Below are 464,561 nucleotides of genomic sequence, written 5' to 3' on the forward strand. Positions count from 1 at the left end.
TTTTTTTTTTTTTTTTTTTTTTTTTTTTTTTTTTTTTTTTTTTGAGATGGAGCCTTGCTCTGTCACCCAGGCTGGAGTGCAGTGGCACAATCTCGACTCACTACAAACTCTGCCTCCTGTGTTCAAGCGATTCTCCTGTCTCAGACTCCCAAGTAGCCAGGATTACAGTCGTGCACCACCATGCCTGGTTAATTTTCGTATTTTTTTAATAGAGACAGGGTTTTGCCACGTTAGGCAGGCTGGTTTCGAACTCCTGACCTCAGATGATCTGCCCACCTGGGCCTCCCAAAGTGCTGGGATTACAGGTGTGAGCCCCTGTGCCCAGCCTATTTTGCTTTAAAAGTAGAAATATGCACATGAAATAAAGAGATAAGATAAAATAAAATTTAAAAAACAATGTTTCTAAACGCAAGGTACTTACACTAACACTCTAATAAAAGAAACAGCCAAATAATCAGAAATAAAAATTCAGTTTCAGTAAGTATGTTGAAGTAGAACTGAATCATATGGCAGGCGTGTGTTTAACTTAAGAAACTTTCCAACTGTTTTATAATAAATGTGTAGTGATATCTCATTTTGATTTTAGTTTTCCCTATTGACCATGGATAGTTCCCTATTGAGCAATTTTTCATGTGCTTGTTATCCTTATATCTTCTTTTGTGGAGTGTCTGTTCAAATCTTTTTCCCATTTTTTACTGGGTGGTTTGCTTTCCTCTTATTGAGCTATGAGCATCTCTTAATTTATTCTGGATACAAGTTGTTTTTCAGATACAGGCTTTGCAATTAATTATTTTCTCATCTATGACTTGTCTTTTCATTCTCATAACTTGTACATGAACGTTCACAGCAGCTTTATTTGTAATAGCTGAAAACTGGAAACAATAAGAATGGTCAATACAAATGTCCATTAACAATACAAATATCCACTCCACTCACTCCTTCTGCTTCCTGTCCAAAACTGGGTATTCCTCCTGTGACCCTGTGGCAAGCCATGCCTTTCATTTCTAGGAACTACGAGTAACATTAAATTTTTTTCCCAATGACATTAATCTTTCCATGTCACTCAGTCACTTCTATACATACATAAACAAATCATACACATCCATACAATAGGATGCTACTCAGGAATAAAAAGGAATGAGTAATTGATACATGTAACAAGATAGACAAATATCAAAATAATTATGCTGCATGAAAGAAGCCAAATAAAAAAATAAATAACTTCGGTTATATGAAACTCTTGAAAATTCTAACAAGTCTATAGTGACAGAAAGCAGATGAGTGGTTTGAGGAAGCCAAGGTTGGATAGGGATCAGGGAAGGACTGTCAAGAGGGATTACAAAGAGCATAAGGAAACTTTGGGGGAGATAGATACGTTCATTATCATGATTGTTAATGGTTTTACGGGTGTATTCACAAGTCAGAACATATCAGATTGTCCAATTTAAATATGTATGTCAGTTACACCTCAATACTGTTAAAATGCAATTTGAAAAATATGACAGTATAGAAAATTACAGGTTGCTGTGGAAGCTCAGAGGAAGAGCATCTACTCTTGACTCACAGGTCAGGGGAGAGTTCCCAAAAGTGGCACCCAAGCTGAGCCTTGATGAAAAGAGCAGGATAGGAAGGATGTACATGTCACTCTGTCCCATCCTGAGTACCAGTAGACCTCTTCACTACTCATAGCATTCTCTCCCCTTGAACTTACAGGTCACCTTGTTGTGTGTTTTCTTAGATTTCATATTTGTTTATTTGGCATTCATTCATCACAGGGCCAATTGTATTAGCTATATTTCCTTATTTTCTGTGTTCTTGATGCTCTGACATTGGGAGCTTTACAAACCCCTGGGAGAGACCTCCACTCCTACACATGGCTAAATTCTAAAGAGCCTAAGACTACTTACCTAAGAGCATGCCCTTTATATACAAACCCAGTTATCCTGCATTGCTACCTCCAACTACCTCCTTATCTAACTCTCATACACTAAGCCAATATTTCCCTTACCTAAATCATTCAAGCACCAGACAACTAGAGAGACTACTTCAATAGCCCAAAGGCCCTAGAATTATTCATACTAACTAATTCTAAATTGTTTACCCTGCCTTGCCTCCCATTCCTGAAAAAAACCCAGTAAAGGCCATGGTTTAAGCACTCCTGTTTCTGCTTCCTGACCAAAACTTGGTGTTCCTCCCATGGTGAGCCGCACCTTTCATTTCTAGGAACTGTAAGTAACATTAATTTTTTTTTTCAATGGCATCAACCTTTCCATGCTGTCACTCAGTCACCCTTATAAATTAAGACCAAGACACAAAACACACCTGAGAGTCATTCTCAACACTGTGCTCTAAGTAGGAGATACTAATGAAATAGTATTAAGATGAGAGTTGAAATTTGCTTGCCATCTCTGAAATAGGAATTATTCTGTTAAAGAAATGATCCAAGGATTTTAGAATATTCTGTTTCCAATTCTGGTTCCCATGTGTTCCACCATGAAATGGAAGCTGATAACTAAAAGATTGCAATCCTCTAAACAAACAGCATCTTATCAGGATGGATTTCCTGAAAGGGCACAAGGTGGGAATTCTCATGCAAGTGATTGATTAGGGAGAGTGCCCTCAGGATACAGGGAGCAGGGAAGCAGGGGAGGATAGGGGAGAGCAACTGAGCAAAGATGCCATATCAGCTGGAGCCTTTGCTTAATCTGACCCCACTGGAAACTGGAAGAAAAACTGCACAACAAAGTTCCTCTCACTTTTGCATCCAGGGTTCATCAGTCATTGGCTGTGGGCTGTGGAGTGTGTCAGGGTGAGGAAGGGCAGTAACTGTCCTAGCAAAGTGGAAGAAATGAGAAGGGGAACTGTGGGCTATTAGCAGCCAACACTCAAGGCACCTGGAGGATGAGAACCGCCTGGAAGGGGGGATCTGGCCTGGACAGCAGGGGCTTTGACCACAGTAACTTCCCCTTTTCCTCTTTCTTCTTCTAATATTCTGATCTTAGGGTTTAGAACAATGATTCTATACTTAAATTTCTACAGGAAGAGGAATGCAAATGAATAAGATAACTGTAGGTACAGAAAATTATTTCTCTACTTTAAGGGGAAACAAATAAATGCAATAATAACACTCAAATGTGACCTTGGTATCAGACAGAGGCTGACTCACTGGGGAGAAAACTCAGCTCTGGCCTGTGTTTTCATGTAGGAATATGAATCCAGCATTGGTAGGTCTTCCAAATGTTGAAGAAAAGCCAACAATCTTAATGTGAGAGCTATTAATTTCTGACTGTAGTACCCAACTAAAAATAATCATTTTACAAACATCATTCATGAGTTGACCTATGGGTATCAATATGCAATCTCTACTTTAGGAAAGTAATAAAAAATATAGTTACTCTATACAAAAAGTTTCCCACATTTTTAGAGTCCAAAATTTATAAGTAAACAGTGACAGGCATCCTTATTATACCACTGTGTTACAGAAATCTAAAAAAGTGATATGGAATATACAATAAAGATAAAATATTAGGAAAAGAAAAGACCCAAAGCATAAAAGAAATTACGTGCTCATCCAAAAGAAATTCATAGAGCCATGCAAAGTAACTTTGCCGTGGAATATATGAACTCTTTGAAAATCTGATTAAAACCATAGACCCTTTTTTTCAGAAACACATGTGTATTAGTCCATTCTCGAACTGCTATAAAAATACTACCTGAGACTGGATAATTTGTAAAGAAAGGCGGTTTAATTGATTCACAGTTCTGCATGGCTGGAGAGGCCTCAAGAAACTTAACAATCATGGAGGAAGGTAAAGGGGAAACAAGGCACAGCTTACATGGCAGCAGGAGAGAGAGAGAAGGGAGGAACTGACAAACACTTTTAAACCATCAGATCTCATGAGAACTCACTATCACAAGAAGAGCATGGGAGAAATGCCCCCATAATCCAATCACCTCCCACCAGGACCCTCCCTTGACATGTGGGGATTAAAATTTGAGATAAGATTTGGGTGGGAACACAGAGCCAAACCATATCAATGTGCATAGTATATGGAAGTGCATACATACAAATTTACATGCCATTCCTGAGGATTTGTTGACCCTTGAAGCCCATGATGGACCCCAGCTTAAGAGCTCTTGCCATGGCCCAGAGGAGCAAGACAGAGAAGACAAGGTACAGTAAAGATTCATCACCCAGAGAAAAGGAACTACATTTTTTTCTCTTTCCTTCACTAAGAAGGGTATGAATAGCTAGCTTCAAAAAGTTTCCAGGAATCTAAGAACCTCTGAGAACATGTCACAAAAGGTGAAGATGCTGTGGATGATGCTTTCAGGTAAGATCACCTGGGGAAGATGACTCCAAAGAGGCCCAACCTTTTCAATCTCATGAGTAAAATACTTCATGTAATTTTAGTGGCATGGGGCCTGCAGCTTCCTTATGAACTGATTGATTTGATGTTTATTTCCAAAAGTTAAGTCATTTCAAATAAATTCTTTGTTAAGATATACTGTTAGGAGTGAGGAAAAAAGAAACTAGGCCAGCCCTAGCTGTGACTGTAATATGAATTGCCTATAGCAGGGGCTGGACACTGGTGCAGCACTGAGATGTTACATGACCACCCTGCAAGAGTCACTAATCAACAGAGAACAAAAAGTGCCACTATGCCTGATTTTACAATCTAGAGCTTATGCACACCTCCCCTGAAGGTGAGCAGCCAAGTACATCCTGATAAAAACCCCTCCACTCATGGGCCATGACTCTGAGCATGTTGATTTTTCTCTACCTTGATTTTCTACTCTGTAAAATGCAGCTATAGTGACCATTGAACAACAAATATTGAATGCAAGGCACAGAACCTTGGAATAAATGAGTCGCCTTCCTTCCATGGCAAGGAATGTGCCAACATTTGGTTGAATCTACTGGGAAAACAATGGTGTTACCTGGGTATTCTACAGATAGACTTCTGCAGGTGAGGCTAGATGAAGTATCCACTTGGTTCAGGTTATATCACTCCACTCCTTTATCTTAAAATGTAGAAAATAAAGCCCTCCTTTTTATAGAAAAGCAAAGAATCTTCATCACTATTTGGTGTATCCTCATTGAGACCACAACATATAGATTTCCTTGGGCTCTATAATTGCAGAAGTAATTCTAAACTCTGTCAACAACAGCCTTATTAACCTAGATGGTGTTAATTTGCACAGTTCTCTACTTAGTATCACTGTTTTCTTTGCATTAAACAGGAGATGCTTCCTTATTCCAAATCTTACCACTGACCCCTCCAAAGACACACGTTCTACCAGCAACAACCTGTGTGGTATTGTAGATGAGCTCATGAAGATAAATTGAAATCCCCCAGGAGGTAAAATAATGTAATTTAAAGAAGCCCACATCCCACACATCTGCCTGTATCCAGAGGGCCAAAACCATTAAGGAACAACGCAATTCACATGGTGTTTCAATATTGCTGTGCTTCTAGATTGCTTCCCAGTAAATACAACACCTGACAGTCACCTGGAATTGATTACCCTGCCTTGTCAAGCAGCTTCTATTGTTTTTATTTGTAATGAAACTGAGAACTCAATTCTCAGCAACCTCTCCGGGTCTCTTAGAGGCTATTTCATAAAATTAAAGTTTTTCTCCTACAAAAACTTTTTCTTCCAAAGTATACTACAAGGGTTTGAATCAAACCCAGCTTAGTAACTGACTGAGAGGCATTAGGCTACATATATTCTGACTGTTCAATGAGATGGTGAAGATAAAATCACACTTCCTAAGCATTTATTATGTACAAGTCCCTGTTCAAGGGGCTTTATGCAATCTTGTCCATTTTTATTCTCACAACCAACTTCAGAAAAAGGTGCTCCTATCAAGATCTTGCACCACAACAAAAACTCAGCATTGACCTAGTTAGAAAAACAAAAGTTTAAGGCAAGTTTAAACCTTTGTTCTGCCTCTTATAAGCTATGCAACCTAAGGCTGAGAGTCAGTTTCCCCATGCTTAATATGGAAAAATGCAACATGCATGTAGTAGGATTAGTTTAGCGAATGAGTGAAGCAGCATTTAGCACAGTATCAGGCACCAAAAGGCAGTTCCTTTCTCAATGATCTCTCTCTTTAAAGCTCGTGATGTGCATGTGTGTGTTTGTAGTACATGTGAGTTTGAAACCATTGGGTAAAAAATTCTCAGGCATGATTCATCTAAACACATAAGACCTCATCAGACTCTTCTTTGGGCTATTTTTCATTCTCTACTTCCACTTAACAACACATGTGCCTCTCCCTCTTTTCAGTATTCTTCCTTTGCCCTCCCTGGCCCTACCCCCAACCCACACCCACCACCTTCTCTGCTCTTCTGCCTAGCTATTTGCCTCACAAAATGCTACCTCCTTCAAGACAGCCAATCCAATTCCCCCAGTAGGGAACTCTTTGTCCTCAAAACATCTATGTGACCTCCAAAGCACAAAAGCCTGAGGGGCCCCCTGGCATCAGGATACCCATATTGGGCCTTGTGGAAGGCTGAACCACTGTTGCATATACACTTACTGTAAAAACCCCTGGCATGGTTTTTGTTTCTCTAAAACCACTTCATTGTATGTGTATGTCCATTTAAAACGGACCCTATTGATTTAAGACGAAGGTATCCTATCTACACGGTCCCACCTAGTCTATTCAATGACTATGAAGACAAGACCAGTACCAATGTCCTAAGGGCAGCTGATAATCACACATGTGACTTCTTCTGGTTCTGCTCAATTACTGCAATCACCTTGTTTCTCTAAGTATTGACATGCAATTTTCCATGCCTGTTTTCTTTCTTGGTCTTTGTCTACATATTGGCTGGAAAATCAATGTATGTACTCTACTCTTTGCATCATGAATCTGAGAAAATGAGGAAACTAACACTTCTGTGGCACAATTCCCTTAAATGCTACAAGGTGTAGTTACAATCAAAGCTCATTGTTTACTATGCCCTTGTTTTTCATTTTTGGCTGAATGCCCCCTCAGTAATGTTGGGCAGCATTAGTAGAGTGTTTTCTGTGTGTTAGGCCCTATACTAAGTCATTGTCACAACCCTGTGAGGCTGATAATGTTATCCTTATTCTACAGGTAAGAAAACTGAGATTAGCCTTGTCAAAAGCAAATATGAATTGTAAAGAAATGAAATATTTTCTAAGGCGCAAATATGTAATCTATTGTAATGGAAATGTCATGGTTTTCAGACTGGATAACCCTTAGCTCAAATCCCAGGCATTCACCAATCTGATTTCCCAAGGAAAGTTGCTTCATCTCATGAAGCCTCAGTTTTCTCACCTCTAAAATAGGAACAGTAATTCCTACTACACAGGGATAATTGTAGGAGTAAGTAAGCAAATATAGAGTGTGAACCATAAAATACCTCTCCAAGTGTTTATTACCTTCCTTCCCTTATGACTGCAATGGGCACACATAGAGAAAATGGGAGGCTATATATCCAGTCAGACATTTTGGCTAAGTTATTGTACAACCCAGCCTGCTGGCCTTTCAGAGTAATGCTTAGCTCCATGTGCTAACCAATTTGGAAAATAATATATATTTATTACCCAGACACTCTTTAGGGCCTCTTACAGTTTCATGGAGATCTATCTCAGTTCACAGACCATTGGCCCAAGTAATCATTAAAAGCTATTAAGAGTGTGTTTTTTCAATTTGGTTGTCATGCATGAGCACTAAGTCTTTACGCTACAAATCTTTTTGCAACATTTTTTTAACTCATTACATATTTTGGCAGTGAATTGTAAGCTTACTTCTATTGTCTTTTTTGTTTAAGAATGAGAGTGAGTCAACTCCAATGACCCATTTCTCCTGCAGTGGTTTTGATTGTCTGTGTCAGCCCACTCAGACAACACATGTTCTGTATGTGTGATTCTGGGGCTGAATCTGTATGTACCAGGCAAACTCACATCCTTGAAAATAATGGCTTAAAATAGGAATGCTGACACCACCTTAACTCAAATGGCACAAATGCAGGGCTGTAATTTTCTATGCTACTTAATCTCCTAGTACAAAAACCTCTGTTGCTCAAGGGAATTCTTCATCCTGTCTGGGTGGGGGGTGGGGAAATTCTCTCAAGGATGTAATAAGTTAACAAACCAAATTAGTATGTAGTTCGGCTTTTATCATCCACATTAACCTCAGGGCTCTATGGGGCTAATATCTTTAGTTGTGCTGTTTTTGCTTGCTGTCTCCAGACCACTAACCTCATTTTCTCTATGGGGGAATTGAAAGCTCTGCTCTTTGCAAATCTCCCTCTGATTTTTGTTCTCTTTGGTGGAGCAAAGCCTTCAGTTTCCGAGGTCAAATGAGCTAAGCCCCTTCCAAGAAAAGCTTACTTTTAACTGACACCATCAGGGGCTACTTTTTTTAGCAGACCTTTGCATCAGCATCATTAAAACACTTCGCCATTTGAAAAGCAAGTTTCTTCTGCATGCGCACTTGAGAACCTCAGAATGAACACACGGAGCAGCAGCACCACCTACTGGTTTTCCCTTAGTAACCGAGTAATGTTTGCAGCAGTGTTGTCTTTGGGTCTCTGCTTTTGCATCAAAGAATGAAGTTGCTCGCTTTGGGATTCTGTTCCCTACATGAGGATCAACAACTGGACCATCTTTAACATACTTTCTTTATAGTACTCTGCCTAACGAGATGCTTTATCTCTAGGGCCTAAGTTTTGAGACAGTGTGAAATGGGAAAGACAAAATTGGAAATATACACTTTCTTGTTGACTCCTGATGGCATCTTCTGCAGGCCCCCATGGGTATTCCTGTTCAAGTTGATATACATCATGTTGGCTCCCATTTGCAGAGTGAACACCATGTCATGTGTCAGCTTCTGCCTCTATCAGAGGGGGAAGACAATGGCCCAATATGTAGTTTTTGTTGTTTTTTGTTGTTGTTTGTTTGTTCGTTTTGTTTGGTTTGGTTTGGTTTCGTTTCGTTTCATTTCATTTCGTTTCATTTCGTTTTGTTTTTTGAGACGGAGTCTCACTCTGCTGCCCAGGCTGGAGTGCAGTGGCACAGTCTCAGCTCACTGCAACCTCTGCCTCCTGGGTTCAAGCAGTTCTCCTGCCTCAGCCTCCCAAGTAGCTGAGATTACCGGTGCCCGCCACCACACCTGGCTAGTTTTTGTATTTTTAGTAGAGATGGGGTTTTACCATGTTAGCCAGGCTGGTCTCAAACTCCCGACCTCAGGTGATCTGCCCACCTTAGCCTCCCAAAGTGCTGGGATTACAGGCGTGAGCCACCGCACCCAGCCATATGTGATTTTTACCTGATATAGATGAGTCTGCTTTCCCTTAAATTGTGGGAAAGCTGCCTGATAAAGATAATATTATGACAAAAATGCCTCAGACTAGCAGTTGCATGTGATGTTATGGAAAGCTCAGTGACATTTCCCAAAATGACATCCAATAAATGATCATCTTGGAATTCAGTTCCACATCTGTCTGAAGTCAAACCTTGTGTTCTCAATACCACAAATATACTCTTACACCTAGTTGGCACTCCTGAATGTAGGTCCCCTCGTCACAAGAAGACACACATAAGAAATAGTGAAGGATATTCCAAAAGCCAAAACAACTCCCTGAGCCAGTTCCTAGGTAAGACTTCTTTATCAATGATGGGGGCAGGGTGCAGAAATACATTAAATATCAGGAACAACAAAGGAACTTACAATAGGCCTTCCCTAGAGAAAAAATTACAATTAAAAATCTACCAGAAGCCCATTCTGCCCCCCATACCTCTCAGTGGATCGCATTATAATTTCCACATCCAGAAAAGTAAAGAGATGTTCTGCATTCTCAAGGTTTTGAAGTGACTTATCTCTTTAGAAGATTATGTCAAGTATTTCTTGAAGACAATATAAATAAACCCATTTGAAAATCAGACTTGTCCGCACCACTGCATTGCAATAGCTTTTTCAAGGTTACCAGTGACCTCCATCCTTACAAATTCAATGATCTGTTCTCTGTCCCCAACAGCTCAGAGAATAGAAATGATGTCCCACAGTCACAAGGCAAGCATGAGGCCTCCCCTCTGCTGCCTACTGGGGCAGTGAACTCTCTGTGACCCTAGGTGGGCTTTGGGATACCTCACTGCATCCTTACCATTATATTGTATGGCTTTTTATATGATTAAATAATACATATCTAGATGTTAAAATTACAGTAAAGGATGAGTACAAATGTAAATACTAGCCATAATCCCATTACTCAGATGACCATTATTAACATTTTGGTGTATTTCCTACATGGTGTGTGTGTGTGTGTGTGTGTGTAATAATTTTAAAATTTTCTATATAGAATATCCTTTACATATGTGTATGTATTTTGTACATATATGTATATATCTATTCGGATGTATATGTGATATTTGCATTTAGCAACTCAGAAAATGTTTTAATCTTAATAGCTAACTCTATAATTAATGTCAAGGAAAGAAGAAGCCTTGAAAAAAACACTTTAAGTGCTTGGGGTAGGAAATAAACCCTGGCCCCCTCTCTGCCCTCCCACCTCTCCCTACACAATCTAAGAACTGAGGGTTGGCTGGCACTGAGGCTTAGAGGGAAGGAGAAAACTGTAAAACAAAAGAAGGAGTTTGTAGCTCCTAACAGCAATTTAGGAGGCAGGCTATGGTGGGCAAAGGTGGACCAGGTAAAGAAAACAGGAACTCAGTGTAAGGGCAAAAAGCTATATAATGCATCAAAACCAACCAAAACTTTCCATCAATTCTAGTCAACTTGTTGTCACTTGTATGAGTTTACGTGGTAAAATTGGAAGGGGGAGCAGGGTTCCCAGGTAGAACAGGACAGAAGTAGTGTACAAAGAAGCCAGAGCCATAAAGGAAAACAGCCATGAGGTCAGCAAAACAGATACCCCTTGAGATATAACAGAAATTCAAAGGAGGCCTTCAGACTTCCACAGTCTATGGTGTTGGTAGACTGAAGGCAATTTAATTCAAATCTGAAAAGTTATAGGACCCCAACTAATATCTGATTTCACATGTTTAAGATGATGCAGTTTCTGCGGGTTTTCTGTGCTCTTGTCCCCTAGTGGCCAGTGGTTGATTGCCAGTTGATACCTGCCTCTGCAAGCCTTCCCAGGAGATTCTAAAAACAGTCTCACTTTGCTCTTCCTCCTGAATGGAGATCTGAAGGCTCTGATCCAGGGTAGGGACCTCTAGGGGATTGGGAGCGACTGTGGTTGGCTTGCACAGAGCAGTAAAGTATGAAACAGAAAACTGGTGTTCACTAGAGTCCTCTGAGAGCTAAACTACCTTCAGCCTAGGTTATCAACAGGAGAGACTTTCCAAAATGTGGAAATATTTACTATGTTATGAGCAGTAAAATCGGTAATTCCTATGTGTAAAACTTGAAATCCAGAAATTTTTTAATCTATCAAAATCTCAAGAAAATTTATTTTCCCAAGTGCTAAATAATATCCAGTTTTCTCTATTGTGTGTGAGTTTGCACATCTGTGTCAGCAAGTTATTAATGTATATAAATTGATGTTAAGGGTCTTTTTAAAATATTTCAAATTCTAAGAGCTTGAGTTAGGAAGTTGAAATAGAAAAGAAGAGGTGTATATAAAAGTTGTTGGAAATGAAAATAGAACCTTGAGAGTGACCATTTGTAGAATTACGGCAGAATGAGGAATAAAATATGATTTCACCTTTCCCAGCTTGGGAGTTGAGAATGAGGAACAGAAGTAGAGAAGGAGGCTGGTTTGCCACTGGCTTGCGTAAAGGCGGATAATAAGTTTGTTTTCTTATTGTTGAAGTTCTCAACTAAGGCATGTTGGACCAGTAGAAATGGCCAATAGTCAAAGAGAAATGTGGGATGAAGTTGAGAAGATACGTCAGGGCCACTGCTATAGGTTTGGGAAGCTTCCACATGAATCAACTGAAGTCGGCAGAGTGGGTAAGACCTCCAAAGAAGAGACTGAAAAGTCAATACACTTCATAACACACCATTTGCCTTACTTAAAGAATTAATGCTTTTCAAAAAGGATTGTCAGCAGAAGGCGTGAATAAGTTTTGGGGGGTTTCCTTTCACTTTATGGGCATGCAGTCTAACTTTAGTTCATGGATTCCTAGAGCACTTGATTCCAGGATGCAGACAATCTGATCAAAATAGTAGAAGGACAAAGAAAGAGATTTTTTAAAGTAGGGCCCTGGGCATGCTTTAGCACTTCTACAGAAAGGAAAAAAAAAAATCCCTTTAGCAGAAGCTAAAGACATCAGTCGGTGCCCTTGCTTCTGACCCTAACCTAAAGAAAGAAAATGTTTAGAATGCTAGAAGGAAGTCCCTTGTTCTTTAAACAAGTGGACTTTCCAGAACACCAGTCAGCTCTCTTTGACCAACAAAAAAAGAAGGTAAGCGAAAGCATGGGAAAGATGAAAATGCAGAAGGCCAAACGTTATTAGAAGAAGGCTTTAGAGCTGAGTGTCACAAAGGAATCTGAGAATATAAATTCAGCATTTGTGTGTGGAGTTTATGGGGCAAAAAGGAGCACATATCTAAAAACAACAGCGTGGGCAATAGTGGCTGATTCCACCATTGATTCAATAATAATGTGTATCCGGGTCCTCATAATGAAATACGGCATTTACAAAAAGTTTACAAGTACGAGTGCCCTTCTTGAACTTTTTGTCCTTAAAAAAAAAAAGAAATTACCCTGCACCCTTAAACTATGTTACTCATCATATTTCTCTAAGTGTGGACTTCCTGAGTACGTATTTCCAGAAAGCCTATTTAAAAAGTAGATTATTGTGCACCAGAGAGATCTACTCATTCTACATTTTCAACAAAAACTCAGGAGATCCTTTTGCATATTCAAGGTTCAAAAACATTGTGTGAAAAAAAAAAAAAAGAATGTTTGGTCTTCCAGAAACTCTGAGCCCCAGATATTTAAAGGGAAATTCTAGTTTTTCCTAGTCTCTCAAACTGGCATAATAAACACTAGCTACTGTAGTGAGCCCATAAGAGCAGAGGAAATCAATAGGTTATGTTTTCTAGGCTGAATAGTTATAATTTTAGGTCTAGAAAAATTCTATAATCCCTCAGTTTGACAGGGTGACCCTATTGTGGGATAAATCTTGCCAATGAAATTGCAGAAATAGCTGATATTATAACCATTAAATGCACATACAAACAAACACACACACGCACACACACACAGAGAGAGAGAGACAGAACAAAGACACTATATTTGGAAAGATTCTTAAATGATGGCAGTAGTGGTTATGTGTTTATTTCTGTTTTTAATAAAGTACAAGATTATCATTTTATTTTTGTACCAGCTACTAGTAAAAAGAAAAAAAAAAAAAGAAAAAAAAACACCAGATAATTTGGAGTAAAGGAAATGGAAGAAAAGGAAGGTAAACAGTTAAGCTAAAAATCCATCAGAATTATATATTTTCAGCCCTATCTAGGAAAAAACAAAAAACAAAAGAAACCAAAAAACAGTGCAATGCAATCCTCTTACCCTGGTCATACATACACTAGGTGGGTCTGCTGAAGAACATCTGCTTCTATTCATTTCCAAACATACAAAGCTCAGCCCCCTACCCCACCTCCCCCCCTTTTTTTTTACTTAAACCAAGACTTTTTCCAAATAAGGTAGCTTTTTACAAAATTGTTTCCCCTCCTACATCTGTGTTCCTGGTGTCAGAAGCTATAGAGGCTGCTATTTTCCAGAGCTGTCATTGTATTCTGTAACAAAGCATCCTTTCCTTTAGCTGAGCTGAACACCAGAGTGCTTTTAAACTAAAGTTTTAAAGAATCTAGGCATTTTTTACCTTTAGCTGTCGAGTCTGACTTAAGCAATTTTCCTTCCTCCTCTTGATTGAAGCTCATTTTAAGCCTAAAGAACAGTAACTGTAATCCTAGTTCTCCTTCAAGGATTCCGAAAATGATTAAAACAGCAACACTTAATTCTTTGAGTATTAAGCCATGATATCTTAGGAAATCTGTGGTAGGGAGAATTCTAAAATGGCCTTGAAGATTTCTACCTACTGGTATATATAACTTATGTGTGTAATTCTCATCTTGAGTTTGGGCAGAATCTGTGAATTTGATAGAATATCATTATCATGATTAGGTTATATTATTTGGCAAAGGTGAAGAGATTTTGCAGATGTAAATAAGTTCTCAAATCATTTGGCCATAATGAATTAATCAAAATGGAGATCATCTGAGGCAGGCCTGACTTAATCAGGTGAAAGCCTTTAAAAAGAGGGATAAATCGCTTCCTAAAGGGAGAGATTCTCCCACTGGCTTTGAAGAAGTGGCCATGTTGTGAGAGGGCCACATGGTAAGTAACTGTGAATGGCCTCTACGTGCTAAGGAAAGCTTCCACCTGACAACAAGGAGGAGAAAGACCTTAGTCCTCTAATCACAAGGAACTCGGCTAACCAGCACACGAACTTGAAAGAGGGCCCTGAGTTTCAGAAAGGAACACACATCATCCTATATCATTTTTTACATTTTATTTCATTAATTAACAAATAATTGTATATATTTATGGGGTACAATGTGATGTTTTGAATAGTTAATAAAAATGTATTTCAAATACCTGAAAAGGAGGGTTTTAAATGTTCTCACCAAAAAGAAATGGTAAATATTTGAAGTGATAGATATGCTAATTTGTCTGATTTGATCATTCCATTCAACATCTTGATTACAGCCTTGGGAGACCCTGAGCAGAAGATCAAGCTAATCTGTGCAAAAATTTTTGATCCACAAAAACCAAGATAATAAATGTGTGATGTTTTAAGCCACTAAGTTTGTGGAAAGTTGTTACGCAGAAATAGAAAGCAAACTGAAAGCTGCTATGAACAAGAGCAAAGATAAAGGAAGTTCAACTCAGACTTTCAGTTTGAGTCCATAAGTTGCTACGAACAAGAGCAAAGGTAAAGGAAGATGTGGCTGAGGAAAGGCTGCCCATATGATGGAGAATATTCTCACTAGTTATCAAAAGACCTCAATTCTGGCCCTAGCTCTCCACTAATTCATTGAATAATATTGGACAAGTCACTTTATTTCCGATTCCTACCCAGTTTGCTCACACATAAAATGAAGGGATTGACCTAGATACACTCCGAGGCCCCTCCAGTCTCTGATATTCTCCAAGCCTGTGAAACTATGTCCTCCATAGCATAAGCCAATCACCTTCCTTCCACACAGCACCAAATGCTAGCTCACCATCAGGTGGCATGAACCCCTAGAAAACAAAATGTCAGAAAGGATGAGATTGGAAGAGTAGAGAGAATCCTGCTTTCTTTTCTCCTAAGTGTCTCCACAGTGGCATGAAAAGCAATACAGAGATACTTCTGAATCCGCATATCCTCATAAGACTCAGGTCATAAAACTACACTAGACATCAAGACCTCAAAAGGGTCCTTGGGCTCATACAAGACTTTTCTATGTCTCTGTGTACCTCCATATGAATCAGGAGCAACTGATTACAATCTTCTCCTTATTATCACTGTTATGTCTCAAGTCATATAACACCTACCATTAATTGAGCAGCTGATATTAATATTCTATCTCAGATACTGTATACACATTATCTTTCAGAGAAGATCAATAACTTATTGAAGGTTACACAGGAAGTCAGGATGAGAATTTTTACCCAAGTCTGCCTCAGGCTGAAGCATGTGTTTTTTCCTCCACATGACACTTGCACTGGTGTCACAGTACTTACCCACATGCCCTAACCACTCAACAAACATCTCATGACCACCCATTAATATGTCACATTACAGAGTCACCAACTATCCTAGCTTGCCCAGCACTGAGAGGTTTACCAGGATGCCAGACTTGCAGTGCTAAAACTTGGAAAATCCCAGGCCAAACGGGATGACTTGGTCATCCTAAGCCACCTGTGAAGAGATCTGGGTATGCAAACCTGGAGTGCAGGAGACATATGGAGCTATAAAGTGAAATTGTAAATGCAAAACTTTCTCTGAAAGCCACTTTATTTCACTTCTTGAGCACAATCCCATGTCCCCTATCCTAAGTGTGCCTAAACCTAAATGTGGTATGTCCATGCAAACTCTTAAAAGAACCATGTCTGATACTCTATATTACACTCCCACCTGTCAGCTGAGAATCTGCCAGAACCTGGGTAGCAGGTTTTCCCAGTCATCTGCAGGTCTGCATCATTCAATCTAATACCCTGCCTGAGATAGAGGAGGGATTGAAGTTTAACAATGCGTCCTTTAACTATTTTTGCTCTTTGATCCACCTAATACCTAAATCTCTTGAGAACAAATTAAGACTTTATGAAAAGTCTTGAGTTGTTGTTGCTTTGTTATTGGCCTCTAATTCCAAACCCAGTAAATCTCTTATCAGCCTAATGGCAATATCTCAACTCTGGTAGATGGTTCTTGATCTTCTCTTATAACTTTACAAGTCTATGTGCTGGTGACAATACAAATAGTCAGGGAAGGCTGTTGACTGAGGGAACACTTAATCTAAAATTTATATTCTGAATTATGTGAAACCTGATCCTGGTCTCTGTTTCTCACTCAAAGTTGACCATAGGGTTCAAGTGGGCTGGACAATGGGGCCTCCAGCTGTGGTAAACAACAAAACCAGCATCTCCCACTGATCTAGGCCCATGTTGGGTTCCAGCAGCAGCATATCCAAGCATCTGCATCTCTTGGACACTTTTCATCAGGAGGAAATCTAAACGTTTACAGTGCCAAAACCAAGATACCTTCTTTGGCTGGAATACTGAGCATCCAGATGGACGCAAACCAAAAACTCTGCCTACCAGATGACCCCCTCTGGGAGTCAAGAGTCTGTTTTGGAGTGGTCTTATACTGAGATTTAGTCTGTTCAAAGTAAAATGAGATGCAGCAGCCATACAGGGCCATTGCCATGCACTATGGGTGATGGATGCCTCCTGCATCAACTGACCTCTGCCAAGACCGTCACTTCCTTGTTTTAGCATTCCCAACAAACACCACCTTTTTTCCTCACGCAAACACTGAATAAACTGAAAAATAAAACAAAGGAATGGCAGATTATGGTTAGATTGAAAGATGTAGCTTAGTGAGCAAGAACATATATGCCTGAAAGTCAGACATCACATCAGGCAGATTTGCACACTTCTCCTAAGAGAACTGGAGACTTCCTCTTGGAGGAACAGTGGAGAATTAATATTTTCTGCAGCCTTCCAAAGAGAAGAGGGAACAAAAGAGCAGGGCTAGCTGCACCCAATTTGCTCTTCTCAAATTTACCACTCAGATATTCACTCACATCTTTATGAATTAGGAGGTGGAAGAGTAGATAAGAGTTAGACTAATGGATTTTCCCCCACTTGAAGAAAACAACATATATGCCTACTAAGTCCAGCTCCAGGCAAGAAGTACTCTTGTTCCACTCAGATAAGGACACAGAAACCAGGATTTTCAGGAAAAAAGTGAAGCTCAGTTGAGTGGTAAAAACTGCAAGTGCTCTAGGAAGAGAAGGAAGCAATGGGAAGGGATGATACAAACGGGGCAGACTTCTGAGACAGGGAGACACCTCTGGCAGGAGAGGAATGAGAATAATGTGGATAGCAAAAAAAGGAAAGGATGATATTCCTGAAAAGGGAAAAAGCTGACCAGAATGCAGAAGTGCAGTGTGAAGGAGACAGTGCAAACTTCTGACTCACAGGGGTGAGAATCAGTGGTGTAGTGAAATGTAGTGAAATTCTACATGAATTTCAACTAATCAGAGAAACTATTAGCCTCAAGCTGAAAGCAGTAGGGAGCCTTAGAGGTTCCTTGGCCAAACGTAATAGGCTTAAACTGGGATAAATGCATGTGGGAATCAAAATTACAACTAGTGAAAGCATTTGGTTAAATGCATAATCAAGTTTTCTTTCATGCCTAGAGTTTTCATATCTATGCAAACCAAAATTGTGACTCCACTCTGTAAAAAGCAGAAAGTTGTTATGAAAAACACTTGTTACCAGACATTTCTATTTTCCAAGGAAATTAAAATTTCTTGCAAGACAAAGCTTTTAAAACTTGCTTTGTGAGGGGTGGCACAAAGCCACTGTCAGTCCATGGTGGGTGCTCTGTGTCCACCAGAGGTGCCCATGAGGAAGGTGCCTCTGGCTGAGCGCTAAAAGCTGCTCCGATGAGGAGAGGCAGGAGCAGAGACAGTCATCTGCCACACCATTGAAGGTACCCTCTGGGTACTGTGCTCTCAAAAATCCCTCAGGAGATGCTTCAGGATTGCCCAAAATATCCCAGGCATGGTTGACTGGGTCAAAGGGTTTGAAGCATTATTTAAATTCAACCTTCTATCATTAGACCAATGGGACATTTCTCAATCACCCTCTCCCTCTAGCTGAGGAAAAACTGTAAGAGAAAAATTAGTCCTCAGATGTCTTGGGGCTCTGGTCCTCTGGGAGCCCCTTCCCTCCCCCACAGTGCCTCCTTTCAATAGTGCAGAATCTTCCCACCTTTTCCCCCATTTCTCACCTCAATAAGCTACCTCAGAGAGGTTCCACTTCACTCTAGCTTAGATGACGATCAAGAGTCATTTGCGTTTGACACTCTTGAGTTTCATCTTACGATGAAAGGCTTTTTCTCCATGAAAAGATTTTGAGCCCCTGGGAAGCTGGGGAGAGAAAGATTTCTGTAAAGAGCTTTCCAGAACCACAGACATTACCTCCAAGGACAATAAGATCCTGACCTCATCCCCAGTCTCCACCTCTCCCTGTCATGCACATGGCTCTGCCCAAACCTATTCCTCCCAGGCATCAGTCAGGCTGTGTCACCCAGAGGCTGCTCTCTCTTCTGCCCCAAGGAGATGAAAACCGCACCCCACCAGAGCTGCCAGACTTCCCTAGCCCTTCACTTTGATCTTCTCCTCACAGTCAGTGTGAATGCCTGAGGATATCTGTGCCCTGAGGGCCTGCAGGGTGGTGCTGAGCAAGGGAGTCTCAGCCCTGCCTTTTGGAAGTGGGATCATGGAACATGGGAGAGGATGAGGAGAATGTGGTGTACACACATGTGGAGAACCTCAGGGTCTAGCTTGTCATTCATTTATTCAATCAACAAATCTGGTAGAGTATCTAAAATACAGATCTGCCTTCAAGTATAAATTCCTATTCACTTATTCATCAACAAATTTAGCCAGATGGGGCCTGAAATACAGTTTTCAAAAGCTTTAGATACTAGAATTTTAATATTAGGAGGGATCTTGGAAGCCATTTGCCCAAACTCTTACAACAGGAATCATCTTTCTAATATGCCTGACAGACATTGAAATAGAGGCAGCCCATTTTTTCCATAGACAACTCCAGGTCTTAGAAATTACTTTTCTATAGTAAACCAAAATCTGCCCTGTCAGTGTATTTCTGATGTCTAGACTAGAGAGAAACCCCTATGCCCCACAAAATTTCGTCAAATATGTGCATGATGGCTTCTTGATTGTCCTTATAGTCAGCAGCAACATCTGATGGTTGATTCACTCATTCCTTACGAAGAGCTGCACTTCTATGCCCTTCCCATTCCAGTTGCAAGGCTGGAGACATTCTCTGGGGTCTCGGGCTCCCCTGAGAAACATGTGAGCAGATCTGCAGATGATGTCACAGAAGTGGATGCAGGATCATCTGAGTGCACAGAGGGGCTTTTGCTGTCCCTGAGCTGTTTCTGTACTTCTCTCCTTCTGACATTCAGGTCCTTCAGAGTCATAAATGACCAAGAGAGGCAGCGACAAAAATGGCTAAAAGAGGGACAGCAATGCACTGGGTCAAATAACAAGGACGCCACTGTCAGACTGACTGGAGATTCGAACAACTTTGGCAGTTATTAGCTGAGTGACCTTGAACAACTTACTGAACCTCTCTAACCTTGACTCATCAAGCATGAAATTGGGATGGTAATGCCTTTCTTATAGATTATTGTAAAAATTCTATGAGATATTACATATAAAAAAGCATTGAACAAATTAAGAGAATAATTATTAAAAGCTATTGTTGTTGTTAGTGCTACACAAGTGTCCAAAGGACAGATTGGACTAAGAAGAAGAAAAAAAAAAAGCTCTGTATTACTTTTTATGGCTTGCTATTGGTCCCTTCTTTCCAGCACAGTCCTGGCCATCTGGATTTAAAGCTGTTCCCTCTGTGCCCCTGCTGGTGAGAAGGGAAAATAAACATCATTCCCTTGGTGTACTAGGTCTATATCCTGGAGAGAACCCAGTCCCTGCCAGGAATGAGTTTGTTTCTCTGCAAGTCAGAGACTTTCTCTGTGTATCCCAGCTGAGCTCTGGGGAGATAGGGGTTCAGATATAAATCAGAGAAAGGCAGGACCAGTGTTTCAGCTTTTGCTGTTCCAAATCCATATCCCCATTGTACCATCTGTCCTATATATAAATTGGATCACATCACAGCCTACCCCACCGGTACCAGTGGAATTCCCTCTACTCACCTTTAGCCATTTATCTCTAGTTTAGCCTCGCTAACCACACTAAACTATCAAAGTGATTCTAGAAATTACTCTCTAGAATTGATGCCAGTTACTGAAACATTGGAAAATATCACATCCAATTGTCTCCCTCGTCCTGAGGTGACACATTCCCTGGGATTTGAGGCTTCCTTGAATTTGAGGTAAGTTGCAAAAGGGCCAAAAAATTAAAAATAAGGAAATCCTGTAGATCCCGTGCATCCATCTATCCATCTAGTCACCCCAGCAGGAAGTTGTTATTCTGCATGTCAAGAACTAAGATGAGCTGATTGTTAGAGGACAGGTCATTGTTGTCTTCAGGACTGACTACTTTTTTCCTCGGGATCTTTCTCTCTCAAATCTGGACATTGTGGAGTTGAGGTGACTGATTCTGTGTCCTTAGCAGGCAGTCATCTCTTATAAGCCAGACTCTCTGATTACATGCTACCATATGTTTACTTCCCCTTTGTTTCCCTCCAGCTTTCATGAAAACTCATCTCAGTGCTCCAGTCTTAGATCTCACCCAGGAGATTAAGGGAAGGGGCGTTAGTGAAACACCACTGACCCAAACCTCTCCTGGCAGTGGCCATAGCCCAAGGAGGGTTTTATTGCCCTCAGGTTTTGTTTAGAAATGACAGCCCTTCCTTCTGGATTCTTCTCTTCTTCCTTGTCTATTCTCCAGCTTGTCTAGAACTTTAGTTTGGAAAGAGAGATAACATTTATTTATTTAATACCTTTTGGTCTCTTATGAATCAATTATTTTGGAGAAAATGTTTATCCCAGAGGGAGCACGAAACCCAAGTTTCCCTCTCTTCATCTTGGGATAAACCCTGAGCCTCCTTTCCCCTTCACCACCTGCCTCTCCATTCTGTTTCTGCTTCAGGTTATGGCCTTTGTATTTCTTGCATGGTTTCCTGCTAATCCTCCTAACAGCATTCTCTGACTCTGGCTTTCCTATACCTCTATCCTAAGCATCTCAATCCATTGCCTGCCTCATTGAGCTAACTGATGCCAGAGTGGTCCACTCTGACTCTCAGATAAAGTCTAAGTGCTTTCTCAGGACATACAAGGGCTTTCGTGCAAAGCACCACGAACTGCTCTCATTTCCTGAATGTGCACTGCTTTCTCTCACCGACTATCAAAACTGGCTTCCCAGAGCCCACCACTACACTGTGCCAATAGCCATCTCCATCCCCTTTGCTTTAAAAAGCCTCCCCTTTGGCTTCCTTTCACTCCCCCAGGTTTTCCAGGGCTCTCATCCTTTTCAGGATTCAATGGCCTCACTCAGGATATGGAAATCCAGACACATATGGTCCATGTTTCCTGGCTCCACATTTCCCACAGAAGGTCCACTCCTCTCCCCTGCATTCACTCTGGCTTCCTGCCTACAGTTGATCTTCATCCCATCTGCGATTGTTTCTATCAGAAGAACAAATGGGGAGAGGTTAAGAATCGAAAAGAAGAAAGGAAAAAGAGGAGAGATTGATTTTCCTTAAAGGAGACCTGGTCCTATTTCCGAAATGTCTCCTACTTTGAAAACCAGTGTACATCAGCAAGCATCCTAAAGGAACCCCAGTTCCCAGGACCTCAGATCAAGAGAGGGAGTCTACAGGATCATGAGCCAGACTGCCTGGGCCACAGTCTTTCTGCACCATGAGATAGGGACATTTGTTTATCACTTCCAGTTCCATTTTCCCAGTACCTGAGCTGTCAATATTTCAGTCTTTTATGCTCCCAGTAGAGGCCAATGCCTTGGGACCCTCACCCCCATTCACCACACTCCCAATTCTCTCTCACTCCTTCTTTTCCCTGGGCCATTTCCTGTCTCTTCTGCCTCTATTGTCCTTCATCCTCAAATAATACAGATCTCCACGGTCTCATTCTGTCCAAAACCCTGGCCGAATCATATTCCACTACATTAAACCTCTGCCTATTTAAGTCAGAAAACATAACTAGAGATGCCAGTTCCTACTGGTGACTGTCAGGCTGGCAGCAAGGCCTGGCCAGACGCAAGCAGCCACTGGGCCAGGAGTTAGGGACTGGTTTGTCTAAGAACCGTTCTCTGTTCACAAAGCAACACTGTAAGAGCTTCTATTTCTTTTTTCATCAGAATGACTTTATTTTCTGATTAAAAAAAAAAAGACAAGAAGAAATGAAAAACAAAGAGGGTGTGGAGAGAGAGAAATTCTCATTAAAAAGTGAAGGTGTTATAACTAGATAGTCTCAAATTTCCCCTCCTCTTTTTTCCTTGATGGTCACAGTGAAGCATATAAAGGGAAAGGAATCCACTAAAATAAATGTATCCCTGTATTTCTGTTTTTAGCACTGTATAGTGCAGACTGTGGACAGGTAAGAATTTCTAACACAGGGGTCCCTGGAAGAACAGCTCAAAGACATTAGGCCCTGGGCTCTCTGTAGGTTCTGTGCTGCCTCAAGCATATTAGAAAATACAATAACTGCAACACCACCATTCCTTCCCTCCATGCTTTCCCTCACCCCACACTGAGAGACCTGAGACCCATGACACCCAAATCATAGGTCAACCACGTCTATTCACATACCTGCTTAAGCAAAGGTGAGCAGTGCTGACCTGCAGTCGCCAGGGCAGCTTCTCTTACCTCCTCTCCTGCCAGTTGTTTCCACTTTTGACAACTTCCTGGTTGGACTGGGAACCTGCCATTCTTAGAAAGGTTCATTAAAATCAAGTCCTCTTCTCCCTAAGCTGGTACATTCTTTTAGTTCAGAGACATATCTGACCATGGCCCTTGACTAACTGGGATAATTACAATTTGCAAAATCTCCAGAATTTCCACTTATGTCGAATCAGTGACACCTTTACTCTCAGTGCATTCTGAGAATATTCAAGGTCACACATACCATCATGTCATCAGTCATGACACTATTGCCAGATAAAGCTGACAGTCAGCACACCTGTTATTCTCATTGTCATCTCCAAGGAAAACAACAATTTTCCTTGCCCATTGATCTACATTTGGTGTCTTTTTGCTGTAACTGTATTGAAACAGAAATATTTTCTTGGCTTTCTAAGAGATTTTTGAATCTAAATCTCTGCAATTCACCCTAATAACTGACTCCAGCCTCCTGCAAAAGAAAAGAGCAAGTAGTTACTGAACAGAATAAACAAAATCTCATTTAAGTTGCCCCAGTCAGAAAATAAGAAACACTAAAAGCCTTTATTCACACAATCAATCACCACTTCCTCCTTAGCATTGCCCAAAACAAGGGTCTGGTTGCAAAGACATTATACCCAAAAACATTAAAAAGATAAACAACATAACCACCTACATTTCCATCACTCTCAAAATGTTTATATTTTTATTTTTCTAGTCCTTACCTATCCTATACAAGAAAATAAATGCAATACAGTTGGATGTAGCCTTGGTATAAAATGAAGAAAATGACACAAAAGATCGATGAAATGAAAAATTGTTTTTTTGAAAAGATAAACAAAATTGACAAATCTTTAGCCAGACTAATAAAAAAGAATACTCAACTAAACAAAACCAGAGATGAAAAAGGAGATACTACAATTGATACTGTGGAAATTCAAATGATAATTAATGGCTACTATATGCCAGTAAATTGGAAAATCAAAAAGAAATGGGTAAATTCCTAGACATATAACCTACCAAGATTGAACCATGAAAAAATCTAAAACCTGAACAGACTAATAACAAGTAACAAGATTGAAGCTTTAATAAAAATTTTCCAGCAATAAAAAGCCAGAGAGCCAATGGCCTCAATGCTGAATTATATCAAACATCTAAAGAACTAATACCAATCCTACTCAAACTCTTCCATAAGATAGAGGAAGAGGGAATATTTCCAAACTCATTCTGTGAGGCTAGTATTACCCTGATACTGAAACCAAAGATACATCTAAAAAAGAAAAGTATAGGCCAATAGGCCTGGTGAATATTGATATTAAAATCCTCAACAAAATACTAGCAAATTGAATTCAACAACATATTAAAGAGATAATTAATCATGTCCAAGTGGGATTTATCCCTGGGATGCAAGGATGGTTTAACATATAAGCAAATATATTTATTACATCATATCAACAGAATGAAGGACAAAAATCATATGATCATTTCAATTTATGCTGAAAAAGCATTTCACAAAATTCAACATCCCTTTATGATTTTAAAAAAAACCCTCAAAAACTGAGTACAGAAGAAATGTACCTCAACATAATAACAGCCATATACAACAGACCCATAGCTAGCATCCTACTGGATGGGGAAAAGCTGAAAGCCTTTCCTCTAAGATCGGGAACATGACAAGGATGTCCACTTTCACCACTGTTATTTGACATAGTACTGAAAGTCCTAGGTAGAGCAGTCAGACAAGAGAAAGATATAAAGGGCATCCACATTGGAAAGGAAGAAGTCAAATTACCCTTGTTTGCAGATGATGCAATCTTATATTTGGAAAATCCCAAGGACTCCACCAAAAAGCTATTAGAACTGATAAGCAAATTCAGTAAAGTTGAAGCATATACAATCAACATACAAAAATCAGAGCATTTCTGTATGCCAACAGCAAACAATCTTAAACCAAAAAAGTAATTCCATTTACAATAGCTACAAATAAAATAAAAGACCTAGGAATTAATCAAAGAAAGTAAGATCTCTACCATAAAAAAGATAAAACTTTGATGCAAGAAAATGAAGAAGACAGAAAACAATAAAAAGATTTAAAAAAATGCTCACAACTACCATAGCAATACAGATTTTATTATATATTCTTCTTTGTATCATGAATGTTAAAAGACATTTGCATTGGAGTACAGTAGTCTTCCATTATCCACAGAGGATATGTTCCAAGGCCCCCAAGAAATGCCTAAAACCATGGATAGTACCAAATCCTATATATACTATGTTTTTTCTACACCTATAATAAAGTTTAATTTATAAATTAGGCACAGTAAGATATTAACAAAAATAATAATAAAATGTCACCATTATAATATATGCTAATAAAATTATGTGAATATGAAAAAAAAGTCCATGTTCAAGGATTAGAATAAATATTGTTAAAATGTCCATACTACCCAAAACAATCTACAGATTTAATGCAATTTTAATCAAAATACCAATGATGTTCTTCACAGAAATAGAAAAAAAATCCTAAAATTTATATGGAACCACAAAAGATCCAGAATAGCCAAAGCTATCGTGAGTAAAAAGAATAAACCTGGAGGAACCACATCGCCTGACTTTAAATCATACTACAGAACTATAGTAATCAAAACAGCATGGTAGCAGCATAAAAACAGACACATAATCAGTGGAACAGAATGAGAACCCAGAGATAAATCTATACATCCACAGTGAACTCATTTTTGTTAAAGGTGCCAAGAACATACATTGTGTAAAGGACATTCTCTTCAATTAATGGTGCTGGGAAAACTGGATAGCCATACGCAAAAGAATGAAACTAGTCCACTATCTCTCACCATATACAAAAATTAAATAAAAATGGATTTAAGACTTACATCTAAGACCTAAATCTGTGAAACTACTAAAATAAAACATTGGTAAAACTCTCCAGAACATTGGACTAGGCAAATATTTCTTGAGTAATACCCCACAAGCCCAGATAACCAAGGAAAAATGGACAAATGAGATCACATCAAGTTTAAAGGAGTCTGCACAGCAAAGGAAATAATCAATAAAATGAAGAGACAACCTCTGCAATGGGAGAAACTATTTGCAAACTACCCATCTGACAAAAGATTAATGACCAGAATATATAAGGAATTCAAACAACTCTATAAGAAAAAATCTAACAATTAGATTTAAAAACTGGCAAAATATCTGAATAGATATTTCTCAAAAGAAGACATACAAATGGCAAACAAGCATACAAAAAGGTGTTCAACATCATTGATCATCAGAGAAATGCAAATCAAAAGTACAATGAAATATCATCTCACTCCAGTTAAAATGGCTTTTATGCAAAAGTCAGACAAAAACAAATGCTGACAAGGATGTGGAAAAAAGGAAACTCTCATACACTGGTGGGAATGTAGATTAATACAGCCACTATGGAGAACAGTTTGCGGGTTCCTCAACAACAACAACAAAAACTAAAAATAGAGCTACTTTACAATCCAGCAATTCCACTCCTGAGTATATATTCAGAAGTAAGGAAATGACACTGCGTTTTTGAAAAATGAAAAGCTTTTTATTGAAAGCTGACTAATGAGGAAACAGGTGTCCAGCTCAAATCTGTCTCCCTGTGCTGGCTTTAAGGCAATAATTTTATTAGAAAGGTTTAAGGGGTGGATTCTGGCATTAGTAGGTGATTGGTTGAAAGAAAGGGGAGGTCTGGAAAGTCCCTAAGCATCTGCCATTATTTCTTCATGCCTCCTTATGAGTTCCGTGTACAGACTTGGGAAGAGTTAATATGAAATATGCAGCAGAAATTTGGGCTGTGAAGGTGGCACGCTTGGTCTGCACAGACTTCATTTGGTCTTATTGGTTCCAACTGATTTTAGCCAGTTTTGTTATCTTATAAGCAGAGGGAGTTTCAGGGTTTCATCAAGTTGTTTCTGTTTTTTGTAATCTACCATCCTGCAAGCTCAGGAATTTCTACTAGACATTGGTTGCTTTATCTCTTTGGAGTACGATTTCAATTTCACTTTTATTATCTCACGAAATGGGAGATGTTATTGTCACCATTAGCAAATAAGGAAACCAAAGCATAGAGAGATAAATGAGTTGTCTAAAGGCATGCAAGAGTTAGTGATGGAGCCACATTTTAATTTGGGGCCAGTGGTCCTCCCTTTCCCACAGAGCTGGGTGCATGTACAAGAAATCCATGAACTCCAAGGTAACTGCAGAAATTCTAGAACATAAACTCCAGAGACAAACATAAACATATAAGAATGGGGTCACGGCCAGACACAGTGGCTCACGCCTGTAATCCCAGCACTTTGGGAGGCCGAGGCAGGTGGATCACGAGGTCAGGAGATCGAGACCATCCTGGCTAACACGGTGAAACCCTGTCTCTACTAAAAATACAAAAAATTAGCCAGGTGTGGTGGTGGGCGCCTGTAGTCCCAGCTACTCGGGAGGCAAGAGAATGGTGTGAACCCGGGAGGCGGAGCTTGCAGTGAGCTGAGATCGTGCCACTGCACTCCAGCCTGGGAGACAGAGCGAGACTCCGTCTCAAAAAAAAAAAAAAGAGTGGGGTCACATCCTTGCTCAATAAATGTTAGTTATTATTAGCTTAATAATGATTTACTAAATGAATAATTTCTGATTTCAAAATTAATTCCAGTCATCATAATAGCTACTCTTCATTGATTGTTTACCCTGTGTCACTCACCATGGTATGTGCTGTAAATGATTTAGCTTATTTAATTTCCGCAATGTTTCTCTAAGGTATAATTTACGATTCCCGTTCTACAAAGGAGAAAACTGAGGCTCCAAAGGGGAAAAATTTGATCAAATTTAGACTAACATGTGACAGAACTAGACTTCAAACCCATACTCTGCCCCCAAGGTCTGGGCTCTTAATCATTCCATTGTCCTGCCTCCTGTCAATGGAACTCTGTTTATAATCCATCAAACAGAACAGGTAATGTTGCTTAAAAGAGAGAAAGGGATAGGGTGAACTTCTTCATATAAAGCAATTTCACAATGAAGTTTCTCAGTGGAGGATCTTAAAGGTAGAGAGAGAACAGAGATAGACTTTCAGGACAGTATAGACTTCTGGAAACAGCTGAGGTTTCGCATGTTACTATTGATTACAGTGCACAACCTGAGTTTTACTGGGATCCTCTGGTGCACTTCAAAGGCAACATGAGTTCATAAAGATCGCAGCCATGTGGTCAGGGATGGAAAGGAATTTGCCAAATCTGAAAGAAGGAAGCAGGATTATTTCTATAGCATGATGATCCCATGAAAGTCTTCAGATCCAGGTAAAAGGTGAACCCTTAGTCTCAAAGAAACAAAGTATGAGTCCCATTGGCCAGCCAGTTTTAAAAGAGATTGAAAGCAAAGAAGAACAAGTTCCCAGCAAGGTAGCCTATACGGAGAGATATTTCCTTTCAAGGAAGAAGGCAAGAGGGAAGGACTGGAAAAGAGGCAACCTACATTCTCAGTGAGAGAGGGAACAGCTGTACCAGACTCCTAGTCTGCAAGTCAAATATATACCTGCCTCGCCAACAAAAGCTTGAACCAATGGAATGAGAAGAAGTTTTGAAAAGGGACAAGATGCAAATTAAATATACAATGCTACTAGTGTTCCACTGAAGAGTTTGCTAGAATCACTGGGCTGAGGGAGAAAATGTGACAGCAGTGCCACTATCACCTGGCAAGAACAGAGACTGGAAAAGCAATATTAGAGAAAGGCCAGAGGACAATGTCACAGAAGTGCTTCTGACAGGTGTTGCCCTTGGGGAACAGCAACAGGCCAAAGTGGAAGGAGAAAACGTTTTGGCTTAATGCCACTTGCCCTCCAGCCCAAAGCTCACATCATCACACAAAAGAAGGTTATAGATGAATGAAGTTTAACACAATTGTTCCTCTACCTCAAAAGTGAGCTTAGGCATTTGGCTGAAATACTGTATATAGATATATACATGCTAAAAAATGTAGAATGCCATGACATTTAAATTTATTAGCTGACAAACACTGTGATGTGCCATCTGCCACTCTGTACTAAACTTCTGTAACTAAAGATGCACAAACCCTGGAGAATAAGCATTAGGTAAAATAGATTCATTTTATATAATTGAACATAATTGTCCATGTGATGTTTTAACGTAATATTACTCAACAGCTGTGCAAATAATAGAAGGGTTACTCACCATAGACCATATGCTGGCAATGAGATATGAAGACAGAACTCTAACCAACCAATGAACCCACATCTTCACTGGAATGATGGATGGCTTGCTTTATAAATTAGTTCAAGTTGAAGGCAGAAAGCAAAGTAGAGTGCCACAGAGCATCAAAAGCAAAGGGGCAGTGTTATCTCCTGACTTTCACTGTAGAGAGGGCATCACCCTTGCATTTTGTCAGTCTCAGCTCACATCACCATCTGCTCTTCCCGAAGCTGGCTTTTTCTACATGGTCGCTCTTCCTCTTCCATAATTTTTCTAATGTTTTCAGTATTCTTCTTCTACAATCACATATTGACTAACCATAAGTGGGCACAGCTTCTCTTGCTTTATGTTCTGTTTGTTAAGCAATATGGGAGGTGAGCTCTGGAACAAGAATTCTAAATTTCTAAATAATGGCTATTTGCTGTCTCATTAAACTTTTTCAAGTATCTTCACGTAAGTCCTAACCTGTCCCCATTATATGGGTAGATTTTATCATTCCAATTTTAAAGATGAGAAAACTGAGGCTGAGTATCTCAGTCGATCAAGTGTTTACTGAGTTTCTAGAAGGAGCCAACCTAATGCAAGTCATTTGCCTACAGTGGTACAAATATTTAAGACAGAGCTACAAAGTAGGATGTAATGCTTTGTTCTTTCCATTAGTTCTTTTGGCAGGTCACTGCTAAATGACCTTGCTCAAGCTGCTTAATGTGTCTATAATTCATGTTCCGCATTTATGAAAGAAGAACCAAAAATCAACTAATTGGAATGTATCTTCACATACCACTTTGATCAGATATAAATATTTTTAACATCTGACCAAAATCAGCCTACAAACATCAAGTCAATGTACACTATTTCAGCCCCTGATTCTATTAATTCCGTTCCACTCTCCTTTTTAAAGCTTATAAACATTTTTTTTCCAAACCTGCTTCAGTGGCCATTTCAAGTCTATGGAATATGAGATATATTTTGTTCTGATATATTATGCTAAGAAGTGTCTTACTTGTAGGCAAACTATTGTAAATTGCCTCAATATTCACTGTATGATACATTTCACATTGTTCTGCCTATACTATTAAAGCTTGGTCTCTTGGAAAATATTATAAGGGAATTTAACTATACATAAATATTAATAGGTGCAATAAAATAAGAACAGCATAAAAGTATTTCAGCACTAAAAGTTAAATGCGTTGGAGCCTAAGGAGAATATTTTACTCTTTTTATATTTGCAAATGACTTTAAACTCACATAAGATGATGAAATGATAAAAATGAAAATAACAAAATACAAAAAAAATTACAATATATTACAAAAGGAGTTAGTGACTTAGAAAGACCCAAAATGACAAAGAAAAGTATAACATTCTAGAATTGAAACAAGTCACCACAAGTGCTCAAATACTGTTCTCCACAAGGTAATCACATTTTTACTAACATTCAGAGAAATATAATAATCTCAAACTATTTTAAGGTTGAGAGAAGGTTATGAGAAAGAGTTACTGAAGCCAATAAATATCAAACTTGGGGCTGACATTTGGTCTCAAATCCCCAGTGTTTGCAAGAATTTCAGCACAGGTGGTAAGTACAATCACCATATGTTCAAACTGGAGACATCTGCAGAATCAGAACCAAGAGACTGTCAGCTTAAATGCATGTTCTTTTGGGGAGAAAATTAGTTATTTTAAGATATAGTGAGAATATATAATTTAGCTTAATCTCAATTCACTTGAAGATCTGAGGATTAACCCAATCTGTCAAGTAGAGTTCTAATCACTAAGGTTCTTTTCTAAAACCATTCCAAAAAGGATCTGTACAATTTGGATGAGGGATTATGGTTTAAAATATAATTTAATTAAAAAGAGAAGTTTAGTAATCCTTTAATCTCTCTGATCTTCAGTTTCCTTTTTAATGAATTGAGGAAGTGGAAGTTGGGTTATATCTCTGTAACAAGTCTACAATTATCTAAAAACCATGAGAAGCCAGATAGAACATAATCCTTCCAGGGCAGTTTTCACATCCAGTTGTAAATGAATACATTGGTTTCCAAAGCAAAATCTCAGCCCCCTTGCCCAATTTGTTACAGGAAACTCTCAGCTACAAGAGCAAGCAGCAAAGCCTGTCAAATTAACTTTCAGAAATGTCCAGGTTTTATTATCACCTCCTGAAAGCCACCCTTTATACCATGCCAGAACAACCCTGGTTGTAACATACTTTTGGAGGTGGCTGCCCACCCATGACCCTCCTTGTCTTCATTTTACTCCTCCCTAGTCACAGTTGATCCAAGTTGGGTTAATGAGATTCTGTTTTCCTGGAATCCGGAATTAGAATTAATAGTTCCAAGGCATTCACTGTTGTTGTTTGATATAAAATCTACAGGTTGGATAGCTACACAAGGGCCCATCTTCTGCTATATGCACAAAGAAGCAAAAACAAACAAACAAATAAATAAATACAAAAACCAAGTCAATCTCCAGAAAGAGAACATGCAACAGATACCGAGAGTGAGAGAGGGTGACAGAGAGAGAGAGAACAAACCAACACCTTGGTTCCTGATAACTTGCCAGTTGCTGATTGCAGGAACTTGTTGGGACCCCATGTCCAATAAGATACCTCTATATCCTTATAATATATTCCCTTAGCTCACCAACAGAAACTTCAAGCCCACCACTAGAAATGCAGAGGCAACAGCCTCCCTTAGATTTTTTTTAAACAGCTCCCATAATCGTGAAATATCGAATCCTTATAATAAATGTTTATTCTGTGTAACTTATAGTTATTCTGCTTCCCTGAGAAACAACAACTGATATATGAGTGATCTGCAATTAGGGTCATCTGTTTCCTGTACTTTCTAGCCATGTGACCTCAGAAAAGTCACTTCTCTACGCTTCAGTTACATCATCTACAAAATGGGAATAACCATTCCCATCTTATAGAGGTCTCTGAAGGGTAGATATACTGAGCGATGTGTTGAAAGAGAACATGGATGTAAAATGCTTAGCTTGTAACATTGTAAAAACCTTTATCACCATCCCTATCCCTACTATTCAAATAAGCCTGTATTCTAAATCTATTATATGTTGCAAGTTGCACTTATTAATGAGAAGTTTTAACTGCTGGTCTGTTCTTCTAGAAGATACATTAGAAACAGAACTTTCGTACTTTATCCTAAATCAGAGTTGGCTATATACTGGCAAGAAGTGATACAACATCCCAACATAGCATCTTTTTAGTTCTTGAATAGTCCTCTTTTTAGAAAGTTAGTATCTTGATGGTAATTATGCTATGCTGTGACTTCCAACATGTGCTTTATTTATTTATTTTTTTGCTAGTTCTTCCTTAATTTTTCACTTATCTGTACTGCACTGTGACATCCGAACCCAAGGAAGCTAATGCAATAATAACAAAAAGTGCTGCTATGACACTCTTGAGTCTAAAGCAACCTCAGCAAGTGCAGCGTTTGGAGAGTTCAGCCAAAGGACAACATACAACCCAGGAAATGTGCTAAACGGCGGTTAAGACTCCGATGTCACTACCAGCTGGAGCAGTGGTCTTAGACATTGCTTCTGAGGGAGTCAATAACATGGGATGTGTTAGCTTTTGTGCAGTGAAGCAGTTTTTGCATAGCCCATTTTTTAAGCACGTAGAACTCTGGCATGGCTGCAACTCCACGGAGAATGTCCTCTATTTTTAAGCTCAGAATTTCACTTTCCTAACCTGACAAAAGGGTCTGTGTTAGATGACATATGGATGTGGGATTATTACACAGGAACCATCGGAGAGACAAAACTGTCTGCTCTTATTAGATTTGATGGCTAGGCAACATATATGCTAGTGATCTATAAAAGCTATGAGAAAAAGAAAGCTTTAAATTGGGTTAGGGGACTTAAGGCATAATCTGAGATGCCAGTTGCTTCAGAAATGAAATTGTGCCAATGTCCGCTCCAAGAAAAGAAGGAGGCTAGGTGCCTAAACCACAGAGGCATCATATCTAAAGGCCTTGCAGTAAACAGAAATCCAGTGTGAAAAGAAAAGTTCAAAACACAGAGTGAGGAGGATGAGCAAAGAGTGAAGCCTGCACTCCCCTGAGAGGAAGGGGGCCTTTTAAAGCATGACAGTGCCCCCACCCATGATAAAGCCATCAAGTCACTTCAGACACATTCCAGATAGAGGAGCACAGTATGCTGCTGCTGTGAAGACAGGAGGAAAGAAATTGGGAATCTTTTTTATCCCATTTAACAAACATTTACTGGGGACCTATTAAGTGTCGAGCACTAAATTCAGTCTTGTTGGAACCAGTGTGACTAAGACTTCCATATAGAAATGTGTCTCTAAGGGATCCAAAGTAAAGGTCAAAATTTTGCCCAAAGAAGTAACTTGAAATCTGTCTTGGCAAGAAATAAGTTACGATTCTAGAGAGTTGTGCCATGTAACATAAAAGGGCCAATTTAGATCTGAAAGCAAAAAGGCAATGTTTTACACATATGTCATTTCTATCATAAGAACTTAGTCTGGCCTTTTGAGATTGCTGACTTTAAGTAGACCATGTCCCTAAGGATCACTAATGCCGATTGATACTCTGTTGTGAGTTTGTGTCTCTGCAACTCACATCAGCCAGTTCACATCATTGATTAAGCTCTCTCTGGGTCTTAACCACGTGGGGACCCCATGAGCAGTCAGTTCTGTCTGCCTTCCCCTCAACTTTCCTCCACTGAGACACGGATCCAGGGTTGATCTGTGTGACCTTAAGCAGACTAGAACTGTTTCAGAACACCCTCAGAAAACACTTCTGTATCGCAAGTGCAGATCAAGTGGGAACAGAGCAGAGCAGCACAGTTAGGGGCTAAAGCATTCCTCTGCAATCTATGACAAAATCCTTAATGCTAAATAAACAATCATTTCCCACCTCCCAGGTGCAATCTTGAAGGGGATCTGTTCCCCTGCAAGACTTTTCTGCTCAATGTCAACTCAATAAACAAAGTCTACATTTTCATAGTTAAAATATGATCACTGTCAAAACAGTTTTTTAAAAAACAATTGCCTTTTCATCCTAAAGCAATTGTTATTATTAAGTTTATGTTCTTTGCTCCACTATGTTACTACATGAAGTTGCATGTGTTTTAACATAGTTGTTATTGTTTTTCACGTATATCTTTAGAATCTGGCTTTATTTCACTTGATATGAGATCAGTAGTAATTGATCATGTATTCACATAATCTTAATATGTACCTTCTTTTCAAATGCTGCCTAACAGTCCATCATTTTTGTCCATTTAAAGAGCCCCAGTTGTCACTATAAAGGGGATTTATGAGAATATCTTTCTGAATGGATTTGTTTTCTACTATATGTGTCTAGTGTTCTACTGTTAAGTGTTATTTTAGTGTTCTTTGGCAGTATCAGCTCTCTCCTCCCAACTCACCCATATCCCTTCTTCTTTTTCTTTCTTTTAACAATTGACATTATTCTATGGAGAAAGTGACCACCATTGTGAGCATCTGGGACAGCTCAACTGAAACTTAGACTCAAAACTATGGAGACTTGTGATTGAAACACAAAAACTGTTCAACCTTTCCTGACGTGAGGAAAATAAACATCGATAACTCTAATATGAAATGGTTCCTTTAGTCCTGGTGTCACAGTGAGCTGACAATGACATTTTCACTCAAGTGCAGCACACTATAGTTGGTAGCATACTTTATGGGGACCCAGAAATAATCCTCTCCATGAGTCTTATCATTATTACTTTAAGAGAGGATCTTTCTCCCCTGAGTGTTTTAACTAAATTTTTGTTTTAGCTGTCAAATGTTCACTTTATTCTACTTGGTTTTACCATTAATTGTTTTGTTTATAGATGTTTCCCCCATAGATAATAATAACCTTGAGTGGAGTCATTCATTTATCATAAAAATATAGGCCACGACATACATGCAGGACATGGAGCCTGGTACAGGGTCGGCAACCAATAAATTTGAAAATGCATTGTCAATAAGCAAATGTAGGCTGGTTGCTAACTGTGTACCAGGCACTGGGTTTAGTACTAGAATTAATTCACATTTTTTTCCTCAGAAAAATATAGAATTGATTCCTGTCAAATGCAAACTAACAGAGTCAAGCTTTAAAATCTGGCAGATTTGGTCGGACCTATCTACTTTGTGCAATAAGAAAACAACTACTTTAATCCTTTCTCTAACTCTGTGTCCATGCCTAATAGAGCCAATAAATTAAGCCCTGTTGGTGAGGTAAAATATCTTGAGCAAAATGTAGACTGGGAAAGCACTATTAAACAGCAAGCCATAAAATAACTGTAAACCTGCTTATGAACTACCTTGAAAGTAATTTCAGGCTAGTGGAGAAGGAACTGATTACCAGGAACAATAGCTGCCAGGATCTTTTACACCAGTTCCTTATAAATGGGAGTCACCTTAGCAATCTTCACCAGCCTCCTACGGAGAAGAAAAGTAACTTGTACGTAAAGATTTATAATGTCTACTTAAAGGTGACCTGGGATGGAATTTGCCACTTTTAACATCCCACTTGTCTAGATCCATATACTCACTATAACAGTGAATTCTACCAGCTTATCTTAAACTGCCTGGCAGCCTGAATCCAGTAAATGGTCTTTCAGTTCTCAAGGCTCCCTCTCGTCAAAATCACATTGGCCTCTGCCCTTGACTAACAAAAAGGCTTAGAGGGTTTCTAAGACATAGCCCCAAGGCCCTACGGATTTAGTTAGTCATTTCAGAGTTTAGATGAAGGTATCTCAGTTATATATAAGCCAGTGCAGTGGACCTGATGTCCAACAACCAGACATGATGTTCCTCAGGATGGCAGTAAGACTTGCCACAATGCCACCATGTAATGACTTCCCTATAGGTGTATGGGTTTTGGCCAAAGTGAATATCAATGACTCCTTCTCAATCTCCTTAAATATAGCCGGGAATAAGGACAATGTTCTCCGGGGTCATCCATGGCCCCATCATCTCTAAGATTTCTCCAGGTGGAAAAATCTCCTCCCACATTCAGATGGTTTACAAACATTAGTTGTTTACAGCTAATCCTTCTGTTTCCTCAGGATTCAACAAGATATACATTCAATTAGACATACAAATGATTGGGTTTTCTTTTTGTTTATAATCATGGTGGAAAAATAAAAATACCTGTTTTGAAATTTATCTAAGATAAATACAATATGATCATGCTGAAATATAAAGTAAAATATTGGGAGTTTATCACCTATTTAACCTTCTGTGTTAAAACAGACACAGGGCAGTTTTCTAAGATTCTTGTACTAATATAGGTACTTGAGGCTCACTTTTTTGTTTGTTTGTTTTTTTGTTTTTTTGTGTTTTTTTTTGAGACAGAGTCTTGCTCTGTCGCCCAGGTTGGAGTGCAGTGGTAGGATTTTGGCTCACTGCAACCTCCACCTCCCGGGTTCAAACAATTCTTTGGCCTCAGCCTCCTGAGTAGCCAGGATTACAGGCACACGTCAACGTGCCCAGCTAATTTTTGTGTTTTTAGTAGAGATGGGGTTTCACCATGTTGGTCAGGCTGGTCTCGAACTCTTGACCTCATGATCTGTCTGCTCTGAGGCTCACTTCTAACCCTCTAGGATATGAGTACACAATCAGGTGCATTTCTTACAGTTTCAGCTGCCCCCTTCCCCAGGACCTTGATGTTGTCTTGATTGTCAAAGTATGCAGATCTTGGCCAGGCACAGTGGCACATACCTGTAATTTCAGTGCTGAAGGAAGATGAAACGGGAGTATAGCTTGAGCTCAGGAGTTCTATGCTGCAAGTTATGATCACTCCCACTGAACTCCAGGCTGGGCAGCAGAGCAAGACTCTCTCAAAAAAAAAAAAAAAAAAAAAAAAAAGCACATGGATATCTGACCTGCATAGTAATCACCCTGTCACCCTGTCAAGGTGTTTGGCTGCACTGATGACCTTAAATTCTCTGCTCTTCAAGTTTTCCCAAAAGTGCAGTTGCCCAAAATCATGTTTGTGAGAGATCCTAAAGCACATTCATGAATGCATTGCTCCAAGTATTCTAAAATTTGCCTTAAAGTCGGTAGTTCTCATACTAAAATGCACCTCAGAGTTGTGTGCAATGTAAGTAAATAAAAATTGGGAAGGGAAAATTGAGCCTGCCACTACTAATTAAGGGCATCGGGTGACTTAAACCTCCAGGGATAACTCCAGGCTACTACAGAATGACACAACCCCATTTGACAGGAATGGCCCTAGATGGGTAAGCAGTAAAACACACAAACACATAAACTTCAAAATGCTCTCCCACATCATAACTGGATTTTACAATAACATAAAATTTTGTATGGTAACATAACAAAAGTGTGTTTATCTAATTTTTCTGTCTCATAGTTTATATCTGTAAATGAGAGATAATAAAACCAGTTTCTGTTGAGAATTTAAATACTGAGCAACAAATACAACACTTCTTGCCTCTCTATTATGTCTAAGCCTGCCCTGACCACTAATCTCTAGACTAGATTATTATTTGTAATTAAGGCATACTATTATTTTCCTTATCACAATTTGCAGTTAGATATTAATTAGCTTATATATGTGTTTATTATAATATCTACCATTCTCATTAGATTTTGAGCTCTTAAGGGCATGTACTATGCGTGCTTGGTTAAAATTATAGACCTAGTGCCTATAATATCCTCAATGATCAAATAACTGGATAAAGAATGAATGAATGAGTTAGGGTTTTAACATTTTACACAAGCATTAAGTAATGGAAACTCCTTTTATTATTTTAGTATTACAAAAGTGTGGTCATTTGGCATACCATCTAGGAAAATTTCATTGGTTTGGTAACTTGCTAAAATGTTAGGCATATCTTTTGAAACATGATGATCAAACTCACCTGCATAATACAGATGTATCTCCGAGTTCTAATGGCTGTTTTGGATTATTGTATTATTTTGCATTAAGATCATTTGTATATATTTAAAAGTCTTATGTTTACAAGACCAAGTTCAGTGATAAAATCAGGTAAATGTATGCATTAGCTCATTAATCCTCACAAAAATCTCAGCTCATTAATCCTCATAAAAATCTCTGTTCAGAAACCACAATTATTATCCCAATTTACAGAAGAGTAAAACTGGGACTCAGAAAAAGAAGTACCGGCCCAATGTTACACAATGAGTTAGTGGTGGCATCAGGTCTGCAATGCAAGCGGCTGACTCCACCACTTTCATTCTTACCTGCTACTCTCTACTGCCTCCCAACTTTACTGAAACAAACTTCGCTGAAAATACAAAATACCTTTGAGATATCACCAAAGTTTCTACATAGCACTAAAGATTTTTTTAGCTTGGAAATTAGTATTTTGTATATAGTCAACATCGTTATTTTAGCTAGATTATATCATGAAATCTTAACTTTTGAATGCTCTCCCTGGATTTTTTCCCTTTCTCTTTCAATTGCTAACTTCTCTAATTCATTACTTCAGAGATGATAAGCAGTGTAAGTTTTTCAAAGACTAGGCCCTTGTGGGAGTTGCCAGATATAATCCCAAATGCCCAGTTAAATTTGAATTTCAAATGACAAATCGTTTTTTAAATGTCACTGTGTCCCATGAAATATTTGGAACATATTTCTAATAAAAAATATTTGTCATTTATCTGAAATTCAAATTTAACGGTGCATCTTTTATTTTTACTTGCTAAACCTGACAACCCTAATCTTGGGAAAACTTAGCTTATGGAAGAACTAAAAGGAAAGAAGGAGATTAGCACAACAGAATATCTTAGAAAAACCAGGAGGGAAAAAAGTTCTAAGTAGTTGAATCAAAAGCATCCTGGTAAGACCTTCCAGTGTTTCGAGGTAGCAAGGATAATTGTAAAACTAAGATATAACTGAGAAGCCCAATTTCAAAGGCTGAGCCAAAATGAAAGCATTGTGGACAACGAGAAAAGCTAGAAAAGCTATTAAATAGGGAAAATATGAATATCTACTAGATTTTAATAAGGAAAAGTAATGCTAAATTCCAACTTATGAGGACTGAAATGGCTTTCAAACCCTCTTCTTCAGACATGACTATCCCAAAAGATGAAGCAGGTAGAGGGGATTATGAGACCAAATTCTGAGCAAAAGATTTGAAATGCTGATTGTATGCCCTGTGCCTAGCCCTGAACAAAAAACCAGCGAAGCTGAGATGAAGATCACACTACTCCTGCTTTTCAGGCACTTGTAGTCTGGCAGGCCAAAGTAAAAGATAAACAAGCAATTTCAACACTAGAGTTTCCCACACACAATGAAAATTCTCACAGGATTAACTGTCTAGAAAGTGACAAGAAAACTACACAAAGGAAATTGCTTCCCAGAGAGAGGTCTTAAAGAACAAGCCGGCGTTTGCCAAGGGGACAGTGTTGAGAAGGGCAGCCCCTTTGGGGTGTGTTTGATATTTCTGGAACACACAAGAGAGAAAAAGAAGTAGGCTGAAACCAGATCATAAGAGACCTAAGATGCACAAAGGCTGCTGAAACTTTACCCACAAATAATCCGGGGATCTCATTAAAATGCAGGTTCTGTTCCATACATTGCAGGTACAGCCTCTGAGATTCTGCACACCTAATAAGTTGCATCTAACAGGTGATGCAAATGCTTCCTGTCTGAAAATCAACTTGGAGTAGTATTAACTTAAAAAGCACAAGACCTTCAAATTTGGAAAAGGAGACTTATTTCTTTTTTGTTGTTGTTGAGGAGGAGTCTCGCTCTTTTGCCCAGGCTGGAGTGTAGTGGCCGAATCTCGGCTCACTGCAAGCTCCGCCTCCTGGGTTTCCGCCATTCTCCTGCCTCAGCCTCCCGAGTAGCTGGGACTACAGGCTCCCGCCACCTCGCCCGGCTAGTTTTTTGTATTTTTTAGTAGAGACGGGGTTTCACTGTGTTAGCTAGGATGGTCTCGATCTCCTGACCTCGTGATCCACCCGTCTCGGCCTCCCAAAGTGCTGGGATTACAGGCTTGAGCCACTGCGCCCGGCCGAGACTTTGTTTCTTATAAAGGGTTAGAGCCTGCAGGCTGGTCACCCCACAGGCTAGTAAGCATGTCTTCAGCAAAGACAAGAGACAGGCACTTGGAGGGAGAAAGGGGTATGACAGGAATTCAAGCAGAACAGTTTGGTCAAGTATACTTGTTCAACAGGTTAAAGGAGGAGCTATGAATATTAATAAAGGTGGTTCTGGCACATGCATATTGAGCAAATATACATGTAACATATGACCCATGTTCATCTTGGGGTGGAGACTTAACATTTAAATGTACACAGGCCCTATACTTCAAAAGGTGAAACAGGAACACAAAGGCATTTGAGTGTGCAGCCTCTGTCATCTGGCCAGAACCAGTCCTTGGTCAGTGGTCTCATTATGAGGAGGAAGTTTCCGAAATCGGTCTCTTGTCCAATCAAAGCTGTAGTTATAGCTGGTGGAACAGGGGCTGGGAGTCAGTTCCGTGTCTGGTGAAGCGACAAATTGTTTTAATATTGTTTATCTGGAGGCCAGTGATGGTTTAGCTGCTAGAGAAAAAGAAAAACCTTGTGGCAGTTAGAACATAGTTTCTTCTTTAAGTGTAGGGAGAGGGGGACCTAACCCTTGCCTGGCATAGCCATAGGTCCCGTTTATAATTTGGCATTTTATTGACACAGAGTCTGTTTTGTTAATCTTATAATCGCTTTAATGCTGATCAGTTGTGTCTAAACTCCAAAAGGTAAGGGGTATAAACAGGCATGTCTGACCTCCTTTCCCATCACAGTTGGTAATTTAGTTTTAGTTTTTGTTTTTTGTTTTTTTTGAGACGGCGTCTCACTCTGTCGCCCAGGCTGGAGTGCAGTGGCCGGATCTCAGCTCACTGCAAGCTCCGCCTCCTGGCTTTACGACATGCTCCTGCCTCAGCCTCCCGAGTAGCTGAGACTACAGGCGCCTGCCACCACTCCCGGCTAATTTTTTGTATTTTAGTAGAGACGAGGTTTCACCTTGTTAGCCAGGATGGTCTCGATCTCCTGACCTCGTGATCCACCTGTCTCGGCCTCCCAAAGTGCTGGGATTACAGGCTTGAGCCACCATGCCCGGCTGGTAACTTAGTTTTTAAGGGTATATTGGGTCACCTTGGCCAAGGGGTGTTCATTTAGTCAGTGGGGGCTTAGGATTTTATTTTTAATTTACAATAGGAAGGCTGTATGCCACATTTTGGATCTTGAACCTTTCCAGCCAGCGATGGGGAACCATCCTGTGGCTTTTCTAGTCTGAGAGGAACTAGAATTCGAAAAGAGCTAGACGCAGGCAGAAGACTATTTCTATGATCCAGTAGAGAAAAGGCAGTTTCCTAAACTAAAGACACTGATGATAAAGAGAAGAGAATGAATTTAATAATATTGAAAAGGTAAAGTTAACATGACTTGGTGTTCAATGCAGACACAGATAAGGGAGACATGGCAGGATATGATAGTCTATGAGGAAGCTAAGCTTTTTTTATTTTGGCAAGATTATAGGATATGATTTGAGGGATGTAACGTTTATCTAGCATTTAGGAGGTCCTACTGTGATCAATTTTGACAACCTTTTTACCACAAGATATTACTTTTTTAAAATGACGAGTTGAGTTTTAAACGTATTGTAGATTCAGTCACATTACTTTAAGGTCACTCCTGATATATGTCCTGTCTTTCCAAATAGTGTAAATTTTTCTCAGCCAGGAATTGGCTTCCTTGTGTCCCTGGCACTGAGCACAAGGCTTCCTCTCTGATTGCAGTTTTATTAGACACAGACATCCCATTCCTGATCAAACACTTGGCTTCATAAATATGAAAGCATGGGAAAATCCCAAAGCATCCGTCCCAACAGTTTCATCATCTATTTTCCCTCTTCTCATTTTAAAAATCTGAAATAATATAAGATTTCAATGCCAATACTACAACTGAGAGCTCATTCATTTCTCAAGTTCCAGAATAACATCCTGAGTTACAGATCACGGTGGTCCTTCTTAATGACTGATTAGGGTTCTTGTCTTTACCTCTTACTGATGATTACTTGTTTTGATAAGATGCTGAGTGCATTGACTTAGCACCTGTGTTAATTGCTTTATCCTGTTAGAATCTGATTTTCAGTGTGTTGAAAAGTCAGCTTAAGCCAGTGGTTCTCAGCCCTGGCTACACAGTAAAATCGCCTAGGATCCTTTGTAAAAGAACAAGGCTCCACCCCCAGGGATTCTAATGTAATTGGACCAAGGTGGATAGCAGGTATCAGTATGGTTTGAAAGCTCTGCAGTTGATTCTCATGTACAGCCAAGTCTGAGAACCACTGACTAAAACAAACCTAAATGGGTATTTCGTTTTTCTGAATTTAGCATCCAAAGCTGCCACTATCACAACAGTTGACCCAAGAAAAAGTGAATGAAAACTTTGATCATCTCATGGAAGTCTATCTAAAGAAATCTGACCTATCAGGAACACCAGTAAGAATGAGGAAGGAATCCAAACCACCACACAAGTTGGTACGAAGTCTGTACAGAAATGTGCTAAAGTAGAGAGCTAGATCTGATGATTTTTAGAAACAAAAGAACAGCTCTATTATTTTACTGGTTACATGACATTGGAGAAGTTATTCTCGCATCTCAGTTTCATTATCTGCCAAGTATGCATAAGTCTTCCTCGTGAAGCTGTTAAATAGATTTCATGAAGGCCCTGTATTAATAAACTGAGGAAATTGTTTGCTCACATTTCAACTTCTATTGAAATTCTTACATCACTCAAGGCATACTATATTTCTCTTTTGCCACATTCTCAGCATTGGAAGGATTATTTTAACTAGTTAATCTAAGAGCATTTGCAACTTAATTTTATTTTTCTAATGAGTGCTTATCAAATGTGTAGCATGATAAAAATGAGTGCATTGTTCTGTACCTTTATGGATATCTTAATCTCATGTGCATATTTTAAAATACTTTTATTTTCAAGGTAAGTCAACAAAGAAGTACTAACCAACAAAAAATAATCTGGCACACCCAACACTAGTGCCCAGTGTTATGGGTCACTGAACACTAATATTCACTGGGCAGGTTGATCACTTGGCAAAGTGGCCTATCTGTGAAGAAGCCAGCACCTGTCTAGAGACCCACCCATCACAATAATCCAGGGGTAAAGTGTTTGAGCCACAGAGGCTGACCATATGAGAGCAGCTGTGTAGGTATAATCCCATGCCCAATGGCAATAGTCAGGTCTATGTTCTCAAGAAGCCCAACAGGCTTCTAACCAAGTGAAGTCATACAACAATTCCTCATCAACCACACCAAGTTGTGAAATAGCATGGCTTTGTGTGTCTATATTAAATCATTAGATCCCACTCTTTTAAAATTGTCTTCTGTTCAATCCTCATACAAAAATAGGAAGTATGCCTGATTTTCATACCACAACCTCAGATGTTCAAAACTAGAGCTTTTTCTTTATAACTGAAGTTGATTTCTACCTCAAGCTCTTCATATTTCCTGATAGACAATTGATCTGGTCACTTCCAAGTAAACCCAACCACTTCAGTAATTTCTTATTTCAGCATTACACTGAATCAGATTGCAAACTTTCCCCTTTCTCCCTTCTCCCTGCGGTTAATTCTAACTCAAGTGCTTACACAGTTATGTAGCATATATGAGAAAGTGTCTCTGTGGTTGTCCAGGGTTGAAAACTCTTGATATATGCAATCATAACATCTTATACTTAGTGTTGCCACCCCCAAATGGGCTTCCACTGAAAGTGGCCAAATCCCAGAACTCATCTGGGTCTCAATTGAATGGTCCATGCCACCACTTATGGTTTCATCCCTTTGTCATGACCTTGAGAACACTTTGGAAATCCAGATTTCTCCATCTGCTGAAAAGTACACTTTTATTAGGGACATGTGGTAGTTGCTGCCCTTCGTCTTGGGGCAATAGAACAATTAGGATCTGTGAACAAGCCCTCTCTATCTTTGACACCAGTGCAGTCATTTCAGCTCTACTGCCCCATGCTGAGTGGCCTGAGATCTTTGTGTGTCTCTCCCTTCCAGCCACCCAGATGGGAAACAGAACACAGATAGGGGAAGTTATGCTACAGTAATAAACAATACCCAAAAGATCAACACAATTTTATTCCTCACTCATATAAAAATCCATTACAATTCCGGAAAACTCTCCATGACCTCTGTCTTGATGTAAGAAGAAGAAGTAGGTTGGAAAGTCTAGCTCCAGTGATTACATGCTTGAACACAGAAATGACTCAAGTCACTTTCATTCACAATTTAGTGGCCAAAGCAAGTCACTATCTTCAAGGAGAAGTACAATGTCTCATATACCCAGAAGAGAAGCAAGGCTTGAATGTTAGTGTGCTATGTCAATATCTTCTACAGCACTGTTTCTTCTATACTTACACTTATCTGAGGGTCTAACAGTCTCTTTGCCTAACACTTGGCTCATTACTTATTAACTCAAAAAGGGGCTCATGCCTAAAACCAGTGTCTATTTCTCTTTATTAGTTTCCATATCTTTTCCCTCTCTTCAGCTGGGAGCATCTTTATCTATAGAGGGAAGGACAGAGAAGAAAGATTATGGAAACATTAATAGAAACTTTTAATTTTAAAGGTCAGCAATTTGACATTCATTTCTCTGTCCTCTTGTCAAGCTCCACTTTGCTATGTACTCCATCCCAAATCTCCCGATGTGGAATGTCGTCCTCACTACATAAAGGGTCAGGGTTATGCGACGAAAAGTCAGTAGAAGTAGGTGAGTATCAATACTTTACATTTTTTTCCACCATCAATAATGTATTTCTCTTTTGTATACCACATGAGTGGGTCAATTGGGGCTGGACGAGAAACCAAATATGTGTAACTTATCAATATACAGACTAGAAAACATATCTGGAAAATGTGTACTTAAGTGTTGTGGTAATTGGTGAAGAGGCCAGCAATGACACAACCATTTTTCTGGCATTTGCTGAAAATGAAAGGGAGGAAAATGGAAGTAAAAAATATATTCAATGGAAGTAAAAAATATATTCAATTTTAGGCTAAGAAGCTCAGTATAAAACCTTAAAAAGTGGTGCCTTCTGAATAGCGTAGCACTTATATGAGCACCTGTCTCAGCAAATCACAATGCCACAGTCATTTCTCCTTAATCATTGAAGGTGATTCAAGAGATGGGTTACCCACCAGAGAGATTTTTCAAGCTGAAGAATCTGATTTTAAAATATATTTAATAGCATCTTAGTTTTTATTTCTCTGGGCCTCTGTGAATTATGATACTTCTGTTTTGCCCATTATAGTACTTTTCAGGATCTTAATCTCTGAGACTACTGTTCTTTAAAGCCAGGAACTCAGAGGGTTATGACATCTAGTGTATTTATTGCTACAATTAAAATGTGTAACAAACAGCCCTACAATTTCAGAGCCATACAACAATAAATTATTACACTTACATGTTGGGGACCCGCTGGGTGTCAGCAAAGTGGCTCTGCTGATCTTGGCAGGGATTGCTTACATATCTGGGGTCTGCTGGGTGTTGGATAATCTACATTGATCTCAACTAGGGTGACAGGAATACTCTGCTTTGGTCCATGTGTCACTATTCATCCCGGGATGAGCAGTCTAGCCTGGGCATGTTCACACTGTCATTAACAAAGGCATGAGAGTGATAGAGCAAGCCCTGTCACAGTTTTCAAGGCTCTGCTTCTATCACATCCGTTAATATCCTAGAGGCCAAAGCAAGTTACAGAGCTTAAAGCCAGAGTCAAGGCAAAGAGTGGATGCAAGAAGAGGTGAGAATCAAGGCTAAGTCATGCTATTTACCACATCTAGGATTCTGTCCACCAAGAGGGCTTGGGCAGGGCTGGAGTACACACTGGCTTGGGCACTAGCAAAATGCTAGCTGAAACTTCAAATAGGCACAAGCTCCTGACTGCTCAGTGAGGGAGACTGAGAAGATGAAATGGAACATGGCACTGAGATGAGCCGAAATAGGAATTCAAGAACCTTTAATTACAGAAATTAAAAGAAAAATTAAGAATGATTGCGAATGACAAGAGTATAGAATTATCTCTACTTCCCCCAAATACACAGTACCTTCTACTTTACAGAGTACTGTGAGATTGAGAAAGTGTTTACATATTCGTCTCCCTCATTCCTGATGACAGTCCCTGTGTAACGGTATGGTAGGCATCGCTAACCCATTTTAAATGTGGGAATATTGAGAACTTTAGAAGTATAGTGAGGTGCCCACAGCAACAAAACTAGTAAGTGATCCAACCGAGACTCAAACCCCAGCCTAGTTTTTTTTTTTCCACTGTGTAATAAAAACTTTTAAAATATGGAAACAGTGACATTTAAAACATCTTCCCTGTAATTCTCCAGCATAAAGTCCAAGGTACCAGGTGTCATCGAACTTAGAAAGGGATAAGCAAATTGGTGGTTGCTATGGAGTCACCTTAGCACTTCAGTTTTTTGAAGTTGGGGTTGACACTGAGGGCTATTAAAGTTAAAGGGAAACATGAGCCAATACTTAGTACTTTTCTAAGTAATGACAAAAATATGACACGATTCTCATGAAAAAATAGGTTAAAATGCTACTAGATAAAGGGAGAGATTCAATGGAGGAATCAGAATAAATCACTAGATATATCCTTTGATGAGAAATAATCATTTTGAAACAATTATTTAAAATAAAAAGCTATAAATCATGAATATAGAATCAAATACCATTTGTTGTTACCAAAGAGAAAAGTCAGAGATGATGAAATGTAGGTAGGAGACCTAAAAGATTTTTAAATAATGCAAATATGTAGACTATTACTGATCACGGAGGTAATAAGAGATTAGTCTAAAGTTGGCAGAAAACTCTAAAGCTGTTTGATAATTGGTTTTTCCTCAGAAATTGGAAATGTGTATTCTTGAAGAGGTCCTTAATGTCACTATGTAGCCCATACTGCAAATTTGTTGGAAAATAGGAAGAAAGACTTATATCTGTGCCACACTTAATATCAGAGTTATTTGCCTTTGAAATACCTTGAAGACTAGGAATAAATAAATTGGGGTAGGTCTCATAATCTGATACTAGACACGAGCCTGATTTCTCAGAAAGCACTCACTGGGTGTGGTGGCTCTCACTTGTAATCCCAGCATTTTGGGAGGCTGAGGCAGGAGGATTGCTTGAGCCCAGGAGTTCATGGTCAGCCTGGGCAACATGGTGAAACCCCATCTCTACAAAAAGTACAAAAAATTAGCCAGACATGGTAGTGCATGCCTGTAGTTCCAGCTACTCTGGAGGCTTAGGTGGAAAAATCATTTGAGCCCGAGAGATGGAGGTTCCAGCGAGCTGTGATTGCACCCCTGCACTCCAATGCCTGGGTGACAGAGCAAGACCCTGTCTCAAAAAATAAAAATAAAGCACTCACTGGGGGTGGCCCAGAGGGTAAGTCAGGAGATGAGATGTGCTTCAAAAGAGTTACAAGGAGAAAACAATTAACTAAAAGACCTTGATGGAAGAAAGGACTTATGGAACTCTAACATGTTTAATAAAGAATGCCAAAACATAGCAAGATCTCATTTCTACCAAAAAAAAAAAAATTTTTTTTACCACATCTAGGATGTGGTATGGTGGTACATGCCTGTAGTCCCAACTACTTGGGAGGCTGAGGTAGGAGGATTATTTAAGCCCAGGAGTTTGAAGCTGCTGTGAAATATGATTGCACAACTGCACTCTACCTGGATGATAGAGCAAGACCCTGTCCCAAAAAAAAAAAAAAAAAAGAATGCTGAGATCAAATCCCATCCTATGAGACAGAGCATCACATAAAGGGCACAAAGAGTAGACTCTCGGAAATCTGGACTCAGAGACTCAGAAAGACTGCCACTGGTTAAAAAACAGCAGATTATTTAGTTGTCAATATGTGGAGGATTGCCTCTGTCTACTCCCAGGGAAACCCCAAGCGACCCGAGGCAAAAAATAGATGCAGAGGAGACACAGGCTCTGCAAACCATTTTCAATAGCCATTGCCCTCCCCTGGGTCAGCCCTCACATTCAGCAATGATTTAGATACAGATCAAGAGAGAATGCCAGCCAAATTATTTGAGGAAATAGCAAATATGTTAAATAACAGAGGTGTGATAAAAAGAAATAGCCTTGAAGGAGAAGAAACTGGTAAGATTAAGTTCAACAGAGCTAAGCGTATTACTATGCCAAATGTAGGTTCAGAAAACCAGTTATGCAACTTAAGGGAAGAAATTTAAGAGCAATGTATAGGAAAATGAACTCATTGTTTGAACTGGCTACAAGCTCAATGTCAGTCTACCTTTAATACAGTGATTCTTAACCTCTTTGGGCAAACATTCCTTTGGGAACATGATAAAAATTGAGTACATTTACCTTCGAAACACATATTTTTACATAGCATTTTGCACTTAGTTTCAGAAAGCTCGTGGAAGTCTCGTGGGGCATCCATTTATAGTGTGATGGTTTAAAATATGGGACTTGTGCTAAACAAATCTACAGTCAATCAAGGACCCCATCATGTCTCTGCCACTCAGAATTTCTTACTATAGTTTTTAAAAAGTAAGATAACCTCTATCCACTGTGAGTTTCCTCATCTGTAAAGGGGAGATAATAAGATAATAAGATAATAATACTTGCCCTCTGATGTTATTATAAAAGATTAATAAGAAAAATCACCAAGAGCTTTTCATTATTTTTGTCATAATTATATTTTATATTTTAAAATATTAATATATTTTATTATATGTATATTTCATCATACATATTATATTACCAAAGTAAGTTGCTACCTTATGTTAACTTTTAAATAACTTTTAGGTTTGGCTTACAAGACAAAAGAAACGATTGCTCCCCTGGGCTACTTGCCACTTAAAACAATATCTGGAGCTTTTAGTTCTGATGTTGGCATCTTGTTTTAAGAAACACAGGTGTCACCTAGAACACAAGTAAAGGAGGCCAGCCAAGATAGTAATGAGATACATAGGGTATTTACAAGAAGACAAGTGGAAGAACTGGGGATCTATGACCTAGCAAAAGGAAGATTTAACAAAATTCAACTGCTTCAAATGCTATTGTGCCAGAAGAAGAGAAATTATTCTGAATTATTTCAGTGGCCAGAATTTGGGCCAATAGGGAAGGAAATTTCAGCTACATGTAAGGAAGTTTGTCTTAGAAATTAGATGCCAACGTTTCTTCATCACTGAGGAATCAAAATATTCATTCATTCAACAAACATTAATTAAGCATCCACTGTGCACCAGAGACCACGCAAGTTACTGGGGAGACAAAGATGAGTGAGACACAGATCTTGCTCCTTTAATAGACTCCAAGTTTGGTGGGAGACACAGGTAAAATAAGTAATGACAGCGTAAACAGAGGCAATGGTATTGCCTGGAAAACAAGGCAGATATCTACTAAGAGCAGAGTTGAGATATAATAGATTAAAAGAAACAAGCCAGGCACCAGGCTAGTCATGCTAGGCAGAAGACAAAAGGCACAAAGGCAAGAAACAGCATGTTGTATTCAAGAAATTCTGGGCACAAAGGACAAGGCAGAAAACAAAAACAAAAACAAAAAACAAGGAGAGAGCTTAGATGTTATCCTATAAACTCAATGAAGCCATTACAGGATTTTAGGCAGGGGAATGACCTGGTCAAATCTGTGTTTAGTGGTTTAGATATGGATGCATCATTACTAAACGTTTGGACACAGATCTTATATTTGTGATATTTCTACATGTTCCCATGAGAGGTCATTAAACTAGTTAAGTAAGGCACTTCATGAGAGTTCAACACTTTTTCAATGGGTTACTTAGACTTGTGTTATACAAGAATGTTTCAAATGTGCTGCTTGTTTTGGGTATTGAGTCAAGTGGACATCTAAAAGCAAAATAAGAGACAGAGGTAAGAATCCAGGCAAGAGATACAAAGGCCTGGATTAGGTCTGCAAAGCTGTAGAAGGATTGGGAGATGGCACTGATACTCTCCGGGATCTTTCCAAAGCCTGGACTCTATGCAATTCAGCCCTGACACAATCACAGAATTGTAGAATTGTAAGGGACATTGACACCATCTCATCCAAGTCTTCCATTAAAGAGACTAAACCCCTGGAAGAAAAACTAGCTTTCTCCCTTCTCCATATAGCAAGGTAATAAAGAAGTTAAAACTCTGAAAAGCACCACCCTTCAAACTTGATCCAGTAAGTGACCTCTTATTCTGCCACATCACGCAGATTTTCATTAAATCTTTTTGTAGCATATACACTTTGTTCATTAAGCCTACAAAAATAGGGTGCTAGGATATAAGCTGTTCTTCACATGGAAATAAGCACAGAATTTAAATGTTGCCATGAATTACAGGCATCTTATGAAGCAGGAAGGGTATCCTATTTAAACTTCTCAGGGTAACATACAAAGCAAAAGATGATTCAAAGCTGAGTCCTCCATTTGCCAACAAAGTGGCATTGAGAAAGTCACTTAACGTCTGAAGCTCATCTGTAAAATGAATAAATAATTATCACCGGCCGGGCGCGGTGGCTCAAGCCTGTAATCCCAGCACTTTGGGAGGCCGAGACGGGCGGATCACGAGGTCAGGAGATCAAGACCATTCTGGCTAACACGGTGAAACCCCGTCTCTACTAAAAAATACAAAAAACTAGCCGGGCGCGGAGGCGGGCGCCTGTAGTCCCAACTACTCGGGAGGCTGAGGCAGGAGAATGGCGTGAACCCGGGAGGCGGAGCTTGCAGTGAGCTGAGATCCGGCCACTGCACTCCAGCCTGGGCAGCAGAGCGAGACTCCGTCTCAAAAATAAATAAATAAATAAATAAATAAATAAAAATAAAAAAATAATTATCACCTTAAAAGTTGTAGATATATATAATGCCTTCACAATGTATGGAGCCCAGTGCATGTTAGGTAGGTCATTTATTTCTCTGTTCCTTCCTCTCCTATTGCCTTCAAAATCTGTAAGGAGAAGTTATCTGCCATCTTCACCAGCCCACTAGAGACAGTAACAGCAAATGAGTTAGAATTTGGCCTCTTGTGTCAGAAAAACTAAATGGTGACTCTTGACCCTGTGAGAACATAGACACATTCTTCAGTTCCTCGTGATTGTTGATACATCTATGATCATCTGAAGACAACTAGTGCAACCTCATAGGGTTGTTGTGAGGAGTAAATGAGCTAAATATATGAAAGCTTCTTAGAGTAATGCCTGACACAGAGTAAACACTCAAGTTATGGCTTGATTATGTTGACTCTGCATGCAGAGAACCACGTTACATCGTAATTTCCCTTATCTTCTCATCCTCATAGCTAATGATCTTCTCTTTCATACACAACTTCATATTTTCAAGAAAATTACATTTTCTTCATGCATGTCTGCGGGGATGGAAGAAACTAAAAACCTCTTTTCTCAAAAGTAGTTAAGGTAAATGAGATCAATGGATCCAACTGACTGCCAGAAATGGAGTAGTGGAGCCCTTAATATCATCAATTCAAGATATTGGACACCCATCCATCGATTTTCTCCCTGTCTTTATTAGAAGTCAATAGCTCCTCATCACACATTCGACAGGTGAGTATTCCTAGAAGTATTGTATGTGGACTGAAGTAGTTTGGTGTGCCTGTGTCCAGAGCATTAGGTGGGAATTAGAATTGTCCTCTGTTTATACCATCCTCAATCCCACACACCATATAGAGACTCAAAAAACACCCACTGATCCATGAACCTTCCCTCACTGAGTGCCTTGGTAATTAGCACAGGATTAACTCTAGGGGCCACCTTGCATTGCATTTGAGCACAAACAACTAAAGTGGATGGCAAAAAAGTAATGAGTAGGAGATTGAGCTCCATGGTGAGACCATTTGAATCCTGACTTCATCATATTTGTAGCTTTAGGCATATCACTGAATTTCTCCAAATCTCATTTTCTCTTCTACAAAATTAGGAGCATAACAGTTATACTAAACTAGCAGAGTTCTCGTGAGATTAAGTGAAAGAATTTTTGTAAAGAGTTTAGCATCAAGCAAGTGTTCAATAAGTGTTCTTATTGTGATTAGTTCAATATAAAAATGACTAAGTGCTGTATCATGTTATATTGCTTCAAAATGCAAAAATAAGAATTCATAGAGTGGGAGATCATTGTGGCACTAAGGAGAGTATACATATTAACTAGGGAGATGTTTCTTAAACAAGATAGGTTCTGACCTAGATCTTAGAGACTAAATAGGTTTAGATCTGCAAAGGGCTCTTCCCATGGTCAAAAGAGCCAGGAGGATATAATCCCTGAGTATGCAGAAAAATAAGTTCTTATTCAGAATTTTGAATAAGTACCCAAGGGCTGGAAAAGGAACATTTCAAAATCTACTATGGAAGTGCCAGGCAATTTCAGAAAAGATGATCTATCTAGTGATAATAACTGGCTGATCAAAACCATAGTGTGGTAGGTAAGCAAAGGTTTTGCAGCAGACAGGCCTAAGTATAAATCACAAACTACCTAATGTTTCAATCCTCACTAGTCCCATCTTTGTTATGAAATTATTTTCACCTACCTTGCAAAATGTTGGGGAGAATTAAATGAGCTGTTGAAGGTAAAACAGTCCTCTCAGGGTCTGACTCACTGTCAGCTAGCGTGATTACCTAGTGTATTCTAAGAAAAACAAATACAAAAAAACGTTATTTCAATTCACCTGTACAAACACCAAAGTAGGGTTGCCTAACTGAGGCAGGAGAATAGATTCTGGAGGTAGGGCACTTAAGACCAACTCGTGCTGAATCCAGGAAAAACACCTTGATTTCCTAGGGCAGGGAATCTGAGGCCAATTTGTGCTGACTTCCTAAAATAGAAAACACCAAGTTCTGGGGTCAGGGAATCTGAGGCCAATTCCTGCTGACTTCCCAAAGCTGGATCAAAAGGAAAATACCTGGGTCTAGGGTTAGGTAACCTAAGGCCAATTAACGCAAACATCCTAAAGCTAAACCAAGAGGAAAAACCCCATCGCCAAACGATCAAAGGCTACTCTCCCTACAGCCCTCCCCGTTCCACCACATCTCAGATGGAAAGCGAGAGTGCCTTGGATTGGCCGCAGGCCAAGCAAGGATCATCCCTTCATGTGCATAGAGCGCCAATTCACCGCAGCCTTTAATTAGCCAAAGACCAAATCCTTCATTCCAGATAAGGGGTAACCAATGGGGACCTCAAACAAAGTACTTAAAACCCAGAAAACTTTGTAACCGGGCCCTTTAGCCTCTTGCTAGGGGCCCACTTCCACCCTGTGAAGTGCTTTCTTGCTTTAATAAATTCCTGCTTTTGCTGCTTCCTTACTGTGTTTTGTTCCTTTGTTACTTTCTTTGTGTATTTTGTCCAATTCTTTGTTCAAAATGCCAAGGACCTGTACAATTACATGCAAGGCCCTCCTTCCGGTAATATAACTGTAGAAGAATCAGGGGAAGTTTTATCCTCATTCAGTGTAATAAATGTTCTTACTGGTTTCTGTAGGTGTCTTATACATAGTAAAAGTTTAGTGTTCAATAAATGCAAGGGATTGTCATCATGAATTAGACAGAGCTAATTGTTACTCTACTTAATCCCCACACAACCCTGGAATAAAGATAATTTTATTTGTCCTGTCTTACACATTTAGAGACCTTAGTAACTTATGCAAGCTCACACAGAAAATAGGGAATAGAACTAGAATTTGAGCCAAAGTAGCCTGGCTCCAAAGACTGCATGCTTTGTGTGCCTCTGTAGACTGCCAGGAGATAACTCTGAAACCTTCAGACATGTTCCTGCTGATCTGGACCTGCTATGACAGTGTGAGCCCACTACCTGAATTCAAGAAGGACAAAAAAAAAAAAAAAAAAATAGCCCAGCAGGGAAAAGGGGAAATGATTAGGTAGCTGGCTGGATAGAAAGTAGGCTGACAGAATCACCTGCAATTTTCATTTCAATCTTTCTCTGTAGTTTAATTCTTATTTGAATTCATAGTGAACAGCCCTTACACTTAAGTGTGCTGCAGATCTGGCCTCTGCTTCAGGGCAAAGTGCTTGTTGGAGCTATTGCCCTGTAATGATGGAGAGACAGAATGCCTCCAAAAAACAAAATTCTTAAATAGGTCTGGTTGTGCCAAGTGACATTAATTATACAATCCAGACTAGCACTGTCAGCTGCATTCTTACCTGGAAGAAGGGCTTGCCCCCTTAGATACTACTTAGAAACTATTTGCTCCTCCTCTCCGTGCCAGAAGTAACTGAAAATCGAATTTGAGAACATTATGGAAAATCTAGAGAGGATTCAGTAAAGTGGCAGCGGGGTGGGGGCGGGGGGGAGTTAAAATATTAAACTATTGGTTCTCAATTTTGTTTTCTTTTCAACTTTCCCCAAACATTCTCCTCAGGTTTCCCATAACCAATCCAACCTTCTTGTCCCTAACTTCTCCAAAGGAGGGCAGGGAGACAGAGTGCATGAGAAAGAGATGAAAGAAGATGAGGTATAGAGCAGGAAGAATATAGAGGAATAAAGGAAAGAAAGAGAATCAGGGAGGTAGATGTCTACAGATTTGGGGTCTTTGTGTGGTAAAAAATAAAATAAAATAAATATGTAGCTAGAAAGAGGGACCAAGAGAGCAAGAGATAGACAAAGTTCTCAGAATTTCATCAGAGGAACATCCTTGTACTCACGAGACTCAAGAGCATGAGTAGGTTTTAAGTGGCTTGAAATGGAACTGATTAGAAGCAAAGAAGCTGGAATGTAGAGAGGAAATGGCTCAAGCTGTTAGTTGCTACATATTCACCATGAAACTTTTCTGGACTTCCCCAGCAACAACTGGGCATTCCCTCCTCTGGGCTCCCATGCTGTTTGTGATGGTGTCAGTAAGGTGAAGATAAGCCTCTGGCATAGTTCACATCACAGTGAAGTGCGTATTTATTTAGATGCTGGACTGAGAACCTTTGAAGCAGACACTATATTCAATTCATATGTGCCCATATTAGTGTTTAACAAATGTCTGCTGGAAGGGAGGAAAGAAAAGTAGGTGTAAAGGAAGGGAAGGAAGAAGGAATAATGGGCAGAGAGGCATCCAGGAAACAATTCCTCCTTATCTCAATCGGCGTGAGTCAAATAGTAATTTTGGTCTCATGTCAGCAATTTCGTTCTTTCAAATCTAGTGTATATTTGCCCTGACAATTAGGAGAGATTGGAAAAAAATGAGGCAAATTGATTCATATTCTATCGTTTCATTAGAAAGTTCAAAAATGAGCAGCAGCCAATACTGTGAATAACTAGAACTCAAGGGCTGATATTATGAACTTAATAAGCCATTATCTCTAAAAATAATTATTCTGAATGAGCTTTTAAAAATGGTTTTATGCCTTTTATGTCCCCATCTGTCCCATGCCAAATACCCTCCACTCTTAACATTTTGCCTTTCAAATCTGAACTATAATGTTCAGAAAAATTACTAGTGATTTTTCAACCTCCTAAAAAATAGAAAATGCAGTATTAATCGTAGTGATATCTTCTATGTTCGGCATGTTCTTTCTTTTTCAAACTAGTTTTTAAATCTTTCCTCTCTTTTGGTGATCACAATAAGGATCTGAGGTTGTTAGAGCAAGTACTCTCATCTCCAGCCTATTGATGTGCAAAGTAAGGAAAAGGAAGTTAACAGCACACAGTAAGATAATGTCTGAGCAAAAGTGAAAACCTAGGGCTCTGACTCTGAGCTCAGCACTCACCCTGCAGCAATGCTTAGAGTAATTCTAGAATGTTCTTTGAGTATGTCTTTTGAATCAGAGAAAGGAGCAAAATATTTCCCAATTTTTTACGTATCAGTCATGTTCTTACATATGCTAATAGCCTTACTTTATAAGATAGGCTTTTTTATTATTATTATTCTCACACAGCTGTGGTTTACAGGTTTCTTTTAGCAGCAAAATTTTATTATCAAAATCTCATGCCAGGCCAGGTGCGGTGGTTCACGCCTGTAATCCCAGCACTTTGGAAGGCTGAGGCAGGTGGATCCCTTGAGGCCAGGAGTTCAAGACCACCCTGGCCTACATGGTCAAACCCTGTCTCTACTAAAAATATAAAAATTATCCGGGCATGGTGGCCCACCGCTATAATCCCAACTACTCAAGAGGCTGAGGCAGGAGAATTGCTTGAACTCGGGAGGCAGAGGTTGCAGTGAGCCAAGATTGTACCACTGCACTCCAGCCTGGGCAACAGAGTGAGATGCTGTCTTAACACTATGCAGTATTATGCAGCCATAAAAAAGGCTATTCAGCCATAAAATACTATGCAGTCATAAAAAAGGATGAGTTCGTGTCCTTTGTAGGGACATGCATGCAGCTGGAAACCATCATTCTCAGCAAACTATCTCAAGAACAGAAAACCGAACACCGCATGTTCTCACTCATACGTGGGAATTGAACGATGAGATCACTTGGACACAGGAAAGGGAACATCACACACCAGGGCCTATTGTGGGGAGTTGAGGGGGAGGGATTGCATTGGGAGATATACCTAATGTAAATGATGAGTTAATGGGTGCAGCACACCAACATGGCACGTGTATACATATGTAACAAACCCGCACGTTGTGCACATGTACCCTGGAACTTAAAGTATAATAATAAAAATAAAATAAAAAATAAAAAAATCATGCCAAAGCTCTCTATGTAAAACAGATAAAAGTGTATCTGTACTATTGGAACAAAGCTGAGAGACCAGGAAAAGGTTTGGTGATAAGGGACTGTTGGCCTTGATCTCAATACCAAATACATAAGAGATCACCAGGACACCACTGAATATAAGAGACTATTGGCCTCAATCTCAACACCAGATACACAGAGATCACCAGGACACCACTGAACATAGAATGAAGACCATGTCATAGAGCATGTCTGACTTAGGGTGAAGTGAGAATACTAAAGACTTTACAATTCAACTGATTCCAATTTGAAATCTACCACTTGCTCACTGTGTGCATTGAGGAGGTTATCAACATTTCTGAACCTCAGTTTCCTCATCTGTAGAAATCATAGTAACATCTGCCAGATGAGTCTGTTCTGAGGATCAACTCAGATGCCCCAAGTGAATCATGAATCACAGTGCTCAGCATGCAGTAAGTACTCAGGCAATTTCCTTCTGGAAGACCCTTGCCAAACTTACATATGCCTTGTTGACAAGCCAGACATGTTCTTGTTGCCTCAAAGGGTATAAATTCCATTTGTTTTCTCAAGTCCAGCTCATGTCATTAGCATTTGAGAGCTTGCACTACTCCCTCAAACATTTAATGTTTTCTGTTCAGTTAGCACAGCATTGAGACTTTAAAAGCAACTGGAAACTAAACTTGATTCCAAATATGATTTATAATGTCCCAAGAAACAGCTCATTTACCCAAGAAGACTTCATCAATTATTGACAGATGTACCCTCTGAGGAGAAATAGCATTAATACTAGGAGACTGAGGGAAAAGCATGCCTCAACCCCGTAAGCCAATTATCCAAGGTGATTTTGAGCATTAAATCCTTCGATATGCTTAATTTACTGTCCCTTGCCTATAAGCACAGAAAGAAGTATGAGAAGGGGAAAAAATGGTAACCAATTTAAGACTGCTTTTAAAAACAAAGAGAAGGCATAGCATCGAGGGGAAAATGTATAGGAGGGAATAAGTGGGTGTTGGACACATACGGGCTCACAGATTGAACATCCCTGGACCTCACGCATTTTGCGCCCTCACTGCAGAACCAGCTACTACCCACCTGTTTTTTTCAGTACAGAAATAATTGTGCTTACCTGCCTCTGACCTAATAATTACAGCAGAGCCTGATTTTATTCTCAGCATGTGTATTGTGGTCGAATTTCCTCAGTTTTCAAGGCAAAGGCCTTACTAAGGATGCTAGCATTATTTGCTTTAACATCAAGCTAGTGACAAGGCTGTGTAACATTCTGTAAAAAGCCAAGAGGCCAGTGTGAATCCAGCCCAGGGGGCTTGTAATCTGTGTTTGACATGCAAATATTAGAAAACGTTGGCAAGACTACAAGGTTTACATACAAGGGAAGAAAGAAAATACACGAGGCCAATACATTTGAGAATGCTCATATATTTCTCTATAATTTTCTCAAAAGGAGGAAAATAGGAGAGGGTTATTTTTCCTAAAATCCAAATTATAAGGCAAAAGATGACCAATTATGACTACTTAGCTTTAATTTTCCTGTACTGAGGTGTCTATGTGTGTGTGTGCGTGCGTGTGTGCATGTGTGCATGCATGCATGCATATGTACATTGCATGCATGTTGTGAATGAGTGTGGGTAGATGGAAATAAAAGAAACTAGGATAGTGAAGAGGTCTACCTATATAAAAATTTTTGCATGATGAATTGAACATTTCTATATTCAGAAATAAACCCTGCCATATGAAACCTAAAAAATTACTACCCTGACTTAATGCAATCTGTAGTTTAACGTACAGTTATAGAACATTCTAAAATTACCTGCTTATGCCTCATGACCTGGCAGAATAATTATAGGCTAGATTCTTTCATCTTTTTTACACTCTTTTTATAGAGAATTAAGAGATTCACTGTATTGGGTTATTAAAAGCCTGACCTCTTAGAGCATGCATTTTTATCCCATTATTAAGCTGTGTATATAAAATTCAGTAGGCCTTCACTTTTATAGCTTTAACTTCTAAATTTCAAATTCAAAATCAGCATTGAAGTGCCGGTCGGTTGCCAGGCACTGTGCAAGTGCTTTCAAAGGCACTGCCACATTTGATCAACACCCAGATTCCTGACCAGGAATATTCTGATTCCTATCTAGCATGCATTCTATGACACCACAACTTTCTATCATTGCCTTGCTATGAAGTCTCTGAGGGATTTTAGACAGAGAATGGGAGTAGAGGAAATCAGCAAAGCCAGATCCAGGTCTGGTACACCACTGGCTTGTTACTACAAGTGTACATCTTTATTCTTTGGAGACTCCCATTTCTCTTAACATAAAACTGAAGCAAGGATACGGAATTCTTGATCAACTCACAAAAATATTATCAAGACTCTTGAGTACATTCACCACTCTGAGTTATCCTTGATGTTCAAGGTTTGAATAAACCATGTAACCTAAATAAACCACCAAATGAATGGTGTATCCTTGAACAACGGATAAACTTTTTATTTTTACATGGGGTCCCTCTATGTTGCCTATGTCTCCAACTCCTGGCTTCAAGCAACCCCCTACTCTCTGCCTTGCTGAGATTAAGGGCATAAGCCATGGCACCCAGCTGAGATGAGTTTTAACAACTAGTTATTTTAACAACGTTACAATTGTTCAAAATCTTGTGTAGGGGAAAGGAGCAGTCCAGGGCAAAGGGAGTCCTCTTTGGATTGCCATCATCCCAAGAATGCATTCTTAACACCCTCAAATTTTCATCCTTTAAGGGATGGAAAATTTTTACCCTTTAGAAGCACATTTGAAACACCCAGAAGTGATTCAGAGCCAAGGGTAATAAAGTGAGGGATCAAACGGAATATGATTTTCTATAAATATAACAGGCGACTATAAAGTAAAGTAACTCATTATTTTGGATAACTTGTAAGCTAGCATTGAAGACAATCACAAAAGAAAATTCCAGAATATTTTGGGTATCTGTACTCAAGATATTTTAGGTAACTGCACACATCAATTCACAAAGTTCCTTCTTCACAATAGTTAGATGGCTTAAACAGAGAAGAAAATATAAGAATACATTTCTTTCGTTAAGTAGGTAAGAAAATTGATTGGAAAGGTAAGCCATTGGCCTGGGACATGTGTGTGTTTGCACATGTGTGTGCATGTGTGTGTGCATGCCACGCACAAATGGGAATTGTCCTCGTTCAGGCATCATTTTGAAAACTCTGCTATTTACCTTTTCTAATTATTTGAGCGCCTGAATCTTGAGCATAGCTGTCATGCCTCCTTAGAACATGTTTATATCTTTGCATTCCAGGAGGGATATAATTTTCTTGACCTAAAAAAAAAAAACAAAAAAAAAACAAAAAAAACTAAAGGAATGATGTCACAAGCTCTGTTTTTAATTACAATTGTATTATCTCCAAAATAGTAAAGCATAATTACATATACAAGGATACCTTGTTTTATTGTGCTTTATTTACTGTACTTTGCAAATATTGTATTTTTGATAAATTGAAGGTTTGTGGCAACCTTGCATCCAGAAAGTCTATTCAGGGACATTTTTTTGACACCATGTGCTCACTTCATGTCTCTGTGTCACATTTTGGTAGTTCTAGCAATATTTCAAACTATTTAATTATTATTAAACTTGTTGTGGTGATCTGTGATCAGTGATCTTTGATGTTATTATTGTAACTGTTTTGGGACACCACAAAACACACCCTTATTAAAGGACAAATTTAATCGATAAATATTGTGTGTGTTCTTGTGTTCAGAATGTATTCCTTCCAGTGGGTTCTTGGTCTCACTGACTTCAAGAATGAAGCCACGGACCTTTGCAGTGAGTGTTACAGCTCTTAAAGATGGTGTGTTTGGAGTTTGTTCCCTCAGATATTCAGATGTGTCCAGAGTTGCCTCCTTCCCGTGGGTTCGTGGTCTCGCTGACTTCAGGAGTGAAGCCGCAGACCTTTGCAGTGAGTGTTACAGCTCTTAAAGCGTGCTGATTGGTCCATTTTACAGAGTGCTGATTGGTGTGTTTACAATCCTTTAGCTAGACTCAGAGTGCTGATTGGCACGTTTTTACAGAGTGCTGATTGGTGTGGTTACAATCCTTTAGCTACACACAGAGCACTGATTGGTGTGTTTTTACAGAGTGCTGATTGGCCCATTTACAATCCTTTAGCTAGACACAGAGCGCTGACTGGTGCATTTTTAGAGTGCTGATTGGCACATTTACAATCCTTCAGCTAGACACAGAGCACTGACTGGTGCATTTACAATCCTTTAGCTAGACAGAAAAGTTCTCCAAGTCCCCACTCAACCCAGGAAGTCCAGCTGGCTTCACATCTCATTCTGACTGTTCCACCAAACAAACTTTCCCTGACTCTCTCCCTCTCCTCAGGCCTTCTTATTCCCTGAGAAACAACAATATTGAAACTAGGTCAATTAATAACCCTACAATGACTTTGTCTTCAAGTGAAAGTAAGAGTTGCATGTCTCTCACTTTAAACCAAAGGCTAGAAATGAGTAAGCTTAGTAAGGAAGACATGTCAAAAGCCAAGATAGACTGAAAGCTAAGCCTCTTGTGCCAGTTTGCCAAGTTGTGAATACAAGGGAAAAGTTGTTGAAGGAAATTAAAAGTGCTACATCAGTGAACATACAAATAATTTGTAAATAATGCAACACAGCCTTATTTCTGATATGGAGAAAGTTTGAGTGGTCTGGATAGAAGATCAAACCAGCCACAACATTCTCTTAAGCCAAAGCTTAATCCAGAGCAACGCCCTAACTCTCTTCAATCCTGTGAAATCTGAAAGAGGTGAAGAAGCTGCAAAAGAAGAGTTTGAAGCTAGCAAAGGTTGGCTCATACAATTTAGGAAAAGAAGACATCTCTATAACAAAAAAATGAAGGTGAAGGAGCAGGTGCTGATGTAGAAGCTGCAGGAAGTTATCTGGAAGATCTAGCTAAGATAGCTGATGAAGGATGCTGCACTAAACAACAGAATTTCAGGATAGATGAAATTTCAATATAGATGAAATAGCCTTACTTTGGAAGAAGATACCATCTAGGACTTTCATAGCTAAAGAGGAGAAGTCGATGGCTTCAAAGCTTTAAGGGACAGGTTGACTCTCTTGTTAGGGCCTAATGCAGTTGGTAACTTTAGGTTGAAGCCAATGTTCATTGATTATTCTGAAAATTCTAGGGCCCTTAAGAATTATGCTAAATCTTGAGCGAGGTGGTGTGGCACACCTACAGTTGGGAGTCTGAGGTGAGAGGATTGCTTGAGCCCAGGAGTTTGAGTCCAGCCTGGACATTACAGCAAGACCCTATCTCCAAAAACAAATAAACATATTATGCTAAACTACCCTGCCTGTGTTCTATAAGTGGAAGAACAAAGCCTAGATGACAGCACATCTGTTTAGAGCACAGTTTACTATTTTAAGTCCATTGTTTAGATCTGTTGATTAAAGGAAAGATTCTTTTCAGAATATTACTGCTCGTTAACAATGCACCTGGTCACCCAAGAGCTTTGATGGAGATGTACAGGAACATTAATGTTTTCATGCCTAGTAACACAATAACCATACTGCAGCCCATGAGTTCAGGAATAATTTTTACTTTCAAGTCATATTATTTGAGAAGTACATTTTGTAAGAAGGCCATAGCTGCCATAGAGAGTGATTTCTGTGATGGATCTGGGCAAAGTAAATTGAAAACCTTCTGAAAAAGATTCACCATTCTAGATGCCATTAGGAACATTCATGATTTACTGGAGCCTGAAGATGTGACTGAATTGCTGCTGTAATTTCATGATAAAAACTTTAATTGATGAGGAGCTGCTTCTTATGAATGAGCAAAGAAAGTGGTTTCTTGAGACAGAATCTACTCCTTGTGAAGATACTATGAAATTGTTGAAATGACAGCAATGTATTTGGACTATTACACAAACTTAGTTGCTAAAGCAGTGGCAGGATTTGAAAGGATTCACTCCAACTTTGGAAGAAGGTCTACTGTGGATAAATTGCTATCAAATAGCATCACATGGTACAAAGAAATATTTTATGAAAGGAAGGGTCAATAGAACAGCAAATTTCATTATTTTAAGAAATTGTCACAGCCATCCCAATTTTCAGCAATCATCACACTGATCAGTCAACGGTCATCAGCAGCAAGGCAAGACTCTCCACCAGCAAAAGGATTACAACTCATTGAAGGCTCAAATGATCATTTGCATTTTTTAGCAATAAAGTATTTTTAATTAAGGGATGAACTTTTTTTTGACACAATGCTATTTCACACTTAATAAAGTATAGTACAGTATAAACATAACTTTCATATGTACTGGGAAATCAAAAAATGTGTGTGAGACTAACTTTATTGCAATATTCACTTTATTGCAGTGATCTGGAATATAACTTCAGTATCTCCAAACTATGCCCGTACAATAAACTATGCATTGAGTACAGTGTTTCTGATTCTGCCTTCCAAACATATGTAGTTCTTAGAAAATGGAATAAAGAAGATGAAGCACCTTCCAGTTTGTGTATGGGAATACCTTTTGCAAAGGTTTTCCTTGCCTCAAAAGCCAAAAATCATCACCATGATAATAACCATCCAGATAGTGTGATTTAATACAAAGGTATCATGAACTTAGAAAATACTATAGTTATAGTATTAGTTGCTTCTCATGAAGGTATGGGTTAGAAATTCTAAAACCAGTTTATGTTTATACTAAGGTTGAACAAAATAAGTAAACATATTGTAGACAATGAGGACGAAGTTTCTTATGCTTGGGAAAGAAATTACAAGTAAGGAAACAGGAAAGAGAATTAGTACCCTAATAGCAACAAGCACACCTATTGCTCAAACCTTGGTGGTTGATTCCAAGGCTGGGGCAAGGAAAATACAAGGTAAGTCTGGAATATCTTGCAATTCTGGAAAATAAAGAAGTGCTCAACAAAAGATGGGGACATGCAGAAAGGGCACAGGAGTCCACCTGAAAGAGCTCACAATGGCCAAAATGAAGCAATTTGAGCAACAAAATCAATAATGATAGCATTGTGTCATAACCCATAGAATAATGTAAATAAATATTCCTGAATCTATACTTTCGTAAATAAATGATTGAGCAAATAAATAGAGGGGAGAAGAGATCTTCCTTTAGATAAATTCCAATTAAGAAACATAGCAAGATGTTAGGAATATGAAATCACCTCTTAAAACACCACAAATTGTTTCAGGCAAGATCTGTGGCTGGCTCCTGTGTCCCAGAGCCCAAACTACCTGCATCTGTCAGTGAAATTGAAGCAGCGTTGCTTGTCTGGGGTAATACCTTAGGTTCATTGCCTCACACCAAGGACATCAAGGACGCAGACACACAAAATGTGAGGTTAAGCGTGGAGGTTTAAGAGGCAAAGAAAAGATAAATTCTCCTGTAGAGAGAGGGGCTTCTGGTTGGTGGCGAAGTGCAGGAGTTTTTATAGATGAACTTGAGGAGAAGGTGTCTGATTTACATAGGGCACAAGAGATAGTTTGGACCAGGTATGCTGTCGGCACAGTGTGCAAAGAATCTGGCCGCCCCACCCTACTCTTTCATTATGTAGATGGCTTCTCTACCTGGCTAGCACCATGTTGCATGCTTTTTTATTGCACACGTGGCGCAAAGAAAAGGGAAAACGGAGCCTCCCTATTGAACATACCTGACTTCCAGGTGTCCCTTTTCTATTAACACATGCCCGCATATACCTATGCAAGCTTTTAGCTTGCATATCTATGTTTGCAGCTGGATTTTTCAGGCTGCTTTTTGTTAGAAAAGAAATGATTTAGGGGCTGCTTTTTATTAAAAGGAAATTCCACTGAGAACTCTCTTACCCCCACTATCTGCCTAAATAGCTTCTATATCAAAAGTACTAATGTTACCATCTTTATCACAATTATTTTAGTCAGCCTTGCTAGAAAACATGTTAAGAAATGACACCTCCCCTTGGCATGGAGGAGCCATTTCTTGCCGGACTGGTCACCCAGGCTGAGATTCTACAGTCAGAAAATAAATAACTTCTTATCAAGCTGCATATTCATTTTCCAGGAGAAAGAAAGTTGGCACCTATTTTTCCAGGTTCCATTATGCCTGTTCTGGTTATGATAATAATCATGCTTCACATTTCTATAGTGTCTTCGGTTTATAAGTTTCATTCACATACTGTACTTCCTGTACATTCACATACTGCACTCTGAGCCTGACACATGTCAGGACCTCAGAGTGAAACAGTGAACAAGACCAATGTAATCTTTGTCCTCCTGGAGTTGATATTATGGGGGAAAGATAACCAGAAAAAGTAAACACATAAATAAGTACACAATATGGAGTTATAAAGAAAAGGAAACAAGAATACTATGAAATTTTTTTTAAATTAGGCATAACGTGAGGAGACCTACTTTAGAGAGGCGTGAATGGAAGCCTGTCTGAGGAGGTGGTGTTTGATGAGAAGCAGGCAGCCTTGCAAAGCTTGGGGTAGCACCTCCCATCAGAGCAATCATCAAGTGCGAGGGCTGTGTGTGAGGGAGTGGGTGGTGTCAGGGGAGAGTGAAAACAGCTTGATACATTCTGGAAACTATCAGAAGGCATGTTCTTCTGGAGAATTGAGGAGGAAGGGAATGGGGGCCTGAAACAAGGGCACAGAGGAAAGCAGAAGTTGCTAGCAGCCTATGGATGAAGGTTTTATTTAGTGCAGTGGGAAGAGGTACTGTCGTCTTACAGGTGAGTAAACTTAAAATCAGAGAAGTTATATGATTTCTTAGAGTTCTTACACCTGGCAAGTTACATCTCTGTCCCAAGTCTTTCCATTCCCTCTTTCTTTCTACAAATATGTTTGAAATACAGGAGATCAAGACCAGCCTGGCCAACATAGTAAAACCCCGCCTCTACTAAAAAAACAAAAAAAAAATAGCTGGGCGTGGTGACGTGTGCCTGTAGTTCCAGCTACTCGGGAGGCTGAAGTAGGAGAATCGCTTGAACTTGGGACGTGGAGGTTGCAGCGAGCCGAGATTGCACCACTGTACTCCAGCCTGGCAACAGAGTGAGATGCCATCTCAAAAAAAAAAAAAAAGCCAAACACATTACTACTTGCTAGATAAGATACGACTTTAATCTCAAGTAGATTAAGTCTAGAGGTGAAGAATGATTGTGTGAACAAATGCAACAAAAAATGATAAACATAGGGCTGGGCATGGTGTCTCACACCTATAATTCCAGTGTTTTTGGAGGCCTAGGCTGGAGGATCACTTGAGACTAAGAGCTCCATCAAGACCAGCCTGGGAAACATAGTGAGACCCCATCTCTACACAAAATTAAAAAATTAGTCGGGCATGGTGGCACATGCCTGTGGTCCCAGCTACTTAGAAGGTGGAGGCAAAAAGATTGCTTGACCCCAGGTGGCAGATAGAGGCTGCAGGGGACTATGATCACGCCACAGCATGCCAACCTGGACAACAGAGACCCTGTCTTTAAAAAAAAATGACAAATGCTATATCCAAAAATTTCTACAGAATATAGAGGAGACCTGGAGAAGGGAGAAGTCAGTTCTGTGCGGATAAGACCAGTAGGGTCAAAGATTTAGCATTGAGCTCTATCTAGAAGACGAATGGCAAGGGAAAGGAGGATGGGGGAGGATAATCAAAGCAGATTGAGCAAAGATACAATAAAACAGCCCGGGTGGCTTCTGGGAATACTGAGCTGTTTCAAGCAGGGGTGAGGGTGCAGAAATGGAAAGTGAGGTTGAAAAAATAGAAATGACCAAAGGCCAGATCGTGAGCCCCTGATATGGCAAAGTGAGAAGCTTGGACTTCATTCTCCAAGCAGTGGAAGCCAGGAAGCAGGGAGCAACATAACTGGATTCGTTTCAGATAGGCCAATGAACAGAATTGTAGAGTTGAGTTGTGGTGGTGCCAAGCGATAGTGGTGGAAGCAGGGAGAGCGGTTAGATGGCTTCCAAGGTCCATGCAAGCAAGAGGAAATAGAAGCCTGAAGTAAGACTCCGGGTGTGACTTGGAGAGATAAGGGTAGATTGGAAAGAAGGTGCAGAACTTAGAACACTGGGTGTTTCGGGTAAGGGAGATAGGGAATTCAGGGTAATTTCTGGGTTTCTTTTGACTCTCAGTTCAATACTTCTAATATGAAAAGTTCTTCTACCTTATATAAAGGAGCATCTTTTGTTTGTTGCAAACAGTTTAACATTTCTTTTTTTTTTTTTTTTTTCTTTTTCTGAGACGGAGTCTGGCTCTGTCTCCCAGGCTGGAGTGCAGTGGCGCAATCTCGGCGCAAGCTCCGCCTCCCGGGTTTACGCCATTCTCCTGCCTCAGCCTCCCGAGTAGCTGGGACTACAGGCACCCGCCACCGTGCCCGGCTAATTTTTTGTATTTTTAGTAGAGACGGGGTTTCACCGTGTTGACCAGGATGGTCTCGATCTCCTGACCTCGTGATCCTCCCACCTCGGCCTCCCAAAGTGCTGGGATTACAGGCGTGAGCCACAGCGCCCGGCCCAGTTTAACATTTCTTAATTGCCAGCTAAGAAAAACTCACCTAAGTTTATTCGCATTTTAAAGAGAGTATAATACATTTCCCTCTGACAAACTATTATTTAGAAGGCAATAAAACATTTTTGTTTTTCCTAAAGTGATCAACATAATGTCCTCTACTGAGACGAAGAACAAATTTCCACATTGCCGCTGGCAAGACTGATATCTAAACAGAAAAAGAAGGTAGGTTTTAACAAACTGAATTTTCCTACAATTTAAGTTTCTATCAAAGTAAAAATATTAGCACTCTATTTAAGAAAATAGTTCTGTCTCTGTGATCCTTGGAAAATGTGAAATAATAATTCCTTTTATGTTCAAACCTGTCTTGACATGCCCTTCTACCATCATAAACACAGCACACAGAAGTTCAATTTCTATTCTCAGTTGCTCAAGAAATAACGTCAGATTCAAGTCTAAGAACTGACTTGAAAGATATGATATTAACATTTCATACATGCTGTCTAAAAAGCAAAACATTTTAAAATTACATTTAAAGATCTTTCAAAATAGCTTGGCTATAGAAGTCAAATGTCCATGACATCCGCACACTAACTATTCCAAGGGCATGTATAGGACAGCTTCCATATACATTCTACCATCTCCATGTCTCCCCTTTCTTGCCCATTTTATTTTATCATCTTATTCTTTTTGAGAGGTGGAGAAAACCCTTAACTATGCTTAGGGGGCGAAATGGTCTGAGATTTTGATTAGCTTAATGCTTTACATAGAATGTGCTATGTGCAGAAAACTATCAAAGAAAATGAATTAGGACTTTGAATTGTCTTGATGAAAGCATCCCCACTGATGGCCATCTGGGAGAACTGTGCCAGCTTCTTTAAAGATTCAAGATATATGTTATTATCACCATGGTAAAGATGAGAAAATGGAAAGTTAGAGAAGTTTAGTAACTCACTCAACATCACACAGGCCACTAAGTGATGGAATTGGGATTCAAGCCCGCATCTGTGACTCTAAAGCTGAGGAAATGTGTAGGTAGCAATTCTTAATTCTAGTGAACCTCCTAACACTAACCATTTTGGGGAAAACTTACAAATGTCCTCTAGATATTTTTCACATTTTCTTTTCATAAATGTGGAAAATAATTTTGATTTATATGCATGTGTCCTTAATTGGCTGTCTTGCTTATTTCAGAATGCAAAGTTACAATTATTAAATTTGGTGTTTTCACAAATTGGCAAAGGAAACAGAAATAATGGACATAACACACTCCTTGCAATAGCCTGCAATTAATGGAAAGGACTCTCATAGCCCTAGTTAACTCAGCTGCAAACTCATATTCTTCCCATCTAACTCCAGAAGCAAATTTCTGGGTAAAAAAATGAGTTAATTTGCTCTCTGTGCTAAAGTGGACTGAAGACAGGCAATTCTCTATTGAGTAAGCAGTGTTGGAGTTTGTTAATGACAATCTTGAAGTAGCCTAACATTATGGTCTTACATGATAAATTTCAGTTTCCTAAATCTAAATTGCAGACTACTAAAAATCAATTGCTTAAGGAGAAAGAGGCTGTCAACAGAAAGAATGAAGATGGGATGGAGACGGTTGGCATATTTTAAAAATAGATTTTAATATAATCAGTTATTTTCCAGAGATATGGGTTACTTAGACCAGATGAGTAATTTCCCCAGCCAGGGAGGTAGATGTATTCTCACCAGTGGAAATAGCAGGACAACATCTGGGGATCTCTCAGAAATGGACATGGTATTAATTTCCTATTCTGCTGCAACAAATTTCCACAAGTTTAGTGCCTTAAAACAATGCAAATGTGCTATCTAACACAAGGGTGTCCAAACTTTCGGCTACGCTGGGCCACATGGGAAGAACTGTCTTGGGTCACACATAAAATACACTGACAGTAGTGAAAGCTGATGAGCAAAATAAATAAAATAAAATAAAATAAAATACAAAAAAGTCTCAGAATGCTTTAGCAAAGTTTACAAATTTGTGTTCAGCTGCATTCAAAGCGCTTCTGAGCCACATGTGGCCAGCACTACAGATTGGACAAGCTTGATCTAACAGTTTCTAAAGGTCAAAAGTCTGGGTGGCTGGACTAGATACTCTGCTTAGGGTCGTCTCACAATGCCAAATTCAAGGTCTTGGTAGGGGTGTATTCCTTACTCCAGGTGCTGGGGAGAGTCTGCCTTCAAGCTCATTCAGGTTGTTGGGCAAATTCAGTTCCTTGCGGTTGTGGGACTAAAGTCCCTGTCTTTGCTACTGTAAGCCAGAAGGCAATTCTGGTGCCTGCAGCTGCCCTCGTTCTTTTTTTTTTAAATAAATTTCAGGTGTCCAGTGCAGTTTTGATACATGGATATATTACACAGTGGGGAACTCTGGACCTGCATCCTTTCTTATGCTTTCCATGTGGCCCCCTTCAGCAATGGCAGTGGATTCCCTTTCCTGCTTTAAACGTTTCTGACTTTTCCCACATCTCTCTGACTCCAACAAGTTCTCCAGAAAGTTCTCCACTTTTCGGGACTCATGTGATTTGACTGCCCCCCCCCCCCCCCCCCACAGATAATCCAGGATAACCTCCCTATCTTAAAGTCTTCACCTTAATAACATCTGCAAAGTCCCTTTTGTCAAATAACAGCAACGTGCCACCAGAGGGCAAAGTTCATGGGGCCCTAAATCCTGCCTCCCACCAGCACCATTGTTTCCCAGGGAACCTGGCCCACAAATACTTTATTAAAGAATGTGGCAGCTAAAACCACCAGGATACCTTCCAAACGTTGTGAGTGTGAGGATAACCCCCGCGGAAGTCCCTTTCTGTTTAGAAAGGAACAAAATCAACTGGGTTCATACAAAACTTTTTTGATCTCTGACAGACACAGAGTACTTTAAAATACTGTACAAGTCAACAGAAAACAGATCTGTCTTACGATTTTTTTTTTTACTGTCATCAGAAAATATTGGGGATAGGTTTAGTAATAATAATAGCTATCCTTTTTTTATTTGTACCAGATATTACATAGTCTTGAATATAGGCTGTTGTGATTATGTGTCTATATATAAATATACATATATATATTTATATATATGTATATTTACATAAACTGAACTTACACATACATACAGTGTGGTGGAATAAGATTGTGCATGACACGGTTCATTGCTGCGACAGAATTGTTGAGTATGGCAATCACCAACCATTGTCACAAATCTCAAATCTGCTTTGACATCATGGTCTGCAAATTATAGTCTATCAGCAGACACAGCTCACTGGTCTCTGCTCATTCATTTTCTTATGCAATAAAATCATTTCCCAGCAAGTTTACAATTGCGTGAGAGTCAGTTCATAGTGAGAACCATCTAGCACAGTCGTTAAACTCCAGGGGCTTATACAAAAAAACCCAGAAGTTTTTTAATTCTGTGAGTTAAGATTTAAAGGACCAAGGTGTTTAATATATTGATAAGTGTAGAAATTCTTTATTTCTAAGGGTATTTAACATTGATCTTAATGATAGTGATTTGTATTTTAATCAATCCTAATGACAATAATTCAATTAAAAAATGTATTTATTTCCCTCTGGAAATAAATTCACAGTATGCTGAGTTAAAGCCAGTTGTCTGGCTGGGCATGGTGACTCACACCTGTAATCCCAGCACTTTGGGAGGCCGAGACGGGTGGATCACCTGAGGTTGGGAGTTCAAGACCAGTCTGACCAACGTGGAGAAACTCTGTCTCTACTAAAAATACAAAATTAGCTGGGCGTGGTGGCGCATGACTGTAATCCCAGCTACTCAGGAGGCTGAGGCAGGAGAATTGCTTGAGCCTGGGAGGCAGAGGTTGCAGTGAGCCGAGATCGCACCATTGCTCTCCAGCCTGGGCAACAAAAACGAAACTCTGTCTCCAAAAAAAAAACAAAACAAAACAAAAAACAGTTGTCACTAAAAGAGCTCAGGTAGTATGCCCTATGTTTTATTTAGAAGTTACCACTAAATTTTTGAATAGCCATCATTCCTAAATTAAGCTAAAGTATTAGCAAATGGAAAACAGTAGCAAAAATAACTCATTCTGTATCTTTCTATGCTTTCCATTTTCATTGTGATTGGCAACTGTTGTTGGAGACTAATACTCATTGAACTTTAGAATGATTCTGAATACCTATAATTTGTATTAATATCCTCTGGAATATTTCCCTGTGCTACCTTTTTCTTAAAAATAAAATAATTGATTAGAAGATTTAGATACTATATTAACATAGCTTTCATTCTGATTAAAATTAGGAAAAAATTGAGGTTTTATGATTTTTTTAGCATGTCACACTCCAGTTATAAATATAAGACTGTGTATTTACTCATAAATCCAGATTTAAATATTAGATAAAGCATATTTTTATATCAAAAAATAAAAGTTTTAATCACTTTAAATTTAAGTAACTTCACTATCTAAGTAGAAAATGAATTCAGTAAAGATACTATCAGCTTTTATATAAGATCTGCGAAACGGAAGCTCTCTAATAGAAAACTGTGACCTTTAACATAGTTTAACATCTACAATGAAATCTCATTTTCATTCTCTGTTCTACATATTATTTCATGCATTGTCAGCCACAGAAAATTTTCAATGACAATAATTTCATTGAAAGCATCTTAATATAACATATATTCAAATTCATCGAAAGTCATGTATCACTCGTACAGCCTCTTTCTTGACATTATTTTCAAAATATTGCTTGCATCCGATCCTTTTCTGCACACACTCAAATTCATACTAGGGCTGTTATGGAAATAGCTAATTTACATTTAGATTAAAAATTACCTTGAAGCCCATTTATACCCTGATGAGTTAAAGACAAAGTAACTCAAAGCTGATAGCTGGCTTTCATTAAATCCAAGTATTATGACATACTCAACTAGTCAAAATACAGGCTTCAGGTTCATGGCTTAGATCCTAAAATGTCAAATAGGGTGATTGTAGCTCAGCAGACACAGCCAAATTCAGATATACTCAATGCTACTACAGATCTTGAGAGACTATCCTTTAGACTGACTCACTTGTTTGCTCATTCTTTACGTTTCATCCAATACTCATTAGAAAGTAGTTGTTTAAAATCAAATCGGTTAGCAGGTCATTTGCAATCTAGCCCATTTTAATTAGACTTGAGGAAATAAGTTTCTTTCAAAACGACTGGGACGCTTCAAATTTAACTGGCTGCTTAGTTTGGTAGCTCCATTCTGTCTGCCTGTCTGCCTGTCCATCTACTAAACATCAGAGAAGCATTAGACAATTGGTACCTAGCAGGAAAGGTTTTTTAAACACTTCCAGTAAGTAGAAGTCCATTCATAGTGGACATGTCATTCAGTTTGTCTGCCATGCCCAACTTTTCCTTAAACTTTCCTACTCATGACCCCTACTCAAAGGTGAAGGGCTAAGAGACTGGGTTAGAAGTATGTGACCCTGCCCCCATCCTGGCCACAGACATTAACAAAAGATGAACAACTCTTCATACGCCTGTCCATCTGTTCAACTATCTATTACCAATTGGATTCTCTGTCTTGAGAATTTGAACTTCTATCCACATGGATTGTGACAGGAAAAGCTGAAAGGCCTTGTAGAACTGAGGCAAACCACATTGATAAGAAGCAAGGTTATGGATCAGCAGATAAAACTGTCCAGCAAAGAAGATAAAGAATATGTCTGGCAGGAAATGACAGAGTTGAAAGAACATATTGGACAAAGGAAACACAGTGAAGGAGAAATAAAGACAGAAGGAGACAAAAAGACCCACAGAGAGATTCAGAGAATGATGACATCAGAGACAGAGAACTTGTGAGTTCCCAATGGCATTCCATCTCCTAAGCACTTCTCATGAAGCTTGGCCTTATTTCCTACCCTCATTTTGATGACATAACCTTACCTGTTCTCCACGTACCTCTTTTTCACTTCAACTGATGTGAATAGCTATTCCTTTTAAGCAAACGGATTAAAACACCGTGTTCAAAGATGCCTTCAAAATAAAGCAATAGATTAACTGCTTTGTATCCATATTTAAGAGAAGAAAAGAACAAAAACAATGTGTTTTGTAGAAGGGGAACAATTTCTGGACATCTTGAAATGGAAAGATTCTTTTTTTTTTTTTTTTTTTTTTTTCCTGAGATGGAGTCTTGCTCAGTCACCCAGGCTGCAGTGCAGTGGCGCGATCTCGGCTCACGGCAAGCTCTGCCTCCTGGGTTCACGCCATTCTCCTGCCTCAGCTTCCCAAGTAGCTGGGACTACAGGTGCCCGCCACCATGCACAGTTAATTTTTTGTATTTTTTTTAGTAGAGACGGGGTTTCACCATGTTAGCCAGGATGGTCTTGATCTCCTGACCTCGTGATCCACCCGCCTTGACCTCCCAGTGTGCTGGGATTACAGGTGTGAGCCACCGTGCCCGCCCGAAAAGATTCTTTAACCTAACACCCAATATAATGTGCTCTTAAAAAACAAAGAAAAACCCTATGTCTGCTTTCTTCTTGTGAAAAAGTACTACATCCCTAACAGTTTTCACCCTTTAGAGCTTCTAAAGAACCCAAGGAAAAGTGACATGTTCGTATTCTAAAAGATGAAAAGGACTTAAAGACAGATGGTTTTGAAATTGGTTCTGTTCTCAGCGTTTCACTTTGGTATTTATTTAAAAGACATTTCAGTCTACTTCTTCTGTATTCATCTTACTCCATACACCTAACCACGCCTTTCTAACCAATTCACAGGCTGATGATCCTGACACTTACTGTCTGTCTCCAGCTCTGTTCTTTATGACCTTTACCACAGAGAATACTTCCCTTTTTCCTTATATAAACTAAGACAAGCTCCCTGTTTTCAGAACTATAGGCAACACTACAAAAGACATTGCAGCATATCTGGACTACTGAAACAGGAAAAGTTCCCTTGTCCCCTTCACAGGGTGTGTGATGGGGGTATGGCTCGCTTCTTCAGTACCCCACTGCTCAAACTTTTAGGGGAGCACACAGGCAGGCAGGGTGTGGGGTTCCAACCCCACAGCAGTGTCTAGGAGTAAATGTTTACAACTGAAGCTCCAGTGGGCATATGTTACAGGGTGCTCTTTTAGTTTAGCCGTCCCTAGGCGCTTGTGTTAGCTCAATTAGACCCACGCCTTATCGCAAGGACGGAGGGCTTTCTGTATCCTGGGGTTCTTGCCTTGGTGTACCGGAAGAATCGGGTCCCACGTAGGCTTTGCGAATAAGTGCAAGGTTTTATTGAATGCAAGTAGCACTTAGCAGATGACAGAGCCAGAAGGGAGATGGTTTTCCCCTGGAGTCAGGCTGCCCAGTGGCCTGGGCTCTCCTCCGACTGCCGCTGCCGAACTCTGCCTCATTCCGCTGGCCGATGGCCTGATGACCTGTTGGTGTGCCGGTGTCTGTCATGTGCTCTTCCACCAGCGTGCTCCCCTCGACATCCTCTCAACGTCCAGCCGTTTGTGTCTTCTTCCACCAAGGTGTTCCTCTCAACGTCCAGCTGCTTGTGTGTCTGCCTGCTAGCGTCTTGGGGTTTTTTGTGTTTCTGCCTGCTAGGGTCTCGGGGTTTTCATAGGCACAAGATGGGGGCGTGGCGGGCCAGGGTGATGTTGGAAAATGCAACATTTGGGCATAAAGGCAGGAGTGCCTGTCCTCACCTAGGTCCATGGGCACAGGCTGAGGGGTGCAGCCCTCACCGGGGCCCTGTCCTTCTCCTCCAAGCACTTCCTTGCTCCCCCTCCATATCACCACGGCCAGAGTGTAAGAAGTTAAACACCAATTAAGATAAAAAGAAAGACTATGGCTCCTTTCTGCAGAAGAAATTTAATCCAATGTTTGTATTACAAATAAGGAGGTATTTATTTGAGGCTAAAATAGACCTAATTCTAAAACAAATAAAATAAAGCAAACAAGAGAAATTTTAAATAAAAACCTTTACTCAGCAATTCTACTTTTATTTAGTCAAGAGAAGTTAAATGCATGTCCATACAACTATTTGTACAAGAACATTTATAAAAGCTTTATTCATAATAGCACCATACTGGAGACAATCTAAAAGTGCATTAGTAACAGAATACATAAACAAATTGCAGTATATCCACATAGTGAATACATTCAGCAATAAAAAGGAATGAAGTACTGATATATGCAGTAACATATATGAATATCCATAATGTTATGTTGGAATAAAGAAACCAAACACAAAAGAGTACATACTATATGATTCCATTTATATGAAATTCTAGAGAAAAGCAAAACTAATCTATAGTAACAGAAAGCAGAGCAGCAGTTGACCGAGGCCAGGGATGGGGGTAACGGGGGAGATGACTACAAAGAGGCATGAGGCAATTTCTTGGGGTCATGGAAAGGTCTTGACTGGGATAGTGGTCACATAGTCATATACATTTGCAGAATGTCATCAAAACGAACCTTTTAAATAGATACATTTTACTGCATGTTAATTATACATTAAAGTCGACTTAAAAACCAAACTTATCATAAAGCCGAGCCTTTCCCAACTCTTATTACTATAAGGACATAATTGACTTTAAGTGACATCGTTATTTACATAAGTGTTAAAAATATTTTCATGGAACATAGATTCTTCATGCAGATACATTAATTTTCTTAGTCATAATTTAATGGAATTTAATAATTCATGATATTCATATGTCAGAGTGGTACCGTCATGTGTTAATGATGGGGATACATTCTGAAAAATGTGTTATAGGTGATTTCATCATTGTGCGAACATCATAGAGTGAACTTACATAAACCTAGAGGGTATAGCCTACTAATACCTAGGCTATAGCATAGTCTATTGCTCCTAGACTACAAACCTGTAAAGCATGTTACTGTACTGAATACTGTAGGCAATTAAAATGATGAAAAGTATTTGTGTATCTAAACTTATTTAACATAGAAAAGATACAATAAAAGTACTGGTATAAAAGATTTAAAATGATACACCTATTCAGGGCACTTACCACAAATTAGGCTTGCAGGACGTAAGTTACTCTGGGTGAGTCAGTGAGTGAGTGGTGAGTGAATGTGAAGGCCTAGAACATTACTGCATGCTACTGTAGACTTTATAAACACTCTACACTTAGGCTACATTAAATTTATAAAAAGCTATTTTCTTCCTTCAATAATTAATTAGTCTTAGCTTGCTGTAACTTTAATTTGTAAGCTTTTTAGTTTTTTAACTTTTTGACTCATTTGTGATAACACTTAGCTTAAAACACAAACACATTGCAGAGTTATACAAAAATATTTTATTTATAGCCTTATTCTATAAGCTTTCTTCTGTTTTTATTTTATTTTTAACTTGTTAGGCATTTTTGCTTAAAAAATAAGACACAAACACATTACCCTGGGCCTACATAGGTTCAAGATCATCAATATTGCTGTCTTCCACCTCCACATATTGTCCCACTGGAAGGTCTTAAGTGCAATAACACACATGGAGCTGTCACCTCCTATTATAACAATGCCTTCTTCTGCAATACTTTTTGAAGGACCTGCCTGTGGCTGTTTTATTGTTAACTTTATTTTTATAAGTAGAATGAGTACACTCTAAGATGACAATAAAAAGTACAGTGTAGTAAATACATAAACCAGTAACATAGTCATTTATTATCATTATCAAGTATTATGTACTGTGCATAATTTTATGTACTATACTGTTATACGACTGACAGCACAATAGGCTTGTTTACACCAGCATCACCACAAACATTTGGGTAATGTATTGCACTATGAAGTTAAGACAGCTATGATGTTAGCAGGAATTTTTCAGCTCCATTATTATAATCTATGAGACCAACATCACATATGGAGTCTGTCATTGACCAAAACATTATTATGGAGCTCATGACTGTTTTAGGAAAACATGTACTAACTATCCTCATCTTTTTTTTAAGAGATGGGGGTCTCACTATGTTGCCCAGGCTGGTCTTGAACACCTGGCCTCAAACAATCCCCCTGTTTCAACCTCCCAAAGCATTGGGATTAAAGGCATGAGCCACTGCACCTGGTCATATCCTCATATTTATAAAACAAAAAGTCGATACTTCTTACATAGTACTCAGGCAAGAAGGATAAAAGTTTGGTTGACTTTAAAGAGAAAATAAGATATAACTCACTAGTCATTTTTCTTCTCTAACATAAGCATTTTGCATGTGTACATGTAATTTAGAGTACATTTTGTTTATGATTAACTTCTCTAGGTGCTAAGTCCAGTTATCCCTATTTGAAAACACCAAGTAATTTTCAAAATGTAAAGAACGTCTATCCCTGTAAGCCATATCAGGCCATCCCCTCTACCTGACAAAATCACCGGTGTGCCTAATGGTGGAAGCAATTCCATGTTCCATCAGGAGACTATTGCCTGACTTCCAGGAAACCTCCATGAAACTGTAATTGCCCTGTGGTTATGATAAATTAGTCTGATTATCACATGAAGGAGACAGGTGTTAACTCTGGATTCCCAACCCCACTCACCCACTCATGCCACCTAGTACACTGATGAATCCACTAAGACAAGAATGCCCCAAAGTGGCTTCAGTGAAAGAAGCTCTAGGAAACAAACAAAAAAACAGATGTATAGCAAATAAGCTGCATTCTTCCAGGTCAAAAGCTTTGGGACTTGCTGTCTATTCTGATGGACATTTTCTACCCTTCTTATAATCTTTTTTTAAATTTTACTTTAAGTTCCGGGACACATGTACAGAATATGCAGATTTGTTACACAGGTATACATGTGCCATGGTTGTTTGCTGCACCTATTGACCCATCCTCTACATTCCTTCCCCTCACTCCACAACCTCCACTGGCCCCGGTGTGTGTTGTTCCCCTCCTTGTGTCCACATGTTCTGATTGTAAAACTCTCACTTATGAGTGAGAACATGTGGTGTTTGGTCTTCTGTTCCTGTGTTAGTTTGTTGAGGATGATGGCTTCCAGCTTCATGCATGTCACTGCAAAAGACATGATCTCATTCCTTTTTATGGTTGCATAGTAATCCATGGTGTATATGTACCACATTTTCTTTATCCAGTCTATCATTGATGGGCATTTGGGTTGGTTCCATGACTTTGCTATTGTAAATAGTGCTGAAATAAATATATGTGTGCATGTGTCTTTATAGTCGAATGATTTATATTCCTTTGGGTATGCACTCAGTAATGGAATTGCTGGATCAAATGGTATTTCTGGTTCTGGATCCTTGAGGAATCACTATACTGTCTTCCACAATGGTTGAACTAATTTACATTCCCACCAACAGTGTAAAAGCACTCCTATTTCTCCACAGCCTCACCAGTACCTGTTGTTTCTTGACTTGTTAGTAATCACCATTCTGAGTGGCATGAGATGGTATCTCATTGTGGTTTTGATTTTCATTTCTCTAATGATCAGTGATGTTGAACTTTTTTTCACATTTTTGTTGACCCCATAAATGTCTTCTTTTGAGAATTGTCTGTCCATATCCTTTGCCCACTTTTTTATGGGGTTGTTTGTTTTTTTCTTATAAATTTGTTTAAGTTCCTTGCAAATTCTTGATATTAGACCTTTGTCAGATAGGTAAATTGCAAAAATGTTTTCCCATTTTGTGGGTTGCCTGTTCACTGTGATGCTAGTTTCTTTTGCTATGCAGAAGCTCTTTAGTTTAATATGATCCCATTTGTCAATTTTGGATTTTGTTGCAATTGCTTTTGGCATTTTTGTCATGAAGTCTTTGCCTATGCCTATGTCCTAAATGGTATTGCCTAGGTTTTCTTCGAGGGTGCTTATGGTTTTGCTTTTTACATTTAAGTCTTTAATCCTTCTTGAGTCAATTTTTGTATAAGGTGTAAAGAAGGGGTCCAGTTTCAGTTTTCTGCAGATGGCTAGTCAATTTTCCCAGCATCATTTATTAAATAGGAGATCCTTTCCCCATCTTGAGTCAATTTTTATATAAGATGTAAAGAAGGGGTCCTGTTTCAGTTTTCTGCATATGGCTAGTCGGTTTTCCCAGCACCATTTATTAAATAGGGAATCCTTTCCACGTTGCTTGTTTTTGTCAGGTTTGTTGAAAATCAGACGGTTTTAGATGTGTGGTGTCATTTCTGAGGTCTCTGTTCTGCTCCATTGGTCTATATATCTCTTTTGGTACCAGTACCATTCTGTTTTGGTTACTGTAGCCTTGTAGTATACTCTGAAGTCAGTTAGCATGATGTCTCCAGCTTTGTTCTTTTTGCTTAGGATTGTCTTGGCTATACAGGGTCTTCTTTGATTCCACATGAAATTTAAAGTAGTTTTTTCTTTTTTCTTTTTTTTTTTTTTTTTTGGAGACAGAGTCTCGCTCTGTCGCCCAGGCTGGAGTGCAGTGGCCGGATCTCAGCTCACTGCAAGCTCCGCCTCCCGGGTTTACGCCATTCTCCTGCCCCAGTCTCCTGAGTAGCTGGGACTACAGGCGCCCGCCACCTCGCCCGGCTAGTTTTTTGTATTTTTTAGTAGAGATGGGGTTTCACCGTGTTAGCCAGGATGGTCTCGATCTCCTGACCTCGTGATCTGCCCGTCTCGGCCTCCCAAAGTGCTGGGATTACAGGCTTGAGCCACCGCGCCCGGCCTAAAGTAGTTTTTTCTAATCTGTGAAGAATATCAATGGTAGTTTGATGGGAATAGCGTTGAACCTATGAAGTACTTTGGGCAGTATAGCCTTTTCACGATATTGATTCTTCCTATCCATGAGGATGGAATGTTTTTCCATTTCTTCATGTCCTCTCTTATTTCCTTAAGCAGTGATTTGTAGTTATACTTGAAGAGGTCCTTCAAATCCATTGTTAGCTGTATTCCTAGGTATTTTATTCTCTTTGTAGCAATTGTGAAGGGGAGTTCATTCATGATTTGACTCTCTGCTTGTTTATTGTTTGTGTAAAAGAATGCTTGTAATTTTTGCACACTGATTTTGTATCCTGAGGCTTTGCTGAAGTTGTTTATCAGCTTAAGGAGTTTTTGGGGTTTCCTAAATATAGAATCATGTCATCTTCAAACAGAAACAATTTGACATCCTCTCCTCCTATTTGAATACCCTTTATTTCTTTCTCTTGCCTGATTACTCTGGCCGGAATTTCCAATACTGTGTTGAACAGGAGTGGTGAGAGAGGGCATCCTGGTCTTATACTGGTTTTCAAAGGGAATGCTTCTAGCTCTTGCCTATTTAATATGATATTGGCTGTGGGTTTGTCATAAATAGCTCTTATTATTTTGAGGTATATTCCATCAATATCTAGTTTATTGAGAGTTTTTAGCATGAAGGGATGTTGAATTTTATCAAAGGGCTTTTCTGCATCCACTGAGAAAATCATGTGGGTTTTGTCTTTGGCTCTGTTCATGTGATGGATTATGTTTATTGATTTGCATATGTTGAACCAGCCTTGCATCCCAGAGATGAAGCCGACTTGATCATGGTGGGTAAGTTTTTCGATGTGCTGCTGGATTCGGTTTGTCAGTATTTTATTGAGGATTTTCACATCAATATTCGTCAGGGATATTGGCCTGAAGTTTTCTTTTTCTGTTGTGTCTCTGCCAGGTTTTGTTATCAGGAAGATGCTGGTTTCATTAAATGAGTTAGGGAGGAGTTCTTCCTTTTCAATTGTTTGGAATAGTTTCAGAAAAAAATGCTCCTCTTTGTACCTCTGGTAGAATTTGGCAGTGAATCTGTGGTCCTGGGCATTTTTTTTTTTTTGGGGGGGGGTGTGGATTTTTAGGCTATTAATTACAGCCTCAATTTCAGAACTTGTTATTGTTCTATTCAGGGATACAACATCTTCCTGGTTTAGCCTTTGGAGGGTGTATGTGTCCAGAAATTTATCCATTTCTTCTAGATTTTCTAGTTTATTTGCATAGAGATATTTATAGTATTCTCTGATGGTAGTTTGTATTTCTGTGGGATCAGTGGTGATATTCCCTTTATCATTTTTTATTGTGTCTATTTGATTCTTTTCTCTTTTCTTCTTTATTGGTCTAGCTAGCGGTCTATCTATTTTGTTAATGTTTTCAAAAAACCAGCTCCTGGATTCATTGATTTTTTGGAGGGTTTTCGTGTCTCTATCTCCTTCAGTTCTGCTCTGATCTTAGTTATTTCTTGTCTTCTGCTAGTTTTTGGATCAGTTTGCTCTTGCCTCTCAGCTCTTTTAATTGTAATGTTAGAGCGTTGATTTGAGATCTTCATAGCTTTCTGATGTGGGCATCTAGTGCTATAAATTTTCCTCTTAGCACTACTTTAGCTTATCCCAGAGATTCTGGTACATTGTCTCTTTGTTCACATTGGTTTCAAAGGACTTCTTGATTTCTGCCTTAATTTTATTATTTACCCAGGAATCATTCAGGAGCAGGTTGTTCAATTTCCATGTAATTGTGTGGTTTTGAGTGAGTTTCTTAATCCTGAGTTCTAATTTGATTGCACTGTGGTTTGAGAGATTGTTCGTTATGATTTCAGTTATTTTACATTTGCTGAGGAGTGTTTTGCTTCCAATTATGTGGTCAATTTTAGAATAAGTGCCATGTGGTACTGAAAAGAACGTGTATTCTGTTGATTTGGGGTGGAGACTTCTGCAGATGTCTATTAAGTCCACTTGATCCAGAACTGAGTTCAAGTCCTAATATTTTTGTTAATTTTCTGTCTTGTTGATCTGTCTAATATTGACAGTGGGATGTTAAAGTCTCCCACTCTGTTGTGTGGGAGTCTAAGTCTCTTTGTAGATCTCTAAGAACTTGTTTTATGAATCTGGGTGCTCCCATATTGGGTGCATATATATATATTTAGGATAGTTAGCTCTTCTTGTTGAATTGTTCCCTTTACCATTGTGTAATGCCCTTCTCTGTCTTTTTTGATCTTTGTTGGATTAAAGTGTGTTTTGTCAGAGGCTAGGATTGAAACCCCTACTTTTTTTTCTTTCCATTTGCTTGGTAAATATTCCTCCATTTCTTTATTTTGAGCCTATGTGTGTCTTTGCATGTGACATATATCACCTGAATACAGCACACTGATTGGTCTTGACTCTATCTAATTTGTCAATATCTTTTAATTGGGGGCATTTAGCCCATTTAAATTTAAAGCTAGTATTGTTATGTGTGAATTTGATCCTGTCATCATGATGCTATCTGGTTATTTTGCACACTAGTTGATGCAGTGTCATTGGTCTTTATATTTAGGTGTGTTTTTGCAGTGGCTGGTTTTTCCTTTCCATACTTAGGGCTTCCTTCAGGAGCTCTTGCAAGGCAGACCTGGTGGTGATGAAATCCCTCAGCATTTGCTTGTCTGGAAAGGATTTTATTCCTCCTTCGTTTATGAATCTGAGTTTGGCTGGATATGAAAATCTGGGTTGAAAATTCTTTTTTTTAAGCATGTTGAATATTGATCCCCAATCTCTTCTGGCTTGTATGGTTTCTGCTGACAGGTCTGCTGTTAGTCTGATGGGTTTACCTTTGTACATGACCTGGCCTTTCTCTCTGGCTGCCCTTAACATTTTTTTCTTAATTTTGACCTTGGAGAATCTGATGATTATGTGTCTTAGGGTTGATCTCCTTGTGGAGTATCTTAGTGGTATTCTTTGTATTTCCTGAATTTGCATGTTGGCCTGTCTTGCTAGGTTGAGGAAGTTCTCCTGGATAATAAAGATCCTGAAGTTTGTTTTCCAGCTTGTTTCCTTTCTCCTCACCTCCTTCAGGTACTCCAATAATTCGTAGATTCCATCTTTTTACATAGTCCCATATTTCTTGGAGGTTCTGTTCATTCCTTTTCATTCTTTTTTCTCTAATCTTGTCTGCATGCCTTATTTCAGCAAGGTGGTCTTCAAACTCTGATATCCTTTCCTTTGCTTGTTCGATTCAGCTATTGATACTTGTATATGCTTCATGAAGTTCTTGTGCTGTGTTTTTTAGCTCCTTCAGGTCATTTATGTTCCTCTCTAAACTTTTTATTCAGGTTAGCATCTCTAACCTTTTATTAAGGTTCTTATCTTCTTTGCATTCTGTTAGAACATGCTCCTTTAGCTCAACAGAGTTTTTTGTTACCCATTTTCTGAAGCCTACTTCTGTCAATTCGTCCATCTCATCCTCTGTCCAGTTCTGCACTCTTGTTGGAGAGGTGTTGCAATCATTTGGATAAAAAGAGGCACTCTGGCTTTGGGGTTTTCAACATTTTTTTGTTGATTCTTTCCCATCTTCATGAGTTTATCTAGCTCCGATCTTTGAGGCTGCTGACCCTTGGATGGGGTTTTTCTGGAAACTATTTTTTGTTGTTGATGCTGTTGTTTTTGCTTTCTGTTTGTTTGTTTTTATTTCAGTGGTAAAGTCCCTCTTCTGCAGGGCTGCTGCATTTTGCCAGGGTTCACTTCAGGCCCTATTCATCTGGTTCATGTCCGCACCTGGAGATGTCACTCAGGGAGGCTGGAGACCAGCAAAGATGGGTGCCTGCTCCTTTTTCTGGGAATCTCTGACCTTGAGGGGCACCAACCTAATGCCAGTAGGATCGCTTCTGTACAGGGTGTCTGACAACCTCTGTGTCTCACCCAGTTGGGTGGCATGGGGAACAGGACCCACTTAACAAAGCACTTTGACTGTCCCTTGGTAGAGGGAGTGTGCTTCGCTGAGGGGAAACACACTTGTCTGGGCTGCCCAGATTCCTCAGAACCACCAGGAGAAAAGGCTGTCTGCTGATCCACAGAGACTGCGGCCACCCCTCCCCCTAGGGAGTCAGGGCCAGGGAGATCAGGGCTCTCGCCCTGAGCCTCTGGCTGGAGTTGTTGGAGTTCCCACAGGGAGGCCCTGCCCAGTGGGGAAGGATGGGTCAGAGTCAGGCCTGAGGCCACAATCTGACACAGCCAGTGTGTTGGGCTGTGGGGGACACCTCTTGGGACTAAGCCATCCAGCCTCCTGGCTCTGGCAGGGGAAAAGCACAGGCTGGAGCTATAGAGAGCTATAGAGATGGATGCCGCCCTTCTCCCGCCCAGGGAGCTTAGTGTGTAAGGCAGTTATGAGTCCCAGTGCTGGCTGCTACTCCCCGCTCAAGGAGCTCAAATGGCTTAGACAGCAGGAAGCCGCAGCTGTGGTTCTGGTAGCGCCTCCCCCACAGGATTACAGCAGATTTAAGCAGATTCTAGCTGAGAGGCTGTTGAGAATCTGTGCAGCTCCAGGATTTGGCCCCTAGGCCCGAGTGGTGAGGGTTCACAAGTGGGATCTTTCGATCCGTGAGTTGCACAGTTCTGTGGAAAAAGCATGTGTTCCCTAGGTGGGTAGCATGCTCACTCGCTGCCTCTCTTGGCTGGGGGCTGGGGACTCCATGTGCCTCTCAGGTGGGCTGCTGTACCCCACGGCTCTTTCTTCCTCACCATGTATCATACCAGCTGCCTAGTCAGTTCTGATGAGAGAACCTGAATACCTTGGTTCCCGGTGCAGGATTCACATGCCTATTATAGTTCTTTTTGATGGGAGCCTCTGATTGTCATTGCTTCTAGTCAGCCATCTTGGCCCTGCCCCCTTTTTAGTGTTTTGAGTATATTATTAGTTGTTACCTCCAGGTAATCCACTGTCTCACTTGATCTATGATCTTTATAAAATGCTTCAAGAGCACAGCATAATAATTTAATTTCGACAGCTGATATAAAGAACAGCCATGTGCCACCTGCAGCCAGGATATTGCTGGCTTCTGCTAGGCTGGATTCACCTGTGAGACAGGGGGTTGGAATCTCAGTCATTGATACACATCCACAAGAGTTCAGAGTGGTGAAAGCTCTTGCAGTGAAATAATGTTGCCCACATTCCTTACAGTCCCTCAGTTTTTAACTATCCTAAGTGAATGCCTAACAATGTCCAATTCTGTGAGCGATGCTTCTCCAGCACAATGACTTCTCCTAAAATAAATGAAAACACTCAATATTAACCATCACAAGTCCACCCCTTGTCAACTTGAACCCATACACATCTCATGAGATCATAATCTTCAAATAAAGACAATAATAAGGTCATAATTATGCCTAACATAATACAACTATCCTTCCTTCATACGACCAGAAATGCACCAGTCTCCAACTCAAATACTATTACATAAAGTTAACAATACTTAAATGCTGATGTGAAGTCAATAAATCTTATGTCACAGGATAAAGTAAAAAGGAAATAAAATGAATATATTTTCTTAGTATAAACGTATACATGCACAAACATGTTTTTAACAGAAGGAGGAAATAATCATGACAATTACAGTCCTCATTTCTGTAGCTGGTCATGTGGTCATGGTTGATATTGATGACTACCTTCTTCTACTACCCATTCTGTATTCCCTTTGCCTTTAGCAAGCACCTTAGCAGGTTGTGGGTTTTTTTCCTGGTGGAGTGGTCCAAACCTTCATTCCTAAAGGATCTGGGCCATTTGTAGTCCTGGCAGGACTGAGCTGTTGTAGTTTCCCATTGACCTTAATCACAGGGCATGGTAATACTAAGAGACGCCCTAATTGATCTCCTGTATTCCATGCATACTCTTCCTTACCTCCATTGTGGAGTAGTAGACTAATTTTATCTTGATAGTCTGGGTCAGTCATCCCAGTCAACACTGTAACTTCGTTCTTAGCCTGTTGACTTAAAGGTAGGAGGAGCCCAAAATGTCCAGGTGGCAATCTTAACTTCCAGCTTAATGGAATTGTTATTGTGTCTCCTGGTGGCAGCATTCTTCCCTCTGGAACTAAGACCTCTAGGCTGGCAGAACGTAATGTTGTGAAAACAAGAAGCAAAAATTTTGCTCATGAGTCACTAGGGGTGATGGTGAGTGGTGTCACTTCCACTTCCACCCCTTGATTCCTGGACCCATGAATCCTGGATATGGGAGAAACAGTACTATATATTGGACACTGATTTAGAGCATACATGGCCTTCTTAAGAACTTTGCCCCATCCCTACAAAGTGTTGTCACCCAGTTGGCATTGTAATTGTGACTTCAAAAGGCCATTCCACCATTCTATCCATCAGCTGCTTCAGGGTGATGGGGAACATGGTAAGACCAGTGAACTCCATGAGCATGAGCCCACTGCCACACTTGTTTAGCTGTTAAGTGAGTGGCTCAGTCAGAGGCAATACTGTGTGGAATACCATGCCGGTAGATAAGACTTTCCATGAGTCCACAGATGATAGTCTTGGCAGAAGCATTGCATGCAGAATAGGCAAACCCATATATGGAGTAACTGTCTATTCCAGTGAGGACAAACCTCTGCCCTTTCCATGATGGAAGAGGTCCAATATAATCAACCTGCCACCAGGTAGCTGGCTGATCACCCCAAGGAATGGTGCCATATTGAGGGCTGAGTGTTGGCCTCAGCTGCTGGCAAATTGGGCACTCAGCAGTGGCCATAGCCAGCTCAGTCTTGGTGAATGGAAGTCCATGTTGCTGACCTCATGCATAACCTCCATCCCTGTCATGATGACCACTATGTTCATGGATCCATTGGGTGATGACAGGAGTGGCTGGGGAAAGAGGCTGAGTGTTGTCCACAGAACAGGTCATCCTATCCATTTGATTATTAAAATCCTCCTCTGCGGAGGTCCGCATTGGGGAGCACTCACATGGGACACAAATATCTTCAGTTTTTGACCACTCAGAGAGGTCCATCCACATACCTCTTCCTCAAATTTCCTTGTCACCAATTTTCCAATCATGCTTTTTCCAAGTCCCTGGCCATCCAGCCAAACCATTGGCTACAGCCCATGAATCAGTATATAATTGCACATCTGGCAATTTCTCCTTCATGTATAGTGCACAACCAGGTGCACTGCTCAAAGTTCTGCCCACTGGGAATATTTTTCTTCACCACTGTCCTTCAGGGATGGCCTAGAAAGGGACTGTAGTGCTCCAGCTGTCCACTTTCAGGTGCTGCCTGCATATCATGCGGAACCATCTTCTCTTCCTAGTCTTCTCTTCCTCTGTCAACTGATCATAGGAAACTCCCCATGAGGCCGTCAGTGCAGGCTGGGGAAGAGAAGGCAGGGTGGCAGGAGTGGAGACTATGGGCATTTGAGCCACTTCCTCATGTAACTTACTTGTGCTGTCAGGACCTGCTCGAGCCTGATCATGTATATACCACTTCCATTTGATGATGGAATGCTGCAGTGCATAATCCACTTTATGGCTAGATGGGTCAGAGTGTACCCAGTTCATGATAGGCAGTTCAGGTTGCATGGTGTCTTGATGGCCCATAGTCAAACATTCAGTTTCCACGAAAACCTAGTAACAGGCCAAGGGCTGTCTCTCAAAAGGAGAGTAGTTATCTGCAGAAGATGGCAGAGTCTTGCTCCAAAGTCCTAGAGGCCTCCACTGTGATTCACCTATGGGGGCCTACCAAAGGCTCCAAAGAGCATGCCTATCTGCCACTGACACCTGGAGCACCATTGGATCTGCTGGATCATATGGTCCAAGCAGCAGAGTAGCTTGTACAGCAGCCTGGACCTGTTGCAGACCCTTGCCCTGTTCTGGACCCCACTCAAAACTGGCAGCCTTTCGGGTCACTCGATAAATGGGCTGGAGTAACACACCCAAATGAGGAATGTGTTGCCTCCAAAATCCAAATAGGCCCACTAGGCATTGTGCCTCTTTCTTGGTTGTAGGAGGGACCAAATGCAGCAACTTATCCTTCACCTTAGAAGAAATATCTCAAAAGGCCGCACACCACTGGACCCCTAGAAATTTTACTGAGGCAGAAGTTCCCTGAATTTTAGTCAGATTTATTTCTCATCCTCTGGCACCAAATGTTTCACCAATAAGTCCAGTGTGTTTGCTACTTCTTGCTCACTGGATCCAATCAGCATACTGTCATCAATGTAATGGACCAGTGTGATATCTTGCAGAAGCAAAAAGTGATCAAGGTCTCTTCAAATAAGATTATGACACAAAGCCAGAGGGTTGATATACCCCTGAGATAGGACAGTAAAGGTATATTGCTGGCCTTGCCGGCTGAAGGCAAATTGCTTCTGGTGGGCCATATGGTCAGGAATAGAGAAAAAGCATTTGCCAAGTCAATGGCTACATCCCAGTTACCAGGAGATGTGTTAATTTGCTCAAGCAATGCAACCACATCTGGTGGAGCTGCAATTGGAGTCACCACTTGGTTAAGCTTATGATAATCCACTGTCATTCTCCCAGATCCATCTGTCTTCTGCACAGGCCAAATGGGAGAGTTGAATGGGGATGTGGTGGGAATCACCACACCTGAATCTTTCAAGTCTGTGAATGGTGGCACTAATCTCCACAATCCCTCCAGGGATGCGGCATTATTTTCGATTTACTACGTACAGGCAGCTCTAATGACTTCCATCTGGCCTTTCCCACCATCATAGCCCTTGCCCTACCAGTCAGGGAGCCAATGTGAGGGTTCTGCCAGCTGCTAAGTATGTCTATGCCAATTATGCATTCTGGCAGTGGAGAAATAGTCACAGGATAAGTCCAGGGACCCACTGGACCCACTGTAAGTCAGACTTGAACTATAACTCCATTAATTACCCGACCTCCATAAGCCGCTACTTTAACTGGAGGACCACAATGATGTTTTGGGTCCCCTGGAATCAACATCAGCTCAGAGCCAGTGTCCAGTAGTCCCCACAATTTCTGATCATTTCCCTTTCCCAATGCATAGTTACCCTGGTAAAAGGCTGGAGGTCTCCTTGGAGAAGGATGGGAGAAAAATTCACTGCATAAATTATTGGTAATGTAGTGGGGTCTTTCCTCAAGGGGATCTGGCCTCGTCTTCATTCAAGGGGTTCTGGGTCTGTAAGCTGGCTCAAGTCTGGAAATTGATTGAGGGGCTGTGATTCTCTGTTTTTATAATTCAAATTAATCTTTTGTCCATTTGACCTTTTCTGCTTGTATAAATTAAGTAGGAATGCGGTAGGCTTCCTATCAATTTCACTTCTAGGAACACCATGATTAATTAGCCAGTGCCCGAGCTCTACACGAGTCAGACTATTCTGATTGCCGCTTTACCTCTGCTGTCCATTACAGTAGCTACCCTACCTTACCTTTGATGGTTGAGTACCACCACTTGGCTCCTGCCACCTTGGGATCCAATGATTCCCATTGTATTTAAATTTTGTAGTTGAGTGACTGCAGTTCCCACTGTTAGATCTGACATATGGAGAAGAGCAATTACAGGGCTTTTCAAAGATGCAAGACCTGCCCTCACAATTCTATTTCACAAGGCATTGGTCAAGGGCATATCTTCTGAATCCTCCCAACTGGGATGAGTAGGTCTAAAGCGACTAATCCACTTCATCATCCCAATCTCCCTAAGCCTTTGATCCCTTCCTCTACATTAAATCAAGGGAAATCAGGCATTTCCTGCTCACTGACAGTGGGCTATCTTTTAATCTATATTTCAGCTAACCAAGCAAATAAACTATTAGGACCTTTTATAACTCCCTGAGTGGCAACATTAAATGAAGAGTCCCTAATTAGTGGGCCCAAATCAATAAATTCTGCCTGATCCAACTCTATGTTCCTTCCACCATTATCCCACACCCTTAATATCCATTCCCATGCCTGTTCTCCAGATTTCTGTTCATATAAATTAGAAAATACAAGCAATTCTTTTTGAGTGTAGTACACCCCCTCATGTGTCACACTCTGAACCTCACCTCCAGGGGCCTGCTGGGACTTTAGTCTAGATATAGGTATAGGAGCAAACAAGGGTGTTGGGGGTGGCTCCTGAGGAGAACCAACATTATCTTGCCTTGCAGTTGCCTCAGGAAAGTCCATCACTGTTGCCTCAGGCAACATAGGGTTTATCTACTCAGACAAAGGTGGAAAGGCTGATGGCAGCATGGGTTGATGAGGGCATGTTGCCTCTACTGGGGATGGGAAAGCTGTTTCCTCTGGCAAAAAAGGTTCAAACTCAGTGTCCCCAGCTTCATCAGGGTCCTCCCACACATCCCCAACCAAGTTTCAGGGCCCCATTTTCTTTCTAATCAATGCCCTCACTTTAACAGTAGACACCTGGTGAGGCTGTGCATGCGCATTTTGTTGTAGGTCAGCCACTGACATGATAAGAGCTTGTGTCTGCTTTTCCACAATTTCAGTTCTTTCTCTACAGGAGGGAAGACTCTCACTCAGGACAATCTTAGCAGATTTGAGGCTCAGTATCTGCTTCTGAAGCCAGGAGACAGAATCCCTGGGTTCATCGTTTTCTTTCATCACTTTGTCCACTGAACTTAGGAGCAACCAACCAGCTTCATTATGTTCCTTGGTTCTCCACATATAGTCAAAGGTATTATGTACAGAGTCACTGAACTCCTTGCCTCTCATGAATGGTGAATCAGGAGTGTCAAATGCATTTATTTTGCATAACTCTCTAAACGGTTCACACCAAGGACTATCAGTGTTCTCCATACTATTAGAAATAGTGTCTTCAGCATTTTGGGGTCAATCATATTAAGCAACTAACTCCAGATCCCCAAAACCAACAAAAGAACTCCATCCTTAATATTCTGTTTCTCTAGAACCACTCCTGGTACCAATATCTGTATTAGATGTGTGGGAGGACCTTTAAATATATATATAAAGGGGAGTTTATTATTAGCTCACATGATCACAAGGTCCCACAATAGGTCATCTGCAGGCTAAGGAGCAAGGAGAGCCAGTCCAAGTTCCAAAACTGAAGAACTTGAAGTCCAATGTTTGAGGCCAGGAAGCATCCAACATGGGAGAAAGATGTAGGCTGAGAGGCTAGGCCAGTCTCTCTTTTCATATGTTTCTGCCTGCTGATATTCCAGCTATGCTGGAAGCTGATTAGATTGTGGCCATCCAAATTAAGGGTGGGTCTACATTTCCCAGCCCACTGACTCAAATATTAATCTCCTTTGGCAACACCCTCACAGACACACACAGGATCAATACTTTGTATCCTTCAATCTAATCAAGTTGACACTCAGTATTAACCATCACAACTGGCAACATGCCCTATTATACCAACACTTATTTAAATGGGTACAGAATCAAGGGAGGGACCCAATCTATTTTTTCTCAGTGTGTGATCTCTGACAACCTGCACAGGATACTTGAGTGCTAGTTGAAAATATGTATTTTTCCTCTGTTTCCACCCTAGACCACTATATCAATCATCTGGAGAGGCGAATTCTAAATCTTTAAACAAGATCATGAGATGATTTTTGCAGAGACCTAAGTCTGAAAATCATTGCTGGAAAGTCTGAGAAAAACACGGGTACAATTCAAATGTTTTGAGATAAGCAGAACATGGGTATCCTCATTCATCTCTGAGACCCTCTCAGCGAGTAGAATGCCACTGAATCGTATTATTGACATTTGACTTAAATGGGGGTCATTCAAAGGATGCAGGCCCTTAAAAAATGAAGCCCAGGAGGAACGCCTGTAGATATCCATAACTTTCATGTGGATATTTCCTAATGAAAAAATGGAAACTGCTGGAAATTTTTTAAAATGATAATGAGGTCACTGGATATTTAATTTTTGCTTTTAAGGAGAAAATATAGAAATGTCAGGAAAACATAAGATTTATTTGTAATCCTAGTTTTTAATTCACTATTGATATAAAATAAAAGATAGGTTATTTGTTTAGAAAGATAAAGAATATGTTTAATTTGCTTTCCTCTGTCAACCTAAATGGCAAACAGTGAGGCTCTGTAGAAGGAAGTGATATTTTATGCATGCCACAGTAAACTATGTACATATTCAGGAAGGTAAAGGAAGACAAAGGTTTTTAAAGGAAAAATGAGGAGGTTTATATAATGTTTTGAGATAGTTATCCTTGACTACCTGGATCAATAACAAGGGTGATGCTAGTCCAAGGTTGGATAGGCAGTTGCAGGGCAGACCCTGCAGAAGTACTTTTTGTGTAAGGTTGTGATGGCCTTTGTGCAAGGTTATGGTTATTGCAGAGTCTTTTGTGATAGTTTTTGTTACGAGACATTTATGCATGAGAACCTTTCTCTTTGAGGCCTTCCCCAGCTCTATTTGTTAGGATTTTTTTTTTTTTTTTTTTTTAGCACAGTTGACTTCATTTTGATTCTGCTAACTTCCACAGCTTTTAGAAAATATTGTCATGTTTGATGTGTTAAACCTAAGAGTATAGTTTGTGTCAAGAATAATTATCGGCCAGGCACGGTGGCTCACGCCTGTAATCTCAACACCTAGAGAGGCCGAGGCAGGTGGGTCATGAGGTCAGGAGATCAAGACCATCCTGGCTAACACGGTGAAACCCCATCTCTACTAAAAATACAAAAAATTAGCCGGGCATGGTGGCGGGCGCCTGTAGTCCCAGCTACTCAGGAGGCTGAAGCAGGAGAATGGCGTGAACCCGGGAGGCAGAGCTTGCAGTGAGCCGAGATGGTGCCACTTTACTCCAGTCTGGGTGACAGAGCGAGGTTCCATCTCAAAAAAATAAATAAATAAATAAATAAATAATTAATGCACTTACTGAATTTACCTTTAGATGTTTTGGGGATACCAGTATTTTATCTCCATCTCTTTCAGTTAATAAATAAAAAGCAAATATCTGAGGGACAAGAGAAGGGGAACTAGTATTTATTGAGTAGTTACTATATATCAGTTCTTGTATTAAGCAATATATAGGCTATGTCTGAGAAGAGAACAAAATGTGAAAAAGTGTTTTTTAACACACTAGAAAAAGTTATGTTTTCAGAATTTAGTAGTTCTCATGGTGACAAGAAGCTACAGAAAGCACTAGTGTTCAGAAGAGCAAGTGAGGGTGCAGGGCAATTTATTGAATCCAACATTTGCCAACAGTAGCTAGTAGCTTAGCCTAACTCAGTGGTTCTCAAACCCGAAGGTGCATCATCAGGATCATCAGAGGAACTTATTAAAACATAATTATGTCCCCCCTCCCCAACTTTTGGAGTTCCTGGTTCTGTAGCTCTGAAGTGGGGCTAGAGAATTGAGAATTTGCACTACTAAGTTCCTAGGTAAAGCTGATGTTACTGTCTGGGGACCACAATTTGGGAACCAGCAGTCTAACTAGTTTCATTTCCTCAGTTGTGGCTGATCCTGTAACCTTGTCTCCATGTTGCAAGAGGTATACATGCAGATAATACCAGATGCATCCTGGAACTAATAGCCTAAAGTATTTCTGGTTCTGCAATTGTTTTTGATAAGGAGAAAGAATTCATATTTAAAAGTATATTTTGGTCAAGTTAGAAAATTCTGAGAAGAAAAGAAAAGCGATCTTACAACAACTGAAAATACTTTTCCAACATGAAGTCTTAAATTTGCACCATGTTTTATAATCAAATCAAATAGAGAGCTTGCTTTACTTATATTTCTCCTTTAGAAACTTGGCTACAGAAGATAAGCACAAGCATAAAATGACTAACAACAACATTTGCCTGTTTCTTAATTTTTTTACTTTTTTGCGCACTTTTCAACAAAAGATGCACCTTAAATCTCAAATATAATTTGCCCTTGGCAGCCTTCAGCTGCAGTACCTCTTAAAGAAATTGGCTTTATAACCCACAGAGAATTCTGCAGTATTCATCACCATCAAGCATCACAGTTCTCACACTTCTGATTACTTAAAGATCCCCAATTACTAATTTTCTTAAAGGGCTTTGTTGTTTTCTAGCAAAAAGCATATTATCATTTTACAAACATAGAATTCAATCCAAACTTCATCTCAGCGTATTCCTTGCATCTTTTCCTTCTTGGAGCCGAATACTATTAAGAAGACTGCTTATCATTTGCAACTTTTGTTCTCTTCTCCACATATTTTCAAGAACATTTCACATCATAATATCAATAAACAAATCTGAGCCACAGAATGCACATCTTGATGGTGTCATGGGATAGTTGCCTTTCATGCTTTTATTTACACCATTAATCAACAAATATAGCATATCTTAATATTCAGAGGATGTTATAATAAAATGGGCAGCTATTTACACAAAGAAAAAAAATGCTGTGCCACTTTTTGAGAGTTGCAAACAGTAATAGAGAATAAAGGCTTGATTAAAAAGCAAACACACACCTGGTTTGAGGTGTCGTAACACAAGCGTGGAAGGGCAGTGATATGGCTCGGATCGGATTGTTGAAGCATGGGGAAGTTGAAGAAGGAACTCATTGTTAGGAGAGAGGGTACTGTGGGGGAGGGGTAAAAGCAGCCCAACTAGGGATGTCTCAGCCAGCGTAGGGTAGGGAGGGTATTGCAGCGGCAAAGGGAGATTCATCACATCCAGGACTATTGATCAAGTGTTATATAAGGCTGACGGGAGTCAGGTTTCTCACTGTTCAAGAAGGCAGTTACAAACACGGAAAATAAAAAAACTAGAATAAACTTTGTGCTATTGGATTGAAATTTGATATATAGGTACAAACTCATTGTTTTCAATATAGATAGGTATGGAAATATAGATATAAATGTGATGATAGATAGGCAGACAGACAGACAAATATTCCCTACTTCTGTCCACCAAAAGGGCTTCAGAAGAGTAAGACTGCAATGAGAACAACTGGTCTCCAAAACTTGGCTTCTAAATACGTTTCTCTGCTGGTCAGGGCTCTCGGCGTGATGAATGATTTCAGGATTGGGCAACGAGAAAGTACATGAGCCTGGTGTATCTTATCGCTCCAGGAAGTAAGGAAGTGCTCAAAGCATTATGGGGCTGTGTCAAAAGTATACAGAATCCATCCTAAAAAGACTTCCACTGGATAAATTAGGGATAATTTGAAAATTAAAATAATTATGGTAATAGATATAATCCTGAATTTAAAAAGAAACCATGAGTCCATGCTGAATAAATAAACAGATAAATAAAAAGTGTGATGAGGAATGGGAGATTTACATGGTTTTAAAGTATGTCTTCACAAAAACATTTATTAATTACAAAAAGGAAAATGATAACTTTATATTACAGAAGTCCTGGCAGAAACTTAATTCGAATGATCAAAATGAGCACAACTAATCAGGCAAATTGAAATGAGGCACCACTACATATGATGTGATGATAATAATACATTATTTCTGTGATACTATGGGAAAAGATTCTTGATTATAATCATGAGGAAACACCAGACAAACCCAAATTTTAAAACGTTCCACAAAAAACACAAATTGAGGAACATTCTACAAAGGAATAGACTTCAAAAGTGACAAATAGTGGAAGACAGACCACTAGGAACATCAATAATCCCTTCCCCTTGAGTTGGGCAGAACCTACCCACTTTTAACCAACTTTTAACTTACTTTTAACCAATAAGATATAGGAAAGTTGATGGGATATCAGTCCCATCATTACATTATGGCATATTTAAGATTCCCTCTTGCTAGCAGAGATGCTAGAAAGACCTCACCTCACTGTCCATGAAGATGTCAATTGCCATAAAGTTAAGTGGTCATGTTGGAGAGGTTCACATGACGATGAATTGCAGGCAGCTTCTAGTAGCTGATGGTGATCTCCAGCAAGAAACTGAAGCCTCAGTCTTACAGCATCAGAGAAATACATTTTGCCAACAACCTAAGAGAGCTTAGAAGCAGATCTTTCCCGTCAAGCCTCTGGTGAAACCGCAGCACTGGCTGACCTGTGGATTGCCTCCTGATGAAATTCTGAAGCAGAGAAGCAAGCTAAGACATGCCTGAACTCCTGATTCCTGGAAACAGATAATAAATGTGTGTGTGTGTGTGTGTGTGTGTGTGTGTGTGTGTGTGTGTGTGATTTCAAGGTGGTAAGTTTGTGGTAATTTGTTATGCAGCATAGAAAGCTAACATAGTCATGAAAGTCCATGAAAGATTGAGAAATTACTCCACAGTAGAGGAGACTAAAGAAATGTTACAGGCCAGACAGGGTGACTCACACCTGTAATCCCAGCACTTTGGGAGGTCAAGGCGGGTGGATCACCTGAGGTCAGGAGTTCGAGACTAGCCTGGCCAACATGGTAAAACCCCGTCTGTACTAAAAAAATACAAAAATTAGCCGGGCATGGTGGTGGGTGCCTATAATTCCAGCTACTCGGGAGGCTGAGGTAGGAGAATCACTTGAACCCGGGAGTTGCAGTGAGCTGAGATCACACCACTGCACTCCAGCCTGGGTGACAGAGCAAGATTCCATCTCAAAAAAAAAAAAAGAAAAGAAAAAGAAATGTTACAAACCAATGGAATGTGTGATTCTGAATGGGATCTTTTTGGATGTTATTGGGATAATTAGAAAAACTTGAACATGGTCTGAGAATTAGAAGGTAGAAATAAATTAGTGTTATTTTCCTGATTTTGATGGCTACTTTGCAATTATGTGGGAGATTATCCTTGTTACTAGGAAATAAACACTAAAGCATACAAAGGTGATGGGGCATCAGGTTGGCAACTTTCAAATGGTTCTGAAAAAAGTTATTTGTATTAGACTCACAACTATTTTGTAAATTTGAGAGATTGCTTCAAAAAAATATTCAAAAAGCACATTCAAAAGCTGTTCCCACCCTTGTCTTCTCCATCTCAATAAATGGCACCTTATTCATCCAGTTGCTCAGGTAAAAATCCTAGACCTCATCCTTGATTCTTCTATATCCTGATATTATTCACTCAATTGCAGAGTGATCCAAGTATGTCTCACCACCTCCAACCTTACCTCCTTTGTTCAAGCCAACATCTTCTTTGGCCCTCTTGTTTCAATAGATTCCTGGCTGCCCTCCCTGCTTCACTCTTGCCCTAAAAGTGCCAATGCTCTACACAGTAGCCAGAGTGATGTTTGAAAATTTTAATTTGGAACCTGCTATTCTCCTGCTCAAAATCTCCAGCAGCCGCCACGACACCCCTGTCATGGGCTACCAGCCCCTGTATCATCTAGCCCTGTTCTCTGACTCACCTACCACCCTCCTTCATCATCCCCTTCAGACTCTACAGCCTTCTTGCTGCTTCTTGAGCTCCAGCATTTGCATTTTTTTTCCCCCAGAGAGCAATATGGCTTCCTCCTTCTCTTCAGTGTGGTCCCTGTCAACTGCTACCTCCTTAGAGAACTCTTCTTTAACCAATATGTTTAAATGTTTAAAATGCACCCTCCCTTCCATCATAATATACATGTATCCCTCACTCCACCTTATTTTTCCTCATGGTACTTATTACCAACTGAGAGTAAACATTTTCTGCTTATTTACTTATTTTATTATCTGCCTCCTCTATGAGGGCAAGGCACATTCACCTCTGAATCTCCAGGACTAGAATGCTGCTTGTTGAATGAGTGAGCACAACAGTACTGACATTCAGTTTCTGAGCAGTCAACTTGGCTTACACACTAACTATAGATCCTTGTCCACAAGCATGGCAGTACTCGTGACCAAAGTTCCTGCCTCAGAAAAATAAATTACTGCTGTGCAGAAATGGTAGGTCATATAAAATAGGTAAAACCATAACCTTCTAATTACAAGAGCCCATTAAAATTAACCTTTGTCTATCCTAGAGAATGTCTTCTGCATAACACTGATGACGGTGCTGTCTCATTGGCTTCGTGTGCCCATGAACTGTATTTGTTGAGTAGAGAGCCCTGAACAAAAAGAAAATCTCTGAAACGGGAAGACAAAAAGACATGAAATTAAGTCAATAAATTAAGGGGGACACAGAACTTGAGGAAAATTCATAGCTGATGGAGACAGAGAGAAAACAAACAAGGAAAGGAAATAAGACTAGAGAATGCTTTACATTCTTTTGACTACTAGAGTAAGAGGGGCCAAGGACACAAAAGAAATCTTAATAAGTAGAATTAAAAATCTTTGTCAAACCTTTTCTTTACATATCCATTCCTGGTTAACCTTGCAATGGTTCCCGCTTTATGGAAATGGCATTGTGATGAAGGAGAAAAAACTCATGCAGATAAAGTAAATAGAGGCAAGACCATTTTAGGTCTGGTTAGCTTTACATGGTCATGGGATGGGGCTAGCTGGATAGAAATTTTCAAGAGGTTTGGGCTGTGCAGAATTGTTTCATGAATAGAAAGGATATGAAGGTCATATAATGATCACCTTAAGTATGAGATTTGAAAGAGACTGTGGATGAGCATTTGAGAGCCTCTGGGTACTGCTCACCTGTTACTTCTTCTGTCAACTGTTAAGTCAGTAGTAGGTAATAAATAAGATAGTTGCAGTTCCATGTTATCCTATTGTGTCTGTTCATCATTTCTGCCTGGAAGGAAATCCCAGATTAGGATTGCCAAATAAAAGATAAGATGCCCTATAAAATTTGAGTTTTCAGTAAACAATTTTTTTTATTTTTTTTTTAAATAAACAATTTTTTAAAATAAAAGTATGTCCTGTGCAATATTTGGGATATACTTTTAAGGAAGTATTTATGGTTTATCTGAAATTTAAATATAACTAGGTACCCTATATTTGTCTTTGCTAAATCTGGCAATGCTACTCCACATCAGGGACTAAAAACTAAGAAAGGATGGACTTTGGTCTTTCTAGTGCCCTTGGTAGGGATTCAGAGAGCTTGGATGGCTCTCTCTGCTGTATTCACCAGGCCCAAGGGGCTGGATCCTTCCAGGAAATGATGCTACACTAAAGTTTATGTGTCTTCTTATATTTGTGTTTGCCCATCTATCTCTAAGCCTGCAAGGAGCTGCTATTCATTCATTCTTCCCTTTCCCAAGTATTCTTTTATTCTGACTTATTCTGATTCTAATACAGTCTGCTCAAAGAAGGTCTCCTGGGGCAATGGCATGCTTGACTTACTCATTTGTAAATTTCCTGCTAGTGTGCATTTTCATTATTGACAGTTGTGTTGCAGAAGAATTTTTCTTGCAAATGCAGGCCAATTTTTCCATGAATTTTAGGTGACCTCCTATTTATAAATAAAGCCACTGAAAGGGTTTTTGTCATTAGTTAATAATGAAACCACAGAAAGAAAAACAAAACACCAGAATCAATATTCCAGGACTGACAATTCTGTGAGAAGAAAAACAGTTGGCAACAGCAAGTCTGAGGAGTGGCAACATTTGCATCCCAACAGATAGACAGAGCTCAGTAATGGGCAACTTAGAGCAATAATTCTTCAGCTATCCACACAGCAAGAAGAAAGTCAGCGTTTTGGAGATATTTCATTCTTCTAATAAATGTTAAGGTTTTGGGATAAGTAGTGGTAGGAAAGAAGCTTATAAAGAATCCAGATATCACAGCTGGAATATGCTATTAGAATCTCAATAGCATTAGTTTAGAAGTAACTACATAAACAGAGTCTTTTAAAAATTATTTTATTTTTAATTTTTGTGGGTACATATGAGGTGTATATATTTATAAGGTACATGAGATATTTTGATACAGACATACAATGCATAATAATCATATCAGGGTTAAACGGGATATCCATCACCTCAAGCATTTATCCTTTCTTTGTGTTATGAACAATCCTACTATACTCTTCTAGTTACTTTAAAATCTATAAATAATGGTATTGTAGTCACTCTGTTGTGCTATCAAATACTAGATCTTATGAGTCACTCCATCTAACTATATTTTTATATTCATCAATCAACCCCACTTCCCACATCAACAAACCCCACTTCCCCCATCAACCAACCCCACTCCATCCCCTCCACCCACTAGGGGGTGGGAGTGGTGAAAGAGGGGAAGTGGGAATGGTTGAAGGGTACAAAAGTATAGTTAGATTGAGGGAATAATAGAAACCATCATTCTATTCTCTATCTCCATGAGTTCAAATATTTTAATTTTTAGCTCCCACAAATGACAAAAACATGCAAAGTCTATTTTTCTGACACAGATTCTTGATGTTAGGCTATATCAGAATTTTTAAACCTTGGCATTATTGACATTTTGGGCCAGACAATTCTGTTGTGGGGGACTGTCCTATGCATTGTGTGATGTTTAGCAACAGCCCTGGCCTCTATGTACTAAATGCCAGTAGCACCCTCCCAGTTGTCACAACCAAAATTGTCTCCAGACATTAACCAATGTCCTCTGGAGGACAAAAACTACCCCTAGTTAGGGGTAGCCACTGGTCTGAAATAGAAGAGTGATGTTTAATCCTGATGGAATGTTAGAAGAAACTGGGAGTCTTTTAAAAATAATGATTTTTCTGACACCACCCAAAGATTCTCACTTAATTGTTCTGGGAGAGAGCTCACTTTGTTGTTTTTCATATACAAATAGAATTTAAAATTATTGAGCTAGATCTAAAAAAGAAAAAAAAAATCCTGTTTGCAAAAGGATCATTTTCGGAAACTTAGAGATGATTCCATAAGTGTGAATGAAATAGCCTCAGCTATTGAAAAAGAGACAAGGAGACAAGGGGGCAAGGATTGGTAAAGCCTGGGCCTAGAAGATCACATTCACTTTCCCCAGTTTAACTTGTGTTTAATGGCATTTTTTCAAAAACAACATTCAAATTTTAGGCTGTAGTTGTATCAGTAAGGTTGCAAGACAGAAAAAGGAACAATAAAAATAAAAAAGAAATAAGAAATTGCAAACTGGCTTTTCTTATTTTTTTTAAAGGAAGTTTTTACTTACTGGTTTCTTTTTTTTATTTTTTAAAAACCTTCCACTAAGTTTATCTCATGGGACTGTCAATTTGGGAACTTCAGCAGTCATGGGCACACCTTTGTGGTGATCAAATATTTGAAGGCACGTTATCTTTCATGCCTTTCCTAAATCTTACACAGAATGAGTAGTAAAGAGCTAAAGGACAGCCTGCTGCTTAGCTCTGGGATTCTAATGCAGGCAAGCTTTTACTTCTGTGGAACTCTTCTAAGAGAGACAGCCTAGAGGTCTTTTAGAGAACGGGTTTGTGTTGCTTACTGTTAACAGTCTTCTTAGGAACATTTGGCAAGGCATAAAACGTTCCTCTCACAGTACAGAGGGGACTTGTGGCCAGAGTGTGCAGATTTAGTGCAGAGACAGGTGGTACCAAGAGGGTCTTTAAAATTAGTGATGCTTACTAATGGCTGAACTGCAGTCACAATCTATCCCTACCATATTTCAAAAGTCCTCATATTTTATATTGATAATGTCACTAAGCCTGGTTTAAATAAATGCTAGATGATAAAGTATGACTTTATAATGAGTAATTGTTAATGTGCTCGCTGTTCTTTGAGGACCAGGGCTAGTGATTACTCCTTGCTTGATCATTTACACTAAGACTCTCAGATGGACTCGATGCTTCTTGCATATGGACAATGCTTTGCTTTCGCTTCTGCTGTAGAAACCTTGAACACCCACTTTAGTTCTACCACTGGGAAAGAACTTTACAATGAAAACTTAGATCTCGAGGATCTTCTTGAGACTCTCCTGCTTCTCAACTCAATGAAAATCAGTGCAACACAAAAAGTAAGTAAATCCAGTGAGGTGTGAGCCAACGACAAGGAGTGAGGTCAGTCTAGAGCACAGAGAGAAGTGTTGGGGACAGCTTGGGCAGCAGAGATGCAACTGCAGCAGTAGCAGAACAGTAGCAATTCTCCAATGTGCAACTGCAGGAGAGAGAATGGAGGCATGACAGAGAAGTCAGAGAAAGAATGAGTGAATTATGAAAGGCCGGGGGGGGGGCGGGGAGAAGAAAGTTTAATCATAAGAGTTTAGAGCCAACAGGGCAAGTAATAATGTGTAATAAGTCCAGGTAATACACTACCCAAGGAACACAGTAAAAACAAACATATCAGTAAAATGAGTCATACTTACTGATAGGAGGAAATGGGTTCTCTTAAATGCTTCCTTGCACCCTTTTTGGAGCTGGCACTTCTAGTACTAAGGTAATTCAGTGGACCCTTTGTAATATAACTCAACTCTGAAGAAAACAAACATTCTTTCAGCAGCATAAGCTAGCGATTGATCTTCACAACTTGGAAGATCTGATGGTGTGTTACACGGTTCAGTACTGCCCTGAAACCCAGGCAAGAGGTGCCATTTACCTGTTTCCTGTTCTTTAGAGTGTCTGGAATATAAGAGACTCACCCAAATAAATGTATTAAGGACACACAGTTGTCTCTGTTATTTGGGATGCAGTACTCAGCACTGGCACCACTCGACCCACAGTCACGAACATCTGCTTCCATAACTCACACCAGTCAGGCCCCGGAGGAATGCTCCCCACGCCTCCTGCCCTATGATTCTAAAACAAAAGGCAAGTGCATCTGAATTCTGTGAGGGTTTGTGTGTTGCACCACCACTGAAATCAGAGACAGGCACTGCCTTAGATGAGGGGGAGGGTTTGAGTGACAGAAGCACTTAGGTAAGAGAAAAGACAAATTAATTAACTTGTCAGATCCTTCCTGTCAGATAACATGAATGCAATAGATTCTTGCATAATAAGTATAGTTTCCCAGGAGTACCATGCATCTATTTTTTTGCTTCTCTTCATGTTCCAATTCATAGTTCCAGGGGTACTTCTGAATTAAATCAGTTTTGTAAAATTAAACATGGTTGTTTAAGGACATTTTACGATGTCAAGCATTTCATATTAGTCTTAAATTTGTATGTGTGTATATATATATAGGTTTAGTTGTAATGATTTATGTATTGGCAATCAGATGAACACAAAAGACAGGAATTGCTAAAACTTCTATTATCGTGAAAATATATACTAAGATTTAATTACATTTCCAAAAAATTAAAAGTTTAGCTTTAATTAAATAACTTTATTTTAAATGTTCATATTTATATGTTGTAATTTATAAATTTGCTTTTAATGTTGAATAAACTGATAATATTATCAAATACTAGATAAATATAACATTAGAAGAAAATTTTTTTGAAAAGATATAAAAATAATTTCATTTAAAATTTTTATATTTATTTTAATTTAAAACTTTAATGAAAATATATATAAGTTTTGCACGCTTTAAATGTAACTGTTTGATAATTTAATACTTTAGTATTAGTTTTCTATTGCTGCCCTAACAAATTACCATAGTTCAGTGGCCTACAAAACATAAATTTATTATCTTGGTCAAAATTCCAAAATAGGTGTCACTAGGCTGAAATGAAGGACTGCATTTCTTCCTGCAGGCTCCAGGAGAGCTCTATGTCTTACTCTTTTCGGCTTCTAAAGGCTGCCCACATCCCTCGACTAGTGGTGTCCTTCCTTCATCTCTAAACCCAGCAACAACAGGTTGAGCCCTCATGTCACATCTTTCTTACCTTTCTGTCATCTCATCTCGCTGACTGCTGCTGGGAAAAATTCTCCACTTTTAAAGACTCTCATGATTAGACTATGCCCACTAGAAAATACAAGATCTCAGATCTTTAACCTCAATCACATCTGCAAAGTCGCTTTTGCCTCATAAAAGAGTCTGAGGTTTAGACAGAGAGATCTTAAGGGGGCTATTAATCTGCCTATCATAATCATTGAGAATAAGTACAAGTTAAGATTATAATAACAATAAAATATACAAATGTGACACTCCAAAAGAACAACAAAAAAAAGTGAACAGGAAAAAGAAATAGAAAATCTTTAAAAAGGCAGTCTGTTTAAATCTATTAAAACTGGAAAAAATGAGAGCAGACAAATACCTGGTAAGCATGACAGACTTAAAATTTGTGACTAGAGCATTACATTTTTTATATTAATATAATGAAGATTGAATTACTGACCAAAACAATTAAAAAGCAAGAGAATTATTCTCATCAAATCTGCAACATGAAAAGGTCAGACAAAATTCCAACAACTTCACTTCTGAACTAAATGAGAACTAATTACCAATTCGAGCAATGAGAATATATGAGGTCCTCCATTTGCACTTTTGCCAGGGATCTGAAAATGTTAAGAGTAAGTCAGCTTTACCCTGAAGCCAGACCATAGACAGCCACTTTTCCCTCCCTTCTCTACCCACAGGTCTTAGGCCCTCATCCTCCCCAGCCTCAGAACTAGAGTCCAAAGAAGACGAAAGTTAGAGGAGGGAGTAAATAGTTGAATAGGATGAAGGAGATGTTGGGAAAAGAAAAAGAGGGGCTGCAAAAAAGAGGGTCCCAGGGATAACTCTGCTCTTGGAAGGGTGGCCACAGGCATGTGGCCCCAAGAGGCAACAACAAGCTAAGGAAGCCAGAGAAACCAGTTACAATCACTGCTACTCTTGTCAATTCTGTGTTTTTTAAGAAATATCACCCACCAGGAGTTCTCCAGAAACATTCTCCCTGATTCCATGTAAGTGCTCTACCAGTGAATGGTAATCCCATTTTGGTTTAGTCTACACCATCCTCTATTCCAAAATAAAGGGAAAAATAGTGGGTTTATATCTTAAATTTTCTACTTTACTAAACTCAGGGGAAATAGCCAAGCAAAGAGAAAAGCTGAGACTCTTGCTAATCATCCTTTCCATAGAATGTTTGCTAAAATTCCTTGTCAAGGAAGGAATGACAAAGCTAGTTCACACTCTGTATAGGGTGTTTCCAATTAGTTATACTTTAAAGTATAAGCATTTAACAACATTTATACATTTTGTTAATTATTTACTTCTAGTGAAAAATGAGCCATTCTCAAGCAAATCACTTTTTATTACACATTCCAGAGAATAACCATAAAAGGGCATTTATTATAACAAAAGTAACCACATCTGGATGGAACTTCAATCACCAGCTATTTACTAAATAAATGCCCAGAAAAAAAATAGTTCATCTTTAATTTCAGTCATCATTAAGAAACGCTGAAGTGCCTCTTTAGATCTTTTGATCATTTTCTGTTGGTTTTCTTTTTACTGAGTTGCAAATGCTCTTTATATATTTTGGATACAAAGCTTTATCACAGCATTTTGCAAGTGTTTTTTCCAAGTTTGTGTTTTATCTTTTCATTTTCTTGATAATATCTTTCAAAGAATAGGAATTTTATAATTTTTATGAAGTCCATTTATAATTTTTTCTTTTATGGGTTGGTGGGGATTGGGAGGTTATAGTGTCCTAAGAAATCTTGGCTTAGCTCAACACAAAAAGATTAGTTTCTATATTTTCTTCTGGAAATTTTATAGTACAATCTCAGATCCATTTCAGATGACGAATAAGCACATAAAAAAAGATATTCATCGTTAGTCATTAGAGAAATGCATATTAAAACCATAAGGAAATACTACTATATACATATATTAGATAGGACGAAAAGCAACTGGAATCTCATACAGTGCTGATTGAAATGCAAAATGGCAACTTTAGAAACCACTTTGGAAGCAGCTGTACCGACATGGAATTTTGAGCTGGAAGAATTCTAGAAAAATAATACTTTACTCCCTCCCCCATTCTCTCCACCCTGGGGAACTGTTAAATGAGGAAATTGTGGTTCAAGGAGGAACTTGTCTATATCCTTTCTCAGCTTTCCCGTGGTAATTACCGTCTTGATAATATAACGTAATGTATGTATATGTTATCAAAATAATGTAATATCTTCATCATATATTTATCATCTTCATAATATTAACTGTCTAGTGGTAACTTTTTTTGCTCTTTATTGCTTCCCTCTTTTTCCCTTTTTGTTGTTTTTGTCATACAATTATTATATATGTGTATATATTCTCACTGTAAAGATGTAAACAACACAAAGATTATTGAACAAATCATGAAAGTAACCCTTCCTTCATTCTTACCCTATCCAACCCTCATCTCCTCCGAAGAATACACCATTTTAGTTGATAAATGTTTTTCTGGCTCTTTTTCAATGTTTCTACCTATATGCATGTAGGTATAATGTATATACATACATATATACATACATCTTGATATATACATATATAGAGGTATGGTTTTTTAACTTAAATGGAATTGCATTGTGGATATTGTCCTGTGACTTGCTTTCAACTAAATTATATGTCTTGGAAATACACATATATATTTTAAAAATATGTTATGTATATGTAACGTATATGTAATATATATTATATAGATATAATAAGGCCTAGGGATGAAATTGTCTGCAACCTCTAGTACATCTTCCTCTATATATACTGTACATACATACAACTCATTTTTTTTTTTTTTTTTTTTGAGACGAAATCTCACTCTGTCACCCAGGCTGGAGTGCAGTGGCACGATCTCGGCTCACTGCAAGCTCCGCCTCTCGGGTTCACGCCATTCTCCTGCCTCTGCCTCCTGAGTAGCTGGGACTACAGGCACCCGCCACCACGCCTGGCTAATTTTTTTGTAATTTTAATAGAGACGGGGTTTCACCTTGTTAGCCAGGATGGTCTCCGTCTCCTGACCTCGTGATCCACCCGTTTCATCTTCCCAAAGTGCTGGGATTACAGGCATGAGCCACCGCGCCCAGTCACAACTCATTCTTCATAAAAGTTGCAGAGTAGTCCAAAATATGGATGGACTACAGCTTTATTACTTATTCTCCTATTGATAGGCACTTTCTAATTTTTATAATTTAAAAATATGCTGCAATTAACAAACATTCTTGTGTATCTTTTTGCAATATGTACGCATATTTCTTCAGTATGGGTTTTGGAAGATAAATTACAAAGGAGTCATAGAATATAAATATTTTTTATTTTGAAAAATACAGTTGTAATTTAATAACCCACTAAAAGACTCTAACAGTTTAGATTCACATCAACAGTGTAAGAGCATGTCTGTTTTCCTACACCCTTACCCTCGCTGGTTATAATAAATACTTTTAATTAACAATCTTATGGATGAAGAATACTATCACAAAGGTGTTTTAATGTGCATTTTTCCAATTACTAGTGAGATTGACCATTAAATCTTTTATTTTATGGATCACTGGCTTTTCTTCTTCCGTGAACTACCTTTTCACATCCTCTGGTTTTCAGTTCTTGAGCTGTTGTCTTTTTCTTATTGATTTATATAAGCTCTTTATATATTCAAGATGGTAATCATTTGTATTTTATGTATATGGCAATTATTTTCTTCCAAACTAATGCTTGTCTTTTTATCTCTGTTTATGGTATCTTTCATACTATGGACATTTTTATTTTTTATTTTTATGTTTATTTATTCTTCAATTGTATACATGTTAATTATACCTAAGTTATTGTAATACCCTTAAAGCCAAGTTCTACACATATATTTCACTTGCTTTCCGAATAGGTCTCTGAGGAACACATTTTTTTTTTAATCACTTTGTTTCATCTTTTTTAGGTGATGATCAATTATTAAGGAGTTTGAAATAATCAGTTAAAAGGAATTCTTCAGATGAATAACGTAAAGACATTTCTCAGGTCAGTGCATTGGTTGGTTCACATATTCAGGATCAGTGGCCTGGGTGGGCAGGCACTGGGTGAATGGACAGCTGCAGGTGTTGGAAGAGAGCCCAGTTGGATATGCAGTTTCCAAAGATCTTCAAGGCAGACAACTGAAGGGAAACCATGGGAAACACTTGCTTTGGGCCATCTAACATGAGATGATAAAGTAAGGAAAGAGTTGAGTCCAACACAGTGATAGCCAATCTGAAAGCAGGCAGAACTGACAAGACCAAACAAGGAGGTGGACCGGCAGCAGGCAGCCAGCCACCACAGGGACAGCGTGTACACCAGGGACAAGCTCAAGGCTACAGGTAGTTCAAGGCTACTAGGGTGAGAAGAGCAGGAAGTGAGTTCTATACCAGTGCTTCTCAAAAGCTAATGTGTATCCTAATCACCTGGAATTCTTGTAAAAATGCAGATTCTGATTCAGCGAGTCTGAAGCAGGGCTTAAGATTCTACATGCCTAACAAGATCCTAGTTGATGCTGACACTGTTGGTCCCTGGAGCTCTCTTTGAGTAGCAGGCTTCTGGAAGCCTTGTGTAACTAGGCACAGAGAAGTCTCACTTATCAAATCTGTACCAAAACAGGAAAAATAATGTGAAGAATAATGTGATGCACACGTCAGAGCATGAGGCAGTTACTTTGTCCCTGAGGTTGTGCTCTGGATGTCTTCCTAAGATGGGATAGGCTGATTTTGTGCATGGGGGTCCCGGAGGCTTAGGACATGGGAGAGACAGGACTGCAGAGGCTCGGACACAGGCAGAGACAGAACAGTGACATCCTGCTGCTTTTGAATTTGCACATTCTGTAGAATAATAACAGCAGTAAACTGCTACACAATATCTATTCTCAGCATCTTGAAGCCCTTTCACATATTGTTACTTCCATTAATGGGGCCCTTTGCTGCTATTTGTACTTTTCTCTTCAGCTATCCACAATATGGCTTTCCACACCTCCATCAGACAGTGGCCAGATGAAATAAAATATGCCAGAATGAACACTTGTTCATTTGTCTACTTTTTGCCAAGACTAGACAGGCAGGAAATTGAATGTATTTTTATAGAAAAGTTTTTCAAACCTTTCCCCTCCATGTGGCTCACTTAGGTAAACTAAAAGGCGTAAGACCCATCTAAAACATGGGTTCCCACTTTTTATTAGAGAAGGAACATAGTACTTTAAAAATAAATACATGAAATAATAAAAAGGAAAGACAAAGATAATGAAGGCGGTACATGGTACCAAATTTTTGTGTCCCGTAATAACACACGAGTAGATCACTATTAAGTAGCTTTTAGTGATATATAGGAAATATTAAAATCTACAGATATTTGCATTATTTCCTTTTGAAAAGCACCATTTCACAGCCTTTCAGGAGGAAACCCATTGCCCACAGGAACTCACGCATTCCATGCTTTGAGGATCACTAGGTCTAAGAAGCCTTCCTTGGAGGTTCTAGCCTCCAACCTTTAAAGAAGCTCCACTTTTATCTGTTTCTATGTCAGACTACCACACAACATTGGGCTTAAAGAAAGGTTTCCAGGGCTAAAGCAGACTCTGAGGATCGCTAATTCAGAGTTAAATTTCTGTGTATTATCTCTGAATTTGACTTATTCACACTGGACTATCACTCATAAATATAGATAATACAGAGTTAACTATTTAAATTTATAAAGAGAGTATTTTCCCTTTTTATGAGTAAAACATGCTGCCAATTACTTGGACCACATACTGATTCATAAATACTAAGAGCTTTGTAATTGGGAATAATAAATACACACTAATGAAGCATCTCAAAAGGGAAAAGACACAGGTAGTCTGAGAGATTAGGCATTCATGTTAGGTTAGGTTTTGATCATTGTTTGTAATCACAGTTTCATTGCAGTGCATCTATAAATCCATGTCCAGAAGTATGAAGTGGTTCTATAGTAAGAATAAGATGCTATAGATACTGGGACTAAATAAGACATTGTAGGTAATGACATAGACTTCAAGTCTTATTGTTAATGGGAAGAGGTCAATAATGGATGACATAATATACTAGAGCAATGAGAATTATTGAATGTTTTCCAGAATTACTTGTATAATTGGCCATAACAGCAAACAAAAACAGTTTCTGATAGCAAAATGATATACAGTACTAACAAAGGTGAATCTTGAGGTGAAACTTCTTTAAGTTTAAATAGTTTACGCCCGACCTTTTCCATAGCAGAACAGCCTGAAAAGTATCTTTCGGTAGAATGCTAGTGCTTATGAGGTTTTTCTTAAGATATCATTTTTCAATTAAAATTTATTTCACAAAAGACTCACATCCTTGCCAGCCTTCAGGGCGGGAGTTGATTCAGGCTGTGTCCAAGGGCAACGATGAGTGAACTCACCCTCAGAATCATGTGAGCATTCCTGAGATGTTTTATGAAAGTGATACCAACTTCATTATTAGGATACTGAGTCCCTATTTCCTATATTCAATGTCCTTTCAAGCCCTAACTTTGTCTGGGTTGAAGGCAAAGATTCAAATAATCACATTTGTCTTTGATAACTGAAACTGAGAGAACTGGGACTGTCTCAAGAGTTCTACATGACTGTAGGTTGCAAGTACTGTGGTTGCATCTCCAAATATTAACCAATCCCAGGTGACAATTCAATGGAGTCTCCTGAACTGTGATCCTCATGTCTCCAGTAAAGGAAATGTGTAAAGGGGATTCAAAAACCCCTTTTGGAGGAATAGGAAACTTCTGCTTTCCTTCCTTTGGTAACATTTGCAATGGAACAAAAGCTCTTTTAGAATGGAGCAACCAGATCCTTTTTTGGGGGAATCAGCTTAAATGTCCATTCTTCTCATACTACTTTTACCTATGTGATCCTATTCTTTTCTGCTGTGGATTGAATCATGTCCCTCAAAAAGATAATAAATTCAAGTTCTAATCTGAGGTCCCGTGGACATGACCTTATTCAGTATTAGAATTTTTGCAGATACAATTAAGTTACAACGAGGTCATACTGAGTTAGGGTGGGCTCTAAATTCAATGTGACTGATGCCCTTAAAAGAGGAGAAAAATTTGAACACAGAGGCAGACACACAGGGAGAACACCACGTGACAATGGAGGAAGAGGATGTATTTATGCTGCCACAAGCCAAGGAACACTAAGGATTGTCAGCAGCCACCAGAAGCTAGGAGAAAGGCATGGCACTTCACTCCCTCTGAGCCCCCAAAAGGAGCCAAGACTGCCAATACTCTGATCTCAGACTTCCGGCCTGAACAGTGAGAGAATAAGGTTCTGTTGTTTCAAGCTACCCAGCTTCTGGTATTTTGTTACAGAAGCACAAAGAATCAAGTACGTTTTCTTTCTCAGCACTTGTGATAATTTGATTTTCTCTTTGCTTAGTGGTTGTTTCACACCTATTTCCCCATCAGACTGTAAGCTTAAAGAGACCTGGATCTGGCCTGTCTTCACCACTGTTGATTCACTACCAGCACAGTGCCTGGCCCATGGTCACTGAATAAACGTTTGTTGAGAGAATGAATGTGCTTAACGAGAAGTACAATTTATCTATTAGGCCAAGTTCAAGGTTCCTAACAGCTCAGCTGTGAAAGATACCTCTCCTTTCAGTCATCTTTCACATATGTCCCTGATAAATGTGTTATTTGTGTCTCCTCCTGACCCCCAAGTTTGTTTGAGGGCAGGACCCTTTTTTGTGCATCTGTAGAGCTTCATAGTACCTAACATACTACTTTGCATATATAATAAAGGTTCAATAAATATTCATTAAATAAAGAAATAAATGAAATGACTAAGTTTTCTAAGATGTTACAACTAGATTGAAGATATTTAGCTCATTGTTTAATAATAAAACTATGGTTAATTATGGTGTCCTGCATAAATATGGCTATAGTTTGTTTTTTAATTAATATAAGCATGTATGTGCATTATCAGTATGCACAATTTGTGGTGTGAGTGTTTTGCTTCCCTGCACATAGACCATGGAAATCCTGAGAAACAAACTACTACCCCAGAGCAAGTATCTAACACAGAGACTTTTAATCCTTAAAGCTTTTCTATAACCAAGCAATGATTTTTCAAATGCAATACCACTGATATGCAGACATATTTATTGTCTACTCACAAAGCCATTCCTCAATATCATTACAACATGCCTCTTTGAATGTCATTAAAAACCGATGTCTCAATTTTCTAGGACGAGTTGCCTGAAGTTCTGCTTGAAAACTGGTAATAGAAAATACAATTTCTCAACCCCCTTTGGCCTTTTAATTCTGTTCTACAACCTTGCCAGTTCACTTTCAAAGTCAAGGGATGCATCTTGCAAAACCATGACATCTTTTGAGTAACTCCTTTTGTTCTTAACACATATTCCCAGGGGCTTAATAAATATTGTTTTTGCAGCTTGTTTAGTGGCAAAATAATGAGTCCTTGGTGTATGCTTATCCTCTGCTTTGCTATTAGAGAAGATATATTCAGACTGCTTTAAACAAAACTCAATTCAAGGGCAGGGAGCAGTCCTAAAACCTGTTAAAATTCAAATATTTGGTCACTGTATGTGCAGCATGTGTGTTCTAGAAAGCCCTATTATTTTAAAAGATAAATTGAATCTAGTTGAGAAATTAATGTCATCTGAATATATTAATAACTGAAATGCTCCCAAGTTTACAAAAAGCCCTCAACGAAACTGTGACCTTGTATAGACAAGGGCCTATGGAGGGACAATTTTAAACCATCTCTTTTTTTATTTCCTCATGAGACATACAATGTAAGTGCATTAAAGCTGATGAATGAATTGCAGTGCAACTTTTCCTGCCTCTTTTGCCTTTCATTTTTCTATATTTCAAGCTTCAGTGAAGTGATAGATTTTGTGCTTTACCACATTGTCCTCTGATTGCTTCCCTTGGTTCCTCCTTTTCCTAGTGAATCTTTGTTTTACTGGTGGAAAAATCTACATTTTTGTATCTTGGCATTTTACTTTCACATTATCTCATAGATTTTATTTCAAGTTGCTATAAAGTTATCAACTTTTATTTTTAACTAATATTATTTTAAATAATTAGAAAATTGTTGAACAGGCACAGTAGCTCATGTCTGTAATTCCAGCACTTTGGGAAGCTGAAGCAGGAGGATCATGTGAGCCCAGGAGCTCGAGACCAGCCTGGGCAATGCAGGGAGACTCTGTCTCTACAAAATATAAAAATGCATTAGCCAGGTGTGGCAGTGCATGCCTGGGGCCCAGCTACTCAGGAAGCTGAGGTGGGTATTGGGGGAAACCCCACCCCCGATATTTAACATGGGTTCTTTTCTATTTCCCTAAGCATCTCAGCTGGTCTGAGAAATAAAGGGAAAGAGTACAAGAGAGAGAAATTTAAAGCTGGGTGTCTGGGGGAGACATCACATGTCAGCAGGTTCCATGATGCTCCCGAGTCATAAAATCAGCAAGTTTTATTAGTGATTTTCAAAAGGGGAGGGAGTGTACAAATAGGTTGTGGGTCACAGAGATCATATGCTTCACAAGGTAATAAAATATCATAAAGCAAGTGGAGGCAGGGCGAGATCACAGGACCACAGGATACGGCAAAATTAAAATTGCTCATGAAGTTTCAGGGATGCATTGTCATCGATAACATCTTATCAGGAGACAGAGTTTGAGAGCAGACAACCTGTCTGACCAAAATTTATTAGGCGGGAATTTCCTCATCCTAATAAGCCTCGGAGTGCTACAGGAGACCGGGGCTTATTTCATCCCTTTGGCTTCAACCATAAAAGACGGATGCCTCCAAGGGGGTCATTCATAGACCTACCCTCAGGGCGCATTCTCTTTCTCAGGGATGTTCCTTGCTGAGAAAAAGAATTCAACGATATTTCTCCTATTTGCTTTTGAAAGAAGAGAAATATGGCTCTGTTCCATCTGCCTCACAGGCAGTCAGAGTCCAAGGCCATCTCCCTTGTTCCCTGAACATTGCTGTTATCCTGTTCCTTTTTTCAAGGTGCCCAGATTTCATATTGTTCAAGCACACATGCTCTACAAACAATTTGTGCAGTTAACGCAATTATCATAGGGTCCTGAGGTGACATACATCCTCTTCAGCTTATGAAGGTGATGGGATTAAGAGATTAAAGACAGGCATAGGAAATCACAAGGGTATTGATTGGGGAAGTAATAAGTGTCCATGAAATCTTCACAACTTATGTTCAGAGATTGCAGTAAAGACAGGCGTAAGAAATTATAAAAGTATTAATTTGGGGAACTAAAAAATGTTCATTAAATCTTCACGATTTATGTTCTTCTGTCATGGCTTCAGCCGGTCCCTCCATTCAGGGTCCCTAATTTCCTGCAACAGGTGGGAGGATCACTTGAGCTGGAGAGGTTGAGGCTGCAGTGAGCAGTGATTGCACCACTGCACTCCAGACTGGATGACAGAGTGAGACCCTATCTTGAAAAAAAGGAAAAAAAAAAAGATTTTGCTGGCAAGATGGCTGAATAGGAACAGCTCCAGTCTGCAGCTCCCAGAGAGATCGATACAGAAGGCAGGTGATTTCTGCATTTCCAACAGAGGTACCTGGTTCATCTCACTAGGACTGGTTGGACAGGGGGTGCAGCCCTGGAGGGTGAGCAGAAGCTGGGTGAGGCATTGCCTCACTCAGGAAGTGCAAGAGGTCTCTCTCCTAGCCAAGTGAAGCCGTGAGGGACTGTGCCATGAGGAACAGTACACTCTGGCCCAGATACTGCGCTTTTCCCATGGTCTTTGCAACCCACAGACCAGGAGATTCCATGTGGTGCCTATGCCACCAGCGCCCAGGGTTTCAAGCACAAAACTGGGTGGTCATTTGGGCAGACACCGAACTAGCTGCAGGCGTTTTTATTTTCATACACCAGTGGTGCCTGGAATGCCAGTGAGACAGAACCATTCACTCCCCTGGAAAGGGGGCTGAAACCAGGGAGCCAGGTGGTCTGGCTCAGCAGGTTCCACACCCACAGAGCCCAGCAAGCTAAGATCCACAGGCTTGAAACTCTCACTGCCAGCACAGCAGTCTGAGGTCAACCTGATATGCCTGAGCTTGGTGTGGGAAGGGGCGTCCACCATTGCTGAGGCTTGAGTAGGCAGTTTTACCCTCATGTGGTAAACAAAGCTGCCTGGAAGATTGAACTGGGCAGAGCCCACCACAGCTCACCAAGGCCACTGTGGCCAGACTGCCCCTCTAGATTCCTCATCTCTGGGCAGGGCATCTCTGTAAAAAAGGCAGCAGCCTCAGTCAGGGGCTTATAGATAAAACCCCCATTACCCTGGGACAGAGCACCTCAGGGAAGGAGTGGCTGCAGGCACAGCTTCAGATTTAAACGTTCCTGCCTGACAGCTCTGAAGAGAGCAATAGATCTCCCAGCACACTGTTCAAGCTCTGCTAAAGATCAGACTGCCTTTTTTTTTTTTTTTTGAGACGGAGTCTTGCTCTGTCGCCCAGGCTGGTGTGCAGTGGCCGGATCTCGGCTCACTGCAAGCTCTGCCTCCCAGGTTCACGCCATTCTCCTGCCTCAGCCCCCTGAGTAGCTGGGACTACAGGTGCCCGCCACCTCGCCCGGCTAGTTTTTTGTATTTTTTAGTAGAGACGGGGTTTCACCATGTTAGCCAGGATGGTCTCGATCTCCTGACCTCGTGATCCGCCCGTCTCGGCCTCCCAAAGTGCTGGGATTACAGGCTTGAGCCACTGTGCCTGGCCCAGACTGCCTTTTCAAGTGGGTCCCTGACTCCCTGGTGTCACCTGCGTTTTCAAGGTGTCTCCTGATTAAGAGACACCTCCCAGTAGGGGCTGACAGACACCTCATAAAGGAGAGCTCCAGTTGGCATCTGGCAGGTGCCCCTCTGGGACGAAGCTTTCAGAGGAAGGAACAGGAAGCAATCTTTGCTGTTCTGCAGCCTCTGCTGATGATAACCAGTCAAACAGGGTCTGGAGTGAACCTCCAGCAAACTCTAGCAGACCTGCAGCAGAGGAGGCTGGCTGATAGAAGGAAAATTAACAAATAGAAAGGAATAGCATCAACATCAACAAAAAGGACATCTACTCAGAGACCCCATCCAAAGGTCACCAACATTAAAGAGCAAAGGTAGATAAATTCATGAAGATGGGGAGAAACCAGCACAAAAAGTCTTAAAAATCCGAAAACCAGAATGCCTCTTCTCCTCCAAAGAATCACAACTCCTCGCTAGCAAGGGAACAAAAGATTCTCTGTCTCTGGACAGAGAATGAGTTTGATGAATTGACAGAAGTAGGGTTCAGAAGGTGGGTGGTAATAAACTCCTCCAAGCTAACAGAGCATGTTCTAACCCATGCAAGGAAGCTAAGAACCTTGACAAAAGTTAGAGCAATTGCTAACTAGAATAACCAGTTTAGAGAAGAACATAAATGACCTGACGGAGCTGAAAAACACAGCATGAGAACTTCGTGAAGCATACACAAGTATCAATAGCCAAATCGATCACATGGAAGAAAGGATATCAGAGATTGAAGATCAACTTAATGAAATAAATTGAGAAGATAAGATTAGAGAAAAAAGAATGAAAAGAAATGAACAAAGCCTCCAAGAAATATGGGACTATGTGAAAAGACCAGATCTACGTTTGACTGGTGTACCAGAAAGTAACGGGGAGCATGGAACCAAGTTGGAAAACAATCTTCAGGATATTATCCAGGAGAACTTCCCCAACCTAGCAAAACAGGCCAACATTTAAATTCAGGAAATACAGAGAACACCACAAAGATCCTCCTTGAGAAGACCAACCCCAAGACACATAATCATCAGATTCACCAAGGTCGAAATGAAGGAAAAAATGTTAAGGGTAGCCAGATAGAAAGGTTATCCACAAAGGGAAGCCCATCAGACTAACAGCGGATCTCTCTGCAGAAACCCTACAAGCCAGAAGAGAGTGGGGGCCTATATTCAACAGTCTTAAAGAAAAGAGTTTTCAAGAATTCAAAAACAGAATTTCATGTCCAGCCAAACTAAGCTTCATAAGTGAAGGAGAAATAAAATCCTTTACAGACAAGCAAATGCTGAGAGATTTTGTCAACAGCAGGCCTGCCTTATAAGAGCTCCTGAAGGAAGCACTAAACATGGAAAGGAACAACCAGTACTAGCCACTGCAAAAACATACCAAATTTTAAAGTCCATTGACACTTTGAAAAAACTGTATCAACTAACAGGGAAAATAGCCAGCTAGCATCATAATGACAGGATGAAATTAACACATAACAATATTAACCTTTAATGTAAATAGGCTAAATACCCCAATTAAAAGACACAGACTGACCAGTTGTGTAAAGAGTAAAGACCCATCAGTGTACTATATTCAGGACACCCATCTCACATGCAAAGACCACATAGGCTCAAAATAAAGGGATGGAGGAATATTTACCAAGGAAATGGAAAGGAAAAAAAAAAAGCAGGTGTTGCAATTCTAGTCTCTGATAAAACAGACTTTAAACCAACAAAGATCAAAAGAGACAAAGAAGGGCATAATGGTAAAGGGATCAATGCAAAAAGAAGAGTTAACTATCCTAAATATATATGCACCCAATACATGAGCACCCAGATTCATAAAGCAAGTTCTTTGAGACCTACAGAGACTTAGACTCCCACACAATAGTAGTGGGAGACTTTAATACTCCACTGTCAATATTAGACAGATCAACAAGACAGACAATTAACAAGGATATTCAGGACTTGAACTCAGCTCTGGATCAAGAGGTCCTAATAGACCCCAAATCAATAGAATATACATTCTTCTCAGCACCACATCACACTTATTCTAAAACTGACTACATAATTGGAAGTAAAATACTCCTCAGCAAATGCAAAAGAACGGAAATCATTACAAACAGTCTCTTAGATCACAGTGCAATCAAATGAGAACTCAGGATTAAGAAACTCACTCAAAACCACACAACTACATGGAAACTGAACCTGCTCCTCAATGACTACTGGGTAAATAACGTAATGAAGACAGAAATAAAGAAGTTCTTTGAAACCAATGACAACAAACACACAATGTACCAGAATCTCTGGGACACATTTAAAGCAGTGTTAAGAGTGAAATTTATAGCACTAGATGCCCAAAAGAGAAAGCAGGAAAGATCTAAAACTGACACCCTAACATCACAATTAAAAGAACTAGAGAAGCAAGAGCAAACAAATTGAAAAGCTAGCAGAAGACAATAAATAACTAAGATCAGAGCAGAACTGAAGAGGAGAGAGACATGAAAAACCCTTCAAAAAAATCAACGAATCCAGGAGCTGGTTTTTTGAAAATATTAACAAAATAGATAGACCACTAGCTAGACTAATAAAGAAGAAAAGAGAGAAGAATCAAATAGATGCAATAAAAAATGATAAAGGGGGTATCACCACTGATCCCACAGAAATACAAACTACCATCAGAGAATACTATAAACAACTCTACACAAATAAACTAGAAAATTTAGAAGAAATGGATAAATTCCTGGACACATACACCCTCCCAAGTCTAAACCAGGAAGGAGTCGAATCCCTGAAGAGACCAATAACAAGTTCTGAAATTGAGGCAGTAATTAATAGCCTACCGGGAAAAAAAAAAAAAAAAGTCCAGGACCAGATGGATTCACAGCCAAATTCTATCAGAGGTACAAAGAGGAGATGGTACCATTCCTTCTGAAACTATTTCAATAGAAAAAGAGAGACTCCTCCCTAACTCATTGTATGAGGCCAGCGTCATCCTGATACCAAAACCTGGCAGACACACAACAAAAACAAGAAAATTTAGAAAATTTCAGGCCAATATCCCTGATGAACATCGATGTGAAAATGAGTCCAGCAGCACATCAAAAAGCTTATCCACCAGGATCAAGTCAGCTTCATCGCTGGGATGCAAGGCTGGTTCAACATACACAAATCAATAAATCATCATTCTCAGCAAAATATCACAAGAACAGAAAACCACACACCACATGTTCTCACCCATAAGTGGGAGTTGAACAATGAGAACACTTGGACACAAGGAGGGGAACATCACACTCCAGGGCCTGTTGGGGGGTTGGGGGATAGGAGAGGGATAGCATTAGAAGAAATGCCTCATGTAGGTGATGGGTTGATGGGTGCAGCAAACCACAATGCAATGTGTATACCTAGGTAACAAACCTGCACATTCTGCACATGTACCCCAGAACTTAAAGTATAATAATAAAAGACGCTGCCTCAGGATGTAAAGTGTAACAGAGGGGCCAGGGTGAGCAACGTGGGCCTGTGAGACTTTTGGTTGCCAGTGTCCCAGCTCCCCCGGCAGGCGGCTTGGCAATGGTCCGCTCTGTTTGCTGCCTGCGGATTCGGGTTCCAGACTGAAGGCTGCAGTGTTCTCTGCGGCTTATTGTGGCCCCTGACAGGCCAAGTTTACTTTGGCAACTGCCAGAGAAGCCTTTGTGCTATGGAGGAGCCTGGGGCTACCCCTCAGCCGTATTTGGGGCTGGTCCTGGAGGAGCTAGGCAGGGTTGTGGCAGCACTGCCCGAAAGTATGAGACTAGACTCTAATCCTTATGGTTTTCCATGGGAGTTGTTGATATGTGCAGCTGTTGTTGGATTCTTTGCTGTTCTGTTTTTTTTGTGGAGAAGTTTTAGATCAGTTAGGAGTCGGCTTTATGTGGGAAGAGAGAAAAAGTTTGCTGTAATGCTTTCTGGACTAATTGAAGAAAAATGTAAACTGCTTGAAAAATGTAGGCTTGTTGGAAAAGAGTATGAAGGCTATGAAGTAGAGTCATCTTTAAAGGATGCCAGTTTTGAGAAGGAGGCAGCAGAAGCACAAAGTTTGGAGGCAACCTGTGAAAAGCTAAACAGGTCCAATTCTGAACTTGAGGGTGAAATACTCCGTCTAGAAAGAGGTAAGAGAAATCTAAACATTCCGAACAAGGTGAATTGATGGTGGATATTTCCAAAAGGATACAGTCTCTAAAAGATGAGTCAAAATCCCTCAAATCACAAGTAGCTGAAGCCAAAATGAACTTCACCATATTTCAAATGAATGAAGAATGACTGAAGATAGCAGTAAAAGATGCTTTGAATGAAAATTCTCAACTTCAGGAAAACCAGAAACAGCTTTTGCAAGAAGCTGAGGCATGGAAAGAGCAAGTGAGTGAACTTAATAAACAGAAAATAACATTTGAAGACTCCAAAGTACACACAGAACAAGTTCTAAATGATAAAGAAAATCACATCAAGACTCTGAGCGCTTGCTAAAGATGAAAGATCAGGCTGCTATGCTTGGAGAAGACATAGCGGAAGATGATAACTTGGAATTAGAAATGAACAGTGAATCAGAAAATGGTGCTTACTTAGTTAATCCTCCAAAAGGAGCTTTGAAGAAACTGATTCATGCTGCTAAGTTAAATGCTTCTTTAAAAACCTTAGAAGGAGAAAGAAACCAAATTTATAGTCAGTTATCTGAAGTTGATAAAACAAAGGAAGAGCTTACAGAGCATATTAAAAATCTTCAGACTGAACAAGCATCTTTGCAGTCAGAAAACACACATTTTGAAAGTGAGAATCAGAAGCTTCAACAAAAACCTAAAGTAATGATTGAATTATATCAAGAAAATGAAATGAAACTCCACAGGAAATTAGCAGTAGAGGAAAATTACCGGTTAGAGAAGGAAGAGAAACTTTCTAAAGTGCAGGAAAAGATCAGCCATGCCACTGAAGAGCTGGATCTATGTAAGCGAAGAGCTGTTCTGAAAAGCTGGATCTATAGAAAGCAAGCCAAAGATCTTGAAGAAGAATTGGAGAGAACTATTCATTCTTATCAAGGATGGATTATTTCCCACAATAAAAAAAGCACATAAGGCCGGCCATGGTGGCTCACGCCTGTAATCCCAGCACTTTGGGAGGCAGAGGCGGGCGGATCATGAGGTCAGGAGATCGAGACCATCCTGGCTAACATGGTGAAACCCCATCTCTACTAAAAATACAAAAAATTAGCCAGGCGTGGTGGAGGGCGCCTGTAGTCCCAGCTACTCGGGAGGCTGAGGCAGGAGAATGGTGTGACCCTGGGAGGCAGAGCTTGCAGTGAGCCGAGATTGCACCACTGCACTCCAGCCTGGGAGATAGAGCAAGACTCTGTCTCAAAAAAAAAAAAGCACATAATAATTGATTGGCAGCTTGGACTGCTGAAAGAAACTTCAATGATTTAAGGAAAGAAAATGCTCACAACAGACAAATATTAACTGAAACAGAGTTTAAATTTGAACTTTCAGAAAAAGATTCTTATGCCCTTGATGTTCCAAATACAGCATTTGGCAGAGAGCATTCCCCATATGGTCCCTCAACATTGGGTCGGCCTTCATTCAAAACAAGAGTTTTTCTCTATTCTCCAACCTTGTTGGAGGGTCCACTCAGACTCTCATCTTTGCTTCCACGGGGAGGAGGAAGAGGCTCAAGAGGTCCAGGGAATCCTCCGGACCATCAGATTATCAATGAAAGAAGAGAATCAAGATGTGATAGGTTAACCAATCGTCATAGGGCTTCTTTTGACACTGGGTCCCTGTCACCTCCATGGGAACAGGACCGTGGGATGATGTCTCCTCCACCAGGACAATCATATCCTGATTCAGCTATTCCTCCTCAAAGGCAAGACAGATTTTATTCTAATTCTGGCACACTGTCTGGACCAGCAGAATTCACAAGTTTTAATATGACTTCTTTGGATGAAATGAATGGGTCAATGCTTTCAGAAATGGAATCCAGTAGAAATGATACAAAAGATGACCTTGGTAATTTAAATGTGTCTGATTCATCTCTCCCTGCTGAAAATGAAGCAACTGGCCCTTGCTTTTTTCCTCCACCTCTTGCTCCAATCAGAGGTCCATTGTTTCCAGGGAATACAAGGGGCCCATTCATGAGAAGAGGACCTCATCCCCCCTACCTCCTCCAGGAACCATGTTTGGAGCTTCTCGAGATTATTTTCCCCAAAGGATTTCCCAGGTCCACCACATGCTCCATTTGCAATGAGAAATATCTACACCGAGGGGTTTTCCTCCTTACCTCCCGCCAAGACCTGGATTTTCCCCCTAACCCCCACATTCTGAAGGTAGAACTGAGTTCCCTTCAGGGTTGATTCTGCCTTCAAATGAGCCTGCTACAGAACATCCAGAACCACAGCAAGAAACCTGACAATATTTTTGCTCTCTTCAAAAGTAATTTTGACTGATCTCTTTTTCAGTTTAAGTAACTGCTGTTACTTAAGTGATTACACTTTTGCTCACATTGAAGCTTAATGGAATTATAATTCTCAGGATAGTGTTTTCTAAATAAAGATGATTTAAATATGAATCTTATGAGTAAATTATTTCCATTTTATTTTATTCTAGATAGTATAGCTACTTTAATTTTATTAACTAATACACTATTATATAACAATAATGGGAGTTTTATATATGTAATCTTGTAGGTAGGGAGGCTTTAAATTGTAAAGACTGTGTCTTTATGCCAAGAACTGTATTTACTGTGGTTGTAGACAAATGCAAAAGTAATTTTATCCTTAATTAAATAAATTTTGGTTGATATTTTTTAAAAAAGAAAAAAAAGAAAATGATTAATCTGTCATTGAGGTGCATTATCAATTGTTTAACCATTCCTCTCTTATTGAACATTGGGTTGTTTAAAAAGTGTTGCTATTTTTGAATCATGGTTCAGTGAACAATTTTGGACATACAACTTTTTTTCTGATGAGTTATTTCCTAAGGATCCAGCTCAGAAACTCAACACATAAACCTAATAAGAAAAAAATAATTTGAAGTGGCAAATCTCTTACACCAATAAAATTGTTGTATTTACGTTTGGATTTAGATGCCTTTCAATGGTCATACCTTTGCCTAGCTTTTATGGATTCTACTTTTAATATATAGAGTGACTGTTTAAATCACCTAACCCCACTGAGTTTTAAGTTCCCTTTTATTCGACAAGACTGGATTGTGTGATCCAGCTCCTCAAACTTAGTTATCAACCACCATCCTAGAGAACTGAATTCACATGAGGCCTATCCAGAAGAACAATCTCCCTTTCAGTGTCCTCACACATGCAGTGACCAGAGACCAACCTTGATAAATTATGGAAAAAGTACAGCACATTCTGGAAGAGCCATGGAAGATCCAGATCATCTGGTGCTGGATAAGAATATTAATGGACAGGCCCGGCATGGTGGCTCACGCCTGTAATCCCAGCACTTTGGGAGGCCGAGGTAAGTGGATCACGATGTCAGGAGATTGAGACCATCCTGGCTAATATGGTGAAACCCCGTCTCTACTAAAAATACAAAAAATTAGCCAGGTGTGGTGGCGGGCTCCTATAGTCCCAGCTACTCGGGAGGTTGAGGCAAGAGAATGGCGTGAACCCAGGAGGTGGAGCTTGTAGTGAGCCGAGATTGCACCACTGCACTCCAGCCTGGGCGACAGAGCGAGACTCTGTCTCAAAAAAAAAAAAAAAAAATTAACGGACAAAAGGGTTAATGAAAGAACATATTGAAGCATCCAATTATGTGGTATCTGCTCAAATTAGGAATCAATGAGATCAGTCAGTTAGCAGTCAAGATTTATAAAAGAGATGATGGCCTTGGGAGGGGCTGCCCTACTCAACTTTTTAATGACTAGAAGCTATTAAGGGCTCCAGCCAGAACCCTTCAGTAGGATTCAGTGAGGATCCCAATTTGGGGTCCAGAAGTAAATGACAACTCCCAGGAACCATTCAGAATAAAAATGGGGGAGCATTACTGTGAATTTATATTATGCAAGTCTGAGGAAAATTAATGTTAAGGAAGCTTTGCAAAAGTCTAATATTTACACCAAATTCCAGGGCACCATGCTGTAAGACAAAGCACTTGTCCTGCCCCTCTCCCTTCCTCATGTTTTTTGGTTCTTGGGATCCTTAAGTTTCAATGTTATTCTTAAAATATAGAGCATCTGGGAAACTAAAAAAGTGGAAGATATTCAAATTCTAATGAATGTACTGGCAGTATTGTAGATCATGAAGTATAACATAAAGACAAGAATCCCTAGCCTCTTCCAGCCATACTTTACTGAAGACCTTATTACAGGACATGGGAGGTAATGGTAAGGAGAAAGGATAGAATTTTGAGAAGTCTGGGAAGACAATGTATGATAACATCTGGAGAAGCTTCGCATAGGTTACTTTTGTTCAAGCTTAAGAAAAAGCTAGCTTGCCCCTGCACTGTCATCAGGTATCACGAAAGTAAATAAAACCTTTAAAGGTTATTCAAGCCAGACAGACTTCTGTCTTCTCTATACTATCCTGTGATCCTAATGTCTTAACAGTTACTACATATAATTTCCCTATATTTGCTACTAGTATTTTATCATATGTAATATTACACTCTTGATATTTCAAAAGTGGATGATTCATCTCCCAAAGAGACTGCAAAATTCATGAGTTAAGATTTGAGAATTTTATTTTAGACAAGATTTAGTCAGATTTTAGCGAGTTGGAATCTCTGTTTTCTCTACCAATACTGCTTGTCCTTTTGTGTATTAAGGAATTTTTGTCTATCAAAGATTGTATGAGGTAGACCAGAAGATAACTTGCCTTGAAAATCTCTGGAATGCAAAATGGCAACAGTAGTATTTGGGGACTTCATAGGGGATGGCCAATATATACCCATTCTTAGAGGTACTGATGATATAATGTATAAGACAAAATCAAGTGGTCTCCATCACCATATAATGTTTAGAATGGCAAAGAGGGAGCAGAGCAAACACCCTTTCAAATATCTTCATAGAATCTACTGTAATAAACTTATACTTGCTTAAAGTGTGTCTCTTCAGTGGTCTTATTCACCACTACTTTGAAAATGAGGCTGCTTAAAAGATTAACAGAATTACATTTTACATATCTGTGGCAGAGAAAACACTATGTATTCACCAAACCACTTCTTTTCCTTCCCAGACACTCGGGAAGAGGTCATTTCTTTGTCCCCTTTCATCTAATTGAGGTGCTGTGACTACTTTTAGACAGACAATGTGAGCAGAAGGTATACACACCACATATAGGCCTGGTATTTAAAAATCCCTCGATATGATCCCCTTTTCTCTTTCATGGACAAACTGGAGGCCATGTAATAAGGATGGTGGGGTTCCAAACTGAAAGAACCTGGATTTCTGATTTACTGTTTTGAGAAGAGTTCACCAGGGAAACAGCTTGACCAAGAAAATATGCACAGGACCCTGTGTGAACAAGATACAAAGATCTATTACACGGGGCCATTAAGGTGAGAGTATTATGCTTATCGTATCCAGCATTAACTACCCTCACTACTACAACTTCTTTGTATCCATCATGTGGAAAAGTGGAGCGTTTAATAAATGATTATTGAGTTTATTACATTTTTATATTCCAATCATTGCTAATTCTGCGTTACCTCATTTCAAGACAAAGGTGACCAAGGGCTAAAGCAGTGCTACCCAAACCAAGCCAGACATCAAAATCACGCAAAACCTTTAGAAAATACAACTTTAAAGACGCCATTCACATAGATATTTATTCAGTGGGTTTTCAGATGGAACTCTGGAATCTGTAGTCTTTAACAAGGCTTCCCAAGTTATTCTGATATACAGCAGGCGAATCTGAGAACCACTGGACTAAAGCTTTAACAAGAAGAAAATAAAGGCTATGCCTTTCGGCACCAAGGACAATGCCTTAAACATAAAATGTGTTCAATAAAAGCTTGTAGAAAGGTAGGTCTGTGAACAGGTGCAGGGACTAGCCTCGAGCAAATTAACAAGGGCAGCAATGTTTTTCCCTGAAACCACTGTTCCCCCTATTTTATTTCCTCTGGGGCTCTGTGTTTCCTTTCTCCTATCAAAATCTATTCTAAGGTTGAAGGTTGGGGGTATCCCTTGCCTACTCCACACAGCAAGGAATAAAATTAGTGTTTCTCAAACTATCTGTGACAACAGACCCATTGAAGGCCAGTACTTTTGTAAAATGCAATAAAAATTAATTTCTAGAAAATGAAATTTTAAAATCACAGACATTCAAAATACAAATTCCAATTTTTTATTATTAACTGCAAGAAATTTAAAATTAAATCTCAATAAATAAAATTAAAGCAAACATAAGATAGAAAAAAGTAAGCATTATGGATTGGCTCAGTCTGCAAACTATATACACTTTACCAAACACAGCCATAAATTACTAAGAAGCAAAATCTTCCATCTGTAAACATCTCCATTTCCATTGACAATATATGTGAGGGAAAGGAGGGATGCTTTTGTTTTAGAGTGCCAGGCATCAGCTAACAAGTGACAAATATGTATTGAGACTGAGATCTCCCAAGCCCCTCAGTATTCAGCATGAACATGTTGAGGCCTGTGTTTTTGACTAAAAAATTGGCCAGAGCATGGGCAACATGTGTAGGTCCTGAGTGAAAAAAATATTAGCAGCAGAAATTTAAGAGAATGTTCACAGCTAAGCCACAGTAAATTCTCAAGCCCTTCATCAGAAGCCACTGTGGGTCCTCATTTATGCCTTTGTTTTTATTAAATTGGATGTTATCATAAGATTTTTCTGTCAAAATTCCACTAGCATGTGAAGGCAACAAAAGTTTAAAATGTGGAGAATGTTAAAATGTAAAATTAAGCCAAGTTAAGCAATTCCATTCAGTGGCAGATATATTTGTTATTACATGAGAAGAAAGTAAATGGGGAGCTAAGATTGATGTTACTGATAAGAAACAGAAACAAGACTTTAAAATTAAATAAATGAGTTATTTGTTTAATAAGAACCAATTGACAGATTCTCAATAAATACAGTGAGATGTCTTAAAACATTAGGCTGTATGGAGATAACATTTGTAACTTTGACAATTTATATGATGAGAAAAATCATATAAATTTTATTGTTTATTGGCAGAGTTCTAGAATTATAACTCCATCATTCTCTTTTGGGGACCTTTCCCTTAAAGTAAATTGATAATAGGGCTTGAAATGGTACACCTCAGCATTTTGTTTATAAAATTGTGGATTGGTAAGGTCTGTATTGTAACTGAACCCAGGTTCAGCTGCTTGTTGCTCTAAAGCTAGACATAAGGGAGGAAGGTTGGTGGGAGGAAAAGCAATTTTAATCGGAGAAGCAGCAAACCAAGAAGACTGTGAACTGTAGTCACAAGGACCATCTTAAATTTTAAAATTTACCATAGAGTTTTCAAAGGAAAACTTGGTATGGGAGGCATGCAGGAGGGGTGCAGGGGGCGGGGTCTGTGTGTCTTGTTCCAATGGCTATCTCGGATAGTCACCCCTCTGGAGGTCTAGTTGGTATTATTCTGAATTCAGCCCAACGGTGGTGGACTAATTGTTAGTGACACCTCACTAAGCAGGAGGATTCTGCACTCAGGGTTCCATGCATGGTTTGTTTCAACATTGCCCTCTGGAATTTCTCAAGCAAGAACATAATTAAATAAGCAGGCATTGCCAGAAGGGAATGTCTGGAGAGGAAAGGAATGAAGAGATGAAAGGAAAGTGGGTGGTTAAACTATATTTTTAAAACTGAGGTTCCCAGTTATAGTATGTTTCTCATGCTCCCCCAATTTTAGCACCCCCGACAGAATTTAGTAATCTCCTCATCTTGTCCTCTACTTCAGGTCCCCTATCTGTCCTTGTACTCTCTAAGGTTTCCTTTTCTTCCTCACGACCTTCCCTCCCTGCAATTTTATAAGCTATTCCTATCCCAGTGATTTAGTTTCAGCTTATAAAACTGTGTCTTTGCCATTGTAATCAAATTGAAGGGCCTCTGCTTCATGGTTGGATTCTGTGACCAGGAGACTCTTATAAGTAGTTGGCCAGGTCTCTGTTAGGAAAGTAAAAAAGAACAATGGAGGCAATTATCCCATTGATTTCAGCTATAAATCCTATTTTGCCTGAATTGTCTGAATGATGAGTATTCTGTGAAAATGCTGCTCTCTAGTGCAATAGAACTGCAAATAATGCACATCTATTTCTTATAATCTCATCCAACATACCCACAGAGATTCAGATCTAACAAAACAGAGGTGATTTGGTTATTGAATCATAATATAAATATGGGGAAGAGGAGGGAAATTTCAAGCCTGAGGACACTGTAGTAGGAATAAGTATGCTGTGTTTAAGAGGTCACAGATAAAATTAATATTACCAATTCATCAATAGGCAATTACTAATAGCTTACTACACACACAGGAATAAAATGTGAAGACAGAGGAAATGTAAAATGGGGCCGCCAACTCTACGGAGTTGCTTGCAATTTGGTCTGATAGAAGGCTATGAAATAAGGAAGTACACGTTGAGAGCTAGAGAATGTGGCACAGGCTCTGAACACTCACTGTTCAATGTAGTAAGCTCTGGCCATACTAGGCACTTGCTATGTGGCTTGTCCAAACTGAGATGTGCTTTAAGTCTAAAATATAAACCAGATTTCTAGGACTTAGAAAAAAGTGGAAATATCTCATTAATAATTTTAAGTTTATTACAGGTGGAAATGATAGATTAGATTAAATAAACTATATTGTCGAAATTCATTTGACCTGTTTCTACAGTACAACATAAACTTACTTATGTGGTTTGCATTTTATTTCTACTGGATAACGTGGCTTTAAAAATGGTATTTTAGAGGAAGGACAGCTTGGTAGAGAATGGACTAATCCAGGTCCCTGGAAGAAATGGAACTTGACTGGGTTTTGCTGACTTGGAGAGGCAGAGAGAGAAAAAGAAAAGTCAAATATAGGGAATTGGTTGATAAAACGAAGGTGAGGGGAGAAGGAACAGAGGGAGGAAAAGATCCAGTTTGAGGGATATTACAGAGAGCAGCCTGAGAAACAAGGGTAAGAAAGGAGAGAAGGAATGCAAGGAAAGTAAACCTTTAAAGCCAGGCAGAAGTTTCTGGGTTCCTCAGCAGCCAGAAAAGAAGCCATTGAAAAGATCTGAATAACGGAGATTCTGGATGAAAACTGAAGTTATGGAAGGGAAGTTTAGACATGGGTTATTAAACTCTTTAGCGTATTAGAAGTTTCTTATATAATCACTAAATTCAGATCCTGAAATAATGCCACAAGAACCATGCAGCTCAGCCACCCAATTTGATAAGAAGTTACAGCACCGTCTCACGCACATCCAATTAACCTTGGCCTTTAGGTCAACGTCTGGGTTCTTTTTGTCATTTTCAAATGCTATCACCCAGAGGTGCTATGATTTATATTGGGGAGGGGAGTAAAAGAAAATAAAGTAAGTAGGCGATATGGAAAAGCTTTCAGATGATTCCATCTGAATTAACAGCCCTCTTTAGTTGCCTAGGAAAGAAAATGCTTTTTCTTGAAAGTGCTTTGAAATGATGATGTGCTTGTTAATAAACATCAATTGTTTTCAAATCGTAATGTTTGCAAGTTTCTCTTCCTCTAGCTCACCCTTTATGTTGGTCCAGAATATGATTGTCACAAATATGTGGGTGAGCAAGACCATGAAATGTGGTCATAAAGTAAGTGATTATTTCTAAACTCATCTTCGTCACATTGTAATGCTTCACAAAGCACCTTTCCCTGGGCTACAATTCGTTTTAATTGATCCCATCAGCACTATATCTGTATCCTGAGTGACTTCACAATACCCTCTATTTCAAGAGAAACCAATCGGGTTATGGGTTTGTTAGTAATAAAAATTACCAAGGAGCAGTTTGTGGATGGTAAAAGCAATGCAAATTCTAAAGAGAAGTAATAAGAGAAATAATGAGCATCCTCCTCACTTTTCGGAAGTGAATAATTCCAAGCTCCCTGAAGCAACACTTAACCTATCATATTAAACAGTAATGGACAAATATTAGAAATGCTGATGTCAGCTTTCAGAATCTGTTGGCATCAAAACATCACTTAAGTTCTCCAAAGTATTCTCTGTCAAGTTTCCTTCCACAGTATTCTTCTCCTACTAAGACAGAGCCTTAAACCCCAGAAGGATATTTTTGTGTGTGTGTGTTAATTACTTGTTTACTGGTTCATTCCAGAGTGTGAGCTGGAAAAATGGGGAAGTGTCATAAATAGTTTTTTATGGCCCATGGCTTTTCTACTATGTCACTATTGGTAGCACTTTCCACTGCAGGATCTATTTGCAAAGACTAGGAAATTAGCATTAGGCAAGCTGTTATGAAGACTTCAACACTAACTAGACCACAAGCCTCACACATTTTTCCTCCACCCCAGCCTGCTCTGGAGGGTACCTGCTAAGCCTTTGTGACACATAACAAAGCAAAGAAAGTGATAGAACAACAGCCCCAATTACACAGGCAGATCCTTGTTTCTTCTCTCTCTAAAGAATTCCTTGGACTGAAAAGCAGTTTATTTTGGAGGAGTGAGAAAGTGGTGATAGAATTAGAAGGGCCTGGGAAGATTTCATTTTAGGAGACAGTTTTAGGCTAAAAAGAGATTTCATGAGTGTGATTTACTTGAGGTGACTTTTGGGGGCTCTTATAAAAAGGAAGTTCATGCTGAATAGGAGGTGGCTTCTAAGATGCAGATGCTGGTGAGCTAAGAGGGCTTGATAAAGAGGAGGCAGGAGTTAAGTAGTGTCAAATATGTAGTAGCAGCCTTCTTCCTCCCTTGCTTGGGGCAGTTCATCGCAACCCTTCGCAATAAAGGGGTCCAGGAACCACTAGGAGTGAATGGGCATTTGCAATCGAGGTGAAACCCATTTGTCATAACTGCTTGGACTTTAAGCTTAAAAATAAAAAGAACCACATATTTCCCTTTGCAGCTTGATTTATCTGATGTAATTTGAGAAAGAAAGAAGACATTGTTGTTATCCCGTCACCAATTTTTTTTTTTTTTTTTTTTGGATGAAGAGACTGGGACTCAGAGAAGTCAAGTGATTTTCCCAAAATCAGAAAACACAGAAGTTGCAGAGCTGAGATGACTACTCTGGTCTTCTGATTCCAAATTCCAAATTTATTCTTCTAAGCGATTTCTCAAAGTGGGAAATGGGTTTATCTTCTATTTTTGGGAACTGATAGTGCTATTCTATTTAGAGAACTTATGTAAAAATCTTACTTTATAATAAATAACATTTCAAAAAGTAAGCTTAATTTAAATAAAATAATTAAGAAAGTTTGGTATATTTGTATAAATATACCAAATTTAAACAAATGTACCAAATGACTTTGCTCTAAATACATCTATTTCAGCAAGCCAAAGTGAAACATTTTGAAATAAGCGGCATTTACTGACCACTCCTTAAAGTTCACACAAAAGAGGTAGTACTCTAACTTAAACATACAAGGTGAAGAAATAGCTTACTCAGCCTGTTGGGCTTCCTCTTCTACACTCTTGGGAAACTCCCTCTGTGTTAATCAAGCATTCTCAGGCCTTGGAAGGAGTTTTCTATTCTCAGTAAACTGAGATTGCATTTGGGAAATTAAGAGGTATCTGTCCTCACTTCATTCCCTTAAGGTCAGGATCTGTGCTTTTAATAGTGACAATTAGCTAACATATACAATTAAGCCATGCAAATGAAGTAAGAGAAAGCTAGAGGAGAAATTCAGGAACCAGTTTCCTTTTCCAGACATCTTGTACAAATAGTGTTCAAAAGACTGATTCAAAAGATGGTCCTTTGCTTGAACCCAGGAGGCGGAGTTTGCAGTGAGCAGAGATTGCTCCACTGCACTCCAGCCTGGGTGACAGAGTGAGACTCCATAAAAAAAAAAAAAAAGATGGTATTATTTTTTAAAAAATAAATTTCACTGTGTATTTTTAAGGTATACAGCAACATGATGTTATAAGATAGACATAGATAGTAAAAAGGTAAGTGTAGTGAAGCAAAAACATATTCATCATCTCACATAGTTACCTTTTATTTCTTTTGTTTTGATGGGATTTTTAAGACAGTAGAAAGGAATGGTAGACAATAGGGTAAACATTTGAGGGAAAGTGGGGCTGTGTAGAACTCCTGAAATGACATGATGCACAAATGTCCCCATTACCTCTAAAGGGTAACTTGTTCCTACTTTCAGGGACAGCTGATGGACATCAATGTAAATTTCTAAATGACTTCCTGAATTTTTTTATTTTTATTTTTTGTATTTTTAGAGGAAATTATAATAACATCAAGCCATCTCTGGACCATATCGCTGCTGATATCATCAGCAAATGGCACTATTCCTAAATCCTAAGATGCACTTTTCCCTTCACATTTCAACATTTCTGAAACTGGATTGTACCTTACACCTGGTTGCATATACAATGTAGTCTTTCCTTTTCCTTTGTCATTGCATCTCATGCCTGATTTCTCCTTGGAATTGAGTAAATACAAAGCTTACATGTGTTAATAAGAATTGAGGTCAGTCACAATTTTTGAAATATGCTACCAAATATAAGCCTTTCTACATATTGTTGACTTTGAAGTCATTTCTTTTTTTAACTACTAAACAATAACACTTTTTGTTGAGAAAAATTGCATGTGAACAAGAGACTAAGCAGGTAGAGAGAAAAATACTCAAGAGAATGTTACTGTGTCCCAAAGGCTAAAGTCACCTTTCTATCAAGAGAGAAGGACAAGAGCAGAAAGCACCACGTAAATTACAAATAGAAAATTCCACTGTTCATTTATCTTTATTTTTAATAATTCCATTTGTGTGAGTGTGTTAGATCACAAGGTCATAATGTTACTCTTCATACTGACTTCTCATGTAAATTATAAGTAAGTTTTTATGCTAATGATTTATGGGGTAAGCTATTCATCTTTCCAACAGAGAGTTATCTACAAAGAAATAATTATTCTACCTCTGAGATGAAATATCATGAAAGGAGTGGTTTCCAGATATTTTGATTTTTAAAAGCTTAAAGAATATATGTAATATAAAATTCTAAAGCAGACAAAATTAATCCTTTTAGCAATCAAGGTAGTGGCTACTTTTGGTGAGAAGGACAAGGTGGTGATAGAGAAGGGGCTCAAGGGTCTTTCCTGAAAACAGTGAGGTGGGCAATGGTATTTTTCTTGACCTGGATGGTGATTAAACAGATGTGTTTACTTTGTGATAATTGACTAGACTGTGCACCTACGAATTGCATACTTTTCCGTATAGGTACTATATTCTTATATTTAAAAAGAAGTTTAAAAAATAAATGCAACATATATAGGACTTCCTATATTACTTGTTGACCAAAAAAATGGCTTCTTTTTTCTTTCAGGTAAAATGTACTAGTGACTTTAATATTATATTGACTAAGGGATAAATGTTTACCCTAGGAACCTTAATCTTGATGTTCTCCAAAGTCATTATCTGTTCTTTCTGATTATCAGAATAGAACATATCTCTATATAAATGACAATTTCTGGTCTTTCTCAAAAAATAACACTAAGCATGAAAATCAGAAATATTGATCTTGTGTTGTAATGATGTTTCTATTGATGTGAAATAGTTTCTAGTAGAGTTGCTGTCCTAACACACAAATGAAATTGTACTATTTGGAAGACACAACTGGGAATGACTTTCTTCAGTAAGGAGTTTCCAACATGATGGTTTAGGGATGGAGGTGCTGGATTCCTCTGTCTCCGGTTACCCAGGTTATTGAGGACAGGGAGGTCAACAAGTAACGCCCTCCTCCCACTCACAGCACAAAACAGAGGGGGGTTCAGTGAATAGGTAGGGCTTTGGCCAGGGTGGTGAGAAGACTTACAACCCAGTTACATACGTTTCAGAATGGGGGCACTGAAAACAATGTTTTAAATTCTAGCACCCAGCAACATATATGTGAAGATTAAATTTACTCATGTGCTAAATTCACTTGCTCCATCACTGAATTTGGGTGGTGTCTGTTAAAGATGAGAACAAAGGCATTCAGGTCCTGGTATCTTTTACCACTCCCAGCATGAATAGACTCACGTCAGTGGGTAAGGGCTGGTATTTCTCAAGAAGGCTCTGAACTCTCGTAGTGGGTCAAATAATGGCCACCCCACTTAAAAATGTCCATGTCCAAATCCGTGGAAGCTGTGAAAAAGGGTATTTGCACATGTAATTAAGTCAAAGATCTTGAAATTAGGTCATCCCGGATTACTTAGGTGGGCCCTAAATTTAATGACAAGTATCCTCATAACAGACAGAAGAGAAGGTGATGTGAGATTTGGAGCAGCACAGATTGGAGTGATGTGGCCACTAATCAAGGAAGCCAAGGACTTCCAACAGCCACCAGAAGTTGGAGGAGGCAAGGAAGGACTCTTCCCTAAAGCCTTTAAAGGAGCACAGCCCTACTAACACCTCACTTTTGGACTCTGGCCGGCAAAACTGTGAAAGGATACATTGCTGTTATTTGAAGCCACCGTTTTGTAGTAATGTATTACAGCAGCCCTAGAAACTAATACAACTCCTAAATACACCCTTAGCAACACTATTCAACAAGAAGTAGGCAATTTCCTCCTGACTGAAAAATATTGATACTGTTATGGGATCCTTAGGGGTGTTGCTTTTCTGTCCAGAAACCTCTGTGGCCGTGGCACCTTTGCGTGAGTTTTGCTCAGGTCCACTGGGCCCACTCCTCCTGGCAGGCTGCGCTCAGTTCACACTACTGGCCTGGATCCCATGCTTCCAAAGAGACTAGAGTGAAGCAGTGAGAGATGTGTGAAGGAGTGAGCATGGGGTCTGCCCACTGCACACAGTCAGGCTCGCTGGCTGCTACAGCGGGGTGGGCGGCTTCAGGTGCTGGCACAGGTGCTGGCTCACTGCAAGGCTGCAGCTGCACCAAGCCGCAGCTTGGTGCAGCAACGCAACCACGGAATGCGTTGCTGCCTGGAAACTTGGAGACTCCAGGAACCGCAGGGCTGCAAAGGGCAAATCACAGCCCTAGCTCCAGGAGCTCCCAAGTCTGGGCTGCCCAAAGGGCTGCAGCTCTTCTCTCCTCTCTCTTTCTCTCTTCGCTCCTCCTTGTTGCCTATAAACAGCAAATTCAGCCTTCTCGTTTTCAGACTAGGAATGCTGGAGTTGTCCTTGATTACTCTGAATTGTTCACTCCGCATGTAGGCACTGAGGATACATTGATGAACTAAACAGACAAAAGGATAGAAATTCCTGTCAAGATTACATTCAATAGGGATGAAGCAGGCAATAATGAATAAGCACACTAAGTTGAATATGACTATTTAAGTATATATAACACATATTACTTGTATTATATTAAATATTTTAAGTTTTTAAAATTCTTCGCTTCATAGATTTTACATTACAGTAGAAGAGGCATTTTGTTGTTGTTCTTTTTGTTTTGGACTCAGGAGGTACACGTGCAGGGTTGTTACACGGGTATATTGCATAATGCTGATGTTTGGGACACAGATGGTCCCATCACCCAGGTGGTAAATATAGCACGTAATAGGTGAATTTTTAGCCCATGCTTCCCTCTCCCAACTGGTTGTCCCAAGTGTTTATTGTTGCTATCTTTATGTCTATGTATAGTCAATGTTTAGCCTCCACTTAAAATCAGAATATGCAGTATTTAGTTTTTTGTTCTCGTGTTAATTTATTTAGGATAATGGCCTCCAACTGCATCCATGTTGCTACAAAGAACATGATTTCATTCTTTTTATGGACATGTAGTATTTCATGGTGTATATGTACTATGTTTTCTTTATACAATCCCACTGTTGATGGGCACCTAGGTTGATTCCATTGCTGTTGTCAATAGGGCTGCAAGGAACATACAAGTGCATGTAATCTTTTTGATAAAAGAAATTTTATGTTTGGATTACCCAGTAGGATTGCTGGGTTGAATAATAGTTTTGTTTTAAGTTCTCTGAGAAATCTCCAAACTGCTTTCCACAGTAGCTGAACTAATTTACATTCCCACTAGCAGCGTATAAGCGTTCTCTTTTCTCCACAACCTCACCAGCATCTGTTATGTTTTGGCTTTTTAATAGCCTTCTGATGACTGTGAAATGGTATGTCACTGTGGTTTGGATTTCCATTTCTCTAATAATTAGTGAACGTTGAGCATTTTTTTCATATGTTTATTGGCCGCTTGTATGTCTTCTTTTGATAAGCGTCTGTTCATGTCCTTAGCCCATTTTCAATTAAAATATTTGTTTTTTGCTTGCTGATTTAAGTTATTTGTAGATTCTGGAAATTAGATCTTTGTCAGCTGCATAGTTTGCAAATATTTTCTCACATTCTGTAGCGTGTTTACTCTGTTAGTAATTTCTTTTGCTGTACAGAAACTCTTTAATTAGGTCCCGCTTGCGTATTTTTAGTTTTGTTGCAATTGCTCTCTGGAACTTAGCCATAAATTATTTGCCAAGGCCAATGTGGAGAAGCGTATTTCCTAGGTTTTCTTCTAGGATTTTATAGTTTGAAGTTTTACATTTAAATATTTAATCCATCTTGAGTTAACTTTTGCAAAAGGTGAGAAGTAGGAGTCTAATTTCATTCTTCTGCATACGGCTAGCTGTTATCTTGGCACCATTTATTGGATAGAGAGTCCTTTCCTTATTGCTTATTTTTGTCAATTTTGTTGACGATCAGATCGTTGTAGGTGTGTGGGTCCATTTCTGGGTTTTCTATTCTGTTCTATTTGTCTTTGTGTCTGTTTTTGTACCAGTACCATGCTGCTTGGTTACTGTAGCCTTTTAGTATAGTTTGAAGTTGGGTAATGTGATGTCTCTGGCTTCATTCTTTTTGCTTAGGATTGCTTTGGGTATTCAGGCTCCTTTTTGGTTCCATATGAATTTTAGAATATTTTTCTGATTCTGTGAAAAATGACTTGATATTTTGCTAGGGATAGCATTGGAGTTGTAACTTGCTTTGGACAGTGTGGTCATTTTAATGATATTGATTATTCCAATCCATGAGCATGGAGTATTTTTATATTTATTCAGTCATCTTGATATCTTTCAGCAGTGTTTTGTAGTTTGCCTTGTAGAATATTTCACTTCCATGGTTAGATATATTCCTATTTTGTGGCTATTGTAAATGGCATTTTTTTTTATTTGGCCCTAAACTAGAATGTTATTGATGTATAGAATTGCTACTGATTTTTGTACATTGATTTTGTATCCTGAAACTTTACTGAAGTTATTTATCAGTTCTAGGAGCCTTTTGGAGAAGTCTTTAGGGTTTTCTATGTATGAAATCATATCATCAGCAAAGAGAGACAGTTTGACTTCTTCTTCTTCTTGGATGCCATTTATTTCTTTCTCTTGCCTAATTGCTCTGACTAGGACTTCCAGTGCAATGTTGAATAGGAGTGGTGAGAGTGGGCATCCTTCTCTTGTTCCAGTACTCAAGAGAAATGCTTCCAGCATTTATCTGTTTAGTATGATGTTGGCTGTGGTTTGTCATAGGTGGATCTTATTATTCTAAGGTATATTCCTTCGATGCCTAGCCTGTTGAAGGTTTTTAACCATGAATAGATGTTGAATTTTATTGAAGGTCTTTTCTGCAGCTATTGAGATGATCATACGGTTTTTGTTTTTTTCATTCTGTTTATGTGGTGAATCACACTTATTGATTTGTTATGTTGAACCAGCCTTGCATCCTGGGAATAAAGCCTATTTGATTGTGGTGAATTAACTTTTTTATGTGCTTCTTGATTTAGGTTGCTAGTATACTGTTGAGGATTTTCATGTCTATGTTCATCAGAGATATTGTTCTGAAGTTTTCTTTTTTCATTGTATCTCTGCCAGATTTTGGTATCAGGATGAGGCTGGCATTGTAGAATGAGTTAGGGAGGAGCCCCTCTCCTCGATATTATGGAATAGTTTCAGTAAGATTACTATTAGTTCTTCTTTGTATGCCTGGTAGAATTCAGTTGTGAATCCATCTGGTCCAGGGCTGTGTTTGGTTGGTAGGTTTTTTATTACTGATTCAATTTTGGAACTTGTTATAGGTCTGTTCAAGTTTTCACTCCCTTCCTGGTTCAATCTTGGGAGGTTGTATGTTTCCAGGAATTTATCCATTTCCTCTAGATTTCCTACTTTGTGTGCATAGAGGTGTTCATAACAGTCTCTGAAAATCTTTAGTATTTCTGTGGGATTGGTTTTAATGTCATTTTTGTCATTTCTTGTGCTTCTTTGGAACTTCTGTCTGTTTTTCCTTGTTTTTCTAGCTTGCAGTCTATCAGTCTTGTTTATTCTTATAAAAAACCAACTCTTGGTTTCACCAACCTTTCATGGACTTTTGCATCTCAATTTCATTCAGTCATTCTCTGATTTTAGTTATGTCTTCTCCTCTGCTAGCTGTGAGATTGAACTGTGCTCTTTTTTTCTAGTTCTTCTAGTGTTATGTTAGATTGTTTAGTTGAGATCTTTCTAACCTCTTTTTTTTTTTTTTTTTTTTTTTTTGAGACGGAGTCTCGCTCTGTCACCCAGGCTGGAGTGCAGTGGCGCCATCTCAGCTCACTGGAAGCTCCGCCTCCTGGGTTCACGCCATTCTCCTGCCTCAGCCTCCCGAAGCATTTTAGCACTATAAACTTTCCTCTTAACACTGCTTTTGCTACATTCCAAAAATTTTGGAAAGTCGTGTCTCTATTTTCATTAATTTCAAATAATTTTTTGATTTCTGCCTCAATTTCATTGTTCGCCCAACAGTTATTCAGGAGCATGTGGCTTAATTTCCGTATTTTTGTGTAGTTTTGAGAGATCTTCTTGTTATTGATTTCTATTATTATTTCACTATGATTTAAGAATGGCCTTTGTATGATTTTAAAGTTTTTTAATTTATTGAGACTTGCTTTATGACTGAGCATGTCATAGAATATGTTCCATGTGCATATGAGAAGAATGTATATTCTTTCATTGTTGGCTTGAGCATTCTAGACATGTCTATTACAACTGGTCAAATGTCAAGTTTAATTCCAGAATTCCTTTGTCAGTTTTCTGCCTCAGTGATCTGTCTAATGCTGTCAGTGGAGTGACAAAGCCCCCACTAATATTGTGTTCCCATCTATGTTTTATTGTAGGCCAATAATTTGTTTTATGAATCTGGGTGCTCCAGTGTTGGGTGCATATATATTTAGAATAGTTAAGTCTTTTTGTTCAATTGAACCTTTTATCATTATATAATGCCCTTCTTTGTCCTTCCTGATTGTTGCTGGTTTAAAGTATGTTTTAATCTGATTTAAGAGTAGCAACTCCTGCTCTTTTTCGTTTTTCATTTGCGTGGTACATCTTTCTTCATTCTTTCACTTTGAGCCTGTGTGTGTCATTCATGTAGGATGCATCTCTTGAAAACAGCAGACAGTTGTGTCTTCTCTTTTTATCCAGCTTACCACTCTATGCATTTTAAAGGGAGAATGTAAACTGTTTACATTTAGTGTTAGTATTGACATGTGAGATTTTGCTCTCGTCATTGTGTTTTTAGCTGGTTGTTTTGTAGACTTCATTGTGTAATAAGTGTATTTTTATTGGTAGCAGGTTTCATCTTTCATTTCCCTGTTTAGCAATCACTTATGGATTTCCTGTAAGGATCATCTGGTGGTAATGAATTTCCTTAGTGCTTGCTTGTCTGAGAAGGATTGTATTTCTCCTTCACTTATGAAGTTCAGTTTGGTGGGATATGAATTATTGGTTGAAATTTATTTTCATTAATAATGCTGAAAATATAGCCCCCCTCCCCACTGCAATCTCTTCTGGCTTCTAAGGTTTCTGCTGACAGAACTGCTGCTGGCCTGATGGGGTTCTTTTTGTAGGTGACCTGACCTTTCTCTCTAGCTGCCTTAACAATTTTTTTCTTTTGCATTGACCTTGGTGAGTCTGATGACTATGTGACTTGGCAATGGTTGTCTTGTATAGTGTCTCACAGGAGTTCTCTGTATTTCTTGAATTTGCATGCCCACCTCTCTGGTGAGATAGGGGAAATTTTCATGGACTGTATCCTCGGAGATATGTTCCAAGTTGCTTACTCTCTTTCTCAGGAATGGCAATGAGTCATAGATTTGGTCTCTTTACATAACCTCATAAATCATGAAGATTTTTCTCATGTTTTAAATTCTTTTTTCTTTTCTGTTGCCCAACCAAGTTGATTCAAAGAACTGGTCTTCAAACTCTGAGATTCTTTCCTCAGCTTCATCTGTTCTGCTGTTAATGCCTCTGACTATATTATGAAATTTTTGAAGTTAATTCCTGAATTTCTGAAGTTCAGTTTTGTTCTTTCTTAAAATAGCTACTTCATCTTTAAGCTCTTTGATCATTTTCCTGGATTCCTTGAGTTCCTTGTATTGGGTTTCAATGCTCTCCTGGATCTTGATGTGCTTCCTTGCCACCCAGATTCTGAATTCTATGTATGTTATTTGAGTCATTTCAATCTGGTTAAAATCCTTTGCTGGAGGACTTGTGTGTTTGTCTGGAGGTAAGGGGACACCAGCTTTTTTGAATTGCTAGAGTTCTTGAGCTGACTCTTTATTATAAAGGTCCGGTGTTCCATTAACAGTAGTGTGCATTGAGTACAGTCAGTTGGCTTCATTCTGAGTGCTTTCAAAGGGCCAAAGCTCTGTACAGCATCTTTATTTGTGACTAGATTTTTGCTTTAGGTATCACATGTGCTGTATATTGGAAAAATGTTTTTGTTGTTGTAATTTGGGGTGCAATCCAGTAGGTGGTGCTTAAGAGTGGTGGCTGGCAGATAGGCTCTTACTCAGCGCACAGCTCTTTTGTATTTTGGTGGAGTCCTCTGTAGTGCTCTGTGGTGGTAGGGAGAGATGACCAAAGATGGACCTTGGAGGAGCCCTCTCTTATTACTGGCATTGCACCTGCATTTCATTTATTAGGTGTCCTGGGCTGCAGGGTGCCCTCAGGCAGAGGCTGTGGCTGGAAAACAGTCCATACCCTTCCCTGGCTGGCCCTGAACAAGGAGGCACACCCTGTTCCTGAGCCAGTGTTCTGAGAGTAGGGTCTCCCCAACTGCTTGAGTACCATGAGTCCCTCCTGGCTAGAGGCAGTGGAGGTAGGTATAGTCTCTCAACCCACTGTCCAACTGCTTCCCAGGGTAACAGAGAGCTGTATCTAACCACAGAGCTCAGGCAGAGGCCAGGCCATTGTGCTGGAAGCTGACGCTGAGCCTTGTCTGATGATAGAGAGTGAAGCAATGTAACAGCTTGCTAGTACTGTAATTGTACTAGACTCTATGTAATTGCCATAGCCTCTATCAGGGCTATGGCAGCTGCCATGAGACTGCTCCAGGGTCCAAGGCCTGTGGGAGTTCCTGGGGACTTGAGTTTTGCTCTGTAAGCACTCCAGCAACTCTCTATATCAGTCTAGAGGCCCAGGGACAGGAATCAGGAATTGGGATGAGGGGGTCCTCCAGTTCTTAGGATTTCAAAGGTCCCTGTGGAAAGTGAGGATCCCCCAGGGGCTCTCACTCACTCACCCTTTCTCTATGCTGGGGAGCTTCTCCTGGCTCCATGCTCATCTTGGGTGACCAGCTGCCCAGCGTCACTCTTCCCTGTTCTCTGTGTCCCCTCACTCCCTTAATCAATCCTGATACGGTTTCTTAGATGATCTACTTGCAGAGTCAATGTTTACTTGCCACTTTGTTTTTTCTCTGTGAGAGTAGCACACACTAGCTGCTTCTCATCTACCATCTTGAATTCTTCCCATCTGAAAATATTTCAACTGCAATCACAATTAAAGAAATGAAAAAACAATAGCACTCTAAGTAATAATTTCTCACCTATAGAATTCAAAAACATCCAAATGATTAACTAAATATTTGTTTGGCAGATCTGTAGGAAAACGTGAATTCCTTGTGAATTACTGGAGAAAATGAAAATGATGCAACCCTTATGGAAGAAAATTTGGGGATTTTTGGGAGGGAGGGGAACAATATATTTAAAACTATAAATGCATTTATCCTAGCAATTCTGTGAATGGGGATTTATCTTAGGGTACACCTGCACACTTAGGAAATAATGTACGAAGTCATTCATTACAGAATTGTTTGTAATAGCAACAACCTGAAAAGCAACTCATATATCCATCCCATAGGGACTGGTTTCATGACTATGGTTCATGAATACTCTGCAGCCCTTAAAAAGAATGAGGAAGTGGGCAGGCACGGTGGCTCACACCTGTAATCCCAGCACTTTGGGAAGCCAGGAAGGGCAGATCATGAGGTCAAGAGATCGAGACCATCCTGGCTAACACAGTGAAACCCCGTTTCTACTAAAAAAATACAAAACAATTAGCTGGGCATGATGGCAGGCGCCTATAGTCCCAGCTACTAGGGAGGCTGAGGCAGGAGAATGGCCCGGGAGGCAGAGCTTGCAGTGAGTCGAGATCGCGCCACTGCACCCCATCCAGCCTGGGCGAAAGAGCAAGACTCCACCTCAAAAAAAAAAAAAAAAGGATGAGGAAGTTCTCTATGCACTGACATGGAAGGAAGACAGATGGTTGAATGAAAAAAGTACAGAATTAGCCATAAAGTATAAGACTTTTTGTCTAAAAAAGAAGGGTGATATAATTGCATATTTATATTTTCTTCCACTTATATCAGGAGATAATAAAGATACACAAATTGGCTAGAATAAAGTGGTTTCCTATAAAGGGTAAGAGTAATTGAGTGGATGAAGACTAGGGTTGGGGATAGATTTCTCAGTGTATTCATTTTAATATATGCATTTATTTTATATATATAATTTTTATATATGTATTTTATATTTTGATTTTGTTAACATATAAATATATTATTCCTTCATAAAATTAAACTTGATACGTTTGAATACTAGATACGTAGAAAGCATTATGTTCAGTACCATAGTAATACTTTCAAATCAGCTACAATTAGTATTTATGAGCATCTATGTGCCAGGCATTGTTCTGCATTGGTTGGTGGGGGTGGAAGATGAAAGGAATTCATGGCTTACATTGGAGTGGAAGTCCCATCTTTCACTTTGCACCTCTCTCCTTCAGGCCTAGCATAAACATGATCTTAGGGGAGGCAGAACACATATGATAAAGAGATAACTATCAAGAGACAGAATAGTGGCTAAAGAAATACTGAAGGAAAAATTCAGGAAGAGGTAGGAAGGCTATGCCTCATCGTTTCCACCTGGTAAGAAAAACTTTAGACAGTGTTGCCAGCATTCCTTACTGGCTATCTTTTGAACACATGCCATTATCCCTAGAGTGAAATGACATCTCATTGTAGTTTTGATTTGCATTTCTCTCATAATCAGCGATACTGAGCACCTTTTCATATACCTGTTTGCCATTTGTATGTCTTCTCTTGAAAAATGCCTATTCAGATCTTTTGCCCATTTTTAAGTAGATTAACACATTTTTTTTCTATTGAGTTGTTTCAGTTCTTTATATGCTCTGGTTATTAATCCCTTGTCAGATGAATATTTGCAAATATTTTCTCCCATTCTGTGGATTACTAGAGGCTGAGAGGGGTAATGGTGGTGGGAGAGAATAAAAATGATTAATGAGTATAAAAATATAGATAGGAGTAATAAGATCTAGTATCTGATAGCACAACAGGGTAATTACAGCCAACAAAAACTTGTTATGCATTTCAAAATAACTAAAAGAGTATAATTGGAATGTCTGTAACACAAAGAAGAAATAAATGCTTGAGGTGATGTGAGGTGATGGATATGTAATTTACTCTGATGTAATTATTACATATTGTATGCCTGCATCAAAATAGCTCGTGTATCTTATAAGTAGATAGACCTATTATGAACCCATAAAAATTTTTTAAAAGAACTTTAAACAAATTAAATTTAACAGAGTTTAGTTGGGCAAAGAATGATTTGAGGATCAGGCAACCCCCAGAAACGGAAGAGGTTCAAAGCAACTCAGTGCTGTCACATGGTTGGAGAGGATTTATGGGCAGAAAAGGGAAAGAGAGATATAGAAAATGCAAGTGAGGTATAGAAACAGCTGGATTGGTTACAGCTTGCCATTTGCCTTATTTGAACACAATCTGAACAGTTGGCTGCCTTTGCTTGACCAAAACTTGATGATTGGTACAAGAGTAGATTACAGTCTATTTACACATCCAGTTAGGTTACAGTCCACTATATATGAAGAAGAAACCTTTAAGCAGAACTTAAAATACGTAAAGAGGAAGGTTTAGGCTAAACTTAACACACCCAATTATCAAAAAATGAGTAGCTTTGCAAAAGTGGATTTGACTACTTTCACAGACATTTCTTCTACATGGGTTGGCCAGAATCAGAAGAGTAATTGTAAGTTTCTGTTCCTGTCCTACAGTTACAAACAGGTTTCACTTTGTAAATGCTCTTTGGATGGCAGGAACCAAGCAGCCGTGAAAAGAGGAAACACACCTTTAAAGGAGTCATTACATCATGACTCTCAGGATTGGAACATGGAATACCGAATGGCCTCCTTGGCACAGATAGGCCACCCTTGAAAGGTGTTCCAAGATAGGAACTCACTACCACGGTTACGTTGATGCAGCTCTGTGAGAAGTTCTTATCTGGTGATGGAAAATCTCATCTCTTCAACACACTGACTTCTACCAAGCCTCAGAACCCTGTAAACAAGATTCATTCATCTCAAATTGGGTTAAAGCAGTCACTCCAGAAGACTCACCCTGCCTTACATTAGTTTGGAATAAAGCTGTGGGGATGGTGGTAGAGGAGGGGAGTGAATGAGGATTTTTTATTGTTATTTGGTTCTAAAGAAACTTTTATAAATTTTGCATTTAAAATAATTATGTTTATAACAATGTTTGGATTAATTCAAAATAGGATATTATATCCCATTATATTAAATATACTATTTAATCATCTTGTTGACCAAATGCAACTTAAACATATAAAATGGTAAATAGTATAATAATTGTCTTCTAAGCCTGCACTATAAAGTATTTTGATGGCCTCATTATTAAAGGACCAAGGTGCCCAAAGAAATGAAATTTTGTAATGATAAACAAGAGACAAACCTACTTCTTTTCCACCAGAGTTCTGGCCACATTGAAATAAGGTGTTTGAATGCTTAATAAGAATTATTTTGGTCCACACGGTGGCTCATGCCTGTAATCTCAGCACTTTGGGAGGCCAAGGTGAGCAGACCACTTGAGGTCAGGAGTTCAAGACCAACCTGGCCAACATGGCGAAACCCCATCTCTACTAAAAATACAAAAATTAGCCGGGTGTGGTGGTACACGCCTGTAGTCCCAGTTACTCGGGAGACTGAGGTAGGAGAATCACTTCAACCCAGGAGGCCAAGGCTGCAGTATTATTGAGATCACACCACTGCACTCCCGCCTGGGCAACAGAGTGAGATTGAGACTCTTTCTCAAAAAAAAAAAAAAAGAATTATTTTGAACAAAGTGCTGTCACCTAAGTTAGCAAAACCCCAAGCAAGGTTTTTGGCTCTGTAAGGAAAGAATTCGCCTACCATTTGGAAATTTAGTGGTGTTAATAATGCAGAAAATGACAGTGAGACTGGAAAGGGATTGGCTTTGGGGCTCATTCTGCTTTATAAATAATAATGAATCTTCTCCAACATGAAGTAATCTGAACTAAAAAAAAAATAATCTCTCCTTAGAGTACAAAATTACCTCATATCCCAACCTGATTTCTCCACTCCAAGCATATTTTCTGGGAGTTTACTTAGAGAGTGAAAGCTGCTGTGTGTGTGATAATTAATTTTAACAAGCACTTGGCAAACTGAGCTGGACTCAGTATAAGCTGCCCTAGACCAAGCATGAATTTGAACTGCATTTTTTGTGGTGTTTTTTCCACAATGACATTATTTAGGCATTTAAAGTTATCTGAACTGCAATTTTTTGTTCTTTTTTTTTTTTTTTTAATTTGACTTTAAAAAAAAAAATTACTCCTGAATAAACAGGCAGTTTGTAAAAACTCAAGAACTATGGTAGATATTGGATCTTTGTGTAGCAAAACTGGAAGGGTGTTAGGTATCTGCTATTTATCAAATGGCCACTTACTTTTCTTTTTTGCCCTATGTTCAGAAAACAAATGTGCATGTCTCCTGATTTATAATGTATTGTTCATTTTTTTTTTTTTTTTGAGACGGAGTCTTGCTCTGTCGCCCAGGCTGGGGTGCAGTGGCCGGATCTCAGCTCACTGCAAGCTCTGCCTCCCGAGTTTACGCCATTCTCCTGCCTCAGCCTCCCGAGTAGCTGGGACTACAGGCGCCCGCCACCACGCCCGGCTAGTTTTTGTTGTATTTTTTTAGTAGAGACGGGGTTTCACCGTGTTAGCCAGGATGGTCGCGATCTCCTGACCTTGTGATCCGCCCGTCTCGGCCTCCCAAAGTGCTGGGATTACAGGCTTGAGCCACCGCGCCCGGCCAATGTATTGTTCATTAATGGAAAAAGTGTTTGAGAATTAGATCCTAATGTCATTTCCCATGCAGCATCTTCATTCTTTTCTAAAGCACTATTTGGTGAAAACAAGTGATAGTCCTCAGATGTCATCAGCAATGTTTGAGCACCATTCCCCTTTTATATCCTGCACATGGAGTATGGACAGGCAAACAACAAGTCGTTTCCAAGTAAGAAAATAAATTTTGAGAGAGTTAATACTATAATTTGAAAGTAATAACCTCCTATTTATCCATCTAGTTTGTTGTTCTATACTAAATTATTTATGCATGTCTCTGTGTCTATAATTTATGTGAAACTTTGCACAATCTTAAATAGGACAAAATAGACATTCTGTAATTTCCCAGGCAAGCTATTTAAGGTGACTATCTCTCTACATATTTGAGATGAAAAACAATAACATGAAAATCCATCCCTTCTTATGTTTTTGTAAACAGACTTACTATCTGTGACTCAGTTTCATTCTCACAGGGTACTAATTAATCTTTTACGATAATAACTTGTCAAATTCCATTACTTCTGTAAAGGCAATACTTTATATTCTTTTGTATTCCACGTTTAAACTGATGTTACATGCCATGGTTGCAACTGCAGGTTAGAAATATGTGTTTGACTACCGTCAGAGAATACTATAAACACCTCTATGCAAATAAACTAGAAAACCTAGAAGAAATGGATAATTTCCTGGACACTTACACTCTCCCAAGACTAAGCCAGGAAGAAGTTGAATCCCTGAATAGACCAATTACAGGCTCTGAAATTGAAGCAATAATTAATAGCCTACCAACCAAAAAAAGTCCAGGACCAGACGGATTCACAGCTGAATTCTACCAGAGGTATAAGGAGGAGCTGATACCATTCCTTCTGAAACTATTCCAATCAATAGAAAAAGAGCAAATCCTCCCTAACTCATTTTATGAGGCCAACATAATCCTGATACCAAAGCCTGGCAGAGACACAACAAAAAAAGAGAATTTTAGACCAATATCCCTGATGAACATCGATGCAAAAATCCTCAATAAAATACTAGCAAACCGAATCCAACAGCACATCAAAAAGCTTATCCACCATGATCAAGTGGGCTTCATCCCTGGGATGCAAGGCTGGATCAACATACACAAATCAATAAACGTAATCCAGCATATAAACAGAACCAAAGACAAAAACCACACGATTATCTCAACAGATGCAGAAAAGGCCTTTGACAAAATTCAACAGCCCTTCATGCTAAAAACTCTCAATAAATTTGGTATTGATGGAACGTATCTCAAAATCATAAGAGCTATTTATGACAAACCCACAGCCTGAATGGGCAGAAACTGGAAGCATTCCCTTTAAAAACTGGCACAAGACAGGGATGCCCTCTCTCACCACTCCTACTCAACATAGTGTTGGAAGTTCTGGCTAGGGCAATCAGGCAAGAGAAAGAAATCAAGGGTATTCAAGTTAGGAAAAGAAGAAGTCAAATTGTCCCTGTTTGCAGATGACATGATTGTATATTTAGAAAACCCCATTGTCTCAGCCCAAAATCTCCTTAAGCTGATAAGCAACTTCAGCAAAGTCTCAGGATACAAAATCAATGTGCAAAAATCACAGGCATTCTTATACACCAGTAACAGACAAACAGAGAGCCAAATCATGAATGAACTCCCATTCACAATAGCTTCAAAGAAATAAAATACCTAGGAATCCAACTTACAAGGGAAGTAAAGGACCTCTTCAAGGAGAACTACAAACCACTGCTCCGTGAAATAAAAGAGGACATAAACAAATGGAAGAACATACCATGCTCACGGATAGGAAGAATCAATATTGTGAAAATGGCCATACTGCCCAAGGTAATTTATAGATTCAATGCCATCCCCATTGAACTACCAATGACTTTCTTCACAGAATTGGAAAAAACTGCTTTAAAGTTCACATGGAACCAAAAAAGGCCCCACATTGCCAAGACAATCCTAAGCCAAAAGAACAAAGCTGGAGGCATCACGCTACCTGACTTTAAACTATACTACAAGGCTACAGTAATCAAAACAGCATGGTACTGGCACCAAAACAGAGATGTAGACCAATGGAACAGAACAGAGCCCTCAGAAATAATACCACACATCTACAGCCATCTGATCTTTGACAAACCTGACAAAAACAAGAAATGGGGAAAGGATTCCCTATTTAATAAATGGTACTGGGAAAATTGGCTAGCCATAAGTAGAAAGCTAAAACTGGATCCTTTCCTTACTCTTTATACGAAAATTAATTCAAGATGGATTAGAGACTTAAATGTTAGACCGAAAACCATAAAAACCCTAGAAGAAAACCTAGGTAATACCATTCACACATAGGCATGGGCAAGGACTTCATGTCTAAAACACCAAAAGCAATGGCAACAAAAGCCAAAATTGACGAATGGGATCTAATTAAACTAAAGCACTTCTGCACAGCAAAAGAAACTACCATCAGAGTGAACAGGCAACCTACAGAATGGGAGAAAAGTTTTGCAATCTACTCATCTGACAAACGGCTAATATCCAGAACTTACAAAGAACTCTAACAAATTTACAAGAAAAAAACAACCCCATCAAAAAGTGGGTAAAGGATATGAACAGACGCTTCTCAAAAGAAGACATTCATACAACCAACAGACACATGAAAAAATGCTCATCATCACTCGCCATCAGAAAAATGCAAATCAAAACCACAATGAGATACTATCTCACACCAGTTAGAATGGCAATCATTAAAAAGTCAGGAAACAACAGGTGCTGGAGAGGATGTGGAGAAATAGGAACACTTTTACACTGTTGGTGGGACTGTAAACTAGTTCAACCATTGTGGAAAACAGTGTGGCGATTTCTCAAGGATCTAGAACTAGAAATACCATTTGACCCAGCCATCTCATCACTGGGTATATACCCAAAGGATTATAAGTCATGCTGCTATCAAGACACATGCACATGTATGTTTATTGCAGCACTATTCACAATAGCAAAGACTTGGAATCAACCCAAATGTCCATCAATGACAGATTGGATTAAGAAAATGTGGCACATATACACCATGGAATACTATGCAGCCATAAAAAGAGGATGAGTTCGTGTCCTTTGTAGGGACATGGATGCGGCTGGAAACCATCATTCTCGGCAAACTATTGCAAGAACAGAAAACCAAACACCGCATGTTCTCACTTATAGGTGGGATCTGAACAATGAGATCACTTGGACACAGGAAAGGGAACATCACACACCGGTGCCTATTGTGGGAAGGGAAGTGGGGGAGGGATATCATTAGGAGATATACCTAATGTAAATGATGAGTTAATGGGTGCAGCACACAACATGGCACAAGTATACATATGTAACAAACCTGCACGTTGTGCACATGTACCCTAGAACTTAAAGTATTAAAAAAAAAAAACCAAAAAACCATCCACTCTTTCTTAATTCAACTGCAAATTCAGTATTGTATTACAAACAAGACCAATGAATAAACAACACTGCAAGAACACAAAGGTTATTAAAAAAAAAAAAAGAAAGAAAGAAAGAAAAGAAAAAAGAAATATGTGTTTGAATCTCTTATCCTTTTTGCTTGGCAGTGTATGAAATATCTGCTCTTTCTAGAAATCTTGATGATGAAGTGGCCTATTGTTTTGTCACCTAAAAATGCAGTAATGTTTAAATTAAGCTTTTCTTTATTAACATCACTTGATTGTATGCCGTATTTAGAGCTTAGTGAAATTTTGCAACATTAAGTCTACAACTGATTAAAGACATTTTATTAATTTATTCTTGTTTCTAATGGGAACTTTCTTAAATTAAATTACATCCAACATTTATTAAAGAGCTAAAACATAGGCAATTACTGTGCTTAGAGGCAAAGGGCAGACAAAAGTGAATCAGACAAGTTCCCTGCCCTCAGGAAGCTTTCAGTCTAGTGATGAGAAAGACTTATATACACCTTATGTTGAAAGAAAAAAAAAAAAGCTCTTACCTGGTTACTGGCATATGAAGTTGTTAGTTACAGATATGCCCCAAACTAAAGGTGTCACCTTGAGCAATTCTCTTTCTCTTTCTCTTTCAATCTCTTCATCTATAAACTAGGGGTTGGGAATAGATTTATTAACAAACACAAATTGAGCATCTACTATGTGATAATAGTAGCTAAACTTACTGAGTAATTACCATGAGGCAGGTATCAAGACAAACCCTTTATGATGGTAACCTCATTTAATCCTCAAAGCAATTCTGTTTTCAAGAGGGGGAAATTGAGGCTCAAAGATGTTGAGTAACTCCCCCAAGGATGCAAAGTGATTGAGCCAGAATTCAAGACTAGGTTGGTTTGACTCCAAAACTCACGACATTAAACTCTAATGTGTCACTGCAACCAACTCTAATAGCTTCTAATTATTAGTTCTATTAATATTGCATGACCACTATTTGCCCCCAGAATGTAAAATGTAATATGAATAGTTTGGTTTTTGTATTACTAGTGGAGATCAAAGGTGCACAATGGAATTATTCCAACTGGGAAAATACAGGAAAATTTCATGGAGGTGGCAGCATATGGCTGCAGTTAATAAGGTTTGCTCTCACAAAATGGAGAGGTAAAGCCATTTCAGGCAGAGAGAATTATATGAGAGGTTACAGAGCAGTAAACAGTCATGCATCTGTAAGATCAAAGGGAAAGGGTGGTAAGAGAGAAGCTTGAAAGTCAAGTGGAGCCAGATTGTGGAAAAACTACAGAGTCATGCTAAGGACCTTCACATATAGAAAATGAGAAGTCCCTGAAAGTTGAAGAACATGAGAGTGAAATGATTAGTAACTTTTTGGTTTAGGGCTTGTTTCTTTTGTGTTTGGTTTCTTGTTTTGTTTTGTTTGTGGTTTTTTAAATTTACAACCAATAAGAATATTTAGCAAGATTTTCAAATACATGATGAACATATAAAACTGGCCTGGCTCGAGAAATAAAAAATTACCTGGCTAATTCTGGGTAGTTGGAGTGAAGTTTCAATCAGCTACATGGCATTTGCTAATCATCTGATATGAGCTAAAAATAAAGTAGTTAACAAATAAACTGTCAGCCTATAGTCGGGGTCTCAAATAGCATGTGACATAATTGAGAAGCAGTTTTCCATATCATACATGAAATAATTGAAGAAACTACTTACAAAGCACTCTACCAGTAGGTACAATAAAATACAACTATACATACAAAATAATGCTGAAAGCTGCAAGTAGAGGGGTAAAGCTAGGCCAAACTGCTCAGGGAGTCATTCTGAAGTGGATTTGGGAAGTATGTCTAGAAGGGGAGCCATTGCTGTGAGAGTGCTGAGGCTCATCTGCTACTAGTACCCCATCACTCAGGTATATGGCAGGTCAGCACCAAAACCATCACTGTGCACTCTTCTTTCCATCTAAATTCCATCAAATTATGACCAACCTACCAAGGTACTACTTCAAATTCTCTCTTCCTCTATAAGCTAGTGGTCTTGTCTAAAATTTAAGAAGATCATACTCATTTTCCTACTTCTTGTTCTCTTTCTTCTGTGTTTTATGAGGCTGTAATGAACTAGCAACTTCCTCTCCCCCAGAACTCTGTATTCCAGGCCTTAGATCACTCAAAACTGTTGCTTATAAGCGCAGAGAATCAACAAAGAAGGAACAGAGGTTAATGTCTGGTCAAAGATGTGATTCCTCTTGTTGAAAAGTTTATTAGCTTATTTATAGAATCGTTAAGTCCCAGGAAAAACCAAAAGGAAATATATATTGGATCCTAATGATATTCTCTTTTCTTCTTTTTTCTTTCCCCCTACTCTGTTGCCCAGGCTGGAGTATAATGGCACAGTTTCGGCTCATTGCAACCTCCACCTCCCAGGTTCAAGGGATTCTCCTGCTTCAGCCTTCCAAGTAGATGGGATTACAGGCATGCGCCACCACACCTGGCTAATTTTTTTTTTTTTTTTGTATTTTTAGTAGAGATGGGGTTTCACCATGTTGGTCAGGCTGGTGTTGAACTCCTGACCTCAAATGATCCACCAGCCTCAGCCTCCCAATGTGCTGGGATTACAGGTGTGAGCCACCGCACCCGGCCTGATATTCTCTTGCAAGGGCATTGCTTACATTGTGTGTCATTAGAACTATAGAGTGTTGGCTCCAGACACAGAACCCCTAGAGTTTTCTAAACCATTTATATCACACTGGCAACCAGGAGTAACTTTATATATTCAAGAATCAAGATTTCACCTGGAAGTACCTCAGGTAGGTGTTGGTTCATTCACATTCCAACCAAACGATAATGTACCATGAAGTGCATATGGCTAAGTCTGCAGTGATTAAGGCAACCACATAAAATCTCATTATTTAAAAGAAATTAAGGTCAGGTGCGGTGGCTCACGCCTGTAATCCCAGCACTTTGGGAGGCCGAGGTGAGCAGATCACCTGAGGTTGGGAGTTCGAGACCAGCCTGACCAACATGGAGAAATCTCATCTCTACTAAAAATACAAAATTAGCCGGTAGTGGTGGTGCATGCCTGTAGTCCCAGCTACTCAGGAGACTGAGGCAGGAGAATTGCTTCAACCTAGGAGGAGGAGGGTGCGGTCAGCCAAGATCGTGCCATTGCACTCTAGTCTGGGCAACAACAGAGAAACTCCGTCTCAAAAAAAAAAAAAGAAAAGAAAAGAAAAAGAAATTAAATGCACTGTGGTTTATGGAGCAGCATTCCTCTCCCATGTCCTACATCAGATCTTTCACATGCCAGTCACAGTTAAATCTAATTTGCTGTAATCTGGATAAATGGGAGCTAATCAACAAGCTCTCAGCTCCAGTTCTGAATCAGCAGCACATATTGCATTTTTGAAATACACTAATAGCGAGAATGGAGAAAAGGCTTCCTGACAACAACTGGCATTTGTGACATAGCAGGAAGGTTATCTGGATTCTGATATAATAGTTATTGGAATCATACATAGGCACATAGTTTAAAAGGCTAATAAGTCACTTGTCATTGCTTTTATTATCCCTGCATAGTTACTAAAATTGAGATTAGAACCACTTCTTGAATGTACTGTTCTAAATCCTTAGCTTACTTGATGACACATGACCCTCACAATGATCCTAAGAGATCATTCATTTGCATGTCATTTTGTAGCTGAGGAAATTGAGGCACAGAGAAATATAGTACTGTCCAAAATGTCATAACTAATGAAAGGCAGAGAGAATACTCACACCAGCTCTGATTCCAGAGCCCACTCTCTTCACCGTATGCTTTTCTGCTTCCCTAGTTGCAGAGTCTTTTTTGTATGACTGCATTAATTATATGTGAATAGTTTAAAATTTTCCATATAAGGTCTTTAAGGGTGTCATTCTGGTTGAAAATGGAGGACTAGGGTTCTCACTTGAACATATATTTCTGTAGAAAAACCTATTTTCACTTAGATGCTACAGTTACTTGAGGTGGTTAATAAACCAGTTACTAGAGTTTGAAAAGGATTAGGGTTAAAGCCCTCCCAAGCCATCTTTCATGCTGCTAATATGAATCACTTTACTAGATACTTAATATCATTTTCTCTTTGGTTCCCAGAAGACTAGATATATGCTAGAATATTTGTCCTCCTCTTTTACCCTATCAGGCAATAAAGTATTTTGGACCACTGTACTATGCTATAATTATTGTTTCCCTCCTGATTTTTTTGCTCCAATCTAATGAAAGACATACAAGCTACTGTACTGCTACACAATGACTAAATACCTGTTGGATTAGATGGGAGGAGGATACACATTCACTGGCTAGAAAGCATCATGCACACAGAGCCACTTTCACCATATATTTTATTTCTCATGATCATGTAGAATTTAGGCTTTGGTGTTGATTACTTCTCTCTTAGGAAACATAGTTGTTTTAGGGTTGATATCACAAAAAAAAAAAAAGAACCAGAAAAACCTATTAGGAAAATTATTTGTCTGTTGGCCAAATTTTGAAGTAGGAAAACCTGCTTTTGAAGTTGTATTCCCCTCCCAGGCACTTAATCCAAGTCCCAGTCATACTCTAAACTGGCGATGCTAGTATTAACCACCATAGGAGTTATCTGAGATGAGTCGTCATCAACTTGGTACCAGGTTGTTGTCCTCAGGACTCAGTGAGCTCTAGAATTGCATGAAACTGGCCTAATTTATCAAAGTATGTAGACTTGGGTAAATAATTCAATCTCTCAGAAGTCCAGTTATCTCCTCTGTAAAACACATCTACATCCTAGGGATAGCAATATCTACATCCTAGAGATGTTAGGAGGATTAAGTGTAATTTTTTTAATTGTACGTATTTAAAATGAGCAACATAATATTTTGATATACACATGTGTAGTGATTACTACAGTCAAACAAATTAACATATCCATCATTTCATAGCTACCTTTTATGCACGTGATAAGATTATCTAAAATCTATTCTCTTACCAAATTTCCAGTATAAAATATTGATATGGTTTGATCCATGTCCACACCCAAATCTCATGTTCAATTGCAATCCCCAGCATTGGAGATGGAGCTTGGTTGGAGGTGATTGGATCATAAGGGTGGCTTCTAATGGTTCAGTAACATCCCCTCTCGGTACTGTATAATGAGTAAGTTCTCATGAGATCTGGTTGTTTAAAAGGGTGTAACACCTCCCCGCTTTCCCTCTCTGTCTTCCTCCTGCTCCTCCTATGTGAAGTGCCAGCTCCCTCTTTGCCTTCTGCCATGATTGTAAGTTCTCTGAGGCATCCCCAGAAGCTGATCCTGCCATGCTTCCTATACAGCCTGCAGAACCATGAGTCAATTAAGCCTCTTTTCTTTATAAATTGCCCAGTCTCAAGTATTTCTTTATAGCAATGCAAGAATGGACTAATACAGAAAATTGTTACTGAGAAGAAGGGCATTGCTATAAAGACACCTAAAAACGTAGAAGTGACTTTGGAACTGGCTAACACGAAGAAGTTGAAACATTTTGGAGGGCTCAGAAGAAGATAGAAAGATGAGAGAAAGTTTGGAACTCGCTAGGGACTTGTTGAGTGGTTGTGACCAAAATGCTGATAGTAATATAGACAGTGAAGTCCAGGTTGAGGAGGTCTCAGATGGAAATGAGAAATTTATTGGGACTGAGTAAAGGTCAGGTTGGCTATGCTTTAGCAAAGAGTTTAGCTGCATTGTTCCTCTGTTCTAGGGATCTGCAAAATCTTAAACTTAAGAATGATGATTTAGGGTATCTGGCAGAAGAAATTTCTAAGCAGCAAAGTGTTCAAGAAGTAACCTGGCTGCTTCTAATAGCCTATCTTATATGCATGAGGACAGAAATGATCTGAAATTGGAAATGACATTTAAAAGGGAAGCAGAGCATAAAAGTTTGGAAAATTTGCAGCCTGGCCATGTGGTAGTAGAGAAAAGCTCATTCTCAGGAGAGGAAGTCAAGCAGGCTGCATAAATTTGCATAACTAAAAGGAAGGCAAGGGCCTATAATCAAAACAATGGGGAGAAAGACTCATAGGACTAATAGGCATTTTAGACTTTCATGGTGGTACCTCTCATTACAGGCCCAGAAGCCTAGGAGGACTGAATCATTTCCTGGGTCAGGTCTAGGTCCCCTGCTCCCTCTTACAGCCTTGAGACACTTCTCCCTGAATCCCAGCTGCTCAAAGGGGCCCAGGTACTGTTAGAGTAGGTAGCTAATCAGGCATGAGTGGGGTAAGAGAGGGGTCCCCACCACCCACCAGGAATATCAGGCAACCATCAGGTGATGGTCAGGCAGTTGTCATACCGCCTCTCTAAAAAATTAACAGGTTGCAGCCAGCACCAGGGAGAGGCAACTTCTCAATAGATGGAAACACCTGAAATTGGTAACTGGCAGCTTCCAATAAGATCTCAGGAACGGGAAGAGTGGGCTTAACTTGCACATTAAGAGGTAAAATAGTGAAGTATGACCTTTGGAGACACTCCACTGGAAAAGGGAAGAAAGCCTCAGGTAAGCATGTACACAACTACAGTAAACACACTGCACATGCTCACCTTCCAAGTGCAAGCAGGGCACAATGCATGCAGGAAGCTCATCCTTAGGGAAGGACCAAGGGAAAGGGGTACAAGATGTCAGAAGTACGCCAGCATATAAAATCCTAGGTTTAAGGTCAAACAGGGCACTTGACCTCCAAGGTGCCCACCTGGGCCTCTTCCAAATGTACTTTCCTTTCATTCCTGTTCTAAAGCTTTTTAATAAACATTTACTCCTGCTTTGGAACTTGTCGCAGTCTCTTTTTCTGCCTTATGCCTCTTAGTCAAATCCTTTCTTCTGAGGAGGCAAAATTGAGGTTGCTGCAGACCCACATGGATTTGCAGCTGGTAACTCAGATAACTTCCACCAGTAAGAATATAGTTCAGGCTGCTGCTTCACAGGGTACCAGGCATAAGCCTTGGTGGCTTCCATAAGCTGTGAAGCCTGAGGGTGCACATAATACAAGAGTTGAGGCTTGAGAACCTCTACCTAGATTTTAGAGGATGTATGACAAAGTCTAGATGTCCAGACAGAATCCAGTCACAGGGGTGGAACCCTCATGCAGAACATCTACTAGGGAAGCGAGGAGAAGAAATGTGGGGTTGCAGCACCCACAGAACGTCCCCTGGGGCACTGCCTAGCACAGCTATGAGAAGAGAGCCACCGTCCTCCAGACCCCAGAAAGGTAGATTCACCAATAACTTGCACCCTGCAGCCTGGAAAAGCTGCAAGCACTCAATGCTAACCCATGAGAGCAGCTGTGGGAGCTGAACCATGGAAAGCCATATGGGTGGTTCTGCCCGAGGTTTTGAGAGCCCACTCCTTGCACCAGTGTTCCCTGGGTGTGAGTCAAAGGAGATTATTTCAGAAATTTAAGATTTAATGACTGCCCAGCTGGCTTTCAGACTTGCAATGGGGCCCTATAGCCTCTTTCATTTGGCTGATTTCTCCCTTTCAGAATGGCAGTATCTGCCCAATGCCTATACCCCCCATCGTATCTTGGAAGCAATTAACTTGTTTTTGATTTTACAGGTTCATGGGCAGAAGGGACTAGCTTCCTCTCAGGCGAGACTTGGAACTTTGGACTTTTGAATAAATGCTGGATCGAGTTAAGACTTTGGGGAACTGTTGGTAAGGCATGACAGTATTTTGCAATACGAGAAGGACATTAGATTTGGGAGGGGCCAGAGGTAGAATGACACAGTTTGGATCTGTGTCCCCACCAAATCTCATATTCAACTGTAATCCCCAATGCTGGACATTGGGCCTGGTGGGAGATGATTGGATTATGGGGTGGCTTCTAATGATTTAGCAACATCCCCTCTTGGTACTATATAGTGAGTGAGTTCTGACAAGATCTGGTTGTTTAAAAGTATGTAGCACCTCCTCCACTTCTCTCTTCCACCAGCTCCTGCCAATGAAGTCTGGGGTCCCCCTATGCCTTCCATCAGGATTGTAAGTTCCCTGCGGCCTGCCCAGGGGCTGATCCAGCCATGTTTCTTGTACAGCCTGCAGAACCACGAGCCGTAAAACTTTTCTTTATAAATTACCCAGTTTCAGGTTATTTCTTCATAGCAGTGTAAGAATGGACTAATACAATTATTAACGTTAGTCCTCATGTTGTACATTCAATCTCTAGATGTATTAGACATAACTGTAATTTTCTACCCTACCCTACAACTTTCTTTCCCCCAAACCCCCCAACCAAGGGTCTACTCTGTTTCTATAAATTCAATTTTTTAAAATTCCACTTATAAGTGAAGTACAACTCAGTACAGAAACTTGGTAAATGCTAACTACTTGTTATAAGCTGCCTGTAAAAATAAAAATACAGAGATGAATCTCTAAGCAACTTTTGGGGGAAGAAAGAATTGCAATTAGGGCATACGTGTAGATCAGATGGTCTTCGGTATATCCAACGACAAAGAAAAGGTGGGAGGTTTCGTTAAAAAAGAGAAATATTACATAGTACTTTTAGAGAAAATTCATTGGCACTATTAAGGGTCTGAGGAGCTGGTAAGTTTCAATTGGTGAGTGATGGTGGTAGATAAAATTAGAGCTGCAGCAGGTCATTTCAGCAACTATCAGATAAAACTGGTCTCAGGTCACAACGGGCAGTTTCAGCAGCTGGACTTGAAAGAATTACACTGCGGGAGCAATGTCATTTGTCCTGCATGCTTTTCTACCCCCTACCCCCACTTTTTTAGTTGGGTATAACAAGAACGACCCAATTTGTATGATCAACTTTCACAAAGCATAGAACAGTAGGAAAAGGGTCTGTTTCTGCAGGTGTAGACGTTGAGAGCCATTTTATGTATTTATTCCTCCCTTTCTTCATCGGTGAATGATTAAAATGTTCTGTATGATTTTTAGTGATGAGAAAGGTTAAACGCTACTCATCTGTAGTAAGTGTAATCTACACACTTGCAGACCAAAAGGCATAAGGTTTAAAAAACCCTTGTTTTTTTACACATCAAACAGAGTGGTATAAATGCTACTCATCTGTAGTAAGTGAAATCTATACACCTGCAGACCAACGACGCAAGGTTTCAAAAATCTTTGTGTTTTTTACACATCAAACAGAATGGTATATTTTTCAAAAGTTAAAAAACAAAACAAAACAAAACAAAACCTCATCCACATATCACAACTAGCAAAAATGACATTCCCCAGTGTGAAAATCATGCTTGAGAGAATTCTTACATGTAAAGGCAAAATTGCAGTGACTTTACAAGGGACCTGGGGATTCCCGCCCACAGTGTGGAGCTGTCCCCTACCAGGGTTTGTGGTGGAGTTTTGAATGTACTTAACAGTGTCTCACAGTAAAAACAAAACTTCATCCACCAAATATTTGTTGAGCGCCCACTGCCTGCCAAGCACAAACAAAACCATTCAAAACCACGAAATCGTCTGCACTTTCTCCGGATCCAGCAGCCTCTGCGATTAAGGTTTGCACACGCTATTGCGCCAATGCTCCTCCAGAGCGCGTCTTAAGATAAAAGAATGGGACAAGTTGCCCCTCCCCCTTTCACGGGCCTCGTGCGTCAACGTCATCGCATATAGAAAACAGACAGACGTAACCTACGGTGTCCCGCTAGGAAAGAGACGCGCGCCAAACAGCGACAAGTTCCGCCCACGTAAAAGATGACGCTTGATGCGTCAGCCGTCCCTGCTGCCCGGTTCCTTCTCTCTGGGGGCGGGGCCTGGCTAGAGCAGGTGTGGGTTTAGGAGGTGTGTGTTTTTGTTTTTCCTACCCTCTCCCCTCTACTTGCTCTCACAGTACTCGCTGAGGGTCAACAAGAAAAGACCTGATAAAGATTAACCAGAAGAAAACAAAGAGGGAAACAACTGCAGCCTGTAGCCGGCTCTGGAGCTTAAGAGACGAGCGCTAGGCGCCGGGCCCTGGGCGTGGTCGAGGCGGGGGCGGGGGCGGGGTCGGGCCGGGGGCGGGGCTGCGGTTGCGGTCCCTGCGCCCGCGGCGGCGGCGGCGGCGGCAGCGGAGGCGCAGGCGGTGGCGAGTGGGTGAGTGAAGAGGCGGCGTCCTGGCGGGTGTCTGTTTGGCGTCCGGTTGCCGGGAAGAGACGCGGGTAGCAGCCGGGGCTCTCCTCAGAGCTCGACACATTTTTACTTTCCCTCTCATTTCTCTGACCGAAGTCGGGTGTCCGGCTTTCGCCTCTAGCGACTGGTGGAATTGCCTGCATCTGGGCCCCGGGCTTCGCGGCGGCGCAGGGACGAGGGATGGGAATCTGGCCTCTTTCTCGCTTTCCCGCCCGCAGTGCGCTGCCCCAGCTGTCTCCTTCCCGGGGACCTGCTGGGAGCGCTGCCGCTGCGGGCTCGAGAGAAAGGAGCCTCGGGCACTGAGAGGCCTCGCCCGGGGGAAGGCCGGAGGGCAGGCGGCGAGCGGCTCCTGCGGACCAAATCTGAGTTCTCTGGGAACCCGAGACGGTCCCTGATGGCGAGGAGATCATGCGGGGTGCTATGGGGGTGTGGAGACGTCTGTAGAATTTTAGCCCAAGCTTCTAAGGAGTGCTGATGACTTGCATATGAGGGCAGCAATGCCAGTCGGTGTACTCCCTATTCTGTGGGACATGATGTGGTTGCTTCACAGCTCCGAGATGACACAGACTTGCTTAAAGGAAGTGACCATTGTGACTTGGGCATCACTTGACTGATGGTAATCAGTTGCAGACAGAAGTGCACAGATTACATGTCTGTGTCCACACTGGGTCAGTCTGGCCACGAGGAACACCACAGGCTTTGTCTTCAGAAACAGGAGGGAGGTCCTGCACTTTCCCAGGAGGGGTGGCCCTTTCAGATGCAATCGAGATTGTTAGGCTCTGGTAGAGTAGTTGCCTGATTGTGGCAGTTGGTAAATTCCTATTCAAACTGTTGCCGTGCGTCACCAGTTAACAACAAGGGTACACAATCTGTCTGGCATTACTTCTACTTTGTACAAAGGATCAAAAATACTGTTAGATATGATTTTTCTCAGACTTTGGGAAACTTTTAACATAATCTGTGAATATCACAGAAGCAAGACTGTCATATAGAGGATATTAATAACCTGGAGTCAGAATACTTGAAATATGGTGTCATTTGACACGGGCTCTGTTATCACCACCTTTGCCAAGTCCTTTCACTTGAGGAAAACCCTCAATCAGTTGGAAACTGCCTCATGCTGACAGTACATCTGAAACAAAAACGAGAGTAGTTACCACATTCCAGATTGTTCACTAAGGCAGCATTTATCTGCTCCAGGAAAACATTACAAGCAACTTATGAAGTTCATAAACTATTTTGTTTGGCTATGTTGGTACTCCAAAAGTTGCTTTCAGAGAAACAAAGTAAACCAAGGAGGACTTCTGTTGTTCACGTCTGCCCTTGGGCTCTATTCTACGTTAATTAGGTAGTTCCCAGGAGGACTAGATTAGCCTACCTATTGTCTGAGAAACTTGGATCTGTGAGAAATGGCCAGATAGTGATATGAACTTCACCTTCCAGTCTTTCCTGATGTTTAAGATTGAGAAAGTGTTGTGAACTTTCTGGTGCTGTAAGCAGTTCACTGTCCTTAAAGTGGTCCTGGGCAGCTCCTGTTGTGGAAAGTGGACCGATTTAGGATTCTGCTTCGCTTTGGACTGGGGGAAAATAAACTGCATGGTTACAAGTATTGAGAGCCAAGTTGGAGAAGGTGGCTTACACCTATAATGCCAGAGCCTTAGGAGGCAGGGGCAAGAGGATCACTGGAAGTCAGGAGTTCAAGCCCAACCTGGGCAGCCTAGACCCTGTCTCTACAAAAAATTAAAAACTTAGCCGGGCGCGGTGGTGTGCACCTGTAGTCCTAGCTACTTGGGAGGCTGAGGCAGGAGGGTCTTTTGAGCCCAGGAGTTTGAAGTTACAGGGAGCTATGATCCTGCCAGTGCACTCCAGCCTGGATGGCAAAACGAGACCCTGTCTCTAAAAAACTAGAAGTGAGGGCTTTATGATTGTAGAAATTTTGCTTACAATAGCAGTGGACCAACCACCTTTCTAAATACCAATCAGGGAAGACATAGTTGATTTTTAACAAACATTTAAAGAAAAAGCAAAACCTCAAACTTAGCACTCTACTAACAGTTTTAGCCGATGCTAATTAAGGTAATCATGTCTGCATATATGGGATTACTTTCAGAAAGTGTATTGGGAAACCTCTCATGAACCCTGTGCAACCCTGAGCAAGCCACCGTCTCACTCAGTTTGAATCTTGGCTTCCCTCAAAAGACTCTGTGGCTAATGTTTGGTAACTCTCTGGAGTAGCCAGCACTGCATGTACATAGGATAGGTACATAAAACAATTATTGGTTTTGAGCTGATTTTTTTCAGCTGCATTTGCGTGTATGGATTTTTCTCACCAAAGACAATGACTTCAAGTGTTAATAAAATAATTGTACAGCTCTCCTAATTATACTTCTCTGTAACATTTCATTTCTCAGACTATTTCTTTTGGTAGGATTTAAAACTAAGCAATTCAGTATGATCTTTGTCCTTCATTTTCTTTCTTATTCTTTTTTTTTTCGAGACAGAGTCTCCCTCTGTTGTGCCATCTCAGCCCATTGCAGCCTCCGCCACCTGGGTTCAAGTGATTCTCCTGCCTCAGCCTCCTGAGTTGCTGGGATTACAGGTGCCCGCCACCACACCTAGCTAATTTTTTGTATTTTTAGTAGAGGCGGGGTTTCACCATGTTGGCTAGGCTGGTCTTAAACTCCTGACCTCAGATGATCCACCTGCCTCGGCCTCCCAAAGAGCTGGGATGATAGGCGTGACCCACCGTGCCCGCCCCATTTTTTTTCTTATTCTGTTAGGAGTGAGAGTGTAACTAGCAGTCTATAATAGTTCAATTTTCACAACGTGGTAAAAATTTTCCCTGTAATTCAACGAGATTTTGCTTCAGGGCTCAGTTCTGTTTTAGGAAATACTTTTCTTTTCAGTTTGATGATGAAATATTAGAGTTGTGATATTGCCTTTATGATTACCTACCTTTTTAACCTAAAAGAATGAAAGAAAAATATGTTTACAGTATAATTGTATGGTTGCGTGTTAACTTAATTCATTATGTTGGCCTCCAGTTTGCTGTTGTTAGTTATGACAGCAGTAGTGTCATTACCATTTCAATTCAGATTACATTTCTGTATTTGATCATTGTAAACTGATTGCTTAAATTGTACTAAAAACAGTGGATATTTTAAACAAGCTGTACTGCTTATATCCAGTGCTGTCTCCTAAGACTATTCAATTGATATAACATATTTAAAAGTAAATATTTCCTAAATGAATTTTTGAAATTAAAAATACACGTGTTAAAACTGTCTTTGTGTTCAACCATTTCTGTACGTACTTAGAGTTAACTGTTTTGCTAGGCTCTGTATGCCTACTCATAATGTGATAAAAGCACTCATCTAATGCTCTATAAATAGAAGTCAGTGCTTTCCATCAGACTGAACACTCTTGACAAGATGTGGATAAAATTATTTAAGTAAAATTGTTTACTTTGTCATACATTTACAGATCAAATGTTAGCTCCCAAAGCAATCATATGGCAAAGATAGGCATATCATAATTTGCCTATTAGCTGCTTTGTATTGCTATTATGATAGATTTCACAGTTTTAGATCTGCTTAGATGAAAATGTAATTCTTTTTACTTTCAGTCTTAGATATAAGTCTTCAATTATAGTACAGTCACACATTGCTTAGGAATGCATCATTAGGCGATTTTGTCATTATGCAAACATCACAGAGTATACTTACATAAACCTATATAGTATAGCCTTTACGTACGTAGGCCATATGGTACAGTCTATTGCTCCTAGGCTACAAATCTGTACAGCTGTTACTGTACTGAATACTATAGACAGTTGTAACACAGTGGTATTTATTTATCTAAATATATCCAAACATAGGAAAGGTACAGTTAAAGTATGGTATAAAAAATAATGATATACCTGTATAGGCCACTTACCGTGAATGGAGCTTGCAGGACTAGAAGTTGCTCTGGGTGAGTCAGTAAGTAAGTGGTGAATGAATGTGAAGGCCTAGAACATTACTGTACACACTGTAGACTTTATAAACACAGTATGCTTAAGCTATACCAAATTTATCTTTACAGTTTTTCTTCAATAAAAAATTAATGTGAACCTACTATAACTTTTTAACTTTGTAAACTTTTTAATTTTTTAACTTTTAAAGTACTTAGCTTGAAACACAAACACGCATAGCTATACAAAAATATTTTTTCTTTATATCCTTATTCTAGAAGCTTTTTCCTATTTTTAACTTTTTTTTTTTTTACTTGTTAGTCGTTTTTGTTAAAAACTAAAACACACACACTTTCACCTAGGCATAGACAGGATTAGGATCATCAGTATCACTCCCTTCCACCTCACTGCCTTCCACCTCCACATCTTGTCCCACTGGAAGGTTTTTAGGGGGAATAACACACATGTAGCTGTCACCTCCTATGATAACAGTGCTTTCTGTTGAATACCTCCTGAAGGACCTGCCTGAGGCTGTTTTACATTTAACTTAAAAAAAAAAATAAGTAGAAGGAGTACACTCTAAAATAACAATAAAAGGTATAGTCTAGTGAATACATAAACCAGCAACATAGTAGTTTATTATCAAGTGTTGTATACTGTAATAATTGTATGTGCTATACTTTAAATGACTTGAAAAATTGTACTGAGACCTTATGATGGTTACAGTGTCACTAAGGCAATAGCATATTTTCAGGTCCATTGTAATCTAATGGGACCACCATCATATATGCAGTCCACCATTGACTGAAATGTTACATGGTACGTAACTGTATTTGCAAGAATGATTTGTTTTACATTAATATCACATAGGATGTACCTTTTTAGAGTGATATGTTTATGTGGATTAAGATGTACAAGTTGAGCAAGGGGACAAGAGCCCTTGGTTCTGTCTTGGATGTGAGCTTTTATGCTCTTCTCATCATGTCTGTTTTCTTATTAAATTCAAAGGCTTGAACAGGCCCTATTTAGCCCTTCTGTTTTCTATGTATTCTAAATAACTAAAGCTTTTAAATTCTAGCCATTTAGTGTAGAACTCTCTTTGCAATGGTAAAATGCTGTATTGGTTTCTTGACTAGCATATTAAATATATTTATCTTTGTCTTGATATTTCAATGTCATTTTAAACATCAGGATTGGGCTTTAGTATTCTCATACCCAGAGAGTTCACTGAGGATACAGGACTGTTTGCCCATTTTTTGTTATGGCTCCAGACTTGTGGTATTTCGATGTCTTTTTTTTTTTTTTTTTTTTTTAACCTTTTAGCAGCTTTAAGGTATTTCTGTTGTTAGGTGTTGTATTACTTTTCTAAGATTACTGTAACAAAGCACCACAAACTGAATGGCTTTAAACAACAGCAATTTATTCTCTCACAATTCTAGAAGCTAGAAGTCCGAAATGGAAGTGTTGACGGGGCATGATCCTCAAAAGAGAGAAGACTCTTTCCTTGCCTCTTCCTGGCTTCTGGTGGTTACCAGCAATCCTGAGCGTTCCTTTCTTGCCTCGTAGTTTCAGCAGTCCAGTATCTGCCTTTTGTCTTCACATGGATGTCTACCCCTTGTCTCTGTGTCTCCAAATCTCTCTCCTTATAAACACAGGAGTTATTGGATTAGGCCCCACTCTAATCCAGTATGACCCCATTTTAACACGATTACACCTATTTCTAAATAAGGTCACATTCACATATACCAAGGGTTAGGAATTGAGCATATCTTTTGCAGGGACACAATTCAACCCACAAGTGTCAGTCTCTAGCTGAGCCTTTCCCTTCCTGGTTTTCTCCTTTTTAGTTGCTGTGGGTTAGGGGCCAAATCTCCAGTCATACTAGACTTGCACATGGACTGGAGATTTGGGAATACTGCGGGTCTATTCTATGAGCTTTAGTATGTAACATTTAATATCAATGTAAAGAAACCATTTTTTCAGTTCACTATTTCTTTGAATTTCTTAATGTATGCCCTGAATATAAGTAACAAGTTACTATGTCTCATAAAATGATCATATCAACAAACATTTAATGTGCACCTACTGTACTAGTTGAATGTCTTTATCCTGATAGGAGATAACAGGCTTCCGCATCTTTGACTTAAGAGGACAAACCAAACATGTCTGAATCATTTGGGGTTTTGATGGATATCTTTAAATTGCTGAACGTAATCATTGGTTTTATATGTCATTGTTTAGATATCTCAGGAGCATTTGGATAATGTGACAGTTGGAATGCAGTGATGTCGACTCTTTGCCCACCGCCATCTCCAGCTGTTGCCAAGACAGAGATTGCTTTAAGTGGTGAATCACCTTTATTAGCAGCTACTTTTGCTTACTGGGACAATATTCTTGGTCCTAGAGTAAGGCACATTTGGGCTCCAAAGACAGAACAGGTACTTCTCAGTGATGGAGAAATAACTTTTCTTGCCAACCACACTCTAAATGGAGAAATCCTTCGAAATGCAGAGAGTGGTGCTATAGATGTAAAGTTTTTTGTCTTGTCTGAAAAGGGAGTGATTATTGTTTCATTAATCTTTGATGGAAACTGGAATGGGGATCGCAGCACATATGGACTATCAATTATACTTCCACAGACAGAACTTAGTTTCTACCTCCCACTTCATAGAGTGTGTGTTGATAGATTAACACATATAATCCGGAAAGGAAGAATATGGATGCATAAGGTAAGTGATTTTTCAGCTTATTAATCATGTTAACCTATCTTTTGAAAGCTTATTTTCTGATACATATAAATCTTATTTTAAAATTATATGCAGTGAACATCAAACAATAGATATTATTTATTTTGCATTTATCCTGTTAGATACAAACACATCTGGTCTGATGCCTGTCATCTTCATATTAACTGTGGAAGGTAGGAAATGGTAGCTCCACATTACAGATGAAAAGCTAAAGCTTAAACAAATGCAGAAACTTTTAGATCCTGGATTCTTCTTGGGAGCCTTTGACTCTAATACTTTTGTTTCCCTTTCATTGCACAATCCTGTCTTTCGCTTACTACTATGTGTAAGTATAAGTTCAAAATAATAATTTCATAAGCTGTTGGTTATGTAGCCTTTGGTCTCTTTAACCTCTTTGCCAAGTTCCCAGGTTCATAAAATGAGGAGGTTGAACCGCATGGTTCCCAAGAGAATTCCTTTTAATTTTACAGAAATTATTGTTTTCCCCTAAGTCCTATAGTTCAATATATAATGATATTTACATTTCAGTATAGTTTTGGTATATCTAAAGAACACATTAAGTTCTCCTTCCTGTGTTCCAGTTTGATACTAACCTGGAAGTCCATTAAGCATTACCAATTTTAAAAGGCTTTTGCCCAATAGTAAGGAAAAATAATATCTTTTAAAAGAATAATTTTTTACTATGTTTGCAGGCTTACTTCCTTTTTTCTCACATTATGAAACTCTTAAAATCAGGAGAATCTTTTAAACATCATAATGTTTAATTTGAAAAGTGCAAGTCATTCTTTTCCTTTTTGAAACTATGCAGATGTTACATTGACTATTTTCTGTGAAGTTATCTTTTTTTTCCCTGCAGGATAAAGGGTGTTTTGATTTTATTTTGTGTTGTTTATAAGAACATGCATTCGTTGGGTTAATTTCCTGCCCCTGCCCCCATTTTTTCCCTAAAGTAGAAAGTATTTTTCTTGTGAACTAAATTACTACACAAGAACATGTCTATTGAAAAATAAGTAAGTATCAAAATGTTGTGGGTTGTTTTTTTTAAATAAATTCTTTCTTGCCCAGGAAAGACAAGAAAATGTCCAGAAGATTATCTTAGAAGGCACAGAGAGAATGGAAGATCAGGTATATGCAGATTGCATACTGTCAAATATTATTCTCACGGCATGTATCTGTGTAAGGTTGATGGCTACATTTGTGAAGGCCTTGGGGACATACAGAGTAAGCCTTAATGGAGCTTTTATGGAGGTGTACAGAATAAACTAGAGGAAGATTTCCATATCTTAGACCTGAAGAGTTAAATGAGTAAACAAAGGAAAATAGTAATTGCATCTACAAATTAATATTTGCTCCCTTTTTTTTCTGTTTGCACAGAATAAATTTTGGATAACTTGTTCATAGTAAAAAATTTTAAAATTGTCTGTGATATGTTCTTTAAGGTACTACTTCTCGAACTTTTTCCTAGAAGTAGCTGTAACAGAAGGAGAGCATATGTACCCCTAAGGTATCTGGGGTATAGGCCCATGTCCAAACAGTATTTCTTTTAAGTCTTGTGTTGTATCTTTAAGACTCATGCAATTTACATTTTATTCCATGATATAACTATTTTAATATTAAAATTTGTCAGTGATATTTCTTACCCTCTCCTCTAGGAAAATGTGCCATGTTTATACTTTGGCTTTGAGTGCCCCTGAGGAACAGACACTAGAGTTTGAGAAGCATGGTTACACGGGCGTGGCTTCCCCTGCAGAAATTAAGTACAGACTATTTCAGTGTAAAGCAGAGAAGTTCTTTTGAAGGGGAATCTCCAGTGAAGAAAGGGTTCTTCACTTTTACTTCCATTTCCTCTTGTGGGTGACCCTCATTGCTCCTTGTAAAACTCCGATATTTTAAACATGGCTGTTTTGCTTTCCTCTGGTTCTTTTTAACATGAATGAGACAGATGATACTTTAAAAAGTAATTAAAAAAAAAAAAAGTGAAAATATATGGCCATAATGCAGAACCCTATGCCGTGATCTCCTTTACCAAATTGTTGTGTTTGTACTTTTGTAGATAGCTTTTCAGTCCAGAGACAGTTATTCTGTGTAAAGGTCTGACTCAACAAGAAAAGATTTCCCTTTACCCAAAGAATGCCAGTCTTTATTTGCTGGTCAATAAGCAGGGTCCCCAGGAAAGGGGTAACTTTCACCACCCTCTAACCCACTGGTTATTAGTAAACTAATTAAGTAGACTTATCTCAAGATGAGGAAACTTAAAACCAAGTAAAATTCTGCTTTTACTGGGATTTTATTTTTTGAAACCAGAAACGTTTACTTAAGTTGACTACTATTAATGAATTTTGGTCTCTCTTTTAAGTACTCTTCTTCAAAATGTTATCCTACTGCTGAGAAGTTCAAGTTTGAGAAGGACAAGGAGGAATAGAAACTTGAGAGATTTTCTTTGTCTTTTAGAGCCTCTTCTGTATTTAGCCCTGTAGGAATTTTTTTTTTTTCCCCAAGATTCTTCTTCGTGAAAAGGAGGAGTTGCCTTTTGATTGAGTTCTTGCAAATCTCACAACGACTTTATTTTGAACAATACTGTTTGGGGATGATGCATGAGTCTGAAACAACTTCAGTTGTAGCTGTCATCTGGTAAAATTGCTTCACAGGGAAGGAAATTTAGCATGGATCTAGTCATTATTCTTGTTAGATTGAAGGTGTTAATCATAATTGTAAACAGGCATGATAATTATTACTTTAAAAACTGAAAACAGTGAATAGTTAGTTGTGGAGGTTACTAAAGCATGATTTTTTTAAAATAAAACTTTCAGCATTTTGCAAATAGGCATATGGTTTAGGATAGAACTTCCAGAGGTAGCATCACATTTAAATTCTCAAGCAACTTAGTAATACGAGGCTCTGAAAAACTGGTTAAAGTTACTCCAGAAATGGCCCTGGGTCTGACAGACATTCTAACTTAAAGATGCATATGAAGACTTTGAATAAAATCATTTCATATGAAGACATTGAATAAAATCATTTCATAAAATAAATGAGGAAAAACAACTACTATTGAACTAATCTTAATGTATGATTTTAAAAATATGTTTAGCTAAATATTCATAGACATTTGACAATTTCGTTTATATTTCAAAAAGTTGACTTACCCAAGTTGATCACAAAACTGATGAGACTGGTGGTGGTAGTGAATAAATGAGGGACTACCCATATTTGAGACACTTTACATTTGTGATGTGTTATACTGAATTTTCAGTTTGATTCTATAAACTACCAATTTCAAAATTACAATTTCAAGGTGTAATAAGTAGTAGTATTATCTTGAAATAGGTCTAAAGGGAACTTTTCTGTTTTAAAAGATTCTTAAACTGTATGTGCTGATTTTGATTTGCATTTGGGTAGATTATACTCTTATGAATCGGGGGGCTGGGTATTGATTCAGGTTTTCCTTACCTATTTGGTAAGGATTTCAAAGTCTTTTTGTGCTTGATTTTCCTCGTTTTTAAATATGAAACATATTGATGACTTTTAATTAACAAATGTTTTTATCTCGAATAAATTTTAAAGGAGATCTTTTCTAAAAGAGGTATGATGACTTAATTATTGCATATAACAATAAATGAGAAACCAGTGATTCCATACTCTCTAAAGAATAAAAGTGAGCTTTAGGCCCAGGCATGGTGGCTCATGCCTGTAATCCCAGCACTTTGGAAGGCTGAGGCGGGCGGATCACCTGAGGTCAGGAATTCGACACCAGCCTAGCCAACATGGCAAAACCCTGTCTCTACTACAAATACAAAAATTAGCTGGGCATGGTGGCAGCCCCTATAGTCCCAGCTACTTGGAAGACTGAGACAGGAGAGTCACTCGAACCCGAGAGGCAGAGGTTGCAGTAAGCTGAAATCACACCATTGTACTCCAGCCTGGGCAACAAGAGCAAAACTCCGTCTCAAAAAAAAAAAATAATAAAAAAAATAAAAGTGAGCTTTGGATTGCGTATAAATCCTTTAGACAAGTAGTAGACTTGTTTGATACTGTGTTTGAACAAATTACAAAGTATTTTCATCAAAGAATGTTATTGTTTGCTGTTATTTTTATTTTTTATTGCCCAGCTTCTCTCATATTCATTATGTGATTTTCTTCACTTCATGTTACTGTATTGTGCAGGGTCAGAGTATTATTCCAATGCTTACTGGAGAAGTGATTCCTGTAATGGAACTGCTTTCATCTATGAAATCACACAGTGTTCCTGAAGAAATAGATGTAAGTTTTTATATTTTTAAATGAGAGCAATTATACCCTTTATCAGTTTTTTGGGGTTATATTATTATTATGTATATTATTAATAATCTAATTTTAATACTAAGCACTTCGTCATACGTACTATCCACATGCAGTATTAGCCACTTGAACAGATAAGCACACACAAAATCCTGGATTTTATGGCATAACAGAGGCATTTTTGATCAGTGATGACAAAATTAAATTTATTTTGTTTATTTCACTACTTTTATAATTCCTAAAAGTGGGAGGATCCCAGCTCTTATAGGAGCAATTAATATTTAATGCAGTACCTTTTGAAACAAAACTGTGTGCCAAAGCAGTAGCCATTAATGGAAGTTGACTTATAGTCACAAATTTAGTTTCCTTAATCATTTGTTGAGGATGTTTTGAATCACACACTATGAGTGTTAAGAGATATCTTTAGGACACTATTCTTGTTGTTTTCTGATATTGTCATTTAGGTTAGTCTCCTGTCTGACAGCTCAGAAGAGGAAGTTGTTCTTGTAAAAATTGTTTACACAACCTGATTGACCAGCTTTCACATTTGTTCTTCTGAAAGCTGATGGTAGTGCACAGAGATTGTTTTATGGGGAGTCTTGATTCTCAGAAATGAAGGCAGTGTGTTATGTTGAATCCAGACTTCAGAAAACTTGTATATTAAAAGTGTTTTTTCAACACTATGTTATAGCCAGACTAATTTTTTTATTTTTTTGATGCATTTTAGATAGCTGATACAGTACTCAATGATGATGATATTGGTGACAGTTGTCATGAAGGCTTTCTTCTCAAGTAAGAATTTTTCTTTTCATAAAACCTGGATGAAGCATATGTTCACCTATGACAAGATTTGGAAGGAAGAAAATAACAGACTGTCTACTTAGATTGTTCTAGGGACAACATTGCATATTTGAATTGTTGCTTAAATTTGTGTTATTTTTCATTCATTATATTTCTATAATATATTTGATGTTATTCCATTTGCTATTTAAAGAAACTGAGTTTCCATAGTTCCCAGACAAGAAATCATGGCCCCTTCCTTGATTCTGGTTTCTTGTTTTACTTCTCATTAAAGCTAAAAGAACCCTTTCAAATTAAGTTGTACTGTAGATGAACTTAAGTTATTTAGGCCTAGAAAAAAATTATTCATATTTATACTGATCTTTTTCCATCCAGCAGTGGAGTTTAGTACTTAAGAGTTTGTGCCCTTAAAGCAGACTCCCTGGGTTAATGCTGTGTACCTGTGGGCAAGGTCCCTGAATTCTCTATACACCTATTTCCTCATCTGTAAAATGGCAATAATAATAATAGTACCTAATGTATAGGGTTGTTATAAGCATTGAGTAAGATAAATAATATAAAGCACTTAGAACAGTGCCTGGAACATAAGAACACTTAATAATAGCTAATAGCTAACATTTTCTATTTACATTTCTTCTAAGGAAAAGGTTAACAGAAATAGCCAATATTTGTTCAGTGCCTACATGTTAGTTCCTATACTAAGTGCTTTACATGTATTATCTTATATTCTATTTTAATGTTTCTTCACAGTTGCAGATTATCATGAAATTTTATTTTTTAAAAAAGAGAAGTAAAAGGATCAAGTATTCACTTTTATGTCCACAGTCTTTTCCTTTAGGCTCATGATGGAGTATCAGAGGCATGAATGTGTTTAACCTAAGAGCCTTAATGGCTTGAATCAGAAGCACTTTAGTCCTGTATCTGTTCAGTGTCAGCCTTTCATACATCATTTTAAATCCCATTTGACTTTAAGTAAATCACTTAATCTCTCTACATGTCAATTTCTTCAGCTATAAAATGATGGTATTTCAATAAATAAATACATTAATTAAATGATATTTTACAAACTAATTGGGCTGTTTTAAGGCTCAATAAGAAAATTTCTGTGAAAGGTCTCTAGCAAATGTAGGGTTCTATACAAATAAAAGATAACATTATGCTTATATCTTCGGTGTTTATCATGCAAAGCTCTTCTGAGTTTTTTGAAGAGCTCACCTACTTTTTTTTGTTTTTAGTTTGTTAAACTGTTTTATAGGCAATGTTTTTAATCTGTTTTCTTTAACTTACAGTGCCATCAGCTCACACTTGCAAACCTGTGGCTGTTCCGTTGTAGTAGGTAGCAGTGCAGAGAAAGTAAATAAGGTAGTTTATTTTATAATCTAGCAAATGATTTGACTCTTTAAGACTGATGATATATCATGGATTGTCATTTAAATGGTAGGTTGCAATTAAAATGATCTAATAATATAAGGAGGCAATGTAATCTCATCGAATTGCTGAGACAACTTGTGGCAACAGTGAGTTTGAAATAAAGTGAATAGGAGTCATTTATCAGTTTATTTTGATAACTTGTAAATACCAGTGTCAGATGTGTATAAATGGTTTTGAGAATATATTAAAATCAGATATTTTAAAAAAATACTATTCTTCTATTTCCCAATGTAATCTTTAACAAATCTGAAGGTAGTCATGTACTTTCGGTACTAGTTCTGAAGAAATGTTATTTGTTTATTCATCTTGATTTCATTGTCTTGGCTTTCCTTCTAAATCTATCCCTTCTTGGGAGCTATTGGGATTAAGTGGTCATTGATGATTATACTTTATTCAGTAATGTTTCTGACCCTTTCCTTCAGTGCTACTTGAGTTAATAAAGGATTAATGAACAGTTACGTTTCCAAGCATTAGCTAATAAACTAAAGGATTTTGCACTTTTCTTCACTGACCATTAGTTAAAAACAGTTCAGAGATAAGTACATGTATCTTTCAATTCTAGCAAACCTAATTTTTTAAAAGAAGTTTTACATAGGAAATATATTGGAAATGATTATTTACTTTACAAAGATATTCATAATTTATTTTTTCTGTAACTAGCTACTTTGTATATTTACATGAGCCTTAATTTATCTAAATTATATTTCTCATATAACCATTTATGAGAGCTTAGTATTCCTCTGTCATTATATTGCATCTACGGACTAGTGATCTTACTACTTCCGTTACCTCGAACAGGTGGCTTTCCGTCTGTGACCTCCAAAGCCGTAGGTTCCACAGAGTGACTGCTGAGCTGCTTTATGAAGGGAGAAAGGCTCCATACTTGGGTTTTTGGTTTTGCTTTTGTTTTTGTTTTTAACATTTTTCCTATCCTCCATCCTCTTGAGGCAGAGTAGCTTACCTTTTATCTTGTTTTAATTTGAGAAAGAAGTTGCCACTGCTCTAGATTGAAAACCACTGCTTTAACATAATAACTCTGAATATGATTTGAATTTCAAGATACTGACATGCCTTTTTATTTTTACTAATAGAGCTGTAGGTCGAATATAATTAGACTTCTAAACCCCACCCAATGACCTCCTTATTTTAAATCAAATTCAATAATTAATTATCTTCTTATTGGAGGATCTGGACATTCTTTGATGTTTCTTACAATGAATTTCACATGTAGACCCACTAAACAGAAGTTATAAAGGTTCCATGGTCAAATAAGTCTGAGAAAGTCTGCATATTATATAATTCACCTGAAGAGTCACAGTATGTACCCAAATGTTAAAGGTTTTGAGATGCCATACAGTAAATTTACCAAGCATTTTCTAAATTTATTTGACCACAGAATCCCTATTTTAAGCAACAACTGTTATATCCCATGGGTTCCAGGTGACTAAAGAATACTTATTGCTTAGGATATGTTTTATTGATAATAACAATTAAAATGTCAGATATCTTTCATAAGCAGATCAGTGGTCTTTTTAAAACTTTGTATTTTAATGCTAAAATCTTTTCTTTTGTAGATAGTCAGAACATTATGCCTTTTTCTGACTGCAGCAGAGAGAAAATGCTCCAGGTTATGTGAAGCAGAATCATCATTTAAATATGAGTCAGGGCTCTTTGTACAAGGCCTGCTAAAGGTATAGTTTCTACTTATCACAAGTGAAACCAATTTTCTAAAATCATTTTTGAGACTCTTTGTAGACAAATATTAAATATTAGCATTTAATGTATCTCATATTGACATGCCCAGTGACTGACTTCCTTTGCACAGTTCTGCGCATAGACTATATGTCTTATGGATTTATAGTTAGTATCATCAGTGTAACACCATAGAATACCCTTTATTTTCCAGGTGGGTCCCTGTACCTACATGTCTAGCATCAGGTTTTTTTTTTTTTTTTTTTTTAAACATATGCTTAAATCAGGTTGCACATCTAAAATAAGATCATTTCTTTTTAACTAAATAGATTTGAATTTTGTTGAAAAAAATTTTAAAACGTCTTTAAGAAGCATATAGGATTTAAGCAGTTCCTATGTATGTGTACTAAAATATATATATATTCCTAAATATAATATATATTCCTATATATAATATATGTATTTCTATATATAATATATATTAGAAAAAACTTATAGTTTTCTTTCATTTGAGTCTACTCTTCAAGGAGCAAAACAGAGAAATGTAAATTAGCAATTATTTACAATAATTAAAGGGAAGAAAGTTGTTCACCTTGTTGGATCTATTATTGTTGTTTTAATTATAGTCCCAAGACGTGAAGAAATAGCTTTCCTAATGGTTATGTGATTGTCTCATAGTGACTACTTTCTTGAGGATGTAGCCACAGCAAAATGAAATTTAAAAAATTTAAAAATTGTTGCAAATAAAAGTTATATTAGGCTTTTGTGCAATTTCCATAATGTGCTGCTATGAACTCAGAATGATAGTATTTAAATATAGAAACTAGTTAAAGGAAACACAGTTTCTATTTGAGTTATACAAATCTGTAAATTAGAACTTCTCCTGTTAAGGCATTATAAAGTGCTTAATACTTTTGTTTCCTCAGCACCCTCTCATTTAATTATATAATTTTAGCTCTGAAAGGGACCTATACCAGATGTGTAGAGGAAATTTCAAAACTATGATCTAATGAAAAAATATTTAATAGTTCTTCATGCAAATACAAATTATATAGTTTTCTGGAAAATACCTTTGACATTATACAAAGATGATTATCACAGCATTATAATAGTGAAAAAATGGAAATAGCCTCTTTCTTCTGTTCTGTTCACAGCATATGGCGCAGTACCTCATATGCAGTAGGTTATTATGACCTGGTAACTGGGTCCCCCAATTGATTAGGAAAGAAGTAAATTTGTTATTTATAAAAATACGTGTTAATTGAGATGCATAGAATAATTAAGAAATTAAAAGACACTTGTAATTTCAAATCCAGTGAATACCCACTGTTAATATTTGGCATATCTCTTTCTAGTCTTTTTTTCCCTTTTGCGTGTATTTTCTTTAAGACTCCCACCGCCACTGGATCATCTCTGCATATTCTAATCTGCTTTTTTCACAGCAGATTCTAAGCCTTTTTGAATATCAACATAAACTTCAACAACTTCATCTTTAGATGCTAAATAATGAATTCATTTTTATTTACTTAACCACTTTCTTTGGATGCTTAGGTTATTGTGATGTTTTGCTATTAAAACCAATGCTATACTGAACACTTCTGTCACTAAAACTTGAACACACTCATGAATAATTTCTTAGGATAAATTTTTAGAGATGGATTTGCTAAATCAAAGACCATTTTTTAAAAATTGAAAAGCAATTGTATCGTTTGGCATGTAAGACAGTAGATTTTCCTTTTATTTTGACAGGATTCAACTGGAAGCTTTGTGCTGCCTTTCCGGCAAGTCATGTATGCTCCATATCCCACCACACACATAGATGTGGATGTCAATACTGTGAAGCAGATGCCACCCTGTCATGAACATATTTATAATCAGCGTAGATACATGAGATCCGAGCTGACAGCCTTCTGGAGAGCCACTTCAGAAGAAGACATGGCTCAGGATACGATCATCTACACTGACGAAAGCTTTACTCCTGATTTGTACGTAATGCTCTGTCTGCTGGTACTGTAGTCAAGCAATATGAAACTGTGTCTTTTATGAATAAAAACAAAACAGAAGTTGCATTTAAAAAGAAAGAAATATTACTAGCAGAATTGTGCTTGAAGAAACATTTAATCAAGCATTTTTTTCTTAAATGTTCTTCTTTTTCCATACAATTGTGTTTACCCTAAAATAGGTAAGATTAACCCTTAAAGTGAATATTTAACTATTTGTTTAATAAATATATATTGAGCTCCTAAGCACTGTTCTAGGTACTGGGCTTAATAGTGGCTAACCACACAGCTCCAGCCCCTACATTGCATATAGTCTATTGTATAAGTTACTGAATGGACTTACTAACAAAACCAGAGAAGTAATTCTAAGTCTTTTTTTTCTTGACATATGAATATAAAATACAACAAAACTGGTAAAATATATTAATAGAGCATTCTTTTACTTTGCATTTTATACTGTTACTTCGTATTTAAGAAAAACAGTCTGATCAGGAAATTCAAAAGGAAAAGTAATGATAATTAATTGAGCATGGACCCAACTTGAAAAGAAAAAAAAGGATGATGATAAATCTATAATCCTAAAACCCTAAATAAACACTTAAATGATGTTCTGAAATTAGGAAAAGAATTATAGTGTACTTTTGTGGTTCTCTTTTATTAGTTGAAAAAAGGCACAGTAGCTCATGCCTATAAGAACAGAGCTTTGGGAGTCCAAGGCAGGCAGATCACTTGAGGCCAGGAGTTCCAGACCAGCCTGGGCAACATAGTGAAACCCCATCTCTACAAAAAATAAAAAAGAATTAGTTGAATGTGTTTCTGTGTGCCTATAATCCTAGCTATTCAGAAAGCTGAGGCAGGAGGATCTCTTGAGCCCAGGAGTTTGAGGTTACATGGAGTTATGATGTGCCAGTGTACTCCAGCCTGCGGGACAATGAGACTCTGTCTTGTTAAAAAAAAAGTGCTTGGAATAATGTTTGGCATATAGAAGGTAACAACAGTAAGTGTTAACTGTAATAACCCAGGTATAAGTGTGTAAGGTGATAGAAAAATTGGGGCAAACAACCCTGACCTGTGTCTCTACAGAATAAGTTTGAGTTTAGGCAACAGACATGTGGAGCACCAGTAATTACACACTAAATGTTAACCAAAAGCGTTGAATAGTAACATCTTGTTCAAGGGACCCCCAGCATTATATATCTCAAGGTGCAGAAAGATGACTTAATATAGGACCCATTTTTTCCGAGTTCTCCAGAGTTTTTATTGGTTCTTGAGAAAGTAGTGGGGGAATTGTTTTAGAAAATGAATTGGTCAAACTGAAATTCCATGTCAGTAAGTTTTTACATATTGGTAAATTTTGATAGACATGTAGAAGTTTTCTAATTAATCTGTGCCTTGAAACATTTTCCTTTTTCCTAAAGTGCTTAGCATTTTTTCCCTTTTTTGATTGGTTGCTTGGGAGCTTTTTTGAGGAAATTTAGTGAACTGCAGAATGAGTTTGCAACCATTTAGTATTTTTGTTTTGTGTTTTAGAGGAGGTATGTGTATTTTAACATTTCTTAATCATTTTTAGCCAGCTATGTTTGTTTTGCTGATTGACAAACTATAATTAAACAGCTATTGTCATTTTGCTGATCATGACAAAGTAATATCCTGAATTTTAAAATTTTGCATCCAGCTCTAAATTTTCTAAATTTTCTAAACATAAAATTGTTCAAAAAATAGTATTTTTAGCCACTGGATTGTGTGTTGTTAAGTCTGTTGTCACAGACTCATTTTACTTTTCAGTGTGTGTTTTTACATGTTAATTATGTTTGTCATTTTTAATTTTAACTTTTTAAAATAATTCCAGTCACTGCCAAAGCATGAAAAATTGGTCACTGGAAATTTTTTTTTAACTTTTATTTTAGGTTCATGTGTACATGTGCAGGTTTGTTATACAGGTAAATTGCGTGTTGTGAGGGTTTGGTGTACCCAGGTAATAAGGGTAGTACCCAATAGGTAGTTTTTTGATCCTTACCCTTCTCCCACCCTTCTTTCACCCTCGAGTAGGCCTTGGTGTTGCTGTTTCCTTCTTTGTGTCCATGTGTACTCAATGTTTAGCTCCTACTTAGAAGTGAGAACATGCGGTATTTGGTTTTCTGTTCCTGGATTAGTTCACTCAGGATAATGGCCTCTAGCTCCATCTGTTTTTTATGGCTGCATAGTATTCCATGGTGTATATGTATCATGTTTTCTTTATCCAGTCTACCATTGATAGACATTTAGGTTGATTCTCTGTCTTTGCTATCATGAATAGCACTGTGATGAACATATACACATGCATGTGTCTTTATGGTGGAACAATTTGTATTCCTTTAAGTATATACAAAATAATGGGGTTGCTAGGGTGAATGGTAGTTCTATTGTAAGTTATTTGTGAAATCTTCAAACTGCTTTTCACAATAGCTAAACTAATTTACAGTCCCACCAGCAGTGTATAAGTGTTCCCTTTTCTCCACAACCTTGCCAACATATTATTTTTTTACTTTTCAATAATAGGCATTCCTAGAGAATTGATTTGCAATTCTCTAATGATTAGTGATATTGAGCATTTTTTCGTATGCTTTTTAGCTGTGTGTATATATTCTTTTGAAAAATGTTAATGTCCTTTGCCCAGTTTGTAATGGGGTTGTTTGTTTTTGCTTGTTAATTAAAGTTCCTTCCAGATTCTGGATATCCCTTTGTCAGATGCGTGGTTTGCAGATATTTTTCTCCCCTTGTGTAGGTTGTCTTTTTACTCTGTTGATAGTTTCTTTTGCCGGGCAGTAGCTCATTAGGTCTCATTTGTGTTTGTTTTTGTTGCAGTTGCTTTTGGCGTCTTCATCATAAAATCTGTGCCAGGGCCTATGTCCAGAATAGTATTTCCTAGTTTGTCTTCCAGGATTTTTACAGTTTTAGATTTTACGTTTATGTCTTTAATCCATCTTGAGTTGATTAAGGAAGGGATCCAGTTTCACTCTAATTCCTATGGCTAACAATTATCCCAGCACCATTTATTGAATACGGAGTCCTTTCCCCATTGCTTGTTTTTGTCAATTTTGTTGAAGATCTGATGGTTGTAGGTGCTATGTGGCTTTATTTCTTGGCTCTCTATTCTCCACTGGTCTGTCTGTTTTTATACCAGTACCCTGCTGTTAAGGTTCCTATAGCCTTTTAGTATAAGGTCGGCTAATGTGATGCCTCCAGCTTTGTTCTTTTTGCTTAGGATTGCTTTGGCTATTTGGGCTCCTTTTTGGTTTCATATTAATTTTAAAATAGTTTTTTCTAGTTTTGTGAAGAATGTCATTGATAGTTTAGAGGAATAGCATTGAATCTGTAGATTGCTTTGGGCAAATGGCCATTTTAACAATATTGATTCTTCCTATCTATGAACATGGAATGTTTTTCCATGTGTTTGTGTCATCTCTTTATACCTGATGTATAAAGAAAAACCAGTATTATTCCTACTCAATCTGTTCCAAAAAATTGAGGAGGAGGAACTCTTCCCTAATGAGACCGGCTTCCTTCTGATACCAAAACCTGGCAGAGATACAACAGAAAAAAGAAAACTTCAGGCCAATATCCTTGATGAATATAGATGCAAAAATCCTCAACAAAATACTAGCAACCAAATCCAGCAGTACATCAAAAAGCTAATCTACTTTAAGTAGGCTTTATCCCTGGGATGCAAGGTTGGTTCAACATACACAAATCAATAAGTGTGATTCATCACATAAACAGAGCTAAAAACAAAAACCACAAGATTATCTCAATAGGTGCAGAAAAGGCTTTCAATACAATTTAACATCCTTCATGTTAAAAACCTTCAGTAGGTCAGGTGCAGTGACTCACACCTGTAATCCCAGCACTTTGGGAGGCCAAGGCGGACGTATATCTTAAGCCCAGGAGTTCAAGACCAGCCTAGGCAGCATGGTGAAACCCCATCTCTACAGGAAAAAAAAAAAAAACTTAGTATGGTGGCATGCACCTATAGTCCCAGCTACTCAGGAGGTTGAGGTGGGAGGATTGCTTGAGCCCAGGAGGCAGAGGTTGCAGCGAGCTGAGATCGTGCCACTGCACTCCAACCTGGGCAATAAAGTGAGACCCTGTCTCAAAAAGAAAAACAAAAATAATCCTAAACCAACTAGGCATTGAAGGAATATGCCTCAAAAAAATAAGAACCATCTATGACAGACCCACAGCCAATATCCTTCCAAATGGGCAAAAGCTGGAAGTATTCTCCTTGAGAACCGTAACAAGACAAGGATACACACTCTCATCACTCCTTTTCAGCATAGTTCTGGAAGTCCTCGCCAGAGCAGTCAGGAAAGAGAAAGAAAGAAAAGGCATTCAGATAGGAAGAGAAGAAGTCAAACTATTTCTGTTTGCAGGCAGTATAATTCTATACCTAGAAAATCCCATAGTTTCTGCCCAGAAGCTCCTACATCTGTTAAAAATTTCAGCAAAGTTTTAGCATTGTCTGTACTCCAACAGCTTCCAGGGTGAGAGTGAAATCAGGAACACAGTCCCGTTCACAATAGCCGCAAAAAGAATAAAATACCTCGGAGTCCAGCTAACCAGGGAGGTGAAACATCTCTACGAGAATTACAAAACGCTGCTGAAAGAAATCGGAGATGACACAAACAAATGGAAATGTTGTTTTTAACACCTTGGTTTATCTAATTCACTTATGACTAAGATATTCATTCAGTGGAACAGGTATAATAAGACCACTCGACTTAAATATAAGCCTTATTCTCTTTCCAAAGCCCAAGAAGGGGCACTATCAGTGCCCAGTCAATAATGATAAAATGCTGATATGTTTCCCCTTTACTGTTTCTTTCTTCTGTAGTGTGGTACACTCATTTCTTAAGATTAGAAAACTTGACCTACCTTCCTGTTTGCTTCTACACACCCCCATTCTCTCTTTTTGCCACTCCGGTCAGGTATAGGATGATCCCTACCACTTTCAGTTAAAACTTCCTTCCCTTATTAAATGTTCTCTTACCACTCTGGCCTGAATAGAACCTAGGGAAAATGGAAGAGAAAAGATGAAAGGGAGGTGGGGCCTGGGAAGGGAATAGTCTTGTTTGTGTGTTTGCTTTAGCACCTACTATATCCTAGGTGCTGTGTTAGGCACACATTATTTTAAGTGGCCATTATATTGCTACATCTCACTCTGGTCATTGCCAAGGTAGGTAGTACTTTCTTGGATAGTTGGTTCATGTTACTTATAGATGGTAGACTTGTTGAGGCAAACCCAATGGATAATCATCTGAGTGTGTTCTCTAATCTCAGATTTTTCTTCATATTTTTTGGTTTGTTTTGGTTTTTGATGGTGGTGGTTGTGTGCTTATTTTTGTTGCTGGCTTGTTTTTTTGTTTTGTTTTTGATATGGCAAGAATTGGTAGTTTTATTTATTAATTGCCTAAGGGTCTCTACTTTTTTTTAAAAGATGAGAGTACTAAAATAGATTGATAGGTACATACATACCTTTATTGGGGACTGCTTATATTCCTTAGAGAAAAAAATTACTTATTAGCCTGACAAACACCAGTAAAATGTAAATATATCCTTGAATAAATAAATGAATGTATGCTTTGTATCTCCAAATATATACATCTATATTCTTACAAATATGTTTTTATGTAATACCAATTTATAAGAACTTAAAATGTTGGCTCAAGTGAGGGATGGTGGAAAGTAGCATTATATAGCCATTTCAACATTTGAACTTTTTTCTTCATTTTCTTCTTTTCTTCAGGAATATTTTTCAAGATGTCTTACACAGAGACACTCTAGTGAAAGCCTTCCTGGATCAGGTAAATGTTGAACTTGAGATTGTCAGAGTGAATGATATGACATGTTTTCTTTTTTAATATATCTTACAATGCCTGTTCTCTCTCTATATATATATATTTATATATTTCCCTGGCTCATGCCCCAGAGTTCTGCTGAGCAATTGCAGTTAAGTTAGTTACACTACAGTTCTCAGAAGAGTCTGTGAGGGGATGTCAGGTGCATCATTACATTGGATGCCTCTTGTCCTAGATTTATGTTTCGGGAATTCAGACCTATGTTTACAATATAATAAATATTGTTGCTGCCTTTTACAGATAAAATAATAAGATATAAACTTGACCACAACTACTGTTTTTTGAAACATAGAGTTCATGGTTTACATGTATCAAAGTGAAATCTGAGTTAGCTTTTACAGATATAATATATACATATATATATCCTACAATGCTTGTACTATATATGTAGTACAAGTATATATGTGTGTGTGTGTGTATATATTATGGCACTGTAGGATATATATGTTTATATGTTAAAAAATATATAAATATATGTTATATATTTAACATATAAACAGATATACATATATAAAATATATAACATATACTCTATATATGACAAATAGAGTATAATATATATTTTTATTTTTTTATATATAAAAAACATGATAGAATTAAGAATTAAGTCCTAATCTGTTTTATTAGGTGCTTTTTGTAGTGTTCAGTCTTTCTAAAGTGTCTAAATGATTTTTCCTTTTGACTTATTAATGGGGAAGAGCCTCTATATTAACAATTAAGGATGCAGCATTCATTACTTCAAACAACAAACATTTTAATTCAAGCATTAACCTATAACTCAAGTAAGTTTTTTTTTTTTTTTGAGAAAGGGAGGTTGTTTATTTGCCTGAATTGAGTCAAAAATATTTTTGAAACATCATGTACTTATTTAAATGATAACATCTTTATTGTTTCATTCCTTTAAAAAATACCTACTTAATTACACAGTTGAAGGAAATTGTAGATTATATGGAACTTATTTCTTAATATATTACAGTTTTGTTATAACAACATTCTGGGGATCAGGCCAGGAAACTGTGTCATAGATAAAGCTTTGAAATAATGAGATCCTTATGTTTACTAGAAATTTTGGATTGAGATCTATGTGGTCTGTGACATATTGCAAAGTTCAAGGAAAATTCGTAGGCATGGAATTTCTCAAACTGAAAATCCCTCCCACTGTCCACCTCATCACATGCACACATTCTACTCTTACCCACCCACTCCACCCCTTGCAAAAGTACAGATATATGAATGTCTCAAAACCATAGGCTCATCTTCTAGAAGCTTCAATGTTATTTGAAGATTTGGGCAGAAGAAGTTAAGAAATATGAAATAGCTTACATATGAGTTTTAATAGTGAAACAAACATGGATGTATTCTGAAGTAGAATGCAAAATTTGAGTGCATTTTTAAAGATAAATCAGAAAACTTCAAAAAACTATCAGATTGGCCGGACATGGTGGCTTATGCCTGTAATCCTAGCACTTTGGGAGGCTGAGGTGGGTGGATCACGAGGTCAGGAGATCGAGACCATCCTGCCAACATGGTGAAACCCCATCTCTACTAAGTATACAAAAATTAGCTGGGCCTGACAGCACGTGCCTGTAATCCCAGCTACTTGGGAGGCTGAGGCAGGAGAAGCGCTTGAACCTGGGAGGTGGAGGTTGCAGTGAGTCAAGATCACACCACTGCACTTCAGCCTGGTGACAGAGCTAGACTCCATATCAAAAAAAAAAAAAAAAAAAGAAGTCAGATTGTTCCTACACCCAGTGCTTCTATACCACACTCCTACTAGGGGGCATCAGTGGAAATGGTTAAGGAGATGTTTAGTGTGTATTGTCTGCCAAGCACTGTTAACACTGTCCTAGAAACATTGCTGTACAAGTAGAATGTGAGCAAATTATGTATTGAAATGGTTCCTCTCCCTGCAGGTCTTTCAGCTGAAACCTGGCTTATCTCTCAGGAGTACTTTCCTTGCACAGTTTCTACTTGTCCTTCACAGAAAAGCCTTGACACTAATAAAATATATAGAAGATGATACGTGAGTACAACTCCTACATGGAGGAAAAACCTTTGTACGTTGTTTTTTGTTTTATTTCCTTTGTACATTTTCTGTATCATAATTTTTGCTTTTTTTTTTTTTTTTTTTTTTTTTTCATTACTTTCAGGCAGAAGGGAAAAAAGCCCTTTAAATCTCTTCGGAACCTGAAGATAGACCTTGATTTAACAGCAGAGGGCGATCTTAACATAATAATGGCTCTGGCTGAGAAAATTAAACCAGGCCTACACTCTTTTATCTTTGGAAGACCTTTCTACACTAGTGTACAAGAACGAGATGTTCTAATGACTTTTTAAATGTGTAACTTAATAAGCCTATTCCATCACAATCGTGATCGCTGCTAAAGTAGCTCGGTGGTGTGGGGAAACATTCCCCTGGCTCATACTCCAGAGCTCTGCTCGGCAATTGCAGTTAAGTAAGTTACACTACAGTTCTCACAAGAGTCTGTGAGGGGATGTCAGGTGCATCATTACATTGGATGTCTCTTTTCCTAGATTTATGCTTTTGGGATACAGACCTATGTTTACAATATAATAGGTATTATTGCTGTCTTTTAAATATATAATAATAGGATATAAACTTGACCACAACTGCTGTTTTTTTGAAATATATGATTCATGGTTTACATGTATTAAGGTGAAATCCGAGTTCGCTTTTACAGATATTAGTTGACTTTCAATCTTTTGGCATTCTTTGGTGTGTGGAATTACTGTAATACTTCTGCAATCAACTGAAAATTAGAGCCTTTAAATGATTTCAGTTCCACAGAAAGAAAGTGAGCTTCAACATAGGATAAGCTTTAGAAAGAGAATTGATCAAGCAGATGTTTAATTGGAATTGATTATTAGATCCTGCTTTGTGGATTTAGCCCTCGGGATTCAGTCTGTAGAAATGTCTGACAGTTCTCTATAGTCCCTGCTCATGGTGAACCACAGTTAGGATGTTTTGTTTGTTTTATTGTTGTTGCTATTGTTGATGTTCTATATAGTTGAGCTCTGTAAAAGGAAATTGTATTTTATGTTTTAGTAGTTGTTGCCAACTTTTTAAATTAATTTTCATTATTTTTGAGCCAAATTGAAATGTGCACCTCCTGTGCCTTTTTTTTCCTTGGAAAATCGAATTACTTGGAAGAAGTTCAGATTTCACTGGTCAGTCGTTTTCATCTTGCAGAGTCTTACCATGTACCTGCTTTGGCAATCATTGTAACTCTGAGATTATAAAATGCATTAGAGAATATATTAACTAATAAGATCTTTTTTTTCAGGAACAGAAAATAGTTCCTTGAGTACTTCCTTCTTACATTTCTGCCCATGTTTTTGAAGTTGTTGCCATTTGCCTGCAATAGGCTATAAGGAATAGCAGGAGAAATTTTACTGAAGTGCTATTTTTCTAGGTGCTACTTTGGCAGAGCTAAGTGGTCTGTTTCTTTTGTTTCCTTAATGCGCTTGGACCATTTTGCTGGCTGTAAAATAACTGATTAATATAATTCTAACACAATATTGACATTGTAGTGTACACAAACACAAATATTTTATTTAAAACTGGAAGTAACATAAAAGGGAAAATATATTTATAAGAAAGGGATAAAGGTAATAGAGCCCTTCTGTCCCCCAGCCACGAAATTTACACAACAAAATGACATGTTCTAATGTGAAAGGTCATAATAGCTTTCCCATCATTAATCAGAAAGATGTGGCAGCTTGATTTTTTTAGACAACCCCTGAACTAGATGACTGTTGTACTGTAGCTCAGTCATTTAAAAAATATATAAATACTATCTCGTAGTGTCCCATACTATGTTTTTTACATGATAGATTCTTATTTAAGTGCTAACTGGTTATTTTCTTTGGCTGGTTTATTGTACTGTTATACAGAATGTAAGTTGTACAGTGAAATAAGTTATTAAAGCATGTGTAAACATTGTTATATATCTTTTCTCCTAGATGGAGAATTTTGAATAAAATATATTTGAAATTTTGCCTCTTTCAGTTGTTTGTTCAGAAGAAAATACTATGATATTTGAAGACCGATCAGCTTCTGTTCAGCTGACAGTCATGCTGGATATAAACTTTTTTTAAAATTAATTTTGTCTTTTCAAAGAAAAAATATTTAAAGATCCTTTATAATGTAATCTATGTTAAAAAAAAGCTTTCTGCTTAACTCTCTGGATTTCATTTTGATTTTTCAAATTATATATTAATATTTCAAATGTAAAATACTATTTTGATAAATTGTTTTTAAAATTCCTATTATTATAATATTAATATAACCTAAACTGAAGTTATTCATCCCAGGTATCTAATACATGTATCCAAAGTAAGAGTCTAAGGAGTCTAAACACTTTCATCTGCAAAGCTAGGAATAGGTTTGACATTTTCACTCCAAGAAAAATACTTTTTTTGAAAATAGAATAGTTGAGATGAGAGGTTTCTTTAAAAGAAGACTAATTGATCATATCACTATGATTCTCAAAGAAGAAACCAAAACTTCATATAATACTATAAATATGAGATAGTTACTTCTGTAGTATATTTCTGTAATGCTACAGGTTAAACAGGTCACATTTATATAACACTATTTTGATTTTGATATAGAATTGCACAAATTGATATTTCTTCTATGATCTGTAGGGTATAGCTTAAAGTAGCAAAAACAGTCCACCACCTCCAGTTAACACACAGTAACACTATGGGACTAGTATTATTATTTCCATTTTACAAAGGAGGAAACTAAAGCTTAAAGATGTGTAATATACAGCCCAAGGTCACACAGCTGGTAAAGGTGGATTTCATCCCAGACAGTTACAGTCATTGCCATGGGCACAGCTCCTAACTTATTAACTCCATGTAACTGGTACTCAGTTTAGTTGAATTGAAAGGAGAGTAGGGAAGCAGGTTTTACAGGTCTGTTTGCACTATTCAGAGCCCAAGTGTGAATCCCTGCTGTGCTGCTTGGAGAAGTTACTTAACCTATGCAAGGTTCATTTTGTAAATATTTGAAACGGAATGATAATACATACTTCACCAGTGGGTTTAATGAGACCTTATAAGATCGTTAGTTCAGTACCTGACCAGGGCTTCAGAAATGCTTTTTCATCCAATCTGACAATCTCTAGCTTGTAATTGGGGCATTTAGAACATTTAAGATGATTATTGGCATGGTAGGTTAAAGTTGTCATCTTGCTGTTTTCTCTTTGTTCTTTTTGTTTTCTCCTTTCTTTTGGATTTTTTTTTTTAATTTTACTGTGTCTTCTCTGTTGTCTTATTAACTAGAACTCTGATTTATTTTAGTGGTTGTTTTAGGGTTATACCTCTTTGTAATTTACCAGTTTATATACTACTTGACATATAGCTTAAGAAACTTACTGTTGTTGCCTTTTTGCTGTTATGGTCTTACATTTTTACTTCTACATACATTATAAACTCCACACTTTATTGTCATTTTTTTTACTTAAACAGTCAATTATCTTTTAAAGATATTTAAATATAAATGTTCAAAACACCCCAATTAAAAGTTAGAGATTTTTTTTTTTTTTTTTTTTGAGACGGAGTCTCGCTCTGTCGCCCAGGCTGGAGTGCAGTGGCCGGATCTCAGCTCACTGCAAGCTCCGCCTCCCGGGTTCACGCCATTCTCCTGGCTCAGGCTCCCGAGTAGCTGGGACTATAGGCGCCCGCCACCTCGCCCGGCTAGTTTTTTTTTGTATTTTTTAGTAGAGACGGGGTTTCACCATGTTAGCCAGGATGGTCTCGATCTCCTGACCTCGTGATCCACCTGTCTCAGCCTCCCAAAGTGCTGGGATTACAGGCTTGAGCCACCGCGCCCGGCCAAAAGTTAGAGCTTGTTAATGTCACATGATCTCACTTACATGCAGAATCGAAAAACCTGGAACTCATAGAAGCGGAGAGTAAAAACATGGTTACCAGGTGCTGGGGAGAGGCAGTGGGCTGGGAAGATGTTGGTCAAAGTTAGATAGGAGGAATAAGTTCAAGAGATCTGTTGTACAACTTATTCAGTTAGATAGGAGGAATAAGCTCAAGAGATCTATTGTGCAATGTGACTATAACCAACAACATGTATTGTACACTTGAAAATTGCTAACAGTATCTTTTAAGTGTTCTCACTACAAATACATATGTGAGGTAATGTGTATGTTAATTAACTTCAGTCATTTCACAATGCATACTTACTTCAGAACATCATGTATGCTATAAATATATACAACTTTTATTTTTTGATTTTAGAAATGTCCTTAAAAAGTCAGAATTTCAGATCAGATATAAAAGCAAGACCCAACCAAATACTGCCAACAGGAAACACACCTTAAAAATAAAGGACAAACAGATTAAAAGTAAAAGGATGGAGAAAAGATACATCATATTGAAAATCAGAAGAAGGCTGGAGTGACAATATGAAACAAAATAGATTTCAGAGCAAAGAATGTTACCAGGGGTAAAAATGATCATTTCATAATGATAAAAGAGTCAGTTCAACAAAAGGATATAACAATCCTAAATGTTTTTTCACCTCATAACTGCATCAAAATACATGAAGCAAAAACTGATAGAACTATAAGAAGTAGACAAATCCACAATAATAGAGATTTTAATATCCTCTCAATGTTTAGTAGAACAAGAATACACAAAATCAGTAAGGATATAGATGATTAGAACAAAACTATCAACCAACTTGACCTAAATGACATTTGTAGAGCACAGCAGTCCCCAACAATAAATGACACATTCTTTCTAAGAGTACATGAAACATGTACCAAGATAGACTGTATTTTGAGCCGTAAAACAAATCTTGATAAATTTAAAAGGATTCAAGTCATAGAAAATATGTTCTCTGACCACAATGGAATTAAATTATTAACCAATAACAAATATCTGGGAAAACCTCAAAAACTTGGAAAACAATGCTTTTAAAAGATTAAATAATTTCTAAATTATCTGTATTTGGGGGAAAAGGAGAAATGGATTAGAGAGCAAAAAGGGTATCAGAGTGCTGTGGGACGATTTTTATGAAGAGTGGAACAGAATCTGCCTTTGATGTTTCCCTACTACAGCCCATTCTTCACGTTGATAACAGCATGATCCTTGTAAAATTCAATCTGGCGATCACTTCTGTTTAATGACTCTCCAAGTCTTACAGAATTAGGTCCAAAATTCTAGCACACAGTTTCTGTTGATCTTTGTAACCTTTCTTCCCACAGGTCTAGCTAGTACATATTTCTTTTGTTGTATTTATTACACTATTCCTTTGCTTATCTGTCTCCCCACCTAGGCTAAAGAACAAGATTCTTGTCTTTCATTTTTGTATCTCAGTGCCTAGCATGGTGCTGGGCACACGGCATGATTCCAGTAAATGTTAGCTGGATGGATGTAATGAGTACATTAATTTATTTGTTTTACCCCAAAAGAATTATTTCCTGCAAATCAAAGAAATTGCTTTCTTTATATAATCAAAAACTTATTTTTCCAGAAGATTATTCATTAAAAATTAATGAATTAAAAATTAATTCATTAAAAATTAAGCCTATGCACAACCTAGCTCTAAAGTTAGAAGATTTTAGGCAGCAATTTTTAAATCTTTTTGAAGTAATAAATTTCAATCTTTTGAAATTTCTGTTTCTGCATTTGTGCCACACCATCTCATTTCTTGCTGAAATGTTTTTGTTAAATTAATTGCTTGATAAATTGCTAAGTACTTTTCATGAGACCAATTAGGACAATAGTAAGTATCCATCTGTGGAGTATGGACATTCAAGAAATCTGATCCAGTATTTAGAAAGTCATTCCTGAGCTGAGTTGGCTCAAACTGGCACCTTCTGGCATTTGCTTGTGGGTGGGGAATGTGGAATGCTTTGAAAGCTGAATGGGTTTGTCAAGTTTTAAAATTCCCTCATGGCTAAAGGAAAACAACATTCATTGTTTGAAAACACCATTGTTTGTTTTTTCTGTTTTTTTGTTCTTTGGAGCCTGAATCTGCAAAAACACTCACACCCAGCGTTTTGCTTCATGTATCCCTCCTAAGATGTTTTTAGAGATGTGAATAGTGTCTCCACACTACTTTTTATTGTGATTGTTCAGAGTGTTCATAACAAATGGTAAAAAGTCGATTTTAATGCTCATATCGAGTTTTATGGAGAAGGACCATCATTTATGTTTGTCATTGTAAGTTGATAGTAGAATTTTTGGAAGTTTGGGTCCTAGAACCAGATTTCCAAGGCTCAAATGCTTATTTTCTCACTTCCTAGCTGTATTTAACCTCTCTGTGCTGCCTCAGTGTCCTCATCTATTCTTTAAGAGTAAGAATAGAACCTACCCGATAGAATCATTTGAAAATTAAGTGAGTTAATAAATTCAGAATGCTTGGAACAGTAACTGGCACAGAGTAAGTGCACAATAAAATTGGGTTACAGCTATTATCAGGATTATTGCTGTCATAATCCTCACCATTAAGCAATTAAATGTAGAGTTCCAAAATTTGATTATTAAACTACAATTTTACAGCCATGATTCCCAGTGATACCATGTCAGTAACAAGATTGTTTTCTTAGCTTGAGCCTGTCACTACCTCATTGCAAGTAGCAGAGTGTGTTGCCTTAGGCAAATGTCATTATAGGGAATGAAAAAAATTGCCTGTGAGCTACTCTCCAGAGGCCTCATCCCATTTTTCCCATCATCCACTTTACTCCATCTCCACTGCCACTATTAGGACCTTATCATTTCTTATCCAGATTAATTCAACAGCTTCCTTCGTTCTAGTCTCCATGATTTCACCCACTGGCCATCCCCTCCCCTTTGCCCAATTTTCTCCATTTATGGTACAGTGATCTTTTTAATATGAAACTCCTGACTTGCCTTAAAAAGCCCTCATTGACAACCTTCAACCCACAATCCATGGTGAAGCACAGGAGCCTTGGGGATCTGCCCCCAGCACACCTCTCCCCCTTTGTCTCTCACTGCTCCTGCCTTCAAAGAGCCCTGATGAAGTATTTGTAGTTCCCCCTGACTCACCTTGCTCTTACTGGTCCTGTGTGCGTGCTGCTCCCACTACCTGCAGTACGCTTACCCACTTCACCTGGATGAACTTTGTCAGTCAGGATTCACCTTAGGTGGGCATCATGTTCTTCCAGGTCTCTCCTCCAACTTTGAGTTGAGAGTATTCCAGACTTTAAGCTCCATGGGATAGGGATCTTGTCTGTGCACCAGCTTATTCCCAACTGCCTGGCACATAATGCATTTATTAAATATATATTGAATTAACTACACTCTACTTAGGGCTCTTGTTTTCTTCTACACTTACAGTTCTAGCATAGCACTTAACTCATTATCATGCATCATTTTATGGGTTTGTTTTGTCTCCCATTAGACTGTGAGCTCCACAAGGCTGGGTCCTTGTCTTATACATGATTGTATTTCCAACTTCCAACATAGTGCTACTGAATGAATGAATAGTATCTACATACCATTAATCTGAAGTTTAAAGTTTCCCCAAATTCTGAAGCAAGGGGATTTATGGACTTCCCTGACAATTTTTGGATGTCATCACAATGATACCACTTACATTTTAAGGAACAGCTTGCATATATACATTTTTCTGGATGGCAGTTTTTTCCCCACAGACTTCATCAGATATTTCTCCATAGCCTTCCTCCGATTCTCAAAGGGGTCTCTGATACCTCCAAAAGAGAAGAAACTGCGTCATAAAAAATTATTTCTAAATATCAATTGTTAAATAAAATGTTTGCAAAGCAGCTTGATGAATCATTTCAGGCCACTTGACCCCGATGAGGTAGAGGGTTTGTGCTTTGCGATCTGACTGCCTCCAGCAGTCTCACTGCTGCTGGACTGTGGTGCTTCCAACTGGCAGCCGGGGAAGTTTCTTCCGGATGAATACTCAGTCGTAGGGGTCCCCTTTCCACACATACCTGTAGGAGCAGTTTGAAACTCATGCATGGTCTTCCTGGTTCTAGGCACATGAGCCATTTAAGCTGCTGCAGCCAGGACCAGTTTGTATGCTAGCCCAGCATTCAGGAAGTTAAAGGGTTTTGGGTCAAAACTGAGAACCTTCTTTGATCCACCTTGGCTAGACATTTTCTCTGGCTTCCATTAATAGCCTCAGCATTTTTTTTTTTTTCCTGGCCTAGACCCACACAAGCAAGAGGAGACCAGAGCTTCTCTAAGGAGCTAAGGGAAAGCACATTTTAAAAATAACTTGAGCAAATGAATTCATCTGGCAAAAGCAATCCCACTACGTAAAATAAACCTTTTTAGTTTCGCAATAGCAGTTCCTGAAAATGTAAACAACCCCAGGGTCCACATGCACTGAATCATTTGCTGAACAGAAAGAGTCCTTGGTCCAAATTCTGCAAGAATAAACACCTTATAAAACTAGGGGTCAATGACCTTCATATGGGAACAAGGAGGGTGGTGGGGGGGGGGGTGTGGGCAGCAACCCAACCTAAGGACAACGAGAAAGTCTTGTGACTACATATTCAAAATGCTGGCTTTCTAAACCAAAAACTGGGATGAGTGGAGGGAGAAGGGGAGGGTGGGCACAGTCTATGCCTCAGGCTCTTCCTCAGACCCTACCAGGCCCCTGCCTTCCCTAGGGAAAGCCAGAGTTTACTCACTGTCATGAAGCCAGAGGAAGCCCCTGCAGGTTTCACTGTGTGTTCTGTTGACAAGATAATGGTTCCATTGAAACTGTAATAACCTACTTGGCCAACTGAGCCCATACTATCATAGTAACTTTGTACCCAGTCCTAGTTTTTCAAACATAATGATAATATGTTCTTTCTAATGTGGCCCATACTGTTCTAATGAACTTATGCTGAGTTTTTCTGACTACTAGAATATTTGCTGTAAACAATAAATATAATTATTCTCATTTAATATTTGTGTAGCTCTTCTTTAAAGCAGAAAGTATTTTCTAATTCCTTACTAGAACCTTTCTGTGTGAGGAGCACTAAGCTAGAACCCATATCTGAGGATGGTCAGAATTTGGAAAAATTCGGGAAAAAGGCATTGGACTCATTTTTAAAGACCGGAAAATGCAACCTCTGGAAAAAGTTTCAAGAGTTTTTTACTCCCAGAGATGTAGGAAAGACTGGAGTAAATCTTAATATTATATTTCAGGTAAACAAAGTATCACTGTCAAAATAGCATTTATTGAGTAATGGCTATGTGCCAGGTACTTTACAGTTTCACATTTAACCCTCATAATAACCTTGTAAAGTGGATATCCCCACAATATGTGATGAGAACACTGAAGCATAGGTTAAATGATTGTCCAAATTGGATAGACGTTTTTCAAAATCTCCCCCTTTTTTTTCTCCTTTCTTATCTGCAAGGCAGATTGCCCTTTCCCTTTCAGTGAAACTCGTGCATGACCACATGACTGTCTTTGGCCAATGAAACATGAACAAGCAGCATATGTCACTTTCAGACGGAAGACTTTGCATGAGCTTTGCCTCCTTTTCACTCTGCCACAGTGTCCACTAATGTTCCAGATAGTGGCACTCTGCAGGCTAGGTCCTACTGTGGGAGCTATGGGCAGAGCCCCCTTTCCCACCCTCATCAAGATGTACATGTTGCATAAGCCATGCATTAATCTTTGCAGTTTTAAGCCACTAAGTTTTGGAGTTGTATTGATCATTAATAATGGTTCTCCAGAGAAATAGAGTGGGGGAGTGGTATTCATTATGGGAATTGGCTCATATGATTATGGAAGCTGAGTAGTCCCCCAGTCTGCTGTCTTTGAGCTGGAGAACTAGGGGAACCAGTGGTATGATTCAGCCCAAGCCTGAAGGCCTGAGAAATGGGATGGGGGATTGGGAGGGTGGGTGTCCTAGGGTAGTATAAATCCTGAAGTTCAAAGGCCAGCCAGAAGGTGGATGTTTCAGCACCAGAAGAGAGGGCAAATTCGCTTTTCTTCTGCCTTTTTGTCCTCTCTGGGCCCTGAGTGGACTGGATGATGCCCTCCCACATTGGTAAGAGTGGATCTTCTATACTCAGTCTGTTAATCTCTTCCAGAAACATCTTCACAGACACATCCAGAAATAATGTTTTACCAGCTATCTCAGTATCCCTTAGCCTAGTCAACATTTAAAAATTAACGATCACAAGCAGTTGTTTCCATAGCAAAACCTGGGTGACGGACCAAGTGACCTAGATGACTAGAATTTGACCTTCTTTTGTTGCCCATACCATACTCTGAACTAACATGCTGTGCTGCCTTCCAAGCAGAGAATGATGGCTAAAGTATCTTCTACCTAATTTGAGTCACAGAAAAAAAAAAAAAAAAGATTATTAGCTACAGTGACAAGAATTGTGAACCCCCAGGGGGCAGATCAAGACATAGGTAAGAGAAGTGAGGAAGATCTGGGGAATGTCCATTGAAAATTTACTCAGAAGAGTAGAATAATTAATACAATACTATAATAATATGTATTGAATTATAATAATTAATATCTTGATGTATTTCCTTTCAGGCATTTTGAAGTTATAGACTTTGAGTATATTTTCTCAAAGGGGTTCTATATAAGAGTCTATTTCTTAATACAGTTCCTAGCTTGGAATTGCTCACTCTGTTTCAAGGCCTCTTGCTGGTTTAAGCTGAGCTTATTTTCTTACAGACTTCAAAACAGTAACCTTTTCCTTCACTAGTCAGTACACAAGATGGTCTTCATTTCCAGTTTGGAATCCCCCACTGTCAGAGCCTGAGACAAGGACTAGTATGCAGTTAGTTTATTTGGGAGGTGATTCCAGGAAATGGGAATGAGAGATCAGTCAGCCTGCAACACGAAGAAGGAAAAGTCAATATAAAGATGAATTTGGCAATTGGCCATTTCAGACAACTAGGGCTAAATTTTGCTTGGCTCTCTAGGAAATGTAAAGAATGCTTCCCGTAATTGCTCACCTCAAGTATTTATTCATTGACTCCCATGCTCCATTGGTTGTCCCTGAGGACTTTAGCCCTCCCTCACTGCAGCACAGACACTATGCTTTCTCCTAGGCTGAGCAAGCTCCTGCCTCTGTGGAAACAGTCCCACGGCAGATAGTGAAATGATGGCTGCTGCGTGCTTGAGATCTGGGAAAGAGGCCACATCATAAGTGCACTGAAATCAGAGATATGTCAAGAGATGTGACACAGGGCATCTAAGGTGTCTGCTGCACCAGCTATAACTTCCTAAATGCTAATCTCAGTTCTTAACAGAGGGGATGGATGCAAGGGAACAGTCATGATTGAGAGCGCCAAAGAAGCTCTGTATGAACCTTAGGCAAGTTTCCCAATCTCCAAAATGAGAGTATTAATACCCATCATCCAAGATCATGGGGAGGAATAAATATGTGAAAATGTCCAGCACAGGTCCTAACCCATAGTAGGTGCTCACCAAATGTTAGTTCCGTGCCCTCCATGCTGTGCATATCCGGAGCTGCACTAGATGCTGAGGCAAATGGTCTCAAATGTCCTTTAACACTTAATGACTCTGAGATTTTTTCTGAGCTGCCTACAGGTTATTAACTATATTAATTAATAATAATAATATATATGACCACTTCAGGCCACTGGGGATACATTTTGCTTGGATCTCTAAGAAATGTAAAGAATGCCTGCTGTAATTGCTCACCTCAAGTATTTATTCATTGGCTCTCATGCTTTATTGGTTGTCCCTGAGGACTTTAGCCCTCCCTTGCTGCAGCACAGACACTGTGCTTTCTCCTAGTTTCTGCGGCAAGTGACAGGAGCCCACCTCAAACTAAAGCAAAAGGGACTCCATTGGCTCTTGTAGCTAGGAATTCCAGGGTTGGCACTGGCTTTGGACACTACTGGATGCAGGAATTCAAACAATGTCTTCAACTCTTTCTTTTGGTGTTTCTCTCAGCTGTGCTTCTTTTGTTGTTTCTTTTTCCCATTTTACAGATAAGTTCATCCATAACTGAGAGAGGTGAAAAGGGGATGGCTGCAGAGAACTCTGGCTTATTTCATTCTTGCTTGCTGACCTCAGGGTCCATGTATAAACTCTCGGAGAAGAAGCCCTCTGGTTGGCAATGCTTGGATCATGAATCTACATTGTGCCCTAGAGGGTGGGTCCCTTGAAGTGGAGCCTGCTGGAACCACATGGGCTGGGGCAAGGTGCTAGGGCCAGAAGAGAGAGGTAGGCAGGGCTGCTGGCCAGGCACTCCTCACCAAGACAAGGCAAGAGGAGGGGCATGATTGAGGCAGTGACACAGAAAGCAGACAGTAGAGGTCATGGCAAGTGTGCCATTACTTGCTACCTTTGGTTGATGGGAGAGTCACCTTGATAGGGCCCCACAGTCATACCACATTTAGGAGGAGACAATCCATTTGCCACTTCTGACAATGCCAGAAGAATCACATATTTCATCTGGCAGTTGAATTTGGCCCATGCTGAGCTTCAAAATACAGAGCTGTCTTGGAACAATGGCTCAGTACATTCATTTGGTGTCCAACAAAGCCTGCCTCTGTTGCCTTCCCTCTCTCTGTGTGCCCTTCAAGATCTTCAGTGTGCTTTGGGGAGAGAAAGAGAAAATGTCGTATCAGGGTAGCTCACCCCATGTGTCCTGGACTCAGGAAAAAAGTATCTTATCACCTTACTCTCTTGTTATTATAAAAAATAAAGTTGAATGTTTTCAAATAAAGAAGTATAGAAAAAATTTTAAATTACCTGTTATGATTCTACCTAGAGAACCATTGTCAACATCTTGGTATATGTACTTCCAGATACTTCCCTATGAATATATACAATGTAGATTTTTTAATATTAAAAGGGTATCATATGATACCTGGTGCTTTGTATACAGGCTTTCTTTACTGATATGTAATATCATACACAGACAGACAAATGCACAAATCCTAAGCCATCAACTCGTTGAATTTTTATTCACTGTTTTTAATACCTGCATTGTGTTCCATTGTTAGGCTATGTCACAACATATTTAATTAAGCCCCTATTGATGAATATTAATTTACTCCATTTGCCAGTTCATTCCAGTCCAACATTTATCGAGTGGCTACTTATGGGCCAGGCACTCTTGTATTCATCAAGACCACCACATTATCTGTATCAGTTATTTATTGCCACAACAAAACTACATAACAAATCACTCCAAAATGTAGCACTTTAAAACTACAACTACTTATTATTTCTCAAGAGTCGATGGGTCAGCTGAGCAGTTCTGCCAATAGGGGTCAAGGTCAACACATTTCAACTAGACTACTTGGAAGGTAAAAAAGAAATGAGTGTCCAGGTAGGTGTATTCTTCCAAAAATAAAACAAGGAATGAGGAAACTGCAGGTAGGATAAGAGGGGTGGTTGGCAAACAAACCCCACAAAAGGCAGAAAAATTTTAAAGAAACATAATGCCAGACTTTTATGTCATCATCCAAGAAGATGCTGTGAAGTATAACCTGGGGGTTAGTAGGGTAGGAGTAGGGAGAGCAGAGGAGAAGGAAAGGAGATTGCTTTTAATCACTTTTGGATTCCTTAATAACAGACATGACTGGAAGTATTAAAATTTAACAAAGGATATCTTATTAATTTTCCTGTATATACCACTGGTAATCTTCAACATCTCTCCTTCCCTTCCTCCCTTCCTTCTTTCCACCCTCCCTTCCTTCCTTCTTTCTTCTTTTGCTTTCAACTTCCTTTTCTTGTTTCCTTTTGCTTTCTTTCTCTTCTCCCTTTTTTCTCTCACTCTGGGTGTATGTAGTAGTGTAAAAAGGTTGACAGAGAAATCAAATATAACAGGAGCAAGGCCCTGAGAAAAGCACCTGGCATCCTGTAGGCAAACCATCGTTTCTAAAAGAAGGGACTGAGAGATTGAGGAGCTCAGGGCATTGCCAAATGAACAAGGCAAGCACATCTATTCAGTAACAAACAAACGGAAAATGGCCTTTCCAAATAACTGACCTATAAAACAGCCTTTTCACCAGAGTACCATAATTACTGGCCAACAGCAACAATGAAAAACAACTCCCAAACCAAGAAATATTTCTGGATTAAAAGCCATGAGATCTGGATTCTAACAAGCTGTGCTCCTCAAACTACAAGTACAAAATCTGGCTCTACACTAACAAGCTATGAGCCTCAAACTGGTGACTGGCATGTTTGGGTCTCCATCTTCTTCTCGGGGGCTGGGGTCTTAGAGACCCTTTTCCACACCCTGATTCTCTTACTAGTGTATATGCTTTCCTTTTGACTTCTCATGCTGACCATCTGAGCAGTAGTGAGAAGCAATTTCAAATGAAAACATCATTTATCGTGTGCTGAAAGAAACCCAAAAGAACACAGGAAAACAAAAAGACAATGAAAGAGAATGAAAATGTAATTCATTTTATCAAAAAGAAGAATTGTTCTTCTGGGACACTGGATAGAAACCTTGATGAGTTATCTAGCCGTCAGAAATCCTTTAACAAAGAAGAGAAGAGAAAGAAAGAAAGAGGGAAGAGGGCAGGATAAAAGAAAGAAAAAAGGAAGGGAAAAATGAAGGAAGGAAGTTATCTATTCATTTCTACAGAGACTCTGTTGAGCATTAGACAACAAGACTTGGGAAAAAATTAACTGAAACTTTTCCAAAAATCTTTTCAGAAGGGTTTTTTCCCTCTGAAAAGCATCATTAGGGGCTGTTAAATACCCAAGGCAAGCCTCTTTCATATTACTTACTGGACATGAAACACTAACACAATTGAGGCTAGCCAGAGGCCATTTAGAAATTCAATAATTATCCAACCCAAGGGGCTTTCCAAATGGTGAAGTAGCTTCTTAAGAGGAAATTAATATTGAACAGTATATCAAACCTAATTGGAATCTTGAGAAAATAGTTCTGTGTAGGTAGAACAGCTAGAGGCTAAAGAAGATCAGGTTGGGTGATACCTTCATTTTTGTCTCTTGCCTTGATTATGATATAAAGGGAAAAATCTTGTTTATTTTCTATGCCAGGAGGGTAGGGGGTGGTTTGGAGAGGTTCCAAGTTTACCAAAAACTACCTTTAGTCTGGCAGTAGAAATGTTTACTTCCTTCATTTCTTTCCCACAGACATTCAAAGAGAGCTAAGGAGATACAAAAACCTTTTTTTCTGTATTTGCAGTGCAAGGCCGTTGGGAATTAATGACTGATTTGTTGGTGAGGGCAAGGGCATTGATTGCAAAAGCAGTAAAGCTGTGTTTCTCAAAGAGAGAAAGTCTATTTGAGATCTTCATTATTTTACTATTTAGAAGAGAAAGGGGCGTTATATCACGTTCGAAGCATCCAAGACTCACTAGCCTCTTCTCGATCTTTCTATACCTTTCTGTATCAATTGCTTTGAAAGCACAACATTCCAAACCCATTGAGCACACAGTGGCCTGATTTTTCCATTTGTGAAAGGTGCTAACGTCTCACTGTAGGATTAATGTCGGGGTCCAGGCTATGGGCTTGTAGATGTGACTCCCTTAGACTTTGGTTCTCCTGGCAACTAACCCTTTTTGGATCATATCTAAGTTGACCTGTTTCATAGTGAGAGAACTCCTCCCCATTACTCAGAGTACTGAGGCAGATCACAAGTGTACCACACCTGGTTAACGTTAAGCCAGAGCAGAAACATCAGGCTCATCTTTTGAGAAGAAGGGTCACTTGTTAAAGATACAAACTATTTTTTTTTGAGATGGGGTCTCATTGTTGCCCAGGTTAGAGTGCAGTGGTGCAATCATAGCTCACTGCAGCCTCAACCACATGGATATTTTTAAATAAGAAAAAAATACCATCTAATAGAGAGATATGAAGGAGCACTGGGTCACTGTAAACAAAACACATTCTAAGAGCAGGAAGAAAGAGTATAGTCTCTTTTCAATAATTTTTTTTTTAACTTGGGAAAGAACATTCACTCTATTCCTATAGACTAGAAAGAAGATAATTGTCCATTATGATTCCAAATGACACTATCTTGTTCAGCTGTCACTGAAACAACTTTGAACACTGTCATACATTCTTCCCAGCTCCCGACCTCTGACCTTTTTATGCCTTAGTTCCACTTTCACAAAATGGGATTGATGTAATGTGCATTTCAGAGGAAATGACTATAGACATTTAGTGTCATTATAAATGCTGAGAAGTATGCTAGCAGAAATTATGCCTTAAGATCATATATGGATTCCTGTATGGTTTGAAATTGCTTAAAAGATAGATATGATCTCTAAAATGTATATATATATATGATGTCTTCTTATATATCTATAAATCTATATATATCACATATATAAACTTGCTATTATTTGAATTGCCATTACCTCAGTGCTTAGGGGAAGCCATGCACATTTGTTTCTTTTCAGTACCCAGAGTTAATTAACATAAGTTATTACAGAAGTTCCCATAAGCATTGAGGCAATTTCTCTATACCTGTGACTATTTAAAGTTTTGAAAACAAAAGAGAAGCAGGTAAGGAGGAAGTATGCTTTACTATTGAAGATTTATTAGGTACACATTTAGATTTGTGAACTCACATTGCTTAGGATGAAAGGAAGGACTCTTGAGGATGTCTGCTGTTTGTTAGTGAACTGCCTGCAACAATTACAATTAGCACACACACGAGCACAATGAACTGGGTAGTCAGATTTAGCCAAAATAAACAGAAATAGCCTCTTGCCAAATTTACTTTGAGTAGCCCTTGAACTCTGAGCACTGCTGCCCAGAGCAATATGACTGTAGGTCCAAGTTTATCAATGACTATGCAAATGTGCTTTCTTCACTTTTACTCTATTGTCATCTATTACAATGTTGCTATGGCGACATCTTTCCAACATCCCTGTGCTCCTTTGGTATCCTTTAAGGGGAAGCTGTAATGAAGTGGCTTGGCAAAAGAATCCTCTTGGAATTTTTTTTTTTTTTTTCAAACGCTACTGAAGACTAGCATGACTTTCCTCTTGTGGGAAATGTATACAGCGTGAGTTGGAAATGACGGAAATTAATCTGTACTGACTTGGGCAAAGAATGTGAATGTTATTTATTCTATTCCAAACTACCTGAAAATATTCTTTCTGTTCCTAATTTGCAGAAGATAACATCTTAAGGGACACTGAAACTTGTGCGTGTATGAGTATAACACGTGATGGGGGCCCTTGAGCTCATGAGGGAGGGGCTACATGTGGGTGGGGTGAGAAGTATGCTGGAAAGAATGACAGGTGGTGACGCTGGAGCACTTACCATGTGACAGGTGTTACCCTAAGCATGTTGTATGTATTCCTTCATTGAATACCTGTATTATCCTTATTTTATAAGATGAGGTAGCAGAGCTTCAGAAAGGTTAGACTCAGCTACTATGGGTCTGTCTGACTCTGATGTTCATCCTCTTAAAAACTGGGGCAGTTTGAGAATGAGATTCCTCGGTGATGAACAGAAATATTGCTTAGGGGCTATGTTTTTGTATCTGGCAGTTTTCTCATATTTGAGTCTTATATTCACAATCGATATCTTTACATTACACAAATGACACAGAATTAGAGTCATTTAATCCAGGGTTGATATCACTAAGTCATGACTATTAAATGTTTCTTACAATATCTGAGATGACTTGATATTGCAAAAGATTTAAGTGATTTTAGAAGTTCTCACTTCGTAGTTAGTTGCAGAAACCTCTTTTGGAGGAGGGATGTTTTCTCCATATATCTTAATTTCTACTTAATGTATTTCCACACTTCTTTGAAGTGTGTAGTAAGAATGGTAAAATGCAGTACTTCGTCATTTGGTACACTTCAACCAATATGCACTAAGATGTGATCATATGGGGAATAGAAAAACGTGAAAGACCCAATTCTTTTTCTGCAGAAGGCAGGAAGCTCATATTTGATTACTGTTACTATGAACTATAAAAACGTTTTAAATGTAGTTTACCCGTAACCATCACCCTGCAAGGGTGATATTGCTCCCCGCCAGTTTACGGAGGAGAATACCGAGGCTTTAAGGTTGTAGACAGACCAAGACCACACAAGTAGAGAGTGGCGGGCTGTGGGTTGGACTTTAAAATCCATGTTCATCCATGACTCCCAGTGTGTTCTAGTAAATCCGCTAGAATCCGAGTATTTTCCAATGATTGATGCTCCGCTCTGTGTCAGGCAATTCGTGGTATCTTTCAACAATCAGAAAATTCTGGGGAAGGCAAACCGTTTCCCCCTCTCTAGGTGCCTTGAAAGTGGCCGTGGTAGACGCACAGATCATCCTTTCTGATCTGACACCTTCTTCACTGCCCTGGCCCGAGAGTCAGTGTCTTTTCTGCAAGGCTGGAAGCCCCCTTAGGACTGGTCATGTCCCATCTCTTTCCGGAGGGAAGATGATCCCAAAGACGACTTTTCTCCCCACGGAGCTGCCATTCCGCAGGCGGCCGCCAGGGGTCCCCGCTCGGCGTCCCCGCGAGACGGTCGAGCCCCGGCCGGCTGCGCGGCGCGCTGGGTGCATGTGGGGGCTGCTCCGGAGCGGCGGCGGCTGCAGCTGGAGCCAGGCGCTCGCCTGTCCGCCGGTTGGCTCGCTGGGACCGCGCGCACCGGCCGCAGAGTCCCTTGAGTGGATTGGGAAGCGACGCCCCACCTGCCCCGAGCTCACCATTTTCCTCTCGCGCTGGCTGCAGCTGACCCGGCGAAGGAAACCGACCGGGCCCTGGGCTGGAGGTAAAACCCCACGGTGAGTAAGAACCCGCTCCAAGCGAGGGGAGGCGGCGCAGCCCGGTGGCTGCTCGCCCCCGACCTCACCCAGGCGGGCGGCGAGGTGCGGGGCGCACCTGAGCGCGTGTGCAAGAAGGTGTGGGAGGCGGCGGACCGGCCCTCTGCCGGCCGGCCGCGGGCTTCCGGGGCTGGAGTCCGCTTCAGACCCCTGCCGGCGCCTGGGCTTCTGGCCGGCTCCTTGTGTGCACTTCCCGGCAGGAACTAGGGTCGCCCACTTTCCACCCCGGGATCCGTGGCCTTGATTTGAAAAGATATAAATCAATAAGATCGTCCTTCTTTCGGGGTGCAAGTCTCCGAGCCCATCCCCAGCCGCAGACGCATGCAGGGTGCGTGTTGGGCTGTGGGTGGCGGGAAGACAAACTTTTACAAAAGTGCTCCCGGGCTGGGGGACAACGCTTGGGCGTCCTGATCCTGAGGGAGGAGTCTCGGCTTGGGGCAGCGTCGGGGAACTCCACGCTGTAAGCCAGGTCGCCCCCGGGGCTGACGATGCCTCATGGAGGTGGGGAGCGTGTAAAGGCCATACAAATCGCTCTTAACTTTGGGGCCAACAACTGTCAAACATCTGGAATCCCAGCCCTCCCTTTCCCTGAACTGGGGAAGAAGGTGAAAACCCTTCCACTTTTCTTTGATTGCCCCTTCCCACCTTCAGACCCCTGCTGGGAGGGTAAAGCGCAGACCCCTGGCGCCTGACAAGTACCAGAGACCCTAAATCTCTCAGGATTCCCCCTCGCCCTCTTTCCTGACCCTTTCCCCTAACCCTCCCCGCAGGGACCTAGCGACGCAGCCGACTGAGATCGTGGCGAATGGCCTTTTGTTTCTCCGCGTTTCGCCTATTGTTTGCCTTTCCAACATCTGGCAGGGCTTGGGGAGAGAAGGAAGCCCCTCTGGTCCTCCTCCCCGGCCCCCATGCCAGCTCCGGCAGGGGATCCCAGCTGGGGAAGCGGAGGAGCCCGACCCCAGCGAGGCCGCCCCACCCCGCCCTTATGGTTAGAGGGCGGAGGGAAAGTTGTTCCTTCCCCGCCTCCGCTGCTGCCTGTGGCCCGGGGCGCATTTCTCAGATCTCAATCCAGGCGCGCCGCAAAGGGCGCAAATCCGAGAAGGTGCTGCTTTCGAGACAGTGGAATCGTGTTCCGCCCCAATCCAAAGTGTCCCGTGGTTGGTTCCAGAGGATTTCAATCTCTAGCCAAAGGCGTTGGGGCTGGGCTGCTGCTAGGGCAGTGGGAGGGGATCGGGGCACCTTTGGTAGGCGGAAAGCTGAGATTCTCGAGTCCACAAGTTTCCAAGGGCGGGAGGGCAGGCTAGTCGCCAAAAAGAGAATGGAGATGCAAATAACGAGGAAACCTCCTGACGTTGCCTGGAAATAGTGGTGTGGTGGTTCACTCCGGAATGAACGTGGAGTTCTGGCTTTGAGTACCGCTCCAAGTTTAAATCTCAAGTCCCCTTTCTGCATTGTAGAAAAAGAGGACTCAGAGGACGCAACGCAGATACGTCCAGAGCACAGTTCCTCTTCCACGTTCCCGCGAACAAGTGGCTTAGGATGGCCCTGAGTACCCTGTGGGTGCGCTTGCTGGGTTGCAGGCGCCCCTGTTTCCCTGCACAAGTTAGATGCTTATACATTGTGTTCATTCTTAGTGTGGATTATTGATTAAAGAACTGGGGCAAAAGCGAAGTAGCTACTCTGAGAAGGCAGGGTCCCCAGATGGTGCCCAGCGACTTGTCTTGCCTCTGAGGGGAGGCTGACTGGGACTGCACCTGTTGCAACCTATACCTCCCCATAGCCTTGCAGTTGACCTGCTGTTGCCAGCTTTTCCTGTGGGATCCCCAGTCAGTCCCTCTTCCAAGGAAGCTCGATTACACTTTTGATTCCTCCTCAACCCAGGGGAAGGAGGCTTCTTAGGAACATTATGATCCATGTACCCACTCAGACATTTTCAGTGGATACCGGAAGCTTGGCTCTGTTCAGTTCCGAGAGTTTTCCCTTTGTCAACTCAACAGGACTTTTGAGTTTCCATTTAACAAAACAGAAGTGAGACTGCTAAGCCAGGAATGTGACACATAGAGCACTTTCTATAGTGATTTCTGGATATTATATCTCTTTACCTTCCCAACGGTGGAACCAGTAAGAGAAAAACAGCACCATCTTTGAAGTACTGAAAGGCACTTTACAAACATTTCATTATGAAAATGAACCCCAAGGAAAGATTCCTTTGAAATTTAGGAGCAGCAACCCAGAAGCAACAAAAAAGACCATAGTTACTCAAGAAGTACCCAAAGGTATCATTAACAAGGTAAAAGAGCATTTCTTGTCTTGGCCTACCCACTAAGGAAAACAGGGTAATTATAATGGAAGTTAAGCTTGTACCGTTTCTTTTAGAATTAAAAATCCCCCCAAAAATCATTATAGGAAAAATAGAAAATACTGATAGGTGAAAATGAATATTAAAGGGGTAGATATTATAAACAAGGTTCCAGTGAACAATCTTATCTATCTGTTTCCTTGGAATAAATTTCTGAAGACGTGATACCTAGGTCCCAGGGACTGATGCATTCTTTAGGATATTGAAGAGTGCCATATTTCCCTGTAGAAAACATGTCCCAGTTTACTTTCTTCCCAGTAATGCACAAAGGCTCCTGTGTCCTATACCTTACACCTCACTCGCATTTTATGTTGTCATTCTCCTTCATTTCTGTCATACTGATGGGAGTGTCTTGTCGTCTTATTTTGCATTTAAAAATGAAGTTAGATTAAACATTTTTCATATTGTCTGTAGTATTTCTTCCTTTGTGATGTCAGTTTGTGCCCTTGCCTTTTTTCCAGTGGAGATGTTATCCTTTTTCTTTTGATTTGATATGATATGCTCTTAAAAAAGCATAGTGTTCTAACTTCTACCCCTACCACACAATCAGAAAATCTGTGTTAACTGGAAGTGCTCAGCTTTCTCAGCCATTCTCTTTCCTTCTGGATAGCAAACACTTGGCAGAACTGCAACCATAAATGACTAAAGTAATTGATATCATTCCAGTAAAGCTATTAGAGAGAACAGGCAAAGGCTTTATTAGAGAAATTCATGAAAAATAGCAAGTGTATATTTTATGCTTAGTAGCTTGCATGTCCTAACTCCTTAACAAGCTTGTAGTACTATTTTTAATTTGGAACAACTCTGCTGATAGTTATTTTTACTAAATGGTTTGCACTAACTCATTTTATTGCCTGATCCTTCTACTGATAGCCTGCATATACCATGATCCACAATTTGTTATTGTTGTTTTAAACATTTCTTCTAACTTCTTGGCTGAAATTTACCTCACTTATATTATAAGATTTTCTTTGGCTATAACATTTGAGCCCTGCACTTGGAATAATCTTGAATCTGAACAGTTTGGCAGCATGTTCTTAATGGCATGAGCAGGAAATGACTTCCAAGGGCAGAACCAGGTACATTGCAGGTACATTTCACCCTTTTTTTGTGCATTTGCATAGCCACAATCTCTGTTAATTCTTGCTTGAAAGTAGATGATTCTGAAATGGGGTAGAGGCGAGAGAGGAAGAGAAAATCCATGTCAGCCAGGTGGTGAATTAATATAGCTGAAGGGCCATACTAGAAAAGTAAATAATCTAGGTAATCTGACTTCAAAGTAACTTTTAAAAAGATAAAAAGATAAAAGATATTAAAGTATTATGTATTATTGGAATAGCTAGTTAAATTAACTCACAGAATGTAGTCTTCTAACTAGGAACATCTAATGTAAAATCGTTCCATATTATGACTCTGGACATTTTATTTCAGGCACATGAAAAACAATAAAAGACAGATACTGTACTATACTTTTCCACAGCATTTTCCATGCCTTTAGATGTAGGAATCAAACAATATACATCAGGAATTAAGAGTGTGCTACATTAGAATCACAGCATCTCAAAGGTTAAATGAGAGCTTAATGGTCATCTAAGTCAACCATCCATCCAATTTCACTATGGATCTTCACTCTTAAAGTAATGAAATACCATTCTACAAATGGCATCAATTCAAACAAACCAAGCTGAGAAGGAAATGGGCCAGAAATGTCAACCTTTTTCCCCTGAGCATGGGGCGGGGGGGGGGGGGGATAATAGAAGGGTATTGACTCTAGGGAGCATGTATAAGCTCTTTAAATGTGCTGAGTTTTCATAGGATAAACAATGTTGGCAGCAAAACAGTTAGGTCATTGAAATGTTATCATTTTGCAACATGCTCTGCTCTCTATTCTCTAGCCATTGTCTTGGTGAAGTTCACAGGTGGTATAGCAAAGCTCTTTCAAAATGACCCAAGAAAAGAGGAAGAGAGAATAGAAGATGATGGAGAGGGAATCTTATTCCTTTAAACCTGTCTTAAAGACTTTCTAGGGAGACTCTTGGTCACCCAGAGGATGGTTGGCATTACCTCTCCTTAGAGAGGTGAATGTCCCTGATGTTCCGAGACTACCAATCCAACTGAGGACAGGCTTACAGGATAGCACAATAACCCTTAAAAAGAAGATGGAGGAGGCGAAGGAGAAAGAGATTTTGGAGGGAAAAGGAATCTTAATTCCAAAAATATACCTTATTTCCTCCTGAATAGAGCTGTGAATTTGTAAAAGTAGTACAAACATCTTCTGATTTCCACTCGGACAATCTCCCAGGCACAGTCACTGTATTTCTTTTCTTTCAGGAAATTGTCTATCCTGTTGAAATATCTCCTCAGTTCGAGGTTACTCAGCTGGGGGACCCTGGCTTCTGAGGGTTTCATCTCATTTTCTTTCATTTCTTTCATGTCTTCATTTTCATTCTTGTCTTCCTCCAAGCATTGGTTCAGGTACTCTGCTTGCTGATCAAGTCCTATTTGGATTTGTTTGACATGTCTCTCTTTCCCAGATTTGAAGGTGTGTTGGCTGAAGATGTTGAAGGTCTGTAGGGACATTTCATAGAAGGCCTTCTTGATGTCCTTCTTCATATGCTGGGTGTATTGTAGAAATTCTTGGGGCAACTCAAAAGCTATGTTTTCTCGTAGACATTCTACAGGAAATGAATTGCTCATACTACTCAGAAGTCTCAGATTTTGCCAGGTGACTCTTCTCAGGTGAACATTCAGTGAGTTACAGTCCAGGGATAGGGTGCCAGCAATGAACGTACCCATAAGGAACTCAAGCCACAGACACTTTTGAATCATGTTGGGTATGGTGCTCATTTTTTTTTTTGTTTGTTTCAAGCTAAAAAAAATCCAGAAGATGTGGATTTGACAATGATGTTTTAAGTACTCCTTCACGTGCCTTTATATACCTGAATATCTTCAGCAGGAGGAGTTTTCTCATTCGTCATTTTACAGTTACGAAGGTTGCGGCCCCTTTCCTTTGCCTCCAAGGCTTTTTTTTTTTTTTTTTTTTTTTTTTCTTTTTCACTTTGGGTGACTATGCTGACTTTGGAAGTGATACCTGTTTTGTTTTGTTTTGTTTTTTTCTAAAAAATGAGCAAAGTATTACCATCGTGTTACCTTGAATGCCTGGATGATCTATCCCAGCACTAAGGAATCATCATAACAAGACTGATTTCAGAAAGCCAAAAGCTGAGTCCATGCACTCACTCACTCACTCACTCACCCAAATCTATTACATAAGAGGGAGTGATCCTTCATGAAAATATATTTTTTGTACCTGGCGCTATAGCCAAACATCCTGTCTCATTGAGTTAATCATAGACATTGACCAAATGACTGTGATTATTTGATTGCTAGGTCACCAGAGCACAATATAGTTTAGGTTTTTCCGATTTTGTTAAATTAAGCTTCTATATTTGGATATTTTCTCTTTTTGATTTTTCTGGATCCCCAAAAAGATGAAGAATAGAGTTGGTCGATTTAGCATGGCACTCACTAAGTAGAAGACTAAGCTGGCTTGGTTTTCTGTTGCATTAGAAAATATTGATAATCTCTAAATATCCTTTTCTTCAGTTAAATTCATCCTTGACTTAGCCTTCCCTATGCCTCTGATACCTTCCTTAAAAGTCCTGTAGGGGGTTTTATATTTGAGAATATCTTTCTGCCTCATTACCTTCTCTCTTGTAGTATCATTTCTTCTTGCCTGGTGGCTCTGGATTCTGTAAAAGCTTTTGTTTGCTCCTGTGTTTGTTGTGCACTGAGAAGGTATGTGAGTAGGAGGTCACCCATTTAGCTAAGTGAATTTCTAGCTGGACCAATGTTACTGTGGTAATGATGGCTATCTATTGTTTATAGTTTTTATTTTGTTTGACCAAATAACTTTCCTCTGATTATGGTTAAAGCAAATGGATTCTTTTCTCCAGGAAAGTAAAATGGGTTGTCATTAAACAAAGGTAGCTTATTATATCTTCTTACAAAAAAAAGATATACATTAATTTGCAATTAAGTCATTGTACAATGGCAAATAGCCACAGTTCCATAAACATGGCAGACTTTCATTGAAAAGTTGGCTTAAAAAGTTCTTGTCTAAATCAGTTGACTGCGCCAAAGGCTAATTGTGGGTAAGTGGGATTTCTTAAAATTCTGGCTTTTGGGAAAGGTTTCCATTTCCTGTGAAAAATAAATTATATATATTATTCTACATGTTCTATCTACATAAATTCTGATTTCATGGGCAGATTTCTTGGGGTGACCAAATTTGAAAAATATTAAGAAAACAAGCCCTTTTATATAGCATTATAAATTGACACAACCTTCCTAGACAGGAAAGTGGTGATATGGATCAAAAGCCTTAAAAGTGTATATAGTATTTGACTCAGCAGTTGTTCCTCTAGGAATTGATTCCCCAGAAATAATGATGATGCCCTTAAAGACTTAGCTGTAAGGAAGTTTGTCACAGTAAAAAATGGAAAACAATTTTAATGTTCAGCAATAAATACTTAAGTAAGCCATCAGTAGAAAACATATATGTAAGCACTAAAAATTATGTGTGAGAATATATTTGGTCACTTGGATAGATACACTTTGTAGCTTAATAAAACAAGCTTATATTTGCATATAGAGGCTGATACCACTTTTGTTAAATATAGACATATGCATATATATACAGAAAAAAAGTCTTGATATACATGCAAAAATTTTGAGTCATTATCTCTAACTGGAAGAATAATGGGTGGTTTTTATTTTTATATTTTTATTTACCTGGATTTTTTAAAGTTTTCTGTGGTCAGCAAGTATTTCTTTTTCTTTTTCTTTTTCTTTTTTTTTTTTTTTTTGAGACGGAGTCTTGCTCTGTCGCCAGGCTGGAGTGCAGTGGCGCAATCTCCTGCCTCAGCCTCCCAAGTAACTGGGATTGCAGGCACGCGTCACTCTGCCTGGTTAATTTTTTGTATTTTAATAGAGATGGAGTTTCACCATGTTGGCCAAGATGGTCTCGAGCTCCTGACCTCGTGATCCGACTGCCTCAGCCTCCCAAAGTGTTGGGATTACAGGCGTGAGCCACAGTACCCGGCCAAGCATTTCTTATTTAATAAGAGAAGGCTGTTTTTAAAAGAAGATACATTAAAAAAGGAAAAATTATTATACATCTGAAATGCAATCAATGCTACTTTATTTGTTTAAACGTTTCTACTCTAGAGTATTTTGAAAGAAAATGTGGATTCTCCCTAAGGCTCAGTTCCAATCAGTTGATATGAATAACATACAGTATGTGGGAATATACTATTCTTGCAGCCATGTTTATGCATGTATATATACTTATAATTACACACACACACACATACACACACACACACAGATTCTATAAAGTGCAAAGCCTCTCTGAGGGCCATAGCTTTTTACATACCTCATATAACTTCTCTACCTAAAACTTCTTGAACTGTTCCAATTAGAACTACTTGTTCCCCATTTTGCTTTTACAATGCCTTGGCCTCCTTAAGCATGGGTTTAAAAAAATAGATACTTGTATAACTGTGGGTCTCCCAATTTAGTGCATTCCCCCACTTCCCTGAAACTGCCCATTGTGCTTAGTATACATTTCACTAGTTTGAGACAGTTCAGTGATACTAATCAAGCTAAAAGATTGTTCAGTTCTGTTACTGTGGTAAGTTCTGCTCATAGGTGTTGGAGATGACTGCACATTTGGCTATTGTCAGTCGTCTTGAAGTTACCTGTATTTTCGGCCATGCACAGTTTTGTCATCTTTAGCCCTCTCACCCCAAATTTCCTAACTTTACTATAATTCCATATTATATTCTCATTTATCTAAAAATGTACTTTTATGTTTACAACATTTCGGCGACTGGCGTAGGTCCTGAAGAAGGAGGAAGAAGTTGTAGTGCATGATCTCAAGGAGCCTGTGGTTGAAGAAGCAGGCATGTTCTGAGTGTTTTAGGCAGGAAGAGTAATTCTTAGGGTTTCCCAAGAGCATGGACTCCATTCCCCATGTTCTGTAACGTTAATAGATGCTGATGTTGACAATATTCATGACAAGGAAAGATGGTTGGCATACACATCTGTCCCTCTCCCATCATTAGGATTGCCTGTCTTCACAAATAAAAATATAGAACACTCATGCAACATTTGGGACATACCTACTAAAAAGTCATTCATTGTTTTTCTGAAATTCAGATTTAACTGGGTGTCTTTATTTTATCTGGCAACCCTATCCACCGTGCAAGCTCCCACTGACCTCTCGGAGCAGAGCTCAGACATGACATCCCCTGCAGAAAGTCATTCCTCTGCTACTTTTCCTCCTCCTGCAGAGTTGCATTTGATTGCATTTCTCTATGCTGGCTTTACATGTGCACATAACCCTAACAAGTATACATGGCAAAGAGGTCACCCGTCATACTAAAACAAAATAATACGGACACACACAAACATACACACACTTGTACACTCACATATAATCACTCTGATTAGAAGCATTATTGAATGATCAGTCACTGGTTATACCTCTGTTCTGTTCTGTAAATACCAGAGGTATTGAATGTATCTCAAAAATATAATCAGAAAATTGAAAACAATGACAGTGTAAGGAAACATTCTGACTCCTAAATTTGTCTGGCATAACTGCTCAGTTTGTCATCAGCAGGCATGCACTGACATGCTAACATGGTTTCCATGATATCTGTTCTTATTTCCCTGGCATGACTTGAGATCATTTATACATGTTCAGGCTTTCCTCAGAGGGAGGGCTGGTTAGCAGGGGCTGCTCTGTTGCTTATGGAATTGTGTGGTGTCTATGTGGATTATGAGGTTAACTGTAATGGACAAGGCAGAATTTGACAAAATGGAGATGAGACATTTCAGTCTAGACAATATAGCTGTGATTCAGTTGAGGGGCATTTGGCATCTGCTGATAAGATTTATTGCTCTCCATGAAAAGACAAGTTTTGAATCAGGGCAAGAGTAACACATTGATCATCCATATTACTCAATCCTTGAATGTACATTGTTCCATTTGTAGGGCCATTAGGCGGTTGAGCCCAGTAGAGAGCCCAGGAAAGGGAAGCCTTGTGTCCAGGCCTAGCAGTACTTCCCATGGGACACGCAGAGGATGGTCACCACAATGTTTTGTGCAGCTATTTTATCCTCAGACGAACCCAGTCACCTCTGGCAACTTGATGTTTCACTCATTCTCACTGCCTCAGCATTGTGGTCAGCCTCATTTGGAGCCAGCTTGTCTTCTGGTCCCTTTCTTGGCTCTTCTTTTAATGATGATCCTTGATAGAGAAACTGATAATGACTATACGGGGAATACTGTGAATATGTGCATATGGTAAAAATTCAAACACCTCAGGGCAAGTGAAAGCTTTGCTTAACAGCTCGGCCTCCTGTCATCCTCCTCTCCTCCCCTGCGGCAACTACAGTTATCAGTTTGGTGTGTGTCCTTGTTTGATACCTTTCTCTCTACTAAGCAATAAGTTCTATGAGGGAAGGTATAACAACTGGCTCGTTTGCTTTCTCGTAAATGACCATAGGGAATAGGAGAGACCTGGATCATATCCATGGGTGGCAGTAGGAGGACTTGTATATATATTTTTTAAATTGACAATACAGGATTATAAAAATTGTGATATGCTTTGAGGTTGAATCCTAGAAGTATATCTTTGTGACTGTATATAGGATATCATTTGGAGATGATGTTAAAAATCTATATTATCAGCCCTTTATGGATATGAGGTCCAGGATAAATTGCTCACCAGACCTGGCCTGTGAGAGAGCCAGGCTATCACAGCACCTGGCCCATAGTAGGTTCTTTTTTTTTTTTTTTTTTGAGACGGAGTCTCGCTCTGTTGCCCAGGCTGGAGTGCTGTGGCCGGATCTCAGCTCACTGCAAGCTCCGCCTCCCGGGTTCCCGCCATTCTCCTGCCTCAGCCTCCCGAGTAGCTGGGACTACAGGCGCCCGCCACCTCGCCTGGCTAGTTTTTTGTATTTTTTTAGTAGAGACGGGGTTTCACCGTGTTACCCAGGATGGTCTCGATCTCCTGACCTTGTGATCCGCCCGTCTCGGCCTCCCAAAGTGCTGGGATTACAGGCTTGAGCCACCGCGCCCGGCCATAGTAGGTTCTTAATAATTATTTGTTGGGTAACCAAATGATGATAATGAAGCCATGTCTTAATGACGGTAAAGTTATTTGATGGTTTAGTTCTTTTTGTGTAGGGATATGGGGAGGACAAAGTCAGACATTGGGGAAAATTGAGGCATTTACAGAGTGGTAGATGGCAACTTAGGTGTCCATTTAATGTCCTGTACTACTTCTGGTGCATTCTCCTTGGGACTCCCCAAGGCTGGTTAGATCATGAGCACTTTTTACCTCTCCTCTAGTGATATCACACAGTTTTGTATTGCTTGGGTGATTCATATTTCTTCCCCTCCAGAAGAAAAACGTGTCTTTCTTAGTTTTGTATCCGTGGCACCTCTTACATAGTAAATGTTTGTTTAATCAAAAACTGCCGTGTGACTTCTTACAGTTCTCAAATCTGATTGAGTTATAATCTGTATAGGCAAAACTGCAAGAAGTTCTAAGTCCATTCCTCTCCACCACCCCCTTTTGCCGCTTTTTTGTACATGATGCTCCCTGTAGCTGTCGTTTAATTGTATCAATCTTAGAGGGGCTTTTTGGACAAACTAATATCCAGTTGTCTTTTCCAGCCCAACTGAAGATTATGCATATAGTAACTTCCCACCCAGGAATAATTTGAGCTGTTAGAAAAGAATCCCTGATAAAAAGAAATGTAGCGTGGTGGAATAAGGATTTCAGTAAGTAAATGTGCACCATCAGTAAAACCTACTCTCTGTTTTAGGATTACCAAAACAGCCTCCATCCCCATCCTCATTTCAGTGTTGATTTCCCTGGGTCCTTTTGAGCCCGAATGGGGCTTTTGCTTCTGAGGGTGTTAATAAGAATTTCAGATGGCAGGCATGAAAGATGGATGTCACCTACCAGAATAATCCTCTTTACTCAGTGAATGTATGTGGATTTTTTCCTAGACCATGTCCAATAGTGGATATCTATTATGCTAGATAATAGTTGGGAAGAAATGATGAGAGTACAGTGGATGATGGACAGAAGTGTCCTCTTGTCTTTAAAAGGAGTTGGCTTTGTAGAGATGAAGACAGTGTCTTCTTTTAATTACTGTCAGCTTGCATGTGGTCATAAGGTTTCTTGACATTTCTGAAGAACAAAGAAAGGTATTATGATAGAAAAATTTAAGTTGGCCTTACTTAGCCTGGCAGAGGATTCACATGCTGCAAATTTAAGGATTTCTTAAGTGTCTTAACAATGCCTGAGGTTGGGGGTGGTATCTGGGAATAATCTTCTAGAGCAAGGGGGTGGAGTAAGGGGGGAGCGGTCTCTTTTCTTCCTGCCAGCCTCCCTCCTCCCAGGTAACCTGAGAAGCTTGGAATGGGTTTCCTGAGAGATGCTAGACTTTTTCCAATGTCTGAAATTAAGTTATTTATATACTCACTTGTTTTCTTTGTTTTCCATTTTATCCCTGGTGTTTAGCACACAGCATACACTCGATAAATATTTACTGAATGAATAGGTATGCATTTCATTATTTTATGAGTATATTCTAATCTAAATTGAATATCAGATCAGTTCAGTAATTCTACCTCTTTTTTTTGTTTTGTTTTGTTTTTTTTTCTGAGACAGAATCTTGCTCTGTCAGCCAGGCTGTAGTGCAGTGGCATGAACTCTGCTCACTGCAACCTCCGTCTCCCGGGCTCAAGCAATTCTCCTGCCTCAGCCTCCCGAGTAGCTGGAATTACAGGCGTGTGCCACCACGCCCGGCTAATTTTTGTATTTTTAGTAGAAACTGGGTTTCACCATGTTGGCCAGGCTGGTCTGGAACTCCTGACCTCAGGTAATCCACCCGCCTTGGCCTCCCAAAGTGCTGGGATTACAGGTGTGAGCCACCGTGCCCAGTCAATTCTACTTCTTGATAGAACCGTGTAACTTTGAGCAAGTCGCTTAAGCATTCTGTGCTTTATCTGTAAGCAAGGCTAATAAGAGTACCTATTTCAAAGTGTGATTGTGGAGATGTAAAGTGCTGAGAAAGTACCTAGTATATAGAATGTGAACAATAAATGATAATTATCATCATCATCTGTTGCCTACAGTGTTAGACACAATGCTAAATTCCAAGAATACAAGGGCAAACAAGACAAATATAGTCCCTTGCAGAGGTTCCTGGAGGCAGTGATACCTACTCTTAATCTTAAAAGGCAAGAGTTGATGAGAGTTTGAACTAGGAGAGTGATAGCAGGTATCAAGATGATAATTACTTAGAAGGTAAGGTTGGCAAGTTTTGGAAATTGATTTGGAATGGGAGGCAGGGGTGAGAAGGAGGAAACAGACTAGGGAGAAACTCAGTTTTCTAGCAAGGTATATGGTTGTGCCACCAACTGAGAGATAGCCTATGGGAGGAGGAGCAGGCTTAGGGGAGCAACTGGTGAGTTCTGTTATAGACAAGTTGCTTTGAATTATCTGAGATAGCTAAGTGGAGATGTCTATCCAGCAGTTGTATATGGCTTAAACTAGAGCAGAAGACTGATGCTGGCAGGAGAGATAGATTTGAAGGTATCCACAGAAGCTTTAAGTAATAAGACTATAAGAATCAGTGGGTCTGTCCAGAGGCAATATATAGGGAATGGAATGAAGTGGGTCTGTGTCAGAACCCTAAGAATATGCTATGTTACAGTAGGCAGCAGAAGAGGAAACTGGAGAGGATGGTCACAGGCATAAGGAGAATGAGGATGGAATATTCTGTTTTTTGTTTTTGTTTTTTTTGTCTCTGCATCTTTGCCCAGATGACTCCACAGAATTCTCATCATAACACTGTAATCCAGCTATTCTTAGTTAAGCTCTATTTGCCAATGTTGATCTAGACCTAATGCCCTCCTGTTGATGTTTAAGCTCAGAAAGAAGAATTAACTCATTGAAGTCTACAGTCAAACCCTTTGGGCTATTTTAGTATATGCCTCCCCTGAAATACATCTCACTGCCAGGCATGCATGTGTGGAGTTCTTGGCAGTCGCCACTTGGACTGCAAGTTTGCCTGGTTTCTTTACTTCTGCCACTTGCGCTGTAGGAGTATGGGGATGAATTCATTTCCCAGGGTTGCCATAACAAATCACCATAACCTAGGTGGCTTAGAACAATGAAAATTTATTCTCTCATAGTCCTAGAGTCTGGAAGCCCAAAATCAGAGTGCCATCAGGATAATGCTCCTGCCATAGCCTCTAAACAAGAATCCTTCCTTGCCTCTTCTAGCTTCTGGTACTTGCTGGTAGTCCTTAGTGTTCTTTGGTTTCTAGATGCATCATCTCTGCCTCCATAGTTACATGACATTCTTCTTGCATCTGTGTGTCCCTTCATGTGGCCCTTCAATGGCCTTCTTATCAGCACACTACTTGTTACACTTAGTACCTACCCTAATCCAGTATGACATCATCTTAATTTGATTACATTTGCAAAGACTTTTGTTTCCAAAGAAGGCCACATTATAGGTATTGGGGGTTAGAACTTAAGTATATTTTTTGGGGAGACACAGTTCAATCCATGACAGGGGATATGGTACAGGGAGCCTTAATGGGGAGAGGATCTTGCAATAAATCTAGCCTGTTGTAAAGAATGGCTTGGAGACATTGAGCTAGTGTGGAAGTGTTTAACCATAGGTCTTTGTTAGACAGAAATGTGGTATATGAATAGATAGTGTTAGTTCTTATAAGCCTGTCAACATGATAAGCCAGATGTTGTCTTTAAGTATTCTTTAGTAACAATCTATATAGCTATTAATAATAATAAAGAATAATTTTAATTTAACAATTATTAAGTGCCAATGCTCTAAATACATTCTCTTTAATTCCCAGTTACTATACAATGTACATGATACTAGCTCCCGTTTAAAGAGGAGGAAATGGAAACTGGGAACTATAGAGCAACTTAACCAACGTCACAGAGCTAGAAATCCACAGAATCAGGATTCAAAACCACATCTGTCTGAGGCCACATTGTCTTTTTACAGGACTAGGGTCGTAAAGGGTTTGGGTTAAAATCCACTGTGTGTATCTATGCACTAATAGCCATTTTCATTCTCAAAATAATTTGAAACCATTTATAGAAATATATATGATACAGGAGAACAAAGATTAGTTAAAGAAATCAGAACTGAGGGAAAACAAGAGTGAAAAAGCAAGATGAAGTCAGGGGCACAGTTCAAATGTAAGAACGCATGCCATAATGTCCAGTGTCAATAGTATAGAGGGTTGCAAATCTCAGGACTTCCTACAAGGAAAGAGATAATATAATCTGTTAAAGTATTTATAGTATCCAAAAGGCCAAATGAAGCAACAACAAAACTAAGTCTTCAGGAGAAGCAAAGCTTTTCTTGGTACTGAGTTCTGGGAGGAATTTCTCCTGTGGGCCTTCAAAGAGGGAGCACCGTGAGATGTCCTGAGCAAAGACCCTAGTAACTTCTTTACAGGAGTTACCACTAGCACATGCATGGAAGGGCTAATTCTTACAACCTCCCTCCGTGTAGGCTGCTGTCTCCTTGCCAACAGGCATGCAGTTCCTTGGCAGACATTCTGCAGAGGTTGTTGGTTTTTCTCATGTTGAGCTACAGAAAGGACTTCAGCTGCTCTGCTGGCTTGGGATAGCATTTCTTCATCATGGCCCAAAGTGGGGAAAAGCGTGGTCACACATGTTGGCATTCTCAGGGGTGTTCAATGTGGAAAGACTGCCCTGACATTTAAAGAGCCCTTGCCTAGATCTGATCCTGCATTTCCTATTATATATACAGAGGAACTTCTGGAAAAATAATCTGTAGACACAACTCTCTTTAATTTAGTCAGAACTGGGAAAACAAAACTATTCCGTCAGATTGACCCAGTGTCATAAACAAGAATGAAGTGCGTGCTGGATTTCCACACTGTCAGAGGTTTGATTTGCTCTATGTCCTCTAAAGGAATAGTTCCAGATATAGGAATCTAAGGAAGCAACTTGTGGTCTTTTTTGTTGTTGTTGTGTTTTGTTTGTTTGTTTGTTTGAGCTTGTGGTCTTATTCTGCATTGAGTTGACTTTATTTTCTCTGAAAGAGCTTCTTCATAAATTGGATGTTTTAAAATTAAAAACCAGGATAGTCTTATGTCTTCAAATATTATAGCTAATTAAATACTTGGATATCCTCTTGAAATTACTAATCTTGCATAATTGAGTAACTCATAATTGCATAACTCACTGTGTAGAAAGAGCCATATGAATGGTCCCAGAATTAAAGCTTCTTTATATTCCCAGGAGAGATGTACTTAAGGAGAAATTGGGATTGCCTTATATATATCCCTGCCAGAATCACTCATTGCTAAATGTGATAATATGGTTTCTCATGGATGGTTCCAGTTGTTGGGTCAAATAATTCTGAAAGTATCTACTACATGTTTATTCCATCCATCCACCCACCCATCCGTCTGTCCATCCATCCATCCATCCATCCATCCATCCATCCATCCCTCCATCCATCCATCCATCTGTTTATCCATCCTTTCATCTCCAAGGAGATGATACCTGACACAGGTAGTAAAAAAAATGGGGGAACTTCATGTCCTCATAGTGTGTCCAAGTCTTCAAACAATAACAATAAAATTACAGGGCTTTATAAGTGCTATAAAGCAAATAAACAGGGCAAGAAGGTAACTAGGGGAGGTGATGGATGAGTTAAGACCTGAAGGGTGAAGAGCAGTCAGCTGTGCACAAAGCTGGAAGGGAGCATTTTGGATGGAGGGAACAGCAAGTTCACAGGCCCTGATGGGCAGAGCTCAGGATATTTAAGGGATACAAAGGAGATTAGTTGGGCTGGAGTGAAGGGAATGGAGAGGTTGGTACTAGGATAGGTTGGGACTGGCAGGCACAGCAGGCCATGATGGAGTTCCAGTTTTATTCTAAGACCAGTTAAAACATATGAAAGCGTTTCAAACAAGAGAGTGGTATGATATGATGTGTGCTTGAGGGAGATCCCTTTTGGGGCCTTGTCGGGGAACAATTTGGAGAAGGGGCTAGAGTAGAAACAAGGAGGCCAGGTTGAGGGCAGATATTTCAGTAGGCCTGGTGAGAGTTGTGACCTAGATTAAGGTGGGAGCAGTAGAGATGGAAAGAATAAGACTGGTATGAGGCATGTTGTTAGTACGTTACTTAGGATGTATTTGGGTTGAGGTTAATATCTATGATCACCAAAGGCAGTTTTCCAGAAGTACCATTGATAATATATTTGATTATGAGATCTTTACTGAATTAACATGATAGTTTTTTGGTAATCAGTAAATAATCTTATTTGGCATTTGATCTTTAACTGGATGGCCTTAAACTAGGTTAGCTCCCTTATACTTTAGCCAATGATATAAATAATTTACTTAATTGGTCTTAGGTTGAGGTTGAGGCTTGAATTTCCCAGGTTTGGCCTGAGGCTTAAATTTCTTAGAGTATCCCCTGATGTACTTTTCTGTGTGTGCACAGAACAAATGCATATTCCTATACATTATAACATTTAGATAAAATAATGTTTTTCATGATTGATTTAAACCATGGATAACTACAGTCAAATCATAATGGAATATAATCATATAATTATGAAGTTAAGAAAGTGATCCCAATCTATTATTTACTAAATATAGATGAGAACCTAGAGCTGACAATGCCAATTCTAATTTGATTTGAAAACAAAAACTCAGAAATGTCTGTCTGCACTAATGCTTCTACACAAACTATACCCCCATGAAACAGTAGTGTTTAATAGGGTGAATCAAGATGTCCCTGCTACTGGAGTCAAGCAATGCTAGCCTTTCTTGTGTCACAGAAAAACTAAATAAATGAAATGAATTTTCTTACTTTAAGGTTGAAACATAGAAAATTCAACCTTTAGCAATATTTTTATTAAACTTTTGGCATCTCTGATGGTTTACTTAGAGTAGAACCTAGTTTATAATGATACCTTAAGTTTTAGATTATTTAGTTATTTTATGAGCTAGTGCCTGAGTCTGTGACTTGGCACACAATAATTCGATTTATTATTTTTATAAACTCATAATGTTCTGCAAAAATCTCAGGACTTCCAGATGCTTCAGACACCAGCTACTGTAAAAAACATCCAAAATTATAGGATGGCCTAAACATGATAGAAGCATTCTTCATGTGTACCCAGCTCAAAACCAGGGTACTTGAGCTGTAGTTGGGTCTCTATAAGAGTTGTCAGGAACATAGACCCTTTCCCTCTTGTGGCCCTGCCATCTTCCATGCGGCTTCCTTTATCAGGCTTGCAGGGCTTATCTTTGTCAGGCTGGAGCAAAGGGGCAGGAGCATGGAGGAGTGTGCATGGGAAGGTAATATGGTTAGGCTTAGAGGGACACACAACACTGTCAGTCCCATTCCATTGGCTGGAACTTAGTCACATGGCCACAGCTAAGTGTGAGGGATGCCAGGAAATGTAGTCATGTGCCCAGGAAGGAGACGGAATAGTTTGATGAACAGTTAGCCTGTCTTTGGTCTATTTGGAAAAGCAATCTAGAAATCAAAATCCATTGAGGCTGGTGTAAGCTAGATCAGGGGGTTGGACTGGCATAATGGGGCACATTATAGATGCCCAATAGAGATTGAAAAAAAAAAAATCCTTCTGGAGAGAATTGGAGTTGTCAGCCATAGGCAGCTTTCTAGTGATTTCTTTTCTGAAAGAGTACAAGACGTACTACTGAAATGAAGGATTTAAATTTTTTTTCAAGGTTACATAAATAAGAAGGTAAATGATGAATTTGCTATTTTTTTTTTTTAAAGCGTCCTTTCCTTGGAAGAAAACTCTTTGGTAGGATGGTACTGTCATTTGCTTTCTTTGAAAAGCAGAACCCATGGAGCTTGTTTCTCACAGGAGCCAACATGTAGATCTTTCAGTACCATCCGCAGCTGATGCTACACTGGGCATGAACCATGCGTTGAGCACAGTGTTACCAGTGAATGCATTATTTCACTTCTATCACAGACAGAATGCTGCAGGATGGATATTTTTATCCCCATTTTATGGCTGAAGAACCAAGGCTGCAAAAAGTTACATAACCTGGCAAAGTTCACACCGAACTAAAGGCTGCCTGATTTTCTATTAAACTGTTATTTAAGTATAAAATAAAGGGTTCTGAGTGTCTCATGTTTTTCTTTCTTTCTTTCTTTCTTTTTTTTTTTTTTGTCAAATACAGATGAAAATGTTTTACCTAATGACATCACAACCTTAACCTCTCAAAAACAGCTTTTTCGAGAAAGACTTTTAAAGATTCCTGGCTTCTGACAAAATGAGTTAAACACACTTGGGTCCCTTCTTCTGCCTGTGGAGAGTGAGATTCTTTCCCTCTCCATGCGGTCAGTTTAGCTGCTGGAAACTGTTTATGAGTCCCTGCCACTTGACCTGACTTACGGGACCTGGCAAATATGATCCCAGGGTGTGGCTGGAATTCATTTCTGACTTCTGTGGCTAAAGGAGGAAAAGGCACTACTGCCCCTGTGAGAAGAGGCAAGAGCCAGGGACCTGCCGAGGTCTCTGCAGTAGACTTCAGGAAGTATCTCCTGACCCCCACTGTGTGGAACGTGGTGGATCTTGGTACAGAGACAGGCTGTGGGTAGCACCAGAGCATCATGTGATTAAAAGAGAGAATGGAGTGATTTTTCAATACAGCAGCTTGAGGTGAAGCAGTATTCAAATCCATTTGCTCAACATTGGTTCCATGAAACACTATTTTGGCTAAAAGCTCCACGAAGGAAAGATTTTGTAGCTAAGGAAATTTAGAACAGCATATGTATTTAGACTTGCAGCATATGTTAGTATGTGAAAAACCTCCAATATCTTGTAGCAAGGCACCCGGTAAACTTGTCTAACCTATAATATAACAAACTTATTGGACTACATACTTTTAAAAAATCACACTTACTAATATCCTGAGGAATTAACGTTTTGGGAAACATACTTTGTGTATCACTGATCTAAATAGCACATACAAAGAAGACAATGATAGAAAAGAAATCCAATATCCAAATTCAGATGGAATAGAGGGAGGATTACCGACTGGAAGATTGCATAGTTACTCTTGGTTAGGTAATGTAAGCAGCAACAATGATCACATCATAATTTCAGTGTTTTCTCTGATTTTAAACAAAAGAGAAATATGATAAACTCAAATATTTTATATTGTAAAATGCCTTTTGTCCTCTTTATTTTTGTTGTCTTCCCCCTCTCTCTTTTTCTATTACCACATAAGCTTCTTGATTTTAATCAAATGAGTCGCTGAAAGTTGGAACAACTGGAGAAAGATGTGTTCAAATCCATTGAGCAGAAGATCTGTTAAAATCCATTGAATAGAAAGTTAAGTTATTATTTAAGTACATAGTGTTACTAAAATCTGTTACATAAATTTGTTGGAGGCTGGGTGCCGTGGCTCACGCCTATAATCCCAGTGCTTTAGGAGAGCGAGGCGGGTGGATCATCTGAGGTCAAGACTTCGAGAACAGCCTGGGCAACATGATGAAACCCCGTCTCTACTAAAAATTAAAAAAATTAGCTGGAGGTGGTGGTGCACGCCTGTAATCTCAGCTACTCAGGAGGCTGAAGTAGGAGGATTGCTTGAACCCAGGAGGTGGAGGTTGCAGTGAGCCAAGATTGTGCCACTACACTCCAACCTGGGTGACAGAGTGAGACTCCTCTCAAAAAAAACCCCTAAAAACAAAAAAACAGGCCGGGCGTGGTGGCTCACGCCTATAATCCTGGCACTTTGGAAGGCCGAGGCAGGTGTCAGGAGTTCAAGACCAACCTGGCCAACATGGTGAAAACCCATCTCTACTAAAAATACAAAAATTAGCCAGGCATGGTGGTGCATGCCTCTAATTCCAGCTACTCAGGAGGCTGAGGTGGGAGGATCACTTGAACCCAGGAGGCGGAGGTTGAAGTAAGCCAAGATCGCACCTCTGCCCTCAAGCCTGGGCAACAGAGTGAGACGCCGTCTCAAGTAAAAATAAATAAATAGACTAATTAATTAATTTGTTGGGCTGATAATTTCATTTCATGCTTCTTTAAATTTGGGGAACTTGAAGTATTTGGGGAATTTCCTTCCCTCCTTCTCTTCTCTCCCTCCCACTTTCTCCCTGTCTTCCTTCCTCCCTTCCTTCCTATAGCAAATATGTGTTGATACTAAGCCTTGGCACTGGAACTATGAAAGTTACAGTATCTCTTAATGTGTGTGTGTATTTATGTATTTTTACTGGATGACATGTGAATGATGAGCATTAAGAAAACTGAAAACATCTGTATTAGTTACTCAACAATTTTGCTGACTTTTCTGTAGACTTAGACTGTGGCATGGTACACTGGAGAGTGGCAGATCTGTGGCATGTGGATTATCATTCTTTCCATAATGCCACAGCAGACGTCACCAACTGACGACAGCACTCAGTCTTGCTCTTTCCCATACCTGACTTTCTCCAGTTGTTCCAGACAGATCAACTGGAACTGGAGCTGTTTTCTTTCCCAGGAGTAGTGGAAGGATTAGCATTTTAGGAGACCGTAGTTCTATTCTAATGAAGTGTTTGACCTTGGAAAACAGCCTCAATGGGCCCTATTTTCTTCAAATATTTCGACTGGGTGATTTACTGTATTGTTTTAAGCATACACATTAATGTTGTTTCTCTGTCTACAAATCGCTATCTGGGGACAAACTTAATTTAAACTCAGCATAGTTTTTCTCCTGCCTGTCTGGGACTCCTTTTGATTTCCCACTTGCATTTATTAGGGGTATCTGACACCTTATCTCCCTAGTTTTTTTGTGTGTGAGTTAATATTTTAATATACTTCAATTTATTTTAGTTAGTTTTAGAAAAATCGCCTTCAGAATGAAAAACAAAATAGTTTTAATTTCTTGCATTTGGTGATGTAGGCCTTCTATGAGTTTATTTTTTCTTAGAAGTGCCTCAGCCATGTTCCCAGGGAAACTGCCTCTTCCCTCTTCTCCACATCCTGCCAGGACTTCTTGGATGGTCCCTACATGTGGGACTCAGCTTCTGGAGAAGCTTCTGGCTTAATGGATGAAAAAGACTGTGAACAATCCTTGCATTTTTTAATGTGATACTTTACAAAACCTTTTCAGTTTAGATCTTGTTATGATTTATTATTTGTAGAGTATCAGTATTTAGTGCAGAGATTTCAAGAAACTCAGTCAAAAGACAGTATGTTTTAGCCCAAAGGCATTATTCTGGTATCAGTGGAATACTTTCTTCAGACACTTGTCCATAGGATTTTAATATCCTGAGTACGTATTACAGAGAAAGTCGTATTTCCCAAGTGAATTCCTTTGGTCCCCCAAAATGCTGCAGGACTCTTGGTTGGAGCAATTTAGCAATTCGCTATTGGTACCCTCTTCTATACCTCCTAACAAGTTACCTTGAAATCTTTAAAAACAAAACAGACAAACAAACAAACAAAAAAACTCATCTGTGTGCTAAATCCATTTCAACAGAAAAATAATAGAATTATTATAATTACCATAACTTTAACTGCTTGAAGAACTTAAACCTTCTGGATGAATGATTTCTAAGAATCACTTTGGAGATGAAAGGAGATCATCATTTTTAAACAGTCTGTAGAACTTGACTTTATCTGTAAATGGTCGTTCTTCAAAAGATATTTTTTGGGCACCTGCTTTGTGCTGGGCATTTTGCTACATATTGAGATATAACTGACTCGTAGAGATTCTTTTGACTTAGCCACCCCAGTAGATCTGAGGGGGACTCAGCCTAACAGTCACTCTCTCCTTCTGTAACTGTTAAAACAAGCATCAGGGGACAAAGTATTGCATTAAATTCCCTGTACTGAATGCCATTGTATAGTTGCATCCTGAAATAACCAAGAAATCAACTGAAACCTGGAAATCTCTCATCAGAAAAATGTCCATGCCAGTCCTGGTTGCTGTAAGAAGACTTGTTCTAGACCAGTTTACATTTAGGGAGCGCGCATTGTAAGCACCATGGTAAGGGATGCAAAGTACTGTAAGAGATGTCCAGTGAGGAGAAAGCAACCACTGGGCACAGTGTGACGATAACAAGACTGGGCTGACGAGTAAGTGCCCTGTGAATTCTGAGATACACAGAGGATCCCACTGGCAGGAAAGAAAACAAGAAGGTAGGAGTGAAGTATGAATAGAAGATACTCGTGCACTTGGATCCCAGCCCTGCCACTTACTAGCTGTGTGACCATGGATGAATTTCTCACCATATGGAAGCTTCTGTTTCTTTTTCAGCAAAAGAGGAATCATAACATTGACTCATAGACACAACGATAAAAATGTAAAATGCTTAGCACGGCATCTTAAATGTGGCACACAGCAAATGGTATCAGTCACAGTAAAAGTCAGTATATAATTTTTCTTGTTTGTCTATAAAGCAGCAATACTACATCATACGACTACGGTCAAGATTAAGTAAGGTGGGCCAGGCACGGTGGCTCATCCTTGTAATCCCAGCACTTTGGGAGGCCGAAGTGGGTGGATCATGAGGTCAGGAGTTCAAGACCAGCCTGGCCAAGATGGTGAAACCCCATCTCTACTAAAAAAAAAAAAAAAAACACACACACACACACACACACACACACACACACACACAATTAACCAGGTGTGATGGCAGGCACCTGTAATCCCAACTACTTGGGAGGCTGAGGCAGATAATTGCTTAAACCTGGGAGGCAGGAGTTGCAGTGAGCTGAGATCAAGCCACTGTACTCCAGCCTGGGTGACAGAGCGAGACACTGTCTCAAAAAAAAGATTAAATAGGTTGACATAATTAAAGGGCCTGGCACAGTACCTACCATATGGAATATGAACATATACAATAAATATTGGCTATTGTGATGAAAAATGTGGGTAGATGAGAGGAGACATTTCAAACACAGGCAAGAGGTACATAGCCTGGTGTGGGCTTGGCAAATTACCTGGTTCTCTAGGATGGAGGTTTTGTTCAAGTGAGTAGTAGTTGAAAGGTAGATGATGGTTGTAAAATATGTTAAATATGAATTAAAAGCCTCTTAATTGGGGATATTAAAATAAAGAGTCTAGGATTCCAGAAGAAAATTTAAATCACTGACCTCTAAATTTCCTTCTGTTTGAGATTCTGTGGTTCCTCCAAGACTTCCAGTGGTTCCCGAGAAAAACTGGTAAGTCAAACATCCCACTGCAGTAGTGATCCAGGGCTGCAGCCTAGAACACACCAGAAATAAGGCAATGTATGAGTACTTCTCTGTTTTGATAACAGCAACTCATCTGCTGAATGAAAAAAAATTTTAGTTTCCATGTGGAAATCTGGCATTTGATTTGACAGGTAAGAGAGAGAGAGGTAAAAGCCCATGGTAATTGGTGATATGTTATTTCCTGGTCATTTTTTTCCCTTTAGTTTTGAGAGCCAGAGTCAAAGAGAAGGAAGAGAGAGGAAAAAACAAATGGCTCTCCAGGAAATGAGTTTCCAGGCAGAGCTGAGACACCTGAAAAATGTGTCACTTCATATACTTTGCACGTGTGAGTCAATAGCCAGTTTCGGGGTTTGCCAAAGTGCATCCAACGGCTGGTGCAAGAGAAGAAACCACTCAAAGAGAATTAATATAATTCTGGTAAGACAGCTTCATGCATTAAGCTTTTAAGAGGGCCTGAGAGGTCTGTGGACTTCATGCAGAACTGTTTGCATGGCATTGGCCAGAGCTGGAGTATAAGCCAATGTAGCATTCCCAACCTCTTCCTTAATTTATTTTAGGTAAAAGTAAATTTAGAAAACTCAGAGTTAAGCAAGTCAAAGAGGTTTCTTTACCGCAGAACATCTCAGGATCTTTGTTATGCTGATATGAATTGTGAGAGTGTGAATGCAGTACTTCCCACATTCACGGGAAAGTGGTACGTTTTAATGTAGAATGTATCTAGGGACTAGAGTCTTAAGCAGCCCTTTGGGAAAAGCTGATTTGGGGCAGGAACACCAGGCCATCGTTCTTTTACTCTTGCCCTTTCCCAGGGGGGTCTAGGTACAGACACAGATGTTTGCAGGCAGCCCTGTCATTCTAGCAGCTGAATGCAAGACACTGTCCAGGAGAACACCAGTCACTTGCAAAAACATGATGGGGTATGGTAGGTAAAATAATAGCTCCCCAAAGGTGTCCACATTCTCATCCATAAAGCCTGTGAATATGTTATCTTACATGCCAGATGAAATTTTGTATATGGGAATACACTAAAGATGTTGAAATGGGTGGTTGTTCTGGATTATCAGGGTTGGCCCCGTGTAACCACAGGGTTCTTATGAGAAGGAGGCAGGCAAGTGAGAGTCTGAGGAGATGCAATGACAGAAGCAGAGGTCAGCGTGTTATAGGGCCACAAGTCAAGGAATGCAGGCAGCCTACAGAAGTTAGAAAAGGCAAGGAAGTGGATTCTCTCCCAGAACCTCCAGCAGTAACATAGCCCTGCCACCCATTTTAGACTCCTGACCTCCAAACTGTAAGATCAACTTATGGTGTTTGAAGCCACTAAGTTTGTGGTAATGTGTTAAAGAAAGGATGGGAAATGAATAATGAGGTTTGATATTGGTCCCAATTTTCCTGTGCTTGAAGATGGGTGGATTAACATGTTCCCAGACCCCTTCTAAGACCCTGCTCTTGTTCAGGACGGAGGTCAGCTGTAACCGCCCTCTGACTAGTGTACCCTGCTTTCTTGCTGTCCTTCCTTTATCTCCCCAAGCCCCAGGACCAAGTATCACTCTACTGCTCAGATGTGCAGTGACTAGGTCAGTCACTGACAGTCTTTGAAAGAAGTGATGTGATTGGCCACTGGTTGTGCTATGTATCTGTCATTTATGTAGTGTGGGCTGAAGAGCATACTTCTTCCAGTTACTAATATAATACCCTGTGGTAACTGAAATTTGAACAGGGTTGTTGTAGGATGGGTGTCATTTAAACTGTGCTCACTGAAATGGGTGCATATCAGAAATCATAGCTAAAGTGAGGTGGAAAATAGAGTCTCCACAAAGACAAACGGGACTGCCGAGGCCACGAAAGTGAATGCTCTAACACTTTGGACTACAATTGCAACGCCCACATTTTTTTCCTGTAATTGTGGTTCTACTTATCCCATCTTAGAGTCATAAAAAAACTTGAGTGGATAGGGAACTGCGTTTTTAAAATCATGGTGCAAATCCTGCAGTAGCATTGTTATCACTAGACTGGGGGACAGACAGCCTAGCCATGTCCTCGTGTGTTTGCAGAATACCAAAGTGTAAATGTAGCAGATGCAAGCATTAGGGATGTCAGTAAACAATGTATGAATTTAAAATTGAGCAAAGGATAATGAAGCACTATTTGTACTTTGTGTTTGATTGTCACAGTTCAGTTGTCCGGGAATCTCACTCTGAGACCCTGTGATTCGCATGTAAGAGGTTGATTAGGGACTGCTTATGGCCACAAGGGGAATGCAAGCAGGAGAATGGAACAGAGGGAGAGGATGGCTGTGATGCACAGGGGGCTCTGGAGCTCAGACAGCCTCAAGCATGGTCCTGAATTAAGGCAAGGGGCAAGGCCTTTATGTTCCTCCATCACGCAGTCATTGGCTGTGGGTCACCCAACCCCCAGAGGGCAACTCCCTCCAGGGAGGTGGCTCTCTAACTAGGCATGCTTCTTTGAGAGACCCTCAACTGAGAGCTGTCAGCCTCTAACACTCCCAACTGGGAGAATAAATGCCCTAGTCCAAAAGGAATCTAATGTCACATCACAGGGTCCACTACACTGATTATTCTGTGATTCTAGTGCCACTGGACAGTCAAACTTTACAGAGGGCTAATCAGTATTTTAGCAAGGTTCAAGTCAGAATCTGGGGCAAAGTATGCAGGAAGAAGAGACAGGAGGACAGGAGAGCTGACTGAGGCTGCTGCTGACGGAGAAGACAGGGCTGCCTTCTACAACAGTGGCCACCTCTCCTTCCCAAAGAACAGCAGCCAGTGGGGGCCGGACCCGCCTCCACTTTGATTTCCATTTATGGTTACTTGTTAATTTGAGAGAAGTTGATGGTCTCGTTACTTTATCTTATCTCGCCCTTTTAGGGCATCTGGGCTCTGAATTGGAGCAGATGGAGAGGACAAGAACTTGAAATGTTACTACATTTGACTTTTGTTGTCAATTTTTCCTCTAGTAAAATATAGTTACCTTGTAAAGGCATGTTGAAATTTTTTCAACTCCCAGTCCTTCCCTTGCCCTCCTTTTTTCTTCTGGTTCTTAGACCTCACACGTATGTCATGTTCTTTCTCCAGTCTAGTCACCCCTAGCTCTTTATTCGAGGAGAATTAGATGCCTGAAGTCCAGCTCCTGCTTCACTGAATTGGGAAACAATGAAGTCAGCACCTCTCGTTCTCTGAACTCACACTTATGGCTTTGAGAAACTACCTCTTTCCCCCAAGAAAAAGTGCAGATCTCTGAGGGAGGTTGCTAAGAATTCAGCAGGGAGATGAACAGGATAATAAAGGACTTTGTCACAAAGGGCTGACACCATCTTTTAAAATTGCTGATCTTAACACTTAGGCTAAAACCTGGATAAAAAGAGATTCTTGCCTACTTTCTTGTGACATTCTCTTTAGAAAGACTGAAGATACTCCCGGCTGTAAGAATTTAGTTTGGGCATCCTGGTGGATTGAGGGCTTGGAGGCCTCACAACAAAAGCTTTTCATCTGGAGGACCAAGTCTGACCCTTCAGTAGTGGCTGCTTGGAGAGGCTGTGTTAAGAAAGATTCTGAAGCCAGAAAAGCTTCTGTATGCTTACCTGATGGCTGCCCTGGCCGTGTTCCTGGGGAGGACAGGGACACCTAATGTGTACTTGGCCATCTCAGGACTATGGTCTTCACACAACAGTCCTCAGTTGGCTGACGGGTGTTTGTGTGTTTAAAAACTATATCCAATGCACACCTTTAATCCAGTGTGGGGTATACTGTAGTTTGTGAGTTATTCAGAGGTAAAATGCTAAATACGGGATGACAAGTTAAAGAGGTAGCTGTCCAGTCCCTAGACTTCACAGAAAGAGTGAAAGATAAATTAAATCCTAAAATAAGTATATGAATAGGGAAGAGATAGTTGGAATCAGTATTAAATATTATTTGGTTTGATATTGTATGGGAGACCTAGATCAATGACTCCAGCTCCTAAAGTGCTGGACCTGAGCATATAAAGATTGTTGTGGTTTTGAAATGGAGAATTCTCTCATTGTCTCATTTGTAGGCAGTGAAGTGTGTAAGTAGAGCTTGCAGCACTGTGCTTAGCAAATCATGACTAGAAACTGGAGATCTATCAAATTTGTAGGGAGAAGGATGGTGTATATATGGAAGAAATAAGAGAGGTGAATTGATGGCAAAAAGACAAAGAGGATCAGATTCTAGTCTTTGCCCTTTTTGTTGAGAGTGGGTTTCTTTTTCCTGAAAGAGCATCAAGGACTACAGGTAAAACAAATTGTAATATTTAAAATTCCTTTTGCCTAATAACTTCTATTTTTTTGTCAAGCAAACAAAAGGCTGCCCTAACAGTTTTGATTCCCTACTTTCCCTTGCTGGAAGTACATTAAATTGCTCATGTAGATCCCTATCTCACAAATACCACTTTTTTTTTTTTTTTTTTTTTTTTTTTTTTTGAGACAAAGTCTCACTCTGTCACCCAGGCTAGGGTGCAGTGGGGCAATCTTGGCCTCCTGGTTCAAGGGATTCACTTGCCTCAGCCTCACAAGTAGCTGGGATTACAGGCACCCACCACCATGCCTGGCTAGTTTTTGTATTTTTAGTAGAGATAGAGTTTTGCCACGTTGGTTGGCCAGGCTGGTCTGGAACTCCCAACCTCAGGTGATCTGCCCACCTCGGCCTCCCAAAGGGCCTGGATTGCAGGCGTGAGCCACCGTGGCCAGCCCTAAAACAGCGCTTTTTAAAAGGTCCTGTGGTAGTTGGTGTTGTATTTTTATTATTTATTTATTTTTATTATACTTTAAGTTCTAGGGTACATGTGCGCAACCTGCAGGCTCATTGCATAAGTATACATGTGCCATGCTGGCCCGCTGCACCCATCAACCTGTCATTTACATTAGGTATTTCTCCCAATGCTGTCCCTCCCCCATCCCCAACCCCCAAGACAGGCCCCAGTGTGTGATGTTCCCCACCCTGTGTCCAAGTGTTCTCACTGTTCAATTCCCACCTATGAGTGAGAACATGCAGTGTTTGGTTTTCTGTCCTTCTGATAGTTTGCTCAGAATGATGGTTTCCAGCTTCATCCATGTACATGCAAAGGACATGAACTCATCCTTTTTATGGCTGCATAGTATTCCATAGTGTATATGTGCCACATTTTCTTAATCCAGTCTATCATTGATGGACATTTGGGTTGGTTCCAAGTCTTTGCTATTGTGAATAGTGCTGCAATAAACATATATGTGCATGTATCTTTATAGTAGCATGATTTATAACCTTTGGGTATATACCCACTAAAGGGATCACTGGGTCAAATGGTATTTCTAGCTCTAGATCCTTGAGATGTCACCACACTGTCTTCCACAATGGTTGAGCTAGTTTACACTCCCACCAACAGTGTAATAGTTGGACACTTTAAATCTATTTCTCCACATCCTCTCCAGCACCTGTTGTTTCGTGGCTTTTTGATGATCGCCATTCTAACTGGTGTGAAATGGTATCTCATTGTGGTTTTGATTTGCATTTCTCTGATGACCAGAGATGATGAACATTTTTTCATGTGTCTGTTGGCTGCATAAATGTCTTTTTTTGAGAAGTGTCTGTTCATATCCTTCACCCACTTTTTGATGGGGTTTTTTTTTCTTGTAAATTTGTTTACGTTCTTTGTAGATTCTGGATATTAGCCCTTTGTCAGATGGGTAGATTGCAAAAATTTTCTCCCATTCTGGAGGTTGCCTGTTCACTCTGATGGTAGTTTCTTTTGCTGTGCAGAAGCTCTTTAGTTTAATAAGAACCCATTTGTCTATTTTGGCTTTTGTTGCCATTGCTTTTGGTGTTTTAGTCATGAAGTCATTGCCCATGCCTATGTCCTGAATGGCATTGCCTAGGTTTTCTTCTACAGTTTTTTTGGCTTTAGGTCTAACATTTAAGTCTCTAATCCATCTTGAATTAATTTTTGTATAAGGTGTAAGGAAGGGATCCAGTTTCAGCTTTCTACATATGACTAGCCAGTTTTCCCAGCACCATTTATTGAACATGGAATCCTTTCCCCATTTCTTGTTTTTGTCAGGTTTGTCAAAGAACAGATGGTCGTAGATGTGTGGTGTTATTTCTGAGGCCTCTGTTTTGTTCCATTGGTCTATATCTCTGTTTTGGTACCAGTACCATGCTGTTTTGGTTACTGTAGCCTTTCGTCTAAGTAAGGACACTTGTTTGCACTTTCTGTAATTTGGATAGCACGATAAGGCAGTTCTACGAAGGAATTTTGCATTTCTCACAAGACACTTTATATATCTGTAAGTCACAGGGTTCCCCCAAACCCTCCACCCAGCACAGGGAATTTGAAATATAGAAAGAAACTAAAGAAGGTGAACCAGACTCAATTCAAGTGAATTTCAGTTCTGGGTTTCTGCTATACACACTTTAATGGTGATTTTTAACCATTATTTATAAGTTCTTGATAGTTCTGAGGTCTAGTCAAACCTTCCACAGCATTTAACCACAAGATATATTTAAGTTAGATGTAAAAAACAGAAATCTAACTTGAGACCAACTTTATATAAGACTAATTGAAAGGTTGATTGTAGATGAAAAATTCATAAACATTTAGTGATAGCTATAGATTTCATTTCAACATAAAACAATGGCAAAATTATAATTCTGTCTAATTTACATTAATTTATAAGAACGTTTTGAAAGTTGCAAACAATATCTAGAAAAAGTGATTGTCCCAAAGTTCAGATCCTTCAGTATTAGATACATTGTTTTCCTGTACTAGTGCAGGAAAAAAACCAAAAGCCATTCATTTCCTGCTGTGACTTGTCCTTCAGAAGGTGGGATAGTTGCATGGAATATGACTCATTTCCTTCACAAACTAGAAGTTGCCATTCTAACGAGAAATGGCAATGTGGAAAGCAAATTAGTAAATATTTAAGTATCAGTCCTAGGAAATGGGGCCTGTCCATTAATTTGGACAGTGCTGTGAATATTTGAGTTACTCATTTTGAAATATACATTGAATTAGATATGGTTAATGTTCCAGTTGTTAAAAAACAGATAAAGGTGTCTTAACCTGACACATTTCCTTTCCGTGAGTTTTAAAAAAGAACCTGAGATCATTTTACTGGGACTATTATGAAAGTAATTTGTTTATATGATGACTCTGTTCATGAACCTAATAAGCTTGCTTTCTTGGTCATTCTTTAGAGAAGATTTTTATTTGATTGTTGAATCATAAAGAGACAGGACTCTTGCATTCCAGCTTCATCCTCTGGCTTTTCCATGATTTTTCTTTGTTCCTCAGACTCTTCATACATAAAAGAAATATATCAGCCGTGGCTCTGAGGTGCAAAAATAAATACAATTGTCAATATTTAAATTGTAAAACTCGAGTAGATTATTCTTATTTTAATTAAAGGAGAAAAATAGACCCAAAATGATTTTAGGAGCTGATTCGGATACATTTTCAGGCAGTTTAGAATTTAAATTCATGGGTCTTTTCTACTGAATTTATTGGATAATAATTTATGCATATACAGATAAATTTGGTGCACTTTAAAATCTGCTTCAAATATCTTGTGTTAAGATCTTGTTCTTCCTGAATTAGAGGTCCACAGGCCTATTTTGGCCTACAGAAATGTTTTGTTTGCTCATAGAAAGTGTTGATTTTTCTTTTAAGTCATCAACCTATAAAAACACAGATTTCACATAAAAAATGGATTTCCAATTACTCTTACAGAATCAGAAGATCCAGCAATGTCGGGTCTTTATCTCTACATAGCAACTGCTGCTAGCACTGAATAACTTTCCCCTTTCAATGGTGCATGTGCCTCAGCACCAACGGTCTCTGGGATGAGACCCCAGTACTACAAATCAAGGTTTTCTCTGTTGGCCTAGATGAGAACATTCTGACATTGAGAATAAACAGTTTAAGCACCATTATTAAGTGGTATTTGAATTCAGAGATTAGATACATGAACAAAACCTAGGGTACTGCTACCTTGAACTTCTTTTAGTAAGAAGCAAGTTCTTCTAACTTTCCTCTACTTTCTTTTAAGTTTGTCCAAAAGTGCATTTGCAAAGGGATTACGAAGACCATGGCAGAACCAGCTCACCCCTCCCTAACACACACATCACATGCTTATTCCACCAGCTCCTCTAATTAAAGGCCTCGCACAGCTCATACAACTCCCAAAGCCAATTAAACAATGCTCACCCTTGTACCTCACAGTAGATTGGGGAGTAGTTTGGAAAACGCCGTGATTGATATGAAAAGTGGTAACGTATTTTTAAGCACTTTTAGCACTGTTGTTACTCTATGAGGCACAAGCTTTCAACACAGTGGCCTTTTATCTTCTGTGCTTTTGGAGTGTGAGAACACCATGGAGGCTACATGCACCACAGCATTTCTGTGGGCTGGGAATCGAGGCCCGGAGAAGGGGGTGGGCAGCTGGGGAGTGACAGTGCAGGGAGGGGGAGTTGGCAGCTGTCAAATGAATAGCATTTCCCTCTTCCATTATCCTGCTGTCCAAGTGCTCCATCTATTCATATTCATGGTTTCCATCAGTGTGCATAGCACCACGGCCAGCTTCCTTTTCACATTTCATTTTCTTGTCTTTCTTGGAGTTTCATTTTGATTTACTAAAAATCAGTGGACTGCTTCTAAACAAGGATCAGCTAGTAGAAACTGGAGCTAGTTGGTAGAGAATCTACTGGGAGGAATTTATTTACATACAAGAAGTTAAAGCCAAATATATGTGGTAAGTTAACTTTTTGTTCATCCATCGTTAATTTCATTAATTTCCTACTAATCTAGTGATTAATTCCCCATGTAGGAAGACTATATTCACATTGCTAAGAGAAAGAAATAAGGAAAACATTTTATATTTTAATTACAAAGTAATGTGTATTTAATTTAGAATATATAAAACTACAAAAATTTAGGAAAGTACAGAAAAGAAATTAAAATCACCCGAACCTAGACGTAATTGTTATTAAGTTGTGAGTTTATTTCTTTACAGTCAAATATGTATTATATTTTTTAGGAAATTGTGATAATTCTAGAAATTATTCTTCATCGTCTGCTTATATGTGTATAATACTAAATCATAAATATTTTAATATCTTTAAATATTTTATTAAAGCTTTTCACACGTCTATATAGAATTCCATAATATGGATACTCCATGATTTTTGGGAAGTTAGGTTTTTCTGAATTTAAATAAAAAACAATGTTGTAATAAAGACATTCACAAGCTTTCACATCCAAGCTTTGTGCAAATCCATGATTTTTTCTTAGGAAAATTTCCCGGAAGTGATTTGTGAGTCAAAAGATAGTTGGCCTTTAAAGTGACCTCCACAAAGGTGGTAGGAATTGAACCTTTCTGATGTATGACAGCCTCAAACAGGGAGCTTTTCTAAGCATATCTTTCTGGGAAGCTACTCAGAATATTCTTTGACTGCTTTTGTCTAGATATTTTTACTCTACGAAGAAGACTAATCACTTGCTGGAGTTTCTTGGAATATAGGAAGAGGAGAGTGGAATGCTGCCAACTTTGAAAATGTTTGGGAAAAGTGTGGGCCATATTAACCATCGTTTTAATTAACATTTGCTTTAGATCATGAATGGAAAACCAACTTTTCTGGAGGAAAACATAAATGTCTGCTGGGGAACATGTATTTGCTTTGGGAACCCTTGGGACCAAGAAAATAAAATGCTTAATAACAACAGCATAATGAGGCCGCAGGAGTGCTGAAAGCATTAATTAATGAACAATTTTAAAGTTCTTCAGAAGCCTAGGGAGAGTTTAGAGTGGATGGATTCCTTTACTGACAAAGACTAATATGTTGTACTGCTTGGGATGACTTGATTAAACCAGAGCTAAATTTTAAAACACACCTAATTACAGTTTCCCTATTATAAATGGAATGTCTCATATTTATTGGAGTCCTATTATTGTATTGAGATGAACCACAGTTAACCACATCCAGATTTTTTAATATTTAGGCTCTAGAACTAAACTTTTACATGTACCTGGAGAAGTTTAGAAATTGATATTGTACTGTCCTTATATATAACGTCCCAATTTGCAACAAAACAGCCATAGGAAGGCAGGCCCTGAACTGACCAAAGAACCTGAGGCTGTGATCAGAAGAATGCATGCTATGTAAATAGATCACGTTTGGGCAAGTGCTTCCTATTGTTGTCCAATGAAACTTAACATTTTCAGTGGTCCTTCTGAGTTTAACAGATTTCTTACTCCTGGCAATAAAACCAGACTTTGCTACAGTGGTTTCCTTGACAAATTTAATCTCCACTTGTTCCTGCAGTAGGATTAAACATGTAAACACAACATGAGTTAATTGTGAAAATGGACACTGATGTGACAACTCAGTTGGAAAACTTGCTGTATTTTGTCATAAAAGTAATGAGAGTTTTTTTGCTTGTTTTTAGTGATATTGCTTAGGGAACCTTTAAACTGATATAGCATAGAGAGATAACGCTTCTACGTGCCTTAGAAGGGAATCTATGCTAATTATAATAATACGCTGCCAGCATGATTGTTTTGTAAGAGATGTTGTCCTGGTGATATGCTGGGAACTGTACTTACTGTTCCTTCAGGATAGGAGATGTCCCTTGAGAGGAGAAGGGAGTTCTGGGTCTTTCTTTTGTGTGTTACAGTAAAGGGAACTCTTGAAGCTTTATATTTCTAAAGTGAATATCCAGGATTACTCTTTCTGGATAGTTCTCTTGCCTGGATATCAAACTCAATAAAGCACTTAATACTCTCAATACTGGTAATATCTGAAGTTAGTCCGGTAATTCAGAAACAGGAAGTTTGAACCCATTTAGACTTTAATACACTAACCAACAGTCGTTTCCCTCAATTTCATTCATCCCTGAATTTCATACATTCATGGATTCATTACTTCATTCATTTATTTACACATAGCCTGAATTGAGTGTCTGAGTGTCTGAATTGAGTTCAGCAGTCCCTTGGGGTCATCAGGATGGGTTCCTTGTCTTCAAGGAGCTCCCAGACTAGTGGAACAGGCATGGGAAAACTAATACAGTGTGGCATGAGCTGTGGTGGAAATCTCCCCCAGGCATGCAGGAACAGGGATGGAGTAGCTAACCCTGCCTCACAGTCCCTCCTGACTTCCTCAGCTCAGTTCATTTTATTTATTTATTTATTTACTTATCTACTTATTTATTTATTTTGGAGACAGGGTCTCACTCTGTCAGCAGACTGGAGTGTGGTGGTACAATTATGGCTCACTGCAGCCTTGACTTCCAGGGCTCAGGCGATCCTTCTGCCTCAGCCTCCCGAATAACTGGGACTGTAGGAGTATGCCACTGTGCCCAGCTAAGTTTTAAAAATCACTTGTAGAGACAAGGTCTCACCAGGTTGCCCAGGCTGGTCTCAAACTCCTGGGCTCAAGTGATCCTCCCACCTCAGCCTCCCAAAGTGCTGGAATTACACTGTGAGCCACCTTGCCTGGCCCATTTTATTTTAATATATAGCTGTTTTACCCGAGAACCTTGCCACTCCGATTGTGTCCCACAGACTAGCAGCATCAGCCTTACCAGCAGTTCATTAGAAATGCATCACCTCAACCAGACCTGTTGAATCATAATTTGCATTTTAACAAGATCTTCAGGATCCAAAATTTGTCACATGATCACAACTCTTATGTGGAATACAGGGAGAGGTGGCACTGTTACAAATGTATGTTCTTAGCTGGGCATAGTGGCTCACGCCTGTAATCCCAGCACTTAGGGAGGCTGAGGCGGGTGGATCACGAGGTCAGGAGTTCGAGACCAGCCTGGCCAATATGGTGAAACCCTGTCTCTACTAAAAATGCAAAAAGTAGCCAGGTGTGGTGGTGCGTGCCTGTAGTCCCAGCTACTCGGGAGGCTGAGGCAGGAGAATCACTTAAACCCGGGAGGCAGAGGTTGCAGCGAGCCGAGATCGCGCCACTGCGCTCCAGCCTGGGTGACAGAGCAAGATTCTGTCTCAAAAACCAAAACAAAACCAAAAAACCCAAATGTATGTTCTTACGTACATTGAGCAGAGTGAGCCCACTTTTGATCAATGTGTACTGGAATGATTTAGTAATAATAGCTTCCTGTATTATGTGTCTATTGCTTGCCAAGTGTAGCTGCTAAGTAGTTTAGTATATGATCTTACTCATTTCCTTCTACAGCCTGTAAGATAGGAATACTTATCCCCATTTTGCACACTAGAAAACAGACGTTCATAGAAGTTAAGGGATATGTCCAGGCCACGCAGCAAATAATAGCTGAACCAGAATGTAAATGAAGGATTGCTTTGTTCCAAAGCTTTGTGCTTTCCCCTGCAGTACACACACAGACTCCCAAATATTGGAGACATATCCCTGAAAGTGTGCTTCATACTTAGTTTCTTTTTATCTGTCAGTTTCATGACAGAAAGTTAGTACATTAAACCCAAATAGCTCTAAAACTGGAGTTAATTACCTTCTGCTGCAGATGCAATTAGTAATTGCTTTAAACCTGCTAGCATGCCTGGCAGCTATCTGTTCCCAGATGCAATTTTGGTAAATGGTTAAATCCTATTGGTCTGCTAATTTGTGGTGTTAGATATTAGATGAATTTCATTTCTGAAAACCTTTAGGTAGACCTCACCTTGGGAGTCATTTGGGCTGCATTTGGCTGGCAGACTACCTGTTTGATACCTGGGCCTATTTCTTTGCTGTGGAATACATTTTGCTCAGGGAATGCTTGGTGAATCCATTCTTTAGTGTTTAAAAAATCTTTATTCTTAGGGTTTATTTTTCTGGTCAAGTTTTTTCTATTTAATCTTTCCTATTCAATTAAAGGAAAAGTGTGACATTTTATGATCATTATAATGGTGTGAACCTTATGTGGATATATGAAGAAACAGTTAATATCTTCTGTAATTCCCCCTTCATTTTTACCCCACAGTGGGAACCAGCATCCACAAACTGGCTCATATTTTTCCACAGCTTTGTCCTTCCTCATACAAACAGGCACAAACAGCTATGTGCATCTACCCTGCAATTTGCTCTTAAGATGTCATGGACGTCCCTCTCCACTCTCAAATCTCATTTGCAAAATTCTTTGTTCTTCGCTACGAGGATTCTCAATTTGAGCAAGGAAGTAAGTAAACTACTTTCCATTTAGGTATCTCAGACAGGACTTTAAAAGAGATATGCCTATAAAATTAGTGATATCAAATAAAGGTGCTTAGAACATAGGCAAATGCCTATATTGATTTTGTTGTTGTTGTTGAGACGAAATCTCGCTCTGTCACCGAGGCTGGAGTGCAGTGGCGCGATCTCGGCTCACCGCAAGCTCCGCCTTCCCGGTTCACGCCATTCTCCTGCCTCAGCCTCCCGAGTGGCTGGGACTACAGGTGCCCAACACAACGCCCGGCTAGTTTTTTGTATTTTTAGTAGAGACGGGGTTTCACCATGTTAGCCAGGATGGTCTCGATCTTCTGACCTTGTGATCCACCCACTTTGGCCTCCCAAAGTTCTGGGATTACAGGCGTGAGCCACCGCGCCCGGCCGCCTATATTGATTTTTAAGGAATTATCTTTCTAATTTAGAATATGGAAAAAGGATGGTTGATACTGATATATATCTTCTTGTAATCTCTAAAAATAAACAGTTTGACCATTTTTTGGACAGAAAATAGACTTATTGTGCCCAATTCAATGTGGGCCCCAAAATACTGTAACAGTACACTGCATATTCATTTCTCCTTGTTGGTTGCTGTGCTCTCTTGCACAACTTCAAAGCCTCCCATCATCTGTGAAGAAAACTTTTTTTCCCTTAGTAAATAGCATGAATACACTTCATTTTTCTATTTTTCTAACCTTCTGGCTTATGTGGAACTGGTGCCAAATTCCTCATCATGAAGGCATCTAATTTATATTTTGACAACAGTGATAGCTTCAGATGAACAGTTGTAAATAATATGTCTTCTTCTTTTTAGTTTTGGATTGCATATTAATTTTATCCAAACTACATAATTATCGCATCCTTCTGAAGAAATAGTATCTACAAAGGAGGATTTTTTAAAGTATAAGACACTAGGACCATTTGTTGGAATTATTATCACTATTATTATCATCTTCCTCTGTCCTAGTATCCTTTATTTTCTGAATTTAAAAAAAAAAATGGTTGTATGATGTGCTATCTAGGGCTTTGATAAATACTCTTTTTATTCTAGTAGGTGTCATTGTTGTTACATTTCTCCTTCGAATTTGCTTTTCTGGGCTTTCCTCAGACCCTCTCTTAAGCTACCCATTGTGCCTACAGCATCGATGGCATTTATTATGTTAGAAATGATTCTAGTTTCACATGGCTACATTTTATTGGTGCTAAAAGCATCAAGGTCCAGTATAAAGAGCACTGGAGTGAGAGTCAAGAAACCTAATTTGGTGGGCTTTGGAGCTATTTTGCTGTAGGACCTTATGGCAAGTTATGGAGCCCATCTAGACCTCCTCTCCCACTCCTTACTCCCAACCCCTGAGCCACCCTAGCTTCCTCCCCAAGAGACCAGGTGCTATCATACTACATGTCTTTGCACATGCTCTTTCCACTGCTTCAAATGCCCTTTATTGTCTCCTACCAGACAAATTCCTACTCATCTTTAAATAGCCCACATTCAAATCTCATCTCCTATGGGAAACTCTTCTTGGTTCCCTCTCTTAAACACTATTAGTTGCTTCTTAATCTGCAAGGAATCTCATAATTCCACAAACACACATAATAATACTTTTAATATTTTATTGCAGGTGTGTGTGTGTGTCTGTATCTAAATCTCTCTCACTAAACCGTGAGCACCTTTAGGACAAGGACTGTGTCTCATTCATCTTTGTCTCCTCAGGGTCTAGAACTTCGCCTGATACATGGTCCTCTATCCCTGTTGGCTCACTGAAGCCATGAGCCTTAGTTTACCCATCTGTAGTAGGGGGATTGGACCATATGCTGTTAAAGTAATGCTATGGAATTCTATGTTTTTACAGAGACCTTGAACAAGAGGCCCGGCCAGGTGATGCTTTGTGTGTGCAATGCAGAGGGGAAGTGTGTTGATGGATTGAAATTTGGCTGCATCACCATTTCACAATGGTGGGCAAAAGAGGCACATTGGCTCTTTTGAACTTTAAGTAGCTGTCCTCATATCTTGTTTCACCATCTTAAAGAACATTTACTATATATACAAATGAATCCATAAACAATATAAAGTCAAGATTAATAGTTGTTTTCTTTTTTAGCTTACATGACTGTTTTAGAGACACATTTGTATTGATAACATAAGAAGTTAGTTTGTGTATTCTTGTATATGTGGACATTACTTGGCATATGATAATGAGCCTTCGTGCCCTGTTGGACCAAAAAAAAAATTATGTCCTTATTTGGTGTGATGTTTCCCTCTAGGGACCTGTTTCCAGCCAGGAAAATTTGTGCTTCTACTTGTAACTCCAGTGCCATGCAAGCTACCTCCAACCCCCGTCCCACCCACATACATGGTTAGCCTTTATCTTCTGATTAGGGAAATGTATGCCTCACCACCTCCATCACAGGCAGCATTATATACCAGCAACATAGCCTTTCTCTCTTTCCATGGTGAGAGAAATTAGCTTAGTGAATTTTTGGAAAATTTCAAGGCAAGTGTGGCTTGAGCTCAAGATGAAGGAGTTAACCCCCACTGTACTTGTTTTTGATTGAAGTCTATTTTACTGCTTTTTAAGAGTGAGAGCTCAGGATTAGCAGCTGCTGAGTATAAGTCTTAAGGTCTGACAGAAGCCTTTGCAGGGGCACCTGCTGCTTTCAGGACTGCCTGGGACTAAGGGAATCCCCCACACAAAAGGCTTCTGTTGGATTTCTATGCATAGTTGAGAATGCTTAAATGACAAGGGAAGAAAACCACAAGTGAAAGAGAAAGATGGACTAGTAAAAGTAAATGGAAATACTGTTGACAAAAGGCTATGCCAGTGCAAAAAGTGAGTATGAAGCACCAGAGAAAAGCTGGAAAGCAAACCCAAAATGGCTAGGAAGAAGACCTGGCGGCAGTATTCACATTTTCTAAAACTACAGTAGGAGCCATAATTATCTAAAATCCCCACTAGATATATCACTTGAAACATCTTGTCTCACTCTTTTAGTCTATGTAAGTTACCAGTCCTTCCGGAATAAGTAGGAACAATTTTGAGCCCCTGGCATGGAATGGTATAGCCCTATGCCAGTCAATTTGCCAGCCCTGGCATGACATAAGTGAGCACAGGCAGCCTTGAAATGTGTACATTATGTAAGCTGCACTGTCTCCTTTCTGTGCTGACCACATTCCATAGTGTTCTGGATAAGCAAAGGGGCATCCTGTTTGGTTGTCAGTGCTACTTGATGGGTATGCCATGACCCCTTTAGAGATGTGACACCAGGCAGGGCGCAGTGGTTCACACCTGTAATCCCAGCACTTTGGGAGGCAGAGACGGGTGGACTACCTAAGGTCAGGAGTTAGAGACCAGGCTGGCCAACATGATGAAACCCCATCTCTACTAAAAATACAAAAGAGCCGAGTGTGGTGGCGCTTGCCTATAGTCCCAGCTACTCAGGAGGCTGAGGCAGGAGAATTGTTTGAACCCGGGAGGCAGAGGCTGCAGTGAGCCAAGATTGCACCACTGCACTCCAGCCTGGGCAACAGAGTGAGACACCATCTCAAAAATAAATAAATAAATAAATAAATATAAGTAAATGAAAAAGAGAGATGTGATACCAATCTTGGATCTCTGTGTAAAACATTATGTTTGCAGTGTACCTTGATATCCACTGGGTTGAATGTTGTGCTCAGTTAGGTGATATGGTTGGAGTTCTGAGTCACCCCTACCCTTACTGCTACTACAGCAGCTATCACAATATTAGAGCTAAATGCAGGAAAGTCTCTCTTTATTCTGCCTGATGCTCTCCCTCCTCTGCCTCCCATGGATACAACATAATAGGAAACCAGTTAGTTGTTTGCAGACCTCCAGCTGCAGGGGAAACACAGAGCAGAATGTGGTAGGGCAGGTGTGAGACTGAAACAGCAGATAAATAAACATCATGATGGTCACCTGACTCAAGGGGAGCCAGTCTGCATACTGGCAGACCTAGGGACTGGCCTGCCTTGAAAATCTCTGTCCATTCAGGGACAGATTGGCCCAATAGGTTATTTCTCTCAGAAGTTTGGTTTTGGAAGTAAAGATTATCAGAGAGTCGGAAGTGAAATCTACAAGGATGCACATAAAAGACCATGAGCAAGACCAAGAAAAGGCAGAAGCCACGATGATATCATAGCAGAATCAATAAGCAGAGAAGAGACCATAGCATCAGGGTGAGAAAGATGTACATGAAGAATCTATATAAATAGTTGAGTCATTTTAATGGCATACACAAAAGTGAAAAGTCTTCGAACTCTTGCTTCTAAGGGTCAGGTGGCCAAGCAGCCCCTAAGGAGCAGTTTAGCGTGGAAAGCTACTAGATCAGCTGGAAAGGACATAATGAACCCAAATGCACCTATTTAGTTTATTACTCGTGGTACATCAGACAGCATGAGCATTATGTCTGCATCATCAGTTCTCCCTGGCCCCACCAGGTCTCATGGAGGTGATGAGGATGTGAGCCTAGGTGGATACCCTGCACATAGGGATCTGTTTCACAGCTAAGCAACACTGAGCTTTAGAAAACCCCAGTTTTATAAGGAGACATGCCTATCCTCCCCTCCAGAGACAGACGATTCCAGGGTAATAAAGTTTATTACCCTGGAATGTAAACAGATCTCTGGGCAGGGGATGTTCTCTGTCTTTACTATGCTGATCAGGAAACAAATGTGCCTTCTGATCTGCAGGGGAACACTGTCTCTAGTTTCCTAGGCTGTTTGCTATGGAAATATCCCAGAAAATATAGTCTGGCATGACTTATAGAAACATTGAGAATTGCCTCCCAACACTAAGAATTATTTATTTATTTATTTGTTTATTTTGAGACAGAATCTTGCTGTGTTGCCCAGGCTGGAGTGCAGTGGTGAGACCTTGGCTCACTGCAACCTTCACCTCCCGGGTTCAAGTGATTCCTCAGCCTCCTGAGTAGCTGGAATTACAGACATGTGACATCACACCCAGCTAATGTTTGTATTTTCAGTAGAGATGAGATTTTACCATGTTGTCCAGGCTGATCTTGAGCCCCTGGCCTCAAGTGATCCACCTGCCTCAACCTCCCAAAGTACTGGCATTACAAGCGTGCGCCACCGGCCCCAACACTAAGCATTCTTAAGCTGCCTTGAGTCTTTTTCCAGTTTATACATGGCCAAGTCCTATTTTAACTCCTATTTAGATTCATATGAACCTCATATTTTCTTTATTGCCATTAAATTCTTAAAGCACCACTTCTCCCCAGAGTCACACTAACCTGGGTGGGTTTCTGCTCCTCATCTCTAGAAGACCAGAACTAACTAACATAAAGCTGGAAAATTAGAATGTAATCAGAAAGCAGGCCATTGAATGCCAGGTGAAAGTTTTAATCGAATATGAAACCCTGACACTTGGATGCCACAGGACTAGCTTTAGTTAGGCTTGATCCACTTATGCCTCCGTTCATTTGGGATATGATTACTCAAGACACAGGAAGTTATTTCTATTCATTGCTCCCTAATGCTTTTAAGGATGCTTCGAATTTGAGCCAGAGGCAGAAGTGATTAATTTTCTATCCTATTAATCGTTTGGATTTCTTGTTCCAGATCTTCTTCTTAAAAGCCTTAATACATTTCATCAAATGAAACTTCAGTGCTTAGAAAAGATAGGTATTGGCTTACAGGTTTACACACAGGTCCTCTCACTTAGCGGTCCTCCTGCATTGGAAGTTCTTCATACTCTTTGACTTGCTTCTAATACTGCCACCCTGAATCCCTCTAATCTCTGTGCACAAGTATCTTCATCAAAGAGGCATTCCTGGGTCTACCATCGAAACTAGCTCTTGCCCATTGTCCTGTCTTGTGGCATTTGCTCTTTTCATTCTTGGCACACAGCACAATTTGTAATTGTATGTCATGTATGTGTGTTTAATGACTTCTCCCCCACCAGACTGTAAGCTCCATTAAGAGAAGAGTTATATCTTTTGTTCATTACAGAAAACCGAGCCTAGTGTACCAAGTGCTCAAGAAATACTGATTGAACAAATTATAGATTTTTGACTCTCTTTTGTAAAAAGTCTTGAATATTTCAGCTCAGTGAGTTTGCACTTATGTGGTTAGCAATAGTGTTGATGAGTTTTATACATACAGGACTTAACATTATTAGATAGTGTTTTGTTTCTGCCATTTTTTCCCTATTACAAAAGGAATATACTCTCAATGCCTTTAACTCAATAAACAGAAGAGAACAAGGGGGAAAAAACCAATATCATGTTAATTCTGCTGTTGACATTTTGTAGAACTGTGTTTTAAAGAAGAGTAATTTTCCATGAGGGTAGAGTGGAGAGGGAAGAGAATGTAGGATGTAAAATCAGTTTGAGATGGTCCACACAAAAGTCGATATGAAAGTGGGATGTAAAGCAGGAGCCACTGGAGTGCAGAGAAAGGGGTTAATATTGGAGACATTCCAGAGACAGAATCAGTGGGATTTGCCCAAGGCAATGCTGACATTTGGGGCTTTGTGATTGGGAGACGGATGTAGCTCTTAACAGAAATAGTGGTGTTGGAGAGGCCTTGAGACCTGGAAAGGAAATAGGCTTTAGAGCCAGCAGAGGTGGGTTTCAGTTCTGGTTCTGCAAGCAAGTCACCTAACCTCAGTGAACCCATTTCCTTCCTCTGTGAAATGAGCTCCACAGTCCCTACCTTGCCAGGTTGTTGTTGGGTAAGTTACTTAACCTTTCTCAGCTTCTTTATCTGTTAAGATAGGAATAATAACAGTACTTACCTCATGGGTTGTTTCAAGGATTAAATGAATTAATATTGTAGAATAAGTGATATATAGAAGTATTTGCTATGATACTTGTTGTTATTGATACATTATCAATATATGGACTGGATGCCCTTGAGACATCCAGCTGAAACTATCCACCTGCCCACGGAAAATACTTGTCTCAAACTTGGATCCATGGTCTGTTTAAAACTGGCAAGGCCAATTTTCCAGGGTGGTTCATGTGTTGTCAGAGTTAAAGGCTGGGAGTCAAGTTTCCATTAACTGAGAGACAATGGTCACTGTACTACATGTCCCAGAGTCCCCTTCTAAAGTGGGTACCTCAACCTGACTGTGTGGATGTAGTTTACTAGCTGGTACCCTGGTGAGCCCATGCCTGGGTTTGATTGCCTACAGAAAAAGCCTGAGGATGCATGGAATGCTGAGTTCTCAGGGCAGGGCAGAGGAGGCCGGGGGTAGGGGGGGTGATTTGTGCAAGCACCAAACCCACAGGGCAGGTGCAAGGCTCAGGAGGTGGGCAGACATGAAATGCACAGGAACAAGCAAACAGAAGGGAATTAGCCTGGGACCGCTACTCATGAAGGCTTTATGGTGGCTCCTTAATGAGGATAGGTTAAAGTGACTGCAAGGTTGAAGGCTAACAAAATATTTTCAAATTCTTTATGCTTTTTATTTAAAGTAAAAATAAATGTAAAATAATGCACTTCAGTTTGCTGTCTTCTTACTGCCTCCCACTCATCAGTTTTGCATAGTGAGAAATGTTCACTTGCCATGGCTTCTTGCCCCCGCCTGAGTTTTTTGTTTTGTTTTTAGCATAGGTCCATTATAACTGAAAGCAAAGAGTCCACCTTCTCAACCCCTACCTGGCAAACAGGGGGCTGCTGTGGAAATGCTGGGAGACCTTGTTAGATCAGGGCCTTCTGTGATGGCTGTTTATTAGCTCTTCCCACTTTTCTCTGAATTAATGAGATCCTCTGAATGGGAGCCCTTGGAAAGACTCCTGATCACTTCTATTTTCAACTCACCCTTAGCTCCAGACAACTGTGAGAGGACCTGCATTTTCAGAAGAGCATACATTATGAAATGCAGGTAACAATTCTCACTTGGGGCATCCCTGCCCCTCAAAGATGCAGGAAGAACTTGGCCTGAACCCCAATGCTTGGCATCATAAACTCGGTATGGGCCCTCACCCTGCCGTGGTACTCCTTAGTTGCTCTGTCACCTGGACTCAAAGCCTTATTTCCTACAAGAAATCCAGTAGAAAGCAGCATTTTCCAGAATCTGTAGCTGTTTTGAAGATTTCATTCATGAAGGGTGAGCAGCAGCAAATGGACCACTCAGCTGTGACCCACCCTCTGCCATTTCCCCCTGTGTCGCTTCACATTCTATTAATGCCAGCTCTCTTTGCACCCTCCTGCTGTACATGGGACCAGGTCTTTTAGGATTTTCTGAGGCCTTAGGTCCTCTTCTGCCCACGAGCATACCAAACATATCAATGTGCACCCACACCTCACATTAAATATAGTTTTTGCAGCAAGCGATGAAAAGCACCTTTATAATTGGGCTTTTGAAATCATTTGACTGTAAGTATGTCATTCAATTTATGATTGGCTCTGTTTTCTCGGGAGCTATGCAGTCAAGAATTGTTAAAAAGGAAGACAGCTTAAGTTACCAATTGTTTTCATGCACAGGAAGATATTTTAAAAATATTTTGAAACAAAATGTTTTTGAAATATGTTAGATTTAACAATTAAAGAAGTACCATATATTTGTAGATATTTACTTAAATATTTGGTAATTGTCATGTTTATCTCTTTGTATTTTGGAGACAATAATCTCTTTTAAGCCCTCAAATATTTATGTGCACCTCTTAAAGGTATTAAACTGTAAGCGCTGTAGCTGTGTTTTCCAGTGGATAAGACAGGTTAGCAGGAGGCCTGTTCACAGGCAAGACACTCTGGGAAAAGAGTTCAGTCCTCATCCTGGCTTCATTTCTCTCCAGAAGCAGCCTTATCAGGCCAACCCGTTTTCCCCATGTGCCTTCTGATGAACACAATTTTCTTTGTCTCATTACACAAATGTTTTCAGAGTACAACTAAATTTAAAAACAGCCATATGATACATTCCTTATACAGGGATTTTTGTCAGGAACCTCAAGCAACTTTTAGAGAATGCTTCACTTGGAAAGGGTTTGGCTGGAAGTACAGATGGGGAGATGAAGACATCTGGGCAGGGGCACCAGCATGGGCCATGTGTGGAGGCAGGGACTGAGATGCAACTGAGCCAGGTCTGAAAAGCTTTGGAAGCCACACTGAACATTTCAGACCTTACCTCATAGGCTATGGGGAAGAACTGACATTCCAGGAACTGGCTCAAAGAGTAACTTAAGGTGAATATTGTGGATTTTTCTTTTTCTTTCTCTTCTTCCTCCCTTCATTCTTTTAGGCACAGAGCATTCCTTTTAACATTGCCGTTTTTCTTAATAGCTAGATAAGCCCAGGTATCCAATAAGCCCCCAGAGGAGACTTGGTGTAAGCAGAACTGATGGAACAAACATCCAGACATTATTATGAGTTTTGAGTGGCCAGTGGGGCTCCATGTGCTTTATGTTTGGATTATTCAATGTTTTTCCCATCCTTTAATGTTAGGTCTCTTCAGCCAAATGATAAGGTTGAACAGGGCGGAAATTACAGGGTGGGGATCACAGCGGTGTTTTAGCATAAGCCTTCACTTCCATTCATGTTTCAGTGGTTTGCAGGAGTTGTTTTTTTATTCCCCCTTTTCCTTTATGTTTTTGATTTTGCATTTTATTTACCGTGCGTTTTGTTCATTTGTTTTATTTTATCTCTTATCTTCCCTCCACTGGATTAATAGCATTTTATTTCCTTTTTTTCAGTGTTTGCTTTTTAAAAAAAATTTGTGGCTGATGTTTAAAATTCTGATTTCCCATGAAACTCCGAGTTTCCAGGTTTTTGAAAGTTAACATATGTGACATTGGACTGTATTCCCACATGGCAACAATCTGTAAGAACTACCTTCCTTACACAGGTACACTCTTACCAGTTTACCCCAGGCCCCACCACACTCTATTGTCTCGCTGACCCTGAGGAGACATCAGTTGTGGTTATTTGGGTTGTTGCTTTCCTACACCTGGCTGTTTACTCAGTTATGTGACCTGCTCTGCCCCGGTAAGCATTTCAGTTTGTCATCATCTTTTAGCTGGAGCATTTAGTTGATTTGCATTTGTTATAATTAACTGTACCAATATATTTTAATCCATATCTGCTGGAGTCTTTTGTGCTGTTTGTTGCACAGTTCCTGTGTTTCTTCTCTCCTTTTTTGTCTTTTAACAGATGATCAGGTTCATTGTCTCACTGTTTTTTCTTCTGCACCACTCTGAAAGGCATACTGTCCATTTTATTCTTTCCGAGGTTAGCCTAGTAATTATAGCATGCATCGTTAACTTACTAAATTCTAAAGTGATCAATATTTTTACCTTCCTTTGAATAACACCCTTCTGATTTATCCCTCCCCGCAATTCTTACGCTAGTCTTTTGAGTATTTTAAGTCTATATAATTTTGCAAACTCCACGAGGCATCGTTTCTTTTATTCTTTTATAGAGTCAGTGCTTGTATTGATTTACTTATATGTTTATCATTTTCTGCCCTCTTTTTTTGTTGTTGTTGAGACGGAGTCTCGCTCTGTCTCCAAGGCTGGAGTGCAGTGGCCGGATCTCAGCTCACTGCAAGCTCCGCCTCCCGGGTTTACGCCATTCTCCTGCCTCAGCCTCCCAAGTAGCTGGGACTACAGGCGCCCGCCATCTCGCCTGGCTAGTGTTTTGTATTTTTTTTTTTTTTTTTTTTTTTTTTAGTAGAGACGGGGTTTCACTGTGTTAGCCAGGATGGTCTCGATCTCCTGACCTCGTGATCCGCCCGTCTTGGCCTCCCAAAGTGCTGGGATTACAGGCTTGAGCCACCACGCCCGGCCCATTTTCTGTCCTCTTAATTCTTTCTTATATTTTCTTACATCCTTACAATTCCTTCTTTTTTTCATATTTTGTCTGTATATGTGTCATTTGAGTATTCTTTTTCCCCCTTTCCTTTCTTCTACTACTTTAGAAGTTACACAATTCTGCCTAGGCGCGGTGGCTCACGCCTGTAATCTCAGCACTTTGGGAGGCCGAGGCGGTCGGATCACAAGGTCAGGAGATCAACACCACCCTGGCTAACATTGTGAAACCCCGTCTCTGCTAAAAAATGCAAAAAATCAGCCGGGCGTGGTGGCGGGTGCCTGTAGTCCCAGCTACTCGGGAGGCTGAGGCAGGAGAATGGCGTGAACCTGGGAGGCGGAGGTTGCAGAGAGCCGAGATCGCGCCACTGCACTCCAGCCTGGGAGACAGAGAAAGACTCCGTCTCAAAAGAAAGAAAGAAAGAGAGAGAGAGAGAAAAGGAGGAAGGGAGGAAGGGAGGAAGGAAGGAAAGAATAAGCTGGGCATGGTGGCATGTGCCTGTAGTCCCAGTTACTTGAGAGGCTGAGGCAGGAGGCAGGGGTTGCAGTTGCAGTGAGCCGAGATTGCGCCATTCTCCAGCCTGGGGAAGAGAGCGAGACTCTGTCTCAAAGCGAAAAAAAAAGGTATGCATTCTATTTCTTCTCTCCCATTTCCTTCCTCATTTCCCCTGAAAGTATTATATGAATAATATGAATGCTTAGCCTTTTTTTTTTTTTTTTTTAAAGAGACAGTGTCTTGCTCTGTTGCCCAGGCTGAAGTGCAGTAGTGCAATCATAGCTCACTGTTACCTTGAATTCCTGCCTCAAGCAATTCTCCTGCCTCAGCTTCTCAAGTAGCTAGGACTATAGATACATACCACCACATCCAGCTAATTTTTAAAACTTTTTGTAGAGACTGGGTCTCACTATGTTCCCCAGGCTGGCCTTAAACTTCTGGCCTGAAGCAAACGTCCTGCCTTGGCCTCCCAAAGCACGAGCTTAGCTTTTAAAAAGTTTTAAGTTATTCAAAATTGCTATTCCCCTATCACATAATGCAAGGGCCATAGAGTGCTTTAAGTAAATCACTCTTTCATATTATTGCTATCTGATGTTTTAGTTTCAAGTTGTTTATAATGCCTTTCCCTATTAATCTTAAAAAATTTTTTTGAGTAGTGGTGTTCATAAATATACTAACATGTTTATCTTCTTTGCTCATCATTGCTTATTTATCTTTTTCTTAGTTTCCTTCATAATGAAGTTATTATTCTTTAATATTTCTTTCAGCGAGGGTCTGTGAATTGGATAGTCTCTCTTTTTTGGTGTGAATATGTTTTTATTTCACCCTCTGTTTGAATGTGTCTCCTAAAATTCATGTGCTGGAAACTTCATCCTCAATGCATCAGTGTTGAGAGGTGGGAACTTTAAGAAGTGATTAGGTCCTGAAGGTTCTGCCCTCATGAATGGATTAATGCCATTATCATGGGAGTGGGTTCATTGTAGTAGGAGTGGGTTTGTTATTCAAGGAAGGGGTTTCTTATAAAGGATGAGTTTAGCCTCCTTTCCTCTCTCTCTTGCCCATGTGATGCCTTCTGCCACGATGTAACACAGTTAGAAAGCCCTCACTAGTTGCTGGTGCTTTGCTCTTGGACTTCCCAGCCTCCAGATCTGTGAGGAAATAACTTTCTGTTCTGTGTCAATTAGTCTATGTTATTCAGTTATAGCAGCATAAAATGGGTTAAAATACCCCCATTTTTGAGCAGTAACTTAATTGGTATAGAATATTAGTTTGACAGGTTTTTTTTATTACCACTTCGAATATGCCTCTGTATTATTGATGAAAAGTCCACCAACAATCTAATTGCCGTTATTAAGTTTGTAATTTATCTTTTTCTCTCTGGTTGCTTGTATGACTTTTTCTTTGGCGCTGGTGTTCTGCCGTTTACCACTGTGTGTGTGTGTGTGTGTGTATTTCTTTTTAATCCTGCTTGGGACTTGTAATTTTCCAAATCAAGAACATATGTATTGCTTTAATTCTGTTAAATTCTCAGCCTTTATCATTTCAATATTGCCCCCCTCACATAAACTACTCCTTTTCCAGAACTTCAATTAAACGTGTTTTATTGCCCCAATTTACTCTCTGTGTTTATAACCTCTCTTTCACATTTTTTGATCCCCTTTTTTCTTTCTCTGCTCCATTCAGAACACTTCTTTAGACCCCTCTTTCATGATGCTCATTCTCTTTTCAGCTGTATCTGATATGCAATTTAACATGTTTGTCTCATCTTTAAGAATTCAAATTAGTTCTTTTTTTCAAAACTGCCCTTTCTTTGTTCATAAAGGATGGTTCTTATGGTTTTTATTCCTTCTTTTATGTTAAAAAATACATTTAAGCATAATTAGTTTTTAGATCCTGTCAGATTATTCTCTTACTGTAAGTTCTTAGAGTGCCAATTCTTCTGCTTGTTGTGTACGTTGTGTACGTAGCTTCTCCATCTGACTGGCTTCATTCTTTTTGGGTTTGTTCAGCAGGAATTGTTTATTCTGAGGGACTCTTGTAGGTCCTGAGTTATGAAAATATTTCTACAGAACAATTTGAGCCTGCTTCTTCCCTGGTTCTGGAAACATTTTTATAGTGATGTATTAGCTCAAGATACATACACAGTCTAAACAATGTAAATTTGTGCAACACACTTGTGCATGACACAGGTTTGGTATTTTATTTAGTTTTTTTAATCAGATGCATTTTTTTTTCACCTTGATACTGGAGCATAATTCAGACTTACTTCCCCCTTCCCTGAGCTACTGGGAGCAGTGGTAGTTCTAGTCCTATTCTTATGTAGATGGATATTTTCAAGAATTCTGACTTGATGCAGTTATGTCAGTTCCAGTGTCTTACCTTTCATGAGCCTTGGGCCACGTCACCTGTCCTCAACTGGGCATCCCAACCCTAAACCCCTAAACAGCTGTATCCAGATTCAACCCCTCTCTGGGTGATAGTGGTATTTACTGTTATGCTTATTGCTTCAGCTTTGAATTCTGGCTTCATTTCTGGCCTGCATTAAGAAGAATAGTTATGTTTTACAGGTATATGAGGTACATTCTTGTGATGGCTGCAATGGCTTATATTTTGGAACTGAAAGAGGATCTGGGTAAATTCAGACTGACATTTTTAATGTAAATTAATTTACTCACAAACCATTTATTGGCCATCTATCATGTTCCTGGCTTTGTTATAGGTGCTGGGGCACAACAATAAGTAACATTATGTCTTTGCCCCTGTATGGTTTACATTCTCATGGGAAAGACAAAAGAAACAATAAGTAAAACATATAGTAAAATCAGTTGGAGCGATGAAGAAAATTAAAGGAGGAGAATGGGAGAGAGAGGGACTGGTTTGGGTCATGTGCTTTATTAGGGTGGCAAAGGAAACCTCTCTGAGGAGTGACCTTTAAGCACAGGCTTACATGAAGTAATGAAGAATCATGCTAGTATCTGGGGTGTGAGTCCGTGTTCTCCGAGAAGCATTATACCAAGGCAGGATTAGCTATGCAAGAGATTTATTAAGGCAACTCCTGTGAGCAAGAGTGAGGTCAAGGGAAAAATGATAATGTGGGGCTCCTTGTTCAAAAATAACATTAAGAATTTCAAGATGGCTACAGAGGAGTATTCAACCAAGCACAGAGCCCTTTTGAATGCCCTGACTGTGAAGTAAAATAGGAGTGAGCTGCTGGGAGCTTGGGAGACGCCTCTGATTGTGATGCAGGTCTGACCCCAGGTGAAGAAGAGGGGAGGGAGGAGGGTGAGTGGAAGCATCCTACAGGGCTGTGCTGTTCCAGGAGAGCCTGGCAAGGCCGTTCGGGAGTCTTTGAGCCCAGGCCACCTCTCAGGTGAGTTTTCATCTCACAGGAATAGGTTTGCGTCACTATGCCTGCCATGCTCAGTCACTGTCTAGGAGTAGCCTGTGAGAAATGTGGCTTTAGCACAAATGCAGAGATGGATTTCAGAGCACAGCAGCTGTAACTCCTAGCCAGTAATACTCCTTGTAAGTTGGATGTCTACGAGGTACAGTCTCATGGCAGCCACACTGGGTAAAGAGCTTTTCAGGAAGAGGGGACAGTGATTGCAAAGGCAGTTGTTTTGGGGTTGATTTATGTTCCCCATCCCAAATTCATATGTAGAAGTCCTAACCTGCAATACCTTTGAGTGTGACCTTATTTGGAAATAGGGTTATTGCAGAAAATAATCAGTTAACAAGAGGTCATACTGGAGTTGGGTGAGCCTCTCATCTAGAGTGGCTGCTATCCTCATAAAAAGGGAAAATTTGGAGATAGACATATACGCAGGAAGGATAACTTGCGAAGATGAAGGTAGAGATTGAGGTGCTGAGTCTACAAGCCAAGGAACACCGAAGATACCAAAAAAACCCATCAGAAACAAAGAGAGAAACATGGAACAGATTTCTCCCTAGTGCCTTCAGAGAAAGCATGGCCCTGTCAACACCTTGATTTCAGATTTCTTGTCTCCAAAACTGAGACAATACATTTCTATTATTTAAGCCACCTAGTTTCGGGTGCTTGGTTATGGCAGGCCTAGCAAACTAATACAGCCTTGAAGTGATAGGAGACTTGGCACGTTATAGAAACATCAGGGAGGCCACTGTGGATAAAGCAGATAAGTGAGGGAGAAAATCGTAGGGGAAGGAGAGGTATCCAGGGGCCAGATCTGTAGATCATGACTTTGTAAACCAATATAGCAACATTGGTTTTTATTCTGAGCGTGATGGGAAGCCTTTGTAGGGCTTGAAGAGGGCAGTGGCCTGATTTCACTTATATCTTTAAAGTACCACTCTGGCTCCTGTCTGGAAATATTAATAGATTGCAGAGGAACAGAAGTGGAGGCAGTGCAACCCGCCCAGTCCATGGCAGCTGTAAAGAGAGAGAATCTGGTGGTGTGGATGAGAGTAGTTGCGGTGGAGGGTGTGAGGAGTGTGGGATGTGTTGGCAATTTGAAGTAAATGATATACTTTCAAATGGATTAGACAGAGTAACTAGACAACTAGAATTGTTTTCTGAAATGAGAACAGTGGGTGAGGAGCTTATCTGGAGTTTACAGGAATGGATGTCGATATCTGCCATGTTTAAAAAGTCACATGTTGTTTTGCAATTTGCTTTTTCATTTTCATGAACTTCTTTTCATATCAGTACAGATATATTGACCTCACTGTGTTTTGAGGACTGCCCAATATTTCTTATATGGATATGCCATTCTTGATTATGCTAGTTATCTCTGAATGGACTTTTGGTTGTTTCCTTTTGTATGTGATTATAAACAATGAGGCTTAAGTAGCCGTATGATTTATCTATTGCTTCATAACAGAATCCCCTCCAACACAGTGGTTTAAAAACAACAACGTTTATTATCTCACAGTTTTTGTGGGTCAGGAGGCAGAGTAAGCGTAACTGGGTTCTCCGGTTCAGGATCTCTCCCAAGGCTGAGGCTGCGGTTGTGTCAAGGTTTGACTGGGAAGGAGCTGCCTCTGAGCTTACTCAGTGGTTATTGGCAGAATTCAGATCCTGGTGGACTGTTGGCCTGAGGGCCTTTGCTCCTCACTGGCTGGATTTTTAGCTGGAAGGCACCTTCAGTTCCTTGCTCTGTGGGCATCTCAGGAGGAGAGCTCACAACATGGCAGCTGGCATCATCAAAGCGAGAGCAAGAGTGTGTGAGCAAGAGAGGTCACAGTCTTTTATAACCTAATCTCAGAAGAGTGCCCCGTCCCTTTTGCTGTATTCTGTTCACTAGAAGTCAGTCTCTGGGTCCAGCCTTCACTCAATCAGAGGATTATATAAGAGCATGGATGCCAGGAGACAGAGATCACTAGGAGCCACCTTGGAAATCTGCCTAGCACCATAGCCCAGTAAATTTGTGTTTTGATAGATTGTTAAAGGTGGGTTTGCTGAGGGAAAAAGTACACATGTTTTAAAATTTCATGTATAACACTAGATTTCTTTTCAAAATCTTCATTCTAGATTTCAGAGTTATTTTGATGAGACTATTTGCTACTGCCTGAGAGGGAGAGGCTGTAGCTCCTCAAAAAGCCTTTGCCAGATTTTGTCATGAATGTCTCTTCCCTTCTTGCGTTTCTTTCTCTCACCCCTCCAAAACTTCCCAGAACAGGAAATAGCGATGTGTCTTGCAACAGGAATGATACGAAGGTTCTAACCAGCAGGCACTCGCATCGTGGCGACTATTCTAGGGTATGATGACCTGGATTCTGCCATTACAAAATGTCATTGCCTTCACTTGTGTGCTGACGTGGGTAAGGTTTATTCAGCCAGCCTTGATGAGAGTAATTAAAAAGTAATCTCTGGTGTAAGGCGTCAGTTTGGGCCCATGATGTCTAGGGAAATTCCATTTGAATCATTTCTTCTAAATCCTCAGAACTCTGGCTTCTGGGAGGCCACACAGTAATGAGGTGTACATGTATTTCCTTATTAGTCAGAAAGAAACTTTACCTAAAAGGACCCTTTTGTGTTTACTAGATATGGTTGGAGGAAATATAAATTATTATCACTATTACTTTTTCTCCTTCCCATAGAAGGCTTTATAAAATTAAATACATCATAAACCTAGACTATGATAAAAATGAGATGGTGTAAATATCTGTGTGTCTTAGTTCAGGCTGCTATAACAAAGTACCTTAGTCTGCGTAGCTTATAAACAACAGAAAATCTATTTCTCATAATTCTGGAAGCTGGAAATCCAAGATCAGGGCACCAGCATGATTGGGTTCTGGTGTGGGCCCTCTTGAGGGTAGAGAGCTCTCTGGGGTCCCTTTTATAATGGCTAATCTCACTCATTAGGGTAGAACCCTCATAACCAAATTATCTTCCAAAGCTCCCACCTTTTAATGCCATCACATTGGAGGTTAGAATTTGAACACATGCAGTCTATTGCTGTGTGGCTGCTATCAGATTAGATGCCCCAGTTGAAAGATTAGACTATCTTGGCAGCTTCCCAAATGCATGCCAAGGTGCCTTCTTTCCCCTTCTGCTTGTGAGCAAGGTGGGGTGGATATGGAACTGGGGAGAGTGCATGACCTCTGATGAAGCTGAGGGAATGTCTTGATGGGGTCCATCACCAACATCCCCTGTTAGGGGCTAACCCCTTGGTTGGAGAAGGTACTAGATTCTTTTCCACACTGCCCCTTGCAGGTCCCTGTGTTGCCCCAGAGGCCCATGGCCCTCCTTGATGTGGATTAGTTCAGGGACTAGCTCTCAGGGCAGCAGGTCCCTCTCTGCTTGTCCAGCTTGGATAGCCTCTCTTTCCTGGGCACTTTGAAGGCCAGGATCCTGCCTCCTGCCTCTGCCCTCCTGTGAGCCTGGTGCTCCAGGAGCGTGGCTCTCCAAACAGGGAGTGACTCCTCTGTGTCCCAGCACGACCCCACCCTGCCGCTTTGCCTGCCTCAAACACTGGGCAGGTTGTACTCACATTTCACAAGATAACTCCGCTAGATGAGAAAAACGTGTACTTTATTCAGGACAGCGAGCTCAGCTCTCTGGATTGCATTCCCTGCAGAAATGAGAATCCAAGTGTAGTGGCCTTTCAAAGCTGAAATAAATCAGGGCTCCTTGGCCATACTACCCTTGTCTGTCAGTTTTTGCCTTTTTCTAGAAGCCACGCGAGGTTAGAGAAGATTAAGGGAAAGCATATGAGGACCAGTTCATTGTGTAATCACTTAAAATCTCTGAGTCGGAATAGCTATGTGTGATTTAAAATATAAATGTTTGCAAGTGGTTTGTATCTTGATCATCTATGTTATGTAATGTAAAGATGTGCATTTGAGATGTACCAAAGTGACCTTTAGATGCTTCTTTTTTAAAATGACAGTCTTAACTTGTCTTTGTGGAACTCTGTATTTTTCAGTTTTCACCTATGTTAAGCCTTTCAGTTTTTTTGTTGACTAAAGTTGGTAGAAGAAATGGTTATCAGAGTTTTTATAGACTCCTCCACCACCTTTTTCCAAATGGAATTTGAATCATCTGGTGCTTATATAAAATCAAGCACCGTTTAAACTCAGGGAGCTGGGTGTTTTTTTTTGTTTGTTTTTTTTTTTTTTCCTTTTTCTTTCTTAGAATAAAGTGCAGTTTAAAGAGAATAGAGTGGGAGCTTTTACCAGACACCTGTTTTGGTCTCTTGCTGGGCTGATACTATTTTCCAAGGAATGGTGACTGTGTGTTTCTGTTTTTCCTCTTCAGATTTCTTAGACCAAAGAGAGGAAATCCACTGGAGGCTTACCTAACAAGACGTATTGATGAATGTAGAATCTTAAATGAAAAATAAGTCAGTGGATGTGGCTTCCTGGACTGTGAGCTTGGACCAAAAATAAAGCAAGCCCTCGCTGCAGGGGTTTGGCTCAGCCCCGCGCCTGCGGCAGACGTTGTTTTCCATGGCTTTGCTTGAGAAGTTCACTTCTCTGGGCAAAAGTTCCTGAGGCCTTTGGAGACTTTTAAAGGCCTTTTTTTTTTTTTTTCCTGTAGCTTTTATTGTTTTTAAGAAAAGTGGTGTCACCCTTACTTGTCATTAAAAAAAAGTACTGTGGGAAAAACAAATAAACTACCCAAAGAATAAAACAAGAAAAACCAAAACAACTCCCCTAAATGAATGAAAAAATGTATACCCTTCACTCTTTTGCAAGATAACTATTTCCATGCAAGTTGGATTAGAAACTATGAGAAGATTTTTCTCTTTGATTTTTGGTTTCTTCTATTTTTAACATTTTTGGCAAGTCTACACATTGTGGTTACATAAAAACATCAGGATTAAGATATTTGGTATTTAAAAAGCACCCTTGGACTGGGGATGAGTCTTTCTGGCACAGCTGTGAGAGTGCTTGAATTCCTTTCATAAAATAATAGGTGTTAATGTCCAATCAACATAAGCTTTTTGGCCAGCTTCTCCCAGTGTCCCTCAAGAAGCCTCCTAAACATGTTCCTGCCCTCGTGAAAGGCCCATCTGTCTGCTTGGTGGCTGGAGGGAGGTGCCCTGCCTCAGGTGCCCCTCCTCAGGAGGGACGGCTCCTGCTGTCCCTCACACCCAGGATGTGGTCAAGGTTGGTCACTCTTTTCAAGAGTCATTGCCAATTACCGTGTGCCTACAGTGTGCCAGACCCGCTGCTAACCTCTCTTCACCTACTGTCTTAGTTGATCACCACAATTCTGCGAGGTATAACCCACTAAGAGTGTTTTAGGAGAGAAGGAACGTAGAAGCCTGTGGGATCTGCTTTTCAGGAGTTCCCTATCCAGAAAGAGAGAGACATATGTATATAAGTAAGTTCAAGAAAGCATGATGTTAGTGGTAAGAATGAAAGCTAATGCATATTTCAAACTTACCTTGTGCTTGCTGTTATATCGGATGCTTTATTTGGATAATGTCACTTAACTCTCATGGCAGCCCTGTGAGATGGCTATTTTATCTCCATTTTACAGAAATGGAAGAAGAGGAAGCTAATGTTGAGCAATGTGATACAGTAAACTCCAGAGCCCACACTCTAGAAATGGCAGATTTGGGAGTCAAACTCGGGCAGTCTGATCTCAGATCTGTTTATTTAACCACCAGTCTATACAACACAATGACCAAGAGCCACAAAGCACAGGGGTAGTTCATTGAACCAGCCTCTCCACAGGTGGTGTAGACCAGTAGGAGAAGGGCAACATTGTATATTTCCAATAATGATTCAGGTTAATTCTCCTTTTCCCCAAGGACTTTTTCTGCCGTTCTTACTGCTGGAAATGCAGCTCTTCAGATGACCACTTTTCTATCCTGCCTATTCGCCTCAGGAAATGACTCTTGGCCCACGGACCACTGGATATGCCAGGACAGGCGTGTCAGACTCCCTAGCTCAGGGAGTTCTTAAACCCTGGGGAGCAGAAGAGTCCACACATCCACTGGTGAGGGGTGGGAAGCTAGAGTCTGCATTTTAAACTTGCACCTTAGGTGCAAGTGATCTTGGTCTTTCTGCCGTTTCCGAGTGTCCGCAGGAGACCCAGGGGGAACTTACTAGTTGGTCAGTGGACAGATGGTTCAGGGTGAGAGGGGGTTGTATTTTTTCCTTCAGCAGCCACCACCTTCTACCAGAGCCACCAGAGCTCAAGAGGGGAAAAGTGAAAGAGAAAAAAACAAACAAACAAAAAATAAAAGGCCAGGGGTAAGTGGTGCTGGGGGAAGAGTATGGAACTCAAGAATAGCAAGTCAAACCCATAAATATTTGCTGTGAAGCAAGGGTTCTAAATGAGTGCAGTATGGATGGCAGAAACAAAGCCAAATTAGGGAAGGGTCAGGAGAGAAGAGAAGGGGAAGGGGTGGGCTGAACCTCCACCAGAGGTGGCAGCTTGTGTTTGAAGCCTGCTTTGATGGGCCCACAGGGCTAACAGATGGGTGGGTGGGCCCTGATTGTAGATGGGCCAGAAGTTGGGGGTGAACTGTGGGAATAACCAACAAATCAGACTGTTTAGGTACAAAGGAAGGGCTACAGATTCAGAGCTTTGGAGCAAAGGAGAGACAAGAGTCACTTCCTAACAGCATGGTAGGGAGGAGTCGCCTGGAGGCTGGAAGATTATGGCAGGTGGAAGGCAAAAGAAAGGGCAGGCGCAGGGATTTAGCCACTGACAAGTGCAGTCAGCATTAGGGGTCTGATGAGTTGTCCGACTGATTGAGCGAAACCTGAAAGTTCTCAGAGGTGTTTCAGTGGCTTTTGAGAGGAGCAGACAGCCTGCCTCAGCTGCAGAAGAGATAAATAATTTTTATTTATTTTTATAAAATTGAGGTCCTGCATAGCATTCCATTTGGAGGAACAAAGGAGCTATATGACTTTAAGAGGCTTAAAAACCACCAGGAGTATGAATAATATCTATATCTACATCTCTCTATGTATCTAAAAAGACAGTTAAGTTGGGGTAGTTTTCTTTTTTTCTTTTAAGAGACAGGGTCTCACTCTGTGCCCTGGCCGTTATGCAGTGACATGATTATAGTTCATTGCGGCCTTGAACTCCTAGGCTCATGTGATCCTCCTCCTGCCTCAGCCTCCCAGATAGCTGGGACCATAGGTGTGTGCCACTGTGCCAGGCTAATTTTGTTTTGTTTTGTTATGTTTTATTTTGTAGAGATGGCTGGGGGAGGGGGCAGGTGTTGCTTTGTTGCCCAGGCTGGTCTCTAATTCCTGGCTTCAAGTGATCCTCCTGCCTTGGCTTCCCAAAGTGCTGAAATTCTAGGTGTCAGCTACCACACCTGGCACGAAAAGGGAGGGGGGCAATTTTGAAGGGCTATTAAGTGTCAGACTTGCTGAAGTATTTGAGAGATCCATTGCCTTGTGGAAAGAACACTGGCACGGAGGTTGAGGCTTTGTTTTCAGCCCCAGGTCTGTCCTAACTATGAACCTTTACATATTCACTTCGGTTTTCTGGGCACTAGGTGTTTGGTTTTTGTTTTTAATAAATTAAGAGGCTCTGTTGAATTCAGTGATTTTCAAAAGTTCTTCCTGCTCTACAGTCCTGTCAACCATGACCTTGCTATCAGGCCTCCCTAGCAGATGCACACGGAATGGGTAGCAGGATCAAAGTTCGAGGAAAATTAATGTCGTGGTGTTGTGTGGGATGATTGAGGGAGACAGGTTAGGGGCCAGGATGCTGTCATTGAAGGGGACAAAGGCAACGAGAGTAGATGCAACAGTGACAGAAGCTTGAGCAAAGACACCAAAGTCACAGAAGTCGAGTTTGCACTAAAGGAGGTGAGATGATACATTTTTGTCTCGTATTAGAAAAAAAATTCCCAGCCAGGCACCGTGACTCATCCCTGTAATCCCAGCATCTAGGGAGGCTGAGGCAGGAGCATTGCTTGAACCCAGGAGTTCAAGACCAGCCTGGGCAACATGGCAAGACCCCCACCTCTACAAAAATAGAAAAATTCCCAAGTTGATTAGCTTGCTCTCTTCCCCATTATTTTTTCCTCTGAAGTATATTTTTAAAACTTATTTTTTAAGGAAAGCACAAAGGTAGAGGTCTTTGGATGGTATTGCAAAGATCTTTACAAAGGTCTACCATGACTTTTTAAACATTGTTTTAAGTGAGTGGGCATGCTTCCAAAGGAGCTGACTTTTCACTGAATGCTAGAAAATGAAAACACGGGAGCTGTTTAGATTGGCCTGGGAAACATCATGTCCAGTAGCCACTGTTGATCTTTGCGTGAAGCAGTTCTGTTTTCTGAAAAGATTCCTTTTGTCCATTGTCTCATTATGATTGTAGGAGCCTAGTCCTCTCAACTGGAGAAAGAACTGTTTATCTTTGTGGTATTTGATTAACAATCATTTAGATACACAATTTAACCACAAAAAGTTACTGAGTTCCTGTTTCTACTGGGTCCTGTGTTAGGTACTAGGGATGCAATGAAGTCTAGAGTGTGCCCCCAGCCCTCATAAACTGATGGAGGGGCCAGACATGTGAGCAAAGAAATACAGCACAGTATGTGGTCCTGGGGCATTTGCATCAGAGATGTGCATGCAAGGTGTACACGATGACCAGCCATCCTGTCCTTCTTGCTCCTTCTTTTGGTAACTTGTTCCCTCTGCTTTACCAGGAGTTGAAGTTAAACCAGAGAGAAGTTTGAAGACATCGAGGCTGGGCCTTCTCTGAGGGAGAGTAACCTTCTCTCCCTTATCTGAGTAGACAGAAAGTTTTTCAGTTCCCTGGAGAAAGCTCCTGGTAATCATGTTCCCAGACAGTAGCCACATACAGGGGCATGGGATTGTTAGGCCTAAAGCTCACTGTCAATTGTGGGGGATTCGGAAGCACTTCACAGATGACGGGGGACTCTGTTCTGAGCATTCTCTCTCTCTGTGTCTGCTGCTGAACAGTAACTGAACAAATGCGCGCAATGACTAGGTTTTCTTTCTTAGCTGAGAAATATCTTGAGAAGGCTATGCGTTTCTGGTGTGTAGACATAGACTTTCTGCAGATGAGTAAGTTATGTCTTAAACAGAGTTCTTGTTGAACTAATGTCACAAAGCGTCTCTGCTAACAAAAACAGCTAACTTTGCATAGCTAAGCCACTCTGCCCAACTTAACAGTGTTAGTTCTCCAATAGAGTCCTAATAAACAAGTCACACCACTCTTCCCTCTGTGGCTTCAAAGAAGTTGGTAATAACAATACAACAACAAAAACAAAAATCAACTTTGTTTCTTATGGAAACCAGACTGTTAACCTATGGGCCTGCTAACTCTAAATTCTGGATTTACCCACCCTTTCCCATGTAGCACTGGAGAGAGCAGGCTAACTCCATTCATAAGGACAGAAAGTTGGGGAAGCAGCAGGTAGCACACTCCTTGGGAGCAGGCACTTCACAGGAGGAAAACAAGGTCAGGCTAAGCCAGCTGAGCATGTGCAGTTTGCCAATTAAGTGAATCCATCCCTCCACTTGCCCTGGGGTGATGTTAGTAAAGGGACAGAGAGAGGATAGTAGGATTCGTAGGGAAAATTCTTCCTCATCCAAACCACGAGTGGGGAAATGGTGCTTCCCTGAGGTGCCTCAAGATTTTATACTTTTTGAGGGTCAGGTGCTTAGGTCTTGTGGGGAAGAAGTCAAAGAAAGACCACATTATGGTTGGGACCCCTATTGATCATGACACCACCTGAAACCTGATCATAGGAGAAATCCAGATTAATAAATTTAACACTTGACGTTGACCTATCTTTACTTATATTATCTCAGTTATCCCCAGAACACACTGTGATATTAGTATTAGCACCCTAACAACAAAGAAAGAAATTAAAGCACAAAGAGAAAGCATTTAGCCCACAAGGGTAACTGGTCAAGGAGCAGAGCCTGGACTCAAATCTGCATCTTTCTGGCTCTAAAGATAGATCTCTTTTCAGTCTTTGAGGAGGACACATGGTTTGCAATTACATGTCTGACTCAATTTCATTTCCAACTTTTTTTTTAACTTGTTATTGGCATGTTTGGGAGAATAGAGTGGATAGAATCATTAATTATTTGTCTCAATTTTATCTCAGGGTTACCTGCTTTGTGTACCTGTTTTTCATTTAGAAAAATGAAAAACCACCCAGATAGATGGTTGTCTGTTCTCTCTTGAGAGTTTCTAGAAATGCAGCCTTAATCCTTCCAGCAGGATCTCTAGATTCTGATAACAGGAATGATACGGTTTGGCTATGTCCCCACCCAAATCTCAACTTGAATTTTATCTCCCCAAATTCCCACGTGTTATGGGAGGGACCCAGGGGGAGATAATTGAATCATGGCGGCCGGTTTTTCCCGTGCTATTCTTGTGATAGTGAATAAGTCTCATGAGATCTGATGGATTTATCAGGGGTTTCTGCTTTTGCTTCCTCCTCATTTTCTCTTGCTGCCGCTATGTAAGAAGCGCCTTCTGCCTCCCACTATGATTCTGAGGCCTCCCCAACCATGTGGAACTGTAAGTCCAATTAAACTCCTTTTTCTTCCCAGTTTCGGGTATGTTTTTATCAGCAGCATGAAAATGGACAAATATAATAAATTGGTACCAGTAGAGTGGGGGGCATTGCTGAAAAGATACCCGAAAATGTGGAAGTGACTTTGGAACTGGGTAACAGGCAGAGGTTGGAACAGTTTGGAGGGTTCAGAAGACAGGAAAATGTGGGAAAGTTTGGAACCTCCCAAAGACTTGTTGAATGACTTTGACAAAAATGCTGATAGTGATATGAACAATAAGGTCCAGGCTGAGGTGGTCTCAGATGGAATGAGGAACTTGTTGGGAACTGGAGCAAAGGTGACTCTTGTTATATTTTATCAAAGAGACTGGTGGCCCTAGAGATTTGTGGAACTTTGAACTTGAGAGAGATGATTTAGGGTACCTGGCAGAAGAAATTTCTAAGCAGCAAAGTTTTCAAAAGGTGACTTGGGTGCTGTTAAAAGCATTCTGTTTTAAAAGGGAAATAGAGCATAAAAGTTCAGAAAATTTGCAGCCTTATGATGCAGTAGAAAAGAAAAGCCCATTTTTTAAGGAGAAATTCAAGCCAGCTGCATAAGGAGCAAGGAGCCTAATGTTAATCCCCAAGACCATTAGATACACAGTTTAATCACAAAAAGTTACTGAGTTCCTGTTTCTCCTGGGTCCTGTGTTAGGTACTAGGGATGCAATGAAGTCTAGAATGATAGGGAAAATGTCTCCAGGCCATGTCAGAGACCTTCATGGTAGCCCATCCCATCACAGGCCCAGAGGCCCAGCAGGAAAAAGTGGTTTTGTGGGCCAATCCCAGGATCCCCATGCTGTATGCAGCCTAGGATCTTGGTGCCCTATGTCCCAGCCATTCCAGCTGTGGCTGAAAGGGCCAAGGTAGAGCTCAGGCTGTGGCTTCAGAAGGTGGAAGCCCCAGGCCTTGGCAGTTTCCACGTGGTGTTGAACCTGTGGGTACACAGAAGTCAAGAATTGAGGTTTGGAAACCTCCTCCTAGATTTCAGAAGATGTGTGGAAATGCCTGGATACTCAGGCAAAAGTTTGCTGCAGGGGTAGGGCCCTCATGGAGAACCTCTGCTTGGGCAATGCAGAAGGGAAATGTGGGGTTGGAGCCCCCACACAGACTCCCTGCTGGGGCACTGCCTAGTGGAGCTGTGAGAAGAGGACCATCATCTTCCAGATCTCAGAATGGTAGATCCACTGACAGCTTGCACTATGCGCCTGGAAAAGCCACAGACACTCAATGCTAGCCCGTGAAAGTAGCCAGGAGGGAGGCTGTACCCTGCAAAGCTACAGGGGTGGAGCTGCCCAAGATAATGGGAACCCACCTCTTGCATCAGCGTGACCTGGATGTCAGACCTGGAGTCAAAGGAGGTCATTTTGGAGCTTTAAAATTTGACTGCCCTCCAGCACTTTGGGAGGCCGAGGCGGGCAGATCACGAGGTCAGATCGAGTCCATCCTGACTACCATGGTGAAACCCTGTTTCTACTAAAAATACAAAAAAAAATTAGCCAGGCATGGTGGCGGGCACCTGTAGTCCCAGCTACTCGGGAGGCTGAGTCAGGAGAATGGCTTCAACCCAGGAGGCGAAGGTTGCAGTGAGCCGAGATCGTGCCACTGCACTCCAGCCTGGGCGACAGAGCAAGACTCCATCTCAAAAAATAAAAATAAAATAAAATAAAATTTGACTACCCTGCTGGATTTCGGACTTGCATGGGCCCTGTAACCCCTTTGTTTTGGCCAATTTCTCCCATTTGGAACAGCTGTATTTATCCAATACCTGTACCCACATTGTGTCTAAGAATTAACTAGCTTGATGTTGACTTTGCAGGCTTATAGGCGGAAGGGACTTGCCTTGTCTCAGATGAGACTTTGGACTATGGACTTTTGGGTTAATGCTGAAATGAGTTAAGACTTTGGGTGACTGTTGGGAAGGCATGATTGGTTTTGAAATGTGAGGACATGAGATTTGGAGGTCCAGGGGCAGAATGATATGGTTTGGCTGTGTCCACACCCAAATCCCAACTTGAATTATATCTCCCAGAATTCTCACATGCTGTGGCAGGGACCCAGTGGGAGATAACTGAATCATGGGGCCAGTCTTTCCCATCGTATTCTCGTGATAATGAATAAGTCTCACGAGATCTGATGGGTTTATCAGGGGTTTCTTTTTTTGCTTCTCCCTCATTTTTCTCTTGCTGCTGCCATGTAAGAAGTGTCTTCCACTTCCCGCCATGATTCTGAGGCCTCCCCAGCCATGTGGAACTGTAAGTTCAATTAAACCTCTTTTTGTTTCCAGTTTCAGATATGTCTTTATCAGCAGCATGAAAATGAACTAATATAAAAAATAACTTTTTAAAAAGTTTAGAAAGTCATTTCTGTTATCAGAATACAGAGGTTGTAACTGGACTATAACCAGGAATGTAATGTGTTAAATGTAGAGCATTTATATGTTATTCTGAAAAGTGTTTGAGGGATTAGTGGGAGGGCACGGTGGATATAATTTTGAAATAATTTTCAAAATTATGAAGTAAGCCATATTGCATTAGATTTATTATATGCAAAAAATACTCCCAGCACTTTGGGAGGCCAATTCGCCGGACTTGGTGGCGGGTGCCTGTAGTCCCAGCTACTCGGGAGGCTGAGGCAGGAGAATGGCGTGAACCCAGGAGGCAGAGCTTGCAGTGAGCTGAGATTGCGCCACTGTACTCCAGCCTGGGTGACAGAGCGAGACTCTGTCTCAAAAAACAAAAAAATACTGGAACTCCCTCAAAATATTAGGGTAAGAGTGTTATAAATGTTGGGGAATATTGTTAACTCATTATCAAATCACTGAGGTTAATATTATTTCTTTTTGCCTGAGAATTAGAAGTCCACCCAAATTAAGCAAGAATGAAACATTTCATTTCTTTTTTTCCTGCTGTGCAGGGCCTCCATTGCCACCGTGCCCCCCACCCCTACCACCTCCTGCCTATTTCTTATTCATAAACACACATTTGCATTGAACTGAATCATTTTCTATTTCTCACATCATTTCTTGATGTTAAGTCAAAAGTTATAGTTTCTTTTATCAGTCACTATGTCAATAACCATATAATTGTTTTCCATTTGTGAAGTGCGCTCACTGGCATTATATCTTTTAATTTTCACAGTAACCTTACAATAAAGGTAAGCACCATTATCCTTATTATTTTTTTCATTTTTTCTTTTTTTTTTTTTTGTTTTTGTTTTTGTTTGAAACAGAGTCTCACTCTGTTGCCCAGGCTGGAGCACGGTGGTGCAATCATGGCTCACTGCACTCTTGACTTCTCCAAGCTCAGGTGATCCTCCCGCCTCAGCCTTCCAAGTAGCTGGGACTACAGGCGTGTCCCGCTGGGCTAATTTGTGTATTTTTTGTAGAGATGAGTTTTGCCATGTTGCCCAGGCTGATCTCGAACTCCTGGGCTCCAGCAATTAGCCTGGCTCAGCTTCCCAAAGTGTTAGGATTACAGACGTGAGTCGCTGTGCCCAGCACCGTCATCTTTAAAGAAGACAAAATTGATATTCATAAAAAGTGTCTGTTCAAAGACATAGCCAGCTAAAGTCATTGTCAGGATTTGAATCCAGGTCTTTTGAAACTAGACCACAAAGTTTCCAGAAATAGATCTCTTCTGGAGTGGCACATGACAGTGTACATAGGGCTAGGTCTCTGTTTCTCCCATTTCCTCCCTGACCCCCTTAGGTGTATCCCAGAACTTCCTCTATTTTTTTTTTCTTTAACTACCCAACTGTCTAAATAGGCAATTTTAAGTAGGTGGTAAGAGATTTGCAGTCAGCTTGGCTACTTACTGGTTCTGTGATCAGGATACAGCTTCAATCTCACTCTCTCAGTTTCCTTAAGTGTAAATTAGGGATAATAATAATGCCTATTCATAAGGTTGTGAAAACTAAAATAAACAGGAAGTCTTTAATAAATGCCATTGTTAATATTATATAATTAGATTTTAGGCATCCTAAGATAGATTCTAGGTGACTGGTCTCTCTAGAATCTGACTCTCTAGTAAAACTTGCATCATAATGTGATTCAAATGATGAACATGATGATAGCAGCAACCACTACATTCAGTACATGCTAATGCTAAATGTTTTACATAAACTGTTTGAATTCTTGCAGCAACCCTACAAAAGCTGTGTGCTGTTAGCCACTGGGCTTTAGTGTCTCTAAATCTTGCCTGCTTTTGGTGTTAATTTTATCTATCCCCTGTCAAACTTAAACTTATAATCTTTTGAAAATTGGAACTGTATTTTCTAATTTCCAGTCTTCTAGCCCATTTTGTGTTCTCCGCCTTCCTGCAAAGATCTTTTGCAGTGGTTCTAGATGTCATACAAAAGTTCTCATGGTGCTAGGGCTAAAAATTTTTCAGACTTTGAGACTCAAATTCACTTAGTGGCTGAGAGTAAACAAGTCTGTTGACAGTTACAGGATCCAACTTCCTTGAAATAGAACCTTTTTCCTTTAAAGTAAGATTTTTCCAAGAAAGGATTGACATACCCTGTTTCAAAGAAAAAGAAAGGGTAATTGGCAGTAACCTTTATCCCAGTATCCATTGAAGGTTCAGAGTGATACCATATCAGCTGATATATACCCATGCTTTAAAAAGTAAAAGTACTTATCTCAGTATCCATTGAAGGTTCAGAGTGACATCATATCAGCTGATATACACCTATGCTTTAAAAAGTAAAAATACTTAACATTTTTGACCTGCCTTAATTTTTTGTTTCAGCTATAATTTAAGCTTTATCTGTAGTTCTCGCCACATTCCCCATTCTTCTACCCTCACCTGACTTAGATATTGTTTTTTTCAAATCATATGTCTTTCTTTAAGCCACAAAAATGAATATTTTCTAGCTAGTCTAAATATCTAGAAATAATATACCAAGTCTCTCACTGATTTGGAGAAGTTTCTCTTTCTTTTTAAAAAATCAGTGTAATCAGTAGGATGTCATTATAAGATTTATAATCTTTATAAGATTAAATGGGTCAATTGAGCTTTTATCCTGTAATAATTTTATTTTACTATTTATTTTTAAAACTGCAGTAAGATTGGATCAACCCTGCCCAAGGTTTGACCAAAGAGTCTTCATCTTTGTCATTGTTGGGAATCCAAGCTTGTTGGTACCGGTGTCCAGAAGAAACATTATTCTCTTTATTTCATAAAACATTTTTTAAAATTCTGTCTTTTCTTCCATGGACCGTCAGTAGGTAGTGTTTCAAACCATACCAAACAAATCCGACTCTTTTCTTTTACTCTTTCCATTCTTTCTCACCACTAACTTTCCTCTTCTGAATGATGGTGAATCATTATAGCTTTTTGCTGAAAACACCTGTGCATTGATCTATTGTAGCTGTTGCTGCTGCTGCAGTATATAAGGTTGCAGGTAATGCTTTCATTTTTGGAATTTTAACTTGTACATTTGATACTAGAATGTCTGCACTGATGACCAAAAGAATGAGCCTATGAAACAGCAAGAATGCAATTCAAATGACCATTGAAGAGCTAGAAGATTAGGAGGAGTAATAGTCCTGTGACAGACTTCTGTCGGGTTACACCTATTTGTACTGACTTCGTTTGTGTTCAGAAATAACATGAGCATTCTAAGCTCTGAAACCATGCATATCTTTGAAAATTAAAATGAGGCAGCAATGTTTCTCCTAACTAATGTAACAAAATGCAGTGATATGACTGCTCAAAGTTGAGGAGTTGAATTCATTGGGGAAAAAAATAGAAAAGCTCTTCTCAGGCAGGAATCTCTTCCATTCTGGGGTTATCTTGTGGGCAAAGATGGCACCTCCTAAGTAGGCAGGGGTAAACAGTGCATAAGGGTTGATGGAATTTCATCTTAGGCACATCTTTTATTGGAGCCTAGAAAGCTCAGATGATGTTCATTTTATGATACACACATACATACGCCCCTCTAAAATAAAAACCCAATCTACTTTAATTCAATATTTGGGAAGTAGAGGACGATTCCAAGGACTATTCCAGCTATAAAGAGAACAATATAGTGGGAAAAATGAGAAATCAGACTAGTCTTTCTTTGATTCCGAAGAGGTGGAATTTCAGATAACACAGAGGAATGGAGCAGCTCATTTGAAAGAAAAGTTGGGCTGAAGTCTTGTCCTTTCAGGAGGCAGACATGTTACTTCAGGGTAGCCCAGCAGCCTCAGTGAGTTGGCAGTGAGCTTACAGATTGACATAGAGTCCCCAAATAACTGAAGACAGGAGATCCACTTTGGCTCCTCTTTTGTGGTTTCACTGTGATATAAAATGTTCATCATTCACTGTCGTTTACTCATTCATTCAGCAAGCATTCAGTTAAGTCAGCTCTGTGCCGGGCAATGAAGATGACACTAAACTTCCTTCATGTGGGGTGTTTCTGGGGCATTTCTCTTATGGCCTTCCTATAGGAAATGAATCATCCTGCCAGCTGATCCTGCCAAAAGGAGTCCTCCACCCCACAGATAAGATATTGAACTGCTTTTCCTGCAACTGGTGTCACCTTCGGTCCCTCTCCTTTCCTAACCCCCTCACCCTTCTGTACCACCAAGGTCTCTTAGAGGTGGGCCTGGCTAGAGAAGATGGATCTCTCAGGAGTGACTGGGAGAGTTGTTTCATTTCTTCCTATCCCTGGAAAGGACTCTGATTTCTCAACTAATGAGGCAAAAGACATCAATAGGAAAAGAAAAATTAGAACTTTCCTTGCCAGTGTTGCTTAGCTACCTTGTCAACATTCCCTTGCAGCCCAGCCGAATTCTCTCTGTATGTTTTTATAGTACACATGTTTTATTGTTGTAATTGATCTATTAGGCAGAAAATATGCAGAGCACATGGAACTTCTGTCAATTTTGTGCTATTTATTTAGATTTCTGTTTTTCTCTTTCCAAAGACCTCACCCTTTATTGTCCTTTTTCACTCCTGATCTGAGTAATACTCTGAAGGAATCACATCAGTATGCATGTTGGTGCATTGAACTTTATAGTATTAAAAGCAAAAGTCAATAACTAACCTCAAAACTACATACCAAATTGTGAGTTCTTCATAGACAGGGACCACATTTTTATGAACTCTGTGTCCTTAGTGCCTAGCCCTGTGTCTGACACATGAAAAGCTTATAGTAAATGTTTATTGATCAAATGAACCATTGACTTCAAATATTTATTAAGAACCAGCATTGTCATGGGTGCAGTTCATAATATAGAATTTACTTTCAGTTTCTACCTAGAGTGCAAACTTTATGACTTTTTTTTTTTTCTGGAGTCTGAAACAGGACAGAAAATAACCACTGTGTTGTTGCTAGTGCTACAGTTTATTCAGTCAAAGAAGCCTTTCTGCATGGGGCTGCAATAGCAGCAGCTGCCCTCCACCTGGCATTTACGAAAAGGTATTCACTGGAGACCTCCTAGGTGCTGGGTGCTGGGCTATACAAGTCAGTCCAGAACAAAAGACCTGGTGGTTGTCACCATCTGTCAAGGCGATTGTATTCAAAACAGTATCTCTCTTTTTTTTTTCCTCAAACACACCCACACTCAACTGAAGACTGTTTATGAAACAATCTGTCGACAAAACAATAAATGGAAGTTTGTTTATTCATTCCTTTACTGAGCCAGCCAGGCAGCCCTCCAACCCAGCACTTCTCAGATCATATACTTTTGAGATTTTGTTAAAATGCACACTTAGATCTACCAGGTTTGGGGTGAAGCCTAAGCATCTACATTTTTAACAGGCTCCCTTAGTTAGATCAGGCCTTGATGCTTTGAGTGCCATCCGTGGACCAGTAGATTCAGCACCACGTGGGAGATTGTTAGACCAGTCTAATCAGAACCTGCATTTTAATAAGCTCCCCAAGTTCACATTGGCTGAGCACTGCTCTGTTCAATTAGCCCACAGCATAAATTATAGGCAGGGGTCCCAAGGGAGCTTTGGGCTGGGAAAGTAAGTCTAGGTGCATTTACAGTTCCCTTTTTAATTTCAAAACTCTTGGGTTCCTGTGCCAATATGGCATCTGACACTCAGGAAAAGACACAGATGGGTGCCTCTTTGTTCAGTTATTCAGCGGCATGGTAAATCTTGTTATTATCCATCCTGGATTGCCATTATCTTTAAACATGGGGGGCCTACCTGATCAACCTATTTCTTCTTAAGAAAACTTCATTTTAGATTCAAAAGTTTCACCCAAAGAGACATCCTCATGTCTGACCATGTCAGAATCATTTACAAATTTGGATCAAGCACTAGAACATCTGAGTTTCTGTTTCCTTGTCTGTAAAACGGAGATAATACCACCTGTTCTAGTTTCCTTTCTAGTCTTGTGAGGATCTTTGAAACATACATGTGCCAGAGCTTTGAAAACATAAAAATATCCATAAAACTTTAAAACTGCTTTAGTGAGAAACAAATCATTTATGTTTCAGTGCCAAACAGTTAAGGGTTTAACATTTAGCCTTACCATCCACCAACTTTGTGATTTCTGGCAAATTATTTTATCTAGTTGAACCTCAATTTTTTAAATATATAAAATGGTCATAAAAACTTCCACCATACAAGGTGTGGTGAGGATTAGAAATGTTAACAATATACATAAAGGATCTGGTGCATAGTAGGATTTCATAAATGGTGGTCAATATGCAGCATTAAGGGACTTGGATGAGAAAGAATCCTCCAAAGATGCCTTCTTTCTCAGGTAGGCCTGTTAAGTTGTGGCAAAAAAAGAGAGTGACTTTAAAGCTATTTGAAGTTTTGGATCAGTGTCCTTCCAGTTCAAGAGACTGTTATCAGGTCAAAGCAGGAGGATTGCCTGAGGACAGGAGTTCAAGACCAGCCTAGGCAACAAAGTGAGACCCTGCCTGTACAAAATACAAGATAAAATACTTAGCCTGGCATTGTGGCATGTGCCTACAGTCCCAGCTATTCAGGAGCTTAGGCAACAGTGCAGTGGCATGGTCATGGCTCACTGCAGACTCGACCTCCCAGGTTCCAGGGATCTTCCTGTCTCAAAAAAAAAAAAAAAAAAAAAGACATATCTTCATATTGGTTCTGTGAGTATCTTTGGAAGAAAAATTCCCAAATTTCCAACAGCGTTTTAATATTTATTTAAATATTTGCAAGTGCTAGTCCATGCGAGGCTTTATGATGAGGAGGATTTGCTGTGATTGTTTGGTGTTATTCGCATGCTCCCATCAGAGGTATCAGAGGGGCTTGTTGATGGCATCCACAAGAGCCTGGCACAGGTACGGAGGAAGGTTTCCACAATGTTTTCCATGCAGGTAGACACTCCTGGCTGAGAGAAAACAGAAGGATTAGTGGCACCAAGGGTATGTGTGGCGGTGAAAGGAAGTTGCTCTGAGGACTGTGGGCATTGATGGTACCTTCATTATCAGAAAAACAGAAGAGCAAGTTTTATTTGTTCAAGACTTGAGGGGGCAACTGTTCAGTGGTTACCATTTTACTGTCAGCAATTAAGCATTTGAGACATAGAAGGATTATTGTCTATTTTTTAAAAAACAAGTCCTCACCATCCATTCTCTGTGTTTCCAACCTCTAGCTCATTCTTTTATTTTGGAAATTTCCTTCTAAAATCCTCAGGTTTCTTAAGCCTGTTTTCAGGCAAGCTAAGCCTTTAGGAAGGTATTCTTCAGGAACAGAGATCACTCCATTCTTTCCCTAGACTTTGCAGAGTTTATGTGTTGATATCCTTATAGGTCCTATTCCAGGGTACCCAGAAGTGTGATTTCACAGACTCTCTCAGGCAGAAAATTTCATGTGACCTGCTTTTCCACATGGATCTCTTTGGTGGGGGGTGGGTCAATGGTCAATGTCCTGTGAATAGGAAAAAAATACCACCTTGCGGATATGGCATTTCAGTGAAAACCTATTAGGAAGAGGGTGGGATTAAAAGGGAGGAAGTGAGCAGGCACAGAGCCAGAGGCCTTGGGACTAGGGGTGGGAGGCAGGGCATTTGGCTGCCTCGCTAGCAATTCTGAGCCAAGAGCAGAGTTCATAAGGGGGAATCAGGATGTCTTAGGTATAGTGGCCTCAATAATTTAAGGTTGAAAGTATCATCAAGCCCTGTTTGAGTGTGGAATGGCAGAACCCCTTACAGGCAGGGAGAAAGCACTTAGTGGGATCGTGCTCCAAGCCCATTTTAACACATTCCGTGTTGGGCTCTTCTGAATCTGGCCACAGCTGTTGGCTCATTTTGTTGGGGCTTGACCTGTGAGTGGATCAGTTATCTCCTCTCTTTTTCAAGGCCACAGAACATAGCCTTCACCTCCAACCAATCTATACAGCAGTCTTTGGGGAATATGTGGATAGAAGCTCTGGGTAAAACAAGTTTGTAAATCAGTAGGAAAGACAAGTTGAAGTCCATTACTTTTTGGAATATATGGCCATGTAGAGAAAGCATTTGCTAGGAGTCAACAAACTAAATTTCAATCTAACAGCACGCCCCCCTAGCTATGGGATCTTGTTAGGCAAGTAATTGTATCTCTTGGAGACCCAGGAAGAATGATACCCACTATAAATCTATTAGATTTTTGTGAGGATCAACAAGTTAGTGGTGAAGAGAGCATTGAAGATGTCAGAGCTGTGCCATCCAGTGTGGTAGCTGTGAGCGCTTGTTCAAGTTTAAATTCATTAAAATTAAATAAAATATAGAATTCTGTTCCTTAGTCACATTAGCCACATTTCAAATGCTCAATAGCCACATGTGTCTAGTGGGTACCGTATTGGACACCATAGATATAGAACATTTGCATTGTCATGGAAACAGAAAGCTCTATTGGACAGTTCTGCCTCAAAGTGCTGTCTAAGGTGTGAGATGAAGGGTATAAAGGATGGCACATTGGAAGGTGACAAATACTGGCATAGTTAGGAATGTTTGGCAAGAAACAGAACCAACTCAAGTCAGCTGAAATAAAATAAGGGCTTTGACTAATTCAGGAAAAGTGAATGGATCGCAAAAGGCATGAAGCACAGCTAGGCTTCAAAAGGAATTGGAACCAGTTTCTAGAAGATTATCAGGATTAGTTCTTCTCACTGTCTCTTTTTCTCTTGTCTTCCTCTCCCTGTGTTCGCTTAGGCTCTTGTCTCTGTTTCTCTGTGTATCGGCAGCCACTTTCTCCACCTCCTTCTTTTTCTCCTCTTCCTCCGTGCCTCTGTAGAGCAGCTTTCTCAACTGCACTACACACAGTCCGAACAAGATTCTACCAGTTTTCACCACTTCTCACCCAATGCCACATCACTAATGCCCAACCTAGACTGAGTCCTTTTTCCAAATTCCTAGGAGAGACATTCTTATTAGCCTCTTCCATCATCTGTATCTAGAAGGATGGGGGAAGTGTCCCCATGCCTACTTAATAGGGGCTGTTGGGGGGTGGGGCTCTAAAAACTAGCACATGTGGGATAGGATCAGGCCATTGATCAACATGTTCATCCTTAACACCTTGGAAAGGTCCACTAAGCCTATGATCACACAAAGAAGAGCCAGTAGAGATTTGACAAAGCCATGAACAAAACAAGTGTGATGCCTTTTCTTCTTTAGTTATTTGCATGGTTTGCATCAACAGTACAGAGTCACAGGGCAGTGGCTTAACCACCATGTCCATATACCTGGATCAAGAACGCAAGGTAGAAATCAGGTTGAAGGCTGTCATTTTTTAAAGGCAAACTGGGCACTCATGTGTTCCCTTTTCTCTTCTACCTTTAGGAAAGAACATGAGGTTCCCTTGGAAATCATTCAAGAGGAAGATGGAAGGGGCTGTTTAAAAGAGCTTAAAAGCTACAGGCTGTAAGACTGGGGCCTGAGTGCTGGCAGTGGAAAACCCTGTTGGGCTGTGATCTCTCCCTAAAAAGTTCCAGGTGCCTTTTTGCTTCCTGCAAAAGAAAGGAAGCGAAAGAGAAGACCATGTCCATAGCCCTGAAGCAGGTATTCAACAAGGACAAGACCTTCCGACCCAAGAGGAAATTTGAACCTGGCACACAGAGGTTTGAGCTGCACAAACGGGCTCAGGCATCCCTCAACTCGGGTGTGGACCTGAAGGCAGCTGTGCAGCTACCCAGTGGGGAGGACCAGAATGATTGGGTGGCGGTACATGTGGTGGACTTCTTCAATCGGATCAACCTCATCTATGGCACCATCTGTGAGTTCTGCACCGAGCGGACCTGCCCTGTGATGTCAGGGGGCCCCAAATATGAGTATCGGTGGCAGGATGACCTCAAGTATAAGAAGCCAACAGCGCTGCCAGCCCCCCAGTACATGAACCTTCTTATGGATTGGATTGAGGTTCAGATCAACAACGAGGAAATATTTCCAACATGTGTGGGTAAGTTCATTACCAGCACTCAGTTTTTTGTCACCCTCACAACCCTCACTATGAAAATTTGCAGACTGCCTTTGAATGCTAGGTAGCACCCATGCGTTAATTCCATCACTCACGTACCTGTAGTAAGTGATATATAAGAGCCTCGTTGAAATGAAAAAAAAAAAAAATTTATGGACCACTTACATTTATTTTGTGGACTCCAGTGGTACACATACCACATGCTGGGGAACACTGACTTGGTGAAATGTCAGATGTGATTGTGTTGGCTTTCTTAGGACTAGATGTCAGACTCAGTTATCTTGATAAGATTATTATTTTTTGGTTAATTAACCAAAGTTACATGGACTCTGATGTAGTTACTGGTATTTATAACTCAGGATTAAGAAATCCCAGTGTGAAAATTCATAGATTTGTTTGGGGATCAAACAAACTGGGGTTCAAATTCTGGGGAAAAAGAGATCCTGGAATTCTCCTCCCTCTTCTAATCCTAGGTTGTTAATTCCAGGCTGTGCTGTTTACTTTAACCCTTGCATAACTTCTGGATACACTTCGACACTTGAAATGCAATTTATTTTGTTTGCCTTGTGCTATGGGCTAAAACACTTCTAAAGTAAGGACCAGTCAGTCTTTTCTGTCTCTTACATGTCTTTATGATGCTGGTCATTAGATTTTTCCATGCACTTTCAGACTGAATTTAGAATTCAGTGTTTTATGCTGTAGGCTCAATAGGAATCCACAATCTCCTATTTGTGCTGTTGTAGCTCTAGTGCCTAGCATAATGCCCTGCAACTTTGTAGACACTCAGGAAATATTTGTAGAATGATTGAAAAAATACTTGTGCTATTGGAAAGTATGATTTAAAAGCCTGAGATGTTTGGAGTACAAAAAACACACTGTTGAAATCACCTCTAGATTGGGGTAGGATGTGTCCCCACATAGCATATAGAAAGTTGAGAAGGAGGTGTATGGAAGTAATTAAGTTTATACCAGAAAAAAAGTGTATAAATTGATTGATGCAGTATGTACATCTTGAAATATTCAGCACACAAACCAATTTGTCAGGATCCTGGTGTTGCTTTGACTTGTCCAGTTCCCTCATGCTTCTCTCTCTCCTACTCCTTCTTAACAGGAAGGAGGTACGTTGTATGGCAGGGCAAATACCCCAGTTCACAGCATAGGAGGAAGAAGGCAGGTTTCAAAAACTCCCCTGGGCATAATATTAAGCACCTCAGAGTAGTGGAAATTTCTTAGGTTCATGTCTTTTGCACTCTTCATTGACTGTCATAGGCTACTTTTGGAGCTGAAAGGATTTTTTCTTTTCCAAAAGCCTTACTAGCAACTGCCAATGCTCTGTGCTGAACATGTAATAGCAATAAAGATAAATAAATGTAGGCAAGGATACCTCCTCTTTGTCCTTTCCCTTGTGTCTGCACCTGTATGCTTTGAATTCTGCATACTCCTGTTCTCTCTGCAATTGTGGCTACCCCATAGAATTGCTGACCAGAAATCATAGTACAAAGCCATGGTGTGTTACTTGAGAGAGAGAAAGTTTCTGGCTGTCTGGCTGGAAAACAGGACATCATAGGTGGTTTTAGGCTTTGCTTGGAAGAAATTAATGGATGCCTCTATATCCCCCAGAGTAATTGACTTTGCTTTATTTTTCTAGACATTTTCTTAGTCATTCAGTGTGCTTAGGGAACATGCTTACCTGGTCAGAATCCTCTGTTTCAGCTCTACCCCAAATATCTTCCATTGCATACTTGTATTTTGAGAGATCTTAAAGATTTCTTTCCCCAAGGAAAAATAAGTTTGGGAAATGCTGAGTGAAATTGATTTCTTTACCATAGGACTTTTAATATGCCAATGTGCATTATGAATTTCCAAGAAAAGAGTAGTATGTGGTGGTTCCTAATTTGACACTGGTACCTTTTTTTTTAATTAATGAAAGACCATTAGTATCTTTTGGAAAATGTTAAGCTGTATATATTGCAGTTGTCAAACTTTTGTTTATATCAGAATTATTTGGGCCTTCCATTCAAAACGCAAATTCCTTGATCCTCTCTTCCCCCTTAACAACTAAATCAGAATCTCTTAGGTGAGACCTAAAAGCCTGCACTTTTTAAAAAAGAAAACTGTAGTCACCACATTGTATAATTTATCTCTTGAGTTTACGCTTTCTATCTAACTGAAGTTTTGTATTTTTTGACCAACATCTCCCCAACGCCCTCTCAATACCTCCAGCCTCTGGTAATCACCATTCTAACTCTCTACTTCTATGAGATCAACTTTTTTAAATTCCACATATAAGAGAAACTATTCAGTATTTGTTATTCTATGCCAGGCTTATTTCACTTAACATATGTTCTCCAGGTTCATTTATGTCACAAATGACAGGATTTACTTATTTTTTAAGGCTGAATAGTATTCCATTGTATATATATACCATATTTTCTTTATTCATTCATATACCTGTTAGTCATTTGTATGTCTTCTTTTGAGAAATATCTCAGATCCTTTGCCCATTTTTAAATTGAGTTATTTGTTTTCTTACATTTGAGTTATTTGAGTTCTTTATGAACCTGTACTTTTAATAAGCATCCTCTATTTATTGTAACCACTCAGAATTTTTCATTCCCCCAGAAATGGTCTGTTTCTTACAACTCTGGTTTTATTCATGTTTTTTTCTTCTTCCATAATCACTCACTTCTCTGTCTCGTGAATTCTCATGTATCCTTTGAGGTTCAGCTCAGATACCATGTCCTCTGTGAAGGCTTTCATCCATTAGAATGCTAGCTCTTTAAATTATGCAATATGTCTAATTCATCTGACTATCCCCCACTAAGTCTAGTCCTGGTAACTTTTAAGTTATTGGATGGATGGATGGATGGATGGATGGATGGATGGATGGATGGATGGAAAAATAATCTTTATAAAGGCCCAACACATGTATGATTCTGGTGATCAGAGCAAAGTTAAACAAATGTTTCTGAATCCTTTTTTTTTTAATTCCTGGATATTTCCTGCACCTTGCTTCCATAGGGTTCCATTTTCTCTGTTTAACTTTTCCAAGGTGAAATGTTAGGGTCAGTACACACCTTCACCATCCACCTTCACTATGAGGGTCTTCAACCTCCTGCTCACGTCTGTGATTTGCCCTCAGATGCTATTGTTGTGGTCTTTTGGAAGAACTTATTATTAGGAGCCACTTTCTCTGTTACACTCCATTTCCTCCTCTTTTTCCTCCCCCTGATTCCAGCCTACTTTTCTTCTTTTTGATCTTCGTGCTGTCATGAGTCATTATCATGGAAATAATCAAGATGTCTGTCAGGGTAAAGCAAAAGAAGAATTCTAAGCAAACAGGACCCTGGGTGAATGAGAAATAGAGAGTTCTGCTTAGAATTACAGCTTTGAATACTGGGCATATTTCTGTGTTTCTGCTTGGGAATTGGGAGGGGTTCAAACTTCATCTCCTCCCCACTGTGATCCAAGGAAATAGAACCGGAAAATACTGACAGATGTGAAAGCTTCATCCTTAGTTAGATATTAAAGGATATAAACAGCTGTTGATCTCTACCATTGAAACACTGAGGAAAGAAAGCTTTCATCTGTTCCTAGATTCAAGCTTAACTAGGCGACCCGTGCTATTTCAGAAGTCGAACTTTCTCAGATGGCAGAATACCAAACAGATGTGGATACCTTGTAAACCATAGTTTCCCTTACTCTCTCTTGAAACTTTCTGGCTTCTTTTGTTAAAAATCCAACAGATGTCCCTGTGAAAGCCCTTAAAACAGCAGTAACTTCTGAAGCAAGGGCCACCTCCTTTTCAATTATATTTCTTTAACCATTTTTAGAGATCACAGCCAAGACAGTAAAATAGAAAGCCATGACTTAAAAAATTATATTGCCTGACTAATTACAGTAATTTTTATGGTCCAGCCCCCAGCTTCCCTGTTTTTCTGTTTTATAATAGGATTTAATATTTTAGACCTGATAGAAAAAAGCCAGTAGCAAACTTAGAGGTCCTCCAACTCATGGATTTTTAAAAAGTCTTTGAAAAGAAGGAATAAGAACATGTATAAAACAATTACATGATGTCACTTACCTCTGGGGTTTTAGAATAAGTGGGTGTCAGGGCAGGAAAGAACAAGGAAAAAGCAAGGGAGGGAACTGAGGGAGGGAATTCACATCTATTGAGCCTCCTAAATACCAGGCTCTGTGCCTGCTACTGTTAATGTTTCTTAATTCTTACAACCCAGTAAAGTAAAAATGAAGTCAATATTCCATTTTACCAGTGAAGATGCTGACATTTAAACAAGCTGAAGGGCTTTCCCTAGGTTGTACAGCTAATACATGTTTAGGAGTCAGGGTTTGAGCTCATGAGTATCTGGCCAGAAATCTATGCCTTTGTCCTATGCTACCATTCATAGCATGTATTATTATTTCACAGATTCCCCTTCACACGATAAAAGCTTTTCAATGAATGGTTTTAGGAGGTTGTTTAGGATGGAGAAAATTTCATAAGACCTGTTTTGTTTTTGCTTTTTTGGCTAGAACTTCTAGATAAAGGATTCTTTTTCTGACTATTATTATTTTTTAATTATCACTAAAATGCCTGAGGGCTGTGTCCAGGTACCGTAAATATTCCTGTGTTCCATTCTAAGACTGGGCAGCAGATGACTTAGCCTCATGAAAACCCTCTGCTGGCCCATAACTCCCTGGTAATGCCATTTTTTATTAATTTATTCTTTCAATGAGTGTTTGCTGAGCACCTATTTTAGGTTCCAAGACAGAGCAAAGTAGGCAGAGCCTCTGTTCTCAAGCAGTTTACATAATGTCCAGAATGTCTATTTGCTCTAAATTGACTCTGTACATATTTCTAAAATGAGTAGTCTGTTCAGTGGTCAAGTGCATTATGGAAATAGTTGCATCCCTTTGGCAACATTTCCCATGGGACTACAGCTGAGTCTCATCCTCCCTCACATGCTGTGGCAAGGGATCTGAGAATATAAAAACGTGTCAACCATAGGGATAATCTTCTCAGACATGGGATGTTGGGGAGTTGAGTTTATGATTAACCTTTACATTTTAAGTTTTTTTTTTTTTTTTTAATTTTTGAGACAGAGTCTCGCTCTGTTGCCCAGGCCAGACTGCAATGGCACGATCTTGGCTCACTGCAACCTCCGCCTCCCAGGTTCAAGTGATTCTCCTGTCTCAGCCCGCTGAGTAGCTGGGCTTACAGGCACCTGCCATCATGCCCTGTTGATTTTTATATTTTTTTAGTAGAGATGGGGTTTCACCATCTTGGCCAGGCTGGTCTCGAACTCCTGACCTCAGGTGATCTGCCCGCCTTGACCTCCCAAAGTGCTGGGATTACAGACGTAAGCAACAGCTCCCAGCCAAGTTTTTATTTTCTATTGTATGTCTCTCACATGTTTTTTATTTTGATAGAAATATTTATAATGCTGCCTAGACAGAATAAGCATCAACAAAATATATTTACAGTATGGCGGCACTAGTACTGGACTTGTAGATAGACTTGGGTTTAATCAATTAGCTCTGTCACTTAGAAGCTGCTGTGTGACTTTACCTCTAAGTTTCCATTCATTTGTAAACTAAGGGTTGTAATTCTGACCTCCACAGGACTGTTGTAAGGATTAAACGAGGCAGTATGAATAAAAACACCCATCCCAGAGCCTGAGACATAAGATTTGCTGAAAAATACATGTTAGTTGTCTCTCTCTCAGTATACATTTCCTTTTAACTCTTGGAGACTATTAGACAATTTTTGAACCGTATCCTCAGGAAAATAAAATATGCTTTAAAAGACTCAACAAGATTTTTAAAAATCATCAGTTTTCATTGTTGAATCACTCTGTGATGAGGGTTATAAATACTTCAGGTTGACATCTCTCAGAGTCTTTGGAAAATTCCAGTATTTCTTTAGGCTCCCAGCTTCACAGATGAGCATCTAACTCTAGAGAGACATCTACTAGGAAGTGTCTTCTCACTTGATTTCCAGGAGACTGAATAGTAAACCTGCTCATGTCCAGTGTCAAACCAGCTAACCTCAGCAGAAGGTTACCCAGGAGAACTGGGGAGATAGCCTATTAGTCACATCTCCCCAGGAGAATTGGGGATATAGACTATTAGTCATAGCTGGGATAAGCTACTCATTAAAATAATGTTGGGCAAGGTTACCTAGATTTTTTTTTTTTCTGAGACGGAGTCTTGCTCTGTCGCCCAGGCTGGAGTGCAGTGGCCAGATCTCAGCTCACTGCAAGCTCCCCCTCCCGGGTTTTACGCCATTCTCCTGCCTCAGTCTCCTGAGTAGCTGGGACTACAGGCGCCCGCCACCTCGTCCGGCTAGTTTTTTGTATTTTTTAGTAGAGACGGGGTTTCACCGTGTTAGCCAGGATGGTCTCGATCTCCTGACCTCGTGATCCACCCGTCTCGGCCTCCCAAAGTGCTGGGATTACGGGCTTGAGCCACCGCGCCCGGCCGGTTACCAAGATTTGATCCTTCAAGAGGATGGGAAAAGTGTTTGCAGACTACTTACTGCAATAACGGAGCCCCCATAATACCCTAATGCACTGGCAAGTGTTTCCAAGGCTCTGGAAACACAATTCACCTGTGGGATCTAGTAAACTGGCTTCCTAAGAATTTACCACTTGAGAAGGCATACCAATAAAGCTGCCATTTTCTGAATGCTTGCTACCTTAAACACTTTATCTGCTGACATGTTTTGGCTGTGTCCCACCCCAAATCTCATCTTGAATTATAGCTCCCATAATTCCCACGCATTGTGGGAAGGACCCAGTGGGAGATAATTGAATCACAGGGCCAGTTTCCCCCATACTGTTCTCATGGGTAGTGAATAAGTCTCACAAGATCTGATGGTTTTACAAGGGAAACCCCTTTCTCTTGGTTCTCGTTTCCCTTGTCTGCTGCCATGGAAGATGTGCCTTTTGCTTTCCACCATGATTGTGAGGCCTCCCCAGCCTCCTCACCCCAGTGAGTCCATTAAACCTTTTTTTTCTTTATAAGTTACCCACTCTTGGGGATGTCTTTATCAACAAAATGAAAACAGACTAATACACCTGCATTATGTCATTTAATCTGTAAAATAACCCTGTAAGGCAGGTAGTATAATTTCCATTTCACAGGTGAGAAAACTAAGACTCAAAAGGATTAAGTAACTTGCCCAGGGTCACACAGGCAGAACTGAGTTTCAGACCCAAGGTGTCCCAACTCCAAAACCCATGCTCTCAATGACTCCAACATCTCATGTCTGTGGTGTTCTTACCCCAGAGTCAACATCACTCTTGGCTTGCCCTGCCTGTTGTAATACATGTTAAATCCTCTCTAAGGAATGCCTTGAGACAAAACCACCACAGGAGGGGACTTGAAAACAGCCAGGGCCCTGCACCTGATGCAAACTCTACTGGGCCCTTACTGGCAGGAAATCAAAGATTCTGTTCCTTTTAAGAACTTGCCTCCTCTAGATTCTGATGCTACCCAAGTTTATTCAGTTGTCTATTTTGGAAAACATGCAGAGACAGCTGAATCCACTCCCTGCACCCCACTGGCTGCTGGAGAATTGATGGTCTCTTATGATGGTCACAGTTCCCCACCACAACTTTGTGAACCCAATACTGCAATGACTTGGTGGCTGAATTAATGAGAACAGTGTTAAATAACCACCCCTGCTGAAGAAATCCCAGGAGATACCTCTGTAAAGGGCCTCCAGAATGCAAAGAAGTAGAAACGAAGGGGAGTAAAGGCAGGAGGCCCTTAGAGCGCCTGAAGACTGCTCTGTAAGTTACGGCTAATTACCTGCTGTCCTGACCTGCACTGGATTCTCCGTTACCTGTGCTATGTAATTTTAATGGGCTGTATCTCAGGTGACAAGTTGTTACATCTCAGCAGCAGCTGGGAAGGGAAATGGGATATGTGATATTCAGTGGAAGCCAGAGATTATAAACAAAGGCCATAATAGGATGGGGATGAGGTGGGGATGGGGGCATCTGCTGCTTTTATTCCACTGGTCATTGGTCATTTGTAGCCATGGCATCCTTCCTTAGTCAACGAAGCCTGTACTGTGGAGGTTGGTAGAGCTTGGAGAGGCATATGCTGTCTAAGTGCCAAGCTTTAAGGGGTGTATCGGCAGGGCCCTGACACCAGGGGGCTTCTTTCTGCCCTGCCCACCAGTGCTCTGCCTCCCCTCTAGATAGAGAGTTTACAGATATTTATATAATGTCATTTTGCCAGAAGGCCAAATTATTAGCCTGCCTTACACCCCCATGTGTGGAAAGTGATTCACAAGCTTTTCCTTCAACAAACCTTTGTAGGCATAAGGACGTGTATTATCTGCAAAGGTCTCTGCAGACAGGACCTTTTGGGTGTTATATCTTAAAAAAAACTTCATGCTAATTTCCTATTCTAATGAATAATTCTATCCTTATTTTCTTTCACATAATCATATTTTCCCCTTAATAAGTGGGATGCTCTGGGAAGAACAGCTAGTTTGGGAAGGGGATGGAGTAGTTAAAAGGAACAGAAGTATTAGTTTCTGTTAGACCTGAGTTTGAATCCTGATGATAACTTTTACTATCATATTTTTAGTCTCTCTGAGCCTGTCTTCTCATCTGTAAAATGCATATACAGGTACCTGCTTCATGGGATTGTTAAGAATATAAAATAATAAGCTACGTGTGAAACCCCGACACAATGCTAGGACACAGAGCAGTAAGCTTTAAACATTAGTTCCCTCAGTATCATAGCCTCAGTGTGATATAATAGATTTATCAGGTAAATCAAGGTTAGAAGGGAAAGAACTAAGGATCAAAAGTCCATAATTATCTCAAGCATTTTGCTGTGGAGTTGACCATCCATGTTCCCGTCATCTTTTGCTAAATCTTGTGGAACAAATGGAAGGAAAGGTAGACATTCATGGGATGAGATTGGCGTTGCTTGGCCTTGACAGCTAGAGTCAGGAAGGAGTTCCTAATAGCACTTTAGAAGGCATTTCACAGGCATAGCACGAGTGGCCTGCACAAAGCCAGTTCCATCTTCTTTCTGCTGCAGGATGCAGCACCCAGCATAACATTCAGTACGAAGTAGACACATGGCAAACTATTACTATGGTGCAAGTGTAAATGAATTGATGGATGCCACATAGTTCATATTAAAAAAACAGATGTATTCCCCAAAATTGGGAGGCAGTTGAATTTTTTGTCACTTGGCTAATATTTTTATTTCTCTGAGAGTTCAATATTTAAAGAAAACTTGGCAAAGAGTCCTTTTATTATGGGAATATCTCCTTAGTGATGTGTCTAACTGATCCTTAGTTCAGGCCTTTGGTGATGAAAACATTTGCCTTCACAGAGACACAAGTCAGAATTGTTAGTTTTTTCTCAGGAAAAGAAATAGCCATTATTCAAAAGCAGCAATAGGCTTCTGGTGTTTCTACATCATCCAGCCCAGGTCATCAGGACTGGAAAGCAGCAATGAATTAAGAGAGAAGCTCCAGCCAAGAGTCAGGTGTTCATTTTGTTGCCCACCCCCTGGGTCATATCCCTTGACAATCTGCCAGCAATGGCAGGCTCCTGCTTATACTCTGGTGCAGCTGAAGTGATGGCACCCTAATGCCTGATGTGACAGCACCATGGGGCCTCAGTGTCTGGGGACCACTGAGAATTACTTGTGGATCACTTTCTTCAATATCTCCTTGATTGCTTGGCCCAGCCAGGGAATTCTACTACAGTTACCAGCAAGAAAAGAAGTGGTTAAATATTGGGGACTTACCTATTATGGCCCTCAGATAAGCCATTCATATTTGGCATCTCAAAGTGGAGAAGAAAAAGCCTGCAGCCAAGGGCATTTGTCTTCCCATGTTTTTGAAGAGAAATGTGAGCAAATGTGTCAATGAGGTACCAGAGTCCCTAGAAACTACCTGTGGGCAGTAGCTGTCAAGGCACATGGGATGACTGCTGGCTTTGTTTCTGTTTTCCAGAAATAGTGTAAAGTCTCAGAGCTCATCTTCAGTTCTGATTTAAATCTGCTCCTCTCCTTATGTAAGCTCTCCCTGTGAAAGCTTGGCAAACCTTGAACTTCTCTGAGACTATCTCCCCATCTAGAAGGTGATGTGGGAAAAATAATAACACCTGCTTTGTAAGGTTATCAAAATTAAGTGACGTAATGCACATAAAGTGCTTAGTGTGTTCTTGGTAGAGAATTAAATGCTGAAAAAATTTTAGCATAATTTCCCTTTTCAAAGTGATATAAAAAGGAAAAACCTCTAATTTGTTACAGCTTTTACTGCTTGATTACATAGGAGAATTTTACCTTCAGTACCTTTGTACATTTATTTTCCAGCTGAAGAAAAACTTGAAAGAAGCTATTGATCATGTCATAGTTCCAGTGATCTCAGAAAAGAAATAATTTTTTCCATCCATTAGAATATCAGTTGATCACAATTTGAATACCAACTAGGAGCAACACATTCCATTTTTTAAATAAGGTGGCAATTCCAAAGCTTAAAATACAGTAATAATTATATTAACTAGCATTTATTACTGATTCTGGGCCAAGCAATATGCTAGGTCTTTTATTATATTTTTTTTCTAATCCTCACAGCAGTCCTGGTTAACCATCATTATTATTATCCCTATTTTCTTTTTTTTTTTTTTTTTTTTTTGAGACGGAGTCTCGCTCTGTCGCCCAGGCTGGAGTGCAGTGGCCAGATCTCAGCTCACTGCAAGCTCCGCCTCCTGGGTTTACGCCATTCTCCTGCCTCAGCCTCCCGAGTAGCTGGGACTACAGGCGCCCGCCACCTCGCCCGGCTAGTTTTTTGTATTTTTAGTAGAGACGGGGTTTCACCCTGTTAGCCAGGATGGTCTTGATCTCCTGACCTCGTGATCCGCCCGTCTCGGCCTCCCAAAGTGCTGGGATTACAGGCTTGAGCCACCGCGCCCGGCCTATTATCCCTATTTTCAAATGAGGAAACTGAGATAAATTTCTTCTTTCACAGTCACCCTCATATTAAGTGGTTGATCCAGGTTTAGAATCCAGACTTGCCTACTACAAAGCTACAGAGTTTTTTAAGCTGCATTTGATGAAATTATAACCTTCCCTTTCTCTAAAAACAAAATAACTTAAAAACAAGTAAGATGAAAGTAGTGGCTATAATTCCCTGTTTTCTAGAAATGATAAAGATTAAATTGGGATAAAGCATTTCTTTTCAAGTTGAAAAATTTAGGCCCACTTTTTCATATATGTACATATTTAAAGTACAGATGTACTTGTGAAGATACCTTTATGATTAACTTGAAAAAATTTACTGCTTTCCCTTCTAATACCCCAGCTCCATTTACAAATGACATCTAAAGAGGTGGAAGAAAGCAGGTTGATGTGGGGTATTTTATCTCCCTCTTTCCTTCCTTCCCTCCTTCCTTCCTTCTTTCCCTCCCTCCCTCCCTCTTTCTTTTCTTTTCTTTTCTTTTCTTCTCTTTTCTTTCCTTTTCTTTCTTTTCCCAGAGGACAGTAGCAAAGGCAGAAGTTTCCATTTACTGTAAACTGGAGCCAATGTCACAGGAGGTGTAGAACATCTGCCATGGCCTTGTGCTCTTGAAATATTATGCCATATAATGTTCTTAGATGGGGCTCAGAGAGAACATGCTGTGGTTGATTAGTGATGTCTGCATAGGTGCAAGAGTAAAGAATGTATATCACACATATGACATTCATGCTCTTCACTGTACTGAAAGGCTAATTATTGACAGTTCAAGGAGAAGGCCAGGCATGTGTATATTGGTTTTCTGAAGTCTAACAACTACCAGGGCTAATAAAGCTATCTGGGCATAATAGGGAAGTATACTAAAATGAAACCAAAATGTTATCTTCTTATCAAAACCCTGATTGTGAGTCTTGAAATCAGAGTGCCCAGTCCTTGGGGCAACTCAAGGTGGGTGTATGAGAATAGAAGATGGTCCAGGGTATGGTCTCTAAGGTGATTAAGAAATTGAAGAGTAGGGATTCCTGGTTGGACTAACTTGAATCCTTCAGGAAGAGGGGAAAAAGTGAAAATCTGTAAAATCATAAAGGGAAGATGGCAAATATGGTTGGATATTTTCCCATACTAAATCCTGATATTTAAGAATACCTTTAGAAGTTTGAGAAGGTTCAGTGACAGACCAGTAAAAGAAAGGAAGAAATAGTTTATGTATGTTTGGAAACTTAAAAACTTGTTACTTTCAGTGTGGTATAGACTACAAATAATAGAGAACAGGATGAATAATGTAATAGAGATCTGGACTACAGTCCCAGAGTGAGCTATTGAGAGAGTTGATATATATTTGGTGGCACGTTCCTGACTGTTGAGCTTGGTGTCAAATACCCTTATGCTTCAAGATGCAGTGGGAAGACTAGACATAAGGACTGGCCCTGCTGCTTTCCAGTTGTGTCATGCAGGGTAGTAGTTCTCAAAGTGGGTCCTAGACCAGCAGCATCAGCATCCCTTGGGAACTTATTAGAAATGTAGTTATAGGTTTCACCCTATATTTAGTGAATCAGAAATTCTGGAGGTGGCCCAGAAATCTGTGTTTTAAAGCTCTATAAGTAATTCTGATTCAAGCTAGAGTTTGAGACCCACTTGTCTGGGGTGAGCAAATTCTGCCTGAGCCTTATTTTTCAGATATATAAAATAATGACACTAACACTTATCCCACAGGGCTGTTAATTTGAAAAAAAGTATTTACTTGAGACACTGTGGTTATGGTAGCAGATGAGACAGTGAGACAGGCAAAACCCCAGACCTCATGGAACTTACATTTCAGGCAGGAAAACAGGCCCCATGCCAGATGGCGCAATGAAAGGAGCTAACATGGAGAACTAGCACAAAAGTGTTGAGAGAGCCCAAAGACAAACTGGGCTGGCAAAGCAACAGTATAATATTATAACAAGAGCTAGAAGCCACTGCCACCTTAGGCTTGGATGAGGAAAGCCAGAGAGGCTGTTACCAGAGCTCAGGAGCCAGGGGCAAAGAGGGAAGGTCCCTTGGAGCCAAGGTGAATAGCAGTACTGCCTGACCCCAAAGGGTAGGGTGGGAGGTCAAAATACCTGGCTGTCTGCTTCCCTCCTCCAGTCTCCTGCCAGTGCTTCCCACTGTCTTCGGCAAAGGAGCCTGGGAAACATGTTTTGCCCAGGAAAGGTAGAGAATGGATCTGAGAACAAGTAGGCAAATGACTGGCTTATGGAGAAAACAGATAAAACACAAATAAATATATGACATAATGTCAGATAAGGATAAGTCTATGAAGACAATTAAAGAGGGAAAAGGGAATTAGGATGCTGTAAGATTTAAATAAGACAGATGTACAACAGTCAGTGCTCCTCAAATTTTCTTTGGTTTCAGAACCCCTTCATATTCTTAAAAATTATCAAAAATCCTGATCTTTTGTTTATGTGGGTCGTATCTATCAACAGCTAACAATATTAGAAATTAAAACTAGGAAAATTTTAAAATATTTATTAATTAATTGAGAAAATAATAAACCCATTACATGCTAACAAATAACCTTTTTATGAAAAATAACTACATTTCCCAAAACAAAAAAAAAAATTTGAGTAAAGAGAGTATATTGTTTCACTCTTCACAAATCTCTTTAATGTCTGGTTTAACAGAAGACAACTGAACTCATATCCACTTCTGCATTTTCAGTCTATTGTGGTTTATTGTTTTGGTTCATGTCAGGGCTGACAGGAGTATGTGGTTTGAAAGGGGAGGATTTTGTGTACCTTTGAAAGGGCCCTTAGGGATCCATACTACACTTTGAGAATGCTGCTGGGGTGGGGAGGGAGTCCTTTGTACGTAGCAGGCACTAGACTATGTTGGTTGAAACAAGACAAGTGAAAATTGCATTACAGGTTTCACAATACAGTAGTCCCCCTTTATCTATGGTTCTGATTTCCTCTGTTTCACTCACCTGTGGTCAACTGCGGTCTGAAAATATTAAATGGAAAATTCTAGAAATAAATGATTAATAAGTTTTAAATTGCACACTGTTCTGAGTAGCATGATGAAATCTTGCTCTGTCCCACCTGGGACAAGAACCTTCCCTTTGTCCAGCATATCCACACTATAGACTGTACCTGCCCATTCCTCATTTAGTAGCTATCTGGGTTATCAGTTAACCTTTGCAATGTCACAGAGCTTGTGTTCAAGGAACCCTTATTTTACTTAATGATGGCTCCAAAGTACAAGAGTAGTGATGCCAGCAATTCACATATGCCAAAGAGAAGCCATAAAGTGCTTCCTTTTAGTGAAAAGGTGAACACAGGGACTTAAGGAAAGAAAAAAAGTTGTATGCTAAGGTTGCTCAGATCTATGGTATGAATCTTCTGTCTGTGAAATTGTGAAGGAAAAAGAAATTTATGCTAATTTTCTTGTTGCCTCTCAAACTGCAAAAATTATGGCCACAGTGCATGGTAAGTGCTTAGTTAAGGAGAAAAGACATTACATTTGTTGGTGGAAGTCATGAATCAGGCCGCACAGCAGGAGGTGAGTGGCCAGTAATAGAGCATTACTGCCTGATCTCAGCCTCCTATCAAGTCAGCGGTGGCATTAGATTCTCATGGAAGCACAGACCCTATTGGGAACTGCACATGTGAGGGATCTAGGTTGCCCACTCCTTATGAGAATCTAACTAATGCCTGATGATCTGAGATGGAACAGTTTCATCCTGAAACCAACCCTCACCCTGCTGTGGAAAAATTGTCTTCCACGAAACTGATCCTTGGTGCCAAAAAGGTTGAGGACTGCTGCTTTATGGTATTTACCCACCAGTACCGATGGCATTTCACATCAGTATTCATAGTCATGTGGTCCCTTATCACAGACTTTTTGGGAGCACCAAAGGAAAGATGCTAATCGGTCTTTTAAAAAAAAAAATGAATCTTCTGATTTCCTTAGCACCATGTTCACCCTAACCTAATGAGCTAATTCAGACTAGATGCATAACTGGTGGGACTTGATATACACATAGAAAATATTTTTAAATTGAATGAATATTTTATAATTATTGTGCCCTACATTAGAGAGTGGTGGACCACCACCAGTTATTCACCTTGCAAATTTTATGCAACAAATATTCAAGCTCAGGAGAGCTTTCTATAATATCTGGGTCAGAGTAGTCATGAGTTTCTTCCCATCATCAATTGATACATATTCTTATAGAATGCCAAACATCAGCCAAGACCCAAGTAATATAGTAAGGTAGCTATTATGGAAAAAAAAATGAATGAATCATTTAGAAAGTATTTATATTCTTCAGAATTATTATGTATGACTCTGCTCTTTCCATCTACATAGATAATTGAATTCAGCATTAACTGAGCCCCATGACAAGGGCACTGTGATGCAGTCGAACATCAGTCAGCATTAAAGAGACGTGGCCACATTGCTTCAACCTGCAGATGGGCAGATATGAGTTGCCCATTTCTGAATGGGACTTATAGAACATCTTATGCTAAATGAAATGTGTTTTACTGCTAGGGTGAGAGACCAATCTCACACCTGCCTTGCTAAGCAGATTTTGTCATATCTAGATTTCATTTTAGGCAGTTACTGTAATAATGATGTCTACCATTTTCTGTCTACTGTAGGTTAGTTAGGTGCTTTACATTGCTACCTTACCTCTCACAACAGTCTTCCCCCGGCCCCGGCCCCGCGCCCCAACCGGGACAGGCAAAACAGCCTTTTGTCTGTTTTCCAAATGAGGGAACTGAGCCTCAGAGAGGTTACCACACATGTTGCACAGGTCACAGCTTATAAAGGTCCATAGTAGGTCTTTCTAGCTCCACTGCATTTTTTTACTATGCCAGAGACATCTGTGATACGAGCATTCTGGGCACATATATGCATGCCTTTGCATAAAACACAAACATGAATGTATTCAAAGACAGTATGAGAGGGGGGAAAAAGTAAAGGGATAATTTGAAGAAGCAAAAGGTTTCGCTTCTCTGTGACACCAAAGCATGAGGTCCCTGCAGAAGAAATCCTGCATGGATGAAATAAAGAGATTTCAAGTCATGGCTTTGCTACTTTCTCATTGTGTCTTGAATACTTGGAATTTGACTCATGGTCTGCTGAAAACTAAAAAGATTTGTGCCAATGGTAAAAACCTCCTATAATAAGGTAAGACAGATGAGATGGTTCAATAATTTGTATTTATGGTGAATGTTGAGTGTGTATATGTATGTGTGTATGTATGGTATGTCTTTTAAAGATAAAAGTCTCACTGGCTAGGAAGAGATGGAGGAAAAAAATAAAAGAATATTAGAGTATGACAACTAGCCTTGTAGTTTCACAATTAAGAAATGAGCAGACCAATATAATTCAATGTCTGTAACATTTAACTTTCAGTCCAGTATATAAAAGTGTACTCTGTTTGCCTTTCCTCTTTACTCCTCAGTCTTTTAACCTTATTTCCTCCCCTGTAACCTCAGGAAACCTAGGTCTTCAGGTTGCTGTAAGGTCTTAATAGGATAATGCATGGGACTTTGCATGTAGAAAATGTTCAATAAATATTCACTAATATATTGCTAATAATATTGTGAGTACCGTATTTCTGCAAAGGAGCTGCTGTATTTTTCTCCCATATTAGAAGCTACACATATCAATAAATCACTGAGGCTCCCAGAAATAAAGACCCCAGAGGCCCTCAGTCTCTTTCAACAGGCAAGGTCAGTGGTAGGTTCCTAGACTTGCTGCTGAGGTGGACTTGCCATGGTTTCTCAGTCACCTCTCAAAGAGTTGACACTTCGGGGCCCATGAAGTTTTTTAGCCCTAAAACATGTTGACTCTTTAAATAGCTGTGTAATCTGGCTCCCCTTATCAGTCTGCAATGACTCATGGGGCCGATTGGACTTCATGTTATTTGAGGTGCTGCAGGTGTACGTTTCATCTCTTGCAGTTCCTTTTCCTCCCCACGGTGCTATCCAGCAGCTGCCCTTTGAGGAATGTCCTTTAACAAATATGACCAAAACTGGAGCTCAGGTTTTTCACATAAAGTATTGTAGCCTTTAGAACAAAGTGGCAAGGAGACATTATCAAGGTGAACTGTTAAAATTACCCAATAAGTAGACCCACAAGGTCCTCTTGCCCCAGCACTTTGCCCATCTGCTAGGTCTCCTTCAGGCACCTGCCTCATCCTCTTGGCTGTATCAGGGGTCCTGAGCCGCCTTCAACTGAAGGAGACCTCCTACCACCAATTCAGCAGTAGCAGTTCTGAAGCCTGTCACAAGCTCAGACTGGGCACTGTGCTTTCAACAAGGAGCAAGTAAGAGCTCCCAGGCCCGGGTAGGAACAGGGCTTTGAATCCAGTTACCTTCTGGCTGCTAGTGCCCTGAATTTACTGTTAGGGCTTTCTCTAAGGTTAAGTCTCTGCTCCTTTGCCCATGCTGAAGCAGTAGTATATGGTAGGGTGACGATGACCTTCCTTAAAAGATTTCTCAGTGCTCTTGGTTATTTATAGTTACTGTTACTGCTGTCTGTGATCCAGCTTCTAAAAGGTAAACTGGTTCGTACCACAATGTCTTCGAGATGTTACTAAATATGAGAAGGAAAAATGCATCATGGCATATTTGCATGGGAAGCCTTAACAAGAGGCTCCTTTTCATCCAATCCAGCAGTCTTTCTCCTTAATTTGAGAAATAGCAATGTGGTTTCTGTGCTTTCATAGCTTTTGGGTGTGTCTTTGTTTTGAATAGGATTTAGCAAAGTCATTATCTCATGCTTTAAGAAGTTTCCAGTCTAAAAACACATCAGTACATTTTTTAACTGACATGATAAAAAACTGAAGCCCTCTTTCCTTGGAGATAAGCCCTTTCAAATATAAGGCAGGCAGATGTGTCCCTGTGGATGACTCTTGTTTCTATTGTATAGCTCACTGCTCATAAATAATGAATTTGACAAATGTAAAATGCATCAGTGAGTTTCAAAAGGCAGGGCTCTGGTGACAATGTTGCACACTTCGTAGCAGTTGAAGGGAGACGTTTATCAGATGTTCCCCTTTTGGATTTTTTTAATGTCCATCAGCTAGATTATATTCATCATATTCATCAATGACCAGTAATAAATGGATTCCATATAAATAAATAAATGTGATAACAGAGATATGGCCCCTTGATTAGCACAATGTCCAATAAAGATAGGAAAGTTGTAAGAAGGACTTGAAAATTACCAAAAATGACTAAATTCAATGAATACCTTTATAATTATATAATAGTCCCAAAGAGGTCAGAGTTTTGAACATTAGAACTATTTTACTTTTTCCTATAGTGGTCTTTGAGATTCTAAGAGGTCTTAGTGCCAAGAGGGGCACAACTGTAGCCCATTCCCCGCAGAGCAAATAATTTATTTTCTTAAAAAACATAGATCATATTAACTATCTACTTTCTAAAGCATAGTATCTTCCCACTACAACCAGAATAAAATCTTAAATCCTTACCTTGGCCTACTGGACCCTTTGTGAGGAGGCCCCTGGCTACTTCTCCCATCTCCTCCTGCAGCATTTCCCCTTGCCTGCTGGACTTCAGCCACCCTAGGCTTCTTTATGCTTCTCAAACCACGCTCCCACTACCCCCAGCTCTTCCCCTAGCTCCCTTTCCCTGAGCCTTTGCACATTCTGTTCCTTGTGTCTGGAAAACTTGGCCCTGGATTTTTGCGTAGCTGGCTGCTCTTGAGTGGGGATATTCAGATCCCCACTCAAATTTCCGCTTCCTTTGGGAGGACTTCTCTAACCATCCAGTATAATGTGACCTAGATCCCTTCTGTTTCTATTAGATAACCTGCCTAATTTCCTTAATATTATTTTTCACTCTGAAGTTGTTTCTCATGTATATTTATTCATTTATATTAATCATAACAGAGATAAGAAGATCAATAATTCCTTACTAAAAAGTCAAACAAAATGCAAATCCTCATAATAAATCTGAAGCATTACCTTTTTCTGTGGACACAATTGCCTGCAAGCAGTTGTCTAATTCAACTTGTATTTACTTACTATGTACCCAGTACAGTAGTAACTTCGGGAGGCCAATCAGACAGTCAGCAAATATTTGTTGACTGTTTCTCACATGCCAGACAGTGAGCTGATGTGCTAAACGCTGGAACACAGTGGTAAACAAAACATGCATGACCTTATCCTCATGAACTTAAAATCAAATAGTGGAGTAAGACCTCCAAGGGATGGAAGCTCCATGAGTATAGGAATCTCTTCCACTCATTGTTGCAACCCAGTGCTAGATAGTGCCAGGCACATGCAAGTGCTTTGTGTAAGTTGATGAATGAACAAGTGAAAGAAATAATTACAAGTGTGAAAAGTTTAGCAGAGGAAAATGCAGTGTGCCAATATACGAAGTACAAGCTCACACACAAATATTACCAAACATACACAAAGTCTCTAATAGGAGTCCCTTAGAAATGATATTTTAGGTAAGACCAGAAGGGTAAGTGGGATTCAGCAAGGTGGAAAGGGTAGGATGGTGGTACGGGGTCTGGGTAGAGGGGTAGAACAACAGCTACAAAGGTCCTGACTTGAGAAAATTGAGGCATCCCTGAAGGACTAAAAGAAGGAAAGTGTGAGTACTGTGCAATGAGTGAGGCTGGAGTGACATATGAGGAAGTCACAGAGGGAGCAGGGCCTGGAAGTCCTGGAAGGAACTCTGGTCTTGGCTGGTCATGGTGGCTTACGCCTTTAATCCCAGCACTTTGGGAGGCCAAGGCAAGTGGATCACCTGAGGTCACGAGTTCAAGACCAGCCTGGCCAACATAGTGAAACCCTGTCTCTACTAAAAATACAAAAATTAGCCGGGCATGGTAGTGGGTGCCTGTAATCTCAGCTACTGGGGAGGCTGAGGCAGGAGAATCACTTGAATATAGGAGGCAGAGGTGGCAGTGAGTCGAGATAGTGTCACTGCACTCCAGCCACTGCACTCCGGGAGATAAGAGTGAAACTCCTTCTAAAAAATAAATAAATAAATAAATAAATAAAAGAACTCTGATCTTTATTCTACAGTTATAGGAAATCTCTGAAGGCAGATGAGTGACATGTTAAGACTTGAATGTTAAAAAAAAAATTGCTCTGGCCACAGACTGGGGAGGGGCAAGGATGGATGCCCAGTGTCATGGAGAAAAAATGATTTTCTCTCTACTCTACCTTTCATAGCTCTTAAATGGAACTCCCTGAAAACACACACACACACACACACACACACACACAAGAAAACAAAAGAAGTTTATAAACATGTATACTTTATGTACACATGGGGAAAACCCCAGAGAAACGAATACATTTTTCCATCAGAGCTCAAAGAAAAATAGTTTAAACCTCAGGTTTGTGCCATAGTTTGCTGAAACAAAGAAAAAAAGGAGTGTGAGGAAACTCTGGTTATGGGAAAATGGCCAGGAAAACAGAAAACAAGGGTAAGATTATGCAGATTTTAGTCCAGGCCTTCCTTCCTCATTTAGTCATCCCTTTCTCCTTGATGGAGAGAGAGAGAGAGAGAGAGAGAAGACACCTTACAAATGGTATTTTCCCTTATTTTCCTTTAGATGTACATTTCTCTTAAAAGAGTGACTTTTCAGATCTCTAGCCTGTGTCTACAGTTTCTCAAAATAATCAGTTTGAAATAATCAACATGCCAAGAGGCATATTTTAGAGTGTTGTATTGTGTTCTCCTACAGTCATGTTTTGGGATGGTTTGTCCTGAGCCCCAACACCAGCTGAGAACCCTTTGCAGTGGCCCAGGTAAGAGATGATGAGAGCCTCAACTCAAGTGTGGAAAGAGTTGTGTTGATTGGAGAGGTTTAGGAGTACAAGTTGAGGAAATGTGTAGAGCAGGGAGCAGGAGGAGTAAGGGTAAGCCCTAAATTTTCGGCTTGAGCAAGGGAGTAGAGCCATTTACTGAGATTGAGAATCTTGGAGGAGGAGTTCCTGAGGGTGGGAAGTTTGGATGAGCTGGGTTTGAGGTGCCTCTGATATATCCAGGTATGTATATGGAGCAAGCAGGTGGATATATAGGCCTGGGATTCAGAAAAAAGGTCTTGGCTGGGCTGTATAAATGGCAGCTGAAGTCATGGGTGTGGCTGAGAGCACTTCTGGAGTTAAAGCTTAGAAAGAAAAGGCCTAGGACAGAGCTTTGAGGCACACCACTTTTAATGGTGAGTAGAGAAAGGGGAATTGTTGGTAAAGGAGTTTGAGGAGAAGTCAGAGTTAAGAGAAAACCCAGTGGAGAGTGGTGTTCATGAGCAGAGGAAAGAGATGCTGCCAAGAGGAGGGAGTTGAAAGATTAAGTAAGACAAGGACAGGAAAGACAAGTACATTGTAGGTCAACACAAGAGGGTCAGCAGACAGCCCCGATGAGCAAAAACACTTGTAAGGCAGCATTTGTCCTCCCAGGGATATTCTAATCTACATCAGTATCTAATCAACATCTCTTGATTCCAAATTACAAAGCCAGGAATGTCAGTCTACGGGAGAATTAGTGAGAAGACATGTGGCTACCATGCATCTTCAGAGAGGGTGAGCAAATACTCTCAGTCTGGATTTTTTAGTTCTATTTCCATTCCTTCATGATACTGGGCTCCACTTCCTGCTCTTGTTTCCTTTTATCAAGTTGCTTATGTTTGCTTCTGTTGGCTCAAGTGGTTTTCTCTTTTCTTCAACCAAAACAGCCTTGGGTTAGCCAAGAACTCTTTGACTCACAGGGAGAAGGCTGCTTGACCTCTGCAGGCTCTGTAAAGGTCACTCTTGGCAGTGATTCAGTAGCTTAGCAGGTTTATTGCTATAGCCTGCAACTCCTAAGCCATAAATTAAGAATCCCATGCATCTTCAATATGCATGGAAAGGCTTCATTCTCAACTATAAATCACAGGAATTCTAAAGGCCTTGACAATTCACAGTGCAACCTCCCGTAGCTGTTTCACTTCCAGAAATTTTTTCAGACTTGATTAACTGGAGGGTGGAGATGGGGCTTTGTAGGCTCATTTGATATCCTTGGCCCCGTGAAGAAGGCAGAGAATTCTCTTTTTAAGGTAGAAGGTATGAGGTTGGTTTATCTCAAAGACTTTTTTGCATTTCTGATTTCTGTGACAGTAAATGAAGTTTGCACCCTCAAATCTACTAAACATCTGACAGCAATTTCACCTCTATGTGGCTTAATTCATGGCTGCTTCTCAGTTTAAAATCATCTTACTGCTTAAGATGGGTGAAGGTAATAGCTATAGCATGGTGCAGACATAGGTGGAAAATGTGTTTGGAGCTAGAAAAGGGCAGATAGGGATTGGAGCAATTTCTGATTTAAAATTTTGCTTGAACATCAGCAAATCTCATTTAGAAAAAAAAAAAAAAATAGTTCCTGAAACAAAGATACTTATTTTCTTAAAGAAAAGAAAATATTCTCAAGAGACAAAGGTATTCCTGAATCTATTTTCCAAAATCAGTCTGTCTCCCAGATAAATAGAGAATTCCTTGTAATTGGGGAATATTTTTGTGCTTTTAGCAAAGATGGCAAATAGCTTCCTTTTTCTTCTTCCTTTTATCTCATCCTTGGAGCCTTCCTTTAATGCCCCATTTTTCTGTTCAAGAGGGTATGAAATTAAGCGGGTGGAGTAAGAACTTCCTGGTTATGCATTAACACTGATTAAAATGCATAGCCCGGAATGGAATCCCACCATTATTTCAAAGTCAGGACCTCTGCATTTTTCCAGTACTATTTTTGGATAGGAAAGGATGAGACTAGAAGACTTCCAGGATCCTCTCAAATACTAACATTCTATTATGGAAAAGGATTGTCAATGACAGTACCTGCTCTGAGGGAAGATAAGGATCAGGGGTGTGCTACCCTGGCAGAGATGCAGTTCCATTCAAAAGAGACTTGCGGAAAGCCAGCCATGTGCTGGGCATGAGATAAGGCATTGCAGGGCATAGAAAGAACAGCAAAAAGTACTTCCTGTCCTTGCGGTTACTATCTCAAAGTGAAAAGAGACTACTAAAAATAAAAGCTTTACTACTATGACAATACTAAATAGAACTTTTACATGTGCAGATTATTCCAGTATCTCAAATGGCAGTAACCCTATGATTGAGTTATTACTGCCTCTACAACACAGGGAAAGAAATTCAGCACATAGGGGGGAAAAAAAAAGAAATCTTACAGAATTGTAAAAGAAGAGGGAGCTTCTATCTGGTTGAATGATCAAAATAGGTTTTATGGAAATTACTGGAAGTGAAACCTTGGATCTACTACTCTTTTCTTTGATTATTTTAATAATAGATAGCCTTCCTCCCTTTAATTAATTTTTTATTTAATTAATTTATTAAAGTGCAAATTTCTGGTTTATTTTTCTGAAAATGGTAGCTGATCGTCTGATGTCGTTTGCTTTTGTGAAGCATGCTGCCTACTGGATGTTGGACTGTTTCTAAAGTTACCTTTCTTCCCAGGCCAATATTCATTTATTCCAGCATATGCTAGAGGTGTTGGGGGAGTTTGTAACATGCTTTGGGTCTCTTGCTACGCAGAGTTGTCTTTATCCATCATGTTGATCAGTTGTATACAGTTTTTAATGGGAAAAGCATGACTTTACTGACCTTTTCTGAACAAATAAATTTACTTAAGTCTGCTTGGTGTCATTTGGAAAAGAATGTTCTTTCTCTTCTTCTCTGGGACTGCCTCCAGTGTTTTGCATTTCAGAATCCCAGAAGTTCCCAGCTTCACACATCCCCAATCACTTGACTCCACAACTTTTAAAGCAGACTGGAAAGGGACCTGAAAGAGGTTAGAGTGGAGACACAGAGTTCTGTGGCTGTCAGTCATCTGTGTTGTACTTTAATATTTACATCACTGGTCCTCATGTTATCTCCATAGTGGTTGATTCTTGTTGCCACTTAAGGTCAAGTTCTTCTTCCCAAGAAAGGCTTTGTCTTTCTAGAAGATGCCTAAGGTTCTCCGTGTTTTGGGATTGGACTCCCTCTGAATCTTGTGAAGAAACATCCGAGAAGATTCATCTGTCTCCTTCCCTGTCTCCATTTTTTTTGTGACTTTCCTTTCAAATATGATAATTAAGTCACTAGGCCTATTTGGAAGGAGATTAGGAGTTAGCTTTAACAACTAAAGTAAAACCACATGTTACATCTCTAGTTAAGTGAGGAATATGTTTGTTTAACTTTTGTTTCTTCGGATACAATTCATGAGGTTTATTTATTTTTAAATTGTAGGGTGATCTAGCTTCCTTTGAGAATATAAAGAATACTGTTTCAAGGGTAGAAAATCATTTCTAAAATGAAAATAATTTTTCCCAATACAGAAGGCATTTTTTCCAGCTCTGCACAGAATCGCAGTCATTTACAAGTGGAGGAACCTGTTTTTTAAAAAGGCTAAATTAGCATTGGCCAAATTCTTGGGGCTTTAGAGTCTCAGGTGAAATCTGATCTTTGATTGGGATTTTTTTTTTTTTCAAGCAAGCAGGATGGCAGCTTAACAAACTGTGGAACAGAATCCCATGTGGTTAATGATCTGAACGGGAGGGTTCAGAAGGTTAATGTTACGGTGGTAAGAACCAGGAGTTGTTGCGCCTACTTTCACAGAAAATACTTTAAAATAATCACCAATAAAATCCTCACTAAGAAGCAAGATGAGTGGTCAAATGAACTTTTGTGTTTCACGATGACCTGTTTTAGGAATTTTTCATCTCCTTTGAATTCCGCCTGGACAAATTCTTCATTTACCTTGGCTTAACTCTTCAGTTAACTACAAAAAATATGGTGTGATGTTATTGATGCAGACACATTATTTTAGTGGTTTCAAACCTTTTCATATTTTTCAAACAAAAAAAAAGACTTAGAACCTTAAATAAAATAAGTAAAGTTGGTTCTGCGTTGGCTGCAGTAGTGGGTGAAAGGCTCAGAGTCCGCACTCCCACCCTCCCTGCCTGGTCCTCCAAGCTGTGATAGCTTCCTTTGCTTAGGAAGCAGAACCTAAAGCTTTGAGGAGCACAGTTTGAAAACCATAGCTCCATAGCACTTGCCACTTATGATTGCCTTTGGGGCCTGCTTTCCTCTTTGTGGGAGTCAGAAATGAATCAAAGACCATGAGAGGCCGCCTGAGACCACCATCCCTGCAGCACAAGAAAGAAAAGCCTGGGGCTCAATTGCCAATCCCTTGTGGCCTCAGCAGTTCCTCTAAGCTTCCCTAATTGTACTAAAAAGGTGTGCCTGGCAGAAGATGTGGACAATGAAAGTACCAGGTCAAGGAGTGTGATGTCACCTTAAATCCAGCGAGGTTGATCAGACAGGGTGAAATGTTTAAGCAACACTAACTTAGATCTTCTACCCCTCAGCACATCCTTGCTCCTCCTCTCTGATACCTAGCTTCAGAGTAACCATTAGAGACACCATCTGTGCTTTTACCTGGTGACAGTGCTTATCCTTTGAGGGGCAACCTTGAAACTCAGTGTTATGGAACTTCCAAGATCATGACCTTGAATGGTTACTTTGAAACTGGGTAATCTTCCATCAGCACCACTGGTGGGCTGGCCCAAGCTTTCCGTCAATGCAACAGCCACAGCATCCATCTGAGTACTCCTTCTCCCAGATTCTCAGTCTCCAGTGCCCAGCCCAGCTTCCTCCTCCTGCCACTAACTGACACAGTTGTCTTAGCTCTAGTTTCTCTGTTTGTTTCCTCTGTTTAATGGTTTTAGGATCTATTTTTCTTTTAGCTATTTCTCATTCTGAATTGCTCTGAGTGTGATTATAATATTTTTAGGACGGTGTTGTCTCCTTTTCCTTTCTATGACTTCTGAGATCAGATTTCAGCTGATCTCTGTGTGAGATACTATTGCTCATTCTGCATATACCACCTCCCTGATGGAGATATTTCCAAATATCACTCTTTTCCATGTGGGGCTATGCAGCTGGCTGGTTTGTTTTGATGGCCATATTTCATTGGGCTTTCCAAGTGGTTCATCTTAGAGCGTTATTGAGAGTTGTAAAGCCAACCAAGACCTGTTTGTTGAAGTGGGTGTAATAGGGTGTTCCTATGATTTATGAGAAGCTCTAGAAGTTTAACTCTGTGCCTTTCCCTTTATGTCATGTCATTTGTAGCATTGACCTAAAGTTAGGGTGTCTCCTAAAGACTTATGGGGGTTACACATAAATTGAACGATTTTGAATTTCTAAAGTATGTATGAGTCAAGAACCAAAATTTGAGTGTGATCAGAATGTCATGTTTATTTTCCTTAGTTTAACATATCTGAGTGTAGTCCCTGTTCCACCAGGTGGTGGGAAAGCCAGCTGAGACATTATTCAGGCTTTGTACCCTTCCTCAGACTTTGGTAAAGCTTCCAGGAGTTAACTCAGTGCCAAATACAAAGCAACCCATCCAGTCCCTTATCTACATGGGTTACCATTGTCCCAGCCCGTGTGGTCCCCTTAAGCATGCAGCATTTGTGCTAATCTTAGAGCACAGGCAACTTTGGCAGAGCTGGGAGCCCTGGCACCTGCCATCCAGCCATTTTAGATATGCCCTGCAGCCATCACCTTTGTTGGGTTGCCATCTTCCCTGGAAATAAGTGATAACCGTAAATTATCCTAAAATACTTCCTTCTGTTTAGGCTTTGGACTGCAATGAATGGAAACTCGACATTTTTATTTTGTTTTACCTTTGGCCTCTGCCACGTCTTATTTCTCCACACAGAACAAACTCATCTCTTTCTAGACAACTCCTACTCATCCTTTCGGTCTCAGCTATAATATCAGGGACTAAGTTAGAGGTACCCCTATGAACACCCTGTCTCCCTAACCACTTTCTCACTACATTGTACTTCAGGCATGATTTGCATCAGGATTACCTGGGAAATTGTTAAAAATGCATAACTTTGGCCTCTGCCTGAGATCCTATTGCTGGAACAGATTCTGCATTTGAACAATTTCCCTTGGTGATCTCTGTGCACATTCAAGTGTGAGAAGCACAGATATACTAGATCATGAGCTCCTTGATCACAAGGACATTATTTTTTCATCACCATGTCCCTTTTGATGTCCCTAGTCCATAGCAACCTCTCAATAAATAGCTGCTGAATGCATGGATAGCCTGTAATAAACATGTAGGCCAAACATTCAGCTTGCAGTGACTGCTGTTTGAGGAGGGATTGTGCCTAAAGTGTGACCCAGGAGGTACTAAACTGGAACAAACTGGGGATAGAAGTAGGTTGGTCAGTGCTCAGTGAAACCACAAATGTTGAGTTGGGCTCAGGCTAGGTAGCCAGGCCCACAGGTGTAACAACCAACTGAATAGGCAAGATAGGGCCAGGTGGGCTTGGTTGGAGGGACTGCTGGAGAGCCTGACCTAGGAGGGAGGGAAGCAAAGACCTCACCAAAGAGGCAGAAGAGTGGATAAGGCAACCTCCTTGAGGGCTCCTGAAGGGCATGATGGGAAATAAATTTGAACAGGAAGACTGAAATTCCAAAGGCATTCATTTCCCGCTCAGTATTGAAACACAGATTCCAGCTAGATCAAAGACAAGGCAAAAAATATGAATAGAATCTTTATTGTTCTGCACTTTACTTTTTTTTCTTTGAACTAGGGGAAGATGAGCCAATAAAAAAGGATGGAGTAAATCCATCTCTCAAGTTTGTTAGAAAATCTGAGATTTATTAGTGCCTTCTATGTACCTACTTATCCCAGAGGCATGACTACCTGGACTCACATTAAGGCTTTACTAGAGTAACTGGGACAGAGAGGTGGCTGCCTATGAAAAGCTTTTCCTTGTCCGTGCAGACATCTCTCTTCAAACCAGTCACTCTGAAAGAATGTTTGACGTTAGCCACATGGCAATTGTCTGGCAGGTGACGTTCATGCCTGCTTGCATTTCTTTTTCCTTTGGAGATAACCATATGCTCCTTGGGAATGCTTGAACATTCAGGCTATGTCAGTTCCTGAAGTTTCTCCTTTTGTTGAACATAAAGTCTGTGGGTTGTACCAAGGAGGCTTAGCCCTGGCCTTCTGGTGGGAGGGGAAAAAAATGGAACTAGTAGTGCTTTAGGACTGCATCAAGGTGCCCTGAACTCTGATGCAGGTAGGCAAGAAGTCAAGCCTTGGAGGCATTTTTCACTCCCTGCCCTGGAATTCTGGGATCTGCTTTCGGGAGAGCATGTAGCCCTTGCTCTGCCTTTGCTCATGGCAAACTTGGATGTCCTCCTCCTAAATTGGCACCTAGAATCATCCAGTGTGTGCTTGCAGATTCATCTTGCCTACACAAGCATAGGATTCTGCAAGAAAAATCAAGTGTCCCGCCCATTCCATTGCCCTCCATCTCTCTGTACTTGTCATGAACTCTGAGAGCTTGCTTCTAAAGCACACGGCGGTGGAGGTGGGAGGCAGGGATTATTCTGACTGAAACCAGTCCTCCAAGTCTAGGCAGTAGGAGGCTGCAGAAAAGGAAACTGCAAGCCTGGGAAGTGAGTCTTAGAGAAACCTAGAGGATCTCATTATTTTCCCCTTGGATTCTGAGTCAGAAAGTGGGGACAGTGTCATGTATTATTCTGAGATTAGATATCAGCTGAGCCTGGACTTCCTTTGAAGAAGCAGCAGCTGCTTCTAGGGGTGAAGTAGAGCTCTGACAGGCAATGGCCATGACGCTCTCGAGTCAGCTTCAGAAATCCCCGCAGGGGTAGCATTGTGTGCCCAAACAAAAGATTCACTTCACAGTAGCTTGGTCACCTGCCTGGACCTCTGTGTGCACAAGCTCTGCCAATACATATGATATCTCAACTGATGCAGGCTTGAAAAACAGTGTACCTCCCCTAGACCTCTCCCTGTACCCCAACACATATACCTTCCTGTTCTGCTCATGCCAAGCAAAAATGAAAACAAAACAACAAAACATATAGCCTCTTTCCTTCCTAATTGGTGCTTGTAACTGAGAAAATTAGGTTTGAGTGACACTCAATGTACATGACTTTATTTATACCAAGTTAAATAAATTAAGAGTGTGGGCTCTGGTATCAACACAGGATGGGTTGGAATCCCCGTTTTGTCACTTCCTGGCTTACTAAGTCTCTGTGTCCTCCTAGGTAAAATGGGGATAAGAGTAGCACTTACCTCCTAAGATTTACTGAGAGGATGAAATGAAACCATATGTTATAAAGGCTTAGCTGTGGTAAGCACTGAGTAAATATTCAACTCCTCCTGCTTTTCCATAGAGAAACAGAGCACCCTGCTCCTTCTGCTGGGTGAATCAGGGCTATTTCGTCTGACGTCTAATGGAGAAGTCAGTTTCCAGTCACTCTTCCTTCCTTACCTATGACTTTTCTAGTCCCTTGTTTCAGGCACTTTGTGGTTTGATTGATGAAAAGATGGTACAATGTATGCTTGAAATACATTGTTCGGAAATACCTTGGGGAGGGGGATGTTAGGAAAAGAGAAAGGAAGAGAAGGCTGACAAAAGAGCCTCATGCCTTCTAATGAACACACTGAACCCTTGACCCCTTTTAGACACAAGTCCACTGCATTGGACTTTGGGTTATAAATATAGGTCTACAATCCGTTATTCTGAAGTCTAGAAAAAGCCTGAAAACCACAGGTGTTTTCATCTGCATGAGACTATTTGCATTCTTTCTTTCTTTAACTTAGTATGAACATTCATATGTTTCCCTGAAAAGGTGTTCATGTGCTTGATTCCAAGGTGCTGCCCCAGGCTCTGCTGGGGGTGTTATGTAATGGGTAGTATATGTATCACAGTACCATTCTGAATTCTGAGAAATCTTGACTTTTAGAAACAGATCTGCCCCCAGTGACTTTGAATGAGGATTTTTCTGTAACAAAAACTAACTGGAGGTAGTTTCATTTAAGCAAGCAAACAATAAATTATGAGTGGTAGAGACAAATTTACTTCTAAGATTATAGGCATATTTCACAGAACCCTACAGCAGAATACAGCTGTCTTGGGAAGAGGCTAGAAGAGACCTGGAAGGTTAAGGACCTTCTCTCTAGAGTTCTGGTTCTTATGACACAAGTATGGAACATGGATGGCTACCACTGATGCACCAATATAACTCTTGTGTTCTAATCTGTGGCAAATGGTAGGAATTTACTATGTATGAGTTGATTGGCAGATTGGCTTTCCAGTCTGGTATATTCTTTGCTTGGTGGCCAGTAGAAATTGTATGACCCCATTAAGCTCACCATCAGCATTTGCCCTTTGTGAAGTCTCTTCTGGTGGTCTTTGGAGGCTCTGCTGAGCACCCACTGGGCTGGGCAGCAGTCATGTTGACTGAGTAGTCATGGGTCCCCATGCAGTTTATGACTGGCCCCCAGTGGTTCTTTCACTGGGTTTGGCAATAGCAAGAATCACTCAGAGTTCATCTTCCCCACAGTCCTGGGGTTTGATTCATATAGGAACAGATGAGAAATGAAGTACATGGAGAAGGAAAGCAAAAAGCAATTAATCTGAAATGAAACACTCACTGGGGACTTGCTCTGTTCCTCTGTATTTCTTTGGGCCTTCAGTTTGAGTCTCATACACATTATTCTGTGTCCGTGGCCAGCACGTCTTGGGACGTGGCTTCATTTGGTCATGGTTATTGAGATGTTTGGGATGAACCTCTAAATCAGCCTAATCATTTTTCTTCTAAGTTCATTGTCTTTAGTCTTAGTGTCTTTAAGAAGCCACAGAAACAGTAAATGTCCTTTTCCCATTTTTCTTCTCTTATTTAACAGCTTCATACCTAAGCATAGGGAATGTCAAGAGGCTAACTCAATGTGAGTGATGATTAACTGTCAGGAAGTCAGAGCTTTAAGATGCGTATGTAGTCAGCATGCACAGACATTTATACTGTATTGCCTTGTGACTAAGGGCACAGACTATGAAGCCGGCCTGTCTAGGTTCACGTCCTAATGCTACCACTTACTAGCTATGTAACGTGGAGAAAGTAACTTTTCTGTGTCCTTGTTTCTTCACCTGTAAAGTGAGCAGATTAGCACCTCCTTTGTATAGTTGTTGAGAGGACTAAATGAGTTAATATATGTTAAAGCATTTAGCACTGTCTTATAATAAGATCTAGCTAAATAATTGATACTTTTCTCTGAGGAACATAAAGTCTCAGTTTATTCATTTATTAAACAAATATGTATGTTCTCTATTTTTTGCCTACCATATGAAGGCATTGTATTTGAAAGAATGGACAATTCTTGTGACTTCTAGTCTTGTGGTGAAGACAGATATTAAAGAAGTTATTACCCATGCGAAGGGTGTTATGACCCAAGTGTTATGCTTTCTAAAGAGATTAGCAGAAATCAGATAACCATAAATCCAACTTTATTGATTTTTTTTTTTCCTCTTTAAATGCTCCATACCAAATGCTCCATACCTTCTTCAAGGATCAGGGTATAAGTAAGGTGAGAGTGGTTTAGTTTAGCCATCATGACAACAGTTGCTTGCTTGGGACAAGAAGTGACTTAAATCTTAGGTAAGTTAAAAAAAAAAAAAAAAAAGAGTATTGCCATTACAAAAAAAGTCATGTGTGGGAGCCAAAGATATTCACAGAACAGGTGAAACTGTTATATTTACCTGCAATAATAATGTTAATAATAACCAGAAGACTTTTAATGTTTAGCAGTTCGTTCATTACCCTTGATTGTCATAACTATCATGTAAAGTCAGCAGGGCAAGATTTATCTCAATTTGCAGATGAGAAAACTGAAGCCCAATGTAGTAAAATGACTGACCCCAAGTCACAGGCAAGGCCAGTGCCTGACACATAATCGGCACCAAAAATGTTTGCTTTATTGAACAGATGACTATCCTGACTCGCCATGAGGTCTTCTTTCTGGCTCTCCATGTAGACCCACAAGTAAAGCCTCAGCTCTGTAGTATTTTCAGATATCATGCTCATTATTATTGGGATAATTCGTCTAATATTCACCTTCTTTCCAGATTGACAACTGAACAACACTTTTTTCCAGACCCTATCAAGACATACCAGATACATATTCTCAGCTTTTTTCTGTCTAGATTCAGGACATAGAAAACTAATTTTCAAGATTTATCTTTTAAATGTTTATGTTTACATTTAATAATTTTTAAAGATCACAGTACAGTGTTTCCTGATAATTTTTTCTGTAACTGAAATTTACAAGCAAAGTAGAATTTGTGGTATACGTGCTTCGACAAGACCTAGGATTATCTCTTCCAGATACAATTTTTTTGAAAGTCATTAATATTCATCAGAGACTGATCTCATGAAGATTGTCATACAAAACGCTTAAGAAATGCATCACCCCCCTGAAATTGTTGGCAACACATGAAACTACATATTGCCAATGCATGAAAACAAAGATAAAATCTGTCTTCAGCTATCTTGACTAAATATGACATCTTGGTTGCATTCCATTAATAGCTTTAACTTCTATAGGGTGTCTAAAAACCTAGATCAGACTATATCAACAGAATTAGAGACATGGAACCAAGATAGGTGTGGGGCATATTTCACATTTACCAAATGCCTCTATTGTAAAAGTCTCCTCTAAAAATAAAGCATTGAAGTTGGGCTGAACTATGCATTTAATGGTGGGTTCTTGATTTTTTTATTTCAGGGAAAATTAAATGAATGAACTGAGGAAATACTGAGAAATGAAAGCTGAAATGTAAATTGCTCAGCCAGCCACCTGTTTGAAAGGCAAGATCAGCCCCAGATTTGCAAGTTGAATGAATTGAATATTTGATCCTCACTATTTTCCATTTGTAACTTCTTGCCCGGAAAAGAGGTAGCATTCATTCATGTATTCATGTATTTATTCATTCATTCACTCAGCAAATATTAATGGAGCCCATACTGGGTTCCAGGCATTGTTTTGACACTTACTGAGGACACAGCAAAGAACAATAAAGACTAAGTCCTCACTCTCATTGAACTTTTATCTGCATTGAGAGTGGGGAGGAGAGGCAGGCCATAATCAGATATAGATGTCAGGTGGTGATAAGTGCTATGAAGGAAAGCAACTAGAGAGTGATGGGTGCTATTTTATACAGTAGGGGCAGAAAAGAAAGACACTGAAGCCACATCTGAATGACATAAGAAGAGAATCCTTGAGCATCTGGAGAAAGCGCATTGCAAGCCGAGGGAAGAGTGAATACCAAGGTCCTGGGATGAAACCACGGTTGGAATGTGTGAGGACTAGCAAGGAGGCCAGTGCAGCTGGAGTGTGGAATTGGAGGAAGTTGGAGGTAGACAAATGATGTGAGGCCACAGTAAGGTTTTGGGACTTTATTCTGAGGATGACAAGAAACCAGTTGAGTATTTTGAGCAGAAATGTGAAGTGACCGCCCACCCCACCTCCACCCATACAAACACACACACATACACACACACACACACACACACACACTCCCCAGTGTTTTAAAAGAACTACTCTGGCTGCTTTGTAGAGAACTGCGTGGTTTGAAAGGAGCCCCCATGATGAGCAAAAAGATCTGCACTTCATGCTACTCTCACTTAACTCGCTCTAGGGGTGTGTGCCTCAATTCTTTGCCTGTAAAATGGAGGTGAGAGTGGCCAGGCACGGTGGCTCACACTTGTAATCCCAGCACTTTGAGAGGTGGAGACAGGCGGATCACCTGAGGTCAGGAGTTCAAGACAGCTTGACCAATATGATGAAATGCCTTCACTACTAAAAATACAAAACTTAGCCAGATGTGGTGGCATGCGCCTATAATCCCAGCTACTTGGGTGGGTGAGACAGGAGAATCACTTGAACTCGAGAGGCGGAGGTTGCAGTGAGCTGAGATTGTGCCACTGCACTCCAGCCTGGGCAACAAGAGCGAAACTGTCTGGAAAAAAAAAAAAAAATTAGGTGAGAATACTTCTCTTCCCTGTAGGGAGAAGGTGGGTGCAAGGTTACTCCTCATGGGTGGTAAAGGCCTCCCAGTACAGATATGATCACTGCTGTTGTCAAGCTCTGGGTTAGTAGTAGATGTTACTGACCTTTCTATTTTCTTTTTTTTCCCGTAAGTTATTGAGGTATAGGTGGTATTTGGTTACATGAGTAAGTTCTTTAGTGGTAATTTGTGAGATTTTGGTGTACCCATTACCTGAGCACTATACACTGCACCATATTTGAAGTATTTTATCCTTTGTTCCCCTCCCACTCTTCCCCCTAAGTCCCTGAAGTCCATTGTATCATTCTTATGCCTTGACATCCTCATAGCTTAGCTCACACATGTCAGTGAGAATATACAACGTTTGGTTTTCTATTCCTGAGTTACTTCACTTAGAATAATAGTCTCCATTCTCATCCAGGGCACTGCAAATGCTGTTAATTCATTCCTTTTTATGGATGTGTAGTATTTCATATATATATGGAATATATAGATGGAATATAGATGGAATATATACATATAAATGATATATATGTCTCTCTCTCATAGTTTCTTTATCCACTCGTTGATTGATGGGCAATTGGGTTTGTTCCACAATTTTGCAATTGTGAATTGTGCTGCCATAAACATGTGTGTGCAAGTATCTTTTTCAAATAATGACTTCTTTTCCTCTGGGTAGATACCCAGTAGTGAGATTGCTGGATCAAATGGTAGTTCTACTTTTAATTCTTTAAGGAATCTCCACACTGTTTTCCATAGTGGCTGTACTAGTTTACATTCCCACCAGCAGTGTAGAAGTGTTCCCTGATCACTGCATCCATGCCAAAATCTACTCTTTTTTGATTTTTTTATTATGGCCATTCTTGCAGGAGTAAGGTGGTATTACTGCATTGTGGTTTTGATTTGCATTTCCCTGATCAGTAGTGATGTTGAACCTTTTTTTCATATGTTTGTTGGCCATCTGTATATCTTCTTTTGAGAATTGTCTATTCATGTCCTTAGCCCACTTTTTGAAGGGATTGTTTTTTTCTTACTGATTTGTTTGAGTTTGTTGTAGATTCTGGATATTGGTCTTTTGTTAGATGTACAGATTTTCTCCCACTCTGTGGGTTGTCTGTTTACTCTGCTGACTATTCCTTTTGCCATGCAAAAGTTCTTTTGTTTAATTAGGTCTCAGCTATCTGTTTTTATTGCATTTGCTTTTGGGTTCCTGGTCATGAAATCCTTGCCTAAGCCAATGGTTAGAAGGCTTTTTCCAATGTTATCTTCTAGAATTTTTATAGTTTCAGGTCTTAGGTTTAAGTCTTTAATCCGCCTTAAGTTGATTTTTGTATAAGGCGAGGAGAGATGAGGATCTAGTTTCATTCTCCTACTTGTGGCTAGCCAATTATTTCAGCACCATTTGTTGAAAAGGGTGTCCTTTCCCCACTTTATGTTTTTGTTTGCTTTGTTGAAGATCAGTTGGCTGTAAGTATTTGGGTTTATTTCTGTGTTCTCTATTCTGTTCCATTGGTCTATGTGCCTATTTTTTACCAGTACCACACTCTTTTGGTGACTATGGCCTTATGGTATAGTTTGAAATCAGGTAGTGTGATGCCTGCAGATTTGTTCTTTTTGCTTAGTCTTGCTTTGGCTATGTGGGCTCTTTTTTTGGTTCATATGAATTTTAGAATTGTTTTTTCTAATTATGTGAAGAATGATGGTGGTATTTTGATGGTGATTGTGTTGAATTTGTAGATTGCTTTTGGCAGTATGGTCATTTTCACAATATTGATTCTACTCATCCATGAGCATGGGATGTGTTTCCATATGTTTGTGTCGTCTATGATTTCTTTCAGCAGTGTTTTGTAGTTTTCCTTGTAGAGGTCTTTCGACTCCCTGGTTAGGTACATTACTAAGTCTTTTTTTTTTTTTTTTTTCTTTTTTTTGCAACTATTGTGTAAAAGGGGTTGAGTTCTTGATTTGATTCTCTGCTTGGTCGCAGTTGGTGTATAGAAGAGCTATTGATTTGTGTACATTTATCTTGTATCCAGAAATGTTGCTGAATTCTTTTATCAGTTCTAGGAGCTTTCTGGAGGAGTCCTTAGGGTTTTCAAGGTAAACGATCACATCGTCAGCAAACAGTGACAGTTTGACTTCCTCTTTACCGATTTGGATGGCCTTTATTTCTTTCTCTTGTCTGAAGAGGAGTGTTGAGAGTGGGCATCCTTGTCTTGTTCCAGTTCTCAGAGGGAATGTTTTCAACTTTTCCCCATTCAGTATTATGTTGGTTGTGGATTTGTCATAGATGGCTTTTATTACGTTAAGATATGTCCCTTGTATGCCGATTTTAATAATAAAGGGATGCTGGATTTTTGTCAAATGCTTTTTCTGCATCTATTGAGATGATCTTATGATTTTTGTTTTTAATTCTGTTTATGTGTATCATATTTATTGACTTGCATATGTTAAACCATCCCTGCATCTCTGGTATGAAACCTACTTGATCATGGTGGATTATCTTTTTGATATGTTGTTGGATTTGGTTAGCTAGTATTTTTTTAAGGATTTTAGCATCTATATTCATCAAGGATATCAGTCTGTAGTTTTCTTTTTCGGTTATATCTTTTCCTGGTTTTGGTATTAGGGTGATGCTGGCGTCATAGAATGCTATAGGGAGGGTACCTTCTTTATCTTGCAGTATAGTGTCAAAAGGATTTGTACCAATTCTTCTTTGAATGTCTGGTAGAATTCTGCTGTGAATCTGTCTGGTCCTGGACATTTTTTTGTTGGTAATTTTTAAGTTACCATTTCAATCTCACTGCTTGTTATTGGTCTGTTGAGGGTTTCAAATTCTTCCTGATTTAAGCTAAGAGGGTTGAATTTTTTTTTTTTTTTTTTGAGATGGAGTCTCGCCCCATCCTCTAGGCTGGAGTGCAATGACGTGATCTCAGCTCACTGCAACCTCCACCTCCCGGGTTCAAGCGATTCTCCTGCCTCAGCCTCCCAAGTAGCTGGGACCACAGGCGTGTGCCACCACGTCCAGCTAATTTTTGTAGTTTTAGTACACGAAGTTGTACTAAGTGTACACCAAGCTGTAATAAGGGTTTCACCAAGTTGCCCAGGATGGTCTCGATCTCTTGACCTCGTGATCCACCCACCTCGACCTCCCAAAGTGCTGGGATTACAGGCATGAGCCACCGCCCTGGGCCAAAGGGTTGTATTTCTATTTTCTAACCCCAGAGGGTTGGTGTAAAGATCACATGAGCTCATGTATGTAAAGTACTTGTGAGGTCCTCACTAAATGTTGGGTTTTTATCACCATTCCTTTGCTGCTAGAGTCCAAAGTCCTAGCATTTTTTTTTTTCTTTTCCCTTGGGGATTCTCAGCAGAAGCTGAGAGGCTTAGAAGGTGTTTTTTTAAACCTCAAGGAAGAGAACTGTTGATTCCTAGAGCTGGGGGCAGGGAGGCTATAAGCAGAGGATCAGTAATAAAATCACTCAAAGGAAACGTTATCGTTCCATTTAAAGCAGAGGGTGTCTCTCTCTTTACCTCTCATATATTCATTTCAGGCATTTGGGTTTTAAAAGTAATACATCCTATGTCTTCATAGTAATAGTTTAAGCAATCCCAAGGGTCTAAAATCTCAATAACATTGTTTCTTTCTCCCCTTCAATCACACACCAGTTCTAAATTCCAGATGTAACTAAAGGTAACAGGTGTCCCCTCCTTTTTTAGTAGTCATAAACACATTTACAGACTTGTAGTGGTGGCTATCTTTTGTTCTGTTTTATATAGAAAAATAGAGGAAAAATGAGCTCGCCATGGTGGCTCATGCCTGTAATCCCAGCTCTTCAGGAGGCTGAGGCAGGAGGATTACGTAAAGCCAGGCGTTTAGGACCAGCCTGGGCAACATAGCAAGATCCTGCCTCTACAGATAACTTAAAAATTGGCTGGGCATGGTGGTACATCATTCCTGTAGTCCTAGCTACTCAGAAAGCTGAGGCAGGAGGATCACTTGAGCCCAGGAGGTCAAGGCTACAGTGAGCACTGCATTCCACTCCAGACTAGATGACAGAACAAGACCCTATCTCCACAAAAAAATAAAATAAAAAAAAATAAAAAAGAAATTACTCTAGGGGTTCCACAGGCCCTCCAAATGATATCTAAAGTCTTTAAGAATGTGTTTTGTAGGTAGAATATCTATAGCTTTATCAGGTTGTCAAAGGAATCTAGCAGCCCACCCCTCCATCAAATTAAGCACCAGCCATTTTAAACTTCCTAAAAATCCCAAACATGGAGATTAGACCAGATTCTCTGAACTCCCTCTACTATTGCCATTTCACAGAATTTGCTCAAATCAAAGAAAAGCTCTTTTTTCCCTGATATGCCACTTACTAAATTTCTCTTGTTAACTGATCCTTAAGCATACGTATACTTAAGGTATGAGGTCCTGCAAGATCATGAAGGGAAATCTGTATGCTTAACTGCAATAGCGAAACCTTTTCCATTAGTTTATTAAACTGTAATTATTTAGAATTCAGTAATACTTGTATGTGCTGCAAAATCATTTTATCAATCAGGAAATTGTATTAACCCCAAATACATTTTTTATCATGCAATGAGAGGACAAAAACATATTGCAAGCCCAGATATCAACAAAGTTTGAATGTTTTTCCTTTTAGGATTACCTACAGATAATCCAGGGGTGACAGCATACGAAAAGCAAATCTAGTTATATGTCTGTATGAATTAACTAAATAAGTACATGCGCAAAACCCTGTATTGAAATCTACACGAGTGATAAACTCTACTCGTGTTGCAGTTTAGAACCAGATGTGATGAAATTTTATTTTCCTCAGCAACAGCTCTTCAGTTAGGGAGACGCTTACACATCTGCTGGGTCATCCCCAGAGGATGCAGTTGTTTTTAGATCTAAAGCCAAATCCGTTCAAGTTAGCCAGGACCTTTTCCATTTGGAAGTGAGAAATGAGGATTTTTCTCACACAGTTAGCTGATGGGGCTCTGCTAGCATGTTGAGACAATTAATGCAAAATTTACACTGATATAAAATGTAAGTGCCTCTCATTTATTTTTTAATGATCCCATCTAAAATTGACCAGATTAATTTTTTTATGGGAAAGAACACTTTCACAGAGAATAATAATGAATGGGAAGACTCAGAGACTCCAATTCCTATTTTTTCTTAATTATATTTTATAATTGAAAATAACTTTAGACTTACAGATAAGTTGCAAAAAAAAAAAAAAAAGTACATGGTTCCCATATATCATTTACCCAGCTTCTGCTAATGTTAGCATATTATATACTTTAGAGCCATCTTCAGAGGCAGGAAATTGACATTAATTAAATCATATTTTATAATTTTTCTAAAAGCAAACAATACCATTTCACTTTTAACCTACATTTGAGAGAAAACTGGCACTTTTGTCTTTACATATTATGCACATAAAGCCATCTTCTAAAAATTCCTTTATTCCACAAGACTTTAAAACTGTGGTTAGAAGGCCGGGCGTGGTGGCTTACGCCTGTAATCCCAGCACTTTGGGAGGCGGAGGCGGGAGATCACCTGAGGTCAGGAGTTTGAAACCAGGCTGGCCAACATGGTGAAACTAAATTCGCCAGGCATGGTGGTGCACACCTGTAATCCCAACTACTCAGGAGGCTGAGGCAGGAGGTTTGTTTGAACCCGGGAGTCAGAGGTTGCGGTAAGCCGAGATCACACCACTGCACTGCATTCTGGGCGACAGAGCGTCTCAAAAAAAAATTAAAAAGTAAAATAAATAAAACTGCGGTTAGAGTATCACTCAGCTAAACTGTCTCACAGAGTTTTTTTCTCATTTTGGATAAGAATTCTGAAGATCTGAGCAGCAATTCCTACAAGCAGCTGCTTGGAAGGCCTGCATGCATTTGACTTATTGGGGAGGAAAAAACCTTGTGACCGTGTCATCTTGTGTTTATGTTGCTGATTTAAGTAGTGAGACAGCACTTTGAAAACTGCACCATGTGTAACTGGTTCTTTATCACCAAATCCAAGGCCATGGGGAGTATAACCTTAGTAGCAGGAGCCAAGATAAACTGCCTTTTGTTCAAGAGTCTGACATTTTAAACCTAATCCTCATATTAGCTGTGCTCGGGCAAGAAGTGGGTCTTACCTCATGTGGGGAATTCTCAGGGTCATCCCACTGACCAGCCCTAGTTGAATGGAGGCCATGAGTTTCAGAATGGGCTCTCAGCAGTTGCAAACATCTGCAACAGTCTGGTTCAGATGAACGAGCCCCCTGGGTTCACAGCTGCTTGCGTCCACCAAGGCCTTGTGGCTTTAGACAGATGTTTCTGCTCTGAACACTGAGAGATGAATGTGCAGCTTCCCTGCCTGCTGCCAGGAATCATGGCTATTCACAGTCATGGTCCAGAGTTCTCTGAAGCCATTTAATTGCATATGTAGAAGTTGGCATTTATTGGCAAGAGTGGGCAAACATCTTCTGCTTTGAAAAGCAAGGTTTTCCCTGGGGAAGCAGCCGTCAGAGAGATCACATGTATTCCTCCATTAGAACCCACTCCAGATTTATTGAACTAGGCATGGTATGGAGATGTTCCAAGTTATTTGTTGCTCCTAAGCTAAATGAAAGCTTAAGTCCAGCCAACACATATGTGAGTTTTTAAAATACTTCTCAGATTCCAGCACTCGCCTTCTGTTCATTGAGATACCTCAAAGAAAGCTGTTTGGAAGCCTATTTTTAAATAGCCTCAGAACCAGCTACGGCTTGGATTTATTAGAGGTCCCCTTTCTTCCCTACACCAAATCTGCTTCTCCTGCAGGGGTCTCTGGCTCACAGTTCTGCTGTTTACCCAGTTGCTCAGAAACTTAGAAAAATCCTTAATACTTTCCTCTGTCCCACCCCTACTTGCAACCCATCCTTCAAATCCTATTGCTTTTACTTTCTATTGCATGTTGGATTTTATTTCTCTTCACTGTCATTTCTGTAATCATGTCTCAACTGGAATACTGGAACACCCTCCAGTTTTTAGATTCCTAACTTCACTCTTGCCCCTCTCCAATCGAGTCCCTTCAAAATAACCGAGAGTAAGTTTTAAAAACAAATCTAGCCACGTACATGTAACTGGTTTATCAGTGGGCATAACTTGTGCAGGAACCAAAATGCAACTTTATTCTTTGTCTCCTGCTATCCCTTTAAAGAACCTATTCAGTGCAGGGGTCCTCCCTTTATTCTTTGATAAAAGTCTTGCCAGTGTGGCTTTTCTAGTCACTCTCAGTTAATAGTCTATGTCACTTTAAGCCCCACAAAAAAAAGTCCCATTTCAGTAATGAGAATGAGTTCAATCCAAAATAATAACCTTCCAAAAATAAGACTCCTCCCTGTCCCTTTGCTCCCCACCTCTCTGCTGTGCTAAGATCTACAATTGGGCTATTTGCCTGAGGGGAATGGAGCCATGGAGATATGGCAGAATTCCTCTTCAGTTCCTCAACTTCCTTCTTCTCCCACTGCTGACTGCTATTTTGGGCCCTGCCTGGGTCAAAGCATGGGGTGGGAGCAGGAGATAGAAGATAGGAACGTTAATGTTAGTACTAGGTTGGGCCTGGTCCTGTAGATGGCTAAAGCAAATTCTTTAAAGGGAGCCTTTCATTGGAGAATCCATCTAAATGAATGGTCCAGCTTGGTCCCTTAGTGTGGTCCATGTTCCTATCAACTGTAGCTTTGGAGGGGTGACGTCTCACAGGTAGAGCTGCCATGCAATATATACACCAGTGGAAATGTGAGTAGACCGTCAGAATGTAACTCAGAAATAGACAGCAATAGGCTATTGACTTAGTGACCAGCTATAATAAGCTAACTCACCAGGGTCACTGTTTCTGTTCAAAGCAGTCTAGAGTCACCTTCATTTTCATCTTGAGATGATGCTGCATAAACCCCCAGCACTGTCATCTTTCTCTTCCTAGCTAGAAATAAGAATGTTTGCTTTATTTTTTATGTATGGCTGTAAATTCAGAAGACTTGCTTTGGGAAAAGTGGAACCCAGTGTTCTAATTTAAAAACAAGAAGAGAGAGGGAGGGAAAGAGAGAGGAAGGAAAACCAAACAAAAGACTAATAACTATAGAAGCAAAAAGAGAATTGACTTCTGGTACTGAGCATTTCCTCATAGCACTGAAATATAGATAAAGAGTATATTGTATGAATGGGTTGAGTGATAACAATCCTTTTGAATCCGGAAAGGTGGGGGCTTCACCACAAACAACCCCACCCCACCCTTTATTAGAAGTCTACCAGGAATCTTTAAGATATTGCTCTGGGGAAGAATCTCCAGGAAAGGAAAGCACCTGGTTAAGCAGCTGTTCCTGCTCTAGTTCTAGTTACCCCTGGATCGGGGTAGGCATGCTCCTTCTCCTTGATTTTATCTTATTTTTACTTTTGTTTTCTTCGTAGTAAGGATAGATTTCTAGAGAAGCCTGAGGGTTTGTTGTTGTTGTTGTTGTTGTTTTTATCACCTTTGCCCCCATATTCTCCTTCCACACATTGTGTGAATTGTTTCTCTTTGTTAATGAAATGGTCCTAAATAAATGGTTCATGGTTAATTAACAAGCATCTTCTTTTTTTTAATCTTAATTAATATACTATCTTTTTGAGCAGTTTTAGGTTTACAGAAAATGGAGCAGATAGTGCAGGGTTCTCACATGCCCCTTCCTTTCACAATTTCCCCTATTATTAGAACCTTGCATTAGTGCAGCACATTTGTTACAATTGGTGAACCAAAATTGATTTGTTATTATTAGCTAAAGTCCATAGTTTACATTAGGGTTGACTCTGTGTTGTGTATAGTTCTATGGGTTTTGGCAAATGCACATTGTCATATATCCCCCAAAACAGTATCATTCAGAATTATTTCACTGCCCTAAAAATCCCCTCTGCTCCACCTGTTCATCTCTCCCATTTTTATGTTTATTTATTTACTTGTTTCTTTCCTTGGCATTCCTCGTATGTGAGCAAGACTTCTTCTGTTGGTTCATTTAGTAGACCTGGTAGTGCCTCAAATTTTCAGAAGACTTTGCCTAATTCTGAGGAGACTAGTTAGGAAATATAGACAATTTAAAGGTCTAGAAATAGGCACAGTGTGTGCTCTGATGATGGCCGTCCTGCTCCTACAGCTTCTCTTACCCGTCTATAGCCTCACTCTGGCCTCTGATCTTCACACGAGAAATTGGTACAAATCTGCAAGCCCAGCTGGAATAATTAGATGACATTGATTCACCTACTAGATGTTCCTTCTTAGAAATTTGAACCTTTTGTGGGACCGAGAGAGAGCTGGAGTCCTCTTCTGCGATAGTACGCTTCCCTCCAACCCCAGGACTTTCTCAGGTACAGATTTCAGACTGAGAGAACGATGTGCCTTTTCCCTAGAAGAGGTACAGCTACCAGGAAAGAAGCCACTTGTTAGGGAAAACCCCATCTGCCATATCTAGGGATACATAACTGTATTAAACCCTGTTATAAACATATTATCCACATAAGAAGAATTCTATGCATATATGAACAAGCAGATCATTTGCTCACAGACTCACAGCAGAACCAAGTTTCTGCCAGACTTCCATATTCGCATTCACAATATTTAATCGCGTATCTATTGATACTATTTTGGACAGCCATTAAAAATCATGTTTTCAAACAAGAGTTAAGACGTGGGGTAATGTTTGCCGTGTAAAGTTAAAAAATAAAGGGATACAAGATTATATGTAGTATGATTCATATACCTATATAGAGAGAAAGATAATTCAATCACCAAGCAGAGTTAGCAGTGGTTATCTCTTGCTGATGTGATTATGAGCAATTTTCCTTCTCATTTTCCAGATTTTCTACAGTGAGCATTATTAATTTTATAATCAGAAAAAAAAGGATAACTTTCATTTTAAAGAAGGTAACACTGATCTGTGTGGTGACTATTCTGGGGATATGTGTCCAGCCTGAAGACCACCAAGCAGGCCCCTTTTCATTAGCAAGTGTCATTGGAAATAATGGAGATGCAAAGCACAGGTCAAAGCATTAACCCTTGAGTGGTCAGCTTGCCTGTGCTTAACTCCAGAAAGAAGCAAAATATACATTCATCACAAGAACAACTGAGCTCTTACAAAGAAAGATTTTCCAGAAACTCAAGGCAAAAAAATATATATATATATTTTCTGGGCAATTTCCTAGCTAGGTGCAATTTTCTTATAGGTCCATCTAAAAACTTTTGAACTGGGTGACTCAAATTTGTCTGTTTCCAATATTCCCATGCCATCATCTTCATCAAACTGAATTCATTACACTTGTACTGTCCTGACTGTGCGTTTAGAAATAAATGACCCCACTGGATAAAGAATGAGCTGAGGCCTGATTAAAGCTGGCATCTTTATTTCCCTAAATGTCATACTCACTTTAAAATCCACTGATAGAATGAATGGGCATGTGCACCAGTTCCCAAGAGCCCTCAATAATTGGCTGCTGATTTCTTGTCCTTGGATCGATTTCTTCTAAGTTCAAACATTTTTAAAATTTTTGTTTCTTTAGTTGTAAAATATATATAACGTAAAAGTTGCCATTTTCGCCGTTTTTAAGTGTACAATTCAGTGGCATTAAACACATTCACAGTGTTGTTTAATCATCAGTATTATCCGTTTCCAGAACTTTTTCATCACCCCAAACTGAAACCCTGCATACATTAAATAAAGACTCTTCATCCCCACCCCTGCCTCTCAGCCCCTGATAACCTCTATTCCACTTTCTGTCTCTGAATTTTTCTGTTCTAGGCAGCTCGTGTAAGGGTAAATCATACATATGTCCTTCTGTGTCTGGCTTATGTCACGTAGCATAATGTTTCGACCATGCTGTCAAAAGTATTAGAATTCCTTTTTAAAGCTAATGAATGTTTCATTTTATACCACATTTTGTTTATCCATTTATCCTTTGATGGACATTTGGGTTGTTTCTACCTTTTGGCTATTGTGAGTAATGCTACTAGATGATCAGTGAGATGCAAGTATCTATTTGAGTCCCTGCTTTTCAATTCCTTTGGGTATACACCTAGATGTGGAATTGCTGGAGCATATGATAATTCTGCGTTTAACTTTTTGAGGAACTGCCATACTGTTTTCCACAGTGGCTGCACCATTATACATTTCTACCAGCAGTATATGAGGGTTGTGACTTTTCACATCTTTGCTAATACTTGTTATTTTTTTATCTTCTTGATAGTAACCATTCTAATGGTATGAAATGGTATTTCATCATGGTTATGATCAAACATTTTAAAGAAAATCCTTCTGTGTGGTTGTGATCATCTCTGAATTAAATAGTGACATGATTAAGAACTCTAGCTCTAGGGCCAAGCAGCTCTGGGTTTAAACACCAGAAGGAAGTCAGCTCTACAAGGGAAGGAATTTTAGGCTGTTTTGTGCACTAATGTATATCCCTGATCCATAGAACAATAACTGGTACATAGTAAGACATTAATAATATCTGTTGAATTGATGGATTCCAGTCCATCACTTTCTAGCTGTGTGACTTAAGTTCTAGTTTTCTTAACCATGATACAGGAATAAAGACAGTGCCAGCTGCCAAGGTTGTGTGAGGATTATATGCAATACTACCCACAGGGTACTTGTATACTGGTTGGCACATAGTGAGCACTCTGTAAATGGTAGTTGGTATACCTGTTATGACTAAGCAGGAGGCTTTTTATATAGGCTAATACTGAGCCTTGATCTGCAGGAGGGGGGCGAGTTCCTCAAGGCAGGCAGGGTGCCATGGGTTCAGGGATCTGGGGCAGCTTTCATGCTAAGCCAGAGCTTTGTAGCAGGAAGGAAGGGGAAATGCTGCAAAATCCATTAAGCTCAGAGCTCCCCAGAGTAAGTGTATTCCCTGGCAATAATGCTGGGGGGGAGGGGCAGAGGCAGGGAGAGGAGAACCAGGAGATATGTTCTCCATCAGCCCAACCACCAGGACCTTAAACTGAATAGGCACAGTGAGGTTACAGCATGAGGGCCACTCAGTGAGGATTAATGACCAGTGATTGATGGTAGGTCTTGTAGCTACAGCTACTACATTCTTTCAGTTTGCAAAATAATGCATTTGGAATTATTAATGGAATGCTAATGTCCCAGGTCCAAGAGGAAACCAACTGAAGGAAGTCAAAGCTGTGAATTTCCCCCGTTGCTCACATGTTGGTAGAAAATACATCCCCCATCTCAGTGCAGAAATATAGATTCATGGGAACTCAAGACAGGCTGAAGATTGAATCCTTGTTTGGTATGCAATGAATCTAATGAATGGATGCTAGATAGTGTCAAGCAGATTTTTCTGAGGAAGCGGGAATTTTTACTTTCACTCCCAATTTCCCTGTTTCATCAACTCCACAGAGCTTGCTGAGTCGTTTCAAAAGTGGTACATGCATTCTTCCAGTAGCTGAGTCATCTCTATTGTATTTAAACCATGCAGCTTTCATGGGGTAAAAAGTCAACAGATTTTATTCTGCTCATCACATTATTTTGGAGGCACATGGTTTATTGTGAGCCTTCTGTGTCAGCCTCGGCCAGAGATTAGGAGGAGGCCCTGGGGCATCAGTGAGCCATTGGTGTCCCAAGCATTGGGCTCAGTGGCTAGAAACAGTCTCTGGAGACGGAAAGGCCTGTGAGGATTCAGTGGAGATACCAGGTAGTACCAGGTCTCGGGTCCCCAGTATCAGAGGTGTGATGGATTATCAAAGAATGCAGAGCCTAAGTTTTAGGATCAGAGACAAGAATGGGAAAAAAGCTGAAGGAAAGAAATCGAGAGGAAGCAATATTAGGAGCAAATAGACTTCCCAAGGATTCTACTGTCTTGCCAGAGACAACCCCAGAAAGCCTCTCTCCACCTTACCAGTGCCCAGATAGCCTCTCCTTCATGAGCCTGGGAGTTTCTGATTTCATGTTCTGCAGGAGAGATAAGAATGACCAGTTTCCTTGGAGCAGAAGGAACTCTGCATGGGTGGGGAAGCTGGCCTGGTGAAAGCCCAGGACTTCCTTTCCTACCTTATCACCACTGCTTCTCTAAGAAGAGAGGAGGGAAGGGCAGTACTCTGGGTCCTCCTGCCCACCATAAACTCAATCTCTCCATGCCCCAGGGGCTGATGCTGTGGCCTGAATCCATGCAGACTACTGGAATTCCATCAAGCAGTGAGTGTGAAAGATTTTCTCCACACTTCTGAGTGACTTGCTTCCTCTCCCTTTGATGGAAGACTCAAACCCTCTTTATAACTAAACAAAACCCATAATTATAATTCTGTGGTAACACTTCTGTAAACAGTAGCTTGAGATGAAAAGAACAGCCCCAGAATCACAAGAAATGGCAGCATCCACAGCCACGTCTGGGAATGGTTCCTTGATGTGGTGCTCTAAACATTTTTTCTAAACTCAGATGGTAAATGCAGGATGCTTCAGTCTTTCCTAGACCTCTTAGGTTACACAGAGTGGGGCTGAAATCTTACTCAAGAAATCTTTGGGCCGGGCACATGGCTCATGCCTGTAATCCCAGCACTTTGGGGGCTGAGGCAGGTGAATCATGAAGTCAGGAGTTCAAGACCAACCTGGCTAACATGGTGAAACCCCATCTCTAATAAAAATACAAAAATTAGCCAGGTGTGGTAGTGGGTGCCTGTAATTCCAGCTACTCGGGAGACTGAGGCAGGAGAATTGCTTGAATCTGAAAGGCGGAGGTTGCAGTGAGCCGAGATCGTGCCATTGTACTCCAGCCTGCACAATAAGAGCAAAACTCCATCTCAAAAAAAAAAATTGCCAGACCAATGTCCTTGAGCATTTCCCCAATGTTTTCTTCAAGTAGTTTTATAGCTTCAGGTCTTCGATGAAGTCTTTGATCTATTTTAATTTGATTTTTGTATGTGATGAGAGAGAGAGAGAGAGATCTAGTTTCATTCTTTTGCATATGGATATCTAGTCTTCCCGACACTATTCACTAAGAAGACTGTCCTTCCCAGTGCATGTTCTTGGCACCTTTGTTGAAAATGAGTTGACTGTAAATGCATAAATTTACTTTTGGGTTATCTATTCAGTTACATTGGTCTATATGTCTATTTTTATGCCAATACCATGCTGTTTTAATTACTGTAGCTTTGTAGCATAATTTGAGGTCAGCATTTGAAAATGAGTTGACCGTAAATGCATAAATTTACTTTTGGGTTATCTATTCTGTTACACTGGTTTATGTGTCAGTTTTTATGCCAATACCATACTGTTTTAATTACTGTGGCTTTGTAGCATAATTTGAGGTCAGCATAATGTGATGCCTCTGGCTTTGTACTTTTTGCCCAGGATTGCTTTGGCTATTCCAGGTTTTGTGGTTCCATATACATTTAAGGACTTTTTTTTCTTTTTCTATGAAGAACATTTTTGGTATTACGACAGGGATTACATGGTAGCCATTGTAAATGGGATTACTTTCTTGGTTTCTTTTTCAGATTGTTCACTATTGGCATACAGAAATGATACTGATTTTTGTATGTTGATTTTGTATTCTGCAACCTTACTGAATTTCTTCATCAGTTCTAATAGTTTTTTGGTGGAGTCTTTAGGTTTTCTAAATATAAGAGCATATCATCTGCAAACAAGGCTAATTTGATTTCATTTTTTTTCTGATTTGGATGCCCTTTATTTCTTTCTCTTGTCTAATTGTTCTGGCTAGGACTTCTAGTACTCTGTTGAGTAAAAGTGATGAAAGTAGGCATTCTTGTCTTGTTCCAAATCTTAGAGGAAAAGCTTTTAGTTTTTCCCAGTTCAGTATGATTCTAGCTGTGGGTATGTTACATATGACTTTTATCATGTTGAGGTATGTTCTTTCTATACTCAGTTTTTTGAGAGTTTTTATCATGAATCAATGTTGAATTTCATTGAATGCCTTTTTGGCATCAGTTGAAATGATCATTTGTTTTTTGTCCTTCATTCTGTAGGTATGGTGTATCACATGTATTGATTTGCTTATGTTGAATTATCCTTGCCTTGTTGAACTCAGTTTGCTAGTATTTTGTTGAGAATTTTTGCATCTGTGTTCATCAAAGATACTGGCCTATAGTTTTCTTTTTTTGTTGTGTCTTTGTCTGATTTTAGTATCAAAAATACAGGCAACTAAAGCAAAAATGGAAAAATCGGATCAGATCAAGCTAAAAAACTTCTGCACAACAAAGGAAGGAACCAAGAAAATGAAGAGACAACCCACAGAATGGAAGAAAACATTTGCACACTACCTAAGAAGGGATTGATAACCAAAATATATAAGGCGCTCAAACAACTCAATTTTTAAAACCTAAATAATCTCATTAAAAAAATGGACAGGCTGGATATGGTGGCTTATGCCTGTAATCCCAGCACTTTGGCAGGCCAAAGCAGGCGGATCACGAGGTCAGGAGTTCAAGACCAGACTAGCCAATATGGTGAAACCCTATCTCTACTAAAAATACAAAAACTAACTGGGCATGGTGGCATGTGCCTGTAATCCGAGCTACTCAGGAGGCTGAGGCAGGAGAATTGCTTGAACCCTGGAGGCAGAGAGGTTGCAGTGAGCTAAGATCACACCACTGCACTCCAGCCTGGGCAACAGAGCAAGACTCTGTCTCAAAAAAAGTAAAAAATAAAGGCAAAGATCTGAATAGATATTTCTCAAAAGAAGACATACAAATGGCTAACAGATACATGAAAAGATGTTCAACATCATAAATCAGCAGAGGAATGCAAACTAAAACTACAATGAGATATCCTGTCACCCCAGTTAAAATGGCTTTTATCCAAAAGACAGGCAATAATGAATGCTGGTGAGGATGTGGAGAACAGGGAACCCTCATACACTGTTGGTGGGAATATAAATTAATACAGCCACAATGGAGAACAGTACAGAAGTTCCTCAAAGAACTAAAACTACCACATGATTCAGCAATCCCATTGCCAAGTATATATCCAAAAGAAAGGAAATCAGTATTTGCACTCCCATCTTTATTGAACCACTATTCACAATAGCCAAGATATGGAGTCAACCTATGATGAGTTTTGAAGAAAATGTGGTTTAATTGGCCAGGCACAGTGGCTCACGCCTGTAAATCCAGCACTTTGGGAGGCCAAAGCGGGTGGATCACCTGAGGTCAGGAGTTCAAGACCAACCTGGCCAACATGGCAAAACCCCATCTCTACTAAAAGCACAAAAATTAGTCAGGCGTGGTGGTGCATGCCTGTAATCCCAGCTACTTGGGAGGCTGAGGCAGGAGAATCGCCTGAACCTGGGAGGCAAAGGTTGCAGTGAGCTGAGATCATATCATTGCTCTCCAGCCTGGGTGACAGAGCAAGACTCTGTCTCAAAAAAAAAAAAGGGAAGAAAGAAAATGTGGTTTATATGCACAATTGAATATTATTCAGCCATAAAAAAGAATGAAATCCTGTCATTTACAACAGCGTAGATGGAGGAAATTGTGTTAAGTGAAATAAGCCAAGCACAGAAAGATAAATAGCACATTTTCTCATTAATATGTGGGAGCCAAAAAAAAAAAAAAAGGTAGTCACGGAGACAGGGAGTAGAATGATGGTTACCCAGATGGAGGAAAGTATAATAGGGAGGGGAAGATAAAGAGAGGAGGGTTAATGGGTACAAAAATACAGTTAGAAATGAGGAATAAGTTCTAGTGTTAGCACAATAGAGTGACTATAGTTAACAATAATTTAGCATGTATTTCAAAATAACTGAAAGAGTGGAATTGGAATATTCTTAACACAAAAGAAGGGATATATTCTTGAGTTGCTGGATGCCCCTATTACTCTTATGTGATCATTACACATTGTGTGCTTATAGCAGAATATCACATGTACCTCATAAATGTGTACAACTCTTAAGTATCCATAATAATTAAAAATTTAATAAAGAGACTGGGCATAGTGGCTCACGCCTATAATCCCAGCACTTTGGGAGGCCGAGGCAGGCAGATCACAAGTTCAGGATTTCAAGACCAGCCTGGCCAGCATGGTGAAACCCTGTCTGTACTAAACATACAAAAATTAACTGGGTGTGGTGGTGCGCACCTGTAATCCCAGCTGTTCAGGAGGCTGAAGCAGGAGAATCACTTGAACCTGGAAGGTAGAGGTTGCAGTGAGCTGATATCGCACCATTGCTCTCTAGCCTGGGCAACAGGGTGAGACTCTGTCTCTTAAAAAAACAAAAATTAATAAGGAGTCAGCCAAGTATTAAGCAGTGTAGGAGATAGAGGTAATTTTAGTGTGTTTGTCTTTGGGACCTCAACAATTTTTTCCCTTTCCCTTCTGCCTGTAAGTGCATATTTGTGGTTCCTGAAGCTTAAATAATTTAAAGTAACTGACTTTCTCCTAAATGTAACTATGTTCTACCTTTCATACTTTGTTTCTCCTTATTTGTTGGCAAAAACCAGAGAACAGTCTCCTCCCCTAAATGTGACTTCATTGTAAAATCCAGACATATAAACTGGCCATTACTTGAAATGTTAAAGACATATGTATGGCTGGGTTAAGTCTTCCTTTTTTCACTTTAGTTTTTTTTTCTGTCTTCTTGATCAATCCAGCCCAGGATCTTTCCTGCTTTCCCAGTGGTCATCAGAGCCAGATACCAATCTTTTTTTTTTTTTTCTTTTTTGTCCATGACTAGTCTCCTTTTTAACCTGCTTCCCTGTTGGGAAGGTTGAATGTTTGGTGAGAGATGCCTGGAGTCAACTAAGCAGGCTCTTAGGACAAACACTGTGTTAAGGAGCATGAGCCATATACAGTACCATGGGAGAGTCTCCAACAGCCAAAGGCTCCTCACACAGTTGCAAGCTGTTGGCTGTCTCTGAGCAGACAAAAGCTAGCAGACTTCTGGAAGCTACACACTACAACCCTAAATTTTCCCGGCTTGGCAGGCTGCAGTTCAGCACTTTACCTCTCTCATTTTCCTGGGAGGCCCACGGGGCCAAGTGAATGCTGGTAGTGTCCACACAACACAAAACAGCCTGCTGGAAACATAAAAATGCAGGCAGTCCCCATTTGGCATTTTGTGATACCAATTACCAAAAACCAGTTTCATAGCAATTTTTGTTAACTTAGTGGTCTCATTAGACTTTCTGTATATGGACTTGAAATTTATTCATTCATTTACTTGCTCACTCATGCTTTCCTTTAATAGACATTTATTGTGTTCCTATAGTACACCAGGCAATGAGATAAAGGACTGTATTGTCTATAATTGTCCCCAGATGTTGGCAGTACAGAAAAGGTATCTTTGGCATCATCATTATCAACATTAATTCATTCAAAAAATACAGATAGAACACCTTCTGTCTGTGAAGTGCTGTGCCAGGCATTGTGTGGGAATCAAGATAGGTCGAGTCCATGCTCTCACAGAGCTCACATTTTCATGATAGAAACATATAAATACACAACTATAATACAGGTCCTCTGATAGGGGGAGCATATAACATTATGACCTACCTAAATTTTAACTTCATGTGGTTCAACCAAATGTTTACTGTTTATTGACTGTTCCCCATATGCCAGACACAGGAATGTGTGCTTTATAAGTGTTATACAGTTAACATTCCCAAGAACTCTTCAAAGTTGACTTTATTATTTCCATTTCATAGATGAAGAAACTGACACAGAGAAGTTAGGTGTATTTCCCCTGGTCACAAGTCCTAAGTGGCAGAACTCAGTTTATTTGACTGTAGGTTCTATGCTGTATTCTCTACAGGACAGAAATATCTGCACATTATGTGCCAGGCTGTTGGAAGAGACCAGAAAAAATTAGTAGAGCATAATACCCACCTAGTATGTGCCGTAATGGATGAAATGAAATTTAGCTCCCAAAATTATTGTGGTCGCTCATGTTTCAAAATCTGATTTCAGATAGGAGACAGATCGCTATGTTTGCCATAAGTTTCTAACCTTTGCTTACCTGTATGTTTTTCTTTTGCTTTCCTTGCTTTGAAGTTCTTTAATGATTTTATTTCCTCATTACTTTATTAAGAAGATTTGACTTTTGATTTCTAGATGTGCTCCATCAGGTACCTTGGATGTTAGCAGATCAGAAGACTGCCAGAGCCCCCAGGGATGAAGGGTGAAGCAGAAAAGTGCTTGTAGGGCAAGTTTTTTAAGGGGGAGTATACCTGTGGAGTTGTCAGTACTGCCTTTGACCTTTTTCAGATCACCTGTCTTTGCTCACAGACCCAAATGAGGGTGCCTTTGTCCGTATGATCCCACCTGTCATTGACATAGGTCCCACCTCCGTGGACGAGGGTGCACACTGACTTGAGACAGTCATGTGACTTGTATGTCACCCAAAAGGAGCCCTGGGCCACCTACAGCCCCTCTTTCAGGACTTTTGCACTAAGATCCAGAGGGAAGTCCTTAGTCAGTCGTGAGCCATTGAATTGAAAAGTCACAGGATCCAGGCTGAGGCTGCCAGCTGGGGCTCACCTGTGTGTCAAATGAGGAGGGAGTGAAGTCTCACAGAATATGAAACAGAAGAGAATGGCTCCAGGGACTGGAGTGAGGCAGACAAGGGAGACCGCATGGCCCCTGAGGAAAAGGAGCACCCAGCCCCTGCTCTTCAGTTCCCTGGTCCGGTTCCATTGCTGGGCTTCACCTTTTGCTCTTGGGTGCTATGTTCTATCACAGTAAAACCCCTATTGCCTTCCATAGTTTTAACTGGTTTCTGCTCCTTGTCGTGGACAGATCAAAATACAAGTTCTCAAGCAGATAAAATAATTCATGTCACAACTAAATGGAAATGAGGAACCTTGTGATGTCCTACTTATGGGTCTCAGATACTTTCACCTTCTCCGCAGAAGCCTAAGCTAGATATTTAATATTCTCTCCTTAAAGCAATGCTAAAAGAAGGACTAGAAAGCATCTAAGAAAAACTGCCCCCTTTGAGCGATTGTCTTAAACATTTAATGTAACAGTAGGAGAACCATCACAACAGTGGCCAATGGCCATCCCTTTCATGTACGTTAATGGAGCTTCTCTAAGTAAGACTTTATGCTAGATATTAGGTAGATAAAAGTGAGTGATGTCACACCTGTTCTTGAAGTGTTCACAGTCTAGACAAATAAATCGCCATATAATGTAGTAACTACTAGAGTAGAAATATACAAATGTTCCTCTGAGAAGGGAATGATTCATTTCAATTTCACCTGAGGACATTAGGGGAGGCTTCAGCTAGGAGGTGATTTTTGAGCTGAGTCTTGAAAGGTAACTGTGTGCTTGGCATTTTGGGAAGGAAGGAGGAAGGCAGGCACTCCAGGCAAAGGGAACAGGATGTGCACAGCCAGGCAGGCATAAAACAGCCTGTTGAGCTCATGGAACTGAGAGGTCACTGCGATGGGGAAAAGTGGGTGCAGTGGGTGAATGGTAGGAATAAGGGTAGGTTGAGGCCAGGTTTTGGAGAGCTGTATCTACAATTAACAATACAATACAATCAATAATTATTGTAAGTATTATTATTCTCTGTCACAGACAAAGTAAGTCATTTATATCTATTATTCTCATTTAATTGTCGAGGAACTGTGTTGTGGACAATGTCCAAACAATATAAAGGCTTTAAAAACACTTTTTGGGAATGAGGATTCTATGAGCAGTTTGCAGGAGACACTGATGTAAGGGGCAGTGAAGAGCAGAGAGGACAGGCAGGAGGCAGCTGTAATTTACAGGGGAGAAATAAGTACCTGATTTAAGGCAGGGGCTGTGGGATCGAAAGGAGCAGTTGGGCCTGAGATTACACTTCTGATCCCTCTTATTTAGATATGTGGAGAGAATGAAAAAGAACTTTGAGCTGGGTTTGAAGGTCTTCGTCCAGGAGTGGAGTCAGTAGTGATAGCACTCACAGAGCTATGTGGCACAGGAATAGGTGTGTGTGGGAAGATATTTTTTCATTTGGGGACATATTAAATTTGAGATGCTGATACGTTTTCAAGATAGAGAAGATCTCTTGGCAGTCAGAGAAAGGAGTCTGAGGCTTGGAAAAGAGGTTAAGCTTGAATATACAAATTTGGGAGTTTATATCACTCTGTCCTTCAGATTAGCAGTTGGGTTCAGAGACGTGCACAAGATAGTTTTCAAGATTTGTATTAATGGAAGGGTCTCCAAACCCCATCAGTGAAGGTCCACCTGGGTGTCTGAAATACTCTAAAATAGTCGTTCAGCAACTTGCCTCTCAGCCAAGTCCCTGGAGCTCTAACCTTCTCCCCAGTGCTTTCTGTTCCGTAACAGGGCAACCAGGTGGGGATGAACTGAGTATAGGATGCTCACTGGCCCCAAAACCATAATGGTCTGAAATTTGGCTTTTGCATTTCCACCTGCCCTTGTGTGCTTCATGGTCTCCTCTCTTGTACTGCCCAGTGTGGCATAGGTATGCCATCTCTTTTATTCATAGCCTATCCGCAGTTTCAGATGAAGCATGCCTTCCTCCTATGATTAATTCAGAGCCCCACTGGGAAGTGGGATAAGGCACCTGCCTCTTTTGCTGGAGGGTATTTTGAGAGCTCTATAAATTTGCATCTTGAGTTTATGAAAGAGAGAGATAGGGAAGAATGGAATGTCATTCATGCATGATAATAGTAGATCTCATGTGGGCTTGGTTTCCTCAGTTTTCCTCACTTAACTAAAAATAATTTATTTGACCTCCGCTTGGGGACTTAATATTTTAAATATTTGAAAGAGTCTGTTTTGCCCCCAGAACTCAGGTTGACTGCTAAGAAATTGCCATTTTGCAGATAGAAGAAAGTAGCTACCCACCAGCAATTGCATATAGTTTCAGCCTGCTAGCAAGCAGAGATGGGGATGCGGAGGTGAAGGTGACAGAAATTGTATAGACCTTTTGAGTAATTTGCCACAACAGTCCCTGGTATCTCTCTAGGTTAATTCAGATTACACGTGACTTTTAAAAGGTACCACAGTATTTGATTATATGGAACTATTTCTAGAAAGACCTGGTGGTATTACATAGTCAGTATTTCTGCTTCACAATGCTTTCTGCATCCCTGATGTGGGTTCCACACTCATCCAGTCTCTGGTAGGTGGTACACGCACTCCTTGCTTTTCTACGCAGCTTTTTAAGTCTCAATCATGACTTCCAAATTAGCTCATGTAGTGACCCTGGTTTGAGATTCTCCATGAAGAGGGAATGAAAGAGCTCACGTTTATTTTGTGCACACTTGCTCTGTATTAGACTCTGTGTCAAATGCTTTATGTCTACTTTGCTCTTCAATTCTGAGTAACAGCCTTACGGGTAGAAATTATTATCTTCATTTTTATAACTAAAAACAAAACAAAAAAAAACATGAAGACTCTAGGAGATTAGATAACTTGCCCCAAATTATCAAGGAGGTAGTAGCTGTTGGTTAGTTCTTGCTCTGAGTTACAAAATCCTCCAGAGCAAACTTTATATCCCGAAGGGAAGAAGGCAGTACGTGAGATGATGATCCTTTTGCCCAGATTGGGAGGAGGGGTACATTTCAGGAGACATCTCTGTCCCACTTTGTGACATTGGATTCTGTTTCTCAACAATGAAATGAAGATAACAACACATGAGCTCCTCCCCAGTGCTGTGTGATTAAAGGTAAATTTGCTTTGATTTCTACTCAAGTAACCCGGAATGGTGATCTGGGATTCCTGGAGAAGGCATGCCATAAATTTATCTGTGGATCCTCTATCAAAAGAGGGGAGAGTTGGGTGAACACTTTATCAGTGGCCTAACACAGATTCTCAACTGGGAGGGATTTGGACCCCTAGGGAACATCTGGCAATGTCTACAGACAGTTTTTGGTTGTCACATTTGGTAAGGTGCTCCTGGCATCTAACAGGTAGATGCTACTAAACACCCTGCAATGTACGGGACAGTCTCTCACAACAAACAATTATTTGGCCCCAAATGTGGATTGTGTGAGGTTAAGAAACCCTGATCTAAAGGGTACTTGCAGAGAAATTGGTTCAGCTGATCTAAAAGAGCAGGTTAATTCCAGAAACTATCAAGTACTTTGGAAGGATTTATTTGCACATAAAAGATTACTATATTATGAATTATAAAATATTCAGTTATGAAAGCAATTATTGGGAGGGAACTTCTGTTATTATTACTAGAATCTTCTGAGGGTTACATAGTATTTTAATAAGGAAAAAGATGTAGTCAAATTTCACAGATTTGCACTCATTAGAGCCATTGTAGGAGGTAATTACTCAGAATTAGTGAACACTTCAAAATATCGAGGCATTATTGGTTTATTCCCCTGTAATGTATTGCTTTATATAATAATCAGTGGAGAGCCTATTGATTTGCATTTATTTGAGAGTTGTTTTCTATGTATTAACTCTATGCTGTGGTTCAATGGAAGAAAAACCTTATATTAAAAGGGGCTGTTAATATAGCAATCTTGATGATCTTTTTTTTTCTCTTTGCCACTTCTGTAAAACTCATAATCATAGTGTCTCATCCTAGGCCTGCCACATGGCTTGGAATAATTGAGTTATGGAGAATCTCTGCACCTCCGTGTAGAAGAAATAGTATGAGGCATTTTTTCTTGAACACCTCTATCCTTCCTGCATTTTCCCTCTTCCCTAACTTCTGTTGAACAAAGAAGAAGGACTGTCTTGTAGATGTTACTGTCCTATGACAAAGGCCTTTTCTACTACACAAAGAAAATTTGCTTGGAATAGGCCCAAAAAGATGATGAGAGCATCTTACCAAATATGAGGAGATTGTATTCTAGTTTGTCTTTGATTTGGTGTTTGGCCTTGCACAAGTCATTAAATATCTGTCCTCCTTTTTCCTTACTGTAAAATGAAGAGGGTTAAAGTGGATGGTTAAATGCATTACCATTTTAAGATTGTAATAGCAAAGACTTAGGACACCTAGGATGCTAAAATTAACATTTTGCTCAACCAAAAATCAGACTGCCTTGAGGGTAAATGAATTTTATGGAGCCACAGTGATAGTTAAGAAGAGGGCTGAACTTATTAGAAGAGACGTGATGTCATCCTTATTCACAGACTGGAATAAATTCTGCCATATTCAGTGGGAAAGGAGACTAAATTTAGATAGTCAAGGTGAAATAGTGGTAGATAGTCACGGAGAAATATGGGAAACATAAAGTAGTAAGGAAATATGATTAGAAAGGAAGAAAAAACAAGGTACATATCATTTAGGGCTCCTTGGTTGCAAGCAACAGAAACTGACTCTGACTAACCTGAGTAGGAAACAGGATTTATTAGAAAGAAGGTGACCTCAAAGTCAAATGATGATTCTGGTGTGTGTGAATTGGGGTGGATGGGAGTGGGCTTGGGAATAACTGATTGGCAAACTTGCCAGACCCCAGTGACTGAGGGAGCAGTTCCCCCAGGGACAAAAACTATGAATAGAGAAGGGGGAAAAGGACTGCTGAATATCAAAAATAATACAAGAAATATTTATATTTCTTGAACAAAAAAAGTAAGAGAATTGCCTCAGCCTACTGTCAATGATACATCTGTTTGAAGCAAAAGAAAATGTGGTTTACTATTTTGGAGAAGGAAAAAAATATACGTAGGGAAAGTGTATCAGGAAACGAATGTGAAATAAATTTAACCAAATTATTTTATTCTTGAGCATTTTTAGAGCCCTCCCCTACATCCCCACCTTAAGTGGCCAGGCACCTTGTGTTCAGTATCCAAAAAATGAAACATAACCCCTGTCGTCAGAGCTCCCAGCCTGCAACACAATAATTGTGATTTCCTTGCTTTTTGAATGTTCTGTACATGCCAAGCTGCTTGCTGAGTGCTTTAAAAGCATGTCTCATTTAATCCTGCAAGTGCACCTTGAACTAGTCCTATTGTTACCTCCATTGTGTAGATGCAGCTGAGGAGCAACAGAATGAGCCTAACGTTAGAAAGCAAATCAGGCTGAGCCTGACTCAGCCCTGGTCAGCTTGGCTCCAGGACCTGGCATCTTGTTACCATTCTATGTTGCCTTTCTTAGCAAATAGAGGAGGAAAAAGAAAACAGTAACACAAATGAAGGGACAACTCACCCATATGGTATCTCCTATTATTGACTAGATCACTGAATATTCCACTATTTAAGGATTGAATCACATTCACTCCCTATTGACGCCTGCAATAAATTATTAAAAACAGCCATGCACAATCAGTGAGCAAGCCAGCAACTGTTCCAAAGCAGGACAGAACCTGCCTCTCTCTGTCTGGGGCATACCAACCTATCAACAGTCTTTAAAAAAAAAAAAAAACTATTTATTATTTAACTGGCAAATAAAAATTATATATATTTGTGGTGTACAACATGATGCTTTGATATATGTATACATTGTGGAATGATTAAAACAAGCTAATGAACACTAATTAGCTCATATCATTTTTTGTGGTGAGAACATTTACAATCTAGTCTCTTAGCACTTTTCAAGTACACAATACAGTATATGCATTAACTATATGCAACACAGTGTATAATAGGTCTTCAGAACTTTTTCCTCCTAACCGAAACTTTGTACCCTTTGACCAATATCTCCCCCCTTCAGCGGTCTTTTGATGCTTCTGCAATAAGACATCCCGACTTAATGACTCCACAGATGACTTTTTCTGCACCCCCAAACAAAGTACAGATTTCATGTCTAAATTTTTTATCCTAAGCCAAGATAAGAATGTTATTGTCTCTTCTGTGCCTGGACCTCTCATCAGCAGTGAATGGAAATCTCAATGATTAATATAATATTTTCAATCTAATAGAGTTGCTGGCTCACAGCCACTTGTCTTGAGACATCCCACTGTCAAAGCATGACTCTTGATACATGAAATATACAGTGAGTATCAAACTATACCCCAGCTTTTAAGATAACATGATTTTCTCCTTTTCTATGTTTTACTACTTTTTATTAAAAAGTATGTTTACTTTTATAATAGAAAAAAAAGTCATTTATTAAGAAGAATGCCTGCTATGCCGTGGTTAATCTAAAGTTAATTACTTCTCTGCCACCTACGCCTTTGTTTATAAAGGCATCTATTGTGGGTGCTGGAAGCATAAGTAGGTGTGACCGTCAGGTTCCTATACACCAAATCTAAATTTGCTGCCTACCCACTGGCATTATGTGGCTTTTGTACCTTTTCTTCAAGGCTCCTTCTGGACACAGTTTATCCAATGGCTGGTATCGTGTGGGTTTGTCAGTCTTTCCAGCTCATTTGGGATCACTTCTTTTGGTAGTTCTGTGTTTTGGAACTCTAGGCCTCTGCTTTTGTTTTCTTTTCCTTCAAAAAGTCATTGAAGTCCGGAGTGTTGGCAGTGACCTTTGAAAATGTTTTTACAGCTTACAGAGACTTCCTGACATGTTTTATTAGCTCTTGGTAGTAGCTAATAAAGTGAGTCTTAGCAAAGCCGTGTAACATGACAGATTAGAGCCACTTCCAAAATAACCACTCACCAGAGTTATCTTGAAGGAGGCTTGACGACAGGATATTTGGCTACCGCTTTCTGTCCAGTTCAGCAGGGCATGTGTGATTACCTTTTAAAGAAGGGAGGTCATTCCTTTAGGAAATAGAATGACCAACTTACGCTGAAAGAACCTCAAACACTGAGAGCCCCCTGCACCAGTAAAACGAGATGTGATTGCTGTAGGGATTGATTAATGAGTTATTCCACAAAACTTTTGCCTCCTACCTTCACAGAGTTAGAATATGAGCCAAAGCTGGTCATCTACCTTTTAAGAGGAGGAAAAGAAGTGAAAACAACCCTCCCTGAACACTCATGAGTGTTCAACAAGATCTCTCTTCTCTATCTTTATTTTTATTTTTTTACTTGGAGGCGTGGTTTAGCAAAATGATATGGAGTTTGGACTCTGGATTTCCACAGATCTGGATTCAAATCCTGCATCTCCCATTGATCAGCTGGGTGATCTTAAGCAAGTGTTCACTTAAGACTTGGTTTCTTCATCTGGAAAGTGGGGGTAATCATTGAAGGTTTGTTGTGAGGAATAAAATGTGGCCAAGCATGTACACTGCTTAGCACAGTGCTTGACATGTAAGCACTCAAACAATGTTAGCTATGAAGTTATTTTCTTAAATTCCTTGCAGGGCCATGTGTGACCTCTGTTTGTAGAATAATATTTATCTATATGCCTTCCTCCACCCAGGTCTACCATTTTGCACAACTCCTTGAGAACACAATTAACAATGGGACATCATTCACATAGAATACAATATCGATGGTGTCCTTCAAGTTGCACAACAGAGCAACTACCTTCTTGTCCTCCACTTCCTTCTTTCTCTCCCTGTCTCTTACACACACACACTTCTCTGCACCCTATACAAATAATCACGCACTTCCCTGCACCCTATACAAACAAGCTTTTAAAGTTATTTTTGTGCCCTCTACAAATAATCACCTGGCCTATGTTTACTTTGGGGAAATAACTTCTTCATAAATAGGCATAATAGAAAAAGCAGAAGTGACCTAGACAGCATTTTAAACACATATAGCAAGGATTTACTTGTACCCTGTGCATTTTGTGACAAGGTATAGAACTGCTATTTCAGATAGTAACAGCCAGGTATTAAGAATCTGTCTAATGTGAAACTCCATCAGAATCTAAAGTAAGAGAAAAGAAGCTAAAAATAAAATGCTGGGGACAATCAGTTAATCAGCCACTTTTCCTCCTTTTTATCTCAAGCAATGCTTTGCCTCAAGTCTCTCTCAAGTCTAGCAAGAGTCTTAGTAGATTATAAATCCATAGAAGACAAAACCAGGGAATGTGGACATTTTTTGAGTCCCTTCTGTATATCAGTTGATTAATCCATGTAAGGTCATCAACAGTCATGACGACGGTTATCTTTATTTTATAGGTAAGGAAACCAAGACCAATTGGTCATGTAAGTGATGCCGAAATCACACAGCTGGCAAGAGGCAGAGCTTAGAATTGGCTTTTTTGTCTTTCCAAAACACTGGTCTCTCCAATACCCAAGAGCTTCCCAAGTATCAGAGCTCCCTTCATGAAAATGAACAGAACGGCACATCAAATGGCTAGTTTTTATTCCTACAATAGTTCATGTAAAGGATTGTCTTTTATTCTGGGATTATAGCTTTCTTGTTTTTTTTCTTTTATGGTGCACAAAATGCCCTTTCTTTTATGAAACGAATGAGAGTGAGGCTTTTTTGAGTGCCCTTTTGGCAAAATAAACGTAGGCAACTTTATGTTGATCCCCTTGCACAATTTTTAAACTTTCCTGGATTTTGAAACCCAGAAGTCTAGTCCTACTACGGTACACCATTTTGCTTTCCTCCAAATATTTGCAGATGTTTTAAATGTTCTCTTTGCATTATAGGATACTCCTTACAACCTAGGGGCCTGCTATACAGTTATTTCTCATTAAGCTTCAGTGATGTTCAAGAATTACCTGTTCCCACATATGATAAAGAAATCTTGTTTCTTTATTTGAATTCCACCAAAAAATGGTTCTAAATAAGAATCCTCTAGAAAACGTATTAAAATCTTAGATTCTGGAGCCCTGCCCTCAAAGATTGATTCAGCAGTTCTGGGTGAGGCCCAAATTTGGATTTTTAGCAAGCCTCTGAGGGGATTCTGATGCTGCTTATATGGGGATAGTACTTTCAGGAACTCTTATAGAAAGGCATTGAATCTGATATGAAATTATCTCTCCTCTGCATTGAGAATTCTGTATGTTTTCCATAGAGACTTATAGAGGCATGGCATCATGTCAAGCTCAATTTTGTGAATTATATGAGATTTCTACATCTATTTCTGGTTAAAATATTGGAGCAGAACCATCTTATTTGCTTTAAGCACTTCCTCTCAAAATCAAATTAAGTAAAATTAATCTTTTTGAAGAAAAGCATTCTCTAAATTTGAAGTCACTTTTATGCTTAACTAAACATATGATACCTCCAAGCTGAATCCTGAGCCCATCAGGAAAGTCTGAGTTCCGTGTGTGACATCAGTTGGTTGCTATGGAAGTGCAGACTGTGCTATAAATTCCAGCTCCACACAGATTTCTCTTTATTGCAAGTCAACTGAGAATGATTTGTATTTTTTTTGGATCACACTCAGAGAGGATATTTAGTGTAAACACTTACTTTCATTAAAATAGTTTAATAATTTATGTCTATGGTTTCCAAACATTTTCAGCATCACATTTTGCACATGAATAGCACACCTCCAACAATAACATAACTCATTACGTGACAGGATTATTGACCTGAGAGAGGTGAATCAGTTTATCCAGGGCACAAAAATAACTTAAAAAGCTCTGCCTCCTTCCCCAACGGACCTTTTAAGCTTTCCCCATCACACCCAACCATTCATTTAAATGAATAAACTTCACCAAGATCAGATATGCTGCCCATATTTTAAAAGAAGGTTATTACTGAAGAACTTGCTGAGGTGAGAGGTCAGCAGTCGCCTCTGAATAGGATGTGCTCAGCCAAACACCATCCTGTGAATGTGGAACATTTAACCAAAGCTCTCTCCTTCCCAACACCTCATTTCAGAAAAGAGTAGGTGTGAGTAAAGGGTTCATGCCTTTGCTTCTCTACTTCTCTGCCCGACTAACTCAAACTTCAGAACTCCTCCAGGATTTTTTCTACTTATTCTGTTCAGGCTACTATAAGAAAATGCTGTATGCCTGGTGCGGTGGCTCACGCCTGTAATCCCAGTGCTTTGGGAGGCCGAGGTGGGCAGAACACGAGGTCAGGAGATCGAGACCATCCTGGCTAACATCGTGAAACCCCATCTCTACTAAAAATACAAAACAATTAGCCGGGTGTGGTGGCGGGCACCTGTAGTCCCAGCTGCTGGGGAGGCTGAGGCAGGAGAATGGCGTGAACCCGGGAGGCGGAGCTTGCAATGAGCCGAGATCAGGCCACTGCACTCCAACCTGGGTGACAGAGCAAGACTCTGTCTCAAAAAAAAAAAAAAAGAAAATGCTGTAGACTGAGTAACTTGTAAACACAGTTTCTCACAGTTCTGGAAAAGCCAAGTTCAGGATGCCAGCATGGTCAGGTTCTGGCGAGGGCCTTCTTCCAGGTTGGAGACTGCCAGCGTCTCACTGTGTCCTCAGGTGGTGGAAGTGAGGAGGAAGCTCTCTGAGGCTTAAGTCTTTTATAAGGGCAATAATCCCATTTGTGAGGGCTCTGCTCTCATTACCTGATCACTGCTCAAAGGCTCTACCTCCTAATATAGTCTTGGGGGTTAGGATTTCAACATACAAATTTTGGGCGGACTCAAACATTCAGTCCATTGCACCCTCTGACTCCTTCAACTGGGTTAAGTTCTCCGCCCTTAGTCTCTCACTGCTGAATTCCAATACATATATTCTCACTATGATGAAAGGATTTTGCCCTGATTGCAGGCTCTGTGATCACATAGCCTGACTTCAGATTACCTCTCTGCCAGTTACCCTGTGGGAACTAAAGCTTATGAAATGTTAGCAGTGTCTGGTACATAAATAATATTAGCAACTTGGCTGGGCACACTGGCTCACACCTATAATCCCAGCACTTTGGGAGGCTGACTGGGGAGGATCACTTGAGGCCTGGGGTTCACGACCAACCTGGCCAAGCTGGCAAAACCCCATCTCTCCTAAAAATACAAAAATTAGCCACAGTTGTGGTGGGTGCCTATAATCCCAGGTACTTGGAAGGGTGAGGCAGGAGAAACTCTTGAACCTGGGAGGCGGAGGTTGCAGTGAGCGGAGATCGTCCACTGCACTCCAGCCTGGGACACAGAGTGAGACTCAGTCTCAAAAATATATAATTAGCTGGGCATGGTGGCATATGCCTGTAATCCCAGCTACTCAGGAGGCTGAGGCAGGAGAATCACTTGAACTTGGGAGGCGGAGGTAGGTGGAGGTTGCCATAAGCCGAGATCACACCACTGCACTCCAGCCTGGGTGACAGAGCGAGACTCCGTCTCAAATATATACACACATATATATTTTATATATATATATATGCAACTATTAAAATATGATTTAGGAAATTGGTGTACTTCTACTTTCATTTCAAGTAACAACTTTTATTTTATTTTATTTTTATTTTTTATTTTTTAGCAGATGCTTAGAGTGGAGGGTTGTGAAAACTTCAGAGGCCATATCCATGATTAAGAGGGAAAGACTGGAGATCAAGTGGTGATGACTCCTCGGTCTCGGTCCAGGCTGGGAGTGGGGGCTCTGTGCCACATATTTTCTCTTTCTGCACTACACTAAAAGTGACTTAAAAGTGCTAATTCATTCAGGCCTTTATTTACTACTCTGTACCAAGCACTGTAGTTTCCATAGCATATACTTTAATGAATAAAACAGACAGGGCCCTGACCTCAGGGAGCTAATGGACTAGTGAAAGAACCAGATAATAATAAGTAAGCTAGAAAATAAAGACAGAATACAACCAGTGATGGGGAGTGCTGTAAAGAAAACCATTGATTGTAGTCACAAAGAATCGAGGGTGGGTCAGAAAGCTACATTAGAAAAGGTAGTCAGAGGAGGCATCTCAAGAGAGATGGGAAAAGTGTCCAAGCAGTGAGAACAGCGCATGCCAGGACCTGAAGTAGAAGAGCTCTTGGCATGTTCAAGAAGTTGGAAAGAAGCCCATTTGGCTGCAGTGTAATCAGAAGAGTGGACTGAAATGGTGGGGTCGCAGGGAGATAGGCAGGAGGCAGAGCACATAAAGCAGTGGTTCTCAGCCTCGAGCATGTATCCCAACTCCCCTGAAAGCTTGTGAAAACACAGATTGCTGCCCCACTCCCAGAGTTTCTGATCCAGTAAGTTTGGGGTGGAGCCTGAGAATTTGCATTTCTAACAAGTTCAGGTGATGCTGCAGGTCTGGAACCACTCTTTGAGTACTCCTGATATAAGCCTTTTTCAGTCCACGGCAAAGGGCTTGGATTTTATTGGAAGCATTAGTAGGATACCATCAAAGGAGGTCAAGAGTGATAACCTTTAATTAGTATTTTTTAAATGATTACTCAGACCATTATGTGGAGAATTAATTAGAAATTCTCAAGACTGAAAATGGGGAGGCTATTCAGAAAGTTGTTTACAGTGGTCAGGCGAGGGCAGTGGCGGTAGAGGGAAGAGGAAACTTTCAAGATGAATTTAGGAGTGGCGTCAATACGATCTGCCTGTGGATTATGGAAGGGGTAAGGAAGAAGACACGGAGGATGTTGACCGAGTTTCTGGCTTGGGAAATGGAGAAGATGGCCAAGGCATGTACTGAGATGGGGGAGATTGAAGGCAGGAACATGTTTAGAAGGGAAAGGAAAAGAATATATTCGACATATTTTAGACAGGTTAAATTTGAAGAACCATCTCCAAAGACTCAGAGCCTAATAAGAATGATACATTGGACTTTGGGGACTTTGGGAAAAGGCTTGGGGGTGGTGAGGCATAAAAGACCACACGTTGGGTACAGTGTACACTGCTTGAGTGATAGGTGCACCAAAATCTCAGAAATCACTGCTAAAGAATTTATTCATGTAACCAAACACCACCTGTTCCCCAAAAGCCTATTGAAATAAAAGAAACAAAAAAAAAGAGACTTGGTGCCTAGTGTATATAGACATTTCAATGAGTGAACTAAAAATATTGAAGGTAGTAACCCCCTGGTCAGTGCTAATATGAAAGCTGTATGGGTGCTTGGGGACCAAGCCAGCTCCTCAGCCTCTGTCTCTGGGAGCTGGGAGTGCTTAGTAATAAATCATTGCTGCATCACCAGAGTAGCCTCCTACATAAATCATTTTAGAAGCAGATCAGTCACCTTTGGAAACTAGATTAGCTCTTGGGTACCTGGAAGTTAATGGTTTGTGCAACCCAAAGTGGAAGCTCCTTTGGAACCAAGGTTTTTCCGAGGTTTATCCTAACACTGGGTTTTTAAACTTTGCTACTATTGATGTTTGAGCTGGATAATTCCTTGCTGTGAGAGGCTGTCTTGTGCATTGTTCAATGCTTGGCAGTATCCCTGGCTTCTGCTTGCCAGGTGCCAGCGGTAGCTGTCTCCCAATTATGACAACCAATAATGCCTTCAGCCGTTGCCAAATGTTGCCTGGGGGGCAAAATCATTCCTAGTTGAGAAACATGGCCCTAAGAGGACCCTGACATGTTAACCCCTTGGGGTACCTCTTGCTGCGAGACAAACTCACTTCTCCATTTAATGTACTGTCCTTGTTTTCCCTCCTAGCCTCTCAGAGTCTGTACTTTCTGTCTTTCAAGGTGACTTTCAATCCATCCGAAATGTTAATCCAGGTCAGTGGTTAAGGAGATGCTATAACACTAACCATTTTCTAAAGAGGGTATCTCTGGCCTTAAAATATTCCCATCAGTGTTGCTGATGCAGGGAACTTTAGGGCATCCTGGAGGAGGAGGAATGTACCAGGATAATCTGATGATAATTATGATAATGATAATAATAGTAGTTGCAGCAGCTAACATTTATATAGGAATTTGCCATACATAGTCTAAATATTTTTAAAAGATTAGCTTATTGAATTCCTCATGGCAGCACAGTGACTTTGGCACTATTATTATGATTCTCATTTTACAGATGAGGTAACTGAAGTGCAGTGACCTACCCAAGATTACACAAGGAAACAGCAGAGCTGGGTCCAGATCTAGGCTCTTCGCTGTTTCTGAAAGAGGGCTAGGCATCTGATGAGCCGGAATATGGGGCAGGTGTGTATAAAATGGTCTGCCTGTTAAGACTCATCACCTTTTGGCCGGGCGCGGTGGCTCAAGCCTGTAATCCCAGCACTTTGGGAGGCCGAGACGGGCGGATCACGAGGTCAGGAGATCGAGACCATCCTGGCTAACACGGTGAAACCCCATCTCTACTAAAAATTACAAAAAACTAGCCGGGCGAGGTGGCGGGTGCCTGTAGTCCCAGCTACTCGGGAGGCTGAGGCAGGAGAATGGCATGAACCCGGGAGGCGGAGCTTGCAGTGAGCTGAGATCCGGCCACTGCACTCCAGCCTGGGTGACAGAGCAAGACTCCGTCTCAAAAAAAAAAAAAAGACTCATCACCTTTAATCCTTAATTGTACTTGTAAATTTACCAAGACCCTTCAGTAGAAAATCCCCACAGAATTTTAGAAATCATGATTCCTACCCATGATAAATATTTTCAATGAACGATTATTCATTTAGTCATTCATGTCTCCCCTTTCATTCTGTTTAAAGGAGGCAGCCAACTTCAGTTTTCTCAGCAAGCACACATGTAGGCCACAGATTTCATTAAGTCACAGTGATTCATTTTCACAAGCTTGTAACTTTTATTTTGGTACGCAGAAGCAACTCTGCCACATTTTGCTTCTATTTCCAGATTTCATGGAGAAGCCAACACAAACATTTGCATTACTGTGGCAACTGCAGGCAGCTGTGAAATTACAGGTGTGCTGCATTCACATGGTTTAGGAGGGATGAGAGCTCACACTTCTTCCAGAAACTCCTCCAGGAGCAAGTAGATTGCAGAGAGGAATGTGCTTGAATGAGGGATATAACACAAGGGTTGTGAGCTGATACTTTGATTGCTGCCTTGGCCCCTGGAAAGATAAGTTCATGACATTTTCCTTCAAGATGTGCTCTGAATGCAATTCCTGTAGCTCATAAAATATCAGTGGAACTCAGGCTGACTGGGCCTTAAGGGCCATCAAGAATGTGATGACAACTGATACAGGGTTCCACATGACCCTGTTTGTGTTACATATATAGATTTTGAAATTCCTTTGAAAAGCACTTCCATCTGGTGAATCTCTCTAAGGAGAGAAGTTTTAGATTTATGCATTCTAGCATCTGAAGAAAAAAATTATTCATGCTGTTCCTGAGAAGATCGAAAATTTGCATCAACAAAGCAGGTCCTTTAATCTGCTTTAGTTTTCATTTTGACAAGCATTACTCCCAGACCAAGACTGTCAAATGGGTTGTTGCTGTTACTGAACATTTCCTTTGGCTTTGTTGAATCGTTCCTCTCCCATGTGTCGATAATAATAATAATACTGAAATGGACACTTACCATGTGCTTATCATTTTCCATGAATAATTAAACCCTTCAATGCCATGATATAGGAACAGTCACAGTCCCCTGATTTACACATGAGAAAATACAGGCTTAAAAAGAGGAGTCGGCTGCCCAAGGTCACAAATGAGGCAGCAAGGGAGGCAAACTCAAACCTTGGGCTCATTTGTGGGTGCCCAGTGTCTTCTGTGAACTGCTTCCTGCCTATGACTATCACAAACCCAAGGAAAAGCAGCAGCAGGATGGCTTGTCCATGTGCTTCTTGCACATGTCTGTACAGCAACCCAGGTGTCCAGTGCTCAGCAGGTTGCAGACCTCCTAGACATGTCTGAGGGCAAAGTGTCTGCGAATCTTCATTCCCTCACTTCACAAGGCCTGGAGGCACCCTTCATTGACTTTGCATGAGAAGCATCCAAACCTCAAGGTGCTCCAGGGCTTGTCCTAGCAGCTGCCACAGCAAACTGTCAAAAGGAGCAAGCAAGTAGGTGCTTGAGCAAGTGCCAGGTCTGGCCAGTGCTTGCACTGCTTGAAAGCTCTCAGTAAACAATTAACTTTAAGTGTGTTTTCTCTGCCAGAATCCATTAGGGCAATCAATATTGGCATCTCTCTTTGCATGTTTAATAAGAGTCCTGTTCCTGGACCTTCCCTACAGAAAGTACCTTCAAAAATTCCTGAAGGCTTTATAGACATTAATAAATTAAGTCTCCTAACAGCTGTCCCTGCAAGAAAACACAGAGAACAGAGTTGTTTAAGTTGGTGGGGAGAGAGAGAATGAGACAGAGGGCAGGTATGCAGGAGAGGACCCCACCCTCTCAACCCCTCACCACCCCGACACCTCATCAAGGCCCTTTACAGATCTTTGTAAAACTTCCAGAATACAGTTTCAAAACTACCAGTCCTGACCTCCTTTTATCTTATTTGTCACTCTATCTCATGGTTACCTAGTACAGGGCCTGACACTTGGAAGTGCTCAATAAATTTTTGATCAGGTTGATATGACTTGATGAAAAAGAATCACTGTTAATATAAGAATTCACAGGAGTATGTTAAACCTACAGAGGAAACTCCGCAAGAAAACATGTTCAGGCAAATGACTTCTAAAGACCCTCCTTTTGCCCCCCTCCTCATCCCCTTGCCTTCCTACTTCCTGCCCTGTAGCAGGGCCATGCAACGGTAATTAAACAGCTTTGACTTGATGCTACTTTCTAGGAAAAGGTGCCTATCTCCATCCCTTAGTTGTCCCCAAATGCTCATCCTGCTTCATCTTGACATGGACTGCCTGGCCACCCTATGTATTGTGAGAGACATGACCCATGTTCCTGGCAGAGGGACTGGAGGCTGGGGCTGCTGGGCAAGGACCAGTCTCAGTGTCTCACCCTCACCCAAGCTTCTCCCTCAATGCACAGGTGGTGCCATGGACCAGAAGGACCCTTCTCAGTTCCTGATGCTACTCACTGGCAGAATAGCTGGGCTACTGTGCAAAGAGGCATTTGGCAGGTGTAGGGGACAGAGATGCTCTGTCTGACACCCAGCCATGCCAGGGAAATACTGGAGGGAGCCACTGGGGAAAGAGCATTGCTGCCTACCAATCCTAAAGCATGTTCACCTCCACTGCTTTTGTGGAAGTATAAGTTCCAGCAGAACAATTGTTTTAATAAGAATGATTTTGCTGTCAAATGGCCAGATTTTTTTCATTAGTCCAGTAAAGGGTGTGCCAGCTAGTTGCCAAGATGAATGGATTGAGATTGTTTGAATTACTGAGCTCTGAAATACCAGAATCTCCCCAGTCGCATCTCTGGAACCAATACCAAATGCCATCAGAGGTCAGCTTCTGGTCTGTTTCTCAGCTTTAGATAGGTGTGCACTTAAACCATTCATGAAAAATGATAGTAGTTTTTCCTTAAGTTTATAGTTTTTTTTAAAAAGTGTATGAACTTAGGCCCAGTCCTTGTTCCAGAGGCAGAGATGTGGGTGTCTAACCGTGGTTCCATGACCTACTAGATGAGCTTCCCTGGAAAGTGGGAAGAATAATTCCTCCCTTGCAGGGCTGTCAAAGTTTAGTTGGGTAACTTCAGTATTCCCCAAAGTTTCTATTACATAAAAAAGGATTCTGTGGCTAAGTAGTTTTGGGAAACCCCACATTGAAAATAAGCAGGTTTCTTTACTGTAGAATTTCTCAGAGCCTTTATAATGCTTATCTATACCAGGAAATTTCCTGCAAGGGGCTTGGGTAAATGGCATTTTATTTAACTGTGATACCCTTTATTTTATTTTTTTAAGGAACATCTTGCTATATCCAGAGCAAACTTCGGGGAAATGCTAGACAATACAATAAATTTAACCTCATACCAACATAGGTAAGGTAATTGCAGCCATTTAATAAGTACCCACTATGTTTTGGGTAGAGTGCAGTATAAAGAATAAATGAAGAATGCAGTGTGCTAGCACCTGAACAGGAAATGTATTTACATAGATATCTCCCAGACACTCTTTAAAGGCACCAACCTACTGGGTTCACAGAGCAGCTCTGTCCTGATTTAAGGGGAAAACAATCTGCTTCTAGGACTAGGTATCCTTCTACACCCATATCCACATGTAAAAAACCAACTTGTCCTTCTTGACTTGACCCAGGAGCCACCCCAAGTCCATTCTGTCAATTCCTTCAACAGGTTATCTGGCCCTCTCTCATGTAAACTTCACGAATCTCTGTTATTGTATAGAATCATTTGAACCTGTGTTTGAACTACCAAACTTCAACTTCCTACTCATATAAGTTATTTTTGCCTCAGTTTCTCCAACTATAAAACCTGAACCCTGACACTTCATAAAGGCAGAAATGAGATGGAGAGATTAAATGAGAAACTTTTTTAATAATAGCAAATTCTTCTGTAGCACTTTGTATGCACCAGGCTCTGTTGCAAGGGCTCCCATATATATTAATTTTTGACATCGCCATGACAGCCCTATGGGTGAGGTTCTGTTATTACCTCCAAGGCACAGAGAGGTTGCATAACTTGTCCAAGTGACCATGTGCAAGCAGGGTGTGAACATGGGCAGGCTGGGAGTCCCAGATCCACGCTCTTAACCCCCTCACCTTCAGGTCTAAACAGTGGCTGCCGCACAGTAAGTGTCTATTGATGGACATTTTCTTCTCCCCCTACATTCTTTTCCCTGCTAAACTCTCTCTTATGATCTTACTAATCAGTTTATTCTACCTTCTGCCCCCAATACCTTCTTGCTTATTAGTTTTATTCGTTTCATCATCCATATCTTTAACACATAAAGACCGCATAGCACTAAGTCCTGGAAGTTCATGAGATTATTGTGGGGCTTTGAAGTAGGGATTTAATTGGATTGGGTAGGGGAGAGGGAAGCGCTGGCAGTTTCATACCCCTCAGGGAACTGCAAGGAGCACCAGTTCTGCAGTGAATAACATAGCAAGTGGCCTCTGGATGGAGATGTATAGATAGATAGATATATGTATATATATGTATATGTGTATATATATAGATATATGTGTATATATGTATACACATATGTGTGTATATAGAGAGCTATGTGTGTATATATGTATATACATGTGTATATATATCTATATATGTATATATAGATATATATCTGTATATCTGTATATATGTATATATCTATATATATGCACACATATGTATATATACATACATACACATGTGTATATACATGTATATGCATATACATGTGTATATAGATATACACACACGTATATATACATACATACGCATGTATATATACAGATATGTGTATGGATACACATACATATGTATATTCATATATACACATATATCTATATATTATACATACGTATGTATATACATATGTACACATATATCTCTATATATACATGTGTGTGTGTATATATATCTCTATATATAGATATAATCTCACCTTCACCTCTCATTTCACGCCAGAGAGGCATATCTTACTGCAAGTTCATATTTATCAGGTTTTTATTATGTCTTGGTAGGGCAAGGTCCACGGAATTCTTGGTCTGGTCTTTTCTCAACCTAGGTAGGAGCCACAGAGCTGTTTGTCTGAATCATGAGGAAGGTACTCACAACGTGCCCGGATTGATTAGGTGCATTTTTCCACCCTCAGTCATGGGGGTGAAGGGGGTTGGAGAAGGATTGGCTCTGATCTTCTAAACAGCACACATCTTTCTAGCTTCTGGGCAAAAGAGTGAGTCAGGGCACCAGGAATAACTAGGAACAGTTGATCCTACTCAGTGTGTTAAAGGGAACCTGGGGCTTTAGGCAGAGAAGGCTGTGTAGAAAGAGAATCAATCTGATATCTGAAGCAGTGATTGTTCCACACAGCTGGGCGTCTTTGATTGAGCCCCTTAACTTTTTTGCTTGTTTCATTACTCGTCACATATAAAAACAGTCCAGGAATTAACCTAGTACAAAGTGATGGCAATAATAACAAATAATAACATTCACAGTGCCTGACACTATGCCAAGCTGTCAACACATACAAATGTCATTTCATCGCTCATTTGAACTATGGAAAAGCTGAGACTTAGAAGAAATAATGTGCTCAAAGACACAGAGTAGAATGAGGGGATGTCAGAATTATGAACCCAGGGCTTTCTGACTCCAAGGCCCCAAGCTAGAGAATGCCCACTCATATCAGGTTAATGTCCACCCCTCATCAATTTAATGTTAATTTTTCCAGACTTGGCTCACACTTGTAATCCTAGCGCTTTGAGAGGCCGAGGCTGGAGGATTGCTTGAGCCCCGTAGTTTGATACCAGCCTAGGCAACATAGCGAGACCTCATCTCTACAAAAAATAAAAAAATAGCTGGATGTGGTGGTGCATTCCTGTAGTTCTGGCTACTCAAGAGGCTGAGGCAGGAGGATTGCTTAAGCCCAGGAGGTTGAGGATACAATGAGCTATGATGGCGCTACTGCACTCCAGTTTGGACAACAGAGTGAGACCCTGTCTCTTAAAAGAAAAAAAACGTTCTAGGGCAATACCTGTAAGGAAAACATCTTTAATTCCATCACAAAATCAGACAGCGCCACTAAGCGCCCAGCCTATAGTGCGATGACTGGTGTTGCCATTACACCCAGTTCTCTACTGTCCACATCTGGCTTGGTTTGCATAGGCACTTAACAGACTTCCAGGGCCACTCAGGGTTCTCACAGATCCCAAGAAGTACTGAAAACGTAGGCAGCTTCTCAGTCTTTTGGCAGAGACAGACTTGTAGCGACAGGACTCCAGCCTTAGGGAAGATGTGTTAAGTCTTTAGCAGTCCCCAGATCAGCAGGGACTGGGGAGGCAACACCGAGAGGCAACAGCCATTTATTTTTGTGGGAAATAGAGTGTCAGAGCCATAGAATGTTAGGTCCAGAAGGCACCTTAGAAATTACCTGGACCAGGATTTTTCAAACTTTAATTTTGTTAAGTGTAATTCTACCTAGAACTTAAACACCCACTATGGATAGATAAGAGGAAAACAGGATTCCTTGCTCCTCCCACCATTCAGCACCTCCGTACCTGCAGTAGAGTTTGAGACATACTGATCTCAGTTGCATCTCTTGTCAGCTCAGGAGCCTGAAACCTAGAGAGGTTAAACAAGCTCCTCCAAAGCTCACCCAGATCATTAGCCCAGTGAGAGGTAGTGAACTGGTGTTCCCCAGATGATTTCTAGATCTGAAAACGTGGAGTTGGCTCTGCCTCATCCCACCCCCAGGTTAAATTGAACTTCCTTAGGCAGTGTGGAAAGCCCCAGACATCTTTGAATGGTTGATGTCATTTAGGCTGTCTCAATTCCCTCCTATGAGTTTTAACTAATCTCTTATGAGGGGTTAGGAACTATGAGGGAGTGGTGGGTGCGTGGGGGATGGATCCTGAAATAGCTTGAATAGCTTAAGAGCCCTGGACTAAAGCACAAACAAAGATGATTGGCAATGCTGGGGGTGGGGGTGGGGAGGGGTCAGAAGGTGGACCACCTCCACTCCTCCCACAATTTGTCCCAGAGTCAACATTAATGAGAGAGTTAGTTTAATAAGGCATTTATCTAACCTGGAAAATGCCCAGTGGCTTCAGCCCTTACCGTGGTGGCTCACACCTGTGATCCCAGCACTTTGGGAGGCAGAGGCAGGTGGATCATGAGGTCAAGAAATCGAGACCATCCTGGCCAACATGGTGAAACCCCATCTCTACTAAAAATACAAAAATTAGCTGGGCATCGTGGCGGGCACCTGTAGTCCCAGCTACTCGGGAAGCTGAGGCCAGAGAATCGCTTGAACCAGGGAGGCAGAGCTTGCAGTGAGCCGAGATCATGCCACTGCACTCCAGCCTGGTGACAGAGCGAGATTCTGTCTAAAAAAAAAAAAAGAAAAGAAATCCTATCTCTTTTTCTGTGCTTTGCCCTCCCCAGAACTTTGCTAGTGGTCCCAAGAGAGAAAATAAAACATATTTGGTGGAGAATGGGTATGCACTAAAGTTGCACTGCTAGTGGTGGCCTCTAGGCCTCGTTGTGGGTGAGGATTTGGACACAACTTGCAAGATACAGGGGTTGACCCAGCTTTTCCCAGAAAGGCATGGGTGGGTTCTGTTGAACTGGCACATCAGGAGTTTCACTGGGGTTAATGTTTTAACCATTGTGTCAATATACTTAATGACACTTTGTTTGAACATTTTATGACAGAATGGAAGCACTTTTAACAAACAAGTTTTGTTTTATTTTTTGGTGAGTGAATAGCAGTAAGATTTACCTAGGTACACTTTGTACTGTATTGAAAAGTTTACATTTTGAAAAAACAAATACAATATATTTAGACCAAAGAAATAGACTTTATGCCTTAAGAGCTTTGCAACTCTTTCAGTCCTTATAATCTTTTCAAGATCTAAGGGTCTGTTTCACTCTCCCAGTGCTTCCTGGACTGTGTAGTTTTTATTTGGGAGATTAACCACTGGGGGCTTTTGTTCAGAACCTGCCTTGGATGGAATGGCTTTGGACCGGGTCTCACTTGGTGCCTTCTGCTCCTATGGTGAGGAGAAAACATCTGCAGCCCTCAGAGCCCGGCTTCTCCAACACTTTAGGGTGTAACCTTAGGCAGGAAACTTCATCTTCCTCTGTCGTTTCCTCATCTGTGAACAGGGGATGATGGTAGTGCCTGCCTCCTGTAGTTGTGGTGAGGACTCAGTGAGGTAATGGCTGGTCCTGGTTCAGAGTAAACCCTCAGTAATTATTAAATATTGTTGTCACTGTTGTCACCAGCACTGTCTCCCCACACCTAGCTGTCTCTTATACCAGAAACTCAAGTCATAGAATTTCAGAGTTGAAGGAAACCCCAGTAATTCCTAAAGGTGCATTAGAATCCCCAAGGGTGCTTTAAAAGTCACCTATTCCTGAATTGCACCCAAGACCCAGTAAATCACAAGGGGGTCTGGGAATCCACTCTGCTGAGAAGCAATGCAGGAGATTGTAATGTGCAACCAGAGATGAAAACCGTCTTCCCTTGCCTGAATCCCTGCTCCAACAACCCTCCCAAGTGGTCTCCGGGTTTCTTCTTGAACACCTGTAGCCTGGGGAGCTCCCTATCACCTGAGACAATGCATCCCATTTTGGACACCTTAGGCAATATAAATTTGTGTTCATGTTGACCTAAAGGAAGGGGCTCCTTCTGACCATGAGGAGGCAGAACAGAGTAGTGGAAAGAGAGCAAGCTTTGGCCGGGCGTGGTGGCTCACACCTGTAATCCCAGCACTTTGGGAGGCTGAGGTGGGTGGATCACTTGAGGTCAGGAGTTCAAGAGCAGCCTGACCAATATGGTGAAACTCTGTCTCTACTAAAAATACAAAAATTAGCCAGGCATGGTGGCACATGCCTGTAATCCCAGCTACTTGGGAGGCTGAGGCAGGAGAATTGCATGAACCCAGGAGATGGAGGTTGCAGCAAGCCAAGATTGCGCCACTGCACTCCAGCCTGGGTGACAAAGCAAGAGTCCATCTCAAAAAAAAAAAAAAAAGAGAGAGAGAGCAAGCTTTGAGCTTTGAGATCCAAAGACGTGGGCTTGAATTCCACTCTAGCACTTGTTAGCTTTGTGGCCCTGGATAAGTGGTTTGCAATTTTCTTTTTCCTTTCCTCTTCCAAATGACCTTCTTTCAAATACTTGAGCCCTGTCCTTCCAGTCTTCCCCTAGCCTCCCTGTGTGATAAGACCTTCATTTCCTTTATCACTTTGGTCACATGCCCAGCTCTGCCCATGCACATATAATACTCAAAGATACATAGGATTCCCTAGGTGTGGTTTTGGGTCAGGGAGTCATCAGGGCTGTCGAGGGCTGGGAGAATGGACCAGAAACCCAAAGAGTGAGGTACAGGGGGAAGAAGAACACAGACTGGCACACCAGATCCCCGGCCCTAGCCTCCACGGTCGTTTGGCCAAGCTGACCCCTGATTCCGATAGTTCTGGGACTAAACCCTGGCTTTTGCCCTTGGACCAGGGGTAGTGGTGAATGTAATTATTCTGGCCACATCGTTGAGGGAACTAGATGGGGTCAGGGGCAGCTTTCCCTCCTGTTCACTTTGTCCAGAGTTGACATCAGAGCCTGCTGGAGGGTAGGTGAGCAGGAATATGTGTCCCTTTTTACCCATGCCCGGGTGCAGCATCCATCCTTATGACCTCATTCCCTCCCTGGCTCAGATTCAGGGTGTCCTGATCACCAAAAAATGCCTGGGTCATTCTCAGTCACACACAGTCTTTTCAGTCTAGAAGCAAAGACTCTTCTACCCATTGTGTAGGTCAGAAAGAGAAATGCAAAGATTTTGAGATCTGATTTCTAACCTGAAGATCCTTATTACTAGCTATGTATCTTCAGAAAGTTTGTTTAATCTCTCTTAGTTTCAGTTCCTTCATCTGTAAAAATTGAGACATAAGTAGCTCATACCTCATAGATTACAGGAAGAATTAAATGATGTGGTGTATACAAACTCTTAGTCTAAGTGATTGATGTGTGTTGGCTTCTTGGGGGAAGGAGAGGTGACGGTGAATGATTTCTCACCCCACCACCTGTGAGAGCAAAGCAAGATGGGCTGGGCTTGCCCATCACTCTGCGCTTCAACCCCCTCTGGGGGACCAAGGGTTCCAATGAACGTTGCTATCCACACGTCTGTCAAGTTGGCCAGTGTAACTCTGGGCAAACCTAAATAGAATGTCAAAGGGAATTTGAATTTTACAGAGGAAATGTGAAAGTCTTAGATAACATTTCTCTAGTTTTTAAAACTTTTTATAGGTCACAGCTCAGTTGACTTGCAGTTTCATGAACTTTGCCAGTGTTTTCAATTTAGCATAGATAGTGTGGTCAGATTTGTATAAACCTCGCCTGGGAACTTGTTTGAAGCACAAGTTCTCAGACCCCCTCCCCAGAGTCACTGATACTCTGGGGGTGCAACCCAGGAGTCTGTGTTCAATGAGCCCTCCAGGTGCTTCTCAGGGCTCCCGTTTGAGAACACTGGTCTAGGTGTTAGAAGGGTAGTCCCCTTCCTTCTCCATTTCCTCCCACCCCTGGCAGTTTTGAGGTCCAGATGACCAAGCCTGGCTCTCTAGCCGTGTATTTTCAGCACTTCCGTAGTGTGAAGACAGCTCCTGAGAGAATGACTCATCGTGTCATCCTGGGAGATTCATGTATTCGTGTCACAGCAGGTGTCATCTAAATCCAAGCCTAGGCCTGGAAAAGAGTTAGGAAACAAACATCTGTTTTGGATGTTCAGACCGCCAGATCAGTTGTCTCCCTCCACCTCAGAGGCTTCCTTCCTGATCTCCCGACCACAGTAATAGTTATCTGATGGCTAATGATAAAAGCAAATTTTATGAAGTTCTACCTTTTGGAAAATACTATTCATTATTTTCCATTTAATCTTCACAACAGCCCAACAAGGTAGATGCTATTAATATCCTTATGTCCTTCATGGTGAAACAGCCTCAGAGAGGCTCAGTTATTTGCCCAAGATTGCATAGTAATAAATGGGAGACTTGACATCAAGTCAGATACCAGATTCTGTAAATCTTCAGCCAGACTCCCCACTTGGTTAAGCAAGCTAGATCCTTGAGCCAGGAATATGCACAACAGAATATTCTAGGCCTGTGGTTCTTAAAATTTATCATGGATCAGGATTTCTAGAGGACATCTTAAAGCACAGATTGCTGGACCCTAGTCTCCAAGTGTTAGATTCAGTGCTGCTAGGTTGAGGCCTGGGAATTTGCATTTTTAGCAAGCTCCCAGATATTGCTGGTGCTGCTGGTCCAGAGACCACACTTAAAGAATCACTTCTGTAGGCCAGTGTTTCTTAACCAGGGCTGTACATTAGAATTATCTGAGGAATTTCAGATTCAGTTGCTTTAGTGTGAGACACTGCCATTCTATTTTTTTATGTTCCCTGGATAATTCTAATGCACAACCGGGGTTGAGAACAACTACTATACTCATAGGAAGACTACTAATTGCTTTTTATAGCTTTGGTTCTTGAGTCCTGTGTCCATGTTTCTCTAACAGCGGCATGCATACTGCTGGGAAACTCAGTGTGTGCCAGGGGTACCTACACTGCAAGATAAATAGTGCTCATTCATTTCATTTCAATATTTTCTATGAAAACAAACATCTATTATGGAGTCTAATGCAAAGTGTTCATGAACTATTAATGTAAAATATAATGTAAATTGGATTTAGTCCACTCCTAAGAATATAGCCAAGGAAAATTGTCAGGACTAGCTATCAAAGATATGTACAAGAAGAGTCATCTAAGTATTACTTTGTCTTTATAATTGTTGAGTCTGTGTGATGATTATATGGTGATTCATTGTTCAAAGAATATCTAATGCTCATAATGTCGAGTACAAAAAGGAAGATACAAACTGAATATATAGTATGACTCTAATTGTAGTTTTAACAAAACTATACACACACACACAGAGAAAAAAGACTGGAAGGTAACACAACAAAATATTACCAGTGATTATTTCTTGATGGGATTATGGGTGATAACATTTTCTAATTTTTTAGCAATATTACTTTTATGATCAGACCAAAAGAATTTGTGTAGGCCGTCACCTACTCTTGTAAATATATATTCTACAATATCTGCCTGAAATACAGAGCATACATTTGTAGATTAGGAGTTTTATCAGAGAATTAGAAAACATCTTAAAATTGTTAATTAAGGTCCCAGTGGTTGCTAATGCCTTTGGGTCCTGGAAATGTGAGAATCATCATAGGAACCTGGGGAGATTGTGCTGGGCAAAAGGACTTTTGCTCTGCAAGGTGGTTCTTCTAATGGGTGTAGGTAGCAGGGGTTCCTAGAGGCTCCCCAGGATGCATGGGGTGGGTGTGGGGCTTTTGTCCTCTCCTCTAGCGAGTACACACTCCTTCACAGTGCTTCTGTGTGATATCACCAAAGCATCCACTGTAATTAATGTATCATGGATCAAATGCACCCTAGTAAAGGGAATTTAGCAATGTCCATGTAGTGTGCAAATATGCAGAAGGTAAGAAAGTCAAGCATGTGTAACTCAAGGACCACCTATGCATGTTAATAAAGAAAGAACATACGGAGAAGACTCTTGTATTGCAAAACACAAAGCCCATGTGCCTTCATCATCCCCAGAAGACTGTCTGTTCATGCTCCCTGGGATTCCATTCAGAAAACAAGTAAATGGTGCCTTCTGCACATTTATGTTAAACAGAGAACCAAAAAGAGGGACTACGCCACTCCAGTGCTTGCTGGGGCTGGGAGAACAAATAAGCTGAAAGTATGAGGTACTCAGAGACAGTGTTACTAGGGTAATAATTTTCCAGTATGGCCAAAAGACATCTTCTATGCAACCAAGCCTCACCTGGCCTTACAAAACAAGTGGTTTGGCCAGAGCTTGAACAACAGCTGGGACTGATGGCCCAATGTAAAGGAGCAGGTGGCAGGCCAGTGGACCCCACTCTGGGGTGGCCCCATGGTGGACAGAACCCCTCCTCCCTAAAATGGCAAACACCTGTCCCAAGGAAGGCCATCTAGCCAGAAGGGCCCACCATCTGCTGTAATCGAATTTGCAATCACAGGCAACATTTCCTCTCAAGGGTCCAGCTGGCAATATAAATAAATGGAATGAATGGGGCTCCTCAGGTAAATACAGCATCCTCCATGTATGGGGAACAGACATTGCTGAGCTGCTGCCATATGGGAATCTCAGTCCACTTGTGCCAGGTCCTCTGAGTTATTCCAAGAGAAGCAAGAATTCATCTTTGTGTTATAGTTTCCAATTTCTAAATGTCGGCAGCATTTAAAAAATATTATGTGGTCCAAAGAAGACAGTCCTGTGGGCTGACTTTGGCCTGTAGCCATCAGTTTCTCATCTCTGCTTGTGAATATCAAGTTCTAGAGAGACCATTGCTTTAGTCACCTCTGTCCTCTTGCTCCTCTTCCCACTCCTGCCTCACCACCACCAAATTCAAAAAGACCAGTCTCCTGAACTTGCAGATTCTTCTCCTCAAAAGTTGTGTTTCATAAGGACCTTAAAATTGGCTACTAGTCTAACAGTAATTTATTTCAGTTGAGGACTTTTTAAACTCCATGACTAACCATTGAGAGGTACTTTTTGTATGATTAAGTTAATAATTTTTAAGGAATTGCCTTGGTTTTTGAGGGGTAGAGGGTATATTATTTGGGAAGTGGATGTTTCGGAGTGGGTGGGATCTAGGTTTAAATCCAGGTTCACCACCTGTATCACTTAAGCAAGTGATGCAGCCTCTCTTAGTTTTTCATTATTAAAAAAAAAAAAAAAAAAAAAAGTTAGATTAATGGAGTTTATTCAAGCAAAGAAATATTCATGAATTGGGCAGCCCTCAGAACCAAAACAGGTTCAAAGGGACTCCAGGGCTGCTGCTTAGTTGGATAACATTTATCGACAGAAAAAGCAAAGTACAGAAAATGGAAGTGACGTATAGAAACAGCTGGATTGGTTATAGCTGGGCATTTGCCTTATTTGAACCAGGTCTAAATAGTTGTCTGTCTGTGGTTCAGCTACTGTGATTGGCTAAGACTAGGCTACTTGCTGCAAGAGTAGGGTATAGCCTGTTTATTCATCAAGTTGGGTTCATTAGGTACCGAGAATCCTTTAGTCCAAACTTAAAGCAGAGGAGGCAGCTTTCGACCAAATTCAATTTAACAGTATTTTTTCACCCACAAAATAGGGAAAACAACTGCAGAGTTTGTTGGGTTTTTTGGGATAAGGATATTTACATGTCTGGTGCCATTGGATGCTCAGGAAATAAAAGTTTCTCTTGGGAACCAATGAAATTGGGACTTCTAATGGCAAATATTATATGATAGCCACATAAAACTTTTATATATTTAATTTTGGAACTTAAGAAATCCATTTTCTATAGAATTATCATTGTAGGTAGGTAATGTTGCAGTTGAGATTGGAGAAAGTGGGAAAATAGAGAGGGTGAGGGGTTGAGCCTTGTGGGTGTCTGCAGCACCTGGCGGAGTCCTCAGGTCAACTTCCAGTGCTGGAGACTTAGGTATAACATGACCTTATTCAATTTAACTCTTTTACTTATTGCTGAATCCCTAGTATCTAGCACATCTGCAAACAAATAAATATTTGCTATTCTTAACTATTAAATTGGTTAATGAACAAATAAAGGGTGTATAAGGGGAGTTTTATCTGGCAAGGATGACTCCTGACTCCACAGCCCTGTTCAGATCACACCGCATGTTAGAGACAGGGCCAGCTTCACAGGCATGAAACCTGCACTCAGAAGGGCCCCATGCTTGGTTTAAGACTCTGCTGTTGCCATCTTGAAGTGCTTAATAAATTTTAAACAAGGGGCTCTGCAAATTATGTAGCGAGTCCTAATCAGAGCATAACAGTAAACACAGAAATGTCAGTGCATAAATCAAAATGTGCAAACTCATGGCCTCTGGAGCCAATCAAATATTTTTGACCCACAGAGTGTTTTTAAAACATAAATAAACTCTTAATATAAATAAACATTTTCTTTAGAATAGTTGGTTTATTAAAAAGTTGTAAAGATAGTACAGAGAGTTCCCATATATCCCTCACCCAGTTTCCAATATTGTTAACATCTCACAAAACATTTGTCACAGCTGAGGAACTAACACATGAACACTACTGGTATTAAACTCTACACAGTATTCAGTTTTCCCCTAATGCCCTTTTTCTGTTCCTGGATTCCATCCAGGATACCACATTACGTTTAGTCAGCACGTCTCCTTAGGCTCTTCAGACTTTCCTTGTTTTGATGAACTTGACAATGTTGAGGACTACCAGTCAGATGTTTTGCAGAACATTCTTCAGTGTTGGTTTGTCTGATTTTTTTCGTGGTTAGGTAGGGCTTATGGGTTATGGGGAGGGAGACCAAAGAAGTGAAGCGACTTATCATATCAAAGCCATATTCTATGAACACGATTGATCACTGTTGATGTTAACCTTGATCACTTGGTCAAGGTCATGTTTGCCAGGTTTCTTGACTGTAAAGCCACCCCTCCCCTATACTGTACTCTTTTGGAAGCAACTCACCAAGCATAGCCCACACTCAAGAGCTTCATCTCCTTGAACAGGAGTATTTACATATTTGGAATCTCACTACACAAGAGATTTTTTCTTTTCCCTATTTACTATCCAACCATTTATTTATATCAGTGTGGACTCACAGATATTTATTTTATACTTTGGGTTATAATGCAAAACTACTCCATTTATTTTTTTGCTCAGATTGTTCCAGTTTGGGCCATTCAGGAGCTCTTTCAGGTTGGCTTCTATGCCCCCATCATTGTGTTTTTATTAGCACTTCCTTTCTTTCTGGCACTAAGGTGTCCCAGGCCATCTTTTATATTTCCTGCCTCAGTCCTAGAATCAGCCACTTCTCCAAGGAGCCCTGATTCCTTTATTTAAAAAGTGGTATTGGAAACCAAGATCCATATGTTGCATGTGCTCAGTGCTACGAGAGGGTTTTTCTTTCCTTCTTTTTTAATTTTTAAATTTGAGTTTCTTTTTTTTTTTTTTTTTTTTTTTTTTTTTTTTTTTTTTTTTTTTTTTTGAGACGGAGTCTCGCTCTGTCGCCCAGGCTGGAGTGCAGTGGCCGGATCTCAGCTCACTGCAAGCTCCGCCTCCCAGGTTCACGCCATTCTCCTACCTCAGCCTCCTGAGTAGCTGGGACTACAGGCACCCGCCACCTCGCCCGGCTAGGTTTTTGTATTTTTTAGTAGAGACGGGGTTTCACCGTGTTAGCCAGGATGGTCTTGATCTCCTGACCTCGTGATCCGCCCGTCTCGGCCTCCCAAAGTGCTGTGATTACAGGCTTGAGCCACCACGCCCGGCCTTAAATTTGAATTTCTAAAATTAAGCTGTCAGCTTATAGAGCCAACTTCCAGGCTGAGTGAACTATGTAATGTTCTAAACTATATAATGGACTAAATAATGTTACTAAATAAAATGTCTGAAAATTTTTTAACGTTCTTGAATTAACTAAAATTTAACCACGGGGAAGTTTCATATAAGAATCTAGATTTCTGGATTCTCTTGAAAAAAAACAGAAGGTCTGGCAGTCCTAGATCTATATTCCTGCTGGCCAACAATCAGCTAAGGCTGAGAGGCTTTTTTCCTTTCCTGCATAATACACTCTGCAGGCTGGCACAGTCCACGCCACTCCCAGTCATATTACACCCAGCCTACTTTATTCATTCATGTTCCTTTGTAATCCCTGAAGGCATGTGAATATGTGATGTCTTGTTTAAGACATATTCAAGTAAATAATTTACTTGAATTAGTTCATGAATTTAGTTTGACTTTGACCCAGAGATAAGATTTTAGAGTCACATTTCTGGTTTCTTCCCTATCCCTTCTACTTACCTTCACTGGATCTTACATGCACATGCAGTGACTCACCATTTCTTGCTCAGTGCTGCCTTAACCCCTCTGTGTCAGGTGGAAAAAGTCCTCATCATCCACTCCCAGTCTTTCCCTCAGATTCTTTTTATCTGGAGAAGATCCCCTAACAGTTTTATTCCTATCTCAGGTTCATTTCAGAAGGGTCACTGTTCGCTTTGGCTCTGCAAAGCCCCCCTCAAGTTGGGCTCCAGTTGTTCTTTCTGGGTTCCCCCAACTGTCCAAAGAGGACCAGTGATGTTGCTATCTTCTCCCTTGCCCCCACCTCCTTCCGTTATGTGTCTCAGCATGATTTGTCAACCAAATCTGGCTTACTGTAAACTTTAGTAACTCTGGAAAACTACCTGTTTGACAACTTTATTTAGATGAAAATGACCACATCAATGCAAATATACAATACAATTTGAAGAGGGAGATACTTCTTCCTCAGCATCAGTAAAAATCTGATACATGCATTTCTCTCTGAGATCTGCAAAGTGTGAAGAGATAACTGTGTATTAATGTTCGTGGTAGCCTTACCGCTTTAGACATTACTTGGTTAAACATGGGTCTATAGCAATTCCATGGAGATCTTTCTACCAAGCAGTGGTTTTCAGATTGTGACTCAAGGGCCAGTGGTTGGAGTTGGAAAAAGTAAGGGGAACCCAAGCAGGGGAAGTTCTTCACCACTCCCACACCACTCAGGTTTCTAACTCCCACACCACTCAGGTCTCTATGGTTATTTGTTTATTCACTGGCCTAGTCCGTTCAGGCTGCTACAACAAAAATACCACAAACGGAGGGCTTATAAACAACAAATGTTTATTTCCCACAGTTCTGGAGGCTGGGAAGTCCAAGATCAAGGCATTGACAGATTCAGTGTCTGGTGAGGCCTTGCTTCCTGGTTCATAGATGGCAGTTTTTGCTGTAACCTCACATGGAGAAAAGAAAAAGGACCCTCTTTTTTTTTTTTTGAGATGGAGTTTCACTCTTGTTGCCCAGGCTGGAGTGCAATGGTACAATCTTGGCTCACTGCAACCTCCACCTCCTGGGTTCAAGTGATTCTCCTGCCTCAGCCTCCCTAGTAGCTGGGATTACAGACATGCACCACCATGTCCAGCTAATTTTGTATTTTTAGGTCAGACGGGGTTTCTCCATGTTGGTCAGGCTGGCCTTGAACTCCCGACCTCAGATGATCCACCCACCTCAGCCTCCCAAAGTGCTGAGATTACAGGCCTGAGCCACTGCGCCCGGCCAGGACCCTCCTTTTTAAAGGCACTAATCCCATTTATGGGGTGTCTGCCTTCATGAACTAATCACTTCCCAAAGGCCCCACCTCCTAGTACCATCAGCTTGGGGATTAGGATTTCAACACATACATTTGAGGGGGGCATTAGCATTCAATCCATTGCATTCAGTAATTACATATGGAGAACCACTGTGTTCTGCTACGCATTTGATGCCAGGGCTATGACTATGAACAAGAAAGGTCCCTGACATTACACAATTTTCAGTCTCCTGGGAGACAAAAAAAAAAAAAAAAGGACAATTAAAAGATGATGTGGTAGTATTGTCATGGAAGAAGTAGCAGGTGTTATGATATGCCTAACTAGACTGAGGGTGAGGTTGGAAGGGAGGACATTCTAGAGGAAGTGATAAATTAGTTGAGGTTTGAATAACAAACAGGAGTTAGTCAGGCAAAATGGAGAAGCTGAGGAAGAGGTTTCCAGCTACCAAACCTCCAGCATGCAGCAACGCACAGAAACAAGTGAGCAAGAGGATGGTAGCTTCAGATGGCTGGAGTATTACACGCAAGTTAGGAGAATCCAGAAATGATGGTGGACCACGTGTGAAATCATAAAGGGTCTTGCCTGCATGTTAAATAGCTTGGATTTCACCTTGGAATCTGTAGGAGGCTGCTTTAGAGTTTTGTGCAGAAAAACAGACTTCCTGGCTACATTTGCATATTAGGAAGGTCCTTCACCTGCCACGTGGAGATTGGAGAAATGCAGGAGTAAAGAAAGGAAGCTCAGTTCCAAGGGAGCTGCATAAACCAGGCAGGAGGTGGGCTCGGAAGGAGGCAGTGGGGCTGGAGAGAAGTTTAGAGATCAGCAACCGTTCAAGACAAGACTTGGTGTTAATTGTCCTCCACGTAAGGGAAGAAAGATTCTACTGGGGAATAAAGAATAGTTTTATTTGTGAGGATACTCACAATATTATATCCATGACAAAGAACCTGGCCTTCAAATTCTGGTTGGGGCTCATCAAAAAGCTAGAAGGTGTGGCAGTCCTAGACCTATATTCCTGATCAAACTCAGCCCTTTCAAGAACCAATGAAGTTCATTAACATCCTGTTCTCGGTTCTGTCTCATTTGGCCCGTTTGATTTTCAGCAAACTGGTCAGATTTGCACTGTCTAGAGTTTGTTTCTAATGGCTTTTATTGTCAATCCATGGTGAATATCTTTCACGGGTTGTCTTGAGTCTTTCTTAATCTACTGTTCCTTTCATATCCATGCTGTGAAAGCAGCGGACAAAGGCAGCCATCTGGGAGCTGGGAATGCTGATGAGCAACTCAGAAGTGGCGCTGGGGGGTAGGAGGAGGTGTGACGAGCAGGCACACTGGACTCATGGTTGCTCCTTGGGGTGGCTGAAACAGCACTTCCTATGCCCAGCACATGGCATGTCTGAAAGAATTAAGACTCTCTTGAGAACATATAATCACATACCACTGTTTGTCTTTCTTTTGGCCCAACCACCATGATAACAGACTGGAGGATAGCACAAAAGGGCTGGGGAGGGGCAGAGGGAGGGAGTTGGAAAACAGAGTAGTAGCCAGTTTATTTCTAAGCATTTGCAGCTGTCAGCTTGTTTGGGGACTTTTTTTTCTCTTTTTTTAGGCAGAGGAACAAAGTCCTGCTACACAGGATTGTTTTCCTTGGCATGACGAACAGACACTTTCTTGAGGAACGTACTGAGATAACACAAAACATCTGCTAAGAGGAATCAATCCTCGCAGCTGAATTTTCATCAGCATCAGCAAGAACATGAAGCTTCTCTCTCTCTTCCTCTCTCTCTGTATATGTATGTGTGTGTGTATGTGTGTGTGTGTATATATGTGTGTATATATATGTGTGTGTGTATATATATATATAGCAGGTGGCAGGAGAATGGATGGGGATGAAGGGGCAAGAGAATAAGCTAAGAGGAGGAGGATATATATTATTAAGAAACATCTGTGGTGTTCATGAGTTTTGTTTTGTTTTGTTTCATTTTGTTTTTGCCTTGTGATCCGATTGCATCTTGTTTTGCGAGTATTTTGGAAACGGTGTGTTCTCAGTCATGCTGCCAGAGGAGGTATGTTTTCTTTTTCCACGTGTGTGGGATGTTGTTTTTATTCGTGAACTATTGAGAATGAGTTGTTTTTACGACTTGTAGAGGGATTTTCACATCCCTCTTATTACTGGACTCTGAAGACAGAAGGGATGGCACAAAAGCCCTCAGACATAAATAACAGTTTCAAGGAGAAACATGGGCACTTCTGGGTGTTGTTGACATGCCATCAGGGGTCCCAAAGGATTGGCCAGGACATCAGGTTTCATCATGTGTCCTTTGGAAGCTCCTTGGACAGTTCACATGCTATTCCCATGTATCACAGGTCTTCCAGGTATACTTTCCAAGAAAAGTTTACCCTTTGGAGAAGAGGCAGCTTCACCTGTCCTGTTTCATTTGCTCTCCTGCCACGCCTGTCTTGGCGTTGATTCAGAAGAGCTGTCTTCCTAGCATGGGTGACATCGGCTGCCATTTCCAGATGCCTTCTGTGTGCCTGCTGGCGTTGTGCTTCTCATTCAGTCCTCACGGTCTCATGAAGAGCTAGGTATTATTGTCACCATTCCTCAGACAAGGAAACAGAGGCTTTTGAAAGTTAGCAAAGTTGCTTAAGGGCAAGCAGCACAGAAGTCCCACAGCTGGAATCGCAAGTGGGATTGAGGCCAGAGCCAGGCACTTCACCAGTGTCCTAAACCCCCAGTGACACATACATTTGAGAAAGTAAAAGCCAAACTACCCTTTTCCACCTTGTCTTCTAACAAGTGTCCATTGTTGTGTCAATTGTATTTGGGTGAGATGAAAGGATCTGTAGAACCCTGCAAAGCTTCCTGGCAGAATGGAAAGAGGATAGGCTCCGAGACAGACTTGAATTCAGATCCCTCTTCATCACAAACTAGCTCTATAAAACCAAAGTCTGTCCCTTCACCTCTTTGAGCTTTGATTTCAGGGTATGCAGATGGCACAGGAGCTCAACTCTCATTCCAACAGTCAGCAAGTATTTATTCCATACCCACCTTGCTCCAGGTGCCAAGCCACAAAGGAGGCATCACTAAAAAGACATTTGTGAGGAGGCTGGACACCACCCCTGCTCTCACAGAGTGGCCAGTCTGGAGCAGGTAACAGACCTGAAGCAGGGACTCCCACAGATACACGTGGAATTACCATGTGTGATCTGTGCAGGAAAATTTCAGGAGCAGAATAGCAGATGCCAGGGAAGCTGGGTCTGGGGATGATGGAAGACACTGAGCCAAGCTCTAAAGAAAGAAGAGGCAGTAACCAGGTGATCAATAAAGGGGGCTTCTGCCAGTTGTTTCCAGAACTTGAGGTGTTTGGGGGCAGTTCTCCAGTATCCCCGGAGACAACCTTTTGGTTCTTACTCTTCAGACCACAAAAACCCAGGTTCAGCCCAGCACTGATCACAGATCAGAGTCTCATTCCCAGGTGTTGGCCTTTCTCTTCAGAAGAAAAGAGAAAATTATGAAAACAGGAATGATTAATAGCCAGCTCAGAACACACACCCCCACCCCCCAATCTCCTGGACCTTTGTCAACCAAAGCATTTCTGCATGTTCTAAAGGACTTTTTCCTTTTTTGGCCTCCATAACAAGATAAAATAAGTAACACAAGCCATTTAGGCAACATATTTTCTTTCAGAGGTGCCTGAAAAGGAAGGATTGAATGAGATGTTTGAGGGCTTAGTGGAAGGGAGGGGCAGGAGGGAAAGAGGAAGAAAGAAAAATGGGTTGAAGTGCAGAAATTACTGGAATTTTTATTAAATTTTCTTGGGGAGAAAGGAGATTTACTAAGTCAGAGATGAAAGGCAAATCTGCATGGGGCTCCAGAGAAATTATTACGTTTCATAGTCGATTTAGCTCTCACACTGAATGTGGCTTGGAGATCAGAAAGTTGTGGTTAGACACATTCATAAACTCAGCAGGGCTCTGTCAGATGCGGGTTCCTGACTGAGTACCAAGGCTTCATGAGCAACAGAGACAGGGCTACAAGGCTGTCTCATCAAGCCTTCAAGAGAGACTCCAGGCCTGCACTCTCCTCACTCTCCACCCTCACCCCAGCGCCCTGGCCTGCCTCCTCCTTAGCCTGTTTGCCCAGAAAACTCTAGACTTGCTTTGAGTCTAACTGGTGAGCAGACTCCTGCTAGAAACATATATTAGTGATTGGTTTGGATGCTGGCCTCTGCTTAGGCATGTTGCCTCAGCTCGTGCCAAAACCTGAGCTCAGCTGGCCCTGTTTCAGGTTCGTTAACTCCATTTCAGTACTGATCCATTTGCAGAAACTAAGCTACACCACATGACTCAAGGCCATCCAGGCCCAGGGTTATCCTTGAACACCTGGATGTCCATCCCCTCTCTGTGGAGCACTAATCTGAACACTTTCTCAATGTGGGCCAACTTATTGGAGTCTGAAATTTTCCAGTTTTTAATCTAAGAGCCACAGGCGGTAGTTCAGGGTAGGATAGAGGGAAGGGCATGTTCTAAGACTCAATTATTGATTGCAGATCACTTAGAGATCTTGTGATCAAAGGTTGTTTTCTGTATCATCAATACAGGTAAATATCTAACAGTCTGGGATTATTGCTGATGGTTTGTCTGAATTATTATAAGACTAGTCAAAATTTAACTCCAAACCCTTACAATCTATTTCAGTTAGGACTGCTGGTTAATGTTGTCTGGCATTAACTTTCTAATTGAGTACAGTGACTGAAAATTAACTTTCACCACCTGGGAAAAAAAAAAAAAAAGATTGAAAAGAGAAGAAGGAAGGTTTCAATGATAAAAAGAAAGTTTCGGATTTTTTCCTTTCCACACCCTAGGCTGGATCACAGTGTTCCTCATTGCAGAGTTTTCTCTTCTCCCCAAAAGCAACATGCAGCCTTCCATGCCAGGACTATATATATCAAGAGTCTGGCAAAAAGCTATCCTTTCTGCTGTGGGTTTTATTTATTTTATTTTATTTTATTTTTTGCCTCCCCCAAACAGGAGATGATGGATTCACATCTTGACTAAATAAGACCACTGCTTTTTTCTGATTCAATTTTGATTGAAGAAGTATTCCTGCCTTGCCTGTGCCAGGTGCTTTCAAAGGTGGAATCAAAGTATATAACACAGTCTCTTTGTTCAGAGAACTTACAGCAATATAAGACATAAGTTTGAGAAACTAGTAGAAAATAATGCAAGGTAGATGATACTCCAGGGCTTATTCAGTACCTGCCACTGTAAGTTCTTTGCAAGTTCAGAATTGATGTATTAATGCCAAGACTGCTATCCTGAAAATAAATAGGCAGGAGGAATTTAATCCCCAAGTGTGTTACAAAGACCATTTGGTCAATGGGATACTAAAACTAACAATTCACAATAGAATACTCACTATCTGCAAGGCAGTAAGCTAACCCTTATAGATGTTTATATAATTAATCCGCACAACAACCTAAGCTACAAATAACATTAATATATCCCTATTTTTCTTTAAGGATGGGGAAAGTGGGGATAGGAGACACTACATCATCTGAATATGGCTACATTATGAATAAGTGGTAAAGCTAGAAATGAAGCCTAGGAATTCTGATTACAGACTCTGTGTTTTAAATCAATAGCTATTATGAGCAAAGGGGAATCCAGATTTAAATAGGACTTTTTCCTACAGATATTCTCAGATCCTTTACTATGCTTGGGTACATTGTAAACCTCTATGAAAACAGCATTTTTGCCAATATATTTGGCCTCAGAATCCTCTCTTTTTAGCCAAGGATCTCTCGAGAATCGTGACTTTTAAAACACATAATGGGGAATATTGAAGTGGAGGGTCCATCGTATCTTCTGTGCTCATGAGGCAGAAGGAGGGCATTGGTTATGGTCCTGATGTTGGGTCAGTTGTGCCATGTGGACCACAGGTTGCCCTTTGCTCCGACCCAGCCATGCACAGCTCCCCAGGTCCAGGCTGCCGTTGTAGCTAGCCAAGTGTCCATTTGAGGTGATCCAGTTGCCTTTCTTCCAACTGCTGAACTGGATTCTTTTAAAACAAGTATTTTTTGAGCTCCTTCCACAAGCAAGCTAATTGCAGGTTATAAAATGGTATTCTTGACTGGACAAGATAGCTTACGCCTATAATCCCCAGCACTTTGAGAGGCTGAGGTGGGAGGACTGTTTGAGCCCAGGAGTTTGAGACCAGGCTGGGCAATATAGTGAGACCTTGTCTCTACAAAAACATTTACAAAAGTTAGCCAGGCATGGTGGCGCATGCCTGTATTCTCAGCTACTCAGAAGGCTGAGGCAGGAGGATTGCTTGGGCCCAAGAGGCTGAGGCTGCAGTGAGTTGTGTTGTGACATTGCACTCCAGCCAGGGTAGAGTAAAACTCTGTCCTTAAAAGATGAATAAATTAAAATAAAATGGTATTCTTATCCCTCACCTTCCCTGACACCATAGAACCTACAGGATGCTGAAGAAAAAGCCTGAGTTTTGAAGCCAAATCTCTATCTCATTTTACCCATGTGGCCTGGGGCAAATGATTTAACTGAGCTAAGCCTCAGTTTCCGTTAAAAAAAAAAAAATGGGCCGGGCGTGGTGGCTCACGCCTGTAATCCCAGCAATTGGGGAGGCTGAGGCGGGCAGATCACAAGGTCAGGCGATCCAGACCATCCTGGCTAACACGGTGAAACCCCATCTCTACTAAAAATACAAAAAATTAGCCAGGCATGGTGGCAGGCACCTGTGGTCCCAGCTACTCGGGAGGCTGAGGCAGGAGAATGGTGTGAACCTGGGAGGCGGAGCTCGCAGTGAGCCAAGATCGCGCCACTGCACTCCAGCCTGGGCGAAAGTGCAAGACTCCTTCTCAAACAACAACAACAAAAAACTGAAATAATAATTCCACTACTCAGGGTGTCACTGGGATTAAATGACATTGCACATACACAGATCAGCCTTCATTTGGGGTTATCTTTTCTTTTAGTTATTTAATGGAGATTGGATACTTCTTTGCAGCACCATAAAGAAAGAAAACCACCTCAAATCAATCAGTTTTCATGAAGTGGCTCTCTGGAGCCTGCCAGGAAAGGGAGTGGGTCAGCAAGCTGCATCTTGTTTTATCTTGCTGCCATGAGGCCAGTAACACAGAATGAGAAAGTTCCAGAGTCTGCAGAAGGGGCGGACATCCAGGTCTCTCCATCTGAAGGGACAACCTCTTCCAAGTCCCACCTTCTGAGAAGGTTTATTTAAAACACACACACACAAATCTGGACATCCGTAAGGCAGAAGAGAAAAGGGTGAAAATAGTATACAAACTATAGAATTGGCCCCTGAACCATCAATAAATATAAGAATTTTTCAAATGCATATAGCTTTCCTGTTCTTTGCCCCACTCCCTGTGAGCTGGATTTTGTCTCTGATTCAGCAGAGAACCCAGTGGGGTTTCCTAGGCTCCCAGCCTCTTTGCAGTGTCTGGAGTTGGCCTGGGGTGACTGCAGTGCATGCTGAACATGTCTTGACTTGAACCGTTCGCAGCTTTTGCTTTTGAAGAATGAATTACATGCAAGGGAGGGAATGGTGGAAGAGTGGGGCCTGACTTAGCAGCCAGAGCCAAGAGATTCTGAGCCTGGAGTCCCACCTACCCGAGGAGTTCAAGTGGGAAATAATGAAATCGAACTTACTCCCAAAGCTCCCATTGAGTGCCAAGCACAGTACAGATACTATTATAAAAACCCTACAAAGTAAATTTGTGTATTAGTTTTATAATAAAGTTGAGTGATGAAGACTCGACTGGATTTTAAACTAAAGACCTAGTTTAAAATCCTAGCCCTACTACTTACTAGCTACATAGGCTGCATAAGTTGTAGCTAGTAGGAAGTAGGGCTAGGGTTTTAAACTAGGTCTTTCAGATTCCAAACCAACTACTCTAAAGCCATAGCCCAAAATGGATAGGCAAGAGGCAAACCCCCTTCAAGGCCAGAGACAAGTCAGAGACCAGGTTTGGAATGGAAGGCACAGCCGAGATTTCCGAGCTGAGCAGAGGCAGAGATGGGGAGAACAGAGCTGCTTGGAGACAATCTAAAGGGGGCCAGCAATTGCCATAAGCATCTGCAGTGTGTCCAAAGCTTTGCCTTATCTGCAGTCAATGTGGAGGGTAGAGGGGCTGGCTATAAGGACCACACAGATAAACTGGCACAGCTGTAAGTCCCTGTGTCCCCCAGCATCTGGTGAGCTTCCATGAGACTGGAATCAGGGGAGGAGAAGGGGGAGCATACCTGAGGGAGTTTGAGCTGCCCGGAAAGGAAGGACCTCAGAGCTTAGAAGTGTGTGCAGAGCCCCAGAGCAGTGCTCGTGGACTTTGGAGTCAGGCTAACTGGCCCAATCCCTCCTCTACTATTTCCCTGCTGGGTGACCTTGGGCAGCTACTTAATTGTCCCAAATCTATTTCTTTATCTGTGAGATGGAAATAATTTAAGGCCTGTTCTGAGGGCTAGTCAGCTAATCCATATAAAGGGCTTGGCACAGTCCCTAAAACATAGTAAGAGCTCAGTAAATACTACTGTTAATCCCAGGTCTGTGGCCTTAAGGCCTGAGCAGAGAAAGCTAACATACTCTCGTTGAGGGCAGCAGAGTATGTTAGCTGACCTTTTCTCACCTCTGGTTGTGGCTTCTGATGCTGTGGACATTTTTCTGCCCTTCTCTGCCTTCTGTCCCCATCCTCTTTCTTTTGCTTATTTATGTTTCTGTGCCACTGAAGAGTAACCTTTAGATGTCTCACTGTGCTTGACGATCAAGTGGTTCTTCTAACCTGGCAAGAGAGAGAGTCGTACTCCGTAATACCCATTTTTTGGATTTTAGAGTCAGGCTGACTTGGTTTAAATCTCAGCCCTACCACTTTTTAGCAACAGAATTCATGCTGCAGAGCCTCAGTGCTATTTATCTATGAAACATTAATAAGAATAATAAAACCTATTCCACAGATATGTTGTGAAGATAACATATGTCAGCCTCCTGGCATTGCCACCAGCTGGGTTACAGGACTCCTCTTGTGAAGCAAACATACCTGTCTTAGAGGGAATTCCAGCACTTCTGGGACTCAGGCTTGAAAGACTCCAGACCCGCCCCCAGCGTGGCAGCAGCAGTTCTGCAGGCCCCTCTCCACTGAGAAAGCAGCCCATAAACTCTGCGTGCGGCTACCCTCCACCTTCTTCTCAGCTCTACCTCGCCCTCAACCCCAAATCCCAGCATCTGTTGCCCAGGCAGTCAGCTCCCAAGCAGCGCCAGAGCTTCTCCCTGGGTTCATTTGATACGTTGCCACTTTGTTTCAAAGAAAAACCAGTATCAGTGCTGGGACCCAAGGGAGGCAGATCTTGTCACTGCCGCCTGCCAGACATGTTCCTTCTCTTCCTGTGCCAGGGTCCCAAGTGATCCCATTACAGTGTCTCCCCAGACAGCTGCCACTAGGTTTCTGTGGAGAAAAGGACAGCAAAATTCCAGGCTCCCTGGGGACTTGGGGCACGCACTGTGCACAGCTCTACAATTTTGCTGAAAGGCTAGTGGTCATTTCTACCTTTCCTTGACAAGGGTAATTCTGTTGTTGTTTTGTTTTGTTTTGTTTTGTTTTTTGAGACGCCCAGGCTGGAATGCAGTGGCACGATCTCGGCTCACTACAACCTCCACCTCCCAGGTTCAAGCAGTTCTCCTGGCTCATCCTCCCAAGTAGCTGAGATTACAGGCGCACGCCACTATGCCCAGCTAATTTTTTTTTGTATTTTTAGCAGAGACAATGTTTCACCATGTTGGCCAGACTGGTCTCGAACTCCTGACCTCAGGCAATCCGCCTGCCTTGGCCTCCCAAAGTGCTGGGATTACAGGGGTGAGCCACCGCGTCCGGCCCAGTAATTCTTTTCCTTATAACAACAGGCCTTACCTTGCAGAGAAAAGGGAGGACATTATCATTTAATAAGCTCTCACTATATTCTAGGCAATGTAGGAGGATCTTACGTTAATACCCTCCCAGCCATGTAAGGAAGACCTTATTAGGACCACTCTTTTACAGACGAGAAACCAAAAGTCAAACAACTTGCCCACAGTCATACATCTGGAAGGGGAGCAGAGTAAGAATTCAAACAATGTCTGTTTAACTTAGGAACCCATTACAACATGTCACCACTTAAGGACAGCGTAAATAACAAAACAGCTTAAGCAGTGTTTGAGAGGGAGAAAGGAAGTGGGCTTGCGATCCTGCAGTTTGTTGCTTTGACCGAGCTGGGAGTAGTGGTCATCAGATGGGAAATCTGAGTGACTTCGATGACCACTCACCCTTTCTGTGTTATGAAAAACAAGACCTCCTCCCAACTCTTACCTTCCTCAAAGAGACAAAGGGGGAATCTGTGTGATGCAAAGTATCTGTGAAAGTTACTGAATTTGCCCACCTCAGAAACAGTATACCTCAGGAAAAACTTTGCAAACTGGTAGCTTGCAAGCCCAGTGTAACTTAGAGAGATGTTTTATTTTGACTAATGGTACTTTTTAAAACTTCAAGTTACTTGCTTAATATTTCAAAAATGCAGTAGGTCCACGTATAACTCTTAAATTTCTGAATTATCTTGAAAAATTAGAAGCTCTAACAACACGGGGCCTCCATCCCTATATGGCCACTGTTGGCTGTAGTCACAGCAACTGCTGCCCTTGATGAGGAGGTGGAAGGTGCTTTCTAGTTTGCTACCAACCCCCACCCCCCACTCCCTATGACTCCTGTGACACGGGGTGCCAGTCTCCCTGTAGCCTCGCCCTCAGACAGTTTTCTGATATTAGAGGAAAGAGGAAAAGGAACTTTCCTGTCATGGTTTCATTCTTTCTTCTTTTTTTCTTCTCTAGGTGTTCCCTTCCCAAAGAACTTCCTTCAGATCTGCAAGAAGATCCTGTGCCGCCTTTTCCGGGTCTTTGTCCACGTCTACATCCACCACTTCGACCGGGTCATTGTGATGGGTGCAGAGGCCCATGTCAACACCTGCTACAAACATTTCTATTACTTTGTCACAGAGATGAACCTCATAGACCGCAAGGAGCTCGAGCCTTTGGTAAGTGGCACCATGCGATAATGGTATCCAAGTCACCCCAGGAGCTCAGCCATTTGTCATAGTGCATTGTCAATCCCTGGAAAATGCTCACTGATGGCTAGCTGTTAACAGAGGGCTGCAGAATTGAATGGGGTTTAGTGGTCAACAAACAACCAGGAGATGCCAAGATGTCCACTGTCACCAAATAAGTGTCCGAGATTACTCTCCAAGAGGTAGCAGAACGTAGTGGGAATATAATAGTTTGGATCAGAGGGAGTAGCTTTAATTCTCAGCTCCAAAGTCATTCTTTCACTTGCTGAATTCCTTAAATGGACATCTTTGATATATTATCTCCCACTCTGTTAATCAAAGATGATCAGAAACATTTCTTCAGTAGGTAAATAAATATTTAGCACCTACTGTGTGCCAGCTGCTAGGCATACAGTCAGGTAAAACTGCCTTCGGGCAGCTTTTACTCCAGAGGTAGTGACAGAAGTTAAAGCCCTAAATAAGAATACAATCTCACAGGGACTTTGCTTTTCACACTGAGTTTTCCGTGTTGCAGTTTCAATGAGATATATTAGAATAGAGAACATTTGATATGATTAAATCCTTAGTGTTATTGTTTAGGTGAATGGGGAATACTTTCATTTTCTTCAAAAGCTGTCTTTCCAGTGGCACTCAATCTGTGCTTCAGAAGTCAAGGACCCCTAAAAACCTCATCATCTTTTGTACCATGCAGCATCTCAATGCAGACACTTTGATCAAAGGATTTTTTAGTGGCTCTATTGAGTACTATATTATGCCCCCATATAATACAAGGTGGCTGTTTTGCTAAATATAACTGACAGAGCAACTACATTTCATCCAAGTTCATTTGAACAACCAGAGTACGAGAGCCAGGCTGTCCTCTTTTGCCACCCTGTATCCCTTTCTCTTTATGTACCTATTTTAAAACACGGGTTTTATTATTTTTATTTTTATTTTTTCTTTGAGACAGGGTCTCACTCTGTCTCCCAGTCTGGAGTGCAATGGCAAGGTCATAGCTCACCATAGCTCACCTTCAACTCCTAGGTTCAAGCAATCCTCCCACCTCAGCCTCCCAAGTAGCTGGGACTATAGGCTGGCATGGCTGGTTTTTTTTTTTTTTTAGAGATGGGATGTCACTATGTTGTCCAAGCTTGTCTCAAACTCCTGGCTTCAAGCAATTCTCCACCCTTGTTCTCCCAAAGCTGGGATTACAGGTGTGAGCCACCACGCCTGGCCAGGTTTTATTATTATTTAGGTATGGTAAAGCTAACAGATCAGATGATTGTCATTGAAAAGAGAATTTGTTATACTCATCCCAAGAGAAAGAGCCATGCCGCGCCACAAGAGAGCACATGGGAAAGCACCAGAGTTAGTCAGGAGACCGAGGGAGCAGAGAAAGCATGGGCCAAGAACCCTCACTGTGGTTTTCATGGGAAGGAATGGGCCAGACAGAGTAAGCAGGTTTAGGGTTGGCTAATTTGAATAATCTCTGGAGCCTAGGGGTTATTCCTAGTTATCTGATACCTGGCCCTGGGGTGGTTAATGTGAGACCCTGATGGAGGAAGTATTTGGGGTGCAGGCTCTGCAGGATTGGTTTGCATTGGTTGTTGTGTAAACAGCTTGAGGGCAAATTGTTTACCATCACTAGGAATTGGCTAGCTCTGGGAGGGGCAGTCCCTCCAGGATCAACAAGGCCACTTTGATGTTAAAGAATCAAAACACAAAAAATAAGAGATATGTTTAATACAGTACAGTACCTGTACCTGGCAAAGAAGATGGTGAATTTCACATATCACCTTTAGTGTTTTTCACCTTGAAATTTATTATTGTGCTATGAGAATATATGGCAAAAATATATATATATAATACTATATATATTATACTATATATATAAAATACTATATATATATATATATTTGCATTACTCAGTAGTCCTGGAACAAAGCAAGACTTTTTGGGGTACACTTGAGATGTCTCACATATTTACTTTAAAAAGAGCCTGTTTTCTTCATTTTCTTTCACGAGAGATCTCTAGAAGGCTCTGAGGTAGGAACCGAGTTGTCTCTAAATGCAATTGGACAAATAGTATGGAAAGAAGCTACAATTCATTGATGGCTGGGTTTTATAAAGGCTGTTTTGGGTAAACAGCCACTATGGGAAGATAAGGTTGTGCAAACAGCTCAAGGGAGTTAAGACTAGAAACAATTGATAAAGCTAATTTCAGAAAATGTCAAGGACAGAGGAAAGATGGACAAGGGCCATGTAAATGAAGAGCCAGAAGAAACTGCTGCGATCTCCTAGATGGTTTCAGTTCGGTTCTCTTCTGTAGTCATGTTCAGGTCTATGCAAAATAACTTCTCCAAAGGCCCACAAGACAGAAGAGGCTGTGGAAGCACTCACACTTCCAGTTTCACTGAGCTAAGGGATCAGAAACACCAAGATAGAGCTGAAAGTCAATTTCTCCTTTATGCCTGAAAGCATAAAGACAACATTCTAGGAAAAAGCTGAGTGTAAGTTATCAAGTAGAGAAAGGCTTTCTTTGCTGTCAGAAAACTCAGTTATTTTCTATAATTGAAGAAAGGGCTCCAAGGCAGTGCCAGGAACTAACTTGAAGTCTCAGAATCACAGAATGGCCTCAAACATGTCAATATCCTAGACATGAGACTCTTTGAGGGACTGGGATAAAATTAGGTTAACCAGAAATTTTTAACAGTTTAAGTGAGCAAGAAAGGTACCAGGTTTTATTCCCCAGAAGTTTATATTTCTTTAAATCTTGCTTGCAATAGTATATTTCCTACATTTGTGTGTTAATTATAATTACAGGGAAATTAATTTTAATGCTTGTAAATATTTATACTTTTTAAATGCTTAATTGTCAGAACTTACCTATTTGTTTTACACTAACCAAAACCTATAAAGGAATAGAAATAGACATTAAGAATGTTTCTGAGGCTAATCATACACTATCAGGCTCTGAATACTTAGCACATGCAGTGTCCATTAAGAGTAGATCGTTTATGGCTTGTGGATTGCTATTGCTGAAATGACCATTTCAACAGTTGACAGTGCTAGGATACCTAACTGCTAATACTATTACAGTGCACATATTCAAATCAGGCATAGCATCTCAAGTCAACACATTTTTATTTGATTTGCATATATGGATACTCTATATATGCAACTCTAGTTGCTCAGATATTCTATGTGCGTAAAAAATCTATGCTCTCAAGACATTTACAATACAGTCTGAAAAATATAAAATAATAAATGTCACCCATTTTTGGCCCTCAAAGGATGATGAAGGAATCAGGCATTTGGCTTCACATTCTAGTTGTACATTCTTTAGAATCGAATGCAGCTGGGGCCAGAAGGGCAGCATTTGTCCAGCCAGTTTCCCTTAGAACATCGGCATTCCCAGAGTTCCCACGCCACTGGTGGGACATTCTTGGTGTCATGCCTTGGGATTCCACAGTATGGAACTCTGAGACCCCACCACCACCTCATGTTTCCCTCTGCCTTGCCTCCACCATGCACAGCCACACATCTCTGGTTGCTTTTGTCTGATGTGGACTGAGTATCTACCACACAGGTTGTACTGGGGATCCATCTAGCACCCCACTGGGGTAGGAGAGTCAGTATCATACAGTGCCTAAGAAAAGTCTTAGACTGTGGGTTCCAATCCTGGACCCTGCATTTACTAACGTGCAACCTTGAGCAAGATATATAGCTTTTCAAAGCTTCATTTTCCTCATTCATAGAATGGGTATAATAATAAGAGTTATAAAAAGGAAATGGATTAATCACATGGTAAGTGCTTAAGAAATGTTAGCTAAGTGAGATAATGACTGTAACAGTAGCTGGGCCGTAGTTGGTGGATGTTCCTGAATTCTCCCTTCCCTAGCTCCCATGACCTCTTTTCTGTCTTAGTGATTGATTCCCTAGGTAGACTCCTAGCAGATGTAGTTAATTGTATTTGTATCAGTCACTCCCACGGGATTGTCAACTCTTTGAAGGCTGGGAATATAAAGGACATATTCCTGCATTGCTTAGGGTTCCTAGTACCTAATAAATCCTTAATATGTATTTGAATTGGGGAGAGTACTTGAAGGATGATGCACCTCCATTCAAAGGGGTTACACACTGGTTACTGTCTTCAATACGCCCCTTATCTCAGAACATGCCTGCAGACCTCCACTTACCCATTTCCATGTTGGGAATAATGCTTCATCCTATCAGATTAGCAATAGACATTAAAAGCAAAATAAGAGAGCAGGGATGCATCATAAGCTTTAGGCCTCACAGAGAAAGATGAGGCCTCAACTCTCAGTCATTCTCTGTTCCAAATTCCAGATAGATTACCCAGGAAATCTTGAATCCTCTCACACTGCTTTTGTGCCCTGGTGTGTCAGACAAAGGGTAACCAATCCTCCCTGTTTTAGCAGTGCAATTCTCATGTCCTGGGAAAACCCTTGGTCTCTGTCAAACTAGGACGGTTGGTCATCCTATCAGGCCTCTGAGTGGGAATACAGTTTGGAATTCAGAAGCTGGGAAGAGGTCACCTTGGCTAGCCTGGTGAAGACCATCACATCCATCCACCCCCAGAGCTTGCCTCATGGCTCCCATTGGGACCTGCTGTTCAGCCGCTATGGCCGGCAGCCTGGGAACCCAGGCAAACACATGCCATTTCACTTGGTCTCCAGCAGGGAGGGGGAGCCTGGCACACTGACACAGACACAGACGTGACAGATCATCCATTACTCATGTAAATACAACAGCTGAAGATAACTTGAACTCAAGCAAGTTCCCTGTTGGAGGAAACAGCCCAAATGATGCTGATAATTAGAAAATGGGCCAGGCCCTGATTGAATAAGCAGGCTGCTGTTGGCCCTTGGCTGCCAGGGAGTCAGCTGACAGAATTAAACTAATCAGAATTATCATTAGCAAGCACAAATAGCCCACAGTGTTTTGTTGGCCTTTCACTGGAAACAAAAGCAGACTCAGAGAGGGCTGTTAGCAATGCAGTAGTTGTGAATGAAGAGCTGATTAGGGCAGGGGAGGAGAGAGACTGGTGAGATGGGGAGGACAGACAGGAGGGGACTTGTTCACCCTAATGCACCTGCTGACCCCTGGGTGACCTTGGTCCAGGACCTTCTCATTCTCTCTCCAAGGCTCCATTTTCTTGTTTCTAACAATGAGGGTGATTATATCATCACCTACCTTGTCAAGGTGCTGCTGTGAAACCAAATGTTACCACAGGGCTGTTCCGTTACCTTATAGCAGGGTGCCTGGACCATAGGGGTTTCTCAGGAGTCCACACACACACACCTGCATCAGAATCTTCTGGAGGAAATATTTTGTAAGTACATTCTTGGGCCTCACCCCAGATACACTAAATCAGAATTATTAAGATTAGTGCCTAGTACCAAGCACCCTGAGTCTGCATCTCAAACTTTAATGTGCATATGAATCACCGGGGGAATCTTGCTGAATGCAAATTCTGATTTGGTACATTTGAGAGAAGGAGACTCGAGAATGTTCGTTTTGCTCCTGGATGATATGGATGCTGCTGGTTCCCAGACCACACGTTGAGGGGAAAGACCCTAGCTGACAATTACCCTCAAATGTGAAAATTACCATTTTTAGCACTTCCTCTCTTCTCCTCTAGGATTGGGAGTTAGCTTAGTGGGGTGGGGAAGTAAAGCAAAAAGGAGAAAAATCTGAAGATCAGTGTTTGCCAAGAGAGCTCCTCAAAATGCCAGTCCTGAGTGATGGTCAGTGAAAACAGACTTCCTTCTGTGGTCAAATGAGTTTACAAAATACTGCATCGTCTCCACCCTTGAAGATTTACGGTGTACAATAGCATATCAAAGGCTTTGAGAAGGCATCCAGTAAAGAAACTCTTCAATTTTGTGTAGCCCGCCCAATTTAACTGCATTTGGCTACTGGACTTTTTTCTTTTGCTATCACTCATTGACATCTTAGAGATATCATGATTCATAGAACACCCTCTGGGCAGCACTGCTCATCTTTGTGATGTGATGTGTCTCTAGATTTTTCTGTTTTTCTCATGCCTCCCTGGCCTCAAACCACACAGCCACCACTGCTGCATGGAGAGGGAGGTGGGAAGGAAGTGAAACTCCATATGGGAGCGCTTCACACACACACAAGAAGTGCAGTCCTGCTCATTGTTGCTCCTCATCCTCCCACATCGTCGTATGACAGACACCCCTTTGTGGAATTCTTACCGTGTGCATGACAGGCAAGCATTTTCAAGAAATAATTAATAACTTCATTTCTTCAGTTCCAGATAATCTATTAATTCCTCTTGACATATATTATTTCATCTCCTCACACTTGTTACTTTTTTTTTTGTTTTGAGACAGGGTCTCACTCTGTCACCCAGGCTGGTGTGATCATGGCTCACTGCATCCTCTAGCCTCCATGCTCAAGTGATCCTCTCACCTCAGCCTCCTAAGTAGCTGGGGCTACAAACACATATCACCACACCTGGCTAATTTTAAAATTTTTTGTAGAGACAGGGTCTCACTATGTTTCCTAGGCTGGTCTGGAATTCCTGGGCTCAAGTGATCCTTCTGCCTCGACCTCCCAAAGTCCTGGGATTACAGATGGTACCTGGCCAGACTTGTTACTATTATTTCCAGCAGATGTGATGGGCAGTTTCTCAACATCTGAACCACATTCCTCTCCATCCCTTATCACTGCCATTTTGTCACACCAAAGCACACGCCCCACCCCCAGTGTGTAGGTGCCTCTTGGCTAATGATTGAGATTTATGGTAGGCTCTACCACCAAAACTATCCTTTAAAAATGGGTGCTTTTTAGAACAATTTGAGGACCAAAGATTTGGAAAGCCTTGTCTCATAAAGGCCCAGCCACAAGCCTATCCAGGCCCCAGAATACGCTGACCTCATGTTGCCCTAAGAGGTAGCCAGGCCAAAACTACACTTCTGTCAGAGCTGCTTCAGTGAGTGCAGTAGCCAAGGTTGGCCTGCAATGGTAAGATCAAGTCAGGACTGTGAAAAGAAGCAGAATCTCTTGCATGAGCCAGAGCTACTCCCTAAAATAGCCAGCAATGAAGAGCCACTGTGGGGCTTTTGAAAGGACCTTTTCTTTTGAAACATCATCTGTACAGAGGCCGCTGGGTTGCTCCTTGTCAGGAGGGTTCCTTGGTCTTCAGCCAGATGGCTTGGACATGGACTCAGCCATTATAGAAGAAAGAGCTACAGCCTGTGAAGCTGACAGTTTGGCCTTTACAGTGGCATTTCCACTATTATGCTACCACATTAGTTACCACATAAGGCAAGGCATGTAATGGCTCTGAGCCTCAGTTTCCCCATCTGTAAAAGAGATCATCCCTAGAATCTTCCCAGCCTGACCTACTGAGATTACTGATGGGTTACTACTGAGATTACTGGCTTACTGGGATTACTACTGACATGGTGTGTCAGCAGCCCTGTCATCTTTCATCCAAGACAACCATTTCTCTTTGCTTAGAGAGCCCTTCGTGGATTAAAGCCCACCATGGGCCGGGCACGGTGGGCCATGCCTGTAATCCCATCACTTTAGGAGGCTGAGGCGGGCGGATCACCTGATGTCAGGAGTTCCAGACCAGCCTGGCCAACATGGTGAAACCCCATTTCTACTAAAAATACAAAAATTAGCCGGGCGTGGTGGCAGGCACCCATAATCCCAGCTACTCGGGAGGCTGAGGCAGGAGAATCGCTTGAACCTGGGAGGCGGAAGTTGCAGTGAACCAAGATCGCACCATCACACTCCAGCCTGGGGCACAAGAGCGAGACTTCATCTCCCAAAAAAAAAGCCCACCATGGCAGCAGAGGGGGTGTACATGTTGCTGAGAGTAGCTGGAGTGTGCATCCATGGGACTTTGCCAGTTCAGATGACAAGTATGTGTGTGTCCTACATGTTGCCGAGCGTAGCTGGAGTGTGCATCCATGGGACTTTGCCAGTTCAGATGACAAATATGTGTGTGTCCAGGGTGGCATCGGCTGTTGGTGCTTGTTCAGAACAATGCAAAGGCTCAGAGATGGCCAGGCGCGGTGGCTCAAGCCTGTAATCCCAGCACTTTGGGAGGCCGAGACGGGCGGATCACGAGGTCAGGAGATCGAGACCATCCTGGCTAACACGGTGAAACCCCGTCTCTATTAAGAAATACAAAAAACTAGCCGGGCGAGGTGGCGGGCGCCTGTAGTCCCAGCTACTCGGGAGGCTGAGGCCGGAGAATGGCATGAACCCGGGAGGCGGAGCTTGCAGTGAGCTGAGATTCGGCCACTGCACTCCAGCCTGGGTGACAGAGTGAGACTCCGTCTCAAAAAAAAAAAAAAAGAAAGAAAGAAAAAAAAAAGGCTCAGAGATGAGAGGGTGAGCTTGCCAGAGATCATTTTAGGAGCCTTGGCAGATGTATTCTAAAGTGTCAATTGGAAAAATAGCAAAGAAACATGATGATTTCCAATGAATTGCCTTATGCTGGCTAACTGGGGATGTGGCACAAATAGCCACATGTCTCTGCCAGTCCTATTTATTCATCATCCCTTGTTGATGCTCAGAGAACTTTTGCTTCTAGTTTATAGGATGTTGGGTGGTTCATTTTTGTTTTAGGGTTTCTATTTATTTTTAATTTGGTCAGAGATGAGATTGGCCTGATTTATTTCAGGGCCTAAAATATGATCAGTTGTAGTTGAAGATGTCTCTCATGGGAAAACTGCTAGCATATAATATTAAGTAATAAAAGCAGGATTCAAAACTATACTGGAAAATCACTAACCATATGTCCACAGATGATAAAGGAAATAGAGCAAAAAGTGCCAACAGTGGTTCTCTCTTGGTATTATTATAGATAATGCTTTTTTTTTTTTGGTATATACTTTTGGGGGCTTTCTAAGTTTTCTGTGACAAACATGTGTCACTTTTATAATCAGAAAAATCAAACCTTATACTTGAAAAGGCTTTTTCAACCACTTGTGACCACTTAGATTAAAATTAAATTAAAAATTATTTTCTTTGCCTTACTAACCATGTTAAGTGCTCAAAAGCCACATGTGTCTAGTGGCTATTGTATTGGATATCACAGATACTGAACATTTTCATCATTGTGGGACATTCTCTCAGACACCAGTGAGCCAAAGGCTCTACCTTCAGGAGCTACTTTTTATAATCCACTATTAACAACACTCCCTCCACAAATAGCTGCCGGATGTGTTCACATTGTCTCCATGCTGCCACATGAGGCATTTCAGTTCATTGTTTCAGCCCTCTGGTATGGTTGCTTCTCTTTGCTAAGCCACTTCTCTCCCACTTTATAGATAGGAATGAATAAAACTGAGTACCTTCTGCTCAACATTTCTCCCTAGATTTCCCATCAGAACCTGCCTCTCAGGAAGCTGCTCAGTATCTTAGGGGAGCTGTTAGTCTGAGACACCAAATAGTAATTGTACTTTTTAATTTTTTTAATGTTCTCTGCAGTGTTGGAAATTGCTGCAGGATGTCAGTCACAGCAGGGATTAATTCATCTTCATGAGCATTTACATGAAAATGTAAATAGTCAGTATGGCTTGATGCCCATATATAAGCCTGCCAAATTTTGGCTGCTATGTGTGGTCTAGTTTAAATTTCCCGGCCAGATAAGATTAGATTCTTTGGCTCCAAAAATGTCAAGTGAGTATTAACTTGGGATTTGAATGAAGGAAGGTTTTATTTATTGAAACATAACACTATATTTTCTCCCACCACCCACCTGTCCCACCACAGTAAAAGCATGAAGATAAGACAGGTTATAGGCAGTCCCTAGCCTAGGGACTTGTGTGGTCTTAGGAGCGCTTCCTCCTATGAAATAATTTTATACATAAAGGTCAGGTATACAAACCACCAGCAAAGCCAGTTAAGCTATAATGTTATACTGGAACATAATACTAATTAGTATTAATTCCAAGATGTTGGTGCTAATAGAGTCCTATTACATTGTGATCTAAGTGTAAATGGACCAATAGACAAGAATAAATGCATGGAGGCAGGTCTGGAAGAAGAAAGAGATATGCAAATAGCTCCATAGGGAACTTCCCAGAATTCTTTGAGTGGGCCATGTCCTCTCACCTTCAGGCCATTGAATGTACAAGTCCTTTGGCTTCCATGTTGTCAGCTTAAGTCCTGCTCATCCTGCAAGTCTAGGCTTAATTATCCCTGTCTCAGAGACGAACACCTTTCACTCAAAACATTAGGTTCCTGCTGGCTACTCCCAGAATGCCCTGATACCAGAGAGGGCAACCAAGATGGAAGCCACCATGTATCTTCTACAGACTAGAGTCAGAAGTGATAACCCAACCCTCTTCCCACTTTCCATTCATTAGAAGTAGGTTACCAAGTCCAGCCCACACTAAAGGAAAGGAGAATTAAGGTCTACTTCTTTCTTTTTTTTGAGACGGAGTCTTGCTCTGTCACCCAGGCTGGAGTGCAGTGGCATGATCTCGGCTCACTGCAACCTCCACCTCCCTGGTTCAAGCAATTCTCCTGCCTCAGCCTCCAGAGCAGCTGGAATGACAGGTGTGTGCTACTATGCCTGGCTAATTTTTTTTATTTTTAGTGGAGATGGGGTTTCATCATGTTGGCCAGGCTAGTCTGGAACTCCTGATCTCAAGTGATCTGCCTGCCTCAGCCTCTGAAAGTGCTGGGATTACAGGTGTGAGCCACCACGCCCGGCCGTATTTCTTGAAGAGAGAAATGTTAAATAATTTTTCATATGTTAAATAATTTTTAAATATTTTTAAACCACCACAGAGACCAACATTTTTAAACTGGTGATGTTTTTCTTTGACCTCTGCATTTCTTTCTTTTCCCATTTTCCACATCCTACAGCACAAGTCTGTTACCTCTGCAAAGTAAAGCTCGTTGCTCAAGAAATCTGACTCCGTGAAAACTCCTATTACCTCAATGTGGTTTCTTCTTCCTCCCTTTCCTTGAAAGAAGCCAGTCTAGCCAACTGTCTACACTTTCTCACTTTCCTTTCAATTCACAGTAACTTGCCCTCCACCACTCCAGAAACCTGGTCTTTCTACTGAAGTACAGTCGTGTGTCACATAATGATGGGAGAACCTTCTGAGAAATATGTCTTTATGCAACTTCGTCATAATGTGAACATCATAGAGTATAGTTAAATAAAAATAGATGGTGTAGCTACTACACACCTAGGCTATATGGTACAGCCTATGGCTCCTAGGCTATAAACCTCTACAGTGTGTTACTGCAATGAATACTGTAGGCAGCTGTAACATAATGGTATTTGTGTATCTAAATGTAGAAAAGGTACAGTAAAAATACAGTATGAAAGATAAAAAATGGTACACCTGCCTAGGGCACTTGCCATGAATGGAGCTTGTAGGACTGGAAGTTGCTCTGGGTAAGTCAGTAAGCTTAGGCTTGCTTACTTCAAGCCTATACCTTCTCCCAGAATCCATCCTATATGCAACACCTTGGCTAGACCTATTGGTGTTTTTGTCACCCCCTGCTGGCAGCGATCACCACCCTACCCTAGAAGTCCATCCCCCAAGACTGCACTTCAGAAGCCTGTCACCTCACCTGTGCTATGGCACCCATCATGCAAACCCCAGTACCAAGAGGGCACTACGCTCCAGGCACATGGCTGGGTGCTGAGGATACAGTGATAGGCCAGGCTTGGTCCTCAGTGTGAGCCTTCTTCTATGTGCAGACATATGAAAGGTCTTAATTTTCCCACTGGTAAAAATACGAAGACATAGCCAAGATCAGCAGTTAACAAACTGTGGCCCTTAGCACACAGGTTCTATAATTTCCTGGGTGAAGCTGGAACCTAGTTCAGGGACTTTACCTAACCTGAGCTGCAACATCACTCTCGTGAATGGCATGTGTGTAAGATTACATTAAAAGAAATGGTTTCTGCTGCTACAATAAGTTTTAAATCCATTAGGATAGGTTTAGATTCCCTCCTGTTCTAGCATGTTGTGGATCCAGAATAAGATAGATTGTCACTGCCTTTCCTTTTACTTTGTTTATTTCTAATAGTATAATTCTGTTTATTTTATTTTATTTTGAGATAGAGTCTTGTTCCGTTGCCCAGGCTGGAGTGCAGTGGCGTGGTCTTGGCTCACTGCAACCTCTGCCTCCTGGGTTCAAGCAATTCTCCCACCTCAGCCTCCTGAGTAGCTGGAACTACAGGTGCGTGCCACCACAACTGGCTAATTTTTTGTATTTTTAGTAGAGACAGGGTTTCACCATGTTGGCCAGGCTGGTCTCAAACTTCTGACCACAAGTGATCCATCCACCTTGGCCTCCCAAAGTACTGGGATTACCGGCATAAGCCACCGCACCCAGCCACTAATAGTGTAATTTTAAAATAGAGATTAATGGTAGAGATTTATGTCCATGTCTTATTAAAATATTTTCACACAGAAGAACTTTAAATGGCCTGTAATAACTATATATTTTTTTTCATTTCATTTGTTCAGCTTCAGAAGATATAATAATAGGGAAGACTTGTAAGTAAAGCTATGAGCCAAGTGCTGTAGGAAATGTGTTTATGTATTACCTCATTCAATCTGCACACGATTCTATGAGATAAATACTGTTTTTATCTTCATTATAAAGAGGAAGAAAATCAGATGTGGAGGTGAAGTAACTTGTCCAATGTCACACAGCTCTGTGGAGCCAAGAGTTGAGCACATACAGTTTGATTCCAAAACCCAGATACAGCCTTTCCTAGACCTGCTATAATAAAATGCCTCTGGCTGGGTAATTTATAAACAACAGAAATGTATTGCTGACAGCTCTGGAGGCTGGGAAGTCCAACAACAAGGTGCTAGCAGATTTGGTATCTGATAAGGGTTTGCTCTCTGCCTCAAAGATAGTGCCTTCTCACTGAATTCTCACATGGTAGAAGGGCAAGGAAGCCCCGCTCCTTAGGTCTCTTTTATAAGGACATTAATCCCATTCATGAGGGTGGAATCCTCGTGACTTAATCACTTCCCAAAAGGCCCCACCTCTTAATACTATTACATTGGGTACTAGGTTCCAGCATGAATTTTGGAAGACACCAACATTCAAATTATAGCATGGTATCTGCTGAGGAAACTATTTTGAGGTGGATTTTTCCCCAGAGACATACTTACTGAACTAGATTCTGATGATCTGCAGCAGCTAGATAATTTCCAAGGGCCTCCAGCTCCACGAGCCCAGTTCTCTCCCTCTCTCAGCAGTCAAGTCACTTTAGATACCTGAGCCCATGAAATACACATAGTGCACAGAGTTGAGCGACTCAGGTGAAACAGGAGTAAGGAACCAATCCTAGGTGCTGGTGTAGCTCAAGAGGTATGACCACTGCCCTCAAGGAGTTTAATGACTATGGATCAGAAGAGCCAAACCCAAAGTCAACAGAGCCAGGCAGGTAACAAATATCAGTTAACAGGCGAGTAGCAAGAAATAGGAAGCTGTGGGGGCAACCACTATGCAACTCCAACTAATGGTTTCAGGGCGGGCATAGAGGCCCAGCACTTCCAAATCGAAAGAATTTGGAAATCTAGCATTTTAGATGAATTCTCCAGAGTTTTAAATGGTAGCAACTACTTACAGCAGTTCTTGTATTTTATTTTTAAATCTACAGGCCTGACAAACCCCTTCTGGGAGTCCAGTTTGCTTAGGGATCATCTGTTTGCAGTCACGCTTTATATAGGGCCTGTGGTAGGCAGGAGAGGTTCTGACCCATTACAACCTGGCAACACATCCACAGTGCCCACATTTAGAGAGTAGTTTTTAGTTTTCTCTTGTCCTGAAAGCCCACAACTTTCAAGCATATGAAGCAAAGTGTTTGTGTGTGGGCTTGGGGGAGGCATATGCAGGGTTTCAGTGAAGACGACAAGACAGTGGTCATTTATTAGGTTGATGTCAGCTTCACGCCATGCTGCTGCATACTGGATCACTGTTGCTGGCCTACAGTGACTGTATTGCTGTGGGCACCAAGAGACAGAGCATGGCTGTTCCTTTGTCATTGGCTTCACTTGACACGACCAGTGTCATCGCCAGCTGGCATATAGGTTGTTGACCCTGTCGCGGCCAGGCCGAGACTATAAACAGCTTTGTTATTGTATGTGCCTACTCCAAACAGCAGAGCCTTCAGAAACCCCACTGCACAGCACCTCTGCTCTGGGAAACTGGTGGAAAGGACCAGAGTGCTCACAGCACATCCAGAAGCACATCCACAGCACATCTTATTCACCTTTGGAAAACATTGGCAAATACACAAAAGACGTTAGACCACATCCAGCTTTAATTTTACAGCTTAATGATTGAAGAGGAAGACTTTTCATTAAGGTTGGCACTCTTGCCTGTTATCTGAATTCCATTTTTAATTCAAGGTTTCTGTTGTGGTTTCCTCTTTCTTTGGAACTCACTCTTTCCCTGACGGCTATGGCAGCCTTTGTACGTATACTGCAGAAGAGTCTTCACAGGTGCTCACAGGTGCTCAGGGGGTGTGCTTTTTCCCTTTGGTGTCACTGGTGTAAGATGTTGGACTTATAATAGGTTCTCAGACATAGTTACTCTGTTTTGTTTTTTGTTGCTAGCACAACGGTACCTGGCATTTTGCATTAAAAGAAGGAGATTATTCTAAATGGAAGAATTCTCATTTTTATTTCTAATACTGACAGCAGTAACAGAGAGAACTGAATTAGTTGGGCATGGATGTTTTCTTGAAGACACATGTACATACACAAGCACCCACATGAACATGCACTAATGTTCATTTGTCCCGATAAAGCCTCAAATCTTTTTTTTTTTTGAGACGGAGTCTTGCTCTGTTGCCCAGGCTAGAGTGCAGTGGTGCGCTCTCGGCTCACTGCAAGCTCCGCCTCCTGAGTTCAAGCAATTCTTCTGCCTCAGCCTCCTGAGCAGCTGGGATTACAGGTACCCAACACGGTGCTCGCCTAATTTTTTTGTGTGTTTTTAATAGAGACAGGGTTTCACCATCTTAACCAAGCTGATCTCAAACTCCTGACCTCGTGATCCACCTGCCTCAGCCTCCCAAAGTGCTGGGATTACAGGCATGAGCCACCACGCCAGACCTAAAGCCTCAAATATTTCAAAATTCCTTCTATAAAGATTTTTGTTTCATTTCACTGATGGAATTATGTGTAAAAATCTTCTTCCTTGAAGCTTTTGAATTTTTTTTCTAAAATGGATAGCTATGTTTTTTTTCTTAAATTTTTTAATTGTGGTAAAATACACATAAGGAAATTTATTATCTTAACTATTTTTAAGTGTACAGTTCAGTGGCATTAAAGGCACTCACACTGTTGTGCAACCATTACCATCATCTATCTAGCTTCAAACTCTGTGTCTTGGACCCATGCCCTGAAAGTTCAGAATACGCCCTCCATAGGACTTTTGTTTTTGTTGTTGTTTCTTCACATATGAATTGGGTGTTTCGGATTTGCAAGTGAGGCCAGGATAGGGAACAAAAATTATGTGAAGTGAAAGGATATCTTGCTTTATTTCTCTTGAACTGAACCAGTGCTGCTACCAATTTTCAATGCATTACCCAATTTCCCTTTTATATTGAGAGCAAACCACAGTGTAACAACAGTAGCATATAATGCCCTGTATTGCTAAAAAAAAAAAAAAAAAAAAAAAAAAAACACACAAAAAAAACTAAGATTCTAGCCTCATAATAAAAGACAAACAGGTGAGGAAGGAGCCCTAACAGTAAAAATGCTTTCGCCTTATTAAGCACGTTTCCTATATGTAATATTCATATTGTTTTCATGGATCATTCACTGGGAGTCTGAGAATAAGGAAAGAAAAGGACTTGTCTCCTCCCATACTCTGAAAGCCAAAGAGGTTTAGTTCTAAGGGACCATAGGCATGTAGAGTTCACTCCACTCTTGTTTTAGAAGTGTTTTCCTACTGAAGTAACATCACTGTTCTCCCAAGACAGAAGACTGGACTATTTATAGATTAAATAAATATTGGACTATTTATTGCCAGGTCAATTTTGGAAAGGCAGCTTGGGGATCCGTTTATAACCACGTGGGTTAAAACTAGAGAGTCTCAGTGGTCATGGCATTGGCATGGTGCAGCGCGAGGTCAGCCAGCTTTTCTCAAAAGGCCTCCATGCTAAATGCCGGGCTCTGTCACAGTCGCTCAGCTCTGCCATGGAAGTGCAGAAGCAGCCACAGGCATTCATCCATAAGTGGGTGTGGCTTGTTCCAATAAAACTTGTTTATGGACATGGAAATTTGAATTTCATAAAATAATCATATGTCATAAAATATTCTCTCTTTTTTCAACTATTTAAAAATGTAAAAACCACTTTTAGCTTATGGGCCATACAAAAACAGGTGTGGACTGGATTTGACCCATGAACTGTCATATTCTGCTCCCTGATATAGAAAAAAAATAGGATTCCGAAGCCTGTTGATAAGATCCAAATGATATCCTGGTTTGAATTAGTGCTCTGCTGAGTATCGACTATGTAACCTTGGGCAAGTCACTAACCTCTCCAAGTTTCAGTTCCTCTCTAGGGGAAGCATAATGGCCACCCCATAGACCTGAGAGTCAAGGACAGAGTCAGGCACAAAGTGGTGATCAGCCCCTGAGGCTCTGACGAGACCAAATTTCTTTCTGTGAGAGCTTGAGAACATGTTTCAATAAGCGGTAGTCAAACTTCTAGCAAGAGATCTCATTGTATTAAAAGGAAAATTTTAGTTTTGTTTCATGTCTATTTACTCCATCAAAATAACACTTTGTTCCTACCAAAGGAGTGAGACTGCTTAGAAGCTACAGACTTCCTAAATTACAGGCTCACTGAGGAAGTACATTCCCCATATGTTTTCATCGGACACACAATAGAGGTCTTATTAAGCAATGGCAAGCTCTGTCCTGTGGTGAATTCAGCTCGGCTGAACGACTTCTATGGAATCCTTTGTTTTCCCAGGGGAGGTAAATTCTTCCTTTGGGGACCCATGCCCTGAAAGTTCAGAATACCCCCTCTAAAAGGACAAACCGTTTGTTCAGCGTTTCTTGAATGCCATTAAGAGTTGACCCCATTAAACTTCTCTCAGAATAAATAAAACTCTGATGCCTGCAACCTAACCTGGAGTTTCCGGAACTCTCTGCTTCACCGGCCAGTGCCTTCCCTCCCACTCCGATGGAAAGGCTGCATGACAGAAGCAAATGAGAGAATTCCTTCCCCTGCCCTCCCACGTCCAGGCTTTAAGGAGCTGCACAATCCTACATGGGGCATTGGGCCATGCTGAAATCTGTTTCATTCCTCAAAGCGGGTGGGTGCACTCAGTCACCCTTTGCTCATCCCAGAACAAGGGGCAGCAGCAGCATCTGCCAGAAACCAATCCAGCTGTGCTGACCAATGCTGGGTATGAGAAGGAGGGAGCCAGACTCCTGCCAGCTGTGCAGACCTCCATGGGGGCTCTGGAAAAGTTGGGCAATGGAGGAGGAAAGGAGGGGGGAGCAGCAGCCAAATGTCAGAGATCTCAGTGTCACTCGGAGCAGAAATCACAGGTTCCTTTGATCACAGGTAGCATCACTCTGAGCAGAAATCAGGTTGGATCTGCTGTCCCATCAGTGCACCAGAGAGGCAGATGGGGTGGGAAGGACATGGTAGGTGGATCCACAGAGCAAGGTAGGGCGCTAAAAAAGCACAGAGTTGCAGAATGGCGGGGTGGGCTGTGGGGCTCTGGGGCGGGGATCTGCAGAGATACAGGGACCACAAACAGTTTTGATTAATGCTCTTGCTTTCACGATGCACTGTGAGGCGACCCACCTTGTGTCCGTGACCCATCTCCTGTGGTTAAATGAGAAAACTTCAAAAATGTACAGCTTTGCCTTTATAAGAAACAATGTAAATCAGGAGGCTGAATATGTTTACATAAAGTGACTTATTTTTAATGTTTGCAGGGTTTGGAAAAAGAAGAGCAATTTGATTCTTGTATCGGTATGAATAAATATTCTCCATGGGTGGCGAGTGTGTGTGTTTATCTAGCCGTACATACGTATACGTGCACTTGGGAGCCTGAACATATGTGCACACATTCACGCACACATACCCCTCCATCGTGGAAACGCCCTCCGTGTCAGTAATGTGGGCTGTTGTTTAGGAACAGAATTAATCAAATAAATATTGTTCTGTGTGGTTTAGGGAAGTCTGGCCTGCCTTGTTTCTATTTTTATTTCATTTGGCTTATTTGCCACCCACATTCCTAAAAGAGAGCAGAAAGAACATTTCTAATTCCTGTTTGCTGGTTGGATCCTGTGTATGCTTAGAGTTGGGGAAATTTAAAAAAATATTTTTGTAGACTGGCTGCCCTGCATGCCTTATAAGAATTCAGACTTTGGGATGCTAGCAAAGGAAGACAGCAGCCCTGGCTGTGGGCCTCCTGGGAATGGTCCCGCCAGCCGAGTCCCTGCTCCCGTGACCCATGCTGGTGTAGTACGGCCACTGATTCAGATACTCAACTGAAACAGCACGTGTAGATATGAATGAAGATATATTCAGCATGATGGCTCAGGATATAGTGGACTGGTTAGGAGGATGGATTTTCAAGTTTCAACCTTGGCCAGGGTAATTACTAGTGATGTGACCATGGCTGAGGTACTTAACCTCTACTGTAATCTCTCTGTAAAATAAGGATGATACCACTTATCCCATAAGACTGATGTAAGGACTGAATGAATGATGTCCAGCATTGAGCACAGTGCCTGGCACACAGAAAAGGTACAGGAAATGATGGGAACTACTTCATTCGGAACACAAGACACTTTGGTTAATTATGACTCTCTTATCACTGCCCCATCTTGTTCACTCTGACTCTTGTGACCCGGCACAGCTTCATTCATTCATTCATTCATTTCTCAAGTTACTTATACCGATAAAACCTAGTTCCAAAATAAATTTGAAGTGGCTGATGTGAGCCCCTACTGGAATTCTCTCTCCCAAATGCTGTGAAACAGACACAACTACATTACAAAGAAAATAATTTTTAAAAAAATGTTTAGGCCTCATGCCTGAACCTCGCCTAAGGAATCCACCCTTGACTCCTGGTCCCTTTACCCTCCTCTGAAAACAAGCTTCCAGGCAGGAAGCCCCACCGACTTGACCACTGCAGAAAAGGCCTTGAGGGCAAGAATGAAGTGCCCTGAGCCTCGGGGGAGGGCATGGCAGGAAGGTTGTCCCCGAGGGTTCCCAGGGATCCCTGACCTGCAGCAGTCCCTCCGCAGCCTCACAGAAACAGCAGGGAATGGTCTAGGAAAGCAGATTAAGCGGTCCTGGACTCACCCTCACTCTGCACCATGGATGCAACTGAGGGATCCTTAGAAAGTCATGCCCCAGGAGGCCCCACCTGTGGAGTTACCTGCCTGTCCACCCGAGTCGGGGTGGGAGGGGTCCTTCCCCTGGAGTTGCGGAGGCATTTGGGAAAAGGCCATTGTTTCCTCTGATACATACAGCGATTTGGATTCTAGAAAGCGAAAAGAGAAACACCACAGGAAGTGGGGAGCCAGCCTCGTTTGGACAGCTGTGGTCCTGACAGCGACACACTGGCCTCCCTGTGCCCGAGGCCAGGCAAGAGCTGCCCTGCTGTTGTTCCCCTCTTCCACAGTTCCCGCTTTGCACATGGACTTGGCTGGAGAGTTGTTTGGGATGTTTTGTATTTGCTTGTTTTTCTTTTCGTTTTTTCTCCTCTCTGTTTTTCTGGAGATTTCCCTGCAGCAAGCAGCCTGATGGTTTTCCTGGGTCTTCCTTGAAGCGAGACACTCCCCTTCAAAGTAGAACTGCACCCCCGTCTGAAGAAGAGCCGGCTGCCAGGGCACATTCTTAGCAACCAGCTCTGGGGCCCTGCTGGGATCCTCTTTCTCTCTTTCATCACACCCAGAGTTCTGCTCCCTTTCTGGGAATTGCTCTGTTTCCCATCTTGGTGGCTTGTAAGCTTCACCCACACCCAAGCTGGACTGGGAAAGAGGAACTGGAGTGCTCTGGACGAAACAAGGAAATAGGGCTCTCCATGCAGAAGGAACAAGCGTGCAAAGATGCAGGATACACAGAAGCAAGGTGTGTGCAAGGCGGCAGACAGGGGCGGGAAGCAGATCCAGAAATCCTTGCAAGTCATGGGAAGTGGAGGACTTGATCTGGTAGGAAATGGAGATGCAGGAAAACAGTTTTATTCCTCCCTAGACCTTCAGCAGTACCTTTCTAGCCAGTGCTCTTGATGACACCAGCAGGGATTACAGAGTGGTGCTTCTGGGCCTCGGTGCACACTGGAATCATGTGGCTGTTACCTCTAGGACCACAGGCAGCATGGTGCCATGAGGAATTCTGAGCCCTTCAAACTGGACGATTCAGAGAGAACAGTTGGTTTTGATTTTGATCATCGAATGCCTTACCACAATACCACTGCCTGTGATTCCACAGCCCCTGAAAGCACACCTGCCCTTGCCTTGGGATTCTTTTGACAGCAGTATCACCATGCCTCTCATAGTGCCATGACACTAGAAGAAACCTCACTGATTGCTGTCCCTGTCTACAGTCTGAGATGATTTCAAATGGGCCCACGTGGTATAGCTGAGAACCCGAATCCTTTGCTGATGCCAGCTCATTTTCTTTGGTCTCATCCTCATCACTCCCCAGGAAAACTACCCAGTCCAGAGGGACTTGCTTTTGCTATAAGTGGGTTAGATCTTGAGATAAGGAAATAGCAAAATGTTGGTGTAACATTGAGTGTGGAAACGTGGCCTGAGGGAAGTGAGTGCTGGCAGGGGCTGAGGACCCTGTTGGGAGGGGGCCGTGAAACCTTGGCATAGACCTCGCCAGCACAGCTGTTTGGAATGGAGGCGGAAAGGGCAGGGGAAAGCCATGAGAGAGGGAATTTTCAAGATGGGCAATGTTCTCAATCCACACCCATCACAGAAGAAGCAAATGAAATATGGGTACAATCTGGAGATGTTTAAGTCTCTAAGAAGTAGAATTTGTGAGATGAAAGGCATCAAGAAAGTCCTCTCTGACCTGGGCTCACCCCTAGAGGGCCTGAGCCTTGCTGTGGGGAATGAAACTGTTCCCAGTTGTAGGGTTTCGGTGCTGTCCACCCCCAGCCCAGCCAGAAATGTGGCTCCTGTACTTCTGCTGCACTTTTCCAGGTGTGTCCCTATCTGAGCAGAGATGGGGCTGACGACAGGCCACAGGGCCAAGCTCCAGCATGGAGCCGGTAGCTGGGACTGAGGCTGCACTGCTGATTAATGGGCAGGGAGGCACTTTGTGAAATGAGCAACACCCGTTGACGGCGTTTTCCAGGGGACTCGCCGCTTTCCTCATGTCTTTTCAGCAAAATCACATTTGATTTTACTTTTAAAATGTATTGATGACGCTGCATTATTGGAGAAGGTGCTGGGGGAGATGAGTCTCTCCTACTTTCTGTTCTATTTTCATTACTTCAGGGATGTGTGCACATGTGTTATACATGTGTGCAGGCGCGCTGTGTTAGAGGAGAGCCCGATTTCCTTTAAATACATGAACTCCTCCCCCTAGTAGCCAACATTAAACATCCAATGGCTTAAAAATGGGCAGTGAGAAGTACGCAACATAATGTCAGATGTGGCCCTGAGAGAGGTGTACTGCTCACTGCTCCACTTTAAGCCATTGGCTGTTTAATGGTGGTTACTAGGGGCAGGAGTTCATGTATATAAAGGTCATTTTTCCAAAGTTTCCAGCACCAAGAGTTCTCCTGCTCCTTACCACACTGCGGAGCCTTCTACATCTCTTCGTGCTGCTTTTCTTGCTTGATTATTTTTTGTTTCAAGTATTTCTTCCTCCCCCTTTCTCCTGGTGTCTCAGAGTTAGCAGGAAGCTGGTAATTAAAAGAAGACATGGGTTTTGAAATGCCGCTGTGGTAGCTCTTCCACCACTTATATATTGTACAACAGAAACAAAAAGCCTCACTCCTTTTCTTTTACTCCCCCTCCAGCAGGGGAATGGAAGCAGAGTGTTGTTTGCTTATTTTTGGTTTTGAGTCCACTAAATCGTTGTTCTTACACTGACTAGCTGGGTGAACTTGCGCAAGTTACTTCAAATCTCTGGGCCTCCTTTTCCTCATCTGTAAATTAGCAAAAGTGATGCCTAGTTCATAAAGTTGTGAGAAAGTGCACCAAGTAAGCCTAAGTGCCTTCACCATTGTAGGTATGAAATGCGTGTTTCCTTCCACCTCTCATTTTACTAGGGTCTGTAGACCTAGTAAGTGTTCCTCCTCGTTGGATTTCAGTTTAATTAAATATTTTTTAAGCACCTAGTATGTGCCAGGTCTTGAGCACCAGGGTCCACACAAATACAAGATAGGGTTTCTGTCTTCAAGAGCAGCCTGATGCTGAAACCAGGAATGTGATAAGCGGTCGTAGAACAGTGGGAAAGGTGCCATGGGCACTGAGGGAATCTGGAAGAGGAGCACCTAGGATTCCTTGGGGACGGGGTGGGGGGTAGAAGAAGGTGTCCCTAAGGAGATGACAGCTGGTCGAGAGTGTTAAAGCGTAGTGGCGATGGGAGAAGGGTCTTCTGGGAAGAGAGGAGCATGTGTATGGAAGTTGTTGTGGGTTCCATGGGCGAGAAGGAGTGTCGGCCACTGATGGGGGATGAGGTTGAGTGCCTGAGAGGAGTCCAGATCAGGAAGAGCATTGTATGTTACGGTGGAGACTTGGTTTGAAAACTATCAAAAGCCATTAACGGAGTTTAGGAGCACTGTAAGATGATAAAGATTTTACCTGCAGCACATCAAGCCAGCTCTAAGAAATCCTTGTTTACACAAATTGCCTCCTTCGAATTGATGTGAAGTCAGAGAGCCCACAGGCCAGCAGTCCTGGTTCTGCCACTAATTAGTTTTGCCACATTAGGGAAGTCACTTACTTTCTGATGGTCTGTTGCCACATCTCTGAAATTAAACTGTTGGATAGGTGGCACCCATGTTTCCTCCCAGCTACAACAGCAGCCTATGACTCTGTGATGATGTCATTGCTTTTTGGCGCTTGTTTCATAATACCTAGAGTTAACTTATTAAAATTGCTGTGCAAGCATGATGACTGACCCCTAGTAAACATCAAGTGGTGTTCTTTATATGTTCCACATGAAAATTAGCTTCTTGGGCCTGGCGCGGTGGCTCACGCCTGTAATCCCAGCACTTTGGGAGGCTGAGGCAGGCTCATCATGAGGTCAGGAGATTGAGACCATCCTCGCTAACACAGTGAAATCCCGTCTCTACTAAAAATACAAAAAATTAGCCGGGCATAGTGGCGGGCACCTGTAGTCCCTGCTACTTTGGAGGCTGAGGCAGGAGAATTGCTTGAACCCAGGAGGCAGACCTTGCAGTGAGCTGAGATGGCGCCACTGCCCTCCAGCCTGGGCGACAGAGTGAGACTCTGTCTCAACAAAATAAAAGAAAATTAGATTACTAAAATGTGTGATGATGTAGTACAGCAAACTGAGAGCACTGATTTCCTTGTAGTCTTGCCTAAGTCAGAGAGTATTTCTGTGACTTGGAATAAGTCATTTTACTTCTCTGAATCATTATTACCTACCCCTCCACTAACTACCGCTTATAAAAATGGGTACACTGAGATCAGAGTAAGATTTGACTCTCAGAGTTCACGGAAGTTTGTTCAATGGCTATCAAAAACTTCTTCCAATTGCTAACAAGTGCATGAAGAAGATTTAAATTTAAAAAATGTTTAGATCAGAACAGAAAAAATTGAGTATCTTATGTAAAAAACAGGCTGATTTCATCCACCTCCACCACCCCCACAAAAACTAGGCAAATGCCATTTTAACTTCATTTCTAAAGTGAAATATGATTTCAGTTTGGAGTCTCTGTCTACTTTCCATTTTGTTTTTTAAATAACCGGTCTTGTTTTCTTGGAAAAAAATTCATGCATATCAAAAATATCTAAAAATTCAGACTATGCAAAGGACAAAAAAATTAGAAATAGAAAACATACACAATTGTATTCACCCAAAGATAAATTTATCATATTGGACCCATATTTTTGTTTATATTTTTTCTCAAAATAACTGGACCAAACCATACATCCTGTTATGCAATTTAAATAAAATATTCATCATACATTAATATACTAAAAAACTTTATGGTTCTTCTCAGATTCAGGCAAAACTGAAATGACGAATTCCAATGTGATGTAATGCAAATGTGTGCAAAGTGATGGAGATACCCAAGAAAGGAGCTGAAAATTGCATCTTAAAGGATGTCAAAATTTGCCAGGGAGAGAAGGGCAGAAAACAGATATAAGAAACCACTAGAAACTGGCCAGTTGGAGACCTGGAGAAGTCTGCTTTGCCTGGCTGATGCGGTGTGTGGGAGGGAATTCGGCAGGAGGTGAGCAGTGGGTGGTGGGTCCTCTTTCTTTGACAGGCTTCAGAGGATGAAATTTGTTTTGTTGACAGTGGAGAACGAGGGACTTCATAGAATCAATTACTGCTTTATTTTAAAACAAATGAAACTGAGTGACCACAACCGAGATTCTACTTTACTCTTCTGTTAAGAACACATTTTGAAAAATTCAGGTGTTTAAAAAAATCTTCATATACAAGCCAAGCACAGTTTCCAGGAACTTTCTCAGGAGATTCTCATCACCTCTGCGGAAGCCTTTTAATACACGTTTTGGAGTTCTTTAGTGGCCTGCCTTAATACGTAGGGCATTCAGTAACTCCAGCAATGGCAAATTCATTGTAAAGAGCACCCTGGGTAGAGGTTACTTTGGCCACACCCTAGAGGGGAAGAATTCGTTTGTCCCTGCTAGATGCCTGCGGCAGGGCTCCCATGAAGAAAGCGATGGAACCTCGCATTGGCTATTTGTTTATTTAAACGAGTTGGTTTTTTTTTTTTTTTTTTAAACAGCTCATTGGCTCCACCAAGTGGGCAAGTGCTAGAATACAGCTTGCAGAGTCTTGTAGAGCTTTGAAGGATGGATCCAACTCAAATGTCTTTCCTGAAGTTTCTGATCTGCTGTTTCAACCATACATTCCCTTTATGAGTTTAAGAGGCATCCCAGGAAACAGTTTTTATCCTGCATCCCAGTGACCTTGAATAAGTCCCCTGTCCTCTCTGAAACTGTTACTCTGCTGCTTAAAAAAAAAAAAAAAAGACTCTTCCATATTTCTAGTGTCCATAGTCTCTCAGTGGCATAATTGTTCTGGTATTTGCCCATTGTGCCTATAATTCTAACTGGCGTCAGTCTGGATAAAGAAAAAAATCTGTGGCATTTTGAAAATTCATGAACGACTGCAACCACCTGTAATTATATATGTCAGTTAATATATGTCAGTATTATCCGATTGCATATTCATAAGAATATCTTAGAGGCTTTTACCTACAATCACATGGTGTAGTAGAAAGAGCCAGCCTTTGCAGTCAGATAGACCTGAGTTTAAACCCTAGGCCTGCAACTTCCTATGTGACCTGGTAAGGTACCCTCCTTTCCTGAGCGTTTTTCCTCATCAGTACAGTAGAGATGGCAAATCTTACTTCACAAAGTATAATATCTGTAGAGCAGTAGACACTGGAACTGGCAAACAGCAAGCCTCTGTTTAATAAAAGCAGCGGTTACTGTTGAGCATTCTGTACCTTACCCATTTACCTTGAGCAAATAGCTTTGGCTGTGAAACTGGGATTCTGCCTCTGTCCAGTGGAGGTCATAGTTCCCTGTCTTAGAGTTACACAGACGCAATGGTATAACCACCCCAAAGGACCTGGCATTTTATAGGTACTTAACATTTGCTAGCTTCTTTCTCTCCAAAAGTACTGACCTATTACAAATAATTAAGTTAATAAAGCTAAAATTCTGTTTATTCCATGAACACACTTTCTCCCTCCTTCTCTTTCTGTCCCTCTCTTATCTCTCTCTCTCAAACATACACACGCATGCACTTGTTGCATTTCCATCTTGTTTTCCTCATCTCTGTCATCAAAATTAAGTCAAAAGCCAGGTGCAGTGGTTCACGCCTGTAATCCCAGCACTTTGGGAGGCCAAGATGGGTGGATGGCTTGAGCTCGGGAGTCTGAGACCAAGCAGGGCAACATGATGAAATCCTGTCTATACAACAAATTTAAAAACTAGCCAGGCGTGGTGGCGTGTGCCTATAGTCCCAGCTACTCAGGAGTCTGAGGTGAGTGTATAGCTTGAGTCCGAGTGGTTGAGGCTGCAGTGAGCTGTTGCCACTGCATTCCAGCCTGGGCAACAGCAAGACCCTATCAAAAAAATAAAAAATTGAAAAAGTTTTTAAAATTATATATACAACATATATATAACTGCCTGTATTTAATAATTACAGAGATGCCAAAGTGCCTAGATTCTACCTTGTCTATTGTTATTTCTTTAACCAGCACATCTGTATGGTTTTCGAATAGGAAGCTTCTCTGAACACCTGGGCACTCCCACGCTCAGGCTCCTTTTTCTTAATGTTTCCTATTATATCAGGTATGGCAGTCCAGGTCAGTATGCAAGAGATGTAGCAGCTGCAGTCAGCTCTGCAGCAGGTGGAACTTGGAAGGAGATCATTCATCTAATTAAAATGACATTAAACTTGTCTTCTCAAGATGCTAAATGGCACAGGGCTTATTACTAGCCTGCTCCTCAGACCATCCTCGGAGATGAAAGAGGAGCCACTACCCTGGCACAGTGCCAGGGGCGGGGGATACAAAGATGAAAGCACATGGGGTGAGTCAATGAGTGCTGCTTTTTCCTGGCACTTAGTAGCTCTCAGTCTAGCAGGGCCAACAGACATGCCCAGAGCCCCAGCACACACACACACACACACAGATGTACAAATTCATACACTGCATGTAAGAATCAACGTGTGCACAGGAGGAGAGAGTGGCTGCCTCCACAGCGAGTGGGGCAGGAGTGCAAGAAGGACTCCCAGCAGATAGAAGTCACCTTACCTGAGGTGGAAAAATGAATGGCAATTTGACAAATGAAGAGGGGCAGGCGCAGGATGTGGTAGCAGCAGACCATAGGCGTGAGACTCAACCTGTGCAGAGCCCCAGGGGAAGAGAAAGGATGGCTCATTCGGGATCTATAAATACCCACAAGAGCCAGGCAGGTGATGTATGTCAGACACTTTGGTGTATTATTCATTTCTATTTTAAAAAAAAAAAATGTCGACCAGGCACGGTGGCTCACACCTGTAATCCCAGCACTTTGGGAGGCTGAGACGGGCAGATCACGAGGTCAGGAGATCGAGACCATCCTTGCTAGCATGGTGAAACCCCCATCTCTACTAAAAATACAAAAAATTAGCCGGGGCTGGTGGCGGGCGCCTGTAGTCCCAGCTACTCGGGAGGCTGAGGCAGGAGAACCCAGGCTGAGGCGTGAACCCAGGAGGCCGAGCTTGCAGTGAGCCGAGATCACGCCCCTGCACTCCAGCCTGGGTGACAGAGGGAGACTCCGTCTCAAAAAAAAAAAAAAAAGTCCTCCTTCCTGCTTTTCTTGACTTATACCCACGTATCCTTTATTTTTCCATCTTTGATTGAAACTTAAAAGAAATCTTTCCCAACTCGAAGAAAACTAGCAGTCCCAATCCAATTACTGTATCAGTTCATAAGTGCTCCATGGCTCCTGTCGGGAAGTCAGGTGGGAGTGGCGGGGACTGGGGCAAACTGGAAAGCAAATTCTCCTGCTGAAGAGGACAACCATTCTTCAACTCCAGTTGTTCAGAAGCTCCAAAATCTTGTTCTCAGAAAAAGCAAGCAACCTGAATTTTGATACAAGAGTCAAATTTTTAAACAGTGCCTTAATGGAAAAAAAAAAAAAATTCTGCAGACCAAACAGAACATATCCTCATGCTAAGCCTTATTCATGGACCGTGCTTGCAACCTTTCATTTACAGGCTCTCGAGGTTCCAAGAGCATTTTCAGGATCCTTCATCAAATCATTGCTCTGCTTTTAGTTTCTCCTAACCATCCTTTTCCCCTTGCTTTCCAGAAAGAGATGACGAGCAGGATGTGTCACTAATGCTTCACCTCACCCTTTGGAAGAAAGGAAAGCTGTTTCCTCCTGGAGCCCTGAGCGGGCAGGAGGTGGACCACCCTGGCTTAGATGACACACCTATTCCCAGGAGCAGCAGAGGTGGAGGCAAGCAGTGACTCCTGAGAGACAGTCCCCACTCACTTTGTGTGCTCTTAACCTTCTGAGTGCCCTAGCCCAGACCTGTGGACCAAGCAGACCGCAACGTGAAAGAAGGACCAGCCCCTTGATTGTTCTGGCTGGGGAATTGTCCACGAGGAAGCCTCTGCACTTCCACACATGGCACAGTTCCGCCTGTGACCTGCCGCCTAAGCTTTACTGGAATTCAGGTTTTGAGACTGAGATGCTTGTTTGTATTTTTCCACTTATCTGTCTTGTCAGCTGGCCGACTTCTCTGTGATTGGTTTTCTAAGTGCCGGGTGAATTTTGGACCTCTGGATGTGCAGCAAGTTTTTATGCAATAAACCTTCCTTTCAGGTCTCTAAAAGCTCCTGCTCTGGTCTGTGGTTTAACACTGTGCAGGGCTGTGGAGCTCTGAGAGACCTGAACCCCCCATCCCCCGCACCCCCCTACTGTCCCTGCCGAGGCATCCATAGTATTTCCCTAATAAGTAGTTTTATCAGGGACGCTCCATGGGGTGGCTTGTCTCTGCCCCAAAACAGGGTCTTCACATTCTAACTGCAGGGAAGAGATGGTTACTAGCGTCAAGCTGACAAGTTACCAGTTCACCTGATCAGAATGTATTTTTTATAACCACCATCATTCTTTGTCTCTTCAGTTGAAGATATTCTTTCCTGTTTCCCAGAAGAGAGAAATAATAAAAGTCCTAAATGACGAAGAATGATCAGCGGGAGCCTTGGGCATGATTACTGCAGTGTTTGTTGTTTATTAAAGAGCAGGGAGTCGTGGCTGTCTCTACATAATACTAACATTTCAGTGAAAAAATAAAAGCAAAATTGGTTATTTGGTACGTGTAGATTTAACATCCAGACGACTGACTTGTAACCCTCCCCACTGGCCTTCTGAGCATTTAAACCCAGCCGTCATTCTCTCCCCACTCCACAATCCCCGTTCCTCTGCCATGTTATGTTACAGCACAAAATTAATGTCTGCCCCTGTGATTGTGCCATGGTTGCCAAGGTAACGGTGGAGCTGGCGCTAACTTCCTTCTTTCATCCTTTCCAATTTTTCTATTCCAGAAGACAGTCAGAATGATGCATTCTGTACTACATCCTGCCTTTTGAAACTTAAATGAGTTTTTGTTGATGAAATGTTGCCTTCTCTGATTCATTCACAAAACCATGGTGGTTCTGACCACCTGTGACGAGGGGGTCATAATACTTTCAGTGATCCTTTTAATTTAGCAAAATATTTGTTGGTGGAGGGAAGTAGATAAGAATGTATTAGTGTATTTTAATGTAATAATGATTAAAGAATAACTAAATGACTCTGATTTTGTTTTATTATACATAATGTGTTAAAGCCATCTGTGGCTGCCACAAAAGCCTAGAATCATGAAATCTTTGTCCAAGCTAAGAAAGGGCTGTCTCTGTGGGTACTACAGGCATTCTCTGTTGACCTAACCAAACAGCCTGAACCTTGCTTTGTGTCTCATAAAGGTCATCTCATGGAATCCATTTGCTGCTACCTCACCATGTTGCTGTGCGCTGGTCAACAATTAACATACTTTTTTCCTCCTTTCAGAGTAACTTTGAGAGTACAAGATAGGCAAAGTTTTTTCCTTACATCAGTTTTGGCCCAAAGAATATCTGACCATCATAGAGATCCAGAGAACAGAAATAAGAGCCCCTAAGTCCCAGCGTCTGCAATACGCAGTTACCAGATGGGAATGCAGCACAGAGGGACAGAGAGGTGACTACGAAACCGATGCCCCGGAGGAACTCTGTAGCTGTGCACCATGGAACGCCACAGGATTTTTGCATTAAAAAGTTGAATATGTTCCTGCATTTCAGCAATGCATAATCAAGCAGGAGGCTGGAATCTGGAGACTTTTGTTATTCATTCTTTTTAAGGTTATTTTTTATTAACTGTGCATATGAAATTTCCACTCAATTTAAAAATCCAAGTGTTTTTAAGCTTCTTGGAACAATTTCCTCCTGCTTATATTGTTAATTGCACTAATGAACTCTTCTAGGGTAAATTCTGGCAAACTACTCTTTTTTTTTTTTTTTTTTTAATTACAGAATGTTCCTGTTCCCACAGAACTTTGGCACATTCTGAAGAAAATCTCTGCAGTCAATTTTTATCTCCTTGGCTTGACTGCATCTAACTGTTCATCTCTGTTATAAAAATGGAGCTTTAGCCCTCTGGGTCAGAGACTGACAACCCTCCTTCGTCTTCCTAACCTGTCCTACTCTCCTTCTTTTTCTACTTTCGTTTTAATTTTGGGAAATTTTTAAGTGAAAGTTTCAAAGTTGAAAGATAATAGTGAGTACCCTTACATCCTCTAGTGTATTAGTTGTTAACATTTTGCCTTGTTTTCTTTTCTTCCTTTTTTTTTTTTAAGAGAAGGGGTCTCTCCGTATTTTACCCAAGCCGGCCTTGAACCCCTTGCCTCAAGTGATCTTCCACCTTAGCCTCCTGAGTAGTCAGGATTATGGCATGTACCACCGCACCTGCCTCACATTTTCTTTCTCACTGTAAATACACATTCTTATTCTTGAACCTTCTGAAAATAAGTTGCAGACATCATGAAAATGTAAAATACTTCATCATATTCTTCCTTTTAATAAGAGCATTGTCCTATAAATCTGCAACATTTTCACACCCATGAAACTGAACACTGATACTGTATAAATCTAATATATGATCCATATTCAAAATTCTCCAGTTGTCCCCAAAATATCCTTTATAGCTTTATTTTAAAATCCAGGGTTCAATCAAGAATTATACGTCACATGTAGTTGTCATTCTGTTTTGTTTCCTTTAATCGATTAGAGTTGCCCTTTTGTGTGTGTCTGAGTAGTGGGTGGTGGGATGGTGTTTGTGTATGATGTGCAGTGTGTGTGTGTGTGTGTGTGTGTGTGGTGTGTCTTTCATGACACTGACATTATTAAAGAGTTCAGGCAAGTTGGTAGAATGTCCCACAATCTAGACTTTTTTACTGATTGTTTCCTCATTACGAGATACAGGTTACATGTTTTTTTCCAAGACAACTACATGTGTAATGTTGTTTCCTTCCTACTGCCCCAGCTCAGGAAGCACATAGTGTCTATTTGTCTCTTTTCTGATATTAGGACTGATCAGGTGTTGTCTGCCTGATCCAATCATTATCAAGTTCCATAATTCATTATTAAGCTCTGAAATTCAGGACACGTACATTTATAGAGTATGAGGGCTGTGCATACATACATTCATTTCTTAATGTTCTCAAGGAGGTCCAGGATCCCCAAAATATTATAGTCATTGCAGTCAGATGATATAGCAGTAGCAAAGCATTCATTCCTTTCCATATAACAGGAGGGAGGGGAAGAAGGAAGTTTTCATGTGCAGGCAATATGTGAGTGCGTGGGCAAGTGAGGATTTGTATGTTCCCTGTAGCCAGAGGTGAAATATTCAACGCTTTTATTTTTTCTCCCATCTTCAATGACCTCCATTTGGGCCCATAGTTTATTTATAGAGAGCACACACTCCCTAATTGTCAGTTGGTTTTTTTGGGAAAACCCTTAGATAGTACGGTGGGTTGTGACCCTCCAAAGGACCACAAGTACATAAACAGATACAAAGTATTTACGTGGTATTAAACTTTCATGGTGATGGTGCAAGGGAGAGATGATTAGGAAGAAAATGTCTTAAATAGCTATCATTGAGAAATACTGATCTAGAGTCATTTCCTGTTTCTTAAATTGTTCGTTTTTCTCTTCCCTGGGTATTTTCTCATTTCCAAAGACCCAGAGTCTCAGAGCCAGGTTAAGTGGAAGAAACTTTGAGAGATATCTTAATCAATTCCTTCTATCTCTCAAACCATACCAGTAACTTCCCTGGTGAAAAAATTATACTCTTACAGATCTTCAGGCATGGAAATTCTACAGCATTCTTTGGTATAACCAACCCACTGAACCCTCCACAACATCTTGAGTTCCATTCAACTCGAGCTGAAGTATTCTCTTTGAGTTTCAGTAGATCTTTTCTAGTGTCCCACTTTTAGAAAGGTCCAAAGATGATATATAATAAGATAAGTGAAAATATAATTAATCAGAGCTTTATTTGCGTATCCATTAAATATCTGAAGGCTATTACCAGTTGTGCTTCGGCCTCCTTTCCCTTGCAGTTCTCCTAGGGTGGCATCCTCTACGGAGTCTTGTTGCACCATTGTTGACCATTGATGTAACTCAATGTGAAACCTTCCCAAAGCTCTCCACATCACTCTCTGTTATGGATGTGACCAGCAGTGAACATGAAGAGAACTTATTTCATGCCTTCTCCAAACTATATTGTCTCTTTGCTAAGTCCAGACCTGCTTTTTCTACATTTATAGGTTTTCTATTTTAATCGTCATGCAAAATTCTTTATCATATTCAATCATTTTGGTTTATCTTCCTGACTTCTCCCCTTTAACGTCCCTGCTAAAGATTACACTGTTGTTGTTTCTTTTTTTTTTTTAAACTACCCCTTTAATTGGCAAAACATTAAGGGACCTGAATAGAATTACTCTTATCTTTTTGTGCTGATTTATGTCAATCCATCATTCTGGTTATTGATGGAAGCAAATTGCTTCCTATGGTCTCTAAACCTTATGTCCCTTCCATACTCCATGAGTATCACATTGTGAGAAAACAAAAACAAAAGCATTGTAGGAAAAGTATGGCCATTATCTTTGAGGAAATGTGTACCTAGGCACAATCACTAAAAGGAGTTGGAGGTATCATTTGGTTAACACTGTTGTCATTCTTGTTGTTATCATTTTGGACCTTGAAGAAATTGTTGATTCTCTCCTAGAATTAGACAAACAAAGTGTGTTTGGAAATAATGATTATTTTCCTGCCTTAAAAAAATACATTAACAAAAAGCTTTTATAATAGGCTATTTCCCTCTGGGCAGGTATTAATTCTGAGTAAGAATTTTCAATGACTACATAAAGATTTGCATAACTTATGAAGGAAGAGTCCATTTCTAATCAAATAATTCACCTGTTTTACTAGCTTACAGTGATCTGATTTCAGAGTTTTGCTGTATCTTTTTTACATACATCAGAAAAAGAAATGTTGACTATATTTTTAGTTCCATTTACGATTGTATTAAGCATTTGACTATAAGGAAAACTAACAAATCAATTAGAAAAGCAACATAAAACTAAAGGATATTTAGGAAATCAGTTATATGTGAGCTTGGATATTCAAATGTCACAAATAAAAAACATATAACTATTATCTAATCTGTCTTTTTTAATGCTTAGTTTATTTCTTTAATAGGTTGTCTTGCAATGGTCCTAGAACAGGTAAATAAAGGGAAAACTGCTAATTCTACAAAAACTAATTCAAAGTTCATTTGAAAACACACGGGTGGCTGGCAAGATGGCCAAATAGGAACAGCTCCAGTCTGCAGCTCCCAGAGAGATCAACGCAGAGGGCAAGTTATTTCTGCATTGAGATATCAACACAGAAGGCAAGTTATTTCTGCATTTCCAACTGAGGTACCCAGCTGATATTGAGACTGGTTAGACAGTAGGTGCAGCACATGGAGGGCAAGCCAAAGCAGCGTGGGGTGTCGCCTCACCCAGGAAGCACAAGGGGTCAGGGAACTCCCTCCCCTTGCCAAGGGAAGCCATGAGGGACTGTACCGGGAGGAATGGTGCACTCTGGCTCAGATACTATGCTTTTCCCATGTCCTTCACAACTGGCAGACCAGGAGATTCCCTCGGGTGCCTTCACCACCAGGGCCCTGGGTTTCAAGCACAAAACTGGGCGGCCGTTTGGGCAGACACCAAGCTAGCTCCAAGAGTTTTTTTTTCATACCCCAGTGGCACCTGGAATGCCAGCGAGACAGAATGTTCACTCCCCTGGAAAGAAGGCTGAAGCCAGGGAGCCAAGTGGTCTGGATCAGCAAATCCCGCCCCCATGGAGCCCAGCAAGCTAAGATCCACTGGCTTGTAATTCTCACTGCCAGGACAGCAGTCTGAGGTTGATCTGGGGTGCTCGAGCTTGGTGGGGGAGGGGTGTCCGCCATTACTGAGGCTTGAGTAAGCAGGTTTCCCCTCATAGTGTAAACAAAGCAGCTAAGAAGTTTGAACTGGGTGGAGTCCACTGTAGCTTGGCAAAGCCGCTGTAGCCAGACTGCCTCCAGATTTCTCCTCTCTGGGTAGGGCAACTCTGAAAGAAAGGCAGTAGCCCCAGTCAGGGGCTTATAGATAAAACTACCATCTCCATGGGACAGAGCATCTAGGGGAAGGGGCAGCTGTGGGTACAGCTTCAGCAGACTTAAATATCCCTGCCTGCCGGCTCTGAAGAGAGCAGCAGATCTCCCAGCACAGCACTTGAGCTCTGCTAAAGGACAGACTGCCTCTTCAAGTTGGTCCCTGACCCCCATGCCTCCTGACTGGGAGACATCTCCCAGAAGGGGTCAACAGACACCTCATACAGGAGAGGTCCAGCTGGCATGTGGAGGGTGCCACTCTGGGATGAAGCTACCAGAGGAAGGAACAGGCAGCAATCTTTGCTGTTCTGCAGCCTCCCCCTGGTGATACCCTGGTAAACAGGGTCTGGAGTGGACCTCGAGCAAACTCCAGCAGACCTGCAGCAGAGGGACCTGACTGTTAGAAGGAAAACTAACAAACAGAAAGGGATAGCATCAACATCAACAAAAAGGACATCAACACCAAAACCCCATCCGAAGATCAACAACAGCAAAGACCAAAGTTAGATAAAACCATGAAGATGAGGAAAAACCAGTGCAAAAAGACTAAAAATTCCAAAAAACAGAACACCTCTTCTCCTCCAAAGGATCACAACTCCTCATCAGCAAGGGAACAAAACTGGACAGAGAATGAGTTTGACAAATTTCCAGAAGTAGGTTTCAAACTTCTCCAAGCTAAAGGTGTATGTTCTAACCCAATGCAAGGAAGCTAGAACCTTGAAAAAATGTTAGAGGAATTGCTCACTAGAATAACCAGTTTAGAAAAGAACATAAATGACCTGGCGGAGCTGAAAAACACAGCACAAGAACTTCATGAAGCAGACACAAGTATCAATAGCCAAATCAATCAAGTGGAAGAAGGGATATGAGAGATTGAAGATCAACTTAATGAAATAACGTGTCAAGACAAGATTAGAGAAAAAAGAATGAAAAGCAATGAACAAAGCCTCCAAGAAGTATGGGACTATGTGAAAAGACTAAACCTACATTTGACTGGTTTACCTGATAGTGAAGGGGAGAATGGAACCAGGCTGGAAAACACTCTTCAGGATACTATCAAGGAGAACTTACCCAACCTAGCAAGACAGGCCAACATTCAAATTCAGGAAATACAGAGAACACCACAAAGATACTCCTCAAGAAGAGCAACCCCAAGATACATAATCGGTAGATTTACCAAGGTTGAAATGAAGGAAAAAATGTTAAGGGCAGTCAGAGAGAAAGGGAAGCCCATCAGACTAAGAGCGGATCTCACGGCAGAAACCCTACAAGCCAGAAGACAGTGGGGGCCAATATTCAACATTCTTAAAGTAAAGAATTTTGAAACCAAAATTTCCTATTCAGCCAAACTAAGCTTCATAAGCGAAGGAGAAATAAAATCCTTTACAGACAAGCAAATACTGAGAGATTTTGTCACCACCGGGCCTGTCTTACAAGAGCTCCTGAAGGAAACACTAAACGTGGAAAGGAACAACCGGTACCAGCCACTGCAAAAAACATAGCAAATTCTAAAGACCATCAATACTATGAAGAAAGTGATTCAACTACCGGGCAGAATATCCAGTCAGCATCACAATGACAGGATCAGATTCACACGTAGCAATATTAACTTTAAATGTAAATGGGCTAAATGCCCCAATTAAAAGACACCAACTGGCAAGTTAGATAAAGAATCAAGACCCATCAGTGTGCTGTATTCAGGAGACCCATCTTACATGCAAAGACACACATAGGCTCAAAAAAAAAGGGATGGAGGAATATTTATCAAGCAAATGGAAAGCAAAGAAAAGCAGGGGTTATGGCCGGGCATGGTGGCTCACACCGGTAATCCCAATGCTTTGGGAGGCCTAGGCTGGCGGATCACTAGGTCAGGAGATTGAGACCATCCTGGCTAACATGGTGAAACCCTGTCTCTACTAAAAATACAAAAACAAAATTAGCTGGGCATGGTGGCAGGTCCCTGTAGTCCCAGTTACTTCAGAGGCTGAGGTGGGAGAACAGCATGAACCCAGGAGGCAGAGCTTGCAGTGAGCCGAGATTGCGCCACTGCACTCCAGTCTGGGCGACAGAGCAAGACTCCGTTTCAAATAAAACATAAAAAATAAATAAATAAGCAAGGGTTGCCATCCTAGTCTCTGATAAAACAGACTTTAAATCAACAAAGATCAAAAGAGACAAAGAAGGGCATTGCATAATAGTAAAGGGATCGATGCAACAAGAACAGCTAACTATCCTAAATATATATGCACCCAATACAGGAGCACCTAGATTCATAAAACAAGTTCTTAGAGACCTACAAAGAGACTTAGACTTCCACACAATAATAGTGGGAGACTTTAACACCCAACTGTCATTATTAGACAGATCAATGAGACAGAAAATTAACGATATTCAGGACTTGAACTCAGCTCCGGACCAAGTAGACCTAATAGACATCTACAGAACTCTCCACCCCAAATCAACAGAATATACATTTTTCTCAGCACCTCATCACACTTATTCTAAAATTGACCACATAATTGGAAGTAAAACACTCCTCAGCAAATGCAAAAGAATGGAAATCATAACAAACAGTCTCTCAGACTACAGTGCAATCAAATTAGAATTCAGGATTAAGAAACTCACGCAAAACTGCACAACTACATGGAAACTGAACAACCTGCTCCTGAATGACTACTGGGTAAATAACAAAATTAAGGCAGAAATTAAGAAGTTCTTTGAAACCAATGAGAACAAAGAAAACGTACCAGAATCTCTGGGACACAGCTAAAGCAGTGTTTAGAGGGAAATTTATAGCATGAAATACCCACAGGAGAAAGCAGGAAAGATCTAAAATCAACACCCTAACATCACAATTAAAAGAACAAGAGAAGCAACAGCAAACAAATTCAAAAGCTAGCAGAAGACAAGAAATAACTAAGATCAGAGCAGAACTGAAGGAGATAGAGACAAGAAAAGCCCTTCAAAAAAAATTAATGAATCCAGGAGTTGTTTTTTAAAAAAGATCAACAAAATAGATAGATCACTAGCCAGACTAATAAAGAAGAAAGGAGAGAAGAATCAAATAGACACAATAAAAAATGATAAAGGAGAGATCACCACTGATCCCACAGAAATACAAACTACCGTCAGAGAATACCATAAGCACCTCTACACAAATAAACTAGAAAATCTAGGAGAAATGAATAAATTCCTGGACACATACACCCTCACAAGACTAAAGCAGGAAGATGTCAAATCCCTGAATAGATCAATAAAAGGTCTGAAATTGAGGCAGTAATTAATAGCCTACCAACCAAAAAAAGCCCAGGACTAACAGATTCACAGCCGAATTCTACCAGAGGTACAAAGAGGAGCTGGTACCATTCCTTCTGAAACTATTCCAAACAATAGAAAAAGAGGGAATCCTCCCTAACTCATTTTATGAGGCCAGAATCATCTTGATACAAAAACCTGGCAGAGACACCACAAAAAAAGAAAATTTCAGGCCAATATCCCTGATGAACATCAATATGAAAATCCTCAGTAAAATACGGGCAAACTGAATTCCCCAGCACATCAAAAAGCATATCCACCACGATCAGGTCAGCTTCACCCCTGGGATGCAAGGCTGTTTCAACATACGCAAATCAGTAAATGTAATCCATCACATAAACAGAACTAATGCCAAAAACCACATGATTATTTCAATAGATGCAGAAAAGCTCTTCAATAAAATTCAACACAACTCCATGCTAAAAACTCTTGATAAACTAGGTACTGATGGAGCGCATCTCAAAATAATAAGAGCTGTTTATGACAAACCCACAGCCAATATCACACTCAATGGGCAACAACTGGAAGCATTCCCTTTGAAAACCAGCACAAGACAAGGATGCCCTCTCTCACCACTCCTATTCAGCATAGTATTGGAAGTTCTGACCAGGGCAATCAGACAAGGAAAGAAATAAAGGGTATTCAATTAGGAAAAGAGGAAGTCAAAGTGTCTCTGTTTGCAGATGACATGATTGTATATTTAGAAAACCTCGGTGGCTCACGCCTATAATCCCAGCACTTTGGGAGGCCTAGGTGGGCGGGTCACAAGGTCAGGAGATCGAGACCATCCTGGTGAACACTGTGAAACCCCGTCTCTACTAAAAATACAAAAAAAAATTAGCCAGGCATGGTGGTGGGCGCCTGTAGTCCGAGCTACTCAGGAGGCTGAGGCAGGAGAATGGCGTGAACCAAGGGCAGAGCTTGCAGTGAGCGGAGATCACACCACTGCACTCCAGCCTGGGCAACAGAGCAAGACTCCGTCTCAAAAAAAAAAAGAAAAGGAAAGAAAACCTCATCGTCTCAGCCCAAAATCTCCTTAAGCTGAGAAGCAACTTCAGCAAAATCTCAGGTGAAGGGGTGGCCTGCCCCTCCACAGCTGTGGGTATATCTTGTCAGGTGGGACGAAAGACTGAGAAAAGAAATAAGACACAGAGACAAAGTATAGAGAAACCACAGTGGGCCCAGGAGACTGGCGCTCAGCATGTGGAGGACCTGTACCGGCACTGGTCTCTGAGTTCCCTCAGTATTTATGATTACTATTTTCACTATCTTAGCAAGAGGAATGTGGTAGGAGAGCAGGGTGATAGTGGGGAGAAGGTCAGCAAGAAAACGTGAGCAAAGGAATTTGTGTCCCAAATAAGTTCGAGGGAAGGCACTATGCCTAGATATGCACGTAGGCCAGATTTATGCTTCTCTCCACCCAAACATCTCAATGGAGTAAAGAATAACAAAGCAGCATTGCTGCCAACATGTCTCGCCTCCCGCTATAGGGCGGTTTTTCTCCTATTTCAGAATTGAACAAATGTACAATTGGGTTTTATACCGAGATATTCAGTTCCCAGGGGAAGGCAGGAGACAGGGGCCTTCCTCTGTCTAAACTGCAAGAGGCTTTCCTCTTTTGCTAATCCACCTCAGCACAGACCCTTTACGTGTGTCGGGCTGGGGGACAGTCAGGTTTTTCTCATCCCGCTAGGACATATTTCAGACTATCACATGGGGAGAAACCATGGACAATACCCGGCTTTCCAAGGCAGAGGTCCCTGCGACTTTTCCCGGTACATTGTGCCCGTGGTTTATCGAGAATGGAGAATGACAATGACTTTTACCAAGCATACTGCTTGTAAACATTTTGTTAACAAGGCACATCCTACACAGCCCTAAATCCCTTAAACCTTGACTCCATGCAACACATGTTTTTGTGAGCTCAAAGTTGGGACAAAGTGGCTGGGACAAAGTTACAAATTAACAACATGTCAACAAAACAATTGTTCAAGGTACAGGTCAAAATGGAATTTCTTATGTCTTCACTTTCTACATAGACACAATAACAGTCTAATCTCTCTTTCTTTTCCCTACACTCAGGATACAAAATCAATGTGCAAAAATCACAAGCATTCCTATACACCAATAACAGAGAGCCAAATCATGAGTGAACTCCCATTCACAATTGCTACAAAGAGAGTAAAATACCTAGGAATACAACTTACAAGGGATGTGAAGGACCTCTTCAAGGAGAATTACAAACCACTGCTCAAAGAAATAAGAGAGGACACAAATGGAAAAGCATTCCGTACTCATGAATAGGAAGAATCAATATTGTGAAAATGACCATACTGTCCAAAGTAATTTATAGATTCAATGCTATCCCCATCAAGCTACTGCTGACTTTCTTCATGGAATTAAAGAAAAAAATTACTTTACATTTCATATGGAACCAGAAAAGAGCCTGCATAGCCAAGACAATCGTAAGCAAAAAGAACAAAGATGGAGGCATCATGCTACCTGACTTCAAACTATACTACAAGGCCACAGGAACCAAAACAGCATGGTACTGGTGCCAAAACAGATATATAGACCAATGGAATAGAACAGAGTTCTCAGAAATAACATCACATGTCTCCAACCATCTGATCTTTAACAAACCTGACACAAACAAGCAATGGGGAAAGGATTCCCTATTTTATAAATGGTCTTGAGAAAACTGGCTAGCCACATACAGAAAACTGAAACTGGACACCTTCCTTACACCTTGTACAAAAATTAACTCAAGATGGATTAAAGACTTGAAGGTAAGACCTAAAACCATAAAAGCCCTGGAAGAGGGCCAGGCACAGTGGCTCATGCCTATAATCCCAGCACTTTGGGAGGCGGATCACAACGTCAGGAGATCGAGACCATCCTGGCTAACACAGTGAAAGCCTATCTCTACTAAAAATACAAAAAAATTAGCCACACTTGGTGGCAGGCGCCTATAGTCCCAGCTACTTGGGAGGCTGAGGCAGGAGAATGGTGTGAACCCAGGAGGTGGAGCTTGCAACGAGCCAAGATGGCATCTCTGCACTCCAGCCTGGGCAACAGAGCGAGACTCCATCTTAAAAAAAAAAAAAAAAAAAAAAAAAGCCCTAGAAGAAACCTAGGCAATACCATTCAGGACATAGGTATGGGCAAGGAATTCATGACTAAAACACCAAAAGCAATGGCAACAAAAGCCAAAATTGACAAATGAGATCTAATCAAACTAAAGAGCTTCTGTACAACAAAATAAACTATCATCAGAGTGAACAGGCAACCTACAGAATGGGAGAAAATTTTTGCAATGCATCCATCTGACAAAGGGCTAACATCCAGAATCTATAAGGGACTTAAACAAATTTACAAGTAAAAACCAAACAACCCATCAAAAAGTGGGCGAAGGATATGAACAGACACTTCTCAAAAGAAAACATTTATGCTGCCAACAAACATATGAAAAAAAGCTCGTCACCACTGGTCTTTAGAGAAATGCAAATCAAACCACAGTGAGATACAATCTCTCACCAGTTAGAATGGTGATCATTAAAAAGTCAGGAAACAACAGATGCTGGAGAGGATGTGAAGAAGTAGGAATGCTTTTACACTGTTGGTGAGAGTATAATTTAGTTCAACCATTGTGGAAGACAGTGTGGTGATTCCTCAAGGATCTAGAAGCAGAAATACCATTTGACGCAGCAATCCCATTACTGGGTATATACTCAAAGGATTATAAATCATTCTACTATAAAGACACATGCACATGTATGTTTATTGCAGCACTGTTCACGATAGCAAAGACTTGGAACCAACCCAAATGCCCATCAATGAAAGACTGGATAAAGAAAATGTGGCACATATACACCATGGAATACTATGCAGCCATAAGAAAGGATGAGTTCATGTCCTTTTCAGGGACATGGATGCAGCTGGAAACCATCATTCTCAGCAAACTAACACAGAAACAGAAAACCAAACATCGCATGTTCTCACTCATAAGTGGGAGTTGAACAAGGAGAACACAAGGACACAGGGTGGGGAACATCATACACTGGGGCCTGTCAGGGGTTGGGAGCTAGGGGAGGGATAGCATTAGGACAAATACCTGATATAGATGAGAGGTTTATGGGTGCAGGAAACAACCATGGCATGTGTATACCTATAACAAACCTACACGTTCTGCATATGTATCCCAGAACTTAATATATAATAAAAAATAAAAATAAATAAAAATGGGCAAAGAAAAATAAAACAAGAAAACACACATGCACACATTTGCATTTTAGCAGAAGTTCCTTTATCCTATTACAGAATTTTCCAGGAAGACATCAAGCATATAGTTTAGCTTCTCAACAGATGAATGTTGTACATACTTTTTTCCTGCAGTAAGATTCAATATTAAGTTTGATGATAACCTGGCATATAAAGATAATAAAACTGGATCATAGAAAAACTTCACTGATCAGAGTAGATAAACCTGGGTTTTAATCTCTGGCTTGCCACTACCATATATGTGTCACATTAGGTAGTTTATTAAATTGTGCCATACCTCGGATTTTAGAACTGCAAACTTATAATCATTTTGGAAGAATAAGATAACATATTTGAAACAATAGATGTATATGTAAATTCTGTATTTAATTTTGCTATATTAATAGCATTATTTACAGTTACTTTGTAATACAGATGATTCTAATAACAGCCAGTATACCTAACAGCAATAATAGGATATGGTATCTGATAAAAACTTTTTTATCAGATAAAATGGCATAACAAAGTGATTCATAGATGAAGAGCAGTGACGAATGAGGCTTCTATAAATCACACATATAAGGAGTTCCTCTGCTTCTCAGTTTCACCGTGTGAAGTGTACACCAAAATGTGCCACAGAAGGGGACTATGGACTGAATTTGGCCAACAGTCATGTTTTCTTGGACCTATGCAGTTTTGTCCCAAATAGACTTTTTTAAAAAGCTAGCTACCAAATTTTTTTTATAAAGCTAGCTTCCCAAATACTTGGGAAATTTGACACATAAAAATCAGGAATCTTAACTTTTCTTACAAAATCAGATTTGGCAAAGCCAAGCTTTTGTTACCCTGTGGCTGGACCTGGCTGAGAAGTGGCTGACCCACTGAGATGGGACATAGCTTTGCTCTCCTCACCGCTCCCCATTGCCTTCCAGACACGCAGCTGACCGTTAGCTACCATTTATCTTCTTGCACTGAGATGCTTCACTCATACACATTTCTTGCCCTTTCCCTGGTGGCTTTTCAAGTGGTAGTCCCTGTTACACCATTTCTAGATAGGCCACCAAGGAAGCAACTATCAGTTTTCAAATTTACCCACACACACATTGAATATCTGCTATATTCTTATATTATTTTTCTAGTAACCAACATTGTGTTAATGATGATAAATGAAAAACAGTCTTAGGAGACAATAAATTTAAACCAGATTTCTTCAACTCCCTATCCAACAATAAAAATTTATATTCTCGTAAGAAGCTTACTTCCTCTATAGAAATTAAGATAATTAAATCCATCCAATCTTTTAATTATCCCAAATACATAAGCTTCAACTCTGCTTCCAAGAAAACTTATTTGTGACAAAATGATAAATAAATATCATTGAAAAGCAGTGGTAGCATCATTGTAATATTTATATATTTTATCTGGTTTTACTTCTCTTTCATTGTGTACTAGATTTTAGCAAAGCATGTTATTTTAACTAAAACTTCTCATTGTTTTAATGCAACACTCATCTAATTGAGTTTTCATGAAGATGAAAACCAAGCAAAAATCCCAGATTTTATAGATTAAAAACTAAATGAGGAAGTCAACTTCAATCTAATTAAACATTGATTTTGTTTGCAACTGTATTACTGCATATCAAATTAAGTTGAGTATCTATTCCAGAGGAAGTCATATGATTGAGATTTGACTTTGTATTATCAAATCAGCAAAGAATAAAAGTCTAAGCATTTTTGAGAAATATATAGAACATGGAGGAAAATGAATATCAACAATCCTGTTTATTAACTCATAAACAATATTATGGATAAGTATTTTCCATGACTGTGCATATGTATGTCTCTACAATGTATGTATTTGGTATAGCTGAAAACTGCATGTCGGCTGATATCCGTAGAGGCAGCAGCATTTAGGAAATTCCTAAACTATGATTTGTCTGTTTATCTAGAGGCTAACTATCTCAATTATCTATCTCACTTAAGGCTGTCTTAATCGGAAGTATAATCACATAAACGTACAACAGGGATGTTCGGCCCACATGAGTCTTGTGAAGGCAAAACCTTGGTAAAGATGCTTAGCAGTTTTAGTCAAGATGAAGTTTAGCAGGAAAAGTTCATATTGGCTGGAAAATGAGGAACTGGGCTACCCACCTATGTCTGGATGAGTCTCTTTTCCACTCACAACCCCACAATACTATACTACTCTTCCTCAAACTAAAAGCCTAGGCTCCCACTGCTCTTCTCCTTTCCCTCCAGCCCCTCTGGCCTCCTGGCTGGCCTTGAACATGCTGGGTATGTGCAGTGGCTGTTCCCTGCCTCGGATGCTGTCCTCCCAGATAGCCACACATCCAGCTCTGTCTCTCTTTCAAGTCTTCTCATGTCGCCTTCTCAGTAAGGCCTCTATGATCACACCTGCCTACCAGAACTCACGGTCCCTCTTTCTTTGCTCTACTTTTCTTTTTCCCATAGCACTTACAGAATTTATTTCTTTATGAGGTTTCTTGTTTACTCTCTGTCTCCCCCAACTAGAAAATAAATCCCATGAGATCAGGAATCTATTTTGTTTATTGATGTATCCCAGGCATGTAGAACATAGGGTCTGGCTCATAGCAGATGATCAATAAATGGTGGATGAATGAGTACACATGGCAGATGGGTGCCTAATTAAGATCTACAACTAGGGAAAGATTAATTTGAAGCAATATATAATAATAATATCAATTTAATGATATTAACACCCAAAGCTTACATATCAACTAAATGCTATTGAGCACTTACTATGCACTAAGTACACACTAAGTGTTTACATGAATAATCTCATGTAATATTCATGGCAAACCCATGAGGTTGATCATCTATGTTTACCCCCATCTTATAGTCCAGGTTACTACATGATTTGTCCAAAGTCACAAGCAAGAAAGTTACAGAGCAAGATTTAATGCCATGCAAGTGTGTTCCAGAGACCACACTCTTAACTGCAGGGCATAGATGCCTTTACCCTTTTGGCACTGGGCAGTCTTTTGGATTGTCTCCCTCTCATTTGACACAAGCCCCATGTGGTTTAGCGATTCAGTCTTCAGTTTCTTTTCTGGCCATTTGTTACTGTAGTTTCATTAGTGCTTCTAGTGATCAGTCCATCTGAGATCATAATGTATTTCTTTTCGAAAGCTGTACATTCAAGATAACAGAGGGTACCCTGAGTGACAGATTAGGTGAGCCAAAGGATCTAACAGGGGGACACCAAAAAGGTCAAATTGACCAGTCCACAGAGTGTTGACTGACACAAAGTTAAGGCCAGAGGTGAAAGTGGAGTCCCTAAATTGGCAAGAGACAGAAAGACAATCTAAAGTCCACAAGGAACTATTCAGGGTGGGAGCAGGGTGTTCCTATGATCACTCTGAAAGGGACATAGGAAATTTCTAGGTCTAGCTCCCTGCTGTGAAATAGAAATGAAGCATGCATTTCACTCACAGGAGTATAAGCAGACTTTTAAGAATTAATAAACAGAAATACTCAAAGCAGAATATATTATCTTCTAGTTAATATCTAATTAATAGTTGCAAAACTATCACAGTTAATTTTTGCTAGTTTTCCTTCTCTACTAAAAAAATTAACTGGCATTCATTATTCAGCCATAATGTAAAATATCTGAGCACATGAATAATTAGAAACACGCACTGAAAGGCTAGAGCAATGTGTGGTTGTAAGATTTATTAATGCCTATATTCCATGAACTAAATTTAGAAATCAGTAGCTATTACATGACATGTTAAAAGCAGCATTTATTCTACTGACCTGACTTGTGCAGCTTCCTCTGAGGTTACTGAAAGTTATGCAGACCATAAATGTTCTCCAGTTCCTGGTTCCATCAGGAGATCTTTAATATGTTAGGATGTAATTCAGGCCTATGTTTTAAAGCTTGGTGAAATATGCCATGAAGAAATGAATGTCTTTTACCTTCCCGTTCCTAGGGCTTTGTCCACAAACAGTTCAACTATAGAATCCAGAAGGAGGCAGCTCCTTAAGAGATGAGCAGGTGGAGAGTGAATTTTTTTACTATTAAATCATTAGAGTCAGCCAGGACTTAACCACGGAAGTTAAAGAAAATTTATGCAAAAAGCAAGCTCATTTCACACTTCCAGAGACAATTTGTAGCTCAAACCTTAGCATGAGTTTCCTGAGGTTGTGCAGTTAGCATCAGGTGTAGCTTTCGTATTAAGTACCAGCAGAGCATTATCTGGACAATGAATTCAGCAAAACCTTGTGAATGTATAGGTTTGAAAAAAAGGAAATAAAAAATTTCAAGTCCAGAAAGTCACTAACAGCCATAAACCGGTTAATATCTATTATCTGCATTCAGAAGAAAGAATGTGCTGTCTTTGGCCTCAGGATATTTAATTGGAATTTGAATTCTTTCTTCTAAGGGATTGGGAAAAGAGTGTTGTGTGACTTGGATAGAGAAACATAATGGGAAGGTACTTAAGTCCCTCTACCAGTGCAAAAAGAAAGAGATGATAAATGAGTTATTTTAAAATGAACATCGTTTGCTGCTCATAGATTCCCGAGTTACTGTATTAGAAAGGACTAGGAGCAGAGCAGGTGGGTATGCCAAGTGCTTTTTTAAGGAATTAAGGAAGATATTCTAGGGGAAAGAGATACCTGGAATTTATTTACTGAGGGTCCACTTTGTGCCAAGCACCATGCTTAGTACTTGACATAGAGTCCCTCGTCCAATTTCTGCAGTCGTCCACTGAGGGACACATTGGTGACAGCAAACATTCTGCAGTCTGTGCAGATACAGAGACTGAGCACTGATTGCATGCTGGGAGCAGTGGTGAGCTTACACTGGGACAATCCCTGCTTTCATACAGATGTAGGCCTTGTACCAAGCAGTTAACTCGGATCATCTGAATTAATCCTCACCATAAGGCTATGAGGCAGGTATCATTGTTATTATTCCCATTTTACAGGTCAGACAATGAAGCTGATTAGTGGTGGAGCTGGACTGGAACCCAGGCAGTCTGTCTCCAGAGCCTCGGCTCTTAACCACCATGTTGTATCACCCCCCGACACATGCACATAAACACACTTTTTTTTTTTAAATTATTCCTTCTTTTAGATCATTCACTTGCTAAATTGGTTAACAAAGCTTCTTTCATCATGAGAATCGTAACATTAATTACCCACCCAGGCCCCTGCTCAAAAGCCTAAAGGACCTTGGGAAGTAATGATGAAGCAGTTACACAGGACAAGACAAATGCCTCCTTCATGGTGCAGAAGGGCGGGTCTCATGAACAAAATGTCACTGGAGGTTCAGGTTGTCAAGGGAGAGGAATATGTGGGCTTATTGCCCCTGCTACAAATGTTTCTGACCTGGACTTGCCTGCAGAAGAAAAGGGAAGAAAGACTGGCAGGGAAGCTCAACCTTCACGAGCTTGACAAGAGCAGTCACGAGTCCTGGGGCACTTCATCCCTTGATCCCAATCAGAGGGGTTCACATCATCCCACTTCCCACAGACAGTTTCATTTCTGATCAGACCATTGTCTTCAAGGGAAGACTAGTATATCCCGAGGGGAGGAAATAAATGTTGTCTCCTCATCTTGGGCAATGGAAATATGCAAGACAGGGAAGCATGTAGGGAAATTCAATCTAATTTAGTAAATATTTGCATCACTACTATGGCTGGGCACTCTTAGTCAATATAGTAATATCAGGCTCTTAATCAATATAGTTGGCTCTTAGTCAATATAGACTCTCAGTCAATATAGTAATTTATCTGCAAATGCTGTCGTTGCATAGACTTCACAATTTCCATGGCCAAATAAGTTCGGAAAATACCAGGTAAAACATTAAAAAAGGCCTTTTTGCTAGAGCACTCTTGGAGTCTTCAGGCTAACATGCACCATGACTGTCTAGAAGAGGAATGTAACATTTTGTGCAAATGCAGTGGATGACAGGAGCTTTTTATAGATCATTTTGTGGCACTGCAGTTTGATGCAACATATTTGGGCATAAGGTCTTTATTAGGTCTCAGTAACATCATGAATGATGGATGTTACCCTCATGAATAGAAGGGCCCCAAAAGTGATTCTTGGCTTTTAGGGATATCTGTTTACCAACTGTTCAGTTCCAATACTAACCATTGTAATTACATGAGTCTTTCTCAGGATGCATTGAGAAGGCTGGCTACCTCTCTGTGATTTTCAGACACAGAGGAGAAGAGTATCGGAGGCCTCTCAGAGTCTATTTGTCTTAGAGTCAGTGAATGATTTCAGGGCTTTACGCTATTAAAAAAGCATTTCCAGATAAGGGGTTCTGAGACAGGAGAAGTAGTTGCACTGCTTTCCATTATTATAATCACAAGCTGGGGTTCAATATTCTACCTTAGCACAGAAAATAAAAGTTGGGAACAGCTTCTAGAATACACAAAAGGGAAGTCTCCAGAATGGCAGTCCAGGGATAAGAGGACTGAGCCCAGAACAGGGCCTTGTCCTAGTTTTAAACAGTGTACCGAGGGCAACAAGAAAACGGCCACCACTCTCAAAAGTGAGATAAGAAAGCTGCCCTCGGGCATTGGTGACTGTAACAGAAGATAAGGTCTTTGAGGAAGTCCTCAAAGTCTCCCCAAGGGAGGTTAGAGGTGGTTGGGAAGCAATGGTATGCTGGAACCAGCTTGTACTCCTGAGAGCTGATTAATGAATTTACTTGAATTCTGCAAGTCAGGTATTAAACACAGTCATTATTAAAAATTAACTTACATAAATATACAATTAAATAAAGCATATTTTTAAATACAGGTAGTAAATACTCAAAAGTTGACATTTCTGAATTATTTTACAATTATCTATGCTCAAGCTTATTTACATCCATTATGTGTGTATGATAGAAATGTTATATAATGTTGTGTTACAGCTCATCTTTCCCCAAATCCAGATTCAGTGACATTATGCTGGTAGCCCAGAATCAGGTATGGTGGCGATACTTACAACATGAAAATTGGCAAATGCTACAGATCAAAACTTTTCTTTTTCTTTCTGGTTTTTTTTAATTGGACAGCCAGTTAAACACTCACTAACACACTCTTTTTTATGTAGAGCTGGTTTCTTTTAAAACTTAGAAAATGTTTTTGACAAATAAAATTGTAGTACTTATGGGGTACAAAGTGATAGTTTGATAACAATATGTATGTATTGTAGAAGGGAAAATCAAGCTAATTAACATGTATATTGCCTCACATAGCACTTTTTCATAGTGAGAACACTTAAAAATCTCTCAGTAATTTTCAAGTATGTAATATATCATTATTAACTATACAACATGGTGTAAAATAGATCTCTTGAACTTATTCATCTCCCTAGCTGAAATTTTGTGTCCTTTGACCAGCATCTCCCCAGCATCATCCCCCACCACCAGCCCCTGATAACTACCATTCTTTTCTCTGCTTCTATGAGTTTGACTTTTTAAGATTCCACATATAAGTGAAATCGGCAGTATTTTCTTTCTGCACCAACACTTTTAATGGGAAGTGACATTTACTGAATGCTGAGCCCTGAGATAACTACTTTCCATAATTAACTCCTTTCAATCTTATAGACTCCTAGGAGCTAGTGTCCTGGGTTTACTCCAAAGGAAAGGATGGAGATGTGGTTTTCTTCTTTGTTAATCCTAATATTCTGCTCCTGCAGACCAAAGAGCTATAGTTTTCTTCTTTGTTAATCCTAATATTCTGCTCCTGCAGACCAAAGAGCTATAGTTTTCTTCTTTGTTAATCCTAATATTCTGCTCCTGCAGACCAAAGAGCTGTAGTAATTCACATGGGATAAACAGATATTCAAGGATACACTTTTTTTTAGTGACCAGCACCTGCCACCTCTAAGTCCCAGGTAGTAATAGATGCTGTTGGTGTCCTGTGCATATCCCTCAGGAGGAAATTACAATTCATCCATAGGCTGTTTACCCTTGAAAATGAATGGGCCCAGGAACAATCCATAATACAAAAGAAATATGCACTATGGATTGGAACCAAGCAGATCTGGGTGGCATAAGTAAGTTAAACCAAGCAAGGGCCCAGACCCATGTCACCTAGTTATGTTGCCCCAGTGCCTCTCCCTCAGCTTACACTTATGATCTTATCCAGGGCTCCCTACAAACAACTAAGGAGAAAAAAATTCAAGCCTCATTCACAGATGGGGCAGATCAATAATATGCAAGCCAAAAATCCCCTGTAGCTCCACTGCTTCTCTCTTGCTCTACTCAGTGTGACCTTGGAAGACAGTGATGGGGGAGGGAGTGGCATCCCAATGCGCAGATTTTCAAGAAGTGCTCCTGGCTATCAACTTTGCATGGAATGCAAAGTGAATTAATTGAGTTTAGCTTCAGGCCCACATCCTGTGTGTGATCTTTCAGGTCTCACCATAGGTAATTACAAGGCTTTGCCTGGCAAGCTTCAACCCTCACACCAAATTTAGCACATAGCCAGAGTGTTGAAGTTTTCTGGAGGGAGTTGTAGTCAAGAACTCATTCATCCCCTGGGGACTATACACAAATGAATCCTTACAGTCCTAGTGCAGGTGTCACCATGTGTAGGCCTCCTCATTAGGGGCCCTTCACTAAGGAGTTTTCTCCACTTTTACTCAGTACTTTTTTATACTTAGCCCTTCTCCTTAGACAAGGAGATGTGATGGCAAACAGTAAGGGGATCTAGAATATGTGATAAAGAGCTACATATGTCAAATATGGACTCAGGTCCAACTTCAGCATTAGGAACCACCTTATGGTAGGTCTCTTTTCAGAAACTGTAATTGGCTAACACCTTTAAGAGTCATTGACAGCACTGAAGTAAACTCTGAACACTGATCAAGCTGCAATAATGATGTAATTGTGTTTTAGGATGGGGTCCAGGATAATGAATGAGGATGGTCCTTGAAGGCCTTACTGTGGGTCTTGTGAAAGCAAGCTAGGTCTTCCTCTTTCACAGTGGGATTCAGTAGGCATCACTTAATTCTGAAAGCCCAAAGCTATTATATTGGCATGTTAGGAGATATTTGGATGCTAATAACCAAAGAATAAGCTGAAGCACTGAAGATTTTTCTGGAAGGTATAAATGAGGGGTACCTGGGACACAACTGTTGTTGGTAGCAAAATCTGTTGAAATGATTGTCTCCTTAAATTGGATGCGCATTTAATTTTGAGTAAAAATTTTAAAAGGAATCAGCGATGGGATAGAGGGAACTTAATGTGGGGTGTGTGTGTATCTGAGCAGCTAAGGGCTTGAGTGTAGCAGACACTGTCATACCCCACTTTTATCCCCTTGGCACTCCATTCTTGTGAGTACAGAAGGCTCCTTACTAGAAACATCTGCAACTATGAACCTGAGGGCTTGCCTGGACACAATGAGATGCCCAGCTTGTACATAGGTGTTTCACAGTGGGCAGGCCTATGAAAGCCTACCCCAAAGTCTTAGGAAGCTGAGAGGCTGAAGAAAGAGGCTGATGAATACAGTTTCTTAGAAAGAAACATTTAAAAGTACTTATAGAACCCATGTTTGTGTCTCGGGCCGCCACAAGACAAGATGGTGGATCCCTGCACCATTACCCCCAAGACCCAAGGCTTATATACCACAGGGAGAGAATTGGTACAGCACAGATTTGTAGGACAATTGAAGTATGACAACATCAAAATTATTTGACCTAAGGGAAGGATTTAGGGTAAGTAGTTGCTCTTACACAAGAAACAATAGATAAACTAGAAATTTCGGAGGCCTTCCCAGAATGCTGGTCAATCAGAAGCCAACGTGGCAGATTAGTTTCCAAGATGGAGTTGCTTCAACCTCCACAATGGGTCAGACTGGAAGAGACAGGGAGATGCCCCAAAGTGGTAGAAAGGGATCTAGACAGGGCACTGACTTTACCCACTGACGTTATTCCTGGGAGATGATCCCTCAAAGCACCAAGAGGCAAAGGGGGAAGTGAGAGTGGAAGGAGCCAATGAAGGGGCATTCTCTGCTGTGGACAACAGGAGCACAGTCCTATAAGGGACCTCTGGGAGATGATGCGCACGAGCCTCAGAGTTATGGAGATAATCTCCAGGACACTGTGGCATTACCATTGCTAGGACTTCACCTGGTGAACTGGAAAAGTTGCAGGCAGAAGGGATGCACTGGTGCTTGTGAGAGACTTAGGGGAGAAGGTGAGTATAAAGACCCAGGGATCGGTTGGTAGTTGCTGAGTGTCCCTTATGCATTAAGGGGAAAATGACAGGTTCTGCTCAGCCAGTTATCAGTTTAAGTCCCAACCTGAAGGTCAAAAACTTCATGGCAGCATGAAGAGGGACCTGCATCTGTTGTAGTTAGAGAATAGAGCCAGGACTAGATTGTCAGCAAAACTTCAGAGAAGGCTGAATCTACAACCTTGGCAAGTCTCTTATACCAAAATCAAGGCCCTGATAAGGAAGAAGTAGATCATGAAAGGTGGAATAAGGATAACTAGGTGGATGTGTTCAACTGCCCCCTTGTAGAAGTATCCACTGCCCCTTTACCAAAAGATAGCACCTTCCCCCTTTCCTGAAGACTATGCAGAGTCTCCACTGAGGCGGCTTTATGCCCTGCGAGATGATACTTGATTTCTTTAGATTTGCTGTCACCTCTTCCCTTGGCTACTAGATTAATAACTCAGGTCAAGTCTCAGCATGGCCTGATTATGAAAGTACTGGTCCTGATATGGAAGGAATGATCCATTCAGCTAAGAAAGAGCAACAAAACTTGGAGAACATGCTTGGGAATATATCTTGAGCTGGTGCTGGACCAAGGGAGATAGAATATAGGGCTGGATAAGATAGTAGATTTGTCGGGGCACATTCTCAGGACATAAGATTTAATGTCTTAATGTACTGCTGGGACGGTTACTAGATGCTTGGAAAACTATGTTCCACAACTTTATGGTTTGTGAGTATGGAAGCCCTGGTTCTCAGGGAGGAGACATTTCTGTCAGAACACAGGAAGAATCCCGCTAACCCTAAAGCTATTGATGCTGCCTGGTCATTTAGGGCTCTTCATGCTAATAGACCAGCAGGTAAAAAGAGTTACCCTACTGGCAGAGGTAATTGACCCCAACCATCCTGAGGAGCTAGGGTTGCTGCTACATAAGAGGGGCAGAGAGGAGTCTGGTCAGAACTCCATGTTAACTATACATGAGCAATTACAACAACTGCAGCCTGACTAAGTCATAGAAACTAAGACCCCAGGGGAGCAGACTAAACCATCAGAAGTTACCTTCTAGAACCAATTGTAGGGGACACGGATGATAAATGCTCATTATGGCCTCTGGACTGCCACGGCGGTGAGAATTGTAGTTCTCCCATAACCCTCTTAGAAGTTTTTCCCCAGAAGTTGTTACCAACCATCATTCATCTTGAAGAATCCGTGACAGGATACAAGTGGATCTGATGAATCTGAGCCACACAAGGGGTGAGCTGTAGTGGATAATGTCAGCATCTTCCCACATCTCCCCAAACCTGTCTTTGTCATTTTTAGGTACGCCTATCATCAGTCTAACTTCCAAAGCTAGCACATAGACCTATTTCTTAGAGAACTGCCCTCGGATTCCCATAGCACACAGAAAGACCCAGAAGAACCTGGAAATTTAACTCCTCTGGGTAGCCCTTAACCACTGTCTGACATCAACATGGGATGACAGACTCAGCTCCCTTACTTTGGGCTGGGGCGATTCCAGGGCATGACTTTCCCTCCAACATTTTCTTGAAGGATCAAGTTAAAGTTCCCCTTTGTGAGACCTTGCCTAAGACTGCTCTCCTGCTTGGTGTCCTCTTTCCCTGTCCTGCTTCTTCTACTGCCTTACTTACTTCCTGTAGCAGCACTTCCTTAATCAATCACTGGTTCTCAAATCCTAGTTTTGGAATCAGCTTCTAGAGGAGCCCAATCTAAGACACCTGCCAATATATACTTTACAGCATCACTTCAATTACCAGCCCATAAAAATGTCCTCTTAAATTAAGCTTCATTACTCAAGGAAGCATCACAGGTATTTTTCCAGGGGTAAACAGACTTTTAAAGAGCTAGTTGTTATCATTTCATATTTTACAGATAAGGAAACTGAAGATCAGAGAAGTTAAACTATCATGCCATGGTCATGTATAACTAGAAAGTAATGATGTTTGTAATCAAGCTGCATTTTATTTTTCTTTAGAATGCATGCTTCTCAACTTCACCACATGGGCTAGAAAGGAGAATAGTATAATCTTCGTGTCCTGAGAAGATAATGACCTAACTCAGGTAGAAGTAGTAATGAAAAGGAAGCAGTGGATATAAGCATGTCTCAAAGAAGGGAAGCCACCTGATTAGCTGTGGAGTAAGAAGCAAGGGATTAAGAAAAGTCACCTATAATACTTTATCTTCCAGCCTGGGGGACTGGAAAGTTGAGAGAGGAAGCTTATGTATATGCAGATGAGGGAAGAGCCAGAAAAGGGCGCAGAGCCAGGTAGAGTAGAGGCATAATATGTCTGTACTTGATCTCATCTCTAGGTTTAGAAGCGTTTGGAAAAGAATAATTTTGCCCATTTATGTGCAAATCTCCAGCATCCATTCTTATACCCATCATGTCTGGTAATTACAGAGATGTGATTTGCATTAGGACCAGATGCAGGGATCTATTGACACAAAGAAGACACCTGATAATTACAAGAGTTCAAATGCAGCCAATCAGTGAATACAGACTGGAGAAAGCAACAATTGCCAATGGAAAGCTCGCCAAAACAGACGAGTCTGGCTGACAGAAGAAGAAAAAGCCTTTTATTTAGAAAAAGTATAAAATAAATTGCACCCCTTTTTTTTTTTTTTTTTGTCTCTACCTTTCATAGAAAGATTGTCCTGAAAGGCAGACTCCCTCTTTTAATGAGATTCTGGAAAGACAAAACAGCTGATTAGCCCCAGCATTTGAGAAGAAAGATTTGTCCAAATTATTTTTAGAAAATTAGCACCAAAGCCAAACAGTCTCCATTTCTGCATTTTCATGATCTCTGCATTTATTTTCATGGCCTCTCCTTTACCTCCTGCCCATTACTCTACAAATCTCCAGGCTCCTTCTCTCACCTTCTAGTTTTCACAAACTGAAACCAGACTGCTCTTTCTAAATCCAAGACCTGGTGATGACACTTTTCCTTCCCCGTGCTTCCTCAGAATCCTTCAATGGCAGCCCATCCCCACCTGAATAACCTAAACTCCTCCCTCCAGAGAGACCCAAGTCAGGCTTTCCATAGGTTATGGAAAATGACCAACAGGGCCAGGCATGGTGATTCACTCCTGTTACCCCAGCACTTCGGGAGGCTGAGGCAGGCGGATCACCTCAGGTTAGGAATTCGAGTTCAGCTGGCTAACGTGGTGAAACACCATTGTAAAAATACAAAAATTAGCCGTGCATGGTGGTGGGCGTCTGTAATCCCAGCTACTGGGGAGGCTAAGGCAGGAAAATTGCTTGAACCGGGGAGGCAGAGGTTGCAGTGAGCCAAGATCACACCACTGCACTTTAGCTTGGGTGACAGAGTGAGTCTCTGTTTCAAAAAAAGAAAAGAAAAAAGAAAATGACCAACAGTCCTTCCTTTCATGGGCTTCTAGATTTTTTAATTCTGTGGGCTAGAAAGTTTAAAATTAACGAAGAGTGATTTATAGATGCAAATGTCTATTACCACCCTTATCCCATAGAAGAAAACATTTTAACATCTAAAGAGTAGAAAAAGTAAAACTAAAATAAAAGTCCTTTAGGTTCCCCTAAAGCTTCTGTGTCTTAGAGAGAACACTGGCTGACGCTATTTGGTTGTAATACAGTTGTTTGAAACAGCAAACAGTTGTTTGCTGTTTAAGGAACAGGGAACTATTTTTGTTGTTTGTTGTTGTTGCTGTTGTTTTCTCCCTGGGGCATTCTGAGTGCCTGGAAGCACTTGATTTGCTTGTGCAGTCCAACCCTTAAATGCCTGGTCATTCTCGGTGTGATCCTGCATCCCAGCCCCTGTCGCCTGACCCGGCAATGAGTCAGCCAGCCCCGTAAGAGGGAGGGCAGGGAGAGACACACACCCAGCCTGTGCCATTGCCACTGCCCCCGAGGTGACTTGGTAACTCCTGCAGCTCCCCCAGTAGAGGAGAAATGACTCTCTTTTCTTCAGGCAATGAGACTTCTCCACACCTGCTTAGAATACAGATAAACCGGAACCAGTAAGTCTCTTCTTTGGCTCAGGATCCTTCCTTTTCTCTCCAATTGGGTGGTCTCAGGAGGAAGACAGGCAGCAATAGAGATTGTTTGTGTGCAAGCCATAGTCTGTGTTTCTGTCTAAATATCTCTAGAGGAACAATTAGCTGCTCCGTCCCTAGAACTACATAATGATTTTTTTTTTTTTTTTTTTGCTTTTTTTTTTTTTTTTTTTTGAGACGGGGTCTCGCTCTGTTGCCCATGTTGGAGTGCAGTGGCGCCATCTGGGCTTACTGAAAGCTCCACCTTCCGGGCTCATGCCATTCTCCTGCCTCAGCCTCCCAAGTAGCTGGGACTACAGGTGCCCACCACTATGCCCAGCTAATTTTTTTTTTTTTTTTGTATTTTTAGTAGAGACGAAGTTTCACTGTGTTAGCCAGGATGGTCTCGATCTCCTGACCTCGTTATCTGCCCGCCTTGGCCTCCCAAAGTGCTGGGATTACAGGTGTGAGCCACTGCGCCCGGCCATAATGAGTTCTTAATTAGAATAATACTCATCGAATCTGAGTTGGATATTAAAAAAAGTAAAGAGAGATAGGGGCTGCTGGATGGAGAGTGAGTGAAGAAGTCAGGGAATGTGAGATTTCTAAGGGATTGAAGAACAAGGATGTCAGGTGTATCCAGAGTAGAGAGCTGCCAGGATGGAAGGATGTGCCAGAAGGTGATTTGTTTGAATGTAAGTTTCCAAAGTGTTCTAGCTATTTATTGCTGCATAGCAAAGTATGCTGAAACTTGGTGACTTAAAGCAACACCCACTTTAACATATCTCATGCTTTTGTGGGTCATGAATTCAGGCAGGGCTCAGCAGGGCAATTCTTCTGAATGATGTAGCTAATCACTTACTGTATTTTATGTACTCCGTAAACTTACTACTCAGATTTAAGGAAAATAATACTCAAATTAATTTTTGAGGCACAGTTTTTCGGTTTATATTAATGGACTGTGACAACTAAATTATACCTTGTGGAATTTATCTCCATTTAATGAATTATCTTGAAGACTGGGATGACTCAATCAATTAACATTCTTAGCATTCTTTGAAAATATGTTTTAGGCCATTTTATAAAATTGTGTTATTTATGGATGCAGTGGCTCACGCCTGTGATCCCAGCACTTTGGGAGGCTGAGGCAGGCAGATCACCTGAGGTCAAGAGTTTGAGACTACCGTGGCCAACATGGTAAAACCCCATCTCTATTAAAAATACAAAAATTAGCTGGGCATGTTGGTGGACGCCTGTAATCCTAGCTACTCGGGAAGCTGAGGCACAAGAATTGCTTCAGCCCTGGAAGCGGAGGTTGCAGTGAGTTGACATTATACCACTGCACCCCAGCCTGGGTGACAGAGTGAGACTTTGTCTCAAAAAAAAAATTGTCTTGTTTCTTAGTATGTGTATGTCTTCAACTTCATTCCCTATACTACTTATATGACCTACTCTGCCTCTTGAAAAAAATATGGGTATATGAAAACCTCACCACATCTAATTCTTTTAGACATGAGGAAAAATTATATATATAAATATATAAAGTAAACAAGTTCAACCCAATAAATGAGTCTTAAATAGTACTGGCTGTGAAACTTATTATTTATATAATATAGGTCTTAAAATCTAAAAATGATAGTTTTAGAGAACTTTTCTAAAGAATTATAGTTAAGATAATCCATTAACCGGAACTTGTAGACTTGTCGGGCATTTGGCATCAGAACTTGGTTTTTCCAACTAGTTGTTGTTTTTGTTTGTTTTGCTTTCTGTTTTGTTTTGTTTTGTTTTGTTTTGTTTTGTTTTGTTGGAGACAGAGACTCACTTCTTCACCCAGGCTGGAGTGCAGTGGTGCAATCTCAGCTCGCTGCAACCTCTGCCTCCCATGTTCAAGTGCGTGGGCCACCATGCCTGGCTAACTTTTGTATTTTTAGTAAAGATGAGGTTTCACCATGTTGCCCAGGGTGGTCTTGAACTCCTGACCTCAAATGATCTACCCACCTAAGGCTCCCAAAGTGCTGGGATTATAGGTGTGAGCCACTGCGTCCAGCCTCTGACTAGTTTTTAAAAGATATTTTTCTTGCATTTATCCAATAAAACACATCATATTGCAATGCTTTGAGAAACAGATCTGTTCTCATTTTATTATTAACAATATTAATGGTTGCAGGGAGCCAAAGGCCCGTGGGACATGACCAACTCAGAATTCCACTGGAGACTATATGATCAAACAGCAAACTGTTTTTTATGAATGCAGGATATGGGCAAACTCACGACTGCTCCTGCCCACAGAAGGTTTGCTGGAGGCAATTACTCTCTGGCCCGAGGTTATCTACTGCGACATCTAGAGAATGCAGTCTTACAAGCCTACTTTGGACCGAGCAGCTGACCCCTTCTTCCACCCTCCTTCTCACTATCTCTTTTGCCTAATAAATAAGGAGGGCTGTGTAAAGCTCAGGGCCCTTGTCCACTAGAGGCAGGGTGCTTCCAAATATACTCTTTTGTCTTTGTCTTTTATTCCTGCATTTGCCCCACTGTGTTCAGTCCCCTAGGTCCGTGCGCGCGTTACAAGTGGCGCCCTGATTAGCCACAGAATCAAGTGCTCTACAAATGGTTCTTTAAAATCCAGAACTGAGTAATTAACATTCTTTTATGAAAACACATTTATTAACTTTCAAAGAAAATCTTGTAATGGTTTATTTTTAAAAAACTAAAAACCATTATAGTACCTGAGATAAAGCAGTCTTCAGACTGAGTCACAAAGCTGTTGGGAACCCCACCCCCACCAGCATTCTGATGCCCCTCTGACAGTGACGTCATAATATCCTAGTTAGACACAGGACCTGCTGGGCCACAGAAAGGAGGCTCTGGAAAGACGCACTAGGTTACTGGATAAATCACTTCAATTTCCCAATGAATTTTATATTGTTTATTTTTATACCTGGAGTTTTTTCCTTGAAAGGTGGCACTTTGAAGCCTACTATTGAAGGTGAGAGAGTATTTAAAACTTTTATAAAAATAGTAGGTAAGAAGGATGATGACTCATAATTATGAAAAATTGGTACATGGCAATTTTCTACAGGATGATATAAACTTTATTGTTGGAGATATGGTATGCTTTAGATTTTAAATCTCTGCCTCTAATCCTTTGTGAAAAAAATGCAGTTAGAAAAAGAAAGCAGTAAAAGAAATCAACATATTTTTGATCTATGGTGTGTAATACTTTTTTTTTTAGCATTGCCTAATGTGATGCCTTTAAATGAAGATGTTAATAAACAGGAAGAAAAGCATGAAGATCATCCTCACAATTATGCTCCTGCTAATGAGAAAAATGGCAATTATTATAAAGATATAAAGCAATGTAAGTCTTTAAAGTGAATAGAAATGTATATGCAAAAGTTGATTATTCTGGTTTGACTTAAGTCGCCTTTTTAAAATTCCATCACTTCCCCCTGCATTTGTTAGGTATTTTATTTCTACTTCTGTGACTTGCCTGTTCATACCCTTGCCCATTTTTCCATTACGTTGAATTTTCATTTCTTTTCAAGGGCTCTTTTTATGTAGAATATATTAATCCTTTTTATGGTAAAAATAATAAATATTTTCTGCCAGGATGTTGCTTATCTGTAAGCGTTATTTTATTTTATTGCATCTTACTCATTTTTTGAAACAGGGTCTTGCTCTGTCACCCAGGCTGGAGTGCAGTGGCACGACCATGGCTCTCTGCAGCCTTGACCTCCCAGGGTTCAAGCAGTCCTCCCGAGTAGCTGGGACTACAGGCACATGCCATCACACCAGACTAATTTTTGTATTTTTATGTAGAAACGGTGTTTCATCATATTGCCCAGGCTGGTCTCAAACTCCTGGGTTCAAGCGATCCACCTGCCTCACCCTCCCAAAGTGCTAGGATTATAGGTGCGAGCCACTACACCTGGCCAAGCCTGTTTAAGTATCTTTAATTACTGAGAAGATTTCAAGTTTTATAATATCAATTCTGTTTATTCATTTCTTTTTAATCTCTGCATTTTGCGTCTTGCCTTAACAGGTCTTATCCAGTCCAAAATATTGTTTTCTTGATTTTTAAAAATAGTTTTATGTTTTTAACTTGAGCTTTAAATCCAATTATTTTTGTGTATGGCATAAAGTAGGGATAAAGCATTATATTTTTCAAGGATGATAGCCAAGTGTCTAACACCAATTCCCTACTAATGTGAAACATTTAATATAATCAAAACTCTAACATGAAATTAGGCCAATTGTTATACTTGTTTTTTTAAACTGTCTGTTCCTAGAAAAATACCAGTGTTTCAACTTTTATACTTTCGTAACTCATGGCATGAGTGTTGGGTTGTGACTTCCTTTTATTTTTCCATAGCTCTGTCTCAGGAATTGCTCAAAAATGATGAAATATTAGTGGCACCATTTTTATGTGTGTTGTCCATAATTTATCTGTTATCTTGTTAGAGAACATTTGTCTATGTGCAGTTTTTCCCATGTACATTCTTCTCATATACACACTTGGGTGAATTTCTCTGTTCTCACAAAGAGAGAAATGAATACATATGTACATATTAAATACACGCACATACATTCGTGTGTGTATAGAATTTTGTGTCACCTTATGAAATTTTGGAGAAAGGAGACACATGTGCATGTTCAGTCTGTTGTCTTGATCCAATTCACTTTGATCCTTTGGTTGGGGGAATATGTACATCAGTTTTGAATTGCATCCAACTCCACTGATGAGTCTTAAGAGCAGCATTCTTTATGTGTATGTGTAGATTTGAGTATATGTGAGGGAGTTTAATTGTTATCAAACGATACGCTTTTAAGCTGAAGTGTTCATTCCATAGTCTAACAGAAGGTTCAAGGGCACGTAAATGCTTCTTACTTGGTTTTTTGATAATGTCAATACTAACATTGATAACATTGCACATCTACAAATCTACTTCAGCACCTGTTATGTGCTTACATTTTTTTTTTCGACGAATTTCGCCAATAATTGCTTCTTGGAAGGGGTCATTTGATATAAAGATACTAGTTTGACTTTTTTCAATTAGTTTTAGATTTGACCCTTGCCCCACTTTCTTATTTTATAGATGAAAAAGAAGACTAATTTTTTAATTTTTTTATTAGTGCATATGTTTTAAGAAAAAAAACTCAAAGGAAGAAAAAGGTAAGGGAAAAAAGTGACTTAGCTAGTTGCTAAAGACTTTTGCTTTTGTTTTTAGATGTGTTAACAACACAAAATCCAAATGGCACTGAGTCTGAAATAACTGTGAGAGCCACAACTGACCTGAATTTTTCTCTAAAAAACTGTAAGTAGTGAAAGGCACCATTGCACATGTAAAAGCCATTAAAGAGATTTCAAAACAGCAATAGAGACTGCTGGGGAGAAAAAAAAGTCTTCATTCCTAAATAAGACTGACATTTTCCCTCTAAAGTTGATTCTATGACTAGGATCCAGCTTAGCTCTTGGCCATCCTCTCTGCTTTTCTCACACTTCCTCCCACACAAATACGCTTTAGGCTCCACCTCCATTACACTGATCATTTCAGAATCCGGGGAGGTTCTTGCATTTCTAAACCTCATACATTTGGTTTATGTGGAAAGAAAAATTAAATAACTAAATTTTTGATTCTAGGAAAATTTACATCTTTCTTAAACCCACATTTTTACGCCTTTCTGGGTTTTATCTTCAGCTTTAAATGGGGAAGAGAGAATGTTTCTAGCTACGGCAATGTCAATATTGAGAAATGTGAAACTCAGGAATGCCTAATTATTAACAAAGCTACTTGATAATAATGAAATATTTTGAGCAATTTCAAACCCTGGGATTTAAATGAGACAGTGACATTTCAAGGGTGTATATTAACTCAGTAAATCACTCATGGGAATCTTGCTTATGCACAACAAACAATATCTTGAGTTGTCTGGGACAAGACATGGAGAGGCAGCTCTTAAGTGGACCAGGTACCTCAAATTCCCTTAGGATATGAGTTACTGAGTACAGACCGCAGGACCCAAGGAAGAGACTGCAAAACCCTCACTTTTATTTCCACAATTCAGGCTCCCAGAGAATTGTCAGGGAAAGTGGGATGGGAATAAGACATTCCTGCCATTTTAAATGGGGCTGTGACAGAAGGAGACCTGCTGGCATGGTGGGGATGTTCTAGGGGAGCAAGCCCTCAGGAAGATGGAGATCTGAGGATACCTTTGACTAAGGGTTGCTTGCTTAAGTATAGTCCCTAAAACTCTGAAGGCAAGGGGGGTAAACTGAGGCAATCTAGATGCTTTTCTCCAGAGGATAAGGGTTGCAAAGCAGAATTTAAGGATGACTTACTAGTTTTTCGAGTGCTGCTTGAATCACTATCAACTCCAGTAACTGATTCCCTCTCCCAACCTTCCTTGTCAGCAAGACACCTGTGATGGGTTTGTGGGCTGGCTCAGTGTGAATTTTTTCTGCCCCTCTGTAGAAGTCCTCCTATAATGGGTGCCCTGCACTCCGTATGGAACTTCATTGACTCCTGTATTAAACAGTTAACTGAAATGGCCATCGACTTGAAGAAAGGGTCCTCCAGTCACAGTTGTTACCAAACACTCCCTTAGTGACATACCTCCAGAGGGACCTATTACAGACTGAGATATATACTAAATTAGACCTGAAAACCCTTGATTTGTAGTCCGAAATCTTTATATCCAAATGTCTGTTTCCAATTTACAAGCACACTTAATATTCAGCCTCCCTTTTTTGCGTCGTTACACTGAACAGCAGCTATGCTGCTCTGGACAAAGAAGATCATTTTGCGGCCTGTGCAGGGAACCATCTGGAGCCAATTATCTTCTCCAAGAGATCTTCTTTACCTCTAAAGAAAGTCTGTGGCCACATGTTCCTTTTCCTCTCTTTCACAAATTATAGTCGTGTTAATCCCACCTCAGGCACCCCATGATCACAAAAACTTTATTCTTCAATACCTTCTTCTTTCTCCTTTAATTTATTTCAGGAAAATGTTAATGTCTTTCTCTTCCTTTTTCTTTGTTCTTCTCTCTCCTTTTCTTTGTTCCATTTTTAGCTTAAAAAATATCTAATCTCAGATGTTTAGTCAGTATTTTTACATGCCAATCATTCTTTTTCCCTTTTCCTAGATAAAATTGTCAATGCAACTACATATGAAAAATCTGCCAGTGAAGAAGAAACAACTACTAACGAACCCTCTCATAAAAATATTCCAAGTATTTAAATTACTACACTGTATTCATACCTGGAGCATATCATTATGTGACTTAAAAATTTAAGTTTCACTACTCTGAGCATTACATAAAGTCATAGCATGCTTAAAGAATTTACACTGCTACCTTTTAAAGTCACTAAAATCTTTTAAATGGTGAATGTGTAAGAGTCAGTCTTCAGGTATACCTGACAAGGGATGGGAAATGAGCGTTTGTAGAAATAGAATTTTATTTTAATAAAATTGTATCACATTTGTGTCTATATTAAATACGTATTCACAAATTAGCATATATTTATAAATATAAGTATATATCGAATGTATTTGAAATATAATTCATTTTGCTAATAATGAAAAATATTCTGCCTGCTTGAGGAATAAACTTATCTCTGGTTAGGATCAATTGTTAGTGTTTCCTAAGATTATTTGAGGTTGGGGGTTGGGAGTGGGAGGCTGCAAAATCAAAATGACCATTTTACTTCCCTCTCAAGAATACTGTTCCTTATAAAATATTTGTGGAGCCATAACAACCCAGGATGGCTCTCCTCTAAGGTCTTGAATGAGTGGTCTAATTGAAGAGAATGGATACCTTTGTGTCGTTACATGAAACCCTATTTTCTCTAGTTCATGCAATCCAAGTATGTTTCTAATGTAATTATTCTGAGTTTGCATTTTTAACACTACTGAAAAAAATCTTTTTTGATATGTTTAAAAATGAAAACCTGATCATCCTGGCATTCCCCTTCTTAAACGTCCCTAGGAACTTACTACTAAGTCTGGGGTCAAGTTTTAACTCCTTAACCAAGCATTCAATTCCAAAACAATCTGACCACTGTGAAAATGTTCCACTCTCAACTCTGGTTACATTCCCCATCCACACCCTTCACTCCAGACTTACCTGAAGCTCCCAGAGCTTACTGAGCCTGCTTATGAGTGCGCGTTTGCTCACGGCTGGAATGAGCTCGCTCTCACCTTGTTTGCCTGGTGAACAATTGCTAGTTCTCTAAGCTTATATGGGAACATCATCTCCCTTTTGAAGGGTTTCTGGCCTTAACAAGTTGAATTAAGCCCTGTGCATACCACCTGTGCATTTCTACTAAAGCCTTCATTATCCTGCTACATAAACAGCAATGATTCTTGTCTGCATCCAAAATTAAGGTGGGTTCCTTGACTGTAATGTCTGAGACTTGTTTACTTGTGTATAAGTTAGTGCCAACCCCAGGGTCTGACACACTGTAGGAGCTCAAAGTTTAACTGCTAAATGACTAACAAATAAATGACTGTTACTCAAACTAAATTATTTTGTTATCCTGTTGTGTTTTTTTGTTGTTGTTGTTGTTGTGTTCTGTTTTGTTTTAACAGGATCAACCCCAAACCTGCCTGCATTTTGGACAATGTTAGCTAAAGGTAAAGTCATACAGCTAGGTAGCTCGGGGAATGTTTTGGTTTTCTAAAATCTTACTTAGAGCTAAGAGCAGTCTAAATACCTCTAATACTGAGTTGATAAGTCAACATTTTGTTGTCCCTCATAATAGCAAAATTCAAAACAAACCTAGAAAGGTGATAAAGTGTCACACATTTTCTGATTGCCCACTCTTTACAAAAGTTTTATTCTCTTACAAATGTTAGTTATTCAATTTATTTATGATTAAAATTTTTCAGTAAGATTCTTGCTCAATATCATTCATCTTTGTGTTTGGAGCAGTGCATGCAAAAGCACACAGAGATGCATGTATAAATGCAAAGTATATATCAAAATACATGCATACATAAAAGTGTGTATCATAAATATATAAGCATGCATGTATAGCATGATGTACATAGTATTTCTATGCATGTGTGTATAAATGCATGTGCATATATGGATGTACACATGTATAAAGGTAATGCATGTATCACACAGAAATATATGCATTGTATATGTGAAATATATACCATATTCAGTTGATCATTTTTCCATATTCTGTGTTTGCATTCTGTATCACCTACTCATTAATATTTCTTTGTCACCCCAAAATCAGTAGTTGCAACACCTTCACAGTCATTTATGGACATTGGCAGAGCTTTGAAAATTTTTAATTGTCTGACACACACATTCCCAGCTGAAATAGAACAAGGCAATATTCTGCCTTTTTTATTCAGCTCTCGTTCTGTAAATAAGTGTCGTTTTTGCAACCCACTTAGTGCCACATTTTTTGCATTTTTTGTGCTTTTTTTTGATGATTTTGCTATTTAAAATGGCCCCCAAATGTAGTGTTAAATTGCTGGTTAGTGTTCCTAAGTGCAAGAAGGCTGTGATGTTCCTTATGGAGCTAATATGTGTTAGAGAAGCTTCGTTCAGGCAAGTGTTATAGTGCTGTTTTCTATGAGTTCAGTGTTAATGAATCAACAACATATATTAAGTGAAGTATCTTTAAACAGAAACACACATAAAACAAGGTTATTTATTGATCAGTTGATGAAAATGCTGTGACCAGACTTGCAGGAATCTAACCCTGTATTTACCCTGGGAGGAACAGTTCAGTATTTGCTAATCAGTGTTTATAGGACTTTATAGAACATAACTGCCATGAATAATGAGAGCACACTGTACATATTATACACACATACATACACCATCAATAATTTTAGTAAGTGAATGTTGTTTACCATAACACCAATTTATTGTTTTAACAGCTATAAATGGAACAACAGTGGTCATGGATGATAAAGATCAATTATTTCACCCAATTCCAGGTAAGAACAAAATATTTCAATTGACTGGGTGCAGTGGCTAATGCCTATAATCCCAGCACTTTGGGAGGCTGAGGCAGGTAGATCGCTTGAGTCCAGGAGTTGGAGACCAGCCTGGGCAACATGACAAAAACCTTTTCTCTACAAAAAATGCAAAAATTAGCCGGACATGGTGGCATGCCATTGTACTCCAGCCTGGGTGACAGAGTGAGACCCTGTCTCAACAAACAAACCAAAGTACTTCAATTAATATATTGACACATAAATACTCTTACACATCTTAGTGTCTTTATGATGATACTGTTTTTGGTGTATGAAAGGCGGTATCATGGTGACTAACATCTCAGAGAGGACATTTACTGTTTAGGAGAGTTATAGTTCCTAAGCATTCTTTTTTAGTTATACTTTGCAGATGACCATTACCACCTTCCTGTTTTGTAACATTTATCCCTGAAACCAAATGGAGGAGGTGAGTGAATAATATGTAGAATGCAGTCTTTTTTAAAAACAGACTTTATTTTTAGAGCAGTTTTGGGTTTAAAGAAAAATTTGGCAGAAAGTACAGAATTTCCATATTCAACCCTCCTCAGTTTCCCCTACGTCTTGCATGATGTGGTACATTTGTTACAATTTATGAACCAATAGTGATTCATTATTAATTAAAGTCCATAGTTTACATTAGGATTCACTCTTTGTATTATACAGTTCTTTGGGTTTTGACAAATGCAAAATATCACGTGTCTACCATCCCAGTATCATACAAAAGTTTCACTGCCCTAAAATCTCCTCTGCCCCCATCAATTCATCCCTTTGTTCCTCTCTCCCCACGAACCCCTGACAACCACTGATCTTTTTACTATCTCTATAGTTTTGCCTTTTCTAGAATGTCATAGAGTTGGAGTCATACAGTATGTAACCTTTACAGACTAGCTTCTTTCACTTTGCAATATGCATTTAAGATTCCTCTGTGTTTTCTTGTGGCTTGACAGCTCATTTATTTTTATCACTGATATTCCATTGTATGAATGTACCCTACTTCATTCATCTACTGAAGGACATCTTGGTTGCTTCCAATTTTCGGCAATTATGAAAAAAGCTGCTGTAAACACTTGTGTGCGGGGTTTTGTGTGGACATATGTTTTCGACTCATTTTGGTAAACACCTATGAATATGATTTATGGATCATATAGTAAGACTATGTTCAGGTGCAGTGGTTTGCCTATAATCCTAGCACTTTGGAAGGGCAGGGTGGGAAGATGAGAGTGGTTATTTTTGTAAGAAACTACCAGACTATCTTCCAAAGTATTTTTGGAATTCTCACCAGCAATGAATGTGAGCCCCTGCTGCTGGATACGGTTTTCATTAATGGCTTAATTGTCTTAATAGAAGTAAAATAAACTCCTGATTTGAATGGAAAACTTCATGAAAAAAACACATTAATTTCCCCCAGAAAACCTCTCTCCTACGAATAATTGGTTGAAAAATAGGATGATGACATATCTAAGACCTGTCACCTCATTTGTGCGCTGGATTGATAGTTGTGGCCATTTGCCTTGTGGTACTTCAAGAAAATTGAGTGATTTGACTAGACGCTGTAATCCCAGCACTTTGGGAGGCTGAGGCAGGCGGATCACCTGAAGTCAGGCGTTCAAGACAAGCCTGACCAACATGGTGAAACCCTATTTCTATTAAAAATACAAAAAAAATAGCCAGGCATGGTGGCGGTTGCCTGTAATTCCAGCTACTCAGGAGGCTGAGGCAAGAGAATAGCTTGAACCTGGGAGGCAGAGGTTGCAGTGAGCTAAGATTGCGCCACTGCACTCCAGCCTGGGCGACAGAGCAAGACTCCATCTCAGAAAAAAGAAAAAAGAAAAAAAAAGAAAGAAAAAAAGAAAAGAAAATTGAGTGATTCTTCTTTGTTTAGAAAAGTTATAAACAGGAATGACAAATGCTGGCTCATTTTATAAATACTTTGCCATTTCTTCTGTTTAATAGAGCTTGATTGATTTTATTGTTTATTGAGCACATACTACATGTTAGGTGTTGTGGGCACATTATTATGTTAGTCCTCACAGCAACTCCATGAAGTTGGTATTATCTTCATTTTACAGTTAAGAAAACTGAGACTTAGAGAGAAAAGCTGCCCACACTTGTAACTAGCTTTTCTGTAACTTCCAGAGATTATGAGTTCCAAACCCTTCTCTAGTTCTGACCATCACCTAGATAAAGAAGATATACTATGAGCACACATCTTTATTAAAAATCCTTTCAGGAGACAGAAAAGCAATTCAGGAGCACAGCCCATTTTAACATAATTTGTCTGATTATTCCCGAAATAATAGACCTCAAAGCATTAAAAGAGTCATTGACAACTGTATACATTTTCATGGTCTAAGGTCACACATTGACAATTATAATTTTTAAAAATCAGAGAATATAGACATGGAAGCTTGTCATTGCTTATGACCTAAATATCGTTACCTAGAAAATAGTGAAAACCCTTGGAACTTTTGAGTTGGCAGATGCTGGGGGTTAGCTAGGGGAAAGGGGAGAAATAACGACATATTGTCATCATTAAATGTTTATTAAGTGAGATATATATTCAGGCAAATATAAAATTTGGCAGTAAAGCTATCATTTCATTAATAGATTTAGTTAAAAAAAAAGATTCTTGATATCTCTGGATCCAGACATAATATTATATTTAACTTATTTTAGAAAGTTAAATGAATTGATTCTATTTATTTTTGTAATGTGAAGTACACTAGATTTAGTCTTTTCAGTAATAAAATGGCAAAACTCTCTCTTAAGCCTCAGGGAAGAAGCATTCACTATACCCCACCCTTTTAGCTTAAAAGAAAAATCAGTGCATGACCCAACACTAGAGCATGTACATTTACCTCCTGAAAGATTGGTCCCTTCGGTGTAAGTCAATCGTTTTGGAAAATAATCTCTTCAGACATGGTAGATTAAATCAGATAAAGTCTGCTATACATTTTGACATCTGGTAATCTGGGTTTGAAACCAGATTTTGCCACTTACTATGTGCTATGGGCAAATACAGAAACTTCCGTGATACTGTAAAACGGAGCTAAGGACAGCTCCTTCAGGATTGCTGTGAAGGTTAAAGAGGAAAGTTAAGAGTGTTTGGCGTTAGAGAGTAGCTTTCTCCTTTGCATTGCCTGTGGGATGGGAGGCCGGCCAGTTAGTACTCTGGATGGTGGAGGGCTTGCTTCTCTGTATTTGCTTTGCAATCTTTACTCCTTCAGGAAAACACACTGATCACCCTATTTTCCACTGTATTTTCTTTCTTTTCAGAGTCTGATGTGAATGCTACACAGGGAGAAAATCAGCCAGATCTGGAGGATCTGAAGATCAGACTAATGCTAGGAATCTCGTTGATGACCCTCCTCCTCTTTGTGGTCCTCCTGGCATTCTGTAGTGCTACACTGTACAAACTGAGGCATCTGACGTAAGTCTACAGACCTCTGCAGTCTTTACAACAAATGCATGACATCGCATTCTCTCCCTCCTCTCTTTAGTAGATTCTTAGGAATATGTGACCTCTGAATTTATCTACATGGCATTCAAATTGATTCCATTTACCGTATTCAGATGGAGCATTGGGCTGTCTTTAAGGGAGTATCCTACTTGAACTTTGTCCCAATAGTCATCCAGAGATAGAAATAACCTTAGTCAATTGGAAAGGATAAAGAGAATCTAGATATGCTCTTTTTTATATAGCCCTGGAACAAATATATTCTGTTCTAAATAGCACATCTGCTTAGCATCTAATGTTTTTTATTCCAGCAAGCCTTGAGACTTTCAAAAAACAGCCAGTCTCTATCACCTTTACACTGTGAGACCTGTCCATTGGCTCTTTCTTATCAAAATATTAAATTCAACTCAAGCCTGATTAAGGGAATTATTTAACATTTTTCAGGCAGTGTAACAGATTACCTTCAAAAATCCTGACAATTGCTTAATGTTCATAATGATCATTAATTCCATTCTTTTCATTGTGGTGTTTTTGATGAATGGTATATTTCTCTGGCTCATTAAAACTGTGATCCTAGGTATTTATTCCCCTTCATTCAATTTCATTGTACATGTTTCTTATTAAACTTTCATTAAGGCAACTTTTACTATTTTAGTAAATTGGTTTATAAATTCTAGAGATTTGAAACATGCTTCAAAGTGTTAAATATAATCAAATTACAATGAAAGAAAAACTAGGCTGGCCGCGGTGGCTCCCGCCTATAATCCCAGCACTTTGGGAGGCCGAGGCGGGCAGATCATGAGGTGAAGAGATCAAGACCATCCTGGCCAACATGGTGAAACCCCGTCCCTACTAAAAATACAAAAAGTAGCTGGGCATGGTGGCACGTGCCTGTAGTCCCCGCTACTCGGAAGGCTGAGGCAGGAGAATCATGTGAACCTGGGAGGCGGAGGTTGCAGTGAGCCACGATTGTGCCACTGCACTCCAGCCTGGTGACAGCAAGACTGTGTCTCAAAAAAAAAAAAAAGAAAGAAAAGAAAAAGAAAAGGAGAAACTATATATCATTTATATAATGTTACTAAGTAACTAATACACTGGGCAAAATTTGTATATTTTAATTTCTGAATGCTTGTCTAAGCTAAGTTACAAATGTACACAATTAAAAACAATTCTTGATATATGTTCTTTTCTTCCTCAGTTATAAAAATTGTGAGAGTCAATACTCTGTCAACCCAGAGCTGGCCACGATGTCTTACTTTCATCCATCAGAAGGTGTATCAGATACATCCTTTTCCAAGAGTGGAGAGAGCAGCACATTACTGGGCACCACTTCTTCAGATATGAGAAGATCAGGCACAAGAACATCAGAATCTAAGATGATGACGGATATTTCCACAGGCTCAGATGATGAGATGCACTGAGTAAGAGGTGGAACCTGGTGAAGAAATCATACTGATGAATAAATAACTTTAATTCTTTTGTCATCAAGAGAACTTTATGTCTTCTGTTAATGTCATGAGTTTGAAGCTCTGCTGAGACATTCTGGTGTCTTAAAAGGAGGACAGACTCAATAAAAATTATCTCTCAGTTATAAAATTTAATGGAAAATGCACAAGAAAATAATTTAACGTGTGAGAAACTCATCAAGTAAAAGCATTCCTGGAGAGTGACTTTGAAAGATATTTTCTCTAGGCTGGTTCATTTTAAAACAAGGACATTTAGATACTTACCTTCCCCAGGGGCATTTTGAGAACATCAGGGAACTTACCACTACCTGTGCGCCCGCTCACCACCAGTGAAGCAAAAAGAACACACCTGTTCATGTTTTATTGACAAAAAAGTTGTGCCATCAAGAGATGAAACTAAATTAGTGGTAGGAACTCCTAGCCTTCTTGAATTGTTTAAAAGTCATCAGGGGCTGCTCTCACATGGCAAAGAGTAAGAAAGAAAAGATATTTTTCCATTTCTTTTTTCTTTTCTTTTGAGACAGAGTCTCGTTCTGTCTCCAGGCTGGAGTGCAGTGGCGCGATCTCGGCTCTCTGCAACCTCTGCCTCCTGGGTTCAAGCCATTCTCCTGCCTCAGCCTCCCGAGCAACTGGGATTACAGGCACACGTCACCACGCCTGGCTACTTTTTGTATTTTTAGTAGAGATAGGGCTTCATCATGTTGGCCAGGATGGTCTCGATCTCTTGACCTCATGATCTGCCCGCCTTGGCCTCCTGAAGTGCTGGGATTACAGGAGTAAGCCACTGCGCCTGGCCATATTTTTCTATTTCTAAAGTATCCATAATTGTTTGAGACAACACGGTGTTCCAGAAGGAGAGATGAAGCGGGGAATTCCAGCAGGTAATTTCCTAGATGGGGACTCATGGACCCTAAGCCTTTACCACTGAAGTGCCCTTCTTTCTCTCTTCCCCCAGGCGTCCAGGATTACTGTGTTCCACTGAAAGAAAAGCAATGCCTTTCAAAGACTTATTCAAGTTTATTAGTGACTTTTGTGGCTATCCATACCAAAAGTATTTCAATTTACAAAGACAAAAAGTAGGGATAATGTTTCCTTTTTATAAATTAGTTTCGGCTGGGCGCAGTGGCTCGTGCCTGTAATCCCAGCACTTTGGGAGGCCCAGGTGGGCAGATCACAAGGTCAGGAAGTTGAGACCAGCCTGGCTAACATGGTGAAACCCCATCTCTACTAAAAATAGAAAAATTAGCCGAGTGTAGTGGCACATGCCTCTAATCCTAGCTACTCAGGAGGCTGAGGTAAAAGAATTGCTTGAACCCAGGAGGCGGAGGTTGCAGTGAGCTGAGATCGCGCCACTGTACTGCAGCCTGGGTGAGAGAGCGAAACTACATCTCAGAAAGAAAAAAAAAAAAAGACATTAGTTTGAAGTGGAGGGGTTTAGGGACATACATCATGTCTTTTCGGGATATGTATGAATATGGGAGAAGAACTTAGGGCATGTTTCATCACCCTCTTCAATTCTTACCATACCAACAGCTTTCATTTACCTTGTTTCATTTTCATTTACAATGTTCTAAAGCGCCTACTTTATAATAGGCGCTTTAGAACACTGTATCACATTAAATTCTACTATCTTATGAAAGGTGAGTTTATTTTACAGATAAAAAAACAGAAGTTCAGATAAGTCAGATAAATTGCCTAAGAGCACCTGCTGTGCTGTGCTTCCAGTCTGAGGTTCTCTCCATGATCCATGAAGGTGAATAGTCAGACTAGCAACAAAAGTCTTTAGGAGCAACACAGGTCCAGTACCCAAGACACATAAGGTTCCTTAACTCAGGTGTTCTTTCGGCTCTTGGGAAATTGTTTTCCTTTCCTTTAGCTTGGGTAGCTATAATCCTTCTTCCCCGCGAGAATAAACACACATTTTACTCTCACCTGCCACTTCCTCTACTATTCATTGTCAGAGTCCTTCACTCCGAAATTTCACCCTCGCCCCAGACTCCAGCCCAGTCTCGCTCACCATTGGTTGGGAAAGCTACGGAGCTCCGCCTTTGAGTAGTGATGGGCTATATAAGAGGGCACCCTTGAGTGAAAAGGCAGTAGGACAGGCGCTCACCTTTGCCTGATCTATACCAACAGTGCTCACAGTTTCTGAGCCAGTGGTGGAGGCCTGGAGCAGCAGCCCACGCTGCCCTCTGCCGGTTACTTTTGCCATTTTCTGTGCCCTTTTGACAGCTCCAGGGATCGGTGCCAGCATTTGTACTGCCAGTTCAGGCATCTGCAGAATGGTAGAAAAGTGAGGGCGGTGGTTGCAGTCGCTTGGAGGTGCTCCAGGTACAAAGGAGTTGTGTTGAATCCACAGGTGAGAAAGGGACGCGAGAATAGTATCAGGTGGGCTTGGAGAGAGGTTGATAACCAACTATTCCCACGTTTTCTCTCCACCCCTCCTTAGGAGGTGCCAAGAATTTTCCTGATTGGAAAGAGGTGGAAGAGCCACTTTTCAATCATGTAAAAAGTAGTAGTAGTAGTACTAATGGTAGTGGTACTTGTCTGCGGTACTAAAGTAAAGCATTGTAGAAAGTTGAGTACAGCATTACTCTGGCTACAATATCTAAAATGACCAAAAGGGATATGTTAACTAATTTTAAATGGGCTACTCATCCTCAGACAGTTGGCAGAGTTTGCCTCGTAAAGTGCAGTGAAGGTATTTTGAGGGGGCTGGAAGGGGAGTGGGCACATGAAGAATGCCAGGAGGTACTGGTGTGTGTGGTCTCTTTTCCTCCCTCTCCTGCTCTAAAAGTGAGAAGAGGGTCTCACAACCAGTGCTGGTTGGGGAGAGGTTATCTGTTTTCTCACTGCTGACCCTCTATGCCATCCATAACTAATCCTTCATTTTCTGGACAGGTTTTCTGGACCTCTGACCTGCTTGCCCTGGAAGGCATCATCAAACCAGTCCCTTTTCAGTCTATCAGTTTCTCCCCCATTCTGAAACTCCTTATTTCCTTTCGCTGATGCTCCCTAATCATCCTCTTCCTCAAACCTCAAAGGGGACTTTCAATTCTGTTCCCCCATCCCCATAGGTGTATTTTGCTGCTTTGTTTTCCTCTCCCTTAACTACTCACAGTGACACAGGTGAACCCCCAAACGGGGGCTCAGTTCGGGAGGGTTCTTGGCCAGGTTCAAGAGCCAGCCAACAGTGAAAGCAAGCAAGTTTTTAAAGAGAAACCATACAGCACAAGTGGCGGCTCCATAGACAGCAGGGCTCTCCTGGCACAGCAGCACTTGTGGACTGCCGGCTAGCTATATTTATACCTACTTATAATTACAGGCTAAGTAAGGGGTAGTTTGTTCAAAAACTTTCTGGAAAAGGGGCAGGGAGTTTGTGGAACCATATAAAGTAACTTTCTGCCATTGCCATGGCATTTGTAAACTGTCATGGCACTGGTGGAAGTGTCTTATAGCATGCAAATGGAGAGCCCAGAGCGGGAGCTATAGCATGGGTTGCCGCTATATTTATATTCACTCTTAATTCCATGCTAATTAAGGGGTGGGTTATTTTAAATTTTCTAGAAAAGGGGCAGGGAGCTCCTGGAACCATACAAGCGAACTTCCAAGTGTTGCCATGGCATTTGTGAACTGCCAGGGCTCTGGTGGGAGTGTCTTTAATAATGATCAGTGAGAGCAAACAGGTTGCTTTCCTTGCCCTCTTTCGGTTTCTGGCAGCTTTCTCTGCTACATCCTGTTTTTGATCAGCAGGAGCCTTACTGGTGCTGGAAAAACAAGTCCTGATCTCCTACCTCCCTGCTGCAATGGAACTGAAGATCACCTCCTATGGACTGGCTATGGTGGGAAAGAAGCACCAGCACTCGCCTTAGAACTAGCAGCCAAGTCCTTCTAACGTGCCCAGGAGTAAGTCTTCCCAGCATCACACACCCAGGATCAGCAGCCTTAAGTTCTAGCCCCTATTCCCTCTTTCTTCCTCCCTCCTGCCACAAGCGTGTCCTAAACATGCCGAACAGTGACGGTGCTACAGAGGTCCTGATTGACAGTGTTTTTTGCAGGCCTTTTGGGTGGGCCCTCAGTTCCTGAAACCCTGGGTTGTAGAGGGAAGCTGTCCCAGAGATATTTGGAAAGGTGGTTGGCTTGGGCGGGCGTCAAGAGCATCTCTTCCATCCCTCAGGAGGAGTGGGCACCAGCTCCCCAGTAACCAAAAGAACTGCGGGGCCCGCGGGGCTCCACGGTGCCCAGGTGGGTGGACCTACGCGCTGCTCAGATGGGGGCGGGGCCAAAGTCACCAGCTCAGGAAGTGGTGGGCGAGGGGCTTGCGTGGGCGCATGAGCTCTTTGCGAGGACCAGTAAATGGCATTTCTTGGGAACAGCATCCTAGGAAGGCGCCTATGATGCCGTGCACAGATTTGCTGGTTGTTAAGAAACAGGTGCAAGGTATCCTCTCTCCATCACTCATTCCCAACGTGGAATTACTGTAAGGAGCTTCCCGTACTCTTGTGAAAGGTGGAAAAGGTAAGAAGAAAACTGGCTGTTAGGCCTCTGTTAATTCTGGTGAAGGCAAGGAATAATTACCAATCAAAGGAGCTGTTCCCAATCAGCTCTAGCCTGAGAAAAGATTGTAAGCATGCCTTCAAACTTCAAAATTAACCCTCCAAATCTAGCGTCTGGTGAAGTTAAAAAACAAAAAACGTAACACTGTTCGTGGCAGGGAAGGAAAGTATAATCATGTTTTTTCAGTAGTGCCCCCAAAGCACTATTTAACAGCCCTTTCTAAATCATTGCAACCAAGTAAAACCCAGCTTAAGCCAAAAGGCACTTCCTCCGCCTGCTTATCTGGAGTTTACTGCCCTTTCCAAGTTAATTTAAAGAGAAACTAGATCCAGGCCTTTATCTTTGGATCCTAAGATAATTCTCATTCTTGTGCGTGCGCCTCTCCTTCCCCATCTATCAAAATGTCACATTTCCACTACATTGTTTTCGATTTCAATCACGTTAATTTCTTAATAGGAAATGAATGGTAAGTTGAAAGACTGTTGAGCCAGGAAAAAGCGTATTGTGTGAAGAGGAAGCATGTGTGTGTTAACAACATATGTAAGCAATCTAAAATAAATTCAGAATTTTAAAAAACAATATAATTGGGACCACATCTCAGATCTGAAATCTCTTGTTTGGGAGAAGGGAGAAAGGTATAAGTTATCCTGTAATTGATTCAGGAAAGTGTATCTTGGGAAGAGGTCGTATTTCTCCTAGTAAAAATTAGGGAAGGAGCTGCCATGGTGTTGTGGACAGCTGTTACTTCAAGCCTGTATCTTGTCACTCTCCTGAGTTTCCTCAGTAGTGTGGATCTAGCTACTCTGGAGTTTTGTCTATCAATTCTTAGATTTTCATGGTTGTTAAGGGCTTGGGGTTATTTTGTGTTTGAAGCATTCTATAGATATGAGGGACCTTAGAATGTTGAGGCTTACTAGAGGAAGGAAAGACTAATGCTTTAAATACATTTTTTTTTGTGGACAGTGGAGAAGTATCAGTAGATAAGACTACATATGGTTCTGTGTAAGTGATATTCAGTTATTCTAAGTTTCCAAATTGTCATTGCTTGGTAATGTGAATATTTTCTATAGAAAGCATGTCACGTTTGACACAAACAATTATGCACAAACAAGGCCTATCCTACTGTTGTATAGTCACATTAGTAATAAGGTGTAAATGTATTTTAATCAGTCGTGGGAATGAGACATTTGAAAAACTTAAACAGTGATAACCATTGGCTTCTCATTCTCCTTCTAGAACTGATCACTTGGTAAACTACCTCCTGTATTTAAAACTGGATTTGGAAGGGTTAATGTCTTTCTGATAGAAAGCTACCTCTCCAGGGTATTCTAGAATCTGAATTTCATCATGATTGTAATGATAAAACAAAACTTATTTTCTACTGACAGTCCTAGAAATAACTATGGAAACATTGGAAAGAATTAACAGAAAAATGAGTCAGTCAAGGCTAAGGTTGAAGAAGAGTGATCTCCAAATGAACTTCAGCACTTGAAGAACTGACTCAAAGCCCTGTGGCCTCCTTGAATGACACAGATGTGAGGCAAGATTTTCCTGAAAATAGCCTGCTCCCAGAGGAAAAGGGAATTGCACCATCAAAGAGCAAAGACAGCCTGGAAAGTATGTGATGGACCTCAAATGTCCAGAGACTGATCTTGAATATGATCCTTTCCTCAATTATTCTGCAGAGCTACTTGGGGCATCTAAGCAAAGCAGGATGAGGCTGATCAACAGCACTTCTGCCACTTGAAAACATCTGTGAGTGAAGATTGCCACACGTCCCGGGAGAGCCAAAGGCCTTCTGTTTCACCAATAAGAATTAAAACATCGTCCAGTATATGAAGATGATCTTGTAATAGATGTGCCTCCAGTCATACCCACTTCTAAGAAATCTGAACTATTTAGAGGCTTCAAACATCATTATAAGGATAAATGGATACATATCACACCCCTGAAGGAGAAAAATCTTAAAATTAGTGGCACAAAGGAAGAAAAAAGATAAAAGCCAACTAACCACACAAATAGATGATGACAGTAACAAATTACAACTACTTACATTGCTCATGAAAACATCACCAGGTATTAAAACTAATGTAAATTGATATCATGTTAAGAGTACCTAAGAAGGGAAAATTTGGGGATGAAAAAAAATCATGACTGCATTTTAGAAGGAGGTTCATCTTCTGCACCTCTCAGTGGCAATGAAATAAAGTTGTAATCAGTTACCCAAAGAGCAAAAAACATGTAAAAACAAATTATGATACTCAAAAAGAAGAAACTAGATGTTGGTATTCACCACGCCAGTTCCACATTTCTTATTCAGATGACCTTGCAAAAGACAATGTGCCAAGAATGCAGGATAATCAAGATCTCATGACTTTTGAAGACAGCAAATTAGCCAAATTTGATTCTGATCCAATCAAGTCTGATAAGGGGTGTACTGAAGATGACACTCCCTGTCATTCTGATGACACTATGAAAGAATGTCTAAGTTTCTAATGAGTTCACTGAAAGTGAATCTCATAAGGAAAAGACTGCTAAGCAGGTTAGCATTTTTTTGATTCTTGTTTTCTTAAATCTAAGAGTTTTGCTTAAATACATATTTTATATATGTTCTAAATTCTATACAATATACATGTACATAACACACATATTCTAATAGTTTTGATCAATAATATATTGGAATGACAAGGCAAAAGCCTTGATAAGTGGCCAGCCATAGTGTCTGGCAGAGTTGACTGTTTCCAGAGGCCATCGTACTATATACAGTAACTTATAGTTGACTTCTTAAATTAGCGGATTCTTTTTTTGTTTGTTTTTGAGATGGAGTCTCCGTCTTTCGTTCATGCTGGATTACAGTGGTGCAATCTCAGCTCACTGCAACCTCCGCCTCCCAGGTTCAAGCAATTCTCCTGCCTCAGCCTCCCAAGTAGCTGGGACTATAGGTGGGCACCACCCCACCCAGCTAATTTTTGTATTTTTAGTCGAGACGGGGTTTCACCCTGTTGGCCAGGCTGGTCTTGAACTCCTGACCTCAAGTAATGCACCTGCCTTGGCCTCCCAAAGTGTTGGAATTATGGGCGTGAGCCACCCCTCCTGGCCTAGAGGATTCTTTTATAGGAATCTATAAGTGTAAAACTATCCAAATTCAATTTTTTGTGAATTTTTATTAAAAAATTTGTCCACTACTTTGTTGCTTACATTCATATGGCTTTTTGAGAAACATGCTAAATTTGCCTTTACTATGCTGAAATTGGATAATTCTTTTTTCCACTAGGCTTCAGAAAAGGATATGTTATATTACCAAAACACTTCTGGACCAAAAAAGGGAATTGCACAGTCTGGCAAATTTGATGTGAGTTATTTAGTTCCTCATCTCCACCCAGCTCAAAACTTTATATAAAGTGTATACCTTGTTATTTCCAGTTTTGTTATTCTAGGATTACTTATCCTTTTGTCCACTAGGGGGCACAGTTTACTGGCAGTCAGTACATTGATTCCTGCTTGTTAGCATTTTCTTGTCCATTTCCCCACCCCACCCACAGATCTGACATTTTCATTAAAAGCAGGTATATTATCATTGTATAGCCTCTTAACCACAAATTTTAAAAGTCGATCCTCATTATTCACAGATTCCAAATTTGCGAATTCACCTACTCAATAAAATTGATTTATAACCTTAAAATCAAGACTTGCTGTGCTTATGAGATCATTCACAGACAATGGAAGTGGCAAAAAATTTGAATTGCCTGACATGCACATTCCCAGTTAAGGCTGAAGAAGGTGACACAGCCTTCTTGCTTCAGCTCACACACTGTAAACAAATGTCCTTTTGCAGTCTGTTTAGTGCCAGGTTTTTTGCATCTGTATGCTTTTTCTTGGTGATTTTGTGCTGAAAATTGCCCCTCATTGTAGTGCTGTCTAGTGCTCCTAAGCATAAAAAGAATGTGATGTGCCTTACAGAGAAAATATGTGCTAGATAAGCTTTGTTCAGGCATGAGTTTTAGTGCCGTTGGCCACAAGGGTATTAAATGAGATGTCTGTAAACATGACACATACATAAAGCAAGATGATATATTGATTGACCAAAAAAAAAAATTTTTATATATATATATATATGACCAGAGACTTACCTGAACCTAACCCCCCATATTTTTTGTTTTAGGTGCAATGGATTCAATGTTCACTAATTCTGAGTTTGTGGTGACTTACAGAGTATAACTACCTGAAATAACAAGAATCAACTTTAGTTTTTCAAAATAATTTGAAACTTCTGTAATTTATAAGTGCTGAAGTTCTTTTATGACATATAAAAGATAAATTGAAAAAGCAGTTCAGTGAGTAGTATTCCTTTAACACTTTTGTGTTTAAAAAGTGATATTTAGGCCGGGTGTGGTGGCTTATGCCTATAATCCCAACACTTTGGGAGGCCGAGGTGGGTAGATCACGAGGTCAGGAGATCGAGATCCTCCTGGCCAACGTGGTGAAACCCCGTCTCTACCAAAACCACAAAAATTAGCTAGGCGAGGTGGTGCGTGCCTATAATCCCAGCTACTCAGGAGGCTGAGGCAGGAGAAGCGCTTGAACCAGGGAGACGGAGCTTGCAGTGAGCCAGGATCACACCACTGTACTCCAGCCTGGCAACAGAGTGAGACTCTGTCTCAAAAAAAAAAAAAAAAGATACTTAACAGACTTTCTGCATGGCAGAAAGAGTTTATACTTCCAAATCACAAATGAAAACCTGAATTTCAGTTCTTCATAGAATAGTTGGATGTCCTTGGGCAAGTTATTTAATTTTTCTGAACTTCAGTTTCCTTATCCATGAAAGGAAAATTGAGTGCCTACCCCAGAGTTAAATATATAAGTACTTAATAAATGCTAGTTATCTTCCTCTTATTGCTTATAAAGTTTTTTGGTGGCTAACATTATTTTCCTTTAACTGCAAATGTTGTGGTGTTTATAGTTTTAATTTTATTGTGCTATGTAAAAAAAAAAAACCAGGTGTGATGGCGCATGCCTGTAGTCCCACCTACTTCCTACTCCCTGTTACCCCCTTGCATATAATTAGTTGTATATAAATAGTTGTATATAATTCTTGTATATAAATAGTTTTTGGCTTTGTAAATAACTGTTTCCTTAGAATTCTCACAAGTTGAAATAATTGGACTAAAGATAAAGAATCTTAAGATTTTTAAAGCATGTTGCTGTATTGCGTTCCAGAAGGATTTTGACAATTTATAGTCCTCAGTGTTTTGGAGTTCTCTTCCCTTACCTACGATGCACATTATAATTTTTTAAAGCCTGCAAATCTGGTTAAAATTTTATTGCCTTATCTTATATTACATTTCTTTAATTACTAGTGAAGCTAAACATTCTTTCACATGTTCCATTCTCTTATAACAAATGTTGCTGTGGAGAAGTCTGATGCTTGCCTGCTATTTCACCCTCTGAGTCACTTGATACTTTTGTCTGGTTATCCAAAGGATTCTTCCTTTAATTCTGAAGTCCAATAACTTTAGTAGATATGTCTTATTAGCTATTCTATTATTTCTGTCTACATACAAAGTATCACTTGTATGAAGTTTAATTTTTTAGTTCAAGAAAACTTTCTTAAATTATGTTTCAATAGTTGTTCAATTTTATTATTTGCTCATTTCTGAGGATACTCCAACTATGCATGCATTGGATCACATGTGGCATTACAAATGTAGTCCATTTACTGTGTGGCTGGCTGTAAGGCCCCCAACGAGCTTCTATGACAGAAGAAAGGCAAAATTATCAATCTTATCAATTTTTCATCATTTTCCTTTGTTTTATGTTGATGCCCTATAGGCTCCAACCAATAAAGAAATCATTAGACCACTCAGGGTACCAGTCCCACGGCTAACAAGCCCCACTGGAATCATTCGGGCCCAGCACAAGCAGTAGAGATAAAGGCTGCTATAACGAGTGGGAAGGCTTTTATTGATGCCACTTCAGAACAGAAGAAAAATGCATCTACATGTCCAGTCTCTCAGACCCAAAGGAAAGGTTTGGAAAAAAGCTTTTTTTAAAAAAATCACTTATTTAAGAAATGGGATTTTACTTCATTTAAAAAAATATTTCCTACAAATCCACATGTTACCAATTATAGTTGAGTCAATGACACAGTTTTACATGAAACAGTATGATTGATATTTAAATATTTCGTCTACGTCTGTTTTTTGAGACACAGTTTCACTCTGTGGCCCAGGCTGGAGTGCAGTGGTGCAATCTCGGCTCACTGCAACCTCTGCCTCCCAGGTTCGGGCTGTTCTCATGCCTCAGCCTCCTGAGTAGCTGGGCACAGGCACGTGCCATCACACCTGGCTAATTTTTTTTTTTTTTTTGTATTATTAGTAAAGATGGGGTTTTGCCATGTTAGCCAGGCTGGTCTCAACTCCTGACCTTAAAGTGATCCACCCGCCTCGGCCTCCCAAGTGCTGAGATTACAGACATGAGCCACCACTGCCGGTCAATACTTTGTTTATCTCTAAATGCTACACAGTAGTAGTACTATTTTACAAGTTTTTTATCATTGCTTTATCAATTATCTAAATTCATTCTTCTGAATTATACTGGAGTTGGTTATTGGGATTTTTTTGCATTTGAATGTTGTCTTCTTCCAGGTTGCATGTTTCAAACCTGTAAAGGAAGTGTTGTGAAATTTTGAATTAATGATTAAACTCTAATCATCTGAGGTTAATGTCATTAAAATTTATCTTTTTTTTTTCTTGTTCATGAAAACTTATTAGAATATTCACTCACAACGGACCTGCATCTGGATGTAGTTCTTTCAAGAGAAAACCCAACTGCAAAACCAACCAGATCGTTCATTCCTGTCAAAAGTATTGCTTCTCTTTCTGTATAGGCGTTATAAACTAAGTATGAACATGAGACTTGTATTTTGTCATATCCTGCTTACATATAGAGTCCCTGGAAGAGTGGCTATATTTTTTTCTGAAGCTTTCAAATTCAGATAAATGCCAGACCCAATAGAGACAAATGTCCACATTTTTTAGGTTACCGATGAATACAGTTATTTTCATTATGTAATTTGTGACTGTGTCACTCTTAGATGTTTTGTTGATCCTATCCTTGGAAGTAGTAGACATTGTTTTAGACTTAAAACATCTGTAGCTATGGTTAATTGAAACCTATTCAACATTTTTTAAAAGGAGAGTTTCAAGCTGTGTCCAGTGAGGGTGTGTATTTGTATATGTATATGAGACAGACACAACTCTTTACTAAATAATGCCATCAGTGAGATGATGTTGTAGCCTTCTTTAAGTAATTCTCATTCTACTTGTGGTGCTGATTTTCCTTCCTTGTTTTCCAATTATTCTGTAGCAGAAAACCACCTGGCAGTTTTAAGGTTTTCTCCACCCCTAAAAGGTCTTCGTACTACATGCAAACAATTACTGAGAAGTATCACGTTGGCTTGGTTTTGTTTTTCCTCAAAGATTGAAGCAGATTAACTGATTTTAAAGTTCTCCGGGTCTTTTTAGAAGTCCTTCAGAAGACATGCTAAGAGTTTATAGCTGGGATCACTTTAATATTAAGTATACTCAAGTCCTTCACAAATTTTAAGTCCAAGCATTTTTCTTAATGATGTGCTATCATTAAGACATTGGGATATATATTTGAAGGATGGCAACCTACACACTTTGCTATATTTGAATCAGAGGAGCAAATCCCAGTTTTAGGAATGTGGTTGTGGAACAGCAGTACAATTCGATGAGTGATCAGCTACCATTGTGTACATGCAGGTAGCAGCACAGACATGGCAGTCTCACTTCTCCCTTTTGTGAGTGTAGGTAATTTTATACTTTGTGTTTATTCTACCTCTTCAACTTGATACTTGAAATTGCTTTTCAATTTAATTTTGATATAACTGACCTAAGGTAGTTTTACTTTTTCCATATACTCAGTAGGAATATTAAACAGAAACATGTCGTCTTCTTTTCTCTAATAACACTTATATATTTAACAAGAGGCCAAAATATAAGATGGCTTATCAGAAAAGACCTTCAGTAGCATCAGAATTCTCATCCAAAGTACCTGATGAAGTAAGACAATGCTGTTAACCTCTTTGTTGAGAAGTATTTGGAAGTTTGTAAAACAGAGGATGAGGCTGTTTACAAGGTTAGTATTATATAATATAATTTATCTGAAGACACACACATTGAATAAAAAACTCATGGAGCACAACTAGCAAATAACTTTATTAATATTCTCTTCATTACATTTTCAAAACCAGGCCATAGGACTGGTTCAGTTCCTCTTGGGTGACTTTTGTGGTCTTTTTCAGTTCCCAGAAGTCCCCTGGTTACTTCTAGGGGGTCTGGGCAGGGTGAGGACTGTCTGCTAGCCCCATCCTCTGCACAGGGGAGCCCCATGGCTCAGCAAACCTAACAAAGGGAGTGCGGGAACAGCAGTGGTACTAAGGGGTATGCTTGTCTTATTCCTGATCCTAGGGGGAAAGCTTTAAGTCTTTCTTCATTAAGTACAATGATAACTGTGGTGTTTTTATATATAACCTTTATCAAGCTGAGCAATTCCTTTCCATTCCTAGTTTGTTGAGTGCCTCATTGTGTTAGATTTTGTTAAATGCTTTTTTCTTCATCTATTGAGTCTATTGAGCTGTCATGTAAGTATTATCCTTTATTCTATTAATATAATACATTGCATTGACTTTTTTATGTTAAACTAACCTTACATTTATTTGATAGGTGGTCTTGGTCATGGCATATAATCCTTTTTTTTGTATGTTGCTAGGTTACATTTCCTAGTATTCCATTGAGGATTTTTGTGTCTATATCACAGATATTGTTCTGTAGCGTTTTTTGTTAGTGTCAATGACTTTTTAAAATTGCTATAAAATATACATAACATAAAATTACCATTCTAACCGTTTAAGTGTACAATTCAGTGGTATGATGTATATTCACAATGTTATGCAACTATCACCACTTTCCATTTCCAGAGCTTTTTCATCATTTCAAACAAATTCTGTACCCATTAAATAACTCCCCATTCCTCTCCCCTTCCAATCACTGGTAATCTCTATTCTACTTTATGTTTCTATGAATTTTCTTTTCTTTTTTAGACACAGTCTCACTTTGTCACCAGTCTGGAGTGCAGTGGCGCAATCTCCACTCACTGTAACCTCTGCCTTCCAGATTCAAGCAGTTCTCCTGCCTCAGCCTCCCAAGTAGCTGGGATTACAGGTGTGTACCACCGTGCCCAACCATGTTTCTATGAATTTTCTTATTCTATTTACCTCATGTAATTGAAATGATATACTATTTGTCCTTCTATGTCTGACTTCTTTCATTTAGCATAATGTTTTAAAGATTTATTCATGTTGTAGCATGTATTTGAATTTTATTTATTTTTACAACTGAATAACATTTTACTGTATGTATGACCATACTTTTGTTATCCATTTTGTTCACTCAATAATGGATGGAGATTGTAGTTTTCTTTGCAGTAATAACTCTGTCTCTTTTTTGGTCTCAGGGTTATATTGACCTCATAGAATAAATTGGAAAGCATTCCCTCCTCTTTAATTTTTTGGTTTATAAGACAGCCTTTGCTTTCACTTCCTGCTTGTGCCGGGCCTCAAGGTCAGCCACTGGTGAAGGAATAGGACTTTCTCTATTCCCAGGACTTAAATAGGATACTTGTTAAACCCAGGATTACGTCAGGGCCTTTAAAAATCTCTAGGGTCATCTAGTTCTCCAAGACTTACTTTTAAATTCCTAGCCAAACTATTGTTTGCCAAGCTAAAACCATGGCTGTAGCTAGCTATGATATTGCCAGGATATTGCTATTGTTTCAGTAGCACCCTGGCGATAGGGCTTTTTTTTCCTCCGTACTCTGAACTCTGAGTCAAATCAAATATCCACAATACCCAAGGAATAGAGATTTTTCAGGGAACTGGTTTTTTGTTTAAATATTGATAGTGCTCTGGCAATAATGCTTTTAGTATGGTTCTAAAAAGATATGTCTACTCTGTTGGCTGCCAGGCCGCCAGCCTTTCACAACCATGGTGCCACTAAGCTGGGAAGGGAAGGAAGGTAGGAATTACCTCACACTCAAATGTCACAGACCCCACTGTCTTACCAAGGTTCAGTAGTTTCTCTTAGACAATTTTCAGTTTGTTCTGTGGCTTTAGTTATTAGAATTCTGAAATGGTTGATTTTTAGTTTTGCCAATATTTTTATTGCTTTTGTGGGACAGTAAGTTCATGAAGGTTCTCACTCTACCATTCCAGAAGTCTGTGTCCTCTAGAATTCTGTACAGGTTAAAGAATAATGGCAAAACAAATAAAAAGGGAGGACATGTGAGCCTCTGATGTGTTATTCATTTTCTTCCAGCTTTGTCTTTTTTTATCACTTGTCTTTTCTTCCCTACTCTCTCTAACCTCCCATGGCTTTATCTCTGTGATGATTTAGCGTAATGAGAAGTCTTGGTGGCATTTGGGTACATGTAGGTTCAATTACCAGCTCTGTGACAATAAGCAAGATGTCTCCTTTGTTCAAGCCTAGTTTCCTCTTATAAATCAGTGATGACACCCATTCTCATACAGTCATAATGAAGATTAAATGAGAAAATATTTAATATGCTTAAAACAAACCTGCATAAACTAGGTATATAAATTAATATAATATTTAATATTTATTATATTCCCTTATTTCTTTCATATTTCATTCCTTTTTCCTTTTACTGACTCAATGACCCTTGGTATAAAAATAATAATTACGTAATGGTTTTAGGAAGGTAAATTTTATAGAAAAGAAAATGAATATCATGTCCTCCATTTGCTGTGTAATCCTAAGCAAATTAACCACTTTGAGCCTTAGTTTATTTTAAATGGAAATAATAATATATGCCTCTGGTATATTTGGGGCTGGCTGTGAGAATCAAATGAATTGATGTATATTCTCGGCTTTGTATAGGCATTGCACTATATACCCTATACCAATAGACAGTAGCCTTTTGTCTGTGAAGCAAGAGTGTCTAGTTCTTGGGTTGGATTCACAGAACTGTTTTTTTCCTCTTCTTTTTTTGAGACGGAATCTCTCTCTGTCATCCAGGCTGGAGTGCAGTGGCATGATCTCGGCTCACTGCAACCTCCACTTCCCAGGTTCAGGCGATTCTCCTGCCTCAGCCTACCGAGTAGCTGGGATTACAGGCACCCGCCACCACACTGGGCTAATTTTTGTATTTTTAGTAGAGAGGGGCTTCCACCATATTGGCCAGGCTAGTCTCGAACTCCTGGCCTCAAGTGATCCCACCTCGGCCTCCCAAAGTGCTAGGATTTCAGACGTGAGCCAACGCGCCCGGCCTATTTTTTTTTTTCTTCTTAAAAAACAAATACAAAATGTAAAATAAGTTGCTTTTCATTGGTGGCACCACTTTCCCCCACCCATTAAATTGCATAAATATTTTGCCATATTCGTTATATTGCAAATGACATTTCTTGCTCATAGGCTTTTGACTTAATATTTCTTTTAATTATTCAATTTTTGACCTAGGCTAAAATAGAAAAAAAGGCCATATATGAAAGGTGTAGCAGTAGAAATATGTATGTGAACATAGCAGTAAATTCTCTTAAGAAGCTAAGAGATCAAAGTAATTTATTTTTTTCAATTAATCAAGTGATAAGATAAAACCTATCATCAGTACCTGACCCTGAGTACTTTTTCTCATTAGTAGGGCTGAGAGGTGACAACGTGCTAGCAGCCCTTGCTCCCTCTCGGCGCCTCCTCGGCCTTGGTGTCCGCTCTGGCCACTGCGCTGTGGGGGCCCCTCTCTGGGGTTGGCCAAAGCCGGAGCTGGCTCCCTCTGCTCGCAGGGAGGTGTGGAGGGAGAGGCGCGGGCGGGAGCCGGGACTGTGCGCGGTGCTCGCTGACTGGCCGGCGTGGGTTCCAGGTGGGCATGGGCTCGGTGGTCTCCACACTGGGTGCGGCCGGCACCTGCTGGGCTTGATTGGAGGCTGGGTCCTGTGCGTGGACTGACATTCCCTCTTCGCCCGGTCGTTGGCCACGATGGCGGGTCTCTGTTTCTTTCTCGTTTCCCCTCTTTTCCTCTTGGTTGTCTGGGACGAGCTGCCTCCGGGCTGGGTGCCACAGGGTCCCGCTGCGCGTGCCAGTGAGAGGTTAAGCTGGCTGGGCTTCTGGGACAGTGAGGATTTGGAGAACTTTTCTGTCTAGCTAAAGAATTGTAAATGCACCAATCAGCACTCTGTGTCTAACTGAAGGTTTGTAAACGCACCAATCAACACTCTGTGTCTAGCTAATCTGGTGGGGACTTGGATAACTTTTGTGTCTAGCTAAAGGATTTTAAACGCACCAATCAGCACTCTGTGTCTAGCTAAAGGATTGTAAAGGGACCAATCAGTACTCTGTCAAAATGGACCAATCAGCCCTCTGGAAAATGGACCTATCAGCAGGATGTGGGTGGGGCCAGATAAGGGAATGAAAACAGACTGCAGGTGCCAGCAGTGGCAACTCACTTGGGTCACTTTCCACGTTTAAGTGTTGCTGCTGCTCACCCTGTGGATGCATTTATGAGCTGTAGCACTCACCACGAAGGTCTGCAGCTTTCCTCCTGAAGCCAGCGAGACCACAAACCCACCGGGAGGAACGAACAACCCTGGACTTGCCACCTTTATGAGCTATAACACTCACGGTGAAGGTCTGCAGCTTCACTCCTGAAGTCAGTGACACCAGGGACCCACCGGAAGGAACGAACAACTCCAGACGTGCCTCCTTTATGAGCTGTAACACTCACTGTGAAGGTCTGCAGCTTCACTCCCAAAGTCAGTGAGACCATGAATCCACCAGAAGGAAGAAACTCCACACACGACCGAACATCAGAAGGAAAAAAGTCTAGACACACCATCTTTCAGAACTGTAACACTGACCACGAGGGTCCGTAGCTTCATTCTTGAAGTCAGCGAGACCAAGAACCCACCAATTCCAGACACAGGGCCATCTTTAGCTTTTACCAAGGAATTTATGTTTAAAATAGTCTCTTTACTGGAATGTGTAGGTGGTACTTTGGGTTGAAAATCAGCTAGATTTGAAGTTGGATGTATAAATATAACCTTACTGACAGAGGTTATCACTGAAATATTTAAACTTGTTTTCTGGTTATAAAAGTAACTCACTTCTATGTGGAATAGTATTTCTCAGCCTTGTTTTCATTATCATCCCCCTAAGAAATCTTTGCAGACATTATTTTTTCGATCACCTCCCTCTTCCCACTTTATAAAATTAAGTGCCATGGGATAAGATTTTATTAGGTAAGGTTGAGTTTTGAAGAACCACACACCATCATAGTATTTAAGATTTTTTTCATCGTTCAAGAGTCAATTTTGCTCCCTTGTGGGCAGTATCAGTTCCATCAAGAAAGCATGGCATGAATTCAAATGATATAGAAAAACATAGAGAAAAAAGCAGCCAAGACAACTCTTTCACATCTCTTATTTAGACCCTTCTATGTATTATTACAGAGATGTATACAGTTTAAAAATTTTTAATGAATATGATAATTGTGTATATACAGTATGTCTAGCTATTTTCACTGAGTAAGGTATCATAGAGGCCTTGTCAGTTAATCTAGAATCTGTTAACATCTAGATCTATATCATGCTTTTTTTTTTTTTTTTTTTTTTTTT

The 464,561-nt window shown here is 40.3% G+C and overlaps 4 protein-coding genes and 1 pseudogene across 5 annotated transcripts; 4 read left to right on the forward strand and 1 right to left on the reverse strand.

Moving 5' to 3' along the window:
* The first annotated feature begins 119,233 nt into the window (after positions 1–119,233).
* On the forward strand, positions 119,234–121,980 carry LOC112608246 (annotated as a pseudogene).
* A 37,229-nt stretch (positions 121,981–159,209) lies between these two features.
* C15H9orf72 (chromosome 15 C9orf72 homolog) lies at positions 159,210–186,507 on the forward strand. 2 transcript variants are annotated; one of them, XM_025360541.1, is made up of 11 exons: positions 159,210–159,366; positions 165,887–166,374; positions 167,458–167,517; positions 170,557–170,652; positions 171,398–171,462; positions 172,761–172,833; positions 174,477–174,593; positions 176,344–176,579; positions 182,377–182,434; positions 184,402–184,511; positions 184,639–186,507. In XM_025360541.1, the coding sequence occupies exons 2-11, from the start codon at positions 165,931–165,933 to the stop codon at positions 184,823–184,825; spliced, it is 1,446 nt and encodes a 481-aa protein (XP_025216326.1). In that variant the 5' UTR covers positions 159,210–159,366; positions 165,887–165,930; the 3' UTR covers positions 184,826–186,507. The 2 variants fall into 2 exon arrangements, with proteins under 2 accessions (XP_025216326.1, XP_025216325.1); XM_025360540.1 differs by lacking the exon at positions 159,210–159,366 and adding an exon at positions 159,575–159,657.
* A 16,407-nt stretch (positions 186,508–202,914) lies between these two features.
* MOB3B (MOB kinase activator 3B) lies at positions 202,915–408,582 on the forward strand. The gene is made up of 4 exons (XM_025360545.1): positions 202,915–203,208; positions 277,159–277,774; positions 374,898–375,100; positions 403,151–408,582. Exons 2-4 carry the CDS (start codon positions 277,357–277,359, stop codon positions 403,178–403,180), a joined length of 651 nt encoding a protein of 216 aa, XP_025216330.1. The 5' UTR covers positions 202,915–203,208; positions 277,159–277,356; the 3' UTR covers positions 403,181–408,582.
* On the reverse strand, positions 206,279–208,493 carry IFNK (interferon kappa). The gene is made up of 2 exons (XM_025360546.1): positions 207,829–208,493; positions 206,279–206,769 (listed from the first exon to the last, which is right to left on the reverse strand). Exon 1 carries the CDS (start codon positions 208,451–208,453, stop codon positions 207,830–207,832), a length of 624 nt encoding a protein of 207 aa, XP_025216331.1. The 5' UTR covers positions 208,454–208,493; the 3' UTR covers positions 206,279–206,769; position 207,829.
* A 25,625-nt stretch (positions 408,583–434,207) lies between the features above and the next one.
* On the forward strand, positions 434,208–446,321 carry EQTN (equatorin). The gene is made up of 8 exons (XM_025360197.1): positions 434,208–434,361; positions 434,608–434,733; positions 436,604–436,690; positions 438,519–438,605; positions 439,964–440,008; positions 441,278–441,337; positions 444,653–444,806; positions 446,032–446,321. The coding sequence occupies exons 1-8, from the start codon at positions 434,286–434,288 to the stop codon at positions 446,252–446,254; spliced, it is 858 nt and encodes a 285-aa protein (XP_025215982.1). The 5' UTR covers positions 434,208–434,285; the 3' UTR covers positions 446,255–446,321.
* The last annotated feature ends 18,240 nt before the right edge of the window (positions 446,322–464,561 follow it).

This window comes from Theropithecus gelada, chromosome 15, assembly GCF_003255815.1.
Source record: "Theropithecus gelada isolate Dixy chromosome 15, Tgel_1.0, whole genome shotgun sequence".
NCBI classification, from domain to species: domain Eukaryota; kingdom Metazoa; phylum Chordata; class Mammalia; order Primates; family Cercopithecidae; genus Theropithecus; species Theropithecus gelada.

Excerpts from the sequence above, each read along its gene's own strand:
- MOB3B (XM_025360545.1), top strand. The coding sequence starts at position 277,357 with ATGTCCATAGCCCTGAAGCAGGTATTCAACAAGGACAAGACCTTCCGA. Across the intron at positions 277,775-374,897 it reads AATATTTCCAACATGTGTGG|GTGTTCCCTTCCCAAAGAAC; the intron begins GTAAGTTCATTA and ends TTTCTTCTCTAG. Across the intron at positions 375,101-403,150 it reads GCAAGGAGCTCGAGCCTTTG|AAAGAGATGACGAGCAGGAT; the intron begins GTAAGTGGCACC and ends CTTGCTTTCCAG.
- C15H9orf72 (XM_025360541.1), top strand. The coding sequence starts at position 165,931 with ATGTCGACTCTTTGCCCACCGCCATCTCCAGCTGTTGCCAAGACAGAG. Across the intron at positions 176,580-182,376 it reads GAAAGCTTTACTCCTGATTT|GAATATTTTTCAAGATGTCT; the intron begins GTACGTAATGCT and ends TCTTTTCTTCAG. Across the intron at positions 184,512-184,638 it reads AAATATATAGAAGATGATAC|GCAGAAGGGAAAAAAGCCCT; the intron begins GTGAGTACAACT and ends CATTACTTTCAG.
- EQTN (XM_025360197.1), top strand. The coding sequence starts at position 434,286 with ATGAATTTTATATTGTTTATTTTTATACCTGGAGTTTTTTCCTTGAAA. Across the intron at positions 438,606-439,963 it reads CTCTCATAAAAATATTCCAA|GATCAACCCCAAACCTGCCT; the intron begins GTATTTAAATTA and ends TTGTTTTAACAG. Across the intron at positions 440,009-441,277 it reads TTGGACAATGTTAGCTAAAG|CTATAAATGGAACAACAGTG; the intron begins GTAAAGTCATAC and ends TTGTTTTAACAG.
- IFNK (XM_025360546.1), bottom strand. The coding sequence starts at position 208,453 with ATGAGCACCATACCCAACATGATTCAAAAGTGTCTGTGGCTTGAGTTC.